At 37.0% G+C, this 462,465-nt stretch overlaps 2 protein-coding genes across 3 annotated transcripts; one reads left to right on the forward strand and one right to left on the reverse strand.

The window, feature by feature from the left end:
* The first annotated feature begins 106,601 nt into the window (after positions 1-106,601).
* LOC131666941 (uncharacterized) lies at positions 106,602-107,756 on the forward strand. The gene has a single exon (XM_058940050.1). It carries the CDS (start codon positions 106,602-106,604, stop codon positions 107,754-107,756), a length of 1,155 nt encoding a protein of 384 aa, XP_058796033.1.
* An 11,981-nt stretch (positions 107,757-119,737) lies between these two features.
* Positions 119,738-434,600, reverse strand: LOC131666594 (prohibitin-2). 2 transcript variants are annotated; one of them, XM_058939413.1, is made up of 5 exons: positions 434,226-434,600; positions 353,948-354,210; positions 318,541-318,858; positions 245,419-245,496; positions 119,738-119,957 (listed from the first exon to the last, which is right to left on the reverse strand). In XM_058939413.1, exons 1-5 carry the CDS (start codon positions 434,329-434,331, stop codon positions 119,850-119,852), a joined length of 873 nt encoding a protein of 290 aa, XP_058795396.1. In that variant the 5' UTR covers positions 434,332-434,600; the 3' UTR covers positions 119,738-119,849. The 2 variants fall into 2 exon arrangements, with proteins under 2 accessions (XP_058795396.1, XP_058795386.1); XM_058939403.1 differs by having other exon boundaries at positions 434,202-434,596.
* Between the last annotated feature and the right edge of the window lie 27,865 nt (positions 434,601-462,465).

The following is a 462,465-nucleotide window of genomic DNA, read 5'->3' on the forward strand; positions in this document are numbered from 1 at the left end:
GAAAATAGATGAAAAGTATATAGTACATGTGGCCAAAAAATAATTTTTGGTAAAAAGAAACCACAAAAATTTTTAATAAGTAAAACAATTGAAAACCTCATAAAAAAATATATATTTATAGTTTTTTATTTAAATAATGAAAAATACTCTTTGAACATATATAGGTCTTGCTATTTGACACTAGTGATATTATAAAGAGTTAGTATTAGCAAAACCCGCTCGTTTAAATAACGCTTGTGATTGCTATGTATGCTCAACTGCTCAGTCTAAAGGACATATAAAAGTTGAGAAAGGCAGAGGTAAATTCAAAAATATAAATAAAGAAAATGATCTTTCTATTGATTCTATGAATCACAAAAATCACAACAGCCTTTATTGAATAAAACAATTGATTCTGTTTACTCAATTAACTATTGTACAAAATGTTTTCAAAAAATTAGCAAAGGTAAAGTTTGTAACGGGGTTCTTGCTACCCCGTTAAGGGTGATGCTGAGTAGCTACTCGACTTGCGGGTAACTCGTTATGGGGTCACGCGAGACTCAGCCCAGTGGCTCAGATATGCCCCTCGAAGGCACCCTTGCCTTCGGCCCGTGGAGAGCGTCGTAGATCAGGTAGCAGCGGGCGGTGCGAGCCAGCGCGCGCGTAGCACGGGAGAGGGAAATGCCGAGAGGAAAGACGCAGCGGTTAGCAGAAAGAGTGTTTATTAAAACGAAAATAACAAGGGAAGCATACAAGTAGCATTCGCAGTGAGAGAGGCAAGCAAGAAGCAAGCGAGAGAGAGAGTCTTATGATCGAGCGGGCACTTACATGACGGGTTCGCAGTAGCCTCAGATTTACTCCTGACATGCGCAGGTGCTCGGCCACGAGGCAGCTCTCTCAGACTGATCGACAATTATCTGCGCACACGCACGCACGCACGCACGCACGCACGCACGCACTCTGCACCCTCGGTCCTTATCGGCGAAAAATACTAGCTGCATAGCACAAGGCACTTATTCGTCGCGGTGATAGCCGGGCTTGCTTTCCTCGCGAAGGCGGGCAGCAGATTGTGGCTCGCACGTGGAAGGGATCCCCCTCTCTCGCGCTGGCTATTCGGCAGCGGCGCGTCTCAGCCAATTAGGCAAACGTGCGCGACACTCGAGCGTCCACGCACTCACGCTTACACGCGGATCTCTGTCTCTACTCGGTGCTTTCTTACTTACCTCGTGCAGCATCCACAGCTGCGGCAAGACGAAATCACATAAGAAGAATACATAGGTTGTTAATAAATTATGATTGGCTTAAGGGGAGAGAGAGACATAACGAGACTCGGCTCGTTATAAGTTCATGTTTACAAAATCTTAAAAATAATATTGTGACGGGGCCCTAGCCGGGATGGCCGGCGCTGTCGACCTCACTCTCTCTCCTGCGACTCGCTCCTTCGTTATGGCCATGGCGAACGTGATAGAAACCAAGATCCATTACCGATGCCCGGAAACCTTTATTTCAGGATCAATACCTCTCGCGGCGATTCATTCGCGAGAGCGAAGCCGCCGGCATTGCTCGAGTCGGAACGCGCGCGGCGGGAAGAGAGAGAGTTCGAGATCAGCATTTGATCAGAGAGTTTCGACCATGATGTCTGAGAGCGCGCGCGCTAGAGTAGAGAGTGACAAAATGCTGGAATCGCCCATTGTAGAGCAGTAAGGTCCAGGAATAAGGACGACACTAGACATAGAGTGACGAGGAGAAATCGCCATCCAGGGCACGGATACTTGAGGCCAGCCTGCTATTGACCTGCCAGCAGCCTTCCTTAGGTCAGGAGGTTAAGTCGTCTCTCTCTCCTTTCATTCACGAGTGCGTGACGCGACAGCGAAGTACTCGCGATAATCTGCCAGCACAGCGATTACGGCAAAATCTTCCCTCCGTTGCTTCTCGAAGCTGTTATTGTACCATGCCCTGTGCGTTCTTCAGCACGAGCGAAGGTAGGCGGCTGCAGAGAACGACGCGTACATCCGCGTTGTCTTTCTCACTCTTTGTATTTAATAGTAACGGTTAATTCATATAATTGAAGGTGATTGAGAGTCATTTCTGTGTGCACCCGTTATTCTCTTCCTCTCGAGCTATCACTCAGCCCGTCAACTTCGTGACGAGTCCCATCGTTATATTTGCAGTAAAGCGAATGAAACTCCCATACCTTTCCCTTAAAAATAACACGACTCGACGAAAAAATTGTTGTGTTTTGTCCTAATGTTTATTTTATGATTCTCCGGTTAATTACGAGGGTGGTCCGATAAGTACTTAGCCTACAAAAGAAAAACGAAAATTTTGGAAATGTGGCGTTTTATTTTTCAACATAGTCTCCTTTTAGTTCGATACACTTGGCCCAGCGATGCTCCAACTTCTTTAACCTGTCTAAAAAATACGTTTCCTCGAGGTCTGAAAAGTAGGCTTCCGTGGCAGCGAGTACCTCCTCATTCGACTCAAATTTCTGCCCGGCGAGTGATTTTTTCAAGTTTGGAAACAAAAAGAAGTCGCACGGGGCTAAATCTGGAGAATACGGTGGATAGGGCAGCAGTTCGTAGCCTAATTCGACCAATTTGGCCATGGCGACGGCGGAAGTGTGAGCCGGTGCGTTGTCATGGTGGAAGAGCACTTTTTTCTTCGCCAAATGGGGCCGTTTTTTCTGCAATTCGACGTCGAATCGGCCCAATAATTCGGCATAGTACAGCCCTGTGATCGTTTTGCCCCTTTCCAGGTACTCGATGTAGATCACACCTTGTGAATCCCAGAAAACGGTGGCCATCACTTTTCCGGCCGATGTGGCAGTCTTCGCCTTTTTCGGAGCACTTTCGCCGGGTAAAGTCCACATTTTCGACTGTTACTTGGTCTCTGGTGTATACTAGTGGATCCATGTTTCGTCGACTGTCACGAAACGACGCAGAAACTCCTTCGGATTGCGGTAAAACAGCGTCAGACATTGCTCTGAAGTTGTCTCACGGTTGCGCTTGTTGTCCGAGTGAGCAAACGCGGCACCCATCGCGCCGACAGCTTTCTCATGCCCAAAATTTCATGCAGGACATGACCCATGCGGTCTTTTGAGATGCCTACGATCTTAGCTATCTTGCGCACCTTCAATCGTCGATCTGCCAATACGAAATCGTGAATTTTTGTCACGTTATCCTCCGTGGTAGCCGTTTTCGGAGCACCTGGACGTGGCTCTTCAATAATCGACGTGCGACCACTTTGAAACTCGTTAAACCCATTTTTGACGGTCCCCATCGAAGGAGAAGAGTCGCCGTACACAGCATCCAAGCGCTTTTTGATTTCGCTGCTCGATTTCCCTTCCAAAAACAAGAATCGAATCAGCGATCGATACTGCTCTTTTTCCATTTTTCAAAAATCACCGGACACACTTGCTTTCACACGCTCTCAAAAATAAACTACAACTCCGGTCCGGCTGAAATCTTGACAGTAACCATCGAGAAGGTTGTACTGTGTGATAGAATATTTCTTTTGCGAGAGTGGCGCCATCGGGCGGTGAGGCTAAGTACTTATCGGACCACCCTCGTATGCACAAAAACAAAAAGAAAATACCTTTTCTTGATATGAAGTTTACTTTTGTAATAGTTATAGTAAAAATACTCATTTTTAAATCTCTACTATTTATAAAGAGAAAACATTATTTCGGTATCCACGGAGGAACATTACTCCGCGCGCACGCTCTACCATTATTTTCTACGCTTACTACTAGGTGGTGTCGCGCTAGGAGTTCTCACAACAGAAATAGACTTCGTATGGGGATAAGTATATGAGCATATTGGGTACATTGTATTAGATTTCGGATTTTTATTCGAAATCACTGACAATCATTTGTTTTGCATTTCGTTTGCTCAAACATCTTCTTTGGTGGAAGATAATTTATTGGATTGTGTACAAGTCAAAAAAACCTTAAAATGTTGCGAAAGTATAAATATGATGCTGATGCGTTTTGTTATATGCGAGGTCTGTTCGAAAAGTATCGCGAATTTAGTATGTTTTCAAAAATTATTGATTCATTCATGAATATCTATTTTATCTTCTTCGAAGGAATCCCCCTTGGATATAATGCACTTGTACCAATATTTTTTCCAATCCTCGAAGCACTTAAAAAAATCATTTTTTGTAATCTTGTTCAGCTTCTTCTTCGATGCTATCTTTATCTCTTCAATCGTGGCGGAGCATCGTCCTTTCATGGGCCTCTTCAGTTTTGGGAACAGAAAAAAGTTACAGGGGGCCAGGTCTGAGGAATACGGTGGCTTCGGCACCATTACTATGTTGTTTTTGGCCAAATGTTCGCGCACAAGCAACGATGTGTGAGCAAGGGCGTTGTTACGGTGCAAAAGCCTGTTTTTGTTCTTCCACAAATCCGAACATTTCTGGGGGTTGCTTCGCACTAATTGAGCATAACTTGCAGGTAATAGTCGTTATTGTCCGTACTACCCTAAGGCAAGAACTCATGATACACCACGTTCCTGTAATCAAATTAAACTGTGAGCAAAACCTTCACGTTAGACCGAACTTGATGCGCATTTTTCGGTCATGTCTCATGCGGCAGATTCCATTGGGATGACTGAGTTTTGGTTTCCACATCATAACCATAAACCCACGATTCATCAACAGTTATGATCCTCTGGAGCACATTTGGATCGTCACGGACCGAGTCCAACATCTCCTGAACAATATTCGCGCTGTTTTTGATCAAAATTGAGCAGTTTTGGCACGAATTTCGCGGCGACCCGACTCATGCTCAAATCATTGGTTAAAATCGAAAGGCATGAGCTAATCGATATGATTAGATCTTCAGAAACTTCTCTAATGGTGATTCGACGATTGACCAATACTATTTTCTTCATTTTATCAATGTTTTCGTCTAATATTATCATTCTCGGGCGTTCGGCAAGTTGTTCGTCCTTCACATCTTCTCGGCCCTCTGAGAACATTTTGTACTACCTTACATTATAAATTTTGTAATAATGGAAAGAAGGGATATAGAGATGGAAATTCACTTAATTTTAATTATATTCAGCAACGTTTCATCAGCACATTTGCTCACCTCTTCAGGCTTTATTAACAGAAAAACAACAAATTATTAACAATAAAGTTGCAAATCTAATTTGAAAGGCATATAATTATATGTATATGTGTGTACCTGATTTCTCTCGTAGTCAAACTATTATAGGTTAAAACGAATAGATCGTAGCCAGTCACGTTACATTACAGTAAAAAATCAAGTATTTCAACACACACACACACGCGCGCGCGCGCACGCACACATACACATATTCTTCATCTATCATCCCTCCCTCATCGATTTTAATAAAGGCTTATAAATATAACTAAGATATTGTATATCCTATTTTCTATTTAAAGAATTTTCATTTAAGCTGATGTGCAACATTTCGGATATTCTGCGTTTCTTGTAATTCCTTTCATAATCCAATATCTTAGCTTTGTCCTAGTCCAATTCGTGTGATAGATTTCTTCTATGTGTAGATACTACTGTATCTGAGTCAATGTTTTTTTTTGTATTCATTTAATCTAATTTTTAAGGATCGTTTATTTTCACCTACTTATGACAGTTCAACATTGTTTGCAGTTAAAACTGTAGACAATACCAGTATTATCTAATAAATCAGATTTGTCTTTTCCTAAACATATAAACACTTGTAATTGTTATTGTAATAAAGATATTGTAGTAAAGTCATGTTTTTTTAATACAGAAGAACATTTTTTAAAGATGTTGCAATTATTTGGAATAGCGACTGTAGGTACTTTTTGACTTATTGATTTTTTAGAATTATTCTTCCCTTTTTTATGTTTGTTAATCCGTTTATGTATGTGTTTGTTGATAAATTCAGATGGATAATTATTCTTTTTCAGGATATTAGTAACTATTTTTAAATTGCGTGAATGAAATTTTTTGTCAGCAAGTAAAAACACCCGGTCACAAAAATTTAGCTAATTTCAATGATTCCAAGAAACGAATGCTGTACTCTGAAGGAGGTCGTTTGAGTAAAAAGGTAAACTATCTAGTATAAATAGATTGTTATTGTTGTGTGCAGTTCCTGGAATAAAAGAAACTCATACAAATATTAAGCTTTTATTTGATTTAACTAAACTCAATGATATCCCTTTCAAATTTGTTGCAGACTTCAAACTTTTGCTGATAGTAAATGGACAACAAACCGCAATATAAACCTTCCCTTGTCCATATTTTTTTGTCTTCTTGAATGATTTAATACACAAAATGACTGGAATTCTCATTTACACTTCTGGAACAAATGTAAATGATAATGCTACTTCAAATACATCTGATAGTGCAGAGATAGAAAATGGTACAAATTTGAAAACGTATGGCGATTTAAAAAGAGGCTATGAAAAATATTGTCTTCTAAAAAACCATGGAGAAGAGAAGGGATATAGTAGAGAATATCACGGCACAATTAATCCTCCTATTTTCAATCAAGATAATGATGTCTATCTCCTGCAAGTCTTTGTAAATTATTTATTTTGGCAAGGCATGGTTCCTCTGTTAGGCCGAGAAAAAGTTATATTGCGGCTAAGCAAACTGAATCTAGTTTCAAAAAATTATCATGGCGATGCTTTTGAGGATAATGCTCGTAGAAAATAATTAAAAGAATTACATAGGCTCAAAGATGCTGAAATATATGAAAATGTAGGTATTTTTACAGTTGCACTTTATATTGCCGCTTTTAAAGCTATGGACAAGGCGGTAAATTGCTGTTTTACTTTAGAAAAAGTAGAATCTTCAGTGGAAGATTATATTGAACAACTGAAAAAAGCTTTGATAAGTCTTGAAAAGATTTTCAGAAAAACTCAAAATTCACGTAATTCTTTCACATGAGTAGTATAGGCTATAAGGATTCTAAGCCACTCTTACTATGCGAGTTTTTATTCCCTCCTTACCGGCAGTCGGTAACATTATCAATCCCATATTACCAACCGATGGGATGTTTTATCAGCAGATTTTTATCGATGGTTTACATTGTAACCGTCCGTTGTGTGTGTGTACCGATATGCAGGCCCCGCCCGTCGGTAGTTATCGACGTAGATGGATGATACCCCGACCCCGTGCCCCATGTCCCATGCCCCTTGCCCCATGCCTCCCTGATGATCGATGAGTCAGATTAAAAAAATATATGATTAATGGTATTGACGGCGATGTACTGGCATGCCCAGTTGGTATATCTCGTGCGCATGCCCCACCCCCTCGTGGAATAAAGTTTATTATTGGAAAACCAACAAAAAAATCACCAAAATTTTAAATGTTTAAAATTTTAAAACACATTTATTTGATAAAAAGAAGTATACATAGCTATTATATTATAATACTTATACAAGTTTTGTAACATGATCATTTGTATTTCTTCTATTTATTGTCGAACTGTTGGTAGCCTTTTTGTTCTAGAAAATAACTAGTGTTGGTTGAAAATTTGGAAGTGATTTGTTTCCATGTAGAATTTGTTTCTATATTGTTTTTTGTTTTCATCTGGGTCTTCTTGGGGAAGACGAAAGGACTTAATTGAAGGGTAGCCGTCCATTTTATTCGAATGCCGGCTGATGAATAATCTCATTCTTACGTTGTCTTATTTATAATAGCTGATAATTACGTTAGTTACACAGCCAAGAGAGTAATCTGGATTCTGTGTTTGATAATTTTCAATCTTGGTTTTCAGAGGTTGTAGCACTTTTACGCAGAACCATCTTCGATATGTGTAAGCCGAGTAAACAAGAACAATTTTATCTTTGAAAAGTTTAACTTTGAATTTTGGATTGGAATCAGTATATTCACGCTATAGATTTAAAACTGTGAATATAAAATGTACATCCATACCAATTCATTTCGGAGATAATTTTCAATGGTGATGTGAATACATTTAGCAACATATCGTATAAAAACATTTTATATGGAATAACTAACATTGATCACTACTTTTGTAGCAAACCTATCAGTTCTAAAACTAGGAATATCTTCCTGAGTAAACTTATGACAAAGGCCCATTAAATATTCAGATAAGTTGTTCGTTTTCTTATTCTTTGACATGTACCAAATACCATTCAATAAGGCTATAGAATATTTAATTATTATGAGATCATTCGTTGATAGGTTGAAAATGTTAGAAAAATGTATCAGCTTCGCATCTTCGTCAATGAGGGACTGTACATAATCCATCGTTGTTTGAACCGTAGAATCATCTACATTGTACGGTTTACGAAGATATTTACGCAAGTAGGCTATAGCCTGAATTCGAATGTTGTTACTTAATGAATTCATAATGTGTCTGATATTGCAGCAAACGGTAAATGAGCTGCAGCGACTGAATGGCGTTCCTTTTGTAACGGCAACTGAGACATGGAGAAGGTAAATGACTCATTCAACTTATGAATGTCTGAAAAAACTTCTATGATTTTCATATCAAGTTCGTCTCGATGGAGATCAATCAATGTATAAGTTCCTTTTAATTCAGCTTTCAATTTTAGAATAGAATCTTTAATATTCTCAATCATTGTTAAAAGAATTTCATGTGAAGTTTTCAAATTTACTTCATCAGCTTCTCTGAACTTGCGTCCAAACACATCAATGCTCATTGTTAAAATGAATAAAAAAAAGGAAATGAATGGATGAAAAATAGTAAATTGAAAATGGTTAATTTCTTTAAGTTTTTTTATATTTATTGAATTATTGTCACTTATATAAATTCTAATAAGCTGCCGCCAAGGTACTTAAGCTTAACGATTCTTTTTTGAAGTTAACTGAGCAGAGTATTGTACGATTCCGGGTTCGCAATGAAATGTTCGCTTCGGAAGGAAAATGTCAAACTCAGCCGCCAGTTCGACGACGACTCTTGTTCCGAATTTTATTTGAACTTTTTTCATACCAGTGACTGTGTAAAGGATTGAATGATTCAATTCTTTTAATTTCTTCGTCAGCAAGTAGGATGGGGTACGAGGTACAGTGTTGATAGCTTCCATAATGAAGATTGATACCTGCGACATGTAAAATTCCAAATATAAAAAATGAAAAAATTCTATGAGTAAAAGTTGACATACAATTTTTGATTAAAAAGAGTATTCAAGCTATATGAAGTATCTACTATAAGCGTAGACGAGTGAATGAATCCATACTTTGATGCTATCGCATATACGAGGTGTGTTCAAAAAGTAAGGTGACTTTGTATTTTTAAGAAAAAATATTTATTTATTTATCAATATTTATGTTGTCCCTTCCAAAGTAATCCCCCTCAGATACAATACACTTATGCCAACGGTTTTTCCAATCTTCAAAGCACTTCTCATAAGCACTTTTCGGTATAGCCTTGAGCTCTTCCACCGATGCAGTCTTTATCTCTTCAATCGGTGCAAATCTCCGTCCTTTCATAGGTCTCTTTAGTTTTGGGAATAAGAAAAAGTAACATGGGGTCAAATCTGGTGAATATGATGGCTGAGGCATGATTGTGGTGTTGTTTTTGGCCAAAAAATCTCTCACAAGCAAAGATGAGTGAGCAGGAGCATTATCGTGATGCAAAAGCCATGAATTGTTTTTCCATAATTCTGGGCGTTTTCTTCGTATTGTTTCTCGCAAACGGCGCATAACTTCGTGATAATACTGTTTATTGACCGTTCGTCCATATGGTAAGAACTCCTGATGCACCACGCCATGGTAATCGAAGAAAACATGAGCAAAATTTTGACATTTGATCGAACTTGGCGTGCTTTTTTCGGTCTTGGCTCATCTGGGCTCTTCCATTGGGACGATTGGACTTTGGTTTCGATATCATAACTATATACCCATGATTCGTCACCAGTTATGACCCTATTGAGTAAATCTGGGTCGTCGTTGACGTTATTCAACAGTTCTTGAGCGATGCTGATGCGACGGTTCTTTTGGTCAAAATTTAGCAATTTCGGAACAAACTTCGCTGACACACGTCTCATGCCCAAAACGTTAGAAAAAATTTCATGGCACGAGCCAAGCGATATACCAACATCCTCAGCAACTTCTCTGATAGTGATTCGACGATTTTCCAGAACAATTTTCTTCACTGCTTGAACGTTTTCATCAGTTGTTGACGTGCTTGGGCGTCCAGAGCGAGGCTCGTCAATGGCATCTTCCCGGCTATCTTGGAAGAGTTTGTACCACTTGTAAACATTTTTTTTACTGAGAACAGTTTCACCGTATGCCACCGTCAACATTTCAAGTGTTTCGGAGCACTTTATTTTATTTTTTACACAAAATTTGATGCAAATCCTTTGATCCATATTTTTCGATAGCAAGAAATCGCCGAGCACGCAAAACACTTATAACCTTTACGCCTCTCACAACCAAACCAAAAATTCTATACACTTGAAACTTGGTACAGATGTTCGGGAAGAGTGTACCAACATAATAAAATAAAAAATTCGATAATCGAAAGTACGTTGCGCGTGAAATTTGAAAAGTCACCTTACTTTTTGAACACACCTCGTATAGGGTTAAACCGCTCATTTTAATTGAAGGTGTTGTATCAATCCCCCACTTCCACTTCATCTTCCTCATCCTCTAAATCTAACATTTTAAGTTTGCTGATAACATTACGGTGCACATCATCGTCGTCGTCATCATCATCATCATCACTCTGAACTCTGACGTTAAAGAATCACTGTCAGAGAGGTCGCAAGTCTGAGTTAATTGTCGACTATAACTGTTTTTTAATCAGTTTTTAAGAGCCACGACATATTAAAGCGCACAGTTTTCTGTCCAACCTGGAGGATGATAATTGCAAAATATAGGGAAGACATGATCAACAAATCTAGTGAGCCACTCCACTTTTTGACGTCTCTTTACATAAATAAATACCACATCAGTGCCAGCTACTAAGCGACCCAGGTCTTGTTTAATAAGCGGATGGCAATCGTATGGTAAGTTTTTTGTATTCCAATCAAGCCCATGGAAGTTAACTGTAAGCCACGAATTTTCACGTTTAGAATGACTTGTATATCAACGATGATTTCCATGCCAAATCTAAAATGAAAAAAATTAGACAGAAATATAGTTTAAATCAAAAGTTAGTTCATTGATTGAAATTCTTTCAATACCTTGTTAAAGGATTGCAACGTGCCATGATCGCAATGCTCGATCGAATATGATGAAGCATCGATTTTTACGCGCATTTTATACATTTACCCCCTTCCACTTTTGCATACTTTTTTGAATATATGTAAGTTCCTTTTTTATATATGTTAGTAACAGATTGACAATCAAAATTTGCTCATACGTCTGTGTCCAATCTAGAGTCTTTATGAATGCGGTTAAGTTCTTTTTATATGCTACAAGAACTCTAGCTCCGAGCGAATATAGTTAAGTCCCTTTAAACGAGCTTGTATTTGTATGGCACGCGACTATTTACCAGCAAGAGGCTACATGACTTATATTGTAGCCTTTCTTTTCAATGCGCATACGGCTAAGTTCCATCTCTCTCTCTCTCTCTCTCTCTCTCTTTCTCTATTATCGACACTTAGTTTCAACAGCATGCCGAACAAAAAAGAACTTAGAATTGTGCGCCTGCGAAGTAACATAGTTCCATTAGCTATGTCACACGCTGAGAAAGATAAGTCTTTGGTCATATGAGAACTTAGACGTGTGAATATAATACCGTCTTAGCCGTGAAGCAGTGCGATACGTCACACTCTTCCCTCCTCCAAAAGTTAGCCATGTAGCGCGTAGCTATGAGCTGTACGTGCGCTCTCTCTCTCTCTTTCTCTCTCTTTCATGCACACACACACACACACATTCCCTTCATTCATGAATTAATATAATGTGTGATCATAATGCTCGCGCGTTAATCGATGATTGAACAGCGTCATGGCTGTACCTTATCAATTACTAAATCAACGAGCTCATTTTAACTTTGGAAAATTTTTAAGCATTCATGAGCATTGGAACTTATAAATTAACAGTCAGATTATACCTTGCTAATTATAAGTGTCAATGCACTAAATGTGATGTATGTGCTCTTGAAAATTTTTTTAAGTTAATGAAAAAGGTAATTAGTGTGTGATATGAGTTAGAAGCGTGCACGCATGAACGGACATAGCCACGCGCGCGAGTATAAGTGGTCTTAGTTGCGCGCGAGCATAAACACCTTGCACGAAAATTTTCTAAGTCAACAACCGGATGACATCATCCTCTCGCTGCGAGAGCTTAGAGTTAAATGACTCTGCGTGGAGCTCCCCATCATGAAGTAGCCTTTGACTTGCTATGCATTGATTGATATGTAGGAACTTTGTCACGCACAAACATATTAGGACTTAGTTACATGTAAGCATATTCAAAACTTCTAATAAATTACAAGTGTAAATACCCTCACTTGATTTTAACAATTTTTTAAATCATTTTTTCTTAGAATTTATACGTTTAAACCAGTTAGTTCATTGATTGACATTTTTTCAATACCCGTTTGAAATTACAAATGTCAATACCCTTACTTGACTTTGATAATTTTTTTCAATGCTATACATGTGTATAGTAAGCAATACTCGCGGTTACGTTTAGCTGATCCATATTCGTAAAAGTTTGAAACGTCGCGCCGTAGCTCGTGTTATAATACAAATTTCCTAAACAAAAATACATCTACTTTATCTCATTTTTAGTGCATAGTTCGATTTGAAAGAAAGAAAAATCTCAGTCAGTGGTGATGTTTAAGCATTTGTGAATTTTTGAAAGTGAAAAAATGTCGCGAAGAGAGGAGGACCAGTAAAAGAGTACCTCTAGCATCAGCAACAGTGAGTGCGTGAGAGCGTGATATCGAGAAATCAAGGAGCGTAGATACGAGACTTCGTGGACTGCCAAAAATTTGTTATTGCTGCTATCGCATTAGCACAGCTAATACGCCATCGTCACGAAGTTGCCGAATTAACCTGGTGGAAGCAGGAGAGCAATTGAGGAAGCCTCGTTTTGTGTAGAAAAATGGGAACCTGAGCCGCACGTCCAAAGACGACGACGAATTACTTCCCCTGGCAACGCGACTAATCGTTCAAGGTAAGTTGGCCAGCTTCGCGTCATGATTTTATTGAACAACCGCGCGTAGTATCTTAACTCTCCCCTCATGTCTGCGAATATTAAGAAACCGGTAGCGAGTGAGTGTGTAAGCGAATTGAATGAGCGGTGTCGAGTAAATGACGGCACACGACGCTATCGTACATTTAGAATAAATGCTCTCGCGCGGACCAAATCTATTGTAAGAATAGTTCAAATAAACGATTCTGTGTTATCAAAACGATAATCTACTTTTGTCCCTTTTATTAGTTAGTTGGTTGACTGTTACCCGTCCTTTTCCGCTCCTTGATTAGTTAAAAATTGCTTATTTCGTTTTCATCGCTCGCATTCCGGCACGACTGCGCACTAGGTGAGACATAGGTGATAATACACGGAAATCACATCCCGTTACAGTGTTTTTCAAAAGTAGTTTTAACAGTGTAGTGATTGCTTTATTATTTTAGCCACTTCATTTTTATAAACGAAAAAGCAAAGAAATTGGAACGCAAACAGATGTAGAAGATTGTGAAACATCTGTGACTTTGAAAGAAAGCGTCACTATCGAAGTCATCGTTCCTGATGCTGTAAGTTTAAATAATTTTAACGTCGCAATGAAAATTCAAATTTTCAAGCTAAATTAATTTTTTTCTATTGATTTATTATTCGGATTGCAGGTGGATTTTCAGAAATCATGCATTAAAGAAAAAAATGAAGAGTCGGCAACTCAATATTATCCCGTTTCAAAGGTAAATTTTTTTAAAAAAATTTTAACATCGGAATAGAAACTATAAATTTTTTTAAGATAAATTAATTTTTTTTCTAATTTTAGACACTTTTGAATATTGGCAATGTCACAGATTATGAAAAGGTATGCTGAAACACTATTTTATTCAAAAAAAAATATTGGCTAACGACTTATTATTCTGATTGCTGGAGGATTTTGAAAAAATGTACATGAAAGAAAAAAGTAATGTGGCTGTAATTGAATATTATCCCGTATCAATCGTAAGTTTTGTTTTTCAAAATTATATTTTATTGGAAAAATTATTTGCACGCTGTGACGGTAAACGTCTTACTAGCGCTATTACCTCAACCATGTGGCTGCCGGCGAGGGCAGCACCTACGGGTTGGAGAAAATGGAATAAGAGAACTCGGTACGAGACGAGACGGAACGCGCGAATATAAATGAACCAGTCGAGGATCAGTTATCTGAGCATCCAGACGCAGTTAAGAAAAGCCAGAGTTTTCCCCAAAGTTTTCATGAGAAATACGAAGTAAGCCAGCCAGAATTTCCAGGACGTTGCGTGGAAATGACACCTCCGAGAAATTTGTTTTCGTCGCTGTGTTAGCGAGTGTGTGTAAGTGAACATGAGTGAAGAGTTTCGCCATCGAGGGCGAAACCGAGAGCAGACAGTTTCCTGTGAAGGACTGATAACGAACTTGTCTCCTTTCCCCCTCGCTAGTAGTGCGACCGATACGAAGGTAAGCTGGCCAGCTTTATATCGCGACGTTGTCTTATTTTTCTCACGACTACGCGGAACTAATTGCTAATCCCTCGTACTTTGTAAGAATCGGTAGCGTGCATGTGCTAACCCTGCGAACAAAGAGCTGTGATTGCTCCGACGCTGCATGTTATTGACGCGCGCGCGCTTCGTAAATATAAACACGCGGGCCAAGTGTACTGTAAAGAATAGGTAAATAAACTAACTCGCATGTGATGCAGATTATAATTTCGCTGTTATTATTTCTCACTAGTAGCAAGTTGGTTGACTGACTCCCATCCCCTCCTGCTCTCCAATTAGCGAATTTGAATCTACCGACAACACCGCGCGCTCTTCGATATACTCGTAATTGCGCGAATAAATAATCGAAATAAAAGACGGAGCATTCACCCCATTATAACGTTCATTTATTATCATATATTTTTCAAAATCCGTCCAACAGCAAAAGTGCAACGAAAAATGATATGAATAAAAAAAATCAAATAAATACTCAGTCATACGATGAATATGTTCCCTCTTCAGAGGTAAAATAATTTTTTCATTTCTATCATTAATTAATTTTATTTATTTATTTTTTATAGAATAATGAGAAGAAACAATACCTCGAATGGAAAAGGCAAAATGGAAAAAAAACCTAATAAACTTGCAGATCAAAGTGAGGTACTTATTTTTATCCACATATATTCTCTTTTATTAACGTAATTGAATAATTTAAATGAATCTATAATGAAAAAATACTATTTTTAGATTTCTGATGCGCCGGCGGATGTGGTGGACCATTTAGATATTTATCGTCCAAACAACAAAATCGAGTTCTTGCCACGCCAAAAATAATAAGTGACGTTAAGATGCGTATTATAACCAACAAATATAAAAATAAGACTGAAGTGACAACAACAGACAAAAACGATAAATCGAGTGCAAAAATCAAACAACAGAAACTCCTTCCTCGTTCTATAACACAAGAATCTTTAAAAAAAAATGTAAAACAAACAGACAAGAATACGGATGATTACAAATCAAACGCGACAACTACTCGTAAATCGCGATATGTCCACAAGGTAAAAAAAACTTTTCTAAGTTCCTTAGCGAAGCATATTTTGCAAATTCGTTCATCGCTAACTTTATCGATATTTTCTTGTGGCGATGATGTTGTGTTTGAATCTGTATTTATTGTCTTACTAGTACACTCATACAACTCTGCAATCGGTTGGTACTCAAGCTCGTATATACCACATACATCAAAACTTGGTGGACTTGGTAGATATACATTACTCGAATCAACTCCGATCAGAATATTACTACAAGGCACGATGCGAATGAATCGACAGCGGCCACCCTATCACTGGTGTTCCATTTGAGGATCGTCACCCTCTCCCAAACCAACAAATCTCTATGTTACATGTTACAGTTGAAGCATCAGACTTTGTCAATTTCATTCATAAAGTAAAATCCGGCAGCTGCTAAATTTTTAGGCTGCACATTTGAGCATGGCCAGTTATCAAAGCTTTGCAGTCTAACTTGTTTAGATCTGAAAAAAATGGATTTGTAAGAAAAAAATTGCTAAGAATACTTTGAAATAATTACCTATAGTCTGACATGATACTTCAATGCGAGTATTGCTGCATCTAAATTAAAAAAGTACTTGCACGCAAATTTAAAGGTATAAATTTTTAAGTAAATTTTTACTTAAAAATTTTAATTTTTAATTTTACCCTCCCTTTGTAAATATGCATATAAATGAGATTTCCTTTGCGAATGTGATCATACTCTTGTCATCTATCAAGAAATTTCGAAGCTCAAAATGTGTTATCTAAAACACGTTCAAGACATCAATAAATTATGCATTCCAACTGAAAGAACGTTAGTTATGTTATTATTAGCACTCTCCATTTTGTTCAGCAAAAAATTCTTTAATCCAATTTTAGAGCCAACCCGTTGTAACAAAATAATAATCAAACAATCATCTCAGGTGGTTACACACGTGTGTTTCGTTGGTAAATATCCAACCTCATCAGATCTTTATTAAAAAACAAAAAGAGAATAGTTACAGATATAAACACAAACAAATAAAAATCACGCTAACAAAACATTTACCTCAATTCGCAAGTCACAATCAAATCAAATATCACAATAAAGTCAAAAATAAATTGTTAAACTCATCTTATAACTTAACATTCGTTCAAATACTCAAAATTCAAATCAGACAACGACTATGAAATAATGCAAATCAAACAGTGTCTGCTACCTTTTATACCAAAACAAATCACAGGTAGACACACAATCAAATGTATCCCCTCTACTATGCCAAGAAAACCGGTACATTGAGCATCATTATACATCAAAACAAAATTTTTAAAAAATATTATAAATAAATGTGAGATCAGTTAGCTAAAACATCAAATAAACCTTTATATTGTTTACTCAATAAACCAGTGTTCTCTTGTCTATTTATAGTGTTATCAGACAAATTAATATATATCATTTCCGAAATTAATCTCTTACAATAATTAGACTCTCTATCTAAAATTATTGTGTTGTCCCAGTCAAACGAATGTGTAGGATAATTTTTCAAATGCACAGGCACAGGAAGAGATTTATCTAAAGGTGTCTTACTATGCTCATCTATGCGTTTTTTTAAACTTCTCTTAGTTTGACCAATATGTACAGACGGGCAACTATCACAACAAAATTTGTATACTATATTTGTCTCATTCCACTTATCTGTAACATCTTTACCCAGTTTTATAATATTGTCCAGCTTATGATTAATTAATGGTATACAATGAATATTAAATTTTCTTAAACTATGGTTAGATAAGTTAAAAAATCTTTTATGAAAAGGCAACGTTAAAACCATCGATTTAATATTCGTATTTTTTCTATCGTCCTGAGCAGCAATACTATTACAAAATCTATGTTTACGAATGTGATCCAATATACATGTATTGACAAATTTTTCCGGGTAATCATTATTTTTTAAAATACTCTTAACAATTTCTATATTATCTTCATGAAAGGTTGCATCAGATAGTAATAACGATCTATCAATCAGATTATATACAATGTTTCTTTTTTGCTGAGTTGTATGGTTGGAACAAAAATTCAAAATTCTGCCTGAACAAGTCGGTTTTTGGTACCAATTAGTAACAATTTTACTGTTCTTAATTATTAACGAAATATCTAAAAAAGTTATACTATTATTAAATTGGATTTCATGTGTGAAATTTAAATGACTATTATAATTATTAAAAATATCCAAAACCAATTGTAAATTATCCCTTTTTATACATAAAATAGTGTCATCTACATATCTAAAATAAAAAAGTGGTGAACAATTATATTTTTCTCGCAAAACATTTAAACAATCTGTTTCCAAATCATCCATAACTAAATCAACAAACAACGGTGATATTGGAGAACCCATCGGTGTACCAAAAATCTGTTTATAAACTATTCCATCAAACTGGAAAAAAGTATTATCAAACAAAAACTTTACCGTATCAACTATTTCAGTAAAAGGTATCACGGAAACAGAGTGAATCTTATTAAATCGCCTATCGAGACTCTCAATGACTAAATCACACGGAACGTTTGTAAACAAAGAGCTTACATCTAATGAAATTAGAATATAATCTGACGGAACTGTTATGTTCTGAAGTTTTTTTATAAGTTGAAAACTATTGTCAATATGTGAAAGTGGACGTAAGTTACATTTTTTTATTTCTTTGTCTAAAACTGTAGATAAAAAATGAACCGGGCTATTAATAGTTGAAATAATAGGTCTAAGTGGATATCCATATTTGTGAATTTTAGGAAGGCCATAAGCTTTGGAAAGTACCGTGTTAGTTTGCGTGAGAGCATATTTATTATACTTAAAATGTAAAATTACTGTAAAATTATTATACTATACTGTAAAATACTATACTGTAAAATTATTATATTATAATGTAAAATTATTATACTTAAAATGAACGAACGTTAGCAGAGTTGCTTATGGAAATGGAAGAAGAAGAAGAAGCTCAATCCGACATGGAAATACTTAGCGATGATGATGAATTAATCAATAGAATATATGATGATTATATTCAAAATGAAGAGTCTGAGATAGAAACTTCAGATACCTGTAGTACATGTGGTGAAGAAGATTAATAACATTATATATAAAATAGTTGACGTCGATCTCAATTCATTCGTGATTGATACCTGCAACAGTCAACGTCTATGCTAATAAACAAAAATGGAAATTTTACAAAACTGTTTGGAACACTTCTATCTGATTTAAGAAGCTGTAAATCTTGATATTTCTAAAAACCTACGTGATGAAATAATTATAGAATGATGGAAAAAACAATGTGTCTTATCTTTGCGAACTTTGAAAAAAGTTTTGAGACAGTCATCATCGCTTAGTGTGCCACAAAAACAATCATTGCTCAGTACCATTGGTAAACTTGAATATATTCATTTAAGACTAGAAAATTGTAGAGTTCATGGATGAGGTTTAGGTGATAGTATAAAAAATCGTGTACAAAGTGCATTCGAAAACCGTTTGAAAACTAGTATTATAGCCAATATTTAACACATTGATATTGAATCATTCTTAAAAGATGCTTGAGATTTGTTTGCAAGACATGCCAAAAGTATTTTAAGAGTGAATAATGCCTGTAAAATTAATACTGTACTATCATGCAAATTTTGGAAATATTCAAGTAATCAAGATAAATTGAAAAAGTCTTTTGACACAAAGTATTTTACTACACGAAATATTGAAGTATATCCCTCAAACCCTCTCAAGAAATGGTTTGATGATAATATTAAAAGCCATTATTAAACGAGGTGGAAAAATTTGAAAGTAATGAGTCAGGATGGTCTTTGGATTCTATTATTAATCTTCAAATTAATATCAATAAATTGAATTCAATGCGAAGTGGAAGTTCTTATATACCTTTACCGACATTTTCAAAAAACAAATATGCTTGTATCAATGTAGAAAATAATGATAAGAAATGCTTTATATGGGTAATCTTAGCAGCTTTATGTAAAATTGAATATACAAATCATCCTGAAAGAGTAAGTCATTACATATCACACGAGAATAAACTCCATTTGAATGGTATATCGTATCCGGTCTCTTTGAATCAAATTTCAAAATTTGCAAAATAAAACAGCATATCAATCAATGTGTTGGGTTTAGAGGATAAAAAACTTGTTCCTCTTTATCATGCAGATGATAAAAAATTAAATCATATCAATCTTTTTTTTTTATATAAAAGACCTTGCAAGATTAGTAGGAAGCAGTTTATCGCGCTGCAAAACTAAAAAATTTATTTGCGATTAGTGTTTTCATTATTTTAACACCTCAGAGAAACTCGTTGCACATGAAAGAAACGTGTAAACAAATAAATAAGTGTAGTGTACAGATGCCAAGAAAAGGTCAAGATATGATTGAATTCAAGAACTATGGAATCAAATTAAAATCGCCATTCATTATGTATGGAGACTGAATACCTATTGAAAAAACTAAAAGTTGATGAGCAAGATGTTCATAAAAATAGCCATCGAAATGGTTCGCAGAAGTGTTATAAAATATTTCTTATTACATAAAAAATATTTGGACTTGGTTAGGTGACGCGAGTGTGAATGGTCGCATGTGAGGAAGCTCCGTGGTATTTGTATCTGTAATTGGATATTGTAGGAAATCTATTGAATTTGATCATTATTTGGACTGTTTACAAAATTTACATATTCATAAAAAACAGCAATGTAAGATCAAATCTAAATTGCACAATGTTAAAACTATTCAACAAAGAAAAATTGCATGAAATCCTTATGATGACAAGAGATATCTATTACCTAACAGTACTGACACTCTAGCACATGGACATTACAAAATTAGGTAAGTCAAAAAAAAACATTAATATTTTTTAAAATATAATCATGAAACACATGCGTAATTAGACTTAATCAGTATTGTTTAATTTTAGATTGAACCAGAAAAAGAAACCATCCAAGTCTCTACGTTTTCAAGAAAAAATTCATATATGTGAGATGATTACATGGGCATATGCACATCGAACTGTTCGTCATGGAGAATGGATGCAGATGGCTCGTGATAGAGAACGGTTTAAGATGAGAAGCAATCATTTGAGTGAAATTATTATACCTGTACTCATAAAAAAATGTATAGAAATGAAAAAATAAAAAAACATAGAATATATTTTATCATTTTATTTATTTATTTAATCCGTTTACGTATCATCTTTATAAACAAAACTATTATGTGATTCATCAAATCCTAACCTTTTTACATAATAATGATCACCATGTTTTTTTACAACTTTTTCTATAAATAAATATTCGGATATTTTGTCTTGAGTAATTTTTCTTCGTAAAAGCCACCAGTGATAGGTTTGTCTTGATAATCTTTCAAACAATAAGTAAATGGAACTGTTTTCATAACTTTATAAACTGTACAAATTTCTGTTGACCAATTCTGTGTATAGCCTTTTTCAAAAATCTGTTTACTTTTGCTTACTCGTATTTTGACAGCAACTTTGAATTTTGTACGTTTCGTTAGAGGTAGAGTTTTTTTCGCAGACAGTCGTTTCAATATATCTAAAATCCTAACAGCAGTTACTTCGATAGGTTTCATTCAAATTGTTCGATGTTTGGAGTTATTGTATTGTGAAACTAGATCTGGTAGTATATCCAACCATTTACAATTAACATTCAGTGAGAACTTTTTCCATATTTTATTTTTTAAAGTTCTATTAAGTCGTTCACATATCGATGCTTTCAATTTGCTGTATGTAGAATACATATGAATTTTATATATGGTCATTAAACTTTGAAAATCTCTATTATAAATTTCACGACCTCTCTCAAGACATATCTTTTTTAGCACACGTCCATTCTCAAGTATAGTTTTCATAGCCTTTGCAACATCTTTACCTGTTTTTTGTTTGACTGCCTCACACCAAGTGTACTTGGAAAGGCAGTCAATAGCGCACAAGATATACTTGAAATTTTTATTTTCTCGTTGATATGATATCATTTCAACAAGATCGATTTGCCATGTCTCGTCAATATCACGAATGTTAAATGATCTTCTTAAATAGTTACGACGTGCTGGCTTAGGAAGCTCTTCTACTCACACAGCATGAAATATTTATGGAACATTTCTGAAATATTTCATGAAAGATTAGAAATATTGTTGAAATATTTTATGAAATATTTCTGAAACATGGGGAAGTCCGAGACAAAAATCGTTCTGAAATATTTCAGGAAACATCTGAGTAATATTTTCTGAAATATTTCAATAATATTATTCATTAATGTTTCTGTAATATTTCATGAAATATTTTTGAAATGTTTTATGAAATATTTCTAAAACATGGGGAAGTCCGAGACAAAAATCGTTCTGAAATATTTCAGGAAACATTTGAGTAATATTTTCTGAAATATTTCAATAATATTATTCATTAATGTTTCTGTAATATTTCATGAAATATTTTTGAAATGTTTTATGAAATATTTCTAAAACATGGGGAAGTCCGAGACAAAAATCGTTCTGAAATATTTCAAGAAACATTTGAGTAATATTTTCTAAAATGTGTTATTAACATTTCATAAAAAATACCAGTAATATTTCATGCAATGTTTCAGTAATATTTTATGGAACACTCCATTTATATTTCATAAAAGATAACAGCAATGATTCATGAAATGTTTCATTAATATTTTATGAAACATTTCATTTATATTTCATAAAAGATAACAGCAATAATTCATGAAATGTTTCAGTAATATTTTAATAAATGTTTCACTAATATTTTATGAAACATTCCATCTATATTTCATATAAGATAACAGCAATATTTCATGAAATGTTTCAGTAATATTTTAATAAATATCTCGGTAATATTTCATGTAATATTTCAGTATTATGTCATGAAATATTCTGTGAAACTATTCTTGTAGACCGATAATAATTGTTACATTTTTTATTGACTGAATATAAATTATTTGAATACAAAATATAGCATCTAATCTTTTTCCATTGCTTGCATTGCTTGTTCAACAGCTTCATCATTTAGATCGATGTAATACTGCACCGTACGCCTCTTGCGTTTGCTTGATTGTGGTGCACTGTAATTTATTATAATTTATATTATAAGTATTTCTCATTTTTTGCTGAGATAAAAAGTAAAGTTTCACTAAAATACATACGCTTCTTCTCGCTTTAGCCTCGTTTTTGATTGATCCAGCCACGAGCTAATGCTGGTTTTAATGACCTCATCTTGCGCCGATGGAAAGAGCAATCGTACCGCCTCTGAAATATGAAATGTTCAATACTATAGTGAATATTGCAACGATTGCCGAGAATTGTTTCGACTCGCAAGCACAACCAAGAGAGAGAGAGAGAGAGAGCGAGAGAGAGAGAGAGAGAAAGAGAGAGAGAGCACGTGTGAGGGTAATGGCTTGGAAGGGCGCGCAAATATTAGTACTGCTGAATTCGCCGAGTGGATTCGACTAGAGGGCGCGTGGCGTCACGCTCAGCGCTCAGTAAGTCACCCACCTTACTCCAGCCAGCAGACTATCGAAATTGAAAAAAAAAAATATATATCAGTCGAAATATCTCTAATTGCAACCTCTAAATATGTTAATAAATTAAACTGAACCCCTCTAGTTCTTTACAAAAAAATTAATGAACAATGCATGTTTTACGGAATCTTTCAACAGCGATATCTTGTTAAATAATCAATATTTTCAAGATGTAAACGATGAAAAAAATTGAACCTATGCTTATCTTAATTTAGCCTACTCTAGTTTTTTGGAATTGTTAATGCTAAAATGAATAATTGATAAAAAACGATTGTCCATTCAACAAAGCCGTACAAATGCTCAGGACGCATGCGCGAATTATGATATATATGACACTTGATATATATATAATTTGATAACACTCACTAAAAATCTGACTGCACAGAGCAAGCTCCTTGAAGGGCGCTTTAGGCTTTTTCTGCCCTAAAAAGCTATAGCGATTAGCAACTGCGTTCGTCATCGTGGCTTCTAGCATGTTGTACACGGATTTGTGTAAGTCAAATCCTCCTTTTCTTTTCAAGAAAGTAGTCTGGAATTAAAATAATTATATAAAGTATTTTCCTTTCTTAATTATTTTTATCTGTAATATAAGCACTATAAAACACAATGAATAGTAAAGTAAAATTTCTTTGTTGAATTGTTGCTAATACAAATCATGCAAATACTATTCTAGTGCCAAGCAATAACCACTTTTTAAACGTTAAAAGCCAAAAATACTGGTTAACAAAGAGGAGAGGGTCTCTAAGACGCATTTTTCACCCAATTTGTATTTAGCCCGAAAAAAATTCCTACAGCATCTACTACCAATATGGAGTCGATACCACCCTAAACGGACTCTCCTCTATTCACCTTCAGCACCTCCTTAGATAAAAAAAATAATTCACTGCTTCTATGCAGTGTTTTTTGGTGAGACCCCAATAAAAAAATCCAGGAAGATAATCTATAGTTTTTTAGGGTTGCTGATTTTGAATCTGAGGTTCGTTCACCTCCACCAGATCAAATTCATGGTCATTTTAATGTTAAATAGCAAAAAATACGATAAAACGATCCAGAAAAATACAAACATAGTTTTTAGGATCGCTGATTTTAATTAGGGGTTGTTCTTTTGTATTTTATTACAACTATATTCTATGTTTGAATTTTTCGGGATTTTTTTTATCGTATTTCTTGTTATTTGACCTTTAAAATGACCCTGAATCTGATATGATAAAGGTCAGTAACCCAAAAACCTATAGATTTATCTTCCTGAACTTTTTTTATTAGGAGAGAGAGAAAGAGAGATAGCACCGACGAGCCGAAGATACCCGTGCGGCCGATCTTCGACGACACTCGCGCGATTAGACTTCCCGCGAGCGCGTATCCGACGATCGAGGCTTTTCGTCTCGCTGCGTTAACACGTGCGGATCTCATCACCGAGCTGCAAGTTCGAAGCGACAACGTCTGAGTTCGAAACTCAATCAGCAAGCCTGTGCCGTATAGACTTCGCAGCGACGGAGCCCTTCCGAGGACATCCAAGCCCAAAAGTAAAATTTAAGCGCCCGCACGCGAGAGCGGACCAGCCAGGAGACACCCTCGCACTGGGTAGTGCATCACACGTGTTATTAGTAGGCATATCTCTGATCTCTCTCTCTCACGCGGTGTGGATTTCATATAACGGCGCGGAGCTTCGGTGGAAGCTCCATACGGAAATAGCACGTAAGCCGTACTTTTTATGAGACCAATGGAGATGCGAATAAAGGAGTCTCGAGTTAAAAAAACTCCTATAATCTCTCTTTATTCGTGTGATACGTCCTATGACAACTACCACATCTAGAATACGACAGGTGAACTCCACCGCCTCCGCGGATAACTTCGGTATATCCAAATGACATAAGATCAGCTAGCTAAGCAAAAATTCGTCTTTAACAAGTTATTTTGGTAAGAAATAATCTAGCGTTTAGGGTTTCGCGTTATTTACCAAGTAATTGTGTTTTAAGGTTTTCACCTGAAACACTGTATAGAAGCGGTGAAGTCTTGTTTTTTTTTTATTTTTTCTTTTAAGGTTGCGTTGGGTTGCTCGAGGTGAATAGAAGGGGCGAAGGGAATCCGCTTAAGATGTAATAGACTTCTTATTGTTAGTAGAAACTGTAGGTTTTTTTCAAATTTTTCGGGCTAAATCCAAATTGGGTCAAAAACTCGTCTTAGAGACTTTCCCCCTTCAAACTACTTTTGGTAACTTTTTTTTTTCTGAAAATTTTTTGTGCGCTGAATATGAGAACGGTTTTATCATGTTAGGTATTCGAGATATCCTCGCTTAAGACTGTGAAAAACAGTATCTGCAGTTACTTTCATGGTTACGAAACGTTGGTTTATCTGAAATAATTATTTTCAAAAATTCTACTTCGACATGTATCTGTCTGTTTCACGAGATACCGCGAATCTTGCACCGTATTAGAGCACTCGCTGTCGTTCGTGCCCTAATCCAAAGTAAAAAAAATTGGTTACGGATAGACGAACTATAAGTCCTGACAGTGCTATAATAGTAGGCAGTGCTATAATAGTATATTATGGAACGGATACAGCAATGCTTGCTTCATGAAACGAGAAGTGCTGTAACTCGATTCGTAAAAAAGCATTTCTACACCAGTTATCACGCCATACAAAAATGCTTCATTCACGTGTATCGTAATATTTTATTTTTTTTTTTTTTTTTTTATTTATTGCTATTAGGAATAATATTTTATTGTATGCCAAAGTCTAACAAAAAGCGCATACGCGTGGAGGGCCGATGTTTATTGGGTTCCTGATGTTTGTAGCGTGGGATAGTTAAGACAGAGGCAGCGAGCAAAGCAAACACCAAGCCTCTTATTCCCGCGCTAAAAGCATAATAGGCTTTCGGCTCTTTTTGTTTGGCCATGGCGTTTGCGAAATTTTACGGCCGTTGCCCGGCAAGGTACTATACCGTCTATGCCATGCAAGTTTTTTTTATCGCAAAATTAAGAAAATTTGGAAGTTATATAGATGCAGAAAAATTAAAATATAAGATGTATTAGTCCTGTGGTGATAAGATAATAAGGCTTAAGTGTCATTTTCGAATATTAAGGTAAATAAAAATCATTTCAATTTCTTAACAAACTTAAATAGTTTTATAAACTGGTATTATGATATATTTTACCCCCAATACTGTATTTTGAGGGTTAAATGTATCAAATTTCGTATAAATATATGTTTTAATAATACTTTTTGTAAAAACATGAATGTTAATGATATTTAAGGATGGTAATAAAATGTCGCATTCAGCAGTACCGATGATTTGTTAAAAATCTTTAATACATGCTTTAGTACTTATAGGAAATACTATTGAAAGTGTTGTGAATACTCTGCATAGAGCAGCATTGAAACGTAATAACGATGAAAAATTTTTGTATCAAATATACTTTCATAAAGTCTTGTCACCACAGAATTACAATATGAAAAATGTGTTGCATACGTTGTATTTCAGCCATACCAGTATCTGATCTTATGATCATAATGAGACCCTGTATCATGCATGAGAAATGAATAAATGTATTAAATAAATGACAACCGGTACAATGTTATTATCTATATAAAATAATATTATGTATAAACCCACACATATATCAATGTGTACATGTTTATACACACATACGTGTTTATATAGACATTTACACATACGCTGTCTAGTACCTGGATACGCTTACTCCTCCGGATTCTGCCGGTGTTTAACTGAAATATTGAAATTAAAATCAATTCGACAAATAATCACTATGATAACACAGACCAACAATTTTTTCACCAAGAAACCAGACCCTGTGTACCCGAAGGAATTTGGTGCGCTAAATCTGACCTTAGAATTGCCCCATCACCCTCAGTTTTCGAGATATCCTAACCTAAAAGTGCAAAAAACACTGTTTTTTGCTATATTTGAGCACTTGTCAATTTGTGAATTTTCAATATATCGTAAATCTGAAAATAGTATTAAAAAGGGTAAGTCTTCTTCTTTAAAAAGCACTCCACATTTTGTGAAACCGATTATGCAATGCTGAGATACTGGTCTTTGAAGTAGAGACAATTTGGGTTTTCTAAGATACCAAAATATATGTGGAAAATCTTCTAAGAAGTGGAAAAACATTTCCTTCATAGTTGGATCATTGGAATTTTATTTTATCATTTTATCTATTCAGAAAATTCTTAGACAAGGAAAATTCAAAATGACGGATACGGTAAGTCTTAATTTATAAGTCAAAAATACCAATATAATATGATAAACCAAGCATTTCCATGGCCTTCGGATAGTCATGATCTCCTTAATTTATTGCATAGCTTCGTGACTATTATAACCTCAAAAGACCTAGGGCATAAAATCTCAAACCTACGACGAGTTAACCTCGAAACTCAAACCGCAAGAATCTCGGGCGCTGAAACCTCAAACTACGACAGGTTACCCTTGTGGAGTGCTTTTTGAAGAAGAAGACTTGCTTTTTTTAATGCTGTTTTCAGATTAACGATTTATTGAAAATCCATGAAGTGACATGAGCTCAAATATAGCACAATACAGTGTTTTTTGCACTTTTAGGTTGAGATATCTCGAAAACCGAGAGTGATGAAGCAATTTTAAGGCCAGATTTGGATTCAGCGCATCAAATTTCTTCGGGTACACTAGGTCTGGCCTCTGGGTGTGAATTTTCATAAAATTTTGTCGGCCAGTGTAAATAATCATTTTCATTGTATATAACACGTAGAAAACTGCATTTTTAATATATGATGTGTAATAATAATATTATATATGATCAAGTAAAGTTCCAATTACCAACGTAGATTTATGTTTTACCTATTATTTTTGCCAAGTTTTCTCAAGAGTTTTCTCAGTTTCTGATTATACGGAACTGCTTAGAAATTCACCTTTTTAATTACGAGTATTTTTCAAAGATTCAAAATAATCAATTTATGAGTTTATGAGAATCGTTGAAAACAATTTTTACAGAGATTTTGTATTAGTTTTTATACAGAACTTAACCAGTTTTCTCAACTATTCGCAGAAATACCCAAGACAATTTTCATAAAACTGGCTAGAAACGCTTGCATAATTGAGAAATAAGGTTTCGTAGACGGGATAGCCCGTATATACCGAAAATTAATTTCTATATTATAACTAACACGGGTGTGAAAAGTTATTAATACATTGGCTAGAAACGCTTTTAAATCGAAAGGTGTAATTCGAAATGAACCCACAAATCTAGAAAATGTGAGAATTACTGGGAAAACTTACAAAAGTGGTGGATGACGCCGAAGTCTTGTTGGGGCTATTTTAATAAACAAAAGCCAAAAAGTAAACGGATACATTAAATGAAAAAAATTTTGATTTACCACGTCTTTCCTGAAATTCTTGTCAACCTTCAGCTTCTCTTCTACAAATTCTATAGTTTGTTCCAAATTATCCTCATTATCCATCATGGGAAAATGTTTTTGCATTTGTTCAATTATTTCCTGCGAAATAACTAATTCTTCAACATCATGTCCATGAACGTGCTGTGAACGCTCGACTTTTTTGGACATTTTTTCTACCCTTCGTTCTAAAACATTCATTTTAGTCATAAGTTTTATCTGCATTTCTGTAAAAATTAAGACGATATTGTTAAAAATTTCTAGAAACAGGCATAGATTGGTAAGAGACAATAACTCAAAAATATTTATCAGTTTGCAATACTGTCGAGCATATGATATAATAAATATTAAACCTTGTTATAAATGTATCATGAAATTTCATTTTTAAGCTTATAACGGTGGCAGAATTTAAATTAAATCTAAATCAAGTACTTGGTTGCGCGTAATCAATGATTAATCGCGTAATTACTAACATGCAAAGTAACATTTCAGATGATAGATTCGCGAAAATAAATTACGCTATTTTCCGTTCTCTTGTGTGAAGGGGAGGTACTGGTGAGACAGCTTCTCCATCCTCGACAGCAAGCATACACGGTGGGTAAATCTACCGAGGCCACGCTACATTCAGTGGCTAATTATATTGAAAAGAAGGTTATAGAAGCCTGTCGTAGATATTGAAGGTGCTTTCAGTAACACCACAAGAAACTCCATTGACCGCGCACTAGAACTCAGTCGAGTCTCCGCATCGGTCAGATGCCTGATGGGAAATATGCCGAGTGACAGAAGTGTGTAGTGAACGGAAAGGAAAAATAGTACAAGGAACAATCAACGAGGGATACCCTCAGGGAGGAGTTTGGTCGCCTCTTCTGTGAAATCTTGTCATTGATGAGTTGATGTTTGCACTGGATAAGGAAAGGGTCATAGCGGAGGGGTATGCAGAAGACTTTGGAATATTTGTCGAAGAGAAATATGAAGAGGTTCTGCCGGACATTAAAAAAACTTAAAAAAACTTAAAAAAAACTTAACTTAAACTTCTGCAAAGGGCGTTAAAAACAGTGCAAGCATGGTGTCCAACGAACTCTCTGGCGGTTAACCTTAGAAATACAAAGATAGTAGTTTGCACAAGAAAATATAAATGCAAGATCACTAGGGAGATTACTTTCTGCGAGAAAAAGGTACTGTAAGCAGAAGAGGTGAGATGCTTAAGAGTTTTCTTAGACAAGAAACTGAGGTGGAAACAACAACAAAGTAGGAAGGTCTTAAACATATTTATGCAGTGTAGATCGGCGATCGGAGCAAGATGGGGGCTAGAAACTCAAAGGGCACTATGGATCTATAGAGCAATACTGGTACCGAAGCTGACTCATGCGGCAATAGTATGGTGGAAAGTCAGAGAAATGGCTACTATACAAGGAAGGTTGTAGATCATATACAGGCTGTTACCTTGACAGGGATCTTCAGATTGAAGCACACCCACGGCCGCTGTTAAGATGATGCTGGATGAGGCAGGACTGAACCTTGTTATCAAGGGGTGTGCCGCCAAAACAGCGAATAGACTAATGTGCAGTAAGGCCTGGGGAGAGTATGGGAGAGTATAAGGATGAGCATGCTATCATCAGTAACATTCTGATTAAAAGTGGTATCTCGGGTAAACTAAAAGACAGAATAGTAAAAACTACCACATTCGGGAGACATTTCAAAACGGACATACCAGAAAGGAATAAATGGAAAGCTAATGAAGCCCTGGGACACGGAGACATGGTTCACAGATGGATCTAAGTCAGACAGAGGCACAAGATTTGCCATTTACAGACACCGACAAGGACAGGACTTGCTGTAATGGTCGATTACTATTTGGAGGCTTAAGAACTATGAGAGATGAGATGAGATTAAGATGATGTGCCGCTATTCGGAAGGAGAAAAGTTTAGTGGGCTCTTGTCTCTCTTACTGGGCACTGGTCGGCAAAAAGGCATCTCTGCTAAGAACAGTTCAACAACATAACTTTGTAAAGAAGAAAGCCCGGAAATGCCGTTCTGAGACGAATTCACTGACTGCGTCGCCAAGCTAGTTGGAGTCTACACCGTTGACCCGATCCACGCTGCCTCCCGGACATTCTCCGTAGCTCCGTAGCCAGCAGAGGACAGCTTATCTCGGCTTTTGGAGCGTGGAGGTTCCGATGCGTCATTGCTGTCGTATAACATTGAATACAAGGACAGACAAGTCAAAATCATCTCGAAAGATGCCAGCCCAAGGCAAAAGACCCATAGTCGATGAATAAAGAGGCGCAATGTTCGTAATTAATTGACTTATCATTTCGTATATGTTGCTTGCCTGTGCCATCCTCACTCCACTTGCCCTGACAATTTACATAGCCTTTACCCTGAAGGAATACAGCAATGTCTTTCAAGCGAAAATGGCCACGATAAATGCGTGTGCTAAAAATCAGGTCAAAACAAAACACTTAGGGTATAAGGGAAACGAGACGGCGGGTAAACTAGCCAAGCAGGGAACGGAGGCAGGCGTGCACCAAAACTGAGAGATAAGAATGCTATACCGGGAAGGCTACACTAGAATAGAATCTATAATGGAGGAAAAAAGATGGACAACCTGGGAGAAATTCAACGGATGTAGATGGTCGAGAACCCTGTTTTGAAAAAGCATAAATAAATAGGCTAACACCATAAAGAATATTAACAAAAGCAAAGCAATGATAATACTGGGAGTATTTACCGGCCATTTCGAGCTTCGTTGTTACACCCACAAAACGCAGGGGCACAACATGTGTAGATGGTGTGAGAAAGAGGCGGAAACATCACTTCACTTTCTATGTGAATGTCCAGCACTAATGCTCAAAAGACAGATAAAGTGATTAAAATAAATAAATCGTCGTTTTTCTCTAGGCAACGGGAGAAGTAGAGGAATCGCATGACAAGATCAAATTCAGAGATCGTGGCAGTGAAAGATGTTTCGAAAAAACAGTTATGAAGAAATTAATTAGGAAACGTTGAAAAAATAAGCTACTTACCAAATACCATATCAAGCGTATCCTTTATCTTTCCTAACGTTGCTGACATACTGTTATTTTCTTCATTAACATTTAACGTATCATCACGTCTGTTTTCAGCGAGAGGATCTAGCAGATTTTCATCGACAATATTGATGTCACTATTATTTGATTCATTATCGAATTCCTCAAAATTATCGTTATTATTTATAAATTCTTGGGAGGTATCCATTTTTTCTGCGCTTGACGACGGAGATGCTACATTACGAATACTTGTTTTTACAAATGGGGCGACAAATTTTGGTGGAGATGAAATTTTTTTATTTCTGACAGCCCTAGTGGCCTTTAGCTTCTCCTCGTCACTCGCGTCTGTTAAATCTTCCAAGTGTGGAAACTTTGATTCTTTTACCGCTTCGACGTAATCATCTGTAAAAATTGAATCTTAATATTGCGTTTATTTAGACAGATGTGTAAATGAAACAATTTGTAGTAAGTGTGCTGGTAATCACATGTTGAAAGACTTTATCATTTCAATTCAATAAAACATGTAAAAACTTTTTAAAATATTCATAACTATTATTTATTTGAACCAAAAAAATAAACAAATAAAAATATCAAAATTCATATTCCCTTATATATCAGCCAATCACATTCCTGGATGATCGGCTATATATCATATTTTTTAATGTAGAATTAATTTTACAATATTCATGCATTGCTACCAAAAAATTTTATCACTGTTCAATGAATAAATAAGTATTTTGCAATAATCATCTTATAAGTAAGATTTAATGATCAATGTCACGGATGGTGTGGATAATTGGATATGCAAGGAACCCATTTGTACACGGTACTTTGAAAATTGTACAAACAATGTCATCACATAAGCAACACTCAATATCTTCTGTTTCTTTTACAAAACTAATACTTAATGCACTACTTGCAAAATTTGGTAAGTTAAACAAATCCCGGTTGAATACGTATTTCCTACCGATAGCGTATAAACGTTTCTCATTTTTCAGAAAATTATAAACAACTATTACAGTACCATCTTTTAGCATAACGGTATTATTTCGATCATCAAATACATCAATATAATACGAATCATTAACAATCAATCTTTTACATTGTTCGCCACTAGGACAGTTGTCAGTAATGAATCCGTTGTAATGTTTCTTAATAAATTCTAATTTAACCATTTTGGAATTAATACAGTATTTTATTTGTTTTACAGATTCATACTCTGACAACCGTCTAGTAATTTGTTGCAATGGTTGCTCTCCTTTTCGAATTAGTTTTTTTAAGGAACAAATGTAATTTTCGAATGGGTATGCACTGAAAGATTCTAATGCACCAAACTTTTCTACGTCTTTTGGTAGATGCAATAAATAATGCACATTGAAAGAAACATTAGCTTTACCATAAATCGCTTGAAAAGTCGTAATAAACTCAATAATTAATGATTCTGCAAATTTTATATTACTCGGTACTGACACACACGACTTACTCGAAAGAATTACCATACTAACATGCAGTAATAAAAAATTATGATAAAGGTTTGTTTCCAATATATCTCTTAAAATAAAAGGCCCAAAATATAATAAAAAATGTCTAAATTTGGTGGCTTTCCATTGTTGCAAATATTTCAATGATCTACACCGTCTATTAAAGCCGGCAGGTAACTGGTGCTTGATACTTTCTAGCCTACTCGAGATAAGTTCAATCTTTTCATATGGTAATCTAGCGGATTTATTTTTACGACCCTTGTCGCCCAACCAATGTCGCATTATTTGTCTCATAACCCCAAGATGTACTGCATGCATGGGGTCGATTGGGACATTAGAGACCAGTCCAACATGAGGTAGTGTATTCAAAATAGTGACTTCACGTTGGTAATCATCTAAATAATTCAGCTTTTCAAAATGTTCATCTATTCATAAAAGGGTACCTGGAATAGGTTATCAAAGCTTGTTTGCTAGGTGTAGGAAAAGCCACTGAATGAAAGTAATCGCCTTCTATCAAACATTTAGTACAGCTTGAATAACCACTGTGGCTCTTTACACATAGAACGAATGATTTAGCAGGAGCGTCGCATATAAATCCTTTTATGCGTACGCTATAAATTTTATTTTTATATTCTATGCCATTAAGAATCAACTCGATCGTTTCTTCAACAAATTTTGATAAAGAAACATTTGGATCTGCTGGTTTTTTAGATCCGAAATAGATGCCTATTACATGTATCGATTCGAAATTGTAATCCTTGCAGAGAATAGTCCACACTCCTTTTCCAGATGAAGATCCAGTGATTGGAGTACCATCTATATTGATCACGAGGTTTACAGTATCAAATACAGAATTGCAAGCAAGTCTATTTGAAATGATATTGTTAACAGATTTTTTGACACCGAAATGCCAATAGTGACCGGTATCCATAATATCAACTGCAGTTATTTTTGGAGTTTTTAAAAGAGTTCTTGGATCTTTGGGAAATTGCGTTTTAGTGTATTTATTGAGTATTGTAGAAAGTGCTTTAAAAGCATTGTGGCGTATTTGGAAATTCTTTGCCCATTCTACGCATTCTTCAACAAACTTCTTATCATTGAAACTAGCGGAATTTTCATATGCTAGATCGAATTCGGAATCATCGTCGCTACTGTCATCTGGAATGGATTCAGCCTCGCTGTCACTATAGTTATAACCAAAAATAAAACTGTCTACATCATCTACATCATCTGTATCACCCTCATCCATTCTACTTTCATCAATGCTAATGTCGCTATTCATGTCTGGAGCATTATTATAAATATCATCTAATCCAACCGAATCACACATAAACGAAATACAATTAGCATTCTCATTTTTTAACAAAGTTTCCGTGATAGTTTTGTGCGATGAAGATGGCGCAAGAGTAGCTGGTGAAGATTCGTCAATACTTTTGACATTACATTCGTCATCAGATGACTCATTATGGGAAGTTGTTTTCATGACAATATTTTGCATTTCCGATTCAGTCTGCTTAGCAGCTAACCGACGTATTTGTTTAGTTGACGTAGGCATCTTTTTCGGCATTTTTCTCCTAAGATATAGACAGTACCAATTACATTTCCTTCACTTTTATTAGAACAAGTTAGCCCATTACATAAACAGGTTTTTTAAAACCCTATTCCCACGTTCACAGCGACTGCATTTCAAGAAAAAAACCGCATCACATGCATTCATACAGTTTGAAGTTTGCTCTTTCCAATGGTATTATTCAAACTATCGCAAAATTTAATTTACGTCTGATAAATGTTCTTGAAAATAAACAAAACTCAAGATTTTCCACATTAATTTTTTATTTCAAATCGAAATTTCAAAGAGCTACAGGTTTGGAGATGAATTGGAACCGATACAAATAGTAGACGCGATGTCTCAGTACGGAAGTATTTTTTATGACTAATTTTATTATTGCTCATTTTTAGATATATGGTATATCCTGTCATGGTATCAAACAAAACGACTTTCAGCTGGTCCGGAGTGGAGGGATATGTGGGTAGGGTGGCTAATCTAGTGTCCTTGTTACTCTTCAAACGGTCATATTCGAGTTATTACGTGCAGAGGACGCTAAATAGGTAATAGGATTTGGTACGCGTGAAGTGTCCTCTCCAGGTACTAGCGCTATTACATAGGAAAAGGCAGGAGAGCGAATTTATTATACCAGAGGGAATTATATGCTGTGCACGCCGGCACGCGCATGGCGTATGGCTGCAGGCAGAGTAGTAGTCTTGCTTTGACAGTACGAGTTTGTGCCAGTTCAGTCGCGGTCTCTATTTGTGTTGCAACATACTTGCTGCACAAATAATTAAAAGAAAATTCACAAAATATAACAAACAAATTTGTGCAGTGATAATGGTGAGTGTAGTGTAAGTGTAAATACTTTAAAAAATCATAATCAAGAAGTAGATAATTGTTTGATCGAGTTCCGTACATACGCTGTTAAGCGGACGTACATGACCCCCTCTCTGTTCTCCCGACTTGAAGAGAGCAGCGCCGCCAGATTTTTCAACTGCCGCAATATTTATTCAGGACTGAGCAGAAGCATCAGCTTTTCTTCAGAAATATTTCACCAAGATTCAAAGCTGGTTGAAGAACTGGGGAATACGAGTTAACGAGGCAAAATGTAACCACGTCACGTTCACATTAAGAAAATGAACCTGTCCCCCGGTATCTTTAAACAATAAAACATCCCCAAAGTGATGATGCAAAATATTTGGGAATGCACATTGATCATCGACTGAATTGGAAGAAACACACTTTGATGAAAAAAAAAAAAAAAAAAAAACAGCTTAACATAAAACTAAGAAAAATGTACTGGTTGATATGTAGAAAATTGCAACTAATCCTCGAGAACCAACTACTTGTTTACAAGTCAATTCTCAAACCAGTCTAGACATATGGAATTCAACTGTGGGGTGGCTTCTAATTCAAACGTAGAGATACTAGAGAGATTGCAATCTAAGCCTTTGAGGATCATACTTGATGCACCTTGGTTCATACCAAACTGAATAATCAGAGGATCTTCAAACAGCCACTGTTCCGAACGTGAACTCGCTCGGATTATAAAATTATTTAACATCCCTCGCAACAGAAACCATGTTACAAAAACTCAAAGAGGAGCTTTCGAGCGACACTCATCCTTACCCTCGCTTTCTAAAGAGCGCGGTAATAGGTAAGGCATGGAACAGGTAGGCACAGTGGTCTACCTGCGAGCGGTAGGCATCTGTTACGAACGATAAAACAGCGTTATATAATTAATTACTAAAGTTTTGTTTAAAATGAAAATCGAGCGAGCGAGCAAAACGTAAGAAAAATATTTACATGGAAACTACTTTCAAGGTACTAGACCGACTCCAGGCCGTGGAGACTGAAGTGACAGACGAAAAGAAAGCGCAGCAAGGAGGGAGAACTAATGGCTACCACCCAGATACGCTTTTTTCAAATTAATTTGCATCATTTCAAAAGCGCTTCTGCGATTCTAACAAAGAGCATGGTAAGAGTGCATACACATACAGCCCTAATACAAGAACCTTTGTTATGAAGGGGGCGTATTATATGGCTGGCGTCAGACGGGCGAGAAATGTCTGTTGGAAGCAATAACGGGAATGCACGAATGTGCATTTGTGTCAAAGGTATTGATGCTTTTCTGTTGCAGGATCTAAACTCTATGGACTGTACGACTATCAGGACGGAACTTCAAGGTGGGAATGGAGGAGGTAAGGTGGTAATTATCTCCTTCATCTATCTACCGCATGCAGAGGGAGTACCTACAAATGAGATGAAAAAGATTATCCAATACTGTCGCCATAAAAACCTCGACTTGATTATTGGATGCGACGCCAATGCACATCAGACTGTGTGGGGGAGCACCGATATCAATAAAAGGGGCGTGGGTTTGCTGGAAAACCTAATACAAACACAAATGGACATTGCAAATGAAAGGAGAGAGCCGACGTTCATTACTTCAAATAGAAGGTAAGTTATGGACCTTACTCTAGTTTCAATGGGCATTAAAGAAAAATTGCATGGCTGGAGAGTGGAAAACGAACCATCCATACCGAATCATAGGACCATAACTTTCGGAATCGAAGCTTTCAAACCGATAAACCGATAAGAATGCCTAAGAGGAAACCCAAGAATACAAACTGGGGAGAATATAAGGAGGAGCTAGCAAACAGACTAGCACACTTATAGGTAAATATGGCACTAAAGCGGATCTACAGGAAACTGTGTCGTTCAAAATGCCATGGTAAAATCATTTGAGAACAACTGTCCTCTGAAACCATACGGGAAAACAGGAGGCACGCCATGGTGGAATAAACACATTGAAATGGTGAGAAGAAAAGCCCGAAGAGTATCGAATAGGGCGAAAAAGGTAAATACTTATGATGGCTGAAAGGGATATAAAGAAGCCCTGAAAAACTACAAAACGGAGGTCAGCATAGCTAAAAAGGAGACATGGCAGAGCTACTATACAGGCATTGAAAGCCTGTAAAATAAGACAAAAATAACCAGGCTGCTGACAAAGGAACACAGTGTCTGTCTACAGAGTCTTAAAGATGGAATTGACACTTGCACGGAAACAGAGGAGGATACATTGGAACTCCTACTGAAAACTAATTTCCCTGATTTGATTAAGAATGAAGGTGATAATCGAATAAATCGTCTAGAAGAGATAGATCGTAGACCAAAGGACTGGGAGACGGCGGTACGAATAGTAACTCCGAAAAAGGTGAAATGGATAATAAATATCTTTAAACCCCTGAGACCGGTTGGCGTCCTGCCGAAGATGATGCAGGAAGGCTGTGAAATTAAGAGTCTCTGAGCAGTGTATCTGCACCGCAGACAAATATTTATTATTATTATTATATAGTATTTACACAAGAACAATATGTATACATTTTACATATGCTGAGAGGTCAATTTATACTGAAGTTCCCGTAGTCTAAAGGCTAAAGAAGAAATAATGACATACTTCAAAAAATATAAAAATAGACTTTAACCGCGTACTACAAGGCAAAACTCAGAAAGCATATTCATTCCTGACGAAAGCGCACTTTGTCTATTAGTCTAGGAGCAACAAGGATTTCCGTGTAACTAATTTGTTATCAACAAATCAATTGCTTAAACAGTCATAACTTTCATTGTATTTGACTTGTTTTGTCGTAAAGCACCTGAGGTTGAAGGTCGAATGGTTACGTAAAATTCGTTGTTTATATGTGTATATAACCATGCGAGTTATAATATAATATTTCATTGAAATATTATGAAAGATTTTGGCAAGGTTTCTTGAAATATTTCTGGAAGGTTTCAAAAAAGCATTCACATTTTATTTCGGAAATATTTCTGAAATGTTTCGTAAAATCTTTCGTGCAAGCTAAATGCAATGTTCTTGGTATATATTTCTGAAAAATTTCAGAAATGTTTCAATGAAATATTATGTGCAATGTTTCAATCATTATTTCGCGAAAGATTTTGGCAAGGTTTCTTGAAATATTTCTGAAATATTTTCAAATAATATTTCTCGGAACATTTCTATGAACTTGCTGAAACATTTTTTGAAAATATTTTTGTGGAAATATTTTGAAATGTTAATATAATATTTCAGAAAGTTTTCAAAAATATTTCAGTGAAATATTCCATGAAAGATTTATCTTGAAATCTTTCATGCTGTGTGGGAAGTGTACTTGATGATAATATAACTAAATTCAATGCTGATCAACATAGAGTTTTTACTAGAGTTAGGCATGGTTTATTTGATTCCAGAAAAACTTTATGACTAGCTGTTTTTGGATCAGGTGGCACTGGGAAGAGTCATTTAATAGAAAGCATTGTTGCAATGAATAAACTGGAGCGAAAAAAGAAAACATTAATACTTGCTCCAATGGGGATAGCTGCTTATAACGTTAACAGCCTTACTATTCATAGAGCTTTGCAATTACCTATTGATCCAAATGGAACCGCGATATACTAAGAGCTTTCTACAGCTGCAAAAAAAAAATGCGACAAAGTTTTGAAGATGTATATCTTATCATCCTTGACGAAATATCGATGGTGTCTGATGTTATGTTTATGTACATTAATTTGGGATTACAGAAAATAAAAAATTCATCTGAAGATGAAGATGGGTGGTTTGGAAAAATAAATATTATACTTTTCGGAGATTTATTACAATTACCACAAGTTAATGAAGATTTCGTTTTTGTAGAATTAACTAAACAAAAAGTATCTAAATACTTGAAAGCGATGTGTTCATATAACCTTTGGTCATTTTTTGATTTTGATGAATTAACAATTAACATGAGACAAAGAAATGACAAAACATATTCTGAAATTTTAGGCAGAATTCGAATGGGAATATTAACCAAGCCAGACATTCAAATACTACAACAATGAAAATTAAATTTATCGGGTGCCGATTGTAAAGAAAAAATAAATGCGTTGTGTGAATACTTAGAAAAATTACCTATTGATACTGTTTGATTGCTACCTAAAAGAAGCATGTGCAAGAATTTAAATGATGCTATGTTATATAGAATTTAATCAGAAGAAATTACTTTAGTGGCTATAGCTGACATGAAGGGATCTAAATATTTACACAAAAAAGCTATGAACCTACTTAATAAAGATGACGGTAACGCTTGTGGAATTGATCAAATTATTACAATAAAAATTGGATGTAAAGTGATGATTCGAAGAAACATTGATGTATCTATCGGACTAGTGAATGGAACTATTGGGACAGTAGTGTCAGTTTCTAGAGATGCCGAAACAAATATTATTAACAGCATCAATATTCGCTTGGAAAATGGACAAGAGTACCCTATATTGAGATTGTCATATCAATTCTTTCTTATAAAAAGCTTATTCATAATTAGGTAGCAATTCCCAATTTGTTGTAGTTTCGGAATAACAATTCACAAAAGTCAGGATTTAAGCCTAGATAACGCTGTCATTGAGGCAGGAAATGTAGTTTTTAGTGCTGGTCAAACTTACTTAGCTCTTTCTAGAGTTACAAAATTAGAAGGATTGCATTTGATAAACTTTGATCCATCTTCCATATTTGCACACGAATCTGCAATAATAGAATACAACAGAATAAGAAAAGTTTGTGGTTCACATTTAAAACTTCTGCCTCTACCAAATAAAAATCAAAATAAAGAATTCATGGTTCGTGATGAATGGAATGTGCTATTAAATTTGTAACGGAGAGTTCCGGCTGTACCCGTCTGGGTTGCTCGCGACCGTCCGCACAAATTATTTATTCGGAGATTCGGGAAGCAAAAGACGTTCCCACGACTGAATAACGCGTCGAGAATAAACACGTTAAACGCATAGATTCGAAGTCGGGATGAGGAGTGATACAGCGGCGAATAAACACAACAGCGGATTAATACGCTAGTCTTTTAATTGTCAACAAACGATTACAATACGGCGACCCCGGACTTACACACTACGAGCGGCACAATAATAAACGCGAACGCGAAGGTGAATCGGTGGCTGGTCAGCCTGCTGATTCCCTTATAAAAACTAAATATCACAAAAAATGCCCGACAAACACTTCTCGCTGATAGACTATCAACGGGTAGCCAGCAGGTCTGCTGTGCTACCAACCATAAGCTGGCGCCCAAACATGCAAGAGAGAGAGAGAATCAAGAGAAAAACACGGCACCGACCTCGACCTTCAGCCTCTCTGAGGGCTAGAGCGCTCCTCAGTGTGACGTCACTGGTGTGCTCCTCGCTGACCGTCTCGCTGATGCTTGTTGTCGTCGCTATTTGTCTTCTCGCTCGTCCTCTCGCTTGCTCCACAATATTGCTGCCTCAATCCATATCTCCCAGGAATTACTGTTGCCGTTGTTTCTGCCGCCTCTTCGTTGCTCGGTGCTGCAGCACGTCAAATTCCTCGCGCGCTCACCCACGCACCTCACCGGTTACCCACACGCACCGGTGCCGGGTATCTTTCGGGGCACAGCTGGGCGCGACCCAGCTTCACGCTGTATTATTCGTCCGCGCACCGGGCGTGTCTCCGAAACGAACAAAACGTCGGCGAGGTCGCGAGGCCAACTTGAAAAACCGTGACCTTTCGGTTTTATCCGCGCGCGCGACTTCCTCTGCTCATAGCTTAGCAGAGACTTCTCGAATTTTCCCCGGCGATCCGCAATTCAAGCACTCTCTCTCTCTCTCTCTCTCCCTCTTTCTCTCTTCTTCTGCGCCGTCTGCATCGCTCCAGTCGTCAGCTCAGCCCGTGGTCAGCACCTCGTAAACAAAAGGTCCAAGCATGAGTGTGTGTATCAAACGTACATACTCTCAGCCTGGCGCGGCGCACGGACATTTGCGAGAGCCGAACGGACGAGATCGGCCTAGCCGAGATTCTCCGTCACAAATTATTTACTTCAAAACGATAATCAGATGGGTCAAATAGCTGATAATTATTGGGAATATTTAAAAGGACTTCCGAATGAAGATAGCGTTTCTTCATATGCAAATGTTTGCATTCAAAGTCTGTTACACTGTGATGAAATTAGACGTGCAATAATGGTACAGAAGGATACTGATATTATAATTATGTCTTTGCTTAATGACTTCGTAGCAAAAACTTGTATTGATGTAAAGTCGTTGAGAGGTTTTATTGATGAAGAATACTTACTACTAATAGCGCAGGAAGCTTCAACGTTTTTAAAAGATTTGTTGAAGAAATTTAATGTGTTTAGAAGACTTCTAAGTCATACATTACAAAATGTAACTAAATGTCTGGCCTGTGATGCACGAAATGAGTCGATAGTTGATGATAATTATATATTACAACTTCGTATACCCGAATCTTCAACCGCATTAACTTTACAGAATATGATTGATATTAATTTGGGTAATTGGTTACAAAGAGATGCGCTGTATGCAAATGGTTGTGATAAAAAAATTCACCAAAGAGTCGATGTTTCATACCCGAAAAAACTAATAATTCTACAATTCCTAGCATCGAATATTACAAATATCAAAATTAAAGATATCCCACCGTCAAAAATGAATATAAATAATAAGCAAGTAGGTAAACCAGAGGGGCCTTAACTCAGAGGGGTATCAGCTCACTGAGTTGAAGCGTGTGAGTTGAGGTGTGTGCATGTTCACCTCGCCCCCCCCTTCTGATCGGACCGTGCGTTATCGACTCACCTCCCCCCTCCTCCTACTGAGTTATACCGGTGCGTTCTACACACTCCCCCTCCCCTACTAAGTTGATCTGATGTGGCGTGCGTTCTCCCCCCCTGCTCTGCTGTGCTGTGCGTGCGTTCTACGCACTCCCCCCCCCCCCCCCCCCTCTCCTATACTATGCTGATGTGCTCTGACGCGTGTCCTCTGCACTTCCCCCTCTCCCAGCCTACTGATTTGATTCCTATGCACTGTGTGCTGATGTGTTCTGACGCAACGTGCGTTCTCTGCACTTCCCCCTCCCTCCTCCTCCTTCTCTCTCTCTCCTCGTGATCTGATGTATTCTCGATGCGCGTTCGCATTCTGTGTTACGCGTTTTGATTTTTTATTGTGTGTGTATGTGTGTATGTGTGTGTGTTAAATTTTTGAATTTATCGAAAAAAAAAACGTATTAATCGGGGGATCGAACGCGTCCTCCGGATCCGCAGGCCGATGCTCTACCGCTAGAGCTACAGCCACTGTTACTACGGGCAATACCGTATGGTGTATACTAGCTACACGATTGATATGTGGGGGGCGGCGGCGCCGCAGGCGGATGCTGCTGGGGAGGGCCCAAGCGCTAATACATACAAATGATAATAAATTTTAATAAATATACTAATTATAATAAATATTATACACAAATATTTATTATATTGGTATATAACGAATAATAATAATTTTTTTGATGTTCAATGTGCGCGCGCGTGTGTGTGTGCGTGCATGCGTGTCTCATCTACCGAAGATGGTTTAATAGAAAAAACGTGCAAGTACCTGCTTACTTTCTTTTATTTGTAGACTTCGGGGTTGTAAGCTACTATAAATAGCACAGTGTAAGAATTATCGAATCATTCATCAACCAGCATTCCAATAAAATGGATCGCAACTCTAAAGTTAAGTACTCTCGTCTTTCACAGGAAGACCCGGACGAAAAGAAGAACAGAGAATCATCGACATGGAAACAAAGTATTTCCAAATTTTCGAGCAATACTAAAAATTTTCCTGAACAGAAAGGCTATCAGCAGTTCAATAACGAAAAGAAGAAATAATAATCATATGTATAATAGTCATACGGTAACTGATTTGAATTTTTCGAAAAGCGAATAGCCCCAATCATTCAAATCGAAAACTTTGAGGCCATATCGTTCTAACCAGTCTTTTTTCAAATCTCCGGAAACGAAAATTTTTGTGGCATCTTTAAGTGTATCTGTGATGATAAATTTATGCTCTTCTTATTTATAATCGCCAGAGTTCCATGTGACTCCATGATAGTAGAGTTCTAACCAGAGATTTTCTCGCTTATATTTCTCCGTTAGTCTTCGCCGTGGAAAGGGAGGTTTGAACAAGCGTACGAGCGGTTCTTCGTTGTAGTTAAGTGGAAGTATCGCTAACTCTTTCACAGCATAAGTTTTGCCAGGCATCATGAAGCCTTGCATATCCACTACGTACTCCATTGCGATAGAAAGCTACTACTGAACTGCTTAAGGAAAGAGTCAATTCTTTAATACCCTTCCCCCCCTCTCCTAAATAAGTTGCTTCACATCTCCATTTATCGGATTATACTGAACGATGCGATCGTGTAGAATAAGACAATACGCTGTAGTTCCTTCGGGAATATTTTCTCTGGTTTCTTTAATGATTCGTTTTGTTTCGAACAGTCAATCACTACGAGTGGCATGTAATTTTTATATTCGAGTTTTTTGAGCATCGGTTCGGCATCCTTACCATAGTATACGTTTTGAAAATTGGCATACATATCGTATAACATTGCGTACTGGTTTTTACTGAAATCTATGTTGAGATTACCGTATGAATAGCACTGAGAGTTGAGGTACAGTTTTACATTTCTGATGTTACAATGATCAAATATAGTAGCGTTAGAGTTTGGTTAATTTTTTCGATTGGTTTGGAAGGCTAAGATGACGTAGCGTGGTTTCTCCAACTGATCTGTCGTTTTAACTGTCCAGACGTGATTTGTGTTTGTAGGCAGCGCTGGAATTTCGTACAGTTCCCAACTACGAAAACTCATTAAAATACTTCGTTCGCTTTTTAGAAAGTCGAGTAGACGTATTTTCTTTGCATTCGATGCAGTCTCATAGGGCATAAGCCGTTCGAGACGTGTTACATTAATCTTGAATTCTTCGTAAGCTTCAACGTCAGCCATGGTCTTCTTCGTTTGATAAACTGCATTTAAATCAGTACTCGATCTTACGAGAATTAATTCATGTTTCATATTCAGTAGTACTTTGCGATAGTCCTCAGCGAATCCAAGTATGAAGCTCAGAGGAATCAAAATGTCAAAGTCGCCATTCGCATTAGTTATTTTACGGTCCTCTTGTTCTAAGGTATTTATCCATCCGGCATTTTCGGCAATCAAGGTTTGACTTGGAGTGAGAGATAACTAGTTCTTTATAACGGTTGTGAGACTAACGTTCTTACATTTATCTATTTCTATAGCATTCAGCTCATACCTAATTTCTTCAAACATGTGACAAATGGCATTATTAACAAAATCGGTATTCGTTAACAAAGTGTTATTGTTGCTGCGTAATCGTCCACAAATGTGTAACAAGCTGCGAGATGGTAAAAGGCACAAGTCTTGATGTTGAATTGATATACGAATCTCGTCACTATTTTTGAACGATGAATTGGTGTAAGGTTGATGAGCGTGGATCTCGTAATGAGCCAAAGATTCATCAAAGACGACAGGTGACTGTATTTCTAGAATGTTCTCCATTGTTTCGTTGAAAGCAGCAGCAAAAAAAATTAGGCAATTTATTTTCCACCTGGAACCACTCTTAACCCAAGACTTTTTAGGAAGTTTATGCTTTGATGCGTTAAAGCTTTCGTTTTCCGATGACGATTGATGACTGGAGTTCGTCGTGTTGTCGTTTTCAATTTCAGTTGACGACTGATGATGGGTTTGCATTTTTCAATGCTTATATAGCCCCTACCACTCTTTGAATCGTAAACAATTCCCATTATACGCTTTTGAGGTGTAATCTGATGGTTATGACTTCACCGCGAAAATTAATTAAATTTCCGTCTTGATCGACAATGCGTAATGGTAAATAATCTATAGACTTTTTCGTAACTCGAAGATAAATCAAGTGAGAGGGAATTTCAATAATTTTATATCCAGGCGGTTCTGCTGGAAAAAATTCGTGAGTATCGTGAACGGTGTTTCCGTTCAAGTAAGCTCCAGCGGTTATATAACACTCGACTCTCACAGTGTTCACTCTGAGAATACTGACGGGTAGATCAGAGTTGTGAGAAACGTTTGCCTCTAATGTACGTTGTGAAAAACGTCCGATAGAATTCTGCGGACGAAAATCGATAGGTTCGGAACACTTGATTGTACAATGCAAAGTGTTGTTGTTTGGTTTCAAACATAATTATTATTATTATCAGTACGGAGAAGCTGCACAACTTTGCGAAGAAATTTATCAATGTCGTCGATCTCGTAGGTCCCGACAAGTATGTCGATAATTTGATTTGCGACGTAAAATTTATTAATATGTACGTCGATATTAGGTATCGAGTTGAACGTTAGAAACTCGACTAAGCCCAACTTGTAATGTTTATGCTGTGATACTATAGTTCGATTGGTGGGAAATAGTGCGCTTCCAACAGTGAAGAATTACCCGAGAGAGTCAGAGTTAACAAATCCTCCATGACTGTATGAACATGACTACCGATATTTTCACGTTGCCTTTACTTTTATACCCTCGCACAAAAACTGCAAGCAAAGATGACCGCATACGTGAGAATTGAAATCTTGATATCTTTTCGTATTATATTTGATCTCGATATCACCAAGATACATCATTAAATCAATAGGTGGCCTAAGATCTCCAAAGCTATCGAAATATGTGACGTTTTTTCCGATTTTGCGATAAGCCACCCAGTGCGTTCCTGTTCCTTCAACGCCATCAAGATTGACTATAGCTGATTCGTGATAATATGGTCCAGAACTCGGTAAGTCATTTCTCATGAAGACTCCGCGAAAATTTGGTATACTCAAAACTTTTGCATACTTCATCAAGTCGGCATTTATGAGGGCTCTATCCGGTAAATTTATTTCGAACTTTTTTTTTTTTTCAAACCTGATCCCAGATAAGGTTTGAGATAAAGTCCATAGCCTTTTTTATAAGGTTTGAGATACAAGCCTTTCCCTAGAGTAATGGTCTCCATCGTTTTGTTGTGTCTCTTGTTTTCTTCCAATTGCTGTTTTGCAGACTTTGCATCGTTCACGGCTTTTGCGATTCCCGCGTCGCCACCAGCTAAAGCGCCAGCTGCACTCAAGCCTGCAAAAAATGGTATGAGGAAGGGCAAAGCTCCACCCATCTTAGTTGATATTGGCAGAATTCGTGGAACATTGATGTTTGCTTTTCCACCAGCTTTTTTAACGGTTGTACAAGCTTTTTTCAAAGCAGAACCGATGACTTTGCCCTTTGTATTCTACCAATAGTTCGCTCAAAGCTTCGATATGCGAACGATTTAATCGCACGTTGAAGAACGCTATGTGGAAAAAGTTTAGTCTCCGTGGGAACTACAAATGGTTCGACGTACTACCGGAGCTCACAACTGCTTACAATAATCGCAAAGACAAAACTATTGGTATAAAACCTATCCAAGTTACAGCGGCGAATCAAGCTCAAGAATTAAAAAAATTTATACAATACGTGGGAAGAAGAAGAGAAAGAAGAAAGCCAAACTTCAAAGTTGGCGACAAAGTCAGAGTGAGCAAAGCGAAGCAAATATTTGAGAAGGGATATACACCAAATTGGTCAACGGATATATTTACAATTGTGCACGTGGCACCAACAAATCCAACTACTTATCATTTGACAGATTATCAAAATAAGCTTATTCTAGGTGGCTTCTACGAACAGGAACTTCAGAAAACCAAATATCCCGTCATCTATCTAGTGGAAAAGGTTATTAAGAGGCGTGGTAATCAACTTTTCGTAAAGTGGTTAGGATTTGATAATTCGCACAATAGTGGGATAAATAGTACCGAATTGTAGAGAAAAAAAAAGAAAATTATGTAGATTGAAGAATTAATAAATAAACACACACACACATATTTTGATTTGAAAAATATCTAAAGAAAGTTTATTTTCTTCTTTTTTTTGTTATGCATACATTGATATACATATACGAGGTGTGTTCAAAAAGTAAGGTGACTTTTCAAATTTCACGGGCAACGTACTTTCGATTATCGATTTTTTTGTTTTGTTATGTTGGTACACTCTTCCCGAACATCTGTACCAAGTTTCAAGTGTATAGCATTTTTTGTTTGGTTGTGAGAGGCGTAAAGGTTATAAGTGTTTTGCGTGCTCGGCGATTTCTTGCTATCGAAAAATATGGATCAAAGAATTTGCATCAAATTTTGTGTAAAAAATAAAATAAAGTGCTCTGAAACACTTGAAATGTTGACGTTGGCATACGGTGAAACTGTTCTGAGTAAAAAAAATGTTTACAAGTGGTACAAACTCTTCCAAGATGGCCGGGAAGATGCCAATGACGAGCCTCGCTCTGGACGCCCAAGCACGTCAACAACTGATGAAAACGTTCAAGCAATGAAGAAAATTGTTCTGGAAAATCGTCGAATCACTATCAGAGAAGTTGCTGAGGATCTTGGTATATCGCTTGGCTCGTGCCATGAAATTTTTTCTAATATTTTGGGCATGAGACGTGTGTCAGCGAAGTTTGTTCCGAAATTGCTAAATTTTGACCAAAAGAACCGTCGCATGAGCATCACTCAAGAACTGTTGAATGACGTCAACGACGACCAAGATTTACTCAAAAGGGTCGTAACTAATGACGAATCATGGGTATATGGTTATGATATCGAAACCAAAGTCCAATCGTACCAATGGAAGAGCCCAGATTAGCCAAGACCGAAAAAAGCACGCCAAGTTCGATCAAATGTCAAAGTTTTGCTCACTGTTTTCTTGGATTACCATGGCGTGGTGCATCAGGAGTTCTTACCATATGGACGTACGGTCAATAACCAGTATTATCATGAAGTTATGCGCCGTTTGCGAGAAGCAATACGAAGAAAACGCCCAGAATTCTGGAAAAACAATTCATGGCTTTTGCATCACGATAATGCCCCTGCTTACTCATCTTTGCTTGTGAGAGATTTTTTAGCCAAAAACAACACCACAATCACCCCTTAGCCACCATATTCACCGGATTTGGCCCCATGTGACTTTTTCTTGTTCCCAAAACTAAAGAGACCTATGAAAGGACGGAGATTTGCAACGATTGAAGAGATAAAGACTGCATCGCTGGAAGAGCTCAAGGCTATACCGAAAAGTGCTTATGAAAAGTGCTTTGAGGATTGGAAAAACCGTTGGCATAAGTGTATTGTATCTGAGGGGGATTATTTTGAAGGGGACAACATAAATATTGATAAATAAACGCAGCTTTATGTCGGTACCTTCCACGTACTTCATAAAAGATATGTATTTTACCTTGGTTTGAGGAATGAAGTTCACTCGACCGGGTAATTCGTTCGCTATTTCCCGGATAAATAGATGCGCATCGTATCCGCTGAGATTGTGAAAAAAAACGGGTATAGTTCGCTATTCTTGATAAGCAATGTTACGCGTGATGTGAGCAGCTCCACGATACTTTCCCGTAAAGTGACAATGATCGCGAACTTTTCTGTCTTTTTTTCTCGACAAAAGGCCTATTACATATATGACATTGCGTAGCACGAAGAAAGCTAAATACCTCTTGGAACGTTAAATTTTCCATAGGTTGCGGGCTTCTGTACAACTCGTACAGATACTTGGCCAAATCGTGAAGATTGCGAACGAACCACTTAGCCGCACCAAAGTCCTCGACGGTTTTCTGTCTGGAGCTTCGAAACGCGAAACAGAGTCATCGTGGCTACACTTGACGAAAAAGCCAACGCTGTACGGTTTGTAACGTTAATAAATCTGCTCGTCGTTGGACACCGCTTCCCCGAGACTCTCAAAATCGGCGTACACGACGAACGGTACCGCGCACTCATTTTTAAAGTTTTCAAATTGGAAATATTTAACCTTGCCACTGGGAAGCATAATTCTACATATATTCACATTTTTACAGTCGATCTCGTGCGTTTTCAATCTCTCTTCAGTTAGAAAATAGTGCAAGCAACGATCGCATATGTACGACTTACATTTACGAAATGACAACTGCCGATACATCAATCGAGATAAGTCTTTTATCCAAACGTAGTGCACTTTGTATGGTATACCAGAACGTTCCATTTGCTGCTGCTGCTGCTGCTGCTCTTCGTTCACATCGGCATTAACATCGATATAATAATTTGCCACTAGAAGAAGATTCACGTGCCTGTCTTTTTTCTCATCGGTCAAATGTTGCGGCAACACATCGTAGGACCCATTATTCAAATGTAAAAAGTACACGTTTTGCTTTTCAAATTTCACGACTTCTTTCGGGTGTACCGGAAATGATAAATCTTTGAAATTATATTTATCTTGATGAGCAGTATAGGCAGTGACACGGCATGCATTCCTTGCGACTAGATGTAACGCCGACAGGATGGCCCATTTGAAGCATTCGTTGTTGGTGTTCCGCACGTTCACACAGGCTCTCTTTCTTTTAATAGGCTTGGGCAATTCAACGTAAGAACCAGCCCTCATAGGATTGTACTTGCTGATAATTACGGTTAAGTTTAATATAACGCGAAGAGACCAGCCCGAGTCTTGCTCTTGAAATTCTTCCGTGCTCTTACTGATTGGTTGTAAAACGTTTTCGACGAACCACTCGTCTATGTCTGTGGTTAGGTATATTGGCGCCATCTTCGTATTGAAATGCTTCACATCGAGCTTTTCATCGCAATTATTCTTTTCGACTGCATACTCGGCATTCAGTACGGCATTCACTTTTAAAGAACTATCTTTCTTCAAGGTCTCCTTAATTTGAGCATGGAATAATGGTTTGGCATTCCTCAAAAACACATTTAAATCCAGATGTTTCAGATTGGTTATAGTAGTAGTAGTAGTAGCACTAGTAGTAGCAGTAGTAGTAGCAGTAGGAGTAGCAGTAGCAGTAGCAGTAGCAGTAGCAGTAGCAGTAGCAGTAGCAGTAGCAGTAGCAGTAGCAGTAGCAGTAGCAGTAGCAGTAGCAGTAGCAGTAGCAGTAGCAGTAGCAGTAGCAGTAGCAGTAGCAGTAGCAGTAGCAGTAGTAGTACTTCACCAACTACATCCAAAATAACGAGAGGTTCGTATATCGATTTTTCGCTATGCTTGCTCACCACAGGTTCGGCAATCAATGGGGTGGCAATAGGGGCTGTGCCAACAGCATACTCTTATATTCGATTAGAAGATGTAAAACGCTTCTAATCATGCACATAGCTGCCTGCAGCTTCTGTCTGCCAGACACGATCAAGCTAGACGAACGAGAAAGCTCATCGGCTTTGCGCAAAGCCAATGAACCCAGTGTCAACCATCTTTCGATGTCTTCGACACTAGCATAACCTGCATTCGCCAGACGATGTGCGCGCAAGAGCAACAAAGCTGTGTTCTTGAAATACTCAGCCATGATGCTAGTTACTCAACTGAGCAGATTTGACAAATCCATCGCGTTATATTCACTACTCGTCAATGCTGGTTGGAAAAAGTATGGAGGGAGTGAACAATTGTGATTGATCGAAAAATTATAGTGGGGTATCAACAAGTGCAAGCTCAGTATAAAAAGACATTTATTCGTCTGTATTGACGCTGTCGTCGACGTCGATTCCTCAGTTACTACGATGGATTTTGTTGTAGACGTACAGAGCTTCAAAACTACCTTAAACGAATTCGTATTCAAGGAGATTGCTGTTTGTCCTCTGGAAGAAGATCCAACTCCATCGGTGCTTCTGTTTAAACCACCTTACCCATGGGAGTGGTTATTAAAGAAAAATCAGTGTGAAAACCGGTGGTTAGCGAGAAATTTTTATGGTATTCCGCGGGAAACTGGCTATTTACCGTACGACGATCTTGAAAAAATAATGAAAAAAAACATTTTTTGGAGCAACTATTTTTGTCAATGGTCTTGAAAAAACAAAATGGCTGAGAAATTTGTTGACCAATGCACAGTAAGTGTCTTTTTGTCGCGTATCATCTTAAAGAGAAAAAATGATATCTAATGATTATTTTTTTTTACAGAACAACTGTGGTTAACGTTGAAGATTTGGATTGTCCATCACTCAAGAATCTTTCAAACGATAGCATTTCTGTATGCAGTAACCACAACGCGTATCTATCAAATCCATCGTGTGCCTTCAAAAACGCGCTAGCTATCAGTAGATGGATGCTCGCTCGCAAAAGTCGTGATATGTAATTTGATTTTTTTCATCTAAGTTTGAAAATAAATTTAAAAAAAATTAACGTATCGATCAATCCTTGTTTTTTACTCACTTATAATATATATATAAATTTTAGAAATGTGTATTATTATTATTATATATAAGAAACAAAAAACATGATATTTACAAAAATAAAAAATATAACATTAAAATACAAAAAATATAAGATTAAAAGAGATAAAGAGTACACAAACATTTTTTTAAAATAATAGGAACTTTATTAAAACCAAACAAGAACAAATTTACGCAAAATAAGCATGAACGCGTTTGGTACTAGTTTGACGACATATTGGACAATCGTCAATTCTTGATGCACATTCCACGCATACAGTGATATGTCCACAAGGTAAAAATAGTACAGCGACTCTAGCATCCAAACATATCTTACATCTGGTCATTTCAAGTTGACGCAAAATATTGCCTATATCTCGCGGCGACTTTTCAACCCTTTCGCGAATTTTATTCATTTTTTCATTTTGTTTATCTATACTCTTCTTATAACCGCGTACAAATTCTTCGCAAACAGATACCATACCAACAGTTGCATTTGATATGGTTTTCGAAGCACATTTCTCCGGAAATGTGCTTCGAAAATCGGAAAAAAGGTTTGTAACAAGGCTCTCTATCGATAACGATAACGCAAGCTCGTCTGTACTCGAAGGTGGGCTAATTGTTGCGCACGCTGTTGCTGCCCGATACTCGAGCTTATACGATCCACAAAAATCTTTACTTTTTCTTCCCGGAGGAAGTACCGGTACGGGGCTCGATCCGATCGGCATATTGCCGCAACTTCTGTTACGAATGAAAAGGCAGCCGCCATCCTAGCGCTTATGTTCCGGCATAGGGTCGTCACCTTCTTCCCAACGACAGACTTCCATACCACATTCAAAACAGCGCACTTGATCGATCTGCCCCGTATAATAAAAGCCGGCCGCAGCAAGATCTGCTGGTCGTACGTGTGCGAATGTCCATTGAGACGTGAAGCTATCCAGCCTCGCTTGCTCAAATCTGCACAATTAAAAAGATATTAAAAAAAATATATAAAGTATGTTCTATAAACAATAAAACAAACCTATAGTCAATCTTGTTGGAGCTCATTGTAGAATGTTCGTATAACCTTTTTTTCTATCACACTTTAGACTAGTTTACTCTGGATGCTAATGCGACTGCTGATGAGATGCAGCTCATTTTTATAACGGACGATTGAGATTTCCCCCCTCCATCCTCCATTAAAAAAATTTCATACATGTCATACGTGTCATACATTCCATTCATTCCATACGTGCCATACATTCCATAAAAAAAAAATTCATTTAATTTTTATAAGTTATACATACACGTGCGCGCGCGCGTGCGCGTATGTATTCGTATATAAAGCATACAACTTGTGAGGAATTGCCTCAACGGTCTACGCGAGTGACGTCATTGAAAACTGTCGCATATACGCACTGATTTTAGAGACATTTTTTTATTGTTGTTGTTTTTTAATAACGATATTTCAATTATTTTAATTAAAAAGACATCAGCTGTCCTTTCTGTTGAATTTAATTGTTAACAATTTACATATAAATAACACAGGTCAACATGATTTATATCGCACGAACATGAGCAACATATTCCGAAGGTTTTTGATGCGCTGAACACGAACCTGGCATCAAAAATTATCTATCACGTCACATTTTCGAGATATTCTAACCTAAAAGTGCGAAAATCACGTATTTTCGCTGTTTTAGAAGCTATATTACACCACAAAACATTTTTTTTGCTAAAAACGAATCTTAAAGTACCGCTTCTGCCCTTTCCAACGCATTTTTCAAATTTTACAAATCTTTTTTTTTCGCGGACCACTTTAGCGATTTCATAACAACATACCAACAATACAAATATGACAGCCCCACGAAAAAGTCATATGTGAACAAAAGTGCAAAAGGTTGTTACGTCTCAAGACGTATCTTGTACAAAAACTGTAAGTACAACATAATAAATAAATACATTCATTCTTATTCATACATCGTATATTACTTGTGAGCCTCAATCAGCCACTAGTCAACATATTGGAACGTCTCATTCATTAGCTATTCGTAGTTGATGCACGAGACGTAACAATTGGTTCCGGTACGAAAAATACATTCGATTGAGATAAAGGAAATTATTTTTATACATATTAAAACTTAGTTCTTATTAATGAATTAACGCATCAAACATAAAAGAAAGAGTTCAAAAACCGCGGATATACGAGTAGGCGTTGTATTACAGAAGTAAACAGCACACGTCACTTTCTTTCATAGTGACCGAATTTCAAAATTGCAATCTTGCAAAATTATGAAACTAAGACAACAACAGAAATAAATGACCGAGAAATAATTTTCAGCCAGTACGTCAAATACCATACGTAGATAGAATTTCCTTTTTTCTTTTCTTTTTCCCCTTTTATTTTTGCCATCTCAATAAGCAATTGTGTTTCCATATACTTCTACCATAATTTTTTGCTAACAATAATTTATCTTATTTTATATATTATTCCTACTTCATCTATTTTGATTTTGTCGAATTCCCTTTGTTTATTCTGTTTATTACGAAAGTACAATAAATGAGCAAGAAGTCCAGCACAACGAAGGACACATCATCCATAATTAGGAAACTTACGCGATCACAAATCGACAAGAACCCAAAATTAGAAGACCTTTTAGAAAAAGGACTGGATGAGATAGCTTTCAAAAAGAGTAACAAGCTACAAAGATCGCCTATTAAGACCAAGACCCAAGAAGAAATCGTAAGAAAAGAGAAAAACACAGGAGCAATAAAGAAAATCATACCAACAGTTGACCAATTAGTTGATTTAACAGAAAAACAAACAAATAAAACCGACTACACTGATTCAGACAAATATTCACTATTAAACCAGACGTTTGACACATTTGACTCAGAAAAACACGATAGATATTCAGACATTGGAGGATTTTTAAGTGAACAAAGCCTAATATTAGGAACACCAAAAGATATATTATTCAGCATAAACACAAACGAAGAATCTGTCTACACAAAATAGGCATTACCAAAAAACTCTGACGAACCTATTAACCAACAACAGAACATCGAAGATTCAAAAAAAGACATTAGAAAAATAAACAAAACACAATACATAAACGAAAAGGAGAGTGAAAGAAACACTCAGCAAATTCAAAGACAAATTCAAGAAAACCAACGTATCGCAAGTCCAGCAACAAACCCAATAAACATGGCAAATTCACACCCAATCAAATTATCACTCAAAGAATTGGTAAATTATGTTCCGGACTTCGATGGCAAAAATATGCCACCCGCAAAGTACATCAGAAGATTACGACGAGTAAAAAATTTAGTCGAAGACCAAGATGAACATAATGTAGTAGAATTATTGAAAGTGAGAATGAAGGGAGAGGCAGAAGAAGCTTTAGGAAACAGCTGTGTAGAAACAATAGACGAATTAATTACAGCAATACGAAGTCTATACCCAATTCAAGAAGACATACACGAACTGCGTGCTAGGATACGCAAAATAACACAAGGAACTACAGAATCAGTTATCCAATACACAAATAGATTATGTCAATTAGTCTTAGAAATAAAAGAAATATATAGAATACAAGAAACAAATGAAATAGCCAGGAAGAATTTCTACGAAGAATTAAATGCGGACGCAGCAAAATGTTTTAAAAAAGGAATGCGAACGGAAATAAAATACGAACTGGGCAATGAGACAACATTACAAGAAATGTCCAAAAAAGCCATAGAAATTGAAAATGACATAAATATTAGAAAAACAACAGACAATGTAACAATTAATAACACATATGCCGAATACAATGATTATTATAGACCTGAATTACCAAAAAAAATCATGATATGTCAAATTTGCCATGACCCCCAACACGAAGCACTATTTTGCCATTCTGCAGCATGCGTCTATTGTAAAGGATCAGATCACTTTTCTAATAATTGTAAAAATTCATTAGACAAAATCAATTTGATATGCAAATACTGCAGCCAAAAAGGACACTCAATAAGCGCTTGCCCACTGAATAAACGAAGAAATATCCATTGCCAATACTGTCAAGAATTAGGACATGAGGTAGGTCAATGCCCCTACATTGCCGACTACATAAAATGCTGGAAATGTGGAGAAACAGGACATGAAGCCATTAAGTGTAAAAATAAGATCACACAAAAGGTAAATAAATGCGATATTTGTGACGAAGGAAGTCATTCAACGCAAGAATGCCCTGAGGTCTTTTGTAAAAAATGTAATAAAAAAGGTCACTCTATCAAATTTTGCACAACAGGTAAAAATAGATCACCTTATAGAATATGCACCCTATGCCAAGAACAGGGATACGAAGAACAAGATTGTGAAGAAGCGCGAATATATTTCACAGAACAAAGAAATAAATCAAGTTACAAATGCTAATTATGTGATCAATTAGGTCACACAGCAAAGTACTGCAGAAAAATCGCGAATACACAACAATCTGCAAACCCTCAGCAAAATCAGCAAAACTATAACACTTACAATAGAAACCACAACAACGGATACAGAAACAATTTTAACAATGATCAAAGGAAAAAATTCTGCGCTTATTGCAAAAATATAGGTCACATTGCAAGTGAATGTAGGAAATTACAAGCACTAAAAAATTATCCAACTCAAAATATTTCAATCACATGCGAAGGTTGCAACGAAACTGGACATAACATAGATAACTGTGAAAAAATTAAAAGATTACAAGAAGAAAGAATATTTTGCAGAATCTGTAAAGGTGTCGGTCATACAACAGAACAATGTCGCAAACATGGGACAAACTCGGAAAACTCTGGAGCTCCTTTGGGAAGGAACGCCTAAAGAATGAGCAGACAATAAAAACGTTCCACGACAAAACACTCACTCTCCCAACACAAACAAAACATCACATAGATACATACAGCAAATTCAAAGAAAATATAAAGGAAATAGCGAGTACCATGCTACAGACAGATATAGCTAAAAATAGTACTGATATTAACCAACAAATTACAAATGACTGTACCAAAATATACATTATCAAACTAAAAAACCTGCTCAAGTACATAGAAATAGCCGAACCAAATTCGAATAATAAACTGCAACTACTAGTAGACAGTGGAGCACAACTAAATATTATCAAAAATAGCAGCATTCCACAAAAGGAGTTAAACAGAAATGAACAAATATCTATATCAGGAATCACAGAAGACGCAATAAGAACAATAGGTTCAACACAAATGTATATTGCAGATGAACCATTTGATTTCCATGTAGCACCGGATAACTTCTCTATTCCTTACGATGGAATAATAGGAATAAATGCCTTATCCAAACACAAATTAAGATTAGACAGAGGATACTTGGAAATAAATAATCAAAAAGTGCCATTAAAAGAAATCACTAGCAGAAATCAAACAAACACATTTACAGTACAAACCTCAAAAGAAATTAATGAACATCATGACACATGGAAACCCATAGCATTTGATAAAAGATACATAGTAAGCAAAAATGATATTGAAATAAATACGATTACACACAGCAAAGAAGTATCGATACATAAAGATGTAATTCAAATCCTAAATATAATAAGCGACATACAAGAAGAAACGAAAAATAGTACGAATGATCAAATATATGGGAATTCAGAAACAAAAATATCTCAACCTAACTATAACTCAAGCTTAACACAATTTATTGGAAACATTAATAAAGCCCTGGAAGACGAATCCAATGAAACCAAGGAGAACTATACTATTAATGATTATTCAAATTTTTGCGACACATTGAGAGATAACGTTGCAGGAGAGATCGATAGAAAATATGACAAAATGACGAACCTTCACATTATAAATGATATAGAAAATAACTTCAAAAACATCAATGAAAAATTCACACCTAAAGAAACTAATTTATAACCGACACATATATTTACAACTACGCACAACGAAATTACACAAAAAGAGACACAAGAACATGAAATAACAATACGACGAAAGCAACTGATAGATACAATAAATTTAGAACACCTGACTCAACGAAAAAAAGAAAACATAAAAAATTTAATACTGTCATTTGAAGACATATGTTGGTTAGAAGGAGATAAACTTGGCCAATGCAACATAGAAGAACACGAAATTAATTTAACTGATGATAAACCAGTATATGTTAAACAATTTCCTCTGCCATATACACTCAAGCAAATCGCATGTGATGAGACAAAAAAGCTAATTACAAATAACTTAATTAGACCTTCAACAAGTGCATTTAACGCGCCAGTATGGACTGTGCCAAAAAAGGGATTAACAAAAGACGGAAAGAAAAAATGGAGAATGGTGATAGATTATCGAAAATTGAATGCAAAAACTATTCCAGATCCATATCTTATACCCAATATATTGGAAATTTTCGACTGCATAGGAAAAAACAAAGTTTTTAACACTATTTCCGGATTTCATCAACTAAAAATGAAAGAGTCAGATATACATAAAACGGCATTTAGTATCCCTGGCATGGGACGTTTTGAATTCAAATTATTACCTTTCGGACTAATAAACTCACCTAGAGTCTTCCAAAGAGCACTAACAAAAGTACTCGGAGACCTATTGGAAAAAGGGTTCTGCTACTTATACATCGATGATATAATTATCGTTGCAAATACGGTTGAAGAACATAATGAAAGATTCAAACTCATAGCAGAAAAATTAAGAATAGCAGGATTAAAAATTGAAACGAGTAAATGCAAATTTTTCCAAAAAGAAGTAGAATTCTTAGGCCACATTATAAGTGAAGAAGGTATCAAAACAGACCCAAAGAAAATAGAAGCAATAAAAAAATTTCCTATCCCGAAAACTCTCAAAAATATCAGGGAATTTTTAGGCCTAACAAGCTATTACAGACACTTTATTGGACACTTTTCACAAATAGCAAAACCTATCATAGATTTACTGCAAAAAGAACAACCATTTATTTGGACTGAAGAAAGACAAGAAGCTTTTGAAAAATTAAAAAACGCTCTATGCACAACTCCAGTTCTTCAATACCCAGATATGGAAAAACCATTCATCATTACAACAGACGCTTCAAACTACGCGCTGGGTTGTGTACTCTCTCAAGGAGAGATCGGTGACGACAAACCAATAGCATTCGCATCAAGAATCTTAAAATCAGCAGAAAAAAAATACCATACATACGAAAAAGAAGCACTTGGCATAGTATTCGCAATAAAAACATTTAAGAATTACATATATGGAAACAAATTTACCGTCGTTAGTGATCACAAACCATTGTTATCCTTTAAATCAGCAGACAACAATTCAAGAGTACAAAAATGGAGACTAAAACTGGCAGATTATGATTATGACATTATCTACAAACCTGGCAAAATAAATACAAATGCCGATGCACTATCTCGAAATCCGATAGAAGATATAAAAATAAACGCAGTTACCAGAGCACAAAAAGCAAAACAAGAATCAAAAGAAATAGTAACAAATGAACAAGAAAAACAAGAGGAACAAATCAAAATAATAAGAAAACAAGACAAAGAAAAAAGAAATAGAAATAAAAATATTACACAAACACAAGTACATATGGAAAATGACGAAAATACAACACAGAAACAATATAACATTCGATTTACGAAAAAACCCATCGAATCAAGAAAAGACAACATTATACATTTTATCGATTACAAACATCAATCATTAGATAACGCAACAGAAAGTCTAATGAAAATCAAACATATACAACCAGACAAAAATCTACAGCCCCAGGAAATTGAAATAATACAGTCAAGAACAAAAAACATCTTCATAGCCTGTCTTGACACAAGACAGTCGGCTATGAGAATAAAGGAAAATCTCAAAAGTCTCTTCAAATTATTAAGAACATAAATAATTCACAAGAGAATAAAAACATTCAGCCTCCCAAAAGACCTACAATTAAAAAACATACACTGGACCGAAATAGAAAACATTCTAGCGACAACATTCCAAAACTCTAAAACTAAAATTATCATTTGCCTAAATTACATCGACTACGTAAAACTCACAGACCGAGACAACATATTCGACCAATATCACTCAAGCGCACTAGGAGGACATTCGGGAATCAACAGAACATGGAACAGAATAAAGAACAAATACTATTGGGAAAATCTGAAAACTGATATAGAGAACCGTATTAAAAATTGTAAAATTTGTCAAAGAAACAAACTAAAAAGAATAAAAACTAGACAACCAATGATAATAACGGATACTCCCATGAAAACATTCGACAAAATCGCAATGGACATATTAGGACCTCTAAACGTTACTAATAATCAAAACAAATACATTCTTTCTATCCAAGACCTCCTCTCAAAATTCATAATAGTTGTTCCACTCAGTGATCAAACGGCAGAAACAATTGCAGATGCCCTAATTAAAAGATTTATATGTATTTTCAGTTCACCAAAAGTAGTCCTCACCGACAGAGGAGCAAACTTTACAAGTAAAATTTTAAAAGCCATTGCTCGTAGATTTAAATTTGCAAAAATAGAAACCACCGCATTTTCACCACAATCAAACGGCTCCCTAGAAAGATCACATCGGCCCCTTTGTGAATATTTAAAAAATTTTTCTAGTAAAAAAATTGAATGGGACAATTTATTAGAATTAGCCCAATTTCATTACAATACAAGCATTCACAACGCACATAGATTTACTCCGCATGAACTGGTCTTCGCTTATCCACCACGATTACCATCTAGTGAACCGTTAAAAACTTCAGAACAATTGCCAACATTTAATAATTATCTATCCACACTTATACAAAACATGCAGGATATTGCATGCTTAGCGCGGGAAAACCTCATAATAGCTAAAGAAAGATCAAAAAAATATTACGATCGCTTCATAAACCCAACAGATTTCAAAATTGGAGACCAGGTCTGGCTCATAAAAGAACCTAAACCAGGCAAACTTGAAAAGAATCAAAACCTGGGACTATTTGAAATCTTAAAGGTTACAGACAAAAATAATGTTATCATAAATAAAGGTGGAAAAGCAAATACAGTCCATGCAAATAAATTAATTATGCACAAGAAAAAAATCTAACAATAATTTATGTTCTAGGACCACTCCAATATGTATCAACAATTCTTAATAATAATTACAATTATCAAAACAACATCAGCCATCATCGGATACGACTGCGGGACAACAACGCCAAACATCACGACGTACTCCTTAGTAGACACGGGAGAATGCGACTTCCACAACACTCCCGTAAATAAATCAAATGTATATATAGAATTAATACAAACCGCGGAATTCCGCGAAATTTCCGTACTACAATGTAAAATAGAGATACATAGAACTGTCTCCACATGTGGAATATTCGGGCACTTAATACCCACACCAACTGGAGAACAGGAGTACATTTACGAAATAAGTCATGAACAATGCAAATTTATCCATGAAACGGGAACTTTCGTATATGACAATATTCATAAAATTGTTAATCTAAAAATAAACGCAACTACTTCAAAAAGTATCGATTTCGCGGGTAGCGCAGAAGGAAATTCCTGCTATGGAGCAGCCTACGCTGATAGCTTCGGATCATGGAATAAGGTATTTGTTCATGGCTTTATCAAAATAACATTAATACAAAGTAGAGCTAAAGTAAACTTAGATAACGATAAATTGAGATTAAACACAGGGACCGTTTGCAAGTTCTCTGACAAAACATGTATAGATGTGGAAGCAGGCTATACCTTCTGGGATATTTTACCAGGAGAAGAATGCTTCAAAAACGAATTCGATGTACTATTTAAAGGCATAGCAACGAAATATTCTAGTGACTATGACCATGAAATAATCTACGCATTAAATCATAGTGAAATAACATTTGCTCTAAGTGCCAGAAACAAAATACAACGCTGCAACAGAGAACTTGTAAGAACGGAACACCCGAAACTATTCATCGTAGAAAAAGACAATTACATAAACACATACCAACAAGAAAATGATTTAGTAAGCACAAGATACACCATAAACCTAGATCTATTTACATATGTCAATTCAAAATTTGTATACGTAGAAAAACATTTAAGGAGTCAATTGAACAAACTATACTTGAATTTAATAACAGAAAGATACGAAGTTGAAAGAAAGGTAATACAAAATGCCCTATCCATTGCCACCCTCTCCCCTGACGAATTCGCATACGACATCATGAAAAAACCAGGATACATCGCAAGAGTTGCAGGAGAAGCAGTACACTTAATAAAATGTGTACCAAAGACAGTAAAAATAATTAAATTAGAAGAATGCTACAACGAACTCCCAGTAACCTCTGGAAATGAAACATGGTTCCTGACACCAAAAACACACATCCTCAAAAAGAAAGGGGAACAGATAAACTGTAACGCACTCGTCCCAACATACTACAAACTTGAAGAAGAATGGGTAAGACTCACACCCCAACCTCAACCATGCGTAGCACCAAACACACTCAGACCTAACACAAAAATAGGATGGAATTTCAAATCAATAAATTCATTAGCAACAAGTGGAGTATACTCTCAAGATGAACTAGACGAACTACAACAACAAATAATGTTCCCTATGGAGAGAACATCAATACTCAATGACATAGCAAGAGAAATAACGGGAGATGTGACAACGAGTGGGAGCATCTTCTCAGAAAATACCATAAAAAACATTGCAGTCAGCACCTGGAATATGATCATAAACAAAATGATCACTTGCGGATCAATCTCTTCAGTTATAATTATGACATTGATCATTATGAAACACAATGAAATTAATAATAGATACAATAATTAGAGGATATGCACTACACGCAATCTACGGCTGGTCACTCCACCTACTCGGAGCCATCTTCAGCTCTATTACACACCTCCTCATCAAACTCGAGAAACCCAGCAAAAACAGAACAGACAACGATAAAGAAAAACACATAGAACTGCAAGAAATCAAGATTATCCCCACAATACCTATCTCAACATCTAGATGCATAACACCACCTCCTCTACCAAACAGACCACCTTTTACCTTCAACAATCAAACCGCTCTTTCAACTACACATAAACATTTGTTTTCACTAGAATTAAACTAATACAAACATGACACTCCTCAAATGTTGCTACATTTTAAGCGGGGAGGGAAGCGAGATGTTCGCTTTAGGAATCTAAATTAAAAAAAAATTCCTTATCTAAAAACAAAAGAAAAATATATTTTCACCAAATTACAATTATGTTTACAAATACAATTACACTTATATACAATTACAATTGTATCGATGATCTACACTTGGACCTATGATTACATTGTAAAACTGACTAAAAACCTCCACGCATACTCGACGAAAACCATTACAATACACTAATAAGTCATAAAAAAATAGTTCGCGCAGATTCCAAGTATCTTCATCTGGACCATACTCCCCCAAGAAGAAAGCTGTCTGCGTCACTCGATCACAATGCCTCAGAGTACGCACTAACTGCGATTTCTGAAACTAACAAACAAATAGGAAACAATTAGACATATCAATATACCAATATACAAATATACATTGTAAAACACTTACATCTATTCTCACATATTTTCGGGTCCCGGGCTTAGGTGCGACCGGTAAAGGCAAGCCCTCCCGTCTGGCCTTCTTTACCGCACGGGAATACTGCCAATCCGCAAATTAGAATAAAGAAATATAATGATAATAATAACAATGAATAAGAAATCAAATTGTAAAATACTTACGCAAACCATCAAAGGGCGTTTTCTCGAGAAACCATACATGTTGAATTCTGTATTTTCGTCACAAGCGCAGAGAACACTTTGTAAACTATTGAAACGACACAGCCTTTATATACCAAATAATTTGTACACCTTGCAGAAAAATGATCCCACCGACGCAATCAAATTCCAACACTTCCGAAACTCGGAAATGCACATAACGAAATAATCTTTTCCACCGTCAACCAACCATTGCAATCAATATATATTAATTGCAATATCTTATGCCCCGAGGTGTTACGTCTCAAGACGTATCTTTACTCATTTACATTCTTTAAAAGTGCAATCCCGAATTTTGTAAAATCAAAACTATATACACGTCTACCAGAAAACGATACGGCAGCAAAACACAAAGACCATACTCAGCATTACACAACACACAATGAACTCAAAAAGAAAATTACTCAACTACACAAGAAACATCAGCGATTTATTGAGCACAAATTTATGTATATAAGATGAACCACCCGAAAGGTGATCAGCAATTATCGTTACTCCGTACACGTCAGTTCGACAATTGACGAATAAACTCTACATATCGACGATACAGTCGCGTGCAAGTCTGTTCGACAATTTGGCTAATTATTCAACTATTACCTGTCAAACTACATTATTTGATCTCAATAAATACGCGATCCATTAAAAGTGAGAACGTGCAAATTCATTATTGAACCTATCCAAATACCGAGATCTACGATACTGAAAGTACTCTAAAAACTGTAAGGACAACATAATAAATAAATACATTCATTCTTATTCATATATCGTATATTATTCATTACTTGTGAGCCTCAATCAGCCACTAGTCAACATATTGGAACGTCTCATTCATTAGCTATTCGTAGTTGATGCACGAGACGTAACAAGGTAATACCATTACATTTATGTTTCTGGAGTCGCTGAATCCGAATCCACGATTCATTTGACCAGATAAGCTCAGGGGTCAAATTCAGATCAAGGTCAAATCAAGATTATCCCATTAATCTTGGTCCAGGTACTGTTTCTATAGGTTTTTGAGGTCGCTGAATTTGAATCTGGGGTGCGTTTGACCTGGTCGGCTCAAAGTCAAGGTTAGGTCAAGGTAAAATCCAAAAAATGCATTCAATGAACCCGAATTTAAGGCTTATCTGACCAAGAACCCCCTAATATTTCTATGGCAATGTTAGCAACCCCCTAATAACCCTCTAATAACCCCCTAATATAAACTATGCTATGAACCCCCTAATAACATAATTACGATGCTATAAACCCCCAATAACGTAATGACAGTGCTATCAACCCCCTAATAAACATCTAATAACCCCCTCATATAAACTATGCTATGAGCCCCTTAAAAACCCAATGATAATCTTATCAACCCCTTAATAACTCACCTCCCTAATAACCCCCTAATAAGAACTATGCTAATAACCTCCTGATGAAGCAATGACAGTGCTGTCACCCCCCCTAGTAACCCCCTGATAACCCCCCTAATATAAACAGTTATATGAACTCCTTAATAGCGTAATGGCAATGCTAAAATGCCCCTAATGACTCAATGGCAATCCTATCAACCCCCTAATAGCCCCTACCCCCCTATATACTTCCCCCCTAATAACCCTCGAATATAAACTAAGCTAATAAGCCTCTAATAACGCAATGAGAATGCTAGCAACCCCCTAATTACCCAATAGCAATACTATTAACCACATTACGTCAGATGCTTCAATGTTATCAATTTTCTGATTTGTGGAATCGTTTCCTTTTTTCGTCTAGGCTTCTGGTTCGTGACTTTCTCTTATGCTTTAGACCATCAATTTCACGTTTAAGAGCCCAGCAGTAGTCAACTAACATATTAACATTCCATCTACCTTGATACCTTCTTTCCATCTCTTGGATGTCTTGGTGGAATCTTTCTCCTTGCTCCTCACTTAGGGCTCCAAGATTCTCAGGAAAATAATCTAAATGATAATTCAGGAAGTGTACTTTTAAACTCATGTTACAACCTAACTCTTTAAAACTGGTAAGCATATTTTGAACGACTACGTGATAATTTTCTACTTTTCTATTATCCAAAAATCCTTCTACAACCACTGCAAAATTCACCCATGCAGCCTTCTCTTTTCTTGTCATCGTTTGTTGAAAATCAGCCGATTTCATCATTTTTCTTATATCCGGACCTGTGAAAATACTTTCTTTTATTTTTGCATCAGATAATCCTAGGAATTTATCCAATAAGTAGTGGAAGCATTTTCCATTCTGATCAAGGGCTTTGATGAATTACTTAATCAATCCTAATTTTATGTGGAGGGGTGGTAAAAGGATTTTTGTTGGATCCTGGCTTCAGAGATGTGCGAAGTGGCCACTTAGATTTTTCCCAATGACGTGTAGTAGCTCTACTATCCCACAAACTAATGTAACATGGGTATTTGGTATACCCCGACTGCTGCCAAAGAAGTATAGTTATTACTTTCAAATCACCACATATGAGCCATTTATAATCTTCATATTTAATTTTCTCAAGAACTATCTGCATATTCTCGTAAGATTCTTTTAGATACACTGAATGGTCGAGTGGAATCGAAGCATATTTATTTCCATTGTGAAGGACAGCCTTCAAACTTCTTTTAGAAGAATCGATGAAAAGACACCATTCAGTAACGACGTATATCAAGCCTAATTTTGTCATTAAGCCAGTCACGTCATAACAGTAAGTCAATCCATTTTTCTCTGCGAAATATCTGATATATTCTTGCTCTCTGTTTCTGTACCAAGAAAAAGTTGTTTTTGGAGCCAACAGATTCATTTCTTTCAACTGGCAGGTTTTTTTGGCAGGTTCAAATCTTTAACCAAATTATTTAGAAGAACTTGTGTAAACAATTGAGGACTTTCGGTTGTATCGAAATGTGCACAATCATCTGACTGCGGATCTTCGTCGTCCACCTCGATATCATTTATTTCGTCTGGGCTTCTGGAAGTAGTAGGTAAACATTCTGCTTTCTTTAGGGGTGATGATTTCTCACAGACAAGAGTCCCCCGTAAAACTGGTTTAGTAACAGATGAGACATTAGGATACAAAATTGTAGATTTATTCTTACTGTTGAAACCTTTCAGGTCAATAGAACAAAAGTAACAGTCATTATCATCACGTGGCTCACTCCAGATCATTGGAGAACTGAAAGGCAATTTTTGCGAAGAGTCGTCTTTATTCCAACGACTTAATATTGTATGGCAACTTACACAAATTGTGTTTGGCACCCAAGATTTGTCTACATTCACGATAAAATAGCCGAAATAGTTTTTGTAAGCAGTTTCGATGGAAGGCGTAATGTTTCTCCTTTGGTTTTTAGTAGCATAAAGTCCACACATACATTGCAGAACTTGTTAGGATCGTTCACGTAACTCCGGGGAGACATTGTAAAATAGATTTCAGGAACACGATTACTAGAAACTTAAACTGGGATTCTCAACTATCCTGAAAGGGACTGTCGAGAAAATGTCGCTCGATCATAAGAAGTACGCCGAATCTTTCAACTATCCTGAAAAGGACTGTTGAAAAGATGCGCGTAAGGTGGACCAAAGCAGAATTCTCAACTATCCTGAAAAGGACTGTTTAAAAGAAGTGCATATGATCAACGGAAACCGGACTCACAGCTATCCTATTCTGAAAATCCCGCTTGATCGAAAGGAGTAACGTTTGCCTTTGCACTATTAAGGGGTTGATAGGATTGTCATCGCGCTATTAGCGGGTTCATGGAATAGTTCTTATTAATGCGGTTATTAAGGGGTTCATAGCATAGTTCTTATTAATGCGGTTATTAGGAGGTTATTAGGAGTTGATGGCACTGCCATTGCATTATTGGAGGTTGATAGGATTGCCATTAGGTTATTAGGATGTTTATAGAATAGTTTATATTAGGGAGGTTATTAGAGGGTTATTAGGGGGTTGCTAACATTGCCATAGAAATATTAAGGGGTTATTAATCAGATAAACCTTAAATTCGGGTTCATTCAATGCAATTTTTTGGATTTTACCTTGACCTAACCTTGACTCTGAGCCGGCCAGGTCAAACGCACCCCAGATTCGAATTCAGCGACCTCAAAAACCTATAGAAACAGTACCTGGACCAAGACTAATGGGATAGTCTTCATTTGACCTTGATCTAACTTTGACCCCTGGGCTAATCGGGTCAAATGAATCGTGGATTCGGGTTCAGCGACACCAAAAACATACAAGTAATGGTATTACCTTTTGTGATTTCGTTCACATATGACTTTTTCTCGTGGGGCTGTCATATTTGTATTGTTGGTACTGTTGTTATGAAATCGTTAAAGTGGTGAACTTCATTCGATGATATCTCCGCTGTTTTAAATTTATATTCATCGATGATATCAATTAACTGTCGGGATTGTATAGCTTCGCCAACTTGAAAAAAGTGGCCCAGAAAAGGGCCGATCGTTCGTTCACTGCAACTTGTCACTACCAACGGCTTGCCACCACCTACTCTTCGTCCGTTGCGTGAGAAACAAAGCGTACGCGCTATCGCGATCCTGTATTAATATACATTGGCGTCTTTTCTCCGTACTAATCGCTTTTTCTTTAGCTACTCCCACCACTAATTATGATTGTCTTATGCGCACGACAAAATCAGTGCAGTCGTGTAGTCTCGCACCCCTACTCCCAAATCTTCAACCAATGACCGAAGCGCGGCAGGTGTTTCCAAAAATGAATAAAATTCGAACGTCTCGCAAGGTTACGTCATAGTGATTTTTTTGGTTGGAAAGTCAACTTTGTTGAAGCAAGATGCAGCGCGAAGATAATAGTGAAGTTAGAGATCGAGTTCTGCAGCAATTGTTTGCACTAGACGATAGGCCGTGGCAAAACGCATTGGATCAAGCTATGGAAGCATTTGGCGAGGATGGCGATCTTTCCGAAGATGAAGTCTTCGGAGTGATGTTACTAGTGAATGAAGCAGTGATGGACGAAGTCGTTGAGCAGCCGCGAACACCTTCGCCGAGGAGAGACGACGACGACGACATCCACGAAGCGGTAACAATTCGAATGCCGCTGACATCTTCACCAACAACAATATTGTAAGTACCTATTTTTTTCATTCTCTTTGACTCTCTCTCTCTCTCTCTCTCTCTCTCTCTCTCTCTCATTCAGTTTTTTTAAAATATAAAGAACAAAATCATTTAAATGTAAATAGATATGTTCTTATTATTATTATAAAATTTATATATAATTAATACCATTATACTAATAACACATTTATATTTAAATTTTATTAATTTATCAATATAATGGTATTAGTTATACATAAATTTTTTATAATAATAAGAGCATATATGTTCTTTACATTAAAAAGAGGTTCTCTTCTTTTTTCATTGAATAAGAAATGTAGGAGTATGATTAAGCAATTATAAATTTATATATCTAATAATATTGTATTAATAAATTGATAAATTGATAACATTTTATATAGATAATTTATTAATTTATTAATGTAATAGTATTAGTCGTTATATAATATGTATGTGCGTATGTATATGAGAGAGAGAGAGAGAGAGAGAGAGAGTATATACTCCAATTTCAAATTTAATGTCCCTTTCTCTCTCTCTTTCTCTCACGTAGTTAAAATTTCTTGTTTTGTTTTTGGATCGCGTTCTTTTTTTTACGATGTCTGGTTTTCGTCGTCGTAGTCGTTATCGGCATAGTACACAGTTACTCTCACAGTTTTATTGTACAGAGAATTTCAGTACAAAGCGTACATGTGTTTCCTATTATAGGAGGCGTCATTCGCCACTTCAATTACTGCCACCGTCTCCATGCTCCCGATCGTCTTCAACGGTGAATGTGTAAGTTGAATATTTATTAATTTTTTAATATTGTTATATATATTGTAACGGGGTAAAACCGTTTAATTATTTTAATCTCGCAATTATACTAAAAGGACGCGCGTAATTATGTATGCTCAATACATAAATCGGAGAGCATGTAGAAACGTGCGTCAGTCAACCAGTAAGTCCTCTTATCGAAGGAAAGTGAGTGGAAGCTATATGAAATGAGCGAGTCGAAAAATACTTGTTAATAACACGGATGGAGCCTTTTATTACCATTCAAACACTACATAAAGTCGGCCCGCGCGTTTGTTTACATTGGCGCTCGCTCATCGACAACACGTTTTGCCGGGACGCTCGCTGCTCTTTGTTATTAGAGTCGTCGCATGCACACTTCGAATGTCGGAAATTAATAATTAATTTCTTCGTTACCAATTTCATCCCCCGGCAGGTGCTGCCCTCCCAGACAGCAATTAAATTAGGTTATTAGCGCTAATTTGACGTTTACCGTCACAATATATAGATAGATATATGAATTGATTTTTTTCAAATAAAGAATTTTTTTTTGCAGGTCTGATGACGATGACGACGACGTGGAGATGGTCTCTCAGGTAATTGTCTCGCGTCGACCACCACCACCACGACGCGTGACACACATCGCCTGGTGTCGCTCGATCGACATCACAACGCCACAGCCACTCTTGGTGAACTTAGTTTTACTAGAGATATAAGAGACGCCCTGCCGCCGACGAGAACAGGTATGATTTTTTTTTTCTCTTTTCTTTTTTTTCTAATCGGGGGGGTAGTTTGTTCTAAGTTTTTTTTCATTTTTTTTGTTGCAGGTCGACGATCACGACGACGACGACAACAACAACAACAACAACAACAACAATACCATGCCAGTAACGAGGGCTTGGAGTGCGTATACTGCGCCGCTGGTCGCTGCAGTCGGCAGCCGCAGTAGGTGGAATCACCACCACAGCGCAGAAGCAGGCGGCATGTCGATCGGAATGGACCGGTTAGACACGTGGAGCGGAGATTATTTACATCGGGGTCGTCCAGTCCCGAAAGTTCCCCCGCTGTGCGCCAGCCTTCTCGATCGCCGTCGTTAACTCCCTTGAGTAGGCCCGCGGGATCACCCACAACGGCGCTCATGCAGGATCTCCACATCACGGGGAAAAAAAGCGCCTATGCGTCATGGACGAAACAGTCTACGGTGCCCCGCACTATAAAGTTGCCAAATTATTCCCCGCTGATCACGATGACGACGACGACGACGACGACGAGGACGACAACGACGAGGACGACGATGATGATGACGATAACTAAGCGTCAGTATTTTTATAAATTTTTGTACATTTTTTAATATTTTTTCTATTTTTTGAACATTTTTATATTTTGTTGTATTTTTTATATAACAAATAATTATTAATAATAATAAGTTTTTTTTTATTTCAGCGATCAGACACACATACACACACACGCGCGCGCGCGCACATTGAACATCAAAAAAATTATTATTCGTTATATACCAATTATAATAAATATTTATGTATAATATTTATTATAATTAGTATATTTATTAAAATTTATTATCATTTGTATGTTGTATGTATTAGCGCTTTGGCCCTCCCCAGAAGCCGCCGCCGCCGCCGCAGCCCCCCCCCCCCACATATCAATCGTGTAGCTAGTATACATAATACGGTATTGCCCGTAGTAACAGTGGCTGTAGCTCTAGCGGTAGAGCATCGGCCTGCGGATCCGGAGGACGCGCGTTCGATCCCCCGATCGGTCCGTCCGTTTTTTTTCCGATAAATCAATAAAATTTTAACACACACACACACACACACATACACGATAAAAAATCAAAACGCGTAACACAGGACGCGCGCGCGCATCGAGAATACATCAGATCACGAGAAGAGAAGGAGAAGGGAGGGGGAAGTGCAGAGAACGCACATTGCGTCAGAGCACATCAGCACACAGTACATAGGAATCAGATCAGTAGGCTGGGAGGGGAAAGTGCAGAGAACACGCGTCAGAGCACATCAGCACAGTATAGGAGAAGGGGAAGTGCGTAGAACGCACGCATAATACAGTAGAGCAGGGGGGAGGAGGGAGAACGCACGCCATCAAATCAACTCAGTAGGGGAGGGGGGAGTGCGTAGAACGCATCGGTATAACTCAGTAGGAGGAGGGGGGAGATGAGTCGACAATGCATGGGCCGCTTAGTAGGGGGGGAGGTGAAGTGACAGTGCTGAGTTGAACATGCACACACCTCAACTCACACGCTTCAATTCAGTGAGGTGATACCCCTCTGAGTTGAGGCCCCTCTGGTTTACCTACTCACGTATTATAGGTGTAAGCGGCTTGGCCACTTCGCGAGTGCGTGCCCGGATGCGGTGATTAGTTGTCAGATTTGTGGGACGGTAGGATTCGTATTCCAGAATTGCCCGACGTGCGCGAGTGGCATTGCGCAGCAGGGAAATGCGCAGAGACCGCCGCGGAGCCACCCGTTGCTCTCGGATACGCGCACGAAGAGAGGGCAATCCGATCGAGCGCAGGAGAACCAGATGACGATTGAATCACCGAACGGCTCCCGGTCGCTCTCGGACTGCCGAGAGCAAAGGATTTAGAGTAGGTCGGGGGAGTCGGGGTGGGATCACCCGGCCAGTCGCGCGAAGGTGGCAGAAATTCCTTTCGTTTTAACGAGGGGGAGGGCTGAGGCAAACTCGGGTGGTCAGCTCATGAACCAGAGCGAGGACAGTAGCGTAACCCAAGTGTAGTAGTAGAGAATAGGTTTTTCTTGGCAATTAATATAAACGGAAAGGACTACTGCGCGTTATTAGATTCGGGTGCGCAAGTCAAGAGGTGTAAGAGGAGTCTTGGGCGAGGAACCGGATCCTTTAGGCGACCTAAAACTGAATATAGAAGTGGGAGGGAAGAGTGGGACGTTGATTGCATGTGCAGTGGCGCGGTACGCCCATGACTTGATCCTCAGTGCGGATTTCTGGAAAGAGTGGATGCAGGATATCAACATCGAGAGGTGGGAATGGCGACCCAAGGGCTCGCGAAAATGGATTCCTTTCGCGAGTGACGCGGATAGGTCGATACAGGTGTTTGCCGAATGTGCGGAACTGGCAACATATAGGGACAGTTAGCGGGAGCAGGTGATGGTACTGGTGCATAGTATAGTCCCCGAACCTGGAGCCGCCGCGGCCGTGACGAAGTTAATTAAGCACATAATAGACGCCGGGAATGCGAGACCAATTAAAACGCCTACGCGATGGATGTCACCGTCGATCCTGAGATTCGCGAAGGAAGAAACGACGAGGATGTGGTACGCGGGTATAGTTAGGCCATCAGATAGTTAATGGAATAGCGCACCGGTAGTGGTGAAAAAGGCAGACGAGACATATCGGTTCTGTTTAGACTTTAGACCAGTAAACAAGGTAACAAAGATCGATGCATACCCGATGCCTAGCCTGGATTCCATCCTGAATCGGTTGCGCGGCGCGGTACTTTTATCCAAAATCGATCTTAAGTCGGCGTTTTTGGCAGATTCCATTGGACGAAGGAAGCAAGCAGTATACTGTGTTTGCAGTTCCAAAAGTGGCATTTATTTTTCAACATAGTCTCCTTTTAGTTCGATATACTTGGTCCAGCGATGCTCCAACTTCTTTAACCCGTCTAAAAAATACATTTCCTCGAGGTCTGAAAAGTAGGCTTCCGTGGCAGCGATTACCTCCTCATTCGACTCAAATTTCTGCCCGGCGAGTGACTTTTTCAAGTTTGGAAACAAAAAGAAGTCGCACGGGGCTAAATCTGGAGAATACGGTGGATGGGGCAGCAGTTCCTAGATTAATTCGACCAATTTGGCCATGGCGACGGCGGAGGTGTGAGCCGGTGCGTTGTCATGGTGGAAGAGCACTTTTTTCTTCGCCAAATGGGGCCGTTTTTTCTGCATTTCGACGTTGAATCGGCCCAATAATTCGGCATAGTACAGCCCTGTGACCGTTTTGCACCTCTCCAGGTGGTCGATGTAGATCACACCTTGTGAATCCAAGAAAACGGTGGCCATCACCTTTCCGGCCGATGGGGCAGTCTTCGCCTTCTTCAGAGCACTTTTGCCGGGTAAAGTCCACTGTTTTAACTGTTCCTTGGTCTCTGGTGTATACCAGTGGATCCATGTTTCGTCGACTGTCACGAAACGACGCAGAAACTCCTTCGGATTGAAGGAGAAGAGTCACCGTACACAGCATCCAAGCGCTTTTTGATTTCGTTGTGCGATTTCCCTTCCAAACACAAGAATCGAATCACCGACCGAATCTGCTCTTTTTCCATTTTTCAAAAATCAACAGACACACTTGCTTTCACACGTTCTCAAAAATAAACTACAACTCCGATCCGGCTGAAATCTTGACAGTAACCATCGAGAAGGTTGTACTACATGATAGAATATTTCTTTTGCGAGAGTGGCGCCATCGGGCAGTGAGGCTAAGTACTTATCGGACCACCCTCGTATTATATACCTACAAACCTTTGCATAACAACGTTTTTTATAATGTGTAATACGGTACATTACAAGGCTTTTCCTGAGCGTTGCATTATTTGCAACACCTCAGGAAAGCCATTCCCGTCCCTTGCCGCCCCGTAACCAGTTGTATAAAACGAAAACAAACGCGCCCTATAAGAAACATTTACCCTTTTTCATGCCCTAACAACCACACCGGAGATATTGGCGAAACAAGCTCGACGAACGCGATCCGACGGACACTCAAAAGAAAAAAAAAAGGAGCGCACCACAGAATAAGAGAGCGCACGCACACCCTAACGACCATGTGTTGCCGACTGGCGAAAGAAACACGGAAATTTCACTGGGAAATGCAACGGAAATGCATTTTGATGACACATGCAGATCCGTTACACTCCCAGGCACTAACACCAACACTCACAAAACACTGAAACACCTGGGGCGAGCAGAAAATCGCCGATGAAGTGGCAGCCGGCAATCAGCTGTGTCGGACTGCCGAACACCATCGATGACATCCTGAGCGCCACACACACTTACAACGGTGACCACACACAAACACCCGGGAACACGTCACCTGACCGACACGGGAGCGCCCCAGGAGGCACTCCAAAGACCGTTACGGGAACACGATGTGTACGCGCGAGAGAGCGAGCGGCCATTTTGAAGCGCCGAGACAGACTGAAAGCGAGCGAGCGAGACAGACTGAGAGCGAGCGAGCGAGACAGACTGAGAGTGGGCGAGCGAGACAGAGCGAGCGAGATAGACTAAATAAGAGCGAGCGAGCGAGACAAATTATATGAAATGATGAATAGAATTATATGTAAATGCGAAGATGGGGGCGCTACAATCGAGATGACTTACATTATATATTTATTCACAACTAACTAAAATTAAAATTAAAAATGAATAAGAAAGAAATACCGAATTATGAAAATTCGCAAGCGACCGACACACCCGTTATTATAATAGCAAGCGACAAATACTACGATAAATTTAAGCGATAAATTAACCGACAGAATTCGAATTCTGACGAAATTCGCTGGTGACGTCACGACCAATAAGCGAATTAGAATAAAATTGGATTTCCGTCCGCATAGAAAAATAGATAAGAGTAGGGGTAGATCTTTCCCATCAATTAATGCTAGCTAACTTAGTGGGGGGGTGAGAGAGGGTAAATAACAACGAAAGTAGGAGAATCAAGGAGGGCGCTGTATCCTTCTAATTTACATACGGACCAATGATGAAATATTCGGAGGGCGCTACCGATATCAGAATTAGCATACCGACCAATAATAATGTTTTTTCTCGGAAAGAGGAGAAGAAAAGCGATCTTTGACCGCGAAAAGCCGATTCTCGTCCATTTTGCCACTGGATCTCTAGCTGGAAAGAGCCTTCCGTAGATAATCTTATTGCAGGACCATTTGCGCTAGACACCTTCCATTTTAGCTAATTTTGTTCGCAGAAGCAGCAAGGAAAAATCGTAAGTAGGCAAAGCGCCACTCACTTTTATTAATCGCGGAGTACGGGAATCAATTTCTCAATGCCGTAGGTCGTCGCGACGCTTGGATCCGTCGACGCCGGTGCCTATCGAATCGCGCTGACCTGTCCGCCATTCCGTAGAATCGAACGTGAGTGTTGAGATCGGACGAAGAAAACCAGTAACTAGTTAATTCGCGCTGACTTTTCGCCAATAGTACTTTGTCGCGGATGTTGGAAGTATGCGAATTAAAATCCGAGATGTAATTATTTGCGCAGACCTTTCACCAAACTATTAGACATTGCGAGTGTTAGATTAGGCAAAGAGAATCCGTGATTTAGTTATTCGCGTTGACCTTTCGCCAAGATATTAGTTATTGCGAATGTTAGGCTTAGACGAATAAAATCAGTGACCCAATTATTTGCGCTGACCATTCCGCCATTTTCGTCAATCAAAGACCGACCGGAAGGGAATATTAGCATCGCCACTATTTCGTGTCCTTGCAGTTTCGTATAATTATGCAGAGTCATACTGATCCTAATTAATCCGACCACATGCGTATGAATTATGAAATAAGTCAATAAAAGTGATTAATTGTTCTTTATATAAATTTTTACTGCTTGTTACCCTGCCTTATTTGCATGCTGATGTGACGTCGGGGTCACTCTCAGGTACGCTTGGAGTAAGCGTAAACTCAGGGTTGCTCTAATTTGGCTATCGTGTAACACATTAGCCGGGACGAGCAATATTGTTGCGTTAAAAAAACTGTATGCTAGCGCGGAATGTAATAACTAAATGTTATTACGAACACACCAGACTCACGCTTAATGTGTTCTTAAGGGACTTTAATGAAAATTCACCAGACTCACGCTTAATGAATTTCCAAAAAAAAAGGGCGGATTGCTTAAAGAAAGAAAAGGATAGCCAGTTATAAGATTTTATTTACTTTTATTTTTTCTAATTACTTATTATTTAGGCTGTGCTCTCTCTGCTCTTTGGCCTCTTTCTCTCTCTATATATTCTGAATATACTTGAGTGGCTTCTTAATTGAATTTTGACTGACTTTTCTTCTTTGATGCTTCCTCCAGCACTCACTCACTGGTAATCACTTCTTGTTAGGTAATAATCACTTCTTGGTGCCCACTCCACACTCACTCCTTTCCAGTCTTATACAAAGCTTTTTATAAGCCGTGGGTGGTTGGGTGGAAATCCCTTTCCTCAGGCCCATGAAGCGATAACGGCCAAATTTTGTATTGGTGGGAAATTTTCTAATCATATCCAGAATTTCTTTATTGGTCTGTGGGCGTGAATTTTCAGAGAGAGAAAGGGCGGTCCCCTTTTAACTTGGGCCCTTTTCTTCAGAGATGGCTCTCGGAGTGCCACTTTTAAGAGCAAGAGTAACGCTATAGTTTATAATTACTTATACATAATCGTACTAAACTTAATTAATTATAACGATACATAGTGATTATTATAAACATTCAGACAAATCCAAACCTTTTACGATTTATCATAAAATACATTATTCTATTTATTGGTTATTCGGTGACAAAAGATGCGCATTATAATAGCTTACAAAATTGATGAAAATCTATTTAATATTACGGATATTTTCTTAAAATTCGGTGGGAAAAAAAAGATAGATTGCATTTTTATGGTCCCCTTCCATTATCAGCGTGATAACACTTCACGATGTATACGCGATGATCGTAGGCCCCTGTCAACACATGCGCGTGGGACAAAACAGGATAGAGCGTTGATTGTAAGCTTGAGTACGCAGGCTCGGGCCACTATCAAAGTTTATATTTCAAATGCGTTTTCATCGTGGGAAATCAGGAAGGTTCCCAATCCGTTCGTCATATTTAATAATTAAATTAATAGAGAAAGAAAACTAAGTTACGGCTGGCCGTCACACTGATTATTTTCAGCCGCCAACGGTTATAAGCGGGTAACGCTGATTCGTTATATTTTCGGTTCCCTCGATAGGTAACATACGCGCGAATTCGTACGGACTTCCGACTTGATACAAGGAGTCATCATCTAAGCTGCCGGCATACCATAAACGAGGAAATAAAGAGGAATCGAATTGTCTGACACCGAGGCCTGGAGTAGAGGAGGTCGCGACTACACATCCGTTTGCCCACCCTGCGCAGTCGCCGTGAGAGCAAACCGAGATACGCAACAACCTTTAGGCCCTATCCCCGACGATCGCCCTAGTCGAATGGCGGTCTGGCGCCCTAAATAACCAGGGGTAAAGGGCCAATCAGGCCTTGTGGCGGAAGAAACTCGGTAGTGCGGTTAACACCCCCGAAATTCCCCGCCACAAATGTTACTGATGTTTTTGAATTACAAACAACCCGGAAAGAATATTTGCAAATTCTCTTTTAGTAAAGTATGAGATGATGTAGTAAAAATATACATACTATATGCTTATACAATATGATCGTAATATTAAAATAAAGGTTAGTGTTTAACCTCAACCTCTAGTGTAATAATCAAAACAAATTTTCTGTCGAATCAAACTAGTATACAAATTTATTAATAAATACATAAATATTTTATTTTTTTATTTTTCATTAGCAACAATCTTTTAATACAATCATTTAATACATTATTTTATACAACTAAGCTTTGTAAGCTAGTTATTATTTTTTTTGAAGGTACTTTATGATCAGTTATTTTTGGTTTTACATCATTCTTTCTTTCAGATAAAATATCTTTAACTTTTTGAACGCCATTACTTTTTAATATTAATAACAATCCATTACAAGTAATGTTGCACGTCATTCTTTTTTACCATCTCTTTTGAAACAGATCCTTTAAACGAGGCTAGAAGAGGTAAATTTTGTTCAATTACACAGGTCTGCAAAATCAGAATTTTGATTGTTATAGAAAAGCCATAGGTCATTTCCGAAGTAATTTTTGGCGTAGAAAACGAATCCGGAGTCCAAATTGCTCCATCACGTCAGGATTTTGAGATATCCTAACCTAAAAATGCGAAAATAGTGGTTTTTTGCTATTTTTGAGGCTATGTAGCACCGCGGCATTCTCATTTATCAGAAAAAAACCAACGACACCTTAAAGTATAAGTCTGACACTTTCAAATACCGTTGAGTTTGCTCAAATAGCTCATTTCTGCATCAAAATATTCCATCTTGAATTTTTCAAATTTCATGAATTTAGTTGTTTACTTCGTTGGTAAACTCACATAGTTCTGGAGAAAAATGAATACGAATTTTGTTTAATAATCCCATGAAAATACGGTTACGAAAGAATTTGGAAACGAAGATTTAGTAATGAAAATACAAAAGTTTACAGAAATACACAGACACATAACCTGAATAACAATATATCACTAATTTCACTAATTTAGGATACTCAAAGGTATTTTAGGATGTTGAACTTTGAGTCATTTTGGCTTTTAAAAACTTTTGAATAAAAAAAAAAGTCGATTCAAGATTTAAAACTAGAATCACATCTTAAGTATAAATCTACAACTAGATAAACTGCAAAAATATCGGATTTGCTAAATAACAAAATTAGGTTTTTTTTCGAAAAAAAAAAATTTACCAACTTGTTTTACCTAGGGTAGGTGGGTTCACCTATTAGAGTATAGAAGTATAAGTATAGCAGTTACAAGGGTTTTAAGGGTATGTGATAATGAAGTCTATAAAGCTTAAAATAGGGTTATTGGGTCCATCAGTGATGGAGAATTCGGTTTGCTTAAAGAAAAGTAGTTGGTGTACCCAGGGTTAGGTGGGCTAGTCTGTTTGATGTGCTAGGGTGGTTTATGAGGGTTCATAAGATGTATTTGGATAAAATACTTGAGGGTTAAGTCATGTTAGCCTATCTGAGGTTAAGTTGTTTATTTTTTAAAAGAAAGGCGATTAGTCAAACACTTTTTCTCCAGAACTATGTGAGTTTACCAACGAAGTAAACAACTAAATTCATGAAACTTGAAAAATTCAAGATGGAATATTTTAATGCAGAAATAAGCTATTTGAGCAAACTCAACGGTATTTGAAAGTGTCAGACTTATACTTTAAGGTGTCGTTGGTTTTTTTCTGATTAATGAGAATGCCGCGGTGCTACATAGCCTCAAAAATAGCAAAAAACCACTATTTTCGCATTTTTAGGTTAGGATATCTCAAAATCCTGACGTGATGGAGCAATTTGGACTCCGGATTCGTTTTCTACGCCAAAAATTACTTCGGAAATGACCTATGGCTTTTCTATAACAAAATCTTGCAGACCTGTGTTATTATAGAATCCATTTCTGTCTTAAGGTGAAATGAAAAAGTCTTTTTATGTTCTGAAAGAACATCTTTTTTAAAATAACGTATCAAACTTTATAAAGTTTTAACGTCAAATATAGAATCATTAAATTGTTCACTACTGTTTTCTGATAAAATCTGCTTAGCCAAGGTTATTAACTTGAACATTCCTGGACCTTTACGACCGGGTAAAGATTTTTTCAAAATTTGGAGTGTGTCTGTAAATCCTATAACATTTGACTCAAATTGCTTGTTTAATTTATTTCTTACAACAGCTTTACTAATTTCTTTGCATCAAACGTAGTATTGTGTGTTATTAGTAAAATTGGATGATGGAAGGTAAGTAAAAATTGGTAGAATTGAACTAGTGCATCACCGAAATAGATAGAAACTAACTCTTGACCATTAAGAAACATTTTATTGTTTTTGACATTGCCATCACTACTTATCTTAGCAGTAAGGCCTCTTACCTTTGTTACATCATGATTAATTGATTTTGTAGGAGTAACATAAACATTGAAACAAGAATCATTATGAACAGCACCAATTTGTAGGATTTCATCTGCATCACTTAGTCAACTTGTTTCCAAATCAAAGTATACTAAATGTTAATTAGTTGGTAAGAATATTACTCCATCACTTTCTATTGCATTATCAAATCCAACGTTAGATTGATAAGTTACACCTTCGTTTCGCTCATTTGACTTACCAAGCTGTTCTCTCTCTTTCTTTCAATCTAATCTTTTTATTTTAGCATCATTTGTACTAGCTACATCTGCTTTTCTTTTTCTTGTGCTATCTGCTTGAAGTACGTGTTTAATCAAAATAGACGTAGCTGATATTTTCAATGAATTTCTGATTTTTATGAGATAACTTTCACCATCATTTTTTATAGTAATAGCTTGTGCAACTCTATAGTCAGTAAAATCTGATTTACTTAAACAAATATTTTTAGGAAGTATATGAGCAATCATATTGTGTATAGCTTCATTTGATTGCATTGAAACTAGAACACAGAACTTGCGAACATTATTTGCATATTTGCTAAAAAGTGTTTCAGCTGTTGATGCAAAGCTTTACCTGACCTGTCCGCCATTCCGTAGATCTAAAGTGAGTGATAGGTTTGTACGAAAGAAAGTTCGTGATTTAGGATACTCACGCTGACCTTTCGTTAATGGGATTATTTCGAATATAGGATTAGCCGGATAAAATTACCGTGCTAATTCAATTGTGTTGACCTCCCCGCCAATTTATAAAATTGAATGTGAGCATTAAGATCAAACACAAGAAAGTTCGTGATTTAGGATACTCACGCTGACCTTTCCGCAATTTCCGAGATTTAAAGTGCGTGTTAGGTTTATACGAATTCGAAGCAGTGGTTGAGTTATTCACGCTGACCTTTCGCTAATAATTTATTGCGAACGTAGATTTAGCCGAATATAGAATTACCGTGCTTATTTAATTGTATTGACCTTTCCGCCATTTCGTAACCGAGTGTGAGCGTTAAGATCAAACAAAGGAAAGTTCGTGATTTAGGATACTCGCGCTGACCTTTCGCTAATAATTTATTGCGAACGTAGATTTAGTCGAATATAGAATTACCGTGTTTATTTAATTGTATTGACCTTTCCGCCATTTCGTAACCGAGTGTGAGCGTTAAGATCAAACAAAGGAAAGTTCGTGATTTAGGATTCGCATTGACCTTTCGCTAACAAATTATTACGAGAGTCTCCGCCACGGAGACTAAACTTTTTCCACATAGCGTTCTTCAACGTGCGATTAAATCGTTCGCATATCGAAGCTTTGAGCGAACTATTGGTAGAATACAGATTGATATTATATTTTTTCACGAGAGCTTGAAAGTCTGCATTGTAGAATTCCTTGCCTCTATATGTATGAAGCTTCTTTGGCCGTCTACCTTTCGCTTTAATAGATTTCATGTCCGCTGTCACATCGCGACCGGTTTTTCTTTTCACTGGCACAGTCCACGCGTGCTTGAAAAAATTATCAATTATCGTGAGAAGCCAATTATAGCTGCGATTTTGTCTAGAATAGGCCTGCATATCGACGAGATCGGCTTGCCACGTCTCATCGATACCTCGAACGTCGTACTTTCGTCTTGGATAATTACGTCTCGTTGGTTTGTGCAACTCCTCTACCACCCCTTCCATCTAATCGACTATTTTCTAAATTTTCAACATTTGACTTTATTCGTGGTAATTCCTCTTTGATAATTGCATCCAAATCCTCAAAATCACTCCTTAATCGTGCAATCACGTCTCTTGTAGATTTGATTGCTATCTGAACGATGTTTTCCGCAGTTTCCCAATTTATAGCATCTTAAGCCTGCCGCGGAGGAGCAAGATTTTCCAATCTTTTATTCTCTAGATCGTACTGGTACTTGCTCGTGAGCTTGAACCCAATACCGGGCGGACTGCGAAGACCGTGGACTCCTTGCTTTTTATATTTACATCCGAATATGTCGACGTTCATTTTGATAATGCTCGAACGATAGGTGTGCTCTTAGTATATATATATCCACCCTCGCGTAATTCTTCGATTATCGAATGAATTTCGTTGATGTGATTATTGTTATCAGCTGATTGTTCAGCCACTAATAATCGAAGACGATCAACGAGCTCATTCGGATCATCCCAGTATATGTAATCCATAGAAGTATTGTTTCGTGCAATCTTGTAGACAGGCAAAGACGTACCAGTCGTCTGTAGCAGCCCCTCGCCTCCTTTTGTATTTTTTTTAGTCAAACCAAATAACGGACCAATTATGTTATTGAATTTATTACTATTGTGCGCTCGTATAGCCTCGTTTGGATTATTTTTTTTCCTATGAATATTAGAAATCTCCAATATTTCTTTGTGGCTCTTGAAATCATTGGAAGTGATTAAACTTTGATCAGGTTGCTTTGCAACCAGTAACTCCATTAAACCCCAGTGTTTTTGGATACTTGAAACCGTCGCCGTCTACGTTATCTTTGTCAAAAATCACCGTAGATTTACCATGCGTGTATGATCCATTTCCTTCTTTACGTACTCCATAAATCAAGTCCACACAATTCGAATCACTTTTATCCAATGCATTCGTGTATTTGTCGCCAGCTAAATGCTCATCCTCGCTCGGCTCGTCGGATAAACTGTTATAAAACTGCGTAGTATTGTGCGTGACAGTAGCATCGCTATTTCCGCCACTAGACTGAGCGGTTTCATACTTGTCGACATTATCAGCCAAATTGATTTCGTATTTTAATTTTTTTTTTGTTTAGAAATTTCGGCTTTTTAATAACTGTAACGAGAGTTTCGGGGGGAAGATTTTTTTTCCTTCTCACTTATTATGACTTTAAGAAGATCTAGTATTGGTTTGAATGTCTTATTCAAGACTTCGTCGGTATACTCTCGGTTATGCTTCAATAAACTATATTTTCGTCTTATCGCGTCTTGCGCTTTTACGAGTTGAGCACATGTTTTTCCCTTTGATGATCAGCCATGTTAACGCTTCGACGATAATCGAGAGACTGTATACCGCATTACTATCGTGATATATTTATAACAAAACAATCAAAGCCCTTTCGATATCTTCCACAGTTTATAGCTCTGTCTTTGTCGATCACTAAAAACCCATATTTATCATCCAACCAGCATTTTGCACAAAGTTTTTTAAATTGATTGTAAGTCATATCTGAATTCACATGATCGTCGAATATATGTTTCATATTTGCTTCGTCTTGTCGAAAAATTGCCAATAAATTGACGTTATCTCTCACGAGATGCTTAGGAATACGCGCGTACGTTTGCGAGAGATAGAAACAGTCGACCCTCCTATGTCTGCCCATACAAAAAAAAGCGCGTACACTGTCCTGTTTCTCACAGGCTATGTCGTCGAATATCATAATTGAATTAGGCAATGCATGCTCAGGATCAATCACGGATTCGTGCTCCTTAAACGGAAAATACTTCACTCCGTCTATCGGCTTTAACATCTCTTCCAATAATTTATACTTTGGCTGATCGAGCGATTTCGAGTACACGTAAACATTTTCGAATCTAACGCCATTGGAGTAAGTGATAAGCGCCAAAAGACTGTTGGTCTTGCCATAGTTGGACGGACCACAAAAATTAGCTCTGATGCTATTCGGCAGTAAATCTCCGTGACACTTTGGTTGCTTCTCCTCCCCTACGATGACGTCAAAATTTTCTACGGAAGTTTCACAGTTTGTTTCTTGAAATTCATACTCACGAGACAGAGTTCGAACGATAACTGACCACATGGCTATATATATACCTGTTTTTATAGTTTCAAACGTTAGTCGTGTGTTGGACTTGGTCGAGTGACGATCATATGCAAACGTCAAAGAGCAAAGAAAGGACGAGGATTCGTCAATGATATCATTAATAAACTTCCATTTGAATTCCATATTCCAGGCTATCAATATTGCGGACCAGGAACTAAATTACAGACACGTTTAGCTCGCGACGATCCAGGAATCAATCCTCTCGATGTAGCTTGCAAACAACACGATATAGCGTACTCGAAAAATCGAGCAAATATCCAGGCTAGAAATATCGCAGACAAAATTTTAACTGAAAAAGCGATCAAAAGAGCCTTCGCTAAGGACTCTAGTTTTAGTGGGAAAACAGCTACTTACGCTATATCTAACGCCATGAAATTAAAATCAAAGTTTGGTATGGGTCTCGCGAAGAAAAGAAAGAAAACCAAGACGAAAGGACGCAAGAAAACGAAAAAGTTAGTTAATTTGAAAAGCGTGATCAAAGTGGCCACATTCAAATGGTCAAAGGGCAAAGTCATCGGTTCTGCTTTGAAAAAAGCTTGTACAACCGTTAAAAAAGCTGGTGGAAAAGCAAACATCAATGTTCCACGAATTCTGCCAATATCAACTAAGATGGATGGAGCTTTGCCCTTCCTCATACCACTTTTTGCAGGCTTGAGTGCAGCTGGCGCTTTAGCTGGTGGCGCCGCGGGAATCGCAAAAGCCGTGAACGATGCAAAGTCTGCAAAACAGCAATTGGAAGAAAACAAGAGACACAACAAAACGATGGAGACCATTACTCTAGGGAAAGGCTTGTATCTCAAACCTTATAAAAAAGGCTATGGACTTTATCTCAAACCTTATCTGGGATCAGGTTTGAAAAAAAAAAAAGTTCGAAATAAATTTACCGGATAGAGCCCTCATAAATGCCGACTTGATGAAGTATGCAAAAGTTTTGAGTATACCAAATTTTCGCGGAGTCTTCATGAGAAATGACTTACCGAGTTCTGGACCATATTATCACGAATCAGCTATAGTCAATCTTGATGGCGTCGAAGGAACAGGAACGCACTGGGTGGCTTATCGCAAAATCGGAAAAAACGTCACATATTTCGATAGCTTTGGAGATCTTAGGCCACCTATTGATTTAATGATGTATCTTGGTGATATCGAGATCAAATATAATACGAAAAGATATCAAGATTTCAATTCTTACGTATGCGGTCATCTTTGCTTGCAGTTTTTGTGCGAGGGTATAAAAGTAAAGACAACGTGAAAATATCGGTAGTCATGTTCATACAGTCATGGAGGATTTGTTAACTCTGACTCTCTCGGGTAATTCTTTACTGTTGGAAGTGCACTATTTCCCACCAATCGAACTATAGTATCACAGCATAAACATTACAAGTTGGGCTTAGTCGAGTTTCTAACGTTCAACTCGATACCTAATATCGACGTACATATTAATAAATTTTACGTCGCAAATCAAATTATCGACATACTTGTCGGGACCTACGAGATCGACGACATTGATAAATTTCTTCGCAAAGCTGTGCATCTTCTCCGTACTGATAATAATAATAATTATGTTTGAAACCAAACAACAACACTTTGTATTGTACAATCAAGTGTTCCGAACCTATCGATTTTCGTCCGCAGAATTCTATCGGACGTTTTTCACAACGTACATTAGAGGCAAACGTTTCTCACAACTCTGATTTACCCGTCAGTATTCTCAGAGTGAACACTGTGAGAGTCGAGTGTTATATAACCGCTGAAGCTTACTTGAACGGAAACACCGTTCACGATACTCACGAATTTTTTCCAGCAGAACCGCCTGGATATAAAATTATTGAAATTCCCTCTCACTTGATTTATCTTCGAGTTACGAAAAAGTCTATAGATTATTTACAATTACGCATTGTCGATCAAGACGGAAATTTAATTAATTTTCGCGGTGAAGTCATAACCATCAGATTACACCTCAAAAGCGTATAATGGGAATTGTTTACGATTCAAAGAGTGGTAGGGGCTATATAAGCATTGAAAAATGCAAACCCATCATCAGTCGTCAACTGAAATTGAAAACGACAACACGACGAACTCCAGTCATCAATCGTCATCGGAAAACGAAAGCTTTAACGCGTCAAAGCATAAACTTCCTAAAAAGTCTTGGGTTAAGAGTGGTTCCAGGTGGAAAATAAATTGCCTAATTTTTTTTGCTGCTGCTTTCAACGAATCAATGGAGAACATTCTAGAAATACAGTCACCTGTCGTCTTTGATGAATCTTTGGCTCATTACGAGATCCACGCTCATCAACCTTACACCAATTCATCGTTCAAAAATAGTGACGAGATTCGTATATCAATTCAACATCAAGACTTGTGCCTTTTATCATCTCGCAGCTTGTTACACATTTGTGGACGATTACGCAGCAACAATAACACTTTGTTAACGAATACCGATTTTGTTAATAATGCCATTTGTCACATGTTTGAAGAAATTAGGTATGAGCTGAATGCTATAGAAATAGATAAATGTAAGAACGTTAGTCTCACAACCGTTATAAAGAACTAGTTATCTCTCACTCCAAGTCAAACCTTGATTGCCGAAAATGCCAGATGGATAAATATCTTAGAACAAGAGGACCGTAAAATAACTAATGCGAATGGCGACTTTGACATTTTGATTCCTCTGAGCTTCATACTTGGATTCGCTGAGGACTATCGCAAAGTACTACTGAATATGAAACATGAATTAATTCTCGTAAGATCGAGTACTGATTTAAATGCAGTTTATCAAACGAAGAAGACCATGGCCGACGTTGAAGCTTACGAAGAATTCAAGATTAATGTAACACGTCTCGAATGGCTTATGCCCTATGAGACTGCATCGAATGCAAAGAAAATACGTCTACTCGACTTTCTAAAAAGCGAACGAAGTATTTTAATGAGTTTTCGTAGTTGGGAACTGTACGAAATTCCAGCGCTGCCTACAAACACAAATCACGTCTGGACAGTTAAAACGAGAGATCAGTTGGAGAAACCACGCTACGTCATCTTAGCCTTCCAAACCAATCGAAAAAATTAACCAAACTCTAACGCTACTATATTTGATCATTGTAACATCAGAAATGTAAAACTGTACCTCAACTCTCAGTACTATTCATACGGTAATCTCAACATTGATTTCAGTAAAAACCAGTACGCAATGTTATACGATATGTATGCCAATTTTCAAAACGTATACTATGGTAAGGATGCCGAACCGATGCTCAAAAAACTCGAATATAAAAATTACATGCCACTTGTAGTGATTGACTGTTCGAAACAAAACGAATCATTAAAGAAACCAGAGAAAATATTAAGGAACTACAGCGTATTGTCTTATTCTACACGATCGCATCGTTCAGTATAATCGGATAAATGGAGATGTGAAGAAACTTATTTAGGAGAGGGGGGGAAGGGTATTAAAGAATTGACTCTTTCCTTAAGCAGCTCAGTAGTAGCTTTCTATCGCAATGGAGTACGTAGTGGATATGCAAGGCTTCATGATGCCTGGCAAAACTTATGCTGTGAAAGAGTTAGCGATACTTCCACTTAACTACAACGAAGAACCGCTCGTACGCTTGTTCAAACCTCCCTTTCCACGGCGAAGACTAACGGAGAAATATAAGCGAGAAAATCTCTGGTTAGAACTCTACTATCATGGAGTCACATGGAACTCTGGCGATTATAAATAAGAAGAGCATAAATTTATCATCACAGATACACTTAAAGATGCCACAAAAATTTTCGTTTCCGGAGATTTGAAAAAAGAGTGGTTAGAACGATATGGCCTCAAAGTTTTCGATTTGAATGATTGGGGCTATTCGCTTTTCGAAAAATTCAAATCAGTTACCGTATGACTATTATACATATGATTATTATTTCTTCTTTTCGTTATTGAACTGCTGATAGCCTTTCTGTTCAGGAAAATTTTTAGTATTGCTCGAAAATTTGGAAATACTTTGTTTCCATGTCGATGATTCTCTGTTCTTCTTTTCGTCCGGGTCTTCCTGTGAAAGACGAGAGTACTTAACTTTAGAGTTGCGATCCATTTTATTGGAATGCTGGTTGATGAATGATTCGATAATTCTTACACTGTGCTATTTATAGTAGCTTACAACCCCGAAGTCTACAAATAAAAAAAGGTAAGCAGATACTTGCACGTTTTTTCTATTAAACCATCTTCGGTAGATGAGACACGCATGCACGCACACACACACGCGCGCGCACATTGAACATCAAAAAAATTATTATTATTCGTTATATACCAATATAATAAATATTTGTGTATAATATTTATTATAATTAGTATATTTATTAAAATTTATTATCATTTGTATGTATTAGCGCTTGGGCCCTCCCCAGCAGCATCCGCCTGCGGCGCCGCCGCCCCCCACATATCAATCGTGTAGCTAGTATACACCATACGGTATTGCCCGTAGTAACAGTGGCTGTAGCTCTAGCGGTAGAGCATCGGCCTGCGGATCCGGAGGACGCGTTCGATCCCCCGATTAATACGTTTTTTTTTCCGATAAATTCAAAAATTTAACACACACACATACACACATACACACACAATAAAAAATCAAAACGCGTAACACAGAATGCGAACGCGCATCGAGAATACATCAGATCACGAGGAGAGAGAGAGAAGGAGGAGGAGGGAGGGGGAAGTGCAGAGAACGCACGTTGCGTCAGAACACATCAGCACACAGTGCATAGGAATCAAATCAGTAGGCTGGGAGAGGGGGAAGTGCAGAGGACACGCGTCAGAGCACATCAGCATAGTATAGGAGAGGGGGGGGGGAGTGCGTAGAACGCACGCACAGCACAGCAGAGCAGGGGGGGAGAACGCACGCCACATCAGATCAACTTAGTAGGGGAGGGGGAGTGTGTAGAACGCACCGGTATAACTCAGTAGGAGGAGGGGGGAGGTGAGTCGATAACGCACGGTCCGATCAGAAGGGGGGGGCGAGGTGAACATGCACACACCTCAACTCACACGCTTCAACTCAGTGAGCTGATACCCCTCTGAGTTAAGGCCCCTCTGGTTTACCTACTTGCTTATTATTTATATTCATTTTTGACGGTGGGATATCTTTAATTTTGATATTTGTAATATTCGATGCTAGGAATTGTAGAATTATTAGTTTTTTCGGGTATGAAACATCGACTCTTTGGTGAATTTTTTTATCACAACCATTTGCATACAGCGCATCTCTTTGTAACCAATTACCCAAATTAATATCAATCATATTCTGTAAAGTTAATGCGGTTGAAGATTCGGGTATACGAAGTTGTAATATATAATTATCATCAACTATCGACTCATTTCGTGCATCACAGGCCAGACATTTAGTTACATTTTGTAATGTATGACTTAGAAGTCTTCTAAACACATTAAATTTCTTCAACAAATCTTTTAAAAACGTTGAAGCTTCCTGCGCTATTAGTAGTAAGTATTCTTCATCAATAAAACCTCTCAACGACTTTACATCAATACAAGTTTTTGCTACGAAGTCATTAAGCAAAGACATAATTATAATATCAGTATCCTTCTGTACCATTATTGCACGTCTAATTTCATCACAGTGTAACAGACTTTGAATGCAAACATTTGCATATGAAGAAACGCTATCTTCATTCGGAAGTCCTTTTAAATATTCCCAATAATTATCAGCTATTTGACCCATCTGATTATCGTTTTGAAGTAAATAATTTGTGACGGAGAATCTCGGCTAGGCCGATCTCGTCCGTTCGGCTCTCGCAAATGTCCGTGCGCCGCGCCAGGCTGAGAGTGTGTACGTTTGATACACACACTCATGCTTGGACCTTTTGTTTACGAGGTGCTGACCACGGGCTGAGCTGACGACTGGAGCGATGCAGACGGCGTAGAAGAAGAGAGAAAGAGGGAGAGAGAGAGAGAGAGTGCTCGAATTGCGGATCGCCGGGGAAAATTCGAGGAGTCTCTGCTAAGCTATGAGCAGAGGAAGTCGCGCGCGCGGATAAAACCGAAAGGTCACGGTTTTTCAAGCCTCGCGACCTCGCCGACGTTTTGTTCGTTTCGGAGACACGCCCGGTGCGCGGACAAATAATACAGCGTGAAGCTGTAGTAGTACCGTACTTATTTAATCGTGCTGACCTTTCCGCCATTTCGTAAACCGAGCGGGAGCGGTAAGATCAGACAAGAAAAATTGGTGATTGAGTTGTTTGCGCTGACCTTCCCATCATCTTTGTTAATCGAATACCGACCGGAAAATTATTAACATTTCGATTAATTTGTACCCTTGCCATTTTATGGTTATTCAGAGTTTTACCGACCCTATTCACTCCGACCTCTTACTTGTAAATTATTGGATACGTCAATAAAGTGATTAATTATTTTATATAAAAGTTACTGTGTTATCCTACCTCGATTGCATGCTAGTGATTTTCAGCCGCGAGCGGTTATATACGAGTATCACCAATTCGCTATATTTCGGGTCCCACGATAGGTAATATACGCGCGAATTCGAACGGACTCACGACTTGAATTAAGGAGCCATCATCTGAGCTGTCGGCATACCAATCAAGGAGACGTAGAAAGCGGAGAGTTGGACACCAAGGCCTGAATCGAGGATATCACGCGTATCCCCCGTCTGCCCATCCTGCGCAGTCACCGTTAAGCAGATCCGGATACGCGACAACCTTACTGGCCTTACCCCCGACGATCGCCGTAATTAGCCGACGGTCTGGCGCCCTAAATAATCGGAGGTAGAGCCAACCAGGCCTTGTGGCGGAAGAAACTCGGAGCGCGGTTAAAACCCCCGAAATTCCCCGCCACAATCATTAAAAATTCGGTGAAAATGAAAGTCTACCATAACGAATTTAACGGTCAACTTTTGTTCCGGATCTTCTTATTAGGTAACGCAAAATTAAATATAATTAATCTTGAAGGAAAAATTTCGATAAAAAATATTATGTATAAAGAAAATCTTAAATATTAAAATTTATACGAGCAATAAACAAGAAACTGATATTCGTTTTAAAGCGATAAAACAGTTTTTTGCCGATTACTCGAAAACTATTTGAAATAATTGATTACTTAAGAAATTTAAAAAGTTAATTAAAATAAAAAAACACAACAAAGCAGGATGCACGTACATCATATGGTCCTCTTTTTTATAGCTCTTCTGAGATTAACATGCTGTTTGTGTTTAGTAGGCGGGCGACGGCTAGCGATCCTAAGAGATACAGTCATAAAACTGCTCCTTTGTGTGCGTGCGCGCGCGCGCGCGCGTGTGTGTGTGTGTGTGCGTGTGTGTGTGTGTGTGTGTGTGTGTGTGTGTATGTAGGCTAGAAGCAGTACTCGTTTGAGAACTGCTAGATTTAAGGAAACAGTCACTAGTGTACATTTCTTTCTAGCCATATGCGACCTTCGATTACCGTGAGAAGGGAAAATAGATACAGCTAGTACACAGGAAAAAAATTAATTAAATGATATGCAAAATAAATCTTTGGGATGTATTTCTAACCGCCGTCACAATAACATATAGTAAATCATATGAAAGCTTATCAGTAATACATCTTTCAAATAATCATAAACTTTTGCAGCATATTGTAATCCAACATATCTTTCTTCTGATATAACCTTTTAATAGATTACTTTTGCTGCTTTTTCAATAGCTTCTCCAACGTAGTTTTTATATATTTTGTACATGTATGGAGTTATTGATAGGGTGTCCAATAAGATAACATTTTATTTTATTTACTTTTGCCAGCACCTGAATGAACAGAACTTAAAAAATATTTTTATGAATAGAAACAGCTTTAATAGAAATCAAATTTTTAAATTAAATTGATATTTACCTAGCACTGGTAAAGTATTTACATTTGCATATGTTTTTTTATTTTTACAATGATTATCACTTGTACAAATGGAATTTATTATGTTACAATAACAAGGTACTACAAATGTACTTTGTAGCCCTAAACGTTTCTCTTCTGTACACTTTTAAATATTTTGTATTTCACCACAACTAATACATTTTAAACTATCAGCCAACCTTTGTAAATTGATTATTCTATTTCCTAACAAATAGCCATATTTTGAGGTTTATTTCGTTTATTACTTATTTTCTACAGCGAATCGACCATTATTCTCACGATACTGATTATCCCACCTTATTTATCCATAAAATATGTATTTAGTGATGAATAAAACAAAGCACCCATAAAACAATATACTTATTATCTATTGACTTAATTCATTCTAATCTAACCTATAATAATCAGCTGGTAAACTACCTTCTTTATTTTCACCGTAAATATGCATATTATAGATATTGCAACGGTAGTCGATTCAATCAATCAATACGTTTGCGATTCGGTAGCACTCGCGATGCTAAAGCGAACGTCTAAGAGAGAGAGAGAGAGACGGGGCGCACGAGAGTTCAATTTTTCAGTTAAGGCTCAGCTGTTACTTATGAGAGAGTACCGCGAAATTATTTTCTACTGTGTTTTACCGTTTTGCTGATTAAAAGTAGTTTTCCTGGGTTTTTTTGAATACGTGCGCGAGTGAACGCAGACAATAAAAGTAGTAGCAAAATACAGCAACAGCGAACAGCAACATTAATTGCAGCAGTCACCGATCTTCGTGACCGAGGCAGCGCAGCAAGTTCCACAGGAGCACCAACAATAATTTGCTTCAACAATTACGGCTGATCACCGTTATTGTACCGCAGGGTAGGTGCACCTCCCTTTTTCTGCGCCACAAAATACATATGAGAGTATTTTGTCTATCGCGACCGTCTGTGTGTTTACGCTGTTGAATTTTGAATTTTCTCTCTCTCTCTCTCTCTCTCTCTCTCTCTCCTCGTATTATTGTAACAAGTTGTTAATCCTATTCGCGTGAGTCTTTCGGCCCATCGAAGACTGTAGTTTATTAGAGATAAACGATATTAATTTTATTCGCCGCATTACGTTATTTCGTTCTCTTTTAGTTTAACGGATTAATTTTTAAGGATAATTTTTAAGCCGATTTTATATAAGGGTTGGGATAGTTGGAGTAAACATTAGGTCACTTACACCTAAGATAGATCGAGTGTCACAAATCAGGTGACTTAAGGTGAGTTAAACTCTGTTGGAATCTAATTTTTTTTTACTTTAACTTCCATACCTTTTTGGTATACCTAATTTAAGTCAAAAAAATTTTTACAGGATGGTGGACTCTTAAAAAAAGTAAAAAAAGCCATTGTTATTATAAACAAGAAATCCCAATAGGTATATCGATTAGAAAATTTAATTTTCTTCAAATGATATTATTCTTGAAGGTTGATTTGTTAATTACTCGGTCCATGGTAGATAATTGAGTTGAATTCTACTAATTCTGCTAAACTAATTCGTGTGTTATTTCTATCATAATTTTTCTTTATATTTTCGAGTCTTTCCCATAAGTGCTCGTGTTGATCATAGTATTTTTAACTGTGAATTTCGCGGTATTATGTATTATAACATAATTTACTGTAATTTTAGAACACTTTCAACTTTGATATTCTCGATCTTCATCAAATACTGTTATCATTTGATGAAACAGGGCAACCTCTTTAACGAGAATAACCATAGCAGCTAAAATGCTTTGAATTATACTGCAAAATTTTAAGTGTTTTTAAGTTATATTTGTGATTTATGTAATAAAAAAATCTATTTTTCGATCGTTTTGTAGGAGGATACCCCCTCAATCTAAATTAAAAGAAAAGTTTTGGGGATTCTAGAAACTAAAATCTTCTCATATTAAATCTAAAATTGAAGTAATAAATAAATAAAATATTTCAACAGGAACTTAGAATGGCCGGCGCAAATGAAGATCCATCTCCAGTCAAAAAAAGGAAAACTAATGATTCTAAATATTTCCAGTGTAAAAAATATTTACGCCATGTTCCTCGATCACATGAAGAAATAAAGACTAGGACAGAGTGTGAAGAAATATACACTTATTATAATATTTATCTTCAAGTTGGTTATTTTATTTGTTTCAAATGTAGAAGTATTCTGAGGTTGAATAGAAGCTTAGCGTCAAGACCATCTGTATATGAAGAAGATGAGTCTAAACATTTAGATTCTCCACAAGTTGTAAATCGAAGCATGAGGAATCTCGAAGAAAGAGGATCAATGGATGAAAACAGCGAAGACGAATTCCAGAAAACAGATTAAATGCCCGCTGAGCAAAGTCAACCTGCTACTGGTATTAATACTGAAAACGTAGAACAATTTAGTGAGGGGATTACAAGTACTCAGTCAAATGAGAGTACTGTGTTAACCTTTCCATTGATTAAAACTATACCTACTGAAACTGTGTCGATGTCATTCTCAAGAACAATTGCATCTCACGCATACTGTTTTACATGCAAATCGCTACAAGACCTTCAAGAAGTACGTTTTGATGCGCAAAGATTAATTTTTATCCCGAGACGAAATAGATGTTGTAAAAAACATTTGATAAAAAACTGCAATAAATATAGTTGCAATGAATCACTGGTAGAAACATCAGAATTGGGAAAATTCTTAAGTAGTTTATCGAATTCTGCAGATGCTTGGCTACTGAATAAATTCGACGAATTTTCGTTGTCTGAAGAGCGAGTAAAAACTTCAACAAGTAGTATTTTACAAGCTTTAGTTATATTTTTACTCAAACTGAGAACAGGAAATTCAGATCGATATATTGGAGTTATATTAGATGTATCTGAAAATCAAGTTCAAAAAAATAATGATGTAGTATTAAAGTGTTTCGAAAAAGATATCTTGCCAGAATACTTTGGATATAAAGCATACTCTAGAAAATTTTATATTAGTCAAACATTTTCAGTGGCAAATACACTACACCATCTAGAAGGTCGGTTAACTTTAATATGCTATGGTAGTTACCTGTGTCATCAAAAAAGTTCTAATAACGTGTACCAAAGAAAGTCCTACTCTGTATGAAAGAAAACATTACTAGTTCAACTTTTTGCGATTACTAGTACTATCAATGGATATACGGTTGATACTACTGCACCGTTTAGCGCCAATAAAAATGATGCGACAATATTGAAAGAATTATTACAATCACCTGCAGGCCTTAGTAGTATACGAGGTCTGTCCGGAAAGTATCGGGCCTACGTTTATATCTTCGCGCCATAGTGTTCGAGCGACCTCTACCGAACAGAAATATCAACAGCAAAGCCTCACGAATCTATTGGTTACTTACTGACACCTGCCAGACGTATAGTTCATGCGCAGCGTGTCTTTGTTTACAGTGCCTTTTTCGCGTTCGTCGGATTTTGATATTGTCAAAAATGACTGAAAAACAAGATCAACAAATTTGCATCAAATTTTGCTTTCAACTCGGAAAAGCAAGTTCGGAAACTATTGAAATGATGCAAAAGGTTTTCGGAAGCGAGTGTATGAGCAAAACACGAATAAAAGAGTGGTATAAACGGTTCAAGGATGGTCGCACTTCTGTCGATAGTGATTCTCGTTCCGGTCGACCTTCGACGACAAAAACCGCAGATAATATTGAGCGGATGCGACTTGCAATCGAACAAGATCGTTGTATGACTGCGAGAACTAGAAGAAGACCTTGGGATACCAAAAACTATCATTTCAGACATTTTAACGGAAAATTTAGGAATGAAACGCGTGTGTGCGAAATTCATCCCAAAATTGCTCATAGCAGAGCAGAAGAACATTCGCTTAGAAATCGCTCTGGACAATCAGGAAATGGTCAATAATGATGATAATGTGCTTAGAAAAGTTATTATATCTGATGAATCATGGGTTTATGGTTATGATCCTGAAACAAAACAACAATCTTCACAGTGGAAGCATTCTGAATCGCCGAGACCAAAAAAAGCACGTCAAAGTCGGAGCAATGTTAAGTCAATGTTGATTGTTTTTTTCGATTGTGAAGGTGTTGTACATCACGAATATGCACCAACAGGTCAGACAATTAATAAAGAATACTACGTTCAAATTTTGAAACGTTTGCATGATGCAGTAAAAAGAAAACGGCCGCACTTTTGGTAAAGTGGTGACTAGCTTTTCCATCACGAAAATGCGCCAGCGCATTCATCCAATCTTGTGCAACAGTTTTTGAGCAAACACAATATCGCATTGCTTCGACAACCTCCATACAGTCACGACATAGCCCCTTGTGACTTTTGGCTGTTTCCAAAACTAAAAAAACCACTCAAAGAACACCGATTCGATGACAAAACAACGGTTGAAAACAATGCGACGAGTGTACTTAAGGCTATCCCTAAAAGTGAGTTCCAGAACTGTTTTGAAAAGTGGAAACATCGATGGAACCGTGTTATTCAATCAAGTGGGGATTACTTTGAAGGATGCAACCCACCAGATAATAAAGAGTAACGCTAGCACGAAAATATAAAGGTAGGCCCGATACTTTCCGGACAGACCTCGTACTTAGAGAAGGCAATGCTTTGTTTTAGGCTGAGGTTTCCGATATGTTGTCTCTTTATTAGAAGAACAAAAATTCAATGTATTCAACCCAGCTTTAAAAGGCCAGAAAAAGCAGTTGTCTGACGAAGAGTCAAACGCATCTCGTTTAGTGACAAAAGTAAGATGGGTCACTGAAACGGTTCATGGGAATATTGGTCAAAGATACAAGTTTCTTGACAATCAACTACATAATTCTCTTCTGCACAATACTCTGTAACAGTCCTATCTATCAGCTAATTTATTATTTCACTGAATCACTGCAACCCGTTAAACTCATCTAGCTGTTTACGTCAATTAGCATATTAAACGGCGCCACCTCACCTATTATTTGATTGTCTTAGTACAAGCGTCTAATTTCATGACCATATAAGGAGCGTGACGTCACAGACTGATAGATATAGATATAATATTTTTTTTTATTTGAATTAAATATGTTAATTAGACGTAATTTTGATGTAACAAAGCATTTCTTATATAGATTTTAGTACATAGATTTAGATTATAATCATACGAATTGCGTTTTATTATTAAATAATAATGAATTGTAATATGTACAGTTAACTTATTTCTTACACTATAAATATTAATTATTAGAAAAATGTGAATACTCTATATTCAAAATGAATATCTGAAAAACATGAGTAAGAATTGGTTTCATTAATAACAGTTTAATAATAATGATAGCTTTATAATTTATGAATCGTAAATAATTAATCTAGTAATTACATTATAAGATTATAGGAAAACAGTTACAAATATGAAAATTTGTTACAATTCAAATGTTATTAACTAATTTGAGTTAATTAATTTTAGAAATTACTTCTAAAACTAATAAACAATAAAGTTATGTAAAAATATTAGATTGTTCTATTGTAAATATTGTAATATTGCATTAATTTACTTTATTAGTTAATAACTTTTGACGATACTATTTGTGATAATTGTAAATTACACTAAATCGACCAACAACGAATTTTGTAAACTTTACATAAGTTGAAACTTTAGTAGTAATGTTTATTTACTTGTAAATTAAGAAAATTCATTTGCGAATATTTCTCGAAGATTCGAAAACTTCTCGAAGAGAACTCTCCTGCGAAAATAGGTGGGAAAATCTATGTATAAATACACTCATTAATGCACAGGCTGTCATTCACTCCTAGCCTTGCAAAGTGAACGCATGAAATTGAATAAACTTGTCTAAGTTCTTTCTCTCATTGTGATTAACTGAGCAAAACCTTTCCTTTCTTATAATTCATGCTCAACTTATAGAACATTTCACGCTGTAAGAAACTTGGGCTGAATTATATCCTTTATAAGAAAGACTTTAGCTCTGCTTATGGGACAATTCGCACCATAAGAAACTAGGGCAGAGTCTGACTTTCCTTGAAACTTTACTTATATTTGCAGATACTTGATTTATCGATTTATTTCATATTGACAATCAGAGTAAATTTGAAAAGAAACGAATTCTTACTCATTAACGCGACAAGACCACGAGAGTATGAACTATTAGTTATAATATAAGTGATACGAACACCACAACTCGTTTGTATAGTCAAATTACATGCTTTTTAGAAAAACGCTTTGAAAAGCATCTAAATTCAGATATGGAATTGATAGGGCCAATTATTGAAAGAATCTATGTCACAAAAAGATTAAACAATACTCTTGCTTTGTTCGTGGAAGAACAAAATTGGAACCGAAAAACTATATCATTCCAAGAGATATCTTCTGTAGTTCTCGATGATTTTCCAGAAATGATGACCGTAAATGACCTGAAAATACTTTTTACAGGTTCTTATTAACCTGCACAAGCCATATCGTATCTATCTGAAATGGCCACGCAAAATAACACATTGGATCTTCATTATGCTGTTACGTCTCGTGCATCAACTACGAATAGCTAATGAATGAGACGTTCTAATATGTTGACTAGTGGTTGGATATGTCTTACTTATAATAAATGTATGTGGAAATGTATGTCTGATAATTGCACTACCTTGATAATCGTAGTTTTTAATTGTTGACAGAAATGCAGCAGGCTCTAACTGCTTGTTGAATTATATAAATGTAGCAGACTCTAACTGCTTGTTGAATTGTTTTGGGTAGGTTGTTGAATAATTACTTGCACGATATTACTTTGTAAAAGTCGCGAGTTTATTAAGTATAGTAACCATCAATTGTCGGACCGGTGTGTACGGAGTTGAGTCTTACAGGTACTTATTGACTGACTGACGGACTACTGATCAACTGCCGAGAGTAATTTGTTCATTCCTTTTTATATCTTTTATAGCTCTTTTCAGGTCAGTATTGCGATATGGTGTGACATTTTGTTTTTGCTGAATATAAATTTTGCGTTTGGTAACTTTATTTAGGCGTGTCATTCACCTCGTGTTTCGTCAGCTTTTTGCTGATGTGCGAGTATTTTAACAGTTTTGAATTTCATGAATGTGCATTTGTTACAAAAAAGGATGCGTCGTAAGCCGTAACACTTATTTCGGAGTGTCATTCACCTTGCGTTTCGTCAGCTGACGTGCGAGTAGGTTAGCAGCTTTGAATTTCACGAATGTGCATTTGTTACAAAAAGGATGCGTCGTAAGACGTAACACCCCAGGGCCTAAGATATTGCAATGTTTGAAAAAAAAGAAAAAAAAAGTACTTCTGAAATTCAAAACTATTAACGGTTTATACAGAAATTTTGCGATGTGTGCACTTTAATTAGTATATAAGGAGCGTGGTTGCTCGACTTTGTACAGTTCAATTTTGACTTGTAATTTATAATGTTTGGATTTCCAAGGAAGCGTCATTTGATGGTCTGCGTAAGTATTTTACAAATTGATTGTGGTTCTTGTTACTTAGTTTCTATTTTTTTTTTCTTATTCGCTGTTATTATTATCATTATATATTTTCCTTTGTCTAGTTTGCGGATTGGCAGCATTCCCGTGCGGTAAAGAAAGCTAGACGGGAGGGTTTGCCTTTACCAGTCGCGCCTAAGCCCGGGACCCGAAAATATGTGAGAATAGATGTAAGTGTTTTACAATGTATATTTGTATATTGGTGTATTGATATATCTGATTAATTTGTTTCTTGTTTGCTTGTTAGTTTCAGAGATGGAAAGTAGTGCATACTCTGAGGCATTGCAATCGAGTGACGCAGACGGCCTTCTTCTTGGGGGAGTACGGTCCAGACGAAGATACTTGGAATCTTCGTGAATTATTTTTTTATGATTTGTTAGTGTATTGTAACGGTTTTCGTCGAGTATGTGTGGAGGTTTTTAGTGAGTTTTATAATGTAATTATAGGTGCAAGTGTAGACCATCGATATAAATGTAATTGTATATAAGTGTAATTATATTTGTAAACAGAATTGTAATAAATCTTTTTTTTTTGTCTTTTGTTTTTTAGATAAGAAATTTGTTTTTAATTTAGATTCCTAAAGCGAATAACTCGCTACCCTCCCCGCTTAAAATGTGGCCATGACGTAAAGCATTTGGGGTACTGAACAACACGACAATTAGACTTTTGTTGAAAATAGGTCATGTTTGTATTTGATTATTGTTGATTCGAGAGGTAAGTTTTGTTCAGGAATAGGACAGTGGGTATCAGGGTAATCTTGTATCTTGACGTCTGTGTCGTTCAGGTTTGTGTGTATTGTGTTTAGTTGAATTTCTACGTTTTGTTTGTTATTTGTTGTCATACTTTCACGGTTTTGTCGTCCTAGTATCATTAGCAGGTGGGTTATTGAGCTGAAGAAGGCCCATAGTAGGTTCATAGATCAGCCATAAACCATGTACAGCGTATATCCTCTGATGATGGTGTCAATCGTCAATTTTATTATTTGCAGTAATATTAATATCATTATGATTACTGACGAGATTGATCCGCACGTGATTAGTTTGTTGAATATGTGATTCCACGTGCTTTCAGCCAATTTTGTAAGTGTATTTTCTGTAAAAATGTCCTTTGTTGTTCCTTCTCCTGATATTTCTTTAGCTATAATATTTAACAGAGATGCTTTTTCCATGGGGAACATTATTTGTTGTTGTAGTTGGTCCAATTCTTGTTGTGAGTATATGCCACTAGTTACTAATGAATCTATGGATTCAAATTTCCATTTTATGTTTGTGTTAGGTTTCAGTGCTTGTGGTGGTATTGTCTCCATTGGTTTGGGTGTTAGTTTTATCCATTTGCTGTTTACTTTGTAGTATGTAGGTATTATGGAGTTGCAGTTCATTGGAGTACCTCTTCTTTTGAGGATATGTGTTTTTGGAGTAAGAAACCAGGTTTCATTGCCTGAAATTACTGGTAATTCGTTGTAGCATTCGTTAAGATGCTGTGCCTTCACTATAGTAGGGGTGCATTTTATGACATGAACTGCTTCTCCTGCGATCCTGGCAATGTATCCAGGTTTCTTCATGATGTTGTATGCGAATTCGTCAGGGGAGAGGGTTGCAAGGGATAGGGAGTTTTGTATTGTTTTCCTCTCTACTTCACACCTATCTGTAATGATTTTTCTGTAAAGGTCATTCAGCTGTCTGCCCAAATGCTTTTCGACATATACAAATTTAGAATTTACGTATGTGAATAAATCTATGTTGACCTTGCTTTTGCTAGTAACAGTATCTTTATCGAATTTGTATTTGTTGAAGTTATTGTTTTCTTCCGCAATAAAGAGTTTTGGGTGTTCTGTTCTTATAAGCTCTCTGTAGCATTTCAATATTTTATCTTTGGCTGTTAAAGCAAAGGTCGTGTGGCTAGTGTTTACCATGTATATTATGTCGTCATTGTGTGTGTTAAAGTATTTTGTTACTGGACCTTTATATAAAATATCGTAAGTGTTAGTAAAACATTCTTCCTGAGGTAAAATGTCCCAAAATGTATAACCCCCGTCAGAGTCTACGCAAGTTGTGTCTGAAAATTTACATATCGTTCCTGAGCTTAAATGTAGTTTGTCATTACTCAGACAAATTTTCGCATAGGCTTGTATTAATGTGATTTTAATTGTGCCTTGAACAAGTACTTTACTCCATTATCCGAACCTGTCTGCGTAGGCTACGCCGCTGCAGCTTTCTGCATCGCCAGCGAAGTCTATGCCCTTGGTTGTTGTGGCGTTTATTTTTAAATCGGCAATCGTATGAAAATTGTCATACTTAAAAATTCTCGTTTCGTGGATAGTTTGGCATTGTTCATGGCTCAATTCATACAAGTATTCCTGTTCTCCGTTTTGTTCAGGTTCGAGGCGTCCGAATAATCCGCATTGGTATACTGTCCGATGGATTTCAATTTTGCATTGATGTACTGGAACATTTCTAAATTCGGCTGCTTAGATAAGTTCTATATTTACTATTGTTGAGTTTATGGTTTCGGTGTTAAAGTCGCATTCGTCAGCGTCCAGTAGGGAGAATGTTGTGATGGTAGTGTTTGTGGTGCCACAGTGATATCCAATGTATGCATAAGTAATTTGAAAGAATGTAATGAATAACGTTATTTTTGAATACATGATTTGTTTGTCCTAAAACAGAGAAAGGTTTATCAGTTTATATACTCTTGTGTAATATTAATTTATTTGCATGAACTGTATTCGGTTTTCCACCCTTATTTATTGTTACATTATATTTGTCTGTGATATTTAATATTTCAAAAGGACCCAGGTTGTGATTCTTTTCTAATTTTCCTGGTTTAGGTTCTTTAATGAGCCACACTTGATCTCCTATTTTGAAATTGCAAGGGTTTATGTGGCGATCATAATATTTTTTTGATTTTTCTTTTGCTGTTATGAGGTTTTCTCGCGCTAAGCATGCAATATCCTGCATGTTTTGTATAAGTGTTAATAGATAATTATTGAATGTTGGCAATTGTTCTGAAGTTTTTAACGGTTCACTAGATGGTAATCGTGGTGGATAAGCGAAGACCAGTTCATGCTGAGTAAATCTATGTGCGCTGTGAACGCTTGTATTGTAATGAAATTGGGCTAATTCTAATAAATTGTCCCATTCAATTTTTTTACTAGAAAAATTTTTTAAATATTCACAAAGGGGGTGATATGCTCTTTCTAGGGAGCCGTTTGATTGTGGTGAAAATGCGGTTGTTTCTATTTTTGCAAATTTAAATCTACGAGCAATGGCTTTTAAAATTTTACTTGTAAAGTTTGCTCCTCTGTCGGTGAGGACTACTTTTAGTGAACTGAAAATACATATAAATCTTTTGATTAGGGCATCTGCAATTGTTTCTGCCGTTTGATCACTGAGTGGAACAACAATTATGAATTTTGAGAGGAGGTCTTGTATAGAAAGAATGTATTTGTTCTGATTATTAGTAACGTTTAGAGGTCCTACTATGTCCATTGTGATTTTGTCGAATGTTTTCATGGGAGTGTCCGTTATTATCATTGGTTGTCTAGTTTTTATTCTTTTTAGTTTGTTTCTTTGACAAATTTCACAATTTTTAATACGGTTCTCTATATCAGTTTTCAGATTTTCCCAATAGTGTTTGTTCTTTATTCTGTTCCATGTTCTGTTGATTCCCGAATGTCCTCCTAGTGCGCTTGAGTGATATTGGTCGAATATTGTCTCGGTCTGTGAGTTTTACGTAGTCGATGTAATTTAGGCAAATGATAATTTTAGTTTTAGAAGTTTCGAATGTTGTTGCTAGAATGTTTTCTATTTCGGTCCAGTGTATGTTTTTTAATTGTAGGTCTCTTGAGATGCTGAATATTTTTATTTTCTTGCGAATTATTAATGTTCTTAATAATTTGAAGAGACCTTTGAGATTCTCCTTTATCCTCATAGCGGACTGTCTTGTGTCAAGACAGGCTATGAAGATATTTTTTGTTCTTGACTGTATTATTTCAATTTCCTGGGGTTGTAGATTTTTGTCTGGTTGTATCTGTTTGATTTTTATTAGACTTTCTGTTGCGTTATCTAATGATTGATGTTTGTTGTCGATAAAATGTATAATGTTGTCTTTTCTTGATTCGATGGGTTTTTTCGTAAATCGAATGTTATGTTGTTTCTGTGTTGTATTTTCGTCATTTTCCATATGTACTTGTGCTTGTGTAATATTTTTATTTCTATTTTCTTTTTCTTTGTCTTGTTTTCTTGTTATTTTGATTTGTTCCTCTTGTTTTTCTTGTTCATTTGTTATTATTTCTTTTGATTCTTGTTTTGCTTTTTGTGCTCTGGTAACTGCGTTTATTTTTATATCTTCTATCGGATTTCGTGATAGTGCATCGGCATTTGTATTTATTTTGCCAGGTTTGTAGATAATATCATAATCATAATCTGCCAGTTTTAGTCTCCATTTTTGTACTCTTGAATTGTTGTCTGCTGATTTGAAGGATAACAATGGTTTGTGATCACTAACGACGGTAAATTTGTTTCCATATATGTAATTTTTAAATGTTTTTATTGCGAATACTATGCCAAGTGCTTCTTTTTCGTATGTATGGTATTTTTTTTCTGCTGATTTTAAGATTCTTGATGCGAATGCTATTGGTCTGTCATCACCGATCTCTCCTTGAGAGAGTACACAACCCAGCGCGTAGTTTGAAGCATCTGTTGTAATGATGAATGGTTTTTCCATATTTGGGCATTGAAGAACTGGAGTTGTGCATAGGGCGTTTTTTAATTTTTCAAAAGCTTCTTGTCTTTCTTCAGTCCAAATAAATGGTTGTTCTTTTTGCAGTAAATCTATGATAGGTTTTGCTATTTGTGAGAAGTGTCCAATAAAGCGTCTGTAATAGCTTGTTAGGCCTAAAAATTCTCTGATATTTTTGTTAGTTTTCGGGATAGGAAATTTCTTTACTCGTTTCAATTTGTAATCCTGCTATTCTTAATTTTTCTGCTATGAGTTTGAATCTTTCATTATGTTCTTCAACTGTATTTGCAACGATAATTATATCATCGATGTACAGATAGCAGAAACCTTTTTCCAATAGGTCTCCGAGTACTTTTGTTAGTGCTCTTTGGAAGACTCTAGGTGAGTTTATTAGTCCGAAAGGTAATACTTTGAATTTAAAACGTCCCAAGCCAGGGATACTAAATGCCGTTTTATGTATATCTGACTCTTTCATTTTTAGTTGATGAAATCCGGAAACCATATCGATGGTGGTGAAAACTTTGTTTTTTCCTATGCAGTCGAAAATTTCCAATATGTTGGGTATAAGAAGATATGGGTCTGGAATAGTTTTTGCATTCAATTTTCGATAATCTATCACCATTCTCCATTTTTTCTTTCCGTCTTTTGTTAATCCCTTTTTTGGCACAATCCATACTGGCGCGTTAAATGCACTTTTTGAGGGTCTAATTAAGTTATTTGTAATTAGCTTCTTTGTTTCATCACATGCGATATGCTTGAGTGTATATGGCAGAGGAAATTGTTTAACATATATTGGTTTATCATCAGTTAAATTAATTTCGTGTTCTTCTATGTTGCATTGGCCAAGCTTATCTCCTTCTAACCAGCATATGTCTTCAAATGACAGTATTAAATTTTTTATGTTTTCTTTTTTTCGTTGAGTCAGGTGTTCTAAATTTATTGTATCTATCAATTGCTTTCGTCGTATTGTTATTTCATGTTCTTGTGTCTCTTTTTGTGTAATTTCGTTGTGCGTAGTTGTAAATATATGTGTCGATTTTAAATTAGTTTCTTTAGGTGTGGATTTTTCATTGATGTTTTTGAAGTTATTTTCTATATCATTCATAATGTGAAGTTTCGTCATTTTGTCATATTTTCTGTCGATCTCTCCTGCAACGTTATCTCTCAACGTGTCGCAAAAATTTGAATAATCATTAATATCATTAATATTAATCAGTCGGCATTTGATCCTTGAGGACAACAGACGTGTTTGTGTTGCACTCTACTCGAAAAGTTAAAGTATTAGCCAATCAATCCTTGTTTGACTTTCGTTATTACCGTGCTGAATTAAATCAGTTGTTGTGCTGCATTTTGTGTTGTTTTTCCACTTAATTTGTTGTAGACTTGTTTTGTTTGTGACTTTTGTGAGTGACAGTTGACAATCTTATTGTTTGGTGCGTCAGTTATGTCTGACAATAGATGTTTTTCGTGCCCGTCTAAGGGCCCTATCAACGTTAGTGATGCCGTTCAGTGTCCGGGTTGCCGATCACTCTATCACATGAGTTGTGCGAGCAAGACAGCCAAACTTTTTAATGGGTCATTCAAAAAGTGTTGTGGAGGACTTGAGATACCTTCGAGAGCATCATTGTTGTCTCCAGTGTTGTCTCCGATCATGAGTGCCGCGCAAGCCGGATTAGTGTCTAATCCGTCTCCGCCTAAGCCCCTCAATGACTCGCATTGCGAATCATGGGACGATGTTGTGAAATATTTCGATTCGAAATTGAACAGCATCGTCTCATTGATTTCTGGAAGGTGTGACGAGCTTCAGCGCGTGACGGATGGTCTTGTCGCGCGCTCTGATGCCATGGATGCCAGGATGGGCGTCATTCAGCATGAGCTTTCGGTGGTCACTGGCTCCATTGCCTCAATTTCAGGCGGTCAACCATTCTATCTCGGAGCAGGCCACTCGAGTTGACGACCACGAGGTTAGGCTGGCAAGGGTGGAAAGTTGTGTCGGCGAGTCCTCCACAAAGATTGATACGGTTACTCTCGCGGAGATGAACGAGCAGCGGAGAAGGGAATGTAATTGTATGATATACAATTTCCCTGAACATGTCTCGTCGGCCGAGGACACAGCGGCGGTGGCGGCGCTATTTGTGGGGGCGAGTATTGATGCTTCATTGCTCACCACTTTGCGCCTTGGAAAGAGGGCTGAGGACAGGACTCGTCCATTGAAACTCATTCTTCGGTCTGCTGTTGAGGCGCGGTGGTTCTTGCGTCACTCACCGGATTTGCTTAAATCGGTGCCGAACGCGAAGTGTGGCCCGGACCGATCCGCTTTTCAGCGGCAGTTGTTGCGTGAGACCATTGCCGACATCAATTCTAGAATGCAGGCCGGTGAGAAGGATCTCAAAATTAAATTTTTCAATGGCGTACCCTCCATCACCTCAACAAAAAACACATAAGTGCAGCCGAGATACCCAATCTTCTTTCTATTTACTACCAGAACGTTGGTAGCATTAAATCATCCATCACTACTTTTATTAATAATGTATTAACATGTGCGCAAAAGTTTAATATAATTGCCCTCACTGAATCCTGGTTGGATGACACGGTGGATGATGCTATGCTGAGGATTCCTGGCTACTCGCTCGTGAGATTGGATCGCTGTAAGGTTCGGAGTGGCAGATCTAGGGGAGGTGGTATCCTCGTTTGGATTGAGAACACATGCTCCTTTGTAACAGTACATACCCTCAATTATGATTTGGAGCATGTGACTCTGAAGCTTGACTATGGAGCACCGCTACTTCTCTCCGTTGCTTATCTGCCGCCAGTTACGTCTCTCTCACCGGTGATATTCGAGTCATCTTTGGATTCCTTTTGCTGTTCTCTGGAGGATTCAGCTGCCGGATATCCTGAGTGTGCCGTTCTCATTGTGGGTGACTTCAACCTTCCCCGCTGCACGTGGTCGGCTTTTGATGGTGTGCTTTCATCTGATGCACTAGCAAGTAGGACTATTCGTGATTCGGCATCAAGATTGGAGAGTTGTACGAGCTCTCTTAAGTGCGCTCAGTTGATTCGTTCAACAAATTGCTCTGGAAACACGCTTGATTTGGCATTTTGTAGTATTCCGGCGTCTCTCTGCATGGCTTTGGATCCTCTGGCACCATCGGACAGACATCACGAACCTGTCATTATTAATTTGAACTGTGTTGCAGTGGCTTCACCGAGCTCTCTACCATTTGATACTTCTGCTTCCTTCAACTTTAAAAAGGCAAATTATAGCAGTATTAATGCTGCTCTGGCGTCGACAAATTGGAATGATCTCCTTGGTGGTCATGAGTGGGACGTTGACATGGCGCTTGATTGTTTTTACCGGAAATTATTCGAAATTATTAGCTGCAACGTTCCGCTTACTGGCTCTTTCACTGCTAGATTCCCGAGTTGGATGACAGACGAATTGAGAGCTGCGATTTCTCAGAAGAAGATGGCCCACCGGATATTTAAGGCTTCGGGAGATGGTCAGGCATTGCATGACTTCAGGAGCTTCCGGACAATTTGCAAGCGTCTGACGTTGCGCGACTACAGTCGATTTATTAGTGATGTTGAGGAGTCATTGGAGTCTGATCCTGGAGAGTTCTGGAGGTTTGCTAACCCTAGGGATTGTTGCTCTGGCTATCCTGATAGTATGTATTATAATAGTATCGATGCCCATGATGGCCCGGATATTGTCAACTTGTTTGCGGATTTTCTTCGGTTTTTCTTCAACTTCACTACTTAATGATTTCGAGGGGCTAACGTTTGATTCTAATACGCTGTCGGACATTTCTCTTGATATTGAAGAGGTAACTCAGGGCCCTGCTGGCCTGAAACCGTCATCTGCGGCCGGACCTGATGGAATCCCGTCAACTTTTTTTGTAAATTGTACCAATTGTTTAGCTCAACCGATTATGTATATTATGAATTTATCTTTACGATCTCGTACCTTTCCTACTGCTTGGAAACAAGCTTTTATCATTCTGGTGTATAAGAGGCGTGGTGACAGGAGAAATGTTTGTAATTATCGTCCAATTGCCAAGCTCAGCGTGCTTTCTAAGCTGTGTGATCATCTGGTGTCCATACGACTTTCTCGTTTCCTTCTTCGTGTCATTAATGTCTCCCAGCATGGCTTTGTTCCGCGCCGTTCAACGGTTACTAATCTTGCGGAGTTCATTGAATTTCTTACGGACGCATTCGATGACGAGCGGCAGGTTGATACGATTTACACTGATCTTACCAGTGCGTTTGATTGTGTTAATCATCAACTTCAAGTTGTCGTTCTATGGTATTCATGGCCCTCTTCTATCCTGGTGCTCTTCATACCTATCACATAGAACCTACTCCGTTAAGCTCCTGAAATTCATCTCCTCATCTTATCTGGCTACCTCTGGGGTACCGCAGGGCTCGCACCTTGGTCCACTATTTTTCATTACCTTTGTAAATGATGCATTTTCCGTTATTCGTTCCTCCTGCATCTCTTTCTATGCTGACGACGCTAAAATTTTTAAAGTTATTACATCTAGGAATGATGCCGATGAGTTACAGCTGGATCTGCTGAGGTTTTCTGATTGGTGCTCAGTTAATGGGCTCTTGTTAAATACTGATAAATGTGCAGTCCTTTCATTTTCTCGATGTAAAGCGTCTTATATATTCGACTATTTTTGTATGGATCTTGCAATTGGTAGGGTGACGGAGTTTAAAGATCTGGGTGTATTGTTCGATCGGAGTTTATCGTTCACCGCTCACATTAATCAGTCCTGCTGTACGGCATCCCGGTCACTTTTTCTACTGTTTAGGCAATGTCGTGCCTTTAAGCGACCAGCCTCCCTCATTGCACTTTATAACGGTAACATTCGCTCTCGTCTCACGTATGCGTCAGTTATTTGGGCTCCACGTTTTGACCAGCAATCCAAGTTACTAGAGACTGTTCAGCATCGTTTTCTGGGTTTTTTAGCTAATAAATTTGGCCCACGTATGGATCCCTTCTCTCATGACTACTCTGCCATTGCAAACTCATTTCATATTAGTACCGTCACTTCCTTCATTAATTACCAGTCTGCATTTTTCATTTATAAATTATGTCATAATTTCATCGATTCGATTTCACTCTCTAACCGTATCCTCTATATTGTCCCAGCACGCACTCTTCGTGCCCGTAATCATACCTTTTTAATCCGTTCACGTAGGTGGAATCTTAACCATTTATCAATTATTGATCGATCATGCCTCATTATTAATAATTTGTCAACTCCGCTGGATGTTCACTCAGTTTGCTTGGGCGCTTTTAAACGGCTTGTTCGTGCGAATACTGCGGTGTTTCGCTAGTGTCTTATTTTTTTTTTGTCTTTTCTTCTGTCACGTGACACCTCACCTATTTCTTCCCTTTTACCCACCTATCTTGGCTGCTTCTCCCTATCTACATGTTAATTTTTGTTATTATTATTTTGTTTTATTATTCTTTTTTATTATTCTTTTATTATTTTTATATTAGTTATTATTTATTAGTTATTAGTTATTATTCTTTTTTATATTTTGTTTTTCTCTTTTTCTTTTCCTTTATTGTGTTACTTTTTTATTTTTTATTTTACTATTTTTCTATTGTATTGTTTTGTCGACTTTTGGATATAGTTTATAGCTATTCCGTTTATTTTTTTTCTTCTCACTATTGTCGTTTTATCAATTATTTATACTTCTTTTTGTTTATATTATATATTTTATTATTATATTTATATGTATCTTGATATGGGTTTATGCCCGTTTAATAAATTAAAAAAAAAAAAAAAAAAAAATTAATAGTATAGTTCTCCTTGGTTTCATTGGATTCGTCTTCCAGGGCTTTATTAATATTTCCAATAAATTGTGTCAAGCTTGAGTTATAGTTAGGTTGAGATATTTTTGTTTCTGGATTCCCATATATTTGATCATTCGTACTAATTTTCGTTTCTTTTTGTATGTCACTTATTATATTTAAGATTTGAATTACATTTTTATGTATTGATACTTCTTTGCTGTGTGTAATCGTATTTGTTTCGATATCAAATGCTATGGGTTTCCATGTGTCATGATGTTCATTAATTTCTTTTGATGTTTGTACTGTAAATGTGTTTGTTTGATTTTTGCTAGTGATTTCTTTTAATGGCACTTTTTGATTATTTATTTCCAAGTAACCTCTATCTAATCTTAATTTGTGTTTGGATAAGGCATTTATTCCTATTATTCCATCGTAAGGAATAGAAAAGTTATCTGGTGCTACATGGAAATCAAATGGTTCATCTGCAATATACATTTGTGTTGAACCTATTGTTCTTATGGCGTCTTCTATGATTCCTGATATAGATATTTGTTCATTTCTATTTAAATGCTTTTGTGGAATGCTGCTATTCTTGATAATATTTAGTTGTGCTCCACTGTCTACTAGTAGTTGCAGTTTGTTATTCGAATTTGGTTCAACTATTTCTATGTACTTGAGCAGGTTTTTTAGTTTGACAATGTATATTTTGGTACAGTCATTTGTAATTTGTTGGTTAATATCAGTACTATTTTTAGCTATATCTGTCTGTAGCATGGTACTCGCTATTTCCTTTATATTTTCTTTGAATTTGCTGTATGTATCTATGTGATGTTTTGTTTGTGTTGGGAGAGTGAGTGTTTTGTCGTGGAACGTTTTTATTGTCTGCTCATTCTTTAGGCGTTCCTTCCCAAAGGAGCTCCAGAGTTTTCCGAGTTTGTCCCATGTTTGCGACATTGTTCTGTTGTATGACCGACACCTTTACAGATTCTGCAAAATATTCTTTCTTCTTGTAATCTTTTAATTTTTTCACAGTTATCTATGTTATGTCCAGTTTCGTTGCAACCTTCGCATGTGATTGAAATATTTTGAGTTGGATAATTTTTTAGTGCTTGTAATTTCCTACATTCACTTGCTGTGTGACCTATATTTTTGCAATAAGCGCAGAATTTTTTTCTTTGATCATTGTTAAAATTGTTTCTGTAATCGTTGTTGTGGTTTCTATTTTAGGTGTTATAGTTTTGCTGATTTTGCTGAGGGTTTGCAGATTGTTGTGTATTCGCGATTTTTCTGCAGAACTTTGCTGTGTGACCTAATTGATCACATAATTGGCACTTGTAACTTGATTTGTTTCTTTGTTCTGTGAAATATATTCGCGCTTCTTCACAATCTTGTTCTTCATGTCCTTGTTCTTGGCATAGGGTGCACATTCTATAAGGTGATCTATTTTTACCTGTTGTGCAAAATTTGATAGAGTGACCTTTTTTATTACATTTTTTACAAAAGATCTCAGGGCATTCTTGCATTGAATGACTTCCTTCTTCACAAATATCGCATTTGTTTACCTTTTGTGTGATCTTATTTTTACACTTGATGGCTTCATGTCCTGTTTCTCCACATTTCCAGCATTTTATGTAGTCGGCAATGTAGGGGCATTGACATACCTCATGTCCTAATTCTTGACAGTATTGGCAATGGATATTTCTTCGTTTGTTCAGTGGGCAAGCGCTTATTGAGTGTCCTTTTCGGTTGCAGTATTTGCATATCAAATTGATTTTGTCTAATGAATTTTTACAATTATTAGAAAATTGATCTGATCCTTTACAATAGACGCATGCTGCAGAATGGCAAAATAGCGCTTCGTGTTGGGGGTCATGGCAAATTTGACATATCATGATTTTTTTGGTAGTTCAGGTCTATTATAATAATCATTGTATTCGTCATATGTGTTATTAATTGTCACATTGTCTGTTGCTTTTATAATATTTATGTCATTTTCAATTTCTATAGCTTTTTTGGACATTTCTTGTAATGTTGTCTCGTTGCCCAGTTCGTATTTTATCTCCGTTCGCATTCCTTTTTTAAAACATTTTGCTGCGTCCGCATCTAATTCTTCGTAGAAATTCTTCCGGGCTATTTCATTTGTTTCTTGTATTCTGTATATTTCTTTGATTTCTAATACTAATTGACATAATCTATTTGTGTATTGAATAACTGATTATGTATTTCCTTCTGTTATTTTGCGTATCCTAGCACGCAGTTCGTGTATGTCTTCTTGAATTGGGTATAGACTTCGTATTGCTGTATTTAATTCGTCTATTGTTTCTACACAACTGTTTCCTAAAGCTTCTTCTGCTTCTCCCTTCATTCTCACTTTCAATAGTTCTACTACATTGTGTTCATCTTGGTCATCTACTAAATTTTTTACTCGTCGTAGTCTCCTGATGTACTTTGCGGGTGGCATATTTTTGCCATCGAAGTCCGGAACATAATTTACCAATTCCTTGAGTGATAATTTGATTGGGTGTGAATTTGCCATATTTATTGGGTTTGTTGCTGGACTTGTGATACGTTGGTTTCCTTGAATTTGTCTTTGAATTTGCTGAGTGTTTCTTTCACTCTCCTTTTCGTTTGTGTATTGTGTTTTGTTTGTTTTTCTAATGTCTTTTTTTGAGTCTTCGATGTTCTGCTGTTGGTTAATAGGTTCGTCAGAGTTTTTTGGTAATGCGTATTTTGTGTAGACAGATTCTTCGTTTGTGTTTATGCTGAATAATATATTTTTTGGTGTCCCTAATATTAGGCTTTGTTCACCTAAAAATCCTCCAATGTCTGAATATCTATCGTGTTTTTCTGAGTCAAATGTGTCAAACGTCTGGTCTAATAGTGAATATTTGTCTGAATCAGTGTAGTCGGTTTTATTTGTTTGTTTTTCTGTTAAATCAACTAATTGGTCAGCTGTTGGTATGATTTTCTTTATTGCTCCTGTGTTTTTCTCTTTTCCTACGATTTCTTCTTGGGTCTTGGTCTTAATCGGCGATCTTTGTAACTTGTTACTCTTTTTGAAAGCTATCTCATCCAGTCCTTTTTCTAAAAGGTCTTCTAATTTTGGATTCTTGTCGATTTGTGATCGCGTAAGTTTCCTAATTATGGATGATGTGTCCTTCGTTGTGCTGGACTTCTTGCTTATTTATTGCACTTTCGTAATAAACGGAATAAACAAAGGGAATTCGACAAAATCGAAAAAGAGTGAAGCAGGGAAAATATATAAAATAAGAAAAATTATTGTTAGCAAAAAAATTATGGTAGAAGTATATGGAAACATAATTACTTATTGAGATGGCAAAAATAATATAAAAAAGGGGAAAAAGAAAAGAAAAAAGGAAATTCTATCTACGTATGGTATTTGACCTACTAGCTGAAAATTATTTCTCGGTCACTTATTTCTGCTGTTGTCTTAATTTCACAATTTTGCAAAATTGCAATTTTGAAATTCGGTCACTATGAAAGAAAATGACGTGTGCTGCTTACTTCTGTAATACAACACCCACTCGTATATCCGCGGTTTTCGAATTCTCTCTTTTCCGTTTGACGTGTTAATTCATTAATAAGAACTAAGTTTTAATATGTATCAAAATAATTTTCTTTATCTCAATCGAATATATTTTTCGTACCGGAACCAATTGTTACGTCTCGTGCATCAAGTACGAATAGCTAATGGATGAGACGTTCCAATATGTTGACTAGTGGTTGGATATGTCTCACTTATAATAAATGTATGTGAAAATGTATGTCTGATAATTGCACTACCTTGATAATCGTAGTTTTTAATTGTTGACAGAAATGCAGCAGGCTCTAACTGCTTGTTGAATTGTATAAATGTAGCAGACTCTAACTGCTTGTTGAATTGTTTAAATGTAGTAGGCTTTAACTGCTTGTTGAATTGTTTTGGGTAGGTTGTTGAATAATTACTTACACGATATTACTTTGTAAAAGTCGCGAGTTTATTAAGTATAGTAACCACCAATTGTCGGACCGGTGTGTACGGAGTTGAGTCTTACAGGTACTTATTGACTGACTGACGGACTACTGATCAACTGCCGAGAGTAATTTGTTCATTCCTTTTTATATCTTTTATAGCTCTTTTCAGGTCAGTATTGCGATATGGTGTGACATTTTGTTTTTGCTGAATATAAATTTTGCGTTTGGTGACTTTATTTAGGCGTGTCATTTACCTCGTGTTTCGTCAGCTTTTTGTTGATGTGCGAGTATTTTAACAGTTTTGAATTTCATGAATGTGCATTTGTTACAAAAAAGGATGCGTCGTAAGCCGTAACACTTATTTCGGAGTGTCATTCACCTTGTGTTTCGTCAGCTGACGTGCGAGTAGGTTAGCAGCTTTGAATTTCACGAATGTGCATTTGTTACAAAAAGGATGCGTCGTAAGACGTAACAATGCTAAAGTGAATTCACATATTATCAAATTCGAAGTAAAATCACGCCACGTAAGCAGCAAGACACATAAGTGTTATGTACAGTATAAATTAAATACTATTAATGAAAAATTGTGGTCCTAATATTGTTCCTTGTGTAACTCCAGTGGTAATCATTTTCATAGCGCATATAATTATTAATTTCAATATTCATAATTACATCTCACGGTTCTAATAAAAGAAATGAAGTGGATAATCTTTGTTCTCTGAAATAGTTTGTAGAAAAATTAATTGAAAGCCCTAATTTCTCCGCTGATACCTCTCGGCTTGTGTGTGTCTGTATGATATGCGTGGCTGTGACTGGTGCTTCAAGCGCGCTTTACATTCAATCAATAAGTTTAACCCATTAAGGCCCATGCAAAATCTGGAAATTTTAGTAACAAAGTAACTACGCCATTCTTTGCATAATCAAAAAATAGAATATACGTGTTTATTTTGCCATTTGTAATTATTCATAAAAAATTATTTAAACTAATTACTAAAAAATTCATAATTTTGAAAAACTGAATTGAGTGATCAATTCTATGAAAAAAATCATGACAAAAACCTATGTAACATTTTTTTTGTCAGAGTCCATTTGTTAGTGTAAAATGAGGATAAACAATCACATCAGAGGAATGAAAGAGATCCGGATCAAATAATAGATGATTGCATTCATATATAAATGACTTACAAAAGATATTGTAAGTTTAGTTACAAGAATTGAATTACTGTTCATCGTTATGTCCTTCTCTACATACTTTGCATACAGATATAGAACATTTTGTACAATACCGCTCAGTTCTTGTCAAACGAGTCGATGCAGACTAATAAGTACTTTTAAACATGGGAAGTTTATGCTTATTTTACAGTGACAGACTGACAAAACAATGTTTCATAGGCTTTTGTCGTGATTTTTCTCGTCGAATTAAATACTGAATTCAGTTTTCCAAAATTATGAATTTTTGAGTAATTTATTTAAATAATTTTGTATAAAATATTGCAAATGGCAAAAGAGAAAAACACGTATATTTTGTTTTTTTATTACGCAGAATGGCGTAGTTACTTTGTTCTTGTCGTATATAGATTTTACGATTTTGCATGAGCCTGAAAGAGTTAAGAAGTCGGAGGAGAGTACCCCGTCTTCAAAGGAAAGGTAAGACAGAACATAACAATTCCTTTACCTTTTATTTGAATAGATGTGTGGGCAATATAATTAAATTATAAATGTATAAAAATTTAAACATTCCAATTCTAATAAAAACATTGATTAATATTTCGAAGCTATTTCTTACATGAAAAAACTACCGAATTATTGTATATCAATGTATATAATTAATTTTTGGTGGTAATTTGATAGGTAACAACTCGCGCGAGGCGAGTTTGTCCCGTACGAAGGCCTTTTTAACAGCCGAGCGGCCTTAGACTCGGGCGGCAGTCAGGCTTTCGGGCACCCCGGCCCGTTCGCGCGTCAATAATGAAATCCCTGTTAATTATAATTCGACACTCGATATCGTTTTTGTAAAATAAATAATTGGACGTTTATAACGTTTTTCGCTTATTTATTAAAAGGAAAAATGTAATAGCGATTTTCTTTAATATAGTGGGGAAGCATATGGATACACTTATAGGCGTTTATAATTATAATATTTATTCTAGACTCTTTCAGAACATAAATAAGTTAAGCAGAATAGATATATATATATATATATATATATATATGTATATATATATATATATATATATATATAAATTCTCAGACGCGTAATTTTCGCCTCGCGATGTCTATTATTTTTTGGTTACATAAAAAGTATTACTCACTTTGTATTAATATTGTAAATATAAATTGGTCCAAAATATTATTCGCTTCGTGATGTGGCCAATCACTTTTTCTTTGAATCTGATCAGATCGACTGGTCCAATATATTTTTTATACAATACTTTAGCAACACGCAAGAAAATAATAATTCCTATGATTTTCGTTGTCCAATATATTCTTTATCCAATAGTGTAGCAACACGCAAGAAAATGATAATTCCTATGATTTTCGATTACACAAAATTATTAAAACAATTGTACTCGACACTTCTAATACTTAATCGCAACTCAAACAATTATATTCTCAAACTCTTATTATGGTTTTAACTTCAGTAGGAAAAATGCAGGCTTCTTAATTGAGCGCTCGCTCCTAACTGACTAATTCTCTATGGTGTTGTTTTCGCCGGTTTATTATATAGCTTTTGTCCCTTGCATACCGTCTCTCTCTCTCGCGCATATGCTTTAGACGTTTATGCTTCTCGTAGCGGCTCGTCTTACCTAGCTAAGCACGCTGACTGCAGCATGCTGTCCCAGCATGCTGACGCAGCGTGAATCAGCCTCTGCCGCTCATTCCCACCGAGTCGCGCACACAAATACTGCTAGTTATACTACACTGCCGTCCATATTTATTTGCCCACCCAGAGAAAAAATTACATAAAATTAAAAGTTTTGTTACTAAGGAAGTATTCACCCTATCGAAGCCTCCGGGAGCTCATTTTGTAGGTTCTGGCGAGTACTTTAAGATACATGTCCTCCCGAATCGATTAATAATTTTTTTCCATGTTTTATCAAGACATAAAGGTAAGTAAAAAATCAAAAATTTTTTGCCCACTTTTAAGTCCGAACATTTTTATGGGAAAAATTTCCACGATAAATCTAAAAGGAGTATTTCGAAGCTTGTTCGAAGAGCTTTCGAATGCGAGGTAGCAGGATGTTTTTTCATAATTAGCTTAAAAGTTACAGACGTTTGAAAGAAAAAAAAACACTTTTTTTCGAGAATTATTATTTTGGTACCATCTACTCGCATGGAAAAACTTTACTCGGAAAAAACGTGTAATTTGTAGCGTAGAATCAACCTAAATTTTCTCAGATTTATTTCGTAAAATTTTTTTTCCTACATTTTGGAGTCGATTATTGTACGACTTTGTGGTATTCCATGAATGAAAAAATCGTTATTTTTATTTTCTACGGTTTTTCAATTCTTTGAAGCCGAAAGCAATCTAGGAATTTTCATAAATACAGCAAGAAAATTATCACAAAAGGTTTTTATCATCTCTAAATTACAAAGTATAAGTAATATAAAATCATATCCAATGAATCAACAACGTTGAATTCTTTCGGAATCATAAAAATAAGATAGACTCTAAGAATTGGTCACTTCACTTCAAGCGTAATTCAGCTTTGTTTATAAACATACGATGACACCGTGATACTCTAGGTAAACTCAGTTAATAAACTGCCAGTTCATTCATACAATCTCTTTAGTCGTCAGCATGGGAAAAACTGCGAATTTATCAATAGAGAGCCGTAGTGAGATCGTGGCTCTTCACAAAATCGGAAAGAGCAATAGGGATATAGCTAAAACGCTCAAGTTATCACGGCGTACGGTTGATTATAACGTAAAAAAGTTTTTAAAATTTGGCACAGTGACCACAAGAAAAAATGCAGGCAGACCGAGGAAAACGACGAAGAAACAAGATGATAATATAGTTCACTTGAGTACTCGAAATCGCCGCCTAACAGCTGTAGAATTATCATCAGAAGTAAGTAAAAGTATTGGTAAATCGATTAGTGTCACTACAGTCAAACGAAGGCTCGCAGAAAAAGGGCTTCATGGAAGAATAGCAGTCAAAAAACCACTTTTAAGAAAAGTAAATGTGGCTAAGAGATTGAAATGGGCCAAAGAGCATAAGGATTGGACTGTAAACGATTGGAGGAAAGTATTGTGGAGTGACGAATCGAAATTTGAAGTTTTTGGTTCAAAAAGAAAAGTTTATGTTAGGAGGCGCAAGAATGAGAGTCATTCTCGGGAGTGCATTGTACCTTCTGTCAAACACGGTGGAGGATCTGTGATGGTTTGGGGATGTTTTGGAGGGTCCAGAGTAGGGGATTGCATCCGAATTAAAGGAATATTAAATAAAGAAAAATACAAAAGTATACTTCAAAGGAACGTAGTGCCTTCTGGAAGACGTCTGCTCGGTCCCAATTTTATTTTCCAACAGGACAATGATCCGAAACATACCTCGAACATTTGTAAAAATTATTTGGAGAGCTTGCAGAACCGGCAAATACTACAAGTCATGACATGGCCTCCTCAATCACCTGATCTGAATCCTATTGAATTATTATGGGAAGAACTCGACCGAGCAGTACGGAAAATTTGCCCTACGTCTAGAGAACATTTATGGACGATCCTGCAAGAAGAATGGAAAAAGATTCCAGCTTCCACCTTGGAAAATTTGATCCTGAGAATGCCAAGAATCTGCAAAGCAGTTATCAAGAACAAAGGTTGGCATTTTGATGAAAAAAACATTTAATTACAGTATTATAATTTTATAGTTCAATCAAATTCAAATAGATAATTTTTTGTGAGATTCTCATACTGTTATGTTATTAGGAGTGACTTGACTGTTTAGATGTTTCTCTTAATATTTATATATACATATATGTATTATTATTATTACTATTATTATTATTACTACCAAGAAACATGAATTTCTAAAGCTATCAAAACGTATGGATTGATAATTTATTTATTTATTATATTTATTTCGATAATGGACTAATAAAAACTGAATATTTGATATTTTCTATACTATTGATTTTTTTATTGTTCCTTGTTAAGAAAATGATCATTTCAATCTATAATAAAGTATTCCAGTTATTACAGAATACCACAAAGTCGTACAATAATCGACTCCAAAATGTAGGAAAAAAAATTTTACGAAATAAATCTGAGAAAATTTAGGTTGATTCTACGCTACAAATTACACGTTTTTTCCGAGTAAAGTTTTTCCATGCGAGTAGATGGTACCAAAATAATAATTCTCGAAAAAAAGTGTTTTTTTTTTCTTTCAAACGTCTGTAACTTTTAAGCTAATTATGAAAAAACATCCTGCTACCTCGCATTCGAAAGCTCTTCGAACAAGCTTCGAAATACTCCTTTTAGATTTATCGTGGAAATTTATCCCATAAAAATGTTCGGACTTAAAAGTGGGCAAAAAATTTTTGATTTTTTACTTACCTTTATGTCTTGATAAAACATGGAAAAAAATTATTAATCGATTCGGGAGGACATGTATCTTAAAGTACTCGCCAGAACCTACAAAATGAGCTCCCGGAGGCTTCGATAGGGTGAATACTTCCTTAGTAACAAAACTTTTAATTTTATGTAATTTTTTCTCTGGGTGGGCAAATAAATATGGACGGCAGTGTATGTCCAAACGGAAATCCCGAGAGCAAAATATTATTCGATAGTATATAATTGTAACATAATAAGACGTCACGTAACATAATTTTTAGGTTGTTTTTATGCGGGATTGGAAATTGTAGTATTTAATAAATAAATCGAAATTCAAATTCTATAAAATAAAATTATTTAATGTAAAATAATATTATGTTGGTGGTATGGAAAAACAGTGAAAAAAATTGTTAAAGAGTACGTTATTGTTTTTCACTATTGACAACAATTAGGAATTATTTTATAAAATAAAACTACATCAGTTCCTTATCATGAAATCCATTTATTCCGTAATTCATGTTATTTCTTGTTCTTTAACTTTTCAGATAGATCATCAAATGTTGGATCTTGTATATTGAGCATCAAGCTATTACCACTGAGGTATACCTTATTTTGAGAGTTTGATATCTGAAAGTTGAAAATAAATTAAATTATGAATAACTTGAACATACCATAAACTTCATTACAAATAAAATATCGGTATCAGTTTAAATCATGAATAGAAATATAGCATATTAAATAAACCATTAATTCCTTTCAATTACGTTACGTAGGGAATAGAGATTTTGGTGGGATTAGAGATATTTTACATAGGGATTAGAAAAAAGGATACACACATATGACTTTCAAATAAAGTTTTCAGAAAATTATTTTTTCGCGTACTGTCTGAGTTTACAAATATATAATTCCGAGTATCGAAATAATGAGTTAATGGAATTCTAAGTTTTGTTTCTAATGAAATGTAATTTTTTTCGAACTATTGCAATTCAAATTAGTATGGTCATCATAAAAAAAAACTATTCATAAAAAAAAAACACTTTCTTGACGAATTCATATACATAGTGTATTTGATTTTATCAAGATATTTTTTTATATACTGTCTATTTTCATCAAAATCGAGAGACAATCGCAAGTAGCCGAGGAGTTGCGGCAGCACACGATTTTCTCATATACATAGAAATATTCCAGGCTCCTGTGATAGCAATATTTTTGTTGAATAAATTGGTAATTTAGATTTTTATTATTAAAAACAGTTTCAGTCTCACCAATGCAATTTTGTGAAAGATTCGAGGTACAAGATTATCAAATTTATTTTTCAATTAACATATTGTCTAGCGTAGTTGTCGTCGCTTCGTATTCATAATAGAAATCACAATTAACATCTATACAAGGTTTAAGTATATTAATTGTGTGGACTAAAAAACATTATCTGAGGATATCCTTAGGTACCGCAGCTTATTAGCATATCAAATATATCTTTTTTCTTAAAAATACATGCGATAATGAGATTACATGAATAGACTTACATACAACTCTACTATTACATTAACGAAGATTAGCAAGTAGATGTGACTGCAAACCTACGTATCTGGATGGATAGCTACTACAGTATTTAATTTAAATCACAACAACATAAGCAGACTGTTCAAATAATGAGGGCACAAACTTCCGTTTAAACTGTCTAAACTTAAAATTATTTGGATAATATTAGCTTGACTTAGCAGTTAATGGCCGTGTAAAACCAGCAAGAATCACGCACCATTAAGCGCTATAAAAGAGCAATGTCGGTATTGTGAAAAAATACTAAAAATGAAATACTAAAGTTGACGAGAGGATCTTGAAATTTTTGAAACAATTGTGATACATACAAATAAGCAAATTTCAAATTTTGATGATGGCCAGCGGCTAACCAATTCAGTCATAATACAACATAATCAATAGCGTCGAAATTAAAGAGTACTCGTATATAGGTTTGTTTTATGACGCCAGATCAAGGAAAGTTCAAACGTCGATGTTTTAACAATGTAAAAATAAATCTATACCAGTAAAGCAATTTATAGTACTTGTCTCTGATTTGATAAGAAGGAAACGAGCCGTAAAAGTCTTTATTTTTGTTATTACTATGTAATAGCATCAGCCGTCGATAGCCGACAATATTTATACTATTACCAATTATTTAGAAAGGGAAGACAAGGGAGGCACCGTATCGCTCCCAGCAAAGCAGAAAAGAAAAGGTAAACACAATAACCTTTACGCAATTCCAAATAATTTACTTTATTATAAAGGCACTACCTTGAGTACCGGCGAAAATCACACACACACACACACACACACACACACACACACACACACACACACACACAAACACACACACACACACACACACACACACACACACACACACACACACACACACACACACACACACACACGCACGCACGCACACACACACACACACACACACGCACGCACGCACGCACACACACACACACACACACACACACATATATATATATATATATATATATATATATATATCTTAACTTAATTGACAATATTATTAAATAAGATGACCGGCACGTGAGTGCCTTGCCATCCTAGTTACCGACTCAATAAACAAAGACATAATAAAATTAACTAACTTTGTCGGCCCGTGAGACCCTGACACAGCACACAAGTCGCGGATGTCAGAAAGAAAGGAAAATGATTGAGAGGGAGAAAAGAGAAGTGGTGACCTGTTATTAAATACGTTGAGGCAGCTCGACAGGAAAACACTTGATGCACTCTGATGGCTTGCTGGAAAGCTGAGCAGGACCAGCATAAAAAAATAACTAAAGGCGCAGCTCTCCGCACGACAACTATCCGCCGAGCTCGGCTAGTGCCGCGCGTCTCTAGTTTAGCATTTTTTTAAGATGCTCTAGCCGGCTCGCACTGTAGTAAGGCGTTCTCTCTCCTTGCTCGGGTACTAACGCTGAAAACAAAGGCAGGCATCAGGCCATGAAGATTAAGCATGTGTCTGATGCCAGCCGTGAGCCCTCGCCAAGATCAGAGAGAGGGAAGGGACACACAATGTAGGCAATGACCAGCCTATATCGTTACAATTAACTGTAAGAATTTTGATAATACTAGCAAACAAAAGAAAAAATTATAGTCGGCAAATAGCTTTTGAGTCTTTAGCACGCGCAACTTTTTTGTATATAGATCAAATTGAAATAGGATTGCTGACTTTGAACAATGTTGAAATTTGCTACCATAGTTTTTTGATTTCTTCATTCTGTTGGTAAAATATTACACTTTTTATAAAAATTTGAAATTATGTATGTAACAATAAACAATCGTATTTGTAAAAGATAAGTAATATAAGAGTTACCTTGTATCTTTGAAGCGCCTGTTTGCGACAAGCCATTATGCATATGCAACTTTTTGATTAATCAACGATATCTCCTGAAAGGGTGGTTGACCTTGACGTATGCTTGGAAAGACCGGTGGGGAGGTTTATCTCTTAAGCAGGGAGTATAAAGCCCAGGCCACAGGTAATTGGGATGGATCACGGGAGGCCGGTCGAATCCCTATAAACGAGCTCTTTGACAGGTTGTGATTAGTTCCGAGGAGGTTCAAGCGCCTGGAACACTCCCAGGGGAAGAATAGGGAATACCTGCAAGCCTATAGGGAACAAAAAACAGCTCCAAATCAGAATGTTCGATGATTGGGTCTGAACCATCCCTAATCTAAGATGTGGGATGCCGTTCCGAAGGAAGCGTGATACAGGAGGAGCTGTATCATGAATCTTGGGACATCGGGCGAAAATCCGTTGTATCAAGCCTTAACCGGTGTACCGGACCAGCCGGGCAAACTTTTTGGATCCGCACTATTCGTGGGACTAAAAATGACTATAAAAATAGAAAAATTAAAAAATCGTAACAAAGGAAAGGAGGACCGGAACTCTAAACCACCGGACTCTAACCCCTCGGAGACATCTGCAAACTATGAAGGGACGGGCTTGAACCGATATGTGAGTAGGACGCAGAAGAGAAAGCTTCTAAAGCAACAAACGGTAGCGGAAGGTTGTTCTATTTTAAAGTTTGGAAGAAAGCTAAGGAAGAGAGGCAAGGAAGTAGGTGTTTCTTACTTATGGGGAATATCTGGGCGACCCCAGAACCTGATGGTATCTTATCAAAGATGATACAGAAAGGCTGCAAAAGTATCCTGCGGTTGATTACGGGCATTTTTAGAGGTTGTATTGCAAGCAGAATACATATCGGAAAGGTGGAAAAGAACAGGAATATCATTCATACCAAAACCTGGTAGAAATGGTTACTCGATAGTAAAAAACTTCAGACCTATCAGTCTGACATCTTTCATGCTGAAGACTCTGGAGAGACTAGTTGACGTATACTTCAGGGGAGAAGTACTGGTGGGACAGCCTCTTCATATTCAGCAGCATGCGCATATGTTGGGTAAATCCACCGAGACTATGCTATACTCAGTGGTGAGCTACATTGAGAAGGCGCTGGACAATAAGAAAACGTTATAGGAGCCTTTGTAGATATTAAGGGTTCTTTTAACATTACCACAGGAAACTTCATTGACTACGCGCTGGAACTCAGACAGATCCCTATATCAGTTAAATGGCTGAGGGGAAATATGCTGATCGATAAAATCATGTACAGTGCATGGAAAGGAAAAATCGTAGGAGATATAATCAATGAGGGATATCCTCATGGAAAAGTTCTATCACCTCTAAAAGTGAAAAGGTGTTAAACATATTTATGCAGTATAGATCGGCAATCGGGGTAGGATGGGAGCTTAAACCTCAGAAGGCACTATAGATCTATAGAGCTATACCGGTATCGAAGTTGTCCTATGCGGCAATAGTATGGTGGAAAGTTACCAAAAATGTAACATATAGAGGCCATTACCTTTAGAGGGACTTATGGATTGAAGCGTAACACACATATAGGTGCTGTTAGGAAGATGCTAGATGAGCTAGGACTAGACCTTGTTATCGAAGGATGTACCACTAAAACAGCATACAGACTAATGTGTAGCAAGACTTGGGAGAGTTTCAAGAAGGGCATGTAGTTATCGGCAACATTCGGACTAAAGGTGACATCTCGGGTGCGGAGACAGGAATACACCCCAATTAGGAGGTAGGAATGCCGTATTGGGAAGGGTGTACGAGAATAGACTCCATTATGTATGTTAGATGACATGTAGATCGATGAGTACCCAGCTTGGAGGAAGGATAAATAAATGGTCTAGCTCTATAAGGAACATGAGCAAACGGGAAGAAAGAATAATACTGGAAGTATTTACCGAACATTTCGAGCTTCCCTGTTATATGCATAAAACACAAGGACATAGTAACTTGTGCAGATGAGAAATATTATGAAGAAGAGGAAAAAATATCACTCCACTGCCAATATAAATACCCAGCACTAATGGTTATAAGATAGAAGTAGATGGGTTCAGGGATATTAGATCCTCAGATATTTAAAAAGGTTGACCCGAGGAGCATGTTTTACAGTCTGCAAGATGACAGGGATCACCGATACCTCATAGACAGAGTCTGGGGGATAGAGATCCAACAGCGACAGCTAAGTGTCTCTAAGCAGGCCATATACACCCTAGACGAGAATTATTTATTATTATTATTATTATAATCAACGACAACAAACAATTAAAATAGTACGCATATCTATATAACCGATTCCAATTTAAAACAGGCAAGGTTGTATCAGTTACGTTACCAAATTAATCAAGATTTAACCTTTAGAGATACATGATATCAGACACCAATTTAGCCACTTTTCAAAGACGATTTCAACTCTCAAATTCTGGTGGTTTAAAGGTTAAAGAGCTAATTGTAAGCTGAAAATTAGTATATACGTATTTTTTTTTAGCATCAATCATGATATCATCGAAATTACATATTTTATGCATATATGTAGTTAGGCACTAAAAATTTTTATTTTAAAAGAATTGTTGGTTTTTTTCGTAAACCTTTCATTTCTTACTCAATTTTCAGTCATTCGCTCAATTCTTTATCTGAATTTTGATAAAGTCAAATACAATAGTGAGCTATATCAAGATTATAATACTTATAACTGCGGTCATCTTTGTTTACAGTTTTTGTCAAATAAACTAAATATATAAGTAGTCCACGAAGTCAATGAAACATCAATCGACAGCGAACTACCGGAGGGCTAACAGTGGAAGATAACATGTACATTACTTTGTTGCTTTCAACGAAATGGAAAAATTTTTAAGCATTCAATGAAGTGTGGCGTTTGATGAAACTATCGCTCATTATGAGATTCATGCGCACCAACCTCACGCATCATCGTCATTCAACAACAGTAACGAAATTCGGATTTCACCTCAACATCAAGATTTATATCTTCTACCATCACGTAGCATGCTTCATATCTTTGGAAAATTGACAGCACCGGATAGAACAATATTGAATAAAGCTAAATTTGTCAATAATGCCATCTGTTACGTGTTTGAGGAGATTCGTTATAAGATCAATGCCATTCAAATTGACAAAGTCAAAGAATATAAGATTGACTAGTGTCATGAAGAACTGGCTTCCAATCAATCCAAATCAAAGTTTGATTTGCGAAAATGCCGTATGGTGTGGTAATAGTGTTACGAGAAATCTTATCAATAATGTTGGTTATTTTGATTTCACTATTTTACTTAGTATGTTGCTGGGTTTTGATGAGAACTATCGTAAAATTATTGTCAATATGAAGTATGAACTAATTATTACAAGATCAAGAACAGACACGAATACTGTCATCATATAATCTACACCAGGTCCCTTAGCAGATAATCCTGTGATCTACGAAGATTTCAAGATTACACTGACAAAAATAGAGTGGTTGATGCCTTATGTCGTTTTGTCAGATAGACCAAAAATCAAACTGCTGAATTGCGTAGGCAAACATCGACCAATCACTATGAGTTTCCATTTCTAGAAGTTATAAAAATATCCAAAATTATCGGCCATGTCGAGACACGTTTGAACCGTCAAAACTTAAAATCAGCTGGATAAACCTCGCTTCATCGTTTAAATTAAAGAGAAGGATGAGAAATTTACCAATGTTAGTAAATTTGATCACTACAATATCAGCAACATCAAACTGTTTGTTAATTCGCAGTACTATCCATATGGAAATCTTAATCTCAACATCAATCAAAATCAATACGCCATGCTTTACGATATGTTTGCGAATTTTCAAAATTCTTACTATAGTAAAGTAAAGATGCGGAGCTTACATTCAGCAAGAAAAATTTCATTGAGAAAGTGCCGCTCGTAGTGACTGATTGTTTGAAATAAAACGAATCTCTCAAGAGCGCGCCGGTTGACGTAAGACTTTAGTTTGAAGTCAGAGAAATTTTCCAGATAATATAGCGGTATATTGTCTAATTCTACACGATCGCATTGTACAGTACAATCTTGTCAGTGGAGATATGAAAAAAATTGTGTAATGATTTATTGGAAAATGCGGTTCGATGGAAGGGAATAGGGATATAAAACCAGGTGCATCACGAGTAGTAATTTATATTCGAAATGTCTTTTGTGGTGGACATGCAGGGATTCAAGTAGTCTGGAAGCGATTTCATTCTATAGGAACTATTTTTCGTCTCGAGTATGACGCAGAACCTCTAGTGTGACTCTTCGAGCTGCCCTTTTCTTGGAAAAGACTAACACAGAAATACAGGAAGAAGAACTCTTGGCGTGAACGTCATTTTTACGATATCTCTTGGAGTTCGGATAACTGGCCTTACAACACAATTGGTGAAATCATCAAAAGAACTAGGGAAAAGCGATGATGGGAAAAACTTTGGGAATACTTGTATAATTCATTTATTAAATAAATTTTAGCCATAAATATTACAGAATTTATTTATTAAATAATTTTTAATACTAATTTTATAAATACGCTGAGAGAAAAATGGCGCAGCTGCTGTACTTCACAGTATAGCTTCTTAGCTATATCGTCAGCAGCAGCAGTCTGTCGCTCAGGGACAGTGGCTGTCCCCTTCAAGCATAGTGTTCCTGAAGCATTCAAAAGTGGTCCAAAAATGGATCCAAAATCCGCTAACGCAAAAAGTTTCTACATTATTTGTAGATGAAAAAAATGAAAAATTGAAAATCCTAAGTGATCGGTTTCGAAAGTTACGGACGTTTTTGTATTTACGCTATGTGCGCTTAGGAAGTGCTATAAGTAGAGCTTTCGAGGCCATATGTGCAATCCTTTTTTGAACAAATTTTAATAGTATATGTAGAAGAGAGAGAGTGAGTGAGTACTAGATAGGTCCAAGGAAGGGTATGCTGTTTAGAGGTTCAATATACAGAGAAGAGTTGCAGTTTTTTATCCTCCGGATTAGGGAAGAGACCGTACCTAGCCGGCATAAAAACCCCAGTCACAAGTGGGGAAAAGCCTTTTAGATACAGCAACTTTATTAATAACAATTACAAACAATTAGAACGTAAGCATCGGTATAAGTCCGGCACAGAGGCATCGCTCGCCTTTAGGCTATTACAAACAATTAGAACGCAAGCATCGGAATAAGTCCGGCACAGAGGCGTCGCTCGCCTTTAGGCTCTCGCCTTTACAATTTTCCGTGTATGTGCGCGTGTAATCCGGTGGATCATCCGGTCCACTTCCCGCTTGCTTCAGGACTCGTGAGAGAGGGAGAGAGATAGAGAAAGTGCCTCCGAAATATAAGGAATGGTATAACCCCGACGTCTCGGGAATGGGGACAGCGTCGCCTGAGTAAGCTGGTGGGCACAGAGCAGCGTAGTTGGAGGCACTTCTGAGGGCTGGTCGCACCCTCACCTACGGCAGCAGGTCTCCCTGTCCGTGACTCAGTAGCCACGAGTCGCTGGTTGCGATGACGGTCGGTACTCTCGCCGGTACCACGACGATCACTTTTCTCGTTCACAAAAACTGTCACCGCAGCGCACAAAACAATGACAAAGTTCGGGTCCGTCAAGAAAGGCGTACGAACTTGAAAAAACTGAACTGCGGGAAAGCGATGCTCGTCTTATAAGCGCGAAGCATTCCCACTTTCCCCACGCATTAAGGGCCCGTAGTGCGATAGAGAGGCAAAGAGCGCTACTTGAAATGCGAGCGCGTCGCACGGTCGGAACCCGCACATACCGCACCGCGTTCGGTTGTCGAACACATGTCGATAATGACGTGCCGGTGCATTGCACATGCATCACAGCTAATCCTGTCTCAGACGCGGCCCAGGTAGCTGGAAAATATGCCAGCTTATTGCGAGATCAGCTGTGATGCATGCGCGATGCAGCCGCGCTACACGAGGCCCACAGACGCTTCGGACACCCAGGCGCAGATACCGTAAACATTTTTTTAACTATAAATCAAGTAAATTAAGCTTTTATTCAGTATTTATTGTTAATTATAGTATTTTTTCAACAATTTATTGTTATGTTAATAAATTATTTACTTGGCTTAATGAACAATCCAAAACTTGAAAGGTTTAATCTTCCATTTATCTCAAAATGCTTCAGCTAATTTTGATAGAGTTCTTGTTTTTTCTAAATATATGCCAATTTTCAGCTTCTATTTATACCGCTAGGTGGCGCATGCTAATCTGTAAGAGGAAAATTCACGTTGAAGTAACATATATACCGAAGAAAAATCCACAAAACCTCTTTGAGTTGCATTTTCGAAACTTATGTTTTAAAAATGACTCCGCCGTGTTCTCATCAGGATAATAGAAAAAAAGTATGTGGCCCCTGTGGTCGAAAAATTATCTTTGGAAAAATTAAGCCAGACAAATTTTTAATAAGTCAATCTATTGAAAAACTTATAAAAAAGTTTATATCTAAAGAATTTGATTTAAATGATGAAAAATATCCTTTGTGCTTATGCAGGTCTTCTTATTTGACACTGTTTGATTTTGAAAAAGAAATTTTCAATCGGCAATTACCAACTATGCCTCATTATGAGGAATTATTATTATTGAAACAAACTCGCTTGAATAACGATTGTGATTGTTATGTGTGCTTGACTGCCAAGTCCAAAGGGCACATTAAAGTTGAGAAAGGCAGAGGGAAATTTAGAGATATAAATAAAGAAATTGATATTTCTACTAGCTTTTATGAATCACACAAACTAGAGAAGCTTTCATTGAATAAAAGTAGTGATTCTGTTGATCTTATTAAATATTGCAGCAAGTGTTATCAAGAAATAAAAAGAGGTAAAACTCAGACTTGCAATAATCTTAGGGATAATATAATAAGCTTCGTTGAGAAACTCCCAGAAAAAGTATAACAGCAAATTGCAACGCATGCTATTAAAAACAATCTAGAATCTTAACCTGATCTAAATGGCAGACGAGTCAATGTCGACTTGAACTTAAGTGCTGTTGGGCGAAGTACAAGGATCACAGTAAATAAGATTGATAAGACAGTGTTCTTCGATGAAGATAAATTAGATAATTTTCGAGTCCAACTAGCAGCTTCACAAAGAGAAATGAAAAAAATTACAAATTTCATAAGGTGTAATGTGGGTAGAATATCTATTCCAAAAAACTACAGAGAGCATATGTCAAAAAAGTCTAAAGAATTAAAAAATGTTTACAAATCAGGTCTACATGAATTTGATTGTGAAAGCGGAACAGACGCAGAAAAGCAATCACGCCCTGTTGTCTATGCCAACGCAGAAGAACTTTTATACAAAGTTATCGAAAGTAGAGGATTAATGGGCAATTTTTGTATCAAAGCTATGGCTGATGGTGGAAAAAATTTTTTCCAAATTAGTTTATGTATTATGCCTGTTAGTTATTCACCTAAAAATGAAGAAAGTTCCATGCAAGAAGATTGTTATGACGAAAGTGATCCAGAAGATTCAGTTGATTTCAATTGTCCCAAAAAAAGAACGCTGTACTCTGAGGGAGGTCGCTTAAGCAAAAAAGGTAAGCTATCAAGTGTCAATAGGTTGATATTCTTGTGTGTGGTTCCTGGAATTAAAGAAACTCAAGTAATATATTCAGCTTTTATTTGATTTGACTAAACTTAATGATATCCCCTTTAAATTTGTTGCAGACTTTAAGCTTTTGCTGATTGTAAATGATCAACAAACTGCAACTTCGTCATATCCTTGTCCGTACTGCTTCGTCTCTCTAAATAAATTGAGACGCAAATCGACTCCAGATACAAGTTTGAATGGCAACACTACTTCAAATGAATCTGATGCACTGGAAGTCGCAAATGCTACGAAGTTAAAAACATTTGGCGATTTAAGAAGAGATTTCGATAGATATTAACTTTTAAGAAATCAAGGAGAAGAAAAGGAATGTAGTAGGATGTGTCACAGCACAATTAATCCTTCCATTTTTGATGAAAAAGATGATGTTTGTGTTTTGGAGAAATGTGTTATACCTGAATTACATGTCCTGCAAGGTTTCGTAAACCACTTATTTTGGCAAGGTTTGGTTTCCCTTTTAGGCTTAGAAAAAGCTCTATTATGGCCACACAACTCAATCTTATTTCAAAAAATTATCATGGCGATGCTTTTGAGGGTAATGCGTGTAGGAAGCTTGTGAAAGAGTCTGATAAACTCAAAGATATTGAAATATGTGGAGAGGTAGGTATTTTTAAAATTTTACCTTTTATTGCAGCTTTTAAGGCTGTGGACAAGGTGGTAAACTGTTGTTTCACCTATGGAAAAGTAGGATCTTCACTTGATGATTATATTGAAGAATTAAAACAAGCTTTGGAAAGTATTGAACAGCTTTCAGAGACATTAAAAATTCATATTATTCTTTCACACGTAAAAGAAGGTTTTAAGTTTATTGAAAACAATAATGGCTTAGGTTTTTGGTCAGAGCAGAGTGGTGAGTCAATTCATCGTGACTTCTTAAAGTTTTGGGAACGATAACCAATTACAAAGTAAATGGTTATCACAGTGAAACTTATTTACCAAATCTACTAAAAGCTATAGTTAAATTTTCATCACTGCATCTTTAACTATTAATTACAAATATTTAAAGAAAACTCTATTACTCGTTCCATTGTTGTTAAAGCAAAAATTATCAAAAGATCTATTGTCAACTTACGTTTATACAAAATATAAAAAAAAAAAAAAATTAAAAAGAAAAAAAAAACAAAAAAAAAAACTAAAAAAGGATCAGGTAACCACTACGTCCTCGTCGTTGATCCTGGGTCGCGCTAAAAGTGGGTTCAGTACGTTAATTCTGAAATTATTATTTCAAAATTTATTTCAGCCAATTTTTTAATTACTCAATTTGTTGCTGCGAAGTTTGTTAAAAACGAAAACAATTTTTTTTATAGTAAAACATTAATTGATCTAAAAAAAATTGTTTATGCATCGTAAGATTGACACTTAAGTCTTGGATTGTTCACTAAGCCAAGTTAATAATTTATTAACCTAACAATAAATTGTTGAAAAAATACTATAATTAACAATAAATACAAAATAAAAGCTCAATTTACTTGATTTATAGTTAAAAAACGAATTGCACATGTGGCCTTGAAAGCTCTACTTATAGCACTTCATGAGCGCGCATAGCGTAAATACAAAAATGTCCGTAACTTTCGAAACCGATTTTCGATTTTTCATTTTTTTCATCTACAAATGATGTATAAACTTTCTGCATTAGCGGATTTTGGATCCATTTTTGGACCACTTTTGCATGCTTCAGGAACACTGTGTGAGGCAGCCACCGAACCAAAACCGCGCGACAATAGCGCCAATGACATGGTGCAACCGTTGAACGCGATTATAGAACAACGTGTTACCTCATAAACAGTGTGCTTGGTGCTACTCGCTTACTCAGCGTATATATGTACATTGTTTGTTTGTTAAATAAATGACATTAAACGTTGTGATTCTCATTGAATAGAAAGTGAAATGCAAGGTTTTTTCAAAAAATAAAATGTCAATATATTTACATTGAAAACAAGTGAAATTTTATGCTTTTTATTCATTGCTTGACATTTTATGATCTAGTTTAACATAGAAAATAGCCAGAAAAAAGTAAAAAATCTTGAAAAAAAAATCTTGCAATCAACAAAATCTTGCAGGTGACCAAAATTCTTCTTTTTTTGTGTAAAATATACGTACAAAGTTTTAGAAATATTGTGTGACTTGAAAATATTGTAGCATTTGAACTAGAAACCCTCCTTAAGTTGAATTCATATAGATGGTTTATATTATGTGAATATAAATTTTTCTTAGTTAATAGGAAGAATATTTGACTCAAAGAAGTTGCTTTAGTTTTGACTTCCATTTGTGTACTACTTGATATTAGTTAATGTTATTCTCAATGAATATTTTTACAATATTTTTCTATATAATAAATTTAAAAATCTAACGTTTATGATTCCTCTTTATGTACATTGATTCAGTATTAGAAAACTTATAAATTTAAAAATATTTGTATTCATGTATAGCCAATTTTCAAGATGAAAACTTTTATTCTTTGACTGAACTAGAAATTTTCAAGTTATTGAGACTCAATTTGGATATACTTTACCAATTTTTGACTGCACATAAGAAAAAAAAGAAAGAAAGAATAAATCAACCTTTGATGGTTGACATTTCAATGGATAATGTCCTTGAACAGTTCAATGAAGGTAATATGGCTATAGTAGTTCTTTCATTTTCTAATGAATAATTGAATAACAAAAGGATCGAACACATTGATGACACTATTGATGGCAATACATCTGTTCCTAATAACGAAGACATGGATGAAAACATGACAGATGCTGTACCAGGTGCTATATTAAATTTGCTTAAAAAATTAACTTTTCATTTAAACATTCAACTTATCTTAACACAAGTGACAATTATTTTTCATTATTTTTCACTTTTCATTATTGCATTCTTTGTAGGGCTTCTTCATAACTGTCTTGTCAACCAGTGTTTTGATATTATAATTGAATGTTTTTAAATCTTTATTCATCATTTATATTTGAACATTTATCATTGAAAATTAATGTAATTATTTACATAATAGTATATTGATTTACAGATAACTTTGAATTTATAAAAAAAGAAATTATATTATACTCTGTGACGGTAAACGTCAAATTAGCGCTGATAATCTAATTTAATTGCTGCCTGTGAGGGCAGCACCTGCCGGGGGGACGAAATACGTAACGAAGGAATTCGACACGCGAGCAGACGGAATGCGCGCGATAGAATTCGAACCAGTGAAGCATTGACCATTGTCGTGTCCGCCCGCTTTCGTTACCGCCACTGCCGATTCACGTGCCCTTGACGACTACACGCCAGATCAGCGATATTCGACCAGTGCCAGATAGCCGTGACAGCTACCACCGAGGTGCCAGAGATCCGCTAGCTCGAGACCAGGACGGGAGAGAGTGTGTGGGGTTTCGCCATCGAGGGCGAAACCAGTGTGTGCGCGCATTCGCGACCCGCGAGCAAAAACAATAAAAACTGTTCCGCGCTGTGTGGTTCGTCCCTGTCTTCTCCGATCGCCTGCAAATATAAGGTAAGCTGGCCAGCTTAATTTCGCGATCGCGGTGGCGTGATTAATGATCAATTTCTAATATTCGATGCGTGCATGTAACGGCTCTAACAACAAAGAGCAGCGAGCGTCCCGGCAATACGTGTTGCCGACGAGCGAGCGTCAACGTAAACAAACGCGCGGGCCGACCTTCTGTAGATTATAAGGAATAATAAAAGATCTAGTTCATATTATTAACAAGTGTTTTCTTTTGATTCTCTTATATCTCATAGCTTCCACTCACTTTCCTTCGATAAGAGAACTTACTGGTTGACTGGCGCCTGTCTTTGCATGCTCTCCGATTTACCTATTGAGCATATGATTAACTACGCGCGTCCGTTTAGTGTAATTGCGCGAATAATATAATTAAACGGTTTTACCCCGTTACAACTCTTAACAATAATTTCTATGGGCGAATAATTTTGGGTTTATATTAGCACAAAAAAATTTTGAAATCATAAATGCTACGTGATTTTATTTTTCAAAAACTCTATTCAGAAGATCCAACGGGTTAAACGTGACTTACATGAAAATACTAATTTACTATTCGGTTAACTACGTTCACGGACATGAAATTCTCATAATATTTGTTAGATCATCAGCTATCATATAAATCATACTAAGTAGCAATGGAATTAAATTGTTTAAATAGTTATGAGTGGTTTTATGTCATATATGAATTCATATATGTTTGCATGCTTCTTTGTCTGGTAGCTAACTTGTTGGAACAGTCAAATCAAATACGGTTTTTTTTTTCGTTTTATCATCCAAGTAAATTTTGAAATCTATGATAATGTGGTATAATATATTTGAAGCATGTTACGTCCGGAATTTAAAAATATTTAATTAAATTTACTTGAAAAATCAGTCTAGAGTAAGCGAAGCTTTACTAATATATAATCCGAATCAGGTATCATCCGAAGTCGCTGTCTTTTATTCAGCTAACGAGAGTGATGTTCTAACTTTCTTAATTATATTAGACTAATTGTAAGTAGTACATTGTTGAATATAATTTAATTTTAATTAGCGAGATGTGAACGCCTTGTTATTTGCGGCTTCTATTTTGGCGTGTAACTCTCGTAGTTGTTCGCTTGGTTTCTTCTCTTCTTCGTTTTTGAAAGTAATCTTAGTCGGTGTGCTTTTATAATGGACGGATGGTCTATCAAACGCCGCCCGCTCTTTTTGTGGCAGGGTTGGTGGTGTCTCTACGTCAGTTGTAGGTTTCACCAGATACATGAACAAGTAGGCCAATGATGACCATATAGCGGCCAATAGGTGTGCGCTCCATCCATAAATCCTGTATAGAGTGCAGCCATTGATGCAGGCGTCTAAAATGCCTTTGAGAAATTGTACAACTAATATTATCATATGGATTTCTACTATAAATAGTACCGAACTTCATAAAATTTCCCCAAGTTTTCTGTATTACCGATTCGGTAAAGTCTTCTATTACATTTTTGTTTAGTAGATTTTGAAGGTTTGATTTATCTGCAGGTGTTGTCATGCATTTAAGCCTTCTTGCAATATTTTCTAACAATGCTGGTCGTTCGATGGGGAAATTCGTATGGTGGTGTAGGTGATCGAGATCTTCCAGGGAGTAGATTCCATCATTAATAAGACCGTTTATATCACTGTAATGTCAAGTCAGTTTTTTCATTGGTTGAATTATAGTTGGGTTGGTAAGCAGTGACTGACTTTTTAACGGAGAGTACCACATGTTGAATTTGAATGCTGCGGGTAATATTGAATTACAATCTCTCGCAGTTCCGTGTGATTGTAATATGTATGTTTTTGGTTCTACGAAGAATTTGTTTTTGTTACAAATTACTGGTAATTCATGGTAACAGTTATCAGTCTTCCTGAGACGGCATTAAACGGGTTGGCATTGTATAATGTGTGCAATTTCGCCTACTACGACTGCTGTGTGTCCTGGCTGTCGCATGATAATCGTAGCAAATTCATCAGGTGCAGTGTATGCCAGTGAAAGAGAATTTTGAATTACTTGCCGTTCAAGTTCACATTTGTGTTTTACTATATCCTTGTATACATAGAAAAATTGAAGTTTAACGTGCCGTGCGAAGTAAGTCATTTTTGTGTTAAAGTACGCCGACAGAACTCTTCGACATCAATTCTCTGTTTTGCGGGAAAGGAACGGCCTGGTTGTGTTTCTACTATGAAAAGTCTGGCTTGTTCAGTGGAGATGAGGCGATATCCGCATACATCAAATGAATTTTCAGTGGCTAATCCGAATTGTATGTTTCCGGTTAAGTTGGTGAAATACACATTTGGAGCATGTGTGATGTTATTGGATACTTTAGTGCCTTAACCTTGATACAGCGCTTTATACATATTATAATTGCACTGAGGTTCCGTGTTTATTTGCCAAAATGCATAGAATTCTTCATTGGTAAAACAGTGACCATCTGTATAAGTACATTGCGTACCAACAGGAAGATATACGAGGTGTGTTAAAAAAGTACCCGGAATTATCGTTTTTCCAAAAAAATATTTATTTATTCGTTTACATCAATGTGGTCCCTTTCAAAGTAATCCCCTTAGAGATATAATATACTTATGCCAGCGTTTTTTCCAATCTTCGAAGCACTCTTGATATTCACTTTTTGGTATATCCTTCAGCACTCTCAGCGATTCGGCCTTTATTTCTTCAATCGAGGAAAAACGCCGTCCTTTCATGGGTCTCTTCAACTTTTGGAACAGGAAAAAGTCACACGGAGCCATATCTAGTGAATATGGAGGTTGGGGCACGACTACGGTATTGTTTTTGGCCAAAAAATTACGAACAAGCAACGACGAGTGAGCAGGTGCGTTATCGTGATGCAAAAGCCATGAATTGTTTTTCCATAAATCGGGGCGTTTTTTTCGGATTGCTTCACGTAAACGTCGCATAACTTCAAGGTAATACTCCTTATTAACCGTACGACCTTATGATAAGAACTCATGATGCACCACGCCCCTGCAGTCAAAGAAAACTGTAAGCAAAACCTTCACATTTGATCGAACTTGACGTGCTTTTTTCGCTCTTGGTGACGTTGAATACTTCCAGGTGGACGATTGTGCTTTGGTTTCGACATCATAACCGTACACCCATGTTTCATCACCAGTTATGACCCTTTCAAGCAAACTTGGATCGTCGTTTAACAGCTCCTGAGCGATGTTCATGCGATTGTTTTTCTGATCAAAGTTCAGCAGTTTTGGAATGAATTTTGCTGCCACGCGTTTCATGCCCAAAACATTTGAAAAAATGTTATGATATGAGCCAATTGATATGCCAACTTCATCAGCAACTTCTCTAATTGTGATTCGGCGATCATTCAGAACCATTTTTTCCACTTTTTTCACATTTTCATCGATTGTTGACGTGCTGGGTCAACCGGAGCGTTCGTCATCTTCAATGTCTTCGTGGCCATCTTGGAAACGCTTATACCACTCGTAAACACTTGTTTTTTTCATAGCAGACTCACCATAGGCTTTTTGTAACATTTCACACACTTTGTTACACTTCATTTCATTTTTTACGCAAAATTTAATACAAATTCTTTGATCCATTTTTTTTCACAAACGAAAATCGCCGAGCTCGAAAAACACGTCAAACCTTAGCGGCTACCGCAGACAAAGTAAACAGTGAATATAGCTGAAAATTTTATCATACTTCAGGGGCATGTATACCAACACAATAAAAAAAAATTTTGACAATCGGACTCTCCAGACCCGCGAAATTTGAAAATTCCGGGTATTTTTTGAACACACCTCGTATTTCGTTTCTCTCTCTTTTTGCACTCACGTAAAATTCCTTAATTGTGATTGTAAGTTCTGAGTACTCGTATGCATTTTCGTACTTGATACCGTTTATTACTAAACGAACGCCTTGGCATTTTCCTTCCCTGAACAAGGAGCCGTAGCTGGTGACAGTTTCACGAGTCATTGCGTTTATTTTGATGTTTCTAATGATGGCATCTCCAAGTTTGAACTCATCGTATTGTGTTTTGTCAAAGCATTCATTCGATGAGACCCTTTTTATGTAGTTTTCAACACCGTATTCAACGTCAGAATTGTGTGAAAACATGCTACGATGACGTGCTCTACGTTTAACTTGAATTTTGCACTGTCTTACAAAGATCTTTTCATATTCAACTAGTTGTAATAATTTGATGTATACTGATGTTTGCATTGGCTTGATGTCTTCGAGATCACACGACCCGACATCGACAAGAGAGACGGTCGTTATGTTAGGTTTTCCGTCCCCACATATGTAGGCGGTGAGTGTAGCAGTGGTGCTGATAACTGTGAGGAAGATGAATGCTGAAAGGATTTCCATTTCGTATCGTTTTTCGTATTCTGTTTTAACTCTAGAAGGAAAATAAATGTTAAAGAAAGAAGAAAAATATTAGAAAAATAAATACTTCTTGTATTATGTGACGTATTAAGTTCCCACTTTAGGTTTTCTTTTCGATTCATCTCAATTTTCTTCTTCGTATTATTGTAATAGTGTTTTGGAATGCTAACTTTATAATTTTATTTCTAGTCGTTACTAATAAATGCTCACATTTACAAGTTACTCTATGTTTCTCCGCTTATTGTAGTGCTGTTATTTGTATTATTCTCGCTATTATAATTTTCGGTGGACAGTATGTTTGAGTTTTCCTCATGGCTGGGCAATGTACAAGAACTGCTTGGTACTGCAGTGTTGATCTCGCTAAATCTTAAGCGAGTTAAGCGCAATTTATTTGGGTGAACCAAACGGGTGCTATTTTTATACGCGATTTTGACATTAACTGTTTCATTTTTTATTTCTAAAACTCTAAAAGGGCCTCGACATTGAGGCACATGTTTTCCAGATCTTGGTTCTAATAGTAACATAACACAATCTCCTACTTTAAAAATCCAGGGGTTACATCTTCTATTGTAAAAATTTTTTTGAGCGTATTTTAGGATTTATTAAATTTTTCCGAGCCAGTTCTTGTACATCGGCCAATCGCTCCTTAAGTCTAGCTATGTAATCATAGTACGCATCTACAGTGTCTTCTTCGAGCGAAGTTTTTGGACCGGGCACGCGGGCTAGTTTACCGTATACGAATTCGTATGGTGTTAGTTTCGTGCCCTCATAAACGCTTGTGTTATAAGAAAAAGCAGCGCATTCGCATCACGTATCCTATTCCCTTATACTGTTAGTGTAGTTCATTTACCATTCAGCCATTGAATGGTGCATGCGTTCGATACTACCGTTGGATTGTGGTCGGTATACTGTTGTAATACAGGTTTTTATGCGACAAAGCTTAGTCATTTTCCTTATTAACGAGCTAGTAAAATTTGTTCCCTGATCTGTTAGGATTATTTTCGGACAACCGTGAATAAGAATGAATTTTCTTAAAAATTCATTTGCTACGGCTTTTGAGTTTGTTTTCGAAAGCGGTGCTAAAGCAATGTGTTTTATTAATCAGCATTGAATTGTTAAGATATATCGGTTGTTTTCTATAGTATTTTCTAACGGCCCGACCATATCCAACGCTAATTTTTCGAAGCAAGTACAGGGCGTATCCGTTAAAATCATTGGTTGTTTTATTTTTTGTCTGCGGAGCTTATTGATCTCACAAGTTTTAGAGACCAATGAGCTCCTGTATTTGTTTTTTCATATTCGGCCAGTAATAATCCTGCCGAATACGGTTAAAAGTTTTTGTGACACCCTTGTGTCCATTTATCGGGGACTCATGAATGTCAGTGATTATTTTTTCTCTAAGAGCACTGTCTGGTAGCTGTATTAAATTTTTACATATCAAGATTTTAGTTTGGGTTAGCTTGAAATGAATTTTGAGAAGATCGACGATCTCGTTCCACTTGGTATCGTCAATGCTGCTCGTTTTTGATATTCTAACGGAAGTCAAACTAAGTAAGAGGCATACATCTAAGAGAGATTCTATTGTGCTTTTCAAAATTTCTGGGTCTATTGTGATTCTCATGTTTTCCTTTATCGGCAGTGCTATTAGATATTTGTTCTTATTCTGATGGACTTTTGCCTTACCAAGTATTAATTCATGGTGAGACGGAAGTTCCTCTGCATTTTGAAGGGCAATGGCTCCAAAATCTATTGGTTGGTTTTTGAGTGTTACAAAGTAGATGAGGTTATCCTTCGCAAGTAAAAAATTATCTCTGATTTCTACGATATTAGGCGCTGGCCTCGGTCTGGTTACTTCACTACGGCCAAATTCATATTCTACTTCCGATAGATTTTCATCATCCGACTCGTCTTCAGAGACATTATCGTTTTTATCTTGCCTTTTACTGCTTTCTTTTTTGGAGCTTGGATTACTCGTTGAAAGTTTAGCTTGATTCTGAAGCTCATTTCTCATCATAGGGTCGTCTTCTACATTTGCTAAATCATCAGGGCTAGTCATCCATATGTATGTAGTCTCGATTTACTTCTAGATCGGTGAGAGAGTCTATAGGGGTATTTAATATGTCCAATGCTGTTCTGTTTCTTGTGGGTACATCTGCTGATGAGTATTTGTCGGATTTCGTGGAGAATTAATATCGTTAGTTTTCTTGTGTAATTCCATGTTAATGGAGTCATTCAGGATTTGTTCTATTTTCTTTCTTTCTTTATTTGAAAGACGGTATGTCGTTCCTGGAACATTTTGGAGATACACGTGTGTCAAAATGTAGTTAAAATCGATCTTGTCATCATAGTCGTATTGAAGAGCGTCTTGTCGTTTTTATCCTCAGTCAGCCATTGGATCATGATTCGGTGTAAGTGTTTATATATATCCTGCATGGCCTTGCACAAGTAAAACGAATCATCAATCGTCCTTACGGTAATGAATTCGCCATTTTCGTATATCAATTCGTGTTTTCGTTTATCATATTTTGGACGCTTTACTGGTAATCTGTGCTCGCCGTTTTTGATTCCATTTCTTCCCGTTTCCTGATCGCAAGTACATCTTGAGGTAACGGTTGATATCTACGAGGGTCGTTTAAAAAGTCCGTGCAAAAATAAAAACTGCTTGACTTTTTGTAATAAATCTTTTTTTTTTCAACATAGTCTCCTTTTAGGCTTATACACTTCATCCAACGCTTCTCTAGTTTATTAATCCCTTCCAAATAATAGGATTTGTCCAAGTCTGTAAAATAGGCATTCGTTTCTGCAATCACCTCCTTGTTTGAATAAAATCTTTTACCCGCCAGCCATTTTTTCATATTAAGGAACAAATAGTAGTCCGACGGGGCCAAGTCTGGAGAATAGGGGGGATGTGAAACAGGTTGGAACCCTATCTCCATCAGTTGTGCGGCCACAACTGCTGAGGCGTGAGCTGGCGCATTGTCGTGGTGGAAGAGGACATTTTTGTGGGCCAATCGTGGACGTTTCTCTAGTAACTCGGTTTTTAAACGGTCCAATAACGATGAATAATATTCGCCTGTAATGGTTTTACCCTTTTCCAGATAGTAAAAAAGTCTTAGAATTTATCAAGGAACACGTGAATTTTTCAGAATTTTTGGAGATAATTTTGGAAAAATGGATTTTCCGTATTCTCCGAAAATTCAAAAATCGCCTCGGAAAATTCTGAAAAAATTCAAACGTATTTCTCGTTTAATTCTAAGACTTTTTTGTTCAATGAACTTTTTATCTAAACTTAATGGTTTCCGAGATAAAAAATGAGAAATGTTTTTTATGGATTTTTTTTTATTTTGCCACCATTTTGTTGGAAGAAGTGGTTCAAAAATTCCACCAAAATTCCTGGAGATACTTTGATAGTCGTGATCACCTCTGATCATATTTGTTTGATGATTTTTTAGCGGTAACATTGCTAAAAAAAATTGCAAACTTGATTTTTCGCAAAATTATTCAGGTTTTTATTGTTTAATTGGCTATAACTTTTTTATAACGCAATTAATCGCAATTTTGAAAAAAGATTCTGAAAGAGCGTTAAATTTCCCATCCAAATACGTGTTTGCAAAAATTTCTTAGGCCTATGACTACCGAAAAAAACGCGTTAAAAATCGACAAAAAAATTGGGCATTTTGGTCGTTAATAGGTTAAATACTTCTTAGTACATTATCTATCATGCGTTGAAATGTACTGGGCGCATTTTTCAATCCAAAGGGCATTTTTACAAATTGAGATCGGCCAAAGGAAGTGGAAAATGCAGTTTTATGGCGGTTACGGGGGTCTAATTCTATTTGATGAAATCCACTTTGCATGTTAAGAATCGAGAATATGTTAGAACCATTTAATTGCGTTAGATTGTTGACTAAATTCGGGATCGGGTAAGGATCGGATTTAGTTTTTTTGTTTAACTCTCGGAAGTCGACTACAACTCTCCATTCGTTTTCTTGTTTGGGTACGAGAATAAAAAGGGCGTTATAATCGCTTTTCGATGGTTCTATAATTCCTGCTGCTAAGAGTTTAACAATTTCATTTTCAACTATTTCTTGCATCTTTTGTGGAATTGGATATTGGCGTATATGTATAGGGACGTTATCTGTCGTTATTATTCTGTGTCTTACCGCGTTGGTGGACGTTAAGTTTTCAGTAGGTAAATGAAAAGCTTTTTCCGTTTTTTCGACTAAGTTTCGAAATCTCTGTATTTTATCGTTAAGTAACTCACCGAAGTTAATCAGATCCATAATCTGATCGACTCGACTGCGATCCGAACCCAACCCGAATCATTTTGAGGTTTTGAAATGCCGGGAGCTGATGGGAAATTTTCCGTAACTGGGTAACCTGATGTTTCGTCAAACATTTTGTATGTATTGCCTTCTGAGTCGAGCTTATATGTAGCAAGCACATGGATTTGATTGATTCCTGTTTCGCTGTTTTTATTTAATATTTCTTTCTTAGTTTGAACATATTCTTGAACTGAAATGTTTAAGTTCTGTATCACATTATCTATTGTGATAGGGGCGTTTTCTTTGACGCAATTTTGAACCAATAAATGAGGCCTGTTCTGTGCTTTCTCAGTCTGTGGTGCCTCGTTTATTGTTTATGTTATTATTTTGGTTAGGGTTTAGTTCAAGATCAATAAGTTTCTTTAAGATTCTTATAAAATTGTTAATTTCATAAGTGGTTTTTATCGAGCTGTTCTCGTTTTCGCTTACGTTTTCCGGGTCGCTCATATTATCATTGAATATGTGTGTCGGAAAAGAGGAAACCGATTCCTGTTTGTGATCATAACTTGATTTGTGATCTTCTGGATCTTTCAAAAAGCCTGTCGTTACGTTCATTTGATAATACATTACTTCCGGATAAAGATTGAGTTTTGGAAAACGCAATTTGACTAAAAACGAATTATTATTGGTAACTGGGAGATCCACTAAACCATCGAAATTGTCGACTAATACATTTCCTGCTTTAATATTTGAGTCACCGAACTCTAATTCAAGTATGTAACCTCTGTAAAAAGAAATCGGATTTACAAGGGGTAGTCTGAGAACTAAAGTTGTATATGCCGGAATTTCGTGTATCAATTTGTTTAGGAAGGGATAAATTTTTGCGGGAGTGAATATTGTTTCTAACGCGAAATCAACGCATGCTCTATTACTTTTTAGAAAATGGGCTCCTAACAAAGCGGTTGTAGCTATGGGAAAATCATCGGTTACAACGACAAAGTCAGTTTGAGAATCTGCCAGACAGATTAGTGTGGTACCTAAAGCGCAGATGTCTCCGCCTGCTACTCCACGGATCAAGGGTGCGTTTTGTAAATTTATATAGTGGTCGCGGGATAAAGCAGATATTTTAATTATATTTGGCTCTGCTCCTGAATCTAACATAGCGTTAACTTGTTTTGTATAAAAATCGTCGGATGTAAGTTCAATAACTGGTATTACCTCTGAGCATCCTAAATTTATATGGTAGATTAGTTTTTATTTATTGCTGTAAGAATTGCATTCACTGGGCGCTGGTTCATGGCAGACCCCGGCGCGCCCTGGGTTTGCGGGGCTGCTTGTACGTTTCCCGCTATTTTCTTTCTTGTTCTTTGCACCATGCTTTATAATTGAGACTTAGGCAGTCATTTACATGATGTCCGGTTCTTTTGCAATGCGTGCAATTGGCTTCTGCGTCTTATGGTTTTTTCTCGAATTTAGGTGGCGGTGGTAAGTTTGGAATTCTAGACCTCTTTTGTGGACTGGGATGCGCCGGTGATGACGTTGATTGCATTTGTGTTCGTTGAGCCGGCTGTTCCATTTGTTGATGGGCTACAGTTGGTTGACCTGCTTGAGGTGGCTTACCGCTTGTCGGTATTGGTTTTCGTAACTCATTTGCGCCATGTTTTTGCCTGTCTCTCTGAATCTGTTTTTTTATCTTTATTGCGTCGTTGAAGACTTTCTGCAGCGTCATACCTTTCCGGTTTTCTAGTCGGCAGCGAAAATTGAAATGTAGACCGTCACGAAATCCTTCTATGATTTCGTTGTCTAATTTTGCCTTCTCCATTAACGACAATTCTGATTTTGTTTTATTTCTAATTGGATCTTCTATGCAGTCTCTAATGTTCGTTATTCCATTAATATAATCTAATATGGCCTCGCCGCGTTCTTTTACTATCCCTGCGAGCTCGTCGCGATAAGTGTCCGCACTGGTGCTTGGTGAAAAAACTTGTCTCAACTGTGTCGAAAAATTTTCGAAGTTAGTGAATCTAAGGCCCTCAATAGCCACATAGGTCGTCATCTAACTTGTTCGTCAGGAGCTTTATTAATTCTGTTTGAGCTTCCGACGGTACCAGTCTCCGAGCACTGCGACATGCGCGTAGGAATTGAGGCAAGTTCGTGTCATCGAAAGAAGGGACCTTTATAAGGGCTTCTTTAATTGTAACTGAGACGGGTACTGTTAAATTTTGTTCAGCAGTAGTCTGGTTGGGCGTTCCATCTTGTTTTGAATAATTTATTAATGTTGCTCTAATATCAACGAAAGGATCCCAAAATTTTTGTTCTTGTTTGTTCAGCTAATGGAGTACTAGAGGGAACCTGGAGAGGGAGTGTCTCTCGGTTTTGAATTTGCATTTGTTGGAGAGTAGTTTTTAACTGTTTAATTTCTATGTCTAAAGCAACGGTTTTTTATTTTCTTCTGCGAGGGCAGTGGATACTTGTTCTGCAATTTTCTTAGCCTCTATCTTGATCTGTTGTTCTTCGGCTAGAATAGCCGCTTCTCGTTCTTTAAGTTCTTGTTGTTTTTTAAACAGTCGAAATTGTAGTTCCTTCAGTTGTTTTTTATTAATATCACTGCCCCTAATTCTTTCATGTAAGTTTTTGTTTATTTCTTCGTTCTATTGTTCTAAGGGCGACGATCTTCCGCTACCGTTTTCTGACATTGCTATTTTTCCTAAACTGTTTCTGTGAATATAAAATTTACTCTTTTGCAAAATTAGGTTTTTTGTTGGATTTTTTTTAATCAGTAAAAAAAAATTTCGTAAAATCGAGAGCTGAAAGATAAAGATAGAGCGTTAAAATAAAATGAAAGAGAAATAAAACCGACGACACAAGAGACAGATTTTTTATTTCTTCCTAGTAAGTGGTGAAATTTCTTTGAGCTTGTAAAATGTCACACTCTGATAAGCATTATTTTCGATTTGTTCGGTTAGATAATTAATTATTAATTAATTAATTGTTTAATTCTGTACAACTGTAATTATGTGCATCGAATATCTTTGTATGAAAGGTATCCCACCACGGGTGTCACCAAATGTTACGTCCGGAATCTACAAATATTTAATTAAATTTACATGAAAAATCAGTCTAGAGTAAGCGAAGTTTGGCAAAATTATTGAAAGAAAAAGAAATAAAAGGAGAACCTGTCGTAGCGGGTACCCTTCGCTACCTTTTGGATTGTTGTTGAACTTACTGATTTTTTAGAGATATCGACACCTTTATTGGATTTACACTTTTACTTCGACGTTTACAAGAAGAGAATTGTTTCGGTTTAAGATGGGCTTTACTAATTTAAGAGATATCGACAGCTCTTTACTTCGACGTTTTACTTGTTACCGTTTTACTGCCGGTTGCCAAGTGTCGCGAGTTCTTCTGCAATCGAGGAAAAAGCCCCGCGACGACCCGCCCATTGGCGTATTATCCAATGTCACCGGCCAATGGGCTAATTGCTTAATCAGCTTCGCGAGTCGTTGCATATTTTATTCAGCAATTCTAGCGAAAGCGTGAAAAAAGAGAACTGTTTCTTCCGTCTTCGTGACGTGCTTTTGTCAAAAGCGCATATTAGACGAAAAGCTATACGCGACTTCCATTCTCCGCGGGAAACGGCATCGGCTTACATGCACATTCCGTCTGGAGGTCGATTCGTACCGAAGCTGCTGAAAGCGAGGAACCGCGCAGTTAGCCGTTTGCGCGAGAAAGACTAAAGGTCACTCGCAAACTGCTACTTCGACAACATATCAATGTCTGATGTCTGGTTTGCTTGGGACGTAACAAATCAAAAAGTTATTCAAGCTTACGAACTTATTTAATTTTGTTTAAATAAGCGACTGCCTCTGAAAAACGTGTTCATTATTCATAAAAAAATTAGAATTCCTATTTACGAATTTATGAATATACCAATTGGATACCAGCTGAAAGATTCAATTTAGTGACTGATAAACTCGTAGAGCTTCTTCCAACTATCCGTCGAACATAGTCGAACTAGTCAAAAAGATCAATTTAATCATTAGACTACTGTGCAAGAGTGGTCAGCCTCCGTGCGCCATGGGCTGGTCTCTGCTAATTTTTCTGGGTTCTTTCTCGGTAAAGAAAGCCGGCGCTGACTTTCACAGGCCGAAGTTCGCGCTGGCTGGGGAAGGTTGATACAAAGAAACGGACACTCTAATTCAATGATATTACACATGGCGATCTCATTTATTGACGCCTTTTCACAAATATCGCTACAAGATTCACTTCGCCGCGGCGAGCGCGCTCGCTCAGCCTTTCCGCGACAAGAGTTCGCGGGATCACGCGAGCGAGGTCGCTTAGCGTGCGCGATAAAATCAGAATACGCTAATGTCCGTAATCGAGCGAGAGCTGGCGCGAGAGAGATAAACAGGCTTTCAACCCACCGGATGCCGACGGTCCGTCGACAGAGAGACGACGCCGGCGGAAGCGCAGGCCCGCGGGAAACGGCGCCCTGGCGATGACTGGGACTGCTGCAGGAGAGGCCGCAGCACGGCCTTTGCCTCGGGGACGGCGAATGGTCGCTGCTAGTCCGGGCTCGGCTCGGAACACCTGGTTCTCCCGGCAAATAGCAGTCGTACTCCCGGCAGTCGTTCCTCTCTGGCCGAAATGTCCTCTCGTTCAGACTCTCCTTAGGCGGCCCTAATTACTTGAGAGCTCGCGCCTAACTGCCCTTCTTCTCTCTTAATTTCTACGCCTCGCGCCGCTGCGCTCCCACTTCTCTCGCCGTCAAAAATCAGTCAAAATCGCTCTCTCTCTCTCTCTCGCTCTTCTCGCTCTCACTCGCACTCACGGCGACACCTCGCCGATCGTTGCGCTCCTCTCTCCAGATCCTGCAACGACACAAGTATGTAGTCGCTGTATAGCGTACACTTGGTCGCTGCGTTCACGCGAGGAGAGTGCCGCACACAGGGCCAGCGAGCATCGCTATAGCCCTGTCACAACTGCTTTGGGATATTTGTACAACGGGTACAAGCTATTGCGCACTGAATTACGCGCCACAAAGGTTGTGACAATAGATGCTAAAGAACAAAGCTTACTAGCCTTTGAAAAAGCACATGCAGATATTTATAAATATAATTTCATATTTTGATATTTTACGAAGCTGATATCTGAATTTGTTTATATGATTCGAAGAATTAGGAAACGATCTTTTGAAATGCTTAAATGACGAGAATCGTTCTGAATACGATTATGAAGGAGTAGTCAACAGTTGGAAAAATTTTTATAAAGAAAGAAAACACATGCTTCTTTGTACAACAAACATAAAAATTACTATCAAGTATGAGGCATATTTGAGTACTTTCAAGGGTTTTTTGCCTTCTTTGGGTGTTCCTTTAGTGAGTACTCATTAAAAAAGTCAACACATACACACACGCGCGCGCGCATATTAACACATTTTTATCTACGCACAGAGCTTAGGTATTATTTAAATGCGAATTGTGTTCACTCTAGCTAAAAATTGATTTTAAAATAATCATTACTGACCTTCACAAACAAGAAAAACTTGATGAAAAATTCGTGGAACCGAAGAAAGACTACTTTTCTACAATGTTTACTATAAATTAAAATATTCGATCTCCAAGAATTTTTGAATTAGCAACTGCAATTAAAGCTATTTTATCTAAACTAAAGTTACTATGAAAAATAATGAAAATCAAATTGAAGGTACTTATATACAAATATCAAAAATACATCGAACTTTTCATTGTTTTATTCTGCACAATTATGCTACATTTTTTAATTTTTTTCTTTTACCCACATCTGATAAAATAAAAACCCTTGCATTATTTCTTGTCCCATTACTGATCAACATTTCAAAATAAAGTCAAAACAAACACTGGAACAATATTTATTAAAAAGACTGGAATATCATCCCATTTCATCAAGTCGATCACAGTAAGGAATAATTTTTTTCAAATATTGATTGTCACTTATGAATATAAGACTATTTAAATTAGATGGGTTTTTAACTCAGAATGCCAGCGACTTGAATAATTACATGACACAATTTGCGGATTGCATGTAAGTATTAAGACTTCTAATTCATCCGTATGTAGTTAGCGTTAGAGATTATTTCAAGGTAGAAAAGTGCCATTTGATCGTAAAAGGAGACGCTTATGAATACACATATTTGTACGAAGCTATAGTAGACTACGACAAAGTTTGTGCCGTTCTACACTGTTAGTCCGAAATTTACGATTAAGTATGGTTTTACGTTCACTACTACATTTTCCAACTGAATGAGGGGTTGTCCATTGCACTGAAAAATCCAGCCAATGTCTATAAGTTAATAGATAAGTTATAAGTGCATTTTACACGTGAAAACGAAAATGTTGTTACCATTTTATGTATTTATAAACGATTTTTCGTAGCACTTGTTGCAGTGCGAATTAGCATACAAGTTTCAAGTATTTTTTTATAGTAGATAAAAGTACTTATAATATTTCTATCATTCTCATAATATTATTTCTTAAACATGGAACAAATAATTTTCATACAGCAACCGCTGTCTTTTATTTTATTTTTATATGGAAACCCATCGTTTACTCGGTCTTTAGTTGATGATGTTGTTAACTTGGTGCCCACATTTACTCAAAGTGGGTTCATGCCTTCCTTTTACACGGTGATTCTGAAACATTGGATGAAACTTATATCTCTACATTCGTTTTGAAAAATTATTAAAAATAACATTTTTTTTGGTAATTAGGTGATGAGATAATCAACTTTAAAGAGTAGCCAATCAGTAGCCGGCTTTGAAATGTAGAACGCAGCTTGGCGAGCGCAGAGCGACGTAAAAGCTGATATACGCACGCCGCAGTCAACTGAAAACGGTGCTCAACTATATTTATGTTCGTAACGAATTTCGCTTGGTAACTGCACATTTCAGTAATTCAACAATTACTTAAATTTACTTGAATTATTTTATTCGACATCACATAACGAATTACGACGAATTTAAGTGACTCGAAAATACTAGTGTTTTTAAATTTTATGCTACATAGCGGAATACAAACTATGCTATTCATAAACAATTTGGAAAAATATCATATTTTATCTTTTGTTATTTGCTAATGATTATAAAAATACTTTCAATAAATATTTCAAAAATTTTTTGTTTCTAAAAATATTTTGTTAATTTTTATCATGATGTTTTAATAATAAAATAATGCACAAAAATAAGCTAAAAAGTACAAGCTAATGAATGAAATTATATTAAATGCATGAGTTTCAATTACGAAGTTAAGAAATTTGCTTTCTCGAGCATGCATATATCGAGTCTTCGCGCACGGAATATCGAAAAAATATAAAAGCAGTACTGCTAATAAATATCATATTTAACTAGCAATATGAAAATAGTCCAAGTATAGCATACTATACTTTATTCACGCGTACAATTCACGCTTGTGTATAAATTCTGTGGTATGAATTGGGAACGACTAACTTAAATTACAACTCGCTTTATTCTTGATACGAATGTTAATAAGCATAATTACAGGATTAAAGGTAAGTAAAAAATTTTTTAAGTAAAGATTACTCTGGATAACATAGCTTAGTTTTCACATAAACTATGTTATTTATCTAAACTTTTTTTTTTATTCTTATCTAATGTAGAATCAGTACTAATCAATACTAATGTCAATACTAATGTGTTAAAATAGGTGTGTTAATAAGCACAATTACAGGATTATAGTATCGATATTTCCAAGATTTTTTTCAAGCCTTGCTTAACTTAGAATTGAGCCTTGGAATTCTACGACCCGTTATTTTTTTCCGAGCTCTCTTGATGGTCCTAGTCGCTTACTTTTTGCGATTTTTTTACCACCCTTTTGGAGATTTTTATTCTCCAAATCTGCCTCTCACCACTTAATTTTCACTTTTCTGAATTTCTGATAGCGTTTTCTTGATCTCAAGCAATAATCGAGGGGCTGTAAAGAAACGGTTTTTTTTAATTAGTACTCTTTCTCCAAGAAAATCACCTCTATAAGCTTGATTCATCAGTTTGGTACCATTGGATACGTCTTAAAAAATTGAATAAGATGGCATAATTAATTTTTTCTTTACGATTGGATAGATAATCGCGATTCAAGGTTAACCAATGTTGACGTGCACATACTAATCAAAAATAAAAAACTTCAAAAATATAAAATGTTACAGTTGAAAGACTCTCTAGGAACCCTAAATGTTATTCAAGTAATTACGATTAACAAAGATGGTAGATCGTACTGGTCGCTTTAGAACTGAATAAATTTCATGATGATATTGTCATTATAACGATTTTTATACACAAATAAAGTTAACTATAAATTTTTCTTATACAACTCTGGCTGGTCCCGTTAATGATTTAATGGGTTATTAAGCAATATACCCTCTCTGATCAACTTAGGAATTTTATAATTCCATGAATGTTCATTATGCTGGTTAAATATTCCAAATCTTCAATAAATGGACTCATCCATCCATAAAATCCGATCCAAGATACCCTCATCGATTTCGATTGTAAGCTACGTGTCGTTCAGCATCGCCATCAACTTTAATTATATTTAAATGCATGTAAACGGAGCACTAACAATATAATATATATGTATGTGTCTGCGTGTGTGCGTATGAGCGAACATATGTTTGGTGAATGTGAGTGCAAATGCGCGAGTCTGGAAGTGCGATAATTCAATAAGAGCATCATATTGTGTATATTTATTTTCTTCAATTTATCAGTTATTTTATTTCTTCAATAAAATATAGCAATAGAAACAATATTTTAGAATATTTTATTATATCAATATTATGGTTGCTCTTAACTGTTTTAATTTTAAAAATAAATATACTTATTTAAGATTTGCAACGATTACCGAAAATCGTAAGACTCGCGCGAGGTTAACGAGCGGTTAAGCGAGAGGAGCCGCGTTCGGTTCGCGAGAGAGAGAGAGCGCGTAAGGGGCAATGACCGGGAGGGGAGGCTCCGACCGGCAGTATGACTGTGTTACTCAGTCTGTCAGCGTCGCGCTAACCTCCAATCTTCCCGAGTCTCCCGTGTTTTGCCATTGACATTGCGAACCTGAGTGCGTGGGTGGGTGTGCTAATAGCAGCAGTAGCAGTAGCAGTAGCAGCGACTGCAGTAGCAGCAACAGCAGCAGCAATAGCAGCAACATCTGTGGCAACAACAACCACAGCAGCAATAGCAATCGAAGCGGTGCAGCAAGCAGCGGAACAGTCGATTAACAGCGTGTTAGTCGGATACGGTTGGCCACCGTATCCTTATCGATATCGCGGTAGGTGCACCTTCTTCCCTTTTCAATTATTATTATAATTTGCGTGCGAATCCGCGCAGCGAGCGCGAAGAATTTGTTTGTTGCGCGCGAGCAGGTAGTTCGCGGTAATCGCGTTTTTTTCTCTCTCTCTCAAACAGCGTGTCTTGTCATTCACGCGAGCGTGCGAAAGTCTCTCGGCAAAACTCCCGTGTAGTTAAATTGCATCAATAAAGTGCATGTTGATCGTTACTTTCGAGTTAAATAGTCGTTATTTAGTCTTTCCTTTGTCCGGAGGTCGCGCCAGTGTTTATTTTCAGGGGATTCGAATTCGCCGGTTGCGTAGCACGAATCGTGCGATTATCGATAGACGCGAGTCGACGACTTAGGTTCCAGCGGTGGCCGCACGAGCGCTACTAGCAAGGGGCGACAGCGCCGCCAAGCGGTGAGTTGGGGGAACCCAACTCGGAACAGCGAAGAGACTCTGCGCAGGCGCACTCCGAGGCAAGGTAGGTTACTGTGCTTTGAGCACATAGATAACAAGGCATCGTCTAGTTATAATAAGGGCACTTTTTTTAGAGATTATAGGCTAGGCGACAGCCTGTTACAGATTTAAATAATTTAATTGAAAATATTGATTTTTGGAATCAAAATTATACGAATTCATATTTTAAATAATTAGCATCAAAATTTACCAAGTTCCTGAACGCATCTATAATGATAAAGATGTTGTCCGTTGTCTTTCATGATCCGCTATGCCGTACTGTACGAGCATCTCATGCCAAAATTGTCCCGTATTTCACGGGCAACGTTGCGCAGACTGTTGATTGGGTCCTGGTGAAAAGCTTCGACTACCGAATCGTGAGGAACATCGCATAGCCCTCTTGCATGTCCACCGTCAGGATATCCCACGGTCGTGCTGCCTGTCTCACGAAACCTCCATTCCATCGCCGCAATAGTTTTAGGTTTGGGCATATTCTCTCTTATATCCTTAAAACGTCGATGGTATTCCCGAGATAACTCTTCGCGATTACCTTTTGCCCAACCAAGACACAATACCATATCGGTGTACTCCGTGGCGGTATATTGTATGCGAACCATGACGACGAATATTAACAGGTTCACACGATAAAAGGAAGAAACAACAAGAAAAACAGATTTAAACAAATAAATAATAAGGAGAAGACTGAACTGCATTTGTCTATGAGTTCTAGCACGCATTATTCAATTATTTTTTTAAGAAACAAAGATTTTTCGAATTTTAGCACATTAGTATTCATATTAGGCCGATTGTATCTCAAATCATACGGAGCTCCATGGGCACCCATGAGCAAACCACACCAAACTATTTTTTTGAGATTCTATGATGAAAATAAAGCGACACGTATTTTTTTTTTTGCCTTAGACGCATATTTGATTTAATATTGAATTTTGAAAATTCACTTCTAAAATTCAAAGTTAAAAAAAAATTTTGAGAGTTGGATTTCGACTTTCTACTGCTCGATCATTATTAGTCCAAATCGGATGAAACTTTTTTCATATTGTAGCAAAATTGAAGACCTTCAAATGTACGTGATCAAAAATGTGCATAAATGCATTTTTCAGAAGATTATGCACTTTTGCATAAAAATTGCATCCTGTAAAAATACCGATTTATCTCAAAAAGGCCATCTTTTTTTTGGCCCATTTTTTTTTGTAGATTCGTTGTATCATCGTGTTCAAACGTATACCAGTCCGGTTTCCGGTTTTTGCTTTTTTATGGAGAAAAAAAATAAAAAAAAAATTTTTTCTTCCGTGTCGAAAATTTGAATAATCTACGTAAATGTATGTTACTTCTATAAAAAAAAACTGTAAATCATTGAACGCTCATGTTTACAAACACTGCCGCATTCTTTGAGTACGCGAGTACTATCCACATACGCATATCTGGAATTTGACGACAGTAGAAGCTTGGCTTTCTTGTAGTTATCATGTCTACTCTCGAAAATTATTCTGCAAAGAGACTGAAATGCCCCGATTATTTTCAAGTTCACAAAAAGTGCGTGTATCAAAGTAGAACATTGAACTTTCAAGTTGTGGGTGATTACGCAGGATTTTTGCAAACAAAGTTTGCAGATGAAAGTATAACTGCTAACAGTAGTGTATGTAGTAATTGCTACAAGCGTATTTACAGAGCTCATAATGATAGTGTAGATCATAATGATACGGTTGAGATCCCCGATTCGGTGGAAGTGAATGTGATTAACGTTGGTGGTGATAGTGAGTTTGAACTGGATTCTTCTGTACATGTTGATGAATTCAATAATGCAGTTATTTCAAAATTGGAAAATCCAGTATCGCCTTTGCGAAAAAAAGGAAATCTTTCCCACATGAACATCGAAACATACTATATGTTCTTAAAAAAAAAAGACAACTCGTGTCATCGTTTACTAAAGCTACGAGCCGGAAGTTAAGAAAAATATATGATATACCACTTGAGGAAGAGCAAAGCTATTTGGGTCATATGTCCAAAGAATTAAAGGATAACGTAGCTAAAGCCTTTGATAGTTGTCGGAATATTTCAGACAAGATCAAGCTCTTGACCATTATAGCTCCTATATTATCTAAATGCCAAATCTTATCTTTGTTTCCACAAGTTACGGCTTACATGGTTGATAAAGCAAGAAAAATTTCTTCAAATGAAGGTAACTTTATTTTTAAAATATTCAAAATTAGATATATTTGTTGATAGTTTATTCTAAAAGCAGAAGTTTTATTGTGTAATTTTCGATTATAGGAATTTACAGTGAACCAGATCGCTATAATGGACACCCATTAGACAAAGAAACAAGTGAAATAGTCATGCAATATTTTTTGAAAGATGATTTTAACTGCTCAAGACAAAGTCCTAACAAATGTGACGTTATTACTGTGATTGGACATGGGCAAAGGGTGAAAAAAGTTAAACGTTTTTTAACGAGGAGTATGAAGGAAGTATACAATGTTTTCAAAGAAGACAATCCTAGTATAAAAATTAGCAAATCAAAATTCTACTCAATGCGCCCAAAATATGTACTAATAGATCCAGTGAACGATGTATGCTTATGTATTTATTGTGCAAATTTTGATCTACTTCTCATTGCTTTGAAAAATTTTATTGGGCAAACAAGTACTAGTCTTTCGAGTATGCGCTCTGAAATATTATCAAATGTTGTTTTTTCAGCCCCTACAGAGTCTTGTAATTTTCAAGAATGCACTTCATGCCCTGGCGCTAATGGCATCACATTCGACAAATTAAAAATTGATGAATCTGAGGTAGATAGTGAAATATCATTTGCATTTTGGAGTAAAGGTACTCTAGAAATGAGAACGGTATCTATTGCTACGTTCAAGGAAGAGATTGCAGAGCATACCATCAAAATTATTTCTCACTTAAGGATTAAGGAAATACAAAGCTTAGAAATAAAATCTGAAAAAGAAGCAGTATCAAAAAACTGTCGATGGTTATTGATGCATATTGATTTTGCTGAGAATTGGACAGTAATTTTGAAAAATCCCGTTCAAGGAAACCACTGGGTAAACAAACAGATTTCAATTTTTACTGCAGTTATTTATGTAGGAAATATGGTGAAGAGTTTTGTTGTTGTCAGCGATGACCAAAAACATGATTTTTGTCATGCTTTATTAGCGATGAAAAAAATTATTGATATAATTGAAAGCACACTTAGTGAAGACAATATTGTACTGGAGTCGATCACCATATTATCGGACGGTGCTGCAAGTCATTTTAAAAATCGTTTTCAGTTGCATGAGTTTCGAAAAGGAACCATTAATAAAAAATGGATATTTTCTGCAACCGGTCATGGGAAAGGTGCTGTTGATGGTTTAGGAGGTTTAGTAAAACATTATGCAACGGTACATAATTTACGTTCTTTCGAGATCGACGCTATTCAATGTGCTGAAAAATTTGTTGAATATGTTCAAAACTATACTACTTCAATACAGTTAATACACCTAGAATCTGAAGAACTTCAAAATTTTCGTAACGAGAAAATTGAAGATAGAAATAGTTCTATGAAATTCGATGGTATCCAAAGATGCCACATGTGGACGTCTGAACGATCCAATGGGAAGAGCAAGTGTTTTATCGCTAGAACTGCAGTACATGAATGGATTGAGATGGAGAAAAAAGTAAAAATGACTAAAACGAAAGTCAAGGTGAAGAAAACTTCGGCTAAAAGAGGAAAATATGGTCAAGTACGTCAAAAGAAAAATAAAGTTTTATCAGGAAAAGTTAAGAAAGTGAATAACAGGCGAAAAAACAAAAAAAAGAAAAATAAATAAAGAATAGATTCAAGATATATTAAAAAATAAATGTGAAACATTATTTTATTTACTTTTGAACCTTTTTTTTTATAAAAGTAATATACATTTACATAGATTATTCAAATTTTCGACACGGAAAAAGAAATTTTTTGTTTTATTTTTTTTCTCCATAAAAAAGCAAAAACCGGAAACCGGACTGGTATACGTTTGAACACGATGGTACAACGAATCTACAAAAAAAAAATGGGCCAAAAAAAAGATGGCCTTTTTGAGATAAATCGGTATTTTTACAGGATGCAATTTTTATGCAAAAGTGCATAATCTTCTGAAAAATGCATTTATGCACATTTTTAATCACGTACATTTGAAGATCTTCAATTTTGCTACAATATGAAAAAAGTTTCATCCGATTTGGACTAATAATGACCGAGCAGTAGAAAGTCGAAATCCAACTCTCAAAATTTTTTTTTAACTTTGAATTTTAGAAGTGAATTTTCAAAATTCAATATTAAATCAAATATGCGTCTAAGGCAAAAAAAAATACGTGTCGCTTTATTTTCATCATAGAATCTCAAAAAAATAGTTTGGTGTGGTTTGCTCATGGGTGCCCATGGAGCTCCGTATGATTTGAGATGGAATCGGCCATTACGTAGTATTGATTAGCATTGATACTACGTTAGATAAGAATAAAAAAAAGTTAAGATAAATGACATTTTTTATGTAAAAACTCACCGAGCTATCTTTTTCAGAGTAATCTTTACTTAAAAAGTGTACTAACATTTAATCCTGTAATTGTGCTTATTAACACACCCGTATGAAGAATAAAGTGAGTTGTAATTTTAGCTTGTCATTTGCAATTTACACCATAGAATTTATACATACTTACGCGTGAATAAAATATACTCTGCTATATTTGTACTATTTTCATATTGGTAGTTAAAAATTTTATACATTAGCAGTACTGTCCTTGTATTTTTTCAATATTCCGTGCGCGAAGATTCGATTTACGCACGCTCGAGAAAGCAAGCTCGTAAACTTCGTAATTGAAACACATGCATTTAATTTAATTTAATTTCTTAGCTAGTGCTTTTTAGTTTATTTCTGTATTTTATTTTATTATTAAAACATCATGATAAAAAATAACAAAATATATTCGGAAATAAAAAATTTTTGAACCAACTATTCATTAAAAGTATTTTTATAAATATGAGATAAAGAATTTAGGTATTAGCCAAGTTTATTCAGACACATGCGCTCACCTTGCAAGGCTAGAAGTGAATGCTAGACTGTGCAAAGGTGGGCGTATTTATACATAGATTTTCCCGCTTATTTTTGCAGGAGAGATGTCATCGAATATTCGAGAGACATTCGCAAATTTTGAGAAATGAGTTTTCTTAATTTACAAGTAAATAACCATTAATAGTAAGCTTTTAACACATGTAAACTTTACAGAATTTGTTATTTGTTGATTTTATACAATATACAATTATCGCAAATAGTGTCGTCAAAAGTTATTAACTAATAAAGTTAATTAACGTGATATTACAATATTTACAGTAGAAAATTATTAAATTCTTTGTAACAGGCCGTCGTTTAGTCGATAATCTCCTAAAAGTGCCCGTATTTCAACTATACGAAGCCTTGTTATCTATGCGCTTGATGCGCATTAACCTACCTTACCTCGGAGTGCGCCTGCGCAGAGTCTCTTCAAAGTTCCGAGTTGGGTTCCCCCAACTCGCCACTTGGCGGCGCTGTCGCTCTTGCTAGTAGCGCTCGTGCGGCCGCTATCGGAACCTAGATTGAGGATTCCCGCCTAACGTCTCACACACTTCGTGCTGCGTTACCGGCGAATTCGAATACAATGTAAACAAAGCTGGGCGCGACCTCCGGACAAAGGTTTTAACACAATAACGGAAACTCGTTTAAATGAAACCACGGAATAATTTATTCAGTAAAATAAATTACACGGAGGGAATGCCGAGAGTCTCACGCACGCACGCGCGAATGACAATACACGCTATTCGAGAGAGAGAGAAAGAAAACCGCGATTATCGCGAACTACCTACTCGCTCGCAACAACAAATTCTTCGCGCTCGCTGCGCGGATTCGCACGCCAAATTGTTACAACAATTAGAAAGGGGAAGGTGCACCTACCGCGATACCGCTGAGGATACGGTGGCCAACCGTATCCAAATGACAATTGGCTGAGACGCCGCTTCGTTTGTCGCTGCACCGCCTCGATCGCTGTTGTTGTTGTTGTCGCTACTGCTGTTGCTGCTGTTGTTGCTATTGCTACTGTTGATGCTGCTGCTGCTGCAGTTGCTGCTACCAACGCACCCACGCACTCAGTACCGCAATATCACCGGCAACAACGAAAGTTCGGAAGGCACGGTAACAGGTTAGGCGCACGGACTGACTGAGTAGCACAGTCATACTGCCGGTTGCTACCTCCCCTCCCGGTCAATGCCCCTTACGCGCTCTCTCTCTCGCGAACCGAGCGCGGCTACTTACATTTAGCCGCTCGTTAACCTCGCGCGAGTCACACGATTTTCGGCAATCGTTGCAGCCCCCTCCTAGCTTCGAACTACCGGATCGAACTACCCTATTGACTCGCGACCCAAGGATAGGATGGGGAAAGGAGAGAAACCAACACATCCTATTCTCAAAAAAATACGCTTTATTGGGCCATCCCGGACCACCGATGCCCCCCCGTCACTTGCCGGAGCCCCCTGGCGCCTTATGCCTGGGGTAGCGCCAGTGCTCCACCTTGTTGGGGCACTTTGATGTTGTGGTGATGCCGGGGTGGCCGCAAATGTAGCAGCCCCGGCCCGGTCTCCTGGCGAGGCTGGGCTCCGCCCCGTGGCCCTGGCTTCCGGACGGTTGTTGGGGCGGCGTGGCTGCTGACGCCGGGGCGGCGATGAAGGTAACGCCGCCCACCGTGGCGGATGTGCGTCCCCCTACGGTTCGCACCACCACGGTCGGGTCGGAAACCAACCCGTCCACGCGGACCACAAATTCCTGCCCGGCTCCGGGGGCCCCCGAGACCCTCTTGGGTTGGGTCTTGGTCGGGGGCTTGGCTGAAGTCCTGGCCGCATCCCTGTTCGATGGGGCCGCCGGTGGCAACACTGCCGGCGGGCCCGCGGCCTCAGGGGACTCCAGCCCCCGGTCGATGCGCATGAGGGCCTCTCCATAGGCCCTCTGCCGCCGGATTACAGGGGCCCACTCCCCCAGCATTTCCTGGGCGCCTCGGAAATCGAGGAACTCCTCCAGGTGGGCGTGCACCTGGCGCTGGAGTTCCCCGACAAACTCCCAGGCGTTCTCGAGTTCCTGGAGGCCTAACCTCACGTGCCTCCAGGTATTCTCGAGACCCACCTGCTGGGGGACTCGTGGGTGTGTGCAGACCCAGTGTTGCTGGCCGCAGGCCTCCCTTGGTCCGGGGCACTGGGTCGAGCTCTCTACCGTGGTTGCGCTCGACCCTGGGGTCTGCACACCTTGGTCCCGCGTGGACTGAGACCGACGGCCCTCTTCGGATGGACCGTCGGTCTGGGTGGATGCTTCCCGGGTCGAGGGTCTGGAGGTTTGGGCCCTCAGACCTTCCCGGAGGAAGTCATCCACCCGCTGGCGCGAGCGGCCCTCGCGAGCGGCCGTCTCGACCTGGGCCCGGACAAATCTTCTTAAATCGCCGATCAGGCGATCGGCGCCCGGACCCAATCCCAGGTCGAGCAGCAGCTGGGTGGCCGTCTCGAGGGCCTCCTCACTGATGACCAGTTTCCTCTCCATCTGCAAAAGAGAAGAAGTGGGGTCAAGGGATTTCTCAGGCTCAGCCCTTAACCTACCCGTCGCCGTGTAACGCTCGACGCTATTCTTTACGAGGACGTCCCGGTCCCCGGCGCTTTCCTCGTGAACCTGGCCCATTTGCGGGGGTAGCTGGCAGCACCACCTTCCGCACGTGCTGAGCGGTTCTACGTGGTCTGCCCCTTCCCCTTACCGCATTGCCATCCAGGTCGTCTCCACCTGGTTCTCGAGGTTCGCCCGCGGGGTTTTTGCGCGGCCTTCCTCGGCCCCGCTTAACCGGCGCCTCGATCGGTACTTCAGGAGCCTCCGCGGGCTTCTCACGCTCGTTCGAGGGGGCTGCATTCGCGACGCGCTCGCATATCGGATCCTCGCTGGATTCCTCGATCTTCGCTGGCGGGTCGCCTACGCCCTCCTCTTCGTCCAACGGTGCTGAGTCCCCGCCTCCTGGCTCCTCGTTGTCCTCATCCGAAAAGGGGCCGAGATAGGGCTTGAGGTCCTTGGCGTGGATTAGCTCGGGCAACTCTTCCTGCTGGTTACCTAGGCGGTAGGTATTCGTGCCACATACCTCCTGAATTACATAGGGACCAGCATACTTCGGCGCCAACTTCGCCGAAACGCCCTGAGCTGCGGAAGACAGGATGCGGTTCCGCTTCCACACCCAGTCCCCAACCCTAAAGTCGGCCTGACGTCTCTTCCGGTTGTAATAGACCGCCTGACGGTCCGCCTCCTCCCTAGACTTAGAGCCAGCGCGTTCCCATAAGTTGGGCAACCGGCGCATGTGCTCACCCCATTCGATCTGTTCTTGGCCCTCGGAAGCTTCCCGAGCCAACTGATCCTGGGCCCTCTTGAAGGTCGAGGGGGGAGTGGGCTGTCTACCGAAGACCAGCATGGCCGGGCTGTATCCTGTCGCGCTGTGAGTTGCCGAGTTCAACGCGAAGTTGAACTCTGGCAGGTGCTCATCCCAGCTCTTATGGTCACGCTCCACGTACGACATGAGCATGACCTTGAGGGTTCTGTTCACTCGCTCGGTTGGGTTCGCCTGCGGGTGGTAAACTGGGGTCAGGGCGCGTCGGATGCCATTTTTCATCAAATAGGCATCGACCTCTTGATTTTTAAATTCGGTCCCGTTGTCCGAAAGAAAAATCTCGGGCGCGCCGAACCTGGTTACCACCCTCTCGTGCAATTCCCGTACGATGGTCCTTCCGTTGGCCTTGCGTACGGGTACACATTCCACCCACCGAGTGAACAGGTCTATGAATACCAAGATATATTCAAACCCTCTCGAGCTCTTTGGGAAAGGGCCAGTAATGTCACTGGCCACCACCTGCCAGGGTCGCGAGACCTCTCGACGACCCATCAGCCCGCAAGGTGGCCGTTGTTCCGCCTTGCATTGCTGACATACCGGGCAACTCCGCACGTACTCTCTGACCTGATCGTACATCTTCGGCCAGAAATACAGGTGCCTAGCCCGGGAGAACGTTCGTTCTCTCCCCTGGTGTCCCGCTGCCGGCGCATCATGTACCTCCTCAAGTACTTGATGCCTCTTCTCGGCAGGAACCACAAGCTTCCAGGCTTCCTCGTTGTCGATGGATCCTTCGCTCTCCTCAGCCGGATGGTAATGGTACAGTCTCCCACCCACTACCTTCCAGGTAGGCTGAGAATGTGGGTCCTGGCATACCTCTCTGTACCTTTGAAGGTACCAGGCATCGGCGGTTTCCGGCTGATGCGTCATGGCACCCACTTCTACCACCCCCTCCTCATAGGCCCTAGATAAAGCGTCTGGCACCACGTTGAGGTCTCCTTTTCGATACTCGATATCGAAAACCTGTCCTTGTAGCGCTAGCGCCCAACGCGCTAGCCTTCCTGTAGGATTCCTCATACTGTGGAGCCACTTAAGGCAACTATGATCGGTGATGACTTTGAAGTGGTGCCCCTCGACATATGGCCGGAACTTTCCGATAGCCCATACTACTGCCAAGCATTCTCTTTCGGAGACTGTATAGTTCCTTTCCGCGCTGTTTAAGGAGCGACTGGCGTACTCTATTACGCGCTCCTGTCCATCGACTTCTTGCGTCAATACCGCGCCTATCCCACTATCGCTCGCGTCAGTTTGTAACACGAACTGCGCGTTGGGATCTGGCGACTGCAAGATCGGTGCCGAGACCATTGCGTCTCGCAACCGTTCGAAAGCCTGCTCCTGTTCCTGCTGCCAAGCAAACGGGACGCTCTTCTTCGTCAGGCGGTTTATCGGTTCAGCGATGGTTGCGAAGTCGGGTATGAAGCGACGATACCACGACATCATCCCCATGAATCGCTTCACCTGTCTGATCGTCCGTGGTACTGGGTACTCCATTATGGGCCTGATCTTTTCTGGGTCTGGCCTTACCCCTTCACGGTTCACTAGGACCCCCAGGTACTTGACTTCCGACTTACAGAAGTGGCTTTTGGTCTTATTCACAGTGAGGCCCGCACTCAGGATTCGTTGTAAAACCAACCCCAAGTGTCGCTTATGCTCCTCGAATGACGGCGAGATGATGATCACGTCGTCGAGGTACGCAAAAGCGAAAGGATCTAAATCCGGGCCAATCACTCTGTCCATCAACCTCTGGAAAGTCGCGCCGGCGTAGGACAATCCAAAGGGCATTCTCTTGAACTGAAAATGCCCCAGGCCGGGGACTGTAAACGCCGTAATTGGGCGCGACTCCTTTTTGAGAGGTATCTGGTGGTACGCGCTACTCAAGTCCAGCGTTGAGATGAATTTAGCATCCCTGATCCTTCGCAGGATGTCGCTCATGAAGGGTAATGGGTAGGCGTCCGGCTTGGTTACTGCGTTTACCTTCTGGTAATTTACGCAGAACCGGTATTTGCCGTCTGCCTTCTTAACCATCACCACTGGACTTGACCACCCGCTGGTTGCTGGTTCAATGACGTCGTTGTCCAGCATGGCCTTGACCAGCGCGTGCATTTCGTCTCGCACCCTGTCGGAGACCGGGTAGTATTTCTGTTTACAGGGTCGAGCGTCTCCGATGTCAATCTCATGCTCGACCCCCACAGCACAGCCTAAACATTCGCCTCCGTCGGGAATTAATCCGTCGACGAGGCTAGCCACTTCTTGGCGCTGTGCTTCCGTGGCTTCTACCAGGCCTACGGGTGCGAGGCACGACGTACCAGTGACGCTTGCCACTTCTAACGGTACCGCCACTTTGGCTTTTGCCAAGTACAGCTGGTCCGTGTCAGGGTTCAGGTTGGCGCTGAATTCCCTTACGAAATTCGCGCCGACGTAGCAGTCATCAGACAGCAGTGGCGTTATAGCGACCCTTACATCTTTTGTGATTCCCCCTACCGTGAAGGGGAAAATCACATGACCCAGGATGGGACACGGACGGCCGTCAGCGAGCTTCGCATCTCCCGCTCGAGTGACGTCCAGGCCCAGTCCCATATCAGATGCCAACCTTAGCCCGAGTTGACCCATCACCGTTGATGAGGCCCCGGTGTCGTAGAGTGCCCTTAATTTATAGGCACCTATTCCCACCTGAAGCCACCACCTGGTCTCATCCTCGGGTCTGTACCTGCGGGGAGCTTTCGCCGTCCCTCTCCCCTCTGTGGACGGGGGGCTTCCACGGCTCTTCTTGCCTTGGGCAGCCGCTACTCGCGTCGATGTGCTCTTTCCCGCAGGTGTCTGGGTCGCCGGCGTATCCTCCGGAGCGTCAGGTGGTCTCCTGGAGCTTTTGGGTCCGGTGGTCTCCTCTCCGGCCCACTCAAACCCTTGCTCCACCACCTGAATCCGGCCTCCGTATCCTTCGAGGATACAAAATGCCCGGTCACCCAGATCAGGCATCTGTTCGGTCGCTGTCGCTTCTAATGCCGCTGTCCTGCTGGGTCTCGTGGGGTCCGATACCCCTGTCGAGACCTCCCTGAACCCTGAGGTCGTTGACGGGCCTCTGCCACGCTCAAACGACCTGCGACGAGAGGCCACCTTTACTGGGGACGCGGAGGGGACCTCCGTCCTCCGCTTCCCTGCCCGTTTCCCTTGTTGCAATCCGGGCAGTACCTTCTGGTAAAGCCCAGTTTGCCACAAGACGAGCACTTGATGGGTTGGGAGTAATCTATTTTCCTCCGCTGACCCTCTCGTCGCTGGCCAGGAGACCCTGGGGGGGTTTTATTCCTCCCCTTTTCTTGCGGCCGACCCCTCGGCCGCCTGGGAGAGTTAGCCTTCCTCTCCTTAAAGTACCGGTCCATATCGCGCCGCAGGGTCGCAATCTGCGACGACAGATCCTCAATGGGGTCTGTTGCCTGCGTCGCAGCGATTGTGGGCCGGTCCTCGGGTCTCTTGGCCGGGGTTTTAACCGGTGACTCGGGTTGCCGCTGCTCCCTACCCCGAGGCTTGCTGGTCATGGCCGCCGTACGGGGTCCTGCCCGGGGTGGTGGTGCCTTAGCTGGCACCCCCATGTGCTCGGGGTACAACGTGGACGTTGGCTCCAACCTGGTCCTCGGGCGCTCGTCGTCCCGCAAAGCGGTCTCAATTTCGGTCGCCCGGGCATGGAATTCGTCCACGTTGGAGAATGCATTCCTCCGCAGCTGCATCCGGATGGCGGGTAGGAGATTTGCATATAGCAAATCCAACTGCCTCTGCTCTGGTAACGGCGGACGTAGCTGGGCTAACATGAAGAGAAGGTGGCAGGCATATTCTCGTACCAGCTCTCCTTTCTCCTGGTACCGAGCTTGGGCCTCTTGCAGCAACCTTTGTTGCTGAAGCTCGCTCGACCCAAACCAACGTCGAGCGCCTGCCACGAAGTCGGCGTAACTTCTCCATTTAAGCTTGTTAAGCTCGTACCAGGTCCTCGCTACGCCTTCGAGGAGCTCTGATACCGAGCACAAGATTTCGCCATCTGTTAGCCCAGAACCTGCGCGTAGATCTTCTAGCCTCGACAAGAAGGTGTCTACGCACTCTGAGGCCGTGCCAGAGTATCGCAGCTTCCACCCTCTCACAATCCTACCCGCGTCCCGAGTCGCGTAGTACCCTGACGCCGCATTAGCGTCGTACCAGGCGGATCCTTCGGTGGTTGCCTGCCTTTCATCCATGTCGGCGTCTCTTGGTCCTCTTCTCGGTGGCTGCTCCATCCTTGAAGGCACCTGCCTTTGGGGAGCCTCTCGAGGTTCGCCAGGGGTCGGTCGCTGGGGTTCCGGGGTACTACCCGGTACCCTTGGGTCGTAGTGGCACGTATACGTGGATTGGAAATCCCCGGTTCTCCTGGGCCGCTCTGGTACGACCGTTCGTCGACCGGTGGGGTCCCTGTTTCTCAACTGCTGGACCTCCACCTGCAGAGCGGTGACCTGGTCACTCCACCGTGCGCATACTTGGTCGTGCCTTTCCAGCATCTCAAGTATGCGGTTGATCCCGACACGGTTGCGCTCGATTTCCTCTTTCAATCGTTCAGTTACGCACCGTTCCTCTTCTTCTTCCTGAGGCTGTAACTCCTCATTCTCGAAGCGTCGGGCTCTTCGCCTATCTGGCGATCCGGTGGAGCCCTTGTGCTCACCTTCGACCCCCTCCGTGGGCCCCTTAACCTCGCCGGTCCCCCCTTCCTCTGCGGGCTCTCGCTCCCCCATCTCGCTCTGGCTCTCCTCTTCGGGGTTCTCGTAGACGGCGAGAGTCCGCGTTAGGTTCGCCTCCACCGCCTCATCTCTATATAGCAGCATGAGTGGGTGGGCGACAAGATCCTCGGCGTCGGCTGCTTCCAACTCGCGTCGCTTGGTCTCCAGCCACCTCTCGCGGCTCCGTCGCCTGCGTTGTGTGGCCTCCCTATCCAACGCCGCTCCTTGGAAGTCTAGGTCGATGTACTCGCCTAGCAACCAATATGCTAATCGGACTGCCTGCATCAGCCTAGGACCATCTGTGCGCAACTCCAGTTGCGTCAGGTATCTGTCCAGCTGTGTCGAAGGCAGTTCCGAAGCCCACCGGGTTATCGCGTCGGCGGTATCCTCCATGACGCTTATGCTGGGGCGTAGGTGACGGTTGAGGCTAATTTACCCTAGTCGACCACTACCGCCTCCTATCGCCCAAGGCGCGAGCGGGGTGTTGCGATTATTATCGCCAACCACCCAATTACGCCTTTATTCACAAGGCAACAATACGCGTGGCTTGTGGGTGTGTGCAGGTATCGCGCACTCTAAGGAAGTTCGAACTTCCGCTTCGCAACTACCTGCCTATAGGTGGAGGCTAACTGTTTGTTAGCTCCACCGGGTTAGTTAATCTAACCCTACACACACCCCTATTCCGCGCTCTGCTGGTACTGTCGCTCGGTGACTCACCCCCACTTAATTACCTTAATGTGTAATTAAAACACTTAAAAAAAGTAAAAAGTTAACCTATATACCCTTAGTCACCTTTTATTTTCTCGTTAGAGCGACTACGGACGTCTCTTCGACCCTTGGGGTTAGTGTGCTCTCGGCTCACAAAAGCAGGTATTATTGGGTCGGAGAGGCGTCTTTCCCCTACCGCAGAGCACGTACCGAACGAGCCACGCGCTATTTTACCCGCTCGCACCTTATTACGCGCGCGCGCAAACGTCTCTCTCTCGCGCGCGTTGCTCTCTTTATTTGTGCACTTTCCCTCGTGTGTGAGTCCTAAATTAGTTGGGCGCCATGTAACAGGCCGTCGTTTAGTCGATAATCTCCTAAAAGTGCCCGTATTTCAACTATACGAAGCCTTGTTATCTATGCGCTTGATGCGCATTAACCTACCTTACCTCGGAGTGCGCCTGCGCAGAGTCTCTTCAAAGTTCCGAGTTGGGTTCCCCCAACTCGCCACTTGGCGGCGCTGTCGCTCTTGCTAGTAGCGCTCGTGCGGCCGCTATCGGAACCTAGATTGAGGATTCCCGCCTAACGTCTCACACACTTCGTGCTGCGTTACCGGCGAATTCGAATACAATGTAAACAAAGCTGGGCGCGACCTCCGGACAAAGGTTTTAACACAATAACGGAAACTCGTTTAAATGAAACCACGGAATAATTTATTCAGTAAAATAAATTACACGGAGGGAATGCCGAGAGTCTCACGCACGCACGCGCGAATGACAATACACGCTATTCGAGAGAGAGAGAAAGAAAACCGCGATTATCGCGAACTACCTACTCGCTCGCAACAACAAATTCTTCGCGCTCGCTGCGCGGATTCGCACGCCAAATTGTTACAACAATTAGAAAGGGGAAGGTGCACCTACCGCGATACCGCTGAGGATACGGTGGCCAACCGTATCCAAATGACAATTGGCTGAGACGCCGCTTCGTTTGTCGCTGCACCGCCTCGATCGCTGTTGTTGTTGTTGTCGCTACTGCTGTTGCTGCTGTTGTTGCTATTGCTACTGTTGATGCTGCTGCTGCTGCAGTTGCTGCTACCAACGCACCCACGCACTCAGTACCGCAATATCACCGGCAACAACGAAAGTTCGGAAGGCACGGTAACAGGTTAGGCGCACGGACTGACTGAGTAGCACAGTCATACTGCCGGTTGCTACCTCCCCTCCCGGTCAATGCCCCTTACGCGCTCTCTCTCTCGCGAACCGAGCGCGGCTACTTACATTTAGCCGCTCGTTAACCTCGCGCGAGTCACACGATTTTCGGCAATCGTTGCATCTTATATAAATTTATAGTTGATGAATTTCGGAAGTATTTTCTAAAAAGAAATATTTAAATTAGTTAATAACATTTGAATTATAACTAATTTTTCATATTTGTAACGGTTTTTTTTTAATCTTATAACGCAATTATTAAATTAATTATCTAAGATTCAGAATTCATAAAGTTATCATTATTAAGTATAAAATTAATACTTTTGTTTTATATACAACTTATTGCTTAAATAAATTATTAATTGTTTATTTATTAATAACAGTTATTATTCAGCTGTTATTAATGAAACCAATTCTTACTCATGTTCTATACTTATTCATTTTGCACATGGATTATTTATATTTTTCTAATAATTCATATTTTTAGTGTAATAAATAAATCAACTTTGTATATTGAAATTCATTATTATTCAATAATTAAATACAATTTGTGTTATTATATTCTGAATCTATGTACTAAAATCTATATAATAAATGCTTTGTTATATTAAAATTATCTCTAATTAACATATTTTTCTTAATATCAAAAACCATTATATCTATATCTATTACTTTGTGACGTCACGCTATTTATTTTGATTATGAAATAAATACAATCGAGTAAACAGTGAGGTAGCGCCGCTTAATCTATTGATTTGAATAAACAGGTAGATGCGTTAGACTGATTGCAGTAATTCAGTGATATAATAAACTAGCTCATTGATAGAACCGTTACATCCGAGAAGTCGTAAAGTTTATTTTGAGTAGGTTTAGATATAGAGCAAGGAGGATGAGGAATTTTATATACATCCTGTTACACGATTTCTCCCAAGATTTTCTACTTTTAGAAGCTAAAAAGTTATCATAGGAAAGAAAATTCAACAATAATTTTTAAATAAATAAATTAAGAAAATAACAGAATGATTCGCAGCTCCCTGCAATCTCCCGCACGTTTTTTTGATCAGAAACGTAATTTCAGCACAATTAACGAAAATATCAATAACAAAAGTTTTAAAACTATTTTTCCTAAATACGAGGGGGGGGTCAATAAGTCTTTACAAAAAGAAGAAAAAAAAATTTTTGCGTATGTAATTTTTTTTTATTTTTCAACTTAATCCTTGAAGGTCGATATATTTTATTCAACGGCCTTCCAGTTTTTATAAGCCATCAGAAAAATATGATTTCTTAAAACCCTCAAAATAGGCATTTGTTTCGACGATGACTTCTTCATTCGACGTGAATCGTTGTCCGGCAAGCCATTTTTTGAGGTTAGGAAATAAGAAAAAGTTACTGGGAGCTAAATCAGGCGAATATGGTCGATGGTCAATTAATTCGAACTTTGAATAATTTTTGCTATCGAAACTGCACACGGGTGAACTCGAGCATTGTCTTGAAGAAAGAGGCATTTTTTTTTTGTTCAAGTGAGGACGTTTTTCTCTGATTTTTTCTTTCAGCTAACCTAATAATGACGCATAATATTATCTAGTGATCGTCTGGCCCTTTTCCAAGTAATCGATGTAGATGATTCCATACGCATCCCAGAAAACCGTGGCCATAATCTTGCCAGTTGACTTTACTGTCTTTGCCTTCTTTGGGGCTGGTTCTCCTGCTGTAATCCATTGTTTGGACTGTTCTTTGGTTTCAAGAGTGTAGTGGCGTACCCATGTTTCATCTACAGTTACGAGTCGACGTCAAAAGTTTTCCAGATTACGACGTATACGTGCCAAAAGAGCCTCAGAGGTGACCACGCGGGTTCGTTTGTTTTCAACAGTGAGCAAACGCGTACCCATCTTGCTGATATTTTTTTCAACCCCAATTTTTCATGCAAAATTGAAATGATTGTACCCTTTGATACCCCTGTGGCCTCAACTAATTCTCGCAATTTGGATCTTCTATCACTCAACACCATATCGTTGATTTTGTTGACCATTTCAGGCGTATTCACTTCTACGGGGCGTCCTGAATGAGGTTGACCTTTTGTTGTTATACGCCCGTGTTTAAATTCATTTACCCAGTTATAAACAGTCTTAAACACAGGGGCAGACTTGCCATGAACGGCGTTTAACTCAACTGTGATTTCTTCTGTTATAAGGCCTTTCAAATGAAAATGTTTTATCACCGCTCGAAACTGTTTTTTCCATTTTTCAAATAAACCAATAACTTTTTGTTCAACCAACGCTCACAAAAAAACGACTTAATGAATCGAGCTGAAACTTTGTACGATATCTAGTTAGTAGTATTGCTCGCCAAAAACATAATTTAAGCGTGACGAGCGCCATCTCTTAGATTTTGTAAAGACTTATTGATCCCCTCTCGTAAGTTAAAACATTTAATAAATATTCAAGAGACAATTACATAAATGAACAGTAGTATATGAGTCCATTATGCGATACAAATTAAAATTGTGTTTATAATAAACAAAATTGATTTCAATAAATTAAATACCAAATATAACTTTTTAACGATTTTTCTTTTATGTACAAGTTTTAAAATTGAATGTGCAGAAATTAAGTAAATCAAAAAGCCAACGAAACTCGAAAAATTAATCTTTAAACAATAAATTAATTAGATAGTTTGCACTCGATACTTAATTTAAGTTAGAAATATATCAAGCTTAATGTAACGACTCTAGTACGACCCATGAATAATGCACAACTTTTTCCCTTCTCATTTCATGTTATTTAAACAACAAATTTAGTTAATTACTTAAGTTACAAATTATGAACACGTAGAATTTAAAATTTTCGGATGGAATATATGTATTTAGATATTATGTAAGCCGCGCTATTCTTATGAATAATACATGAAAATTCATATAATAAATAAACTAATTATTATAAGCTAAAATTGTAACGAAAATGGTACTTGGAGAGCCATCTAACTAGATAGGGTCCATAGCCTTGAACGCACGTCCCCGACTTCCACTACGCCCTAAACCAATTAGTGCCTAAAAGCCGAAAGGGAAAAGTAGAAAGATCTCATTGTCAGGTGTTGTCGTGACATGTTTTCATACATAGACTGCAAAAAAACAATTCACAATCATCGCAGAAAATATATGTTCTTATTGGACAATACATATTTTTTATTCGTTGTGTATGTATTTGTAACCTAAGATATATTTTAATAGAGTTCCATGATCGAACCCTAGATAATGTTACATATTTCTTTTCATAATTTTTGGAAAAAAATTTTTTTTTTTCAAATCACTTTGGAAAAATTTTCTAGTATTCTTTTATCAATTCTAAGACATTTTAATTTTTTGAAAATTTTTAATAATGTCAATAGTTTTCGAGAAAAAAAATGGTAAAAATTTACGGTGACGCACAGTGGGGATTGAAAACGGTCTTCACTAAATTCAACTTTCAAGGCGAACCATATGTGGAAATTCGATGAATTTTTTTTTAAATAACTATTGAATGATTCTGCAGAGATCTCTCGAACCCAAATATAGATATTGTTTTTTATCGTCTCTAACTGACTATGAAAGTAAATAAAAGCAGAAATTCATGGCATAATTAATTTTTTTTTACGCTAAAACTAATAGTGATCGATCAAAATGTGGCTTAAAATCTCATCTTCTAACTTCATAGAATACGTGAAAATTTTTTTGACCCAAAATGTAACATGTATTTCTTTTAAAGGTCACTTGAAGGTCAATACTATTTTTTATGTCAAATTTGCGGCTCATTGGATTTCAAACATGCTAAATCACTAACTTAGAGTATAATGTATTCTTTTCTCAAAGTAACTGGAAGGTAGGTACTTTTTTCAATATCATTTGAAGGTCAATACTATTTGTTACGATTAAACGACTATTCTTCGAATTGGAAATATACGACATGACTAATTTGGTGTGCAGGAAATGATTTTCTTCAATGCAACAAACCCACAAACCCATTGTTGCATCATTTTTAGCACATTAATGTGACAAATTCTTTGATATTATATATATATATATATATATATATATTGCAGGGAGTTGGTTTCAATGAGTAAATAAACTGTGTTTCGAAAAACATTCTTTTACTTTGAGAAAAGAATACATTATACTCTAAGTTAGTGATTTAGCATGTTTGAAATCCAATGAGCCGCAAATTTGACATAAAAAATAGTATTGACCTTCAAGTGACCTTTAAAAGAAATACATGTTAGATTTTGGGTCAAAAAAATTTTCACGTATTCTATGAAGTTAGAAGATGAGATTTTAAGCCACATTTTGATCGATCACTATTAGTTTTAGCGTAAAAAAAAATTAATTATGCCACGAATTTCTGCTTTTATTTACTTTCATAGTCAGTTAGAGACGATAAAAAACAATATCTATATTTGGGTTCGAGAGATCTCTGCAGAATCATTCAATAGTATTTTAAAAAAAAATTCATCGAATTTCCAGTTATGGTTCGCCTTGAAAGTTGAATTTAGTGAAGACCGTTTTCAATCCCCACTGTGTGACGTTTATGTGGTTTTGGCCCTGTAGCTGCCATTTTGTAAAAAAATCGTACTTATAAAAATTGCCCATTAAACTTTAGCAATTTTTTGTACCGACGGTTGAATGCAACTTCATATATCGTCGCGTTTTATGTCTGAAAAAAAATTGTAAACTTTTAGAATGAGATTTTTTGCTATTTTTTTACAAAAAAACGGGCATATTTTTTTTAAAGGCAAAATTTTTCAATTTTGACGACGTATTCAAATTTTGCAGATCAAAATTCATAACAAATAATATATGAGACCCATTTATGACGCGATTACATGCATGAAATTTCGCATCGTAATCATGATGTAAAATTGACGGTTTTGGTCGTTAATGGGTTAGACTTTGCCATGATAATCAACAAAGCTCAAGGACAGATATTTGATAATGTTCTGATTGACCTACGTAGAGATATTTTTAGTCACGGGCAGTTATATGTAATATTATCTAGGTTTCGATCATGGGACTCTATTAAAATATATCTTGGGACACAAATACATACACAACGAATACAAAATATGTATACAAAGTATTATTCCGTGACAATTGATAAGTGTCATAAAACATACAATGAATATTTATTATTTTTATATTTATCAACTTACAATAAAGTTAACTAAAACTTGAATTAAATTAGTTAATTGAACTCCTTTAAGCACATAAGGACTCGTGATCTAGATGGCATAATAAATAAATAAAGAAAATCTTTTTTAAATATTAATATAAATCTAAAAATTTGTATTAGCCACGGTCTTAATTTATTTTATTTGTTATAAATGATTACAGTTGGTCACGAAAGACGCAGATTATCGTGCGTGAAGCGCGCTTTGAACTTCTAGTATTTTACAGAAAAGAAACTGTATTAGTTACAAATGCTCTTGGCTTATCGAAATCAAACGTGAATTAAAAAACAGACTATAATTAGACATTTCACATGCAGCTGCCAGTAAGGTACAGTTTTCACATTTCAAATTTTATAAATAGCTTTCTGCACCGGAATCTTTATGATTCAAATAATTATAATATAATTACTTTCAAACTCTTACGTGAACGTTTTTACTATTTTATTTAACAACTACATTCAACACATTAAGTATTACGTCCAATATAAAATATCAATGAAGTATATTTCAAATCACATATATTTGCGATCTATTTTTATTTAATAGAGCTTTATTCCTATTGAAGGATTCGACTCTGAACTTAAATTAACTTTGAATCAACTGAGTGCAAAGTTACAATCATTAAATTGATATCGATTTGGCGATAGACCGATTACATGTTGCTCTAATTGGTATCCAAAAATTTTGCCTTTGCGCCCTTAGCAGTCAATCAAAACGGAGTTCAATACCAACAAAAAATAGTGAACATTTCTATAACAAAAATAATACTCGAGACTACATTATCAATTGATAATATAATTTTGTAAATTATTGCCAAACAAAACAATTTTTTTCTAAAAAAATATTAAAAGTGAAACGTGTTTTTCTGCCTATATTATCTTCCTGGATAGGGCGAGATGGGCATAGAGGTGGGTCCAATGAATACTACTGTTAAATTACACGGGTATACAAAATAAAAAAAGTTCAGGATTTTTTGATCGGACCATATAATACTTAAGAATTCGATGCGCTGAATACAAATTTGAGGTCCGTTAACCTCTATCACGGCATATCAAAGGTCATTTCAAGGTTAAATTTGTTTATAAAAAAGAAAAAGAAAATTTGATCACGGATTCGGAAAGAGCGGTAAATTCTAGGTTCAAATACATATTCTTCAATTTTTTTAACATGATTCTTGGAGGTCACCTAGAGTCAAACAAGTGATAGATAAACCAAATTTCTTTCCGATTTATTCGAACCGGTATTTCAGACGTCCTATGCACTTCAATCTATTTCAATTCAATGTATTTTTGTATCCTGAGTGCAAACGTGGTATATATTTGATCCCATTGAGTTATGGTCAATGTTATATCATGGTCAGTTCGTTCATTTTGCAAAAAATAAATATATGCGTTTCATTCATATATAATCATATAATTTTGAATTTCAAGATCATTTCAAAATAAGTTATTTCATTTTACAAAAAACAGACATAACCTTGGACACTTAAGCCCTAATTTCCTTAACCTTCAAGTCCTGTAAGATTTTTATATATAAGATCAGACCTTTCCATCCAATTTTTTTAACCTTCGAGAACGTAACCTTTCAAAGCTCTAGACGCGACCCTCGTAACTCCGATTTTCTGAACCCTGAAAGTACGTAACGTGTCTACGCCGTAGCTCCGACCTGCTAAACCCTAATTTCCTCAACCGTATAGCGTCTAATCCTACCATACTGTAACCCCAATCACCCACACCCCAATTTCCTTAACCCTCATGAACACCACCTCGCAACTTAGTAACTCCGACCCCTCACACTCCAATTTCCGTAACTTTTGATCCTTGTAAACTGCAGGGCTATAATAATTTCATATTCTTAACCTAATTTTTTTTAACTCTCGATCACTTAACCCTGCCACTCTGTAAGTCTAAACCACCGCACTCTACTTTCATCATTTATTGAGTTCCATAACCTACGAGGCTATAACCTGAGACTCTTAATCCGAATTTTCTTAGTCTTCTAGCCCTGTAATCTCGTTAATAATGACAAAAGTAATCGGCATAAGAGCAATTCCAAAATTTATATAATTGAAATTTATTGCAACTTACTTTTGGTCGCTGGTTTGCGAGTTTACAAAAGCAAGATTTTAAGAATTTATAGACATTTCATCCAAGACTGTTGGATTGCATTCCTCAGTAAGGATTAAGTAGTCTCTCTTCGAGGCCTGGCTATTCGTTGTTTCTTTTGAAAAAAAATGAGCCCTATACTGGCAATATTTTTAATCGTATTAGAAGGTTAATAATTTGTCAATGTTTTTGAATTACAATTCAAGATTATTGAACTTTCAAAAGACGTTTACAGGTTAATTTGAGAAAAAATTAGAAAAATATCTGGTAATAAATATATCACTGTCTAATGTAAGAGCGCTTCTTTCTTCGGTCTGCGTATTTTATGAAATGTTCTTTTCAGCGCCTTTCTTTTGTGTTTGCCTGAGATATCCCTTTTTAGATTCCAGCAGTAATCCGACATCATATTGACATCCCAAAACCCTTGGTAACGCCTCCATCTCTTTAATATCTTCGTGAAATGTTTCCCCTTGCTCTTCACTATAATCTCCAAGATTTTATGAAAACTTGTCCAAATGAGAATCTAAAAAATGGAGCTTTAGACTCATCAGGCATTCAACAGCTTTTTAGTTGACAACCAAGTCCATAACTACTTGTTTATAATTTGGATCTTAGTTAGTAGTATAGCAATGTATGTTTCATGCCACACTGCGGGGGGTCCCGGTAGCCTGAACCATACGTATGTTTGAGGCCATCCTGCATGGGGGGGGGGTCCGTAACCCTTTGGTCCCCTGACTTAACCCTTTCATGTTAATAATAATTATTATTGTTAATAATTATTATTGACAATATCTGCGGGAGTCCCTGGTTTCATCCTTTGGTTCCCTAGCCTAACCCTTCCTAGTCCCTAGGGACCCTGTCTATTGCTTTCTGTCTAATTTAATTAAATGTATTTTAAAAAAGTTATAAATATTATTGATAATTTACTTGCCACATTGAAAATAAAATGAATAGAAAGCGATAATTGAAAAAATTGAAGAGACAGATCGGAGAATCGATCCAACGTCCTCTGGGTTGGCAGTCTACAACTAGAGCCAATGCCATATGTACCTTAGAGGATGCTTATTGTATATATTAGCTACACGCATATACATTTGGTATAGGGCCCTAGCGTGCGGAGGAGGGGAGCGCATGCAGTCTATAGTTCTGGCTTGGGGATGCACTACTACAGTAGTAAATGCGTGCTCTCTCTCTCTCTCCCACGCTCTGGCTCAGCGTGGACCACGGTGCACGGAGGGGAGCGTATGCTGTCTATAGTTCTGGCTTGGGATGCCCTGTTATAGTAGTCAATGCGTGCTCTCTCCAGGGAGGGAGCTTCACTTACTACCATAGCTGTTTTCGTGAGAATGCCAGAGACTGCGAGCGCAGTCATTCGACTGACACCTCCTTGAGATGTTCCTCCCATCTCAACTAGGAGAAAACCTTATTCCCATCCGTTTACCCTTTCCTGCAATCGCAATGATTATTTTATTAATGCTATTAGTTGAATATTATTTAAATAAGTTCGCATTTTATTATTTATTTAATATTTATTATTTTATAATTATACATTGAATAGAATACACTTTGTCTATAATTTTTATGTTCAGTGTCCGAAATAGCTATTTTAAAATACTCAGTCGAATTTTTATATGAATTATAGTCATCTGTAAATCATTCGACTGTGTCGATCCCTTTTGATTTTGCTTGTTTTTGTCTTTCCATCAGCCAATTGTATATCTTTTGTGTATTTACCTCAGCACAAACTATATTCTCTTGATTTTGACTATGATATACGAATGATGATTTAAATTTAATACTTAAATCTTCCAATCGCGGGCATCTCATTTCAGTTCCAATATCTAAAATGTTTTTGTAATTAAAAAAAAATTATTAAATTCAAATTTATAATTTTGTACTATTGTATATTATTTAAACCTACTTTTCAGGAATAATTTTTTTGAGCCATTCCTTCTTTTGTAATCCTTTCACATCAATATTTCTACAATTATGTAAATGTCTACGTATAATGCAATTTAAAAAATTATATGATATTATACTATTTCTCCATAATATACCTATAAAATTGAATATATTAAATATTTTAAATAAAATCAATGTTAATTAACGATAATAAACAATAAATACCATGATGATGTAATTCCAGCCACTTATTAACACTTTGATATTCGATAGGAAGTTTGAGCCAATGATGCGGAGGAGGTTTAAAAAGTAATACTGTTGGTGAAGTATTAGAACATACTGGTAAATAGGCAAACTCCTTACAAATAAAAATATTAGGACTCTGAAAGCATTGAATATCTAAAATATAGTCTATTTTAGTATATATATCCAATTATTCTCTGAGATATGTGAACTGAATCGTATCTCGAAGCAATAATGACTATATTTTTATTTTAAAGATCTATATAAACCTATTAATACTAAATTAATAAGTTAGAGGGTACTACAGTCGGTTCACCCCACGCTTTCGTTTTAGCTATCCTAACATATGCTACTTACAGAACCATATCTCTTCTATATGCCACTTACAGAAAAAATAGTGTTACTTGCAGCGCCCTTATTTTATAAGCAGTGCCCTCACTTTGTAGACAGCGCCCTCAGTTTGCTGACAGCGCCCTCACTTAACCTTTATAAGCCGCTTCGGCCTAGCAGAAGAGTGCAGTCTTTCGAGACAGCCTGCGAGCTAAGCTTGCCATACCTTACTCCATTTACAAGTAGTTCATCAGTAGTTAGTTGAATCCTTATTGATTTTTTAACCCTTTTAGTGCCGGGTTAAATAGAGGTGCTTATGCGAGAAAAATCAGCCAAATTTTAGTTTTACAAGGATTCGGGAAAATGTTTATAAAAACCAAACGAGGAACAATATTTACATGATTTAAAAAACCATATATTGTGGATGAAATACAGAACAAAATAATGAGACTAGTTTTTTTTGTATTCAATTAAAATTTTAGAAAAAACAAAAGTATAAATGATTATACACTGCCGCTCACATAATTTTGGCCACCCCATCAAAAATCTGTCAAACTTTGAAGTTTTGTACCTCTATAAGGAATTAACCGATCTAAAAAATTCAAAGTACGTTTTAAAGCTTGTACCAAGCCCTTCAATATATGATGAAAATATTTAAAAAAATAATGTTTAATTAATTTTTTATAAACAAATGAAAAAAAAAAAATATTTTCATTTTTTTTTGTCCATTTTCAAATTGGCATCACTTAGTGAAAAATAATCGGATTAAGAAAAAACAAAATGGAGGTTAAAGCTATGATACTCCTCTTTAAAATGCGCTATGCAGAATTTCGGTTTATTTATTTTTTAGGGAATTTTTTAATTTTATGTAAAAAAAATCACATTTTTTTCAACAGCTCATAACTCAAAAACTATGAGTCAAACTAAAAAATCATAAGAGAAAAATTATGCGTTTTTACTCAACGAATACGAATTTAACGTAAAATATTCAAATTTAAAAAAAAAATTTTTTTTTTTACCAGGAAAAAAAGATTTTTATTTACAATTATTTATTAAACTTTTAGTGAAATATTATATAATGAGTTATATGATCTGTATACGTAGTATTATTTAAAATAAATAATGGATATTTTTTACAATCGGTATACAATCTACTTTATAATGGTATCGTACCTATGATAATATTAGTTCGTATACAATGAGTGCACGCATATATATATACAGTTGCGGGCAAAAGTGTCCGGCCAAAGTTGTTTTTATGTTTTAATCATGTACAAAGGGTACAAAGTGGCAACACAAATACATCATCGTAAAGAACTTTTATTATATACTCAAAACATGTAATTTAACAATTCATTTTAACAATCAACAAAATTTAATATCGATAATAACAATTATGGCTTATTCATAAGTATCCGGCCAACTATGAATGTGGCAATTATTACAAGTAGATAAAATATAGTAACATGAAAGAAAACAAACTAGAAATGGTTTTAAATGTAACAGAGTCATCAGAACTTCGTAGCCATACCCTTAGAAGCTATCACGGCAGTACATCGGTGAGGCATCGATTCAATAAGTGTCACAATCCTATCATGAGAGATATTGTTCCACTCTTCTTGCACTTTTTGCCATAGGGAGGCTTTATTAGCATAGTTATGATTTTCTAATCTCATTTTTAGCTCTTGCCATAAGTGTTCAATAGGATTTAAGTCTGGAGACTGACTCGGCCACTGTAAAACTCGAATTTTTTTCTTACTAAAAACTTGCTGAAGGAGGTGTGACCTGTGTTTTGGATCATTATCCTGCTGAAATATCCATCTTCTGGGCATGTTTTGTCGAGCATAAGGTAGCATTTGCTCCAATATAATATCCTTGTACATGACAGAGTCCATATTGCCTTCTATTTTGAAGATTGGACCGACGCCTTTCCATGAAAATGCACCCCATAGCATTATGCTACCTCCACCATGCTACACAGTCCGTATTTGGTATCTTGAATCATATCTACTACCTACCGGTCGCTGCACATACCTTCTACCATCATTTCCAAATAGATTGTTTTTAGTTTCATCCGAAAACAGCCCTTTTTTCCAGTCCTCAACAGTATAGCTTTCATATTTTTTAGCAAATTCTAGTCTGGCCATCTTGTTTTTCTTATTAATAAGTGGTTTTTTCACACCAACACGTCCAACAAGTCCCACTTCTCTCAGTCTACGTGATACAGTACTACGACTGAAGTCTGCTACATTTTCTTCGCGTAATTCGCGTGCAATAATGGCAGCATTCTTTTTAACATCTACGACAGCTTTTCTTTTGATCAATTTTGTCAACACGATTAGTGGTTTTTCTTGGTCTCCTAGAACTCTTTTTATCTTTCAGAGTGTTAGTGCTGTGGAATCTAATAATTATATCATTCACAGTCGATTTTCCTATGCCTAGAATTTTAGATATATCAATAGAAACCTTTCCTTCATTGTGTAATTTAATTACGGCTTGTCGAATATCTACAGACGTGCGTTTCGGCATGTTTACCGATTGATACTGATGTCAGAGCATAACTGATAGACAGTTCCAGCGCTTACATACCTTTGTGACCGATAATGTAAACAAAGCCCCGCGAATTGTATCTACGTAATAGTTGGCCGGATACTTATGAATAAGCCATATTTTCTATTATCGATATAAAATTTTGTTAAGCATTATAACAAATTGTTGGACAACATGATTTGAATGCATAATAAAAGTACTTTACTAAGATATGTTTGTGTTGCTACTTTGCATCATTTATACATGATCAAAACATAAAAACAACTTTGGCCGGACACTTTTGTCCGCAACTGTACCTTGATATACACTGTCGCTCACATAAATTTGGTCACCCCATAAAAAAAAAAAAAACATTAGTAAACTTGTAACTCTCCTTGAACCATGGTCACGAAAAATTTTTGTAAAAACAAGACACTGTTTCGCATATACACAACAGTGTACTGCGGCGCAGAAATCCCGCAAAACTTATAGTCTTTACATTTATATCAAGGTATATACGAAGTGTGTTCAAAAAGTAACGAGAATTTTTAAATTTCGCGGGTTTGGAGAGTCCGCTTGTATAAAATTTTTTTTTATTATGTTGGTACACATGCCCCTGAAGTACGATAAAATTTTCAGCAATATTCATTGCTTACTTTTTAAGTGGCAGCCGCTAACGTTAGACGTGTTTTTCGAGCTCGGCGATTTTCGTTTGTGAAAAAAAATGGATCAAAGAATTTGTATTAAATTTTGCGTAAAAAATGAAATAAAGTGTAGTAAAGTTTGTCAAATGTTAACAAAGGCATATAGTGAGTCTGCTATGAGTAAAGCAAGGATTTATGAGTGGTATAAGCGTTTCCAAGATGGCCACGAAAACGTTGAAGATGACGAACGACCCGGACGCCCAAGCACATCAACAACCGATGAAAACGTGAAAAAAGTGAAAGAAATGGTTATGAACGATCGCCGAATCACAATCAGAGAAGTCGTTGATGATGTTGGCATATCAGTTGGCTCATGCCATCAAATTTTTTCGAATGTTTTGGGTATGAAACGTGTGGCAGCAAAATTCGTTCCAAAATTGTTGAATTTCGAACAAAAACAGCGGCGAATGGAAGTTGCTCAGGAGTCGCTACATGAAGTCAATAACGATGCAGAACTACTAAAACGTGTTATAACAGGTGACGAAACATGGGTTTACGGATATGATGTCGAAACTAAGGCTCAATCGTCCCAGTGGAGGCATTCTGGATCGCCAAGACCGAAAAAGGCTCGACAAGTGCGGTCGAATGTCAAGGTTATGCTCACTGTGTTCTTCGATTTTAATGGCATAGTGCATTATGAATTCTTGCCACAAGGTCAAACAATCAATAAGCAGTACTACCTACAAGTTCAACGTCGTTTGCGTGAAGCAATCCGAAAAAAACGCCCGGATTTGTGGCAAAACAATTCATGGCTTTTGCACCACGATAATGCGCCTGCTCACACTTCATTGCTTGTTCGTGAATTTTTGGCCAAAAACGAAACTGTAACGATGCCTCAGCCTCCATATTCGCCAGATATGGCTCCATGTGACTTTTTTCTATTTCCAAAAATAAAGAGAACATTAAAAGGCCGTCGTTTTACAAGCATAGATGACATTAAAAGCGAATCGCTGAAAGAGCTAAAAGCTATTACAAAGATCGAGTTTCAAAAGTGTTTCGAGGATTGGAAAAAGCGTTGGCATAAGTTTACTGTATCCGAAGGGGACTACTTTGAAGGCGACAACATTAATGTAGATGAATAAATAAATATTTTTTTCATAAAACGAAAATTCTCGTTATTTTTTGAACACACCTCGTATATGCGTGCATTCATTGTATACGAACTACTATCATCATAGGTACGATACCATTATAAAGTAGATTGTATACCGATTGTAAAAAATATCCATTATTTATTTTAATCAATACTACGTATATAAGTCGTATAACTCATTATATAATATTTCTCTAAAAGTTTAATAAACAATTGTAAATAAAAATCTTTTTCCTGGAAAAAAAAATATTTTTTTTAAATTTGAATATTTTACGTTGAATTCGTATTTGTTGAGTAAAAACGCATAATTTTTTCTCTTATGATTTTTTTAGTTTGACTCATAGTTTTTGAGTTATGAGCTGTTGAAAAAATGTGATTTTTTTACATAAAATTAAAAAATTCCCTAAAAAATAAATTGCAACGATTACCGAAAATCGTAGACTCGCGCGAGGTTAGCGAGCGGCTCAACGAGAGTAGCCGCGCTTGGTTCGCGAGAGAGAGAGAGAGCGTAGGGGCAATGACCGGGAGGGGAGGGTCCGACCGGTAGTATGACTGTGCCACTCAGTCAGTTCGTGCGCCTAACCTCCGTGTTTCCGAGCCGTTCAGATACGTGCGCTGTTTGATTCCTGGTGAGAGTGCGGACTTCGGTGAGGTGTGCAGCAGCAGCAGCGGCAGCAGCAATAGCAGTAGCAGCAACTGCGATAGCAGCTACAGCAGCAGCATCAACAGCAGCAACATCAGTGGCGACAGCAGCAACAGCAATAACAGTATTAGAGGCGGTGCAGCGAGCAGCGTAGCGGCGTTCTAACGATTCGTCGTCCGGATACGGTTGGCCACCGTATCCATATCATCCTCGCGGTAGGTGCACCTTCCCCTTTTTGATTGTTGTAACGATTTGGCGTGCGAATCCGCGCAGCGAGCGCGAAGAGTTTGTTTATCGCGTGCGAGCAGGTAGTTCGCGGCAATCGCGGTTTTTTCTCTCTCTCGCAAATAGCGTGTGTTGTCATTCATGCGTGCGTGCGTGAGTCTCTCGGCCATTACCCCGTGTAATTTAATTCGTTAAATAAAGTGTATCTTTCTCATTATTTTCGAGTTCGTTAGTCGTTATTTTGTCATTCCTTTGTCCGGAGGTCGCGCCAGTGTTTATTTTCAGGAGATTCGAATTCGCCGGTTGCGAAGCACGAATCGTGCAAGTATCGATAGACGCGAGTCGATAACTTAGGTTCCGGAGGCGGCCGCACGAGCGCTACTAGTACGAGCGACAGCGCCGCCAAGTGGCGAGTTGGGGGAACCCAACTCGGAGAAGTAGAAGACTCTGCGCAGGCGCACTTCGGGGCAAGGTAGGTTACTGTGCTTCAAGCACATAGATAACAAGGCGTCGTTTAGTCGCATTTAAAGGTACGTTTGCGTGATTTTAGACTAAACGGCTGCCTGTTACAAAATAAACCGAAATTCTGCATAGCGCATTTTAAAGAGGAGTACCATAGCTTTAACCTCCATTTTGTTTTTTCTTAATCCGATTATTTTTCACTAAGTGATGCCAATTTGAAAATGGACGAAAAAAAAATGAAAATATTTTTTTTTTTCATTTGTTTATAAAAAATTAATTAAACATTATTTTTTTAAATATTTTCACTATATATTGAAGGGCTTGGTACAAGCTTTAAAACGTACTTTGAATTTTTTAGATCGGTTGATTCCTTATAGAGGTACAAAACTTCAAAGTTTGACAGATTTTTGATGGGGTGGCTAAATTTATATGAGCGGTAGTGTAAATAAAGTAAAAGTTGAGTTCTCTTATACAAAACATATTTGCATATACAAACAGTCATCTTTCCATCATAATTTTATATGGGCCAATTATTATGAAGTATATACTTTGCATTTCCAATGCATTTTGTAACAAGATAATCAAAACTACATAACAAAAATAGAACATAACTCGAAGGTACATGGTAGGCACCGGGCGGATTATCTCTTTCGACATATGTAATTGGTATAGGCAATATAATATTGCTGAAACAAAATTATGTTGTCATAAATATTTATATTTATATATTGTAAATGTGTAAAATTTTGTTATTGTAACTCACACAAATAATTCATTTAGCATTCGTGGCTGCTAATGCACACTCCATGCAATCCTTTGTTGCACTTATTATAAATTGTGCGTGATTTTATTTTTGGACCACCATCCTTTCTGCTGCATAACACGCATACTCTTTCCAAATTTCCTGGCAGTTTCCGTACGCCTATACGTGGCACATTTGTTCAACTTTCAACCAATGGTGTGTCGTGTGCTACCCTCTTTATTGCCACCCATTCAGTGGTTATCGACTGGATAATATCAGTTATAAATTCAAGTGGTGTTTTGGTTTTGCCATCTGTATTGTTCTGATATAACATGTAAGCATTTAGCATCATTCGGGAAAAAATGGAGAAAACTACTTTTTTCAAATATTTTACGGCTCGTCTTTCATCCAAGTACAAGTACAACATCATGTCTGACGTGTCTATTCCTCCCATGTGTTTATTATATTCTGCTATGATTGCTGGTTTTTCGACCTGTATTTGAGCATTCCCTTTTCTAATTGTAGTCGTTTTGTTCTCAGCCTTTTAAAATGTGAACAGGAGTAAAACATTTTTCTTCTGCGATTTTTTTTCCCGGTACGTTAATAGTAATAGTTCGTTGTTTCGGGCGTACTTAGATGCGCCCTCTTGCAATTTAGGCTTCATAAATGGTGGTATATATTTCCTGTTGCTGCGAATTGTCCAGTCAGGTACGTCTCTTTTCCAAACAATGATCTAGCTAACGAAATGCTTGTAAAAAATTGTCAGCTACCACGTGATAGCCTTTCATAAAATAATTTCCCATATTCAATAATTTATGAATCATGACGTGGACAAGACCGTTCTTCTTTATTTCTTTTTTATCAGTTTGATCTCTGGCTCCTCTATAGCAGAAAAATGATAGGCAGTAATGGGTAACTGCATCAGACACCATCCAAAACTTTATACCCCATCTGTGATGCTTTTTATTTGGTCCAAGAGGGTTAGCAGAGAAACTTCGAGAACATGGATGTAAGAGCCAACTCCGAGATTATTGTTGGAATCGCTCAAGAATAATGTTAGAAACATTATCTGATACCCAGCGCTTTTTTTTTGAGGAGCTTTTTGCACCAAAAATCGGAAAAGGTGAAAACACGCAAAAATGGGCTGTTTTTCATCACGTTTCTGCATATTACTCGTGAAATATCAAGTATTCGTTAAAACTTGTAATAGGCAAAGTTGTAGAGCGGGAAATTTCCTACGAAATGGTGTATTTTAAAGTTGAAAAATTCCATTACCGTCCGGCGCAGCGGCCGAATAAAAAAAAACGCAAAAACGGCCTATTTTTCGCAATCGAAAATCGAATTGACAATTTCGACGAACCTATAACATATTACACTTTCTGAAAACGTCTTTTTTCAACGATCAAATCCGTGAAAGAACGACATCGCTATCTTTTTTAGTTCTCGACTTATCGTATTAGTTAAGTAAATTTTCTTTCAAAAATGCGATATTTTTAACGCAAAATAGAGATGACAAGCCGGCCGATGACATTGTCGCCAATTTTTGTCATCATTGTTAGAGCTTTCAACTACTTAATTCCGTAATTTAATGTATGATTTTTAATTATTAACCACCCCGTGCGACATTTTCTTTGAAAAATTCGATTTTCGCCTTAATTGCAAAATGAATAGCGCCGCAGTAGTTGACTCGAATTGAAAGCTTGAAAATTCATCGGAAAGTGCTTGGAAAAAGGAAACTTTTGGCGTTTTAAACGTTCGATTCCGATCATTGTATCCAAAGTTATGGACTCTCAAAGTCAAGCACGTGTACGCGGTTACACAACAACAATTTCGCGATGAAAAAAATTCACTCGTTTTCCCGTGGGCTTGCACTTGCCACGAACATGAAAATTCAATACTCGACCTTGCTACATTTCTTTCAAATAAATCACAAAGGGGAAGCGATGCACGCAAAATTCGCTCGCCGACGGCCGAGGCGCGGTGGTGGGGGAACCTCGGCGCTCAGCCAGAAAAATGAGTCGGCGAGCTAAAAATCGTTGCGAGCTCTTAAATTGAACATATCTCCGTTTGTTTTTATCCAATTTTGACGTTTTTTATTAATTTAGTATAGCGAATCGAGAGGAATCTAAATAACCCATTTATTTGTCCCTACGATGTTATGGGGAATAGGAATTATTAAAACATTTCATTGAGAGTCTTTTATTAACTTAAAAAATACAAATGAACTATTAAAAATAAGTATCATTCATTCAAAACGCTTTATAAAAATAATCATTTATCCATCATTTTCGCTCGCTTTGGTTGCAGCAGTCCGCTATCGGAATCATTTTCACTCACATTCTCTCGCATTCCATTAAAACTATCATCATCGCTATCATCGCTATCATGACCTCGCCACTACTTTCGTCACCAGAATTATCGGGAATAGCTTCGTTATTATCATCTTGCAAGCTGGAAACAACGTTACAGTCATCGTAGTCTATCTCGTTTGTCTCGTCAAAGATGTCGTTGTCATTATCTATTAAATCTACAATGTCTGCGACTGTTTCAACATTATTACATGTCAGCCTGTGACACCCCCCGCAATACTCCGAGCACCTTAAACCGTGATTAACGCAACTATATCTTTTGCCGCATCCTTTCTTGCACTTACAACTAATGTCCCGAAGAAAATTTTTTGGAACAAATTCTGTCGGACCGTAGATAGGCTCTAGACGACTATTTTTCAGTGCCCAACCCCAATCTTTAGGATTTAGATCGTTACCCAACCAATACTGAACTTGTAAGTAAACGCGGTAAATGTGCTGGATGGCAGCTGATTCAGTGGGTGGTAGACGAGCTAATTGAAACGATTTATTGCTAGAATTTTTCTTGAAGAGTTTATACCGTAGCTCATTCAAATTTATATCTTTAATTTGTCTACTATACATTCAAGCAATTATTAATAGACCCGAGTTAACAAGATCGGTTTTATTGCAGTTTTTATCATTGAATATCAAAGATTTTTGGAATAGTTTATGCCTATCAGAAAGTAATTTAATAAACTTATTTTTACCGTAATTGAAGAAGGCTGAGGTCGTATCGCACCCAGTCATGGCATGTATAAAACCCAATAAACATTTTAAATTTGGATATGCAAAACTTTCAGAGGTATACAACGCTTCTTCAACTTTGCCTTTACTTGGCTTAAAATGATAAACTTTTTTATTACTATTAGCGAGTAAAGATAAAATAATCAAAATATCCACATCCTCAGCTACTATCACAGCTGGGGTCGTATCTGTTGCCATTTCAATCGCGGTTTCAACGATGAGTCTATCAGCATCTTCATATGCTTGCTTTGTTATGTAACCGGCCTGCTCTAATTTAACGCGTAATTTTTCAATAAACTTTTTTTTATTATTTTCGTTTACAAAGAAAGATTCCTGAGCGACATCAGCTATCATATTCAATTCGAAATTTATTGTTGTGCAGTATTTTATTTGTCTGCGCTGTCGCTCAATAACTTTCGTAGATTTCCCTTTGGACTCCGGATACCCATCGAAAACTACATAACTATTTTTAGAAAATTTTTTGAGGAATTCTACGTAGCGATTCATTACTTCGTCGTAAGTGACGTCCTTTGGCCATACAACCTTATGCATTAAGAGTCCACCGTCAATCAAGTTTATACAATTTTGAGGCATTTCATTGACTGGTAAGAATGATTCGTACAGTTTGCATTTATTTGTTTTACGAAATGAACTGTTTTCAAAGAGAGACAAGGGAAATGTGGACAACTCGATATCAAAGTAGCTTCGTAAATCCGGGTTTTGATTCATTCCAACAATTATTCTTTGATAAATCAAATTGGAATTAATAATTATCTCTTTACCATCTATTTTTACTGCGGAAAGGCATTCCAAAGAAACGACTCTATTCACTCGTTTAAATTTCAAGTTTCCGAATGTTCCACCCACGATGCTATTCATTAAGTCATAACCGATTTCCGCTGTATTGCGAACGTTCACTTTATCATTCCCCTCTTTGCCGGACGTTATGCACGTTATTTTATCTGAATTTGAAAAGGGATTATATGTAATAAAAAATGCTAACATTTTTTCGACATCTGCAGCACCGCGTTCGATTCTACTCGGTCGAGCATCTACGTGTTGCTCTGATGATGCATAGCTTACATTATAAAAAGATTGGACTACTTCTGTTAGTGCAGCTGAAGATGGCATATTCAAAATGAACTTGGCCAGAACCGCGTCACTTACGCCCCTTCCGCGCGTTAATCCACCCCTAGTCTTCATGCAACGCATCAAGATCTGTTCGATCGCCATGTCACTCCAAATTCCGCAATAATATTTTTCCGAAAGTCTAATTGTAAAATACCCCTTATCCACAAACTTTTCAAATTCGGCTGCATCGATTTTGTCTCTAAGTTGGTACATATCTTGTAAATAGATTTGGGAAGACTCAGCGTACTTAAAATGCCCTGTCGCGTGAAAAAAAGGCAGCATCTTACGGACAGTAGACAAATGTAGTTCCCAATTACTGGATCTCTCGATTTCGATGAATTGTTTAACTAAGGTAACTGAATCATAAAAAAGTCCCCAAAATTCAGCAGTAGGTCCCCTTTTTTTAAAATTTTCCAGATGATTAACAAATTTATCATGAATTTTTATAAAATCTTCATTTTCAACCGTAGATAATATATCGTCAATATTATCAAGCATTTCTGTGATTAAATTATCTTCATTTTGCGTTAACTCTAAAGAAGAATGAATTATTCGACCCAGAGCCAAATGAGCAAGTGTGTGTCCTCTTACGGCTCGACTATAAGCATGACCATCTAAAATTTTGTCTACTGAGTTTTCAGTGTAAATTTTCGTAAACAGATCTCTGATACCGCTCCCTTTTGTAAAAAATTCAATAGATTTTAAATAAGAAAAAAGTAAATGCAGCCCGCCCAACCTGACGTGCACGTGTGAAAGCTCGCCTCTATCCCGACAAACTAGCAAAATTTGCCTAGATTTACGAAATTGTGGCTCGTCAAATGTAACAAAAATATCCTTTTGACCTAACAGAATACGTTTGTCTTCAGCTATTCGCAAGGCAGTGTATAGAGTTTCATAATTGCTTGGTGGATTTCTCGTATGGTTGATGTTGGGTTATAGTCTCCATAAATCCATTCCATCCCTTGAAATCATTCGGATATTTCATTCTACCAAACAACCACAGTAAATCTGTGGCGCGTAATTCAACTACGTGATTAACTTCTACAAATTTATTCAAATCGACAACTTCCACGTTCTTTAATCCCTTTTGACATGCGTCTTTTGAAATATATTTTAAAGCGATTTTACCAAATTTTACGACGTCGATTGATTTTGGTAATTTTGCCAATCGTGGCACACGTTCAACTGAAGTAACTACATTACCAGGTGTCAGAATCTCTATGCCGCCTTCTACGTGAAAAGTACTTCGTTCGTCAATTGTCCGTACGTCGTGGTCAGCATTGTCAAATACCATCTGAATGTAAGGGTCGCTATAAATATCAGATTTTTTCTCACTTCCCAGATGATTCAACAACGAAGCTTGAAATAATCTAATTTCATCATAAGATGCACAAATGCCTGCTGCATTCAAAGTCTGTATGAGTTCTTGAGAGCCATACAGTTTATCAAACATAGCGCCGAGGCCGATCATGATAGGTGATAGATATGATCTTGGACGAGTAGCAGAGATAATCATATGTGCTATAGTTACAATTAACGGCTCAAAATCAAGAGGCTTACGTTTGCTTTATAGGATAATTTCTTCTAATAAAACGCGTAGAGAATTGGGTATATCAGCATTAACTTGATCAAGAAAATTTTCCGGGGCAGGATAAGTATGCGTATTGTAAACTTGTTTTCGAATATCTTGAAAAATTACTTTTCCGGCTGATTTACAAATACTTTCACGCTCTTTCTCTTCATTCAATGTTTTTTGTTTTGCATACCAACTTTCAGTTAAAATCTTTGCGCCGGCGTCGATGAAAGTGATAATATGACCACATTTTGAAGGATGTATGACAATATCATTACCGAAAAATGTGTACAAATGTTCTTTCAAATATTTCATGTCTACGTCACGGTCACCATCAAAATGTTGCAAGATACTTTTTAAACAAAATTGACATTCTTCTCGATGTTCCATCATGTACGACGCTATAAATTGAGCAACTTTAGCAGTATGAGTCTCTTCTGCCGAAGTCTGAGTGTTAGTCTCATAGTGAAATTGTTGTAAGCAAGATTTATGATATCTAGCTTGAACTTCAACTAAATTTGGTACAGATTCGATACGACGTAATACTTGTACAGTTAATTCACTTTTTAATATACCACATCTCTCAATTATTGATTGCTGAAATTCGGGAACGGTTACATAGGAGACTTTCTCACAACGTTGAATAGGCTTTTTTACTTATTGATGAATAAAATCTTTCGACGCGTCTTTTCCGCAAAAGAAGCAAAGATTGATGTAATCGAACGGAACTGATAACGTCGAGCGTGTGCCATGCGAAGGTGCGGCTTTATTTTTTTCTTTTTCAACCTTTCGTATGTATTGGTCGATTTTTTCTTGCTTATTTTGCGCAGTTTTCATGAACGGTGATAGACGTATTGCGCTTAATATTGTCATGCCGGTTATCATCTCGTTTTTTACTTGCCTCTAGAAGTCTCTTCAACGCCTCGTCTTTGACCTCGCGAATTTTGGATTGCGGAAGAATTGGTTTATCATACAGTAGACAAATGTTCTGCTCCGAAACTGCATCGTCAGCTCGATCGTCAGCCATCGTGCGCTGTACTAGAACGAAACGAATTGATTTATTTACAAACTGTGTTACAATTATTTAAACGTATGTTATTTTCCTACAATGAATGACACATATTATATAAGATCCCGAATTTGACAATTCGTAAAATTCAAAACATCACTTAGTTTTATCGGCCTAAACATGAATAAATGAGTATTTGATCGCCGCATTAAAAAGAGTTATTCAAAACTGCAATTGCACGACAAAATATCTGAGAATGCATGAAACTACATATAATATTCCATTCCAAATAATTAACTAAACGATTCAACTCTTACCCACGTTACGAACTGTCTCTCAATAGAATGTGTACGTCCAGACCCCTTGTAGCGACGGCTTTAGGTAGATGGCTAACCAGGTAGATGAACCCGCACGGAGAGAGCGACCGATGCTACCTTACATACGCCATTTTTTTTTTGGCTTGGCTTAGTTTGACTTGTCTATGAGAACACTCTGGAATAAAATTTGATAATTCAGAAAATTGATTCGCAATTTACAAATTATAATGTCGGAATACAAGTGTCTATCTTCAAATTGCGATCAACACAAATATAATGTAAATCCATTGGAGCATTTCTATTATTCGGGACTGCATGATAGTTTGCCAAATGACTACGACAGTTAAAGTCGAATTGCATGTTTGGTAATTGCTTCGCGCAAATTACAATTGAACTGAAAGGTACTTACTTTTTATAATGTAACAGAGTAAATATTCAAGTCAACTTGAAATCGATGTTTGAATAAACACGCGATTAGCGAGGACGCCGCAACGTATGGCGCCGTAACACAGAAGCACAAATTGTTAGAACACGTTTCTCCCGCCAAACTCCAAACTGTATTGACCCTCCGTGGCCGCACACCTGGCTATAGCCCGGTACCATAGAGCAGGTAACAACTTACACCTGGCAACTGATGCGCAATCTTTCTTCTCCACAACACAGTCCCTCACTATTGCCGGAAAATTTCGAATTGGAGTTATTGAAAAAATAATATATATGATATACGTTGATTACTATGTTTATGACACTTTTTCAGCGCCTTATTAGAAGGTAAAATTATGAACAATTATCTTTCCAAACCCATTGTACATGTTTTTCAACGGTCTGATAATAACTGTCTTGATTTAAATACCGAAGGACAGTAAGAGTGTATGAACTAATAGCAAAAATAATTGACCGACTCAGATATTGAAAGTAAGTTCATGTGTCGGTAAGTTATTTTTATAAACAATGTTATTATATCGCACCAAAAATGTTACAAACTCTAGTCCCACTCACCGCCGGTGAGTAATGTATCGTAGGGACAAATAAATGGGTTATTTAGATTCCTCTCGATTCGCTATACTAAATTAATAAAAAACGTCAAAATTGGATAAAAACAAACGGAGATATGTTCAATTTAAGAGCTCGCAACGATTTTTAGCTCGCCGACTCATTTTTCTGGCTGAGCGCCGAGGTTCCCCCACCACCGCGCCTCGGCCGTCGGCGAGCGAATTTTGCGTGCATCGCTTCCCCTTTGTGATTTATTTGAAAGAAATGTAGCAAGGTCGAGTATTGAATTTTCATGTTCGTGGCAAGTGCAAGCCCACGGGAAAACGAGTGAATTTTTTTCATCGCGAAATTGTTGTTGTGTAACCGCGTACACGTGCTTGACTTTGAGAGTCCATAACTTTGGATACAATGATCGGAATCGAACGTTTAAAACGCCAAAAGTTTCCTTTTTCCAAGCACTTTCCGATGAATTTTCAAGCTTTCAATTCGAGTCAACTACTGCGGCGCTATTCATTTTGCAATTAAGGCGAAAATCGAATTTTTCAAAGAAAATGTCGCACGGGGTGGTTAATAATTAAAAATCATACATTAAATTACGGAATTAAGTAGTTGAAAGCTCTAACAATGATGACAAAAATTGGCGACAATGTCATCGGCCGGCTTGTCATCTCTATTTTGCGTTAAAAATATCGCATTTTTGAAAGAAAATTTACTTAACTAATACGATAAGTCGAGAACTAAAAAAGATAGCGATGTCGTTCTTTCACGGATTTGATCGTTGAAAAAAGACGTTTTCAGAAAGTGTAATATGTTATAGGTTCGTCGAAATTGTCAATTCGATTTTCGATTGCGAAAAATAGGCCGTTTTTGCGTGTTTTTTTTTGCGTAGCAGATAATGTTTCTGACATTATTCTTGAGCGATTCCAACAATAATCTCGAAGTTGGTTCTTACATTCACGTCCAGTTACTATTCGCCTGGACTAATTCGGCAGATATTGCATCTACGACGTTCTACACTTCATGCCGACTAATGATTTGTCAATACTCAGATGTTGATGAGGCGAATAGTGAAATTTGAATTTATTGTTTGCGTGGATAACGACTGGTTGAAATTTCGTTGTAGGGTCATATTTTGGGCTATCACGTGCTGATAATTTTTCATTGTCTACGACATGAAAAAATCTAGAAATTAATTGAAATCTGTTTCTGAACATTTTGCCAAACCATGGGATATGTCTGTGGTTTGTTGACCAATAGCTAAAAGTGTCGGTCTACGTATGATACCCAGTTCCAAGAGCACAGCAATATAAGCCCTCATTTATGACACTGTGGTTGCCTTCCGCTCTGTTACTCTCGATGCTGAGGGAACATCAATTCTATTCAGGAACTGCCTGGCATAGCGATTCGTCTCACTCCTCAATGAGCTCAAAAATTCTTCCATAAAAAATAGATCGAAATACACTCTGGGTATGGAATTTCTTACTGGCATATGTTTAGGCTCAGCAATTTCCATAAATTGTGATCGAGGATTATGTTCGCTGTCATTGGCCACGGTAACTTCAGGGAAATTTGTCAACTCTTCCTCAGTATCGAGTTCCTCTAATTCTGATTCGCTATCAGCGCTCGTTTCACTATCACTTCTTGATGCCACGATTTCTTCCTCGTCACTATATGCTAGATCGATCTGGTCAACCATTCGGACTAATTCCGCGTCATCCATGACTGTGTATTTTTTTTATAAAACGGTTACTGGTAAAATTTTCGTTAAAAGCAACAATGTTTGACAGAAGCGGAAAACAACGGTAATAACACAAAGTAGAGCAATTCGACAAAGATGTTAAACTTGTGCTTGTCATTTGAATTCTATTGAAATCAATTTAAGTAAAACTATAAAAGTGAGTGGAAGTATACACCCATTAACAGCTATTCAGGATGAAATTTCAGGAGATGGAGTTGTTTGGAGGCCAATTCATTCAGCCTTTAAAAATCGAATTAGTACAGCCTGTATAGTAAATCAACATCATTTAGATATAAAAACATTTCTAGTTGCTGCAAATCAACTTTTATAAATTAAAATACCTCAATTTCTTGCTATCCATAATAACTTGAAAATAAATACAGAAATTTCATCTCAATTTATCAAAAAAAAAAATAAAGAAGAATATGTTCAAATCAAGTATTTCAATACAGAAAATGTTTGTATTTATAAAACTACTGATCTTGATAGATGGTTTCAAAATAATGTTAAAGATATTATACTTAAACAAATCGAAGAATTTCAAGAAAGAGACTCAGGCTGGTCATTAAAAACTATTGTTGGACTCACTATTAATATAAATAAGTATAATCCATTTAAATCATGCTCATATATACCCATACCGTCAAGCTTAAATAATAAAAGGGCCTGTGTTAATGTTAAAAAATGAAGACAATGAATGTTGTGAGTGGGCTATACTTTCATGCCTTCATCCAGTTAAAGAATATTCATACAGAGTAAATAAGTACCAGCCCTATGAGAATGAACTGAATTTTGACGGTATAAGCTTCCCTGTAAAAACAAAAAGTATACTTAAATATGAAAAGTTAAATAATATAAGTATAAATGTATATATACTTAAAAAATATGGATCGAAATATGAAGTCTCACTATGCTATATAACGAAATAAAAACAAACTAAACATGTGAACTTACTCTTAATACAAAGCGAATACATTGATGAAAATGATACTAATAGACCCCGAATACCAATAGACGAAGAAAAATTCAAACTAAAAACTCACTACGTATGGAGTAAACAATTATTTACTCTTCTTAGTAGTCAAATTACTCGACATACTGAAAAAATTTATCTTTGTGAACGTTGTCTTCATTATTTTACTAACGAGGAAAATTTGAAATCTGACGAAGTTGACTATTCAAAAATAAATAAGTGTCGGATTAATTTACCTGACGATGCCACTTTAGAATTTCAAAATTATAAGCATATATAAAGAAGAAGTTCCATTTGTTATATACGGTGATTTCGAATGTTTGTTAAAACCTATAGAAGATCCGAATAGAAATCTTATTGTTAAGGGATATAGTTTCCAAGAACATGGAGCCTTTAGTGTCGGATTATATGTCAAATGCCGTTATGATGGTAGTAAGTCGATATATAAGTCATATAGAAAAAAGTTAAATAAAAACGAATCACCAGCATCATGGTTTATAAAACAATTGAAGTCTCTAGTGATTAAATTACAACAGATATATAACCATGCAACAGAAATGGATTTATCATTTATGAATGAACAAGTATTCATAACGGCAAGAAAATGTCATATTTGCAATCGATATTTCAAAGAGAAAGAAAAACGAGTTCGAAATCATTGTCATATAACAGGAAAATTTAGAGGTGCAGCTCACAATTATTACAATTTGAATTATGAAAATACTGCTTTTATACCAGTCGAATTTCATTACTTTACAGGCTATGACTCTCACTTTATTATAACAGAAATTGCTACTAGCTCCGAATTTGAAGGAAAAATCTCTATTCTCGCTGAAAACAAGGAGCGATACATATCCTTCACAAAAGAAGTTGCAAACAGTCGAATTAGCTTTAGTATCATCGATTCCTTTCTATTTATACCCACATCTCTAGTGAAATTAGCATCTTACCTTAGCTAGATATTGTACAGCGAGAATTTAACCTGTTAACCGGGGAAATTCCTTTCTAATTACGCAATATATAACGGGCGCGTCCTTTTCCACTAAGACATGTATGAATGACGTATTACCATAGTAGTAGTAAAATATACGTCCCGCCCGTTCCAGGGCGCAATATAAATATCGAGGACGTATTCATATGTCCTACCCGTACCATATATTGTTTACTTTTGACGTATTTATACGTCCCGATCGGTTAACAGGTTAAGAAAGATAATTACATTTTGGGACATTTTCATTTACTCTACTGTAAGAATGCATATGATCTCGATCCTGCTCATTATTACACCTCCCCTGGAGTAACATGGGACGCGATGCTAAAATATACAAATATGAAGCTTGAACTATTAACAGATATAGATATGGTATTATTAATTTAAAAAGATATTCGCGGAGGTATTAGTCAATGCTGCAATAGATTTTTTAAGGCAAACAATAAATAAATGGGTGAAGAAATCAATAAGGATGATCCAAACAAAATTACGCCGAATAATATATACCAGGTTACAAAAGTTAGATAGTTAACAGCGAAATACGGATTTAGCGTTGTCATTACAATTAATAGTGAATTTGAGGTGTTCTTACCTAACAGAGTAAATATAGTTCTTGAAAAAGACGAAGAAATGCTGAAAAACCTGCACCAAATTAGTGAGAAGGAGGAGCTCTTTATTTTTCATATTATTGCTTCAAACTTTGAATTTAAACATAATTGTATCTTCGGCGAATAATAATTAATGTATTGCAACACTATTGTAAATAGCTGCTCTATAAAAAATAAAAAAAATATATCTAATCGAATAGTTTTATTTCCTTTATTTAACTATCCTCTCATTTCCTTTTGTGGAGAGGTAAATGAAGTTCATAATGTAGCCCTTTTCAATGAATTTTATCTCATTATAAAGGTGACTTATGAGTGACGATTCGAAAGGAAGTACCTCACAGGTGAGAGCGAAAGTTGGGGCTCTCACTATTTCTATAATTAACCTTAAGTTTCCAATAGAGGGCAGTCGTTCGAGTTCTAATATATTTATAAAAAGGATGCATAGCTTGCGCTACCATCATTCAGTGAGAAGAAACAGCTATAGCAATACTATCCTCTTTTGATTCATCATCGCACCTATTAGAAGAAGCAAGAAGAGCAGTCATGCTTCGAAGCACGTATGGTTCTCAGATGATATTCAAATTCATCATCTTCTTATTGAAGACAAAGACTTGAGGAAAGAAGTGTGGAAGCAACTTGCACAAGATCGAGAACGCTTCCAACGACGTATTAGGCAACTAAGTAGTATAATATCGCGAGCACTATTTAAAAAACGAATAATAATAATGAATCATATTCTTGAACCTATACTAAAAAATCAGTGTACTAGGTGTGTTTAAAAAGTAAGGTGATTTTGTATTTTTAAGAAAAAATATTTATTTATTTATCAATATTTATGTTGTCTCCTTCAAAGTAATCCCCCTCAGACTTATGCCAACGATTTTTCCAATCCTCAAAGCACTTCTCATAAGCACTTTTCGGTATAGCCTTGAGCTCTTCCAGCGATGCAGTCTTTATCTCTTCAATCGTTGCAAATCTCCGTCCTTTCATAGGTCTCTTTAGTTTTGGTAACAAGAAAAAGTCACATGGGGCCAAATCCGGTGAATGTGGTGGCTGAGGCATGATTGTGGTGTTGTTTTTGGTCAAAAAATCTCTCACAAGCAAAGATGAGTGAGCAGGGGCATTATCGTGATGCAAAAGCCATGAATTGTTTTTCCACAATTCTGGGCATTTTCTTCCTATTGCTTCTCGCAAACGGCGCATAACTTCAAGATAATACTGTTTATTGACCGTACGTCCATATATTAAGAACTCCTGATGCACCACGCCATGGTAATCGAAGAAAACAGTGAGCAAAACTTTGACATTTGATCGAACTTGGAGTGCATTTTTCGGTCTTGGCTAATCTGGGCTCTTCAATTGGGACGATTGGACTTTGGTTTCGATATCATAACCATATACTCATGATTCGTCACCAGTTATGACCCTTTTGAGTAAATCTGGGTCGTCGTTGACGTCATTCAACACTTCTTGAGCGATGCTCATGCGACGGTTCTTTTGGTCAAAATTTAGCAATTTCGGAACAAACTTCGCTGACACACGTCTCATGCCCAAAACGTTAGAAAAAATTTCATGGCACGAGCCAAGCGATATATCAACATCCTCAGCAACTTCTCTGATAGTGATTCGACGATTTTCCAGAACAATTTTCTTCACTGCTTGAACGTTTTCATCAGTTGTTGACGTGCTTGGGTGTCCAGAGCGAGGCTTGTCAATGGCATCTTCCCGGCTATCTTGGAAGAGTTTGTACCACTTGTAAACATTTTTTTTACTCAGAACAGTTTCACCGTATGCCACCGTCAACATTTCAAGTGTATAGCATATACACTTAACAAACTAAAAATCTAAGTGAAAGTGGAAGAAGCAAGTTAAGAGAGGCGGTCGTAGCGGCTAGAAAAAAGTCTAGTAGTAGTAGTGGAATAAAGGTCTAAAGAGAGATAGAGAAGAGGTCGGAAAACATCATTCTGTTAGAAGAATCATCAGCAGTAGTATACACTTCTTTCTCCACTATTCTCAAGTCTTCTATAACAAGATGGACTTGGAAATGTTAAATAAAAAAGCTATGAAGCCCTTTGATCCACTACCGGAGAAAAATCATTATGAACTTGAAGAAAATCGTTGTTATTAACTGACAAACTTTAAGGAAGAAGATAACAATCGAATCATTCTTGAGCTCGATGCTAAATTCCAACTTATTTTACCAGAATGAATTTCAAGAGCCATCATGAAACATTATAATCTTTATACAGGGTGTCCTAATTTAAAGGAACCACCCCGAAATTTTCGACGGTTGGCGTTGTACAAAAAAATTGTTCAGACAATAGTTGTTTGGGATAATGGGAGCAATTTTTTTGTGAAATCCGATTTGCCCTTGAGATTCATTTTCAAGGTCATTTGAAGGTCAAAGTCATTTTTTGAATAGGAAATTTTTGATCCCGGATTCGGAAAGAGCGGAAAATTCTACGTTTAGATAACGTATTATGTTTCGGGTGCGGTTAATCCCCCCCCCCCTCGCCTAAGGTCACGTAGGGGTCAAATTTATGATTTTCTTCATCTAGGCACAGGGATGATCGGGCAAGGGTAAGGTTAATTGTAATAACCCAACAACTCCAATGCCGAATAACTCGATAACCCCAATAACCAAGAAATATTTTGAATAAGGACCCCCATTTTTTATCCCGGATTCGAAAAGAGCGGGAAATTCTACGTTTAGATAAAGTATTATGTTGGAGGAGCGGTTCACCCCCCATCCCACCGGGGCAAGGGTGAGGTTAATAAGGTATTGATTACCCAGCTAGTGTAGGCAAGGTATTGATTACCCAGCCAATGAAGGTAAGGTATCGATTACCCAGCCAATGAAGGTAAGGTATTGATTACCTAGCCGGGTGCTGCGGGTAATACCTTGCCGCAGCACTATATCGGCCTTGACATGCCCCGAGAGACAACAGAATATCGACAATTTTGTTTCTCGAATAATCCGGCATATTCCCTTCTTTTTAGTCGACTAAGAAAATTACACTTGAACTATCCTGAGAAGGACTGTTCGCGAATCACTACTGTCATAAACAATACTAAAAAAAGTGTTATTAAACAATTTAGTTGAAACTTTGTAGGCTTGTCCGGAATCACACGAGAAAAAAGAATGGAAATAACATGTTATCCCACAAAATGGAAAATGACACTTCTCATGAAGGCTTTGAATACATGAAATCGACTTTAAAAGTCAACCTGAAGTTTAAGCTCAAGGTCACTGTTGTTTCACCCTACAATTTTTTGGGGATATTGGGGTTATTGAATTATGGGGTTATAGGGTTATTGGATTATTGGGTTATTTAGGTTATCGAGTTATTGGGTTATTACAATTAACCTTACTCTTGCCCGATCATCCCTGTGCATAGATGAAGAAAATCATAAATTTGACCCCTACATGACCTTAGGCGAGGGGGGGGGTTAACCGACCCCACACATAATACGTTATCTAAACGTAGAATTTCCCGCTCTTTCCGAATCCGGTATCAAAAATATAGGTTCCTATTCAAAAAATGACTCTGACCTTCAAATGACCTTGAAAATGAATCTCAAGGTCAAATCGGATATCACAAAATGTTGCCCCCATTGTCCCAAACAACTATTGTCTGAAAAATTTTTTTGTACAACGCCAACCGTCGAAAATTTCAGGATGGTTCCTTTAAAATGGGACACCCTGTATATTACTTTCGGAACATGTACAAAGATATTGTTCACAGATTGAATATCATAGCGCTGGTAGATTTCAATTTATTATTTAATGTAACAAAAATGTATCTTTATTTCAATAAAACATGTACAATAAATTTATTATATAATATATTGTAGAGAGATAAATGAATCATAGGTGTTTCTACTAAGGCAGGTTTCGACTTGTTCTAATGGACTCACAAGTGATGATGCTCAAATAGAAGTACCTCACAGGTGAAAGCGAAGGTTTGGGCTTTAACCATTAAAAAATAAAACTCAAATTATTTATTATTACTATTATGATATTTATTTGAATAAAAGTTACTTTACATAAACGTCTTTATTCTTTCATATGTATAAAGTCTTATCTATCCACGAATTGTGCGAGTTGACGAATCCCAACCATTTAACATATATTTGATTACCGCGTTTCCTTAGAACTTTTTCAATCAGATAAACATCAGAATACATAGCTTTCTGTAGTTCTAGCTCGTAAAACCCTCCGACAATTGGATTGCTTTTGTAATCTCTTAAATGATAAGTGATAGGCTTTGTGATCGCAACTCGTTGAGCAGTAAAAATCTCAGTAGACCAGTTAGGAGTGTATTATTTTTCGAAAACGTGTTTAGACTTACTCATACATATTTATCGCCTGCTCGGAATTTAGGGCTCTTGACGAAAAGACGTTGGTCGTAAGAGAATAGTCTCAACACTTGCATTTCATTCTCTTCAGTCACGTTTTTGGGTTTCATATCTATTGTACGATGTTTTCGATTATTGTAAGATTTCAATAAATCAGCTAGAATGTTGATCCATTTGTAATTTCCTTCTAGACTGAATTTTTTCCACGTGACATTTTTTAGCGTGAGATTGAAACGTTCATAAATAGATGCCTTAAGATTGCTATAGGTCGAATATAGATTTCTTTTATACTTTGTTATTAGTTTTTGAAATTTTGAATTGTAGAACTCTTTGCCACGGTCCACATGGAGATTTCTAGGAATGCGTCCTTTTTTTAATATAGACTCCATTGCACAAGCAACATCTGCACCAGTTTTTCGTTTCACAGGAAGTGCACAAGCGTACTTTGCAAACATCAATGACAGTTAATAGATATGAAAAGCCTTTGTTCTCTCTCGAGTAGCCTTGCATCTCTACAAGATCAGCTTAAAAGTGTCTCATCTATTACACGTACATCAACTTTTCGACGAGGATAGTTTCGAAGTGCTGGTTTGTGTAACTCAACCACCACTCTTTGATGTTTCATTTTCAATATATTTGTTAAAATTGATGTATAAAGTCAAACGGTATAATCTTTATGTCTTTGTCCTTATTATTATTATTTTCTTGTAAATGGTTAATCGCTTCTCGATAGACTAATAATTCTGATCTTATTGTATTCAAAGATTTTCTAAGATTATTTATCGCAGCCGTAAGTGTAGTATAACGTTAGCTTCACTAGTTTTTCGCAACGTTCGTAAGATTACAGCATCGTTACTCTCCTGAGGATCGGCTATATTACACATTCTTTTGTCATTCGCGTCTTATTGTTCGTCTTTAGTGATTTTATACCCTACACCAAGAGGATCTAGATTACCCTCCTATTTATTCAATATACGTCCAAACACATCAAAACTCATTTTATTACTAAGCAATATTTAGGATTCTCTTAATATATATAGCTAGCTTTACGTAATTCTTCAATGATTGAATGAATTTCTTTAACATGACTAGAATTACTGGTGGTTTTTTCGGCGATAAGCAATCTCAGTCGATCAACGAGCTCGTTTGGATCAACCCTATATACATAAACAAATGATGTTCCTTTTCTATCTATTTTATAGTTAGCAAAAAGACCTCTTCCATCAATAGTCGATTTTCGCTTCTTAGCACTACCGCTCAAAGATAAATTTGGACCAATATACTTTTTGAATTTATTTACATGCTTATTGTGATATTCTCCATTTGTTTCGTATCTCTTACGATGAGCGTTAGTGATTTCAAGAATTTTTATATAATTTTTAATATCCGATGAACTGATTAATTTAAAATCAGGTTCTTTACGAAAGAGAAGTTCCATTAAACCAGGCATCTTGCTGTATGCTTCATCATTCACAGTCACGTTATCGTTTTGGAAGGAAATTGGAGAATTGCCTATGACATATGTATTTTCATGCAAGCGAACACTAAATGTCTTGTCTAAATTACTTTTCTGCTGAAGTTCATGCAATAGTCGAACATAGTTTCCTACAATCGAATCATCCAATAGTTGTTGTCTCTGATCTGTAGTTACATTTGAATTACTTTTGTTCAAATTTATAGTAGTTGTATCAAGTGATGATTCATCAGTCTTATGAAATTCATCATCATCATCATCAATAGAAATAGCAGACTCAAATGTAGTATCAAGCGGTTGCAATGTAGAATTTAATTCACTAGCAGTACTATTGAAATATCTAGATTTGTAGGGAGTGTCAGCTCCTACTTCTGACTTGAAAACTTTATCGAACGCGATTATATTTTCCTTTTTCGTTGGTTGTTCAGTAGTAGTAGTAGCGTTAATTTTATCAGTAGTTGCCTCTACAAGTTTCTTCAATAGATCAACCATAGGTTTAAAAGTTTCATGCAATGTCTTTTCTAGATCAGATTTTTATTAGTTGATACTTGCGTCTTATGGCATCACGAGCCTGGGATAATTGCTCGAGCGCTTTCTTTTCTCTTTCAAAGTCAGCCATGTTTACACTACTAATTTCTAAAGTTAAATAATCTTCATCCGCTGACTCTGCTATATTTATAGCAAAAGAATCAAATTCCTTCCTATATCGTCCGTGGTTTATTGATCTGTCTCTGTTGATAACCAAAAACCCATGATTATTGTCTCTCCAACATTTTGAAGAAATTGCTTTAAACTTCTCAAAAGACACATCCGAGTTAACGTGATCATTGTAAATGAACTTAATATTCACGTCATCTTGTCGAAATAAAACAAGTAAATTCACATTATCTCGAATGAGATGCTTCGGAATGCGAGCGGACGATTTACAGAGATAGGAACTATCTACTTTTTTATGTCTCCCCATACAGAAGAATGCTCTTACGTTATCTTGCTTCTCAGTGGCTAAATCGTCAAAAATCATGATAGAATTTGGTCGTGTTTTATTTTGTGAATCAACTTTCTTTATGCTTGCTGAAAACATGATACTCTATACCATTAATAAGCTCTAATAAATCTTTCCAAAATTTATATTTAGGCTGATTAAGGGATTTTGAGTAGACACAAACGTTTTCAAATCTAAGACCACTAGGATGAGTGATTAATGTTAATAAACAATTAGTTTTTCCACAATTACTAGGTCCACAGAAAACGACACGGATACCGTTAGATAATAGTTTACCATGTCTTTTTTCTTGTTTTTCCGTCTCTACCACTCCATCGAAATTAACGACTTGAAGTTTAAGAGGCTGTTCTTTGAAATCCATGTTGTTTACTTGTCACCAATACCTCAATGAATGAGTTTGTTACGTTTAAAAAGACTGCTTATATATCTTTTATTTCATTAACATGTGGTCTTTCTAAGAAGTACGATCACGCACTATAAAAGAAAGACTGGTGATGATCTAGTGAACAAGATTATAGATAACTTGCCTGTTGAAGCTTACTTACATGGTGTAAAGAACACGATATCGCTTATTCGCAAATCGGTAGGATATTGCGACAAGAAATAAAACTGATGAAATTCTAGCTAAAGAAGCTTAGGAAAGAGTGCTAGCTAAAGATAGTGGTTTTGGTGAGAAAGCAGCTACCTTCACCGTAGCCAACATTATGAAAGTTAAAAGTAATCTTGGTATGGGTGTTGATATGAAGAAAGGTAGTGAGAAACGAGGTAGAGGATTCAAAAAATGTCAAGCACGAAAAAAATGTAGAAAAATCAAAAAGCCATCAGTTACATTGAACAAAATTATTAAGGCGGCCTCGAAAAGGAGTGTGCCTAACAATCGATCTCTTGTAGTTATTCGTTCGGCTATAAAAGGAGAAGTAAAGTAAATATACCACGTATTTTACTTATCCCTAGTAAAGTTGGTGGAGCGCATTTTATTTCAATTCCATTATTTGCTGCTTTAAACACCACTGGAGCTCTAGCTGAAGAAGTTGCTTCAATAGCGAAAGCTGTAAAAAGCGCTAAAGCGGCTCAAACTGAGCTGAAAGAGGCTCAAAGACATAACAAAACTATGGAGGCTATTGCTATAGGTAAAATTCTTTATCTGAAGCCTCATAGTAAAGGTTATGGTTTCCACCTCAAACCACATGTGAGTGGACAAGGTTTAAGAAAAAAACTTTCAAATAGTTTTGCCTAAACGCACTCTGATATAAAAAAAATGCTAAAATACTAAAAATTGCAAATTTTCGAGGTGTTTTCATACGTAACGCTTGACTATCTGACGAACCTCACTATCAAGAACAGCTGTTATCAATTTAGTTGACAAAAATGGACCAGGGCGCACTGAGAAGCATATAAAAAGAAAGGTGATGAAGTTATATACTTTGATAGTTTTGGTGATCTTCAACCTCCTATAGATTTATTACTCTATCTCAAAGTCAAAAGGGTTAAATATAACTATATGAGATATATTAAATGATAAATGTTGTAATAATGAAAAGAAGGGAAATAGTGAAAGATGGAAATTCACTTGATTTCAATTATATTCAGCAACGTTTCGTCAGCAATTTACTGACCTCTTTAGGCTTTATTAAGAGAAAAACAACAAATTAGTAACAATAAAGTTGCAAATCTAATGCCTCTAAAATTACATTTACAACTTTATTGCTAATAATTTGTTGTTTTTCTGTTAATAAAGCCTGAAGAGGTCAGTAAATTGCTGACGAAACGTTGCTGAATATAATTGAAATGAAGTGAATTTCCATCTTTCACTATTTCCCTTCTTTTCATTATTACAACATTTATCATTTAAGAAAACTATAAGGGAATCAAGATATTACGTTACGTTGTAACGGGGTGGTTATCTAGCAAAAATGAGAAATTTATTTAAACATGAACTCCCACGATGCAGAGCTAACCGCCGCTCCATTAAATACGTATAGTTATACGTGTATTCGCCTTTACGTCTGATGATTTCGTTTCAGTGTCTTCTTTTCAATCGAGTTGAACTCACCTTGAGTCACTTGACTTGTAACACTTGATCTATCTTAGGTGTGACTGACATTATGCCTAATCCGCCTAATCCCCTAAATGAAATCGGATTAAAACCTAAGCCTTTATAGATTGATTAAGCTAATAGGAAATGAAATGACGCAAACGGCGACTAAAATTAACAAAATTTAATCAATAAAAATTACAATCTTTTATGGGCCGAAAGACTAACACACGCGAATAGGATTCACAATTAATTATTAATATTCAGTGAGAGAGAGAGAGAGATTAGATTAGATTAGATTAGTTCGTTTATTGCGCCAATGAGGTGGAACCCCGTCTGGCAGTTTGGAAAAATGTACATAACAAAATAATAACAAGATTTAAACATGACAAAAGAGGAGATGTAAGGATGAAAAGTGACGCATTTGACTATTTGAAGGAGATGAATTACATGAAACTGTGTGAGTAGTATATACGGTAAGCAGGGAGTTTCCAATGGCATTAACAGTAAACACAAGTGTATATGTGTAAAAATAAAAATAGGATTAAATATGAAAATATAGTGAAAATAAAATATATAAAGAACAATATAAATGAGTTATCAGATAAAACGACAAAGTTAACAATAATAAAAGATGAAAAATAATACTAAGATAATAAAGACAATAAAGGTAATAGAAAACAATAAAAATAATAACAACAACAAAATACTAAAAGTAGTAAAAAATAATAAAAATAGCAATAGTAGTAAAGACGCGAATGGCACCTGTTTTACAGAAGGAAGGTCTGAAAAGAGGAAAGGTATAGAGGTGGATCGACGTGCGTTCGGCTAGAAAATAACCATTCAATTAGCTATTTCATGAACCATAGGTCGATAGAGGGGTAAGTGTGGGACGATGGATAATTTTGGGAGAACGCGGCTGGATTGACCCTGTTTGGTATGCGAGTATAATCGGACAGTGCCGGTACCGGCATTAACTTCTCGCGAGTCGCCCTCTCAATCCATGCTCTAGCCTCGTAGTTTAAGAATAGATCACGGGTCCAATCCCTAAAGTTAGGGATCCGATCGGTGGAGAACAGGGTCACGCTCAGTGAGTTGAGTATTCTCTGAGCAAGGATAGCAAAGGAATGGTTCCATGCCTCAGTTCGAGGGGCCTTGTATTCAAACGCCGAGGGCGGATGGCGACCCGAGCGCCGGATAATGACACCATCGAGCAGGACAGACAGGTTTTTAGCCAGGTAATGCAGCGATTTTCTGGACACAACAGAGTAGGCCAGAACGGCAAGGGCTCTATACCTATTTGGGGTGAGGGATAGCCAGCCCAGGGCTAGTCTATGGTGCGTGATGTGGCTGTTTAAGGATAGAGAAGGTATAAAAGGGATCCATTCTAAACGCAGGCGTTTTGTGCAACTTGAAGCTTAGACGAGCGCTCTCCATCAAGCTGAATACAAACCACTGAGAGGTAATCGAAATGTGGGAAAACGAGTTGCTCGACAAGAACTTTTCTGAGGGTAGTCGAGAGAGATTTCCTGTGGAAACGAAGTGAAGCCAGACAGCTGTATGCCCTCCTCGTCACGCTTCTCACATGTTCGGACCAGTTTAACGTGGGAGTAAGTGTCACGCCCAGATTACGAGCACTGGTGACATAGTCGAGTGGAACCTCGTTGATGGTGATCTTCACGATGTCATTCAAGTTAATAGCCCTAACGTACTGTTCGCTGCCCAGTATCATGACCTTGGTCTTGGTGAGGTTCAGGGAGATACCGTTTCCTAGTGCCCAATCCGCTATAGCCTGCACATCAAGCTGCACCCTCCCCAAAGCCTCCGCAAGGCTGCTGGGATTACAGTGAAGATAGACCTGCGTGTCGTCGGCATATAGCATATAGTTCATGAAGGAGAGAACAGAGGGCAGGTCCGAGATAAAGATTGCAAATAGCAATGGTCCCAGAATACTACCCTGCGGTACTCCAGTAGCGACCCTGAGCCAATCCGACACCCTGCAATCCTCCCCCATAACAGCCTGAAACCTGTCAGTGAGATAGCTAAAAAACCATCCCAGGACAGTATCAGACAGGCATAGGTCCCTGAGCTTGACCATCAGACGACCATGGGGAATAACGTCGAAAGCCCTGGAGAAATCCAGCAAGACGAGGATTGTAATTTTACGCTCCTCAATAGCCCTGCGGACGTCATCCAGGACACCCAGGAGAGCTGTCTGGGTGCTGTGAAACCGCACGAAACCCTCCTGCCGTGGATCACGCAGCTTGTGGCAGTCCAGGTAAGACGAGAGTTGTAAATGAACGAACCTCTCAAGCACCTTAAAGATAAAAGAGCGGACGAAGGTACTTTGGCAAGAGGGGTGATGAGAGACCGTTTCCAGGAGGTAGGGAAGACGCCGCACTGTAATGATTTGTTGACAAGATGCGTGAGAGATGAGAGACAAGAAGAGGAGACGAGTTTAAGCATCTTGACAGACAAACCATCAGGACCGAATGTTCTGGATGTGGACGAGTTTAGTGCATCCATGACCTCCTGGCAAGTGACCTCACGAAAATTGAATGGGGAGTGGACGTGAGGAGCGTTTGGGGGACTCGCTAAAAGGGCGTCCAAAAAGTCACGTGTCAATGGAGGGGACGAGTTGACTATGTTGGCAAAGTAGGTGTTTAGTACGGCTGGAGAAAAAAATTGAAACGGGGATGGAAGAGCGCGCCTTGTGACTCCCAAGTTTCGTAACTCTCTCCATCTGGCCTTGCTGATGGCTGCGGAAGACAGTCTACCTGAAATGCAGGAATTTTTTGCAGAGTCGAGGGCATTAGAGACATCGTTGCGTAGTCTTCGATACCCAGCGACGTCACTGCCCGAGCGGGTGGAGGATGCCAGTTTATAGGCAGCGTCACGCTTTTTCATAAGCGCAAGAATGCTCGGAGTCACCCAGGGTTTACGCCTAGAAGACAACCTGATGCACCTAAGAGGAGCTACCTCGTTAAAGGATTTTATGAGGACATCAGTGAGAGAGTGCACCAAGTTGTCAAGGGGATGCACGTCGGCTTCGATCGACGGGTCGAAAGAGTGCTGCAGTCGTGTTGAAAAATTGTCGACCAGATTCGAGAGAAGGCCCCTGAGGGTCCCATTTAAGGCCGCTTCGTCTACCCGATTCAAACTGCGGGACCTAATGACTCTGGTGATATGATTGTTAGTAGCGAAACGATAGGTGAGCGAGATGAAGTCATGACCAGCAATAAAAGGAGTATCAGACCTTCCAAATGTCTGGATAGCATTTAGGTCTTTCACTATGAAGAGGTCAAGAGTAGTGTGGGAAGGGGGATTTGTATCAAGACAGTGATGAGTGGGAGCAGTGGATACGAAGTGGAGGTTGTGCAGGTCAACGAGAGATCTCAAAGCTCGAGCATCTGGCAGAGAGCTGGAACCTAGATCTGCGTTAAAATCACCGGTAATGATGACATTTCCGTACAGAGGGAGGTAAGTGGCCAAGCAGTTGAAAAAGTGTGTGGAAGAGCAAGCAGAGGGACGTCTGTAAACCACCGCCATCAAAAGCTTGGTGTTGTCGGACTTTATTTTACCCAGGATGAATTCAGGCGTGTTATCGAAAACTGGATCTGAAGTAGCTAGGAAACTGAATTTAAAGTGAGATCTGACGTACAGACCAACACCGCCACCCTGCTTTCCAATTTGGTCAAGCCTGAAAAAATTGAAATCGGGCAGAGAGAGGTGTGAGTCAGAGATATCAGGTGAGAGGAAAGTTTCGGTAATGGCTATGACATCAAAATGTGTAGAAATGGCTTGTGCTTCGAGAAGAGCAAAGTGACGGGGGGAATTAAGTCTGTTTATATTGATGTGGCCGACAACGAAGGAAGCAGAGGGCGGGGTATGGTCCCGTATTAGTTGGCATCATGGACCAGAAACTGGAGGAGATGAAGTTGGGATGGCTTGAGATAGCTGGGCCGGAAAGACAGACACTGTCGGGCTGAAACAGGCGTCTGTTTTGCTAAGTTGCGGAGCCGGATTTTATGGGATGGAGGCAGTAGGTCGCGATTTGACAACCTGGGGCGCAAAGTTAAGGTTGAGTGGAGCATTTCTGCGAGTGCCGATCGGAGTGGCAGCCACTGACATGGCACCAGAGCGCGGAGCGGCCTGGGCAGGAGGCTGACCAGGAGGCACAGGCGCGCAGGTGTCAAGGTCACTCTCCGACGTGATTGGGATAGGGGTGGAACGTGTGTTCTCCCGCATATGGACGACCATGCCCGAGACGAAAGGGCGTGCGAAACCCAGCTCACGACTGCGCGCGAGTGCCTTTACAAAGAGAATGTGGATGGGCTGCGGTAACAGCTGGCGGATGAAGACGGGATTTCCGTGACCGCACTTAAAAATGTCCCTCGCCGTCTTCCCAGCGAGCTTGCCCGAGCGCTCCAGTATGATATCACGCACCACCGTTGAGTCGATACGCACGACGAAAGTGGACGTAGTATCGGTCGGATTTGGACGAGAGCGAGTGCCAGTCCATCTTCTGGTGGCCACTATGCGACTACCAGCGTTTGGACAGCCAATCGCCTCAAAAAGCATCCCGGCGGCATCCTCCAGCGAACCCTGGAACCCCTGCGGTAGGCCCATAATAAGGAGCTCGGAACGATCCTTGAGACCCACCACGGACTTGAGGCTGTTCACATCGTCGGCAACACGATTTACTTTAGTCAGAATGGAAGTCTGGGTGGCTCTGATCTCGTTCCGAAATTCAGTGAATTCATTATTCACGAAGCCAGAAAACCATGCTGGTGGTTTGTCTCTCGTGGTAGATGCCATACTATCCAGCAAGTGGGTTTGGTCCTCACTGGAGGGAGAAACAGTGGGAAGGACGGCCGATCGGTCAGCACTACGGAAGTCACTCCGGGATTCCACTCTCGGCGTCTTTGATGAGAAAAGCTCGTAAGGCGATGCCTGTCTCTTACGGCCTGAGGTTTCGATAAAAGGCAAAGTACCAGCAGAAGCAGAGTCAAATTGGGTAGAAGAAGGGGATTCCAAAAAAACGCCACCGGACTGACAAGAGTTGGCTAAAACCGCGGACTGAAAAGAGCAGGGACGACAAGTAAAGGTCGCAGGATCAGGATTTGAGGTTAAATGGAAACAGTGGCGATGGAAAGATCTGACACAGGACTCGCACCGCAAGATATTAGCACCCAGATCACTCAGCGCTTCACCACACTCGGCGCATGAAGACAAGACCATTTGATAAAAGTGAAAGGTTTGAAAATCTAAAACTAGTTAAAACAAAAAATAAAAATTCATAGATTGTGCCAAAAAGTTTCCCATATCTCCTCTCCGGATCTCAAAACTACGCAAGAAACTGTAACAAGTGAGATAGTTTAAAGGACCGATCGACACGACAAATTAAGCAGTTTGAATTTCTCGCGAAAATTTGAGTCACTGACCAGTCATAAACGGTAGTTGTGAAAAGTCTGGATTTAAAAGATTTGAAAATTGGCGCCTCAGTGGCACCAACTCAGTTAGTTAAGGATCAAAATTGGCGGGAGACACGGGAGTAAAATGATGCCATTTACAAGAGACGGTAAGGGAATTCGCAAATTAACCTAGAGATGATTGATACGCAAAAATAAATGAGTAACTTAGACGCAAGAATGAAATGAGAGAAAATGATTGATGACGCGAACGCAGAAAAATTACATTACAAATTACGTGAAAAGCAAGAAAGTAAATGCGATTTGACACAGTCGATAGAATAAAATTAAAATTAAGATTAAAAATAAAATTGTCTAGCGTGTATATAGCGTTAGATGAAAATACAACAGTATTAAACTAAATAAAACAAAACAAGATGTTGTAAAATAAATATAAATTAAAATAAGCTTAAAATTAAAACAGCCATCGCGATGACTGAGTGCAGGAACAAATTAAGTGAAGAGAAGTGATGCGGCGAAGAAATAGCACCGGCTATGAGGAGTCTCTCCGAGAAGATTCAAATATGTGGATAACGGTAAAAATAGTTGACACTGGTACTTAGCAGCAAAAATGTTGGAAGTGTTGCATTCGGTGAGATGTGTAGTGTGTAGTGTGTAGAGTGTAGCGGTCCTGGAGTGGAGGCTGTGTTGTTGTTTGTGTTGTATGCAGAAGTGTATAGATCAAGACTCGTTCAAATTTGGAGAATTGATGAAGGTTATGTTGTAACCAGGCAGGCGGTTTTTTTCATCCACTGGCCAAAAAATTGACTAAGAGCCAAGAATTTTTAGCAGGAAGCGCAGTGGCCAGCTGGACGAACTCGCCTGCAAAAATATGCCGCTCGAGGAAGTGGCAAAATTGAGAAAATGATTATTAAGGAAGAGAGCCTCAAAGACCAGTGTGTCGCTACTCACCGAGAGAGAGAGAGAGAGAGAGAATTCGAAAATTGCCGCGAAATCTAACGCTCGGCGCGAATACATAAATTTGAGATCGCGATTGACAAAATACTTTTTCGCTCGTAATATTATCATGTAATATTTTTTCTACAATATGAGTATAAGATACGCTGCATACGTTCCTATATTATAAAGAGTGTAGGTAGCAGAACTTAGCTGCTTTCATTTTCTCTCTTCCAGAAAGTAGAGGAGAAGCTTGATCACCCTCAAACTAACTGTGAACTGCATTTGTGATAGACATAGTCAACTAAAGATAAGAGAGTAGGTAGTAAGCATAGCTGCTTCCTTTTCTCTCTCTCTCTCTCTTTAAACAGATTTTAAACAAAAATAATTAGGATCGCAGGAAAGGATTAGCAGGGATTCAAGCAATTATAGCTCTCTTTTATGGAGAAAGAGAGAGAACGAAAGTATCTTCTCTATGAGAGAATGGTCCCAAGCCACGCTTAGCTAGAGTGTGGGAAAGAAAGAGAGAGAGAGAGAGAGAGAGAGAGAGAGCGAGAGAGAGAGAGAGCGAGAGAGAGAGCGAGAGAGAGAGAGTACGCGTTCACTACTATAGTAGCGTATCCCCAAGTTACGAGGGTGGTCCGATAAGTACTTAGCCTCACCGCCCGATGGCGCCACTCTCGAAAAAGAAATATTCTATCACGTAGTACAACCTTCTCGATGGTTACTGTCAAGATTTCAGCCGGATCGGAGTTGTAGTTTATTTTTGAGAGTGTGTGAAAGCAAGTGTGTCCGTTGATTTTTGAAAAATGGAAAAAGAGCAGTATCGGTCGGTGATTCAATTCTTGTTTTTGAAAGGGAAATCGCGCAGCGAAATCAAAAAAGCGCTTGAATGCTGTGTACGGTGACTCTTCTCCTTCGATGGCGACCGTTAAAAATTGGTTTAACGAGTTTCAACGTGGTCGCACGTCGATTTTTGAAGAGCCACGTCCAGGTGCTCCGAAAACGGCTACCACGGAGGATAACGTGACAAAAATTCACGATCTCGTATTGGCAGATCGACGATTGAAGATGCGCTAGATAGCTAAGATCGTAGGCATCTCAAAAGACCGCGTGGGTCATGTCCTGCATGAAATTTTGGGCATGGGAAAGCTGTCGGCGCGATGGGTGCCGCGTTTGCTCACTCCGGACAACAAGCGCAACCGTGAGACAACTTCAGAGCAATGTCTGACGCTGTTTATGCGCAATCCGAAGGAGTTTCTGCGTCGTTTCGTGACAGTCGACGAAACATGGATCCACTGGTATACACCAAAGACCAAGGAACAGTCGAAACAGTGGACTTTACCCGGCGAAAGTGCTCCGAAGAAGGCGAAGACTGCCCCATCGGCCGGAAAGATGATGGCCACCGTTTTCTGGGATTCACAAGATGTGATCTACATCGACTACCTGGAGAGGGGCAAAACGGTCACAAGGCTGTACTATGCCGAATTATTGGGCCGATTCGACGTCGAATTGCAGAAAATATGGCCACGTTTGGAGAACAAAAAAGTGCTCTTCCACTATGACAACGCACCGGCTGACACCTCCGCCGCCGCCATTGCCAAATTCGTCGAATTAGGCTACGAACTGCTGCCCCATCCACCGTATTCTCCAGATTTAGCCCCGTGCAACTTCTTTTTGTTTCTAAACTTGAAAAAGTCACTCGCCGGGCAGAAATTTGAGTCGAATGAGGAGGTAATCGCTGTCATGGAAGCCTACTTTTCAGACCTCGAGGAAACGTATTTTTCAGACGGGTTAAAGAAGTTGGAGCATCGCTGGGCCAAGTGTATCGAACTAAAAGGAGACTATGTTGAAAAATAAAACGCCACTTTTCCAAAATTTTCGTTTTTTTTTTGTAGGCTAAGTACTTATCGGACCACTCTCGTAGAACTATAGACAACATGCTCTCCCCTCCTCCGCACGTTCGGGCCCTATACCAAATATATGTCCGTGTAGCTAATATACTCGTACACAATAAGCATCCTCTAATGTACATGTGGCATTGGCTCTATTGGTAGGGCGCTAGCCTGCCAATCCAGAGGACGGCGATTCGATTCTTCGATCTGTCGCTTCATTTTTTCCAATTATCAATTATTTTTATAATTATTAACATTAATAATAATTAACATGAAAGTGTTAAGTCAGGGGACCAAAGGGTTAAGCTAGGGGACCAAAGGGTTACGGACCCCCCCCGCAGGGTAGCCTGAAACATACATTACTATACTACTTCAGTTGTTGCCTAAAAATTTTGTGCAAACATTAACAAAGCTTTGCCAAGCTAGTTATTTATCTACCAACATATTCTTCAAGAATTCTAGATCGTTAATCAATTATCTTATTTGAGATCCATCGAAAATTTTTTCCTTAATTTTTACTTCTGATAACTTTGGAAACGTTGCAACGAGATAGTGAAAGGCTGTTCTATTTGTATTCTTCAAAATCTTCACTAGCTGTTTGATTAAACCTATTTTTATATGAAGAGGAGGAAGTATTATATTAGTTGGATCAACCAACTTATATTTTATAATATTTTATTGCTCTATAACAAAGTTATTCCTAGTAAGCCTGTCCTTATTCTTGTAATCATCATTACGAGCTCTGCTATCCCATTCACATAGAAAACATGGGAATTTCTTAAAACGAAACTGTTGGCCCGCAGACGTCTCACTGGCAGTTATGGTGTCTGTTTCAGGCACCTCTTCCAAGACGTTTCTCGGCAGCCAGTCGTCGTCCTCACTGTCGTCATCGTAATCAGAGCTGTCATCAACTTCTTCTCCAAGTAAATTGTTGAGATAAGCCGTTTTTCGGGCTCGAGTCAATCTAAATTTAACAATAAATAATTTTATTACTAACAGGCGAAGATCAGAGAAAATGCTACTACAAAATTGTATTAGGAATGAAATCTTACCTTGCAAATTCAGGTCGTGACAGATGATTCTGCATGATGAAATAAGCGTTGTAATTAGTTGTAGAAAACACTTAAGAACACTAAATAAAATAAGCGAACACTGAATAAAATAGTGATGCGCGGCAGTTATACTACTGCAGAGAGACGGCGTGATGCTTATACCGAACAGTTAGCTCTCGTTGCTTTGTAGGTCTTTTCCCTTCGACTAAACACTCTTGACTGAGCGGCAGCTGTGCCAAAAGGACCTCAGTCCTATAGTAATGCAGCTAAGGTACACTACTACCACAACTACAAACATTCCGAGCAGCTGCCGACCCCTCAAATACGAAAACTGACCGTGCGCTCCCCTGGTGAGCGCTCAAAACCTCTGCTCCCATTTACATTTAGGAAATCTCTACTTAGCTTATAAGTCTTGTAAACAGCTCAAATAGTTTCTATTTATGTTTATTTATCTAATTGAATTGGTTTGAATTGTTATCAATAATATATGTAGCAAAGAGATATGAAAAACCGGAGGTGGGTAGCCGGGTACCCGGTTGCCCATCAACGTGGGTAAAGTTGGTTGCTCACATAAGAGTTAAAGAATCCAACGAATCCACCAAGGTTCGGGTCGTTTTCGACGCATCGGCTAAGACTTCGACATGCATGTCTCTTAACGACACCCTTCTCGTGGGTCCTACTATCCAGAACACCATTTTTGAGCAGGTTCTTCGGTTCAGGACTCATCGGTTCATAATCACGACTAACATCGAGAAGATGTACCGCCAAACTCTGGTTCATCCGGAGGATCGAAAATTTCATAAGGTCCTTTGGCGTTATTAGGGGGTGATCAAAACCTTTCAATTAAACACGGTGACTGTCGATACCGCTTCTGCTCCTTTTCTCGCGATTAGTACGATTCAGCAACTCGCGCGTGAAGAGGCCGGGGATTTTCCGTAAGCTAATAAGTAATTTAAGTTATTACTGCGAGACTTTTACGTAGATGCATACATCACTATTCGTTTGGTCTGCAACAAATCTCGAGTAGCGTCATTGAAAGGGGTCACCATTCCTCGATTAGAGCTGTGTGCAGCATCCATTCTGAAGAAGCTTTATGTTGAGGCTAAAGCTCAATTTGAATTTTTGATAGATCAAACTATCTTCTGGTCTGACTCCACTATCGTTTTACCTTGGTTGAAGAAAGCATCGCATCTTTTGAAAGTTTTCGAGGTGAATCGGGTAATTGACATCAAGACCCTCGGGGATCAAGTGTCTTAGCGAAACGTTGGGTCCGAGGACAACCCAGCAGATGCACTGTCTCAAGGGCAATTGCCAGCAGATTTCCTTTCCAATTCGATTTGAGCTTCTTGACCTTCCTGGTTGTCTGGTCCGTCAAGTGAAAGACTGCGATCTACTGAGACGTTGTCAGCGGACCTTCTTGGCTTGAAGGAAGGAACTTGCTTGACAACTTCTTTTTCATCATCCATCAGCGATATCTATTTGCGTTTTTGGTCTTACGATCGGTTGGAGACATGGGTTCCATCAAAGAAGAAAGTATGCCAACTCCCCTGCTGAAACTCAGAAATCGTCATCCGGGCCTGTGAAGGACGACTCAACCATGCTACTCCTCCTCCCCTCAGAGATCGAATTTGCAGAACTGAAACTTGTCGGTCTCCATCAACAGGAGCGGTTTGCAGTCACATGCCGACGCCTCGCTGAATCCAGCCAGTCCTCTTATAAAGGAACCAGTTTTGATTGTTTAGCCTCATTTCACGGGGACGATGATTTTATTCGGGTGGGAGGATGATTAAACAAGTCTGAGCTTCCTTTTAACCAAAAGCATCCGATTCTCTTGCCTCAGAGGCATCCTATCTCTCCAACTTGGATGCAGGAATTCACGCTATCTTTTCTTTGCTTTATATTATTATTTTTTTCCCATTCTTCCCCTTCCTTTTTGCTTTTTTCACATTTTTCTACTATGTGCTTCCAATTTTCTTCCTCTTTCATACCCATTCTGCATCTCTTATTTTCTTCTTTTTCCCAATATCTGTTTCCTCTCGTTTTATTACCTGACCTAAACCTTTCCCTTATTTGTAGGCCTTTTATTCTTCCTTCTCCTTGAATTTCTTTTAATCTATACTTTTTCATTTCTTCTTTCAGTTCTTTCCACTCGTTTATGTATCTTGACTTTTCTAGCTTTTCTTCTAGTTCTTTTTCTTCTTTTTTCTTTACCTCTTCTCTTATTTCTTCCCAAAACTCTTCTCTCATTTCGTCTCTCTCTTCCCTCTCTCTATATATTTTACTTTTTTCTAGCCTTTCCTCTCTCTCCTCCTTCGTACCCTTTTTATCTTTTTCATTTCTTTCCCTTTTCTTTAGTTCTCTCTATACTCCTTTTTTTTATTGAGCCATCTCTTTCTTCTCTTATTTTGTTTTCATACCTCATTGGTGTTTCTAATGCTGTTTCTTTCATTTCTTATCTTCCTGTTTACCATCGTATTCAGTAACTTGGCGTGTTTCTATCTAATCCCAATACTCACTTTATATATTTTAGTTTTAATCTTTCTATTTCTTCATATTTCTTCCATCACCAGATTTCTGCTCCATAAATAATCACGCTTCTCGCCAGTGCGTCGAACATGTTCATCCTTAACTCGCAATTTTCTCTAAATAGCTTTTCTCCTAGCCCCCATAGTCTTCCGAGTCCCATATTTATTTTCCCTTCTACCATCATTATCTGCTTTTTATTTGCGTTATTTCTGTTTATCACATATTCCAAGTAGTTGTAATCTTCAACAATCTCTATCTTCTCACCTTCCCATTCGAATTTTTCTTCCTTCCCCCTTCCTCCTCCTCTCCTGCATTTCATCATCTTTGACTTTTCTACATTAAGCTCTAATCCCTTTTCTTCCAGATATCTTTTTAATTTTTTCAGCATCGCTTTTATTCCATTTTCACTCTTTACCATCCTCACTATATCATCTGCATATCCTAATGTCCATATTTTCTTCCTTTCTATCACTACCCCTCCTTCTTGTACCTGTTTGATCTTGACTTCCATGTCAGCGAAGGTAAGATTAAATAGCGTGGTGCTCAAAGGGCACCCTTGCCTTACGCCTCTGTGAGTCTTAAACTCCCCAATTATTTCTCCTCAAAATTTTACCTTACTCCCTGTTTTCTTATATATTTCTTCTATTCTTTTCCTGATTTTCTCATTTATCCCTTTCTCTTTCACGATTTCCCATATTTTCTTCATCTTTATCTTGTCAAAAGCGGCCTTCGTGTCGGTAAAGACTACATATAGTTTTCCTCCTTTTTCCCTTATTTCCTTTCCTATTATTGTTTTTAATATATATATATTGCGTCCATTGTTCCTCTTTTCTTCTTGAATCTCATCTGCGTATCGCTTAGCGTCTCTTGCTTCTAGTTCTCTTTCCAGCTTTTTCCTCAGTATTTCCGCGTATATTTTTTATCCCGTGTCCATCAACGTTATTCCTCTGTAGTTTTTTACTTCTTCTTTCCTCCCTTTCTTATATATTGGTACTATTATTCCCTTCCTCCATTCTTCCGAGTATCCTTCTCCGTTTTATATTCCATTTAAACATTTTATCATATCTTTTAACAAGCCTTCCGTGCCTTCCATCCACGCTTCCTTTGCTATACCATCTTCTCCTGTCGCCTTTTTCTTTTTCATTCTTCTTATTACCTCTTCTACTTCTTTTACTTTGATTTCTTCACCTTCCTCTCCTTCGATGTCTTCGGTTTCTTCCTCTTTGCTTTCTTCCTTTTCTTTCTCTCCCAGTTGTCGCTTGAAGTGCTTTAACCATTGTTCTTTCCTTATATTTTCATCTAATCCAATTCTTTTCGTCCTATTGCAATTCACTTTATACCAGAATTTTCTTCTCGTCTTATCTTTTCTTATTTTATCTGCCACTCTTTTCCCCTCAACTTCTTTGGCTTTTCTTATTTCCTCTCTGTATTCTCTCTTTGCTTCTAGGTATTTGCCTCTGTCTCCTTCCCCTTTTCTTACCTTATTTAACTCTGCCATCACCCTAGCCCTTTTTCACCTACATTCTTCTCTCCACCAGCTTTTTTTCGATCCTTTGTTTTACTTATCTTCTCTTTTACAACTGCATTCCTCACTCTATTTTATACCTCTTTCAATTTTTCTGTTCTCTCTATTGCGTCTATCCATCTCAGATACTCGTTATACCTTTTTCGCTCTAGTCGTCTATCATTCTTTCTTCTGCTATTTTGTCTCCCAATTCCACTTCTACTGGTAAGTGGTCTGACTTTACCCTCTCTTTTATTTAAACCCTTTTTATCGCCTCATCATCTTCCTCGTTACCTACTACATAATCGATCGTTGACATTCCTCTCGCTCCTATATATGTTATTTCTCCCTCATCATCTCCTTCTTTTCTCCCATTCGTTATCACTAAACCCATTTTTCCTCACCATTTTATCATTTCTTCACCCTATGCGTTTGACACTTTATCTTTGGTCTTTATTTCTTCTAGGTTTTCTTCTGTCTCCCATTCTCTCCCTTCATTTCTTGTTCTTGCATTGAAGTCTCATCCTATAATTATTGTTTTTCCTCTGTTTTCCTTTAACTCTTCGCTTAGGTATTCATAGTTTTCCTTTTTCTCATGTTGCATATATACTGTTGTTATCGTGTATTTCCTCCCTCCGATCTTTATTTCTCCTGCTATTACCTTACTTGTCCTTTCTTTCTTCCATTCAACCTTACACATTCCTTTCTTCTCTCTTACGGCCATTATTCCTCCCCCTATATCTCTCCCCCTTCTTCCTTTCTTTCTTGAATCCCTCCACTCTATGTTATACCCTTTCAGTTGCTTCTACACCTCAGTTTTTGCCCCTTGCCGCTTCACCCAAGTTTCCGTTAGCCCTATTATATTCCCTAACATATTCCCAGTCATCTTCCTGCATGCTCCTAATCTCCGCCACGTTCCAGAATAGTATCATTACTGCCTCTCATCCCTCCTCCCCTCTCTCTCTTTTTTCCCTATTCCTTCCGCCCTTTTTCCTACCATTTGTGACGGTGTCGGCTGGTCATGGCCTGCACCGTGTGTATGCTTCTCTTTCCATTCTAGGCAAAGGCGCACGGCTGGCATCAGACGCACGTTATTTTACGTGTCTGATGCCTGCCTTTATTCTTTCCAGCTTTGCGGCTAGAAGAGAATGAGAGAGAGGAGGCAGCAGCGAGCAAGCGAAAGGGGAGAAACATCAAGAGTAAGAGAGAGAGAGAGAGAGAGAGAAGGAAATCATATGTAGTTCGATGAGGCTTGGCGCGCGGCACTTGTCGCGCAGGGCAGTGGCGCGTACCGCCGATTAGGAGGAGAGTGGTGGGGGAAGGTGTGAGAAGCCGACTCTCACGCACTCGCGACATTAGATCGACCTTTCTCGCTTCCTGATTTTCTCTCTTAACCTCAACTTTTCTTTTTTCTTTATTCCTCTTTCTTTGCTTATTCCTGCTCTTCTCCAAACCTCTCTCTCTCTCTCTCTACTACACTTCTATTCCGCCTTCACCCTCTTTCCACCTCTATCTCTCTCCTTAAACACTTTTCCTCCCAAACTTACTCACCAAAACTTGGACTCATAGTCAAGACACGTGTACTCCCTTCCACGAGTCGAAACCCACTCCTATATATATACATATATATACACATATATTTATAATATTTATGGGACCTACTATGTCAAACGGAATAAGGGTCTGCCCAAAATTCATGCAACTGGATTTTAATGTTTTTAAGCTTAAAATGTTTGTTTATAAACCCTCTTCATGGGCTAGTACGGCTTTTTTTAAAAATTCAAAATGGCAGGTCAATATGGCTTCCTATAATCAGGGAAAATTAAGGTTTGCAGATAAACGTTAGCAAAACAAAAAAAGATACCCAATTCCATTAGATTTATGTGAAAAAAATCTGTTATTAGCATGCTTATAAAGTTGAATAAGCAAGTTAGCGAAACCCAACATGGCGAATCCAAGATGGCCCTTAAAACCTCAAAAATAAGTAAAAATTGATATTAATCGCGACTGTGACACAAGATTTTGATATTTACACTTTTTAAATTGATCTCGATTGCCACAGTTTGGTTACAAATTTTATATTCAGGTATTCAGAAATGAAAAATCTAAGATGGCGGCTCGAATCGACCTAAAAATTTCATTAAAACAGAGAAAAATAGTAAAATTCAGGGGGAAATAGTTCGGACGAATATATTAATGATTAACTCATCATCAAATGTTTGTTTTTGTTCTATACCTTGACTTTGGTTTCATAAAATCATCATGACGGATCTAAGGTGGCGCCTTAAATTCAAAAATTTTTGTGAATGAAGTAAAACAAGATTGTTACTTTAGATTTACATTTACAAGCAAAAATACATTTTACATATAGATTTTCATAAAAATTCTGAATGGTAGGTCCAATAATATCTAAAATGTTATTAAAATGATGTGAAATTTTAATTTATTTCTCCATAATCCTAGTTAGCTGTGAATATAGTGAATGGGACAATGGAATCCCTTTTCTTGAGTATCGATTTTGACAGTAGCGTTTCAAAACTTCAGCCCAATTGAACTCACGGAAAATACTAGAAAGGCAACTTAGTGAATTCCGTTGCTACTAGCGCCAGCCAAGTTAGACGGAAGAAAAACACGCCACTTTTAAGAGTCCGCCCACTCAGCTATGTGGTCGTCGTCTTAGTTTACCTAGCCCGGGTGGTAGCACTCCGTTAGGATCCCTCCATCTGGGGTAATAGTCAGGGGTGAGTCCCCTGCAACCTCCCGAATGGTAAAAGGATAAAATCATAGTAATAAAATTACACCAGGCGGATACAGGAAACAAGAATCTTGCAGTTCAGAAAGGTTGTAGTCTTTCTACGAAAAAGAAAAGTTAAAGTAAAAGTCACCTCGCCAAGGTACAAGAAAAAGAGGTCCCGCAAAAGTGTAAAAGCTTCAGCTGAAAAAATGTTTACGTGAACTCGGGTCTCACGGATGGAACGCCTCACTTCCACCAAGACCAGAAAGTCTCGAACGATACGGCCAGTTAGCTGGTAGCTATGCGGAATGAATCGAGATCACGAGGTGCGGTTGGGAGCTAATCAATGGACTGCTTTTGACAAATCATTGTCTGTCGGAAATTCCTGTTATTTAAGATCCTTATAACGAGTATAAAGGTCAAAATTTGAAATAAGTCTTGACTTACATCAATATCAAAAATTTTTAGGTTTCAGGCACCCCTGTCATGCGAACTAATAATAAAATAATATAGTTATCTCCTGTAGCTAAGAACATATGTCATACACGTGTATTCGTTGCACACGCGGGCCGACTGAAGTAGAAGACATAAGATAGGCCGAAACAAACAAACTGTACGCGGTAAATATATGATAGACCAGAAATGAAATAGAACATAGACAGCTGCAAACCTAAATAAACAATTAAGCTATATGAATCTCTCGGTTCCTAGGATATACTTATTCCTGAAGGAAGTGGTAGGGACTTATCTTAAGTTTGTGAGTCCCCGAGAGGGACAATCGCAGTCAGTCCTGTACACGATCTCGCCTTGTAAAGACATCTCTCTGGAGCTCTGTCACTTTATAATAAAAAGTATTATTATATAACTGCCGACTTCGACGCCTAGATTCCTGCAAGTACCCACACGCGCCTTATAACTCGACCATCGCTACCGCCGCGTGTAAAACTTGCCGTGACAATCATCAAAATTGGATGACACCACCTTCGATCCACCATCATGATATTATAAAATCGAAATCATAGTATAGAACAAAAACAAATATTTGTTGATGAGTTAATCATTAATATATTCGTCCGAGACTATTTTTCTCTGAATTTGACTATTTTCCTGTTTTAATGAAATTTTTGGAACGATTTGAGCAACCATTTCGGATTTTCCATTTCAGAAAACCTGAACATGAAATTCATAACCAAACTATAGCAACTGAGATCAATTTAGGGAGTGTAAATGTCAAAATCTTGAGTCACAGCCTCGATTTATATCAATTATTGGGTTTTTAGATACCATTTTGATCCGCCATATTAGGTTTCGCTAATTTACCTATACAACTTTGTGAGCATGCTAATAACCGATTTTTTTCACCTGAATCTGATTGAATTGGGCATCTTTTTTTTGTCTTGCTAACGTTTATCTGCAAAACCTTGATTTTTCTTGATTTCCAAAAGCCATATTGAACCGCCATTTTAAATTTTTTAGAAACGCCATACTAGCCCATGGAGAAGGTTATTATTACCAAAGATTTTAAGCTCAAGATCATTAAGATTTATTAGCATGATTTTGGGCAGAGCCTTGTTCCGTTTGACACAGAACGTCCCTTATAATATATATACATTTAATTTAAGCAATTTTAAAAAGCTGATACCCGAAAAATTGTAAAAAAAGCAAGTTTTAATTAAAAAAATTAAGAGTGGCAATCCCTTAGCATACAAATAATTGCCATAAAACTGTCATTTTATAAAAAAGAATTTGGCATTAGAATTATATCAATATTCAATTTTCTTTCGAGATATTAAGAAAAGTTTCGTTTCAAGGGGTGATTTGTAAGACTTGTTTTCGCTCCTAAAAGCGCTTCTCCGCCGATAAAAAATACATGTCTCTTAATTTTTTGTTATGCTACATACAGGGTGTCCCATTTTAAAGAAACCACCCCGAAATTTTCGACAGTTCGCGTTGTACAAAAAATTGTTCAGACAACAGTTGTTTGGGACAATGGGGGCAACCTTTCTGTCTGTATCCGATTTGACCTTGAGATTCATTTTCAAGGTCATTTGAAGGTCAAAGTCATTTTTTAAATAGGAATCCATATTTGTGATCCCGGATTCGGAAAGTGCGGAAAATTCTACGTTTAGATAACGTATTATGTGTGGGGTGCGCCCCTCCCCCCCCCCGCCTAAGATCATGTAGGGGTCAAATTTATGATTTTCTTCATCTATGAACAGGGATGATCGTGCAAGGGTAAGGTTAATTGTAATAACCCAATAACTCGATAACCCAAATAACCCAATAATCCAATAACCTGATAACCCCAATAATTCAATAACCCCAATATTCCAAAAAAATTGTAAGGTGAAACAACAGTGATCTTGAGCTTAAACTTCAGGTTGATTTTTAAAGTCGATTTCATGTATTCAAAGCCTTAATGAGAAGTGTCATTTTCCATTTTGTGGGATAACATGTTATTTCCATTCTTTTTTCTGGTGTGATTCCGGAGAAGCCTATAAAGTTTTAACTAAATTGTTTAATAACACTTTTTTAGTATTGATTATGACAATAGTGATTCGCGAACAGTCCTTCTCAGGATAGTTCAAGTGTAATTTTCTTAATCGACTTAAAAGGAGGGAATATGCCGGATTATTCGAGAAACGATTGTTGATATTCTGTTGTCTCTCGGGGCATGTCAAGGCCGATATCGTGCTGTGGCAAGGTATTACCCGCAGCACCCGGCTAGGTAATCAATACCTTGCCTTGATTGGCTGGGTAATCGATACCTTATCTTTATTGGCTGGGTAATCAATACCTTGCCTACACTAGCTGGGTAATCAATACCTTATTAACCTCACCCTTGCCCCGGTGGGATGGGGGGTGAACCGCTCCTCCAACATAATACATTATCTAAACGTAGAATTCTCTGCTCTTTCCGAATCCGGGATAAAAAATATAGGTTCCTATTAAAAAAAGGACGTTGACCTTCAAATGACCTTGAAAATAAACCTCAAGGTCAAATCAGATATCACAGAAGGGTTGCCCCATTGTCCCAAACAACTGTTATCTGAACAATTTTTTGTACAACGCTAACTGTCGAAAATTTCGGGGTGGTTCCTTTAAAATGGGACACCCTGTATATATTTACATAAAAATTCAAGGTGGAGAACTTTCTAGGGATCCTTGTTACATGTAACTTTTTGTACGAGGTGTGTTAAAAAAGTACCCGGAATTATCGTTTTTCCAAAAAAATATTTATTTATTCGTTTACATCAATGTGGTCCCCTTCAAAGTAATCCCCCCACAGATATAATATATTTATGCCAGCGTTTTTTCCAATCTTCGAAGAACTCTTGATATTCACTTTTTGGTATGTCCTTGAGCACTCTCAGCGATTCGGCCTTTATTTCTTCAATCGAGGAAAAACGCCGTCCTTTCATAGGTCTCTTCAACTTTGGGAACAGGAAAAAGTCACACGGAGCCATATTTAGTGAATATGAAGGTTGGGGCACGACTACGGTATTGTTTTTGGCCAAAAAATTACGAACAAGCAACGACGAGTGAGCAGGTGCGTTATCGTGATTCAAAAGCCATGAATTGTTTTTCCATAAATCGGGGCGTTTTTTTCGGATTGCTTCACGTAAACGTCGCATAACTTCAAGGTAATACTCCTTATTAACCGCACGACCTTGTGATAAGAACTCATGATGCACCACGCCCCTGCAGTCAAAGAAAACTGTAAGCAAAACCTTCACATTTGATCGAACTTGACGTGCATTTTTCTCTCTTGGTGACGTTGAATACTTCCAGGTGGACGATTGTGCTTTGGTTTCGACATCATAACCGAACACCCATGTTTCATTACCAGTTATAACCCTTTCAAGCAAATTTGGATCGTCGTTGACGTCGTTTAACAGCTCCTGAGCGATGTTCATGCGATTGTTTTTTTTGGTCAAAGTTCAACAGTTTTAGAATGAATTTTGCTGCCACCCGTTTCATGCCCAAAACATTTGAAAAAATGTTATGACATGAGCCAATTAATATACCAACTTCATCAGCAACTTCTCTAATTGTGATTCGGCGATCATTCAGAACCATTTTTTCCACTTTTTTCACATTTTTATCGATTGTTGACATGCTGGGTCAACCGGAGCGTTCGTCATCTTCAATGTCTTCGTGGCCATCTTGGAAACCTTATACCACTCGTAAACAATTGTTTTATTCATAGCAGACTCACCATAGGCTTTTTGTAACATTTCACACACTTTGTTACACTTTATTTTATTTTTACGCAAAATTTAATACAAATACTTTGATCCATTTCTTTTAAAAAACGAAAATCGCCGAGCTCATAAAAACACGTCAAACCTTAGCGACTACCGCAGACAACGTAAACAGTGAATATAGCTGAAAATTTTATCATACTTCAGGGGCATGTATACCAACACAATAAAAAAAAATGTTGACAAACGGACTCTCCAGACCCGCGAAATTTAAAAATTCCGGGTATTTTTTGAACGCACCTCGTATACTAGATAGATCAAAAGTAATTTCACATTTGAATAGAATTTTTGACGAAAATTCATCTTGAATCTAGCATAAATTTATATTTTTTTTAATTTGGTTGATTAGTACGAGGGGGGGGGGGGGTCAATAAGTCTTTAAAAAAAAAGAAGGAAAAAAAAGTTTTGCGTATATAATTTTTTTTAATTTTCCAACATAATCTCCTTGAAGGTCGATACACTTTATTAAACGGCCTTCCAATTTTTTTAAACCATCAGTAAAATATGATTTCTGAAAACCCTCAAAATAGGCATTTGTTTCGGCGATGACTTCTTCATTCGACGTGAATCGTTGTCCGGCAAGCCATTATTTGAGGTATATAAGAAGTCACTGGGAACCAAATCAGATGAATATGGTGGATGATCAATTAATCCGAACTTTAAATCGTTAATTTTTGCCATAGAAACTGCACACGTGTGAACTCGAGCATTGTCTTGAAGAAAGAGGCATTTTTTTTGTTCAAGTGAGGACGTTTTTCTTTGATTTTTTCTTTCAACTAACCTAATAGTGACGCATAACATTGTCCAGTGATCGTCTGGCCCTTTTCCAAGTAGTTGATGTAGATGATTCCATACGCATCCCAGAAAACCGTGGTCATAATCTTGGCAGCTGGCTTTACTGTCTTTACCTTCTTTGGGGCTGGTTCTCCTGCGGTAATCCATTGTTTGGACTGTTTTTTGGTTTCAGGAGTATAGTGATGTACCCATGTTTCGTCTACAGTTATGAGTCGAAGCCAAAAGTCTTCCGGATTACGACGTACGCGTGCCAAAAGAGCCTCAGAGGTGACCACGTGGGTTCGTTTGTTTTCAACAGTGAGCAAACGCTGTACCCATCTTGCTGATATTTTTTTTATCTCAAATTTTTCATGCAAAATGGAAATGATTGTACCCTTTGATACCCCTGTGGCCTCAACTAATTCTCGTAATTTTAATCTTCTATCACTCAACACCATATCGTGGATTTTGTTGACCATTTCGGGCGTACTCACTTCTACGGGGCGTCCTGAATGAAGTTCATCTTTTGTTCTTGTATGGCCGCGATTAAATTCATTTACCCAGTTATAAACAGTCTTAAACATAGGGGCAGACTTGCCATGCACGGCATTCAACTCAACTGTGATTTCTTTTGGTGTAAGGCCTTTTAAATGAAAATGTTTTACGATTCTATCGAAGCTATATAGCTACTAATACTCATCGAACTAAGAGTCAAACTAACATTGCCTTCCAAAGTCCAATTCACAACGATTAAATACATAGGAAATACGAATATATAAAGCTACATACGCAATGACAATATTTCGGAAAGAGAGAGAAAATAGTCATCAATCCAAACAAATATTCCAAATTCTAACAAATCATGTATTGTTTACAAGATTGACTTGTCAGCATCAACACTTGGTATCTTTTTCTTCAAGAAATGATACTACATCTTTAAGATCGCAGTCCACAATAAAAATATCATGGAGCATTATCATTTGTGATATGGTATTTTGATCTGTCATTATTTTCTTCATAATTTTAATATTATTTCTAGTGGTTAAAAATTGGTCAGGCAGATTATTGATGAACACAGAGAAAAGAGAGTTTATCGATCATCTATAGGAAAATCATGATAGAAAAAATCAGGAGAGAGTGGTTGCATGGAAGGATGTTAAACATGATAGATAAGATATATAGAGAAACAATATGCGAGATAACGACCGGGAAAGGAATTTCATGGAGCTACAAGACGAGGAAAGGAGTGAAACAATGATACTCGATTAGCCCCACGCTATTTAGAATTTATCTAGACGATTTTCTTAAGATACGATAAAAAAGAAAAGAGTGAGGAACAGCCATAGAAAAGCACAAGATATACAGACTAAAATTTACAAATGACATCGTGATGTTAGTAGATAATCAAGAAGGGCTTCAGGAAATGCTAGTTAGTCTGAAAAGTTATAAAAAAAAAACACGATAGAGGTGACGGTGAAGAGAACCAAGGTGGTGATGAAAAAAGATGGGAGGGATACAGTAAAGAAAATATAGAATCGGTAAACAAATATAATTATTTAGGCTTCTGGTTGTCCATGAAAAGGGGCTATGAATCAAACATAAAAACAATACAATAATACACAGAAAGCGCTTAATACGTCCTGGAAACTCATTAAGAGGGCTAAATTAAACTCACTAGAAAAATAACTTCACATTCAATAACACGATTGAGAAAGCAGATTGTCTTTATGGAGCATAATATAGGGATGTTCTGATAAGCATCAATAGAAACAGTAGACGGAAAAATAGCAAAAATGACAATAAGCTTTAATTAAAACATGTCGGAATATATCTAGAAAATAGAAGATGTAATAGAAAGTATAAACCTAAAAACTATCAAAAGGGCAACAAGATATGCAAGAGAATTATTAATGATAGAAGACGAGCGATTATCTAAAATCTGTTAATGAAAAAATTAGAGGAATAAAAAACAGAAATCCAACTAGATGGGACAGAGAGTGGATTTCATTCATTAAGGTGGCAGGATTTTGTAGACTCATGGAATAGATTAAGTAGAAGTTATACAGAGAAACACTAATTGAGGGTATATAAAAATCATGGAAACAAGAGTGGAGAAAGAGATAAAATTAAGATGATACAAAACAGTCAAACTCAAATACAGGAATTACTACGAAAACTGGAAAATAACCATAGGATAAATATATAAAAATAGTATAACTTATATTTTTACTGAAAATAAATAATAATAATAATATTAATAATAATAATAAACATTCCAATTAAAAACTATTAACTCATTATTACCTAAGCAAAATCCAGGCCAGATAATACTCAACTAACCATAGAATAACTGTCAAAACGATAATAAAAAATTTTCCCGTATTTTTTTTCTGCGATTCCAATAGTTTATGCGAAATTAATCAAATAAATTTAAAAACATTTTGTGATTTCAAGAAACTGTTCGGGACGATCGATTCTATAAGAAAAAATATATTGTAAACCTCTATACCATTTTTCTGTCAGATTCTATTTTGTTAGTCTATTAACATTATAAACAATGACATCCCTATAGGAAATGCTATACTTTGTTTAACCCCAAGCTGAATCTACGTTAGATAGCACTAAACTAACTAGAGGACCACTTTTCCCGTGAAAAAAATAACCGGTTTTTTTCTTTTTGCGCTTTTAATTGTTTATATAAAAATATTTAAATAAATTATAAAAATCTCTGCAATTTCAAAACTGATCTTACCAATCGATCTTACGTGAAAATCAAGTAAAAACCCTTTTTTAGAATTTTCTTGTATATATGTAATCTTTTACCTAAACCTAACCCTAAACGATCAGTTAAAAAAAAAATCATACTTAAATGTGTAAGTGATTAGAACAAAATCTTGGTTTTTGAATAAAGCTGAATATTTTATTTTCTAATGACATTACACTAACAAAATAGAATCTGAAAGAAAAATGATATAGAGGTTTTCGATATTTTTTCTTGTAGAAACGATTGGCATGATCAGTTTTTTGAAAAAGCAAATTTTTTTTTAATTTAATTAACTGATTTCGTTCAAATAATTGGAATAGCAAAAAGAAAAAATACGGATACATTTTTATTCCGACAGTAATTCAATGATTAGTTTGGTGCTATCTGGCCTGGATTTTGCTTAGATAAAGGGATAGCAAGACTTCAAACTTAAACAAAACAATTTACTGGCAATACTGCCAACTATATTTTTATTGTAAATTAAGTTACGTTTCGTCTACATTGTGAGTAGACCTTTTCAAGTCACTAAAAATGTACACATATACAATGCATATAAATGCTATAAAATATTATAATAAAGATATCACTTACTCAAATCAAGAATACAAAACCAACGCGAATAAAATTATATTGTGGTGAAAAACCATGTCAAAAGCCACTGTGACAATTGTATTCTATCGCAGCTATATAGCTACTAATACTCATCGAACTAAGAGTCAAACTAACATTGCATTCTAAAGTCCAATTCACAACGATTCAATACATAGGAAATATGAATATATAAAGCTATACACGCAATGACAATATTTCGGAAAAAGAGAGAAAATAGTCATCAATACAAACAAACAGTATTTTCATACAACTACTATATAATAGTCCAATATAATTTTTAAATATAGCTTTTAAGTTTTGTGTATCTTGAATTCTATTGACATTATTAAACTTTGTGATAAAAAGCATTTCAGATATAAAACGTTTAAAATAAAAGTTTTCATGATCTAAAATTTTAATATTATTTAAATCAAAATATAAATTATGACCTGGCTCTCTCATGTGTAAAAAAAGTGCTGAACGATCTCTATTATGTTTACAATCTGAAATATGTTCTTTAATTCTTGTGTGCAACCTACGGTCTGATTGTCCCGTGCAACTCACATCACAGTTTTCACAGTCAATCTTGTAAACAATACATGATTTGTTAGAATTTGGAATATTTGTTTGGATTGATGACTATTTTCTCTATCTTTCCGAAATATTGTCATTGCGTATGTAGCTTTATATATTCGTATTTCGTATGTATTTAATCATTGTGAATTGGACTTTGGAAGGCAATGTTAGTTTGACTCTTAGTTCGATGAGTATTAGTAGCTATATAACTGCAATAGAATACAATTACGAGGGTGGTCCGATAAGTACTTAGCCTACGAAAGAAAAACGAAAATTTTGGAAAAGTGGCGTTATATTTTTCAACATAGTGTCCTTTTAGTTCGATACACTTGGCCCAGCGATGCTCCAACTTCTTTAACCCGTCTGAAAAATACGTTTCCTCGAGGTCTGAAAAGTAGGATTCCGTGGCAGCGATTACCTCCTCATTCGACTTAAATTTCGCTCGGCGACTTCTCTCGGCGAGTGACTTTTTCAAGTTTGGAAACAAAAAGAAGTCGCACGGGGCTAAATCTGGAGAATACGGTGGATGGGGCAGCAGTTCGTAGCCTAATTCGACCAATTTGGCCATGGCGACGGCGGAGGTGTGAGTCGGTGCGTTGCCATGGTGGAAGAGCACTTTTTTCTTCGCCAAATCGGGCCGTTTATTCTGCAATTCGACGTCGAATCGGCCCAATAATTCGGCATAGTACAGCCCTGTGACCGTTTTGCCCCTCTCCAGGTAGTCGATGTAGATCACACCTTGTGAATCCTAGAAAACGGTGGCCATCACCTTTCCGGCCGATGGGGCAGTGTTCACCTTCATCGGAGCACTTTCGCCGGGTAAAGTCCACTGTTTCGACTGTTCCTTGGTCTCTAGTGTATATCAGTGGATCCATGTTTCGTCGACTGTCACGAAACGACGCAGAAACTCCTTCGGATTGCGCTTAAGCAGCGTCAGACATTGCCCTGAAGTTGTCTCGCGGTTGCGCTTGTTGTCAGGAGTAAGCAAACGCGGCACCCATCACGCCGACAGCTTTCTCATGCCCAAAATTTCATGCAGGACATGACCCACACGGTCTTTTGAGATGCCTACGATCTTAGCTATCTCGCGCACCTTCAATCGTCGATCTGCCAATACGAGATCGTGAATTTTTGTCACATTATCCTCCGTGGTAGCCGTTTTCGGAGCACCTGGACGTGACTCTTCAAAAATCGACGTGCGACCACTTTGAAACTCGTTAAACCAATTTTTGACGGTCGCCATCAAAGGAGAAGAGTCACCGCACACAGCATCCAAGCGCTTTTTGATTTCGCTGCGCGATTTCCCTTCCAAAAACAAGAATCGAATCACCGACCGATACTGCTCTTTTTCCATTTTTCAAAAATCAACGGACACACTTGCTTTCACGCGCTCTCAAAACTAAACTACAACTCCGATCCGACTGAAATCTTGACAGTAACCATCGAGAAGGTTGTACTACGTGATAGAATATTTATTTTGAGAGAGTGGCGCCATCGGGTGGTGAGGCTAAGTACTTATTAGATCACCCTCGTTTCACAGTGGCTTTTGACATGGTTTTTCACCACAATATCATTTTATTCGCGTTGGTTTTGTATTTTTGATTTGAGTGAGTGATATATTTATTATAATATTTTATAGTATTATTTATATGTATTGTATATGTGTACATTTTTAGTGACTTGAAAAGGTCTACTCACTATGTAGACGAAATGTCATAACTTATTTTACAATAAAAATATAGTTGACAGTATTGCCAGTAAATTGTTTTGTTTATGTTATTTATCCAAGCTGTCAGTCGATTCATTTTAATAAAACTTCAAACTATTAATTCCAAAGTGTTAATTTTATACAATTAAACATATAAAAATTTGGTTAAGTCAAGAAACTTTTCATAGCTGTGTTCCATTTTTTACGGAGCTCAAAGTGGTCTATTGTTTATTAAGTTCTTCGATAGTGAAGTTAAGTATTTCATTGATTGTATCTTCTCTAATTACTATAAAATTGATTTCCAAATAATCTCTAGGCTCTAGATATTAGCGATAGCCTGCTTGTATATTATTGTTTTACTTTTAAGGAAAAGTATAGAGGGCGTGGGGAACATTAACGGTATCAGAATCACATAAAATGAAATCTACCTTAGATATGTGTGCATTCATAGTAATCAGCGGTTTACACTAGCATAGTGTAATGAGTTTCTCTATTACCTATTATCTATTCGTGTATGTACTTTCGCGTGTGCTCGACTTTTTATTGGATACAACGCTCCAAATTTCAAATTGAATGACAAGCGCCGCTCATTATATAATCACAAACCTGAATCCCCAAAAAATTATCAAAATTGGTAACAAACATTGGTAATACCCAAAAAATTATACCTAAAAGAAAAGTTTATCAAGAATTGCTAAATTAAAGATTCTCTTGAAGGAGATAAAAGTAAATAAAGCACAACTTTATAATACATAACTTCTTAATTAAAACGCCAGTCATATTTGATTTTCAATGAATTTTCATACTCATGTTACAATAGTTAGTATTTCAAATTTCATAAAGACACTTTTAAAATTGTAGAGATTCCAGGCACTAGTACGCATATAAATTAAGATTAAAGAGTACAGTAAAGTGAAAGTTGTGTTGATATTTTATTAAGATCTTACTTTTATATCTTTGTGTAATATTAGGTCTATAACTGTATTCGTGTGGTTTGCTGAGAGATGGCGTAACTTGTATTATTCCATCTTTCCAATATTCCGAACATGCGTTGGAAAGCTACTGCCATTGTGCATCTTTTCAGTATATGTCATTCATTTGAAGCGTAAACAACAATAATTTTTTTTCACCCAAATATATCGAACATTGTGCCTGAAAAAGTGTTTTTGTGGGGAATTCTTCTGCATTACTTTAATATGAAGAAAACTGCTGCTGAAAGTCATCGTATTTTAGTGGAAGTTTAAGGTTAATATGCTCTAGCTCTACCGAACACAATTAATCCGTTTGAAGAGAGCAATAGCCGAAAAACGACCGGAATATGCGACCAGATACAAGGAAATAATTTTACATCATGACAACGCTTGGCCCCGTGTTGTTATTCTGTTAAGAAATCTTTGGAAAACAGTGGATAGGACGTTTTACCCCACCCGTCTTATAGCCCAGACCTTGTTCCATATGACTACCATTTGGTAACATACGGTTTACATCAAAGCAGAGTATCAAAAATTGACTTGATTCATTCTTGGCTGCCAAGCCGGGGCAGATCTTTTGGGATGGGATCCACAAATTGCCAGAAAAATGAGAAAAAGTCATAGCTTCAGATGAGCAATACTTTGAATAATACTATTTACATGTTTATCTTAAATAAATGTTCAAATTTTGAAAATAAAACCGCACGAATTAAGTTATAGACCCAATATTTTCATTTAACATCACAGAGTGAAAGAAGAATGTATTCACATTAGATTGGATTTTGAGAGTGTCTTGATCAACTATTAAAACCCAAGCCAAATCTTACCTAGATAGACGAGGATTAATTATTATATTTACATCGAAACTAAAAAATATATCTATACTTCTTTTTTTTTAACAAGTTGAACTCTTGATAAAAAAGCATTTGAAATAAATTTTTTTTAACTAGTTCAAAAAACATTATATAAACAATTAAAAATGTTAAAAAAATACATAGATATTTTATTACATAAATTATGAGTGTAACAGTTAGTTTCAGGCTACCTGAGCTAGATTTGGCTAGGGTTGAAGGCGTCAAATTCAGTAGAGTATTCTATCTTAAAAAAATGATGAGTCATCGATATCCAGCGTTGCGATTGGTTGATGCTAAATAAGAGCACGAAAATTTTAATTTCTCTGTACTTTGAAATATTTTTATTATATATCTATGAGTGTGAGATTCATATTTTAGCAGTAAATTCAGTGAATTTATGAATAATCAACATAGATAATAATCTGTAAGAATAAAAATTGCAACGGTAGTCAATTCGATCAATCGATACGTTCGCGATTTGGTAGCACTCGCGATGCTATAGCGAACGTCTAAGAGAGAGGAGGCGCGCGAGAGTTCAATTTTCAGTATAACCTCAGCTGTTCGTAGAGTACCGCTAAATATTTTCTACTGCGTTTTGCCGTTTGCCGATTAGAAGATTTATTGGTTTTGGATTCGTGCACGAACGATAGCGAGGTGATAGATAAGCAGCAGCGAAACAGCAGTATTAAGTGCAGCAGCTACCGATCTCCGTGACCGAGGCAGCACAGCTAGTTCTTCAGGAGCATCAGTAATTTTGTTGATTAACAATTACGGCTGATCACCGTAATTGCACCTCCCTTTTTCTGTACGACAAAATACTTACGAAAGTATTTTGTCAATCGCGATCATTTGTGAACTCGCGTCGAGCGTTAGATTTCGCGGCAGAATTTTGAATTCTCTCTCTCTCTCTCTCCCCGTATTATTTTGAAATTGTAAATTCTTTACACGTACGCAAGTCTTTCGGCCCAACGATGACTGTAGTTTTTTTTGTTATAAACTCCTTGATTTTATACGCCGCATTACATTATTTCATTCCCTTTAGTTTAACGGATCCGTCACCGATTATTTTTTTCAAGCCGATTTTATCTAGGAAATATTGGAAAGGAACATTAGTCTCCGTACACCTAAAAGTAAGTAAGCGTCACAAGTCAGGTGACTTAAGGTGAGTTCAACTCTGTTGGAAAAGGAGACATTGGAACGAAAATATCAAACGTAAAGGTGAATACACGTATACTCATACGTGATTGACGGAGCGGCGGTTAGCTCTGCATGTGGCAGTTTGTTCTTTAATACACCCAATTTGCATCAGCTAATCCACCCCGTTACAAAATATAATATGCCATTAATAAATCGTTTTTAGGTTGTAAGGAGTCATGTTTTGAAATTATCAGTACAATCATTATTTTTATAACCATCTGTGATACTTAAATTAATTGTCGTGTGAAAATTTGGTAGAAAGATAATGAATACAATAAAATAGACAAAAATACATTTTTATCTTCCGTATATTGTAAATTAAGAAATATGAGATTAACGGAAACTAAATGTCAAAATATTACATCTGTTAAATTTGAAGAATATTCCGGCTATATTTATTGGGTTGGTAACTAAGTAATTGCGGATTTTTTTTAGAAAATCAAAGACAATTTTTTTATGGAACTAAATAACTTTATTCTGTAATGTATTACCCATTTTGATTAACCCTTTGCGGCACAGTGGGAATACGTATTCCCACCTTTTTTCATAGCATTTTTTGCAAATTTAGAATAGTTTTTGATGAATTTACCCTGAGTTTTTTGTTGTTTTACGATTATAGGATGATATACAATTGAAATTTACGTCAATTAGTGCCACAACTTTTATTAATTTGTTAATATTGTTAAACAAAGACGAAAAAACAGCCCTATTTATAAACAAAATTCATTATTGAAGAAACTTTCAGTTATAATTTTACAAAAAATTATACAAAGGAGTTTTTAGGATCGCTAATCACGATTCTGAACTCAGAATTTTGAAATTTAAAATGTCGGATCCAAGATGGCGGCATAAATTCAGTGTATATTTTTTATTTCATTGAAAATTTTTATACAAGGGTTTTTGGGATCGCTGATCACGATTCTGAACTCAGAATTCCGAAATTTAAAATGGCGGATCCAAGATGGCGGCATAAATTCAGTGTATATTTTTTATTTCATTGAAAATTTTTATACAAGGGTTTTTGGGATCGCTGATCACGATTCTGAACTCAGAATTCCGAAATTTAAAATGGCGGATCCAAGATGGCGGTAAAAATTTGGTGTATATTTTTTAATTTATTGAAAATTAGTATACAAGGGTTTTTGGGATCGCTGATTACGATTCTGAATCCAGAATTTCGAAATTAAAAATGATGAATCCAAGATTAGATTGATTTTTTTTTGTATTTTTGTTTTTTTTTTGTTTTTTTTTCACTTTTTTATTTTTATCTTCTCACCTTCAATTTTTTAATTATCTTAGCTTTCTAATTCATTTCAATCTTTCATGAATGATACTTCAAAAAGCAATTTCTGTCTACTTGTAAACATAATAGTTGCACGTACTACATGACCATTTAGTTCGCACATCTCTTGTTTTTGTACTGCAGTGAGCGCATCTCCTATAATTACACAGGTCTGCAAAATCAGAATTTTGATTGTTATAGAAATGCCATAGGTCATTTCCGAAGTAATTTTTGGCGTAGAAAACGAATCCGGAGTCCAAATTGCTCCATCACGTCAGGATTTTGAGATATCCTAACCTAAAAATGCGAAAATAGTGGTTTTTTGCTATTTTTGAGGCTATGTAGCACCGCGGCATTCTCATTAATCAGAAAAAAACCAACGACACCTTAAAGTATAAGTCTGACACTTTCAAATACCGTTGAGTTTGCTCAAATAGCTCATTTCTGCATCAAAATATTCCATCTTGAATTTTTCAAGTTTCATGAATTTATTGTTTACTTCGTTGGTAAACTCACATAGTTCTGGAGAAAAAGTGTTTGACTAATCGCCTTTCTTTTAAAAAATAAACAACTTAACCTCAGATAGGCTAACATGACTTAACCCTCAAGTATTTTATCCAAATACATCTTATGAACCTTCATAAACCACCCCTACAAACCCCCAAGCAAGCTAACCCACCTAACCCTGGGTAGAGCGAGTTTTATCGACTGGTTTCCTTGAAAAAGTTGATACCACAATCACAAATAAAATGAGCAGACTCAATTCTGATGGATCGTATCTCCACATACCTTCACACACCCTCACTACCCCTATAAACCACCCCTACCAACCCCCAAGCAGACTAACCCACCTAACCCTGGGTAGAGCGAGTTCAATCAACATTTTACATTTAAGCAAACTAAAATATCAATCATATGTAGACTAACACTGTTTAACGTCTTCATAAAGGGATGCAGGATTAACGTGAGTCCCCTCGCCTCTCACGAATCGGGGTGCTGGATTTACGTGAGTCCCCTCGCCTCTCACGAATCGGGGTGCTGGATTTACGTGAGTCCCCTCGCCTCTCACGAATCGGGGTGCTGGATTTACGTGAGTCCCCTCGTCTCTCACGAATCGGGGTGCTGGATTTACGTGAGTCTGGATTTACGGGGTGCTGGATTTACGTGAGAACTGGTATCTTAGATTTTTGATTGCTTTTTTGTTGCTTACGAATCGGAATCTTTGATTTTTGTGTGGCCTTTTGCTGATCACTGTCGTCATCTTTGTGAAACCGTTTTTTCTTTTCTTCTAGTGTTCTTGTATTGGATCGTCTTTTGTGTTTGGCATTTGGCTCATCACGTTGAAGACACCAGCAATAGTCTGCCAACATAGATGGAGACCATTTTCCCTGATAGCGACGTTCCATTTCTTTTATATCTTGATGAAAACGTTCTCCTTGTTCTTCACTTTCATCACCTAAATTCTTTGGGAACCAGTTCAAATGAGAATGCAAAAAGTGTAATTTAATACTCATGTTGCAACCTAGTTTATTATAGTTAACTAGCATGTCTTTTACTAAATTTTCATAATCATTTTCTTTGTTATTTCCTAAAAATCCTTTAACAACTTTTTTGAAGCTGGTCCAAGCATTCTTTTCAACGGAGGTCATCACATTTTCAAATTCAATTGTTTTCATCAGTTTACGTATTTGGGGCCCAACAAAAATACCTTCTTTTATTTTTGCATCACTTAAACCGGGAAATGTGTGTACAAGATACTTAAAACAAGCACCATCTTTATCAAGAGCCTTCACGAATAGCTTCATGAGTCCTAGTTTAATATGAAGGGGTGGGGGGTAGTAAAATTTGTTTGCTATCAACTAAAGGGTTTTCAAGAACGTTTGGATCTCCAGCTTTAAGAGAGTTACATCTAGGCCAACTGTTTTGGATATAATGCTGATCCTTATCTCTGCTATCCCACAAATAAAGCACGGATATTTTGTATATCCTGATTGAAGTCCAAGTATCATCGATATGATTTTCAAATCCCCACAGATCTTCCATTTATGCTGTTTGTAATCAATTGCATTCAGGATAGTTTTTACATTATCATAAGATTCTTTCAAATATACGGAATGAGCAATAGGTATAGAAGCATATTTATTTGTGTTATGCAACAAAACTGCTTTTAAACTCCTCTTAGATGAGCCAATAAATAATCTCCAATCTTCAGGATTATAAGTTAGTTTAAAGTTTTGCATTAAGCCTTTCATATTACTGCAATAGACGTAGTTATCGCCTTGAGAAAAAAATTCTATTAAAGATTTTACTCGATGTCTATACCACGCAAAAGTTGTTCCAGAAGTTAAAAGATTTCTTTCCTTCAGTCGTGAACCAAGTAGCTCGGACTTATCTTTAGGTAAATCCAAATCTCTAACTAAATCATTTAGTGCAGCTTGATCAAAGAGAATAGGATCAGAGTCACAAAAATCTGCATCATATAAATCACTTTTATCGAGGATTTCATCATCTTTAACTTTTTGCTGTAAGAGAGGAGGAATCGCAGGTTTATCATGAGAATCATAAGAAATGGTTTTTGTTACACTCAAGACATTGGGGTATTCTATTTTATGTGCATTTTTACTGTTAAATCCAATAGTTTTAGTCAAGCAGAAATAACATTCATCATGATTAGATTGTTCTCGCCAAATCATAGGTGTTTTGAAAGGCATTGGTGTTGTCGTGCTCGTAGCATTATTCCAACGATTTAAAGATGCAACGCATGACTTACATGCAACATGTGGAGCCCACGGCTTATCTTGATGAGAAATTGGCATATTAAAGTAAGTTTCATATTGAGTTTTAATAGATTCATTGATACCTACTTTTTTGTTCTCAAACGTAAAACGGCCACAAATATAGCGAAATTGATCAGGGTCATTAGAACACTTACGAGATCCCATTGTTTAAATAAAGTAGCCGTTATAACGGCTGATTTGTGGACAAGCAACCAAATTATTACCAAAATTTATTAAATTACGATAGAAGTATATAGCTTCACAAGTTGTTAGCACCAGGTTAAGGTGACTCTATCAATAAAAATAAAAAAATAACAATATTGATTACAGCATAAATTTTTTTTACTCATTTAAGAATTTAAGCTTGATAGGTATTATCAAAAAAGTTAGTTATAGCAGTTCACGTTATAGTTTTTATAAGATTAAAATAAAGTACTTAACACTCGTCATTTTCATTAATCATAAATTGTATGAACTTGAATACGAATTTTGTTTAATAATCCCATGAAAATACGGTTACGAAAGAATTTGGAAACGAAGATTTAGTAATGAAAATACAAAAGTTTACAGAAATACACAGACACATAAACTGAATAACAATATATCACTAATTTCACTAATTTAGGATACTCAAAGGTATTTTAGGATGTTGAACTTTGAGTCATTTTGGCTTTTAAAAACTTTTGAATAAAAAAAAAAGTCGATTCAAGATTTAAAACTAGAATCACATCTTAAGTATAAATCTACAACTAGATAAACTGCAAAAATATCGGATTTGCTAAATAACAAAATTAGGTTTTTTTTCGAAAAAAAAAAATTTACCAACTTTTTTTACCTAGGGTAGGTGGGTTCACCTATTTGAGTATAGAAGTATAAGTATAGCAGTTACAAGGGTTTTAAGGGTATGTGATAATGAAGTCTATAAAGCTTAAAATAGGGTAGTCCATCAGTGATGGAGAATTCGGTTTGCTTATAGAAAAGTAGTTGGTGTACCCAGGGTTAGGTGGGCTAGTCTGTTTGATGTGCTAGGGTGGTTTATGAGGGTTCATAAGATGTATTTGGATTAAATACTTGAGGGTTAAGTCATGTTAGCCTATCTGAGGTTAAGTTGTTTATTTTTTAAAAGAAAGGCGATTAGTCAAACACTTTTTCTCCAGAACTATGTGAGTTTACCAACGAAGTAAACAATAAATTCATGAAACTTGAAAAATTCAAGATGGAATATTTTGATGCAGAAATGAGCTATTTGAGCAAACTCAACGGTATTTGAAAGTATCAGACTTATACTTTAAGGTGTCGTTGGTTTTTTTCTGATTAATGAGAATGCCGCGGTGCTACATGGCCTCAAAAATAGCAAAAAACCACTATTTTCGCATTTTTAGGTTAGGATATCTCAAAATCCTGACGTGATGGAGCAATTTGGACTCCGGATTCGTTTTCTACGCCAAAAATTACTTCGATAATGACCTATGGCTTTTCTATAACAAAATCTTGCAGACCTGTGTTATCAATGGATGTTGGCAAATGAGCAGATAGAGAGCGTCTTTTTTCAACAGAAACTTGTGGTTTGTGAAGATTGGTTTGTGTAGGTTGTCGCTTTCTTCCTTTTTTAGTTGGAATTTTGTGAGAAACCAATCGATCCACTAAAAGTAGTCTGAACTTCTTCAATATTATAGGATTATCAGCGTTTATTTTTGAAAATATGATGAATGAATTTGTAATAGTTAGATCAATGAAATGCCAGATTAATCTGTGCCACCACTTTTTGGACTTTCGATCTATGTTATATGTAGATAACAAACGATTAGCGTTATCGACAAATCCCATGTATTTGTTGTAATCAGAGCACATGACTGGACAATCTACCTGCACTCGTGTGCCATCTTTCTGTGTTCGATTTACTGTTGTCACTTCGGATGGATCATGGTAATTTGACAGGAAACAAACACATTTCTTATCCATCCATTTTATCCAAGTAATACCAGTATCAGACGTTCGAAAATCGTATTGTTCATGTTTCATTTGTTTGACAAGCATTACAGATTTAGCTAACCCAGTACGATTGGAACGTACAGTTCCACAAGCAAATATTTTGTCTTCTTTCAGCGAAATTAATAGATCGATACCAGTGAAGAAATTGTCGAAGTACACATGGTGATTTTTACCAACAAGTTCACGCGTCAAATCTTTGACAACTCGTGCTCCTAACTGTTTCTCAGAACTTTCGATTTTGCCAGTATTAACTTGAAATTCACATACGTAACTGGACTCATCCGCACGAACCCAACATTTATATCCTCGTTTTATTGGTTTTGCTGGCAAGTATTGCTTCAAGCTACTTCGACCTTTGAATTTTATCATGGATTCATCGATAGATTGATATTTGCTTGGTTTCCAGCAAGTTTTGAATGTTTCTTGAAGTCTAACCAGCAATGGTCTCAATTTATACAATTTATCATAATTAGGCTCACCTTTTTTAGGTTCTGTGCTGTTGTCGGATATATGTAAATTACCTAATATGAATCCGAAACGAACAACCGGCATTAGCGAGCTTATATATACTTTGGGTCACTCGACCAATAGTCGCGATAAGAAGGCAGTTTTTTTATTCCCATCAGAATATTAATTCCTAGAAAAATCAGTAACTCTTCTTTTTTGATCAATTGCTTTTCTTGAGTTTTCTCCTGTGTATATTTATTTGTTTGCTGAACTAGTAAATCCAGCATGTCATCAGGAACAAGACACAAAAAAATATCTAGTGGAGATTTTACGTTTTCGGGGATATTTGGTCCGAAATCAGCAGTGAATTGATCATCATCTCTATTTTTTCCTTTTTTCTTCCATACTTCATTACCAGAGCGTTCTCCTTGATCTTCATCTGAATTGTTCTCCTCTTGTTCTGAATCAACAAGTCCATCTACTGACTCCGTGTCGCTAGGAATATCAGCGATTTCCATTTTGTATGAGATACGTTAATATTTGTTATTATAAAAAAACTCGACTACTTGATAAAAAAAATTTTTAATGCTACAGGATCGGTACAAGCTATTACGAAAATTGCAACTCACAACAGATTTTAGTGTATTATACTACAATGATCCGTACGAATCTATTTTATCGCTCTAAAATTGTTTTTCCATTGGTCTCCAATAGATGACTTGAAATGTTCGATGTGCTATACAACTGAAAGAATTTTTAACACTCGCTATATTTTTACTCTTATGTATACGTATATAATTTCACGATTATTGAAGTCAAGTAAGTTTGGTAATGATTTATCCTCTGATTTACTGAATTGGCATTGGATCTAATGGAGTACCAGCATACAGAAATTACAACATTTGAACAGATGACGGTTTGTTACAGCCTCTATTGATGGAAGGAGTTGACTTTTAAAAATATGGAATTTCAGAACTTTCCGCAGAAAGAAAGGAAATTTTCGAAAAAATATGATCACCCATCCCGAAAACCTCTACATGCACATTTTCAGAGGAAAATCTGAAATATTGATATTTGCTGTAGTCTTGGATTCGTTATTACGAATTTCGGAAATTTGAGTTTAAATTCATAATTAGGTAAAAACCCTTGTATATCAATTTTCAATAAAATAAAAGAAAATAACCGAAAATTTTTGCCGCCATCTTGGATCCGCCATTCTAAATTTTGAAATTCTGAGTTCAGAATCGTGATCAGCGATCCCAAAAACACTTGTAACCAATTTATACGAAAACTGGTTTCTCTGAAAAATGTATGCCGCAAAGGGTTAATGACCTTTTGCTATCTTTCAGACAGCATCATAATCCCACGTTCATAAAACATCTGATTTTTATTAGCAAAAAACTGAATCAGGTACGATTTGACATCATCATTATTGAATTTTTTATTATTCAAGGAGTTTTGTAAAGATCGAAACAAAAAGTAATCAGATGGTGCAAGGTCAGGATTATATGGTGGATGTGGCAAAACATTCCAACCAAGCTCCAATAATTTTTGCCGCGTGACCAGAGATGTGTGTGGCCTTGCATTGTCATGATGGAATACAACACTTTCGATTTGTCTATTCAGGCAGCATTTCTTCAACTACATTCTTTGATTTCGTTAGTTGTTCAATATAGACATCAGAATTGATCGTTAGGTTGGGTGGTAAGAGTTCAAAGTAGACAATTTCTTTGTAATCCCACCAAACGGATAACAAAACTTTCTTTTGATGAATATCAGCTTTTGATGTTGTTTGAGTTGGTTTACCTGGCCTGCTCCACGATCTTTTCGGCTTGATATTATTTGTTTATAATCCATTTTTCATCGCCAGTTATCAGTCGTTTTAAAAATGGATCATTTTCATTACGTTTCTTTAGCATATCACAGCTGTTAATGCGTTGCGTTAAATGCGTTTCTTTCAGTTAGTGAAGAATCCATGTATCGAGTTTTTGAACATAGCCAAGTTGTTTTAAGTGATTTTCAATGCATGTATGTGATACATGAAGCTTCTCTGCAATCTCACGTGTTGTACTGTGACGATCCGAATCGATTATTGTTTTTATTAGGTCATCAACTTCAACTGGACAACCAGAGCGTTTTTTATCTTTGAGTGAAAAATCACCAGAACGAAATTTGGCAAACCAATTTTGACACTGCCGTTCTTTTAAGGCTTCGTCACCATAAACAGCACATAACTTTTTATGAGCTTGCGATGCGTTTTTCCCTTTGCGGAAATAAAAAAGCAAAATATGACGAAAATGTTCTTTTTGATTTTCCATTTTTCAACGAACACCAAACGAAAACTACAAAAACGATCAAAAAAATTTTTTTACTGATTGACAGCTGAATTGCCAGGTATCAAATAACAAAATGTGTTTTACATTTGTACTAGATCTGCAAACCTAAAAATTCAACTAAAGCCATCTATGAGTAAAATCTGCAATTACTTAGTTGCCATCCCAATATACGATATAGGCAACAAAAAGCACACGATTAGATCTATAATCACTACATGAAGTATGTAAAGTTTAGTGTTCTACAATAATATAATTTATTGATCGTAATTTGAATTAATCTTTCAGAGAATTTTTGTAATATATCGTGATATGAGTAAAAGTTCATCGGTTTTTGTTAAAAAATGGGTGCAATCACTATTGTTATTCATCAATTTATATGGATGTATGTAGTTATAACCTCACTGAGGATAAATTGAACATATTCATTGGCATAATTATACACACCATTTACAATAGAAGGCTATCTCAAAGAGACTATTGGTCTACTGATCCTATGTTGAAATCAGAAGTGGTAATATCAGCAATGTCGAGACATGAATTTGAAAAAATAAAATCGTCTATAAAATACTCAATGCCTGAAGATCAGGACGATAAGTGAACATGCGTTATTTTCCAACGCTTGATACAATCATCCACAACTAATGCTACTGTTTTGTACAACATGTGCAACAAAAATAGTCGAAAAGTTGGTACAAAAGAATTTGCTCTCGAGATTAGTCGACAATATTTATCAAAGAAAAAGAAGTACCATTCACTAAAAACTTGTTGAACAAAGAAAAATTGTAATGAAGGAAAATGCGCAGTTAGAAGTAACAAGATTTGTGAGGACTGCAATTTATGTTTCTGTGTCCAATGTTTCAATAAAACTCATTTGTCATAGTGGCTGATGATAAAAAAATTACATAAAAAATTTTAAAAAATTAAAAAAAATTACAATTTGAAAAAAAAAAACAAAAAAAAATGAGATTCTCGGTAACGTCTACCTCCTCGTGGAGACAATTGTGCAACATTTAGATAATATAAATGGCTGAAGACGTTTTTATTTTTGGTAAACAAAATATTTGTTTAGCAAATTTTAACATTTTTTTTCTCGAAAAGTATACTCTTTAGGAACATTTTTCTGAGAATAGAAATGTCTTAAAACCAAACAAAGAATGCTCTCAAATTTTTTCAGAATTTTCTGACATAATTTTTAAATTTTCAATTCAGAGACTTCCGAAATCCCAAAATTTTCTCGGATGATTCTGAAAAAATTTGAGAGTATTTTATAACTAATTCTAAGACATTTTTGTTCTTTGAAAATTTTCATGAAAATCTATAGTATTCGAGAAAAAAATTTGTAAAGTTTTAGATAAAAAATTTTCTCTTCGGCCGCCATTTTGTTTATACGAAAAATTTTCATATCCGGAGAACCATACTAACTTGTAGTTAAAACCTCGAGGCCGCGATCTATAAGGGTTTTAGGCATTAAAAAAATGCTTAGGGAACGAAAAGTCGATTAAAAACAAAAAATGAAATCAGAAAATCATGTTTTTTTATTTATTTTTGATTTTTGGACCGTAAAAGTTTTTCAGCGATAATTTTAACCATCATTATTGGAAAGAGGACACTCGAAAACATAAGAAACAATGGTTCATGAATTTTTTCCACGAGAATTCATGACATGAGAATAGTTCAAACTCAGGTCTCGAAAAACCGTCCTGTGAGCGTTAATGGGTTAAACAACATAAGTTATTTTTGCTCATTAGAATCTCCAAGTTTTCACGTAAAGGCTTTAAATAATGTAATAAGTAACAGAAAAATTTTAAATAAAGAGCGCGCAATGCCCACTCAATAACACTAGTAATATATAAATATTTAAACAACATTTCGTTTTGAACGAAGTGTTAAAGGAAAATTTTTTAAATATTTTTAAACTAACTTCTGCGATGTTATTTTTACAATACTTACCGTGCGTGAAATAGCTTGTGCTGCTCGAATTTTACGTAGTTTCAAATAGCCAGGATTTTGGCTCACAGCTATTCCTAAGTAAAACGTGGTTAAGAAAAAACTAAACAGATACATATCTTTAATATAGTTATTGATAGTATTAAATTATATTACATTTGAACTTAGTCTTACGATTTCTCGCGAATTATCATTATACTTTTTATTCATATAAAATTTATATTTTTAGGACACATACATTAATCTATAAACGTATGATTACAAAACTATTAGATTGTCAAACGATGAAAAAGTCTCTTACAATAAGATTGAATAATTACATACAAAAATAAGTAATTCTGTAAATCAAATATTATAATTGAACTAAGCATTTTATTAAATAGTAATTGTCCTGTCCAGAAGATACCATATACGAGTATAGGGTGTCCTAGACCACCCGTCCACCCTTTCTAGTTTTTCAAAAACGCATTTTCAGAAAAATAAAACATACAAAATTTCAGTAAATCATTCAAGGATTTCAACGGTAACCTTTAATTTAACCTTGGAAATGATTTTCAAGGGCATCTCGAGGTTAACTTGGTCTTTTAAATAGGAACCCCTACTTTTGACATTGAATTCTTAAAGAGCACGAAAATTTGAGTCAAAAGTATTTTTATAATTTTTTTTATTAAGGGCACAGTTTCCGAGAAAAAAATCCATTAACATTTGCAATTGAACATGTGAAACCTTTCAGATAATTGTAATCCATCGGTTTCACGAGTTAAATTACAAATGTTAATGAACTTTTGGTAACTATGAAACTTGAATATCCATTCGAATAACGTGGCTTAAAGTCGATACCTTAAAGAAGAAAAAAATATCCATTAATTTAAGTTTGCATTACTTTTCATTACTTGGTTCAGTGGTTATTAGTCACGGAGTGAATATTGAATTGACTGAGTGAATTTCAGTTGTGTAGTATCTGAAACGTCATTGACCCATTTTGATTTTATACCTGCAGGTAAGATTTAATTAATTTAATACCAAATTATTTGCAACATTTCAGATAATTGCAAGCCATCAGTTTCACGAGTTAAATTGTAAATGTTAATGAATTTTTGTCTCGGAAACTGTGCCCATAATAAAAAAAATTATAAAAACACTTTTGAATTCAAACTTTCGTGCTCTTTAAGAATTCAAGGTCAAAAGTAGGGGTTCCTATTTAAAAAAACCAAGTTGACCTTGAGATGCCCTTAAAATCATTTCCAAGGTCAAATTAAAGGTTACCGTTGAAATCCTTGAATGATTTACTGAAATTTTGTATGTTTTATTTTTCTGAAAATGCGTTTTTGGAAAACTAGAAGGGATGGACGGGTGGTCTGGGATACCTTGTATATACACAGGATGGACCATTTTAATCTACCTAGTAAGTTTTCTCGGAAACTATGGGAGTTAGTGATAAACGGTTCAGATGAAAGTTTCTCAACTTTGAGAGGGACATATCTTATATGATTTTGCCTTTGGTCTTGGCGATCATGTTGAAGATCATTTCAAAGTCAACTTTTTAGATTAAGTTTGCAATTTTATGTTTTTTTTATTTGAGATTTCTATATGTGGAAAAATCCACGGAACTGCAATTTTTTTTTGAAAATACAATTGATTTTTTTTTTGGAAACGTACTTATTAAACCTATTTAGTCATGATTCTAAAAGCTTTCAAGTTTAAAATATGCCCGCGTAATTCATTTTTATTAACTGCTCACTGAGTTATTTTAGAAAAATTAATAAAATAAATTTTTTGAAAAAACGATAAATTTCTTACAATTGCATTTTCATTTAAGTAAAATCCTAGCCAACTAAATGATATTTTAATATCTAAAAATGGTATGCAATGTCTCGAAAACTTTTAAAAATAAAATTATTGAAAAATTGCATTGTTTTCAAGCGGCACTTTGATATGTTTTTCTATTTCCGACGATAACTTTTTGCGGGAGTTAAAAATCATTATGATAAATAAATTAACTCGAAAATGTGAAGATATCTTGCTCACAAGTGAAATGATGCCTGCATACTTTGTTTTATAAAGAAAACTGTTGTTCTGAGATAGATAACTGAGTGACAAAAAAATTCGAAGTTCCGTCGATTTCCCCATATATCGTCGCGTTTATATAAGCTAAAAGCGTTAACATAGGGCAGATTCTTTGATACATTCTGTAATGGGATACAATTAATTGAAGTTGTTTTCTATTATGGTTAGACGTTGTTATGGAATTACTTATTTTGATTCCTATCCAGTTATAACAATTTTGCAACCGTCTGTCTTTGTTGAAATTCATCTAGATTGGCGCCTTTTGAAGTGCCCTTGAACGTTGAATTGAGTTTTAATAAAATTAGGATTCTTATCATACTGCAGTTCGCAAAAGATTCTAGCGATATCGCTGATGAAATCTACGAACTTTATATTAACGTCCCGATTAATTCGGTGGCGTTGCTTAATGTTGGAGAGGTGTTGGTAACAGAGGTTTCAGACCTATTGGCAATGTCGCCCATTCGCATAAATGTGTCGCCAAGCATTCCCACGTATTGTGTGTGCTCGGCTTCAAGGGCAATGTTTATGGCGGTTACGGCTGACAAATAAGCAATTGTATTTTTTGACGACTCTATAAGTTGATGACTATTAGAGAAGTATGCGTCCGTGGCTTTGTAATTGCTGGCCGTTGCGACGACGCGCGAAGCTGAAGCTACATTGTCGGCAGTTACGACCATGGCTGCGACCTTGGTCGCGATAATTCTTCCGATTACGGCTATGATTTGATCCACGATTTGATCGAAATAAGTCTGTGGAACAGCCACATGAGTAGTCATCACGGAAGCCTACTTTTCAGACCTCGAGGAAACGTATTTTTCAGACGGTTTAAAGAAGTTGGAGCATCGCTGGGCCAAGTGTATCGAACTAAAAAGAGACTATGTTGAAAAATAAAAGGCCACTTTTCCAAAAATTTTCGTTTTTCTTTAGTAGGCTAAGTACTTATCGGACCACCCTCGCAGTTATTCGTTCAATAATCAAACATGCCAAAAAGTTGTGACGAAGAATGGAGGTTGTGACGAGTGCAGGCCGTGTGCCGGTCTCTCGTCTGCGTTTCTCTCTCCTTCACTCGGCAAGGCGTGTTGGCCAACGTTAGGCGTATTAAAGTATGCGCCTAACACTTGGTCTTTTTGTTTCAGCGCCAAGGATGGGCCAGCGCAGTTGAGCGCAGGAAAAAGTTGAGGAGCGCGGAGAGAGTGAGAAAGAGAGAGAGAGAGAGAGAGAGAGTACTAGGCCCATGCAGGGATAGGCAGGCGCGCGACGCGTGACCCATAAGCGGTGCGTCGCGTGCCACCTAACTAATAGGTCAAGGTAGGGAGAGAAGCGAGCGCCGCTGAGCGGCTGCGAGACGAGCGCGAGAATAAGTGCGTGCGAGAGTCCAAGCCTTGTCCTGCTAGAGTGCAGAGTGTGCAGTATTGGGATAGCTGAAGGGAAAGCCAACCCTACCGGCAACAGTTTTATCTGCGACTACAGCCAGCCCCACCTGCAAGGAGAGTCAACGTCGCCTGCAGATACTTGGTCACCGACAGTAACCAGCAGCTAGCAACGATCTGACCAGCAACGACGACCGGTACTTCCTGCAGCAGCACATCGCTCGAAATTCTCGACGTTGCGAGAAGCAGTGAATAAAGGTTAAGCCTTCTTTTCTTCTTTCTCTCTACACTCTCTCTCTCTGGTGATGTGACGACCGGTGTGCGTTGAATAAGATAGCCAGGCATTCACGTGCCGGCTATCTAAAGGTTCGCGCTTAAGTTTAATTTATAGTAGTGTAAGTCGCGACCGGCGAATTGTCCAGGCGCCCACGTGCCGGGCAATTCATCCGGTATATGTTGGCGTAATTTTTAAGTTAGTTTGTAATACGTTAAGTGCGCGATTCGGTATTAGGATGAAATGCGAATATTTATTTGTGATTATTATAAGTAGTTTACTGTTCCATTTTGTAGTTAGTTGGTCAATAATTTAGACTATGTTATGCGCGCGTATGTTTAGTGTGAATCATGATTAATAATAATAGGTTGTAAGTTTAATTTGATTCATGTCATTGTATAACTTATTTATGACCTATCCTCTCTTTTCTCCCTCAATTACCTTGAGCGAAAGTGCCTCACTTACCCCGCAAAATAATTGGTGACAAGGAAGAGAGATTTTTGTCACAAGGTAGAAAAAAAATATATACTGGGTATTCTACCGATTCCTAGATAGCAGATTGAGCTCTTCCTTATTTATTACTTGCCGCTTTGAGCACCACTGAAATTTTAGCTGGAGGGACTGCTGAAATAGTAGAAGTGCTGAACAATACTAAAGTCGTTAAAAATGCATTGAATCAGGCTCATAGAGACAACAAAACTATGGAAGCTAATGCTATAGACAAACGTATTTATCTGAAGACTCATAGTAAGGTTATGATCTCCATCTCAAGTCATATATCAGTGGAAAAGGTTTAAGAAAAAAAAAACTTAGAAATAGCTTTGCTAAATACGCTCTCACTGATCTTAATCACATTTTCCTAATATTTTTATGCGAAGAGATAATTGGGGTAAAGCGGAAAATTTTTTAAAAACTATAAAAAATTCTAGAGAGCACAAATATACGTCTGTACGCGTCAGTATACTATAAAGTTTTATTTGTGGTCATTACAAATACATGTCAGTAAAGTATGACAAATACTCGTATTTTTGATAACACAGGCCGACAAAAAATTTTACCAAGAACCCGAGTATAGTTTTCCGAAGGTTTTTTGCGCGCTGAATCCGAATCCGAGGTCAGAATTACTCTGGTGGCTCCGGTTTTCGAGATATCCTAACCTTAAAATGCAAAAAACGCGATTTTTGCCTATATTTGAGGTTATGTAGCAAAGAAAAGAAATTTTTTTTCAAAAAACTGTATACATCAAATTAAAGTATGAGTTTTTTTCTTTCAAATGCCGTTGAGTATGCTCGGATATCTTTTTTTTTCACGAAGTTACACAAATTTGAAAATTTCAAATTTTATGAATCTAAAAAGCACCACACCATTCAGCCCAAGCTATCTTACAAGTAACCATATTAAAGAGCCACTCACCAATTTAAAGCAAACTTGGAAATATGACAAAACACTAAAAAAGATGGCAGATTCAAGATGGTGGATGAAAATCATAGAATTAGCATATTTTTGGTTGGAAATTAGTACTCGGGGGTTTTCGAGGTCGCTGAGTTCGAATATACTACTAAAATTTCGTTTTTTCAAATCCAAGATGGCGAACGCCAGATAGCGAATTCAAAATGGTGGAGGATATTTTTTTGAAAACAATATTTCGCTCGAAAAATAGTAACTTGAAGGGTTTCCAAAACCCCCGAGAATGAGTTTTTTTTACCGAAAAGCAGTTGATTAATCTTGCTTTATCCAGGGTCATGTGGGTGTGCCTGCTTAGGAGTTGGTAGGGGTGGTTTTAAAGGGTTCAGCAAGTATTTGGGGATGAGGCTTATCTAGGTCGAGATTAGTACGCATACCTGTGATTGGAAAATGAGTTTTTTTTATCGAAAAGCAGTTAATTAAACTTGCTCTTCCCAGGGTTATATGGGTGAGCCTGTTTAGGGGTTGGCAGGGGTGGTTCTACCCGTAAGAGAGCATTTTGTAAATAGAAGCACGATGCTCACAATATTTTTTAGTGTTTTGTCATATTTCCAAGTTTGGTTTAAATTGGTGAGTGGCTCTTTAATATGGTTACTTGTTAGATAGCTTGGGCTGAATGGTGTGGTGCTTTTTAAATTCATAAAATTTGAAATTTTCAAATTTGTGTAACTTCGTGAAAAAAAAAGATATCCAAGCATACTCAACGGCATTTGAAAGAAGAAAACTCATAATTTAATTTGATGTATACAGTTTTTTGAAAAAAAATTTCTTTTCTTTGCTACATAACCTCAAATATAGGCAAAAACCGCGTTTTTTGCACTTTAAGGTTAGGATATCTCGAAAACCGGAGCCACCAGAGTAATTCTGACCTCGGATTCGGATTCAGCGCGCAAAAAACCTTCGGAAAACTATACTCGGGTTCTTGGTAAAATATTTTTGTCAAATTCTGTCGGCCTGTGTAATTTACCCAGAAAGTGACATTTCCAACTCTACTGTATTTCCCATTTTACTCCACTTACCTCTAACATTTTATCGATTAAAGGTTCTCACTATCATGAATCGGCTGTTGTGAATTTAGATGGCAAAACTAAACCGGGTAGTTATAGGATAGCATATAAAAAAAAAGTTATAAAGTCATATACTATGATAGTTTTAACAATTTTCAATCGCTTATAGACTTATTACTGACCAATTCCATCTCAAATCTTGCAGGCCATAGGGGTGAAAATTCGGATCGATTTGTAATTCAAGTATGTCATTTTACTTACAAATAAGGATACACGTGTTTTTTTTATTTTTCGATTCTACGAAAATTGCTCCATCGACAAATTCCCAACTAGAATGAGAATCGCAAAGCCTATTCTGTTAATCTTCAGATTACTATACCGTCGATATTTTTCGACCTCGGAAACTAGGGTTGACAGTTATTGTCGAGAATTCTTTACTCTACACGATTACGTAATCAAAATAAAAAATTATCTTAACTGGCAGGAAAAACTTCGTTTTTCCGAAAAATTACCAAACTTATTTTCTCAAAACTTTATTTCTTGCTGAAAATATTATACGTAATACGAGGGTGGTCCGATAAGTACTTAGCCTAAAACAAAAACGAAAATTTTGGAAAAGTGGCGTTTTATTTTTCAACATAGTCTCCTTTTAGTTCGATACACTTGGCCCAGCGATGTTCCAACTTCTTTAACCCGTCTGAAAAATACGTTTCCTCGAGGTCTGAAAAGTAGGCTTCCGTGGCAAGGATTACCTCCTCATTCGACTCAATTTCTGCTCGGCGAGTGACTTTTTCAAGTTTGGAAACAAAAAGAAGTCGCACGGGGCTAAATCTGGAGAATACGGTGGATGGGGCAGCAGTTCGTAGCCTAATTCGACCAATTTGGCCATGGCGACGGCGGAGGTGTGAGTCGGTGCGTTGCCATGGTGGAAGAGCACTTTTTTCTTCGCCAAATGGGGCCGTTTTTTTTTGCAATTCGACGTCGAATCGGCCCAATAATTCGGCGTAGTATAGCCCTGTGACCGTTTTGCCCCTCTCCAGGTAGTCGATGTAGATCACACCTTGTGAATCCCAGAAAAAGGTGGCCTTCACCTTTCCGGCCGATGGGGAAGTTTTCGCCTTCTTCGGAGCACTTTCGCCGGGTAAAGTCCACTGTTTCGACTGTTCCTTGGTCTCTAGTGTATATCAGTGGATCCATGTTTCGTCGACTGTCACGAAACGACGCAGAAACTCCTTCGGATTGCGCTTAAACAGCGTCAGACATTGCTCTGAAGTTGTCTCGCGGTTGCGCTTGTTGTCCGGAGTGAGCAAACGCGGCACCCATCGCGCCGACAGCTTTCCCATGCCCAAAATACTGCTCTTTTTCCATTTTTCAAAAATCAACGGACACACTTGCTTTCACACACTCTCAAAACTAAACTACAACTCCGATCCGACTGAAATCTTGACAGTAACCATCGAGAAGGTTGTACTACGTGATAGAATATTTCTTTTGAGAGAGTGGCGCCATCGGGCGGTGAGGCTAAGTACTTATCGGACCACCCTCGTACCTATTTACTATATCTAACAGTTCATGTAAAACTGGCTTGGAGTTTTTTTGTTGCGACGAAGAAAAACATTGATTTTCTTTTTTTTCTTGTTATTTTTGATTGGACAAGATTTTTTGATGAATAAATAAGAATTAGTAAATTCAGTGAATATCAATTTATTAAATAATACACACAACTTACCATTACATATAACAAATGATCAATTATCAACAATTTTAAAACTAATAATTAGGATTTTTATCTAACTAACGATGTTTTGACTTTTGGTATTTGCGTTTTTTCATTCTAGTTGATTTTTTCGTTTTATTCTTTCTAATTGCCAATACTCTAACTTTTGTTTTCCTTCTGTTACTAAGCTCTTTCTTGTCTTTTAACACCTGGGTTGCTTTCAAAGACACGATGTTAATTAATTATTATTAATATCACAGTGCGGATTTTGCACGAAACACTTTTATTATTATTGACCATAGTAAATATACAAAATTACAAAAGAATAATCGTATATATACATTACAAAGTTTTTTTACAAAATTTGTAATCCAGCAGAGGAAAATTTTCTGTTCGCCGGTCTGGATGCACTTATAACTAACTTAAAAATAACATAGTAATTTAAAATAAAAGTTTTATTAAATAATTCCACTTTTTCGGTAAGTCTAATTGCACAAGTTACTTTGTAGTGGGAGAAAATTCTCTGATGTTGTACTATAGAGGTAAATTGGCAGGTTGAGGTGAATACGATGTCATCAAGTACTATGAGGTCTTTGTGTTTAGGTTGAAGTTCAAGTGAGTAAACAAAGTTTACAAAAGTTTGTATACCTCGTAAACCTCTATCAAAATAGAGTAGGGCTTTATTATTTCTCATGTAATTGATATCTTCATAAGTCATCCTATAGCAATTTAGTTGTTGAATTGGATTACTAGAGGTTGATACTGGTTTATTTGAAATTATTTTATTGCTATTATCTTCAGTTATTTTATCTATTACGTCGAAGACAGTTTCAATTGGTTTGTATTTCATTTTTTCATTAGCTATTATAGATTTAAATTTTGAGTAAAAAGCTTCTACAAATGTTATTGGTATAAAGCCCTTGTAAAAGGGCATATTTAAGTCGTTTTTTTTTCTGTTTATGTGAGTCTGAATGTTATTTATAGCAGTCTTGAAATTCATGTGCCATTTTAATGATCTTGTTGAAGTTTTTGGTGGATGTACATTTATTATAACTACAATTTTTTAACGGAGGATCACGTACCGGCCATTATTCTCAGTCGAGCTCACTCTCAGTGCTAGATTTTTCTGGTTGAGGTACGACGGCGGCGGCGGCGGCGACGAGCGAGCGAGCGAGCGAGCGAGAGAGAGAGAGAGAGGAAGAAAGAGAGAGAGAAAGTTGCGCGCGTATCCCCGCGCCGATGTTTTGGGCAGTGAAGTCAACGCTGTTGAATAGGCCGTCACGCGCGTATCGTTTTGGAGATCATTTTGTGTGTGAGTTTCCTTCACCCTCATGGCTTGTTTGATAGTCATTGGATACGCTCCCGATGCGGGGTATTCAAGGCAGTTCTGCACCGGTACGCGTAAGTTTTCGGCGAGGTGTCGCAGGCACGCGCGCGCATGAGCGGCCATCACCGACAAATTGGAGAGCGAGAAAGAGCGTCAGCATTGCCAGTGACACCCACAACAACACCAACAATACCAGGAACATCAACAACACCAGTAACACCAACAACATCAACTGCGTCTGGTTTTGTTTTGTATAATTAGATTAGACTACGAATTGGCGGGCAGATCTGCCACCGATTCGTATCGTGTGCGCGTGAATTTTGTCGTTTCGTAGCATTTAGCGGTGGGATCACTTGTACATTGAATTGGTTTCTTTTCTTTTTTTTTTGCTTTAATATTATTGCTTTTGTTTGCAGTATATCTTTTTTTAAGTTATGCCCGTGTCGGAATTCTTGCTACCCGAGAGTCACTCCTGATCGCGAGTTCTACCCTGTATGTTTGACGTGTTTGCTCGGAGCGCCATTAAGTCGCGAGAACGTTCGCGCTTCCCGAAATTTTCTTCCTTTTTAAATAATTAGTGCGGGTGATTGCGAACCGCCCTAGTGGGTGACGATTCACAACATTATAGTTTACTCATCTATTGTAGGATCCATTATAATATACAGTGCCGCTTACGCACTTTTACCCCCCCACGGGCAAAATCAGTCTAACTTCAAAGTTTTATATCCCTGGTAGAAATTAACGTACAGAGACGCGCGTGGGTGCGTTTGAAAGGTCTTTCGGAGAGCTTTCAAATGATATGATTCACGGTTGCCATCGATTGTTTTTTTAAATTTTGCAACAATTATGCAAAATTGAAAATTCTGAAATTTTTTTATTATTTTTGACAATTAGCCAATTTTGGAAAAAAAATAGTACGAAAATTTGAAGTACACCATTTTTTAGCTATTACCAAGCCCTATCTGAATCACTCATCAAAAATTTATTTTCGTCAAATATGACGCGCGCACGGGCATTTTTTCCTGGAAGTGACAGTTTTTTTCAACATTTTTTATCTCCATCAAATTGTAACAATCGAAAAAAATTTATAGGAGAAAAAATGTTTGTTTTTTCACGTAGAATACTGCAATAATTTTTTTTTTGGTTTTTCGAAAAATTTTTTTTTTCGATTTTTTTCAATTTTTTTTTCTCACAGTCGGTACGCTAAAAAGATGAGAAACCACAAAAAAAAATTTTTTTCCACCCATTCAATAATACTACATAACAAGTATCGTAAATTACATAAAAAAAAAATCTTTTTTTTTTCGACCTTGAAAAATAATTTAAACCGAAAAAAAAAATTTTTCGAAAAACCAAAAAAAAAATTATTGCAGTATTCTACGTGAAACAACAAACATTTTTTCTCCTATAAATTTTTTTCGATTGTTACAATTTGACGGAGATAAAAAATGTTGAAAAAAACTGTCACTTCCAGGAAAAAATGTCCGTGCGCGCGTCATATTTGACGAAAATAAATTTTTGATGAGTGATTCAGATAGGGCTTGGTAATAGCTAAAAAATGGTGTACTTCAAATTTTCGTACGATTTTTTTTCCAAAATTGGCTAATTGTCAAAAATAATAAAAAAATTTCAGAATTTTCAATTTTGCATAATTGTTGCGAAATTTAAAAAAACAATCGATGGCAACCGTGAATCATATCATTTGAAAGCTCTCCGAAAGACCTTTCAAACGCACCCACGCGCGTCTCTGTACGTTATTTTCTACCAGAGATATAAAACTTTGAAGTTAGACTGATTTTGTCCGTGGGGGGGTAAAAGTGCGTGAGCGGCACTGTAAGTTACATTTGCCTTGTGAACATACGAGGTGTGATCAAAAAGTAAGGTGAATTTTTATTTTTCTCAAAAAATATTTATTTATTCATCAATTTTTATTTTATCTCGTTCAAAGTAATCCCCCTCGGATATAATGCACTTGTGCCAACGCTTTTTCCAATCAAAGCATTTCAAAAAATCATTTTTTGTGATCTTGTTTAGTTCATCCTTCGATGCCGTCTTTATCTCCTCAATTATGGCAAAACGCCGTCCTTTCATGGGCCTCTTCAGTTTTGGGAACAAGAAGAAGTCACAGGGGGCCAGATCTGGGGAATACGGTGCCTGTGGCATCGTTACTGTGTTGGTTTTAGCCAAAAATTCGCGCACAAGCAACGATGTGTGAGCAGGGGCGTTATCATGGTGCAAAAGCCAATTTTTATTTTTCCACAAATTCGGACGTTTCTGGCGGATTGCTTCGCGCAAATTGCGCATAACTTGCAGGTTATATTCCTTATTTACTATTCTACCCTGTGGCAAGAACTCATGATGCACCACGCCCCAGCAGTCAAAGAAAACTGTAAGCAAAACCTTTACATTTGATCGAACTTGGCGTGCTTTTTTTGGTCTTGGTGATCCAGAATGCCTCCACTGGGACGATTGAGTCTTAGTCTCGACGTCATAACCGTATACCCATGTTTCGTCACCTGTTATAACCCTGTTGAGTAAATCTGGATCATCGTTGACGTCATTCAGTAGCTCTTGGGCGATGCTCATGCGACGTTTCTTTTGGTCGAAATTGAGCAATTTCGGAACAAACTTCGCTGACACACGTCTCATGTCTAAAACACTCGTCAAAATTGATTGGCACGAACCAAATGAGATGCCAATATCATCAGCAATTTCTCTAATGGTAATTCGACGATTTCTCAACACTATTTTCTTCACTTCTTCAACATTCTCATCAGTTGTTGATGTGCTGGGGCGTCCAGAACGAGGTTCGTCGTCGGTGTCTTCTCGGCCTTCTTGGAAGAGTTTATACCACTTGTAAACATTTTTTTGGCTTAAAGTAGACTCACCGTATGCCACTTTCAGCATTTCAAGTGTTTTGGAACATTTGATTCCATTTTTCACACAAAATTTAATGCAAACTCTTTGATCCATGTTTTTAGACAGCAGCAAATCGTGGAGCACGCAAAACACTTCTAACCTTGATGCCTCTCACAAACAAACCAAACATACTACAAAGCTGAAATTTGGAACGTATGTTCTAGACTAGTGTACCGACATAACCAAATAAAAAAGTCGAAGATCGAACGGACGTAGCCCGCTAAATTTCAAAATTCACCTTACTTTTTGATCACACCTCGTATATAGGTCCTAATGTCTAGTATATTGAAAATTTGTATCCTCATGGATTTCCGATGCCGGATACATTTTTCCTTTGTACCATGTAAGGAGTAGTTGTTTCAATTAATTACAATTTAGTTTATCTTCAGTATTATCCATTTTTTGTTTGCGTTTAACTTTGTTATGGATTTTCCATTATCCATTTTTTAGTTTATTTTTTATTATACTTGTATTGTTAACTGTTTTAAGCTCATTTGGTAATTTGTTAAACAATGTTATGACCCTGATATAACTTTTTGATACTTATTTGTTTAGATCTTTTTGTTAGGTTTGAGTAGTTATACCTGGTTTTCTTGTTTTTGTTTTTGTATATTTGGGGTGAGTTTTTATAGTGATATACTAGAGATTCCAAGAAAAAGGTTTGATCAATATTTAATGGATTTTTATCTAATGTAAAATGATTTTTGTTGATTATTTTTATTAATCTACTCTGGAGGTTTTGAAATCCTTTTATTATACCAGAATATGCTTTTCCCCACGCAACTATTCCATAGCTAATTAAACTGTGGTATAGTGCAAAATAGAGTATCCTTAAGATATCTGTCGTCATAATTCTTGATAACTTGTAAAATATGATGGTGAAGTATTTGGTTTTTTTGTATAGACTTTGCGAATGAAGGGTTCATTTCATATTACTATCGAAAGCTACTCCACGATACTTTGTGCTATTTACTCTGTTTATTGTCTTATCATGAATTGATATGTTTACGTTTTTAGGAGTGCTATTACATTTATTGCCATATTCTATCTAAGCTATTTTGTCTATATTGAGTGATAGTTTATTTATTGCAAGCCAATCACCAATTTCTTCCAACTATTTATTCATATTTGTTTTTATTTGTCAAGTTTTACTAACAGTTATTATAGCTATCATCTGCAAAAGAAAGAATTATTTTTTTTGGCATTGTGTGCAAAATATTATTATATATAATATGCAAAGCAGTGGTTCAAGGATAGTGTCTTGTGGTACTTCCATTTTTACTGTTTTCATTTGACTCTGTGAATTGTTTGTTTTAACTCTTTGTTTTCTGCTTGTGGAATAATTTTTTATTATATTATAAGTTTTGCCTCTAATACTGTAATTAAATAATTTGTTAAGTAAAATTGTATGGCCTACTGTGTCATACACAGTAAGAAAATAATATCTGGCAATGTCGAGAAAAGTGTTAACAATCGGGACACTTCAATCGAGTTGCTTGTATATAATATTTGTTACATAATTTAATGCATCTTTAGTGCTTTTGTTCTTTTGGAAGGCAAATTATTTACTTGATATTAAGTTGTAATCTTCTACAAAACTTAAAACTCTTTTGTGGATAATTTTTTCAAAATTTTTTGCTATGTTAAAGATGAGTGATATTGGCCTATAATTATTAGGTAAAGATTTTTCTTTGGTTTTGTGTATAGGTATTATTTCTACTTCTTTTAGTGCATCTAGCTTAATTTCTTTTTCAATGCTTAAGTTTATTATGTATACTACGGGAGATGTTATGAATTCAGTTAATGTTTTTATTACTTTCATATTAATGCCATCGACTCCATCGTTTTTTATTTCAATTTGTTAATGATCTCTTTTATTTCATGTGTGTTTGTAGGTTTCAAAAATATGCTTTTTGAATGCATTTCTGTCATTCTTGTTATGGTTTAGTGGTGCGTTTATTTTGTTTCTAAGTTTTACGTATTCCAACATTACAAAAAAATTCATTCATTTTGTCTGCTATTGTTATTGGTTCTGTAATTTTGGCGTTATTATCAATGATGTAGTCAATGTAATTGTAATTATTTTTCTTAATTTATTATTAATCATTGACCATAGACTTTTAGGATCGTGAGCTATGGCTTGGATAATATTTTTATCAAAAGTTTCCTTTCCTTTGCTAATAACTATGTCAAGTATTTTGACATAATTTTTTTAATTTGTTTTTTATTGCAATAATTTTGTCAGTTTTCTAGATATTATAACATTTTTCTTTAGTTATCCATGCTTTTCAAGGTTCCATGTTATTGTTGTTATTACTTTTATTATTAATCATTTTAGCTTTTTGTATGCATTTTTTAATGTTGTTTATGTGAATCGAGGTAGTTTGGTTTCGATTTGTTTGTACTTCTATTACACCCTAATTTATAGTTCTGATTATGCTGCTTAATTTTTGGAAATTTATTTTAATGATATTTGTATCTTGTTGTATTTTTTTTATACCCTTCAATAAAATTATCAGTGGATAATGGTCATTGAATAGCGTGCTTAATAGACATGTATTATAATTTATCTTATTAAGCTTAATGAAGAAATTATCAATGCACGAACCTTTATTGTTATCGTCAGTGATAGTCTGGTTATATACAAACCTGGACAATAGTCATTTTCTAGAAATACTTGTAGAAATTCTTGGTCCATTATTTCTTGGCTATGTATATCACAGTTAAAATCATCAACTATTATACTAGTAGTAGTAGTAGTAGTATTTATTGCTCATGTATAGCCTTCACGGTCTTTTACAAAATTTTCCTTTTATAATATCTCTTACATTCTAAAACGCTTAAAAACTACCTTCTCACAACCCCTTCGCTACAATATAATCTGCTTATAATTCGCTTTAATAATATAAATATTTGCACATGTATACCTTCCCTCTCTCATATTTACTCTTTACCCTACTACCTCTGCTCTTATCCAGGATGCTTACTATTTCTCCTCGATTTGGCCAACTTCTCGAAAATAAATACATAGTTACAAATTGTTTTATTAGAACTCCCTTTTAATATTCCAATCAATTTATTGTTGTTTTCCCTTCCCCCGCCAGTAATTTCTAGCTCCTTAAACTCCCTTACCCATCTATCCCCTATTTCCCCTTTTGCCCACCTACATTCTAGCATATGTTCTAAGCTCTCTTCTTTCCTTCCACAGAATCTGCACTCACTTTCTTTATATCCTTTCGCTCGTTCTCTACCTACGTTCCCACATCTTATTCTAGCCTATTGTTCTTTTATCAATCCCGGAATCTTCCTGTCCCTCCAATAAGCCTCTTCCATCACCGTCTCTTTCATATTTTATAAAGTTCGCTATATGTTGACCCGTCTATTTTGCCCCACAGGCTTTGTAGTTCTTGTTCTGCTTTTCTTTCTATCCCCCTCTATATTTTGCCCTTTATTTTTTGTACTTCTTTTTGTCCCATCATTTTTAAAATTTCTCCATCCCCTACCCCTTTCTATACCATTAACATCTTCTATCCTCATTTTGTCAGGTTCTTATTTAGTATGTTCCTCACTTCCTCCCTCAAACAAATTTTTGGCCATCTCCCTTCTTCCATTTTTCTATCTCAACCAAATACTCCATTGGAAAACAATGACGAGGGAAATACAAAAACACTCCCACGCTCTACCACAACACTTCTATCAGGCCGAACGGAAGAAACAATTTTAAATAAATAGAGGAAGAGAAGATTTTAATTTAAGGATAAAAAATTTATTAACAGAAGATAGATTAAAGAGAAGATTTTTTAATTGTAAACACGGTCACGACCCGTGCTATTATAGATTTTGCGTGAGAACATTTAGAAAATTAGATCCTATCTCGAAGAAGAAACCTCTGGCCCTGGCAAATCCGAAGGAATTGGTGATCGAAGCATCCTCAATGACAATCAAACCAATAAAGGAAAATAAAAAAAAACCAAAAAAATACAAGAAAGCGCAGCAAAGAAAATTTGAAGACTCTGCATCAAAAATTGTTTGCTTCAGACGAAATATTATTAACGAAAATAAAACAAGGGAGTGAAGAGGATAAAAAAAGAGGAAAGGCAGAACAGAAAACAGCAATAAATATCAAAGAGTTAAACAAAAAAATTAAGATCAACGAATAGGAAATACAAGAGTTATTACAAAAGTTATAAGCAATTTTTTCCAATAAATCTCATTCAAAATATTCAATAGGTTACTTTTTTTCTTTAAATCATACCTACGGCTACAGAAATAAATTAATAATTTTAGAGGAAAGCTTTTCTTCCTCTCCTTGACCGTAATTGTATATATATATTTTTTGTAACAGGCTGCCGTTTAGTCGCTAAACTCAAGCAATGTTAATTGCCGTAACGGCCAATCGGTGCTCTGCTAACTGCGTGCTTGGAGTACGCTAACTTACCTTATGCCGATCTGCGCATGCGCTGAGTTCTCGTAGCGAACCAACTCCTATGCTCGTATCAGCCGCTAGAGGTGCTGGTGCGCTCGCTTGCCAGCGCTCCGTCGACTGCAGCCGATAACTTGTTCGATGAACGACTCTATCTATCGCACTCGCGATCTATGCTGAATTCTCGGCGCGCTCAAAACAAAACATAAACACCGGTGCAAGGTGAGACGAAATAATAAGGTCGTCTCGTATTACTCACGAACCACTTATTATAATAACTAAATCACATACACGGGAAGAGTAGCCGAGAGTCTTGGACGCACGCGATGTATACAAGGTTAATCGAACGGGGAGAGAGAAAGAATTAATTCCGCGGACGCCGCTGACTAATCACACGCGTAACAATATTACCAAAATTCACCGCGCATGCTGCGCGGGATCGCACGCAAAATCAACGCAAAAGTGCAGTGCACTTACCGTAAGAATGATTAGGATACGGTGGCCAACCGTATCAGCTTACAAAAGCTAAGAGCTGCCGCTGCAACCTGCTTTGGCAGCTGTTGTTGGGCTACGCTGCTAATGCTGCTGCAGGGTTGTTGTTGCAGCCGTTGTTGCTGTGCACGAGGTGCAGGACACGCACTCCACTCACAACACTCGGCGGAGACCCTAACGCGCCCTCTCTCTCTCTCTCTCTCTAACCTAAGCCGATCACGGCTATTTCGCATAGCCACGCTTGACGGTGCGCACGAGTCGTAACGATTTTCGGCAATCGTTGCATTTTACATTAACAATAAAGAACCAGCATAAATATGTTTAACACGTAGCCAAGCCCGAAATATAACTTCGACGGTAGGTAGTAATTCGGGAAGACGGACATTCCGACGAATTTGAGCAGAAAAACACTTATGGTAGAGAAAGTATTGTTTCGAAATCATATTTAAGTGACCATTTATACCCGAATTATGAAAAATTATTAACATTTAACAAGGAATTAAACGATTTGAAAGTAACGAAAGGAGAAAACACATTCATAAAATAATCAGATCTAAGCAGTCGACTAGGTTTGAACGAAGATTTAAGTGACGTCTCCAAAGGTATAAGTGACGAAATCGTAAATAAGCTGTTAACTTTCGGGCAGGTCGGGTTTTTTTGTACACCTGATGTCTTTATGTTATATATAAGGCAGAGAGATGGAAATCGAATTAAGCCTCCATTGTACGTTCAAACAGACTTGTTGCATTGCCGCGGGAATACTTAATTCGATAGGTAAAGGACAAATATGAGTATTTTTTATATTAGGCTCGTTCGTGCAGACGGCCAAGGAAGCACGGCGGAATACTAATACCCTAATTGCCTCCGTTCTGGCCTTAAAGGAAATAGTTGTGGATTACTCGCGCAATTTCTCTTGTTTAGCGATAAGATAAATTGGTTCGATAGTGGAGATTGTTACATCGTGCAGGTTGTACAGCAAGAATGAGAGTATTCGATCAAGCTCGCTCATTTTTATATATACGTTTCTTGCATGCGCACCTTATTTACATTTATACCGAAGCCTATCAATAACAGCTTCTGTAGTGCCATTAATCCTTTAATCCATATCATTATTTATATCCGATCTTGGTGTTTTTATATGTCACAAAGCCATACATGAAAACCTGCTTGCAAATCGAAAGTCTGGCAAAATGAGCCAAGAAACACAAAGAACTTCTAGGCAAATAATTCAGCTAAAAAACGCGTTAAATTTAGTACCATTTTTCAACGGAAGCGCTAACCAAAGGGTACCATTCACAAAAAGCTGCAGGGAAGATCAAATTATGTTGCCTTCAAGTTGTGAGGCAGATTTAGTCAAATTAACAAAGAGAAAATTAGAACAGCAGACTTAAACACACGAGTTCAGAAATGGCGATTTTGGTTATCACAGCTTAAATATAAAATAATTTATACATAAGGAAAATCTAATGCTGCTGCAGATGCACTCTCCAGAAATCCGATAGATGTTAATATTATTGAACAAATACCTAGACCTCAAGATTTATTGCCTGAAATAGAAGTGAAAAATTTAGGAATAAATATTACGAATAGTTTGATTGACAAAGATTTTGAATTTCTTATTGATAAAATCTCCTCTATAAATATAATTAAAATTAGTTCTATATACAAAGGGTTACTAATCAACTTAAGTAAGGAAATATTATTGCAAAGACTTTTGTTAGATTGTGACGGGCGAAGCGACCGTTGAGTTCGCTCGCCCTGTTCGCCTCTCTCTCTCTTCCGCGTGCCTTCCCCTGAGCCGCTGCCACATCGGTCTCGGTTAATTAAAACTGAGTATCGACGCACGATGTGGCTTTGTTACAGGTTTGAATCCTGATCGGCGGAGATGCCTGGCATTGGAGGGATGGAGCGAGAGCGGGGAGCAGAGGAGGAGAGAAAGAGAGAAATAGTGTCGCCGGCATGAGTCACACATGTGTGCGTAGCCGGCGGCGCTCGACCGATTGTGTACCTATAGGGAGGGGCGCGTAAGACGTCGCGAAAAGCGCGAGATCGCGGCGTGAGTATGGCTTTGACCAGCAACTAATTTCGAGCCAGTTAAGCCTCGCGACGAAAAGGTGTATGACCAGTTAATTACTACCGAGTGAATAGTATCGAAGAGGAAGACCAGCTGCATCTACATAGAGATCCACCTTTTGAGGACTACTTAGTTGGCCTAGCAGACGTGGACTTCCACAGCAGCGCTCCCTCCTAAGGTCAGGTACCCTTTTTCGGTGCGCGCCTCGATTTCTCTCTCTAAGCATCGTATCGGCTGGACGCTGACAAGTGGCTGCGTGCGTGAATTCGCATCGTACTCGCGGGAACTCGCGGGAACTCGCGGGACAGTTGTAAGGCGATGTTCTGTCTCCTGTGCGTTAATTCGCAAGGAACGGACTAGCCCGGACTTATCCGACGCATACGTCAAATAAATATCCGAAATGATGAGTTTCTTTGTGCAATCTGTCTCTCTCGTAACTAGGTAAATCGCGATTATCGACACTACCGGACGACATAAGCGCTCGTTAATTTTCCGCGACGAAGCGAATACGCCTTCCGAGCCTTCCCCCTTAAAATAATTTGTGACGCGACGTTGTTCGGGCTTATTTCCCATGCGGAATTCAAAATTACACAGCCCCACGGGAAAAAAAAGTGGCCTGTGCGAAAGACAAGACCATGATACCTTTACGTTTTCGAGGTCGCTGAATCTGATTCCGGGGTCCGCTTGACCAGGTTGGCCCTCGTTGAAAGTCGAATCAATGTGAAATTTAGAGAATGCATTCCAAACAAAGTAAAAGATATATTTACATGTTTCTCGATCCATACTCTCATAAAAAATCTTTCTAATTTATTTTCCTTTGCTATACCGCACTCGTTTATTAAGAAACGATCTCAAGAGTGGTTTTCTTTTGCGTTTGGCGCCCCTTTTCTCTGTTTCTCTTTTTAAGTTCCAACAGAAATCTGCCATCATATTGACATTCCATCGTCCTTGATACCGTCTTTCCATCTCTGTGATGTCTTGATGGAATCTCTCTCCTTGTTCTTCACTGTAAGCACCTAAGTTGATCGGGAAGTAGTCAATGTGAGAGTCAAGAAAATGTAATTTCAAATTCATATTGCAACCTAATGCCCCAAAATTTGTAACCATTTCGGCTACTATTTCTTTATAGTTTTCACTTTTTTTATTACCCAGGAAATTTGTTACAGTTTCTTTGAAACTATTCCATGCAGCTTTTTCTTTATCATTCATGTGTTCAATAAAGCTATCATCTCTGAGCATTTTTCTAATTTGTGGTCCATCGAAAACACCTTCTTTCAGTTTTGCATCAGATATTTTTGGGAATTGTTGTTTTAAGTACTTGTAACAATTTCCTTCCTCTTCCTTATTCAGAGCTTTAACAAACTGCTTCATCAGACCTAATTTAATATGTAGGGGTGGAAGGAGTACTTTTGTAGAGTCCACCACAGCTTTACGGATTACATTCTTCGAATTAACCTGAAGCGAAGTCCTTTGAGTCCATACTTTCTTGGAATAATGATTCTTACGATCACGACTATCCCACTCCGTTAAGAAACAAGGATACTTAGTAAATCCAGATTGTTGCCCTAAAATGACTGTCAAAATTTTGAGATCTCCGCAAACTAAGCACTTATGTTCTGCATATTTTATTTTATTTAAAACTAACTGTATTTCTTCGATACCTCAGAATATCGTACGATGGATCATGCCACACATCCCTTATCGGGCAGTGTCACCATCTACAGCATATTATGAGATAGCAGGATTGCTAAAAAAAATCACTGCAAGAGTGAATCTTGCAGATCAACAAGACTGCTTCTGCGCTGATGCTCGTTAAAAGTTCCAAAACAAATTACAAAGGGGCAATTGAATGATCTCGTGAGAAATCTAGGTCTGCCAAAAGATAAAGCAGAATATTTAACATCATATATGAAAGAAAAAAATTGGTTGGAGAAAGACGTGAAAATAGACGTTCGTATTATGAAGTAGCACTGCCTTCAGACTTCGCGTTGAAGAATCCAAAAAAAGTCTCCACTCATCATCTTTGTAAACACCAGGTGCTAACTCGTCCATAAGCCCATTTACATCGTTACAAGTTACTAATGAGGGATCTGCTGACATAGTAAAGAATGGCCTGAAAGCCTCTTCTCTATTACGAAAACTGTCGATGGAATGTCAATATGATGGCAGATTTCTGTTAGAACTTAAAAAGAGAAACAGAGAAAAGGGGCGCCAAACGCAAAAGAAAACCACTCTTGAGATCGTTTCTTAATAAACGAGTGCGGTATAGCAAAGGAAAATAAATTAGAAAGATGTTTTATGAGAGTATGGATCGAGAAACATGTAAATATATCTTTTACTTTGTTTGGAATGCATTCTCTAAATTTCACATTGATTCGACTTTCAACGAGGGCCAATGGGATCAAACGGACCCCGGAATCAGATTCAGGGACCTCGAAAACATGTAAAGATACCTTGTTCACTTTGAATGTGATGCATTTTATCATTTTGACCTTGACCTGACCTAGACCCTGACCTGACCGGGTTAAACTGACCTCGGATTCGAATTCAGCGACCTCAAAAACATGTAAATATACTGGTATATTTTATTTGCAATGCAATCTCTGAATTTGACCTTCGTTTGACCTTGAACGAGAGCCAACCTGGTCAAGCGGACCCCGAAATCAGATTCAGCGACCTCGAAAACGTAAAGGTATCATGGTCTTGTCTTTCGCACAGGCCACTTTTTTTTTCCCGTGGGGCTGTGTTATTAACGTACGTGTTACAAGATGATATTGTAGTAACATATTACACAGAATTTGCTATACTACGACGCATGAGAAATATGATCTCTCATCTGATGAAATCCTTGGATCTTAATTTTTACACGAGGTAAGATGTAAAATAGACTTTGATAAATTACAATTAAATCACTCGGAAACAATGACACCGTTTAGATTAATGAGTAACGAAAATAATCAAACAGAATTCAGGACGATGTGGATTATAGATTTACATATTGTCAAAAATGATTTGCTATTAGTAGATTATACATTCGCAATCTTGACTGTCTGATACAATGCTCGATCAATACAATATGTGAAGCAAGTACACTTAAGAAACAATAAGTGTCTACAAGGATAGAAATTAATAAAAATGATCGAATTATCTTACGAGATATTAGTGGCCAAACCTATCAAACGTTTGGCATAGTGCAAATAGAAATTTTCTCCATATCGAATAAATTCTACATAGTATCCGATGACTTTCCTATAAATTCAGAAGGATTACTAAGAATCGATTAGTTCACTGAGAGTAAAGCAGTGCTAAACTTTAATACAAGGATAAAGCGGATTGGAAACATGGTAATCCCTTTTAGAACACAAAAAACCAGATATATAATAAAAAAATGCTGTAATTATTTAAGTTTGAGTCAAAAACCACTGACAAGCCGTGCAGTTGCTGAAATAAATATAAAGACGCGGGTACAAAAACAAAAACTAGAGAACCTACCGCCTACTATACCCGACCTACCAAGCAATTTCACGTGAGACTTGTGAAACTACATCGGAAAAGGCCTCATAAGAATCCGCCCAAACTATCTAAAAAAGGCAAACACAACCCAAAGCCTTGACAAAAGGATCAGAGTCAATTGAATCATCTCAGCCGCCCGGAAGTCCCTTTAAAAGACCTTGAGGTAGATCAAGGAAGACTCGATTATCCACATCCAGCGCTGAGAAAACAAATAATTCTGATAAATTTGAGTAATCTAACAATGAACCAACTTTTGATGACCTTGATGAACCATTGTCTTCCAGTGGATATATAAAACTAATTATAGTTAAGAATTCAATACATATGCGTGCCGATAACGTAGTTTACTTTATAAATAATAATGGCGAGCCTTTCAATGAATGTGCAAAAATAATAATCAAAAGCTATTAAATATTAAGTAAAGAAACCGTCAATGTAGGAGAAGTCATAAAAGAGAAGAAAGGAAAAAAATACTATTGTTTTGGACCTTGTATATACAGAGAACGCCAATTATATAAAATAAAATAAACTCGCAACTTTGTATATATTAAGAAACCTACTGATTAACCTAAACCTGACCGTGATTTGCATTGCTAAGAGTAAGGAAATAAGAAACTTAGAATTGGGGGAAATAGTAAATTTACTAGACATTGGTTTTACAAATATAGGTATAACGATTTTAATATGTATGAACTCTCTTGAATACGTGCCTTTAGAGAAACACGATGTAGTATTTTATGAATGCTATCAATCGTCTATTGGAGGACACCGTAGTGTTTCTAAAACATTTCACCAGATCCGATAGAATTTTTATTAGGAGAATTTAAAAGAAGATATCCCAAGACCAATGTCCTAGATCTAATCCAATCCCTAGAATATCATTTGAAGAAATTGGCTCGCCCCCAGACTAAATAGACTATGGTAATTAATGATGCTTGTGCAGTCACCGTTGATAAAATAGAAATAGATATTGTAGGACCCCTAAATAAAACCCCAAAAAAAATGAATATACATTCTAACCATGCAGGAACAATTAAATAAATTTTGTTTAGCTGTATCTTTAGCCGATACTTCACCTACAAAAACCGCTGAAGCTTTTATAAAGAAATTCATTTGATATCTTTGGTTGTACAAAATCTGTTTCAACAGATCAAGGACGAAACTTTTCAAGCAATCTGATGAATCATATAGCCAAACGTTCCAGATTAAAAAATTAAAAATTTCTGCTTTCGACCTACAGCCTAATGGTTCACTTGAACACTCGCATCATGTATTAACAGAGTTTCTGAAACAATATAACGGTAGAGATAACATTTGGGATGAATGGTTAGACTTAGCAATAATGAATTGCTACACTCTCTCTCACTCTCTCTCTCTCTCTCTCTCTCTCTCTCTCTCTCTCTCTCTCTCTCTCTCTCTCTCTCGTTTAAGAAAGTACTAAACATACCCCTAAAAGAGTCATTTTTGGCAAATTAGCTAGATTACTCTCAGGTTACCCGTTGTAAGAAGACTTATTACCTACTTACAAAAGATATATCAACGACTTAGTCACTCAAATAACGGTAATCCAAATTAAAAAAGAAAAATTAAAAAATTTAAAATTAGGAGACTACGTATTTCTAAAAAACCGTCCAAAACTAGGAAAACTAGATCATTATTGAAGCCCTTTTAAAATAATAAGAATCTTACCGAAAAATAATGTCAAAATTCAAATGAAAAAAGGAACCAAAGCAGTACACACAAATAGGCTTAGGATATCACACATACTCGTATAATCAATAACAGTGAAAGATTGTAAATAAGAATAGATAGAGATAAGAAATTCTGGAAATGAATGTTCCAAAAAAGACAAAGTTGTGAGAGAGATCCCAAAAATTAAAACTCACAAAGATTCCATAAACATTCGAGGAATGTTTATAGAAAATTAAAACTTACAAACAATCTTTATGAGTTTTAATTTTTGGGATCTGTCTCACAATTTTGTCTTTTTAAGTTATATTTAGTTAGAAAAGTAATAAATACTTAGGTTTAAAATTAAAGAAATGATCTGTTCAATAATAGTCGTAGTAATTTTCACGACTACTTTAAATACAAATTTTTATTTTAGTCCTTTTAATGTCACACTAGTTCACGTAATCTTGAAAAAAATGATTTAAGATTGCAAAAAAAAAAATTAACCAACAAGCAAAATTAAGATTTGTGGAATTTTTTTTAATACACCAAGTACACGTTATCGGCTGACAAAAACAGTTTGCGACCTCAAAAATATCCTTTTCTTTTAATTTGAGTCATCAATAAATCTGATATACATTACAATAACATTCTGTACTTGCGATGCTTAGATATTTATTTTTCATCATAATCTCTTTGAAACGTTACCATTAAACCATTAAACTCCTATTTTCATTTAATTATTCGAGTTATTCAACAACGATAATTTCTATTTCAATTACTCACAGTTAATTTTCAAAAGTTGATTTGCTTACATTTGTCAATTAGAAAACTGTCAGCAGACCAAGGGGAATTGTATAGATGCGCGCTGTAGGGTAACATGAAGTATATCATTAAATCAAGCTCACTCTAATTTCGGAAATAGGCCGCTAGGCGATACGTTGATATAGTATAATCTTGTATTTTCACCCGTAAATATATTTATATATATATGTTTGCCATATTCTCACTCATATATATACATATACATGTACACACACGGACCCACGCCCCCCCACACACACACACATTCTTATGTATAAGGAAACCAACGATAACGCTTCAAAACATCGCCTAGAATTGTTGAGGAGAACTTATTGTTAAATATATTTTGAAAGCGTTGCCAAATGTTAGAGATTTTATTCTACTGAAGTCGTTTCGATGTGTATGTGTGTATGAGCGCGTTTATGTTAGTAGAGCAGACGTAATATGTGCATATTATTTTATAATATGAAAATATTAATGTGATTTGTGAAATCAGGCCTTTTGGAGCATATGCAATAAAATTGATTGATTTAAAAATATTCTGAGCTTTTAAAAGAAATTTTGGAGCGTTCTTGAGTATTCTATTACTTTTTGAATTATATAATATTAAGGTTATGTGCCAAAAACATGGTAAAAGTGCGAAAAAAAATCGGTTTTTTCAAATTTTAAGCAAGTTCCGATCGGAAAATGGTGATTCTAATGGTGTCATTCAAGAGAACGAAAAAAGATACATAAAAAAGTAATATTTAGAAGTTAGCCAAGTATATTGTTCATAATTAAAAAATTCATCGAAAAATTCAAAAATTTTTTCTGACTTTCTTTTCGATCCAAAAAATCTGAAAAAGTTAGGCTCGTTTCATACAATAGTATACACCATCGTGAATTTTTTAAAGATTTTTTCGAGCAAACAGTGAAGCAAAAAAAAAAAAAAAATTTCGAAAAAACACGTTTTTTATTATTGTAGGGTTCTATTACCACCTAAGAGGCTAAAAATTTGGCTGAAGAAGTTTTTAAGTATGTCCTTTCGAACAACCGATTCCAAATAAAAATACAGGCAGGGGCAATTTTAACATCCTTATCCCGCTATAGTCTTTGCTTCGTCCGAGAGGTTTTGTTAATATATCTGCATTATTGTTTTCAGAATCGATTTTTACAATATTAATGATTTTTTTGTTCATAGTATTCATTTACAAAATGGTAAAGTATTTCTATATATTTTGAATTTTCAGTCAAGTTTCCGAATTTGGCTATAGCAATAGCACCAGAGTTGTTTTCAAAAATATTTATCGGTTTTTCTATATTCACTCTGAATATATAATTTCAATAAATTTTTAATAAGTTTGACTTCACTAACTGATAAAGCTGCATATTTTGCAGCTGTTGACAACTTAATAAGGCTACTTTGTAACATTTCCAAATATTCTAGTTACATATCCAATCGTTGATTTTCTGTCGTTCCTATCAACAAAATAATCCATTTCTTCTACACTTAATTTCTTGTATAAATCAATTTAAGGTATTATGTTAAATAAGGATACTTCAGAATTCTTAATGCATATTTATAGTGAGTGTCATCATAACAGTTTTGGAATCTACTCAAATAATTTACACTATAACTCACGTCCTCCAATCCTGTACCCGTATTTATGTATAATAATGTCCTAATTATATTTCTATATTTCAGATTAGTTGATATTGCTTGAGTAGGCTCTAAATTTAAGTTTTCTTCTATCGGTGTATGATACAATTTTGCTTCTAAAATATTATATTTCTTTGCAAATGAATCTACATAATCGCTCTGATCAAGTGTCATTTCACTTTTTTCAGTATTATATTTGACATTGATGCCTGAGTAAGTATTAACTTGTAATAGTGTCGGCCAATAATGCCGATATCTTCACTACTATTACCAGTTATTTAAAGGGGGAAGGTAAGGGAGGCGGTGTGTCGCTCCAGACAAAGCAGGAAGGAGAACAGCGGGCAAAAGAATTTCACACACACAATCCGCTAACACACGTTTATTATAAACGCACTACCACGAGTGCCGACGAGAACACAAATCACTTATTACTATTAACAACACGCGCACTTATTCTAAACGAGATGACCGGCACGTTAGCGCCATGCCACCTCGTTAACCGGCTCAAACAATTACTTGAATTTACACACTGCCGAAAACTACGCCGGCTCGGGAAAGCCTGGCGTAGCGACGCGAACCGTGAGAATCGCCGAGCAAAATTAGAGAGAGAAACGAGAGGAGAGAAAACTAAACCTGACCAAATTCTGTTTGCTGCTTGGCAGGTGGGCTGCAGGTGAGGCGACTAGCGCAAAACGTGGCCCAGTCTTCTTTGTCGTCACGGCTCTCGCACTTTCTCTCTGGTCTGAGGCAGAGAAACAATGGTAATCCTTCCCGTGCGGCCGATCTCCTCCTTGTATGTCGATCTAGTGACGAGTGCGTGCGAGTCGGCTTCTCACGCCTTCCCCACCACTGTCCTCCTAATCGGCGGCACGCGGCACTGCCCGTCGCGACAAGTGCCGCGCGCCAAGCCCAATACTCAAACTATTGCTTTTCTCTCTCTCTCTCTCTCTCTCTCGCACTCTCAATACTCGAGCGCGTCGTCGCGTCCACGGCTTCTCCTTCCACTCTCGTGCGTTGCTGAAAAATAAAAGGGCAGGCATCAGGCACGTGGTAAAAACGTGCGCTTGATGCCGGCCGTGCGCCTTTGCCTATGAAGGAGAGAGGGATAAGCGCACGGTGCAGGCCATGACCGGCCTACACCGTCACAAACTTGACCCGAATATTTCATAGCGAATTTATTTGACAATTTAGTTTTGATTCTTTCTAGTCCTTTTCTATTCTTTCTGCAGATCGAAAAAATTGTCTATGAGCAATATAAAATAAATTTTAATAACTATAAATTCTATAATAAAATAATTACTCTTCCTTCTATGGAAATTCAATTTTCTATATGATCGTCAAAACATTCGTATCAAGATCTTGGACTTTCTCACAAACCATTCAGGAGCTTTTTCAAGCTTATATACTTTATCTGTTCTATCATCATAATCTAATGGTTATTTCACTGTAACGTCCCTTTCTTATGTCATCCAGAATCGTACATTAGAACAAAACGTTATTGAAAGAGTGATCAAACTTTCTGTTATTCAGCTATTTAACCTTACGCTTTTCTCTTATTTCTTCTAATAGTGAAATGTGCTTAATGGAACTATGTGGCCTTCCAAATAGGCTTTCTTTTTCGTTTATTACCACATATTTAGCAAAGTGCCAAAGAAACTGATGCGTTTACTGAGCTGAGCTCAATAACGTCGCTATCAATTCTTATAGACGTGCATAGTATAAATTGTAATTGGAGAGCGTGAAACATATGATTCGGCTACTTTTGCTTAAGAGATTTATTCCTTTCTTAAGTTGAGCACGAAATCATGAAGGATAGGATAAGGTGACGAGTAAGGACTGCTACTGTTAAAGAATTACTCATCATAAGTGTTAGATAGATTTTTATTCAAACAGAGCTCATACCACTACTCGGTGAAGCCTCGGAATCAGACTTCCTCGAGACAGATACGATGAGCGTATTTATAGATGCGAGTCGGAGCTATTTCCTTTAGATTGTCCCTGCTACCTCACCAATACGCATAACATTGGTTAGCTCATATTAGCTGCTTAGGTGAAATAGGATTTTTAGCATAGAGAAAGTCCTATTTCGTACAAATTTTTGTTTTAGTAAAATTGTCAAAATGAATTATCATAGAAGTTATGAATTATTCTTATCTAAATGTAGGTCAAAAATAGTTATGTTCAATTAAGCCATTTTACTATGATTAAATATTATTGTATGGAATTCAATCTATCTTTTAGTTTGTCAAACAGAATTGAATTTTCTTTGCTATAGTTATTTTGATAAGTTGCGCTAAATTATTAGTTATGCTTTTACGTTAAAATATCATCGTTTAATAAAATTCAAGTGTTTAAATTATATCCGTGTTGGGAGTAAGATAATTATAAGTCCCTTTAAAGGCTTACGATAATATTTCTATTCATTTAAAGGTCTTTGTTTTGAAAACTGTGTCGCCAGTTTAAAGGTCTGACTACCTATGACCTCACGTTCCTTATTTGGATATGAGTTGACCATCTGTTTATGTTATGTGAAGTCAAAGATGTTCAGAGCCTTAATACTTTTTTACATTAAACGATGATCATGCTATCTTAATACAGATGTGTTAAACGAGCAAATCATACTGGACCGTTACATCACAAATAATTCTGATTCTACATCTATTTACGTATTGATTAATTCGTTTTAACAAAAGTATGACAATAATGATTTTAGGGTTTATAATATAGATAATGGTGAATATAAATCTTCTAATACTTCAGTTTGTTAAAAAACTTTTTACAACACGTCTTGCTTTCTTTCGATTAGATTAATTTCTGAAGATTGTAACACGGTGGTTTCTGCCGACTAACAGAGCACCATGGTACTGGCGATTTAGCTAAGAAACTAAGAAGGATTAAGGGGGAAATAAGGGCGCCAGGCACTTCTATGTCTAGGTGTCAATATCACTAGGATTACCTAGACCTCGGAGGGGTGCCACTCCGTATAATTATTCAGATCAAGAAATTTAATTCTAGACAATAAATTTGGCGGACGCAAAGTGCTAAGGCCAAGGCCGGCTTCTAAGGATAGAGAGTTGAGCGTATTCAAGGTCGCGTTCACATCGATAGCAAATAGTCGGATTAACTTGTTTTCTTCAACTTTCCTTAGTCTATTGTCTTTCGCGGGGATTATGACGCGCTTAGTAGAGTAAATATAGGAGAGGAAGGTGAAGAGTAGGAAACTATGATATTTACACGGCTGATAAATTTTAATATAAAAATTGAGCCTTTTATTGACCAATTTAAAACGTGTAATTGTTAGTGTGAAATTTACAAAATAAAAATTATGTGAAGTGTAGTGTGTTGTATGAGTGTGTTGGTTCGGCACTTAAAATTAATTACAATAATTAAGTTGCGAAGTTGTTTATAATACCCTGATGAGCAATTACAAAGAAATTGATAATTTGGAATAAATAATAAAATTAATACTAGAGTTGCGCGAGCGCTAATCAGTACTCCACATTGCTTTTACGTTAACAATGAAATTCAATTGAGAACCGGCACGCAATACCTTCCGCTAAATAGTGAGAGGAATTGCTTAAAAATTAAGGCTGGCTGAATTACAAATCTTGCGGTACTCGCTCTAGGGTGATGGAGGTGTAATTCCGAGCTTACGAGGTCTGTCGGAAAGTATCGGGCCTACGTTTATATCTCCGCACCATAGTGTTCGAGCGACCTCCACCGGACAGAAACGTCAACAGTAAAGCCTCACGAATCTATTGGTTATTTACTGACACCTGTAGGACGTATAGTGCACGCGCAGCGTGTCTTTGTTTACAATGCCTATTTCGCGTTCGTCGGATTTTGATATTGTCAAAAATGACTGAAAAACAAGATCAACGAATTTGCATCAAATTTTGCTTTCAACTCGGAAAAACGAGTTCGGAAACTATTGAAATAATGCAAAAGGCCTTTGGAAGCGAGTGTATGAGCAAAACACGAATAAAAGAGTGGTATAAACGGTTAAAGGATGGTCGCACTTCTGTCGATAGTGATTCTCGTTCCGGCCGACCTTCGACGACAAAAACCGCAGGTAATATTGAGCGGGTGCGACTTGCAATTGAACAAGATCGTCGTATGACAGTGCGAGAACTAGAAGAAGATCTTGGGATACCAAAAACTATCATTTCAGAAATTTTAACCGAAAATTTAGGAATGAAACGCGTATGTGCGAAATTCATCCCAAAATTGCTCACAGTAGAGCAGAAGAACATTCGCTTAGAAATCGCTCTGGACAATCTGGAAATGGTCAATAATGATGATAATGTGCTTAGAAAAGTTATTATAGGTGATGAATCATGGGTTTATGGTTATGATCCTGAAACAAAACAACAATCTTCACAGTGGAAGCATTCTAAATCGCCAAGACCAAAAAAAGCACGTCAAAGTCGGAGCAATGTTAAGTCAATGTTGATTGTTTTTTTCGATTGTGAAGGTGTTGTACATCACGAATATGCACCAACAGGTCAGACAATTAATAAAGAATATTACGTTCAAATTTTGAAATGTTTGCGTGATGCAGTAAGAAGAAAATGGCCGCACTTTTGGGAAAGTGGTGACTGGCTTCTCCATCACGATAATGTGTCAGCGCATTCATCCAATCTTGTGCAGCAGTTTTTGAGCAAACACAATATCGCATTGCTTCGACAACCTCCATACAGTCCCGACATAGCCCCGTGTGACTTTTAGCTGTTTCCAAAACTAAAAAAACCACTCAAAGGACACCGCTTCGATGACAAAACAACAGATGAAAACAATGCGACTAGTGTACTTAAGGCTATCCCTAAAAGTGAGTTCCAGGACTGTTTTGAAAAGTGGAAACATCGATGGAACCGTGTTATTCAATCAAGTGGGAATTACTTTGAAGGATGCCACCCAGATGATAAAGAATAACGCTAGCACGAAAATATAAAGGTAGGCCCAATACAAATGTCCCGGCAATTCCACAGGCAATTATTAAGTATGAAAATTATTCTGACAGCCCAATAAGTCGTGGATAATTGTTTTACAATTTGTAAAAATGAATTACAATGAGCACGAGCGAACTATGATGCCAACACTTTAATTTTAATTCACAAAATTGCAACAATAAATTAATTATAAAAGCTCAGAAAATTGATAGCTGAAACCAGAAATCCAGCCTATCTAAAAGCCATCGGTACACTCTCGGCCATAATTATCGTAATTATCTCTTATCATTTTCTTCTCGCCGTAGATCAATTCGAAGTAGCGAGATATTATTAATTAGCGCTGTCCTTTTCTCATATGATTTGGCTATGAGTCTATCTCTCACTACGCCTCGTCAAAGAAAATGCGACGCGCACTTCTTGCCTAATTTATTAAGCTATCTCTTTCTAATTCGTTTACATTAGACTATATAGGTGGGCGTGGCTAGCGAAGCATACGCTTGCATAGGAATAAGTTAGCTAGGAAATATTTCGATTTACGAAGGTGGTCCGATAAGTACTTAGCCTCACCGCCCGATGGCGCCACTCTCGCAAAAGAAACATTCTATCACGTAGTACAATCTTCTCGATGGTTACTGTCAAGATTTCAGCCGGATCGGAGTTGTAGTTTATTTTTGAGAGCGTGTAAAAGCAATTGTGTCCGTTGATTTTTGAAAAATGGAAAAAGAGCAGTATCGGTCGGTGATTCGATTCTTGTTTTTGGAAGGGAAATCGCGCAGCGAAATCAAAAAGCGCTTGGATGCTGTGTACGGTGACTCTTCTCCTTCGATGACGACCGTCAAAAATTGGTTTAACGAGTTTCAACGTGGTCGCATGTCGATTTTCGAAGAGCCACGTCCAGGTGTTCCGAAAACGGCTACCACGGAGGATAACGTGACAAAAATTCACGACCTCGTATTGGCAGATCGATGATTAAAGGTGCGCGAGATAGCTAAGATCGTAGGCATCTCAAATGACCGCGTGGGTCACGTCCTGCATGAAATTTTGGTCACGAGAAAGCTGTCGGCGCGATGGGTGCCGCGTTTGCTCACTCCGGACAACAAACGCAACCGTGAGACAACTTCAGAGCAATGACTGACGCTGTTTAAGCGCAATCCGAAGGAGTTTCTGCGTCGTTCCGTGACAGTCGACGAAACATGGATCCACTGGTATACACCAGAGACCGAGGTATAATCGAAACAGTGGACTTTACCCGGCGAAAGTGCTCTGAAGAAGGCGGAGACTGCCCCATCGTCCGGAAAGGTGATGGCCATCGTTTTCTGGAATTCACAAGGTGTGATCTACAGCGACTACCTGGAGAGGGGCAAAACGGTCACAGGGCTGTACTCTGTCGAATTATTGGACCGATTCGACGTGGAATTGCAGGAAAAACGGCCCCATTTGGCGAAGAAAAAAGTGCTCTTCCACCATGACAACGCAACGGCTCACACCTCCGCCGTCGCCATGGCCAAATTGGTCGAATTAGGGTACGAGCTGCTGCCCCATCCACCGTATTCTCCAGATTTAGCTCCGTGCGACTTCTTTTTGTTTCCAAACTTGAAAAAGCCATTCGCCGGGCAGAAATTTGAGTCGAATGAGGAGGTAATCGCTGTCACGGAAGCCTACTTTTCAGACCTCGAGGAAACGTATTTTTCAGACGGGTTAAAGAAGTTGGAGCATCGCTGGGCCAAGTGTATCGAACTAAAAGGAGACTATGTTGAAAAATAAAACGCCAATAACCCAAAATTTTCGTTTTTGTTTTGTAGGCTAAGTACCTATCGGACCACCCTCGTATATTTCAAATATTGTGTAATTTTTATTTTCGCTTATTTTATGCGATAATTATTTTCTTCCCATTTCAGCAAAATTTCATGTTGTTGAATTTATTTATTTTCTGCGTAGATAAAGCAGAGATAATTCGAGGAATGGTCGACAGTATTATTTTTATTAATTATTAGTAATGCTGGTGCTCATCGTGTTACAGCATATGAAAAAAATAAAAATAAAATTATTTTAGTATTGTTAATAATTTTCTAATTTTTGACGCTTATGCAAAGCGGAGTACGGAGATTAGTCATTGGCTTTCTGAGCAGTTTAAGTTAATTTACTAATCAATTTATTAGTCAATAAATTTTTATATAATACAAACAGCCCGTTAGAAGATTTACTTTAAATCTATTGTTTTTCGATTTTTCAACTAATTTCCAAGTTTAGTTTTTAATTCAGCAATTTAATGAATCCATTTCTTTATTCATACCATCTTTCCATAAATAATTTTCGTGGCTATTGGGGTGGGAGGGGGGGGGGGTCTAGTGGGCAAAAAAGACACATTTTTATGATTTTTTTGACGGCACAGTCAATTATTTAAATTAATAGTACACGAAAGTACAAGATATTAATAACATTTAAAAAAATTTTTGTACAGAAATTTGAAGAAATTCGACAATGGCAGCAGTTATTTCTGAACGTCTCGCAAAAAAGTTGAATCGCGGTGCCCCTCATATCTTGGTGCTGGATCATCTAAAATCAAAAAAATCAAAGTTCTTTTAATACATAATCACTCTCCCCAGGTAACGAGGAAGAGATATTTTTAAAATTCCAATTTTTCAATTTTTGGGAACATTTGAAGTGGAAAACAACGGTTTTGTCGAAAAAAAATTGACTAATTTGTTATTGTAAAATAAAAAATATTAACAAATAAAAAGAAATCTCTTTCGCGTTACCTCATAAATTATCTGCAGAAGTTGTGTTTAAAATTTTACAAGGATCGGTGCAGTAGTTTTTGAGTTATGAGGGGCACCGACTTTCTAAACGTGAGTTGCGGGGAAAACGTTTTAAAGTTTTGAAGATTAAAAAATCTAGAATCAATCGTTTATAAGTGAGTTTTATCGGCTTACCTGAGAAGGAATCATCGATAGCAGGTCCATAAAGTGTGTCGCAGTCATCTAAGATGTTAAATCAAACAAAATTCCAAAAAAATGACCCTCGGACCCCCCCCCCCCCCAATAGTTTCTTCGTACATTCATGAAGAAATTGAACATTTACAACATTTAAATATAGACCAGGAAAAGTAAGGATTTAGAGGTATAATTGTTACTCCAAGCTAATTTTTGGTAAACAGGTAGAGAAACTGGCGTACAACATAATGTACTTTATCCGCAGTCTCAAATCGAATGTCAATTTTGTTTATAAGCCGCGGAAACTGTAATTTTAGTCAATTTTTCCGTTTTTGGCTTATAACTTTTGACCTGGCAATTTTACAGGAAAAAAGTTGAATAGTTTTTTGTTCATCTTAAAATCACGAACAAAACGAGCCATCGTACGACAAAAAATATTAATCCAGTCGAATTTTACAGCTAAAACCCCGTTGTTTATTGCAATTTTAAGAAACAATAATAAATTACGTGATAATTACAGTGGTGTCTCCTACTTACCATGAACTATTCATTTTTACTGATTAATAACACAGGTCTGCAAGATTTTGTTATAGAAAAGCCATAGGTCATTTCCGAAGTAATTTTTGGCGTAGAAAACGAATCCGGAGTCCAAATTGCTCCATCACGTCAGGATTTTGAGATATCCTAACCTAAAAATGCGAAAATAGTGGTTTTTTGCTATTTTTGAGGCTATGTAGTACCGCGGCATTCTCATTAATCAGAAAAAAACCAACGACACCTTAAAGTATAAGTCTGACACTTTCAAATACCGTTGAGTTTGCTCAAATAGCTCATTTCTGCATCAAAATATTCCATCTTGAATTTTTCAAGTTTCATGAATTTAGTTGTTTACTTCGTTGGTAAACTCACATAGTTCTGGAGAAAAAGTGATTGACTAATCGCCTTTCTTTTAAAAAATAAACAACTTAACCTCAGATAGGCTAACATGACTTAACTCTCAAGTATTTTATCCAAATACATCTTATGAACCCTCATAAACCACCCTAGCACATCAAACAGACTAGCCCACCTAACCCTGGGTACACCAACTACTTTTCTTTAAGCAAACCGAATTCTCCATCACTGATGTACTACCCTATTTTAAGCTTTATAGACTTCATTATCACATACCCTTAAAACCCTTGTAACTGCTATACTTATACTTCTATACTCAAATAGGTGAACCCACCTACCCTAGGTAAAAAAAGTTGGTAAATTTTTTTTTTTTCGAAAAAAAACCTAATTTTGTTATTTAGCAAATCCGATATTTTTGCAGTTTATCTAGTTGTAGATTTATACTTAAGATGTGATTCTAGTTTTAAATCTTGAATCGACTTTTTTTTTTATTCAAAAGTTTTTAAAAGCCAAAATGACTCAAAGTTCAACATCCTAAAATACCTTTGAGTATCCTAAATTAGTGAAATTAGTGATATATTGTTATTCAGTTTATGTGTCTGTGTAATTCTGTAAACTTTTGTATTTTCATTACTAAATCTTCGTTTCCAAATTCTTTCGTAACCGTATTTTCATGGGATTATTAAACAAAATTCGTATTCAAGTTCATACAATTTATGATTAATGTAAATGACGAGTGTTAAGTACTTTATTTTAACCTTTATAAAAACTACAACGTGAACTGCTATAACTAACTTTTTTGATAATACCTATCAAGCTTAAATTCTTAAATGAGTAAAAAAAATTTATGCTGTAATCAATATTGTTATTTTTTTATTTTTATTGATAGAGTCACCTTAACCTGGTGCTAACAACTTGTGAAGCTATATACTTCTATCGTAATTTAATAAATTTTGGTAATAATTTGGTTGCTTGTCCACAAATCAGCCGTTATAACGGCTACTTTATTTACACAATGGGATCTCGTAAGTGTTCTAATGACCCTGATCAATTTTGCTATATTTGTGGCCGTTTTACGTTTGAGAACAAAACAGTAGGTATCAATGAATCTATTAAAACTCAATATGAAACTTACTTTAATATGCCAATTTCTCATCAAGATAAGCCGTGGGCTCCACATGTTGCATGTAAGTCATGCGTTGCATCTTTAAATCGTTGGAATAATGCTACGAGCACGACGACACCAATGCCTTTCAAAACACCTATGATTTGGCGAGAACAATCTAATCATTATGAATGTTATTTCTGCTTGACTAAAACTATTGGATTTAACAGTAAAAATGCACATAAAATAGAATACCCCAATGTCTTGAGTGTAACAAAAACCATTTCTTATGATTCTCATGATAAACCTCCGATTCCTCCTCTCTTACAGCAAAAAGTTAAAGATGATGAAATCCTCGATAAAAGTGATTTATATGATGCAGATTTTTGTGACTCTGATCCTATTCTCTTTGATCAAGTTGCACTAAATGATTTAGTTAGAGATTTGGATTTACCTAAAGATAAGTCCGAGCTACTTGGTTCACGACTGAAGGAAAGAAATCTTTTAACTTCTGGAACAACTTTTGCGTGGTATAGACATCGAGTAAAATCTTTAATAGAATTTTTTTCTCAAGGCGATAACTACGTCTATTGCAGTAATATGAAAGGCTTAATGCAAAACTTTAAACTAACTTATAATCCTGAAGATTGGAGATTATTTATTGGCTCATCTAAGAGGAGTTTAAAAGCAGTTTTGTTGCATAACACAAATAAATATGCTTCTATACCTATTGCTCATTCCGTATATTTGAAAGAATCTTATGATAATGTAAAAACTATCCTGAATGCAATTGATTACAAACAGCATAAATGGAAGATCTGTGGGGATTTGAAAATCATATCGATGATACTTGGACTTCAATCAGGATATACAAAATATCCGTGCTTTATTTGTTTATGGGATAGCAGAGATAAGGATCAGCATTATATCCAAAACAGTTGGCCTAGACGTAACTCTCTTAAAGCTGGAGATCCAAACGTTCTTGAAAACCCTTTAGTTGATAGCAAACAAATTTTACTACCCCCCCTTCATATTAAACTAGGACTCATGAAGCAATTCGTGAAGGCTCTTGATAAAGATGGTGCTTGTTTTAAGTATCTTGTACACACATTTCCCGGTTTAAGTGATGCAAAAATAAAAGAAGGTATTTTTGTTGGGCCCCAAATACGTCAACTGATGAAAACAATTGAATTTGAAAATGTGATGACCTCCGTTGAAAAGAATGCTTGGACCAGCTTCAAAAAAGTTGTTAAAGGATTTTTAGGAAATAACAAAGAAAATGATTATGAAAATTTAGTAAAAGACATGCTAGTTAACTATAATAAACTAGGTTGCAACATGAGTATTAAATTACACTTTTTGCATTCTCATTTGAACTGGTTCCCAAAGAATTTAGGTGATGAAAGTGAAGAACAAGGAGAACGTTTTCATCAAGATATTGTGACGGAGAATTTCGGCTCGCCGACTTCTCCTTCGTCTCTCTCTCGTCCGTTCGCTACGCCCGGGCTGAGAGTGTGTTGGTATACGCTCTCATGCCTGGTTTTTCTCTGTTTGAGGTGCGGCGAGCGGGCATTGGCGGAGCTGGAGGCGGCCGACGAGCTGGCGATCCGTTGCCAGGATCGTCATGCGGGAGAGCGAGCGGAATGGGGAGAGCGCGGCCGAGGGGGGAAATCGGTAGTATCGTTTGGGCTGGCCGATCGCGTGCGCGCGTTACTTTCATTCGTCGCCGATTTTGTTGGTTTTTCCGTTGGTTTTTGAAGCGGTGCGGTGCTTCGTCGTCGTTTTGTTGGTGGATGCGCATCCGGTGTGTGGGCGCGCATCGGTGGTAATTTTTTCTCGTGTTTGGAGTGAGTGGCTGGGTCGCGCCCAGCCAAGCCTTGCCGCCCAGCACCGGTGTGCGCGGGTAACGGCGAAGCCCGTACCGCTGGCGCGCGCGTGTTCGGCGAGCGAATCCGGCGAGCGGCTGAGCAGTAGCACCAGCAGCAACAGCTGAACAGCCGCAACAGCGACAACAGCAACAGCTGCAGCAGCAACAGCAACAGCAACAACATCAGTAGCAGCAGCAAGCCGCAGCCGTTGACCGGGAGCGGCCATCTTCACCTGAGGTCGCCGTTGTGAAGGTCGGTGCCGGTTTTCTCTCTCTCTCTCTTTCTCTCGCTCTCTTGCATGTCCGGGGTGTTCGCGGGTGCAACGGTGCAGGTCGGGCAGTGATGCCGGCCCCCGTTGCCGGGTGTTGAGGTCGCGAGTGCGTTCGCGGGCGTTTGGGCTTAAGCGGATTATCGGGCAGTGATTGCCGATAATCCGATTAAGCGGATTAGCGTTTTCTTGTATTAGGCCGATTTGCGAGACGGAGTGCGCGTGCTCCGTCTAATTATTAATTTGTGTGTCTTTCTTTATTTTTCATTTCTTGTGTTTGTAATAATAAATTGTTAATATATATATTTGTGTCATAAATCACTGCGTCAACCCGTTCGTTTTCCCGATTTTCCTTTAATTCGTGCGCGATTGGCACACACGCTCGGTGTGCCATTCAGTCGTGGGAGCATTCGTGCCTCCCGAGCCCTCCTTTGATAAATATTGTGCGGACGGCCGCGAGCAAATATTCTCCAACGAATAGTCGGCTTAAATAATTCCGTTACAATATAAAAGAAATGGAACGTCGCTATCAGGGAAAATGGTCTCCATCTATGTTGGCAGACTATTGCTGGTGTCTTCAACGTGATGAGCCAAATGCCAAACACAAAAGACGATCCAATACAAGAACACTAGAAGAAAAGAAAAAACGGTTTCACAAAGATGACGACAGCGATCAGCAAAAGGCCACACAAAAATCAAAGATTCCGATTCGTAAGTAACAAAAAAGCAAACAAAAATCTAAGATACCAGTTCTCACGTAAATCCAGCACCCCGTAAATCCAGACTCACGTAAATCCAGCACCCCGATTCGTGAGAGGCGAGGGGACTCACGTAAATCCAGCACCCCGATTCGTGAGAGGCGAGGGGACTCACGTAAATCCAGCACCCCGATTCGTGAGAGGCGAGGGGACTCACGTAAATCCAGCACCCCGATTAGTGAGAGGCGAGGGGACTCACGTTAATCCTGCATCCCTTTATGAAGACGTTAAACAGTGTTAGTCTACATATGATTGATATTTTAGATTGCTTAAATGGAAAATGTTGATTGAACTCGCTCTACCCAGGGTTAGGTGGGTTAGTCTGCTTGGGGGTTGGTAGGGGTGGTTTATAGGAGTAGTGAGGGTGTGTGAAGGTATGTGGAGATACGATCCATCAGAATTGAGTCTGCTCATTTTATTTGTGATTGTGGTATCAACTTTTTCAAGGAAACCAGTCGATAAAACTCGCTCTACCCAGGGTTAGGTGGGTTAGCTTGCTTGGGGGTTTGTAGGGGTGGTTTATGAGGGTTCATAAGATGTATTTGGATAAAATACTTGAGGGTTAAGTCATGTTAGCCTATCTGAGGTTAAGTTGTTTATTTTTTAAAAGAAAGGCGATTAGTCAAACACTTTTTCTCCAGAACTATGTGAGTTTACCAACGAAGTAAACAACTAAATTCATGAAACTTGAAAAATTCAAGATGGAATATTTTGATGCAGAAATGAGCTATTTGAGCAAACTCAACGGTATTTGAAAGTGTCAGACTTATACTTTAAGGTGTCGTTGGTTTTTTTCTGATTAATGAGAATGCCGCGGTGCTACATAGCCTCAAAAATAGCAAAAAACCACTATTTTCGCATTTTTAGGTTAGGATATCTCAAAATCCTGACGTGATGGAGCAATTTGGACTCCGGATTCGTTTTCTACGCCAAAAATTACTTCGGAAATGACCTATGGCTTTTCTATAACAATCAAAATTCTAATTTTGCAGACCTGTGTAATCCGTGCCAAAGCTGCAATGCGTAAAGTGAATATTTTGCAAGTTATGGCCTTATAAACAAATTACCTAACTATCAATTTTCCCAAGCCTGAGGCTTATCCGCAGTCGTGTCAATTTTTTTATCGGTAGATTTCATTATAAGCTATCGGATCCCATTATTTTTTTTCAAAAAAAATTAATTTTGCAACCTACAGAATTTATTTTTTAAATTTGCTTAGTTACAAAATAGATTATTCAATAAATTTTAATACTTTTGCAATATTTTACTACGTACTTCGATAGAGCTTGTAAAGACCTTTAATTTAAAAAAACATTTGCCAACATTTGTTAATAAACAAAGGAGCAACGAGTCCCCAAAGTTCAAGCTCTATTACTTAACAATTTACATTATTAACGAAAAAAAAAAAATATGTTCGTAAGCGGAAAACAGAGTAGTACCAGTCCATAAAATGTCTAGCTTGAGGGAAAAAGGCAAGTGCCGTTAAATAATTGTTATAACATTACCGTCAAGCGAAATTTCGGCAGCTCGCGCGGCGGCGAATCGATCGATGAGTCATTTTCACTTGGAAAAAAAGCTGTTGCGCGTCTTCCAAATCGATCGCGCAACTTTGAGCTCACTTTTCTCGGGATCTATTAATGATAAATTGATCATTTTATTTTTATTCAGTACTACGCGGCGAGAGGAATCGATTCATGCTATTTAAAATGACAGGAAATGAAAAGGAACGTGAGAAATCTGTATCATGTAACTACATATAATATCGCTCGCATCAAACAAATTACAGAAAAATGTTTCATTTCTTTTAGTGCCGAATATTGTTTCCACTCATTCCGTCGACTTAGCTAAATAAACCAACAGGCGCAGGTAACATTGTAAACAAAAATCGTACATAGTTGCCACTTCTTCTGTCGGGAACAAAGCGAAGGAACGAAGGACAGTTGCAGGCAGGTATACGAATATTGAATAGGGTCGGGTATCGGCCATGACAGAATAGGCGGTTGAGTGAGAAACCTTTGACAGTCGTGTAGTTGCTCTCTGACAGGACGCTTCGCTACAGCTGTCTACTAAATTTGGAGCACGATAATATTGAAGAGTGAAAATTAAATGAAGATATATGTAAGTATAACATTAATAATCTCATTCAAGAATGTAAAAAGAATTCAAATTATGATTTAATATACTTTTTGAATGTCATTAATATAATTCGTTATCATTTGCAACATGTTAACTTGAAAAGTAGTCAGGTGGTTATACGTAATTTTGAAAATAAATTGAAATCGGAGCATCATATTTCCTTACAAATTTTTACACAATTGGGTTTGTAATCTTCAGTCGTTAAGAACTTTGAAACACCTCTTAAACTTAATAACTAGTTGTAAACAAGAAAATATTAATAAATTGAAGTTGAAGAGATGAAATGTAATAAAATACATCTGTTTCTCCTAAGAGCTATATTCGTCGAAGAATACAAATCAATTCAAGGGCGCAGCGTCTCTTTCACTGTTTTTGGAGTTGAAGTATGGACAACCAACTAGAGTTCATCTATGAACGTGCATTTTTGAAACAACTTGTGAATTACGCAATTCAACATTAGGTAAGATGACAAATAAAATAATGAATTATAAATAAATTTGGCCAAACGTAGATTTCTTTCAAATAACCGTTGCAAACGTGGTTGAATCTTTGAGAAATGCAATGCTTTTCAGTGCGCCGCAGGGAGTCTATTTCTTTTCTTCAAATAGAGGTCGATTAATAACGCTGTGGTAATTCTTGGCTACCTTCTTATCTTTTCCGATAGAACAAAAGGCTTCATAATCATTTTCAAGCATCCCATAAGTTTTCAATGGTAATACATCGCTACGATTTGAAGAACGTCTCAAAGAGTCCAGTGTTACACTGCCGTCCATATTTATTTGCCCACCCAGAGAAAAAATTACATAAAATTAAAAGTTTTGTTACTAAGGAAGTATTCACCCTATCGAAGCCTCCGGGAGCTCATTTTGTAGGTTCTGGCGAGTACTTTAAGATACATGTCCTCCCGAATCGATTAATAATTTTTTTCCATGTTTTATCAAGACATAAAGGTAAGTAAAAAATCAAAAATTTTTTGCCCACTTTTAAGTCCGAACATTTTTATGGGAAAAATTTCCACGATAAATCTAAAAGGAGTATTTCGAAGCTTGTTCGAAGAGCTTTCGAATGCGAGGTAGCAGGATGTTTTTTCATAATTAGCTTAAAAGTTACAGACGTTTGAAAGAAAAAAAAACACTTTTTTTCGAGAATTATTATTTTGGTACCATCTACTCGCATGGAAAAACTTTACTCGGAAAAAACGTGTAATTTGTAGCGTAGAATCAACCTAAATTTTCTCAGATTTATTTCGTAAAATTTTTTTTCCTACATTTTGGAGTCGATTATTGTACGACTTTGTGGTATTCCATGAATGAAAAAATCGTTATTTTTATTTTCTACGGTTTTTCAATTCTTTGAAGCCGAAAGCAATCTAGGAATTTTCATAAATACAGCAAGAAAATTATCACAAAAGGTTTTTATCATCTCTAAATTACAAAGTATAAGTAATATAAAATCATATCCAATGAATCAACAACGTTGAATTCTTTCGGAATCATAAAAATAAGATAGACTCTAAGAATTGGTCACTTCACTTCAAGCGTAATTCAGCTTTGTTTATAAACATACGATGACACCGTGATACTCTAGGTAAACTCAGTTAATAAACTGCCAGTTCATTCATACAATCTCTTTAGTCGCCAGCATAGGAAAAACTGCGAATTTATCAATAGAGAGCCGTAGTGAGATCGTGGCTCTTCACAAAATCGGAAAGAGCAATAGGGATATAGCTAAAACGCTCAAGTTATCACGGCGTACGGTTGATTATAACGTAAAAAAGTTTTTAAAATTTGGCACAGTGACCACAAGAAAAAATGCAGGCAGACCGAGGAAAACGACGAAGAAACAAGATGATAATATAGTTCACTTGAGTACTCGAAATCGCCGCCTAACAGCTGTAGAATTATCATCAGAAGTAAGTAAAAGTATTGGTAAATCGATTAGTGTCACTACAGTCAAACGAAGGCTCGCAGAAAAAGGGCTTCATGGAAGAATAGCAGTCAAAAAACCACTTTTAAGAAAAGTAAATGTGGCTAAGAGATTGAAATGGGCCAAAGAGCATAAGGATTGGACTGTGAACGATTGGAGGAAAGTATTGTGGAGTGACGAATCGAAATTTGAAGTTTTTGGTTCAAAAAGAAAAGTTTATGTTAGGAGGCGCAAGAATGAGAGTCATTCTCGGGAGTGCATTGTACCTTCTGTCAAACACGGTGGAGGATCTGTGATGGTTTGGGGATGTTTTGGAGGGTCCAGAGTAGGGGATTGCATCCGAATTGAAGGAATATTAAATAAAGAAAAATACAAAAGTATACTTCAAAGGAACGTAGTGCCTTCTGGAAGACGTCTGCTCGGTCCCAATTTTATTTTCCAACAGGACAATGATCCGAAACATACCTCGAACATTTGTAAAAATTATTTGGAGAGCTTGCAGAACCGGCAAATACTACAAGTCATGACATGGCCTCCTCAATCACCTGATCTGAATCCTATTGAATTATTATGGGAAGAACTCGACCGAGCAGTACGGAAAATTTGCCCTACGTCTAGAGAACATTTATGGACGATCCTGCAAGAAGAATGGAAAAAGATTCCAGCTTCCACCTTGGAAAATTTGATCCTGAGAATGCCAAGAATCTGCAAAGCAGTTATCAAGACCAAAGGTTGGCATTTTGATGAAAAAAACATTTAATTACAGTATTATAATTTTATAGTTCAATCAAATTCAAATAGATAATTTTTTGTGAGATTCTCATACTGTTATGTTATTAGGAGTGACTTGACTGTTTAGATGTTTCTCTTAATATTTATATATACATATATATCTTATTATTATTACTATTATTATTATTACTACCAAGAAACATGAATTTCTAAAGCTATCAAAACGTATGGATTGATAATTTATTTATTTATTATATTTATTTCGATAATGGACTAATAAAAACTGAATATTTGATATTTTCTATACTATTGATTTTTTTATTGTTCCTTGTTAAGAAAATGATCATTTCAATCTATAATAAAGTATTCCAGTTATTACAGAATACCACAAAGTCGTACAATAATCGACTCCAAAATGTAGGAAAAAAAATTTTACGGAATAAATCTGAGAAAATTTAGGTTGATTCTACGCTACAAATTACACGTTTTTTCCGAGTAAAGTTTTTCCATGCGAGTAGATGGTACCAAAATAATAATTCTCGAAAAAAAGTGTTTTTTTTTCTTTCAAACGTCTGTAACTTTTAAGCTAATTATGAAAAAACATCCTGCTACCTCGCATTCGAAAGCTCTTCGAACAAGCTTCGAAATACTCCTTTTAGATTTATCGTGGAAATTTTTCCCATAAAAATGTTCGGACTTAAAAGTGGGCAAAAAATTTTTGATTTTTTACTTACCTTTATGTCTTGATAAAACATGGAAAAAAATTATTAATCGATTCGGGAGGACATGTATCTTAAAGTACTCGCCAGAACCTACAAAATGAGCTCCCGGAGGCTTCGATAGGGTGAATACTTCCTTAGTAACAAAACTTTTAATTTTATGTAATTTTTTCTCTGGGTGGGCAAATAAATATGGACGGCAGTGTATATTGCAGTAAGGGCAAGGGAAAGAAAAAGTAGCAGTCTGTTGACCATTTATTAATAAGAGCAGCTTGAAATCGGAGCAAAATTTAAAGGAAATATTATTGATCTGTATTAAATCAAATAAAATTTTAACGTTTTCGTAGGTCTCTTTGATGTTAGGAACTATACACAGCATTATCAAACGATAAACACTAGTTATCTTGGATTTTGCACTCACACTTCCTCCTTCGTGGTACGTTTTTCTTTTTTTCTTGAAAGGTTGATCATTGTTTTCTATAACATCATCAGCTGGTATAATCGACATACACACTTTAAAAAAACCTTGTCCACCGTCGGCCATTACTTTTACAATATAGTTGCCGACTACATGTCGTTCACATAATATAGCGTCTAATAATTCACTTGCATCCGCCTAAATCACAGTCCTGTCTTCTTTTGTTTTACCGCTTCCGACATCAAATTTGAAACCACTGGATTTGTATAAATTATTCAAAAATGAAGATTTTTCAGTCATATGCTGATAATTTGTAGGTACGGATTTTTTGCCAGCAGAACAACGTATGAAATTTGTTAAATTTTTCATTTGTTTCGATGAAAAACCACTAGTACTTTTAAGACTATCTAATTTTTCTTCCGAAAAAGATACATTTTCTTGTTTTTTACTATTGAGAATGATTTTTCTTTTACGCCCTTTAGTATTTAAGTTTAGTTCAACATTATTGTTGTAACTTATGGATTTAGACTGTTTTTCTTGCATTCTCGTTATAATAGAAGAGGCAACTTGCATTTGAAATTTTTCGGAAAGATTATTAAAAACTAAGTTTTCAATATTTTCACTGATATTTTGACATTTGTGACTAATACCTTTTTTTATTTCTTGTAAACATTTTTTACAAAGTTTAATAACTTTTTGTGCATTTCTTTCTATTGGTTTCACAACACCAATCTTACTAGAAGGCAGTGCGCTAGAAGAATTAATTTTTTGTTCTTTACCATACATTCCATTTGCGGTAGTGATTTTGTTTGAAATATTAGACCGAACCATTCCTCTTCCCTTAACATTTTTTCTTGAAACACTACTTCTCGCTGTAATGCAGATGTAACAGTAACAACGCTGACCATCACTGTTGACATTTCTGGTTTCTTTTATTAATTGAATATCACTGAAATTAGGCATTGAGGGCAGTGGCCTTTTTTTCTGTTTCTTATCGTGCTCATTCAATGTTAATCTGCACGTCACACAGATACTTAATGGAAACTTATTGTCACATATTGTAAATTTTTTGTTAATTAACTTTCTAATTAAAGCACTACATGTTTCATTAATTAAATAAAACTCAAGCTTCTTTTGTCTAAGGAATATTTTGTTACCACAAACAGCGCACACTTTTTTTCTATTTTCTTCGTGACTTAAATAAGGAGGCATTTTCAAAATTAACAAAAATACAAAGCACCACACAAAATCTGTCCGAATAAATAAATAAACATGTACAATAGCTTAACAGTTTTTCTTTTCTGTTTTTTGTTTACTTTTCGCCACATACCCGTATCGTGCAAAATTTCTTATACTTAGATACACAAAGTAAGTATTTTTGCTTAATGCCATATTCACGCTCGCAGTTAAAAACAATATTTTCTTCGAAATTATCGACAGCTATGCAATATTAAATATATGAAAAAAATTAATTCATGAAAAAAATCAAAATTTGTGTAAAAAACAAATATCCTTGCTCCGCCGATTTTCATTCCAGTAAATTTTAGTATATTTTGTGATAACAAATGAAACCCCGTTGCCACTTATTGTCGTCATTTTTGTTCAAATTTCCGGCTGCTAAGGACCTATGTGTGTACTACACCGAATGTATGCGTCAAAGGAGCTTGTTGATTTATTGCACTCAAATGGATTTTCGGCTTCGTATACAAAAGTACGCAGATATTTATCTTCAGTTATAAGTCACGAAGAAGAATTTGAATACAATGATGCATTTTCGCAATTGGTGTTTGACAACGCTGACCACAATGTAGAAACGCCAAATGGTCATGATACTCTACACGTTATGGGAGGAATATAAGTAATTACACCTAAGAGTGCCGAGTCCGAGAGTCGACCTGTACTACGCTTGAAAGATCCCATGGCTACTGAGGAATTAGCTAAACAAGGGAGAATCGAAAAACAAACTTTTCGTAAAGAGAAAGATGGTGGCTTTCATAAAATAAAATTAGAAGACATCGATAAAATCCATTTAATTCCGAAAAAAATCAAACTGTCTAAACTCCATTTTTTTTTGGTCTTATGGTCGTAGCATTTTAGAGAACGCAGATTTTCCAGAGTTTTATGGTTTTATGGAAAAAGTAACAAAAAACGATCCCTTTCAAATTAGTAGAATTAAAATCGTACCGTTTATTAACGCTCCGGCGAGTGATCTCAATACAATATACACTTCACTTTTTGAAGCAGAAAAGCTACGTGTGAAACTAGGACAATTGTACATGTTTGTCACTTTCGATTCACCGCTGTTTTGGAAATCTCAAGAAGTCAAAACACACGTTGATTTACCAAGAATAGACTCCTAGACGTATTATTTACGTCTAGGAGGTTTACATTTGTGGTTCTCTTTTACAAGTTCAATTAGTTATATTATGAATGGTAGCGGATTGAGAGAAATATTTTGCAAGCTGTATGCTGAAAATTCGTGCGATAAAGTATTGAATGGTGTTTTTTACTCAAGATCTTTGCGCGGACATTCATTGATGCATGCTGCTTTGGGCATATTAATTATGAATGAATGTAATTTTAATCAAGAAGAAGAAGAAATCATGAGTAACATTCTCATAAAGCAAGGCCCAGAACTAAGAAAATTTTTAGATAATGTGCATTTTACATCGGCATATGAAAAATTTTACAAGAAATTGGATGAACTTGAATGTCGCGGACCAACGGCTCGGTTGTGGGTACAGTACTTTAACTTATTGACAGTTATGAAACTGTACATTGAAGCTGAAAGAAGTGGAAATTTTAATTTGCATTTAGAATGTTGCCATCGAATGATACTTATTTTCCTAGCAACAGGTCACTTCCATTATGTGAAGAGCCTTTTATTATACTTGCAAGATATGGTTGCTCTTAAGAATAGATTGGCCGACTTGTGCAATAAGCAAGATAGAACGCCGAGGGAAGAACAAGAGTTTTAAGAATTAAAAAATTTACATCAAACGGGTACTTTACTATTAGGCACACAGATAAATTCTGGTCTGGGACGTGGAGTGATATGGTAATAGAGCAGTATTTGATGAGATTAATGAAAAGTAGGGGCGGTCTAACTCATGGTCGAGGTGTCACTGCAAGCGTTCAAGCTCAATTTACTTTAGCTACTCCTGCTATGGTAGATTTGAGTGAACAATTGCAAACGTACTCAAAGGTTTTTTTTGCATCGAGTAAGCAGCACAAAGACAGCAGGCCCTCATGGATGAGACGAGACTTTGAAGATTTGCAAAAAATCTTAAAATTTTTTCGTAAAAATAATCCATTCCCGATTGCTACCATTCCAGTATCTCTTGGTACTGGAATTATGGGAGATATGAACACTACTTGCTATAAAGCTTTCGAAATAGGGCAAGTACTGTTGCGAGAATAAATTCAAAGCACACAAACATTTGGACAAATGAAATTTTCTAAAAAAAAACAAGTTGTGTCCTTGCAAGCTACAGCTGGAAAAATTACTGTCGACAAAGAAGAGGTTATAACTGCTAACCCTACGCTGGTTTTTCAACGAATCGCAGCTGCTGTGAATAAGAATCAAAATTTAAAAGAATGTCTCGCTTTTGAACTTGCTCCCTATCCTGTGACATTATGCGGAAAACAGATAAATCAAAGTTTGCTGATAATTTTCGAAAGCTTGCTCATGACGATGTACCTAAAAAAGTCTAGTATGTTATTGACGGAGGATTTTTACTTAAAAAGTTCGTTTGGCCTCGTGATGTTAGTAATGACAAAGGTATGAAATACGGAGAAATAGCTGAGTTGTATGTCAATTATTTGCGCAATCGTTTTTCTGATAGTAAAATAACTGTAGTATTTGATGGCTACGAAAATATTGGAACCAAATCAACAGAGAGGATAAGAAGAAAAGCTACAGGGGTTTGTAGAGAAATTGATTTTAATGAACAAACTCCAGTATCAAAAACACAAGACGACTTTCTGAGTAATGATGATAATAAAAATAGATTTATATTGTGTTTGATTAGTAAACTAAGAGAAAAAGACATTCCTGCCTTGCAAGCTAAGGAAGATGCAGATACATTAATTGTCGAGACAGCCATGAGTAAAAGCTCAATCAAACCGTCTGTAATTGTAGAATCAGACACTGACCTCCTTGTGATAATGACGCAAAGAACCCCTATAGATAAGAGAGTTTACTTCTTAAGAGACATTAAAGGAGATATTGCTTATTATGATTCAAATAGTTTCTTGCACGAAAATTTGAAATCATTAGTTTTATTTTTACACGCATTTTCAGGTTGCGATACGACCTCTGCATTTTACTTTCAAGGCAAAAACAAATTACTCAAATTGCTACTAAAGAATAACGATTTGTGTACTAAATTAGCTATTTTTAATAACCCCGAAACAGAAAAGTCTGATATTGTTGAGGCAGGAAATTTAGCAATATTGGCAATGTATGGCGCAAAGCTGAATCAAAATATGACTCTAAATCAATTCCGACATCAATGCTACGACATAGGCGTTAACAAAAAAAGTACTTTCGATTTGAAAAGTCTTCCGCCAAGTGAATCCACAGCTATATATCATTCTTATAGAGTTTATTATCAAGTGCAATTATGGTTCGGTAAGACTGATAATTCAAACGATGACAATGATGAGCGAAGTTTAAAGCTAGTTAATTGGGGATGGAAATTTGTTAACAATGTGTATAAACCTATTTATGTCTTGGGCAAGTTGTTACCAGATGAGATTTTGAAAAGCATTAGGTGCAATTGTAAAAAGGGTTGAAAAAGTAACTGTGGCTGCAGGAAGCACGGATTAAAATGTTCTGATTTTTGTGGTCATTGTAAAGGTGAAAGCTGTGAGAATCGAAAAGAGCCTGGTAATTTGCCAGACGAAGATGATGACGAGGAAGGCGAGATTTTATTTGAAGAGCAACCAATTAAACAATCAAGTGAAATACAAAGTATAGATATAACTTATGACGTTCCAATGTATGACGAACTTCACATCGATGCCGAACAAGAGAGTGAAGACGAAGAACAAAATATTGACAATGGTAGTCCACCTGTTAAAAAAATTAAATTTACTTGAAAAAGTAATTGAAAAGGTTACATAACTGTTTAGAGTAATTGTACGATTTTTGTTTACGATATTACCTGCGCCTGTTGGTTTATTTAGCTAAGTCGACGGAATGAGTGAAAACAATATTCGGCACTAACAGAAATGAAATATTTTTCTGTAATTTGTTTGATGCGAGCGATATTATATGTAGTTACATGATACAGATTTCTCACGTTCCTTTTCATTTCCTGTCATTGTAAATAGCATGAATCGATTCCTCTCGCCGCGTAGTACTGAATAAAAAAAAATGATCAATTTATCATTAATAGATCCCGAGAAAAGTGAGCTCAAAGTTGCGCGATCGATTTGGAAGATGCGCAACAGCTTTTTTTCCAAGTGAAAATGACTCATCGATCGATTCGCCGCCGCGCGAGCTGCCGAAATTTCGCTTGACGGTAATGTTATAACAAATATTTAACGGCACTTGCCTTTTTCCCTCAAGCTAGACATTTTATGGACTGGTACTACTCTGTTTTCCGCTTATTTCGTTGATAATGTAAATTGTTAAGTAATAGAGCTTGAACTTTGGGGACTCGTTGCTCCTTTGTTTATTAACGAATGTTGGCAAATGTTTTTTTAAATTAAAGGTCTTTACAAGCTCTATCGAAGTATGTAGTAAAATATTGCAAAAGTATTAAAATTTATTGAATAATCTATTTTGCAACTAAGCAAATTTAAAAAATAAATTCTGTAGGTTGCAAAATTAATTTTTTTTGAAAAAAAATAATGGGATCCGATAGCTTATAATGAAATCTACCGATGAAAAAATTGACACGACTGCGGATAAGCCTCAGGCTTGGGAAAATTGATAGTTAGGTAATTTGTTTATAAGGCCATAACTTGCAAAATATTCACCTTACGCATTGCAGCTTTGGCACGGATTATTAATCAGTAAAAATGAATAGTTCATGGTAAGTAGGAGACACCACTGTAATTATCACGTAATTTATTATTGTTTCTTAAAATTACAATAAACAACGGGGTTTTAACTGTAAAATTCGACTGGATTAATATTTTTTGTTGTACGATGGCTCGTTTTGTTCGTGATTTTAAGATGAACAAAAAACTATTGAACTTTTTTCCTGTAAAATGGCCAGGTCAAAAGTTATAAGCCAAAAACGAAAAAATTGACTAAAATTACAGTTTCCGCGGCTTATAAACAAAATTGACATTCGATTTGAGACTGCGGATAAAATACATTATGTTGTACGCCAGTTCCTCTACCTGTTTACCAAAAATTAGCTTGGGGGAACAATTATACGTGAAATGGTCATTTTCGGTCTAGATTTCGTGGTCTAAATAAATGTAATTTGAATTAACAAAACTTGCAGTATACCGATCAGGCATTTTCCTTCTCTTTCTGATCTTCTTAAAGTGAATATATTTTCATGGTTTGGGTTTGATAGAGATTTTTTGTTATTTATATTTTAATTATTATTAAAATATTCATAATCATTCTAATTACCATTTTCGTTACCTTAAAATCTCATTAGATTTTCATTGTTTTTTATTATATCAGCATGTCTCGCTCTAGTGATTTTATTATCTATCAAAACTCTATATCCCACATACTCCTAATATAATTTCTACATCAGCTTTTCTATCTTATTTCGTATTTTGTTCAATTTCTGGCACTCTAACAAACACTTTCCTTCCGTATTTTCGCTAACTGCAGATATCAGGTTGACTTTTGAATAAAATTTTGAAAGGTGTATTATTCTCGATTGTATTTGCAATTGTTCTATTTTTCAAGTATGCGGCAGCTTTTACTACCTTTGACCAATATTTCCTACTTACTTTGGCTTCAAATAATAAACATCTGACCGAATTCATAATTTGGTTAGAATTATGAATTCGGTTTTTTTATATATTATGAAATATATTTTTCAGACGTTCTATTTAATTCATGTACATATAAAGAATGTGATTTTAAATAAGATCTTTTCTCTCTTACAAACTTGTAAACATCATTATTCAAGTATTCTTGCCTGTTATCGCATCTCAAATTCTTAATTCTTTTTCCCGTGATATTTTCAACTATAAATGTAATCAAGAAAACAATCGTGTATCTTTGTTTTTAATTTTAATGTATATATTAGTGCTCACTTGCTATAATCATTAATAAAAGTTATAAAATATTAAGAACCATCAAAACCTACTCTCTTATACGGCCCGTTTAAATCAGTATGTACTGTTTCCAAAATTTAATTTGCTCGACTTCTATTATTTTTAAATGGTAAATTATGCTTTATATTTCGAATAGAAGTGCCATATTTCAAAAATACTGACTCTAACCTTTCCGGTATTCCATCTCCTAGTTTATCTTTGCACATATTTCTTAGTATTTAAAATTCCCGTGATCCAAAATCTTATGATATCTTTCCTTTTGTGTTATATTATTTTCATTTTTCTTGATATTATAACATTCTTTTCCGCTAAAATACGTATTTATCTTATACAATCCGCATTTTTTGTAAGCTACTGCAATTAGCTATTTTGCTTATTATAAATATTCGAAGGATTTTCAACAGAAATAAATGGTCTAGCCAGGTAAGATAGTGAAATCTGCCTTTGAACGATGAGGGAAACGGAATATACCCTTTCATTCCTCATGTATAGAAACCCCTTTTCCCAATTTTTCAGACCCCTAGACCCCAGGGGGGGCCGGCTGAGACGTGACTATACGCTTTTCAGTTTTTTAACGATGTCTCGGTCAATTTTGAAGCTAGAAAAAAAACAAAAAAACCAAATTGTAGGATTTTTTGAGCCCCACAAACCTATGTGACTCAAACAATTTTTAGCGGGAAATTCAAATTTTCACAGCCTTTTGAAAACTTTAAAAATTCGTATTAAAAAAACAAAGACCGACTCACCGCTGAAAAACATATATCTTACGTATTTTTTGCACAAAAATGCCTGTGATTTTTTTCAGATTTTTAAAAGTGGTGGTACGACCTTGAAAAAAATAAAAATCTCTAAAAAACACCTTTTTTCGACTCTAGCTCCTTATATATCAATTCTATGCTGAAATCGACTACGCCATCGTATTCTACGTAAAAAAATACATCGGAAACGTATATATATTTTTTTTTTCTAGGATTTTTGCATCCCTTCAATAATTCGCCAAGTAAAGTTGATCGGACCGGCTCGCAATGTTTGAAATTATTGTCAGCCTAGAATGTAATTTAAAAAAAAAGTAATATATACATATACTGTTCCTTTTTACATGGAATACGATGGAGCAAGTTGTTCTATCGTTGAACTTACTCAGAAAACATTGGAAGTAAAAAAATTATGTATTTGGCCGCTGACGCTTTGTAGAGAGATTTTACTATGAATCCGTTTGTGTCATCATATTTTTTTTACTATATTTGAAGTTCATGTTTGTGTGTACTCAATAAATAATAAGAGGATGAATAAAGTAGGAACGAATAAATTATTATTCAATAATATAATATTTAAAAAAAATAAAATTAGCTATATATTTATATATAATCTGTGACCACGCTTCGAATGTTAATCATCATCGCTATCTTCTTCGATAGAAGTAACCACATGATCTTGTTCATAAATCCTTGTGAGATGTTCAGCAGGTTTAACAATGCAGGATTGAAATCTAGCATACGCTAAATAATAAATAACGGCAGCCACGTGAGAGCAGCAACCGATTGTTCTCATTCCGATTTTCAGTATTCCTCAGGGAAACTGCCATTTCGCGCAATTCTATGATTTGTTCCCAATTGAGTCCAGTAAAGGTTTTAATTCTATCTTCAGAGATAGTAAAATCACCGATTCTATTGTGTAATTCTCTGTCGGATGTTACACTTAGAGATTTGAATAGCTTGGCTACATCTGCAACTGTTACATTGCTCGAGTGGGATATCAGTTTCAAGTTCAGTAACTCATCATTATAAAACTTTTTCATTATCAAGTGCTTACGACAACAGCGGTTACCCTCTGGGATAAATATCTCTCTTTCAGTAAGGGCCTGCCGCCGAGCTTCGAAAGGAACAACAATAAGTCCTGATTTAAGTGAACATAAGCAACAATAATCATGAGTGGAAACTACTCTTTTCAAAGGTAACTGAATAAATTCTTGTTCAATAACTTCTTTCTTAATTGGGCTATACCTTGGATCAATTTTGCTTTGTTGTGATGACTCAGATGCAGTTGATTCTTGACTGCTGGATTGCGGAGTATTTTCTTTGGCTGGAGCTTCTTCGACTTTTCGTTCTTTTGACTTTGCAAAACGAGCGGCGCCTCCACATTTCTGACACAAAGTATCTCCAACTACGACTGTCGTAGCAAAATAATCGGACAGCGCAATAGCTTCATCCTCTGTATCAACTCTTGTCTTTTTCCCCACCATCTTCTTCTTCGATAAACCGCAGTTCGGACATTTATCATTAACACTTGATGTAGACATGGTATAGTCTGGACCTGGAATAAACGACTTTATCAATTATCCAATTAATGATTAATACACACACACCCCTCCACACACACACACACACACACACACACACACACACACACACACACACACACACACACACACACACACACACACACACACACACACACACACACACACACACACACACGCACGCACGCGCACACGCACACACACACACACGCACACACACACACACACACACACAATGGGACAACATCATGATGTCCCTAGAGTGTTTCAGGGTGCCACTCTACTTGAGGAAGATCATCTCGAGCTACCTGACTGATCGGACCCTGTTCTTTAACACCAATGAGGGCATGCACTCCTATAACATCTCAGGAGGCGTGCCACAGGGCTCGGTCCTCGGGCCACTACTGTGGAACATCGTGTATGATGGACTGCTGAGAAAGCAACTGCCAGAGGGAGTTTCGATGGTGGCTTTTGCTGACGACGTGGCGCTAGTCATCGTCGGGAAAAGCATCGAAGAGATAGAATATCTCGGAGATGTTTCTACCGAGGCAGTAGCCGGTTGGTTGAGAGGCCAGGGTTTACATCTGGCAGCGGAGAAGACGGAAGCGTTGCTCATCTCTAGGACAAAAGCAAGGAGGTACGCCACCTTCATGGTAGAAGGAAGACAAATACGGTCGGTAGACACTTTAAAATACCTAGGTGTTACTCTGGACGCGCGCCTATCGTTCAAGGAACATTTGGTGAATGCGGGCTCTAAAGCCGTAAACGTCGCCCGGGTGCTAGCGGGCATCATGCCCAATATAGGAGGACCAAAGCAGCTGCGTCGGTTGCTTCTTGCGTCGGTGGTGAGTTCCGTCATTTTATACGGAGCTCCAATTTGGGCAGATGCTCTGTACAAGCACAAAAGCTATGGCGACCCATGCCGGAGAGCCTGCAGGGTGGTCGCGCTGAGGGTTGCATGTGCCTATCGAACCGTGTGCGATATTGCCTTATCCGTTGTTGCAGGAATCCCACCAGTGGACCTGCTAGCAGCCGATAGGGCTGAAAGATACCGTGGAGAATGGCGTACAGACGGAGACCGACAAGACGTACGATGGACAGAGAGGACGATGATAAAGTGGTAGGGTAGATGGGACCTAGCCGCGGAGGGTCGCTGGACCCATCGCATCGTCCCAGACGTGAGAAAGTGGACGAGCAGAATCCATGGCTTTGTCACTTTCCAGTTAACGCCGGCGCTGATAGGCCATGGCAACTTCCGCAGCTACCTTCACCGCATTAGGGTGATAGATAGCCCGGAATGCCCGGCCTGTCCTGGCGCAGACGAGGACGTGGAACACGTGTTGCTTCAGTGCCCTCGGTTTGGGGATGAACGGAGTCGATTCCAGGCACTGTGGAAAGGACCTCAGACTCCTGAGGGTGTTGGCACGTGCCTCCTGGAGTCCCAGGATGGATGGAATGCGGTGACGACCCTCGTAACGACCATCGTCGATCGGCTGGATCTCATCAGGAAGGAGAAAGAAAGAAGAAGACGATGAAGAAGAAAGAAGAAGCCATCGAAATTAGATAGGTGTCGAGATGTGCGGTAGATGCACTGACTTAGGAGGGGCTGCTACAGCCGATGCCGTCCCTCGCGAAGTAATGCCTCACAGCGGTTCCCGTGAGGGGGACAGGTAAAATAAGAGTTAGGAGTTTACTGGATATGCCAGTCCTTTTACAGGCTAGAGAGTCCCACACACGGTGAGTCCCGATGGCTTACTATGGTGCGTAACGCATTCTCCAACTCTTCGGAAAAAAAACACACACACACACACACACACACACACACACACACACACACACACACACACACACACACACACACACACACACACACACACACACACACACACACACACACACACACACACACACACACACACACACACACACACACACGCACACACACACATATTATGTATTAAGTATTATAATATAGAGTAGATTAAAGGATAAAGAATAAAAAATACATTTGGATCAGCTGGCTCACAGGTTGATATTATTTGTTGATTATCACAGAAGCATTTAGAATGTCAATATATTGAATTTATTTATCAAAGTTACGTCCAAATATTAATTTAGTTCAACATGATGGAGGGCTTCAATTATGATTCTATTGTGGTCGGTTACTAAATTAGCAGCGTATGTTATGCTAATGATGTACTCGGGTAATCCATGTGATATTGAATAGTGAGTGTGATACAGACGGAAAGTCTAAAGAGATCAGTGGGGCAAGTTTTACCAGTGGAAAAATACTTGTTTTTGGTTGTCAAACTTATGTTCCAAGTCCACGGAAAATTCATTTTTTGACCAAACCCATATGGTCTTCGACTGGGTAGCTTATTAATTTTTTTTTTTTTCAAAAAAAAAAAAAAAAAACAAAATGAATAAGCTGGAAACCGAAGACCCAGAAAGAAAGAACGTATACCTCTTCGGCGATAACCACAGGTTTCTATACCTATTAAACCAATACAGTTCTATTTATCTCTCACAAAAATAGATAGAAACATTATCACGCTTATAATTGAATGAAAACAATAATTTCTGGTGCTCTCTATTAAATAAAGAAAATCTTTTATCGATATTCTCAATTGTAAACATAACAACTCTGTCATGTTTAGCTGCAAATCCAACCCAGCCCAATCCAGAAATTTAATTTGAAATTAAATTGTATTCACAGCAAGAATACATTGATCAAAAATGAAATTATACTCACATTTATTGCTGAACAGTAACAATCAACTAGCTTACCCCGTAATTAATCACAGACGGGTTCGTTGTAGGAAAGTTTGCTTCGTCTCTGTTTCGCATAAAACAGACGCCGGTTTGTCGGGTTTGTTTGATGTTTAGGGTGTTCACGGAACGATTCTGACATTCATAAGGTGACACGAATTCCGACATATTATATGACGTGTACTGCAACGGTAGTCGATTCAATTAATCGAACCGTTCGCGATTCTGATTTTCGCGCGTTAGTTCTAAGTATTGAGAGAGAGAGGGGGCGCGCGATCTTTTGAATTAGCAGTTAAGCCTCAGCTGTTACTTGTGTAGTACCGCCAAAATAGTTTAGCACAGTGTTCCACCGATTTGCCAATAAATAGTTTACTTGGATTTTGGATACGTGTGCAAGGGTGAGCGAGGAAGCAGCGACAGTAGCAGCATCATGGAAGCAGCAATAAAAGCAACAGCTATTATACAGCAGATTTGCGAACGAGGCAGCACAGTTGATTCTGATCTGAGGAGCACCTTTAATTTGCTTCAACAATTACGGCTGATCACCGTAATTGCACCGCAGGGTAGGTGCACCTCCCTTAATTATCGCGTGACAAAATACATTTGGTATTTTGTCCAACCGTGTTAGCGTTAATTTTTTGTATTCGCGCCGAGCGTTAGATCGCGCCAATATTCGTATCTTCTCGCTCTCTCTTTCTCACCGAAAGTTATTTAATTGTAAATCCTATTCGCGTGCGTCAGTCTTTCGGCCCGACAAAGACTGTAGAGATTTTTTATTAATAAAATCTATTAAACTTATTCGCCGATTTCGTCATATAATTTTTCCTAATAGTTTAAACAATTGAAAAAGGCTTAGGTTTTAATCCGATTACAGCTAGGGGATTAAGTGGATTAGGAGCAAAGTCGATTACACTTAAAACTCATCGAGTATCACAAGGCACGTGACTTAAGGTGAGTTCAACTCTGCTTGATCGAAGACAACTAAGTTAAGTCAGCTGACGTTAAGGCGAATACACGTATTAACATACGTGTTAACGGAGCGGCGGTTTGCTCTGCATCGTGGGAGTTTGTTCATAAATAAATTTCTCATTTTGCAGATTTATCCCCCCGTTACAGTACATAAAACGATATGTTCAAGTCTTTAAAGGCTCAAAATGTTAAAATTGGGTAGATTTTATTATGAAGAAATTGCGTCATTCTAGTCTACGTAAAAATAAATACATTGGAAACATGAATTACTCTTTTGAAAATGATTTTTATGCCAATCCACATGTACAAGCAAAAGTGTCCTACCTGGCGGCGAGTGATAGAAGGTATGTGGCGAAATATTGAAGGGATGCAAAAATCCTAGAAAAAAAATATATATATATATACGTTTCCGATGTATTTTTTTGCGTAGAATACGATGGCGTAGTTGATTTCAGCATAGAATTGATATATAAGGAGCTAAAGTCGAAAAAAGGTGTTTTTTAGAGATTTTTATTTTTTTCAAGGTCGTACCACCACTTTTAAAAATCTGAAAAAAATCACAGGCATTTTTGTGCAAAAAATACGTAAGATATATGTTTTTCAGCGGTGAGTCAGTCTTTGGTTTTTTAATACGAATTTTTAAAGTTTTCAAAAGGCTGTGAAAATTTGAATTTCCCGCTAAAAATTTTTTTGAGTCACATAGGTTTGTGGGGCTCAAAAAATCCTACAATTTGGTTTTTTTGTTTTTTTTCTAGCTTCAAAATTGACCGAGACATCGTTAAAAAACTGAAAAGCGTATAGTCACGTCTCAGCCGGCCCCCCTGGGGTCTAGGGGTCTGAAAATTTGGAAAAAGGGGTTTCTATACATGAGGAATGAAAGGGTATATTCCGTTTCGCTCACCGTTCAAAGGCAGATTTCACTATCTTACCTGGCTAGACCTTTTGTACTTATTCATTATTTTTGCAACGCTTAGTAAATTTTTATCAATTTCCTTAACATAAAATACATTGGATATTGTTATTTTATTTGTAATTCCATTTATATGAAAATAAATTAAAAAACTACTCACTTTTATTCCTTTCACAATTGTACCATCTCCAACTATTACATTTATTGGTTCAATTAAAATTACTGACTCGCAAAAGTAAAAGTCATCATTTATTATGTGGTCTGTATATCCACTGTCTAATATCTAATCTATTTTATTTTCCTTACATGTTGCAACGGTAGTCGATTTGGTCAATCGATACGTTCGCGATTCAGTAGCACTCGCGATGCTAGAGCAAATGTCTAAGAGGGAGAGGGTGCGCGCGAGAGTTCAAAGTTTCAGTTAAACCTCAGCTGTTGCTTGTGAAAGAGTACCGCCAAATTATTTTCCACTGTGTTTCGCCGTTTTTCCAATCAAAAGTTGTTTTCTGGGATTTTTTGCATACGTGCGCGAGTGATCGCAGACCATAGAAGTAGCAGCAAAACACAGCAGCAACGAACAGCAGCATTCATTGCAGCAGTCACGGATCTTCGTGACCGAGGCAGCGCAGCTGGTTCCAGAGGAGCACCTTCAGTTATTTCTCTTCAACAATTACGGCTGATCACTGTAATTGCACCGCATCCCCTTTTTCTGCGAGACAAAATATTTACGAGAATATTTTGTCTATCGCGACCGTTTGTGTGTTCGCGCCGAGCGTTAGTTTTCGCGGTCGAATTTTGAATTCTCTCTCTCTCTCTCTCTCTCTCTCTCTCTCTCTCAACCCGTATTGTTGTAACAAGTTGTTAATCCTATTCGCGTGCGTAAGTCTTTCGGCCCATCTAAGACTGTAGTTTATTAGAGATAAACGATATTAATTTTATTCGCCGCATTACGTTATTTCGTTCCCTTTGTTGTCTAACGGCTCTGTCACCAGTTAATTTTTAAACGGATCTCATCTAAGGGATAATTGGAGTAAATATTAGGTCACTCACACCTAAGATAGTTCGAGTGTCACAAGTCAGGTGACTTAAAGTGAGTTCAACTCTGTTGGAAAGGAGACATCTGAATGAAAGTATCAAATGTAAAGGTGAATACACGTATACTCATACGTGTTTAACGGAGTGGCGGTTAGCTCTGCATCGTGGGAGTTTGTTCTTTAATAAACTCATTTTGTATGAGCTAATCCACCCCGTTACAATTTAGAAATTTCCGCAACGCTTTCACTTTTCTGTTTTACCTGTGTTAAGAATGTATCTGTAGTAACTTGATCGCTGACGTTTTCGCCGTATCTTGCATCATGTTACCCCGCTGCTTCGTAGTGTTCCTGTCCAGATAGGAACTGGAAGGAAGAGTCGGCAGCATTACCCCCGATAATATTGTAGCCGTTATGCTGCATGAACCCGAATGGTGGCGCTTAGTCGCTACCTATACGGAAACTATACTGAGACTTAAGAACGCGGACGACTGCCTGACAGATGACTGAGCAGACGAAGTGACCCGACGTAACGAGATACGGAGGAACGACACGATTGAACGAACACAGACAGAACCTCCAGTCAGAAGTAATATTAACATAATCCCTGGCTAGGGGAAGGACACAAGGAGATGGCGGTTTAGTGGGTAGGCCTGTTTTTTTTTTTTTTTGGAGAGTTCCACATAACCCCTCAGTCAGCAAGACTAAGGGGTATCCGCAAAAAGGATTCCGTAACTCCTTGTAAAAAAAAAAATAATAATAATAATAATAATAAAAATAATAATAATAATAATAATAATAATAATAATAATAATAATAATAATAACAATAATAATAATAATAATAATAATAATAATAATAATAACAATAATAATAATAATAATAATAATGCCGGGCTGGTCCAGTGAGTGGTAACACCTCACTGGGCAAATGCTAGCTTCCAACGTCCACGACGTGCCCGGTGGAAACGTTGTCCGTCGCGTCAATGCTCTGAGCAGCAACGCTATAACGGATACGGCCAAGAGGAAGATATGGCTCACAAATGACGCAAAAGATAATGGTATTCTGCCGATGTGTCCAACCATTAATCACTCATACACATGCACACACACACACTACGCAAACACTCACACACACACGCCTTCTGGCAAACCGGAGAAGTGAATGCTCGGTGACCCTATAAACGGGTCTTACCGAAAAGCGAATGGTCGGGGACTCCTATAAACGAAGTCGCCCGAAAGCGAGAGAAGGGGATATCTCTAAACGGACTCTCCCCGTGAATGAAGCCCGGTTTCGCCTATGGGCACTCACGTACACGCACACACCACAGGGGGGAACACTGAACACACAGGGTAAACATACAGGGGGGGGGGACCTCAGGGGCCGTGCGCTGTCCCAGCGCGGTTCGTGGAGTCGCGACCACGAGGGACCTTCAGCACAACGGGACAAAACCAACAATATGAATATGCACAATGAAAACATTGATGTACCTCAAGTGGTAACTCCTTCTCAGGAGGAATCCACCCCGGGTTCCGATCGGGTGAAAGCCCCGGTGGCCACGGGCAGCGGCACGGATTTTGAGGGCCGCACTTTGTGCACGGGAATGGGGGGAAAGACAGGAAAAAACGACAAGAAACTACTGAACATACCGAGACGACAGAGGACGGACAGTGGGTCAAGCGGCGGCAGCGGGGTGAGCTACGTCTCTGCCGCTGAGGGCCAAGAACCGACGACAGGACGAACACCGACAAGAACTAGTGATACACGAGACGTGACGGTACCGCTGCGGCGCATACAAGTGCCACCTGCGCGGAAAAACGAGGGCTCCGAAAAGCAGACCTCCAACACTGACGCCGACATGAAAGACGTGGACAATGACAACGGACATATGACAGAAAACCTCCAGCTGTTTCGCACGCAGCTCAGGCGCATTGATGCCGCGCTCGAAAAGATGGAGGCACGGACTAAGATACAGAGAAATATTAGTACGGACATAACGACTAGTATGGCTGTAATAAAGGAGGCGATGGAGATTGCATGGAGTGAATGCGACCGCCTAAATCCCCTCCTGGAGTCCGTAAACGACAGGAGGACAGAAAGACAGAAAAGAAAGAGGGAGGACACGGGGGCCAGCCCTGAGCAAGCCGTGGCCTATCAAAGGGTTGCGGACGAGTCAGGCTGGACCACGGTGAACTCCGCGAACAGAAAAAAGAGGAAGTCTAAACAGAAGACTAATGACCAAACGACGGAGACGACTTCCCTCAAACAGAAGACGCAACAGACTACCCCTGTGGTGGCGCTGGGCGCGCGGAGGGAGAGGCCACTAGCTTCGACATCCGCAGCGGCGACGCCTATCCACGGGAACAAACGGCCCGAGCTGGACAAGAACCGGCCCAGTGCGGGTGGTTCCCGCCGGAAGGGGGGGACCAACGTTATACTGGTACGGCCAAACGACGGACGAACGTACGCGGATACCCTGCGCAGACTAAAGACGGAGATTAATCCCGAGGGCTCTAAAGTGAATATCTCGGGATATCGGAAGACTAAGGACGGAGGACTCCTCATGCGCTTTCGCTGTAACGCAGACGCAAGACGGAAGTTCCAGGAGAAACTCCAGGTTACTCTTGGAAATGAGGGTAATGTACGAGACATGACACACGGACAGACACTAGAGATACTAGACCTCGACTGTGTTACAGACACGAATGATGTACAGAACGCATTGAAACGAGAAACAGGACAAGATGCGGACTTTAAGATCCACATTTTCGGACCGAATAAACACGACGTTTGTATGGCAGTGTTCGAAGCAGACAGAGACACGGCCCACAAACTGCTCAAGAAGGGCAGAATTAAGATCGGCTGGGTCAACTGTCGGCTGAGAGAAAGATTGACGGTCCCGAGGTGCTACCGGTGCCTCGGATACGGACATAGACGAACGGACTGCACAGGACCTGACAGAGGACAGTGCTGTTGGAGGTGCGGGGGGACCGGCCATGTCGGGAGAGCCTGCCCCACCAAACAGCCGACGTGCTTCCTATGTTCCGAGGCGCGTGCAACGGAGAGGGCGCACGTCCCGGGAACGGGAGCGTGCGCGGCCTACCGGGCAGCGCTGGAGGAGTGCCGGAAGCAGACACGACAATGACAGGAATCTTACAAGGAAACCTGCGTAGGTGTGAGACAGCCCAGCTGCTTGTATCACAGACAGCGAAGGAACGAAACGTAGACATACTGATACTGAGCGAGCAACTGTGGGACTTACGAGAGCAGAACGGCTGGTTCTCGAATACCCTCGGTACGTCGGCCATATAGGTCAAAGGCAAACCGGCTAGGAGAATACAAGCGTCTGGCAGGGGGGAAGATTACGCGTGGGTGAGGGTTGATTCCGTCACCTACGTCAGCGTATATTTGACCCCAAACTGCACGATGGCAGTGTACGAGGAAAAAGTCGGTAAGCTGGAAGACGCCCTCACAGGTCTCCCGGGTGACTTTGTCGTCGCGGGAGACATGAACGCGAGAGCGGTCGAGTGGGGTATGACAACGACGGACAAACGAGGAAGGCTGCTTCTGGAGATGGCCGCAAGGCTTGATCTGGTAGTGGTCAACCAAGGGACGACAATGACCTATAGACGACCGGGCTTCGGATACTCAATACCCGATGTGACGATGACGTCAGACAGGATCTCGTCGCGGATAAGAGGATGGCGGGTGACCGAGGACTATACAGCCAGCGATCATCAGCACATCGTCTTTGAGGTGACAGATCAATCGACGAACGTACGAAACGGACAAACTAGAGACAGGACTTCAACGTATTGGAACCTACGACGACAAGATAGAGAGCTGTTTGACAAACTGCTAAGGGAGGCACCGTTACCCGCCGAGTCTGTCCCGGCAGAGCTTGGTCTGCGGGAGCGTGCCGAATGGATAACGGACAAGACAATGGAACTGATAACGGAACTGTGCGACGCCACGATGACTCGACGCAAGGGCCGAACGCACAAACGAGCAATGTACTGGTGGACGGACGAGATTGGCCTCCTCCGTGGGGAATGCATTGCCTGCCGCCGGAGGATGAACCGCGCACGGAAAAAGAGCAGACCAGACGCGGACGAACTATCGACAGCGTACAAGATGGCACGTAAGAGACTGACCACTAAAATAAAGGACAGTAAAAACCGATGCGCTAGACAGTTGTGTGAAGAAGTGGAGCGGGACCCCTGGGGACTTGGCTACAAGATTGTGACCAAGAAATTGGGGGCCCTTGGCCCTTCTGAACCAAAAGACAAAGACACCATGAAAGCAATAGTAGATGGACTTTTCCCAAACCAACCAGAGACGGAAGAAATGACGAACGAACAAGAGACGACAGTGCCAGAGTTTGTCGGGGCAGAGCTTATTAAGGCTGTGTCCACGATCAAGCCTGGTAAGGCACCCGGACCAGACGGTATACCGGGAGAGATCCTCCAGCAGATCGTGAGCGTACGTCCAGGACTCCTCCTGGATAAGTATAACGCGGTCTTACGTGCGGGCATCTTTCCCAGACGATGGAAGACTGCTAGACTGGTTCTCCTGCATAAAGGAAAAGGAGAGCCGAATAGTCCGTCTTCCTATAGACCCCTGAGTCTTCTAGACACAGCGGGTAAACTTTACGAAGCGTTATTGAAACCAAGACTGACGAACGCGGTAACTGCAAACGGAGGACTTGCAGGAAACCAGTACGGATTCAGACGGGGCTGCTCAACTATAGGGGCGATTCGACAAGTGACCGACGCCTTTCGGCGGACGAGGCTCGTGTGCTACGGAGCGAGGCCAATAGTACTTCTCGCGACTCTTGATGTCAGGAATGCCTTCAACTCCGCTCGGTGGGGGGATATTCTGGAGGCCCTACAAACTTTCAGGGTTCCCGAATACCTGATGCGGGTGATGAGGGAGTACCTACACGACAGATGGATTCGATACGAGACGACCGACAGAACAGTGACCAGACGAATCACAGCAGGAGTCGCCCAAGGCTCAATCCTTGGACCCGACTTCTGGAACATACTGTACGACGCACTACTAAGACTACCGATGCCACCGGGGGTGGAGCTGGTTGCCTACGCCGATGATGTGGCTGTGGTGATAATAGCCCGTACCCCGGAGCTGGCGCAAATGCTTCTGAACCGCGCGATGTTACGAATCAATAGATGGATGACTGAACGCGGACTTAGCCTTGCCCTGGCCAAGACAGAACTCATCCTTCTGACGGGAAGCAGGATTAATACCCTGATTCCCATGACAGTCGGAGAGGTATCGCTGCGGACCAGTGGGGCGGTCGAGTATCTGGGGGTGACCCTAGATACGAAGATGACCTTCTGGCCGCACATACAACAGACAGCGAGGAAGGCGGCAGAGAGGACTTCCGCTCTCAGTCGTCTTATGGCAAATACATTTGGACCGAGACAATGGAAGAGACGACTACTGATGACAACGACCCACTCGATCATGCTCTACGGGGCGGAGGTGTGGGCCGACGCGTTGGGGGTCAAGAAATACTGCAAACGACTGACAAACGTACAAAGACAGGGAGCACTGAGGATAGCCTGCGCCTACAGGACAGTCTCGGCTGAGGCTGTCCTGGTGGTGGCGGGGGTTATCCCGATAAACATGCTCGCCAGAGAGCGGAAACGCGTGTACGAACGAAACAGCGACATGACCAGAACGGAAGCTGCCCAGGACGAAAGAACTAGGACGATGACGGACTGGAACAAACAATGGAGGATGAGCACGAACGGAGCATGGACTAGACGACTCATTGACGACCTGAGACCGTGGACGGAGAGGCAATTTGGGGAAGTGACTTTTTACCTGACCCAGTTTCTTACCGGCCACGGGTACTTCAGGAAATATCTGTTTGACAGAAACAAAGTTAACAGCGCCGACTGTAAATACTGTGGATACAAATGTGATGACGCAGAGCATACATTTTTCAAATGCTCACACTGGAACGACGAAAGGCAAAGACTGGAGACGACGCTTGGAAACATCACGCCCAACAACATTGTGGCAAAGATGCTACAAGACAAAGACTACTGGACGGTAACGGCAACGTACGTTGAGACTATCCTACGAGGGAAAAAGGCGGACGGTTGCCTGGAAGTCGAGTGTTAGACGAGAAGAATGCGGGAGTAAATGGTATGAACAAATGGATGAATGTGAATAAACGGACGTAACGAAACGATACAGGACCCGTGGACAACGAGAGGACTTGACGCGGTTCTCCAGCGGGAAGTAATGCTTACGCGGTTCCCCGCTGGAGAATGGTGTAGGTGGACTTTACTACTCTTCCCCGGATGGTTTACCCTCCGGTTGAAGAGAAGCGGGATTTGGGCGGTCAGCTGGTCTTCGACGACCCGGAGGCTCCTTGCGTTCGATTGATAGATCGCTTGAAACAGCCCGGTCTGAGAGGATCAGCGAGTCACGTCACACGGCGGGTGGGAGAGTGTAGGTGGGTAGCTTCGGTGAACTGCCGTCACACTCCAACCGTTATGGTCCATGAGGATTTATCCTGTTTTTTTACCACCATAAAAAAAAAAAAAAAAAAAAAAAAAAAAAAAAAAAATAATAATAATAATAATAATAAACGCCGGGCTGGTCCAGTGAGTGGTAACACCTCACTGGGCAAATGCTAGCTTCCAACGTCCACGACGTGCCCGGTGGAAACGTTGTCCGTCGCGTCAATGCTCTGAGCAGCAACGCTATAACGGACACGGCCAAGAGGAAGATATGGCTCACAAATGACGCAAAAGATAATGGTATTCTGCCGATGTGTCCAACCATTAATCACTTATACACATACACACACACACACTACGCAAACACTCACACACACACACCTTCTGGCAAACCGGAGAAGTGAATGCTCGGTGACCCTATAAACGGGTCTTACCGAAAAGCGAATGGTCGGGGACTCCTATAAACGAAGCCGCCCGAAAGCGAGAGAAGGGGATATCTCTAAACGGACTCTCCCCGTGAATGAAGCCCGGTTTTGCCTATGGGCACTCACATACACGCACACACCACAGGGGGGAACACTGAACACACAGGGTATACATACAGGGGGGGGGACCTCAGGGGCCGTGCGTTGTCCCAGCGCGGTTCGTGGAGTCGCGACCACGAGGGACCTTCAGCACAACGGGACAAAACCAACAACATGAATATGCACAATGAAAACATTGATGTACCTCAAGTGGTAACTCCTTCTCAGGAGGAATCCACCCCGGGTTCCGATCGGGTGAAAGCCCCGGTGGCCACGGGCAGCGGCACGGATTTTGAGGGCCGTACTTTGTGCACGGGAATGGGGAGAAAGACAGGAAAAAACGACACGAACCTACTGAACATACCGAGACGACAGAGGACGGACAGTGGGTCAAGCGGCGGCAGCGGGGTGAGCTACGTCTCTGCCGTTGAGGGCCAAGAACCGACGACAGGACGAACACCGACAAGAACTAATGATACACGAGACGTGACGGTACCGCTGCGGCGCATACAAGTGCCACCTGCGCGGAAAAACGAGGGTTCCGAAAAGCAGACCTCCAACACTGACGCCGACATGAAAGACGTGGACAATGACAACGGACATATGACAGAAAACCTCCAGCTGTTTCGCACGCAGCTCAGGCGCATTGATGCCGCGCTCGGAAAGATGGAGGCACGGACTAAGATACAGAGAAATATTAGTACGGATATAACGACTGGTATGGCTGTAATAAGGGAGGCGGTGGAGATTGCATGGAGTGAATGCGACCGCCTAAATCCCCTCCTGGAGTCCGTAAACGACAGGAGGACAGAAAGACAGAAAAGAAAGAGGGAGGACACGGGGGCCAGCCCTGAGCAAGCCGTGGCCTATCAAAGGGTTGCGGACGAGTCGGGCTGGACCACGGTGAACTCCGCGAACAGAAAAAAGAGGAAGTCTAAACAGAAGACTAATGACCAAACGACGGAGACGACTTCTCTCAAACAGAAGACGCAAAAGACTACCCCTGTGGTGGCGCTGGGCGCGCGGAGGGAGAGGCCACTAGCTTCGACATTCGCAGCGGCGACGCCTACCCACGGGAACAAACGGTCCGAACTAGACAAGAACCGGCCCAGGGCGGCTGGTCCTCGCCGGAAGGGGGGGACCAACGTTATACTAGTACGGCCAAACGACGGACGAACGTACGCGGATACCTTACGCCGACTAAAGACGAAGATTAATCCCGAGGGCTCTAAAGTGAGTATCTCGGGATATCGAAAGACCAAGGACGGAGGACTCCTCATGCGTTTTCGCTGTAACGCAGACGCAAGACGGAAGTTCCAGGAGAAACTCCAGGTTACTTTTGGAAATGAGGGTAATGTACGAGACATGACACACGGACAGACGCTAGAGATACTAGACCTCGACTGTGTTACAGACACGAATGATGTACAGAACGCATTGAAACGAGAAACAGGACAAGATGCGGACTATAAGATCCACATTTTCGGACCGAACAAACACGACGTTTGTATGGCAGTGTTCGAAGCAGACAGAGACACGACCCACAAACTGCTCAAGAAGGGCAGAATCAAGATCGGCTGGGTCAACTGTCGGCTGAGAGAAAGATTGACGGTCCCGAGGTGCTATCGGTGCCTCGGATATGGACATAGACGAACGGACTGCACAGGACCTGACAGAGGACAGTGCTGTTGGAGGTGCGGGGGAACCGGTCATGTCGGGAGAGCCTGCCCCACCAAACAGCCGACGTGCTTCCTATGTTCCGAGGCGCGTGCAACGGAGAGGGCGCACGTCCCGGGAACGGGAGCGTGCGCGGCCTACCGGGCAGCGCTGGAGGAGTGCCGGAAGCAGACACGACAATGACAGGAATCTTACAAGGAAACCTGCGTAGGTGTGAGACAGCCCAGCTGCTTGTATCACAGACAGCGAAGGAACGAAACGTAGACATACTGATACTGAGCGAGCAACTGTGGGACTTACGAGAGCAGAACGGCTGGTTCTCGAATACCCTCGGTACGTCGGCCATATAGGTCAAAGGCAAACCGGCTAGGAGAATACAAGCGTCTGGCAGGGGGGAAGATTACGCGTGGGTGAGGGTTGATTCCGTCACCTACGTCAGCGTATATTTGACCCCAAACTGCACGATGGCAGTGTACGAGGAAAAAGTCGGTAAGCTGGAAGACGCCCTCACAGGTCTCCCGGGTGACTTTGTCGTCGCGGGAGACATGAACGCGAGAGCGGTCGAGTGGGGTATGACAACGACGGACAAACGAGGAAGGCTGCTTCTGGAGATGGCCGCAAGGCTTGATCTGGTAGTGGTCAACCAAGGGACGACAATGACCTATAGACGACCGGGCTTCGGATACTCAATACCCGATGTGACGATGACGTCAGACAGGATCTCGTCGCGGATAAGAGGATGGCGGGTGACCGAGGACTATACAGCCAGCGATCATCAGCACATCGTCTTTGAGGTGACAGATCAATCGACGAACGTACGAAACGGACAAACTAGAGACAGGACTTCAACGTATTGGAACCTACGACGACAAGATAGAGAGCTGTTTGACAAACTGCTAAGGGAGGCACCGTTACCCGCCGAGTCTGTCCCGGCAGAGCTTGGTCTGCGGGAGCGTGCCGAATGGATAACGGACAAGACAATGGAACTGATAACGGAACTGTGCGACGCCACGATGACTCGACGCAAGGGCCGAACGCACAAACGAGCAATGTACTGGTGGACGGACGAGATTGGCCTCCTCCGTGGGGAATGCATTGCCTGCCGCCGGAGGATGAACCGCGCACGGAAAAAGAGCAGACCAGACGCGGACGAACTATCGACAGCGTACAAGATGGCACGTAAGAGACTGACTACTAAAATAAAGGACAGTAAAAACCGATGCGCTAGACAGTTGTGTGAAGAAGTGGAGTGGGACCCTTGGGGACTTGGCTACAGGATTGTGACCAAGAAACTGGGGGCCCTTGGCCCTTCTGAACCAAAAGACAAAGACACCATGAAAGCAATAATAGATGGACTTTTCCCAAACCAACCAGAGACGGAAGAAATGACGAACGAACAAGAGACGACAGTGCCAGAGTTTATCGGGGCAGAGCTCACTAAAGCTGTGTCCACGATCAAGCCTTGTAAGGCACCCGGACCAGACGGTATTCCGGGAGAGATCTTCCGGCAGATCGCGGGCGCACGACCAGGACTCCTCCTGGACAAGTATAACGCGGTCTTACGGGCGGGCATCTTTCCCAGACGATGGAAGACGGCTAGACTGGTTCTCCTGCATAAAGGAAAGGGAGAGCCGAATAGTCCGTCTTCCTATAAGTCCCTGAGTCTCCTAGACACAGCGGGTAAACTTTACGAAGCGTTACTGAAACCGAGACTGACGAACGCTGTAACTGCAAACGGAGGACTGGCAGGCAATCAGCACGGATTCCGACGAGGTCGCTCAACTATAGGGGCGATTCGACACGTGACCGACGCCTTCCGGCGGACGAGGCGCGTGTGCTACGGAGGGAGGCCAATAGTACTTCTCGCGACTCTTGACGTCAGGAATGCCTTCAACTCCGCTCGGTGGAGAGATATTCTGGAGGCCTTACAAGCTTTCAGGGTTCCCGAATACCTGATGCGGGTGGTGAGGGAGTACCTATACGACAAATGGATTCGATTCGAGACGACCGATGGAACAGTGACCAGACGAATCACAGCAGGAGTCGCCCAAGGTTCAATCCTTGGACCCGACTTCTGGAACATACTGTACGACGCACTACTAAGACTACCGATGCCACCGGGGGTGGAGCTGATTGCCTACGCCGATGATGTGGCTGTGGTGATAATAGCCCGTACCCCGGAGCTGGCGCAAATGCTACTGAATCGCGCGATGTTACGAATCAATAGATGGATGACTGGACGCGGACTTAGCCTTGCCCTGGCCAAGACAGAACTTATCCTTCTGACGGGAAGCAGGATTAATGCCCTGATTCCCATGACAGTCGGAGAGGTACCGGTGCAGGCCAGTGGGGTGGTCAAGTATCTGGGGGTGACCCTAGATACGAAGATGACCTTCTGACCGCACATACAACAGACAGCGAGGAAGGCGGCAGAGAGGACTTCCGCTATCAGTCGTCTTATGGCAAACACATTTGGACCGAGACAATGGAAGAGACGACTACTGATGACAACGACTCACTCGATCATGCTTTACGGTTCTGGTGGTGGCGGGGGTTATCCTGATAAACCTGCCAAAGAACGGAAACGCGTGTACGAACGAAACAACGACGTGACCAGAACGGAAGCTGCCCAGGATGAAAGAACTAGGACGATGACGGACTGGAACGAACGATGGAGGACGAGCACGAACGGAGCATGGATGAGACGACTCATCGACGACCTGAGGCCGTGGACGGAGAGGCAATTTGAGGAAGTGAATTTTTTCCGGACCCAGTTCCTTACCGTCCACGGGTACTTCAGAAAATATCTGTTTGACAGAGACAAAGTTAACAGCGCCGACTGTAAATACTGCGGACACGAATGTGACGACGCAGAGCATACATTTTTCGAATGCTCTCACTGGTCGGTACTGTATATTATAAATGTTGATAATCAGGAGCAGCTACATCTGTGATCGAAAGCAGTCATTACGGCAACTACTGTAGCCATACAGCCATGGGCCACATCGCGCGATGATGCCATCAGCCACGTATGCAGCAGCAGTAGTAACTAGTCGATGGAGCAGACAAGTTACCCCATTGATGGTTAGTCATTCTCTTTCTTCTCTGTACGCGTGAAAGAGGTGTTTACCCAACTGTTTAGGAAAACGAGCAGTTTTTGCCGCTGATGTGTGATTATGGCCTCGGAAAGTGTGCGACCGAGAAATATGTGAATCACTGCAGTGGTACAGAATTTCGCACTGCCCAATTCATGAGGTGGTCATGGTGCCGACGGTACGCTATTTTATACGCACGTGTTTATTATGTATTCTTCAGATTTAATAAATTGTCGAATATTATTCCAATGCACGTTATTCTTTATATGTATTATTTCCGTTCTCATAACCTGATATGGTATGATTCCGTGATCTGCGGTTTTCTTTGCAGTTCGGATGTACTCGTACTCTCCAAATCCACGAACGTAAAAATAATTTTTTAATGATTAACCGCAAGCAACTAAGCCAGCGACGGTTCTACTTCAGTTATTGCGTTACAAAACTATTACAGTCTTCTCTGAAAAAACAAAAAGTATTATATTACTCTTGACATATTTATAGAATAACATTGAAATAGATTGCCTGCCTATTGAAACTTTAAAGCTTGAAGTGTAAGTAACTATGATTGGTATTAAATTGAATTTTTCCTTGATAAGTAGCTATAATGTAATTTATTATAAAGGATATCATTTTGGCAGCTTCAGCTTCTCCTTCAGCTTGCACTATTTTTTGCTGTCTTTCTTGTTTCGCTCTTTCTACTACAAATGCAGCCCTTTGTGCTTCTTGTTGAGCAACCTGCTTTGCTTCAACGGCTGCTGTATATTCCTTACCAAAACTTAACTCAGTAATCGAAACATCATCAAGAATAATATTAAAATCTCGAGCCCGTTCCGTTAACTCTTTCCGCACCATCATCGAGACTTGCTGTCGTTGTGTTATCAACTGAGAAGCATTGAATTTTGCAACGACTGATTTTAAAACTTCATTGCATATACTAGGAAGTACCTATTAAGAAAAAAAATGTATTAACTTACAATATTGCATAAATTAAATAATAATAATAATAATAATAATAATAATTTTAACTCGGCTAGGTGGGGGGATATCTTGGAGACGCTGAAAAGCAACTTTGGGATTCTAGCATATCTTTTCTAGCAGACTTTCCCGAGACTAGAGTGCGAACTTTCTTTCCCTTGTTCACTGTGCGACTGCTAATAAGGTAAGCTGGCCAGCCTAATATCGCGATTTCCTATAAGGTTGTTAACAATTAATCTCTCGTACTCATTAAGAAGTGTGACGTCGGTTGACGAAACAATTCTTAGGCGCACTTTTTGGTCTATCCTTGCGGACAATAACCGGGACGTGCGTTACCACTATCGCGGGAAATTCCTTTTTTCGGCGACGGAGGATCGAAGCTTTGCTGTACCACACGCTAGGCAATATAGCAATACTTCGCGTTATTTTACCACACTCTTGGCAATAAAATAACGTAAAGGGAGCCTATCTAATATGCACTCGACCACACGCTTGGCAATCGAGTGTAACTATCTAAAAAGACAAACCGTACGCGAAACAAAAATAGGAAAGAATAAGGAGAGAAAAGAATGTAGAAAGAAGTTAGAATAAAAAAAATTTTATTTAATTTTTCTTACTCACTTTTTTTTTATGGTTTTCCCACACACACACTAAAGATTAACTAGGTCTGGACGAACTTGAAATAGCTAACGAATAGTTGTACGAACTGAGTCTGAGCTGCTGACTTCGAATGAACTGAATTTCGAAAAAATAATAGTAGTAATGCTGAATTTTCGTAAAAAGATCTCTTTTATACTTTTTTACAAGAGACTCCCACTCGAAAATCTTTGTCATTTTTGGGCAGGAAGAACTAAAATTTTCTCAACTTAATTGGTTGGAAAATTTGGGGAGTATCTCAGCGTAAGCAAGGTTCGAATCCTAATTGGCCGGGGGCGGAGTGTGCGGGTGTGGCTTCATTTTAGTATTTTGGGCCCTCTTCGCATAGATGGCCCTCTATGTACTATTCTGGCCTTTATCTATTTAAACTAATTTCATTTAAAATTAATTGTGTGTGTGGTACTCTAATTTTACAAAAATGTTTCTTAATCTATAATAAAACTAAATGATAGAACAAAAGTTAAGAATTACATTTATCTAAAACAATTAGAATATTAATAGTTTTAACTATTAATTGATTATTAAAAAGTTTGAGAAATGCTGAAAAAAAAATCAGAGTTAATTGCAACAAACATAATTAATAACTTTCATTCAAGCCATTCTTAAATTGTTTAACGCAAAGTTGAGCGCACCCAACAATTATATATACGAAACTCGTAAAGAAAATGAACCAATAAATACAGGAAGACAAATTTCGCAATTTTTCGAGAGACCTGCAAGCAAATCTGTTTCCTTTAATTTAAAAGAAATTAGCAAAAATGAAAATAAATTATTTAAAGTAAAATAATAGTACTGTTGGCAGGATGCACATGTGCGCTACAGATCTCTGCTCTCTAAACATGCGCGCAATCTGACTACTCCGGATGACGCGATCGTAAAATCGCCCTGATAATCTCCAGTACCCGAAAGTCGCCAGATGTACGAGCCGAAAACTGCTGTTCACAGGAAAAGTCGTTTTTATTCATCCGCACGCAGTTTTTCATCTTAATTTACGAGCTAAATGTGTGGTCGGTATTTTTTTATTTTTAAATTCTCTTTTCTTGTTTGAACCGCCGTTACACCCCCACACTTAAACGATTGCTTAAGGAGTGAAACGAGGAAAAGCAATCTAAACTTAAGATATGGTTCTAAGGATCTTGTCACACAAAATTATAGACATGAAGAGAATGAAATTAAAGACATATATATATAAAAAAAAAATTCCTTGGCTTCAACATGAAAGAAACCCAAATGATGGCTTGAGAGACGTAGATTGAGTTGGTGAAGTAGGATTATTTTGCTTATTCTCAGTTGTTTCATTTTTTGTAGGGTGCAAAGATGGATATAGATAATCCTTTTCCGGCGCTGAAGCGTCATTCTTTGCTGGTTCTGTGGTGTTTTCTGTCACCGTAACTTTCGGTGCTAAGTGTATCAAAAGCGTAGTTAAGCTGTTCCATATGGCGCTGATTAAATGGAAAGACCATCCATAAATGCTGTGGAGAGTTATTCCATTTATGAAAATCTCTATTAGTTTCTTAATGGTTTGTATAATTAACAGAATTGCAAATATTCCGGCACTGAATAATTCCGAAAGTCATAAATTTAGTCCACATTTTGTTCCAAGTATTGATCACAAACTTTTCCATCACATTTTCATTCAAGAGTCCTGTGATTATTTCTTCACGATCCTTGATGGCATGTCCACGAATCACTCGAACTACGTCGTTCACTGTTGTGGGTCGTTCCATAGGAAACATGATACGATTGGTCAGATCTTGTAGGTCTTTTTCCGTGTATATTCCACTGGTAGCAAGTGCGGGGATATTCTGATATTTCCATGTTAATCCAGAAAAAGGTTTGAGAGTAGTAGGGACTTTAGCCTCTACTGCCCTAGGTAAAAACTTATACCAATCTTCATTGAAATAGAAAAATGTGGGTAGCAAAACGTTGCAATCAACTATTGTTCCATGTGCTTTCAAAATGTGAGTTTTCGGAGATAAAAATTTTGTATGATTATTATGAATCACTCTCAGCTCAGCATAACACTCTTCACTTTGCGAGACTTTCACATCAACAGGTATGCATTTAACTATATGTACTACTTCACCTGCCGTCACAGCCATATATCCAGGTCCCTTCATGAGATTGTAAGCAAATTGATCAGGAGATTGCGTAGCAATAGCAAGTGCATTTTTCAAAATATCTCTTTCTTGACTACAACGTTGTACAACAACATCCCTATACAAATTTGTTATTTGTAACTTAATATAACGTTCCACAAATACAAACTTTGAATTTATATACGCAAATATATCTAAATTACTTAAAGAAATTTTCTTACTAGGAAATAACATATCGTTCTTAACCTTGTGTATGAACAATTTTGGATGTTCGGTATCACTAATCTCATAACCGCATGTGTATCGCTTAGACTTTGTTATTAACGCAAAAGTGATATCTTGTGTAGTTAAAGAGAACAGAGTTTGTCCAGTTTCACTTGTAACTTCATTAGCTACACCGTTATATAATACATTATATCGATTAATAGAACAAGAGTCGCGCGGTGCCCTTTCCCAAAATGTATATCCTCCCTCTGAATCGATACATTGTTCATTCCCAAATTTACATCTAACACCGCTACGCAAAATTATTTGATCGTTATTTAAATCGACGGAAGCGGTATATTCTTGGATGGTTATTTTGATCTTGGCTTGGACTAACACGCTACTCCAAGTTCCATAAACATCGGAGTAACTACCGGAGGTACACTTCCCATCTTGATTTACAGAGCCGGCAAGTATTGCTGGTCTAATCGAAGTTTGATTAATTTTTATGTCGCGAAATATATGTACATTATCGAAATACAAAGTACCGCTTTTATATAAATCATAACAATTTTGTCGGCTTACATCCATTAAGTATTCGATCGCACCATTTTCTACAATCGAATTGTGCGAGTGCATTCCACAATAATAAACCGTTCTATCTATTTGAATTTTACATTGAATTACATGTGTATCTTCGAAGTTGTTTAATTGTAACAATTGAATATGCTGTCTCGTTATATTAATATTCGTGGAAGGCACTTCACACTCTCCTACATCTAATAAGGATACAGTTGTTATGTTAAGTGATCTTCCTCCACAGTCGTATCCTATAATGGCCGTTACTGGAATAGCTATTGTAAGGGATAGCAGTAAAAAAAAGAAGAATGAATGCATCTTTCGTCTGTAATCAGAAAAATATTTTATTATATGCTCTTTCTTTTTGTTATTCATGTTTTATCAATATGCGAAACCCGAAGTCTATTCGCGTGTACAACTTTACTACCCTTTTTTATTTCTATTTTGACATTATTTTTCGGTAATATGGCTATAATTTTAAAAGGACCCGAATAATGATCACCAAATTTCCCGGGCTTGGGTCCAGATTTCAAAAATACATAATCACCTAACTTAAAATTAACTGGATTTATATGTTGATCGTAATATTTTTTTGATTTGAATTTGGAAGCTATTAAGTTCTCGTATGCCAATTTTTGAATTCCTGTAAGTCGTGTTACTAAGTCAGTTATATATCCCTTTTAAGTCGGCACCATGTCAGCTTCACGTAAGGGGTTACTGGATGGCAATCGGGCTAATCGACCGAAAACAACTTCGAATGGGGTATGTTTAGTGCTTTCTTGAACGCAGGTGTTATAGTTTAACATGGCCAAGTCGAGCCATTCGTCCCAATTATTGTCTATTTCTGTGTATTGTTTTAAATACTCAACAAGAGCGTGACGTGATCTCTCTAAAGAACCATTAGACTGCGGTCGAAAGGCGGTGGTTCTCAATTTCTTTATCTTGAAACGTTTAGCAATTCTGGTCATCAGTGAACTCAAGAAGTTCTTTCCTTGATCTGTAAGCACGGCTTTGGGACAACCGAAAACGCAAATGAATTTTTTAATAAACGCGTCAGCTATAGTGGATGATAGTGTATCTGTTAGTGGAGCAGCTAGACAAAACTTGCTTAACGGATCTTGTAGAGTTAAGACGTACTCATATCCTGTAGGGGTTTTCTTGAGTGGACCTACAATGTCCACAGCTATTTTATCAAATGTAGTTGCGGAGGTATCAGTGATTATCATTGGTTGCTTCGTTTGTAGACGAGTGAGTTTCTTTAGCTGACATTCTAAACACTGTTGTATTCGTCGTTGAATATCATCTTTTAGATTTTCCCAGTAATAATTTTGTCTAATCCGGTGAAAAGTTTTGGAAACGCCGCGATGTCCTCCAATAGGGGATTTATGAAGCTCATAAAATATTGCATCACGTTGCTCCAAAGGTACATATCTTAAAGTATCTTTACAAATTATTACTTTAATACGGCAATTCTTAAATACTTTATTAATTATATATTTTATTTCTATCCACTCTAAATTTTCTATACATTTACTTTTAGCTATACAAACTTCAGCCTGATTTAAATTAAGTAATAAGTTTCTTAAAATTAACAAAGTCGAATAAATTCGATCTTTAATATAGCTTATCGATTCGGAGGTTTCGCCTCGAATGCAAAGTCCAAATTGAGAGTATTTCTTATTTTTCTTTTCTCTCGTGACTTCTCCTAAACTAACTAATTGTTTACTAATCATCTTATTATTGTCTATAAGCTTGCGGGCACCTTCATCGCAAGGTTCACCTGTAGTACTTAAAAAATAAGCTACATTATTTCTTTGTGTATGGAGAGATTCTTTAATCTCTACAATGTTTTCGCTAATCTTCTCTAAATCACTTGATTCGTTTGAATCGCTAATTTCAGAATTATCCTCGAGGTTATTATCTTCAAAAATAGGGGAATTTTGATGTATAGGTTTTTCGGGTACTGCTTTTATTTTTCTTTGTATTTTATCTTCATCTTCACCAATATCACTTTTTTCATAATCAGGTAATTTCTTTCGAGTTCTTTGGGGATATCTTCTGGGGGTGACGGTATTTTCATCGTTGTGAAACGATTCCTTTGTCACAGGATCTAGGTTAGATAGCTTTAAGGCTTGATCCGAAGGGACCTTTTTAGGTCTACCTCGTGGTCTCTTGATTTCGCTATTTTGAGGCGGTGGTTCAGGTTGGAGATCTGGTTTATCGGGTGATTCTAATTGTTTATTCAATTTACTTTGTCTTCTAGTAGTAACGTTTACATTTAGAATCATATTATCTTGGTTTGCTAATTCATGCGGATTTCTCGATAAGGCATCTGCTGTTGCATTGGCGGTTCCTGGACGATAAATGATTTGATAGTCGTATTCAGATAACTTAAATCTCCATTTAAGTATTCTAGTGTTAAGATCGGCGGTTTTAAACCAAACTAAGGGCTGATGGTCGGTAATAATAGTTATTGGTCTACCGTAGACATAAGACTTGAAAGCGTTAACACTTTGTACCACTGCTAAGGCTTCTTTTTCATATACTTCATAATTCAATTCAGGTCCGCGCAAGACCCGTGAAAAGTATGCGATAGGTCGATCAGTGCCAATTGTTCCTTGTGAGAGGATCCCTGCAATGGCATAACCGGAAGCATCAGTTCTGATGTTATATCCTCTAGACAAATCCGGGAATTGTAGAAGAGGAGCATTACAAAGTAACTCTTTTAATTCACAAAATGCTTTCTCAGTCTTCTCGTTCCATTCGAATGGAACATCTTTACTTAGAAGTTTCGTAAGGGGTTTAGATATTTTGGCGAAATCTTTAATGAATCGTCTGTAATACCCGGCTAAACCTAGAAATTGGCGAATATTTTTAACGTTTCTTGGCCTGGGAAACTCTTTAACAGCTATGACTTTCTTTGGGTCAACTTCTAGACCCTCTGCGCTAATAACATGCCCTAAATATGTAACCTTATGTCTAAGAAACTTACATTTAGTAATTTGTAATTTTAATCCTGCTTTTCTCAATCTATCTGCTAATAATGCAAATTTGCGGTCATGTTCATCAATAGTATTAGCATAAATCACGATATCATCTAAATATACAAATAGGTCTAATCCTTGTAGGCCGCGAAGCAACGTATCCATTAGACGTTGAAAAGTTGCGGGTGCATTCTTCAACCCGAACGGCATACGAACAAATTCATAATGGCCGAACGGAGTACTAAAAGTAGTCTTATGTGCATGCTTAGGATGCATTCTAATTTGGAAAAAACCCATGGCTAAGTCTAAAACTGTATACCATTTAGCGCCACCAACTTGATCAAAAATATTACAGATATTTGGTATTGGATAAGAATCAGCGATTGTTTTCTCGTTGAGTTCTCTCATATCAAGTACCATTCTGCCATTTTCATCAGTGGCTTTTGGCACTATCCAAATAGGTGTGTTATAAGATGAATTCGATTCACGAATTATTCCGGCTTTCAACAACTTATTAACGTGATAATTTAGTTTATCTTTCATGGCATGCGGAAACTGATATTGTTTACAATTGATTGGTATTTCATCCACAGTATTAATTTCATGCATAACTAAATCAGTGCCAGGTAAATCGTCACCAGGTAGGTAGAATACATCTCTGAACTTATTTACTAATTCAACAACGTATTCTTTCTCTTCTTTATTCATATGGTCTAAATCCAAATGTTCTTCTATTTGGATGTTAGACCTCTTATTTTCGTCTTCAAAAAGTAAATCCGCTATATGGAAATCATCCAAATCGTCTGTTTGTTGAATGTCCAGATCTTCATATGCTTCGTTCGTTGCTATAGTTAAAACGTGTTTAATGGCCATACTATTGGGCAAATCAAGCGACACTAGTTCATCAAGAATTCTATCAAATTCATCACTAGTCATTTTATCATTTTTTATGGCTTTTACTTCACGTTCGTCGAGTATCATAGGTACTACAAAATTTCTTGCTTTGAATGTTTTATGATTAAAATCGAGTACAGCATTTGAGTCTTCAAAAAATAGTGCGCCTAGTATACCTTCACTTATCATACTAAAATTATCATCAACTACATGAAAAACTGTATTAGTCCCGAATAACTTTATTTCTGTAATTCCTAATGTCATTTGCAAGTTGTTTCCAATACCTCTTATACAAATCACTTTCGTGGTATCTATTTCATTTTCCGGAGGCAATAAGTGTTGTTTTACAAGATTAACTTCTGAACCTGTATCTAATAGGAAGTATTCTTTTGAGTCAGTAGGGGGGTTAATTATTCTGATTTTAGGTGATACTTTATCTATATCTTTTATACTGGCATTGTGAACAAAACAGAAACTAGTATGAGCGGGATAATTGATTTCTTCGAAATAGAGTTTATGATTACCAACAAGGAATTGACGGGTAGAGAAATCGATAATTGCTTCATTTTCGAGCGAATATCCGGCTCCGAGTACAGCTTCATAGGGTATTGGGAAATTGCTTGGAACAATTTGAAATTCAGTGGCTTTTCCGAAAATTGACAAGGTAATTACGCCAAGTGTGGGTACGGTTTCTAAGCCAATTCCTTTCAAAAAGGTACGTTTCGAATTATCTATGTGTTTTGTATGGTTTTGTAAAAGGGTCATTTTGAGTATATTAGCTTCTGATCCGGTATCAATCATTATTTTCATTCGTTTATTTCCTAAAAAGTTAGCACTTATTATAGGAACTTTTGCAAAAAGCCTTGAACTTAAGGGACTAGGCTGAGCAACATTTCGTTGTCTTCGTTCGATTGGCGCATTTGTGGTGTATTGGTCCTCTGCATTGCGCTCGACTGCGGGGACCATGATCCGTTTCCCTGATTCTGATTTCGGGCTTCATTGACCTTTCTTTTTATACATTCGGCTATCATGTGTCCAGGTCTCTTACAATAAAAGCATATAATATTTGACTTGTCAAATGTGGGGTTCTTATTACTGGCAGATTCTATCTCTGAATTATTTCGGCATTGTTTACCAGTATGTCCGACTCTATTACACAGTTGACAAACTATTTCGTTGATCGTATTAACTTGTGCGCGATGTGTACAGGTTTTCGCTATATGGCCTATTTTATTGCAAATTTGACACTTCAGTTGTGATTTACATTCTCGAGCGTTATGACCTTTCTTATCGCAAATTTGGCAGATAATATTGTCATTCCCCTTTTTCAAGAAGCAATCCTTTATTTCATGTCCAATCTTCTTACAATATATACATTGTTTTCCAATAGGCTTTGTAATGTTAAGGCAATTCAGTGCCTCATGCCCTTCCTTATTGCAAAGTTGACATAAATTGATAATTTTTGGATTTGATACTTTATTTTTCAATCCTGATCTAAGTACTGACTGTATTTCTAAGTCTTTTTCTGCTTTTATGGCGAGCTTTAGTATATTTGTAGGGGTAACTCCGGGAGCTAGATTTAATTTAATTTCTGATTTTAATCCTCTCTTGAAACATTCAAAGATATTCTCTTCCAGGGCATGCTTATATTCATTCGTGACTGATTCGATTCCGTCAATTTTTCTTTTAGCACCAATGATTTTTGTCGATAGTAGTCGCAGCCTATTAGCGAAAGTTAATACTTTTTCGTCATCATGTTGAAATTCATTTCCTAATTCACCTAAAAGCTGATTAAGCGTTTGGGCAGATCCGAAAATATCTGCTAGATGTTCTAGCAATTCATCTAGAGTTCCGAAATTAATTCCAATTACTGTATCTCTAGCTTCTCCTTCTAATTTTGACCTTATCAATTTTACTAAATTACCTTCTATTGGTTTCGGGATCATTGCCAAGGCTTCCTTGCATCCTTCTGCAAAACGAGTCCATTGATCAGGTTTCCCATCAAATCGCGGAACAACGTTCAGTGCGTCTTTCAATGACACAACCTGCCCGTGGACAGTAGGTATTTCTTCCTTTTTTTCGTTTTCACTCATTTTAGTAGTTTGCGAGTTATTACAGGGTGGGATATCTATAATAGATTGTAGCTTTTGTTTTGGACTCTTAATTTTCTGATTTATATCTATTGGTTGGTTTTCAGTTACAATTTTATCTGAATTAATCTCACTCGGGCCCGGACTAATTAACTTTTCGTTTAGATCCTGATCGATTCTTTCAGGTGTTGTTGAAGTACTGTCACGATCTTCTAATTGAGTCAAATTCTCGGTTGATCTTTTCAAACTACTGGGTTTTACTGAAACGGTCCAAGTAAGTCCTCTAACTTTACTGCGCGTAAGGCGTTGGTTATCACTCATTAAGTTAAATAGGGCAGATTATACTCCGAGCGAAAGCTTATCAAATAAATAGCACAATTCTTGGATTTTAAAATCAAAACTATTAGTAATTACACTTAAAACTCTATTATGTTGTCTAATAAGTTTATGAGATTTCGCAAGCTTTTTGTATAAAAGACTATTTGCAAGCTTTAATTGGGCAACTTGATTATTTAGGCGATGCAAATGAGCGAAGTCGGTTTCTACGGTCTTATCTAATTCGTCTATTCTATCCTTAAGAATATTTTCACGTTTAATATTTAAATTAATCCCTTTTTTATGTGATTCTATAACTTCAGCAATTTTTCCAAACTCGGCTTGAATACTAGGTAATCTATCGGTTAAAATATTATTAACGTTATCAATTATTTCGATTTGTTTATCTGCCACTTCATGGACTTCTACCGATATTTCTTCGAGTAGGGCATTATTAACCGAAATTTCTGGTGTTCTAACTAATGGAATCATTTGAAAACAAGGGCTTCTAAAATACAAGGAATAAAATATAGGTTAAAATTCAATTTATAGATTTTATTGACAATAATTCGTTTTCTCTTTTATATGTGAAAATATTACAAGTTAAATTCTTTTTTTCATTTTCTTAATTTCTTCTCGAGTCTTCTGTATTTCCTTTTCCGTATCTAGAATTTGTTGTTCCAATGAAGTTGCTGTTTTTCCGGGATTTTTCGATTTCGCTCTAAGTGAGGTAGTAGGAGGGGCTTTTAATCCGGCTGGTAAATTTTTTATTAAATAATTGGTACGCTGAATTTGAATATATTTCTTCCGATCTTTTTTATTTTTGCTGAATAATAATTTTTCGATGTCAGTTACGGGTGTTATGTTCAAATTCACCTCTTTCAGCTGACAGTCCTTTTGCACGCTCTTGCGCGGTATTCTAAATTTACTTGAGAAATCACTGATACAGGACGAGCAATATTCGGGATTATTACCGTGGGTGCAAATCCTTTCCCGAATATATTCTAATTTTTCTTCAATACTTTTTAGGGCTACTGTGGTTGTTTTCGGAGGTGATATGGGTGTTAATACTGGCGACGTCTGTGATAACTTGCCATATGTGAATCTATATTTTTCATAAACTTCTTTGCTAAGACCGTCAGGGTGGTTTTGAAGTGCCCTGGCGCGAGCTTTCCTCTTATTTTTCGGCAATCGTTTTTTTATTAATCCGGAATTCACTAAAATAAGAATCCAAAATTTGGCATACGATAAGGGAAAATTTCTCGAATAGAGCAAAACTTAGTAGCAAAAATTTTCGATTGACTTTACTTTGGAACGACCGTTTTTTTTTTTGAAATGCACGAACTAAAATACTCTAATGAATTCAAATAAATTATTTTTTTCTTTTTTTTCACGACTATCCGAACGAACTAAATTATTAGGAAAAATTGAAGGAAGAGAAAACTTTAGGCCTACAGAAATTTCTCGATAGTGGCTTTATCCCTCCGGGGCCTCCAAAAAATTTTATGTGACGTCGGTTGACGAAACAATTCTTAGGCGCACTTTTTGGTCTATCCTTGCGGACAATAACCGGGACGTGCGTTACCACTATCGCGGGAAATTCCTTTTTTCGGCGACGGAGGATCGAAGCTTTGCTGTACCACACGCTAGGCAATATAGCAATACTTCGCGTTATTTTACCACACTCTTGGCAATAAAATAACGTAAAGGGAGCCTATCTAATATGCACTCGACCACACGCTTGGCAATCGAGTGTAACTATCTAAAAAGACAAACCGTACGCGAAACAAAAATAGGAAAGAATAAGGAGAGAAAAGAATGTAGAAAGAAGTTAGAATAAAAAAAATTTTATTTAATTTTTCTTACTCACTTTTTTTTATGGTTTTCCCACACACACACTAAAGATTAACTAGGTCTGGACGAACTTGAAATAGCTAACGAATAGTTGTACGAACTGAGTCTGAACTGCTGACTTCGAATGAACTGAATTTCGAAAAAATAATAGTAGTAATGCTGAATTTTCGTAAAAAGATCTCTTTTATACTTTTTTACAAGAGACTCCCACTCGAAAATCTTTGTCATTTTTGGGCAGGAAGAACTAAAATTTTCTCAACTTAATTGGTTGGAAAATTTGGGGAGTATCTCAGCGTAAGCAAGGTTCGAATCCTAATTGGCCGGGGGCGGAGTGTGCGGGTGTGGCTTCATTTTAGTATTTTGGGCCCTCTTCGCATAGATGGTCCTCTATGTACTATTCTGGCCTTTATCTATTTAAACTAATTTCATTTAAAATTAATTGTGTGTGTGGTACTCTAATTTTACAAAAATGTTTCTTAATCTATAATAAAACTAAATGATAGAACAAAAGTTAAGAATTACATTTATCTAAAACAATTAGAATATTAATAGTTTTAACTATTAATTGATTATTAAAAAGTTTGAGAAATGCTGAAAAAAAAATCAGAGTTAATTGCAACAAACATAATTAATAACTTTCATTCAAGCCATTCTTAAATTGTTTAACGCAAAGTTGAGCGCACCCAACAATTATATATACGAAACTCGTAAAGAAAATGAACCAATAAATACAGGAAGACAAATTTCGCAATTTTTCGAGAGACCTGCAAGCAAATCTGTTTCCTTTAATTTAAAAGAAATTAGCAAAAATGAAAATAAATTATTTAAAGTAAAATAATAGTACTGTTGGCAGGATGCACATGTGCGCTACAGATCTCTGCTCTCTAAACATGCGCGCAATCTGACTACTCCGGATGACGCGATCGTAAAATCGCCCTGATAATCTCCAGTACCCGAAAGTCGCCAGATGTACGAGCCGAAAACTGCTGTTCACAGGAAAAGTCGTTTTTATTCATCCGCACGCAGTTTTTCATCTTAATTTACGAGCTAAATGTGTGGTCGGTATTTTTTTATTTTTAAATTCTCTTTTCTTGTTTGAACCGCCGTTACAAGAAGCGTGCATGTATTAACGCGGCGAACAAAGAGAGGCGAACGCTTCGACACTGCATGTTATTGTCGCGCGCGCGTTTCGTAAATATAAACACGTGGGCCAAGAATGTTATAGAGAACAAACAAATAAACTAACCAGCATGTGATATTGACTGTAATTTTGATGTATTTATTTCTCGCTAGTAGAAGGTTGGTTGACTGACGCCCTTTCCCTCCTGCTCACCGGTTGATGAGTTTATATGTTTAGTCAATCCCGCGCGCTCTTCGATGTGAACGCCAACATAAATAAATAAACGGATATCGACCCCGTTACAATTGATAAAAAAGTCTGTCTTATTTTTCTGACAAATTCTAATTATTTATAAATAGCCATAAATTAAATTTTTTGAACAATCTTTACCAATTTTTATAGATTTAATTATATTACAGAATATTAATATCAATCAGAGATGATAGATATTAAGAATACGCAACGCGATAGTAACTAGTACTCTCTGAAAGAACGGCTACGGTTTAAGCGGCATAGCGTATTCGAGCGAACGCACGAGGAGCGCGAGTTCGATTCCCCGTAGTGTTGATATATATATATTTTTTTTATTAATATTATAATGGTAATTAATGATAGATATTGTCTTATTTTAAGAATTATTTATTTAAATATAATTAAATATCCAAATATCTTTTTTCTGTTAGAGGTTTTAATCGATTGTTCTTCAAATGGAAGGGTATAAGGATATGACTGTCACGAAAGAAAAAGTTGATATATTATAAAAAAATTTCAATTTATTTGTTCATATAAAAAGTACAACATTTCGTAATTTGTATATCAACGAATAAATAATAAATTTTTTAAATCCTTCTGACTTTGGTATAGATTTGGTGTTGGTTGAATAATTTTCAATATATGATTTTTCATTGCAAAGACGGTTTTGTTTTTTTATCATTTGCATTGGAACTTTTACTAATGTCGGGAAGACGCGTATGAGGTACACTATTCTTCTGCCCCATTCTGATAATTTTTTAAACACTGATAATTTTTTAAACACTTGTGGTGTAATCAAATTCTAATAATTGACTATAGCGTTTACTAAAAATATGTTGTCTTATATAGTCGATTATTTTGAATGGATAGAAAATTAGGGAAGTGGGAGGAGAGGAGGGGGTGGATGGGGGTAATTTTCATCTAATCCATCTGCTTCTTAAGATATAAAAATGGACTGAAACTTAGTGACAATTGCATTTGACTATTCGCATCAAGCGTGTTAGTGTTAAAAAAGAAGTGGTAAGAGCTTTCTGTAGTGCAACGTTTTCGTGTGAAAAGTGATATTTTGCAACGACTATGAGCGAGAAGGTGATGGACTACAGGTAACTATTTTTATTCGAAATTAAGTTATATAATTTCTTTTCATCACATACATTTTTTCTAGATTTGACTGCACTATTACCAAACTGAAGAAAAATTGAAAATATACGATATTGATTGTAAAAATGTGAATATGTGTAAAATTGTGTTTTCTGATGAGAAAGACAAATTATTACCATTTGATAATTTAAAAAATGAGTGTCCAGTGGCGTACGTTGTGTATGCCGATTTCGAGAGTCTCTTGAAGCCGGTGTCTAATGGTGAACGCATTTATCAGCATCACAAACCGTATAGTGTTGGTTTTTTCGTGATGTGTAGCTATGATAACTTTAATTCACATTACCGAAACTACAAATAGAAAACTATCGATAATATTAGTCAACCCAAGTGGTTCGTACATAATCTCTATAACTTTAGCATGGAGGTCCGACACCACCACGAAATGAAACCCATCAATATACGGCCTAAACTTCTTGATTGCAAAGCGAAATGCTAAAAACTCGATCTCGCTAATGGTATACCGACGCTCATGTGGGTTCAGCATGTGACTTGCATAACAAATCGGGTGCTCACCGTCCTCAAATATCTGCACCAAGCACGCCCCCATCGCGTACGAGGAACCATCGTAGTGCAGATAAAACGTTCGGTTAAAGTCCGGCCGTGCGAGCACAGGAGCCTCTGTGAGCGCTCGTTTTAACCGCTCGAATGCCTACTGCTGCTCGTCGCCCCACACCCATGGCTGATTCTTTTTGATCAATTTCGTGAGCGGTACCTTGGTATCGCTCGTGTTCTCGATGAATCACGCGTACCACTCGACCATACCCAAAAATCGTCGCAACTGCTCTATGTTCCTTGACGCCGGGTAATCAAGGTTCGGCTGAATCCTTTCCGGGTCGGGGCGCACGCCCTCGCAGTCTAATCGATAGCCGAGATATGTTATTTCGATGCAAAAGAAATCCGACTTTTCTAAGTTTATCTCCTGGCCTACCTCCACTAACCTACGCTACACTCGACCCAACCGGGTTATATTATCCTCGAAACTCGCACTCACTACCAATAAATCGTCCATATATCAAAATACGTTCGGCGAGTACTCCGGGCCAAACAAGGTGTCCATAAATCGCATAAACGTTGCGGGGTCATTGACAAGACCGAACGGCATTCTCTCGAATTTCCAAAGTCCTGATCCCGGTACCGCGAACGCAGTATACTGTCTGCTGCTTTTCTCTAACGAGATCTGCCAAAATGCTGACCATAAATAAATTTTTGAGAGAAAAACAGCTACGTATCTGCACAATTTATACAAAAATCCACAGCCTATTAGAAATTTAACTTTTCATGAGACATTCAACTTTTTTCATGCTACAGAAAGCCACATATGTAAGAAGCTCTTCGACAACGACAAGAGGGATACAAAAGTTCGCGATCATTGTTACTTTACGGGGAAGTATCGAGGACCTGCTCATAATACATGTAACATTGCTTATCAAGAATTAAGAACTAACCCACATTTTTTCATAATCTCAGCGAATACAATGCACACCTATTCATTAAAAAAATTGCGAATGAGTTCTCTGGTCGAGTGAGCCTTCTTCCTCAAACGAAGGAAAAATATATATCTTTTACCAAATATGTGGAAGGTAGTGATATTAATTTACGATTTGTTGATTCATTCCGATTTATGGCTTGGGCTCTCAACAAACTGTCATTGTACTTGGAAAAACATGATATTCTAGAGCGCCACTTCCAACACGAAAATAGATACACCATGCTGCAGATCGCTTTATTGAAGAGAAAAGGTGTTTTTTCTATGACTATGCATCGTTATTAATGAAACTCGAGGAGATATCTCTTCCACAAAAACAAGACTTTTGCAGCAGTCTTTATGATTCGCATATCAACGACAAGGAGTACACTCACGTGGAAGAGGTTTGGAGAACGGTCAGTGTCACCAATCTCGTCAGCTATTCGGATCTATATCTCAAGACTGATGTTCTCTTATTAGCTGAAGTATTTGAAAACTTTAAAAACAAATGCCGAATTACGTATCGTTTGGATCCTGCTCACTATTATACAAAACCTGGATTAAGTTGGGATGCTATGTTAAAATATACAGGCATAAAAATGGAGCTTCTGACGGATTTCGATATACTCATATTTATCGAACGCATTATTCGTAGGGGGATCAGCCAGTACTGCAACAGGTATGCCGTCGCCAACAATCCGTACATGGGGACTGATTATTATTCACAAAAAGATGACAAATACCTTATGTATTACGACATAAATAATCTCTACGGGTGGAGTATGACTGAACTTCTTCCACAAGGCTGTTTTGAATGGTGCAACATTGACACGAACTTTTCTTTCAATGTTCCCGATTACTCGCCCTTTGGATACATACTCGAAATTGTCTTAGAGTTCCGGTGAAAATTCACGACGCACATAAAGATCTTCCATTCTGTCTGCTCCTGAATCCAAACAGAAAAAACTTATGACCTGTCTGGCTGATAAAGAACGTTACATGATCCACTATAGAGCATTGAAGCAAGTAATAAAGCACGGTTTACGTCTCAAGAAAATCCATCATGCTTTGAAATTTGATCAGAGTGCGTGGTTGAAGAAATATATTGAAATGAACAGCGACATGCGTAAACAGGCGAAAAATGAGTTTAAAAAAATGCTATTTAAACTCTTTAACAATGCCGTGTATGGGAAGACAATAGAAAATAAAAAAAAATGCATCGATGAGAAATTGATGAGCAAGTGGGAGGGGCGATATGGTGCTGAAGCTCTTATAGTTCGGCCAAATTTTTATAGTAGAGATATTTTTGACGATGAGTCAGTGGTGATTCAACTCTTGCAAGCGGAAATAACAGTGAAAAAACCCATATAGTATACATCGGTCTTGCTGTCCTTGACTTGTCGAAAACTCTGGTGTATCGCTTCCACTATGACTATATGGCTAGTGCTATGGGTGAACTTTGCAAATTGTTATACACTGACACGGATAGTCTGGTGTATGAGATCACTAATACCGACATATATGACGTCATGCGTTGAGATATTCATGAATTCGATACCTCAGACTTTGACGAACAAAATCAGTTCAATATTCCAAGAGCCAATTCTTATTAAATAAAGTAGTTGGACCGATAAAAGATGAGAACAACGGTGAAATCATGTTGTCGTTTGTCGGACTCGGGAGTAAAATGTATAGCATTAGATTTCAGAATAGAAATCCAATAAAAAAGACGAAAGGACTAAAGAGTTCCGTATAGAAAGCTACGATCGTATTTGACGACTATGTAAAAGTCTTCGTGAGAATGCGACTTTAAGCCGAGAGCAAGAGATCATCAGATCTCACCATCATGAGTTATACAGCGAGAGACAGACAAAGGTCACGCTCAGTGCGCATGATGACAAACGGGTTCTTTCTTCCTAGTACCACCGATACGCTTCCTAGAGGTCACTACGGTATTCCATTGGTGGAAAGAGAGGTGATAGAAGCATTAGGAATTGTCTCGGTTGAGCCCCCAGCTGCTGCTCCAGTCACCGCCGCCGCCCGCTGCCGTGACTCCAGCATTGGTAACCGCTAACGAGTCGCCGACGAACTTGGAGAAGGGAGCAGAGAATAGGACAGGAGAAACGTTACACCAATCGCAACCACGGACTGCGAATCTCATTCTCGTCGAGAAAAAGTCTTCGACAATAGCAGCAGCAGTAGCAACCAGTGAGCACCAACAGTCTTCTGATTACATTCTATAACGGGGTTTTGACCCGGCGCGGTTCACTCGTTATATAAATTACGAGGGGATTAAAACAGCTCGGTGTGGGCCTCGTAATAGGCTGCGCAAAGCCTAGCCCAACAGCAACAGGAACGTCGTGGTGCAGCGTCTGTTACCTTGGCCCGCGGAAAGCGTCGTGCATTCCTATGGGCGCTTTGGAGCGATCACGAAATTCAGGCGCGAAAGCCGGACGGAACGGGATTGCTTACGATAGGTAAAAAGGAAGCGCAAAAGAAGAAAACAGATATACGAATAACATCGAGTTTACTACGGAGAGTAATACAAAATTAATACGCAGCGTAAGCGGGAGAGAGAGTGGCGAAAAGCTAGCGAGAGAGACATGTATTCGAGAAGGTACTTACAATAATATCTCGGCGTTAGCCCTGCAGGCGATGTCCTCAGCCTCGCACGTGGCTCGCGATGACGCGCAGTGTGCAGCTCGGGTGCAGTCAAGAAGCGGGCGGCCTTAAAGGCTCGCACGCGTGGTCGCAGGAACTAGCCCACCGAAGGCACTAAGGGCAATCTCGGCACCGATACTTTACACCGAGCGGGCACTCGCGTATTCGCAGGCAACCGAAATGTCAGTCACAAAAGTTAGTCGCGAAAAGTCGGATAACAAAAGATCGCAAGCACGAGTATAGCCGCTCGTCACACGTCCACGTGCTTCGAAGTCGCCGGTACAAGAGCGAGACTTATCGCACGCCTCTGCCCTACTCTCCTACTCGCACGCGTCGCGCCGGCCTCCCGAATTCTCTCTCTCTAGCTCGCCCTCTATTAGCGCTCTCTCTGACTTACCTTTGGCTGCCATACATGTGGGATAATTATAAGACAATTATATATATAAGAATAATTATAATTATGTATGGGGAGAGAGAGACATAACGAGGGTCTGGCCGCTCGTTATAATTCTAAGTTAAATTATATCAAGGAAATGAAAGTTACTAGAAGCTAGATTTGTCGCTAAAATTTCAAAGTTTAGTGATTGAAAGAAAAAAATTATTTCACCTTTGAGGTAAATACAATATATTCTACAAGACATTTCTTTCTCTCTACAAGTTGAGTCGTTATTACTAATTTGTTTCTTTTACAGATGGATTTTACTCAACTAAATGTTATTGCACGTGGCGAATTTAAGACCACCAAAAAAGTTAGTAAATTGACGAAAGGATACAAATATATGATCACCAAAGTAAAGCCAGTTGCAATAAGATTTGGTGACAAAATAATTGTTAAGATTGACGACAAATTTCAACTGTTTCTGTCATCCAACATGCCAATAAACTTAATTTATTTATAAATTATCAAGGAGGAAACTGTATAGACTTAGTAGCGCGCAGACACATTAATATTAATAAATAAATACTCCAATCATATTTTCACATCAAATGTTTATTTACTTATGCTTAAATCTACAAATATAAGTTTAGACTAACTTTCTTTTTTCTACAGTTCACTTTTATCTATCTAACTACGCGAATCCTAACCATTTCACAAACACTCGATTATCACGCCTTTTAATAATTTTTTCAATCAGATATATTGTAACACGGTGGTTTCTGCCGATTAACAGGTCACCTTGGTACTGGCAGTTTATTTGAGAAACTAAGAAGAAATAAGTGAGAAACAAGGGCGCCAGGCACTTCTATGTCTAGGTGTCAATATTACTAGAATTACCTAGACCCCTATTCTATCTATTCAGATCAAATGATTTAATTATAGATATTAAATTTGGCGGACGCAAAATATTATAGCCAAGGCCGGCTTCGAAGCATAGAGAGATGAGCGTATTCAAGGTCGCGGTTACTCCGATGGCAAATAGTCGGATTAACTTGTTTTCTTCAACTTTCCTTAGTCTATTGTCTTTCGCGGGGATTATGTCACGCTCAGTAGGGTAAACACAGGAAAGGAAGGTGAAGAGTAGGAAACTATGATGTTTACACGCCTGATAAATTTTAATATAAAAGTTGAGTCTTTTATTGACCAATTCAAAACGTGTAATTGTTAGTGTGGAATTTACAAAATAAAAATTATGTGAAGTGTAGTGTGTTGTATGAGTGTGTTGGCTCGGCACTTAAAATTAATTACAATAATTAAGTTGCGAAGTTGTTTATAATACCCTGATGAGCAATTACAAAGAAATTGATAATTTTGAATAAATAATAAAATTAATACTAGAGTTGCGCGAGCGCTAATCAGTACTCCACATTGCTTTTACGTTAACAATGAAATTCAATTGAGAACCGGCACGCAATACCTTCCGCTAAATAGTGAGAGGAATTGCTTAAAATTAAGGCTGATTGTTACGTGACGTTCCATTATGTTATAATTATATTTTACGATTAAGATTTCGCTCACGAGAATTCCGTTTGGACATAGCAATAAAACACTATAGTTAGCAGTATTCGTATAAGGGACGAGGTGCCCGAGAGCCTGATTGCCGCCCGAGTCAAACGCCGCTCGGCTGTTGAAAGGCCTTCGCACGGGACAAACTCGCTTCGCGCGAGTTATCATCCATCACTGACTGAATTACAAATCTTGCGATACTCACTCTAGGGTGATGGAGGTGTAATTCCGAGTTTATAATAGAATTTCAGTCTTCGAGGGCTTCCAGTAATTAAATATAATTTTCTATAAATGTCCCGGCAATTCCACAGGCAATTATTAAATTTGAAAATTATTCTGACAGCCCAATAGTTCCTGGATAATTGTTTTACAATTTGTAAAAATGAATTACAATGAGCACGAGCGAACTATAATGCCAACACTTTAATTTTAATTCACAAAATTGCAACAATAAATTAATTATAAAAGCTCAGAAAATTGATAGCTGGAACCAGACATCCAGCCTATCTAAAAGCCATCGGCACACTCTCGACCTTCCCTCTCTTATCATTTTCTTCTCGCCGTAGATCTTAGCAGTATCGATTCGAAGTAGCGAGATTTTATTAATTAGCGCTGTCCTTATCTTATATGATTTGGCTATGAGTCTATCTCTCACTAGGCCTCGTCAAAGTAAATGCGATGCGCCCTCCTTGTCTAATTTATTAAGCTATCTCTTTCTAATTCGTTTACATTAGACTATACAAATGGACGTGGCTAGCGTAGCATACGCTTACATATAAATAAATTAGCTAGGAAATATTTCGATTTATATTTCGAATATTATGTAATTTTTATTTTCGCTTATATTATGCAATAATTATTTTCTTTGCATTTCAGCAAAATTTCATGTTGTTGAATTTATTCATTTTCTGCGTAAATAAGGCAGTGATAATTCGAGGAATGGTCGAAAGTATTAGTTTTTATTAATTATTAGTAATGCTGGTGCTCATCGTGTTACAGCATATGAAAAAAATAAAAATAAAATTATTTTAGTATTGTTAATAATTTTCTAATTTTTGACGCTTATGCAATCCGGAGTACGGAGAGTAGTCGTTGGCTTTCTGAGTAGTTTAAATTAATTTAATAATTAATTTATTAGTCAATAAATTTTTAAATAATCAAAACTGTCCGTTACAATATATCAGGATGTTTCGTTTTTTGTAATTCCTGCTCGTAAAAACCATCATGAATGGGCTGATTTTGATAATCTTTCAAGTGATGAATAGTTGGATTTGATGATACAATAGTAAATATTTCCGTAGACCCATTCGGTGTATATCCTTTTTCAAACATTTGCTTCGCATTACTCACTCTCACTTTATCGTCAACTTTGAACTTTGGCCTTCTTATACATTCTTGAGCAAAATTGCGTAATGCTTAAGCTTGATTCACTGTTGTCGCTTGAATAGGATTCATACAAATTGTTCTGTGTTTACGATAGCTGTAAGAAGCAGTGAGCTTTGGTAGTATATCTACCTATTTGTAATTGCCGCGTAGACTAAATTTTATCCACATAGCATTTTTCAATGTACGATTGAATCGTTCACATTTCAACAACAGTTGAAAACATTGATAAAGTGAAGAAAATAGTATTGGCCAATCGTCGAATTACCGTTAGAAAAGTTTTTGAGGATCTAAACATATCGATTGGCTCATGCCATTCGATTTTAACCAATGATTTGGGCATGAGTCGGGTCACCGCGAAATTCGTGCCAAAACTGCTCAATTTCGACCAAAACTAGCATCGCGTTAACATTGCTCAGGAGATATTGGACTCGGTCTGTGACGACCCAAATGTGTTCTAAAGGATCATAATTGGTGATGAATCATGGGTTTACGGTTATGATATGGAAACCAAAGCTCAATCATCCCAATGCAAACTGCCGCATGAGCCAAGACCGACAAAAGCGCGCCAAGTTCCGTCGAATGTGAAGGTTTTGTTCATGAGTTCTTGCCACAGGGTAGTACGGTCAATAAGGAATATTACCTGCAAGTGATGCGCAATTTTCGAGAAGCAATCTGCCAGAAACGTTCGGATTTGTGGAAGAACAAAAACTGGCTTTTGCACCATGATAACGCACCTGCTCATACATCATTGTTTCTGCGCGAATATTTGGCCAAAAACAACACAGTAATGGTATTCTCCAGACCTGGCCCCCTGTGACTTTTTCCTGTTCCCAAAACTGAAGAAGCCCATGAAAGGTTGACGCTACGCCACGATTGAGGAGATAAAGATGACATTGAAGGAGGAGCAGAACAAGATCACAAAAAATGATTGTTTTTAAGTACTTCGAGGATTGGGAAAAACGTTGGCACAAGTGCATTAAATCCGACGAGGATTACTTTGAAGGAGATAAAATAGATACTCATGAATAAATAAATAATTTTTGAAAACATACAAAATTCGCAATACTTTTTAAACAGACCTCGTACGTTCCATTCCTGTATATCCTGATCAAATCGTTCACCTTGTTCTTCACTGTAGTCTCCGAGATTTGCGGGAAAATAGTCCAGTTGAGAACGCAGGAAATGTAATTTCAAATTCATCAAATAACCCAATTTCTAGTATTTGCTCTAGCAGTTCATTACCTAGAATCTGATACTGATCATTTTTTTGATTTCCCAGGAAGTTTGGTGCTACAGCTTTAAAGCTGATACATGCTTTTTTCTCGGTATTATTCATTCTCGACACGAAGTACTGATCTGCAAATAAGGTTCGCATTTGTGATCCGTCGAAGATTCCTTCTTTTAACTTCGCATCGCTCATTCCCGGAAATTTCGTTCCCAAGTATGCGAAACAACCACCATTTTTGTTTAGAGCTTTGACAAACTGTTTCATAAGACCAAGTTTTATGTGAAGCGGAGGCAAGAGGATATTTGTGGACTCAACCAGAAATTTGTGAATAATACTTTTGGAGCCTGTTTCCATTTCTCCTCTCCTAGTTCATTCCGTTATTTGATCTCTACTATCCCACAAACAGAAGAAGCAGGGATACAGTAGTGCTCCAAATTATAAGGCACCCCTGATTTCGCTTTATTTTATTTAGGATTTTTAAGCTTTACATTGCCTTGGAGGTTTGAATATTCCAGTAGTCATTCCCAATATTTTTTTTAATCAAAATTGGTGTTTTTCTAAACAAAAAAACCTCGATCCGATGTAGGTTTGATTCACTACAAAATGTTCATGCAGATTTCAATTTAAAATGTAATATTTTTTGAAACAATGAAATATCGTCTATTTCGTTGCAATTAAAACACTCTTCAAATGTTGTATCAGTATATGACGGCATGATTCTTTCTTTCTCATATTTTTTCAACTTTCAGCTTCAACTGATAAAAATTTCAAATAGCTATGTATAAATTTGTTCAAACCACATAAAAATAACGTTAAATGTTCATATTTGAAAATCGCTAATTTTAGCGCATTTAAGGCCAATTGTTTTCAAATACCCCAGTCATTTTTAAATTTACTGCACACAAATGGCAGGAAAATATATTTTCAATGTGTTTTAAACCAATTCCTTTTGAAACAAAAATATTATAGATATTTCAAAGTTTCCTTTACACTTTTATAAGATTTTTGCAATCCTTGGGTATTATAACGAGAAAACGTCATAGAATGCTACCTTCAGATCCTTATAGATCACGTCGTGCTTCATCATTCGGCAAAAGTGAGGTCATTCTTATAACAACATATCTGATATTGTTACATAGCTTGCTTATTTCGTTCGATAAAAAATTTAGATAAGTATGACATATTTTATTCTATGTTCGTCTATAATAAATTTAATTGAAAATGACGTTTCCTATTTATAATACAGGATTGCAAAAATCTTATAAAAATGTAAAGAAAATTTTGGATGATCTATAATATTTTTTGTTTCAAAACCAATTGATTTAAAACGAATAGAAAATGTATTTTCCTGCAATTTGTGTGCAGTAAATTGAAAAATGACTGGGGTATTTGAAAAAATTGGCCTCAAATGCAATACAATTAGCGATTTTCAAATATGAAAATTAGACGTTCTTTTTATGTGGTTTAAGCAATTTTATACATAACCATTTGAAATTTTCATCAGTTGAAGCTGAAAGTTAAAAAAATATGAGGAAAAAAGAATCATGCCGTTATATACTGATACAACATTTGTAGAGTATTTTTAAGTGCAACGAAATCGACGATATTTCATTGTTTCAAAAATATTACTTTTTAAATTCAAATCTGCATGAAAATTTTGTAGTGAATCAAACCTACATTGGACCGATGTTTTTATATTTAGAAAAACACTAATTTCGATTAAAAAAAATTTTGGGAATGACTACTAGAATATTCAAACCTCCAAAGCTCTGTAAAGCTTAAAAATCCTAAATAAAATAACGCGAAATCAGGGGTATCTTATAATTTTGAGCATTACTGTACTTAGTATTGTACAGGAAGAGTCGGTTTTATAATAAAATTCGCCCGCGACTATATTTACAAATTATTTACGCGGGGATTTGGAAGGCAAAATGCTTCAACTACTGAACAAACTGCCGTGCATGCAGGTTGCAACGTCCGCACATGAAAGAGACTTAGACGGGAAGAAGAAACTTAAAATCAAATTACAAAGCTTACGAAAACCCGAAACCATCTCTTCATTAACAATGATAATAAAGATATATATATAAAGAACAAAAGAAATTATAAACAAATAAGCAAAATAAAATAAAAAATCGCAATACAGATTCCGGTACAAAGCGGTGTTCCAGGAGAGGTATTCAACCGCTGCGAAGCGGTAGTCCTGCACGACAGCCAACGGTGAGCCTTTTTGGTAGACTCGGACAAAAAAAGGTCGTTCAGCGGTCATACTACTGCACATCGTAGAGTACCCGATTGTTAGGAGTCCACGACATCACGACTATTATGCGTGCTCCAGAGCTTACTATTGAAGAGCGGAAAGAGAGAGAGAGAAAGAAAGAGAGACATGAGCTCACACTATGTCCATTGCCCCAATTGCCATACTTTTCCTTCAAATAGGCTCAGGCGTCGGGATGATAGATCAAATGCCGACGGTTATACTTCAGAGATCGGAGACAATTCGGTTCACCAAATCACCGGCCAACAAAACAACACGAAAATTTTTGCAGTAATCTGTAGTGTACATCGAATTCATACCAAAGTCCTCTGTGCTGCTACCAACGGTGAGTTCCCGAGTCGAATTATCAGGTACAACTCCTCTTACCGTCGGTTACCAAATCTTCACGTATAATAATCATTGTTCCTCATCCTTTGGTCTCTTATATATTCTCTCCTTTCCCCTCCCGCGCGCCATTTCGTCTTCACGGTATACCAGAAGCTGTGCAATTCTAATCCTGCCCAAGCTGCTAATCCGTCACCTCAAATGATATAAACCAGGCATTAGTAATGCGCTAACGCAATTACATCGATGCCTGGCTTAACGATAACGCGCGCAGACATTAAAAGGCCAGGGACGACGGAGAAATAGCTACTAAGCGGCTTTCCCCATCACAGTATACGTAATCATTTCAGATGATACAAATATTTAACAAACACTTTAAAGACATAAATTTCTTATCGTTTAAGTCATGGTCTTTATAGATAAAATTTCGAAGAAGTAATTTTAAGTGTATTTGAAATTTGTTTTATTACATAAAAATATTTAATAAAGTTTACCATAACTTTTACATATTTTAGATACCAATCACCAAAAGTACATCATTTCAAGTTTTAAGAAAATGAAGTGTGTTTACATTCATTACAGAAATTCTTTCAGATAAATTGTTATATAACTTAATTTGATTGAACTTTCTAGTCTCGATAGCTATGTACATAGTATGATCATATAATCAATTTGTTGTTTACTAATAAGTTTATTTGGATGGTTTTTTAATTTGGTGTTATATTTTTCATAAAACATTTTGATTTCTTTTTTTTATTGATGGTATCTGTAGATCATTCCTGATGATGTCACATGGTACAAACATGGGGCCCATACGATATTTCTTAATATTTTAGATTGAAATCTTTCTAGGATTTGAGTTTGAAAAAAATTATTTGAGTTCGAAGCGGCACCACATAGTTGAATGCCAGTAGTCCAGATTAGTTTCATTATCGTTTTGTAAAGCAGAATTTTATTTTCTATTGTAAGTTCTTATTTTTTTCCTATGAGCCAGTACATTTTTCTCCGATTCAGTCCTAGATATTTACTTTTTCTAAATATAAGCTCTTTCCATCTAAACCTCTGATCTAAATGAATTCTCAACTATTTCATATGACTGTTTTGTGGTATGTATTTGTCGTTGAGTTCAATAGGTGGGCAAGGATCTTTCCTAAGTGTGAAAGTTATGTGTTGATTTACTTTCATTTACATTAATTTAGTCAGTTTTGTAGATAATTATTTATCTAATTTTGTATCGTTTCCGTTGCTATTTTTACTCCCGAGTTTAATGTGACAATGGCTGTGTCGTCTGCGTATGTTCCTGTCATGATATTTGGAGATTTTGGCAGATCAGCAGTGAATAACAAGTACAATGTATGTGTGTGTGTGTTCTTCCCTACCATATGGTACTTTACTTATATTATCTGTCTTTTTAATATTTCTTTATTTATTTTGAATTGAAATTCTTTATTTTGTAGGAATGACTTTAGTAATTCATAGTATTTTTTGGGAAATACCTTTTTAACATACGTAAAAGACCTTTATGCCATACTTTATCAAAAGTTTGTACGACTTTAAGAAATATGCTGATGCAATATTGTTTTTTCCTATAGATTTCTTTACAACTGATACTATTCTGTTTACTTGTTCTATCGTGGAACGGTTATATCTGGATCCAAATTGATGGTCTAGGATAAGTTTTGTATTTATTATTATTGAATTAATTCTAGCTGAAATTATATTTTTTTAATTTTTGATAATACAAGCAAAAGACTAATCGGTCTCCGATATGAAAATAGTAACAAAAAGTATATTTTTGCAAAAATGTAACAACAACGCTAAAAATAATACGTCATTGAGAGGATAAATAATTATAAACAGATACAAATGCACATACGATAGGTGTTCAAAAAGTACGGTGACTTTATGGTTTTCTCGATAAATATTTATTTATTGGTCAAAAGTTATGTTGTCCCCTTCAAAATAATCCCCGTTAAATATAATACACTTGTGCAAGCGCTTTTTTCAATCATTGAAGCACTTTTGATAATCATTTTGAGGTATAGCCTTGAGTTCTTTCAATGATGCAGTTTTTGTCTCCGCAATCATTGAAAATCGATGTCCTTTCATAGGTTTCTTAAGTTTTACGAAAAAAAAAGTCACTAGGAGCCAAATTCGTTGAATATGGAGGCTAAGGCATGATAACGGTGGTGTTGGTTTTGACCAAAAAATCTTTCACAAGCAACGATGAATCAGCAGGTGCATTACGTCATGCAAAATCCACGAATTGTTTATCCAAACTTCCGGACGTTTATTGTATATTGCCTCTCGCAAACGATGCATAACTTCAAGACAATACTCGTTATTGACCGTACGACCTTGTGGTAAGAATTCCTGATGAACTACACAGAGATAATCACAGAAGACACTGACAAAACCTTGACATTTGATCGAACTTGGCGTGCTTTTATGGGTGTAGGCTCTTCTGGGGTCTTCCATTAAGACGATCTTACTTTGTTTTCGATATCATAACCATATATTCATAACATATTCATCATCAGTTATAACCCTTTTGAGAAAATCATGATCTTCATTGACTTTATTCAACATCTCCTGAGCGATGTTCATGTAACGGTTCTTTTGATTAAAATTAAGCAATTTTGGAACGAATTTCGCTGACACACGTCTCAAGCCTAAAATATCCGAAAGAATATCATGGCATGAGCTAACCAATATGCCAACATCTTTTGCAACTTTTCTGATAGTGATTCGACGATTTTTTAACACAATTTCTCTCACTGCTTCAACGTATACAGAATCTTCTTTTTATTTCTTTTTCTAACTTTCAGCAATATTATTGTTTTTTAAACATGCTTACTACGAGGGTCGTTTGAAAAGTCCGTGCAAAGTCAGAGAGATGGCGCTACTAGTGCGTATCAAGGTTATTTTCAGTTAGTGGCATATCTTGGAAGAGCACACACCAAGTTTCAGCCAGATCGGCCAATTACTTTGCGTTTTACATTCGTTTCAATCAAAGAAATCGTGTGGTTGTAAAAAAATGGACGAAAAAGAATTTCGTGTATTGATTAAACATAACTTTTTCAAAGGCACAACGCCTCAGGAGATTAAAAAGAAGCTTGATAAACATTATGGTGATTGTGCACCTTCGACTGGAATAGTTTATAAGTGGTTTCAAAATTTTCGGAGTGGCCATATGAGCACAAAAGACGCTGAACGTTCTGGACACCCTGTTAAGGTTACCACTTCAGAAATCATTGATAAAATCCATGATATGGTGATGGCTGACAGAAGAGTGAAGGTGCGTGAGATTGCTAGTACTGTAGGCATCTCGAGCGAACGGGTACATAATATTTTGCACCAACATTTGGACATGAAAAAGCTATCCGCTAGATGGGTGCCACGATTGCTCACGATTGACCAAAAACGAGATCGTGTGAAGTGTTGCAAGAATGGTTTGCAGCTGTTTCAGCAAAATCCACAAAACTTTAAGCGTCGTTTTATCACTGTAGATGAAACATGGATACATCACTACACTCCTGAGACCAAAGAACAATGAATCAGTCTAAACAATGGGTTACCAAGGGGAAATCTGCTCCGAAAAAGGCGAAGACAATTCCTTCAGCCGGGAAGGTTATGGCGACTGTCTTTTGGGATTCGCAAGGAATAATCTTCATCGACTATCTCGAAAAGGGTAAAACCGTTACAGGCGAATATTATTCATCGTTATTGGATCGTTTGAAAACCGAATTGCTGGAAATACGTCCACGATTGGCCCACAAAAAAGTCCTCTTCCACCACGGCAATGCGCCAGCTCACGCCTCAGCAGTTGTGGCCGCAAAACTGATGGAGATAGGGTTCCAACTCGTTTCACATCTCCCCTATTCTCCAGACTTGGCTTCGTCGAACTACTATTTGTTCCGTAATATGAAAAAATGGCTGGCGGGGAAAAGATTTTATTCAAACGATTAGGAGATTGCAGAAACGAATGCCTATTTTACAGTCTTGGACAAATCCTATTATTTGGAAGGGATTAACAAACTAGAGTAGCGTTGGATGGAAATCAAGCAGTTTTTATTTTTGCACGGACTTTTCAAACGACCCTCTTATTACATTCACATACACCTTTTAATAATTGTTGATCATAGTTATAATGCATATTATAAACGTTGTACTTAATCCACTTTTTTCTGAAATTAGCATGAACCGATTCCATCGTTTGTTCGCTATAATAACCTAGTCCTCGTAAATTATTGTCTCAGAATTTAATAATATGAACAAAAATAGCGTGAACGTTAGAATTTACGCTAATTTGAAAGTCCATGTAACTTTCTTTGAATTCTTCAATGTGAATCTTATGATTAAAATCAAGTATTTATGAAGCAAGAATCTACAACTTTTTTAAATCTCTGAAACATTTCACGAACTTCTTACCTGCAAAGCTGCAAATTTGATGCAAATCCATTTTTTTTAGAAGTGTCTTATATGCGATACCAGCAAAAGCTGCAGAACCATGAGTAATGTCGCGCATTACATTACATTTTGTAGCTCACTCGAAACTTTCTTTTTCATATTCAAGAAACATGTGACTGTAAATATGATTCATGACGCCAATCGGTAGATGAAGTTCAGAAGGTGGAATTATATCAATAATACACTTATTTTTATCACATGGATTGATTTATTTCCTGATAAAGGTGCACTCAATTCATCGTGTAGAAAGATCCACGAATACCAAAATATATTCATAGCTCCTTGGAATATGAGGAAATTAGCCCGTAATATCTCCGGCGACTACCTGTCAAGACCGATCGATCCTGCGCCTCGCTATCTATCCGTAGGGGGATCGCTGTTCCACCTTCCACTGCGGCATAACTGCGAATTTTATATACGTATAATGCTGTAGGTCACCTGTAACGGTCGGCCAGTAGTAAAAGCGCTTTATCCTGGTGCAGGTCATATCTTTCAGGAAGTATTCAGCCAGGGGTATGTCGGATTTAGAAGTTCCTATGCTTATTCATCGTCCGAGGTCTCCGAGAATCCCTAATCAGGGCAGTACGTATAAACGTTTCTGCTCTGAACCTCCAATGTTGAATATGCATTAGAATCTTCGAATACCTTTTGCTTTTGACTGAGAAACCATTCGTCTGCGGTTTCATTATTGCCTACACGGTGGCTTTCTATGTGGATTCATCCTCTTCGAAAGCACGTGATAGAACGAGTACTGCGTATAGAAATCCCTTGAGATGCTCTATATCAAACGTATACCCCTGCAGTTTAAGCACCCATCGAGCTAGGTGGTTAGTGAGATTCCTCATGCTCTGGAACCATCTCAAGCAGTATTAATCGGTTATCATTTTGAATTGATAACCTTCAAGGTACTGCCTGAATTTCTGGATGGTCTAGATCACGGTAAGCTACTGTCCTTCCAAGACGGAATATTTTCGCTCGACCTTATTCAGACTGAGAGTCGCAAACTCCACCACGTGTTATAACTACGCGTAGCCCCATTTCACCAGCGTCGATTTAGACGAAGGAGGACTGGTGAACGAAGTCGTCGTCAGCGTTGGACGGCTGTAGGATCGGAGCGTTGGTCGTAAGTTATTTCGTTCTCCAGAACGCTTGCTCTTGTGATAGGGAACAGCCTTCTCCGTCAACCGGACGAGTGGTTCGACGACTGATGGAAAGTCCAAGATACCATGCTCAAGAAACTTTAAAATTTCTTCTAGGCTATTTCATAACAACAACTAGGTAGTCATAACCTAGATTGTTATGTGCTGCTGAGAGCAGCTTGAACAAATCTCTTACCGAGACCACGTCGCTTCGCCTGACATGGTTCTTGGTCTCAAGCAAGGGATTGTTGTACAGAAATTCCATCATCTCTGTACATGACATTAGACGGTGGAATTTATTGACTATAGCTTGTAGCTTGGTTAAATGTGTATGGACAGGTTCATCCGATCCCTGGTACATGCCCTGAGCTTCTCTATTTAATCGCTGTTGTTTCTGCACGCTCGTGCCATGCCGTTCCCATGGCATCGAGCACGAAGTAATGTTAGCTCACTCAGCCGTGATTGGTCAGGTACAAGGTCTGTGACGAACCCTTTAATACGTCCTGTTAGCTTAGTGGCATCTCTTCCTCGGTCAATTCAGCAGCCATATGCTGAGTTTTGAGTCTTTCTAGGAAAACGTCGATCGCCTGATCGTCGTCCTAGAGAACTTAGTTATTCAACCCCTGACTATCCTGGCTGAGGTTACACCCTTGAACAGAACAATCTTGGCCGCTCCGTTGCCTCCTCCCTCCCCGCTCTCCTGAGGGCACCGCTTACAATTTGTGGGTTTTGTGAGTGGATTGGGGTACTTTCAGGTAACCTTGAACTGTAGATCATGGTAAAGATATATTGAAATTTTACCGTCTCAAGCTGCTGTGTTCTCTTACTCGACAGTGGCTCTTCTTCTGTCTGGGTCTGCTGCATCGAGTTCACGTCATTCTCTGGTACCTTGATGTAGTGCTCGATTCTTAGAATCGCTATAGTTATTGTTAATTGTGTGGCATATACTGATTATAACATTGCAGACAACGAACGATTAAACTGTTTTTCAGCAGACAAGGCTTTTTTGAGGTCTTCAATCCTCTGAGTGAACGAGACCATTGGTTATATAAGCGCCGCGGGAACTGTGATGGTAGTGCTTCGACGACAGGTCGACAAGGGTTTTGTACAGATTATCATGAGTAAGGCCTAAGACCAATTGGCCCACCTGTTGAGCTGTTTCGTCGAGGTTATCCATTTCGGTGACTACAAGTAAGTGTAACTTAAGGTAAGTGTAGCTACAAGTTTCCGCAAGCCTAAATGAATTACACCGCCGCCGCACACCCAGAGCTTGCACAAGTGTTTTAAATAACTGAACAAAATGAGGTCATAGTTAATTTTCTATTCAATCTTAACAAAAAGATCTTAACAAAAGAAGCTACGAATGGAAATTATTAGATGGTTAGCTAGATTAATAAAAAATGTAACACGGATTTAAGGTAAATTCAACGTCGATTTATTGGATCGACTAGTCATCAAATGAAAATAGCAAAATAAATACTTGGCCGTGAGGTTTAGACTAAGGCTAATATGAACAAGCTCTCGCACTTGTTGACTACAACAAATAGTGAGAAAGAGAAAGAAAATATTAATACGTAACTAATAACGGACTACCTACGATCGCTTCACCCAAGATTATCACACTCACACAAAAAGGGAAAAAAGACGATGGCCTACATTTTTTTTATGACAGGGGTGCTTCTTCAGACAGGTGTGAGAGATAGCGCGCTAGTTCCCATCTCGATGCTACGTCCGGAAAACAACGATCCGAAATTTCATTTATAATCTTGTGGTTCCGAGCGTTGAACTTGACGGACGCGAAAATCCAATCACCGGCACCAGCTCATACGAAGAAGACAACAATAGCAGACAACAGTCTCCCTTGTAAGTTGAAACGATATTGTCCTCTTTATCACCTGCCGCTCTCCCCCTTCCATTCTGCCCGCGTGGCTTTGTTCCTCCGATTTCCGAATTTGCGGCTGGTCTCCTCTCGTTTGCACTCGTTATTCTCTGTCTCAATCGCTGCTTATACTACGCAGGCATCTTAACGAATATTCATTCGTTACACTGTATAATATGAGATCTGATTTTCTATGACTCAGAACATTATATCCAATTTTAAATTATACAAACTATAAGAATAATTTCATTGAAAATCAATTATACAAAAGTATGAAATGATTATAATAGTATTAATTATTAAATGTAACATAGACGAGAAATATTCAGTCAACGAATATTATGGTGCTTCTTGATGAGTGTATCTGCTTGAACAAATATCAACATAACATTGAGAAAGTACGTATAGTAAAAATTTTAACCACGTCGTTATATAAATTTTTTTGAAAAAATGGTAACTATATTAAGATTATTAGGAATTGTGACGGTAAACGTCGAATTAGCGCTAATAGCCTAACCTAATGGCTGCCTGCGGGGGCAGCACTTACCGGTAGACGAAAAATGTAGTGAGGGAATTCGGCACGCGACGAGGCGGAACGCGCGCGATTGAAAACAAACCAGTGAAGGATTAGCCATCGACACGCTTAGCCGAAAGTGTAGAATGAGCTACCGATACCTGTGGCAAAAGTCGAGGATTAGAACCCGATCGCAGAGCTGCGCTACCAAGACTCTTGACGTTTCCCGAGCTTTTCCCGAGTGCCGATACGAGCCGAGTCGGAGCTGCGACAACGGTGCCTCCGCTTGCCTGAAAAGCGTGAATGTGAGAGTGCGCGTGTAAGGAGTTTCGCCAGCCAGGGCGAAACTAAAAACGCGAGCTTCCTCGTAATAAAGACAGACTTTCCCGCAACGAGAGTGCTAACCGTTTCTTTCATTCTTCGTACGACTGCAAAAAAAAGGTAAGCTGGCCAGCTTAATTTCGCGATCGCGATAATTGCCAAATAACTAATTCCTCGACTCGAGAAAAAGCGTGCATGTAACATCTCGGCAAACAAAGAGCGGCGAGCGATCCGACACTGTATGTTGTTGTCGTGCGCGCGGCATGTAAACATAAACACGAAGGCCGAATACGATGTAATGTTAAGAGGTAATAAAAGTTCTCGTATGTGATATTAACAGTACTTTCGAAGTATTTATTTCGTATTTGTAGATAGTTGGTTGACTGACACCCGTTCCCTCCTGCTCCCCGATTTTCGTATTTAACATAGGTAATTACGTGCGCTTTTCGATAAGATTACGCGGATAAATTAATTAAACGGTATCCACCCCGTTACAGAATGTATATAAAAAATATGCTTTTAATAAACGTAATATATAAATATATTTATTACTATTTTATAAATATAATTCTAATATATAATATTTGTACTAAATGTTGGTATGTTACAATTATGAAGAAATGAAAACAAGAAAAAAAAATGTAAATACATAATTGAAATGAAAAATAAAAAAATTAAATCATGCGCCATAGCCATGTCGGCTATTGGCGCACTGAGTAGATATGACACGAAAGTTACATATATTTATAAAGAAGCGTTAGGGTTTAGAATTAAATACTTATGCTCAGCCAGTATTATTTCATTATTGTACTGAAATTTTTATAATTTCAATATCGGAACGCATCAAGTCGATAAATCTAAGCGTAAATGTGAGCAGAGCTCGAAAATCAAAAATGTTTTCATCGAGTGAGTACGTACACGCCGTTACTTCACCCCTTTCAGAATGTTGTAGTCAAACGCACGTTTCCGCCACTCGGTGCATTGTTAGTATAACCTCTTCATGGCTCAGAAGAGAACGTGTATCCAGTTAGACGCTTGCCACACACGGGGTCCTCGAACCAGTCGTTCAGACCTGGTACACTCTAAATCATTACGGTCAGCAATCTTTCAATTACTCAAGGATCCAAATATCTCTTTACAACGTTCAACAATGTGTTATGTATTTGATCACTATTTAAATAGGTTTCGATAAATTTTCAATTTTCAACATATAGTTGTGTTATATGTATATTACATTTACCTTTTCATCATAATCAAGTCCAAGTTGACGATACATTGATGGCAGCGTACTTGCATCAGGCCGAGATAGAACTCGCAAAGAAATATTAACCATTTGCAAATCTTTGGAACCTGTTGGTGAAGAAATTTTTCTTGGTCTACTTCGAATATCGTAAATAATTGGATAATGAAACCATGGAATTCTAAAATGTAATCCTTCGGTCATAATGTCTTTTTGAACACCTCCAAGTCTCGAGAAAATTATAGCTCGATGACCACCATCAACTAAAATTATAAATATGAGTAAGATGGAATCCATGCAATGAAGATACAACACATGAAAAATAATGATAAACATTCTTAATAAATAAAAACTCATTTAACATAATAATTTTTTCAGCATCTTAAATATCTAGATTCATGTTACATATGAAAATATATATTATATAATACTCAAAAGTTCAGTAACTATAATCCCGTACTATAACTGGAAGAAGTTTACTTTATCTAAGTTAAAAGAGAATGAAGAATAAATGGAAATAAAAGTATAGAATACGCATGACGAAAATTTATAAAACCTAATCAAATTTTTTGCGAGGTATACAGAAACAGTTGCGATCTATAATCACTTCAAAGCAATTGATTTCCTATTGTTCTTACATCGGTAAAAGATATTCATTACCGCGTTTTATATGCAAATATTTTTATTAGGAATTTTTTTGAGTTCATTCAATATACGAAGTGGCATTGAATAAACGGATATCGATCTTTTCAATGGGACAACTGAATTAGCCACGAAAAATACAATATGTAAGTACGAGGAAGGGTTAATAAGTCTTTACAAAATCCAAGAGATGGCGCTCGTTACGCTTAAATTATGATGTTTTTGGCAAGAAATACTACTAATTAGATATCGTACAAAGTTTCAGCTCGATTCATTTAGTCGTTTTTTGTGAGCGTTGGTTGAACAGAAAGTTATTGGTTTATTTGAAATATGGAAAAACAGAGTTTCGAGCGGTGATATAGGCCAAGCAACCTAGCTTTCAATCATAGGGTTTCGCGACAAAAAATAGTACAGGTAACGACTAGTGCTATCGTCTAGATTTTTTTGCGCCCTTTAATTTGGTATACTTTTAAACTCTGAAATATTGTCAGAACGTTTGTTAATTAACAAATATATGCGAAAAATTAATTTTTTTTGTCATTTCGTTATATCTTTGAAAATAATAAAGCAACAATTACGGTATAAATATGAAAGTTGTAGGTAATTGGATAACGAAGAGAGTGAGCCGTCGCGTGACTTTATAACATTATTGGAAGCCGAGAAAATGTGGAAAAACGATGAAATTTTCATTTTTTTTATAAAATTTATATCTCCGTCGGTTTTTAGCTTGGAGAGCCGAGATTTGGAACTATAGTAGCTGGGTATGCATACTTGCAAGTGCGCGAAACCATGATTCTGTGCAACATTTTTTTTCCGCGCAATTATCTTTTAAACAATTTAAGGCAAAAAATTCGGACAAGTCTCTACTAAAATCGGACAGTTTAATTTTCATTTTGAAAACAGTTTCGAAAACTATACATTTTTCGCTTCAAAATGTATATTCTGATTTAGTAAAAAAAGTATTGTAAAATGCCTTTCAAAAACGCGGAAGTTCAACGTTTTCGGCCGAGCGCATCGGAATAGTCGAGTGGTGGGGGGACCATCAGCGAAGGAGAACGGCGCATATACATGTGCCGCGCTTGCGGCTGGCGTATATTTTTATTGAATTTCATTATAAGAAATAATGATAACAGTCACTTTATAAAAAGTTTATTGAATTTATAAATGTAAATAAAAAAACTTATTTTTCGTATAATAAACAAAAATAAATAACTTTTCTGATAATACATACATTATACATATTTTTATACACTATAGATGCGCATACATATAATGTTATAATTTATAATAATTCATAATAATAATAATATGCATTTATATTAATCTAATTTTTTTCGCACGATTCAATTCAACATTTTCATCATCATCAAGATCTAACGACGCAATATACTCTATCGTTTCATCATAACTATTCATATCTATTAAATATTTGTTCATTACATAATTATGAAAATCATTTTCTATATTTTTATCCATGCAATCTTGATTTTGCGATTCATCCTCCATACACTCGCTCGCGGGTACAACAAATTTTTCATTAACGTCTAAATTTATGCACGTGTCTTCTTGGCAATTAGTGCATAAATTAGAACACCTTAATCCGTTCTTTCTACAGCTGCAGGCATTGTCTACACAACCCTTTTTACTGCACGAGCAGGAAATATGATTATGTAATTTTATTGGAATTGACGGATCAGTTGTACCTATTGGTACCAAACGATTATTTTTTATGTGCCAACCCCAATCGGTTGCTTGTAATTTACAATTACCGACCCAATTCTGCATCTGATAAAAGATACGGAAAGCGTGTTGCTTAGCGGCTCCTTCTGTCGGAGGCAATTTTTCTAATGCGAATTTCGATTTTGTCTTAGCTTTACTACAATGAAGATATCTTAAGTCACATAATGTGAATGTATTCGCTTTCGCTATAATTTTTTTTTCGGCTTTGCTGCTATATGATCCTATTATTATTTCAAAAGCTGCCCTTGAAATTTGCTCATGAGTGGAATTAGCGTTATAAAATTTTAAGGCCAATTCTAGCAACCGTTCTGGTTCCAAGGAATCTATTAATTTATTTTTGCCAATATTATAAAATGCTGAAGTCGTGTCGCACCCGCAAAAGGCATGTAAAAAGGCAATTATTCTTTGTAATATTCTATATTTGAAGCTATTACTATTACATAATTCGGATGATGTCGAACATTTTATTTCTCTGGAGAAGAATATAATATATATTACTAAAGTTTTCTGCAAGTTGCGAGAAAATAACTAATAAGTCGGTGTCTTGCCCGACTATCAACACCGTACTATTTAAATTTGCACGCGCTTCCTCTATCGCAGTGGTTACGATTAACCCATCAGCATCTTCCGGCACAATCTTACATCTAAAACCCGCTCTACTCAAACTATAAGAAAGCATACTAATAAGTCTTGCTTTATTTCTCTCATTACTGATAAATAATTTTTGGTTCACCGCAATCGTTGTATTCATGTCAAATGCTATATCGCGACCGATGCTTTTAGCTTGCCTTCGAGAACGTTCAACTGATTTAGTTGACATTGATTCATCGTCGGGATAGCCGTCGAAAACAATGAAACTATTTGGAGAGCAATGCATTTTTACGTACGTCACGTATTTATCTATGATTTCACATATTTTTAAGTGAGAAGGTCATACAATTTTATGGATTAAAAACCCGCCATCGAGTACATGAATAAGTGGAGTATCGGGATTAGCGAGCGCGTCTGACATTTCAAAATTTTTAAAAAATTCCGATTTTTTTGTTTTGCGCATGCCGTTTTCGTCAAATAGTGATAACGGAATTGGTGAGAGTTCATACGAGCTTGCGTACTCGTTTATATCTTTTTTGTTTCTATATTGAGCGTTATTTTTTGAAAAATGAGTAATGGAGAAATGTATACATCTTCGTTGTCAGCGTTTTTCATTGTTGAATTGGCTGCCGCTAAATACTTTATTGGAAGTCGCGTCCATGAACTCTTTGCCAATATCAAAAGCCCTGTAACAATTAACATTCAATTCGCCAATAACGCCGGAATAAATGCCAATGATTTTATCAGTGTCTGGAAAAGGCTCGTACATATTAAAATAATCAAATATTTTTTGTAAATCATTGGCATCTCTTGACATACGCGAAACGCGATTATCTACGTGCTGTTCGGAAGATGAAAACGTTACATTACAAAATGATTCCATTGCATTACCGACTTCTAACACCGCGACTCGCGATAGAATCCATTTCGTAATAACACTTTCGGTTAACCCGCGACCGTGGGTTAATCCACCACTGCATTTCATTGCGCGCATAAGGACCTGTTCGATTATCATGTCCGACCAAATCCCCGACCAAAATCTGTTTGAACGCCTAATTGTGAAATACCCTTGAGTGCAAAATTTGTCATATTCAATTACATCCATAATATTTTCTAAATTTAACATCTGTTGTGCATATAGTAGGCACGCTTTCGCGTATAAATGATGGCCCGACGCAAAAAAAAAACGGTATCATAAGCACTACAGATTGAATATGTGAATTAAAGTTAGCTGATCTCTCAGCGTCAACGTATCGACACAATAAGGATATTAATTTAAAATAGACTATCCGTAATTGGGCAGTGGGGCCACGACTTTCAATTTTACAAACAGCAGCAATAAACTTCTTTTTAATATTTTCTATTAATGGATCCAATAAATAATCATTTATGTTCTCTTCTCCTATTTTTTGTAGCCCATTTTGTAAATAATTTTTCTCGTCATGAGTAAGCTCAATAGTTGAAAAAATAATCGATCCTAAAGCAGCTTGAACTAAAAGATGGTCTCTTACAGCCCTTGAGTAAGCGTGACCCGTTAATGCCTTATCTGCCGACAATTCCGCATAAATCGTGTAAAATGCCTCTTGAAGGCCGCTTCCTTTCATGATCGTATTTATCGCACCGAGAAAAGACATGAGAAGATGAAAACCACCGAGTCTAATTATAACCGATAACAAATTATAGTTATCCTTTACGGGATCAATCGAAGCAAGGACTTCATTCGCCTTCATGTAAAGAGGCAAGTCAAAGGTCACGAAGCAGTGAATTTGATTATTTTTATTTGCTCTCAGTCTCGCATCTATTAAAGCAGTTAATATTGTAGTGTGATTACTGGGCGGCGCTTTAATAAAAGGTATTGGGATCACTTTTGATGTACAAAATTCATTATTATAATTATGGTATTTGTTCATAAATCCTTGCCAATTTGACGTTTTTGTAGGCTCGCTATGCTTCCCGAAAAAATACAAAATGTCTAATGGTTTAATTTTAAACGAAAAATCAACGTCAAGATCTTTCCAATCACGAACTGTCTCGGTATTTAAGTTGAAAGGGCGACTACTTTTAAAATTAGTTAATGGAATAAATCCCGACGTTCTGTCAATATTTATTTTTGGCAATTCTCCTTTGAGCCGAGCAATTTGGCTTTTGCAAGTAACGGATGTTGATGGTGTTACGCATATTATTCCCCCCCATATAATGAAAAGTATTCTTTCCATCGATAGTAGCCGTATTATGATCCGCGTTATCATAAACAAATTGTAAATATGAGTCTTCAATTATGTCAAACGTTTCTGGATTATTTACGATGGAAGATTCAAAACGAACAGTTTCTGCATATGATGCGCAAAGGCCTATGTTACTCAAACAATCTATCAACCCTCTTGCTGCAAATTTTGTGTGCATCATACTCGACAAACCTAACAATATGGGCGAGCAAAATGATCTCGGCCTAACAGACGACATTAAAATATGTGCTGATGTTATAACTCTGTTATCCCACTTGTTTATGGAATCATTTTTCGGTTTACGTTTATGAGTCTTAATAATTATATCTAAAAATACCCTAAGCGATTCAGGTATATCGGCGTTTACATTGTTGAGAAAATCAGAAGGCGAATTATAATTACTTAAATCAAATTCCATCGCGCGGATGTCTTGAAGGATTATATGGGCCGCCATTTCTACGATTCTTTTTTTTCATTTTTCTTACTATTTTGTCTTTGGGTATACCAATTTTCTTCAAGACATTTACCTAATGTTCTCTTCAAGCAGATAAGCCTATCGTTATTTGAATGATGTATAACAATTTCATCTCCAAAATGCTCAAGTAACTGATTTTCTATTCGGTCTACTCTAGGTAAATTACTTTTTCCATGTAGTTCCGTGTACTTTTTAATCATATCTCTCATTGAAAATTGACACTCTTCGTCGCCGTTCTGAATGATTCGATCAATAATAAACTTAACTATACTAGACATATCCTCGCTAATTGGTTTACCCTTAGCATTATTTGTCCTGTATAAATAAAACTTATTCTGGCAGATAACATGGTAATATATTTTGTTATCTATGTAATAATTATCGTCGAAATTTTTCAACGGATTCAGCCGTGCGTGAATTAGTTTATTTGATTCTGTTTTCGGATAAATGTTCAGTTGCTCTTAAATACTATCAACTATCAATTGTTTCGACAGACCCCTAATCTCTAATCTCGAGACAATATTCTTCGAACAGAAAAAGCAATTCTTAGAAAAATCAAAAATTCTTCCTTCTTCTATACATTCTCTATCGTGTCGCCACGATTCTTTTGAGGTTTGCAAAGCTAATTTTATATTAGTATCTCTCGCATACATCACTCTGCAAACTTGATGCACGGTTATCTCCGTGAGATCCTTCAACAACATCTTTTTTATCTTTTCTCTTCATACTCGCCTGGATTAAAGTCTCGATGCCACGTTTCTTGACAGTACATGTTTTGCATGGTGCAGTGATTGGCTTGTCGCACAACATACAATTGTCATCCAATTGTGTGTCTTTTCGTTCTGATGCGGCTTTGGAGTAGCTGAAAACAACATTTTTATGTTAATGTTAATCGTGAAATTTTTTATTTATAAATTACTAGTGTCATCATGCATTTTGCCGAGCGCCTCGGTTTTAACTTGTGCTTTCTCTTTTTTCAAGCGCGCGGGACGACTTCCCCCACCACCACCACCCGCCGTCTACTTGTAGTATAGCGAATTGAAATCAAAAGTTTCATACAATTAAAGGAGGATTATTGAAAATGTAGCCGACTTATCAAGCGAACAATAAATAGACAACGAATGGGGATACATAGTCGTGAGACGCGTCATATTTTTAAATCGTAATATTAAAAAAAATTGGCTTCACTCAAACATATATAAAACTATTAAAAAAAAATTTACCTTGTATTATCAGACGTGGACGCTTAGTGTACTCGCTCAATATCACCATCACCGCAAGATTCGTCTTCATGACTAAATAAAAAAACAATATTTAAAAAAACAATAGTTAAAATTACAGTCAGGTATATATAAATTATTTATAAATTAGAACACGTGTAAAATATTGTTCATATATTTACCTGTCGTCGTAGGACTCTTCTGCACCACTCATTTCATTCAATCCACTTTCGTTCGATTCCATTTTCACACGCCACGTGATGGAAACAGCTCCAAACTCTGACTGAGAAAAACGGCCGTCGACGCTTCCTTTTCCAAATAGCGGAACACAATTTTTTAATAAAATTTTCGCAACACAGTTCGTTTTAAACTTGAACAGGGCACACGCCACGTGGTGGATATAGCTCAGAAAAATCTAACGACTACGAAAAAGCGACCGTTAGCACTGATTCGCTTCCTCGCATTCCAAAGGCAGCTGGACCCGACTAAGAAATGAGAGGAAAGGGAGAAAGAAAGAGAAGGGGGATATATATATATATACAGACCGATGGACCGACTTAAAAACAGGAAAGGGAAAGCGAAATGGAAGGGGGAAAGAGAGATAAATAGATACACTAATGAACCAACAGAGAGATAATACAAATAGACGCTATAATAGGACGCCAAGGTCGCCAAGACAATACGTTGTATACAATATAATATTTGGAGGAATGTATAAAATATTCGGAGAATGAATGATTATCATCATATAAATAATTGTTAATAAAACATTATTTTATTAACAATGAATAAAATTCATTGTTATTTTTGTCATGATTATTTTATTCACAATTAATAAAATATTATTTTATTAACAATTAATAAAATATTATTTTATTCACAATTAATAAAATATTATTTTATTCACAATTAATAAAATATTATTTTATTAACAATTAATAAACTATTATTTTATTAACAATTAATAAAATATTATTTAATTAATTATCGCCAAAGTTATGAAATTCAATAAAAATATACACCAGCCGCAAGCGCGGCACATGTATTACGATATATGCGCCGTTCTCCTTCGCTGATGGTCCCCCCACCACTCGACTATTCCGATGCGCTCTGCTGAAAACGTTGAACTTCCGCGTTTTTGAAAAGCACTTTATTGAAAAATGTATAGTTTTCGAAACAGTTGTCAAAATGAAAATTAAACTGTCCAATTTTAGTAGAGACTTGTCCGAATTTTTTGCCTTAAATTGTTTAAAAGATAATTGCGCCAAAAAAAAATGTTGCACAGAATCAGGGTTTCGCGCACTTGCAAGTTTGCATACCCAGCTACTATAGTTCTAAATCTCGGCTCTCCAAGTTAAAAACCGACGGAGATATAAATTTTATAAAAAAAATGAAAATTTCATCGTTTTTCCACATTTTCTCGGCTTCCAATAATGTTATAAAGTCACGCGACGGCTCACTCTCTTCGTTATCCAATTACCTACAACTTTCATATTTATACCGTAATTGTTGCTTTATTATTTTCAATGATATAACGAAATGACAAAAAAAAATTAATTTTTCTCATATATTTGTTAATTAACAAACGTTCTGACAATATTTCAGAGTTTAAAAGTATACCAAATTAAAGGGCGCAAAAAAATCTAGACGATAGCACTAGTCGTTAACTGTACTATTTTAAGCCATAAAAAAATACATATTGCTTGGCCTAATAAGACATTTTCATTTGAAAGGCCTTACAACAAAAGAAATGACAGTTGAGTTGAACGCCGTTCATGGCAAGTCTGCCCCTGTGTTTAAGACTGTTTATAACTGGGTAAATGAATTTAAACGCAGCCGTATAACAACAAAAGATGCACCTCGTTCAGAACGCCCCGTAGAAGTGAATACGCCCGAAATAATCAACAAAATCCACGATATGGTGTTGAGTGATAGAATATTAAAATTGCGAAAATTAGTTGAGGCCACATGGGGTATCAAAGGATACAATCATTTCAATTTTACATGAAAAATTGAGGATGAAAATATATTAGCAAGATGGGTGCCGCGTTTGCTCACTGTTGAAAACAAACGAACCCGCGCGGTCATCTCTGAGACTCTTTTGGCACGTATACGTCGTAATCTGGAAGACTTTTGGCGTCGACTCGTAACTGTAGATGAAATATGGGTACACCAGTACACTCTTGAAACCAAAAAACAGTCCAAACAATGGATTACCGCAGGAGAACCAGCCCCAAAGAAGGCAAAGACAGTAAAGTTAGCTGGCAAGATTATGGCCACGTTTTTCTGGGATACGTATGGAATCATTTACATCGACTACTTGGAAAAGGGCCAGAAGATCACTGGACAATATTATGCGTTATTATTAGGTTAGCTGAAAGAAAAAATCAGAGAAAAACATCCTCACTTGAACAAAAAAAAATGCCTCTTTCTTCAAGACAATGCTCGAGTTCACATGTGTGCAGTTTCGATGGCATAAATTAACGATTTAAAGTTCGAATCAACTTACCATCCACCATATTCGCCTGATTTAGCTCCCAGTGACTTTTTCTTATTTCCTAACCTCAAAAAATAGCTTGCCGAACAACGATTCACGTCGAATGAAGAAGTTATCCCCGAAACAAATGCCTATTTTGAGGGTTTTCAGAAATCATATTTTTCTGATGGCTTAAAAAAACTGGAAGGCCGTTTAATGAAATGTATCGACCTTCAAGGAGATTATGTTGAAAAATAAAAAAAAAATACATACGCAAAACTTTTTTTTCCTTCTTGTTGTGAAGACTTATTGACCCCCCCCCCCCCCGCACCCTCCTTGTAGTTTTGCTCAAGCTCAAAAGATGTTGACTTTGATCGACGATCACAGAGGACCCACATGATGGATCTGCCTATAACTTTGACAGTACTCTATTTAGAATCGACACTTACTGTTGCAACATAAGTCGTGATGCTTTGTTAGTCATCTCTTAAATTTTTTAAAAACTAATTGATCCATCGTGTCTCTAATAAAAAAAAATAGAATTTAAAGGACAAAAGTGCTGCTTTGTGATGATTTTACTGGTTTTTCGAAAACAAATTTATTCACAGTGTTACATAACCTTGGACATAGCAAATAAATGTGATTTTTGCACTTTTAGATTAGCATATCAAAAACCTTAAGTGACGGATCCATTCTAAAGCCAAATTCAGATTTAGTGTAATAAATACCTTCGGAAATATACTATATATTTATAATAGTATATGCTGCGCTGATTAGCTGACTTACTTTTTCTGCCATTCTTTTAGTATTTGTCGCGTACGTGTTTTTTGCGTAAACTACAATCCTAAATATTCCTAATTCCTCTCTCTTGTATAATAATTTTTCATTCTTCTCCACTTTCCCAGTCGTGCATATTAATGTCTTGGTTTTGCTCGTGTTTACCTCTATTTCATTCCGATCGCTAAACCTTTCTAGTCCCTTCAACATCTCTACTAACTTTTCCCTTTCTTTTGACATTATCACGATATCGTCTGCAAATTTTAGACAGTATACTTTCATTCCTCTCCTCAAAATTACGTTGCTGTCGTCTAGGTTCAAGCAGAATAAAATACAACTTATCGAGCATCCTTATTTTAATCCTTTAGTTGTTCTAAATTCCTTCATTATTCCTTGGTTTGTGATAATTTCGTTAATCTACACATTGTATATGGTTCGTATCATATTAAACATTTTGCCCTTTATTCCTACGTCCTTTATTTTCTCGTATATTATCTCTCTTTTAAGCATGTCATGTGTGGTTTTATAATCGATGAACGCTAAATACAAAGATCCTCCTTTTCTATTTAATATATTCCTAATTATACTATTTAAAGTGAAAATATGATCGCACGTTCCTCTGTTGCTCCTAAATCCCGTTTGGCATTCTCTAGAGATTTTATTTTTTTCCATCTAAGTTTTTATTCTATTTGACATTATTTTAGTCAATAGTTTATACCCGGCATCTACTAAGGAAACGCCCCTGTAACTTTTTGCTTCGTCTTCCTCTCCTGCCTTGTAGATTGGATAGATTCTGGCTATCTCCCATCCCTTAATTATTTCACTTTTTTCTCAAAGTTCGTTCAATATCGTGCATACATTTCCCAAGCACGTCTCTGGTAAGTATTTTATGAATTCAATCGCGACTCCGTCCTCCCCCGCCGCCTTTCCGTTTTCATTACGCATAAAGTTTCTCTCATTTCAATCATACTTATGTAACCGTTTAGCAACTCGTCTTCGTTCTCCAATTCCTCCGTTCTATCTTCTTCCTCTTCCGTCTGCTTCCCGCCTCTACTGCGTTTGTTACATCTAGAAGCATACTAAAATGCTCTAACTACGCGTCCTTGGTAATCATGTTCCCTTTATTCACTTTTCTCGGTCTTCGTCTATTAACTATCTTCCAAAACTCTGTCATATCTCTGCATTTTTCCATTTGTTCATATTTTTTTGTGTTGCTCTCTTAATTTTCTAGCTATCAATTCATTCAATTCCGTTTTCTCTTTTCTCCAAATATTCCTATCGACAAGCGACTTGGTTTTTAGCCATTTATTCAAGCTTCTCCATACTAATTTTTTCTGTTCGTTTATAAACCGACCCTTGCTCCGTTCATTTCTTTTTCCGTTTCTTACGTTTAACATATCCAAGTTCGCTGCTACGATTTTTATATTATTCATCATTAGGTTCCATTTTTTCTGCGTACTATATCCTTCCACTACTACGTTTACCCATTTTTCTTCCATCTGATCTTTATACTGTTTCATTTAATCCATCCTCCATTTCAAAAATTTCCTTTTCTCTATATTTGCTTGTACTCATTCGCTTTCTATGTCCCTACCTCCTAGAATATCGAAAACAATTGGTAGGTGATCCAACTCTGTTCGCATTGATATTCTTAAATCACTTATTAGTTCATTACTCCCTATTCCTTCTTCTATTACCAAGTCCAGTACGGACGCCCGAGTATCCCCAATAGAAGTAGTTTTTTTATTATCGAATTATATTTTTTCTTTTCTAATAGCTTTTTGTCGTCTCTATTACGTTTCTCATTTTCCAACAATCTATATGGCCCTCTATACACTTATTTTTGACCTATCCTTACATTAGAATCCCCCGCTAATATGAAATTATTGCCTTTGCTTATGCTGTCATCTATTGAGTCTTGTAAATTTTTTAAAAAATCTTTTATTCTCCCGTTATTGTATACCGCTATTAAGTTTACTTTTCCAAAATGTAAATTGATTTTTTGAATTATCAGCCCGTATTCCTATTCTCTTATTTTAATTTCATTTGCAAAAATTTTCCTAATTCCAACTAGCATTTCCCCGCTCGCTCTCCCTGCTTTATGTTTTCTAATAGCTGCTTTAGTCCCCCACTGATAATTTTTATCTAATTTATTCACAAAAACTTCCTCTCCCTTTTTTTCTACCCATGTTTCCTGCAATATAATTATGTTCATCCCGCCTAGAAATCTCTGACATTTATCTATATTGCTCGCCCCCGCTATGTTCCACGTTACTCCTCTATATCCCGTGCGCTGTTGACCTCTTCTTTCTTCTGCTCTTTCATTCCTCGTCGTTGTCTCTCGTTGATGCTCGTTCCCGCCTGCTCTCCGTCTGTCTCTTGCTGCCTATTATTTGTCTGTGAGCTATCATTCCTTGGTGTCTCCCGCTCGCTGATGTTCGTCTTTTTTTACTCGCTGTTGCCCACTACTCTCCGCCCACTGTTTATTTTTGTCCGCGTTTTGGTCCTGCCGAAAAAACATCCTTTGTCCTGGTTGTACTACTTGTAAGTTACCTTGCTTCTCGTCCCATATGTAAAGTTGGCCGTCTATCTTGATTTTTAGATATCCCGTGCGCGCTTGACTTCCTTTTTTTTGTTCTCTTCGTGCTATTCCATTTATCCATTCCTGTACTTTTAGTTCTCTATATGTTCGCTCTTCTTCCATCTATATTCCCATATCTTCAAAGACTGTTTTGTATTCTATGATTTTCATTTTATTTTGCAGGCTACTTACTGTTATTACAATTCCTCCGTTGAGTGACGTTATTTTCTTTATTCTTACTCTTTCGCCTAAGACGTCGTAGAACAGCTTCAACATTTCTTTCCTCGATCCTCTTCCGCAGGTTCTCACTCTCCTCATAAATATATTAGTATTCCTGGCTTTTCTTTCCCATAATTCGTATTCATATTCACCTTTGGTTAGTGTATCCGGTCTCTTTTCCTGGCACCCTTCAATAGTAACTTCATCCCCGTGATCATCCTGCTTGCTCGCGTCCATTTCTCCGTTTCCCATTGTTCTTACTTGCTCTTTGTCCCCTGCCTTCTTGCCTTCACTGCATTTGTCGTTTGCAATAGTTTTTCCGACCTTTTCTCTATTTTTCTACATTTCTCTTCCAGCTCTTCCAAACTAGGTTTTATGCCGTATTTCTCTTGCTCGTACCTATCTTTGACATGCTTTTTGATTGTCTCTGTCAGTTGCTCGCCGTTCTTTTTCTTTTGCTCCAGCTTTTCCTATAGATTTTTAATTATAATGCATAGCGCGTTACTCTGGTCATTACTCTGCTTCAGTGATATTATGAACCCTTCTATAATTTCTATCAGCTGTTTTCCCTTGTAATTCCTCTCTTTTGCTTTGTTTATTAACTCTGTTTGCCTTATGTTGCTTTCTGTTTTGCCATTCGTTGGGTGCGGTCCCTGCACTACCGATTGCTCCGTGAAAACGTCTCCCTCATTGCATGAGTCCTCTCGTCTATCTTTTACCTTGTGCTCGTCCTCCGGACCATTTTCCCACTGACTCTCTCCCTCTTCCTCAAGATCACTCAAGTCCCTTTCAACACCCCTAACGCTCTTTTTTCCTTGCTCCTTAACCTCGTTTTCAATGGCTTGCTCTGATGTGGTTCACTTTCTCGTCGTTGATGTTCTTGGTAATTTTTCGCTTTTCCTAAATCCATCGCTTTCACTTTCCTCGCTCGTCGTTATAAACGTTCTTATAGCTCCCATATTTTTTATATCGGCGCTCTCGTCTTTTATTTTTCTCGGCCTGCCTCTCTTCTTTTTTTGTTGTTGGTTTGCCTCTGTTGGGAACTGGTCTTCTGGTTTGCCCGCGACGTCCGGCATTCTAACCTGAAAATTATGCCTTTCGTTCAAACTAACAATTTATGCCCTTTTTAATCTATTTTCGTCAGTTTTACTTGTTACCGATCGTTTCTCGCTCCTTTTCGATCAATTTTGTAAACTTTTCTTAGTGTTCAACTATCCAAGATTTGTTTTTCTTTCATCTTCACCAATCAATAAAACTCAATCTGGTGATAACAAAGTTACATCAGGCAGTCTTGATAATGAACATGAATGAATAAATAATGGTCAGTCACTCAAGTAACAACTAATAATGGACAATAAATAATCATTTCTAATAATGAGTTCAAGTAACAATCAAGAAATGAATCAAACTTAACAAAGTTCGTTGAGTATGAAACGTTAATTTAATAAAAATTACATGTTTTTTATATATACATTAAAAAATAAAGTTTTAAACATTGTAAACTTAAATTCATATCTATATATATACTGTTATAGCTATCTACAGCCGAAAGTAACATATTTCAATAATTTTCATTAAGCTTTTACACTTTGTATTTTTTTTATTTTTCATTAATATTATGATGCGTAAATATTGTGTCCTATTCTCTAAAAAAATTCTAAATGCATTTCACCTTCTCAAAAATTGTTCAATGTTGTGTAACGTCGAGCCTTAATTTTAGCTATTTACAATAAGTTTTTTTTTCAGTTAAGATTTTATAATTTCCCTAATTACGGGCGCAATTTATTTATATTTTATTACAAAATTTGATGTTATCAAGAAGAAAAATATACGAAAATATAGACAAAAATTTTAGCTTTCGAAAATCTTCCACGGATTTTTTCTTTAGAGAGATAGTTTTGGTACAAATTGCGAAAATACTTACGAATTTTAAGAGTTGTTTTTATCAAATAACATGGCTAAATCTGTAAATAAAAAGAATAATCTTGCCTCAGTAGATAGCCATCTATGTATGCACTGTGCGATATCGAATTAAGGTTGATTATTCGATAATTTAAATTGATTTTATTAAATAAATTAGTATAAATAAATCAAATTAATATGACAATAAATTATTATGATAAAGTTCATAGCGCAAAACTTGCCCTGAAAGAAAAATTCAAAACAAGATTATTAACAATAAGTTAATTAAAGGCTGTAACTCACTAGATATTAAGTTAAACTTGAATAAATATTAACATGTAAATGGTTTTGGCACAAACTATAATATTAATGCATAGCATTAATTCACAACATTAATGACAAAAAAATGTTACTTAAAACTGTAATTATTAAATAACAAGCAAAAAACATAGATTTTCAAATTTATTAATAGGTATTAATTAAAAGTAAGAAAAGAAATAATTTTGTTACTTAAAACGTTAAAATTTCCTTTATTTAAGAAATTTAATATTAATTTAGAAAATAGAGAAAAAAATGATACTTGTAGAGCTATCTCTCGAGATTGGGCCCAGACCCTTAGGCTCACGCTTCCGGTTTGCTCCACGCCCCTGCACCGAAAAACAAAAGAGAAAAGTTGAAAGATTTCATTCAGCCAATTAGGAAATTGCTGTTATTTCCACTCTTTTCATTTTTGAGGGGACGAAAGAGGGATTTTCCTTCCAACCACTCCCAAACTTTAAAAGGGCGTGCGCAAGCAGAAAAAGGCAATCTACCGGCTACCGTAATCTACAGTTAAGATTTCAATTTATACCAATTTTGAAAGAGGAATAAAGGTCGACGAAAAGGAATTATTGTACGAGGTGTGTTCAAAAAATAACGAGAATTTTCGTTTTATGAAAAAAATATTTATTTATTCATCTACATTAATGTTGTCGCCTTCAAAGTAGTCCCCTTCGGATACAATACACTTATGCCAACGCTTTTTCCAATCCTCGAAACACTTTTGAAACTCGATCTTTGTAATAGCTTTTAGCTCTTTCAGCGATTCGCTTTTAATGTCATCTATGCTTGTAAAACGACGGCCTTTTAATGTTCTCTTTATTTTTGGAAATAGAAAAAAGTCACATGGAGCCATATCTGGCGAATATGGAGGCTGAGGCATCGTTACAGTTTCGTTTTTGGCCAAAAATTCACGAACAAGCAATGAAGTGTGAGCAGGCGCATTATCGTGGTGCAAAAGCCATGAATTGTTTTGCCACAAATCCGGGCGTTTTTTTCGGATTGCTTCACGCAAACGACGTTGAACTTGTAGGTAGTACTGCTTATTGATTGTTTGACCTTGTGGCAAGAATTCATAATGCACTATGCCATTAAAATCGAAGAACACAGTGAGCATAACCTTGACATTCGACCGCACTTGTCGAGCCTTTTTCGGTCTTGGCGATCCAGAATGCCTCCACTGGGACGATTGAGCCTTAGTTTCGACATCATATCCGTAAACCCATGTTTCGTCACCTGTTATAACACGTTTTAGTAGTTCTGCATCGTTATTGACTTCATGTAGCGACTCCTGAGCAACTTCCATTCGCCGCTGTTTTTGTTCGAAATTCAACAATTTTGGAACGAATTTTGCTGCCACACGTTTCATACCCAAAACATTCGAAAAAATTTGATGGCATGAGCCAACTGATATGCCAACATCATCAGCGACTTCTCTGATTGTGATTCGGCGATCGTTCATAACCATTTCTTTCACTTTTTTCACGTTTTCATCGGTTGTTGATGTGCTTGGGCGTCCGGGTCGTTCGTCATCTTCAACGTTTTCGTGGCCATCTTGGAAACGCTTATACCACTCATAAATCCTTGCTTTACTCATAGCAGACTCACTATATGCCTTTGTTAACATTTGATAAACTTTACTACACTTTATTTCATTTTTTACGCAAAATTTAATACAAATTCTTTGATCCATTTTTTTTCACAAACGAAAATCGCCGAGCTCGAAAAACACCTCTAACGTTAGCGGCTGCCACTTAAAAAGTAAGCAATGAATATTGCTGAAAATTTTATCGTACTTCAGGGGCATGTGTACCAACATAATAAAAAAAAATTTTATACAAGCGGACTCTCCAAACCCGCGAAATTTAAAAATTCCCGTTACTTTTTGAACACACCTCGTATATATCCAATAAATGAAAAGTAAGTTAAAACATTCTCCTTAATGTTACTTTTTTTTCTCTCCTCTCACTCCTTTTTCCTTAGTTTAAATGACACAACTTCATTTCGTCTTAGCAGAATATTGCGGCATGGTCCGAATATTCTGGCATTAGACAAGCGCGCTGTTCTAAACCAAAATCTTTCTTTGATTCGAGTACGTATATCAGCAAGGTTTGAGATATTCACATACAAGACCCGATTCCATTGAGTCACAGCGCCCGCTGAAAGTCTTGTAGTAGACAAAGTTATACTATCGGGATTTCGCGAAATTAATAGCATTTATCTCCCCAATTTGCTTGTCTCGGTTCAAACGTCGTTGCGTAAACCAAAACAGAGCACCTGAGATAACGTCCGCCTCAGACGTTCCAGAGAAAGTGAACCGAACGTAATAGTTGTAAAAAATTGTATGAACTTTTGGTGTTACAGAAATTTTTAAAAGTTCATAAATCTTTTGAAATTCTCGGACGTAAGATTTGTAAGAAGACTGCAATTTTAAGGAAAAACGGTCGTGAAGAACATTTCGCAAATTTCTGAAAATATCTATGTAAACATCTATGTAAACAACTACGTACCATCTAATAGAAAATTTGGGTCAATCGACTACCGTCCTAAGTTAGGATGAGCAAAGGGAAAGGTTGTATTTCTCAGATGAACGGAATAGAAAAGATGATTTAAATAAAAAGAAACGGAGAGTATGAATAATTTTTTAGACTATTTTTTTTTATTAAAATTTTCCTGTTAATGGATAATCTTACATGTAACAATGTTTTTCTTTTATTGATTTTCCACTGACTTATACTTTTGATTACTTTTTATTTCGAGAACTGCTGTGAACTATAGTGAACTATTGTAGATACTACCGCGGAGCAGGTGTGTGGGCTTTTTTATATCCTGGGAAAAGCTTTCTTAAGCAAAGGTCTCAAGATAACGTTAAGATTTCTTTGCGATGACTAGAGACGTCGAAGATCGTTCTTACGAGTTTCTAACTTTCATCAGAGATAGCATTTCAAGTACTAAACTGATCATTGTTTACAATGTTATTATTTTATTGTTTGTTCGTGTAAGGCGATTTACTATTTAGTAAGTTAAAATTTATTACAAGTTCAAATATTTTATTTCAAAACAATTGTAAGTTGAATCATGTAAATTATCCATTAGTATCCTTATTGTCTTTAATAAATTGACATTAGTTGTTTCACTCAGACTGCTTATATTAAGAGTTATTACAAACCATAATTTGTATTTTCGACTTACATTTATTTTAATCAAGTTCTGTCTACCATTATATTTTTTTCTAATGCAAAATAGCGTTAATACAAATTAATAAATGTATTATCATGTACAACCTTTATTATTTATTTGTAGTTTTGAGAACATATTTATTTATAATTGGTACAATCATAAAAACTTAAAATAAAGAGATACGTGAAATTTTACGACTTTATCTGTCTACTTATGATCTGTCGCGTCTCTGGCGTAGGCGGCCTTTAATATGAGATAGTAGGATACCGTGAAAGTGGTATCAAACATAACATAAAGCAGCTGATTTCTAGTCAAGATGCCTCATGATCTACAACATTGACGAAGTCGATGACATTAAAATTGTTACGTTAATCTTTAGACGTGTGGTGATATATCGACCACCTGTGACTTAGAGTGTATAAAACTGATGGTTCGATGTTTTGAGACATGAACTAGGTAAAAATAGAAGATTATTTTGAACTGAAGAATCTCCGGCGTCTTAAAGGTTGATAAAAGATCCTTCTTGAACTTTAATAGAGTATTTTAAAAATCTCGAATTATCACAACAAAAAGATAGTTACATTCATAAACTTAGAATGCTCATAGATTGATCATAGATTTCTAATTAAGAACAAGTTGATATACAAACAGGATAAAATTAAGAATAAATTGTTCTTAACTGAAGTAATGTTTTAGATTTAATTAACGAATTGCACGAGATACGAGGTCTGTTCGGAAAGTATCGGGCCTACCTTTATATTTTCATGCGAGCGTTATTCTTTATCATCTGGTGGGTGGCATCCTTCAAAGTAATCCCCACTTGATTGAATAACACGGTTCTATCGATGTTTCCACTTTTCAAAACAGTTCTGGAACTCACTTTTAGGGATAGCCTTAAGTACACTCGTCGCATTGTTTTCAACCGTTGTTTTGTCATCGAATCGGTGTCCTTTGAGTGGTTTTTTTAGTTTTGGAAACAGCTAAAAGTCACCAGGGGCTATGTCGGGACTGTATGGAGCTTGTCGAATCAATGCGATATTGTGTTTGCTCAAAAACTGCTGCACAAGATTGGTTGAATGCGCTGGCGCATTATCGTGATGAAGAAGCCAGTCACCACTTTTCCAAAAGTGCGGCCGTTTTCTTCTTACTGCATCACGCAAACGTTTTAAAATTTGAACGTAGTATTCTTTATTGATTGTCTGACCTCTTGGTGCATATTCGTAATGTACAACACCTTCACAATCGAAAAAAACAATCAACATTGACTTAACATTGCTCCGACTTTGACGTGCTTTTCTTCGTGTTAGCGATTTAGAATGCTTCCACTGTGAGGATTGTTGTTTTGTTTCAGGATCATAACCATAAACCCATGATTCAACACGTGTAATAACTTTTCTAAGCACATTATCATCATTATTGAACATTTCTAGATTGTCCAGAGCGATTTCTAAGCGAATGTTCTTCTGCTCTGCTGTGAGCAATTTTGGGATGAATTTCGCTCACACGCGTTTCATTCCTAAATTTTAAGTTAAAATTACTGAAATGATAGTTTTTGGTATCCCAAGGTTTTCTTCTAGTTCTTGCACAGTCATACGACGATCTTGTTCGATTGCAAGTCGCATCCGCTCAATATTATCTGCGGTTTTTGTCGTCGAAGATCGGCCGGAACGAGAATCACTATCGACAGAAGTGCGACCATCTTTGAACCGTTTATACCACTGTTTTATTCGTGTTTTGCTCATACACTCGCTTCCAAAGGCCTTTTGCATTATTTCAATAGTTTCCGAACTCGTTTTTCCGAGTTGAAAGCAAAATTTGATGCAAATTCGTTGATCTTGTTTTTCAGTCATTTTTGACAATATCAAAATCCGACGAACGCGAAAAAGGCACTGTAAACAAAGACACGCTGCGCATGAACTACACGTCCGGCAGGTGTCAGTAAGTAACCAATAGATTCGTGAGGCTCTACTGTTGACGTTTCTGTCCGGTAGAGGTCGCTCGAACACTATGGCGCGAAAATATAAACGTAGGCCCGATACTTTCCGGACAGACCTCATATATGATCGCATTGGGTCTTGCTAAATAACTAAGATGCTATAAGAAGATTTCTTCATTCGAAAGTTTCGGAAAAAAGTCAGTGAGATGACAAATCGATGTGATTTATGCTAGCGCACTAAGTATTCAAAAAAAATTCTTTCTCTGATACGACCGGTACTAGTAAATAGATCTAATGATTTGCTATTTATTAACTTCTATGATCTTTACAAACAATACAGGAAGGCATTAAATATATTTAACAAGTATAGATTGTTTTAGTAAATTCGTGGCTGTATCCGATAAAGAGATAAATAAATAAGACAAATACTACCATAAAGAAGCTATTTGGTCATTACATTCTTAATTATGGATAGTCAAGAGAAAGTATTTGCGATCACGGTACCCAGTTTACTGTGAAACCTTAAAAGAAAAAATTAACCTCAGTAAACGTAAAGCTTGTATTCTCTAGCATTCATCCTCCGCAAACCAATATGATGGAGTAAATACGTCGAGAATCAGGACGCTTTATAAGGACGTATACACGCAGAAGCTGGGCTTTTGGCATTAGTAGATTCATAAATCAAAACCACACAGTGCAATGATAAATTAGAGGAAATGAGAAATAAAATGAACTATAAACTGATTAAGCGTACAAAGAATCTAAATATAAGTATCACATATTGTAAGTGCAATATTAATGACTATGTCTTGCTTCGTAGCTTAAATGTTACTAATAAAATTAAAATATTCCTTGATTTGTGCGAAGGCTTGTATATCCTCAAAAAAGTTAAAGGTCCGGATACCTACTTACTTTAATATAAAAAAGGTAAAGAACGAAGAACTTTCCACACCTTTTTCCTAAAACCATACAATTTTTAGCCACAAGGGGACTCGCTTACTTCTATCGAATTTGTTTATCAAATAGATATAAAGGTACGTTCAGAGTAGAGTGAGCACCTTTAATTTTTGGAAATGTCCGCCAATCAAAAGAAAGATGCATAGGTGCAAACGGACACGTTCAATCTAAGAAACTATATTCGTCAACTCAAGAGCCCGCCCTATCGGTCCACTATGTACGATTTCGAAGATATTTTGGACAACAATAAAAAACTTTTGACTGGAAAAAAGATAACGACATCAATCCAACGAGATTTTTACAGCTCCCAAGCAGGGCTATACTCGCGTGAGGTGAAAAGAGAGGAAGTACGGAAAAACCACGAGAAACCGGCATTGTTCGAACGGAAAGGCAAGCAGCAACACGCGTTTAAGTTAGCAGATCGAGCGAATTATTGAAAGGAAAGTGTGATACGTTAGTGCGTGGTAAGACTGTACAAATAGTGACCAAACATCGTTTACGGGGAATCGGCGTGCAAAGGAAGTATCAGGACGAAGAAGTATGAAAACGAGTGCCAGCACAGCGCAGCCGAACGTATTCTTATCTAGAGATACTCGGCCACCTAGAATTTTTTTTTTAACGTCGCTCTATTTATGCTCAAACAGTGCTAAACAGCGACAGAGGCTTGCAATGTCTTTGAGAACAAAGCGAATGAAACTTTTTTCAGTGGTGCTTATATCAATCAGCAGTGACTAGAAATTGAACCCGGGCTTACCGGGTGCGAGTCCGTCGCCCTATCAACCGAGCTATTGCAGGCCTCAGGTCGTCCAGGATTCAACGAAGTGACGCACGACTGTTAAGGAGCGGCAGCATTGTATACATTGATTACATAATGTCTTGTTAATTTTAAACTAATTTTTTAACATCACCACTAATGGGATTACATTGTACAATACGATTGTGTAATATTAAGCAGTAGGCCGCAGTATCTTTAGGAAAATCGGTCCGAGTTTCCATTTCTAGGCGAACATCGACTGGTGCGCTTTTGAATGTTTCATTCTGTTTGGAGCAGTCTATAATTATTAGCGATACTTTATTAATGAAATCTTTTTTATTGAGTAACGGCTCGTTTTCTTTATAATAGCAGGCATTTTAAAAATTAGTATACATATCGTAGAGAACAGCATACTTATTTTGATTGATGTTCAAATTGAGATTACCATATGGATCGCATTGTGACTTGAAAAATAGCTTTACATTACTAATGTCACAATGATCAAAATTACTAGAATTAACGCTCGCTGAACTTTTACGTTTAGTTTGAAAAACTAAAATAATAAAGCGAAGCTTTTCCACTTGATTGGAAGTCTTAACACTCCAAATGTTCGAGGTAATTTTAAATACTCATATATTTTCCAAGTATGATAATTCATTATAATTGCATGATCTCGTCCGGCTAGGTCAACCGACCATAAATATGAATCATACTACGTGATGGAAGCAGAGATAAATCTTGATATTGAATTGCTATATGTATTTCACCGCTATTATTGAAATATGATAATGAATAAGGCTGATACGCATGAACTTCATAATGAGCTATAAACTCATCGAAAGCGATACCTGAATAAATGTCTAAAATTCCGTCCATTTTGTTGTTGTATACAGCATACTAATATGCACAATATTTTCTTCCACGATTTTAGCCTCAAGCTTTTCAGGAACTAAATGTTCTGAGGTGTGAGCGGTCTGATAGCCTGCTGTTGACTAGTCACTGATTGACATTTTGGGCTTTTAATATAGCCTCGACTGGACTTTATATTGTAAATGAATCCCATTACTAAGATATGGTCTTTATATGTACTCGCACTGTGATGACTTCTCCTCGAAAGTTAACTAGGTTTCCGTCTTGATGAACTATACGAATTTGAAAATGATCAATGCTCCTCAGAGCGACTGGAAGATGAATAACTTGAGAGGGAACTTCTATAATCTTATATCCAGGTAGAACTGCTGGGAAAAATTCATGTATAGTATGTACTTTGCGATCGTTTATGTAATAGCCTGTAGTAATATTACACTCTACATGTAAATTGTTGACTTTGAGAATAGTGACGGGTAAGTAAGAACTATGTGTTTCGTTTTCTACGAGCGAAAGTCTAGTGAAGCCTAAAATTGATCCAATAGAATCTTCTGGTTCAAAATGTATTTTTTGACTGCACTGAATGACACTACGTAAAGTATTATTATTTGGTTTCAGGCTAAACGATATACCTTTAGATGCTAATGCTTCTTTGAGAAAGCTTTCAATATCTTCTATTTCGTAGCTACCAGTCGGTAAAGTGATAGCTTCTTGACCTTCAATGTGAAATTTATTATAACAACGTCAATTTTTGGTATTGAATTAAAAGTTAATAGCTCAACTAGACCAAGAACGTATTTATTGTTTCGTATCAGTTCGATCAGTGGAAAATAATGTGTTTCGAGTAGGGATGATGTACCCGAGAGATTCAATCTCAGTGTATTCTCCATGACATGAAATTTGAGAAAAAGATAGCCGCAATTGTATGTATTAAAATCTTGATATATAATATAATTATACACGACTCTATTCACTTTGAGATAAAGCAATAGATCTATAGACGGTTGTAGATTACCAAAACTATATAAATACATTATCTCATCATCTTTCTTTTTATATGCAATCCAATGAGTACCTGGTCCACTTTCATCATCTAAATTTACAACAGCTGTCTCTTGATAACGCGGTCCATTGGCTGGTAGAGCATTATGCATGAAAACACCTCTAAAACATCTCCATTAAGATAGTGAAAAAGACATCGGAAATGAATCTTGAAACTAAGTTTTCAGTAGCATTCTACATCGAAAAAAATAGGTTTGCCGCCAACCAAACCTTCCTAGAGCCTCCCTATGAATATATATATATACTAAAAACGGGTATTTTCATATTTTTTTTTTTTGAAAACGATATCGACACCGGGTTTCCAGCATTCATATTCCTGGAAAATGTAGTTTCACTATGATTTTTTCCAAGATTACAAACTTATGGGACCTAACATAAAACAAAAATTTTAAACTTTAAACTCCTCTAAAATTCAGCCATATTAAGGTACGGACACAAAATTCTCAGAAGATATTCAAAATTATCTAAGAAATCTCCTTAAATTGGTTTGAAGTTGGTTTCAGTGGTGCTCCACCTTCAAAAATGCAAAAAACCCCGTTTTGTAGTGGTTTTTGGCCCTTGGCGCTCTACCAACGGCAGATTTGGTAAAACTAATGTCACCATCGTATTCTACGAGAAAAACACATCAAAAACATGTATTGTATGATCTCTCTACTATTTTCTACTCTGCGGCAAACAAAAGAATAACAATGGCGGCTACGCCAGACATGCCAAAATGGCCTGCCACCTCTCATGACTCATACCTTTAAAGCTAATTATCAAAGACTTTATCAATTCTTACATATATTCTTTTGTTATTTTTCCCGTACAATACGATGGCGATATTCGTTTTATCGTTATTGAGTTTCGTGAACAGCTAACGGACAAAAACAGGGTAGAAATCATGTTTTCAGTCGTTTATCAGCGGCTTTTCGTTGTTAGCGCTTCAAAAAAGTAAGCTGCGGTAAAAATGACATCACCATCATATTATATGGAATAAAAGACATTGAAAACATGTGTAACTCCATTAATAAATCTATTACGACCATCTAAAGAATCCAATGACGCAAAGCCGCACTGCTGTAGAACCACGAAAAAACCAATCTTCTCCTCGACGATTCCCTCATTGCTTCTCAAAAACACTCTTACCTCGTGCTACACGTATGATTTTCATATATTCTTTCTAGAATACAATACATCGTATCGCTAACATTTACGTATCTATAATTAAAAATTAGGTAAAAGTGAAAAAAAAACATACATTATACAAATGTTGATAGATACACTAGTGCCACGAAACGAAACAATATAGTCTTGAGTCTAATAGTTGTATCGTGTGGACTAGAAATAAGTATTGATGAATGCGGGAAACATTTTTTATATTTATAAATATAGCACTACATGATGTCTTTATAGGTTAATCTTGACCGTATAGGAAGTGAATTTGCAGAATGATTCTGACACATTGAAAATGACACGAATTTTGACATGTAAAAAAAATATTTTAAGCTTTAGTATACTTAAAATGTTAAAGTAGGCATTATCGTAATAATTAATTGCACTGTCTATGATATAAAAAAGATTTAACACTTTTTTGTACACGCAGTCTTTTAATATCATGACGTAAATCTTGTCATAATTCGTGTCATTTATACTATCTGACGACTTTCACCTGTGAAAATGACTAATTGAAAAATAAATAGCTTGTAGAAATGTATTTAAAAATTAAATATTATTTTTTGGGTTCTATCTCATTTTTTGAAAAAATGCTTCACCGCTCTTGCATTCTCTAAAATGAAAAATATTATCTTGTTCTTGCTATCAGTTTATTCGGATTTAAACAAAGATTTCTGTTATTTATAAAACTTGGCTTTCCCACTTATAAATAATATAACAATATGAAAAAAGAATCATTCAATTTCCTAACTCGCTTAATAAAAACGAATTGTTTCCTTCATTTTTGTGTAAACTTTCATTTCATGTTTATAATATACTAACAATCAACACAAAACTTGTTTTAATACCCAAAAACCAATTGATATATAATTATTACATTGTGTAGATTTAAAAAATAGATTTAAACATTGATTTGTTTTAAATACAGAACTTGGCTTTTTGAAAAATTAATTGAATTAATTATTGAAACAATGAAAATTACCTTTTTTTTATGCTTAATTTTTTTTCAATAACAATCTGTTTTAGTACAAAATACAATTGCAAAGACTATATATGAAAGTGCCTTATATAGGTATATATCTAAACCGGTGTGTTCTGCAACACGACGGGTGACATACAATATTTTGTAACGATCATTTTTAAAGGACGACAAATCTCATGTTTAACATCGATGATATAGTGTTTTCGTTTGGGTGGTTTTAATGTCGATAACAGTTAGGACTTATCATTGACGACTGGTACACGAACACTCTTACTTAAGTGTGATGTGCTTATGACACGAAAACGTAATGTTTTTGTTAAATCAAACTCATTAATGGCCTCATCTCAAATGTAATATAATAAGATAGTTCCTTGTCAATTGCGATAAATGTTAGTTTGTGGTAGACCGTACATATGTACGAAGGTGGTCCGATAAGTACTTAGCCTACAAAAGAAAAACGAAAATTTTGGAAAAGTGGCATTTTATTTTTCAACATAGTCTCCTTTTAGTTTGATATTTTTGGCCCAGCGATGCTCCAACTTCTTTAACCCGTCTAAAAAATACGTTTCCTCGAGGTCTGAAAAGTAGGCTTCCGTGGCAGCGATTACCTCCTCATTCGACTCAAATTTCTGCCCGGCGAGTGACTTTTTCAAGTTTGGAAACAAAAAGAAGTCGCACGGGGCTAAATCTGGAGAATACGGCAGATGGGGCAGCAGTTCGTAGGCTAATTCGACCAATTTGGCCATGGCGACGGCGGAGGTGTGAGCCGGTACGTTATCATGGTGGAAGAGCACTTTTTTCTTCGCCAAATGGGGCCGTTTTTTTCTGCAATTCGACGTCGAATCGGCCCAATAATTCGGCATAGTACAGCCCTGTGACCGTTTTGCCCCTCTCCAGGTAGTCGATGTAGATCACACCTTGTGAATCCCAGACAACGGTGGCCATCATCTTTCCGGCCGATGGGGCAGTCTTCGCCTTCTTCGGAGCACTTTCGCCGGGTAAAGTCCACTGTTTTTACTGTTCCTTGGTCTCTGGTATATACCAGTGGATCCATGTATCGTCGACTGTCACGAAACGACGCAGAAACTCCTTCGGATTGCGCTTGAACAGCGTCAGACATTGCTCTGAAGTTGTCTCACGGTTGCGCTTGTTGTCCGGAGTGAGCAAACGTGGCACCCATCGCGCCGACAGCTTTCTCATACCCAAAATTTCATGCAGGACATGACCCACGCGGTCTTTTGAGATGCCTACGATCTTAGCTATCTAGCGCATCTTCAATCGTCGATCTGCCAATACGAGATCGTGAATTTTTGTCACGTTATCCTCCGTGGTAGCCGTTTTCGGAGCACCTGGACGTGGCTCTTCAAAAATCGACGTGCGACCACGTTGAAACTCGTTAAACCAATTTTTGACGGTCGCCATCGAAGGAGGAGATTCACTGTACACAGCATCCAAGCGCTTTTTGATTTCGCTGCGCGATTTCCCTTCCAAAAACAAGAGTCGAATCACCGACCGATACTGCTCTTTTTCCATTTTTCAAAAATCATCGGACATACTTGCTTTCACACGCTCTCAAAAATAAACTACAACTCCGATCCGGCTGAAATCTTGACAGTAACAATCGAGAAGGTTGTACTACGTGATAGAATATTTCTTTTGCGAGAGTGGCGCCATCGGGCGGTGAGGCTCAGTATTTATCGTACCACCCTCGTATTCTACCCATATGTGCAGTTAGTTTGCTTTTTTCTCATTCATTCAAGTTCCCTATTATTTATAAGAACAATTAGTACATATCTTCTGTTTGTAATTAATACGTTCATAGTCTTTATAATCATGTCTTATATCAGCGCTGATTTATTATCATTTGATTAAATTAATATCATGTATTTCTTAAACAGGATTGAACATTACAATAAACGACACAGAAGAGCCGCCGAAGAAAAAACAATGCTTAAAAACAAATAATGCTAAATGCGTTAAATGTGATAAGTTCATTCACAAAACGAATGGAGCGGCTTTGTATATCACCAGTCGAAAAGAAGCTGAAGATTTTAATAAAAAATATAGTTTCTTCGTTCAGAAAGATGAAGTTATTTGATCAAAGTGTCGTGTTCTTAGAAATCTCAGAAGAAAGCAAGGGGAAACTGTTGCAGTACCCGTTGAAGAACAGATACTAGATCCAGTCACTAATAATGTGGATACAAGTGATACGATTTCAAACCCTAGTGAAATGCAAGAGTACATTGGTAACTTCACTTTATCAAATAATAGCTGACCAGAAGTAGCAGCGAGTTCTAATGGAGGTTACTTGAATGAAACTGATAGCCAAAGTTCTACTCAGAAATCGAGGGAAAGCTCTAGCCAAAGCTCTAACGATATATCAGGCTTCGTTCCAGCCAGTAAACCCGAAGTTAACTTGTTACCCGGGAAAATCCCTTTCTAATTACGCAACATATAACGGGCGCGTCCTTTTCCACTAAGACGTGTATGAATGACGTATTACCATAGTAGTAATAAAATATACGTCCCGCCCGTTCCAGGACGCAATATAAATATCGAGGACGTATTCAAATGTCCTACACGTACTTATTATTGTTTACTTTGGACGTATTTATACGTCCCGCTCGGTTAACAGGTTAAATACGTACTTATGCCATTTTCAAGAGTCGTCATTAGTCATCGGTACTGTTTCATATGTAAATATATAGAAAATATTCAAGATATGCCATATGAAGCTCGAATGCAAGTTTTTATTGCTCGAAAAATTTTTATCCCACAAAAAAATAAATGTTGAAGTCTTCATTAGTTAAACAAATGATGACGAGGTCAAAAAATACAGATCTACTTCAATTATTGTGAAATTGCAGAAACAGAGCTCTCTAACTTTATGGATAAATTATCAGACAAAGCAGATTCAAGGCTTCACGACCAAATTGATACGTATGTAATCACAGAAGAGCGTATAAAAGCTCTAACAGGCTATACGTTGCACAATATTAAGGAACTTGAAAGTATGATGAAGTCAAAGAGAACATCCCATAATCGAAACATATTGCAAGCCTTAGTTATAGTCTTATTCAAGATGAGCACTGGTAACTCAAACAGATGTACGAGGTCTGTCCGGAAAGTATCGGGCCTCCATTTATATCTTCGCGCCATAGTATTCGAGCGACCTCTACCGGAAAGAAACCTCAACAGTAGAGCCTCACGAATCTATTGGTTACTTACTGACACCTACCGGACGTATAGTTCATGCGCAGCGTGTCTTTGTTTACAGTGTCTTTTTCGCATTCGTCGGATTTTGATATTGTCAAAAATGACTGAAAAACAAGATCAACGAATTTGCATCAAATTTTGCTTTCGGAAACTAACGAGTTCGGAAACTATTGAAATGATGCAAAAGGCCTTCGGAAGCGAGTGTATGAGCAAAACACGAATAAAAGAGTAGTATAAACGGTTCAAGGATGGTCGCACTTCGGTTGATAGTGATTCTCGTTCCGGCTAACCTTCGACGACAAAAACCGCAGATAATATTGAGCGGGTGCGACTTGCAATCGAACAAGATCGTCGTATAACTGTGCGAGAACTAGAAGAAGACCTTGGGATACCAAAAACTATCATTTCAGAAATTTCAACCGAAAATTTAGGAATGAAACGCGTGTGGGCGAAATTCATCCCAAAATTGCTCACAGCAGAGCAGAAGAACATTCGCTTAGAAATCGCTCTGGACAATCTAGAAATGTTCGATAATGATGATAATGTGCTTAGAAAAGTTATTACAGGTGATGAATCATGGGTTTATGGTTATGATCCTGAACACCGTAAACCTGGTAAAAACATGTCAAAAAGAAAACCATATTATTCAAATAATAATCTGTATTTATTCAAATTCCAATTCCATATTCAATCCGATATTATTCAAATATAATAATATTCAAATAATAATAATAATATCTGCGTATTCAAATAATGCAGACAACTTCGTACGTTATCTGTAACAAAAATATTTATTTTTAAAATTTGAACTTGAGATTGTAGAGATAATTTGTGAAGGTTTATTTGCACATTGCAAATCAGCAGATCGGCGAAGTAGTTTGAGCAAGAACATTTAATTTCAGGCAAGATGGATCAACGTCGATTCATCAAGTATTGATTGATTTCAATTAATGCATAGTCAGGAATTTTCATTTAGCTCTAATGGTAAGTAATTAACCTGGTCCCTTCTAGTAATTGCTATTTATCGTTTATTAATATTAGCATTACCGCGCACTAATGCGAGTTGACGAACAGTAAAATGCCCGTTACAAATATAACACTGCATGGTTCACGTATATGTTACGAATGACACAAGTTCAGTCTTTTATTATTACTATCTGATGAGAAGTGAAAAATAGAAAATCTCAAGAACAGTATATTCCTAGAATGAGCAAAGTTTAAAAACCCCTACGAAAATATCGACTAATTATTTTAAAAAGAATTATAAGGCAATCACAATTAAAATCTGCAAGTAGAAAAATACCCCATCTATTATCCTGATAAGGACTGCCGAAGAGAAGCTATTTATACCCACCAATATAAGTACTATGAAAATATTAGCCAATTATCTTAAAAAGGACTATTTATCGGAAGCAAGTACTATTTGCAAGTGAAAAAAAGATACGACTGCTATTCTAATAAGGGTTGTAGAAATAAGCACTTTTCCACGTACTACCAAGAACACTGAAAATATTTGCCAATTACCCTGAAAAGAAAATTGTTCAAACGCAAGCACCTGTGACGTCCTTCTCTAACTCGCCATTCTCGCCACGCGGGTTCTGGTGCCACCTCCTTAGTTGAGTGCCCAGCAGCGAGGAGAAAAGCAAGTGCGCAGGTGTAGACGAGACGAAGCAGAAGGAGATGACGACGTTTCTTCTTTCATTATTCTTCTTCCAGACGCCATTGAGCTCGTTTCGACTCCGATTGTGAGACGCAGATTTTCTCTCTTCCTGTCCACCTCAATCGCTTCTCCGAGCTCTATATTTTCGCTGTCACCGTCACCGGGGATTCTGATAAGCTATTCTTTGTACATTGTGGAATAAAAAGGGCGTTCATAGTTCCAGCACATCTGAGCAGTCATTTCTAACCTCACCTCCCTTCCTGCGTGAGTAGATTAGTTGAATTACTAAACACCATGCGCGATTCGTATACAAATAAAAAAAATACTACTATCCTAATAAGAATGATAGAATCTTCATAGTGCCTAAAATAGGAACGATATAAATGAAATATTGAATACTCTGATAGCTCATTACTAAATCATATTCTAAATACCACAAATCGACATAATAGATTGATTATAAAAATTAAATCATTGGAGGTTGAGGAAAAGTGAAGGCAGATGATTAAATGGAGTTTGGAAAACGAGTAGGCTGGGACAGAAAGTTATTGCATTCAATACTCGCAAAAGTGCCCTTTTGGGGCATGAAGGGTTATAAGGAGTAGAGGGTTAATTTTAAGGGGTTGTGTCTATTAAGGGCATGGCCAAGTAAGAAAAATAGTTTAAAAAAAGGATAGGCAGGAGAAGTGAGGGCTATGAAGAAGAATTGAAACTATAGTACTCAATACTTGTAAAAGTGCATTTTTGAAGTTTGGTAGGGAGGATAGGATCATAGTGGTCGAAGTTTGACTTTAGGGGGCTGTGCCTACTGAGAGTGAGGTTAGAAGAGTGAAATAGAGTGGAATGAGTGGTATAAAGAATAATTGAACCTGCAGCACGAAATACCCGTATAAGTACTTTTTTGGAGTTTGGTGGAGTCGCAGGGGGTCGAGGTTTTGAGGGGTTGGCCCATTGAAACTTTTGACCAGTATGTTGCTGGCTACCTTTGTGTAAAATTTTAGGAAATGTAACCGGAAGCCAGTTTCCATAAGATTTAGGCGGGATCCATTTATAAAATAAAAAAAAAATAAACAGGAATATACGTATATGAATATACAGCACCCCTCATTATGCTACTAACCGCCAAAAGCCATCTTAATGTATATGTATTGACTAGTAATGATTTTTTAAATTTTAGTAATGATAATGATCTTCTAAATTTCTCTGTAATAAATTAAGCTAAATTTTCAACGCTTCTGACACTATTCACATCACTGTTACCTTGCCTGGGAAATCCCTAAGGTAATGGATTTTACTTGATTATTGGAATCGTATGCAGTAAATCCAAAGTTTTTAGTGAAGAGAGAGTAATGAGGTACCACAATATTAAAAATATCTTTACCAACCTCAGAAATATCTCCATCCACGTTCTTCTTAATTTTTCTTTTCAAGACTGGGGTTCATAGTTCTATAACCTATGGGATAATCTTAATCCACAAACAACTCTTTATTTTAGGACTTTACATACAATCAAATTTCATTTATTTGACAAATTATCTTCTGCCAATGTAACAACAGCATCAGCATCATCAAGTCTCCTGCTTAGTAACAATCTTGATGATTTTTGTCCAATTTTGTTTTCTTTATGATCACTGGTTTATTCTGTAGTTGTTTATGGATTTGAACATTAACCAATGATGTTGAAAAAGATTGGGTTGGGTATAGGTCCTTACCTACAGTAGTTATCTTGATATAGAGTACGATTTCTCTCATTGTTAGAACTGGCTTTCTTCTTAGCCCTTTTTACCATTTCTTTCAAGAGGACATTGATTTTCTGCAGAGCCTTTTTCATTTTTATCTCATGCTTTTTTTACAGTGATTGGACGCAAAGCTTGGCTATGATTGCTTTTGATGATAGGTGCAAATCCCTGGATGGAGGTTCTAACTTAGAACCTGAGAAGATATTGTTTATGGCCCTTGAGCTGACTCTCAATGATTATGAAGTTTGCAACGTTCATCGTGAACGAAAAAATCGAAAATTTAAATATGAGGATTTGACTCCATATATTGCTTTAAATATCAAACTAACAATATAAAATACTATAGTCAGTAGCTTCTTCGATTCCGAACGGCTAAAAACCACCTTTAAGACAGCTTACACACGAGCAAAGACGAAGTCGGCTACTATAAATTTGTGTATTAAAAAACACAAAAAAATTCAGCGCTCAAAAGAATTTTATGAAGGAGAGAATAATACTCCCTACATGTGTAAAAAGTTTCCGGGGTCGGAATGCACCCTGTTCACCCTGACATCCTTTCAAAGCATGGTATCCCATACGCGCAAAGGCGAAATCAGCTCGTTATAATATATTTTTTCCAAAACACCCAAAAATAATTTAATCAAAATTATTTTATCATGGAGAGGATACAATTATCTATCTGTGTGCGAAGTTGCGCGCGTCGGAACGCACCCTGTTCGCCCTGATACCCTTGCTAAGCATGGCATCCCATGCGCGCAAAGGCGAAATCAACTCGTTTTAATATATTTTTTGCAAAACACCCAAAAATGAAGGACTCAACAGCATTTTATCATGGAGAGAATACAACTAGCTATCCGTGAGCGAAGTTGCGCGCGTCAGAAAGCATACTGTTTGCCCTGACACCCTTGCTTAAGTTCTTGCCGCTAAAGGAATTGCGGAAATTTATACAGTCATCGATGAAGTTAACTATGTCCAATTTGGTAAGGGTTCTCTTGTGCATAATGTAAGTAACGAAATCTTTCTAATATAGTTCATTTATTTGTTACAATCAATTATTTATATTTCTTTACTATCACTAATGTATATGGGCGGATCTTTGTCGAAAAATTGGCTTTGTACTTCATCATGTGTACGCGCACGTATTTCATCTCTCAAACGTCCCCTCGCGCCTCTTATCTGCCTTTCTCTCTCCCTCTCACTTTTTCTCTTTCTAATGCGTCTCTCGTTATTCACTAATTATGTTATGTTGAATCAGGTGTGGACGCATATCGTGCTGCGTCTCTCTCTCTCTCTGTCTCTCTCTCTCTCTCTCTCTCTCATTGTTTCTCTCTTATCCTTCCACTCGCGCACCTTTCTTTCATTATATCCTGTATGCCGAAAGCCCCAGTAAGCTCACGGTTTTTTTTTTGCGCTTTTCTTCGAAACAAGTACGTTCCTTGTTTTAACCTCTGAGCGTATCTATGACGTACGACAAAGTCAGTCAGTTCGGTACTTTATTACTCGAAATATAGACATTGGATAAGCTGTAATATAGAATTTTAAGCTGAAATGAATAAAAATATCGGTTAAAGTAAATAAATAATATAAAATAATTCAAAGAAAAGTAACATTTAAAAAAATTACGTATCTCGTTCGATAACTTTATTTCTAAATTGATAACAATTTTTTCAAGCAGTTTTTTCATACAATATGAAAATGACAACTAAGTAGTTTTTAATACTGCCATAGTTTGAATCGTTGCAAGGTAATGTTGTTCTTGTTTGATTTGTCACGCAAATTAAGGTAATTAAGTTTTAAAAAGAGGAACTCCCATTCTCTCTCTCTATCTATCTATCTATCTATCTTTCTTTCTAATGTGTCGCTGAGATTTGATTTACAGAATTTTATATGTATTAAACTGTATCAAGTACAGTTTGATGAAATGTTTGGTATTTCATGCTGCCTAAACTGTGGTAGTAATATGACCTATACAAATAATAGAATTTGTCGGCGGCGCGCATCTTATAATTCACGATTTTCGTGGAATGATTTGCCGGTTGGTATCCTTTTATGAGTTAGTTGTGTTTCGACATTGTCGCAAGCCACAGCGTCTCTGAAAGAGAACTATAATTTTTCTTTTCTTTTCTTTTAATTTATCCTTATTTTTTATTTTTATTTATAATTATCCTAAGTTTATAGTTATCTTTATTTTTTATTTATAATTTCGTTCTAGTTTAGGTAATTTAGATTTGTTTATTCTTCGTTTTATATAGTTCTTTTAATCCGGTTGAATAATATTAAGTGTGATGGTAGTGGAAAAAAAACAATGAATACTTCCAGTTTTGAAGACCTCGCCGTTAAAGTGATTGCAGAAAATATTAATTGCATCGACGAAGTCAACCTTGATAAAATGGGTAAAGGCTCTCTTGTGTATAAGGTAAGTGACAAAATATTTATAATATAGTGCATTTATACTATATAAACAAGTTAGTTATATCTCTCTCCTCTCGATAATGCATATGGGCAGGTCGCTGTCATAACTTTTTTATATCAACATAAGTACGCGCGCATATGCTGCTCTTGCTCTGTATAATTAACGCGCCCCTTGTTTCTAAAAAATTTATATTTTGTATTATCTACAATGTGTCTGCGGGTGCATCTACGCGTCTGTCTCTCTACTCGTTCGCTTTCTTAAGCGCACGTTTTGCACTCGACATCGATGAAACCTGTACTAGTTAGTTATGTTAATCTTTTTAATAAAAATGGCAGGTGCCTAGAAATTAGCCAATTTTATGACTTTTATTTTCTTGGCTTTGTATACGATTTTGATTGTTTTGTCGTCGAGAGTGTAGATACATATTTTGAAATAAGAATTTTCTTATAATTTCTTAGAATCCCGCAACACGATTGGGTTTTATTTTGGGTGCGCGAGTAGGGATGACGGATCTCTAAGTTTCGTAGGCAGGAGCGTCATTAACAGTCATCGTTTAGACGTGTTGAGAGGTGAACTAAGAATTAGAAAAGTAAGTAATGGATTTTTTAAAGTGTATTAACTTCTTTTATGTTGACTCGGGTGTGCGCGTATAGTGCTACGTCTCCCTTTCCTTCTCTTTTACTCTCTCTTATACTGTATCTTATTAAGATGTCATTTTTTTTATGTGCATTCACACGTGTGAATGTGTGTGTATGTGCGCATGTTGTGCTGCGTCTCTCTCTCTCTCTCTCTCTTCTCGCTCGCTCGCTCTTTCTCACTTATGTGTCTTACTAAAATCTGATTTTTTTTTATGTTCATTAACACGTGTGTGTACGTGCGCGTGTTGTGCAGCGTCTCTCTCTCACTCTCTCTCTCTCCCTCCCTCGCTCACTCACTCATAATCTCGCACTTTCACTCTCTCTCAATACAATTTTGTCATAGCAAGGATGAATGAATCTTGGTACGACGCCTTGGATGGCAGCACTCAGCGGCGTGAAGAATCTTTACCACTATCATCGCCGTGTGCTCCAGTTGAGGAAATGGTGCATGCACCCCCTCAACACGACAGTCAGCCGTCGTTACCACAACGTGTCCGACACCAATCGCACATTCACAAGGAGCAGCCATCAACATTTTTAACACCACCTGACCATCACCAGAAACGCTGGTCCGATCGCGGTGCCTATCCAGAGGTACCGTTACAAGCACCTCAAATGCAAAACTATTCATACCCCTGCGGTTCATCAGGAACAGGCCCGCACGGGTGGCAACCGTAAGTATGCCACTTACTGAAAAATAAAATATATATTTTAACTGAGACTGACTGAGACATCTAAAAATTTTAATTTTTCAGGTATCATTCTCGAAACGAGTACGACGAGAACCGAATTAGCAAACTACAATATGTAAATATGATACAAACATAATATCAAGTGCAACGATTGCCGAAAATCGTTTGGACTCGCGTGAGCTTCTAAGCGTGGCTGAGCGTAACAGCCGCGATCGGTTTGAGTTAGAGAGAGAGAGAGAGAGAGAGAGAGAGAGAGAGAGAGAGAGGGCGCGTTAGGGACAATGACCGGGAGGGGAGAGTTAGCTAGCCAGTATGACTGTGTCCTTCAGTCAGGCGACCTCGCAGCTCTTTGCGTCGGAAAAATAAAGAGTTCTTTCCCACTCGAGTGATACCGTGAGTTAGAACAGATAATTAGCGAGTGACGAGGCGAGTGTGCACACTGCAGAACGTGTGCACCACTAGTGTAAAGGATAATTGTGAGTGGAGTGCCGAGTGCGCGCACTGCTCAACATGCGCGGCCTCGGCAGCTACGAGAGCAACCTCAGCAGCTTCAACAGCAACGCGACAGCCCCAGCGGAGAAGCAGGCGCAGAGGCAGTTCGTCGTCCAGCAGATAGTCGGATACGGTTGGCCACCGTATCCCCTTCGATTTATCGGTAGGTGCACGGCACTTTTCCAGTGTGTTAGCGTGCGATCCCGCGCAGCGTGCGCGGCGGGTTTATTGACCGCGTGCGTGCGAATAGTCCGCGACGATCGCGAGATTTACTCTCTCTCTTCCCGTTTGAATTGTTATATCGAAACAGCGTGCGTTAGTCTCTCGGCAAATCCCTCCCTTATACAAATCAGAGTTAATTGAATAAAGTAGTTAGAGATCCCCGAGAACGATCTTATCATTGAGTCTTCCCTTTGTCCGAGATCGGTGTTATTGTTGACATCCGATTCGAATGCGCCGGTAATCTAGCGCGGATCGAGCGAGCGTAGCAGAAGCGGTTCGTCGACCGAGGTGCATGCGGTGTCCGACGGAGCGCTAGTAAGCTAGCGCGCCAGCACCACTGTGCGGAGGGATCGCGCACCCAAGTCAGATCGCTGAGCGGATACGGCGCATGCGCACAACGGATCAAAGTAAGTGTGCTGGAAGCACACAGTTAATAGCGCACCGTCTGGCCGTATTGAGGATTACGGTTATCCGGGAGTTGCGGCTAGGCGGCAGCCTGTTACACAAGTAAAAAATTTTGTTAATTTTTTTCAGAAATATTCGGTGGAAAGACGTAATGCATGGTACTGGAAAGGACAAGCTCAGTACTGGAAGTCACAGTACTTTTCTTTGAAAAGACAAACTGACACTAGCGTAAGTAATATTATTTCAAATTAATGTGCAAATAAATATAAAATTAACTATAATAATAATAATTTTGTCTTTTTATTTTTTATTTAACATAATCATCCCAATCAACCGAAAGTGATGATAAAATAATAAAATATATAAAATTTGTATTATTGTGTATTTTGAAAAAAATACAGAAAATTAATTAAATTGATTATTTATTTATTAATGTGTTAGTGCCCGGCTTATAATATATATATTCATGCATTATGTGTGAGAAGAGAAAATTAATTTTCTCTTTTTTTCACATAATGTATAAATAAAAGGATAACATCTTATGAGCTATAACTAATCATCTATTCCTACCCAACTTTTCTTAAAATCAGGTACAAGACAACTTTTGTTCATACTTAGATCCTCTTTTTCAAATGTCATTCACATATATTTTGTTCGATAAAAAAAAAGGTTGACTTATAGAAATCAGTTCTAAGTTGAATTTCACTTGTAATTAACTTCTCTTTTCTCACATAATGTATAAATATAAGGATAACATCTTATGAGCTATAACTAAACATCTGTTCGTACCCAACTTTCCTTAAAATCAGTTACAAGACAACTTTTGTTCGTACTTAGATCTTCTTTTTCAGATGTCATTCACATATATTTTGATCGATAGAAAATTGTGAACCAATGGAGCAACTCTATATGGGCAACGTTTTTCTTGTAACTGATTTTAAAGGAAATTGAGTACAAACTAAAGGTTGCTTATAGCTCATAAGATGTTATCTCGATTACTATATTATGTGAGAAAAGAGAAATAAATTAGAAATAAAATTTAACTTATAACTGATTTTTATAAGTCAACTTTTACTTCTACTGATATTTCTTTAAAATCATTTGTAAGACAACATTTGTTTTGAATTAGGTTCACTTTTAGCTTAGATTTGTCAGATAGAACAATATCATGTTAATACATCTGAATACAAACCAAAATTCTAGAACTGATTTGAAAAAAAAACTATAAGTACAAAGAAAAGTTGCTTAAGATGTTATTCTAACAAACATCATCTGAGCAAAAAGAAACATTGATTAAGAATAAAAATTGTCTTATAACTGATTTTAAAGAAAACTCAATAGAAATAATAGTTAACTTGTAGAAATCAGTTTTAGGTTAAATTTCGTTTGTAATTAATTTTCTTTAAGAATTTCTGTAAGACAATTTTGTTTTGTTGTAAAAAAATTTTGAACCAAAAGGGAAACTGAATATGGATAAAAGTCTTCTTCTAACTGATTTTAATGAATAATGAGTACGAACAAAAGTTTACTTATAGCTCATAAGATGTTATCCTGATTTTTTGAAGAAAAATTCTGTATTGCGTTAAAGTAAATGAAAACTACGACAATAACGAAATTCTTACTCGAATTCAACTAGAGATATCACTTCATTACTGCGTATATTTTAAATAAAAAAATTTTTAACGAAGATGATAGCCCCAGACGTAACAAAGCATACTTGCCTAATTTAACTTTGTAAAAGTAAATAAGATACAGTAATATTGTATCATTAAAATTAGGCATCCTATCACTACATAACACATATTTTGCTTATTTTATTACTCATTTGCCCATTTTTCCGCGTCAAATGAAGGAAACGTCTCGTTATTCGTAACATATTTATTAAAATATGGACCCAAAGATAAAATGACTGGACTATAAGAAACAGACAACGAGCGTTTGTATAAGCAAGATATGCATGGAGAGAGCTATACGTATATTTGTTTATATAGTTTAATCTAAGTATAACGATTAATGCGTTATACGAGGTGTGTTCAAAAAGTAAGGTGACTTTATATTTTTAAGAAAAAATATTTATTTATTTATCAATATTTATGTTGTCCCTTTCAAAGTAATCCTCCTCAGATACAATACACTTATGCCAACGGTTTTTCCAATCCTCAAAGCACTTCTCATAAGCACTTTTCGGTATAGCCTTGAGCTCTTCCAGCGATGCAGTCTTTATCTCTTCAATCATTGCAAATCTCCGTCCTTTCATAGGTCTCTTTAGTTTTGTGAACAAGAAAAAGTCACATGGGGCCAAATCCGGTGAATATGGTGGCTGAGGCATGATTGTGGTGTTGTTTTTGGACAAAAAATCTCTCACAAGCAAAGATGAGTGAGCAGGGGCATTATCGTGATGCAAAAGCCATGAATTGTTTTTCCACAATTCTGGGCGTTTTCTTCGTATTGCTTCTCGCAAACGGTGCATAACTTCAAGATAATACTGTTTATTGACCGTACGTCCATATGGTGAGAACTCCTGATGCACCACGCCATGGTAATCGAAGAAAACAGTGAACAAAACTTTGACATTTGATCGAACTTGGCGTGCTTTTTTCGGTCTTGGCTTATCTGGGCTTTTCCATTAGGACGATTGGACTTTGGTTTCGATATCATAACCATATACCCATGATTCGTCACCAGTTATGACACTTTTGAGTAAATCTGGCTCGTCGTTGACGTCATTCAACAGTTCTTGAGCGATGCTCATGCGACGGTTCTTTTGGTCAAAATTTAGCAATTTCGGAACAAACTTCGCTGACACACGTCTCATGCCCAAAACGTTAGAAAAAAATTCGTGGCACGAGCCAAGCGATATACCAACATCCTCAGCAACTTCTCTGATAGTGATTCACCGATATTCCAGAACAATTTTCTTCACTGCTTGAACGTTTTCATCAGTTGTTGACGTGCTTGGGCGTCCAGAGCGAGGCTCGTCATTGGCATCTTTCCGGCCAAACATTTTTTTTAATCAGAACAGTTTCACCGTATGCCATCGTCAACATTTCAAGTGTTTCGGAGCACTTTATTTTATCTTTTACACAAAATTTGATGCTAATCCTTTGATCCATATTTTTCGATAGTAAGAAATCGCCGAGCACGCAAAACACTTATAACCTTTACGCCTCTCACAACCAAACAAAAAATGCTATACACTTGAAACTTGGTACAGATATTCGGGAGGAGTGTACCAACATAACAAAACAAAAAAATCGATAATCTAAAGTACGTTGCCCGTGAAATTTGAAAAGTCACCTTACTTTTTGAACACACCTCGTATTTCATGTGCGATAAAGTTTTTGCGTAACTAAAGATAAGGAACTTCGTTTCAAGTATGAAGAATTAGGGCTTTAAATATATTTTTTTAATATAACATATATTTAATTGTAACACTATGAGTATAATTAAGAGATTTTCGTGCAAAATTTCGAAAATGGAAAAGAACAGAGAAAAAAAATCATGTTGATTTTATATCAGTGGATAAAATTTTGAGGGTCAGATACACGTCCTACGACAAAAGCATCGTTATCTGAAGTATTAAAATTAAGAATATTATCCTCTTATTAAAAAGTCATGACCGAACGTTGTGAAGCCAAGTAATCGCTCATTAACTCATGCAGAGCTCATCTTTCTATTTGAATCTAATCTCATCTAATTTAAAAATTTTTCATCATATTTACTCGAATTTCTGTTTTTGTTTAAATATAAATATATAAAATAATTTTAATATAATTCAAAATAATTGCTCGTACATAACTTATATTTTATTTTAAAATTAATTTATTCATTAATAAGTTTTGAGAAAAGAATTATTTTCTCACTTTGAATAATATTTAGAAGTAGGGTGCTTAAAATAAGTAAAATTCTTAAGGAAGTAAGTGAAGGATAAAAGTAAAAAACAACAGCAAAGGAAAATAAAATAAGAAGGAAGTGTAAAAAGTTGTAATATGTGATGTGGTAAAGTAAGCATCTATGTTACTAATCAGGAATAAATTATTATTATTATTATTATTTGAAAGTAGAAAATTTAGATGCTATCCCTCAGCATTAATTGTAAGCCCTGACTAAAGTCCTGTAAATAATCAAAGAACCAAAGGCGTTGTTCGCTTTTAAAAAAATGGAATTGACGCATTTTTTTTAAACCAACAAGCACTTCTGAATCCTTAACATGATATTTTACTTATAGTTTAGTTTAGTTTAGTTTAAATATTTACAACTTATATGTTACATTTGGTTTTCGTTTCTTATATTACAATTTTGTCTCGTGTCCAGTTTGTGTATTTGATAATGTATGTGTTGCCTGTGTGTGTGTGTATGTGTGTGTGTTTTGTGTATATGTTTACGTATGTAGGTGTGCCTGCAACTCTTACGTCCCTATCTTCTGTTTCCTTCTGTCCTTAGGGTCTTGAAATTTCGTCTTCTTGTTTTTCTTTTTCTTTCTCCTTTTCGTTTCTTTTTCTTTTTCATTTTAGCTCCATCATCCACGCTATCTTTTTTTTGCTTCCTATTGTTATTTTTTCCCATTCTTCCCCATCCTTTTTGCTTTTTTCAAATTTTTCTACTATGTGCTTCCAGCTTTCTTCCTCTTTCATACACATTCTACATCTCTTATTTTCTTCTTTTTTCCAATACCTGCTTCCTCTCGTTTCATTACCTAACCTAAACCTTTCCCTTATTTGTAGGCCTTTTATTCTTCCCTCTCCTTGAATTTCCTTTAAGTTAGTTCTTTCCTAGTTCTTTCCACTCGTTTATATATCTTGACTTTTCTAGCTTTTCTTCTAGTTCTTTTTCTTCTTGTTTTCTTTAGCTCTTCTCTTATTTCTTACCAAAACTCTTCTCTCATTTCGTCTCCCTCCTCCCTCTCTCTATATATTTTACTTTTTTCTAGACTTTCCTCTCTCTCCTCCTTACCCTTTTTATCCTTTTCATTTCTTTCCTTGATCCTTAATTCTCTCAATGCTTCTTTTTTTATTGAGCCATCTCTTTCTTCTATTATTTTGTTTTCATACCTCATTACTCTTTCTAATGCTGTTTCTGTCATTTCTTGTCTGCCTGTTTCCCATCTTATTAAGTAACTTGGCGTGTTTCTATCTAATCCCAATACCCACTTTATGTATTTTCGTTGTAATCTCTCTATTTCTTCATATCTCTTCTATCCCCAGATTTCTGCTCCGTACATAATCACGCTTTTAACCAGTGCGTCGAACAGGTTCATCCTTAACTCCCAATTTTCTCTAAATAACTTTTCTCCTAGCCCCCATAGTCTTCCGAGTCCCATATTTATTTTTCCCTTCTACCTTCTTTATCTGCTTTTTATTTCCGTTATTTCTGCTTATCACATATCCCAAGTAATTGTACTATTTAACCATCTCTATCTTCTCACCTTCCCATTCGAATTCTCCTTCCTTCCCCTTCCTCTTCCTCTCCTATATTTCTTCATCTTTGATTTTCCTACATTTAGCTCTAATCCCCTTTCTTCCAGGTATCTTTTTAATTTTGTCAGCATCCCTTTCATTCTACTTTCACTCTTTACCATCATCGCTATATCGTCTGCATATCCTAATGTCCATATTTTCTTCCTTCCTATTACTACCCCTCCTTCGTGCACCTGCTTGATCTTCACTTCCAGGTCGGCGAAGGCAAGATTAAATAGCGTAGTGCTCAAAGGGCACCCTTGCCTTACGCCTTTGTAAGTCTCAAACTCCCCGATTATTTCTCCTCCAACTTTTACCTTACTCCCTGTTTTCTAGTATATTTCTTCTATTCTTTTCCTAATTTTTCTATTTATCCCTTTCTCTTTCATTGTTTCCCATATTTTGCTTCCTCTTTATTTTATCAAAAGCGGCTTTCATATCTGCAAAGAATACGAACAGTTTTCCTCCTTTTTCCCTTATTTCCTTTCCTATTATTGTTTTTAATATAAAAATCGTGTCCATTGTTCCTCTTTTCTTCCTAAATCCCATCTGCGTATCACTTAGCGTTTCTTTAGCTTCTAGTTCTCTTTCCAGCTTTATTCTCAGTATTTCCGCATATATTTTATATCCCGTATCCATCAGCGTTATTCCTCTGTAGTTTCCTACTTCTTCTTTCCTGCCTTTCTTATATATTGGTACTATTATTCCCTTCCTCCATTCTTCCGGATATCCTTCTCCGTTCCATATTCCATTTAAGCATTTTGTCATATCTTTTATCAAGCCTTCCGTGCCTTCCACCCACGCTTCATTTGCTATACCATCTTCTCCTCTCGCCTTTTTCTTTTTCATTTTTCTTATTACCTCTTTTATTTCTCTTTCTTTGATTTCTTCACCTTCCTCTCCTTCGCTGTCTTCGGTTTCTTCCCCTTTAATTTCTTCCTGTTCTTTCTCTCCCAATTATTCCTTGAAGTGCTTTATCCATTCTTCTTTTCCTATATTTTCGTCTAATCCAATTCTTTTCTTCCTATTGCCATTCACTTTATCCCAGAATTTTCTTCTCGTCTTATCTGTTCTTATTTCTTCTGCCACTCTTTTCCCTTCATCATCTTTTGCTTTTCTTATTTCCTCTCTGTATTCTCTCTTTGCTTCTAAGTATTTGCCTCTGTCTCCTTCCCCTTTTCTTACCTTATTTAACTCTGCCATCACCCTATCCCTTTTTGCCTTACATTCTTTTCTCCACCAGCTTTTTTTTGATCCTTTTTTTTTCCTTATCTTCTTTTTTACAACTGCGTTCTTCACTCTATTTTTTATATCTTTCCATTTTTCTGTTCCCTCTATTGCGTTTTTCCATCTCTGATACTCCCTTATACCTTCTTCGCTCCAGTCGTCTATCATTCTTTCTTCCTTTTCTTTTCTTTCTTCCGCTATTTTGTCTCCCAATTCCACCTCTATTGGTAAGTGGTCCGACTTTACCCTCTCCTTTATTTGAACCCTTTTTATCGCCTCATCACCTTCCTCGTTACCTACTACATAGTCTATCGTTGACATTCCTCTCGCTCCTATATATGTTATTTCTCCCTCTTCATCTCCTTCTTTTCTCCCATTCGTTATCACTAAGCCCATTTCTCCTAGCCATTTTATCATTTCTTCTCCCTCTGCGTTTAACACTTTATCTTTGGCCTTTATTTCTTCTAGGTTTTCTTCTGTCTCCCATTCTCTCTCTTTATTTCCTGTTTTTGCGTTGTAGTCTCCTCCTATAATTATTGTTTTTCCTCTGTTCTCTTCTATCTCTTCGCTTAGATATTCATAACTTTCATTTTTCTCATGTTGCATAGATACCGTTGATATCATGTATGTCCTCCCTCCGATCTTTATTGCTCCTGCTATTACCTCACTTGTTCTTTTTTTCTTCCATTCAACCTTACTCATCCCTTTCCTCTCTCTTACCGCCATTATTCCTCGCCCTATTTCTCTCCCACTTCCTTCTCTTCTTGAGTCTCGCCACTCTATGTTATACCCTTTCAGTTGCTTCTCCACCCCAGCTTTTGCCCCTTGCCTCTTCACCCAGGTTTCGGTTAGCCCTATTATATCAAATTCTCTAACATATTCCCAGTCGTCTTCCTACATGCTCCTAATCCCCGCCACGTTCCAGAATAGTATCTTTACTGCCTCTCTTCCCACTCTCTTCCTTCTCTCCTCTTTCTCTTTGTGGCGGGGAATTTCAGGGGTTTTAACCGCGCTACGAGTTTCTTCCGCCACAAGGCCTGTTTGACTCACTACCCCCGATTATTTAGAGCGCCAGACCACCGGCTAATTAGGGCGATCGTCGGAGGTAGGGCCAAAATGGGGTTTCGTTGCGTGTATCCCGGTTTGCCTTCACGGCGACTGCGCAGGGTAGGCAAGCGGGTGAGTACTCGCGATCTCCTCAGTTCAGGCCTCTATGTCCAACTACTCGATTCCAATTTTTCCTTCTCAATTATGGTAAGCCGGCAACTCAGATGATAGCTCCTTAATTCAGGTCGTAAGTCCGTTCGAATTCGCGCGTATGTTACCTATCGTGGGACCCGAAAATATAGCGAATCAGCGTTACCCGATTATAACCGCCCGCGGCTGAAAATCACCAACATGCAATTGAGGCAGGGTAACAGAAGTAAATTGTATGTAAAAGAAATAATCACTTTATTGACGTATTTATTAATTTATAAGCAAAAAGTCGGAATGATTAGGGTCAGTATAACTCTGAATAATTATGAAATAGCAAGGGTACAAATTAATCGAAATTTTAATAATTTTCCGGTCGGTCTTCGATTAACAAAGATGGTGTAATGGTCAGCGCAAATAACTAAACCACGAATTTTCTTTGTCTGATCTTAACGCTCACGTTCGGTTTACGAAATGAGGGAAAGGTCAGCACAATTAAATAAGCACGGTAAGTTTATTCGGCCAATTCTACGTTCGCAATAAATTGTTAGCGAAAGGTCAGCGCGAATAACCTAAATCACGAATTTTATTTGTTTGATCTTAACGCTCACGTTCGGTTTACGAAATGGCGGGAAGGTCAGCACAATTAAATAAACACGGTAAGTTTATTCGGCCAATTCTACGTTCGCAACAAATTGTTAGCGAAAACAATCAAAGCCCTTTCGATATCTTCCACAGTTTATAGCTCTGTCTTTGTCGATCACTAAAAACCCATATTTATCATCCAACCAGCATTTTGCACAAAGTTCTTTAAATTAATTGTAAATCATATCTGAATTCACATGATCGTCATATATATGTTTCATATTTTCTTCGTCTTGTCGAAAAATTGCCAATAAATTGACGTTATCTCTCACGAGATGCTTATGAATACGCGCGTACGTTTGCGAGAGATAGAAACAGTCGACGCTCCTATGTCTGCCCATACAAAAGAAAGCGCGTACATTGTCCTGTTTCTCACAGGCAATGTCGTCGAATATCATAATTGAATTAGGCAATGCATGCTCGGGATCGATCACGGATTCGTGCTCCTTGAACGGAAAATACTTCATTCCGTCTATCGGCTGTAACATCTCTTCCAATAATTTATACTTTGGCTGATCGAGCGATTTCGAGTACACGTAAACATTTTCGAATCTAACGCCATTGGGGTGAGTGATAAGCGCCAAAAGACTATTGGTCTTGCCACAGTTGGACGGACCACAAAAAATATCTCTGATGCTATTCGGCAGTAAATCTCCGTGACACTATGGTTGCTTCTCCTCCCGTACGATGACATCAAAATTTTCTACGGAAATTTCACAGTTTGTTTCTTGAAATTCATACTCACGAGACAGAATTCGAACGATAACTGACCACATGGCTATTATATACCTGTTTTTATAGTTCAAACGTTAGTCGTGTGTTGGACTTGGTCGAGTGATGATCATATGCAAACGTCAAAGAGCAAAGAAAGGACGAGGATTTGTCAATGATACATTAATAAACTTCCATTTGAACTCCATATTCTAGGCTATCAATACTGCGGACCAGGAACTAAATTACAAACACGTTTAGCTCGCGGCGATCCGGGAATCAATCCTCTCGACGCAGCTTGCAAGCAACACGATATAGCGTACTCAAAAAATCGAGAAAATATCCAGGCTAGAAATATCGCAGACAAAATTTTAGCTGAAAAAGCGATCAAAAGAGTCTTCGCTAAGGATTATAGTTTTGGTGAGAAAACAGCTGCTTACGCTATATCTAACGCCATGAAATTAAAATCAAAGTTTAGTATGGGTCTCGCGAAGAGAAGAAAGAAAATCAAGACGAAAGGACCCAAGAAAACGAAAAAGTTAGTTAATAACGCCATGAAATTAAAATCAAAGTTTGGTATGGGTCTCGCGAAGAAAAGAAAGAAAACCAAGACGAAAGGACGCAAGAAAACGAAAAAATTAGTTAATTTGAAAAGCGTGATTAAAGCGGCCACATTCAAATGGTCCAAGGGTAAATGTGCGCGCAAAGTCATCGGTTCTGCTTTGAAAAAAGCTCGTACAACCGTTAAAAAAGCTGGTGGAAAAGCAAACATCAATGTTCCACGAATTCTGCCAATATCAACTAAGATACGTGGAGCTTTGCCCTTCCTCATACCACTTTTTGCAGGCTTGAGTGCAACTGGCGCTCTAGCTGGTGGCGCCGCGGGAATCGCAAAAGCCGTGAATGATGCAAAGTCTGCAAAACAGCAATTGGAAGAGAACAAGAGACATAACAAAACGATAGAGACCATTATTCTGGGGAAAGGCTTGTATCTCAAACCTTATAAAAAAGACTATGAATTTTATCTCAAACCTTATCTGGGATCAGGTTTGAAAAAAAAAAGTTCGAAATAAATTTACCGGATAGAGCCCTCACAAATGCCGACTTGATGAAGAATGCAAAAGTTTTGAGTATACCAAATTTTCGCGGAGTCTTCATGAGATGTGACTTACCGAGTTCTGGACCATATTATCACGAATCAGCTATAGTCAATCTTGATGGCGTCGAAGGAACAAGAACGCACTGGGTGGCTTATCGCAAAATCGGAAAAAACGTCACATATTTCGATAGCTTTGGAGATCTTAGACCACCTATTGATTTAATGATGTATCTTGGCGATATCGAGATCAAATATAATACGAAAAAATATCAAGATTTCAATTCTCACGGATGCGGTCATCTTTGCTTACAGTTTTTGTGCGAAGGTATAAAAGTAAAGGCAACGTGAAAATATCAGTAGTCATGTTCACACAGTCATGGAGGATTCGTTAACTCTGACTCTCTCGGATAATTCTTCACTGTTGGAAGCGCACTATTTCCCACCAATCGAACTATCACAGCATAAACATTACAAGTTGGACTTAGTCGAGTTTCTAACGTTCAACTCGATAATTAATATCAACGTACATAATAATAAATTTTACGTCGCAAATCAAATTATTGACATACCTGTTGGGACCTACGAGATCGACGACATTGATAAATTTCTTCGCAAAGCTGTACAGCCTTTCCGTACTGATAATAATAATAATATAATATTAAGTTTGAAACCAAACAACAACACCTTGCATTGTACAATCAAGTGTTCCGAATCTATCGATTTTCGTCCACAGAATTCTATCGGACGATTGTTGGGTTTTTCACACACGGTGTTCTGTAGACAATTTAAATGAATCGGTCTCCCACCCCGCCGATTCTTGCGTCATTATGTTTCTTATATCATATACAATGAGAATTAAGTTGATTCAAAATCGCGAATGACATACTTTTTGAGAAAAACAAATAAAAGCGTTTTTTTATCAAAAAAAATGTAAAGTATCATTTTACGGATTCAAATTAATTAAAAAAAACATGCTTACAATGACAAATGTAGGCGCATATTCATATAGATATGTACATCGTACACACACAGACACGCACATATACACGCATACACACACATATACGAGGTGTGATCAAAAAATAAGGTGAATTTTTATTTTTCTCAAAAAATATTTATTTATTCATCAATTTTTATTTTATCTCCTTCAAAGTAATCCCCCTCGGATATAATGCACTTGTGCCAACGCTTTTTCCAATCCTCAAAGCATTTCAAAAAATCATTTTTTGTGATCTTGTTTAGTTCATCCTTCGATGCCGTCTTTATCTCCTCAATCGTGGCAAAACGCCGTCCTTTCATGGGCCTCTTCAGTTTTGGGAACAAGAAGAAGTCACAGAGGGCCAGATTTGGGGAATACGGTGCCTGTGGCATCGTTACTGTGTTGGTTTTAGCCAAAAATTCGCGCACAAGCAACGATGTGTGAGCAGGGGCATTCTCATGGTACAAAAGCCAATTTTTATTTTTCCACAAATTCGGACGTTTCTGGCGGATTGCTTAGCGCAAATTGCGCATAACTTGCAGGTAATATTCCTTATTTACTGTTCTACCCTGTGGCAAGAACTCATGATGCACCACGCCCCTGCAGTCAAAGAAAACTGTAAGCAAAACCTTTACATTTGATCGAACTTGGCGTGCTTTTTTTGGTCTTGGTGATCCAGAATGCCTCCACTGGGACGATTGAGTCTTAGTCTCGACGTCATAACCATATACCCATGTTTCGTCACCTGTTATAACCCTGTTGAGTAAATCTGGATCATCGTTGACGTCATTCAGTAGCTCTTGGGCGATGCTCATGCGACGTTTCTTTTTGTCGAAATTGAGCAATTTCGGAACAAACTTCGCTGACACACGTCTCATGTCTAAAACACTCGTCAAAATTGATTGGCACGAACCAAATGAGATGCCAATATCATCAGCAATTTCTCTAATGGTAATTCTACGATTTCCCAAGACTATTTTCTTCACTTCTTCAACATTCCCATCAGTTGTTGATGTGCTGGGGCGTCCAGAACGAGGTTCGTCGTCGGTGTCTTCTCGGCCTTTTTGGAAGAGTTTATACCACTTGTAAACATTTTTTTGGCTTAAAGTAGACTCACCGTATGCCACTTTCAGCATTTCAAGTGTTTTGGAACATTTTATTCCATTTTTCACACAAAATTTAATGCAAACTCTTTGATCCATGTTTTTAGACAGCAGCAAATCGTGGAGCACGCAAAACACTTCTAACCTTGATGCCTCTCACAAACAAACCAAACATACTACAAAGCTGAAATTTGGAACGTATGTTCTAGACGAGTGTACCGACATAACCAAATAAAAAAGTCGAAGATCGAACGGACGTAGCCCGCTAAATTTCAAAATTCACCTTACTTTTTGATCACACCTCGTATATGTGGGATGTTGGATAGTGATAATATTTTTACATTTAATGATATACGCTGTAGCAATAGAGCTTATAATATGATCATGCTTGAAAATGCTTGGTTGGCTACCGGCGACTTTGTTTTGATTCTTTTGTGTACATTGAGATATATGTATACATGGATGAGGCGAACAGCTGGTGTAATATTTGGTCAATATCATAACACATTACAGAGACTTTTCGTAGCTTTCCCAATTAGTATTGATTAAGAAATGTCAGGCACAAGATGCTTTTTATTCACTGTGTATGGAAATCAATGTATTTCCAATAATTACAACAAAATGCCACTTCCGGTTTCGAAAAAGTGTTACGTTTCACCATCTCATGAAGATAACAGGGAAAGACTCTGTTTATTATGTCTATCTTCAAGTAAGACATTGAAAACAATTCAAGGCAAGCTTCAAGTGAAAATTGAAGGCATAGTGGGCTTCAGAACTGATGCATCTGCGCTAACTGTAGTAGTTTGCACCACATGCTACACTAAAGTTTATAAAAAAGAGAAGATTATTCTGCCTGACTTTTCAAAATTTAATTTTCGTTCTACGAGATCGAGTCATAGTGCGTGCAACTGTTTTCTTTGTGAAACAATTAGCAATCGAAAACATACCAAAGTTGAAAAAGCAAAAAAAAAAGCAACAATCTGTGGAAAAAAGGTGTACAAGGTGCTTTTCAGTCATTCATAGAGGCGTTATACATAAATGTGTTGGTAAAGTGAAAAATATTTTGAAAGTAGCCCAAAAACTTGAAAACAAGGAATCAGATCATGTCGTTTCTTCGTTACTGACAGAAAAAATGAATCTTGTCGAAGAAAATACCAATGCAGATAGCAGAAGTATTTCTCTCTCGTAAACTCACGGTAAACCGTTAAAAGTGTTGATAAAACCGGTGAAAGCCAAAAATAAAACAATCTCTGTCGAAGATGTTTCAAATTTACAAAATACCTATAACTTCAGTTTGAGAACTACAAAAGGCGTTGTTTCGTTTTTCAAAAATGCCACAAGTGATAAAAAAATTTTTGAAACAGATGTCATAAATAAACTCGTATCTAAGAATCACGATGTGGATAAATTTTTTCAAATGGAAAAAATTGAATTTATTCATTCGAAAGCGACAGTTGAAACTTCAGTAATGAATCCTTTGGTGTATTGTAATGACGTGATGGGCTTCATTGATCATATTAAAAAACAACGACGAATTACCAACGAAAAAGTTCATCTTAAGATAGGTACAGACGGCGGTGGCGGCTTTTTTAAAGTGTGTTTGTCAATTCAACAATACAGAAAAATGTAAAAAAGAAATATTTAAAGACTCAGGCGTAAAAAAAATGTGTCTACTAGCTATTGCACCTGTACAAGAAAATTATTGTAATTTAAATAAAATTTGAAATAAACTGAGCTTGAGTAAGTTATTGGAAAATGATGCAACTATTTCCACTGATTTAAAACTAGATAATTTGCTTTGTGGCATTGGAACGCATGCCAGTAAATTTCCTTGTACATGGTGTACAGCTGAAAAAAATAAATTACATTTGAAAGGTACGCAGAGAAAAATTAGTAACATAATAAATAATTATAAAAACTACTCTGCTGCCGATTCGAATCCAAAAAAAGCTAAAGATTTTGAAAGTTGCATCAACATGCCTATTTTTCATGATATTTCTGATAAAAAAATTTTGGATGTATTACCTCCTCCCGAATTACATCTCATGCTAGGAGAGGTTAATAGTATCATTGATCATATTCATAATGATAAGCAATGCAAAAATTATATAGATGAATGGATGAAAGAATATTTTGTAGACAGAAAAGTAACTTATCATGGTTGTTCTTTAGAAGGAAATTCATGTAAAAAATTACTTACTTCACTTGACACTCTACGATCTAAAAAAAATATTTTTCTCATAAAGTATGTACAGATACTGCAAGATTTAAAAGATGTAATACATGACTGCTTCGGGAACGATTTGAAACCTACATTCGAAATAAGTATTAAAAAATTCCAAAAAAATTATTTATCGACAGGTTTATCTATTACATCAAAAATTCATGCGATATTTTTTCATGTTCTAGACTTTTGTAAAGATAATAATCGTAGACTTGGATTTTATAGTGAACAGGCTGTCGAAAGCATTCACCGCGATTTCAATAAAATATGGTCAAACTATTTAGTAAAAAATCGACAGAATCCTAGATATGCCAATTCTTTACTAAAAGCAAATCGGCAATTCAATGCTCGTCATTTGTGAAAGTACTCTTCCATTGTTATATAGTTGTTACATGTAAGAATAATGTATATACATTGATCGTAAATATAATCAAAGTTAATAGATTTATAACTTGTTATAATGGTTTCTATTTATAATTGTATTTTCAGATTTGCATGTATATATATATATGTGTGTGTGTGTGTGTGTGTGTGTGTGTGTGTGTGTGTGTGTGTGTGTGTGTGTGTGTGTGTGTGTGTATGCGTAAATATGTGTACGATGTACATATCTATATGAATATGCGCCTACATTTGTCATTGTAAGCATGTTTTTTTTAATTAATTTGAATCCGTAAAATGATACTTTACATTTTTCTTGATAAAAAACGCTTTTATTTGTTTTTCACAAAAAGTGTATCATTCGCGATTTTGAATCAACTTAATTCTCATTGTATATGATATAAGAAACATAATGACGCAAGAATCGGCTGGGTGGGAGACCGGTTCGTTTAAATTGTTTACAGAACACCGTGAGCGCCCTCCTTAACTCTCCTACTTTCGTCGTTATTTACCCTCTCTCACCCCCCACTAAGGTAGCTATCATTAATTGTCGGAAAAGATCTACCCCTACTCTTATCTATTTTTCTATCCGGACGGAAATCAAATTTTATTCAAATTCGCTGATTGGTCGTGACGTCACTAGCGAATTTCGTCGGAGGTTCGAATTCTGTCGGTTAATTTATTGCTTAAACCTAACGGGGTAGTTTTCGCTCGCTATCATAATAGGGGTGTCGCATGCGAATTTTAAAATTCGGTATCTATTCCATGTTCATTCTTTTTCAATTAGAATTTTAATTTTAATTTTAATTCGTTATGAATACGTATATAATATACGTCGGTTCAATTGTAGCGCCCTCATCCTCGCATTTGCATATTATTCTATTCATCATTTCATATCATCTGTCTCGCTCGCTCTTGTTTAGTCTATTTCGCTCGCTCTGTCTCGCTCGCACTGTCTCAGTCTGTCTCGGCGTTTCAAAATGGCCACTCGCTCTCTCGCGCGTACGCCTCGTGTTCCTGTATCGGCTGTTGGAGTGCCTCCTGGGGCGCTCCCGTGTCGGTTGAGTGACGTGTTCCCGGGTGATTGTGTGGTCGCTGTTGTGCTTGTGTGTGGCGCTCAGGATGTCGCCGATGGTGTTCGGCAGCCTGACACAGCTGATTGCCGGCTGCCACTTCATCGGCGATTTTCTGCTCGCCCCAGCAGTGTCAGTGCTTTGTGAGTGTTGGTGTTGGTGTCTGGGAGTGTAACGGATCTGCATGTGTCATCAACATACATTTCCGTTGCATTTCCCAGTCAAGTTTTCCGTTTTCTTTTGCCGGTCGGCAACACGTGGTCGGGAGTGAGTGTGTGCGTGCGCTCTCTTATTTCGTGGTACGCTCCTTTTTTTTTCTCTTCTCTTTTAAGTGTCCGTCGGATCGCGTTTGTCGAGTTTGTTTCGCCGATATCTTCGGTGTGGTTGTTTGGTCATGAAAAAAGTAATCGTTTTTATATAGGGCGCGTTTGTTTTTATTTTATTCAACCGGTTACGGAGCGGCAAGGGAAGGGAATGGCTTTTCTGAGATGTAGCAAATAATGCAGCGCTCAAGAAAGGCCTTGTAATGTACCGCATTACATCTCTTTTTCCCTATTGTTTTCGAAACCCTTCCGCCCTTTTTCCTACCATTTTTCCCTCTTTCTCGCTCCACCACCATTCTACTTCTTCTGACTTCACCCCGTTATGCCACATCTTTACCTCTTTCCCTTTACCTTTTATTTCTCTCGCTTTCCTTCTTACTTCCTCTCTTGTCTTCCTCTGCTTCCACGTCCAGTCCTGATCTACTCGTATAAAGATCTTTTTCTGCCATAGCTTCTTTTTCCTCTTCATGATTCCTTCTTTTTGTTACCATGAAGCGCATCTAATTTGCCACATCTTTTTTCCTCTTTCTCTCCAATCATCCCTCTCCGCTGTCCCTCCTATTCTTCTCAGATTCACTATCTTCCCGTTCATTTCTAGTTCCTCTCTTAACCAGTCCTCTGCCTCACCCTTCTTTTCCCAACTTAACTCACCCTCTAAGTGATATTTTATTTATATTATATCAAATTTTTGTCATCATAGCGATTTGTTATCAATATTCGGATAGCTGAATTGGAGACAAAGATTTTGACGAAAAAAAATTTCTTTTTTAATTTTTTTTTAGTCACAGGTACTTATAATTAATATTAAGGAATCGGTCTAGAGGCGTTCAATTGTTGAAATGTTATATTATTTCATGAATTCCAAATGTTTACAATTAACTAGCTTTAATTTCATTATAAGGTTGTTTTAAATCTATGCGAAGAGCCTAAAGTCGACGGCGGTAGTAGGGGATCTTGTCTCGCACTTGAAAAAACAGAAAGCTCGTGTTCAAATCGAGGCGCTTGGAAAAATGTAACTTATTTCGATACAGCCTGCACTTATTTTCATCATTCTTTTCAAATTCGAGGTAGCTTCAATATTTATTTACAACGACGCTTTTTACAGCTGACCCTGAAAATTGGATCCACTGATCAACATGATTTCGTTCATTTTCCTACTATTACCTACTTAAAATACTAAAATGATTATTAAATGATAATTATTAAGGCAAAATTATTGCAAAGAAGTTTGTTATATTATAGGTTACAAAACGAACCGATATCGTACAAAATCGATCGTGCTTTTAATGTTCTTTATTATCTATGTATTATACGTAGCACTCTCCATTTATTAAGTAAAATTAATTCCAATTTTGAGAGCCAACCCGTTGTAAAAATAAATCAAACACTCATATTAGGTTACACACGTATGTTTCGTTGGCAGATATCCAACCTCATCAGATCTTTATTAACAATAAATGAAAAAATGGTTACAAAAACAAATATATATAAAAAAATTTTTTAAAAATCAAACTAACAAACATTTACCTCAATTTATCAATCACAATCCAATTAACAAAAATTAAAGTATCAAAATCATCTTCTAACTTTCTCTCACACAAATATTCAAATTTCAACTCCGACAACAACTATGAAATAATGCAAACCGACCGGTGTCTGTTACCTTTTATATCAAAACAAATCACAAATATATACACACTTAAATGTATCCCCTCTTATATGTCGAGAAGAACCGGTACAGTCAGCATCACTGCACATCAAAACAACATTCAAAAACATTCAATCAAAGTCACTCAGATAAAATATCAAACAAACTCTTATATTGCTTACTTAGCAACTTACTATCTTCTTGTCTGTTTATAGTGTTGTCAAATAAATTAATGTATATCATTTCCGAAATCAGTCTCTTATAATAATTCGACTCTCTATCTAAAATTATTGTGTTATCCCAATCAAACGCTTGCGAAGGATAATTTTTCTAATGCATCGGAATAGGAAGAGATTTTTCTATAGGTGTTTTACTATGTTCATCTATGCGTTTTTTAAACTTCTCTTAGTTTGACCAATATACACAGAAGGGCAACTGTCACAACAAAATTTATATACTATATTTGTCTCATTCCATTTATCCGTTGCATCTTTGCCCAGTTTTATTATACTATCCAGCTTATGATTAATTAGTGGTATACAGTGAATATTAAATTTTTTCAAACTAGAGTTACATAAGTGAAAAAATTTTTTGTGAAAAGGTAACGGTAAAAATATTGATTTAATGTTCGTATTTTTTCTATTCTCATGAGTAGTAACACTATTACGGAAAATATGTTTACGAATACGATCAGATACACATGCATCAACAAATTTGTCAGGATAATCATTATCTCTTAAAATGCCCTTAACAATTTCAATATTTCTATCATGAAAAGTTGAATCAGACAATAATAAAGCTCTGTCAATTAAATTGTATACGATATTTCTTTTTTGCTGAGTTATGTGGTTTGAATAAAAGTTTAAAATTCTACCTGAACAAGTCGGTTTTTGGTACCAATTAGTAACAATTTTATTATTTTTAATTATTAACAAAATGTCTAAAAAAGCTATACTATTATTAAATTGGATTTCATGTGTGAAATTTAAATGACTATTATAATTATTAAAAATATCTAACACCAATTGTAATTCTTCCTTTTGTATACATAAAATTGTATCATCTACGTATCTAAAATAAAACAGTGGAGAACAGTTATATTTTTCACGCAAAACCCTCAAACAATCAGTCTCTAAATCATCCATTACTAAATCAGCAAACAACAGCGATATCGGAGAACCCATAGGAGTACCAAAAATCTGTTTATAAATTAAACCATCAAACTGGAAAAAAGTATTATCAAACAAAAATTTTACCGTATCGACTATTTCAACAAACGGTATTTTAGAAACAGAGTGAATTTTATTAAATCGTCTATCAAGACTCTCAATGACCAAATTACACGGAATGTTTGTAAATAAAGAGCTGACATCTAAAGAAATTAGCATATAATCCGACGGTATTATTATGTCCTGGAGTTTTTCTATAAGTTGAAAACTATTATCTATATGTGAATGTGGACGTAAGTTGCATTTTTTTATTTCTTTGTCTAAAACCGTGGACAAAAAATGAACCGGGCTATTAATAGTTGAAATAATTGGTCTAAGTAATAATTGGTCTACACAATATTAGTAAGATTTTTAACCCATTTTTCACGATGCTCAACATTACAAACAACATACTTCTTTCTGTATATCATCTCAAATTTATCACTCAATGTCCTATTCAAGCTATGAAAAATGTTAATACTCTTTATTTCGGTAAAATTTCTAAATGAAATTCAATTAGGATGGTGATGTTAACATTATTGATAATACTGCTTCTCAGAAGAAAGAAAAAACAAATAGCTATATGATTAGAGATACTGTAATAGGGAATTTGAAGAGAGTTACTAGTAATACTTTACATGTGTCAAAGTTGGAGAGAGAATTGAAACATAAAATACATCACACTAAGCAATTTCTTAGATATAATAGCAATATATTTTTTACACGAGCTGATAAGGGTAATTTAACGGTTTGTTTAGAGGTTGATGATTATAAATCAAAAATGAATGAATTGTTGAATGATGTGAGTACGTATAAAATTATAACTACCAAGAATATTTTAAGATCATTACAGATTGTAATTAGATAATGTCTACAAGATTCTTCGCGAATTTAATGAAAAAGGTTATTTACAATTTAAGTATAATAAATACGCTCTCACGCAAACCAGCACGGACTCTCAAAAGCTTATGGCCTTCCTAAAATTCACAAAACTGGATATCCACTTAGACCAATTATTTCAACTATTAATAGCCCGGTTCATTTTTTGTCCACGGTTTTAGACAAAGAAATAAAAAAATGCAACTTACGTCCACATTCACATATAGATAATAGTTTTCAACTTATAGAAAAACTCCAGGACATAATAATACCGTCGGATTATATGCTAATTTTTTTAGATGTCAGCTCTTTATTTACAAACATTCCGTGTAATTTGGTCATTGAGAGTCTTGATAGACGATTTAATAAAATTCACTCTGTTTCTAAAATACCGTTTGTTGAAATAGTCGATACGGTAAAATTTTTGTTTGATAATACTTTTTTCCAGTTTGATGGTTTAATTTATAAACAGATTTCTGGTACTCCTATGGGTTCTCCGATATCGCCGTTGTTTGCTGATTTAGTAATGGATGATTTAGAGACTGATTGTTTGAGGGTTTTGCGTGAAAAATATAACTGTTCTCCACTGTTTTATTTTAGATACGTAGATGATACAATTTTATGTATACAAAAGGAAGAATTACAATTGGTGTTAGATATTTTTAATAATTATAATTGCACCTGCAAATATCTTTTACCAGAATCATCTAGTTCACAACTTTGATAGTGTGACTGATTTAAAGCAGAATGACGAAAGTTTATTATCGGAGAAAAAGGGATCCGGTGAAAAAAACAACTCGTTGAAGATAGTCCGATTATTAGATAATGATAGAAAAAATACAGCTGGTTTGATAGGAATGGATATTTACACAAAAGGAATAAAATCATCCGGTCCAAAAGTCAAATACCCCGAACTGATACCCAGTCCAAATTTGAAGGAGTCGTGGGATAAGAAATCTTCGGCCGACCTAAAACTAAAAAGAAAACAAAAGAAAACTCATTTTAATGCATCTACAATTTTCAGTAAAATAAAGAAATTAAATGAGACATCAATAAATGGAAAAATATGTCAAGAATCGCCCACAACAAAAAAAAATAGTAAGACACTACAACAAAAAACAATAAAAGAACGTTCAAAAAAAATAACAGCTGCTAAAAGAAAACAAGAAAATGAAGCTAAAGTAGGTGACAATTCTAATGAAGAAATTATATTCTTAAAGAGTCAAAATAACACAACTGTTATGTCGCGACTACGTAGCCGTGACGTGTAGTTTTAGAATATGTATGATCATTCATTTATTAGAAATTATTATAGTGACAGGAACTTACCTGGGTTATTATTTCGAGTTAAATTGGCTGCTTAGCTCTATCTCGATGAAGTATATGTGAGGTCGGTCGGTAATGATGCACGAACACTCGATTCAAGTAATTATTTATTTATTCAAAGACAGAAATGATTTCTCAAAAAATAACAATAGGTAAATTGTACGTTATTCGGCCGTCGCGCGTCGCGAATCAGCTCGTAAGAACTTTAACAAATTTTAATGCTATTGAGTAGTCGCGCGTCGCGAATCCACTGCCGAAAAGTCGAGTCTCTGTTTTTATATTGACTCTTCGGCCCGTATTAATGTGTTGAGTAATCAGAAAATCAAAATGTCGGACGCCCCAAATTTTCGGACTACTCATCTTTTAATTTCGCTGAGTTTGTATTTCGTAAAAATGCCGTTCGTCGATTATACATTATTTCGTTTTCAATCGATTGCTGATGAAATCAAAATGAAGAAATATTTACGTCTCAGGACGTAACACCTCCGTGGCTAGATCGTTGTATACCGGTGTGATATCAACGCAAAACAAACAGAATAAATAAATAAATGTACATTGCTCTTGGTTATTCGGCAATCAATTGAATACGCTTTAATTTTGCCTTTATAGTACTTTTAATACTACGCGAACAATAATACTCCCTATCGTGGTATAGTAGAGCTTCATTTCAAGATTCGATATGTATATATATAACAGATTTGTGTTTTTAACTAATGTGATTCTAATGTGAAAATTGGAATATGTTGCTTCTTTCTGGTGGAAATTTCTTTAGGAGTAGGGACGGGGGTGTGGTGTTTGAGGTCTGATTCGTGAATGGGGTTATTGCTTGTGGGTTCTAATTTTTTTGTTTGTCTATCACTATTTCATCCAATGCATATTTTTCATCTTTTGATGGAGTTTGGTTTCTCTGTTTGAGCAGTGGTTTGTTCAGTGCCACCAGTAATTGTGTTATTGAACTAAATATGGCTCCTAGCAAATATGCAGAAATTCCATATATAGAGTGTAGAGTGTAGCCTCTGATTATTACATTGATTAAACTTTTACCGCATTGAAATATAATGGCGGTCATTATGATGGCAGAACTTATAGAACCAAATTTAGTTAGTTTGGTGATGAACTTGTTCCATGTGCTTCCAGCGATGTTGGTTAGTGTTTGTTCTGTCAGTATTAGGTTTGATACTAATCCTCCCTCTACACTTTCGTCGCCTCGCATACTTCTCGCGATTACGTTGAGGAGTGATGCTTTCTCCATGGGAAAGAGGATGTGATTTTGTAGTTTTTGTAGGTCTTCTTGGGAGTAAATCCCACTGATCGCCAATGATTCTAGTTCCGTCGGTTTCCATGTTATTTTGGTGGTCGGTTTCAAGGTTAGAACTGTGTTGGTTGTTCTTCTCGATGTTGGTGTCAAATTTATCCATTCGTTTCGTATTTTGTAGAATTGGGGAATGATTGTGTTACAGTTTATTTCTGTTCCTGTTTTCATTAAGATGTGTGTTTTTGGTGTGAGGTAAAATGTTTCGTTTCTTGAAATGACTGGAAGTTGCGAGAAACATTTGTCTGTATGAATTAGTTGAACTTCTGTAGGCGTACATGGTATAATATGTACGGCTTCCCCTGCCAGGCGAGCTATGTACCCGGGCTTCTCCATGATATTGTACGCAAATTCATCTGGTGAGAGGGACGCCAGGGATAAAGAGTTATATAGGACTTTCCTTTCCAATTCACATTTTTGTTACAATATATCTATATAGAGGCTTTTTATTTCGACCCTGAAATGTTTCTCGACATACACAAATTTGCTATTGAAATACGTGAATAGATCATAGCTAAGTATCCCTTGCTTCGTTTGAATATCATTGTCGTACAAAATATTGAATTGGGTTCGTTCATATATAAAAAGTTTTGGATGTTCAGTTGTGATTAAGATTCTGTTGCAAAAACTCATGTTCCTTCTAGTTGACAATGCAAAGGATACTTCGTTCGTACTTATGCTAAAAATCGTTTCATGATCGGGTGAGCTGATTTTAGTTACCGTTCCTCTATACAGTATATCGTATTGATTCTCGAAACAGTCCTCGTGCGGTAGTAATGACCAAAAGGTGTAACCCCCTTCCATATCAATACAATGTTGGTCCGAAAACTTACATACTGTATCCGAATTTAATCTTAATCTATCATTGTTTAATTCGACTGCTGCATAGCTTTCTAACAAGGTTATTTTTATAAGTCCCTGTACGAGAACATCGCTCCACGTACCAAATCGGTCGGCGTAGGTTACCCCTGAACAAGTTTTTCCCTTAACGTTTCCTGCTAGATCTAAACCTACACTTTTTGTCGAATTAATCCTTAGGTCGGCTATTGTGTGTGCGTTATCATATTTAAAAATACCCGTATCATGTATAGCTTTACAGTTGTCATGTGATATTTCGTTAATGTATTCTTGGATTGCATTTTCGGTTGGGCCTACTACTGTGGGCAAAAAGTAAGGTGAATTTGTTTGTAAAATGAAAAATCTTTATTTATTCTTCTACATCAATGTCATCCCCTTCGAAGTAATCCCCTCCCGATAAAATACACTTATGCCAACGTTTTTTCCAATCCTCGAAACATGCCAAATAGTCCCTTTCCGGTATATCCATCAGCGCCTTCTTCGATTCAGCTCTTATCTCCTCAATCGACTCGAAACGCGTTCCCCGGAGTGGTCTCTTGAGTTTTGGGAATAGCCAGAAGTCACACGGAGCCAAATCAGGCGAATACGGTGGTTGCGTAACGATATGCTTCGAATTTTTGGCGAATTTTTTGCAAGAAATTGAGCGTTTTCGGTACCAAACGAGATTTGACTTTTCGTAGGCCCAAATGGTCTTTCAAAATTGTTTTCACAGATCCTTCTGATATTCCGATCATATCAGTAAGGTCTCTAACAGTCAACCGACCATTTTCGAGCACTAATTCCTTCACTTTATTGACGTGTTGGTCATCTGTTGACGTCGATGGTCGTCCGGAGCGCTCCAAGTCATCAACACGTTCTCGACCCTCTTTGAAGTCTTTGTACCACTTATAAACATTTTTCTGCGACATGGTAGAATCACCAAAGGCCTTCCGCAACATCCTCAACGTTTCCGCAGCCGAAATTTCATTCCGCAAACAAAATTTGATGGCACTTCTTTGCTCAATTAAATCAGACATTGTAAAAATCGAAACATGCACTCTTGGTCGTTTGGTAAACACAAGCGTAAATATATTACTGATGATGACATTGACATGAAATTTGTCCCAGATGTCATTCGCAGTCCTACCAACTCAAGAAAAAAAGAACTAGCCCGAAATGTTAAGCCCGCGAAGTTTAAATTGAAAATTCACCTTACTTTTTGCCCACAGTAGTAAATGACTAAACATACCGCAATGAAAAATTTTTTTTTTTTTTAATTGGGCCAACTCTAGGAGTTCGTTCCAATAACATTTTTTTGATGTAAATTGTTTGATGTATTCGCAAAGCGGATGGTTAGCCCTTTCGACAGATCCATTAGATTGAGGTGAAAACGACGTTGTTTCAATTTTTTCGAAATGAAATCTTTATTTTCTAAGAACAAAATCATCTTAGAATTGATCAAGGAATATCCTCAAATTTTTTCAGAATGATTCGGAAAAATTTTTGAATTTTCGAATAGTCACGAAATTGAAAATTCAAAAATTGTATCGAAAAATTGTGAAATAATTCTAGGATATTCTCCTATTAATTTAAAGACATTTTTGTTCCTGAAAAATTTTTTGTAAATATTATATTTTTCGAGCAAAAAAATCATGTTTCACAAGGTATGTACTGCTATATATCCGTATATTTGCAATTCTATTTGATTATGTCAAGTATCATATCAACTGTATGTATGTGGTTTTTGGGATAATTTCAAAAATTAACTAAAAAGCTTATCCACTGCCATTTTCACGGTCTAATTTTCAGTCAATGAAATAATCGTTGAAAGAATATTCTACATAGTCTTAGAGTACTCCAGAGTACGCAGTTGTATTACTAGATTCTGCATGGCCATATCACCGTACGAAAATCAACTCCGATAGGACACACGTTTTGAAAAACTTGTGGATAGCTGATTTCAGTGTATAAGTATACTTCTTCAATTACAATTTCATTTGAATATCTGTAAAATATGCCAAAAAGGAAATCAAGTGATCTTCCTTTTGAATCTGATTCTGCAGAAAAATCCAATGTTTATTCGACAATGGTAACACGCGCTAAGAAACAAAGAATAGAAGCTGTTGAAAAAGAAAATTTTGTTGATGCTATTTTTATCCCAGATGCTGATGGTTCTGGGGAATCAGATTCTGATGAATCTGACGAATGTGACGAATTCGATGATGACCTTTCTGAGGCGAATAACAGTGATTTGGAAGATGAGTCTTTTCTTCAATACGAGTCTTACGAGAAAGTATTGAGTAACTATTCTGCAACACAGAAAAAGTTAGAGATGAATTATGAGTACAAATGGTAACAAGGGGAATACCCTTTGAATGAAAGTTTGACCAATGAAATATTGTTGTCTGACAAAGATAAAGCTGGAATAACATATCGATCGTTTATAGAATTATTTGAGTTATTTTTTTCAACAGAATTGAAAAACCACATTATATCGTGCACTCAAGCTAACGGGTATTCTCTTTCTCGGGATGAACTAGATACTTTTATTGGAATAATAGTATTCACTATCTTTAATAAAAGGTCATCTCAAAGAGACTATTGGTCTACTGATCCCTTATTGAAATCGGAAGTGATAATATCAGCAATGTCTCGGCATAAATTTGAAAAAATAAAGTCGTCTATAAAATATTCGGTTCCTGAAGATCAAAACGATGATGACAAAGTGTGGCGGGTCAGAAAAATGGTAGATATTTTTCGAAAAAACATCAGGCAATTTGGTTTTTTCTCGACAGCCCTCTCTATTGATGAAATGATGGTGAAATATTATGGGAGGAATTCTCTCAAACAGTTTATAAAATCTAAGCCCATTAGATTTGGAATAAAGATGTGGGCCTTGTGCAGTGCTGACGGTTACTTACTTGATTTTGATATATACTGCGGAAAGAAGTCTAAGACATCCGACTTTTTATCTACGTGTGCTCAGGGAAGTAGAGTTGTTCTTCAAATGTTACAACAATTACTGATGAGTACTACGCCAAGAAAATTATATCAATATCATATATATTTTGATAATCTCTTCACAGGTCCAGATTTGTTAGTTCACATGAAAAAAATTGGTCTCAAGGCAACTGGTACAGTGAGAGTTGACCCGGTTCCAGAAAAAAATGAAATGGATAAAAAGGCTGCAAGAGGAACATATGTTGCGAAGCATGAAAAAGGCAGTAACATGAATTTTATTACAGTAGTTGATTCAAAACCTGTATCAATTCTTTCTACTGCTGCGGGTGTTACTCCGTTATCAAGTGTCAAACGTTACGACAGAATTGAAAAGAAGAAGACCGATTTACAGTATCCAAATGCTTTCACTTACTATAATAAATTTATGGGGGGTGTAGATATACTCGATCAGCACTGCAATAAGCTTCTTCCGATCATAAGATCTAAAAAATGGACATGGGTCGTTTTCGAACGCTTGATACAGTCGTCTATAACTAACGCTACAGTGTTTTATAATATATGTAACAAAAGTGATCGAAAAGTTGGTACAAAAGATTTTGCTCTAGAGATTAGCCGACAATATCTTGCAAAAAAAAAGCAACATCATACACTAAAAACTTATCCATTGAAAAAAAATTGTAGTGAAGGGAAATGTGCAGTTAGGAGTAATAAATTTTGTGAAGATTGCAATTTATATTTCTGCCTTCAATGTTTCAACAAAAGTCATTTGTCTCTTGAATAACTTATGAGATATGCCACAGGAAAATTAATGAAAAATAAATAAATACATGGAAAAACTGAAAAAAAAATTTAAAAAAAATTTAAAAAATTAAAAAAAAACAAAAAATTTTAAAAATTAAAAAAAAAAAACAAAAAATTTAAAAAATTAAAAAAAAAACAAAAAAAACAAACAAAAATTATTCAAAAAAACGAAAAGAAAAGAGATTCTCGGTAACGTCTACCTCCCCGTGGTGAGAATTGAGCAACATTTGTATTATGAATGACTGAAGACGTTTTTTTTGTACCTTCGTGAGATTGGTAGAGTAAACTATAAGGGTATTTTGCTCGAAAACTATGATATTTACAAAAAAATTTTGATGAACAAAAATGTCTTAAAATTGATCGGAGAATATCCTAGAATTATTCCAGAATTTTTCGATACATTTTTAAATTTTCAATTTCGTGACATCGAAAATTCAAAAATTTTCCCGAATCATTCTGAAAAAATTTAAGGATATTCCTTGATCAATTCTAAGATGATTTTGTTCTTAGAAAATTTCTACGAAAATGCTTGGTTTTCGAGTAAAAAAATCATGAAATTGAAAAAAAAATTTTTTCATACCGGACGCCATTTTGATTACCCAAGCAATTTTCAAGTTCGGGTAACCTTACTAATATTTACTTCAGACACCTAGGCCGCGATCTGAAGGGGTTTGGAGCATATAAAAACATGTTAAGCGATTGAAAATTCGATTAAAAAAAAAAATTTAGCCGAAAAATTCAGCTTTTTTTATTTATTTTCGATTTTTTTATGGCAAAGCTTCCTTGGCGGGACTTTTAACCAACACCATTCGAAAGATCACCCTTAAAAACATAAGGAACAGTGGTTCCCGAAATTTTGGCTTTCAAATTCGTTACGTGATACTAATTTGAATTCAGCTTTCGAAAAACCGTCCTGTGAGCGTTAATGGGTTAATTTGTTTCTTTGACCTTCTATATACATGGAAATTCTTTTTTGTATGTCATTCTTTAGGTTTTCCCAACAGTATTTATCTTTAATTCTGTTGTAAGTTCGATTCACTCCCGAATGACCTCCTAATCTCGAAGAATGATATATTTCAAAAATTTTATTTCTCTGGTCTAACTCACATATATATTCAACATGATTCATACAAACAATAGTCTTGATGTTAGTTCCTATGAAAGTATCATTTATGATTTCTTCTATTTCTGACCATTGTATGTTTCTTATGTCAATGTTTTTTGAAATACTCAGCATAGAGATCTTATTTTGTAATAGAAGTCTTTTCAAATTTTTGAACAATTCGGCTAAATTTTGTTTTACTGTTTCCGTCGCTGCGGCAGTGTTCAGGCACAAGATAAATATTTTTCGTTTACCATAGTTTAATGTTTCCAAATTATTACTGGATAAATTTTTGTTTATTTTCAAATTTTTTTCTGCAAGTATGTTACTCGTATTTTTGTCCAGCCCCTCATGTTTTTCAGAGATTAAATGGATAATGTTATCATTACGAAGTTGTATAGAACTTTTGCTATAAATGACATGACCTCTATTATAATCATTATTAATGCTACTATTTTTGATACATTTTTTATCTATATTGTTGGATTTGTATGTATGTTTCCGTTTGCTCTTTTCCTGAATGCGTGCGTGATTTGTAATTTGTTCCTTTTTGTCAATATTTAATGATTTTGTCTGTACTACCTCTTCTAAGATTCTTTTTCTTTGTGCTCGTGTCATAACACAAATTTTTGGTTCTACCGCAATCCGCGATAAACAGTCAGCTGGATCGTTTTCTTTGCCTGGGCGATAGATTATATCAAAATCGTAATCAACTAGTTTTAGTCGCCATTTTTGTACTCTACTATTATTATCAGCCGATTTTAATGAAAGTAGAGGTTTGTGGTCCGTTACTACCGTAAATTTATTTCCGAATAAGTATGTTCTAAATGTTTTAATAGCGAAAATTATTGCAAGAGCCTCTTTTTCATAAGTCATATAATTCTGTTCTGTTTTGTTCAAAACCCTCGAAGCGTATGCGATGGGTCTATCGTACCCTAATTCTCCCTGGGAAAGGACCGCGCCCAAACTATGATTCGATGCGTCTGTTCTAACGATGTAAGGTTTGTTAAATTGTGGATATTGTAGGATAGGTGCTTCGCATAGTAGTTTTTTTAATTTATTTAAAGCTTCCTGTTGTTCATTGTTCCAGAAAAATTGTGTTTTTATGTAAGAGTATAGTTAATGGTTTTGTTACTTCTGCAAAATTTTGAATAAAACGTCTATAATAGTTGCATAGCCCTAAGAACTCTCTAACGTTTTTCGTAATTGTCGGTGTTGGAAAAGCTTCAACAGCTTGTACTTTTTTTTTATCTGGTTTAATCCCATATTCACTGATAATATGTCCCAAAAAGGATACTTCTGTTTTGAGCCAATCGCATTTTTGAGGTTCAAGTTTTAGGTTAGCTTCTCTTAGTTTTTGAGCTATTTCAGAAAAACGTTTATTGACCTCATCCACTGTTTCTCCAAAGATGATTGTATCGTCAATAAAAACAAAGCATGTATTGGCGATTAAGTCCCCCAAAATTGTATTAAGAATTCTTTGAAATGTTCTAGGCGAGTTTACTAATCCGAATGGTAAAACGAGAAATTCAAATCTTCCTAATGGATGTATGCTAAACGCTGTTTTGAAAATATCTTTCGGGTGCATTGCTACCTGATGGAAACCGGATTTTAGATCGACAACATGATAAAATTTTGCTTTCCGGAGTTGATTAAATATTTCTGTTATGTTTGGAATTAGATATGGGTCAGGAACAGTTTTTTCATTCAATTTCCTGTAGTCAATTACTAATCGCCATCTAGCTATCCCGTTTGCTAAGCTCTTTTTCTTCACTACCCATGTTGGTGCATTGAAAGCACTTTTCGATTTCCTTATTAAATTATTAGATATTAATGATTTTACTTCTTCAATAGCAATATCTCGTAATTTGTGTGGCAAGGGAAATCGTTTGACGTAAACCGGTTTGTTGTATGTTAAATTAATTTCATGTTGGTCTATATTACATGTACCTAATCTGTCGCCATCGGCCCAAAATACATCTTCGTTTTCCTCAATAAGTTCTTACATTATCTTATAGTTGTTTCCGATTAAATCTCTCAAATTTATTTTTTCTAATACTCTTTCCTTGTGGCTTAATTTATTTCCTTCAATTTTATTTTGTTCCTCTCCTAAAAAGTTTATGCTACCCGCGTATACAATTTCATTTTCATTGACATTGAAATCTATATTTTCCGTTAATTCAATACTGCTTGGAAAGTTTACTAAGTCGAAAGATAAATATTGATATGTTTGGATTTCTTCTGAAACAGTATTTTCCGAAGGGAATTCTATTCCTATATTTTCTTTTATAACCGATATAAATTGTTTATAATCATAATTGTCTGCATAATCATCCTTTGTGTTAGTCATTTCATCAGTACTCATTGCTACATTTATATCGGTAATCATGTGTTCTATTTTGGAAGGATCTTTCTCTAATTCAGCTTCCAAGTTCGTTATTCCCTTGGAAGAAAAAGGTATTAGTAATGAGTTTTTACAACTTTCGATCTCGCATTCTACTTTTAAATCCTTTACAGTCAATGTTTCGTTATTTATTTTATCCGTTGTTGTGCAAGGAAATGTAACAGATTCGGGGTCCTCTAGTATATTTTCTCTTTCTAGTGGATGAAATTTGTTATTTTCCTCAAAGATTTTCGATTCTTCGTAGTGTTTTTCTTTTTCGTTTTTTGTTTTATTTTCCTTATTAATGCCATGTAAAATTTTACTTAAAAATCCCTTTTGTTCTTCTGTTATCCTTGATTCCTCTTTCTTTTTGTTTTCGGTAAAAACGATTGAGTTCATTTGAGTCAACGGTATTGATACAAGTTTTATTTTCTTACTATTTATTTCCAAATAACCTTTATCTAATCTTAACTTATTTTCTTTCAGAACAGGTATGCCAAGAATGCCGTCATAAGGGATTGAAAATTCTCTTGGTACAATATGAAAATCAATTAACAACCCATTAATTGTTATTTTTATCAAACCTAATGTTTGAATTGTTTTATCAGTAATACCGGATAATGAAATTTTTTCTGAGTCCACAATAGCGTTCGATGGTATACAATCGTTTTTTATGATATTGATTTGAGATCCGCTATCTATAAGTAAATTAAAATTAACACCCGAAAACGGATTCGGTACCTGTATGTATTGTAACAAATTTTTTAATTTTAGGAAATACATTGGCATTTTAGTTTCAATAATATTTGTAAGTTCTATATTGTCATTATGTTCATTATAAAGTTTCTTTTGTTTATCATTTTGGAGGCATACTTTACTATTTTTTTCCGTTTTGGTTTGCGACTCATATTGTCCTATTAAATGTAATGCGTGAGTTTCATTTTGGTCATTAATGTCCATGTTTCGTGTTGTCGTTATTTCGTCTCCTAATTCTGCAGCGAGTGACTTTTTATTTATTTCCTCCATGCACTCATGTTCGGAAGAATCTATTCGTTTTCCTAATTATTACGTCTGAAACAAGTCGACTCTGTATGATCGGTACGTTTACAAATTGTACAAAATTTTTCTTGGTTATTTTCTAGTGATTTTATAATTGGACATGATTCGACTTTATGACCTGATTCCTTGCAATAAGTACAAATACTAGTAGTTTTTGCGTTTCTTTCTAAAGCTCTCAATTTCAAACAATTGTCAATTACATGATTATTCATGTGGCAATAATCACACTTAGTGTATTTGAATTTGAACTGATTTTATTATCGTTACTTCTATTGTTCTTACTATAGCTAACCAGGATTCTTGCCAATTCACAATTATTGGCTTCATGACCTTTTTCTTTACAGATTGTACACATTGCAAATCTACATTCTTTCGTTTCGTCCGCGTTTGGGCAATATTTTACTGAGTGACCGATTTCATTGCAACGCCTGCATGTCACATTCGGGCAATTGCGTATCGTATGGTCGCTGCTGTCGCAAGCAGCGCAAAAGTTCGCTGATTTGAAAGATTTTGAACAGTTGTGCGGGGCGTGTCCGCTTTCCTTACATTTCCAACATACTTCAAATTCTATAATAAATGGGCATTGTGTAATCGTATGAGCCATCACCTGACAATATTGACAATGATTTCCTTTGACTCTGTTAAATTTACAACCGTCTATAGAATGCCCTTGAGCATTACAGAATTTACATATCAATTCGATTTTTTTATTTACAATTTTATAATTGTTTGACAGGTGATCTTTGTTTTTACAATATACACAAGCTCCTTTGTAACAAAATAAGGCTTCATGGTTATAGTCCTGACAAATTTGATAATTATATATGTGAGTAACATTTGCTGAAGCAGTAACCGAGTCTACATTACTATGAAAAGGACTAGCGATATCACCCCTCAATAATCTTTTGTTTCAATTTCAATAGCGTCTTGTAAAGCAGTATCCAAATTAATGTGATTTCCTAATTCTAAACGAATGTCTTGTTGTAAACCTTGTTTAAAAATTTTTAACGCGTCAGCATTTAATACTGTTTCGTACGTTTTGAAATCTTCGTCAGTTACGTCTGCTTCTAACTTTTTCATTTCTTTAATTTGCAAAACTATTTCCTGTAAACGGTTTGCATATGCTAAAACGGGTTTATTTGGTTTTTGGATGATTTCCGTAAATTTCCCATATAAACTATGAATGTTGTCAAAGGAGGGAAATAGCTGCCTTATCACTTTGATATAATCATTTATCTTATCTATTTTGATGTTTACTAATGCTTTGTAAACTTCTCCGCCCAATTTAATTTTCAGAATTGATATTAAACTTGGTTCACCTAACTCAGAAACAATTGTTTTTACGTGTTTCAATTTTTCAATATATTCATTTGTTGTGATATTTTTTCCATCGAACTTTGGAACTAAATCTGCAACGTATTTAAGCGGTAAACGTAACGGTTGCGTCATTTTGTTGCCTGTTTCTACACCGTCGTTATCGACTTGTTCAAATTTATTTGTTTGAATGATTGGATTATAGAGTGCTACTTGTCTGTCCGGTCCGTTCGTATTTATTGTACGTTTCGCGTCTTTGCAAATACTCTCTTCGTTACAAATACCACCAATATCTGTGTATTCGTTATTATTAAATGAAAATTCGTAATTCTGATCAAGAGTAAAGTCCAAATCTAATAATGAATTTGAGTGTTCAAAATTTTGTGTTAATCGTTTAAGTGGATTTTCTACAGAGTTGTTTACGTCCAACGTATTAAATACTTGAACTTCTTGTACCATGCTTTCGTTAGGTATTACTATATTATTTAATGCTTTTTCCGTATTTTCCCTACTAATTCCTTTAGGAGGAGAGTGTACCAATTTCCTTGATCGTTTGAAAGGATCTATAACGGATGTGCTCGGTTGCACTATATCACTTTCCAACTCTGGTTTATTTTTTACCTGAAGCCGTGTGAGTCGTTTCGCTTCAATAGGGCTAGAGAGGTTTTTGTTACTCATTAAAATGTGATTTCATCTAGAATGTTATTTTATATAAAACAAACACCCATTTAGTACCGGAACCAATTGTTATGTCGCGACTACGTAGCCGTGACGTGTAGTTTTAGAATATGTATGATCATTCATTTATTAGAAATTATTATAGTGACAGGAACTTACCTGGGTTATTATTTCGAGTTAAATTGGCTGCTCAGCTCTATCTCGATGAATTATATGTGAGGTCGGTCGGTAATGATGCACGAACACTCGATTCAAGTAATTATTTATTTATTCAAAGACAGAAATGATTTCTCAAAAAATAACAATAGGTAAATTGTACGTTATTCGGCCGTCGCGCGTCGCGAATCAGCTCGTAAGAACTTTAACAAATTTTAATGCTATTGAGTAGTCGCGCGTCGCGAATCCACTGCCGAAAAGTCGAGTCTCTGTTTTTATATTGACTCTTCGGCCCGTATTAATGTGTTAAGTAATCAGAAAATCAAAATGTCGGGCGCCCCAAATTTTCGGACTACTCATCTTTTAATTTCGCTGAGTTTGTACTTCGTAAAAATGCCGTTCGTCGATTATACATTATTTCGTTTTCAATCGATTGCTGATGAAATCAAAATGAAGAAATATTTACGTCTCAGGACGTAACACAACCGATAAAATAAAGGACATTATCATTAACGAGCCCAGTACAGAAATAGAACAATTATCCTTAACTGAGAGTACATGTTATCCACAATCAATGGAAATTAAAGAAAAACAATACTTTGTGAAACAAAATATATTTACCAGGAGTGTATTGAGAAGTATCCTAATGGAGTTATAAAAGATATTAATTATTACTTTAATTCACAATCTTACTACATTGCTATCGTCAAATATAAAAGTGTTAAAATGGCTATAAGCAAAGAATATGAGTTACGAGCAAAAGAATTCCATACATTAAGGAGCAAATAATGGATTGATGGGCAAATTATCGATGCATATGTAGCAACCTGTATAGATGAATGGGAAAATGTTACATATATACCAACAGATAGTACTGGAATCATTATAGGAGATTTCGCTGAAATGAGAATAGGCAGGGAAAGACATCTTTGCAAAACTGAAATCCCTCTCCACGATACGCTATTGATGCCATATTAACATCGAGGCCACTGGCATTTACTTGTGATAAATATTCAAGAGGAAGAGTTTTGCGTGTTAGATCCGTACGGAGACACTACAGATGAAGATCGAGCCAGAAAAGCCTTCCAATATTTCACGAAAAATTCAACTAGCTCATTAGCTAAGATAAAACTTAAAAATTGGAAGAGATGGACGATGGACAATCGTCCGTATCAACCATAAAATGATGGATATAGCTGTGGAGTATTTGTTATGTACTACTTGCACTGTTTAGGATACAAAAAAGATTTTGAAATGACATTTGATCCTGAAGTATACAGACAGAAAGTAGCAAACGATCTACTATTAATGTCTGAAAATATAAAAAACGTTTGTATGTATTGCTTTTCAGAAATTAAAACAAAATCAATACAATGTAAATGTTGCAACCGAAAATGTGAAATACGTTGCTTACATTACACGGACGTTGATACAGATTATGAAGAAAAAATGTTGAATGCGACTGGAAAAATAAAAAAATGTTGAAAGAGAAAATTACAAGAATACGAAGATGTTTCTAAAGATTTCGTATGCAGGCTATGTAAACGATACAAAATTGATGATAGCCAAAAAAAATTAAAGTAGTAGTACATTAAAAATATATATAAATATTAGATAATATATATTAGATATAATCCGAGTTTAATAGAAATGATTCAAATACATTGAAGCTTAAACAATAATACATACGCAGTAGCGTAAAAGCGAGTCAGAAGACTAATTGTAAGTATACATCTAAGCTTAAATAATAATACACACGCAGTAGCGTAAAAGTGAGTCAGAAGACTAATTGTAAGTAAATATCTAAACTTAAATAATAATACATACGCAGTAGCGTAAAAGCGAGTCAGAAGACTAATTTTAAGTATACGAGGGTGGTCCTATAAGTACTTAGCCTACAGAAGAAAAACGAAAATTTTGGAAAAGTGGCGTTTTATTTTTCAACATAGTCTCCTTTTAGTTCGATACACTTGGCCCAGCGATGCTCCAACTTCTTTAACCCGTCTGAAAAATACGTTTCCTCGAGGTCTGAAAAGTAGGCTTCCGTGGCAGCGATTACCTTCTCATTCGACTCAAATTTCTGCCCGGCGAGTGACTTTTTCAAGTTTGGAAACAAAAAGAAGTCGCACGGGGCTAAATCTGGAGAATACGGTGGATGAGGCAGTAGTTCGTAGCCTAATTCGACCAATTTGGCCATGGTGACGGCAGAGGTGTGAGCCGGTGCGTTGTCATGGTGGAAGAGCACTTTTTTCTACGCCAAATGGGGCCGTTTTTTCTGCAATTCGACGTCGAATCGGCCCAATAATTCGGCATAGTACAGCCCTGTGACCGTTTTGTCCCTCTCCAGGTAGTCGATGTAGATCACACCTTGTGCATCCCAGAAAACGGTGGCCATCACCTTTCCGGCCGATGGGGCAGTCTTCGCCTTCTTCGGAGCACTTTCGCCGGGTAAAGTTCACTGTTCGACTGTTCCTTGATCTCTGGTGTATACCAGTGGATCCATGTTTCGTCGACTGTCACGAAACGACGCAGAAACTCCTTCGGATTGCGCTTAAACAGCGTCAGACATTGCTCTGAAGTTGTCTCACGGTTGCGCTTGTTGTCCGGAGTGAGCAAACGCGGCATCCATCGCGCCGACAGCTTTCTCATGCCCAAAATTTCATAGACCCACGCGGTCTTTTAAGATGCCTACGATCTTAGCTATCTCGCGCACCTTTAATCATCGATCTGCCAATACGAGATCGTGAATTTTTGTCACGTTATCCTCCGTGGTAGCCGTTTTCGGAGCACCTGGACGTGGCTCTTCGAAAATCGACATGCGACCACGTTGAAACTCGTTAAACCAATTTTTGACTGTCGTCATCGAAGGAGAAGAGTCACCGTATACAGCATCCAAGCGCTTTTTGACTTCGCTACGCGATTTCCCTTCCAAAATCAAGAATCAAATCACCGACTGATACTGCTCTTTTTCCATTTTTCAAAAATCAACGGACACACTTGCTTTTACACGCTCTCAAAAATAAACTACAACTCCGATCCGGCTAAAATCTTGACAGTAACCTTCGAGAAGGTTGTACTACGTGATAGAATATTTCTTTTGCGAGAGTGGCGCCATCGGGCGGTGAGGCTAAGTATTTATCGGACCACCCTCGTACATCTAAGCTTAAATAATAATACATACGCAGTAGCGTAAAAGCGAGTCAGAAGACTGAGTATCCTATATTTATTTCTTATATAAAAAAATGATGGCCTGAAAAGTTAAGGCAGTTTATTCGTGATTTGTTTGACTGAAAAGTTGTCACGTGGGTTGCCATCACGTGGCAGTATGTATATGCATACGTATACAATACATTATTAGCACAGCAGCTGACATATTCAGCAAATTGAAGCTAATAAATATATCGAGATATTTAAAATTAATTTTACATTGATTAATTGAGTGAATCAAAAATAAGTAAAACTTCCTACGCAATAAAAAAAAATAACGTCCACATTTATTCAATAATCTAACCTTAAAACAATATATGACAAAATAACTGTAATACTCTTAAATTATATTTATTAGGACATATGAATTTATTGAATATCTTTGTTACAAAGTTTATCTTTGAAGAAGCATTGTTAATGATTTAACAAAACATAAATCGATAGATTTTTTCATAGAATAAAATACTGTGAATAAACTAATCGGCTCATCTGGTTCAGTAATTTATTCAAAAAAATTGTTAAAATTAAACTTAAACATAGAAAAATAACAAAAATTTTGATGAATAAATCGGTCGAAAATGACGGTTATATTGCCGAAATTAACATTTTGAAATATAGTTTGCGAAAAGTACTGCTTCAAACGAGCCAAAATCCGTTAAAATGAATTACATTTTTTTTTTAAACAAAATCATTAGTTTTATTTAGACGCGGAAGGTGAAACGAACTTAATGCGCTCCCTGTTATCTATATAGTTTAACAAACACCTAAGAAAGATCTGCTACGATAGTCGGATTAAAATAATAATAAAATCTGCGAATGTCAACGTAATTGAATTTTTATTGTCGAATTAATGTTGACCGTTATTAAGTTTGAGCTTAGCATGAAATCCAATATGAATACAAACGAGAAATGAGCGCTCAATGACGACACTAGTACTGTTAGAAAACAGAAACAAGTTTTAATGCAGCCACGCTTCATAATATTCAAAATGAAACGAGCAGGTCTCATGCCCTGATAAATGCAGAGAGAACTTGAGGACAATCGGATAGTTCCACATCAATGTGTAGGAATTGGCAGAAATTATTTATCAACGACGGAAACTAGACACGTGAGGTCCTTAATACCCTTTAATAAATAAACCACTGGTAAGCTCTTGATTTCTGAATATTTACGAAGGAACGATGTTAAATTCGCTCTTTTCCGATGCTCGCCGTTAATGAAATTTTACATCACGGGATGATGAGGGTAGTAATAGAGCTTCCCAATGCGCAAAACTGCATAGACACGTAGTCCTCAATACTCTTATGTAATTAAACAACTTTTAAGTTTTTAATTTTTAAATGTTTAATAATAAACAAATTCATATGATCGAATTTCGCCTTTGCGCGTACGGGATGTCAAGCTTTGCAAGGGTGTCAGGGCGAACAGGGTGCATTCCGACGCGCGCAACTTCTCCCACAGATAGATCATTGTATCCTCTCTATGATAAAATACTTTTGATTTAATTATTTTTGGGTGTTTTGGAAAGATTACATCAAAACGAGCTGATTTCGCCTTTGCGCGCATGGGATGCCATGCTTAGCAAGGGTGAACAGGGTGCGTTCCAACGCGCGCAACTTCGCACACAGATAAATAATTGTTTCCTCTCCATGATAAAATAATTTTGATTAAATTATTTTTGGGTGTTTTGGAAAAAATATATTAAAACGAGCTGATTTCGCCTTTGCGCGTATGGGATACCATGCTTTGCAAGGGTGTTAGGGTTAATAGGGTGCGTTCCGACCCCGGAAACTTTTTACACATGTAGGGAGTATTATTCTCTCATTCATAATATTCTTTTGAGCGCTGAATTTTTTGGTGTTTTTTAATACACATATTTATAGGAGCCGACTTCGCCTTTGATGTGTGTAAGCTATGTTAAAGGTGGTTTTTAGCCGTTGGGAATCGAAAAAGCTACTGACTATAGTATTTTATATTTTTAGTTTGATATTTAAAAAGTAATATATGGAGTCAAATCCTCATATTTAAATTTTCGATTTTTTCATTCACGATGAACGTTGCAAACTTCATAATCATGACTCTCACCTTATCCAACCATTTTTTCCTTCAATATTTTTGTATAGTGGAGAATTTAATTAATATATCATAAGGTTGATCAAATCTAGCTTACATCTTGAGTTTAGAAGAGTTAAGATTTTATTACTATGGAAAAGAATATTGCATGTCTAAGTATGATAAAGAACCTCACAATTGTGCCCTTAAACCATTCTATTAATTAGGCATGTATCTAGAGAATAGCCATGGCTCTAGGGCCTTGTGCCTATGAAAATCTCATTTATATTTATTTTACTTTTGAATACATTATATATATAGGTGATTCCAGCAGTTTTTTAAAATTGGCTGCGCAGAGGAGTCAGCCGATCTTCTCGGCGATTTTTTCTATAATAGAGTATGTCAAAAGAAGCCTTTTGGCTATCTCAGATTTTCGTTAAAATATATATATGTCCATATATATTTTTTCAAAGTCTGAAAATCTGCCTGTTTTTGGCTATTTTTGAAAAATCGTAGCTCCGCGAGTTTTCAATATTCTTCAACGTGCGACATCTCATTTGATTCGTCTACTTTTATACTTTCAAGAAAAAAATTGTTCATTTATAAAAAGTGACAGCTACCGGGTGTACTCTGACGATATTCGTACGCTTTGTAGGGTCAATTTGATGCTCATATTCCGAGTACTGTAACTTGTTCAATTTTTAATATTTTTGAACCAACCGCGTGTCATTTTTTTTTGTCCTTTTAAGACCTTTCATTTAAGATCCAGCGCATCTTAATCGATGCATTAAAACTAGAGATATAGCCGTTTGAAAATGACCATTTTTTGAAAAAATCAAAATCGCCAATTTTTGAAATCGTTTTATTTGAAAATGAAAAAGGGTCATATCGTGAAAATTCCAGAGCATGTTCTACTCGAGTTGAGCTATCTAAAACCGCCTCAAAGTAGAAAAAAAATTGAATGCGTTTTTTTTTTTCGCCTTTGAAAATGTCTATTTTTGAAAAAACGGCCAATTATTATCGGCTATATCTCTGGTTCTAATGCATCGATTAAGATGCGCTGGATCTTAAATGAAAGGTCTTAAAAAGACAAAAAAAATGACACGCGGTTGGTTCAAAAATATTAAAAATTGAACAAGTTACAGTACTCGGAATATGAGCATCAAATTGACCCTACAAAGCGTACGAATATCGTCAGAGTACACCCGGTAGCTGTCACTTTTTATAAATGAACAATTTTTTTCTTGAAAGTATAAAAGTAGACGAATCAAATGAGATGTCGCACGTTGAAAAATATTGAAAACTCGCAGAGCTACGATTTTTCAAAAATAGCCAAAAACAGGCAGATTTTCAGACTTTGAAAAAATATATATGGACATATATATATTTTAACGAAAATCTGAGATAGCCAAAAGGCTTCTTTTGACATGCTCTATCATAGAAAAAATCGCCGAGAAGATCGGCTGACCCCCCTGCGCAGCCAATTTTAAAAAACTGCTGGAATCACCCATATATAAGGTATTCAATGGTATAAATACACACAGTAGAAAAATTATATAGTATATTAAATACTTTTCATAAGAGTTAACTCACCAAAAAAATGGATAAAACAAATAAATTGAGAAACAAAAAGTTCAAAGTATTAGTTTTGAAATTGTGAATTACCTTTTCAAGTAAACGATAGAATAATATTCCAGCTGTTACAAAATCGAAAGATTATTAATCGATCATCTACTTTATAAAATAATTTATATTCATTTTATATTGCCACTTTTCATATTTAAACTATTTTTATTTAATAATCATGCTTTTTACTTAGAAACTAAAATGATTTCTATAATAATAAGTAATTTATATAATAATAAGTTATCTTCAAAACTAGTAAATTAATCTACTTATTTTTATGAAAGCTATTGAAAATAGTTTTTAAAAGTCATATTAATTAGTATATTTCCCTTAAGACAGGCTTTAATATTCACGAAAAATAAATAAAAGATTCATTGAACCATACACCATGCAATTTGAAAAATGCAAAAAGAATTCATTTATTCCTCATTGAAATTGGTCTTTCATTTCCTCTCTTGAGAACATCATAACGCTAGAACCAAGTTTTGAGGCTGCAGAGTAATTGAAAGATCACAAATTTCCCAAAATAAATTCTCTTGGTACTACCATTTAACAATATATGATTGATTATATTTTTTCTTAAAATTATGTAAACAATAGTTAAATGTATAGTTTTGCAAAATTGCACTTGTTATTCTGTTAAAAGTGATTAATATTTTTATCAAATTAGTGGTTAAAACTATAAATTTAATAAAACTTATTTTAAAAAACTTATATCAAGATTGATGATTTAAAAAAAAAGGCCAAAGAGAAACACAAAGATTTACACAAATGGAAGTAAAGATAAAAATGAGAATAATGTAGAAATAGATTCTATCTGCTCAAAATGAAACTATATAAAACAAAACATGTATCCTAAAACTTCGATACGTACAGTGGAATGTGTAATATAAGTGATGCCTTTAATATTGTTACTAACTTTAAAAATCAAAATATTATTTCAGACTGACTAAGTGCATTTGAAACCCTGCAAGATAGTCAGATAAATATCTCGTCAACCCTCACATCCTAGAAATGAAAAAAAAAGTATTGCAAACTTATCTTAGAAAAAATTAACAATAATGATATGTACAATAATAATACTGAATCCCCAATATACTTTGCAGCTATAAAACTAAACTCAGCAAAAATCTAGATAATGAAAAAATATATTTTTCACTAATTTAAGAGAAGATTAAAAAATGCATAACAGTATGAAATAAATTGTATATAGAATGGACCCTGACAAAAGGCAGTAATATTTCACTAACTACTACTCGAACCTGTTCGAACTGTACTATTTCGAACATAAAAGGTTAACGTGCGAACTTTAGTCACTATAAGTTGATAGTGATCAACTGATTATAACTTAACCACGTCTCTATTTAGGATTAGAATAATTGAAGATCCTAGGTGTATATGCCATACATCAGATCAAGACCAAGATTTAAATCTACCTACTCAAGATCTACTAAAGATCTAGAAAATCTACTGAAGACCTACTGAAGACATAGAAATTGAAAATTCTGCTTCAGATAAAACTTAAATTGTACTTATTAAATTATAAAATATAATAATCTTGATATTTCTAGTCACATAAGTATATATAATCAGTTTCAGAAGTAATTCTGTAAGGTTATTTTTAAGAGAAATAATCTACAAAAAATTCAGGATATTTACACTATAAAACATTACATTTTTCTTAATAAATTGGTAAAAATAATTTAATACACAAGTCTAAAGTAATAATCTTATAAGTCAGAGTGTAATCTACAAACCAGTATACATAGACTGTGATATACCATAAGCTGTTAATCCAACCATTGTAAGAACTTTGAAACCGAAATTTAATCTTGCTGGACCTTTGCTAAATTTATTAGCTAAATCATTCAATTTACTTTGAGCCATAATAATAGTATAATTTTCCTGTCGACTTTTTTCCGCTGCTAAATTATAAATGAAATGAAGATGTTTAGTTTTTCTAATTATAATAAAACAAGATAACTGTGAATTTATCTCAAAATTTATAACTTATAAGCTAGAAATTTTGTTATTTTTTAGTAACCACCACGTGTTTTACACAAGAACAGAAAACAGAATTATGATTTTACTATTTTTAAGGTTTTTCGTAAGGCCTAATAAATTAGAGCCCAAAAATAAAAAATTTTAAATAATCGTAAAATTAATGGCGTTAGATTAAATATCACTTAAATAATAAGAAAAATTTTAAACTATTTGTTTGTGCGTCAATATCTAAATACTTGAAATAGTAAAACAACAAATTTGGACGATCGATGTCAACACTAAAATTTGTTTCATGCAGAAATCACCCATAAATAAATAAAAACTCATTTTAAAATAGTCTATTGGTTTAAGTGTCTGAAGTACGATGAGTATTGATAATAAAAGATCATATAAATTTAATTTCTAAACCAAATAAAAGATAATAATTGTTTACTCTATAAACAGACTGGCAGTTTATGGTGTTTATAGAAAGATTCCGACATTTCCAAATTGACATGATTTCTAGTACATGACTAGACTGGTGCGTAGCCATCCGTGCGCACGCTAGTTCTATAAATATTTATAGGAAGCGTATATTTTGAAAACAAAAATGAGAATCAATATTTTGAAGAATAGTGAGAAACATATTAATTAATACATATAAATTACAAATTTATCTTGATGTTAAATCAATAGAACTCAATATTATACATTTTAGATTTACATTTATTAATGAATGTACCTGTTTATCATAACTGTTTTACAAATACGTACCTCTTATAAAACCCTTGTAATAGGGTGAATCAGCTAGAACAAACAGGGTTTACTAAAGAACAAATTCCCACGATGAAGAGCTAACCGTCGCTCCGTTAAACACATATGAGTAAACGTGTATTCGCCTTTACGTTTGATACTTTTGTTCCGATGTCTTCTTTCTAACCGAGTTGAATTTACCTTAAGTCACCTGACTTGTGATACTCGATCTATTTTACGTGTAAGTGACCTAATGTTTATTCGAACTAATGCCCTAGATGAAATTAGTTTTAAATTGAACCGGTGATAGATCCGTTAAACTAATAGGAAAAGAAATAACGTAATGCGGCGAATAAAATTAATATCGTTTATGACTAGAAAATTACAGTCTTTGATGGGTCGAAAGACTTTCGCACGCGAATAGGATTAACTATTTGTTACAATAATAGGGGAAAAGAGAGAGATAGAGAGAGAGAGAGAATTCAAAATTGTACCGCGAAATCTAACGCTCGGCGCGAATACAAAATAACAGTCGTGTTATACCTAGACGAGGAAGTGTTATGGCTAGACGCAATAATATTTAAAATACTATCGCGTTGGTAAAGGTTGGATTTTAGTCAGGACGTAAGCAGAGGTTGGTTAAAGGGATAACGCCTTTATTATATGTGGTGTGTTTAGGTAGATAACTAAATTTCTTACCTTGTTAGGACCGGACTTCAGAGGAGATTTTATGAAAGTGTCTCAGGTGTTTGCACTTGATTAAGATTTATTATTTGAAAAGACAAGTTTATAATGCTTAGCAGAGCAAATTCCGGTTCCTAGTAACCGGGTAGCGAAACTTAGAAATAATACAATAACAGTACTATAATACTGAATTACTGAATTACTACTACCTATTCGCGGATCCTGATCCAGCCTCCAGGCTGACGTACCCCTTCCCTTTCTTTTTGCCAAATTTATATGCGGTGAGTAATATTCGCTGAATTAATAACGAGAACGTGCTTAGCCTAATTCATCTCGCTAGATGGATTTACAAATCTTACCAGGAAAGTTGACAATTGGTATAATAGGAAGTGAAATTACCGGTACCCGATTAGTTACCATAGTCCGTCACGTGCGTCCTCGTGACACCTGATTAGTTACCATGGCTTGTCACGTGCGTTCTCTTAGTATCGACGTGACATACCCGCCTCTCGGAGTCCTTTGCTAATAAGACAAGGGACTAGAGCTCTCTGAGCGCTGCTGTAATAGTTTTTTTTGTGTTTTTATTATCTCTTTTTTTTTAATTTTTTATTTATTGTTTTTTTTTGTTCTGTTTGTTTTGTTTGTTTTTTTTTATATTATTAATAAGAAAAGTAAGGAGTAGGGAGAGGATTACAATAATTCTAAGTGGTGAACTTGCAGGTTGTGCTGGAACCTAGACAAAACCTCCTGGCCGATACATTTGGCGCAAGGAGCATTATGGAGCATAAAGTGTTCGGATCTTATGCACTCGGCCTTCATGGCTAGTTGTAGGTTCATTGGTGCGGATGCTACACGCACTTGGCAATAAAAACATCCTTGCTAGTGTGCGGTGTCCTGTCCGCAGAGGTGACACGGATAGTACAGGGCTCGCCTGAATCCCTTATCTCCGTAGGTTTCTTCGAAAAGAAACCGTAGGTGTAAGTGGCCGTGATGGGCTTCCTTAAATATGTTGTCCGTCAGCTGGTGGTAGCTCCAGCCTTCCTCATCATCGAACTGTGGGATTTCGGGATGCTCCATTGTAATCTGTGTCTCCCTGTTCTCCCATCGCTGCGGAAGCCTGTCCATAATAGTTGATGATTCCCGGGCCATTAGGATTTTTTCTGGTGTCCAGGCTCTTTTTGCCTGTTTATGCGGTGGGCTGAGTGCTGTAGTTGCGGTGCGCTTCATTGTGCTAATGACTGATATTTGACAGAAGGTATGTTTAGTTCTTTAACCTTTCTCTTTTTTTTACAAAGTGGAGAGTAGTGGTGAAGTGTCTTTTCTTTCGGATTCTAGGAGTTAGATTACTTGTACGGCTATGGGTGGGGAGTGAGGAGTGTCGTAGTTGATTGGTGGCATAAAATATTTTCCGTCAAGTAACGTTTCTTATTTGAGGGTTTAAAGGCTGATTCAACTCTTGCATCGGTATATTTTCGAGCTTATAACCTTTGTTACTGCACACTCTATATGCGCAGAGTATGTAACCTACTGCTATTACGGATGCAATAACGATTATGATGGTTACTCCTAATGCTAAATATGCGTGTAATAGTTTCACACGGTCCTAGTATTCGTATTTGTTCTGATTATTATTTATTTTTGAGCTTTATATTATTATTTCGTTTGTAGATAACAGTGAAACTTTCGGAATCACAAAATTTTCTGCCCTTAGTTTTTTCTTATCTCCCAAATAAATATGATAGTCCGTTCTAAGTTCGCACAACTGGGGAATCTGTATTATCTCAGTGCCACTAAAGAACATAGGCTGTATTACGCCGTTACAATTTACATCAAAAGAAGTATTGAGAGTCACTAAGTATAACAAAACATTATTTTGTAACGTCGGTATAAGATAGTAGTCAGTATCGGTGCTATAGCTTTAAGTTGGCAAGATACTAGATTTTATTCTTTCGGTGATGTTAATAGATTAAACTTAAAGGAGTTATTGTTTGATTTGCGTATAGTTGAGCGCGGGCATAGGTAAAATGAAAAAGTACGTTTACACTTGTTATCAATGAAATTCTCGCTTACAGAAGCATGGGTAGTTTCTCCTTCTGTCACAGTCAGGTAATCACTTTGTGGTCTAATAAATTTAGCGAGTCGGTTAGTTTCGTTAAGATACTGAAATACTGGTAGTGAATATAATTTGAAACTCTGCGTATTGCTACTTGCGACAAAGGGAAATTTACTTTGACAATAATGTTCTTACGAAAGTAAACTACATTAACTTCTGCAATTTATTGTAGTGTTATGATATTAATTTTTGACATATGTATTGGTTACCTTGAATTAGTAATTGCCCTGATAGTTTTTAGTGCATTTAGCAAAAATTGCGGATTGAAAGAAAATTGTTTGTTTTGCAAGAGTTGACGTACTTCATTTGATATGTAAATAAATTTATGTAACATGTCGTTAATTTCGGTTAAAATAAGGCTAATGTGTGTAGAATTATATACTGAGCTCATTGCTCTTGTAATGAATTCTGCGCCAGCTTTTCTAAAAAGCAAAAGACTTGTTTCTGATTGTAAATTATTTTCGGTGATATAAGATAAGTCATACTCGCTCATGTGTTCGGTTAGATTCCTCTCGCGCATATACAAAACATCTTCAAGGGCCTTATCTGCATGTTCGAGTAAGAGTCTGTCTGGCGATTCTAGGGCATCCTACCCCCCGTTGGGTGTATCAAAAGCTTATGCGTTGAGAGAGGTGCTGGTTTCTTCGTTGACATGTTCAAGTTTTTTTGTTTCTTCGTAGGCTGTGTATATAGAATTTTTAATAAAATCGTTAATCTCGATTGTCTTGCAAGCTGTAGATATTTTTTCTAGTATTTGGGTGAAGTTGTAATGTGAGTTAAGTACTGAGTTGACGTCAAGAGCGGTGATAATATTCCATTTTTCTTGAATAAATCGTATGTTAGGTCCTTTTTCAAAAGCGATTCTAGGTTGACTATCATATTGTTTTGTAGTTGGCTAGTTTTGGCATATAACAGTAGTTAGTAGACTGATGAAAAATACTCTGGGTAACAGCATTTTACTAGTATTAGCTGGAAGAGTTGTTGTTATTAAAATTTTTGTCTTGCGTTGACAGCAACTTTGTTGAAAAGCTTAGAACATTCCCAATTCTCTATTTGGTTAAAAATGTTTATTAGTGTGGTTGGGGAGGTATTATTTCTACGGAGCAGGAGTGGTGCCACTCGTGGGAACGTGTCTGAAGGATCATTAGTATTATATTTGAGTAGCTCGCTGAGTATTGTTGTATTTTTATCTCGGACGTCAGTGCTTTTTGCGTGATGATGACTAGTGGTGTAATGTGTTTGTGAATGAGCGTTTTTGTTAGTGTATTTCTCAAAGATGCCTCTTATCTCTGCTATACACTTTATGGCTGTGTGTAAACAGTTATAGTAGTGTTCGTGAAATTGTTTTAAGGAGCGAATGTTTTTTGTTCGGAAAGGCTGCTTATGCCGGGTGGTTTAGGAAATGCGTCTATAGGCAATTCAAGGTTGGGGTACTGTCGGATGACACGATGTATGCAGTCTGTGCATTTAATGCATTGTATGGTGTATGGTGGCTTGTGAGGGCTAATGCTTTTGACGTAGACAAGGTTATATGATAATTGTTGTTGTATAGGTAGGGTCCTATGACAGTTCGTGCAAGTAGGTGAAAAGTTATTACTGACGTAATAAGTAATTTTTGCTTCCATTATGTTTGGCTTATTATGCAATGTGTTTTCAGTACGAGGTACTTTGCTGGGGGGTCATTGATCATTAGTGTTATTTTTGTATATTTTTGTGGGATTATACGAAAGGAAACTGATAACCGGTGAGGTCTTTCGATGTTTGTGATTATAGGGTTTGTTAGAAGCCAGTGGCTACTGCAATGTCTTGTAGTTACTTGTCGGTATCCTAAAAAAAAAAATAATGCAAAACAGTTGTTTTTTGTGTAAGTTCAGTGTTGTTATTTTCTAAAAGACTCTGCTATAGAGCGGATTGAATTTCTTTTGATTCCATTGATGTCTATTAGATTTTTTTCTATTTGCACGGCATGTAAGCGTGCGTCTTGTAATTTGTTGTAGAAAGTAAAAGGACAAATAGAACGTCTGATTTCATGTTTGAGGCCCTTAATAAAAACGTATATAGCTAATTTTTCTCTCAGAGTTTCGTTTTCTGTTATTTCTAATAAGACCATTTGCGCGACCTTTTCCTGACCATGTATTTTTGTAAATATGTGTTTATTCTGTGTCCCAATTCCATTGCGGTTTCTTCCTGCAGTTGTGTTGATATACTTAGTCTCTTTTTTTCTATTATTAAGTCTTCAAGTAATTTTCTTTTGGCTCTGTGATTCATGTCTTCAGACATATAACTAGCTATTGTTGACTTTTATGTTTTGTTGATTAATGGTGAAATTTCTGGTTCCGATAATACTGGATAGATCTGTTTCTGTGTGTAGCTTGGTTTCTGAGGCTTGAGCTGAGTCAGTTGATCGTCACGTTCAATTTTAAAGATAACGGTTCGTTCTTCGAGCTATGTTGCCGGCCGGGTGTCCTTGTTTAGCTTGTCTGTGTTTGTTTCTCTTTCAGGTTTCCTAGCTAGGTAAAGTAGCATGTAAGTTGAAGAGTTTCAGAATGTGCCAAGCAGGTGTATGCTAAAACCATAGAGGGAAGGAAGGGCATAATCATGTATGATGGTATCAAGGACAAATTTAATTACTCTAAAGATCATAAGTATGGCCAAAACAGCGGCGCTCGCTGATCCGAACGTAATGAATCGACACCATAGCAATTTCCACATGAAATTCGCAATACGGTTCAGAGTATCCTCGTCGAGAAGTTTAGATACGGATATTTCCGGAGCTAAATTGGATTTTCCAGCGAAACCGAGCGCGATTTAATTAAAGACTGCGTTCCATTGTTGTGTAGGGAACATAATGAACGTACGAAGGTGTTCGATATCGTTATATGTGTAGATTCCGCTTGTTGCCATAATTATGGGGCTATTATATCTCCAACTTTACTTGGCTTGAGGTTTGATTAAGTGTGGAGCTTCTTGGCTAGTGACGTCCGGAATGACTTTTACCCATGTGTCACCGAATTTATACATTACGGATATTTATTTATTTATTTATTTTAGTATTATAAGTTGTTTTGGTTCCGTATTGTTTTACTATATGCGTTCGAGGTGTGATAAACATCGGGGTCTCGCCGCGCGTGACCACTAGTTCTTGGTAGAAAGTTTCAGTTTTTCTAACTTTAACTTCTGCTGGTACGCATTTGATAATGTGTACTACCTCACCCGCTATTATAGCCATGTATCCGGGTTCTCTCATTAAATAGTTAAGATTCAGTGATAAAGTGGCAATATTTAATGTCTTTGTAATAACTTTCCTTTCTAATTTGTTTTTTCTAATTTCCTTTCTAATTGTTTTTCAACGAGCAATATTTTTGAATTTACATAAGTAAAAAGATCCAGATCGTGCATATTTTTAATTTTGTTAGAAATGAAATGCTCACCGAGACTAATTTCTAATATGAATAATCTCGGGTGTTCTGTTTTAATAATTTGAAAACCGCACAGTATCATTTTACCGAAATCTTTGAAAGCAAAAGATATATCCTCAGAATCCAATACGTAAAGTGGTCTTCGTTCATTACCAACTTCTGTTACTTTAGTGACGAATTCTGAACATAGATTAGTATACTTGGTGGCTTGGCATGCCTGAGACTCGGTTCGGTCCCAGAATGCATATCCGAATAGGCTATCCATGCAAAGTCTTCGATAAATTGACACAAAGTTCCGGACTCGAGTTTAATTTTATTTGTTTCAACGTTACAGAATTAAATCTTTTCTCGAGTGATACTTTAACATAGCGTGTACATTGGTGAATGTGCCATAAGGGTTGGAGAAACTTCTCGCGTTAGTGCACGTGCCGTCGGGGGCAATGTATTCTGCTAACTCTATCGGGTGTACGGTTGTTTCATTAATCATTAAGTTTTGTATTAGATTATCTCCGATTGTCATTATTTGATAAGAGTGCATTTTAATACATTCTTCACGCGTTACTTCCTTAATGTATTCTAATTCGGAAAAAGGGGGAGCTCATTCATGAGAGAGTGCGTAGCATGTTTTGGCTGATTGTTTAACCTCTAGTTTGCAATAATGAACTTTGACTTTGATTTAAAAATTATGTCGGAAAATTTTGAAATAATTTGAGAGCGTTCTTTGTTTGTTTTTAAGATATTTCTATTCTCAGAAAAACTTTCGTAAAGTGCATGGTTTTTGGTAAACAAAATATTTGTTTAGCAAACTTTAACATTTTTTTTCTCGAAAAGTATACTCATTAGGAACATTTTTCTGAGAATAGAAATGTCTTAAAAACAAACAAAGAACGCTCTCAAATTATTTCAAAATTTTCCGACATAATTTTTAAATTTTCAATTCAGAGACTTTTCCGAAATCCCAAAATTTTCTCGGATGATTCTGAAAAAATTTGAGAGTATTTTATAACTAATTCTAAGACATTTTTGTTCTTTAAAAATTTTCATGAAAATCTATAGTATTCGAGAAAAAAATTTGTAAAGTTTTAGATAAATATTTTCACTTCGGCCGCCATTTTGTTTATACGAAAAATTTTCATATCCGGAGAACCATAGTAACTTATAGTTAAAACCTCGAGGCCGCGATCTATAAGGGTTTTAGGCATTAAAAAAAATGCTTAGGGAACGAAAAGTCGATTTAAAAAAAAAATTAAATCAGAAAATCATGTTTTTTTTATTTATTTTTGATTTTTGGACCGTAAAAGTTTTTCAGCGACAATTTTAACCAGCATCATTGGAAAGAGGACACTCGAAAACATAAGAAACAATGGTTCCTGAATTTTTTCCACGAGAATTCATGACATGAGAATAGTTCAAACTCAGGTCTCGAAAAACCGTCCTGTGAGCGTTAATGGGTTAATGAGGTTATCAGCTACAGTATTAGCTATTTGGTCTGGCATGGGTGTCGCTATGGCGTATTTGGTAAACGTGTACATGTAGGTACGAGGGGGGGGGGGGTCAATAAGTCTTTAGTAAATCTTTCCGTCAATAAGTGGGCCTACTACGTCTATGCTGACCTTAAAAAAAGGGACAGGCGGAGTATCAGTTATGATCATTTTTTGTTTGATATTATGTCTATTTAATTTTCTTAACTAGCATGGTAAGCATTTTTGGATGAATTCTTGCACATCTTCCTTTAAACCCGGTAGTATTTATTCTTGATACGTTTGAAGATTCTATTGTAACCGTTATGACCGCCTATCGCTGAACAGTGGGTTTCTTCGATTATTTGTTGGCGATGCTCGATGGGGGCGAAAACAATATGCCCTTGACAAACTATAATCTTGACTTCAGAAGGACCCAGTGTACTTTTTATCATTCGTAAAATTTCAAAGAATTCGACAAGTTCAGTTTTTTTTTTATTTTGGGTTGTACTGGCGGTTTTAATTTTATTTTCAGTTAAATTCATTACCAATTGCTTAAGTGCCAGGTATATATAATTTCTAATGATTTCTTTAGTCTCTCTATTTTCATGACGGATTGGGATTATAAAATGCATATTGTTTCCTATTTTGATCACAGTGGGGACGGCTAATTGTAATTTGTTCATTTGCGGTAGTTTATCATGTTTAAATAAGCTCAGTGCACCTTCATCCAGGGGTTTACCAAAGGTGTCAGTTAAGTTTAAGTAATTGTCTCGCCTCATAAATAGTGCATCCCAACAATAGATAATGTTTTAATTAGGTGACGTAACGGGTTCAGTAGGGGAAATGACTGTGAGTCCTTAAGCATCACGTCTTTTAAAGAGGTCATATTGTTTTGTTTGCGTATCTTGCTTATTTTTAGAATCTTCATCATGCATATTATTTTGTGTGCCAATTTTATTGCCTTCGGAGCACAACATGTTTTCGGCTATTGTAGAATAATTAGTATGACTGTCTTGTTCTGTTACTGGCGTGTCCACTTCCTGAGGAGACAGATTCTTTCTGATGCGGCAGGAGGGACTTGATGGCTTCTAGGTATTTTGCGCTTGGTTGTCGACCCCTCGTGCGTCACGTCATTATGGCGTGTGTATTTCCTGGCTTTTCGGCGTCATCATCGGTATTTCCTAGTTGAGCTCTCAAGATCAGTGTTTGAACCGGATCTTGCGTAGTTTCTTGCAAATGCTTATTGAGCTGTTTGATTTACTGTATTGGATTTCGAGAGAGTGCGTCTACATTGATATTCGCCTTTTTTATATCTGACTTCGAAATTAAAATTTTGTAACAATAGTCGCTGAAGAGTTGCTTGTGAATTTGGATCGCTTATGGAGTATAAATGTACCAATGGTCTATGGTCAGTAATGATGAAGAATTTTCGGCCGTACAGATATGGACTTAACTGTGAAATACTCTATACTATTGCTAACAGTTCGAGTCGAATAGCGGGGTAATTACTTTCAGCAGGTGTGAGAGTACGTGAGATGTATGCGATAGCGTGTTCTCGCTCTTCGTCATCAAATGAGAAAGCGACCCTGTGATTCCGATTTTGGATGCGTCAGTGGTAAGAAAAAATGTCCTGTCGAAATCCGAGTGTTTGAGCACCGGAAGTTCGCATAATTTATCACGGAGTGTCTCGAAAGCTCTTTTCTGCTCTTCCGCTCAAACGAACGACTGGCGTTTCTTTAACAGAATTGTAAGTGGTTTAGCGATTTTATCAAAATTTTCTATAAATCGTCTATAGTATCCCGCCAGGCCGAGCCATTGTTTAACATTCTTTGGTGTGCGCGGGACCGGAAATTCTTTTACTGCGCGCAGTTTGTCATTGCACAGACGCAGTCCGTCTTTCTAGATTATATGTCCGAGATACTGAATTTCCGGGCGTAAAAATTTGCATTTTTTCGGATGAAGGACCAGATTAGTTTCGCGAAGGCGTTTCATTAACTCGATGATGCTCTCGCAGTGTTTGTAGAATGTTTCAGAATATACGCAAATATCTTCGAAAAATGCTACTACATTTTTCAAGTCTGATACTAGTATATTTATTAGTGATAGAAAAACTGGTGCGCTAGTTTTCAGTCCAAAGGGCGAGCGACAAAACTGGTACAGACCTGATTTGCATTGTAATGCTGTTTTGTATCTGTGATCCTTTTTTGTGCTTATTAGATGATATGATGAATACATATCGAATGATGAGAATAGCTGCGCACCTGCCATCCGTTCAAATAAGTTGATAGGTAGAGGGACTGGGAAGTTATAATCCGATATAACTTTATTTAACGCGCAATAGTCAAACAAGATGCGTGGCGGTTGCGGTTTGCCATCTTTCGTATTCTTTTTGGACACGCAAAAGACTGGTGCGCAGTATACGCTAGTTGATTTTTTGATAATCCTTCTTTCTAATAATTCCTGCATTTGTTCATTTATAAAATCTGGGGGGTACCTAAACTTTCGGAGTCTGATTGGTACTTCAGTGGTAGTATAGATCTCGTGTTCAATAATACTCGTGGTCCCGAGCTTGTCGTCCTTAACAAAAAATCTGTCTCTGTAATTTTCGACGATTTCTTTAACCTTTGCCCGTTGATCTTGTTTGATATGGTCCAATTTAATCAATTGAAATAACTGTTTGACTCTTTTATCATGATTATTTATTAATTTTTGGGTTAATACGTAGTGTCTGCGTTGCGTGGCGTGCTCTGGGTAATTATCCCCTAATAATCGAGCGGGCTGTTAATAATGCGTTTAATGCATTACTAACTACATTTGGTTTTTGTAAGTTACTTTGTGATTTATTAATTGGATCGAGGTATATATTTAGTATTTCGAGCAAGTATATGCGATCGCTATCAATTTCAAATTTTTTATTGTTTAAACAATTTATAATACTGTTAGTTAATTCATGTATTAGCAGATAATCTGATTCTAATTTTTCTGATTTTCTGGATTTTTTAATCATTTCTGATGCTTTGTTTAAAGCGTAGAGTAAATTGGATTCGTTATCCAGAGTTTGCATGCGCATGCCAGAAGTGACAGATACAGAGTTCATTTTTTTTGAGTTCTCGGAAAAGTCGTTAACAGGTAGGTTGTACAGATGTCGGATTCTGATTTTTTTTGTGTTTCTTGGATTTTGTCTCCGGACAGCTGAGGTATATCTTTAGGAGTCAGTGTGACGTACTGTTTTATGGCATCATGTCACTTTTTTTACATGAGTTTCGTATATGGGCGTGTTCGTCCCCCGAGTTTCGACTACTAGATCTGGCGATTCCCCGCTAGGGTCGCCGATCGAATACAATGAGTTATCGCTAGGCCGTGCTTGCCTGTCACATAAATTCTGTCACATTGTAGCTATTTTTAGAGCTCCAATGTGACAGAATTTATTTTCGGAGAGAATTGGGAAGAACAAGTCGTTAATTTTTAAGAGATTCCTGGCGTAATCAATATGCGCCTTGTACTTTCTTAATGACTCGCTTCCTATTACACTATTCTATCCTATTATATCCTATTCTAATATAGGAAAATTTTCCGGTACTAGGTAAAAATCTAGTACAAAGTTATGAAAGGTTAGTGAAACTTTTCCTAATGTCGCGATACTTTCTTGCGAGATCCCTCGTAGTTCGTATCTGTCTAGAATATCTATGTGGACACCGTCTGATTCGCTTGAAATTTTTAGTAGCGAGACTACTGCCCCGGTGTCTATGATGAAGCGAAATTTTTGTTTTGTTGTATTTATTTCAAGCTGTATTGTGGGTGACTGACTATTTAGATGTAAAAGGATAATTTTTTGTGCATGCGAAGTTTGAGGCGCTATATTTACAGAGGTTTCCAAGTAGCGCGATGTATCTGGAAACCCTTGTCTTTTTCCGTCTATTGCAACTTTTGATTTCTAAGTTTTCGTTTTTCGAAATTACTCTTCCAGTGTCCCGATTCCTTACAGTAATTGCAAATTGAGGGATTTGCTTGTTGCGATTTTTCTAGTGAATTTCAATTGGCTGGGACGCTTGTTTTTACTTAATTTTGGGCAGCCTATTGTGGCTGCTGGTTGGAGAGGGGACTAATGCTATTGTTAGCTGCCGCGCGAGGCTCCACCCACGACTGTTGTTTGGGCTGCTGCCGTTGCTGTTGCATAGTTACCTGAGTCCAATTTTGATTTTACGGTAACCGATATCAACAGTCTTTAGCTGTGTGTTTTGACTTATTGCAAATTTGGCAGATGCTTTTATCCCCGCTTTCATTAATCGAACCGGTTCTATTTTAGGTTGGGATAGCGCTTTTACTGTTTCGGTTATTTCCTCAGGTTCCTGTACGTTGAATTCTCGTTTAATTTCTATGGCTTTAATTGTGGCTAATTCTAAATTTTCAGCTTTCCCCATACGCGCCTTGATAACCCAATATAAACCGCGGATGATTTTTCAAGTTGGCTTTTAAATCCAACATGGTTTCGATTTTCCCTTACTGCTGCTTCAAAAAGTACGTCAGCCACTGTTTTTACTCTATTAAAAAATGTGACTACATTCTCACCACGTTTTTGCTTTAAAGTTGGTAATTCACCTGTTAATTGATTACACGTTTTTGCAGATCCGAACAGTAGGTCTAAAAATTTAATAATTTTTTCTACGTTATCAAACATTTTTTCCTGTACGCTTTTGAGTGCCTCACCGCTTAGTTTGATTTTAATTAACTTGGCGAGATCATTTTCATTAATTATTGGGACTATGCTGCGTGCCTCCCGCCAACCGTCGATAAATAAGTGTAATGGTATGTTGAATCCATTGAATTTTGGTACGAAATTAACAGCATCATTTTAGCTAAAATTTTTTATTGGTGATATTATATTTTGTGTGAAAGTTATTAGTCCTATTCTGAAAGTCCCCGGCGTATAATATGTTATAAATGGGCAGCTAGAAAATTAATTTTGTTTGTTGTGGCAAAATGTCGAGTTGGAGTGAAATCAACTTTTTCCGATTTATTATGAGTCATCTCTGGTGATTTGAAAATGGATGGTGCATTAGTCATAGACACGTTTGTAGTGGACGGGTTGTACGTGTCTGAATTTTCAGTTGCCGTTTCGTAAGCTGTTTGGTTTTCAATGAGTTCGAGTACGGGAATTTCAGTTTTATCTAATTTTAATTTTTCGAAGTTTACGAGTATATCTGTAATAGCGTTAAGGAGAAATGCTGGATTTTAATTTTTGCTAGTCATTTCAATGAGTATGTCGAATATTAGGTCATCTTTGCATAGAAGTCCTGTGGGTTTTGGTGCTAAATGTATCAGAAAGGTAGTTAAACTATTCCATATGGCCCCAATCAGATGAAAAGACCATCCATAAATGCTATGTAGAGTTATACCATTGATGAGGGCTTCTATTAATTTTTTAATAGTCTGGACAATTAGTATAATTGCAAGTATACCGGTACTGAAAATACCAAAGGTCATAAATTTCATCCACATTTTATTCCAGGTATTGACTACTAACTGCTCCATTACATTCTCGTTCATTAACTTTCCAATTATTCCGTTACTGTCTTTTATGGTGTGTCCACGAATTTCTCGGGTTACATCACTTATTACTGCAGGTTGTTCCAAAGGAAACAGGATTCTGTTCATTAAATCTTGTAGATCCTTTTCTGTATATATTCCGCTGGTGGCTAGTGAGGGAATATTCTGGTATATCTAGGTTAATCCAGAAAAAGGCTTAAGAGTGGTGGAAGTTTCTGCTTCTACTGCTCTTGGTAAAAACTTATACCAGTCATCATTGAAATAAAGGAATGTGGGTAGTAAAGCATTACAATCAACTACTGTCCCATAAGCTTTCAAAATATGTGTTTTAGAAGATAAGAATTTGGTATGGTTGTTATGGATTACTTTTAGTTCAGCATAACATTCGTCTCTTTGCGATACTTTCACATCAACGGGTATACACTTAACAATGTGCACTACCTCTCCTACTGTCACAGCCATATATCCGGGTCCTTTCATGAGATTATAGGCAAACTGATCGGGAGATTGATTAGCAATTGCAAGTGCATTTTTCAAAATTTCTCTTTCTTGTTTACAGCGATGTACGACATTATTGTACATACGACTTAATTGTACTTTTATGTGACGTTCTACATATACAAATTTAGAATTTACATACGCAAATATATCTAGGTTATTCATTGATATTTTCTTACTTAGAAAAAGTGCATTATTTTCGACAACATAAACAAATAATTTTGGGTGTTCGGTAACTATAATTTCGTAACCATATAGATTACGTTTAGATTTGGATATTAACACGAAGGCAATGTATCCATATTTTGGATTATTCAATAAAGGAGGTTCTTCGTCAACGAGTGGCGTATATAAATTATAAATTTTCCTATATTTTTGCATGTTACTCTCAGTAATAACAGGTTTTACTGCGTTACTTTCGTTTATGCTATTGTTATTATAGTTTCTTCTCGTACTGGTGTCGTACAAGAAATTTTTACTTATGATTCCGTGATATGGCATTTGATGATTTGCAACAACATAAAATACTATTTCATTTCCAGCTATAGTTAACTTGACAAATCCACATTCTTGATAATCATCTTCAGCAAAAATACTCTGCATGGGTAAGATATTGGACATTTGGATAAGTATATTGTCCGGTACATAGCAGGATTTAATGATATTCGTAGTGGAAGTAGAATCAATTAAGAATTGAAACTCTTCACCTGTCTGTTTGTTAATATAAGAGTAAACTAGATTCTTAATTTCTCTATCATTCTGACGTATGTGTTTTATATTAACTGGTTCTATGGGGTTTCGTGATAATGCATCGGCTGTCGCATTGGCTTTGCCTGAGCGATAAATTATCTCATAGTCATATTCAGAAATTTGAAAACGCCATTTCAAAACCCTGGTATTGAGGTCGGCTGACTTAAACCAAACTAAAGGTTGGTGATCAGTAATAATAGTGATTTACCTTCCAAAGACATATGATTTGAATGCTTTGATACTGTGAATAATCGCAAGCGCTTCTTTTTCGTAAACCTCGTAATTCAACTCCGGACCACGTAGTACTCGATAGGTGTATGTGATAGGTTGGTCCGATCCAATAGTGCCTTGTGAGAGTATTCCTGCTATTGCAATTCCAGAGGCATCAGTACGAATTATATAATCTTTATCGAGTTTTGGGAATTGTAATAATGGAGCGCTACACAGCAACTCTTTAAGTTTACAAAATGAACTTTCGATTTTATCAGTCCATTTAAACACCGTATCTTTTTGCAAAAGCCTGGTCAAAGGTTTAGCAATTTTCGCATAATCTTTAATGAATCTACGATAATAACCACATAACCCTAAAAATTGACGTACTTTAACCGACTTTGGTCTTGGGAATTCCTTCACTGCTTCAATTTTTTTTGGATCTGGATCTAGACCATTTTCACTTATTATATGACCTAAAAAATTAACTCGTCGCATTAAAAACTTGCATTTTCCAATCTGCAATTTCAATCCTGCCTTTCATAATCTTTCAACCAACATTCGGAATTTGCGATCATGTTCTTCAAGTATATTGGCATATATAAATACACTATATCGTCAAATACTATATCGTCTAAATACACGAACAGATCTAGCCCTTGAAGTCCGCGGAGCAACGTATCCATTAAACGTTGAAAAGTCACGGGTGCATTCTTCAAAACGAATGGCATACGCACAAACTCATAGTGGCCGAAAGGAGTACTAAAGGCCGTTTTATGCGCATCTTATGGGTGCATCTTGATTTAGTAAAATCCTATGGCGAGATCAAGCACGGAATAGAATCTAGCACCTCATACTTGGTCAAAAATTTGTGTAATGTTAGGTATTGGATACGAATCAGCAAATGTTTTTTCGTTCAATTCTCTCATGTCTAACACCATTCTTCCATTACTGTCTATTGCCTTAGGTATGATCCATATGGGGATGTTGTATGGTGAAGTAGATTCTTGTATTATACCAGCTTTTAGTAATTTTTCGACATGATAGTTAATCTTATCCTTCATCGCGTGAGAAAATTGATACTGTCTACTATTTACTGGTACGTCATCGATTGTTCTTATCTCATGCAAGACAAGAACGGTTCCCGGTAACTTGTCGCTAGGAAGATAGAAGACATCCCATACTTCCTTAATGAGATTAACAATGTAACTCTTTTCAGTATCGTTCAGGTGACTTAAATCTAAATAATCTTCTATGCTTTTATTACTATCTTCGTTGGTTTCATCTAAGATTACGTCGGCTATCCCTAAATCATTATCTATATCTTCTATATCTAATTCCTTATGAATGCTGTCTTGTGCAATACTATAAACGTGTCTGACGGCTGAATTAAACGGTACTCCAAAATCTAAGGGTAACAATTCGTTTAATATTCTGTCAAACTCGTCAGGACTAAGCTGCACTTTATTGACTTGTGGTCTTGGCATGATTTTTCCGAGGTCTCGTTCTAATAATAGAGGTACAACAAAGTTTTCTCCTCTAAAATTATTGAATCCAAAGTCTATAATGGCTTTGGCTTCTTCGAGAAATAAAGCGCCTAATATTCCTTCAATAATAAGTTCAATAATAAGTCATTTCAAAAGTATCATCGACTACATGAAAGATAGTGTAAGTATCAAATATCCTTATTTCGGTTGTACCAAGGGTTGATATTATTTCTTTTCCTATTCCTCGGACTTGCGCTCTTTGCGTGGTATCAATTTCATTTCCAGGTGACAGAAGACGTTTCTTTATTAAATTGACTTCGGACCAAGTGTCTATTAGGAAATATTCTTTGGTCCTAGCTGAGGGATTAACAACTTTGACCTTCGGAGAAACCTTTTGTATTGCATTAATACTAACTTCTTCTATTCCTTCTGTGCTATGTAAAGAACAAAAATTACTACATTGTACTTTATTTTCTTGAAATCGTATAACATGATCTCCTACAATAAATTGTCGTGTTGCGAAATTTATTACAGAATTGCTTTCTGAAAAATATGTAGCCCCTAAAACTACTTCACAAGGTATTGGAAAATCATCTGGTACTAATTAAAACTCCGTTGGTAAACCAAATATCGATAGTGTAATTGTTTCTAATGTGATAAAAACCTCTGAGCCTATTCCTTTTAACTGTTTGCATCTAGTACTATTTATATGTTCTGTGTAACTTTGAATCATTCCTATTTTCATTATGTTAGCTTCTGAGCCTGTATCAATCATAATTTGAAATTTGATATCACCTAGGAAGTTTGCATTAATTATTGGGACTTTAGCTGAAATTTTTGGTTTATTTGTTATGGTATAAGACTGAGCGATACGTCTGCCTCTTGTAATTGATGCGCTTGATTCGAATTGGTCCTCTGCATCGCTCTCTGATGAGAGGACGGCTGCCCTTTTCCCTGAAACTGATGGTGATAGGGTTGTCTTTTTGGACAATTAGCGATATAATGGCCTGGTTGCTTGCAATAAAAACTATTAGTGTTTGGAGTAACACTATTACTATTATAACATTCTTTTGCTGAATGGCCTGACTTACGACAAATTTGGCAAATAACTTCTATATCATGGTTGTTGCTTAAATTTTCGCGACACTCTTTCGCTGAGTGGCCAAGTTTATCACAAATTTGACAAATAACTTGATTAATCATTCTTATTTGTATTCGAGTTCGACAGTCTGCAGCTATATGACCGTTTTTATTACATATTTGATATTTGAGATGTGTTCGACAATCACTAGTAACGTGACCTTTCCTATTGCAAATTTGACATGTTGTAGTATTATTCCTTAACTTGGAAAAGCATGAATTTTCTTCGTGACCGACCTTTTTGCAGAAATTACATCGTTTGTTATTACTTTCTCTAGATATATTGTTGCAATTTAGGGCATTGTGGCTTTCTTTATTGCAATTTTGACAGAGGGTTATCGATCTCAAAGAACGAGAATTATTAGAGGCTCGTGCTCGCAACGTTGATTGTAATTCTAGGTCTTTTTCGACTTTTATGGCATTCTTTAGCACATTTAGGATGGTGGTGTCATTAGGTAAATTTAGCCGAATTTCAAGCTTTAGTCCTTTTCTAAAGCATTCAAATATGTTTTGTTCAATTATTTGTTTTTGTGTAGGCGTTAAAGACTCTAGATTCTCTTCTTTCTTTTTGGCTTCAATAAGTTTACCACTTAACAGTCGTAACCTATTTCCAAAAGTTAATACTTTTTCCTCATTCCTTTGGAACTCATTGCCTAATTCACCTAATAATTGATTTATTGTTTGAATAGGACCGAATATGTCAGCTAAATGGTTTAATAATTCATCTACACTAGAAAATGTTAGTCCTACTACTGTAGCACGTGCTTCTCCTTCTAATTTCGATCTCAAATGTTTGGTTAAATTTTCTTCTATGTTTGGCGGTATTATGCTTAATGCCTCTTTGCATCCTTCTACAAATTGCGTCCACTGGCTTGGTCTTCCGTCAAATGTAGGCACTACACTTAGTGCATCATTTAAGGATACTACATGTCCCGGTAATGCTTTGGTTTTGGCGTTTATCTCTGCCTCGCTTTTATTATCAATCTTTGGCGGCATTTTGTTGTAATTATTAGAAGGGGTCGGTAAATCAGTAATTGGAATAGGGTCGCTTAAGATATGTGAAGTGGACGCAGTTTCGACTTGACGCAAAGCTCTTTTGGGATTAACATTTTGATCTAAAGCAGGACTGTCTTGAATATTATTTAAATCAGGGAGTGCCTCGGTTGTTCTTCTTAGACCTCCGATAACTTTACTAATTGTCCACCTAACACTCGAGGTTTTCGACTGGCTGCGTGTAAGTCGCTTATCCTTGTTTTCGCTCATTAATAAATATACATATATGCATTTATGTATGTCAGACAGAGGGAGAAGTTATGAAAATGAAATTTGTACTAGAAGGTGTAAATTTATTTGATGTTTTATTTTCCTAAATATTACAAGTATTTATATATTTTTACATAATTTTATTAACACTTATGTTGATAAATTATTAAGTAATTACAACTTAATTAAGGAATTTTTATAATCTTTTATTAATGCGAAAAATTTGTCAACTCTAGGTATCGGCTCACTAGCAGAAGATAAATTGGGTGAAGCCTTACAATGTACATTTTTTGTTGTTATCAGTGGTAAAGTCGGACTTAAAAGACCTTTGGGGATAGAAGGAGGCTCTGAAGATTTCTTTTGTATCTTAAATTTTTTAATCGCGCGCAAGGATCTTTATAAAACTTGCAACGATTACCGAAAATCGTTCGACTCGCGCGAGGTTAATTAGCGGCTGATCGAGAAAAGCCGCGATCGGTTCGCGAGAGAGAGAGGGCGCGTAGGGGCAATGACCGGGAGGGGAGCGTTCAACAGGCAGTATGACTGTGTCACTCAGTCCGCCTGTATCGTGGAGCTAACCCTTTTCCGTGCCTTCAACGCGTTTTCGTTTGGTGGTGCTAAATCGGACAGCGTGAACTTGAGTGCGTGGGTAGCAGCAGCAATAGCAGCAGCAGCAATAGCAGCAACAGCAGTAGCAGCGACAGCAGCAACAGCAACAGAAACAACAGTAATCGCGGCGGTGCGGCGAGCAGCGAAGCAGCTTTTCAGCGGCTTGTTGATCGGATACGGTTGGCCACCGTATCCTCTACTATCTCGCGGTAGGTGCACCTTCTCATTATTGTTAATAGCGTGCGATCCCGCGCAGCGTGCGCGAAGAGATTAATTGTTGCGTGCGAGCGGTTAGTTCGCGGCGAACGGGTTTTCTCTCTCTCTCTCTCATACAGCGTATATTGTCATTCGCGCTAGCGTGCGCAAGACTCTCGGCAAATCCCCCGTGTAATCGAATTGCATGAATAAAGTGAACGTTAGTCTTTGCTTAATCTAGTCATCGTTATTTTATCTTTCCTTTGTCTGGAGGTCGCGCTAAATAAATATAATCTTCTCAAACCATCCACATATACGAGGGTCGTTTGAAAAGTCCGTGCAAAAATAAAAACTGCTTGATTTTTTTTAATATATCTTTTTTATTTTTCAACATAGTCTCCTTTTAGGCTTATATACTTCATCCAACGCTGCTCTAGTTTGTTAATCCCTTCCAAATAATAGGATTTGTCCAAGTCTGTAAAATAGGCATTCGTTTCTGCAATCACCTCCTCGTTCGAATAAAATCTTTTCCCTACCAGCCATTATTTCATATTAGGGAACAAATAGTAGTCCGACGGAGCCAAGTCTGGAGAATAGGGGGGATGTGAAACGAGTTGGAACCCTATTTCCATCAGTTTTGCGGCCATAACTGCTGAGGTGTGAGCTGGCGCATTGTCGTGGTGGAAGAGGACTTTTTTGTGGGCCAATGATGGACGTTTCTCTTGCAACTGGGTTTTCAAACGATCCAATAACGATGAATAATGTTCGCCTGTAATGGTTTTATCCTTTTCCAGACAGTTGATGAAGATTATTCCTTGCGAATCCCAAAAGACAGTCGCCATAACCTTCCCGGCCGAAGGAATTGTCTTCGCCTTGTTCGGAGCAGATTTCCTCTTGGTAACCAATTGTTTAGACTGTTCTTTGATCTCAGAAGTGTAGTGATGTATTCATGTTTCATCTACAGTGATGAAACGACGCTTAAAGTCTTGCGGATTTTGCTGGAACAGCTGCAAACCATTCTTGCAACACTTCACACGATCTCGTTTTTGGTCAATCGTGAGCAATCGCGGCACCCATCTAGCGGATAACTTTTTCATGTCCAAATGTTGGTGCAAAATATTATGTACCCGTTCGCTCGAGATGCCTACAGTACTAGCAATCTCTCGCACCTTCACTCTTCTGTCAGCCATCACCATATCATGGATTCTATCAATGATTTCTGAAGTGGCAACCTCAACAGGGCATCCAGAATGTTCAACGTCTTTTGTGCTCATATGGCCACTCCGAAAATTTTGAAACCACTTGTAAACCATTCTAATCGAAGGTACACAATCACCATAATGTTTATCAACCTTCTGTTTAATCTCCTGAGGCGTTTTGCCTTTAAAAAGTAATGTTTAATCAATACACAAAATTCTTTTTCGTCTATTTTTTTACAACTACTCGATTTCTTTAATTGAAACGAATGTAAAACGCAAAGTAATTGGCCGATCAGGCTGAAACTTGGTGTGTGCTCTTCCAAAATATGCCACTAATTAAAAATAACCTTGATAGTACTTGCTAGTAGCGCCATCTCTCTGACTTTGCACGGACTTTTCAAACGACCATCGTATTCCATTGCCAACGTTAATAGCAAATAAGAAAGCTTGCATGAATGTTAAAAATGAGTGTATGATTTTCCCAATGAGAATGAAAAATATTAAAAAATTTATAAATATGAATAATATATTAATTAATTTGTATATATTTATAAAATATGGCAAATGATTTGAGTGTAACGATGTTATGTACAAAGTTAAAACGAGATAAGTATATTAATATATTATTAATTCAAGATTTATATATTGATGAAAGTAAGAATCAAGAAAATGGATTATATGATAATGAAAATTTCAGTTTAAAATTTCATTACATATGATTAAAAATTTGTCTGCAATAATCAGAAATCAAGTTTCAAAAAATCGTAACAAATGATATCTTTGTGATCGTTGTCTACGCTATTTTTTATTTTATTATAAAAGCAATAGCCACACATTTTGATTTTGAAGGTGCTGTTAAAGTATTAGCTGAAAATAAAGAGAGCTATATATCGTTCACAAAAGAAGTTAGACAGTCCAATTTATTTTCGATTTAATGATTTATTTCACTTTATGCCATCATCTCTCAAGAAATTAGTATTATTTAATGAAATTAGATATAGTTACATGGGAATTTAACAAAAATGGTTATAGATCAGATCGAATTAGTGAAAAGAAAAGGTATCTTCCCATATAAGTTTCTGAATAGTTTTAGTAGATTAAACGATTACCTTCGATAAAGGCATTTTATAGTAGATAAACAGATAAGGATATCAATGTACTCGAATATCATCATGCATAACATGTTTTGAATATTTTTAATATTACAGATTTGGAAATGTACACTGACTTATATTGACTTGCGATGTATTACACAGGCCAACAAAATTTGACAAAAGTTCAGAATCAGAGACCAGACATAATATATTCGAAGGATTTTGATGCGCTGAATCCAAATCCATGCTCAGAATTGCGCCAGCACGTCAGGATTTTTAGATATCCTAACCTAAAAATGCGAAAATTATGTATTTTGGCTATATTCGGTACTTTATAACATTGCGAATAAATTTTTTCATGCAAAACTGACAACGGCATCTGAAAGAGAAACTCTTGGCCTACAAAGTGCACTACCGCTTTTTGTTTTTATGTCTTTTGGTAATGTAGATATCGTCGTTTGAAATTTAACATCTATGAATTTGTTTATACTGCGACACACCAGAACGAGTGACCAGACATAGTACACCCGAAGGATTTTGGTGCGCTGAATCCAAATCCGAGCTCAGAATTGCGCTAGTACGTCAGGATTTTGAGAATTGACAACGGCATCTAAAAAGCAATTCTTATCGTACAAAAGCACTAACAATCTTTAGTTTATGTCTTCTTTTATCGTCAATTAAAATGTACTACTTATCAATTGGTTTATACGGCAACGCAATGAATTTCGACTATTATAACTGAAATCCCTGATCTTGGAGCATTGTAACCTGCGGGGCAATAAACCTTGCCCACTTAACCCTAAGTCCCTTAACCCCTGAGCCCTGTGACCTTCGATGCAATAATCCCCGTCCCCTTAACCCCAAATATTTTAATCCAAGAAGGTTATAACAAGCGCGGAAATAAAACCTGCCAACTTGACCCCGAATTTCTTCACCTCGGAATCCTGTAACCTGCGATATAATAGCCCTAGATTCCTTGTGGCGCAAATTACTGGGCTCAGGCATTAAGAGATTTGCGTAACGGCATCGAGGGTTATAACATCACAGGTTTCAGGGCTACAGGGTTAACGGATTTAAGGTTAAGGGGGCAGTTAAAGGTTAAGGGGTCGGGGGTTTTTGGGTTAACGGATTTAGGGTTATGGCCACGCAGATTATAGCCTTCTAGAATATCTCGGAATACTGACGTGCTGGCGCAATTCTAAGCTGGGATTTGGATTAGGCGCATCGAAATTCTTCGGGTGCGTTATGTATAGTTTTCGGTTCTGAAGTTTGTCGGTCTGTGACAGACAGACAAATATTAGAATTAAAAATTTAAATAATTTGTTTAAATAAATTTAAATGTACAAATCTGACATCAAACTCGTGACTAGTAACCCCCAAAACCATGAAAATGTGGTGCATCTTGCAAAAATATTCTATTATACAGGAATTTCTTTAAAGAAATTTTTTAAATAAAACACATTTTGTAAATCTGATATCAGATTCATAACCAGCGACCTTAAAATTCAGCAAAAGTATGTCCAACTTGCAAAAACATTGAGTCTTGCAACATTTGTTTAAATAAATTGTTTAAATAAATCTAAATTCACAAATCTGACATCAAACTCGTAATCAGTGACCCCTAAAACCATGAAAATGAGGTGCAACCTGCAAAAATATTCAATTGTGCAAAAATTTGTTTAAACAAATTGCTTGAATAAAATAAGTTTTGAAAATCTGATATCCGATACGATCAGCGGAATCAAAAACCGTGAAATCTTTCATTCGTTTTTGAAATTCTGTAGATAGATGATGTAGAATATTACGTAACTTGAAATGTATGATTGTATGCTGAAGCTGAGATAGGTGAAAGCTGAGATAACTGATTTTGTTTCATGCTAATCCTTCCGTGTTAGAGATCACGTTTGAGTGGCGGGCTAACGGTTGAATTTCCTGTAAATGTTATTATCTTATTTTTCTTCTGAGGCGTGCAATGGCTCGGTCGGTAGGGTGCCGGACTCGCACCCGGTAGACCCGGGTTCGATTCCCAGTTCCTGCTGATTGATACAAGCACCACTGAAAAAAGTTTCATGTGCTTTGCAAGCCTCCGTCGTTAATTAGCACTGATGGAGCATAAATAGAGCGACATTAAATAAAAAAAAAAAAAAAATTTTTCTTCTACTTTATTTATTATAAGAATATTTATCATAAGAACATTTTTTATCCTCTTTGTTATTTATTATAAGAAAAATGAGTTCCAGAAGCCCTTGTGCAAGAAAAATTGTTACATTTTGTTATGTTTGTGGGAAGTTTGAAACAACTTCTTATCGACGATCGATTAATGATTCAATCAAAACTCTATATATGAAATGCTATAAGGTTCCGATCGACAATTCAGATAAGACATGGGTACCATCTTCAATTTGTAATTCTTACAGACTTGCTATGTTGAAGTGGGATGATACTAGCAACAATATGACTGTTATTGAACCGACCATCTGGCGTGAACCCAAGGACCATGAAACTGATTGTTACTTCTGCTTATATAATACAACGGGTTTCAATAAACAAAATTCAAATAAAATCATGTACCCTGCGGTAGCGAGTGTAACACCAGCCAAAGTAGGAAAAGTAAGTAAACCCGGAAAAAAAGTTGGTTCGGCAAAAGTTGAATCGATGGATATTGATACGACTGAAGATGTCTCTTTTAAAGATAGTTCTGATGACGAGAGTCCTAAGCTTTTTGACCAAAGTTCGTTAGATGATTTTATTCGAGACCTCAATCTTCCAAAGGATAAAGCTAAACTCTATGCTTCAAGACTCCAAGAAAGGAAGCTATTATTCCCTGGAACAAAAGTGTCAATTTACAGAAACCGAAAAGAGGCGTTTATAAAGTACTTTACAATGGATGATGTGATGGTGTACTGTAATAACATCGAAGAATTGGTTAACTTGTATATCCAAGATTTGTACAAGCCAGAAAACTGGCGTCTCTTCATTGATTCTTCCACACAAAGTTTCAAAGCTGTGTTACTACGCAACGGAAATGAGTATGCGGCACTTCCTGTAGGTCACTCAACTGCACTAAAAGAATCATATAATAGTTTTAAATTTCTACTGGAAAAAATAAATTACAAGACTCACAATTGGCTTATTTGTGGTGACTTTAAGATGATAAATCTTATAGTTGGCTTGCAGTCGGGAAATACCAAATTTCCGTGTTTCCTCTGCCTTTGAGACAGCCATGCAAGAGATAAGCATTGGTTAACAAAAAAATGGCCCACAAGATCAGAATGGAAAATAGGTTCTCATAATGTCGCCTACATAGGTCTTGTTGATAGAGAGAGAGTATTACTGCCACCACTTTACATCAAATTAGGTTTAATGAAACAGTTTGTGAAAGCCTTGAATAAAGAAGGTCAATGTTTCAATCATTTGAAAGCTACATTTCCGAAATTAAGTGAGGCAAAAATTAAGGAAGGCATTTTCGTTGGGCCTGATATACGAAAACTCATGAAAGATGATACATTTATCGAAACCATGACTCTCGTTGAAAAGAATGCTTGGTTGAGCTTCAAAGATGTTACAGAAAAATTTTTAGGCAATAATCGAGATCCGCAGTTTGAAACTATTGTGTCCAACATGTTACAGAATTTCCGAAAAATGGGTTGTCTAATGAACCTTAAAATACACTTCCTTCATTCTCATTTGGACTATTTCCCAGAAAATTTTGGAGTATATAGTGAGGAGATGGGTGAACGATTTCACCAAGACTTTAAACAAAAGGAACAACACTATCAAGATAGGTGGGACGAAAAAATGATGGCCGACTACTGCTGGTCATTGAAAAGGGATGATAATAGTCACAACCTACTAGTCACAAACGTAAATCTCTTCAACGATCGTTTGAAATGAAGCGCCAACGTTTTCACAAAAAGAAAGCATAACATCACAGAATTGGCGGTTATAGGTTTAAGAATATACATTCTAAAGATTGTCAGCTTCTTAGTGTAACCTCTCTAACTACATTGGAGCTTAGGTTGAAATGCCATGGATTACAGTCCACTTAAATTAATTTGTCCTGTGCTTGACCCTCACTGTTGACTGCATTTAGTTTAACCTGTTGTGAGTTTAGCGCTTGCAGATCATAGCGAACGTAAGTTCACCTGTAGTGGTCTAGAGCTCGAAGGTTACTGCGCATATAGGTTATACTGTCGTGGATTCTAGTTTGCAAGTTATATCGTACTCAATATACCTGTTGCGGATTATAGCGCGCTTAAATTAACCTGTAGCAGGTTATAGCGAATTTAGGTTAACTTGTCGTGATTTTAAGCTGAGTGTAGGTTATAGCGCACTTAGGCAATCCTGTCATGGTTTTGAGCTTGCGGGTTATAGCGCACTTAAGTTAATCTGTCGCTGGTTCTAGAGTTATAGGATTTTCAGTGCATTTAGGTCATAACCATCTGCCTTAGCCTGCCCTAAATTTATAGCTACCATTTTTGAATGCATCTAATAAATTCAGCTGGATTTACCGTAAATTAGTACAATGGTAGACCTTTATATGCTAGTGTAAATTTTTCCTACTACTGAAGATTGCAAAAAAAATCAAGATTTTTCATACTCCAGTATAAATCAATTGATGAATGGCACATTTCAATTGACGGTATCTCTGCTGGAAAAAGACAAAAAAATCGGTAATGCATTTTGTCGGCCAAGAGTTCCTCCTTCAGATGCCGTTGTCAGTTTTGCATGAAAAAATTTATTCACAATGTTATAAGGTACCGAATATAGCCAAAAAAACGTGATTTTCGCACTTTTAGGTTAGGATATCTCAAAATCCTGATGTGCTGGCGCAATTCTGAGCTAGGATTTGGATTCAGCGCACTAAAATCCTTCAGGTGTACTATGTCTGGTCTCTAGTTCTGAAACCTTATTGGCCTGTGTTGTTTTAGCATCAGTATCTTTATAATCTTCATGAAAATCTAACGTATCTTCAACAATCATATCAATATCATTAAACTCACACACGGCATCTATTCATATTTCTTTCAATTTTTCTGACAATTTAATTTCTTTGAAATTAATCTCGCTATCTGGTATTTGTAAACTTTGAAAATATGCTAATAATATATTGACTACGTTCAAAGAATTGATCTTCATGTTTTAATATAAAACAAAATCAAGATATAAATACTCTTTTTTGCAGTTGAATAATTTTACAAAAGACGAAAGAAAACCTAGTCTATTGATAGGATTCGATCATACGTTTTTAACAGTTGTATTTCACATGTTTACAAATGAAAATATTTGAATAAAATTATACAGGGTGTCCCATTTTAAAGGAACCACCCCGAAATTTTCGACGGTTGGCGTTGTACAAAAAAATTGTTCAGACAGCAGTGGTTTGGGACAATGGGGCAACCTTTCTATGAAATCCGATTTGACCTTGAGATTCATTTTCAAGGTCATTTGAAGGTCAAAGTCATTTTGAGAATAGGAACCCGTATTTTTGATCCTGGATTCGGAAAGAGCGGAAAATTCTGCGTTTAGATAACGTATTATGTGTGGGGTGCGGTTAACCCCTCGCCTAAGGTCACATAGGGGTCAAATTTATGATTTTCTTCATCTATGCACA

The sequence above is a fragment of the Phymastichus coffea genome, unplaced genomic scaffold (genome assembly GCF_024137745.1).
Source record: "Phymastichus coffea isolate CEN01 unplaced genomic scaffold, Cenicafe_Pcof_1.1 PCOF00004, whole genome shotgun sequence".
NCBI classification, from domain to species: Eukaryota; Metazoa; Arthropoda; class Insecta; order Hymenoptera; family Eulophidae; genus Phymastichus; species Phymastichus coffea.

Excerpts from the sequence above, each read along its gene's own strand:
- LOC131666941 (XM_058940050.1), top strand. The coding sequence starts at position 106,602 with ATGCTGAGGATTCCTGGCTACTCGCTCGTGAGATTGGATCGCTGTAAG.
- LOC131666594 (XM_058939403.1), bottom strand. The coding sequence starts at position 434,331 with ATGGCTCAAAGTAAATTGAATGATTTAGCTAATAAATTTAGCAAAGGT. Across the intron at positions 318,859-353,947 it reads GACTTGATTATGATGAAAAG|GTACTTCCTAGTATATGCAA; the intron begins GTAAATGTAATA and ends TTTTCTTAATAG. Across the intron at positions 119,958-245,418 it reads CACAAGCTATTTCACGCACG|ATATCAAACTCTCAAAATAA; the intron begins GTAAGTATTGTA and ends TTCAACTTTCAG.